Source organism: Anabas testudineus, chromosome 14 (assembly GCF_900324465.2).
Source record: "Anabas testudineus chromosome 14, fAnaTes1.2, whole genome shotgun sequence".
Lineage (NCBI taxonomy): Eukaryota > Metazoa > Chordata > Actinopteri > Anabantiformes > Anabantidae > Anabas > Anabas testudineus.
The window spans coordinates 14,839,663-15,362,538 of NC_046623.1; the positions used below are offsets into that span (position 1 = coordinate 14,839,663).

At 40.5% G+C, this 522,876-nt stretch overlaps 58 protein-coding genes, 1 long non-coding RNA gene and 3 other non-coding genes across 77 annotated transcripts; 26 read left to right on the forward strand and 36 right to left on the reverse strand.

Moving 5' to 3' along the window:
* Positions 1–470: 470 nt before the first annotated feature.
* LOC113168788 (golgin subfamily A member 6-like protein 1) lies at positions 471–6,056 on the reverse strand. Its single transcript, XM_026369793.1, has 3 exons — positions 5,094–6,056; positions 4,926–4,994; positions 471–527 (listed from the first exon to the last, which is right to left on the reverse strand). The coding sequence occupies exons 1-3, from the start codon at positions 5,997–5,999 to the stop codon at positions 471–473; spliced, it is 1,032 nt and encodes a 343-aa protein (XP_026225578.1). The 5' UTR covers positions 6,000–6,056.
* A 2,566-nt stretch (positions 6,057–8,622) lies between these two features.
* On the reverse strand, positions 8,623–16,392 carry nf2b (neurofibromin 2b (merlin)). Its single transcript, XM_026372711.1, has 17 exons — positions 16,069–16,392; positions 15,712–15,827; positions 15,094–15,219; positions 14,578–14,700; positions 14,328–14,411; positions 14,104–14,172; positions 13,829–13,911; positions 13,666–13,741; positions 13,410–13,547; positions 13,117–13,191; positions 12,903–13,016; positions 12,694–12,816; positions 12,314–12,531; positions 11,274–11,376; positions 10,892–11,022; positions 10,457–10,805; positions 8,623–10,124 (listed from the first exon to the last, which is right to left on the reverse strand). The coding sequence occupies exons 2-17, from the start codon at positions 15,799–15,801 to the stop codon at positions 10,077–10,079; spliced, it is 1,950 nt and encodes a 649-aa protein (XP_026228496.1). The 5' UTR covers positions 15,802–15,827; positions 16,069–16,392; the 3' UTR covers positions 8,623–10,076.
* A 1,856-nt stretch (positions 16,393–18,248) lies between these two features.
* On the reverse strand, positions 18,249–21,178 carry LOC113168956 (ADP/ATP translocase 3-like). The gene is made up of 4 exons (XM_026370051.2): positions 21,030–21,178; positions 19,566–20,052; positions 19,343–19,483; positions 18,249–19,180 (listed from the first exon to the last, which is right to left on the reverse strand). Exons 1-4 carry the CDS (start codon positions 21,156–21,158, stop codon positions 19,023–19,025), a joined length of 915 nt encoding a protein of 304 aa, XP_026225836.1. The 5' UTR covers positions 21,159–21,178; the 3' UTR covers positions 18,249–19,022.
* A 45-nt stretch (positions 21,179–21,223) lies between these two features.
* On the forward strand, positions 21,224–25,453 carry mettl27 (methyltransferase like 27). The gene is made up of 6 exons (XM_026370052.1): positions 21,224–22,672; positions 23,351–23,481; positions 23,675–23,803; positions 24,097–24,232; positions 24,433–24,525; positions 24,616–25,453. Exons 2-6 carry the CDS (start codon positions 23,362–23,364, stop codon positions 24,816–24,818), a joined length of 681 nt encoding a protein of 226 aa, XP_026225837.1. The 5' UTR covers positions 21,224–22,672; positions 23,351–23,361; the 3' UTR covers positions 24,819–25,453.
* A 224-nt stretch (positions 25,454–25,677) lies between these two features.
* LOC113168960 (claudin-4-like) lies at positions 25,678–27,064 on the reverse strand. Its single transcript, XM_026370055.1, has one exon. It carries the CDS (start codon positions 26,721–26,723, stop codon positions 26,115–26,117), a length of 609 nt encoding a protein of 202 aa, XP_026225840.1. The 5' UTR covers positions 26,724–27,064; the 3' UTR covers positions 25,678–26,114.
* Positions 27,065–27,301: 237 nt separating this feature from the next.
* On the reverse strand, positions 27,302–29,205 carry LOC113168959 (claudin-4-like). The gene has a single exon (XM_026370054.1). The coding sequence runs from the start codon at positions 28,317–28,319 to the stop codon at positions 27,711–27,713; it is 609 nt and encodes a 202-aa protein (XP_026225839.1). The 5' UTR covers positions 28,320–29,205; the 3' UTR covers positions 27,302–27,710.
* Positions 29,206–29,306: 101 nt separating this feature from the next.
* On the reverse strand, positions 29,307–31,563 carry LOC113168955 (claudin-4-like). Its single transcript, XM_026370050.1, has one exon. The coding sequence runs from the start codon at positions 31,107–31,109 to the stop codon at positions 30,132–30,134; it is 978 nt and encodes a 325-aa protein (XP_026225835.1). The 5' UTR covers positions 31,110–31,563; the 3' UTR covers positions 29,307–30,131.
* A 971-nt stretch (positions 31,564–32,534) lies between these two features.
* On the reverse strand, positions 32,535–33,919 carry LOC113168958 (claudin-4-like). The gene has a single exon (XM_026370053.1). The coding sequence runs from the start codon at positions 33,794–33,796 to the stop codon at positions 33,167–33,169; it is 630 nt and encodes a 209-aa protein (XP_026225838.1). The 5' UTR covers positions 33,797–33,919; the 3' UTR covers positions 32,535–33,166.
* A 1,808-nt stretch (positions 33,920–35,727) lies between these two features.
* Positions 35,728–37,307, reverse strand: LOC113171138 (claudin-4-like). Its single transcript, XM_026373521.1, has one exon. The coding sequence runs from the start codon at positions 37,076–37,078 to the stop codon at positions 36,521–36,523; it is 558 nt and encodes a 185-aa protein (XP_026229306.1). The 5' UTR covers positions 37,079–37,307; the 3' UTR covers positions 35,728–36,520.
* Positions 37,308–38,668: 1,361 nt separating this feature from the next.
* Positions 38,669–41,270, reverse strand: LOC113170172 (claudin-like protein ZF-A89). The gene is made up of 2 exons (XM_026372129.1): positions 40,982–41,270; positions 38,669–40,319 (listed from the first exon to the last, which is right to left on the reverse strand). Exon 2 carries the CDS (start codon positions 40,278–40,280, stop codon positions 39,648–39,650), a length of 633 nt encoding a protein of 210 aa, XP_026227914.1. The 5' UTR covers positions 40,281–40,319; positions 40,982–41,270; the 3' UTR covers positions 38,669–39,647.
* A 106-nt stretch (positions 41,271–41,376) lies between these two features.
* Positions 41,377–42,716, reverse strand: LOC113168793 (claudin-like protein ZF-A89). Its single transcript, XM_026369800.1, has 2 exons — positions 42,703–42,716; positions 41,377–42,060 (listed from the first exon to the last, which is right to left on the reverse strand). The coding sequence occupies exon 2, from the start codon at positions 42,019–42,021 to the stop codon at positions 41,377–41,379; it is 645 nt and encodes a 214-aa protein (XP_026225585.1). The 5' UTR covers positions 42,022–42,060; positions 42,703–42,716.
* Positions 42,717–43,319: 603 nt separating this feature from the next.
* On the reverse strand, positions 43,320–44,021 carry LOC113170173 (claudin-like protein ZF-A89). Its single transcript, XM_026372130.1, has one exon. It carries the CDS (start codon positions 43,986–43,988, stop codon positions 43,356–43,358), a length of 633 nt encoding a protein of 210 aa, XP_026227915.1. The 5' UTR covers positions 43,989–44,021; the 3' UTR covers positions 43,320–43,355.
* Positions 44,022–44,681: 660 nt separating this feature from the next.
* LOC113168908 (claudin-4-like) lies at positions 44,682–45,995 on the forward strand. Its single transcript, XM_026369977.1, has one exon. The coding sequence runs from the start codon at positions 44,893–44,895 to the stop codon at positions 45,523–45,525; it is 633 nt and encodes a 210-aa protein (XP_026225762.1). The 5' UTR covers positions 44,682–44,892; the 3' UTR covers positions 45,526–45,995.
* Positions 45,996–46,742: 747 nt separating this feature from the next.
* LOC113170176 (claudin-4-like) lies at positions 46,743–49,082 on the reverse strand. The gene has a single exon (XM_026372133.1). The coding sequence runs from the start codon at positions 47,853–47,855 to the stop codon at positions 47,235–47,237; it is 621 nt and encodes a 206-aa protein (XP_026227918.1). The 5' UTR covers positions 47,856–49,082; the 3' UTR covers positions 46,743–47,234.
* A 103-nt stretch (positions 49,083–49,185) lies between these two features.
* On the reverse strand, positions 49,186–50,435 carry LOC113170178 (claudin-4-like). The gene has a single exon (XM_026372134.1). The coding sequence runs from the start codon at positions 50,261–50,263 to the stop codon at positions 49,616–49,618; it is 648 nt and encodes a 215-aa protein (XP_026227919.1). The 5' UTR covers positions 50,264–50,435; the 3' UTR covers positions 49,186–49,615.
* Positions 50,436–55,862: 5,427 nt separating this feature from the next.
* LOC113171106 (claudin-3-like) lies at positions 55,863–57,607 on the forward strand. The gene has a single exon (XM_026373484.1). It carries the CDS (start codon positions 56,187–56,189, stop codon positions 56,856–56,858), a length of 672 nt encoding a protein of 223 aa, XP_026229269.1. The 5' UTR covers positions 55,863–56,186; the 3' UTR covers positions 56,859–57,607.
* A 1,818-nt stretch (positions 57,608–59,425) lies between these two features.
* On the forward strand, positions 59,426–61,334 carry LOC113170614 (claudin-3-like). Its single transcript, XM_026372764.1, has one exon. It carries the CDS (start codon positions 59,594–59,596, stop codon positions 60,242–60,244), a length of 651 nt encoding a protein of 216 aa, XP_026228549.1. The 5' UTR covers positions 59,426–59,593; the 3' UTR covers positions 60,245–61,334.
* Positions 61,335–66,579: 5,245 nt separating this feature from the next.
* On the forward strand, positions 66,580–71,464 carry abhd11 (abhydrolase domain containing 11). The gene is made up of 6 exons (XM_026372844.1): positions 66,580–66,775; positions 68,288–68,423; positions 68,793–68,966; positions 69,062–69,232; positions 69,565–69,746; positions 69,855–71,464. The coding sequence occupies exons 1-6, from the start codon at positions 66,666–66,668 to the stop codon at positions 69,988–69,990; spliced, it is 909 nt and encodes a 302-aa protein (XP_026228629.1). The 5' UTR covers positions 66,580–66,665; the 3' UTR covers positions 69,991–71,464.
* A 389-nt stretch (positions 71,465–71,853) lies between these two features.
* Positions 71,854–76,073, reverse strand: bicdl2l (bicaudal-D-related protein 2-like). Its single transcript, XM_026372843.1, has 6 exons — positions 75,378–76,073; positions 74,646–74,765; positions 74,397–74,555; positions 73,779–73,864; positions 73,529–73,649; positions 71,854–72,835 (listed from the first exon to the last, which is right to left on the reverse strand). The coding sequence occupies exons 1-6, from the start codon at positions 75,936–75,938 to the stop codon at positions 72,476–72,478; spliced, it is 1,407 nt and encodes a 468-aa protein (XP_026228628.1). The 5' UTR covers positions 75,939–76,073; the 3' UTR covers positions 71,854–72,475.
* Positions 76,074–77,040: 967 nt separating this feature from the next.
* sumf2 (sulfatase modifying factor 2) lies at positions 77,041–80,809 on the reverse strand. 2 transcript variants are annotated; one of them, XM_026370175.1, is made up of 9 exons: positions 80,623–80,809; positions 80,382–80,526; positions 80,186–80,300; positions 79,899–79,943; positions 79,651–79,801; positions 79,424–79,479; positions 78,339–78,423; positions 78,073–78,214; positions 77,041–77,986 (listed from the first exon to the last, which is right to left on the reverse strand). In XM_026370175.1, the coding sequence occupies exons 1-9, from the start codon at positions 80,675–80,677 to the stop codon at positions 77,884–77,886; spliced, it is 897 nt and encodes a 298-aa protein (XP_026225960.1). In that variant the 5' UTR covers positions 80,678–80,809; the 3' UTR covers positions 77,041–77,883. The 2 variants fall into 2 exon arrangements, with proteins under 2 accessions (XP_026225960.1, XP_026225959.1); XM_026370174.1 differs by having other exon boundaries at positions 80,382–80,529.
* A 551-nt stretch (positions 80,810–81,360) lies between these two features.
* Positions 81,361–88,422, reverse strand: cct6a (chaperonin containing TCP1, subunit 6A (zeta 1)). The gene is made up of 13 exons (XM_026372968.1): positions 88,212–88,422; positions 87,468–87,531; positions 86,641–86,775; positions 86,121–86,294; positions 85,735–85,838; positions 85,373–85,643; positions 84,312–84,394; positions 83,243–83,339; positions 83,005–83,152; positions 82,423–82,556; positions 82,226–82,328; positions 81,830–81,902; positions 81,361–81,738 (listed from the first exon to the last, which is right to left on the reverse strand). The coding sequence occupies exons 1-13, from the start codon at positions 88,346–88,348 to the stop codon at positions 81,666–81,668; spliced, it is 1,596 nt and encodes a 531-aa protein (XP_026228753.1). The 5' UTR covers positions 88,349–88,422; the 3' UTR covers positions 81,361–81,665.
* Positions 82,633–82,770, reverse strand: LOC113171182. Its single transcript, XR_003299684.1, has one exon. It is a non-coding gene; the product is annotated as a small nucleolar RNA SNORA22 (small nucleolar RNA).
* LOC113171181 lies at positions 84,765–84,901 on the reverse strand. Its single transcript, XR_003299683.1, has one exon. It is a non-coding gene; the product is annotated as a small nucleolar RNA SNORA22 (small nucleolar RNA).
* A 1,028-nt stretch (positions 88,423–89,450) lies between the features above and the next one.
* Positions 89,451–95,709, reverse strand: LOC113170190 (protein NipSnap homolog 2-like). Its single transcript, XM_026372166.1, has 10 exons — positions 95,554–95,709; positions 93,963–94,087; positions 93,804–93,849; positions 93,589–93,683; positions 92,502–92,572; positions 91,991–92,131; positions 91,831–91,862; positions 91,232–91,326; positions 90,919–91,002; positions 89,451–90,520 (listed from the first exon to the last, which is right to left on the reverse strand). Exons 1-10 carry the CDS (start codon positions 95,643–95,645, stop codon positions 90,456–90,458), a joined length of 846 nt encoding a protein of 281 aa, XP_026227951.1. The 5' UTR covers positions 95,646–95,709; the 3' UTR covers positions 89,451–90,455.
* Positions 95,710–96,297: 588 nt separating this feature from the next.
* mrps17 (mitochondrial ribosomal protein S17) lies at positions 96,298–98,349 on the reverse strand. 2 transcript variants are annotated; one of them, XM_026372168.1, is made up of 3 exons: positions 98,238–98,335; positions 97,696–97,855; positions 96,298–97,207 (listed from the first exon to the last, which is right to left on the reverse strand). In XM_026372168.1, exons 2-3 carry the CDS (start codon positions 97,816–97,818, stop codon positions 96,899–96,901), a joined length of 432 nt encoding a protein of 143 aa, XP_026227953.1. In that variant the 5' UTR covers positions 97,819–97,855; positions 98,238–98,335; the 3' UTR covers positions 96,298–96,898. The 2 variants fall into 2 exon arrangements, with proteins under 2 accessions (XP_026227953.1, XP_026227952.1); XM_026372167.1 differs by having other exon boundaries at positions 96,315–97,207; positions 97,696–97,839; positions 98,238–98,349.
* A 14,829-nt stretch (positions 98,350–113,178) lies between these two features.
* On the forward strand, positions 113,179–128,994 carry elnb (elastin b). Its single transcript, XM_026369803.1, has 41 exons — positions 113,179–113,420; positions 115,981–116,214; positions 116,373–116,484; positions 116,596–116,616; positions 116,848–117,223; positions 117,315–117,341; positions 118,694–118,793; positions 119,177–119,269; positions 119,349–119,999; positions 120,135–120,203; positions 120,316–120,363; positions 120,475–120,537; positions 120,827–120,874; positions 121,005–121,067; positions 121,162–121,206; positions 121,305–121,652; positions 121,869–121,904; positions 122,011–122,331; positions 122,453–122,485; positions 122,580–123,188; positions 123,279–123,308; positions 123,568–123,738; positions 123,852–123,998; positions 124,099–124,152; positions 124,262–124,306; positions 124,735–124,770; positions 124,899–125,006; positions 125,107–125,154; positions 125,243–125,296; positions 125,469–125,561; positions 125,707–125,730; positions 125,957–125,977; positions 126,177–126,203; positions 126,292–126,306; positions 126,447–126,470; positions 126,552–126,611; positions 126,737–126,973; positions 127,074–127,202; positions 127,742–127,957; positions 128,190–128,329; positions 128,566–128,994. Exons 1-41 carry the CDS (start codon positions 113,345–113,347, stop codon positions 128,992–128,994), a joined length of 5,481 nt encoding a protein of 1,826 aa, XP_026225588.1. The 5' UTR covers positions 113,179–113,344.
* Positions 128,995–133,938: 4,944 nt separating this feature from the next.
* On the forward strand, positions 133,939–143,183 carry LOC113170360 (LIM domain kinase 1-like). Its single transcript, XM_026372432.1, has 15 exons — positions 133,939–134,213; positions 136,406–136,544; positions 137,362–137,471; positions 137,615–137,788; positions 137,930–138,035; positions 138,332–138,603; positions 138,679–138,868; positions 138,941–139,027; positions 139,141–139,272; positions 139,348–139,407; positions 139,511–139,576; positions 139,769–139,955; positions 140,476–140,531; positions 140,648–140,805; positions 140,936–143,183. Exons 1-15 carry the CDS (start codon positions 134,170–134,172, stop codon positions 141,438–141,440), a joined length of 2,286 nt encoding a protein of 761 aa, XP_026228217.1. The 5' UTR covers positions 133,939–134,169; the 3' UTR covers positions 141,441–143,183.
* A 1,450-nt stretch (positions 143,184–144,633) lies between these two features.
* sept4a (septin 4a) lies at positions 144,634–149,925 on the forward strand. The gene is made up of 11 exons (XM_026372058.1): positions 144,634–146,402; positions 146,903–146,999; positions 147,338–147,424; positions 147,502–147,625; positions 147,723–147,857; positions 147,958–148,075; positions 148,315–148,416; positions 148,505–148,601; positions 148,740–148,902; positions 149,029–149,131; positions 149,211–149,925. Exons 1-11 carry the CDS (start codon positions 146,103–146,105, stop codon positions 149,283–149,285), a joined length of 1,401 nt encoding a protein of 466 aa, XP_026227843.1. The 5' UTR covers positions 144,634–146,102; the 3' UTR covers positions 149,286–149,925.
* A 71-nt stretch (positions 149,926–149,996) lies between these two features.
* Positions 149,997–161,765, reverse strand: mntb (MAX network transcriptional repressor b). Its single transcript, XM_026372055.2, has 6 exons — positions 161,427–161,765; positions 158,305–158,890; positions 158,180–158,221; positions 157,958–158,069; positions 153,577–153,769; positions 149,997–153,445 (listed from the first exon to the last, which is right to left on the reverse strand). The coding sequence occupies exons 1-6, from the start codon at positions 161,497–161,499 to the stop codon at positions 152,646–152,648; spliced, it is 1,806 nt and encodes a 601-aa protein (XP_026227840.1). The 5' UTR covers positions 161,500–161,765; the 3' UTR covers positions 149,997–152,645.
* Positions 161,766–165,655: 3,890 nt separating this feature from the next.
* LOC113170129 (lissencephaly-1 homolog B) lies at positions 165,656–177,620 on the reverse strand. Its single transcript, XM_026372059.1, has 11 exons — positions 177,463–177,620; positions 172,584–172,873; positions 170,510–170,594; positions 170,347–170,421; positions 169,869–170,075; positions 168,782–168,950; positions 168,322–168,424; positions 167,960–168,188; positions 167,343–167,444; positions 167,107–167,263; positions 165,656–166,963 (listed from the first exon to the last, which is right to left on the reverse strand). The coding sequence occupies exons 2-11, from the start codon at positions 172,613–172,615 to the stop codon at positions 166,890–166,892; spliced, it is 1,233 nt and encodes a 410-aa protein (XP_026227844.1). The 5' UTR covers positions 172,616–172,873; positions 177,463–177,620; the 3' UTR covers positions 165,656–166,889.
* Positions 177,621–178,398: 778 nt separating this feature from the next.
* Positions 178,399–188,887, reverse strand: LOC113170126 (clustered mitochondria protein homolog). The gene is made up of 29 exons (XM_026372054.1): positions 188,647–188,887; positions 187,242–188,329; positions 186,932–187,080; positions 186,669–186,840; positions 186,435–186,575; positions 186,221–186,351; positions 185,952–186,106; positions 185,750–185,875; positions 185,514–185,661; positions 185,279–185,371; positions 184,936–185,154; positions 184,520–184,695; positions 184,138–184,449; positions 183,870–183,997; positions 183,617–183,718; positions 183,413–183,513; positions 183,159–183,311; positions 182,933–182,995; positions 182,569–182,819; positions 182,395–182,479; positions 182,037–182,190; positions 181,476–181,615; positions 181,260–181,340; positions 181,006–181,131; positions 179,857–179,978; positions 179,578–179,671; positions 179,354–179,488; positions 179,171–179,244; positions 178,399–179,037 (listed from the first exon to the last, which is right to left on the reverse strand). Exons 2-29 carry the CDS (start codon positions 188,284–188,286, stop codon positions 178,911–178,913), a joined length of 4,803 nt encoding a protein of 1,600 aa, XP_026227839.1. The 5' UTR covers positions 188,287–188,329; positions 188,647–188,887; the 3' UTR covers positions 178,399–178,910.
* Positions 188,888–189,918: 1,031 nt separating this feature from the next.
* On the reverse strand, positions 189,919–192,429 carry LOC113170130 (coiled-coil domain-containing protein 92-like). 2 transcript variants are annotated; one of them, XM_026372061.1, is made up of 4 exons: positions 192,192–192,429; positions 191,700–191,848; positions 191,537–191,584; positions 189,919–191,048 (listed from the first exon to the last, which is right to left on the reverse strand). In XM_026372061.1, exons 2-4 carry the CDS (start codon positions 191,827–191,829, stop codon positions 190,354–190,356), a joined length of 873 nt encoding a protein of 290 aa, XP_026227846.1. In that variant the 5' UTR covers positions 191,830–191,848; positions 192,192–192,429; the 3' UTR covers positions 189,919–190,353. The 2 variants fall into 2 exon arrangements, with proteins under 2 accessions (XP_026227846.1, XP_026227845.1); XM_026372060.1 differs by having other exon boundaries at positions 191,700–191,900.
* Positions 192,430–192,871: 442 nt separating this feature from the next.
* On the reverse strand, positions 192,872–196,219 carry LOC113168803 (F-box only protein 40-like). Its single transcript, XM_026369811.1, has 7 exons — positions 195,601–196,219; positions 194,859–195,349; positions 194,383–194,562; positions 193,944–194,185; positions 193,668–193,799; positions 193,176–193,494; positions 192,872–193,084 (listed from the first exon to the last, which is right to left on the reverse strand). Exons 1-7 carry the CDS (start codon positions 196,217–196,219, stop codon positions 192,872–192,874), a joined length of 2,196 nt encoding a protein of 731 aa, XP_026225596.1.
* A 1,003-nt stretch (positions 196,220–197,222) lies between these two features.
* LOC113170131 (F-box only protein 40-like) lies at positions 197,223–200,855 on the forward strand. The gene is made up of 6 exons (XM_026372062.1): positions 197,223–197,264; positions 197,851–199,023; positions 199,355–199,641; positions 199,750–199,881; positions 200,053–200,389; positions 200,510–200,855. Exons 1-6 carry the CDS (start codon positions 197,235–197,237, stop codon positions 200,726–200,728), a joined length of 2,178 nt encoding a protein of 725 aa, XP_026227847.1. The 5' UTR covers positions 197,223–197,234; the 3' UTR covers positions 200,729–200,855.
* Positions 200,856–201,183: 328 nt separating this feature from the next.
* On the reverse strand, positions 201,184–203,306 carry LOC113170713 (TLC domain-containing protein 2-like). The gene is made up of 5 exons (XM_026372921.1): positions 203,128–203,306; positions 202,961–203,043; positions 202,598–202,680; positions 201,558–201,763; positions 201,184–201,373 (listed from the first exon to the last, which is right to left on the reverse strand). Exons 1-5 carry the CDS (start codon positions 203,304–203,306, stop codon positions 201,184–201,186), a joined length of 741 nt encoding a protein of 246 aa, XP_026228706.1.
* Positions 203,307–204,540: 1,234 nt separating this feature from the next.
* LOC113170237 (apoptosis-inducing factor 3-like) lies at positions 204,541–210,813 on the forward strand. Its single transcript, XM_026372244.1, has 19 exons — positions 204,541–204,559; positions 204,641–204,731; positions 205,306–205,415; positions 205,645–205,754; positions 205,832–205,876; positions 206,028–206,109; positions 206,421–206,533; positions 206,644–206,730; positions 206,874–206,965; positions 207,449–207,579; positions 207,682–207,797; positions 207,876–207,947; positions 208,048–208,111; positions 208,333–208,409; positions 208,752–208,869; positions 209,002–209,100; positions 209,189–209,264; positions 209,355–209,459; positions 209,876–210,813. Exons 1-19 carry the CDS (start codon positions 204,541–204,543, stop codon positions 209,907–209,909), a joined length of 1,641 nt encoding a protein of 546 aa, XP_026228029.1. The 3' UTR covers positions 209,910–210,813.
* Positions 210,814–210,984: 171 nt separating this feature from the next.
* On the reverse strand, positions 210,985–214,578 carry c14h17orf97 (chromosome 14 C17orf97 homolog). 2 transcript variants are annotated; one of them, XM_026370252.1, is made up of 3 exons: positions 213,088–214,578; positions 212,852–213,005; positions 210,985–212,309 (listed from the first exon to the last, which is right to left on the reverse strand). In XM_026370252.1, the coding sequence occupies exons 2-3, from the start codon at positions 212,967–212,969 to the stop codon at positions 211,825–211,827; spliced, it is 603 nt and encodes a 200-aa protein (XP_026226037.1). In that variant the 5' UTR covers positions 212,970–213,005; positions 213,088–214,578; the 3' UTR covers positions 210,985–211,824. The 2 variants fall into 2 exon arrangements, with proteins under 2 accessions (XP_026226037.1, XP_026226036.1); XM_026370251.1 differs by having other exon boundaries at positions 212,852–214,578.
* A 3,082-nt stretch (positions 214,579–217,660) lies between these two features.
* Positions 217,661–224,705, forward strand: LOC113168883. The gene is made up of 2 exons (XR_003299524.1): positions 217,661–218,438; positions 224,132–224,705. It is a non-coding gene; the product is annotated as an uncharacterized LOC113168883 (long non-coding RNA).
* Positions 224,706–227,362: 2,657 nt separating this feature from the next.
* LOC113170897 (trafficking regulator of GLUT4 1-like) lies at positions 227,363–228,956 on the forward strand. Its single transcript, XM_026373202.1, has 2 exons — positions 227,363–227,788; positions 227,901–228,956. The coding sequence occupies exons 1-2, from the start codon at positions 227,390–227,392 to the stop codon at positions 228,063–228,065; spliced, it is 564 nt and encodes a 187-aa protein (XP_026228987.1). The 5' UTR covers positions 227,363–227,389; the 3' UTR covers positions 228,066–228,956.
* Positions 228,957–229,054: 98 nt separating this feature from the next.
* Positions 229,055–236,100, reverse strand: LOC113170896 (Golgi SNAP receptor complex member 1-like). The gene is made up of 9 exons (XM_026373201.1): positions 236,053–236,100; positions 235,324–235,435; positions 234,260–234,335; positions 233,754–233,861; positions 233,467–233,558; positions 231,685–231,759; positions 230,281–230,310; positions 229,750–229,832; positions 229,055–229,508 (listed from the first exon to the last, which is right to left on the reverse strand). The coding sequence occupies exons 1-9, from the start codon at positions 236,093–236,095 to the stop codon at positions 229,384–229,386; spliced, it is 744 nt and encodes a 247-aa protein (XP_026228986.1). The 5' UTR covers positions 236,096–236,100; the 3' UTR covers positions 229,055–229,383.
* A 1,158-nt stretch (positions 236,101–237,258) lies between these two features.
* Positions 237,259–238,637, reverse strand: LOC113170733 (beta-crystallin A1-like). The gene is made up of 6 exons (XM_026372959.1): positions 238,554–238,637; positions 238,246–238,308; positions 238,038–238,156; positions 237,771–237,912; positions 237,537–237,679; positions 237,259–237,418 (listed from the first exon to the last, which is right to left on the reverse strand). Exons 2-6 carry the CDS (start codon positions 238,282–238,284, stop codon positions 237,271–237,273), a joined length of 591 nt encoding a protein of 196 aa, XP_026228744.1. The 5' UTR covers positions 238,285–238,308; positions 238,554–238,637; the 3' UTR covers positions 237,259–237,270.
* Positions 238,638–241,819: 3,182 nt separating this feature from the next.
* Positions 241,820–253,138, forward strand: unc119b (unc-119 homolog b (C. elegans)). Its single transcript, XM_026372958.1, has 5 exons — positions 241,820–242,521; positions 250,937–251,050; positions 251,188–251,287; positions 251,397–251,569; positions 251,770–253,138. Exons 1-5 carry the CDS (start codon positions 242,263–242,265, stop codon positions 251,880–251,882), a joined length of 759 nt encoding a protein of 252 aa, XP_026228743.1. The 5' UTR covers positions 241,820–242,262; the 3' UTR covers positions 251,883–253,138.
* A 324-nt stretch (positions 253,139–253,462) lies between these two features.
* Positions 253,463–265,317, reverse strand: slc13a2 (solute carrier family 13 member 2). 4 transcript variants are annotated; one of them, XM_026373437.1, is made up of 14 exons: positions 265,271–265,306; positions 262,534–262,577; positions 260,796–260,879; positions 259,036–259,164; positions 258,638–258,774; positions 258,102–258,364; positions 257,835–258,012; positions 257,600–257,722; positions 257,178–257,387; positions 256,579–256,679; positions 256,343–256,458; positions 255,806–255,967; positions 255,485–255,622; positions 253,463–255,003 (listed from the first exon to the last, which is right to left on the reverse strand). In XM_026373437.1, exons 2-14 carry the CDS (start codon positions 262,537–262,539, stop codon positions 254,875–254,877), a joined length of 1,776 nt encoding a protein of 591 aa, XP_026229222.1. In that variant the 5' UTR covers positions 262,540–262,577; positions 265,271–265,306; the 3' UTR covers positions 253,463–254,874. The 4 variants fall into 4 exon arrangements, with proteins under 4 accessions (XP_026229222.1, XP_026229223.1, XP_026229221.1 ...); XM_026373438.1 differs by having other exon boundaries at positions 262,534–262,574; positions 265,271–265,300; XM_026373436.1 differs by lacking the exon at positions 262,534–262,577 and having other exon boundaries at positions 265,271–265,317.
* Positions 265,318–265,793: 476 nt separating this feature from the next.
* On the forward strand, positions 265,794–269,561 carry vtnb (vitronectin b). The gene is made up of 8 exons (XM_026370004.1): positions 265,794–266,003; positions 266,619–266,735; positions 266,847–267,065; positions 267,293–267,432; positions 267,769–267,925; positions 268,044–268,202; positions 268,906–269,247; positions 269,341–269,561. Exons 1-8 carry the CDS (start codon positions 265,940–265,942, stop codon positions 269,475–269,477), a joined length of 1,335 nt encoding a protein of 444 aa, XP_026225789.1. The 5' UTR covers positions 265,794–265,939; the 3' UTR covers positions 269,478–269,561.
* Positions 269,562–269,847: 286 nt separating this feature from the next.
* On the reverse strand, positions 269,848–269,921 carry trnat-agu. Its single transcript has one exon. It is a non-coding gene; the product is annotated as a tRNA-Thr (tRNA).
* A 234-nt stretch (positions 269,922–270,155) lies between these two features.
* On the reverse strand, positions 270,156–271,343 carry LOC113168804 (homeobox protein SEBOX-like). The gene is made up of 4 exons (XM_026369812.1): positions 271,214–271,343; positions 270,892–271,070; positions 270,517–270,788; positions 270,156–270,441 (listed from the first exon to the last, which is right to left on the reverse strand). The coding sequence occupies exons 1-4, from the start codon at positions 271,341–271,343 to the stop codon at positions 270,156–270,158; spliced, it is 867 nt and encodes a 288-aa protein (XP_026225597.1).
* Positions 271,344–274,817: 3,474 nt separating this feature from the next.
* On the forward strand, positions 274,818–281,635 carry aldh3a2b (aldehyde dehydrogenase 3 family, member A2b). Its single transcript, XM_026372842.1, has 11 exons — positions 274,818–274,945; positions 276,237–276,399; positions 276,612–276,843; positions 277,929–278,014; positions 278,145–278,353; positions 278,446–278,563; positions 278,646–278,787; positions 278,875–279,041; positions 279,134–279,233; positions 279,370–279,608; positions 280,709–281,635. The coding sequence occupies exons 2-11, from the start codon at positions 276,238–276,240 to the stop codon at positions 280,721–280,723; spliced, it is 1,470 nt and encodes a 489-aa protein (XP_026228627.1). The 5' UTR covers positions 274,818–274,945; position 276,237; the 3' UTR covers positions 280,724–281,635.
* Positions 281,636–281,941: 306 nt separating this feature from the next.
* Positions 281,942–287,622, forward strand: ca4c (carbonic anhydrase IV c). 2 transcript variants are annotated; one of them, XM_026373188.1, is made up of 8 exons: positions 281,942–282,077; positions 284,012–284,135; positions 284,797–284,961; positions 285,278–285,423; positions 285,885–285,977; positions 286,061–286,127; positions 286,276–286,439; positions 286,659–287,622. In XM_026373188.1, exons 2-8 carry the CDS (start codon positions 284,045–284,047, stop codon positions 286,845–286,847), a joined length of 915 nt encoding a protein of 304 aa, XP_026228973.1. In that variant the 5' UTR covers positions 281,942–282,077; positions 284,012–284,044; the 3' UTR covers positions 286,848–287,622. The 2 variants fall into 2 exon arrangements, with proteins under 2 accessions (XP_026228973.1, XP_026228972.1); XM_026373187.1 differs by having other exon boundaries at positions 284,012–284,059.
* Positions 287,623–288,105: 483 nt separating this feature from the next.
* Positions 288,106–292,055, reverse strand: asl (argininosuccinate lyase). Its single transcript, XM_026373186.1, has 16 exons — positions 291,903–292,055; positions 291,524–291,718; positions 290,993–291,076; positions 290,648–290,704; positions 290,449–290,546; positions 290,276–290,353; positions 290,093–290,170; positions 289,963–290,015; positions 289,777–289,839; positions 289,538–289,652; positions 289,345–289,429; positions 289,191–289,250; positions 289,009–289,092; positions 288,596–288,676; positions 288,359–288,465; positions 288,106–288,250 (listed from the first exon to the last, which is right to left on the reverse strand). The coding sequence occupies exons 1-16, from the start codon at positions 291,915–291,917 to the stop codon at positions 288,106–288,108; spliced, it is 1,398 nt and encodes a 465-aa protein (XP_026228971.1). The 5' UTR covers positions 291,918–292,055.
* A 1,354-nt stretch (positions 292,056–293,409) lies between these two features.
* Positions 293,410–297,006, forward strand: LOC113169108 (protein FAM111A-like). Of its 4 annotated transcripts, none has more exons than XM_026370264.1 (4): positions 293,410–293,510; positions 293,808–293,857; positions 294,126–294,230; positions 294,522–297,006. In XM_026370264.1, exons 3-4 carry the CDS (start codon positions 294,183–294,185, stop codon positions 296,367–296,369), a joined length of 1,896 nt encoding a protein of 631 aa, XP_026226049.1. In that variant the 5' UTR covers positions 293,410–293,510; positions 293,808–293,857; positions 294,126–294,182; the 3' UTR covers positions 296,370–297,006. The 4 variants fall into 4 exon arrangements, with proteins under 4 accessions (XP_026226049.1, XP_026226052.1, XP_026226050.1 ...); XM_026370267.1 differs by having other exon boundaries at positions 294,525–297,006; XM_026370265.1 differs by having other exon boundaries at positions 293,451–293,510; positions 293,812–293,857.
* Positions 297,007–297,578: 572 nt separating this feature from the next.
* Positions 297,579–300,560, forward strand: crcp (calcitonin gene-related peptide-receptor component protein). The gene is made up of 6 exons (XM_026371260.1): positions 297,579–297,628; positions 298,151–298,187; positions 298,281–298,379; positions 298,461–298,555; positions 298,714–298,771; positions 299,319–300,560. The coding sequence occupies exons 1-6, from the start codon at positions 297,621–297,623 to the stop codon at positions 299,463–299,465; spliced, it is 444 nt and encodes a 147-aa protein (XP_026227045.1). The 5' UTR covers positions 297,579–297,620; the 3' UTR covers positions 299,466–300,560.
* A 442-nt stretch (positions 300,561–301,002) lies between these two features.
* Positions 301,003–309,123, forward strand: tpst1l (tyrosylprotein sulfotransferase 1, like). Its single transcript, XM_026371259.1, has 6 exons — positions 301,003–301,633; positions 303,975–304,701; positions 305,137–305,295; positions 305,441–305,694; positions 307,706–307,907; positions 308,632–309,123. The coding sequence occupies exons 2-6, from the start codon at positions 304,294–304,296 to the stop codon at positions 308,665–308,667; spliced, it is 1,059 nt and encodes a 352-aa protein (XP_026227044.1). The 5' UTR covers positions 301,003–301,633; positions 303,975–304,293; the 3' UTR covers positions 308,668–309,123.
* A 537-nt stretch (positions 309,124–309,660) lies between these two features.
* Positions 309,661–320,092, forward strand: LOC113170841 (clathrin interactor 1). The gene is made up of 12 exons (XM_026373115.1): positions 309,661–309,883; positions 313,036–313,140; positions 313,361–313,457; positions 314,084–314,192; positions 314,519–314,722; positions 314,981–315,149; positions 315,407–315,623; positions 315,712–315,793; positions 316,498–316,575; positions 316,863–317,185; positions 317,375–317,558; positions 318,083–320,092. Exons 1-12 carry the CDS (start codon positions 309,843–309,845, stop codon positions 318,487–318,489), a joined length of 2,016 nt encoding a protein of 671 aa, XP_026228900.1. The 5' UTR covers positions 309,661–309,842; the 3' UTR covers positions 318,490–320,092.
* A 453-nt stretch (positions 320,093–320,545) lies between these two features.
* LOC113170164 (transcription factor SOX-30-like) lies at positions 320,546–322,547 on the forward strand. The gene is made up of 4 exons (XM_026372113.1): positions 320,546–320,955; positions 321,622–321,861; positions 321,996–322,245; positions 322,313–322,547. The coding sequence occupies exons 1-4, from the start codon at positions 320,592–320,594 to the stop codon at positions 322,545–322,547; spliced, it is 1,089 nt and encodes a 362-aa protein (XP_026227898.1). The 5' UTR covers positions 320,546–320,591.
* Positions 322,548–323,193: 646 nt separating this feature from the next.
* Positions 323,194–336,976, forward strand: LOC113170163 (transcription elongation regulator 1). Of its 2 annotated transcripts, XM_026372111.1 has the most exons (21): positions 323,194–323,240; positions 324,550–324,781; positions 325,612–325,764; positions 326,240–326,525; positions 326,626–326,868; positions 328,150–328,209; positions 330,056–330,256; positions 331,131–331,237; positions 331,805–331,893; positions 332,437–332,597; positions 332,774–332,855; positions 333,020–333,155; positions 333,351–333,440; positions 333,574–333,692; positions 333,995–334,145; positions 334,313–334,477; positions 334,823–335,005; positions 335,360–335,539; positions 335,643–335,726; positions 335,879–335,979; positions 336,179–336,976. In XM_026372111.1, exons 1-21 carry the CDS (start codon positions 323,194–323,196, stop codon positions 336,378–336,380), a joined length of 3,072 nt encoding a protein of 1,023 aa, XP_026227896.1. In that variant the 3' UTR covers positions 336,381–336,976. The 2 variants fall into 2 exon arrangements, with proteins under 2 accessions (XP_026227896.1, XP_026227897.1); XM_026372112.1 differs by lacking the exon at positions 328,150–328,209.
* A 492-nt stretch (positions 336,977–337,468) lies between these two features.
* On the forward strand, positions 337,469–344,643 carry LOC113170761 (prenylcysteine oxidase-like). The gene is made up of 7 exons (XM_026372999.1): positions 337,469–337,795; positions 338,377–338,583; positions 338,971–339,145; positions 340,023–340,234; positions 340,511–340,651; positions 341,444–341,855; positions 342,024–344,643. Exons 1-7 carry the CDS (start codon positions 337,687–337,689, stop codon positions 342,271–342,273), a joined length of 1,506 nt encoding a protein of 501 aa, XP_026228784.1. The 5' UTR covers positions 337,469–337,686; the 3' UTR covers positions 342,274–344,643.
* A 3,932-nt stretch (positions 344,644–348,575) lies between these two features.
* crebrf (creb3 regulatory factor) lies at positions 348,576–374,295 on the forward strand. Of its 2 annotated transcripts, none has more exons than XM_026370372.1 (10): positions 348,576–348,697; positions 355,870–356,118; positions 356,900–357,025; positions 359,006–359,181; positions 360,236–361,392; positions 361,513–361,710; positions 362,705–362,894; positions 363,070–363,143; positions 363,468–363,587; positions 364,087–374,295. In XM_026370372.1, exons 2-10 carry the CDS (start codon positions 356,110–356,112, stop codon positions 364,203–364,205), a joined length of 2,169 nt encoding a protein of 722 aa, XP_026226157.1. In that variant the 5' UTR covers positions 348,576–348,697; positions 355,870–356,109; the 3' UTR covers positions 364,206–374,295. The 2 variants fall into 2 exon arrangements, with proteins under 2 accessions (XP_026226157.1, XP_026226158.1); XM_026370373.1 differs by lacking the exon at positions 348,576–348,697 and adding an exon at positions 349,639–349,656.
* A 738-nt stretch (positions 374,296–375,033) lies between these two features.
* On the forward strand, positions 375,034–380,167 carry bnip1b (BCL2 interacting protein 1b). Its single transcript, XM_026371213.1, has 6 exons — positions 375,034–375,137; positions 376,541–376,633; positions 376,725–376,816; positions 377,236–377,343; positions 378,867–378,985; positions 379,110–380,167. The coding sequence occupies exons 1-6, from the start codon at positions 375,054–375,056 to the stop codon at positions 379,304–379,306; spliced, it is 693 nt and encodes a 230-aa protein (XP_026226998.1). The 5' UTR covers positions 375,034–375,053; the 3' UTR covers positions 379,307–380,167.
* Positions 379,268–388,619, reverse strand: LOC113168810. Its single transcript, XM_026369823.1, has 7 exons — positions 388,316–388,619; positions 387,236–387,360; positions 386,684–386,895; positions 383,453–383,749; positions 382,340–382,479; positions 381,421–381,632; positions 379,268–381,084 (listed from the first exon to the last, which is right to left on the reverse strand). Exons 1-7 carry the CDS (start codon positions 388,463–388,465, stop codon positions 380,757–380,759), a joined length of 1,464 nt encoding a protein of 487 aa, XP_026225608.1. The 5' UTR covers positions 388,466–388,619; the 3' UTR covers positions 379,268–380,756.
* Positions 388,620–388,712: 93 nt separating this feature from the next.
* Positions 388,713–392,637, forward strand: htatsf1 (HIV-1 Tat specific factor 1). The gene is given in 11 exon segments (XM_026371212.1): positions 388,713–388,934; positions 389,298–389,462; positions 389,859–390,093; positions 390,262–390,309; positions 390,399–390,553; positions 391,095–391,258; positions 391,409–391,505; positions 391,592–391,681; positions 391,784–391,921; positions 392,231–392,370; positions 392,372–392,637. Coding segments are annotated over 10 exon segments (1,347 nt in total). The 5' UTR covers positions 388,713–388,934; the 3' UTR covers positions 392,487–392,637.
* A 44,195-nt stretch (positions 392,638–436,832) lies between these two features.
* Positions 436,833–505,102, reverse strand: LOC113170697 (transcription factor COE1-like). 3 transcript variants are annotated; one of them, XM_026372894.1, is made up of 17 exons: positions 504,414–504,544; positions 503,539–503,695; positions 502,916–502,979; positions 501,779–501,834; positions 496,326–496,399; positions 492,982–493,050; positions 459,073–459,154; positions 457,919–458,060; positions 456,576–456,709; positions 455,183–455,309; positions 449,071–449,159; positions 442,870–442,935; positions 442,614–442,776; positions 441,927–442,109; positions 441,115–441,312; positions 440,322–440,390; positions 436,833–438,727 (listed from the first exon to the last, which is right to left on the reverse strand). In XM_026372894.1, the coding sequence occupies exons 1-16, from the start codon at positions 504,542–504,544 to the stop codon at positions 440,323–440,325; spliced, it is 1,803 nt and encodes a 600-aa protein (XP_026228679.1). In that variant the 3' UTR covers positions 436,833–438,727; position 440,322. The 3 variants fall into 3 exon arrangements, with proteins under 3 accessions (XP_026228679.1, XP_026228681.1, XP_026228680.1); XM_026372896.1 differs by lacking the exon at positions 440,322–440,390; XM_026372895.1 differs by lacking the exon at positions 436,833–438,727 and having other exon boundaries at positions 440,323–440,390; positions 502,916–502,976; positions 504,414–505,102.
* Positions 505,103–507,380: 2,278 nt separating this feature from the next.
* Positions 507,381–521,973, reverse strand: LOC113169657 (RING finger protein 145). The gene is made up of 12 exons (XM_026371243.1): positions 521,808–521,973; positions 517,697–517,948; positions 515,703–515,811; positions 514,866–514,957; positions 513,997–514,232; positions 513,692–513,867; positions 513,018–513,158; positions 512,751–512,933; positions 512,357–512,504; positions 512,103–512,225; positions 511,714–511,947; positions 507,381–511,518 (listed from the first exon to the last, which is right to left on the reverse strand). The coding sequence occupies exons 2-12, from the start codon at positions 517,878–517,880 to the stop codon at positions 510,904–510,906; spliced, it is 2,241 nt and encodes a 746-aa protein (XP_026227028.1). The 5' UTR covers positions 517,881–517,948; positions 521,808–521,973; the 3' UTR covers positions 507,381–510,903.
* Positions 521,974–522,876: the final 903 nt, after the last annotated feature.

Sequence of the window (522,876 nt, forward strand, 5' to 3'; positions counted from 1 at the left end):
CAAAGCGTAACTGCCTCTAAAAACAACACATTGTTGGCTTTTTATGTCAGTTTGTCTGTGGATTAAACAAGCAAAACACAAACGGTTGACAGCTTTACATGTATTATGAGTCAGATTTTGTGAAGACTAAAAGAATTTGCCCTGTCTCGATGCTAAGCTAGGCTAACTGCATCCTGCACACAGTTTTTCCAAAATGTGTAGCTACGTCTCTGACGTCCTGTAACACTGAGCTACAAAATGACCTCTCATCATACACACTCTAATCTCTAAGTCATCGTTGAACTGCGATACTGGTCACATTTCCTGAGCTGCAGCTAAAGTCAATTACCATAAACTGAATGAGGATGAACGAGGATAAACCTGCCCAGTCCTTGTCCCATTGTTCTTTAAACCATAGCCCAGTTGCTGTAAGAGTAGGTCACAGGATTACATTCAGCTGCTCCACTTCCATTTCTTTCTCAGCCGTTCATTCATTTCTTGCCAAGTTCACCAGGGTGATACCAAGCAGGGAAGCAGCTCGCTTTCATCTGCAGTGGAGCAGAACAGCCATAAGAGGATCAATATCTCAGAAGAAGCCATAGACTGTGTAGATCCCCTGGTACCTGTGTAACGTGGCTTCTCACCAAGATACAATTCTGCAGAAAAATGCTCTGATTATATTTATATTGAATGTATGGCGTAGTGTGCAGAAGGACATATTAAAACCCTCCGGCTGTGATTTCACTGGATGACAACTCCTGACTTTACCTTCTCTGCATGTCTCACACCCATGGAAAGAATGGGGTTTGCATTTGTGCTTTTGCTGAGACGGGGCCTCCGACATCCAATTATTTCGCTCCTTTAAATGCCTTCGCAGCAAAAAAAAAAAAACCTTCAAAGGTCTATTTTCTCTTTCTCTCTGTGTGTTGGACGTGATTTCACTCCTTTATGTCCCTGTAGCCCCCCTCTCCAGGCAGCGCAGCCTAGAATGCAATTCACAGTCTCTAAATGTGCCTGCGCGCCTTCTCCCCTATTATTCTAATCTGCGTGCCAAATGTCATGGGACGGATCACAGCTAAAACAGATGGGAGAAACAGTCTCCAGAGTTATAGAGGTACAAACCCATCTCCAGGCAAAATGAACTCTCTCTCTGAATCACTCCTATTCTCCCGAAGCTGATATTCCTGCGGCTGCTGGACATCACGCTGTGCTGAGTCGCTGTAAGGGAAACCCTCTCACTCATCCACTTATCTCCCTCACTCTTCTTTAGTTCTTAGAAAATCCTTTTCTGTGTGTAATCATAATCTCATCCAAGCAGATCCATCAATTCCACTGAGACAGTTCTTGCAGCAAAAGACCCTTGAAGTGATTCTCTAATAGAAAAAGTTTCTCTTTTTTATTTTTTTACTGCTGAGCTTTCAGTCTGCATCCCTTCAGCATTTTTCCAGACAAACCAAAGCGGGGAAACATCTGTCAATTGGAGAACAGCAGTGATTTTGTCTTTGTGCACACATTGTTCCATCCAATTTTAACAGTACCACAGTTTTATTGTACATTAATAATAATAATAAATTTTGCACAACACCCAGTTTGATGCTAAAGCGTAATGTGTCTAAAATAAGTGCACGCACCCAGATCATCTCTTCATGATGTAATATCTGTTGCTGTGTTTGCACATCAACATTAAAGGTGATGTGTTGATATTGTGTTTAAACATTTGTTTCTGCTGCCTCCAAGTGGTCAAAGAAAAACAAAGTACTGATGAACTTTACTTCAACTTTAACTAGTTCCTACAAACTGTAGCTGCCAGATAAACAGTTTAAATACAAAACATATGATCATTTTATACAATGAGCTGTTGTAATAGTGTCAACTGAACCAGCTTGGAGCTATATTAATATTTACTTTAACACTCAAACATGGTTTTTCAGTATTAGCTATTTTTAAACTTTAGTAAATTTATCTTATAACACTCCTAGAAGCTAAATGTACTAAAGATCCTCTCGACACATCCTGTGAAGTCAGACTGACCGAGTTACAGAGATGATCACTTTTAAAAAGCGAAATGTTGAAATCAGAAATCAGAGAAGGAAGAATATGAGGCTGTTAAACCATCACCAGCCCGACAAGACAGACACTTAAAGAAGAGAGAGGACGTCAAATATTCAACAAGCAGAGGAGCACAAGAGCTAATTATTAATGTGCCCCGAAGTACTTTGTATCAAAGAATGACCTGCAGTTCACTGAAACTACAAAACAGTTGAATAAATCAGAAGGACGATCTGAACACACACACACACACACACACACACACACACACACACACACACACACACACAGAATGAGTCCAATCTTCTGCTGCTTCTCTGTTCTGCACATTAATGCAGCAACACAGCTGACAACTGATTAGAAGCTCCATCAGAGTGTTACAGAATATTTTTACTTGAATACATCATTATACTCCTCTTTTATCATCGGCTAACACCTCGACCTTCCTTCATTACACAAACGACTTCAGTCGTCAAGTTTCCATCTTCAAAATGGCCGTTTTCCTCATCCACCACACAACCAATCACCAAACACGTAATCAAAATCACTTAACCCCAAACTCTGTTAACATCGTGGATAAATGTCTCCACACAGCAACAGGAGCAAACCAAAAGCAGCCATCAACGTGTAGCTGCTACACATCACTGTCATCAAGCTGGTCTGTCTTATACAGTCTAGACTTCAGCTGACTGAATGAATGTCTTTGTTTCACCCCATGAAAAAGAGTTAAGACCTCAGATGATTCAGTACAACCTTTGTGCTGGTGAGAAAATAAAAGCTGCTACAGGCGGCTCTTTCAGTTTGATACACAGTCCTGTGTAGTCACAAAAACACTTATCTTAATGCAGTAATAAGACCTTTAACTGGGTCACTGGGCTAAATCTAGATCTTGCCTCAGTACATATTTGTTTTCGTTTGTGTTTATATGAAATATTACGTATCAGTGCCAACGTGGTTCACTTTACATCCCACTAGTGATTATCTGAAATCTTCAATCTGGACTCAAAATCTGAAATACAGAATTTTTCAAGCTGGTATCTTCTCCCTTGACTATCTGTACTGGATGCAAACCTTCAGTACTAACATTTATCACCGGAGGGTGACATTTCTCTGATGTACCAGATAACAATCACTTCCTATAGTGTCAGGTAAAAATGAAGAGTCATCATCACGTCACAAATAGTGAAGTAAGGAACATTTCTGAAACATTTTCTGTCTAGTTTTTGTGCTCTGTGTGTTTGTTTTTGAAAATCTTGTTTCTTAAAAATGCAGTTTCCATCAATCAGCCTCTTGCATATTAATGATTATTTAAAGATTCTTTTATATCAGTGAAATTACAAACAGTATTTCATGTGTATAATCCTTTAGTCCATTTCCACTCAGTTGTTGATATGAACACTTTGCAGCAGTGCTGAACTTCACCACTGGAGGGTAATGTTACTCTAACACAAAGGAGCTGCAGTGAAATTAGACAAGCAGACACTCTATGTCATGTTAAGGTGAAAATAAAGGATCATTGTCAGTTTACAGAAAGTTAAATTAAGAAAATATGTGAAACATATTTAATTAAAATGTGTATTTACTGTCTACTTTTGGATAAAAGTGTCGACCAAATGATTAAATGTACAGTAACTACACCACAATACAGCTTTATATTCAGGAAGATAAAAACAGAAAGATGTGATTTATTTAGTTTATTTTACATTTGTAAGAAGAAAATAAATCACATGGAGCAAAATAATAGAAAAACAAAACAAAACAACACAACAAACAAACTTCACTTGTTTTGTGAAGAGAAAAGATGGATGGATGGGACGGTGATGGAGAGAGGAGAGGAGAGAGGGAGGGTGATCATGGGGTATGAGGGAGTAGAGGGGAGAGAGGGAGGGGGATCATGGGGTATGAGGGAGTAGAGGGGAGAGAGGGAGGGTGATCATGGGGTAAGAGGGAGTAGAGGGGAGAGAGGGAGGGTGATCATGGGGTAAGAGGGAGTAGAGGGGAGAGAGGGAGGGGGATCATGGGGTAAGAGGGAGTAGAGGGGGAGGTAGGGATCATGGTATGAGTAGGGGGAGAGAGGGAGGGTGATCATGGGTAGAGGGGAGTAGAGGGGAGAGGGGGAGAGGGGGATCATGGGGTAAGAGGGGTAGAGGGGAGGGAGGGGGGATCATGGGGTAAGAGGGAGTAGAGGGGAGAGAGGGAGGGGATCATGGGGTAAGAGGGAGTAGAGGGGAGAGAGGGAGGGTGATCATGGGGTAAGAGGGAGTAGAGGGGAGAGAGGGAGGGGGATCATGAGGTATGAGGGAGTAGAGGGGAGAGAGGGAGGGGGATCATGGGGTATGAGGGAGTAGAGGGGAGAGAGGGAGGGTGATCATGAGGTATGAGGGAGTAGAGGGGAGAGAGGGAGGGTGATCATGAGGTATGAGGGAGTAGAGGGGGAGAGAGGGAGGGTGATCATGAGGTGAGGGAGTAGAGGGGAGAGAGGGAGGGGGATCATGGGGTAGAGGGAGTAGAGGGGAGAGGGGGGGGGATCATGGGGTAAGAGGAGGAGTAGAGGGGAGGGGGAGGGGGATCATGGGGTAGAGGGAGTAGAGGGGAGAGAGGGAGGGGGATCATGGGGTAAAAGGGGGTAGGGTGAGGAGAGAGGAGGTGATGGGAGGGTTGAGGCGAGTGGATGAGGACGGATGGGTAGGGTAGGATGGGGGAGGGTTAGGGTTAGGGTTGGGGAGGTAAGAGGGTGAACAGGTCAGAGGTCAGAAAAAGAGAACAGATCTTCTTCCTGTCTTGTTCTTCCTCTCTCGCTCCTTTTCTTTCTTCCTCTCTCGCTCCTTTTCTTTCTTCCTCTCCTTCTTCTCCCTCTCCTCCTTCTCTTTCGTCTCCTTCCTCAGCCTCTTTTCTGCCTCCTTCTTCTCTTTCTTTTCCTCCTTTTTCATCTTCGCCTTCTCTTTGTCACTTTTTAAAGCGAGTTCCTGAAAAGTCAGATTCAACATGTACTTCAGTATTTTCATTTCAAATCTGAATCAAACACGTTATTATTTAAATCATGATGATAAACTGATTTTTGGAACCTGGAGCTTGATGTTCTGCTGGATCAGGAGCTGGATCTCGTCCTCCACCTTGTTGGTCTTGTGGATCCAGCCCTGCTCCTTGTCGAGCCACTTCTCCTCTGCCTCTCTGCTCTGTTTCTGCAGCTCCTCTGTTTTCTTAAGGCTCACCTCCTTCTCCGCCCGCTCACTCCTGAGATCATCCTCCAGAGATTCGTAGATGTTTTGCCACTGCCTCTCCTTCTGGAGGTTCTGTTCCTCAGTGGTCCTCAGCTCCGTCAGGGTCTCCAGATGTTTCTCCATCAGTGCCATCATTTCATTCCTGGCCATGACGATCAACTCGTCCTTGTCCTGGATGACGTGGCTCATGGTCTCACATTCCTCCTGCAGAGGTTTCATCTCAGAGGACACCTCCTCCTCTCTAACAGTCCACCGTCTTTCCCACTCTGCATTAAGATCTGAGACGGTTTTGTTGAGGGAATGCTTCATCTCGTCCACCTTGTCGCACTCTTCCTTCCACTGTTTTGTCACCTTCTCCGTCTCCATCTGCTGTAAATGCAGACGTTCCTTCAAGGAGACCACTTCCTCCTCTTTGTCTTTCAAACTCTTGTCCATCTTCTGGCGCTCTGTGTCAAACACTTTCTGTTTGTCTCTTGCAGACTCCAGCTTCTTTACCAGACTGTCCATGTCGTTTCTGGCCATGAACAGAGTAGAAACCAAAGAGTCTATCTCATCCAGCATCTTCCTTTTCTCTTGCTCCCAGCTGAGCTCCTTTTTGTCCAGTTGCTCCTTCAGAGCAGCATTTTCTGCAGCCAGCACCTTGTTCTCCCTCTTGGTGCTCACGAGGGCTTGTCTCAGGCGAGTACCGTGTTGTTGGACGGCACCTTCTGGGTTAACTTGTCCAAGTGACTGAAGGACACAAGTAAACATGGAACAGATTAAAAATATATAGTCCCATCCTAACCACAGAAACAGTTCACAGCTGCATTTGCTTTAGCGTTTACATCTGTTGTAAAAGAGCATTTTCCACACATCCACCAAGCAGCTACACCCACTTATCCTGTAGACGGCTGCTCAAGGGCTTGTAAACCGTGACTATGATGTTCTTCCTGCCATTAAGTCCTCTTTTTATTTTTAAAAAGGCACATTTGTTCCTTTTATTTTACACAAATACCTTCATCTGTTTCATAATTACCACTATCTCATTTCAGTTTAAACTACAGACAACTTAAAGTTTGTAATATTAATGAAATAAAAACACACAACAGCCACAGTGAACCTTAAATGAAATGTAAATTCAAGACACAGAAATAAAACATAAGACAGCCTAATGTAGGTGTACTGGTGGAAAATTCCCAAACTGTTTCTTGTTCAGAAAATCTTACCTCGCCTGCTGCGTTGACTTTCGTCTCCATGTCCACTGAACAAAGATGTTGCACCAACACTGGACAGTTTATACAGTAGTTGTGTTCTTTAAACACAGTAATATTGTAATTCTTCTTGTGGTAGTTGAGTGTATTTGTGTCTCTGTTGAACATCAGGTTGTGACTATCTCAACTTCTTCAGGAGCTTTAGTCCAATGTCCTGTGTGATGTCATAACTCAGAATGTTGTGATGTCATCAGAATCCATCACTAGTGTTGGTTTGGTACAAAAATCATACGACAGGTGACACTAATATTATCCAACACACCTGGTTTATAACCCATAAGTGGTTCTAGTTACAGGTCACTTTTATATTAAATACTTTGTGGTCATGTGTGTTAATATAGTATAAAACATACATATATTACATATATTTTACATAATTCTATTTGAGTTATTGATACATTTATGTGTAGGTACTTTAATGATGCAGCTGGAGGTGGGGTGGATTTGGACTATTTGACATTGTATACATTAGTGCAGTAGTAGTACCAGTATTCTGCTGATTAGATTAATGTATAATAATAATAATAAATTGTGTATATTATTAATAGTATAAACTGCAATGTAAGAAGTGAAGAAATGAAAAATGCAATATACATTCAAGTGAGGAACCAGAGTACATATACAATTGTACTTACTGTAAGTATTTGAGCTAATTTACTTTCCACTACAATTTGCAGGTCATGTTTAATGACTGCTTCAACCTATGTCCATCTAAGTGAATTTCCTGTTCTATCATAATCACAAGTCAGAAAAACATCAAACATCAGACGTTTGTCAAGTTTTAAAGTATTTTATAAGTTAATAAAATACCACCTGCTTAAAATGTCAGATTAATGGGACAGAACTATAACATCCAATGTTTATGAAACACGTTTCACCAACAGCAGGATCACAGTGCTCTCTAGTGGTGAGGAGCAGGAGAGTGAAGATGATCCACACTTTCTTTTACTGGTGGTTTACTAAAATAATTGATAATATGTCACCTGCCACAATTAGAAGGTGGATAAACTGTTTGTCTATGATGATCAGTGTGAAAAGTCCATTAGGAGCCACAGTCATAAAGTAAAATAAAATAATATCTGCTCCGTTTCTGCAGCTCCTCTGTTTTCTTAAGGCTCACCTCCTTTTTTTGCCCGCTCACTCCTGAGATCATCCTCCAGAGATTCGTAGATTTTTTGCCACTGGCTCTCCTTCTGGAGGTTCTGTGCCTCAGTGGTCCTCAGCTCCGTCAGGGTCTCCAGACCACAAGACGTCATTTGCTGGCAGAGCGCAGTGATCAGCAGGGATTGTAGACCTGGATGCGGGAGTTCAGGTAAGTTGGTACTGTTGAGTTGACCACTTTGTAGGTAAGGATCAGGGCTGTGAACGTGATGCAGCAGCGACAAGAAGCCAGTGCAGAGATCTGAAAAGGTATGTAACATGTGACCTTTCTGCATGATGAAAAATTAGACGTGCTGCTGCATTTTGGATCATCTGGAGGGGTTTGAGGGTGCAGCTGGTAACCCCGTCATAAGACCTTGCAGTAGTCATGACAAGAGATGACAAGAGCCTGAATCAGTTGTTCCGCAGTCAGCACCTTATTCTCCCTCTTGATTATCACAAGGGCTTGTCTAATGCAAGTAACTCCACGCTGTTGGACAGCACCTTCTGGATTCGTCCAAGTAAACATCGAACACAAAAAAAATATGGTCCCATCCTAACCACTGAATTCGTTTTTTATCTGTCTAGTATTTATAGAAAGATAAATATAGTTGATTTTTAACAGCAGTCGTGTACTTTCTGTATTGTGATGTCTCTTTGCACTGCTGTTGTAGTTTTGTTTGTAGTAACTGTACTGTACCTATGCTCAGGTTGTAACTAACTGAAGTTCAATGATGCAACTCATAAAAACACCTGATAAATGTAATAGCTTTAACTAGGTGGCCAAAACTGTGACTCAAAGATCATTTATTAAAATGCAGCCTTGTCCAAATGACCACACAGCTTTTAGTTTAATTAAAAAAACCATAGCCACCATCCGATTGTTGTCTGTAGTTATCATGACTGTAGTTTACTGAGATGTTGTGATTGAATCCTTCTTGCTTCCTGTCTGAGAAAACTGCAAACATGAGACAAAACAAACGTTGTCGTGTGATCACTGTTGTAATTTTAAATTGTTGACACGGTTTTCTTGCACAGGTGGATTTGTAACTTCTTGTCACTTTAAAGTAAAACTAATTATCTAATATCTGACGTGAAAACGTGAAATGATTTCTAACCACTGAATTTGAATTTTGCAGAAAAATCCCATTACAGAAAAATGTACATTAAATTACATAAAATCCATATCAATGACAGCCCTGAAGCAAATGTGTATAATAGTGATGCAGCAAAAATAAATAACGCAACAATGCAAACTAAAGCTCTTGAAATGAAATGAAAAATAATACAATTTAGTTTTGCTCATTCAGCCATAAGGGCAAAGATAAACCAATTATCACTGTACGATCCATAATGATAAAGTCCAAAACTAACACACGTGGACAATGGAGGGCTGAACATTTGGCATCCCACTAGATGCGGGGGACTCTACCTACAGTGATTGTCTCCAACACCAACCCTGAGAAGAACACAAGCCGCAGAAGGACAAGCAAACCATCAATCTGCTATTCTTAAATCAATCAGGGTAAGAAATCAAATTCAAACGCAAAGGAACCCTAATGCTAAGACACATGAGCACGGTACCAAATAAAACCTCAGTAACTTGAATCATAATGGTAAAAATATAGTTTAACACACATCAGTACAAAATGTAAAAAACTTTAAATGGCAGCGTTCAGGCTTGTAACAGTTTACGCTACTTTTATATTAACTATTGTACCATGATGAGGCTGAAAACAAGGCACTTGTGTTTGTAAAAACAGAAACAACTCACAGAAAGAGCAAGAAGAGAAAACAAACGTCAACACAGAATTTATGAAGGGTCCAATCTGACTGACCTTTCTAAATTGAAATCTCTACTTTAGGGTCATCAGGTATTATAATCTGCATGTATCTGGGCTTATTTGCTCTACTGAAAAACTTATTTTAATGAAAAGTGGCCCAAAACTTACAAAATCTCCAGGATATTTACAACTTCTCAGACATTTACCAAGTCTGAAGAATATACAGAATTTACTTTATGACACAATAATGCAGAAATTAGGTGGTTTGTTCTTAACTTAACCCTTTTCCCAAAAGGTTGATAAAGCACTAACATCTAATTGTCAGTATTTTATATCTGACCATCTTACGTTTCCCTTAAAACACAACAAACATAATGAAAAAAACTGATTATCATCAGCACCATATGCTAAATCAGTGTTAGATATATGGCACGCATTAATGTTTTCTTAATATATCAAAGAAATGTGCAGTGTGCTGTCGTGTAGCAGGTAGTAAACAGCCAAACTAGTGGCTGTTTGATGTCAAGGATGGATTTTAGGTTGTTCCTAAGCACATAGTGTTGGTGTCTGTTAGATTCAGACAGGTAGAAAATTGACCAAACAAGTCGAGAAAGCAGAGTCATAATGGCTGGTGCCCTCCTTCAGGAGCCAGATCACACTTCTTCAAAGAAGGCCATCTGACACATGTACGCAGAGTTTCGCTGCAAAGCAAGACACGTGAGCTGTTAGAGAGAGCAGCAGAGAGGCTGAAATGTGTTTAACTACTATTGTAAAAGCATTATGGCAAAACCTTCCCATGCCAGTCACTACTAATGTAATTAATATCTTCCATAACTATTGTGTTTCCTGTGCTACAGGACAAAAGACCTGATTTTATGAACATCCATTATTTAAATCACATGTATTACAACCTAACTTACGGTATTTTTATTAGACATACACTGGATTAATTCAGCTTGATATTCTGATGGTAAACAATCATAACATAAAAAATTACATTAATAAGACAAGAAGCTCTGGTGACCATACATACATTGCTGTGAGGTACGTAGACAGGCTCCTGGATGTAACCCCTCGCCTCACTGTGGAGGCCGTAGAAGGCGGCCTGTTGCTGTTGTTGTTGTTGTTGTTGTTGCTGTTGTTGCATCTGCTGTTGCTGCATCTGCTGTTGTTGCATCTGCTGTTGTTGCATCTGCTGTTGTTGCATCTGCTGTTGTTGCATCTGCTGTTGCTGCATCTGCTGTTGCTGCATCTGCTGTTGCTGCATCTGCTGTTGCTGCATCTGCTGTTGCTGCTGCTCCTCCAGCTTCAGAGACTCAATTTCTGATTTCAGCTCCTTCAGCTGATCCTGCAGGTGTTTACTCTTCTCCATGTATTCGAGCCTGCATTAATAACACGACAGGATATAAACAAGCAGAGCACAAGCTGTCTTTCTAACGTGTTGCAGGCGATTTGAACTCCAGCTCACCTCTCTCTCTCGATCTCCATAGACAGCCTTTTCATGTCCGAGTCCTTGAAGTCGAAGCGCGTAGATGCCGATTCATAGGCAAAGTCAGCTGCTTCAGGAGGAGCAGACGGGCTAGAGTAGGCTGCTATGAGCTAGAAGACAAAAACATGCAGATGTATGTAGATGTATAACTGCTATTAGTTCTTATTTGGTACTTTGGTTTCTATAGGAAACTATAAAATGACAGTGGTGCATTTAAAAGAGCCTGTCTGTAGCAACAAAGTCATTTCCCACCTCTTCTGTTACTTTCTAGGAATTCAACAAATAAATTATTCAAGACAAAATTTTCTTTAAAGCAAGAAATAAAAGCATCAAAAGGACAGCAGTAACATCACCACCGTACAGGGTAGGTTGTTTTGGTGATCTCTAGCAGCTTCTGTTTGGCCCTCCGCTCAGCGTCCTTTGCCTCAGTCAGGTCTTGTTTCAGGTGATCTGCCTCTTTCAACCTGACAAAAATGTTTTGGATAAAAGACAGTAGCAATGTCAATAACATACAGCAGTATGTATGATAATATGTATTCAGGCTCCTTTTCCTGTATTTTAAAATTGAACAAAAATTCAGTTTTGCCATTAATCTACACATTTGTAGCTATTACAACTCAGAATCTGGTTTAACTGTAGCTCAGTTGGACACTGACATCCAACAGTAGCACCGTCATCTACTGCAGCTGTCCAAACAACAATTTCCCCAAGGGGATCAATAAAGTATGTCGTCATTAATATTATTATTATTTATCATTCATTGTGTTCTCAAGCATAGATTTGGGGTGTTTATCTCTCTCTATTCTTGGCATATCCTCCTTGAAGTGTTCAACTTGTCTGGGTTCCAGTTCGTCAATTCAAAGATTCAACAGGTTAGTCAGACGTTTCCTGAAGCCACTCCAGGTTATATACTTTGGATCGCAGTCATACTAAAAGGTACCTCTCAGGTTTCATGCACTGTGGAGCAGGTTTTATTAAGGACTTCTTTGTATTTGGCTGCATTCATCGTTCTCTCAACCACATTAGCCACATGTTGAGCAGCACCTGTTGTTTATCACACGTCGTAATTTCTGTCCTAAGAGTTTGAGTTGGGTCATCAGAAGAACAGAATCTTTGTCTCTGCCAGCTGCAGCTTTCATCTAACCACTTTTCCACAAAAGCCTGACTGATGGAGTGTCTCATCTCCTCAGAGTCCTCCTGAAGATCTGTTAGAAGAAGATCTGTCACACTTTCTGGTGCGACTGTTATTGAAGGAATTTTCACCCAATTAAAAAGGACAAATAAAATAAATGTAATAGAAATAGAAAAGCTGTAGATGAAGTAGTGTACGGTCTGGACGCCCACAGGATTCACCTTTACAAGTCACATTTCAAGAAAAGAAAAAAATTAAACATGCCGAACCTCCTCTCAGACTGTTCCACCAGTTTCACAGCCATCTGCTCTGCCTCCCTCATCTTCTGCTCCATCAGCCTTTTCTCCTCCTTCGTCTTCATCGCAGTGACCTCCAACCTCTGCCTCTCCTGCTCAGCCTCTGCTGCCTTGTGGGCCAACAGCTTGGCCTCCTCTTCAGCAATCTGAGCCTTCTCTGCCAGCAGGTCAGCTGTCTCCTCGGATCGCAGCTGCAGAAAAGGAATTGTGAAAACACGGAATGGGTTCAGGGCAGAAAATAATAGATATGCTATAAAAATGTAAAACAAATACAGTATTATAGACGCTACAAAACAGTTTAAATAGCATGATGTCCACAAAGTCTTGAAGAGAGTCTACAATGATGCTCTCACCAATGCTTCGTTGGCCAGTCGAGCCTCATCCTGCAGCTGGAAAAGTCTTCGCTCCATATCCTCTTTTGCACGTTCTGCTTCCTCCCTCTTCTGTTTTTCCAGTGCCAGGATTTGACGCTCCATCTAAAAGAAGACCAGGAAACCCAAATTAAGATATATGCTTGGCGTATGTTCACTCATTGCTGCAGTGGAGCTGAGAGGTTGCTGACCTTCTTGCGAGCCTTCTCCTCTTTAGCCTGTGCCTTCATCTGCTGCACTTCAATGGAGTCCACCTTCCTCCTCCTCATGAATAAATCATGGTTACCAATGCACAGCTGCAGGATCTGACGACATAACATACAAAGCAGCAAAAATTTTACTTACAAAATGTTCACAGAATTTGGTTATGGTTTTAAATCTACATGTATAAGCAGGTAAACCCACCAGCTTGTTGACACGCAGTTGAGATGAGTAGAACTTAAAAACATCTTTCTTCTTGTCCAGAGGTTTTATTGTGAACTGCAACATAAGGAGGGAACATTGAAGTAATTCTACACTACTGTACATTGTTTTAACAGAGAGCACATTATGGACACCTTTAAAACACTAAAATGCAAATTGGTTTGTGTGAAAATCTTACACTGATTTCTTCACTTCTTCCAAAGTGACAGACAATAAACACAATTAAGATTTGGAGACAAACACTGCAAAAGTCTAATGCTATAGTTTGCATTTACCTCCTTTTCACTGTAAGAGATGTTACGGATTCCGCTCCAAGGAAAGGATTTGTTAGGATTGAGTTTGCTGTTGGGGCTGTAGATGTGAAGACCCTGAGCATCCACCCCAAGTAAAAGGTCTGTGTCCCTCTTATTTTGCTGTCAACGTGAAATGTGAAATAGAAAAGTAAACCAACATGAAAGCAACGTTTAAGTTGGTACTTTTTATATTACTACTTCTTAACTGAAACGTTAAGGTGCAGTAATTCACACTCACAGTGATGGCAAAGTAGCTGACTCCGTACATCTCGAGGTCCTGAGCAATCTTTAGGTATTCCATTTCGGCCTCATCTCTGTATGGAAAAGAGAACATTTATCGAACCATGACCGTACGTAAAGGTGTGTCTTTATTTTATATTGGACTTTAGTGACTCTCCTACCTGGCGATGCCTCTGTGTTCAGCGTACCAAGCAGTGATCTTCTCCTCCCACATGTCAGCTGTCATTTGGTATTGCATTAGAACCTGGGAAACACACAGGGTAACAGGGAAAAAACATCAATATCATGTGCACACATGCGCGCACACACTCTCCGACACCCCAATGTAGGATAACAGCTGTAAAAATAATGTAAACGAACAGACAATTACTGCCGCCGAACAACATGTTATAACTTGCTTTCGAGGACACGTGCACATAGTAATATATATACTTACTCTTTTTGGCAAAAGTTCATCTTGTGCCAGGAAGCCCGGCTTATGGAAATTTGGGTCATAATCTCCGTACTGTGGAATGATATTGGTGGGGAAACCAGTAAAAATAGAAAAAGGAGAAGAAAGAGATTGGACATTAATGTTAATTATCAAATATTGAGGCATTTAGTCTAATAATAATAAAATATCACTTCAAATGACTGAAAGGAACCATTAACCTTTCTTACCTTAGCTTGGACAGCATACGATGCAAGAAGAACAGAGGCTTCAGGGGAACAGAATATCTCTTCATCTAATATCTGTTTTTTCACCTAAACAAGAGTTTGAAGACGTGTATCAACATTTGTTGAACATATTTTTCATAACATTTCTAATTAAAGGGGAAGAATTTGGCCCACATGTGAAAAATAAATAAAACCACCAAATACAACCAAGTCCTTGGGTTAATTTACAAACTGAGGCTATCGGCTGGATTACCTGTAAGAAGAATAGGTGTTGAGTAATTTCTTGGACCAGTTCCTCTTCTACTTTTTCTGGAAAGAATTTAGCCAAGAAATGAAATGTTATAGGAGAGTCTTTGGGGACGTCCTGGTCCAAGACCTTGGTGAACAGATAACAGAGACAAGAGTAGAGAGAAAGAATAATATATTATTAGACCAAAATATTTTTCTGGTTCCCAGATGTGAAGATTAACTGTTTCATATCAGTCTATAAAGTAAATGTGTCTTGGTTTTGTACTGTCTCTCAGACAAAATAGGCAGGTTAAAGATGTCTTTACATTTCTTGTATGTGTGACAATTCAATTTCATTATGAAATTCATCATAAAATAACACTATTTAGCTGCAGCTCTATAATCTACATTAGCCTCACCTTTCAAATTGTCAGGAACAAAAACAAGTCATCTGCTTTGTGCAAAATGTTTTTACCACATGGTGCATCAAATATCTTACAATTAAGGTGTTATTCCTTTACAGAATCACTTCTCCGCTCACCTGTTTCTCCGGTTTCAGCCAGGCATAAGTGTCCTTTACTGTGTACCTGAGCCCAAAGAACCAGATCTCCCTTAAACCAATAGTGCGACACACCAGGTCAAATAAATCTTTACCTTTCCACTTCACCTGAGAAAAACAGTAAACAAAAAAACAAACCAGTGAGTTGACGTGCTGAAAGGTGCTGCTCTGCTCTCAATCTGAGTATCTGTTAAAGAAAACTGATGTGGAGCTTTTAACACTTTTGATGAATTTATGACAAGACTCATTTACAGGGTAGAGACGGTGGATCCACCTCACCTAGAATAAATTAAATAGATGTGGCTGTTGTTGAGGCTGTCACCTGCTACCTAAACTAATCACAAGATGACATGTACCAGAATCAGGACAGCTTACAATGTTTGCTAAACAGTGTCTCGGAGGAAAATCAAGACAAAGCCAAGTATTCACAAGACATTCTTTGAAACCTGTCACACTGTCAGTGCAGTAATGTTTCACAGAGCTGTAGATTACAGGGCTCAAGCTATACTGTTTCTTTTAATGAAGCTGAGGAGGCAACACGTGGTTATGGATTGATCTGGACATGAATAAGACAAACACAGCAGCCTCTTAGATCCATACCTCACAGCTAAACTCCATTTCAGCATCCATGGTGACAACTTTGACTTTGAAAGTATTTGGCTGCTTCTTCTTTAATCCTAGGATTGACATTTTGAGGATGTTGTCGCCAAACAAACCTTTAGGAAAAGAACAGAAACACAATTTCAACTGATTTCAGCATAAAAAAAAATGGCATTTTCCAAGTGATAATGTGGACACACACTTATTAAATCTCACATTCAGATAATTTATAGCTTCACATTTTTGCAGAGATTGAATCCACTGTTCACACAGTTTAAAGTTAATGTGTATTGATTTGTTCATTAGCTATCAAGTGATAATACTCCTTAGTTAAAAACGCACAAAAAGGCCCATTACCAGGGAGTAAAGTTGCAAACTTCTGCCGTCCTGCAAGGCTCAGAAGAGGCTGCTCTTTTTGTTAGGGACACCGATGCTAAGCTATCTGTTGTCAGTCAGCGTTAGCTTCGCAGCTAAACTACGAAAACGAACCAAAACAGGCTGAAAGAAGAGCGAAACTTTTTACAGGTTTCCATGATGAAACGCATCACACGTCGCTATTAAAACAGTCGCTGTTGAACTCTGATAAGGCTATCGGCGGTAGATTGTTTTGGTTAGCGCGTTAGCTTGCCTTTAAAAAAGTCAGGAGGACTTTTGTAGTCACACTACAGGTGGGAACACGAACAGCAGGCTGGAAAACCGTCTGTGCGCATGCGCATGAACGAAAAGCTGCTGCCTTCACGTGTTGTGGGAAATATTTGTGTTTACGTCTAGTTCCGGAAAAAAGCAAGTTGAAGTCTGGAAAGACTCCACAGGTGGCTTAGAAATAAGGTTAAAGTAGAAATATAACGCTTAATCTAAATATATTTAAATGACCAAAAGTAAAAGCACATATAACAATGTAGTTAATATTGCTTTTCTAACAGATATTCAGGTTGTTAATCCATTGTAATATTAATTTGTTCACCTGCTAGTTAGCTTTTTATTGCAGTCCTTCTATTAACTACACAGTGTCTCAAACAGGAACGAGCTTAATATGTTCACTTGAGAGAAATTGGGAAACTGTGGAATATAAATAGGGGAAACAACAGTTATGTCATTAACAGTGATGATAATAGTAATAAAAATAAAACTCCAACAAGTCTAGTGTCTAGTTAAGTAATATTTTTAGGAACAACTTAAAAATGATTCTACAGTGGGCCACGTTGTTGTCCTGTTTACTTTGATTAAATGTTTCTGACATTGACATTATTTCTGACACATGCGGTGGTTGTGTATGCATCCTAAGATGAGCCTCTAAAAATCCTCTAATGCTCTATTTATATGAATACATTTACTTTTGCAAACATTACAAATACTGTGAATCTATCTCTTTTTCAGTTTGTGGGACTCAAACATATTTTTAAAAATGAGATTTTCGTGTTCAAATGAACATATATTTTATGGTGGAAAACATATTCACATGACATCTTGAAATTTATTAACTACATAAATAATTTTTTTTATAGAACTTAAGCAGTTTTTTACATCTGCAAACAAACACAACACTATAGTGATTTATTGTAGAGAGGGGCAGTGTCACTCAGTGAGCAACAGAGGGAGCCACACACCATTTCTGCTCTGGTTCCTTAGGTTTTGCGTAATTATACATATTTTATTTTTATTTATATGTTTTCATAGTCAATCTGTTCATTGGCTGAATATTTGCAGGTTGCTGCAGACTTGGTGTCGTTGAATGTTCATCATAGTTAGTTCCTCTATTCTGTCCACACTGTCTGCCCCTACCAGCATACTTTCAAGTGGAAATGTTAACTCCACAATAATGTTGTTGTCAGTAAATATTTCAATCCTGAGATTTAATGATATAAGTAAAAAAGACACCTGAATTTCAAACTCTATTTTTCTGCAGTTTGCAAAAGTCAGTGGCAACACAGCAGACTTGAAGGTTAACAGTAAAGCAGCTGAGGAAAATATGCATCACTATCACAACGGACAGCAGATGGTCATCGGCTTACATATGCCAGCATAGATTATACTTGGATCTGGAGTCCATATGCCTATGCTCACCTTCATGACTGACAAATTTGCACCTGAGCTATTCACCTCTTTTCTATACTGTGTTGTTTTTTAAGACTCTATTGCTGTATTTATCTTTGTGCTGTTTGTCTCTCTTACACCATCTGCTCTGATTTTTGTTCAGACTCATACTAGTTCAGTGTTGGACACAGATATCACACCTGAATCCACCTGAATTTTCACAGCAATAGGCAAACAGTTTTACCTATCTGTATCCGTCTCTATTGTGTTAGAATGATTAGGAATCCCAATTATTTTCCTGTGTGTTCAATTGCATAGACACAAACAAGAGTAGTAAAATTGTATTTTTGAAACACATCCACACTTTAATCCAATAGCCAAAGTGTAATGTGTTTGTAGGGAGTTTCTTGTGACATCCCTCATACTGTGCATTTGAAAAGAGAAAAGAAAAAATAATGATACCTGACTTTCATGTTCAAGGAAGTAAATAATGGAGCCAGATGTTTAGTTAAATGTGATACTATTTTATTAAAGGCAAAAGCAGAATTTCTAAAAACCAGTGGCAAAAAATAGGTTTTCTGTACATAAATCCAATCAATATTTATCTAACTACTTCAAGAATGTGTGTTAATCTGTACTCCTACAAATGAAAAATAATATTTTAAATGTTAAAATGTACACATTTAAAGGAAATTAAAGTTACACTTTAACTACAAAGGTGATTAGTAGTTCATTGATCATCTTTCACCTTCCACCTCATCTTCCGGCACGGAGAGAGGCCACGCATAGTTATTGAATAACGCTACTGTAAATGTTTTAATTTAGCATACAAAATACAAACAAGTTATCTGTTAACACATTAGTAGAGGATGCAGTCTCAGTTAGGGTATAGACAATCAAACAGTAATATCAGCAGCCAGGTCAAGGGAAGGGGTGAGAAGATGTTACAGGTCTCATAAATCATAGATTTAGATATAGATACAGATCAGTCTTAGCTCTGCCCTCTGACTTCCCAGAAGAGTAAGAAAAGCATCACCAATGAGAGAAGACAAGATAGGGTGAATTCTAAGTATGATTAAATATAGCAGCTTTGTGTATAAACTTTGTGCGTTTCATTATCTAGTGAATGCATACAGTAACTCATAATATAACAGTAGAGGTTTAGCTTGTTTTTAGGAGAGGCATTTGACATTGGTTACACTGATGAGACACCATTGTCTTCTCCAATTAAAAGAGTCCAGAGAAAAAGGTAAATGGTGATGTGACAACATGAAAAGCTAAAAGACTTTCTTCAGCTCATCGTACAATACAAGCACGAAAGCACCGCCTATGCCTCTGAGCATGTTGGACCAGGCTCCTTTGAAGAAAGCCTTTCCGCCCTCATCACGTGCAATCTTACGCCAGCAGTCTATGGCTCCACTGTACATGATGTCAGCTGAGGAGGGTAAGTGGATAAAGCAGGTAGAAAAGTCATATTACAATGACAAAGCACCAGACAAAATATTTTAGTTTTTTTATTTTAACTACTGTGTGTTCAAGCTTTCCAGCAGCATGTCAAGTTATCTGTAATAGTTTCCATTAATATAAACAAACTCACCTCCTCTGAGCCCAGACTGCATCATCATACATCTACGGACAGTGTCAAAGGGGTATGATATAAAGCCTGCAACAGTTGTCACTGCCTGCGCAATCATCCAGCTCACAAATATATGGGTGTTCTCTGGGTCTGGCAGCATACCTGTAAAGACAAGAATAAAGATTATAAATCTGAGTTTCTGTCTCTACAGAAGACATATGAACAGATGTAAAACTCAATATACCTTTAGCTGTATCATAGATACCAAAGGATGCCGCCCTGTAGATGATGATCCCCTGCAAAGATGCACCAAAGCCTTGGTACACACCTCTAAGGCCATCAGACTTGAAGATCTTCCCCAGGCAGTCTCTCAGACCACTGAACTCTCTTTGAGCCTGGGTCTTTCCCACATCAGCTGCCAGACGGGTGCGGGCAAAGTCAAGAGGATACACAATACAAAGGGAAGTGGCTCCGGCAGCACCACCAGAGGCCAGGTTACCAGTGAAGTACCTCCAGAACTGGGTGTGTTTGTCAACTCCTTTAAGGAAAATGTCCCTGTACCTGTCCTTGAAAGCAAAGTTGAGGGCCTGGGTGGGGAAATATCTGATGACATTGGCAAGGTTACCTCTCCAGAAGGAAACAACTCCCTGCTCCTTGGGAATACGGACAAAACAGTCGATGAAACCCTTGTACTGTATGTCTGTAGTGATCCGCTTACTGGCATGCTGGACCTAAAATAACAAAAGAAAAAGAAAGATTAAAGTAAGAAAGACAATTAACAGTTTAACTATTGCTGAGCCTTTTTGAAGACATTATCTCAATGCAATGAGAATACTATTAATACAGAGTCATGTCTGTCTGAAACACTAGTTATTATTTATCAGACTGATCAACATCAAGTGCTCCACAGAGAACCACAGGAGATCCTTCCTGCCTGTGGCCATCAAACTGTACAACTCCATCCCCCTCGGTTAGGATTATCAGTATCATTATTTATGTAATCATTCCACTCTAGTTTATTAATATTGACTCATTTCATCCATCCTTCAATATTCAGTGTATATACTAAGTTTTGGTAGTGATGTTTTTTATTTATTCTCTGGGATTAATGAAGTGTTTTGAATCTTGAATAATGTTGTTCCCGTTATGAGGTAACTTCGAGATAAACAGGAAAAACAACAATTTACATATAATAATATATATGTTATATATATATATATATATATATATATATATATATATATATATATATATATATATATATATATATATATATTGTATTGTTATTATTATTATTAAATTATATAATATAAATGTAATTTAATTAACCTTTATAATATATACAATATGAATTAAAATAAATGATGTATTATGTATTTCATTGAAAGCTGAGAAGCCATTTTTCCTGTCTCTCCCTCACTGTCGCCTGATGCTTCTTCACATTGTTTTATTTTATTTATTTCCTGTCTGGTCTTCTTTTCCTTCCAGATGCACTTGGTTCTCATTAAAAAGACGTTTATCTTCTTCTTCTCTATTCTGTCTACTGTCAGCTGATACAGTCTTCATCTACTCGGTTTAACAATAAATGGTGAATAAAAACAAAGGACAATTCTGAGAGGCTATAAAACCAGTTAGTCCGCAGCTTACAACCAGCCAAAGTCCTGACTCAACGCCAGTAAAAGTAAAACACCTGCCGGCAGAGTTTTACCTGAAGAAGGAGTTTCACTCTCTCGATCGGGGCCACGGCTGTTTCGGACACGGCAGCTGCGATGCCAGCGGTGAAAAAGTCCTTGGCGAAAGACGCAGCCTGCTCCCTCATAATGTGATGATTTCTCATGTGATGATGCCTCAGGTAACCAGTAGCCTATAGACACTTAAACCCGATATGGGCTAGACCCACGCCCCTTACCTGTTAGTAACAGGAGGATGATTATTGCGGCTGCTGCAGGGCTTAGGGACCGTCCCTAAATTACCTCTCCAGTGTCACAATACATATGCACACTTTTTCTTGTTCCTTATCCTTGTAAATTAAACTAATGTATTAATATAAAACAAAATTAGTTTTTCAGCTTTTATAAAAGATATTGGAATACCAGAAATGATTGCTTCATGTTGGATTTTAGCACGTCTTATATTATATGTTCCATTTTCCAACATATGTATAATTTATTTTTAATGGCTTCCTTGTAATATTAAAAAGTGGTTCATAATCTGATCATATTCTAGTCTTCTTGTCCAGATATTTATAATTAGGCAATTCAAATTAGCTCTTAATATTGTTTTTATTATGTTTATTCTAAAATGTGTGATCCTGTAGCCCAATATTATATAATATAATTGGTACACAATTTCTAAGCATTTCACACTGCAGAACATTACCAAATCCTTGATATTGCATTTGTGGTGAAGTCAATCTGAGATTATGATAAAACAGTGCACAAAAAAGTTCAAACTTTGCAAGAGACCATTTCCTTTAATCTAACTTTGTATTCTTTATTTTTAAATGTGGGTGTTTAGTTTAATGACTTTAGTTCACATGTACAGTGCAGTGCAAACATAAATTCAGGTAATCTGCCAGAACTGTAATCAATTTAGATGTGTAATAGTTTTGAACTTTGAATCAATAACCAGTGGTGACATCTGCTGGCCTACTCGTTGGTATTGCATTTATATGAGTGAAGTAGTTTACGTAGAACACAACTGGTCTTAAGATTGTACTATGAGAACTGATAATCACTGCAGCCTCAATATACTTTTTTGTACTGCAAAACTTCTACTTTAAAAGGCTGTTATTGTGTCGAGTACTTTGTTCTGACTGTAACATGAAGTGGTGGACTGTCTGAGAGGCTGGGGCAAAAAATATATAAAGGACATATGATACAGTCAGTGGCCCTAGGTCAGCAGAGAACAACAAGGTGTGTTTGGTAACTTAGCTACAGCCCCAGTTAAGATTAACATTTTATAATATTAATTTTATAATCAAGCAAATAATACAAACGACTTTATAATTGAGTTATTGTCATGGACAACCCACAATCCACTGATTGCAATAAAATGATCTACGAAATATTTTAAAGTGCTTTATTTAAAGCAAATATTATACCGTGGCCTCGTTTCACATCATGATATTATATGTTTTTTATACAATTTGTTTGTAGGTCTATGTAATGCGATGCAACGTGACGTCACCCGGCAACACCTCCCGCTGGCCAATCACGCACATGCAAGCGTGTGGCGTGGGTTGCTTTGTAACGTGAACGCGTCGTTTCTGCAGATTAACTCGTGATCGTCAGGACGAAAGATAAAATACTTGATGTCGTGACACCTTTTCAGAGTTGTTAAATCCTCTCTGTGAGTATCACAAAACACTTTAAGATGCTATAGGCGACGTATACGGTTTAAAGGCGTTATCATACTGGACTTCCGGGTTCATATTTAGGGTCGCTGGACTTGAACTGAAAGAAAACGGGACCGGCAGAGAACGGTTCCAAAAAACTACAGTTACGCCGGAGAGTTTCCTACCTCTCAAATAGTGTTCCCATCGCTCATAAGTACTTTTTTCCAGACTGAATCTTAGTTTACCTTCAGGACTGAAGCTAAACAAAACGGTCTACGAGTCAAACGTACAGTGGCGTCATCACGTTAGCGCACGTCTGACGTGTTACGTAAGAGTATGATATAGAGTAAAAATTATACTATTAGGCACATTTGTTATTATCTAAATGTTAGAAATCTACTTTTTTACTTGAATAAAACAAATCTACTTTAAATTTAATTGTCAAAAAAGTTTCTATATTAGATTAGATCAATATAAAACCTAATACAACAGTTTCACAAGATAAGATAAACTTTCCCTGTAGGGATTTAAGATTAAGTTAATACTCATTACCCATGAAACATTAATCCCCGTTTTCCTTTTCAACAATTAGATAACCCAACATTGGGAGATTGGCTACATAAAACAAATCAATGCAAATGAACATGAGAGGTATTAGCAAAGATTAATTTGTTTGTTTGTATTTTCATTAGGTTTTAATATAATGTCTGCTGTCACCCACACCTTTGAAGATGTGAAAGCAGTTATTTTATCAGCCCACAAAAACAACACATCAAAAGAAAAGGTCAACTTCTACAACTCCTGGGCAGAGAACTATAATCAGGTAAGATAGCGTAACTAAAACAGTTCAGTTCATATGTTATGACCAAGTACTTAAAAAAAGGCAATACCAAAGGATTAACTATTTTTAACACAGTTGCTTTTCTACATATTTAATTAACATGTTTTAACACTTGTCAGTGTTTCCCTTGAGTACTGTAATAGACAGTCTTCCTATTTTAAACTTGTATGGATAGGATGTGGCTGTTCTGGACTACCGTGCTCCAAGTCTGGCAGCAAAGTGCATCTCCTCCAATTTCACTGGTGATCGTGAAGCAGCTGTCGTGTTAGATGTAGCCTGTGGCACAGGGCTAGTGGCCAAACAGGTAAAACTCACAAGACACTTAAAACAAATTCTTATATACAGTCACATGATACTATATAATATATTTAATGCCAAAAGCCATTTCGTTTTGTTTATTTTAATTTTCCTTTTCAAAGTGACATGATTAAAATAACATTTCCTATAAAAGATTATTATTATTTCTTAATAAACTTGTTTGTTTTTTCTTACATGATTTTGTGATTTAGAGCAGCTCTCATCCTTCACCATGAGTGTTTATATTATGTTAATTTGACAAGTATGACAGATTACAACCAAACATGTCGTTTTGTACAGATGAACACACATGGATTTCAACATTTTGTGGGTATTGATGGAAGTGAGATGATGTTGAGATTTGCCAAAGATAGCAGATTGTACCAAGACTTGAAGCAGTCCATGCTGGGAGAGGACCTACTACCTGTCCAGTGGGGTACTTTTAATTTTTTACTATTTTATGTTGGTGGTTTATTTTGTGTTTGTGTTCATATTGATTGCCATCATTCATCTTAGGTACTATTTTACTATTATTTACTCTCTGTCTCTCTGTTTGCTATAACCTGTGCTGTATATTCTTTTGTAGTTAACCTTTATAACGTACTCTGAAGAACTTGTCCTTCCATCATCCTGCAGATTCATTTGATGTAGTTGTGATTGTTGGAGCGCTGAGTGTTGGTCAGGTTCCAGCTGCTGTGATCAGGGACTTGTGCAAGGCCACCAAACCCGGTTGGTTTGATGCTGTCACACCTGCAGTTCAGTCAGTATCTTTTTACTTAATTCACTCAATATCACTGCCCCGTCTCCTCTTTCCACTAGGGGGCTACGTTTGCATGACAACCAGAAGTAATCATGACAATCTGGAGTACAAAGCCATCCTGGAGCAGGAGATGAAGCAGATGGAGGCAGAGCGGCTCTGGAGTTGTGTAGAGGTCACTGAGGTGGAAGACTGGGAGAGAGCCGTGTCAGAGCAGGAAGACGGCTACATATCTGGTGTGGTGTACCTCTATAAGAAACTATAGCACAGTCCACAGTACAAATCACTATTCAACAACATACACAATATTCAGATGGCATGCACAAGAAAGTGTGAGGATTTCTGGACATCGTCTCTGATTGTGAAACTAACAGTAAAGCTGTTATCTGACAATCTCGACACCAGATTTCTACACATGTACAGTCTTGTGGGTATGCAAGAAAAAAACATAACCACGTCATCAATGAAGATGTAAAGTCTCTTTGTTGTTGCAGAAGGTTTACAGAAAACACTAATCTTGCTATTACGTTCCCTATGAAAAGTGACTGCAACTTAGTTACAAGAATAACTGTGAAACATCTGTCATCATCAAAGTGTTCCAGGCTGAAGCAGTTTATACAGTAAGCAGGACTGACTTGTCTGATGATATTGTCCCTGTCAGATCTGCAACACGTAGTCTATAAATGCAAAGTGCCAGGAAGATAACTGATTTTGTGATAATCATATGTTTTGTCATCCAGATGCTGTCAGTCAGCTGTATTCTCAGTTAGTTGAATCGTACTAGTAAAGATCCCGTCATTTTTTTTTTTTTTCATTCTTGTGGTTATTTCACCTCTTTCGTAACAACAAAAAAATACTGTATCATGATGACACAGTAATAAAAAAGTCCTTTCAAATTAACACTGTGACTAACTTCCTGTCTGTCAATAATTCTAATACAGTGAACCTTTTGTCTCTAACAAAATGAGGAAGTTGAGGATATGGATCAGGTTAACTTTGTCGTACCAACACTTTCTGTTTGTATGATGCAACACTGACAGACCAGCAGGAAAAATACAGGCATACATGTCAGTTTTGTCATTGGAAAAAACGTGAGTCAAAAAAAGAGCCAGTGGAGTTTTATATGTGTTTTATAACTTTTATTTTTTGCTTGATTATGTTCATTAATCCACTGATCATTCTTAAAAGACAAAAAGATTGATTACATCCACATTATTCTGTGTTTTGTAAGGATTCCTGTCTGTGATTTCTTAATCTGTGTTTTACTTTATCAAAATTTCTGTCACATTTTTTTGTAACTTAACACATTTTATCACTTATTTCTTTTTTGTTCTAATGCTTTCCTCTGTGTAAGTATTATATAAAATAGAGAACAAAGGTTTTAAATGTTTAGATCTTGCTTTAGCTCCACCACACAATACCAAAAAGAAAAGTCAGATTAATCTTTAATTCATTCTCCAGCATGATAGCAACTTCAAACATATGTACATATGTTGGACTTTAATTAAAGTGCACATTATTATAAAATAAACCGTGTAATGACATAAACTAAAAGACATGTTTAAGCTGCACATTGATTCTTCAGAGATGAAAACCTGACACTTGCACTCAGTTTATTCTTCTTAAATATGCAGAGTAGGCCCCCACCCATCAACAGCAGCCCTGCAGCGGCCCAGCCAACATAGAGTGAAGGTCCCATCTCCCTCTTCTGAATACCAAACACAAGAGGGTTGTTGATATCTCGAATGATGGTGTTGGCGGTCAGGCTGATGGGGATAAGTACCAAGACACCTGAGATGATGAAGGACACTCCAGCAGCGATGGTCACTTTGCACCTTTGGTGTTCTACCTGAATAAAGTTGGTGCACTTGCCTCCAGCTATGCCAAGAAGGATCCCAAAGAGTCCAAAGATGATGGCGAGGCTGACAAGAGCTCTGGCAGCCAGTAGATCTGGAGATAAGATCTGATCAGAGTTGTAGACTTTGCATCGAATCTTCTGTGTAAAATCCCTCACACAGGCCATCCACAAACCTTCCCAGAGTATACCACTACCCACGATTCCAGTGAACCTTTCAACTTTCCACATGGGGAGACCACAGGTAATGATTGTCCCCAGTAAACCGATGATGGCCAGGGCCAAGCCCACAATCTGTGATCTGTCAGAGACCATGCTGAACCTCTGTCAACCTCGTCAAAGGAGTAAGACTGTGAATTGCTGAGAGTTGATGTTGTAAGCTGTAGTAGCGTTCTCACTTTCAGCGGAGTCTTGAGTGAGGTTTTGCTTTGGAAAGTGACCTAATGAGAGCTGGTTACAACAGATGAGAGTCAACAAAGAGCACACAGAGATCCGCCCCCTTTGTCTCCACACCTTTCCTTATCGAGTGGCCGATATAAAAAAACATCCTCAGTTTCGGTGCTGTTTTCTTATTTAAACAACAACAGTGAAACATGTTCAGTCAGCATAGGGTCGTGTCCTCAAACAGAACGTGTAATTCCAGAGTCCTTGTACACTCTCTACTGATACTAGGAGCAGTCATTTAATAACATGGAAGTTGAGGATATGAATCAGGTTAACTTTGTCGTACCAACACTTATGAGTCAATGCAAAGGCAGAGCCAGTGGGTGGGTGCATTGCATTACTTTCTGTTTGTATGATGCAACACTGACAGACCAGCAGGAAAAATACAGGCATACATGTCAGTTTTGTCATTGGAAACACAAAAATCTGAGTCAAAAGAAGAGTCAGTGGAGTTTTATATGTGTTTTATTACTTTTATTTTTTGCTTGATTATGTTCATTAATCCACTGATCAGTCTTAAAAGACAAAAAGAGTGATTACATTCACATTATTCTGTGTTTGACTTTAATTTAGGTCACTTTTTTTTAACTTAAAACATTTTATCACTTATTTCTTTTTTAGTTCTAAAGCTTTAGTTTTCCTCTGTGTAAGTATCATATACAGTAGAAAATACCAAAAAGAAAAGTCTGATTAATCCTTAATTCATTCTCCAGCATGATACCAACCTAAAACATACATACATGTGTTAAACTGTACAGTAGACTGAATGTTCAGTGAACATTGTTGGACAGTACAGAGAAATTAAAGTGCACATTATTATAAAATAAACCATATAATGACATAAACTAAAAGACATGTTTAAACTGCACATTGATTCTTCAGGGAGGAAAACCTGACACTTGCACTCAGTTTATTCTTCTTAAATATGCAGAGTAGACCCCCACCCATCAACAGCAGCCCTGCAGAGGCCCAGCCAACATAGAGTGAGGGTCCCATCTTCCTTATCCAATCATGAGGCACGGGAGGGTTGTTGATATCTCGAAAGATGGTGTTGGCGGTCAAGCTGACGGGGACAAGTACCAAGACACCTGAGATGATGAAGGACACTCCAGCAGCGATGGTCACTTTGCACCTTTGGTGTTCAACCTGAATAAAATTGGTGCACTTGCCTCCAGCTATGCCAAGAAGGATCCCAAAGAGTCCAAAGATGATGGCGAGGCTGACAAGAGCTCTGGCAGCCAGTAGATCTGGAGATAAGGTCTTATCAGAGTTGTAGACTTTGCATTGATTCTTCTGTGCAGAAATGCTCTCACAGGACATCCACAAACCTTCCCAGAGCAAATAACTATACCAGCATCCACTGTACGCAAAGACTTTCCAGATGGGGAGACCACAGGTGATGATGGTCCCCAGAAAACCGATGATGGCCAGGGCCAAGCCCACAATCTGTGTTCTTTCAGAGACCATGCTGAACCTCTGTCAACCTCGTCAAAGGAGTAAGACTGTGAATTGCTGAGAGTTGATGTTGTAAGCTGCAGTAGCGTTGTTACTTTCAGCTGAGTCTTGAGTGAGTTTTGATTTGGAAAGTGACCTGATGAGAGCTGGTTACAACAGATGAGAGTCAACAAAGAGCACACAGAGATCCACCCCCTTTGTCTCCACACCTTTCCTTATTGAGTGGCCAATATAAAAAAACATCCACAGTTTCGGTGCTGTTTTCTTATTTAAACAACAACAGTGAAATATGTTCAGTCAGCATAGGGTCATGTCCTCAAACAGAACGTGTGATTCCAGAGTCCTTGTACACTCTCTACTGATACTAGGAGCAGTCATTTAATAACAATTAGTCGACTGAATGCTGATATCTCACATGGAAAAACACAAAAACCAAACACAATCACTGTACTTAGGCTGTAAATCACTGGTAGGTGATTAGATCTCGATCTACTTTGGATGGGCTGATAGTAAATCTGGGCCCAGTTGAAATTCTGCTCTTGGATTTTACTGTAACAATAACACCATTTCTAACTTGCATAGAAGAAAAAAACTGCAGCAGGCCCCCATCATTTGTTGAAGTTCAGTGGTCTTACATAAGGCTCTGCAGCAAATGTCTTTTAAATGAATGGGAATTTGACCTCATGCACCATTCTCGCTTCTTCCTGAACCTTTGCTTGTCCAGGTGTATAACAAAGACTTTTCTGTATCTGTTACTAATAACGTAAGTCGGTTTCAGAGAGTGTTTTTTTTTTCACAAATGTAATTTGATCCTTTGAATACAATTCTGATTCTTATTATTAGCTGCACTGATAACGAGATAACTTTCCTCAAATCTACTTGTCTTACAAGTTTCATCAAATTATGAAGAGAGGTGAGACAAAGCTATCTTCGTATAATTATTTTAGTTTCTTCATAATTCTTATGTGTTCATGTACTAACCGTATTCAGTCAATACAATTCCATAAGTCATGTATTTATTGATAAAGATCCATCATCTTCTCTGAAATAAAACTTTCATTTGCATTTTGGACAGATAATGATGCTACTGCACATTTGAATAAGCAAAACCAAAACAGCAAATGTTACACAAACACGATTCACTGATACCGAGTTTGAATCCTGCACAAACATTCTTTATGTCCTTCCGCTAATGCTGCACCTGAGCTGTAACCACACTTTCTGTCAAACCAGTTTGTCCTGTGGATTTTTAGAGGACTGAAAGTCCAGTGGATTCTCAAAAGGTTCCTCTTAAGTTGCGTGTGACATTTTTTGCACGTTGAATATATTTAGTAAAACATATTATAACTTGCTTAATCATCTTATAGTCATTTATTTAAAAATCTGTCCAAATAAAACCAACGCAATGCTGAATCTTTACAGAACTGCATGTTAACAACAAATCCTTCAGTCGACTGCATCGAGTGGAGGTTTTCATGGACATAGTGCTCCACAAATAAACACAAAATACAAAAAAAAGCACAATCAATACATTGTAATGAGGGCAATCTTGCTTACAAGATAGAAAGATTGAGGTATGATTCATAATGTGGTTTAGTGCAAAGAAAGTGCATGTCTGTGTAACGAGTCAAAATCAATGTTAAATTCAATTCACATTTGAAAACATACTTCACTTATATATAAACTAATGTTCTTCAGTCAAACGTACAACAGCTACAATGCTCTGATATCTCTCTAACAATATCAAACTTCTGTATTTTGTGTGTGAACTTTGTACAAATGTGTGCTGCGTTTGTGTGTATTGTTTGTGTTTGTGTCCTCTTATCATATGTATGTTCTTGCTGGATTTGAGGATCCGTCCTCATTTTCACTGTTCACTGACAGATTCTCCTCCGTTTCTGCTTGTTTCAGCTGAGATTTTGTAGATGGTGCCTCACTGTGTTCAGATTCTGTCAACTCTGCTGTTTTCATCTCAGATTTTGTTGATGGGGCCCATGATCTGTCTGATTCCTGTCTGGAGTTCGGCTCAGCCCCGTCCTCCCACACATGCCTCGTGTCCAGCGCAGACTTCATGGACTGTGCCTCATAGCTTTGAGCCTGAGGGAACACTGTTCTGACAGGCTGAGCCATTGCAGATGGTACCCTGCTGCGATGAGAACCTGCTTGGCTGGACCCCTTGGAGGAGCGAACCACCAGGTAGCGGACAGATGGGCTCTTATCTGCGTCATGAGCTTTGAGGGGACGTGCAGAGCTGATGAACAACCCCCCTCCCAGAATAAGCAGGACGGCTGCTCCCCAGCCAATGTAGATACAGGCTCCAAGCTCTCTCCGTTCAGCGTCTACAACGGCGCTGTAGAAGTTTCTCACCACAACCCCGGCAGCCCACGATGTCGGAATCAAACACAGCAGCCCCGTGATGATCAACACTGCCCCTGCCGCTACACCCACCTTCCCCTTAACTACCTCTCCTTCTTCATCCAAGAAACGAGTGCACTTCCCTCCAACAAAGGCCAGAATGAGGCCTGCGACACCTGTAGCGATGGCGAGGACCATGAGCGTCCTGGAGCTCTGCAAGTCAGAGGTGAGAGCCAGAACGGACTCGTAGGGTTTGCACTGGATCACCCCAGTGCTCTGGACCACACAGGACATCCAGATGCCCTCCCACATGGTCTGCGAGGTGATAATAGTGCTGCCAACAAAGGCTGTCACCCTCCACATGGGAAGCATACAGCTGATGATGATTCCTGCCCAGCCCAGGAGGCACATGGCACTGGCCATCACCTGCATCCCCATTGAGGCCATGATGTGGTGAAGATCTCCCAGATGGCTCCTCGCTCACCTTGTGCTCTGTTGTTTTTGTTTCTTTTATTGCCTCTTCTGCCTCCACTCCTGGTCTTTCTGGTTACTGGTCTCTGTTGTATCTTTCTCTGAGCCTTCCTTTGTCCGTGTTTCTCAGCGTGTGATGTTGCAGTTTTCGTACGCCTGCATTTTTGTGCATTTCTCCAATTGTTTTTGTTTTGACACAGTTAAAAAGTAGCAGAGTATCTATGTGAGAAACACAGGCCCCCGTCTCTTGTCTGCTCAGCCTGCATACTGTGACAGGTGTGTCACAATGCAGCTTCTGTTTGATTGTTCACAGCCTACTTTTTCCGTGACTCCGTCCCTCCTCCTCCTTTCTTCGCCTTCCCCCTCTCACTGTTCCTTCTCTCTTTATGTCTCTGTCACCTAAGTGACTGCCTGTGTGCCACTGGTCATGTGTACATGCACCACACCTTGTCTATAGGGGAAAGAAAGGGGAGGAGATTGACAGAAAAAACATAGTTAAAGAGTTAGAGAGAGCAACTGTGAAACTGTGACATCATCTATTTTGGAAGCAATAACCACTAAAGCAGGAAGAGAGACGGGCCTTAGCATATTTAACATACTGTTGTACTCTGTCACACAACACATTGCTGCAGGAACACCAAATTGCAATGGAAATGGTGACTTTATTGCTATTACTGCTTAGTGCTCTGCGTGAGTGTATCATCTGTCAGTGCACCTGTAGATTTGAATAGTTGATGCATACAGAATGCTTCAGTGTAATAAAAGGAGAGGGTGGTGTAACACAATCCTGGGAGTGAACCAGCCTCATTCCAGCTGCAGAAAAACCTGTTTGAAACATGTAAAACTCCCTACACACAAGTGTGTGCTTACACATGCACGCGCACCTGCACACACATATACATGCACACAAAAACTACCTAAAATTTTATTAAGATGTTTATGAAACAAAAATTTAATTGTGGTAATAAGGGCACATGGTATGTACGAAGGACACAAGAAGTTTTAATTAATATATTAGTTCTGGTAAACACAACCTACAAGTGTAGAAAGCACTGTTATGTTTTGTTATTTTATTATTGTTTGTTTGTTTCACACTATTATTGTGTATAATTTGAAGACGCAACAAAAAAGTGCAGTATGGTGTTTAATGTTTTTAATGTTAATGTTAAATGAAGTGTTTTATTTATTTAATTAACATTCATTCTTTGTTTATAGATCAGCCTCTGGAGGAGCTGTCATTCACTTTGTCTTTTTAAACGATCTTATAAACAGAAGGAATACGGCATGCACACAAACCTGCATGTACTGTATTATACCTCTTGGTTTCTTTAGTGTGAACGTCGTCACACAGGCATTTCGTTAAGATCATTTCACGCACACTTGAAAAACCAGATCGACAGATAAACATATTGTTTGTGTTTATTGTTTCCTTTGATCAAATTCAGCAATGACATAGAAAAACACTGAGATAAAAACCCACTCACTTACAAATTTGTTAAACTTCATTTTTAATGTCAAAAGCTAGAAACTGCCACCACGCCTCTGTCCTTCAGAACAAACAAAATCTGAAGATTACATATTTAAACTGATAACATGATTCTACAACAAAACAATCAAGACTCAGCTGGTCGAATGGAGAAAGAGTAGCGAAAAGCTTCGACACAATATAGTGAATACGCTGGCAGATTTGACATTGTATTCCAACCATACTGCAGCAGTTTTAACAAGAACAGAAGTGATCTGAATCTCAAACGTGAAAATATACAGTTTGAGTATATGAAACTAATACACAATACAAATCAGATGTAAATAAATCAGTATGAACGTGTGCAAATATTAAAGTGTATAACACATAAACATGTATGAACATATATAATGAGTTTAAACTAAAATATCCACTTAAGTTAAACATTTGTATTGCAAAACTTTCCTTTACTTCGATTAAACCACATTCCAGATATTGTTTTTCTCAGCGATGGAGCTTGATTCATATTTACAGTACAAACTGTCCTGAACAGCATACTGCCGTTGACCTAAACGTAGGCCCTGCTGCTCTCTGCAGAGCGAGCCTTAGAGTATTTCATATTGTAGTCGTCGTCATTGGGTGGGCAGGAACTGCACAGAAGACCCCCACCAAGGAGCAGCAGCCCAGCGGCACCCCAGCCAATGTAGAGTGAGGCCCCCAGCTCCCTCCTCTGAGCATCGGTCAGGACAACGTTGTAGAAATCACGAATAATGGTGTTGGCGGTCCAGCAGACGGGGACAAGTACCATGAGACCTGCGATGAGGAAGGTGACTCCAGCAGCGATGGCCACTTTGCACTTTTGCCTTTCGTCCTCAACAAAGTTGGTGCACTTTCCCCCAACGATGCCAAGAAGGATCCCAAAGAGTCCAACGATGATCGCGATGATGACCAGAGCTCTGGCAGCCTGTAGATCTTGAGGCAAGGCCAGCAGGGAGTCGTAGACTTTGCACTGCATCTGGCCTGTACTCTGAGTCACACAGTTCATCCATAAACCTTCCCAAATCACTTGAGACGTGACGATGTTGGCACCAATGAAGGCTGTGACTTTCCACATGGGGAGACCACAGATAATAATGGCTCCCAGAAAGCCCAAGATGGCCAAGGCCATACCCAGAATCTGTTTTCCAGCAGACACCATGCTTTAGATCCCTTCAGAAAAGTAGGTCTGTGTGTTGCTGGGAGCCGGAGTAATTTCTCTGTGAGAGAGACAAAAGAGCCGGCAGAGCTTATATGTTTACTCAGAGGAGAGGTGGATAGTGGTTTTCTTTCACCTGCAGGTAAAGATAAAGTAGGAGGAGGGGTTTTCTGCTAAACTGGTTTGTGAAGGCATCTGGCCTGACTAGATAACTTTGCAAGTACGAAGCACAAAGATGCACACAGATATCCCTATAAGGACAAATTAAAACACAAACAACACAAGCTTGATCCATAAATAAAAAAAAAAAAAATGTGTTGATACACCTGTAATGGAAACATGCAATATTTTCTTAGATGGTACTAATTATAATTAGTGTATGATCAACACTCCACCAAGTGTTTCAAGTCAATTTGTACTGAATTCCTTAGAAATAAGAAATCTGTGTTATACAAAACTCATATCAAACATATTTTTGATTTAGCCTTGTGTCTAAAAACACAATCAAATAATTTCTGAAATAAAGAAACTCCTCCATTCTCACAGTTTCCATGAAATTCATGAGTCAGTCACAGTGAATGCAGACATGCATGCGTGAGTTGTTGTTGTTGACTTGCTAGACAGAACTCATGAGTGATCATCAGTCGATACTAGGACTACTCAGATTGTAATTACATGACATCACAACTTCCTTGCTAGGTCTAATACACACATCACTGTCCCACTATGTTGATCCTTTGAAGACAGCTTTACACACGATGACTTTAAACAGTCTGTATGTATTTCTAAAGTCTAACTTTAATCTATTCTATTTCAAACAAATACACACAAAATGGAAATTACAGCTCTGCTTAAATTTATTATCATTGTTTTGACCCACATAGCGTCCAGCTGTTTCAATACTAGGAAATGGTGACATAACTACTCAATCATGCATAACGAGAAATCCTTGCTACAGGTGTGTTAAATTTTCCAACGTCATATTGTCAAGACGCACACCAACCAAACAGCGATGACTCTGGGTCGTAATTGTTTGGCATGTGAATCAACAGGTCTCTCCATCCTCAGCGTTTTGCAAATTGTGTGTTTTTGTGTAGTGATGCCTTGTGTCTCCTGTGATTGGCTCAGTAGAATGGATTTCTAGCACCACATTGGACAAGCTGAAGACATCAATGTCAACCAGACTGAAACTAGGCACATGATGCCAGACAGGACAATATCATACCAAGAACCAATTGACATGTGATTCTGATCCATTGGTCACTTCTTACATCAGTGTTATTTCAGTGTATAGTTGCAGAAACATGCACATAGACTGTAAACAGACAGGACTTCCTATGGCACCATCCAGTGGTCAAATTAACGTATGTAGAAGTGGTAGAAGGAAGGAAAGTAGTTTGTTGAAAGACCTCCTTTCAATTGAAGTTGAAAGAAGCTCCTTTTTATGCCTTTTTTGTTTTTTTACTGCATTTTAAAACAGAATTTCTACCATCAATGAACCATCAAAGAGGCCCAAAGAGTTAAATTCAAAGTAATTAAATTTAAATTATACTAACATGAGCTTTCTTTAGTCTTGTTTTAAATTTTCAGTGTTTCACTGCCCCCTATCAAGTTGGATTAATTCCAGTTAATCTGACTAATTACAAACCCATTTAGTAGCACGTGCTGCAGGTTGTAAGGTGGTTCCTGCATTTGTGCTTAATGTTTAGAGCTTGTGGATGTCAATGTGTGGAAATCTAGAGATTTCCACTAAATCTGACTTGATGTCTGGAAGATACAGCGTGATCAGAGACCATCCCACGTACACAGAAACAAACCGAATAGGACATTTTGTTTTCAGTTTTTTGTGGGATTCAACTTGCTGCTCAGCAGTGAGGAGTGTATTTGCTTCCCGATTATATCTTGCACCACACATTTCAAACAAAGCTCTCATCTTCAAAAAAAAAATACGTACATTTATTCAGCAATAAAGTGAAACCAAAGTCCACTATTACTATTATGTCTGTGTTTCTCTGCAGGTTTTCAGAGAAAAATAAGATATGAGATTGCTTTATTCTTGTCATGTTTTTGTTCTTTTCATCAGCTGTTATTGTTTCTGTTAAGTAGTCAGATGATACAAAGATAAACAGAGCTATGCAAACATTGGTTTGTGAGTTAGACATAAATATTGAAACACTTATAAGCTGTATCCAGATCAAGTTTTTCAGGCTTTTGTTCATACTGTAATTGCTGATGAAGAGCACAAAAACTCTTAAAGTCACGCATCTGTTTCTTTGCAAACTGCAACATGCAAATTGACAAATCTGCAAAAATGTCTCATGTTAAAACAAAAAACATAAAGTGAATTTATTGGTTTGCTAAGATGCAACTATACAAAATATGTGCAATACTTCACTCTTCTCAACAAAACGAAGACAACATACACTGATTGTTGCAACTTGTGTTATACATAATAAAATGTTTCTCTTAAATGGGGACGTCTTGTTTCTTTGTTCCCTTAACATCCTTCAGTTTCACCTGTTAAAACTATTGGCTCAGTTTTTAATTCTTAAATCCAAAAGAATCCATATGTCATAAGCATTTTTCACTTTAAATATGCTACAATACATTTTTAGATCAAAAAATATGTTAAAAAGAATCTTAAATCAAATCCATCACAGATGATGCATTGCACTTCTAATTACAATGTGTTTGTCATGGTAGTGGTCTTTCTTCTTCTCAATAGATTCAGCGTCTGTAGGTGCAGCACAAAATCCCTCCTCCAATGACAAGCAAAGCTCCAGCAACCCAGCCCACATATATGGACGCTCCGAGCTCTCCCTGTCTCCCATTTGCTGTCAGAGGGTTGTAGAAGCCTGTGATGATGGTGTAAGCTGACCAGCTGACAGGAATTAAACACAGAAGTCCTGCTAAAATAAACACCACACCTCCAGCAATGCCGCATTTGGCTTTGGTCGCCAAGTCATAAGAAAAGAAGTTTGTGCAGCGAAGGCCAACCACAGTGAGTCCAATGGCCAGCACTGCAGTAGCAATGGACACACAGACCAGGGCCCTGGACGCCTGCAGCTCCGGTGGTAAAGCCAGAACAGAGAAGTAGGGTTGGCACTGCGATACACCTGTGCTCTCGATCACACAGTTCATCCACAAACCTTCATAGATAACCTGAGCAGTGACAATGTTTGCTCCGATAAAGGCCGACATCTTCCACATGGGCAGTCCACAGATGAGGATGGTGCCAAGAAAGCCAAGGATTGCCAAACAGAGACCAACGATCTGAGTCGACATGTTGCCAAAACACAAATCCAAGGCTTTTATTTAGAATCAAACACATTACCAGACTCCGTCCTGTGCTGTGCTGAGCTGACGATCATTTTTTACCACAGGCTTTCTCTTGGCTGAAAATGCTGTTGGTTGTGTTTTGTTGTGTAGTTTTGAGCGGCAGGTATGAGAGGAGAGAGCAGGAGGGAGGGGACTCTGCTAGATGGTGTATCAAGTTTCTTGTTTGTCCTGATTCCTGCTCATTGTGAATAACTAGGAGGTGGAGGCTTTTAGCAAATGTGAAAAAAAAAAACTGAAAAACTGCTTTGTTACTCGGTTTAACATTTGCAGGACACAAAATTCCTCATAACTTCAGTTCAGTTTTATAAAAGAATCTACTCATACCTGACAGGTCACATGAATGCATGAACATCCTACCAGAGTTTTGGGATAAACACCTGACAGAAAAACACACACTGATACATGAGGACAAAGTTTTGAGTATCAACAAAACCTTTTCTATTAATGCTCACCCTTTAAAATCAGTTAATGCTAAACTCCTCAAACATGCCGTGTTAGCTTAATGTGCTTGTTGATGGCAGCCAAAACTGTGTCGTTCATCACATACATACAACAGTCCCTACAGAGAGGTCTGTGTTGTCACCACAAGGACGAGGGCTGAGGGTTCCACTGAGCAAAACCAAAACCAGTTTTTATTCCTTCAAGTATACTTCATGCAGTAAGCAAACTGTTGAAATTTTTTTTTTTTAATATATAAATTAGTCTGAGAAAATATTTTAATTCTCCTCTGTTATTATTTAGCAGAGCACACAAAGGCCTAAAAATACCAGTTATATGTGTGCGTCTCATGTTACAGAGGGTATGTGTTTAATGAATCATCTTAGAGAGAGATTTTGTGGGCTTGTCCTCAGAGGAGCATGAGCAACTGATGCACAAGGTCCTCGCCACCCAAGTGTCCTGGTCCTTGCTTGCTGTGAATCCACAAACCACGTTGGCCTGAATAGCTCTTAATTTTCTATATCTAGGGAGAAACCAGCACCACATGACTCTGAAACCTGAGACAATATGAAATATTGTTGAATACATTTTTATTTTAGGTCATGTCCTGTCTATCAAAGGTGTGTGCCCCCTGCTAGTTTTCCTACTATCTCTGCCCGCCCCAAAGATGAAGCTGGAAGAAGACACAATCATCTGTGGGCTGGGCAGGGGTAGTTAGAAAATAAGAAGGCAGAGGGTCCTTGAGAAGCAGGTATGACAACCCCTTGTCTGTGTTTTTAGGTTGGGACACAAATTGGTAACACTGTAAACTGCAACTACTGAAGATGTTGATAAAAACTTCACAATGTCTGTAAAATATCTGATGTGATTTCACATTTAGCTGACATGTGTCCAGTAATGTTATTTTTATGTCCTGTTTTAATTATCGTAAAGACGTGAAGGATAATTGTGAGATGATAGGAAAAACCACACTTACTGCTGTGAAGACCTCCTCTTAGCTGTAAATGCCCAAAGTCAGCAAACAGTCCAGGTCAGATGACTTAGTGTGATTTTGATGAGGTAAGCATCATGGTATGAAAAAACACTTCTGAGGTCATGTTCTGTAGACACCCTTGCACAATTTTATTGAAAAATCTGAGCTGGGATCAGTATCAATCATCTGAAACTAAACTAGACATTGTGTAACTGTGTGGTTTCATCATTCCTGTGGCAGCATAAAGCTGCTGTGCAAAACAACTGGGCCTCTATGACAGGAAGCACGTTCAAAATCATCATTGCCAAATATCACCAGTTAGAATTAGGTAACTTAGAAAGGTTTCTACATCTGCTAAAAACTTGCTTCATTAAACTAGTTATCCAGGTCTGACTCCAGTTGACTGGTGTTCTGCTGAGTTTTGCATCCCTGCCTTCAGGCTGGTTCAGCTGTAGATCAGCCTCTGCGTATCTGCAAAGTCATTTGCCTACTAGGCGACACACTCCGCTCTGTCAGAGGACTTAAAATGAGTAATTTCAGACAGGCCAATGGAGGCGACCTACATGATCTTTCAGCATGAAAATTTACAGACACATTCTTGGGACGTCCAGGTTCAATATTCTTTAGCTGGAAAGTATAATAGGATCCCTTTAATGTGAACTGGCCACGGCCCTAAAATTACCAGCATGCACTGAAGAACAACAACGTCATGTCATACATAGTACATGGTACAGAAGTGAACTTGGATGCAGCTGTAGTGAGCATATACAGCCTGATTACAATAAGAACCCTCAAGTTTAGTTTAGAGGTGTCTCCCAAAATATTTATTAAGTCCAAAACCTCCCTTTTCCTCCACTGACCAACTCCATCACCACCTTCAGCCATGTTTGTTGTTATAAATCAGATGTGGGCGACTTTCTGAGCGTAACCTAAATGTCTGAGACCTGTTGGTAACAGCTGTGTACACTGCATGTTTTTTACTGGCCACTGTGAAGAACCACTTGGAAATTAAAGCTTAAATGAAAAAGATGTTATCAACAAAAGCCAAAAAATCATTTATTAAAATGATCACTACAATGTGAAGATTTAAGTACTTGCAGCATTTCAAACATAGGCTCCTCCACCTGCTGCTGAGCGTGGGGCAGAGTACTTGAGAGTGTACCTGCTGTCCTTCTGCTGAAGACACTGACAGCAGAGGAGTGCACCACCAATCAGCAGGAGGCCTGCTGATGCCCAGCCGATGAACAGTGAGGCTCCGAGCTCCCTCTTCAGTGAGTAAGTCACAATGGGGTTGTAGAAGTCCCTGATGACAGCGTTGGCAGACCAGCTCACAGGAATCAGGCACAGAATACCACCGACGATGAAGAACACCCCAGCAACGATGGCTACTTTGTTCTTGGCTGCCTTGTCTTTAATGCAGTTGGTGCACTTCCCCCCTGCGATGGAGAGCAGGATTCCCAAGAAGGCGACCAGGATAGAGATCACAACCAGGGCCCGGGCAGCTTTCAGGTCTTGGGGCAGAGCCAGCATGGAGTCATAGACCTTGCACTGCATCTGTCCATTTCTATGTATCACGCAGCTCTTCCACAAACCTTCCCAGACCGTCTGTGCAGTCACAATGTGAGCACCAATGAAAACAGTCACCTTCCACATTGGCAGAGCACAGATGATGATCTGTCCCACAAAGCCCAAGCACGGCAGGAGAATACCGAAGAGATGGAGGCTTGTCGATGACATAGTTGTCTCAGTTTGCACAGAAGCAGTGTGAAGAGTCAGCTGCAACAGCAATGAAATACATGTGATTCTCACCTGTAGCTTTATACCCACATGGCAGGCAGTGACTTCTCCTGATTGATCAAAAATGTTCAAACTGAAAACACCTTTGGTCATTAATTAAGATCTTTACGACTAGACAGTGATTTCTTTTTTCTCATTTGGAGCAGGTTGTAGCTGTCTACAAATCAGATGCTTTGCATTTAAAAAAACACACACACACACACACACACACACACACATTCCCAAATCAGACATGCGAGTCATGTTGCCTTTATTTCAAAATAAGAGATTGAAGATTGAATTGATTGAAGATTTTAAAAAAAGATGAATTGAATACCTAACATCATCTGAACACATTTTACTCTGGTGTTGTGATTTGGTGAAATCATTTAAAGAAAATGTTGAAAACCAAATCATTCTGACCAAGCTTTACAAACTCCGCTGAAAAGGTTTAACAGTTAAAGCAAATTGGTACTTTAGTTGATGTTGGGATGTGAACACCTCTTTACCCTCCATTTCCCTCAGGTTGGAAATAAAATACAAACTATGTCTACATAAGTTCAACTTAATGACTTGTAGAATAGCTTTAGGCAAATTTAGCTGCATGAATATAACTTCAAGTGTATTTTAATATGGTGTACAAAGCTGTGAAAAAAAATTACCTTCCAGCTGGTTCTCTTGCAGTGGCTGTCTTTGTAGCAACTTCCTTATTTATACGGTACACTTTGTTTAGCATGCACATTATAAAGAGAAGTGGTCAACATGTGTTAAATACATCGAGTCTCCAGAATTTCTGTTGACTTTAGCAAAAACTAGAATAAGGCAGTAAATTGAACAGCGAAGCTCAGAGCTCCTGCCTCTGTGGTTTGTAGTAGTCCCCAATGAAGGCATTGGCATACCAGCACACAGTAATCAGGCCAAAGCCAAAAGATCATTTCATAAAATGATCACTACATTTTAATTTAATTGAAATAAGATAAAAGTTATAAAATGTTATCTCTAATTATTCTGATCACAGTTTGTGCAGAAAGAAAAGACTGCAGATTTTTACTTTACTTTAAAGTACTTGCAGCATTTCAAACGTAGGTTCCTCACTGGCTGCTGAGTGTGGGGCAGAGTACTTGACAGTGTACCTGCTGTCCTTATACTGAGGACACTGACAACAGAGGAATTCACCCCCAATCAGCAGGAGGCCTGCTGATATACAGCCGATGAACAGTGAAGCTCCGAGCTCCCGCCTCTGTGAGCTGTGAAATAAAGGGTTGTCCCTGATAATGGTGTTGGCAGACCAGCACACAGAAATCAGGCACAGGAGACCACTAATGATGAACAGCAACCCACCAACTATGGCTATCTTGTTCTTCGCTGCCTCGTCTTTAATCCAGGTGGCGTACTTCCCCCCAGCGATGGAGAGCAGAATTCCCAAGAAGGCAACCAGGATGGAGATCACAACCAGGGCTCTGGAAGCTTGCAGGTCTGGGGGCAGAGCCAGCATGGAGTCATAGACCTTACACTGAAATTGTCCAGTGCTCTGCATCACACAGCTCATCCACAAACCTTCGTAGAACAGCTGAGCAGTCACCATGTTTTGATCAATGATAGCAGGCACCTTCCACATTGGTAGGGCACAGATGATGATGTCTCCCACAAAGCCCAAGCACGCCAGGAGAATGCCAGGGAGATGGAAACCTCTGGGTGTCATGGTTGTCTCAGTTTGCACAGAAGCAGTTTGGAAGGTCAGCTGCAACAGCAATGAAATACATGTGATTCTCACCTGCAGCTTTAGATGAACATGGTAGACAGATGCTATTCAAACTAAAAACACCTTTGGTCATTAATTAATATTCTTATAACCAGACAGTGATAAAAGCTGAATAAAATAATGTAGTGATTTATTTTTTTCTTATTTGGAGCAGGTTGTAGCTGTCTACAAATCTAATGCTTTGCTTCAAAAACAAAAAATACTTTATCAAATCAGACATGTGAGTGAGTCATGTTGCCTTTATTTCAAAATAAGAGCACCCTGTCAAAAATGCAATTGAAGATTTAAAAAAAGTAAAAGTTAAAGATGAATTGAATACCTAATATTAACTCATTTTACTGTAGTGTGATTTGGTGAAATAATTTAAAGAAAATATTGAAAACCAAATCATTCTGACAAAGCTTTACTTTAAAAAAAATAAGCTCAACAGTTAAAGTAAATTAGTACTTTAGTTGAAGCTGGGATGTACTTGTGAACACGTCTTTACCCTCCATTTCCCTCAGGTTGGAAAACCAAACTTCAAACTTTATGACTTGTAGAATAGCTTTTGGCAACTTTAGCTGCACAAATATAACTTAAAATACACTTTAATATAGTGTACAAAGCTGTGAATAAAATTACCTTCCAGCTGGTTCTCTTGCAGTGGCTGTGTTTGAAACAACTTCCTTATTTGCGTGGTACTCTTTGTTTAGCATTCTCATGCTAAAGAGAAGTGGTCAACATGTGTTAAATACATATAGTCTCCAGAATTGCTATTGACTTGAGTACAAACTAGAATAAGGCATTAAACTGCATGTTTAATCTTAGTTTTTAAAAGCTGCCCCTGCTAATGCAGTGGGCCACATCAATACAGGGGCAATTGTTGGTTATTAGCAACACCTGTTTCCACCCCTGCCAAGGGTACATGTTTGAGAGACCTGTTCAGTGTCAGTAGCAAGTGGAGAGTGTCATACAGCCCTGGCAGAGCATGTTTAGAGATAAGAGGCCTGTGAACAGTTTAAAAATGCAGACCTCAAGGTGCTGAAATATTCTGTCCCTAAATAAGTGGTAAAGCTGATGTTGACATTTGCCAAAGTTGCTACTTAACAGGTAAACGTGTGTCGACATTTTAAGTCATTTAAAGTCAGTGTGCCCACAAAATAGAGTACAACCTTTAGATTAAATAAAGTTCAATTTATTAAAAGACTAAAACAAAAACAATTAAAACATGACTGAGTTCAATCAGTTTTCTGCAGAAAGACAAGGGCGCAGATTTTTAAAGTGCTTGCAGCATTTCAAACATAGGCTCCTCCACTGGCTGCTGAACGTGGGGCAGAGTACTTGACAGTGTACCTGCTGTCCTTCTGCTGAGGACACTGACAGCAGAGGAGTGCACCACCAATCATCAGGAGGCCTGCTGATGCCCAGCCGATGAACAGCGAGGCTCCGAGCTCACGCCTCTGTGCGTCAGTCACAACGGGGTTGTAGAAGTCCCTGATGACAGCGTTGGCAGACCAGCTCACAGGAATCAGGCACAGGATACCACCGACGATGAAGAACACCCCAGCAACGATGGCTACTTTGTTCTTGGCTGCCTCGTCTTCAATGCAGTTGGTGCACTTCCCCCCGGCGATGGAGAGCAGAAGTCCCAAGAAGGCGACCAGGATGGAGATCACAACCAGGGCCCGGGCAGCTTGCAGGTCTTGGGGAAGAGCCAGCATGGAGTCATAGACCTTGCACTGCATCTGTCCAGTGCTCTGCATCACACAATTCATCCACAAACCTTCCCAGAACACCTGCGCAGTCACAATGTTGTTACCAATGAAAGCAGACACCTTCCACATTGGCAGAGCACAGATGACGATGTCTCCCAGAAAGCCAATGCACGCCAGGAGAATGCCGAAGAGATGGAGGCCTGTGGATGCCATTGTTGTCTCAGTTTGCACAGAAGCAGTGTGGAGAATCAGCTGCAATGAAATGCATGTGATTCTCACCTGCAGCTTTATACCCACATGGCAGACAGTGGCTTCTCCTGATTGGTTGATCAAAACAGTTCAAACTGAAAACACCTGTGGGTCATTAAGTTAGACCCACGTTGTCAACTAGTGAAGATGAAGTATGATGGTTTTGTGAGGTTGTAGTTTGGTATGTTTCTTTAGTAATAGTAAGGAAACTGACCTCCACCATTTCACCTTTTCGTTTTATTTATTAATGTGAAATATTCTGTTATTTACTGAACTTCTTTCAAATCAGTGATTTGAAATCACTCACATTTTCTTTTTAAGTATCATTTGCATGGGATTATTTTACTCATTTTACTAACCCAAGTGTCTTTAAAGTCAATTGTATTGATGGTGGCTTGTTTACCAGATTATTTAATGCTTGTTCACAAATCAAACTGAGAGACTCCACCTGTGCTAATGAGCCCAGCTGACTTGTTGTTACACTGTTTTTTTTCTATTGTGGATCTGAGTTGTGCCAAAAAGCCAAATAGTACCTTTGCGATACCCCTGACTGCAAATAAATGTTTGCAAATGTTTTTACAGTTAATGTTGATGTGAATATTTTCAGACACTAATAAATTCTCTTTTCTTTCTCCGGTTGGCCAGGGAACCAGGGGGCCTCTTTGTTAGGGTGAAACACTTCTGAACTTGAGGACAGCATGATGAAAGTTTATATCTGACCAATGGAGCCGAAGCCCACCCAGAGGAGGGGACTCCTCAGGGGGATCTGTGGGTCATATATAACCTCCCCACAGTGGGAAAGCTTTTAGTTGGCAGCTCAGAGAAGAACTGAGGAACAACAATAGAAAAGGAACACTAGCAAATAGCAATGGCATCTTTAGGGTTGCAGATACTGGGAATTGGACTGGCGGTGCTTGGGTGGATTGGAAACATACTGATCTGTATGCTTCCCATGTGGAAGGTGTCTGCTTTTATTGGGAACAACATAGTTGTGGCTCAGACTATCTGGGAAGGACTGTGGATGACGTGTGTGGTGCAGAGCACGGGCCAGATGCAGTGCAAAGTGTACGACTCTCTGCTCGCCCTGCCTCCAGACCTCCAAGCGGCCCGAGCCATGGTGGTCATCGCCATCCTGTTCTCTCTGTTTGGCCTGCTGCTCGCTGTGGTCGGAGGGAAATGCACCACCTGTATTGGGGACAAAGGAGCAAAGGCCAGAGTGGCAATCTCTGCAGGGGTTTTCTTTATCCTGAGCGGGGCTCTGTGTCTAGTGACTGTGTCTCTGCCTGCTAACACTATCATAAAGGACTTCTACAACCCTCTGGTTCCTGATGCTCAGAGGAGGGAGCTCGGTGCATGTTTGTATGTGGGCTGGGGAGCATCAGGACTGCTGCTGATCGGCGGTGCTCTTCTCTGCTGTCAGTGTCCATCGAGAGGAGACCGCTATAATGGAGCAAAGTACACCCCGCCTAAATCCACAACACCTGGGAAGGAATTTGTCTGAAATTGTATGTTGTGTGAAAGTGTTCACATACAGAACAAAGATGTTGCTTATCAAATTGTGATTTGCATTGTGACTAAATTCTTTTGACTCATAGTGTGACCATAGTGTGTCTCAGAAAACATACCAGAGACCCTAAGGTATGTGCCATATTAGGTTAATGCAGCACGGAGTTAGGCTGCAGTTCTTTAATTTAGATATTAATTCAGATTAACTTAATGTTTTTGCAAAGCACTTCATAAAGACGCACATACAGTATTTTTAATGAGAATTTCTTTTTCTTTCCAACAATAAACAATGTTTTTGTCAACAAAGTTTTTTAATATGCACTGACTTCAGTAGGCTATGTAACCTTTGTCTTAACCTGTTTTATACTAAATTTTAGAGGGAAATACTGCTACTATATTTACTACTTGATGTAAAGATCTTCTTTTTCTTTAGAATACTTTTAAATAAATGTTCTAAATACAGTATGTATGGTCAGCTTATGAAAAAATGACCAAACCAGACATTTGCATCTGGGGGTGGACTCCACAGTGTGAAGCCACTTGATGCAAATGTACTAAATAATTAGTGATAATGAGGTTTATGATCTCCTAATACAAATATATTATATTTAAATATATATAAATAACAATTGACTTTACTAAATAAACTAATTCAACTAAACCAAAATGCTAAAACATTCTGCACTCTACATTTAATGTAGAAAGTATTGTAATACTGTGTTTTTACCATGATTCAGACTCCACTAGGTGGCCAAATGAAAACACAATGGTGGAAAAATTATTGGGCTGTATTGTGTTTCTTGTCAGACTGGTTTCATCTTAAAATGCCTGTAAACACAAAGAAAACCATTAAACAGGTTTAGGATATATCATCCTGACACAACTTGGCAGATGTGTTGTTACTGGGCAAAGTGTAAATATCCATTCTTTACGGATGAAAAACTGTTTCATAGCAACATGAATCCAAGCGTTTGTAGTTCGACGTCGTCTTTGGCAGTGAAAGAAAGAAAGAAAGAAACTCTAAATTATTGTCTTAGGGCAAACATCTCAGCCAGTTACAGTAAATTACCAGGAATCTACCCCCTAAATTCCTGAATGCCTCATGTTGAGTGGTTAGTTGAGTTTCAGTTTAAGTGCAGTGGGTGTCAGCAGGTGCAGAGTGAACATGAGGAGAAGTCAGAAAGACAAAGAAGCTTTATTTGTGATGTTTGAAAGACAATTTGAAGTCTTGCAATGATACAAGACACGAAAAACTTGAACAGATTTCCAGATGTTAACATTATAATGAATTCACAACAACGGTGGGTGGTCACCTACACAATAGCTAATACAAATAAAAGCATTTAAACATATGAACAAGCATGTGAGCAGTATGTGTGTGTAGAATTACAACACATGAAATATTTATGAACAAGAAGACTTAAATGAAAATGTGAAAACTGACCCTCAGACAGCATATGTCAACCCTCTGAAAAGTTCAAACCACCACACAGTCATCAAATCACCAAAGATCTCTGTAGTAACTTAAAGTGTTGTTTTTTACAAAAAAAAATCATTTAAAGTCAGAAACTTTGGTGATTAGTGTTTCTAAACAACAAACTCAATCATGTGTAATTTTTTTTTTCATACACTCTTCTTTCTCATTTTAGTGCATCATTTGTCAGAAAGTAAAATAGTAAAATAAATGAAAACACACACAATCCCTCACACATAGTTCACATTTGAAGAGGTGAACTTGGAATGCATGTAGGGTTTCTGATCATTCGGAGGGCAATTGTTGCAAAGCAGGCCCCCTCCCAGCAGTAGCAGTCCAGCAGAGGCCCATCCGATGTAAAGGGAAGCGCCCAGCTCCCTTTTCTGGGAATCGAGCAACATGGGATTATAAAAGTCCCTGATCACTGAATGAGCAGTCCACGACACTGGGATCATAATCAGCAAGGCGGCTATTATGAAAATGACACCCGACACAATGCAAACTTTGGCTTTGGCCACCTCATCCTCCATGCAGTTGGTGCACTTTCCTCCGATCACGACTACGAGGATGCCAAATGCCCCGCAGATCACAGAGATGATTCCCATGGCCCTGGCGGCCTGTATGTCTGGAGCCAGGGCCAGCATTGAGTCGTAAACCTTACACTGCATCTGACCCGTGCTCTGGACCACACAGGTCATCCACAAGCCTTCCCAAAACACCTGCGCAGTGACGATGATTGGTCCAATAAAAGCGGTGACCTTCCACATGGGGAGACCACACGTGATGATGGTGCCCAGCAAGCCGATGACAGCAAGCATCGCACCCATTATCTGGAGACCTTGAGAAGCCATGGTTAAGCCACTGCAGCAAAAACTCAACTTCTACGCAGGAAAGCAGAAGAAAACAAAAGACAGCTCTCACAGAAATGATCACTCCGCTCTGACAACTTCTTGATGAAGCGTCGGCTTGTGTTCTGATGTGCTCTGATCCCGCTGTGGGAATATAAATGCATCTTGCTGACTTTATCACTTTCGGGGTGGAGTTTTGGAGCTTCCAGACAACAAGGAAAGACTGAGACCTGATATCCACAACACTAGCTTTGTCTCAGTTCATTCTCCTCACAGGCATACGCTTTGTTATCCCAAGAAAGGTATCGAGATTGGAAAATAGCTCCATATCTTATCTGACACACATTCTCAGGCCAAGTCTCAAGCAAAAACCTGCCAGAGTTTCAGGCTCAGTACAGTCAATGCACACAAATGGAAAAAATCAATCTTAAGTCAATGAATAAATGAACAAATTAGACCTTGAGAAGCCTTTTTCCTTACATTGAATTAATTTTGTTTATGTATTATTAGCACATGTACTGTATGTGAATGACGTTAAAGGTCCTTCTATATCCATTGTATTTAAATATCTCTGTACCTCTAGCTGAATAACACCTCCAGTCAGGTTTTTTTTTTTTTTTAAACATTTTTGATGTACTTTCCCGGCATAATCAGGTTCAGGGTTTGAGGGTTCATGTCATCATGCTGTTTTTCAGATAGAAATTATAGTTTATTAGCATTTCTAATATTATTTGCAGTAATATACTGTAAATGTGCCCTCCAAACTAAAACTACAGGAAGCACGTTGGAAATTGGTGATGTTGCTCTAAGGAATTTAGTTCTCATACAGAGATGGGGTCAAGAGAAGTAAATGTTCACTTTACCAGATTAATCAATAACAAACTGGTCACAGCTGCAAAACTGTTACAGAGTGAAACTACAAAGTAAAAGATCATTGGGAATTTCCTGGTATTTTAATATATTTTCTCTTCACGAATGAAAAACTGTCCCTGTGTGTTTGATTAAAATACTTGTGCCTGCAGCAAATAGCAGTTCGCTTTTTAGGTTTCATGCGTCTTTGTCCTGCCACACCTAAACCTGATCAACCAGAAAGTCACACAATAGACGTTACACAGACGTTGGGTGCAGGGTGAGGATCCTTGTTTTGGTCCCAATGCAGTAGTGAATTAACACGTCTGTTCTTCTATATGGGTTATTAACAACATAAAAAACAAATACTGTACATCGAATGTCATAATCTGAAGAAAAACTGGGTTTGTCACGCTTTAAAACCACTGAATGGATCATGTTGAACACAGTTTCTGTGTGAAAATAAAAGCAAGTACAAGTGATCTCAGATTTGTAAACAAAATATTTATTTACAGTATATCGCGTATGTTATGAATTTCATACACATAGTTAATAAAAACAACCCACATACACATGCAAAAAGCGTTTAACATTAACATTTTTAAAATAACACATTAAGACATTAAAGCATGTTTAAAGTATTAGTAAGAAAATTACATAATACTCAAATATTACTACTAATTACTACTATTAATATTCAATACAGATGCATGTACATATACATATATAAGTATTTTAACAGGTGAGTTTAATCTCCTCTGGGCGTGGTTCCATTTCATGTATTGTTTCCACTAAAAGCTCGCATGAACACTAAACCTCAGGAATACTTCCTTGAATTAGCGGCACTCACAACCCAAAAGCACCGGTGCATCTGTCCCAGTAAACAGTGCTTTTAGTGATTTATAGATTTTTTTTCAGACCATGTTTTTCCCAGACGGTGCTGTTGAGGCATCGGATCTTGCAGCTTTGTACTTAGCAGTGTAGGCAGCACTATTATCCTTAGGAGGGCAGTGGCAGCAGAGCATCCCTCCTCCGATCAGCAATAAAGCGGCTGCTCCCCATCCGATGAAGAGTGAAGCACCCAGCTCTCTCTTCTGGGCGCTGTACACCAGGGGGTTGTAGAAGTCTTGGATGATGGTGTTGGCAGTCCAGCAGACAGGGATGGCGCAGAGGACACCAGCTATGATGAACATAACCCCAGCTGTAATTCCCACCTTGGCCTTGGATGTCTCGTCCTCCACACAGTTGGTGCATTTTCCTCCAGCCACGGACAGCAGGATAGCCATGACGCCCACGATGATAGAGACGATGGTCAGGGCCCTGGCAGCCTGGAGATCCGAGCTGAGAGCCAGCATGGAGTCGTAGACCTTACACTGCATCTGGCCTGTGCTCTGGACCACGCAGCTCATCCATATACCTTCCCAGGAGGTCTGCGAGGTGACAATGTTGCTGCCAATAAAAGCGGTGACTTTCCACATGGGAAGGGCGCATGCAACGATGACACCAATCCAGCCCAGGATCCCCAAAGCGGAACCAAGTATCTGTAACCCAGCAGCCACCATCGTGAACAGGAGAGTGTTCCTCTTTTCTTCTTGCTCTCGTCCCCGTCTGCTGCAGTAACTTAGGCCTGTTGGTTGTTTGTCACTTACTGTGGTGGCAGCAGGTCCTGTGTTAGTCAGGTGTGTTCGCTGAATGGAAGGGAACTCAGTGGAGCAGGTACATATGTGCTGCTCTCTGAAGGAGGTGGAGGGAAGCTCACACTCATCATATCCTGCTCTGCAGGTCCACCCCCAACCTCCACAAACCTGTTCATCTGTTTACCCTCCCCCAACCTCCCTGTCTTATTAAGTTGAACAAATAAAACAATGTGAATCTGCTTTGCAAACAGCACCATGTGAACCAAAAACACATATAGAAATACTGTAGATATACTGTATTAACAGCTTATCAATAAAGAAAGGTATCAGAACATTTAGTTTATCTTCCAGTTTAAACTAAAGCCACAGGAGGGTGGAGTAATGTCCTGCATGAGAAGTGACTCACTCAGATCAGTCAGTTTTAAATGACAATACCTGACAACAACTGCAGAACAACCAAATATGGTCATGTGCTCAATGATGTCATTGGATCACACCTTTGCAAACGATAGCGACGTGCTGCTGGAGTCAAAACAGGGGAAGTCAAAATGTTCTCTGTGTGGAAACTGAGGTAATTGGTGCAGAACTTCAGGTTCCTGAGATCTGAATTAGCTTTAGAAGCTAGTTAGTTCTGTCAGCTCTTTGGTTAAAGTAAAGAAAAGGTCGAGGTTACAATTAAATATTAACAGTGTATTGTTGTCCCATGTTCACAGAGTCACTTATGACTGTTTAATATTTAACAATTATTTCCTCAAGCCAACCTTGAGTGCCTAAACATGACCATTAAAATGCTAATGATGTTTTATTTACTGTGGAGGGATACTTTATTTCCACACCAGATATTAAAAAACGTATTTGTTAACAAATCGAGGGGGAGTATTACAGACAATACACTTAGGACCAGTGACAGCTGCCCCATCACAAGTTTGAAAACAGTTTTTATGCTTGTATGAACCATTAATATAAAATAATGGTGAGAACACTGAAACATTAAGAATCAGGCCTCAAACTATGTTAAGTTTTAATCTAAAACAACCTGGAGAAAGAAACTGAATCTGAAATTATCAAGTCAAACTGAAACAACTAAAAAGTAAACAAACAGCTTGTTTCCCATTTCTCTAACTATATATAAATATATATATATAAATATATATATATATATATATATATATATATATATATATATATACTATAACTATAACTAACAGGCTAAACATGGCCCCTGCTCTTCTATCTAATTTCACCTGCTCTGTGTGTGCTGCCAATCATTAGTTAGTTTAATACAACTTGTACATTTGATCCAAACCACACAATGAATCTGACAGTTAGAAACAGAAAAACGAGAGAGGTGTTACTGAGTTTTTACTTGCAAGTTTGCACTTGCAGCCCTGAGGCCAGAGAACGGCACCATGTGAAAAACTGGAAAAACGTGTTGCTGCAGAAAACAGCAGGAACACATCGACCTGAATGTGACTGATCAGTTGTTAGTTTCCCTGTTCTGAGAGCGTTGACTGACTTTGTTGTTACGTTTTTATCTCAGGTCTGCCTCAATCTTTTTAATGAGCTTTTCTGATTGAATGAAGGAACTATGTCGCAGGTTTCTTGTAGTCACCGTACTGGTGTCAGCTGGTGTTTAAAGAGAATACCTCACTCATACAGTGAGTCACATACTTGAAGAAGAAGACACAATGTGCAAACTTGTGACACAGTTCAACCCATCCACAAACAAATGAGACACACCTATGTTATTCTATGAATTTACTCTGGACTTCACATGTGTCTTCAGTTATTTTGTAACTTTAAGAAATAGAATTACATTTTCCAAATGAACAAACTGGAGTCTCAGTGCTGGGAACAAGAAAGTGCGAGGTCAGCGTTCAGTGAAGCTGTGTGTGTTTTTGAGAATCAGACTGAAGGCTGTGAGTGCAAACATATAAGGAGGGTTTTGTTCATGGGAGATCACAGGAAAGAGGCTGTATTAGTGCTGATATTTATGGGAAACCAGTGTGGGTGGAGTGGGAAAGGACAACAAAGAGGCGTCAGTGTGTGCGAGTGATATGCTAAAGATGTATTTGACAGGTCGGGTTTTTTTTATTCTTTTTTATTAACCCTGATGTGATAGGAAAGAAATCCTGACTCTTTTCTCTGTTGTTCTCTGCTTTGTCCAAAGGGAGGCAGCAGTTTCTTCCCCCAGTACAACACTTGTGTACGTGTGTGCATTTCCTTGTACACGTTTTAGATCAATGATATCATTGTGAGGATATTTTTGGCCGGTCGTCACATCTTCAAAGGGCTGTTTCAGGGTTAAGGATTAATGTTAGGCTGACATTTAGGTTAAGGTTGGGGTCAGGCGTTTAACTGTGTACGCTCATGATGCCGCAATATGACACACAACTTTCTATGCACACACAGAAAGGAGGCTGTCTGGGTGGTTCTAGTTGTTCTAGCGTCACCCAGTGATCAAAGAGCTTATAAATGCAGTTTCCATAAATCTCTCAGCAGCCGTTAAATCTGAGGCTCCCTACCGCTTTCAAAGGACAAATTACTTAGTAACTGAGCAGTGTCACCACTGATATGCGACCTTTCTTTGAAATGAAACACTGGTGATTGTATAAAAGATGTTTTAAAGTGTGATTTCCTTTTTAATTTTCCTCTTAATGGCAACTACACACCTAAATTAGTTTTTATACTGTTCACATAATAACATGGTGTTTCATTATCATTTGATATTCATGTAGGTGTTTTTAGCACAATTTAAATTGTGTTTGGATTTGAAAGTTTAGTTCGGCCTCTGGCACCTCCCTCCCTGTGATGACATGGACCAGACAGATCACGTAACGCCTCCTCTTCTGTTGTCATGTTCGCTGCATTTTTCACTGTGAACAAAAGTAAAACAAGAACCAATAAAAAATAGAGAAAGCACTTTTATTTCAGAATAAAGCAGCCCAGAATATTTCAGGTGTTGTTTAGTCTGACTCTACACTTACTCTAAATATAAACACGTGTGTCCATGTATTCGATGTTAAAATTACTGCACAAACTGAGAACAATCTAAATGTGAGTTTACAGTCTAATATCTTACATATGATATAATGATATGTGTTTTGTAATTCAGATTTTTACAGCCCTTCCAGGAGCCCAGTATCAGTACTTCCACGTATCAACCTGTTTATTTATTGGCTGCTAATCAAACAGATAAACCTGTTTTTTTACACACGGTAAGCCCTGATACAGCTTTGATGGTCATTTTAAGTGTTTTCACAAACTCACATTCACATAAAACCCCTAACCTACGTGGGTAAACAAGGAAACAGATAATCCCAAAGCTAACTGAAACTCATGTATCAGCTCTCAGGAGACATAGAAACTCGCTTATCTGCACAAATACACTTCATGGAACAATATGTGTGAGGCTGCTTCAGTTCCTAGAAAGAAAGTGCTCTTAAAGTAGCTCAAGAGAGAACTGGTTCAGCAGGTTATTCAGGCTCTCTGTTAAGAATGTGTGTTGTATTTTACAACAAATCAATGTCTAACTCGATTCTGGACTGGACTGCTGCCCTACTGCTCGTCTCAGCAGATCAAATCGGTCTGGTGTTTGTCACTTGATCAGTACTTGTTGTTTCCATGGTTAGAAAAACAAACTAAACACACAAAGGATCCGTAGGTGTGATTATAAAGACAGAAACCATCTTCCTGAGCCATAAAAAGGAAAATGGTGACAGAAACATATCATCCATCCATTATCTGCGAAGTGTATCCCATTAAGGGTCACAGAGGAGCTGTAGCCAATCCCAGCTCGTACTACTACTGTTCATTTATTTTTCTTCTTTTTCACTTGGATCATGCTTTGTTTTGGTAGTTTGCACTCACAGAATAGTGAAACAGAAAACAAACTTATAATTCAGATAACATAATAAACACATCTAACTAACTGGTGGATTGAAAGGACTTGGGTGTGGCCTGTACTGGATCGTACTGTGTCAGTAAGTTGGACTTCTTTCATTGCCAGCTGCAGGCAGATGAACCTATACCTGTGCAACACTAACAACAGAACCATATATATACTGTATAACTTCATCACCTGCTTTGTCACTTTAGCTGGACACAGAACACAGTCTCGAGCAGCAGCTGGGCCGTCAGATATTTCCTGTTTAGCCAAGCAAACCCACAGTTTGATAGTACTGATAGTCTGATATGATTTGAATTGTTGTTTACTTCATAAATACAAAGTAATCTCTATTAATTGCCTTGTATCAGGCTTTATCTTATCGTGGTTACTGTGTTAGCCATTCTTTACCGGACGTGTTTGATTAATATTGAAGTGTGTTCATGTGTACACACAAACAAGATTAAAGTGTGTCACATTATGAAATGGCAGCCGGTGTCACACTGATTGTCTGGATAAGTCCTGAATAAAGACATTTTCACTATGTATTTTTGAATGTATGAGAGTCTGTATGACCACAGCAAAGCTACAAGGTGGACCAATTACTGTTGATATGGTCTGTGACACAGTGGGATTTAAACATAACCAAAAAATCATTTACATCACTGTGGTCACAAAAATTAGATGTTGTACTGCAAGATCAAATATTTTGGAGCAATATATTGTGTGAGGATACATTATTGTGTGTTATGCGTATTTACAATTTCCCACTTATTAACAGAAAGCATAATCCAGCTGCAATTATTTTCCTTCTCGAATGTATTTGCAGTTGGAGTTTAGGAGACAGGTGTACCACGATGAACACCAAGTGTGTATTAATATGTAAAGAAAAAAGTCCACAGCAAAATACAGAAGGGTGCTCATAAAATCCTGAGAATAGAACGTACTATTGGTTTTGGTCTGTCCATGGATTGTCATGTTTCAGTTTACGTACTTTCATTTCAGTTCATGCACTTTGTGTCGTAAATCTAACCGAAAGCAAAGCGGTTGTCTTCGTAGCATTTCTGGTTTGTCATTAACCCAGAATTCATTGTATGATTACTCAGATACTGTCTGACACAGTGGAGATGGTTCTGCTATAAAAACTGCAACATCACATTTGATAAAGGCTATAAAACATGATCAAATCATCATAAGAAAACTATAATATTAAAAGTAAATATGTGCTAAAGTCTCCTACTCTCTGTCTCAAACACACTTTTTACCATGTGCAAACAGACACATAAACCATACACAGGATACACACACATACAGTACATGTTTGTCTATCCATTACAGCCTGATGTGGTCACCTATCAACCATATGACAGGCTTTGCCCTAGCCACTTATTACCTACTGACAGCAATAAAGCAGTCACACCCTGTGCTACCATGGGCAAAAGGTAAACCATAAAACTGCTCTTCATTTGAGAAGGACACAAATAAGCGATAACACAGGCCAACAGCAAATGAGGCCAATGTCCCAGACTCCCCTGATTGGTTTAGTTTGTGCGAATGATGTCATTGGTCAAGGAGGGCCGTGCTGCTTAGTAATAAAACATTACACAGATAAAGGTCATAGACTCCTTAAGAGCAGCAGAACGCAGAAAAACAACATCTGAGTGAGCACGTACACGCAGCAGGGAGTTTGTGGAGGAAGCACGGTGTGATAAAATAACACATCTGGATTCAGTTTCAGTTGCAACATCTTAAAACAGCATAATAGGCGCAAAGAAGGGACGACACAGAGGAGTTTAAACGGCTAAAATCAAGAGGGCCTGCAGATTTTTGGAAGGAGAGCGAAAACAGGCAAACCTGTGAGTACGAGAAAATTCAATAAAGAGACACAGAGGCACCAAGAGGAGAGAAAAGACGAATTAAGGAGTTTTTGATCTGCAGAGGGAACGTCTGTCTGAGTGCACAATGGTGTCCTTTGGACTTGAACTGGTCGGCGTCATTCTGTCGGTGCTCGGCTGGGTGCTGAGTGTGATCAGCTGTGCCCTGCCGATGTGGAGGGTCTCCGCTTACATTGGTGCCAACATAGTGACAGCACAGGTGTACTGGGAGGGCCTGTGGATGAGCTGCGTGTTCCAGAGCACGGGGCAGATGCAGTGTAAGGTCTACGACTCCATGCTGGCTTTACCTCAGGACCTGCAGGCCGCCAGGGCGCTCACCGTTGTCTCTATCGTCATTGGAGTGGTGGCTCTCCTCATCGCTCTGGTGGGAGCAAAGTGCACAAACTGCATCGAGGACGAGAGCGCCAAAGCCAAGGTGATGGCTGCTTCTGGGGGGGCGTTCATCACAGCAGCTTTGGCCGAGCTGGTGCCCGTTTCCTGGTCGGCAAACACCATCGTAACCGATTTCTACAGTCCAATCGTCCCTTCTGGACAGAAGATGGAGATAGGGGCAGCACTGTATCTGGGCTGGGCCGCCGCAGCCCTGTTGCTCATCGGAGGGTGCATACTGTGCTGCAGTTGCCCTCCAAAGGAAGAGAAATCATTGAGATACACTGTGAAACCCCAGAGCCGTGTAGCATACTCCGCCGCACCAATGTCAACAGCCCAAAGCTCCTACAACAGGAAGGACTATGTGTGAGGGAAGAGGACGAGCAAGCGTCGTTGTTATTACACTATTTTCACATGGCTCCTGCCTTTTTGTACATTTGACAGAAAGAACCAGATGTTTTTGGTTTTAGATCATATTTAGGATCTTAAATGTACGTAGATATTTTTTCATTTATCTGAACGGTTATGGAAACTCTCTGCAGCTGTTTGATGATATTGTTTACATAAACCCATTTGTCAAAAGCAGGCAGAAGGAAATCATCATCATCACATTTAGGAAGGCAAAAAAAGTGGTTTATTATTCAGGAAGGAGGCAAAATGATATTTATTATATTAATTTCTTCTCATAACTTTTGGATCCATTATAGTTGTTCCTCATTCTCACGCTCACTTCTCAAAGTGTCAACTAAACATGGACACTGTAATGTAATGTACTGAGTCCTTAAATGACTTATTTCTGGGGGAATAATATGTTTCTTGATATTCTTACTGACATAGGCTGAGTCACAGATGTGAAACATTAAACACAAGTCAAACGGAGCTCATTCTGGGATACAGAGCCAGGTCAAAATGGTGGAAAAAATGAGAGACGTGCAGTAAAAATCAACATTTGGATTTAAAGTGATGTCAGTGATTTTATCAGTTTAATCTCTGTCACTGTTCACAGCATTTTAGGTGGCTGCACTTAGACATTTTCTACATAAGATTAAAACTTGCATGTCAGTTATTGTATTAACATGTTTTATTAAAATGTTTGAGGCATCTGACTTTATGAAAACAGTTGTTTGTTTTTAGATCTAGTGAAATGACTTATATATCTTAGAAATAAAGATTTTTGTTTTACAAGAAAAAACATCTGAGGCTAATTTTTTTATATTCATTTTGAAATAAAAACTAATTGTTAATGTTGTTTTAAGGATGAATCTAATGTACATCGTGACATGTTCCCCAAGTATCTCAGACACTGCTGTAGAAATCTGGTGCAATGGTGGAGAAACAAAGTCATTTCAGTTTAGCACTGACACCGGAAACCACACATACCAACTTTTCCCTGTTTGAATAGTCAAATCTTGTCTCTGTGTTTTGACAGGTGTTCTGCGGTATAGAGCAGCCTGTTGTAAATGTATTTTTATGATATTAGAAGTGCTGAAGACATATTTACCGCTCAACAGGAGCGACTTCCTTTCTGTTACAAGCCTACATGTTTTGGCTTTTATCACACTGGACATGGATCAGCTGATGTTGTCACATAAACACAACATGATGAAGATGCTCGATGATGAAATGATGAAAACAAACCTCCCTACTGCTCAGCGTTCAGGTTTTCTATCTGCGTCAAGGTCTTCGTATCTTTGAACTATTTTGGGGCCAATGTGACGACATTTTTACAGCGTGGGTTTGTGTGTGTGACCAAAACAGTGCATCAGGTATTCAAACCAGTAGGTGACAATACATGAGCAGCCCCTTTATCAAGTTTAATGTCTAAGATTTTACTTTGGAGGTGAGTTTTCAAATGTTTACTAATAGCTAAATAATTTAGTCTTAAAAAAACATTTAAATGAACATTAAAACTGCATTTTATTTCTAACTGGGCATTAAAATACATTGACCTGGACGTTTTTAGTACAAATTTGTCTCTTTGTGTTACTAAAGTATATCTTTTTAAGAGACATAAGGGCATTTAGTGTTTTAATGGTAAGTGTAAACACAAAGAATGTAGACAGCAGGTAAAACCTGTTTCAGAGCTGACAACACTAATTATGAGCTTTTGCTTTCATTTCTATTAACTGCTTCGTGATTTATAGAGATGAAAAATGAAATGAAATCTGTCCAGAGGAAAGCATATAACGTAATTTAAGGTAGAAAAGTTACTGATAATAATAAATAATAAATGAATATTTACTTTGTTTTTCAGGACAATTCCTTTTTATCACAGAATGATAAATTAATGGTACAATCAATCAGAAACTGGTTGGTCGGAGTGATGAGTTGAACCGATACTGGAGCATCAAACTGTGTGTATACTAAAGGTGTCTGAGCCCCGGACTATTATCTTTTCTCTGCGTTTCTATTTGCTCTGGGTGCAGTTATTCTGGTTTCCAGCAGACCTTCCCCTAACACACAATCCAGACTGCTAAAGAAATCAACATGACAGGAACAACAAAGCAGCATAAAAAGACCCGAGTGTGTGTTTAGTTGCCAGATCTGTCGAAGTGGACATAAGGCTGAAGCTACTTCTCTCTTCTCTGTTGTGGTTTATTACTGCAGTACATTTTGTTTGTTTTTAAGTCATACATGAAAACATTTATTTAGTATATTTGACTACTTTAAACTGCAACTTGGATTTATGTTGTTTAACAGATTAAGTGTTCTGTTCTTGGAGGTCAAGAGGCAGCCATCTTACCACTGACCATCCCCCAACATCCACCTGACACAAAGACACACCCTGCCTCCAGCACACCTATCCTGTCCCCATCTCCCCTCCTCCACTGTGCACAGGTGATTTGTGTGTGTGTGTGTTTGTGTGAAGACAGCCTCCTGCTGACATCAACACCACAAGACTCCTCCTTGCTCCCCTGAGGTATAAAGGAGCTTTTGTTTCCGTAGCAGCATCTCTTAGCGACTCTTACAGGTGCTCACAGTTCTCACAGTCACCTGAACAGCAGATCAGGAGAGTTCTTAGAAGACAATCTGAAGGGTTTTGTTTGTTGGACAATCACTCCCTCGCTGTTTAAGTTTTCTTCTGTCATCAGATAAAGAGCCAGCATGTCGATGGGCATGGAGATTGTGGGCATTGCCCTTGGATTTATTGGATTTATCATTGCAATAGTGACATGTGCCCTGCCAATGTGGAAGGTGACTGCCTTCATCGGAGCCAACATTGTCACTGCTCAGACCATCTGGGAGGGTTTGTGGATGAACTGTGTCATCCAGAGCACAGGCCAGATGCAGTGCAAGGTCTACGACTCCATGCTGGCTTTGTCTCCAGAGCTGCAGGCCGCCAGAGCAATGACCGTCGTCTCCATCATACTTGCAGTGATGGGAGTCCTGATCGCCATTGTTGGCGCCAAGTGCACCAACTGCATCGAAGATGAGCCATCCAAGGCCAAGGTGATGATCATCTCTGGAATATTCTTCATCCTCGCTGGTCTTCTGGTCCTCATCCCTGTTTCCTGGACCTCCAGCGTCATCATTAGGGATTTCTACAACCCGCTCCTGACAGACGCACAGAGGAGGGAGATCGGGGCCTCACTCTACATCGGCTTTGGAGCAGCTGCCATGCTCATCATTGGTGGGGCGATGCTGTGCGCCAGCTGCCCGCCAAAAGAGAAGAAGTACAAGCAACCCAGGATGATGTACTCGGCTCCACGCAGCACCAGTGCAGGCGGGGGTTACGACAGGAAAGACTATGTTTGAACAGGCCTGAAGTGGCGTCAAGAAAGAAATAGATTTGGAAAGTTGAAGTTTGAAAAGGTTTGTTGTATGTATGTTGTAGTTTTTTGTTGTTGTTGTTGTCTGAAATCACAGGGGGATTCCCACAAAAAAGACTCCGAGATGAAGGCGTGTGTACTTTCTGCTTTGCTTTTGGTTGACATGACAACTTCCCCAGTAAAAGATTTAACTTCATTTGGTTGAAACAGTAAACTGTGTCACCCTGGGTACATGTAGTACTTTTGTCCTTGTACTACTACACCCTCTGTGACATTATGAGAATCAAAAAAATACCCTATGTGCCAGGTTCTGTTATCCTGCTGTTGTTCGTCTCGTATCACATTTCTTTGAAACTTTAGTTTAAATGCTGAGCGTCATTTCACTGACAATGACCAGGTAGAACCAGCTCTCATTTTACATGGATTTGGTTGCGTGATTGTGCAGTGTGTGAGTGTGTGCGTGCACGTCTGTGTGTGTTTTGCATGTAATATTTGCTTAGGAGAGTTTCTGCTGAGACTGAAACTAAAGATGGTTCCATGATGTGGCCACAGGTCAAAGCAAATGTTCTTCCCCCAGGAAGGTTTCAGTCAGCACATTATGTCTGACCTCTTATACGTCCATGTTTTTATGTTTATTTTATATTTCTGTATTACAATTTTGTAATGTATTTTAAATTTGTGTCTGTCTTTTAAATAGATTTGTATTAGGTCTTTGTTTCTTTTCTTTTTTTATATTTCTTTTTGTGTAATTTGAAAATGTAAGCACTGGCCCTTATGGTCATCTGTGTGTCAAACAAGGAACTAAAGGATTAATTAGTGTGTGTATGTGTTTTAAACACCCTGAGGTAACATGACGTGGCTGTAAGAAGTTTCTTTCCATGCAGGACATGTTTTGTATCCATAAAGGAAACATTTCACTTAAACATGTGTATTTCTTTTAAAATCAATGATGTGTTTAATCTCTTTTTTTTTACTTTGTCCCAAGATCTAAATCATAAAAATGCTTCATTAAATATTTTACAGTTGTACTTGAATTATACATTTTGAATATTTCAATAAAAGTCATATTAAGTGGTTTTTTTCGTGTTTACTCAAGAAAGACAGTTCAACCCTTTTCAGGTCAGTTAACAAACACATCACAGTGCAAAACCAACAAGGACCAAACAGTTAAGAGGACTTAACAAGGGGCTGGGCTCTGAGACATACTGTTTAGTCAGGGCTGAGTTAGGTTCAGCCAGTATCACCCAGTGTTTAAGGTGGGGACTGTAAGATTTGTTCAGCTTTATGAACCTGTCATGGAGGAAAATGTTTGCCTGTTGGCTACATTATGAAAGAAGGGAAGGAAACAGATCCACACACAAAGTCATCGCTGCAGCTCCAGTGACGAGTTATAAGGAAGTTAAAATAAAAAGCTGGGAGTAGACTGAAAAACATGTGTAATGTTTAAACACAGTGTTCTGTGTGATGCAGTAAATCCAGCTGACATGTGTGTGGGGATTTAAATACATTCTCCACTCTCTACATTTCACTGGTTAGATGCTTTATATTATCAGAGTATATTCACTCAACTACTGTACTGAAATTTGGAGGCATATTACTTGAGCATTTTCATTTTATCCTTCTCAACTACACAGAAATAAATATTTCACTATTTACTACAGTGAAAAACTTTAGTTACTCTTAATTAATACAAAAGAAAAACTACAATCAGCTAATGTGGAGGAGCCTTGTTTGTTCACTTTATAAACAGAAAACAGTTCAGTAGTGGTGAAATTATTTTGTTTTTGATGCACGGATTTTTTATTTATGTCATATTTTCTAACCAGTCAGAGAATTTCAGTGATTTCTGTTTGATTAGTAGTTGTTTTGTTTTGTTTGTTTGAATTTTCTCGTTTATTGTAATTTGATCATAATAAAGACCTAAAAAACTGGGCTGAGAATCATGAATAGCAGCAGATGGTGGAAGACCACAGACTGGTTTCGAGTTTCACGAACCTGTTCTTTTAAGTTGTGTATTGCAGTTTTAAATTTCAGGGCATGTACTTAATACTTCAACTGGAGTTGACTTAGACTCCACTTAGATCGCACATCTGATCTGAAACTGATTTACTTGGCTAGTCAAATGTAATCTTTCGTAATAGTAGTAGTAATATAATACAAAACACATACTGTGAGTAATAAATACACAGAATTGAAATGTCATCTTGTTGTGTAGAGAAAGGGGGATCAGTATGAGGCTGTAGCAGGTCACAGCATTTTACAGCCTTATCTGAAGAAAATATATAGAACCAAAGGTGCACACACCTTTCCATACACTGTAATCTCAAAAGACCATTATTAAAGTGGGTCAGTGAGTGGAGTTTGACCAATTTAGAGGAAATAATCTGTGTATCAGTCATCTTTTAATTAGCACAATCTATTATAATAAGGGAATAAATAGTGTAATTGCTGTTCAGTGGTGAAGTTTGTGATCATAAAAAGTAAGTTTCACTGGTCACACCTTGCAGCCGTTCAGTGGTGCTGTCTTTGATGTTTAGTCATTACATAGAAAACTGGTTTTTATGTCAGTTCCTTAGAATCACAAAGAAAGAAGTTGTTTAAAGGTGTTTTCACCCACATCACCATGTCACGTAACGCTTTGTTTGGACCGCCATTTTGTATGTGTTGGTCAGCAGATTGTAGTGAATGTTATACTGCTCTTATTTGGCCTCTGGTTCTTGTTTTCAGCTGTTTTTTTTTTTTTGTGCAGCTTCATTGAACAACATCATAAGTGGTGGGAGATGGCGACAAACAGAACAGACTGGAATCTAACATTAATGCTTGTTCGGTAACAGATTTGATTCACTCCAGCTACATTTATAAACATAAAAGAAAATTAATAAAGTCTAATGTATGTGTGGAGGAATATTTAAGGTTGAAGTTGTACAAACATCCCAGAAATCAGATCTTATAGATGCTGCACAGAAAAAAAAAAGTTAGAAAAGTTAGAACCGTCCAACAAACAGTTCTGCAGAAGCATTCAGTGCAAAGTCAGTGTAACAAGCATTTGTAAAGTAAATATAGAGAACAGAGAAGAGAAAAGGTGCAATATACAAAAGAAATCTGTCACATAGATTGTACAGGCGCGACTAATAAAGTGACCAGTGAGCGTAAATCACATGCAAAGGATGGAGAACTAGAGCAGCATGACAGTGAACAAGAAGAAAAGTCAAAACAATTATAAGACAAAGCCATAAAGAGAAAAGGGACATTTTTACATTAAACAGCCTAAATGTCACTGACGGCACATTTGAATGTCAACTTCTCGTTTCCTGCAGGAACATATGAAGTTGACACATTTCTCACAAACACGATGATGAGCAAAGGCCAAAGTCCGGCTGGTTCCTCACAGAGATACTAGAAGATATGATCCCAGGTTATCGTTGAATTTTTTTAACCTCATACACTGATGGACTGTAAAGGTGTAAAAAACAGATAAACAATCTGTTGCAAACACTCATGAGTCAATAGATTCTGACATATAATCATCGATAATGAGCTTATGGGACTCAGACGAGACCACATATAGGTATTACTTCATGAGGTGCAAGAATTTATTAAGGAGATGAGTGATAAAACAATAAAAACGCTAAATTTGTTCATGTCCATGTACATATGATTCTCAACTTAAAATCATAGGAAGACAGTGGAAAATCTATGAAATTGCCCTTTAAGAAAGAAATATTGAGGGTTTTTTGTTGTGTTGAATTCACAACCAGGTGTTTTTTGCATTTAAATGTGCACATGGTTGCTTTAGTGCTCTGTTTGTCTGCTGACTACAAACACGCCTGTGACATGATTGACTGGGACATCTGTGCGGTATTTGGGGACCGTTTTTAACAAGTGTTAGCAACAAGGACTGCAGTTTGTTGACAGTATGAACTGATTTCTGTGAGGAACAGAAACGTCTCATTTCTGACAGCTGCTGAAAGTAGATCATTGTTCTCTCCTCCTGCTGTCATCGGGGAGCTTTGGGCTCTGTTTTATGACTTAATGGTGGTAAATACAGATAAACAGGAGAATGACAGTTAGAATTGTGAAATAGTAAATCAGAAACTTATTAGTTGGAGGTATAGTGTAAAATCATTATTATATATTAGTGGGAAAACAAACTGACTAAGGTTTCTCTTAGAATTTTCTCTTATTACTAGAAATCTAAGAAAACATGTGATGTGGGTAAAAGTTTACACACAGTCGCTGATGCAGCTGCAGAGGAAGCAGAAGTCTCTGAAGCAGAAGTTAAGGTTTCTTGTTTGGTAAATCAGCAGAGGTTTTATTGATATATTCAGTGTCAGCATTGTTGTGGCTTTCCAAACACATTACTTAATTTATTTTTGTTCACTTTTGAGGCAGAGGTGGTGATTGATGAAATCTGCATGACACACTGTTTCAATGTCATCACACTTTTAGTTTTTTATGAGCAACTTTTTTCATCTTTATTTTGGTCTAAAAGGTTCTTAATATGTCTGAGACAATGGCCTTTCCACAGGTAGTTCACCTGTCAGTGAAGGCAACACATCATGACCTAACACTGTCTACAAACAACACATCAAACCTGACACTTCCGATAAATAATATGTTTACTTTCTAATGATAACCCTGGCTCATGTCCTTTACAGCAACTAAACCATTCTACCCAGGGCATCAAAATTCATCCACGGTCTAACCCTTGGCATCACCATTTTGTTAAAAAGTAAGAAAAACCTAAAATCCATCATTTAATGCCTGATAGTTTTGCATTAACCTATTTGCCTCCTACTCTCCTGCAGTTTTAAATGAATGTGAATTGTTATCTTTTTAATTGTGAGGGGGGGAAATTGGTATTGAGGTACAATAGGTGCAAATAGTTTCCACACTTAAAGCTGTGACAGTTGAAGACTATTGTTGGAACATGGTGCCGGCAGTGCTGCAGAACTGGAATAAAAACATGACAATAAATCTGCCATTTCCTTTTTCTTCCTTCTGTTGGGTCTTGACTATGCGCTCCCCTGGGCCTCTGTCTCATGCCATCACTATGGTGACAACTCACAGCGTGCTTTGTCTCAGCGGACTTGTCTCCAATAGCAATGAATGTTTGGCAGCGCAGCAAAGGGAGGCCAGGCCGCCCAAACCCACAGACTGATGGTTTGTTTTTATGTCCATGTACATGACAGGAGCCACATACGTACGTATAGGGACAAAAAACAAGTGCCTCAGCATGATATTTTAAAATGACTTAAACAGTAGTGTAGGTGCAACAAGTAGAGAAAAAAATCATAATCCTCCAAAATGTAATAATGAGGTGCTGAAACGAGCAAAATGAATCACTGGAAATCCAAAACAAATAAGTGGTAGCAAAGAATGGCAACAGAAGAAGTGCAATGTAAATACATATCTAAATGATCCTACAATACAATAATTAATCTGGTCAATCAACAGCTTACAGTGTTGTTCTTCATGGTAACACTGCAGCACCACCTATTGGTTCAGTCTAGCATTGTACTTCTGGTTGCTGCTTGGTTTTATTCAAACTCTTCACAGGCTTCCAGTTCCCCAGTGGTGGAGTTGGACATTCACTCAAGTGCAGAGCTTCAGTACAACTTTTACAGTTCTCACCTTGCTGCCTTTATGAATCAACTACAACTACTTGATCCCTGTAGTTGGGCCTAGTAGTTACTTTGCAGACTGGAAATATATCATCTAAAATATGATCAACTAGACCTTTTAATATTGATGATGAATAAAATAGTAATGGGAGGAATTAGTGTATAAAATGCATACATTAACATACCTCCACCTTTCTAAAGTAGAACATGACACTGCATCAATTATTATAATAAATAATATGCATTATTCTGAAATGCATTCTAACTAATAGTTTGACTTTGGTAGCTTTAAGTATATTTTTTATTTTATACCAACACGGAATCTTATAACTAAAGTTTTATGCGTTCAAAAACGTTATTTATATATAGTACTTCTTCATTAAATACTACATTCAACATAAATGTTTTCCATACTCATCTTTTCAGTTGTGTTGTAGATGTAGACTCCACCGTCGCCGCCATATTGGTCCAGGCAAGACTGTGAGCCTGTAAACAAATATAAAAAAGGAGAAAAGCTGCGGTTTTTCTTATTAAAACCAAATGCACAGTTTGCATTTCTCACATTTCATGTCTGTGACCTGTTTTCCCCTCTGCAGGTAAATCTCACGGAGCCTGACAGACCACACTCAGGGTTCAGAGGGTGCACCCCTGCGTCTGACGTCATGACGCAGCATCAGCTGTTGACAGCTCCATTCAATCCGACCTCCGGGGCGCCGCTGTCTCTGGTTCGTCTGAGAATCACACGCTGTTCGTCCGCCGTCCGGTGACCGAGCATATGCTGCCATGAGTGCGTTGTGTCGCCTCGTCCACAGAGGACTGTCGTGTCGTTTATTCCCCGGACAGCTGGATGTGTGCCGGGTGGCTCCCCCGGTCCGCAGCGCCAGCTCATCCAGGTAACGTTGCTAGCTCCCCGGCTAACTGATGCCCTCTGTGTCCGAGCTGGAGGGTGGTGCTGCTGCGATGGCTGCACTTGACAGCCCGGTGTTTCTCGGTTGTTTAACCGCTGGAAACGTGTAACTGTGTCGTGTCGCTGCGTCTTGACTCGATATTAACTTTGCACAGCTGCATAAATGACATTCAGATGTGTGGTTAGCAGGATTAACCTGCTGCTGCTGCTGCTGCTGCTGCTGCGGAGCTATTTTTACAGACGTGAAAAGGATTTTGGAACATGCTCTGGTCTCTCTGTAGCTAAATAAAGCAGAATACTTGTCATACACAGATTATATATTAGCTGAATGCTAAGTCAGTCATAGCCAGGGCCGGAAAAACCTGCTGCAGGACCCAGGGGCCAATATTTGCTAATGGGGCCCCCGGGGACACCCATACATGACAGCTTGTTATTTACCTAGTTTCACTTTGTACTAACCATTATTGAAGAGCGGAAACAATCATGTGATGGAAAATAATATCAATACATTTTTACTTATTTTATTATAATAAAAAATTAATAGTCAACAAAAAAGAAACAAAACCCAGGCTTCAGACGATAATGATAATTTACACTGAATGAACTATGTCTTGCCCATGTTTTTCTGTGTTGATTACTTTACCAACATTAAAAAAATTAATTAAAACAATTTAATAAAATACAGTTCACAAGGTGGAGAATGGAGGAGCCATCTTAGTTCATTTATCTTCAGTGTTGCATATTACTAACACATTTGTGACCCATCAGATTATGTAGTTACTGATTTAGTAGTTATGTAATTACTGATTTAGTAACTACATAACAACTTTAGAGAGGAAGTGTTTGATTTTTTATATCAGGCTATATCAGAGATGTGCCTAATAATATGTTTTAATCAAGGAGAAAGATTATTAGAATAATGTCAGTGTTAGATTTATTACATTCATTGTGATGCACCTAAAAACAGACTGAGTGTATATTATGTAAATAACATGATATAATATTGACACTAAATAAATTTGCAAGTATTTATGTATGACATGCAATTGAATAGGTTGGATTTTTGGTTGAGCAAAGTTTTATTTTCACTACTGTGTCCTGTTGGATGGAATAAAGAACTAATTGGGGAAATATTCATATACATTAATAAAGAATATAATATAAAGAATAAACGTCAACTCAAATGTTTTTAGTTCAAATATTACTCTCACAATGCGTCTGTTCCGGTTTTGTTACCTAAGGTTTTACCAGCAGGTGGAAGCAAAACATTTCTATCCAAATAAGTCACAAATCACTGAACGATGCTGCTTCCACCTTCTTCTAGTTTAATATTTTAATAACAATAAGATGACCTGAACTCTTTTTTCCTGAGAGTCTGTGAATCAGTGTGTTGTACTTCTTAGATTTATTACTGTTCCTGTCTAAGCAGCGAGATCATTTCCATTTCCAGTGTTGTCAGTAAGATACTAACGATTCATTATTATTGTTTTTTTCCCAGCCCAGTCAACTTGACCTATGATGTCTTCGATGGGAAGGGAGAGAGCACTCCCCTGGTGTTTCTCCATGGGCTTTTTGGCAGCAAATCTAATTTCCACTCAATAGCCAAGTCCTTGGTGCAGCGCACAGGTCGAAAGGTAATGCAGTGATGAAGACATCACACTTTTCTGTTGTTACGCCAAAAACATCTTTAATTGTTTGAGTCAGTGCTCAGTCTAGTGTAGAAAAGCATGCGTGGGAACTTATAATCAACCAGTGTGCCTTCGGTCATGTGATACGACTCAGCAGTCTGCTCTGTTGTAACAAACACTGATAGATAATCTGTTATTTAGCTTCTTTGAGGAAACCCATCACCTCATGTGCACAGTGCAGCCTTTGTTTGTGTTGTCGCTCCTTTGAGCTGTAGCCAGAGTAAAGGATACAGCTGACAGAAAAAGTTTTTTGTTTCAGCTCTGTTGGCTCTTTACCCCCGTTCCAAGTTTCCTGACTGTCCTTTGTCCAGTTAGGTGTTGACTGTAGATGCCCGTAACCATGGAAACAGCCCTCACAGCTCGGCGCTGACCTACGAAGCGATGAGCGGGGATTTGAAACACCTCCTCGCCCAGCTACACATTGAAAAGTGCATCCTCATCGGTCACAGCATGGGAGGGAAGACAGCCATGACGACGGCTCTGACACAGGTGAGCAGTCGAGAAATGTCACCATGAATTTAACATGTCACCCGACCTTTCACTGCACATTCATACCTACCTAACAGTCGCCATTTTGTCTTCAGCCTGGTTTAGTAGAGAGGTTGGTGGTAGTCGACATCAGTCCAGCTCAGACCACCGCTCGCACCAACTTTCGCTATTACATCCAGGCCATGCAGGACATGAAGATCTCCAGTGACATCCCACGCTCCACTGCCAGGAGGATGGCTGAGGATCAGCTGCGTAGTTTGGTCAAGGTCAGACTCCGTATTGGTTTATAACAACTTAATATATTATTTAGGTGTCAGCTGTTCTTCAGTGAACAAGTGTATTATTCCTGTCGAGTACTTTTCTGTGTCTGGTATTTAGTTCTGCATTTCTCGGTTTTTCTCTACCATCCTGAGGGAAGTACTCTTTAGCTCCTAAATGCGTCTTGTTCGCTAGTTAGTGTCCGTGTCTCTACTGTTTGATGCTGAGGGAGGTCAGCTGCCTACCTTATACGGACAGTGGTAAATTTAGCGACCGTGAAGCAGAATTGATGAGCAGGAAGTTGTGAAAAAGTGTGAAGTGACATTCTTGTCTTTTTCAGGAGCACTCTGTGCGTCAGTTTCTGCTGACTAATCTGGTGGAACAGAACGGACACTACGCCTGGAGGGTAAACTTGGAGGCCATCTCGGCACATCTTGATGACATCATGAGTTTTCCCAACTTTAACACAGTCTTTGAGGGACCTACGCTGTTCTTGGGTGGAGCAAGTTCTGCTTACATCAGGTATTAAGTCACCTTCATTATGATTTTTTAAAGCTGCAGATCTGTCTAATATTGAAGAATTCATCGCATTTCTCTGTGTTTGGCTGATGCTCTTCACTCCTGATCCAGCTCCGAAGATTACCCAGAAATCCAGAGGCTGTTCCCAAGCGCTGACATCCAGTACATCCCAGACGCCAGCCACTGGATCCACGCAGATAAACCCTTAGATTTCATCAGCTCCATCATCTCATTCCTTCAGTCGTAGCTGCCTCCAGTCTTCACCTCAGAACTTTTTTTTATGCTCAGCGTTTGAGTGTCCGCTCACCACAAAATGAAGGTGAGAGTTCAGCAGCTTCAGCAAGAACTAATGGAGTCAATAATGATGCTAATTTTTGCTAACACGGGACCAAACTCCTCCTTCTACAGCAGTCAGTTCTACCTTTTAACAGTGTCATATTTAGTGTAGTGTGTTGGTGAGCTTTTATTTTGTTTAGTCTCTCTGCCAGACAGGTAGTGTAACTAGATTGGCTGGTGTGCAGGTGTGTTTTCAAGGATTTTTAGATCAGTAGCAAGACAATAGTAAAGAAAATATCTCCAATTTAACATAACGGGCTGTTTTGGAGGTGTACTAATCCAAAGAGTATCTCATTTGCACACTGCTTTCTTTATGTTGATGCATTTATGCCAGTAGAATAGAAAAGTGGCTTTATGCCAAGTACAATCTGGGACTGTGGAAGTGGACCAGCAGTAAGATGGTTGGATTTGAAAGTCCTGACAGCACTGGAATGAAACAAAGTTGAATGTGAAAAGCAACAACAGTTTCTCCGCACAAGGGGGGGTGGGGTTTGGTATCACGAGTGACGAGGTTTCAGCTCTGCAGAGAGGCTTTAACGTGTGCAGATGGTTTGTTGTGAGAACTTGATCATGGTGATATATTCAGTATTCTGGTCTGGACGTTTCATTTTCACATCCTGCTGAGGATTTGCAGGCCGGTTTCTCTGTCACAGCTCGAGGCTACGGAAAGCGCTGATTATATTTTTATGTCAACATAATCATCTGTGAAAACCAAGCAGAGACATGCAAATTGGAGGATTGTCACAATCTGTTTCCTGAATATCTCAGGCTACAACTGATATGTAACTTACTATACTCTTATACTACTCTTCTGTCTGTCTGGCAATAAGCCGTGGTAATGTTGTCGTGTCTTAGTATTTGGTCAGTCCAACCAGTGTTTTGATGAAACATGTTTAACGATTTATTATCTGTATCTCACTTATCTTTACAACTAAGGCGCAAGTCTATATGGGTATCTCACAAATATATGCTGCAACAATGTACATTATTTAATTGTAAAAGTATTAACGTCATTTCTGTTTCCTTCGGTTTGAACAGTACGGTCCAGTAGTGAAACTGCCATGAGTGTGAATATTAAGCAGGGTGTTGTAAATTTGTATGTGCCTCTTTTGTCAAGAGCTCCTTTTACATTTCTAAAACTTGACTAAAACAAAAAGAAACTTCTATTCTACAGTAATAAATAGCAGACTTTAGATTGGCAGCTGGGTTGCCAGTTCTGTGGGAATATTCCAACAAGGAAGCTTAACAGCCGTGTCCCTTCACAACGCTAGATGTTGACTGAAATCAGTGTTTTATGTTCATTAGATGTGAATAGAAAAGTATAACAGTCTTTAAATTATTAGTTTATTTAAATCTAATTATTTAATTGTTTTTATAAAGCTCCAGTGAGAGAGAGTGTGGAGACAAACCCCTTCGCCCTCCTCAACCACAGGACACGCGTCTTGTTGCACAAAATGAAGGGATTGTTGAGGGGGGGGTCGGGGAGGTTGAGTAGTACTGACATTTGAATGCAGATCCATCTTCAGCAGTGGGGCAAGAGTTTGTCAAAAGGAGAGCTCTGTGTTAACAATATGGAGAAGTGAATTAATTCAATGACATTGAAAAGGTTGAAGACTAATGGTGTGTTCAGGATTGTATATGTTTCACTATGAGCATGACTTTTCTCTTGTCATCCGGTGTGAATTTGCTGTACTGTGTGTGTCTCATGTTGCCACAGTGGTGGCGCTCACTCTAGATAATGACAAATATACATTTAAAATGAGTGCAAGAGGCATCTAGGAGTGGATTATATATTATTGAAGATGTACAAACTGATATTATACAATAAATAGGAAAAAATCGGCTACAAGTTCAATGTTTGTTCTTTTGAATATTGAAAAAGTAAAGTTCAGACGACAGATAGAAAGATGTGGTGACTGTCACTGCAGCGTGACTCGTGCAAAAGCTCCTTCAGATCTTCTTCTAGGAAATTCATTTATTTAAGACATGACAACAATAATCAGGAGATAAAGTGTAATGCACTAAATTATTAACCAACACTTGGCTGATTCACAATCAGTTTATATATATATATATATATATATAATTATTATATATAAGACAGTGGTCAAAGACTGAAAGCATGTGTTTCAAACATTAAAGATCCTCCAGACACGTTCGAACTCTTAGTTTCTCCTTCTTCAGTGAAAAGTCTACTGTGGAGCTAAGAGTTTCTGTGTCACTCGTGAACAAGCCGACTTCATAACGGCTGTGTGGTCACAAATCCTGTCAGAAACTCCCCCCCCCCTCCTTCAGAAAGATGAGTGTGGAAAAAGCCTCCTGGTGTCGGTGAAGCTCGACCACTAAAACACACTGTGCATCAGTACGAATGTGCTCAGTGCAGTGTCCTCACTATTTTAATCAAGGGATACGATCTGGAAGCCGTCATCTTTACCCCCCTCTGACTCCTGCCCTGAAGCGTCTACGTCTGAGTACCGACTCTTGCCCCTCTTCAGCTTGTCCCTCCAGTTGCGTTGGGTGCCGGTTGAGGGGGACCTGCTGCGAGACGGAGCAGCAGCGGCCGCAGAACCGGAGATGTAGATTTGACTCGCGTTAACTGTGGGAGGGGTGGGTGTAGACAAAGGGAAGTTGGACGGCCTCTGGATGGGGGGTTTGTTGCTTCTCCTCAGAATACCCAGACGGCTGGTCTTCTTCTGGTTCTGCTCCGCCTGCTGCTGACTCTGCAGCTGCTGCTGGATGATGTACTGAACGTCCTCCTGAGGCAAATGAAGCAAAACAGACTCACTTTAAAACATCTGCAACTTCAACCTACAAGTGTGATAGGAAACATAATAAGTGTTGACTTTACTGTGAGAGCAGAAGACGTATATAATCATATTAAATGTCCTTTCTCAATGAATTAAATTGTCCTAGTCGTGGATTTTGTGTGTAGGTCATACAGCTGCTGGGGGCTCCTGCTGTTCAGTTTTTATTATAACCAAAACTCTTATAATTAAAGCTACGCCGTTCTTCTTCTTCTTCTTTAGACCACCACACACGCTGAGACATGTATGCAAAACGTTTTTCTGTCTCTCTCTCTTTCGACAGTTGTTTAGGTGAAATCAGTTTGGATTTCAAGTAAACAGCTGAAACTAACGCTGCCGCTCTCGCCTCTAAAACTTGCAGGGTGCAGAGCAGTTTCAATTTAACTAGATGAAGACATGGTGCTTGTGGCAGGATGCCAGCTGGCAGTAACGCCTGCATACGATGCACGTGCTGAATGTACCTTGAGCGAATTTTAATTGTAGTTTGTGTTGTGTTTTACAACTAAACACCTTCAGAGACTAATGTGTTTGTCACGTGTCGGTGTCCTACTTTTCTAGACTTCTCCACCTGCTCCCCATGTGTTCATGGGTTTCCCACCATCTCAGTTTTGCTCGGTATGACACCACTTTTTCAAATAGATTTACCTTCCAGGCCTCGAGCTCCAGCGACAGCTCCAAGCGTTTTTGTACAGCCTCCAGCAGATGGTTGTTGAGCATCATCAGCTCTGTTTTACTCTTCAGCAGCTCGGCCTCCATCGCCTTCTTCCTGCACAGAGAACAGGAAGAATGACACAGTCCTTGAAGGGGATCTTTCAGCTTCCCTTTTCCTTAAATTCTGATTCATCTGCTTTTTATAGTAGTTGAATGTGACTGTGTACATGATGTGTGTACTCACCTCTCTATGGCCTCATCTCTGTCCCGCAGCGCCTGCTGCAGAACAGCACTTTCCTCTGCTTCTTTTTCTTTTCCCGATTTGGACTCCTGAATTGGACAAACGAGCAGAGGAGAGAGGTTACGTTTTATTCTCTGCCTCACACCTTCCTTAACTTCACTCTCTCAGACCTCCACTGATGCACCGTGTGACTTTCTATAAGCTGCTGACAGTAAAAACCAGAAAGACTCACTCCGCTGCTGCTGCTGCTACTTGCAAACTTGCCAGGCCACATAGCTTAACTTTAACACCTGGGTGGAGAAATTAACTGTCTTTTCAAGGAAACAGTGCTGATGATGCCTTAACATCAGGGCTCAGAATCCGCTCGCGTGAGCATTTGAGCATACAGCCTCTCATATTTATAAGTCATTTGTTTACTGGCAAAATATAAGAATGGGCCTTTTGATGAGCTGCTGGTGAAAGAATCCAATTGGACTGTAATAAAGTCAAGTTTCAGAATCTGCTGCCGCTGTCATCTCAAGTATGTGAAAAGTAAACATTCCTCTGAGTCAGATAAAATCAAACTGAGATTAAACGACCATGGTGATGGGTGAGGAGCTTCATTTGGGAATCTGCCTTTACCTGTTTTGTGTGGCTGATGGCCAGTTTACGGGCCACATTCTGCAGCTGGGTCAGGGCAGCGTCCAGGCAGTTTTCCCCCTGAGAGGGTTCAGGTGTGCTGGACTCCGGCTCTGTCAGTGGGTGCAGGAGCCGCAGAATGGACTGAACCTCCTCTGTGACCTGTCGTGGAAATTAACAGAGAGAATTAGTGGAGTTCTACAGAAGTACACAGTGTACTTTACTACCACTACCACCATGTGTGACATTTACCCTTTCTCTGTGCTGGCTCCAGCCTGGTCCCTCCCTGTTCTCCCGTAGTTTGTCCACCTGAGCTTTAAGCTTAATACTTCTTTTCCGAGACAGCTCCACTTCTCTGCGCACTTCACTAAGCTGCAAACAATAAAAGGTAAAGTACATCAAACTGTGTATTTTTGGAGATAAGAATAGAGATGTTCATGGACATTATTAAGCTGTGTCATTTGGTGTATAAATAAACAAATGTACTTCCTGGAAAAGCCCACATGCAGAAACTACTCACCTCATGACATCTTACATAATGCAAACAAAAACTGCTAACCCACATTCCTGGGTGAAAGTTGTCGTACCAGCTGAAATATTAATCAGCACTTACAAACACGACAAACATGCACAAATGATCACGTCCACAGAAACACACTCAAAGACACAAGGTAAATAAGTAATGGGAGCTAATAGCGCAAAGTACGGGGAGCAAAACATTTCCACCAACACCGTTTCCATATTTACACATCACAAATGGAGCATCGTCAGCAGCAGGTGATGAAGCGTCCTTTATTAAACAGTATACAGGTTGAATGGAGGTTCACTGGGCTTTTGTGTGTTGAAACTACCTCCTCCCTGCACAACAGGTTTCATTGTTGTTTGACAAACCAGTGAAAGACTTAAATGCATCCATTAAAGAAAGAAAAATCTGTTTCTTTCTCATGAACAAACACACAATCATTAGAACGTCGGTTCTCCTACCGTGGCAGAAACGTGTCCCAGTGTCTTGCGTCTCACGAGCGGCCTGCCACTGTTGATCAAGTCTGGTAAAGTCCTGTCCATGTAGCTCCTCTGTAAGGGTCTCCCACCTTCACCGGCCCCAGCTCCTGAGTCTGAAGAGTCCTTTGTCCTTTCTGAGGTCAGCTCATCTGGACTGTCCTTCTCCTCGGACTGTGAGGTGCTGCTGTCCTCATCCACCGGCTCCTCTTCACTCACATCCTTCAAATTTAACTCAGTGAAGAGGTGCGAGCTGATGACAGGCAGGGCAGCACTGTTCGCTTCTTCTAGGCCATCAGAGCCCGAATCGTCCTGCTCTGCACCATCTTCAGGTTCCTCTGGATCCTCTGGCTCTGTTACAATCACAGAGACTTCAGGTTCTAGTTCTGCTGGTAGAACTGTACCTCGGTAAGATGGATATTTGCTCCTAAGAGAGCCCAAATGTCTTTCCTCCACCCTCTCCAGAGAGGAATAGAGCTGTTCACTGAGGCCGAATTGAGGTCTCAGCTTCTCGTTGAGGACTGAGAAAGGCTGAGAGTAATCCATGATGGGCTAGGTTGAAGCCAGAAATGAACCATCGACTGTCAGCGTCAGCCTACATATAAACAAGGGAGCACAGAGGAAGACTGAAGAGAAACAAGAAGGAGGGAAGGTGACAGTCAGAATGTCTCCAAACCAGTTTTTCCTGAACTGCATGCGTCTTCACAGGGACACGACATGACATGATGTGATGTCACGGGAGGCTGTGGTTTCATGTGGCTCATCTTCCTCGTTTCTAGTTGCTACACAAACTCATGACGCTCAAACATACCACAGCTGCAGGGCAGCAAATGCAGTCTTTTGATCCTTTGATACTATTATTCAGGCTTGACGCAGTGATTTAAACTGCACTTTTATCAAGTAATTCAAATGTCAAAGCAGTTACACAATAACTTTATGAGCTTGGTTCTTATTTGGTAAAATAATTAAAAAATTAAAAACTTAGAACCACGGACTTGCACCTAGATTTAGTTTGGAAATGAATTGTTTTGGGGAAAACACCAGTTACAGTCATTCCTTGCAGCTGAGTTAAGAGGGTAATTTTTGGCGATAAACCTCCCACATGCATGAGCTGAGATGAGTCAGTGACATATCGACACATTTACAAGCGAATACTTGGTAATGCAGCACATTGTCTATATGTTGCAGAAGGGTGTCGACCTAAAGTGCAACATCAAAACCACAAGTAACAATCGTGGTTCTGTCAATTAAACAAATAGTTTCATTATTATTTCCGCATTTAGTTCTGCTTGTATAAGTTTGTATCTCACGTTTAAGTTGTCACGTTTTTCGAGACCTAATTATTACAAGAGCTCATTTTCAAGTCGCGTGATAAGTGGTCTGAAGTTTTCTCATTCTTATTTTCATTTAAAACCCATGTGCCAAATTTTTGGTGGTGTACACTCCCTTTTGTAGGAAGTAGGTCACAGCTTTGACACCTCTCAGGCAGGTGGACTCATCCTTCCAATGGTATGCACTTTATTCTCAATAAGTTTTGTTTTAGCAGACAAGATATGACGTGTTGATTTTTCCCCCATGTTTCCTATTCACTAAACTCTCTAACAGAAAGAAAATACATCATGTTTTTACCTTTTAACCTAATAAATTTTGTTTATTTTATTTTATCAGTGTGGGTTTGAAAACCCTCAAACATGGAGTCACATCACAAGCCTGATGCATCAAACTGCATTTCTACAGAAATGCATATGAACCGTTCAGATGTAGTGGGAAAGGAGAGAAACGTGGGGGCTGTTTTTGTTCCTGTGAAATCTATTATAAGCCACAACATTGTCCACAAGCGGTAATTGTTAATGAAAAATGATTCAGTCTCACTAAAGGCATGTTACTTTACATTAACTCTGGATGTGACCGTGTGGAAAACAGAAGGAAAATCTTCAGTTATTTGATAATTCAACCTTTTGCTTGTGTCGTGCTGAGAATCCATCCACACGAACGCTCAGTTGGCCATTCATGATGAGCAAGTAAACAAAAATACAAAGACAGGATTAGAAGAGGCTGTGACTAAACCAGTGGACTCATTTACTCTCCGATCACATAAAAACACAGAACAAAAGACAGACACAGTGTGTAGAAGGAAGACTACCGAGGCCTTCAGTCACACAGTGTCCTAGTTCTTCCCTGTAAATATGATATTTTTATTGTTTTTGAGATCTGACAGTATGAAAAACAATAACTTTTTAGAATGAGTTATGTATTAGTGTCTTTATTCTTAATAGTATCTATGTTCTCCACAGGAGAAATGCAGTTTGTTTCTACACTCACATTGTTTACTAATAGTCACTAATAGATATTCATTTTCTATTTATTTGGTCCCTTGCTTTCTCCCCCTCGTTGTTAGATTACATCCATTAATACTGTAGCACCACAATGACCAGTGGCTCAGATTAACATTACTGTTCTTCACTTAGTATTTCTGGCTTCCTGTTTGTTGCTACAGTTCTGTTTTGTCTTTTTTCGTTGCTGGTTTCTGTCCACTGTTGGCAGCACACCTGAATCCCAGGTTGTCAGAGGCAGAGTCGGGAGTGTTGCCCATCCTGCAGAACACAGAATGACAACCATCCGTCAGTCAGAGCTGCTGTACAGTTCCTCTGTAGACTCAAGATTTCTTTTAAATACTTGCCTGGTTGTGATTCGAGCCTTGTGGTTGGCCGATCCATCCACTGTGTCGATCCAGGAGGCACCACGCAGCACATACGTTGGCTGGCTTCCAGGAAAGGGGGTGGATGTCCATTCCCATGTGTTTCCCATCATGTCATACAGTCCTGCAGGAAGGAATCGACATAGCACACAAAAAAAAACTGTTTCTCAAAGCCCACACCAGAGACACTATGTGAAACTTCTAGTGTTATAAATATTTTATTTTTACTTTAACTAAGGGACAGTTACCATAACTGTTTTGAGGAGGAAATGCTGTGACAGGAGAGATGCCGTGGTATCCATCCTCTGCAGTGTCTCCATCTGGAAACGGTCCCTAAATTATACAGAAAACACACTGTTTATTTATAGTAAAGCATGTTCATAATCTTACGCTCAAATCCTAAATCATGGACCTTCTGCTGTGCTGAAGGTTTCTCAGGCTTTTACCAACTATTTTACAACTGCTGTGTCATTTATTTATCCTGTCCTGGCTGCTGCAGGCCTCCAGTGAGACTGTAGGCCTGTAGAAGCAGAGACTAAAATGAAAACGTGATTGAAGGGATTTCTTGACTGTGAATCTTAATGAATCTGGGTGTTTTGCCAACTTGGAACTGTTTACAACCCAACGTTAAATATAGCCTAACAGAGTAGTGTCATTATCTGTGGAATTATTTGCATAAGTGGAATACTTTCACATACGTTTTTTAAAACCAGTCGGTGAAGATTTGCAGACATGCAGGTGAGATTATTTTGATGTTGAGTCATGGCAACTGCACAGCTGCCATTTTTAAATACACGTCAATCCATTACATCGTTGTGAGAGTAGAGTGGATTTAGAAGTAGCAACATCCCCATTAACTCAATAACAACAGGTATTGTTTTCAGCTATGGCAGAGCCATGGTAACTTCCAAACACTGGGAACTAGCAGTAGTGCTAGGACTATAACATCTGATATATTATATACAGCTATTACAGCATGCTAATATGTGTTTTACAGCACTTTAGTACATTAACATGACGTGAATTCAAAGAATAATACGTTAAGCTAGTTAACTAGTGTTTTCATGAACTGCTTGTCAGAATAATCTCCATCATTTTTGATACTCATACTGATCTGGTTCTGTTGTAAAATGTTTTTATTTTTGCAGATAAGTCCTGCTTATCTCAATTGATCTCAATCGCCCTCCTGGAAGTCCTCCAGTCTACATGAATCACATGAGCCTCTATTGTTTTGACCCCTCAGTTTCACAACCCTTCTATCTCTATGGCTCTAAGTGTGAGCACCCTGTGAGGACTTTATAATATGCAGTAGTTATTAATGTATTACGCTGACCTGCCACAGGTTGGTTCTGTTTGCCTGGAACTTGTTTCCCCATGGATAAGTCCGGCCTGAGAAAAAGATAAGAAGACAGCAAACAATGAAATTACATCTATTAAGGAGAAAAGTCATTAAGTCATTTCCTTATTTTCTGCTCTGATGCACTGAGACACTTCTCATGTGAAACACTGACCAGACTATAGTTGGGGGGGGATTAACCTCTCAGTGAATAAACTATGTACCTTGTAGTCCTCCACGTGCAGCCCACTCCCACTCTTCCTCCGTAGGCAGTCTCAAGCCCTTCCAGCGGCAGAAAGCCTGAGCATCATTCCAGCTCACCTGAACAACCGGGAAGTCCAGACGCTCTCTGATGCCTGAACCAGGTCCTGCAGGCTGAAGAGCAGAGAGTCAAACATGTGAAATTCAAGCACTGGAGGCATCGTGGAGGATTAGAGAAAAAATATCTAAAATGAAAAACACAGAAGCTCACCTGTCTCCAAAACACCCGTTCTATAGGCAACCACCAAGGAGCAGACTGCATGTGAGACACAGAATCCAAAATAAATGTTATTCACAACTGCAGCTAAGAGTTGATGTGCAGGATGTTTAGCAATAGCTGACTGCTGTTTTTATTTTTCATCATATCCATGAGTCACATTCATTTCTAGTCTGTTTGTCTATTTTAATACGTTAATCTGTAGATAAAAATATTTCAGTGCCCACAGAACTGTATTATATCAACATATGCATTAAAAACAACATATAATAACCCACAACCTCAATCCTCTGTGTGACTTTACTCTTCAGCTCCTCAGACACAAAGTCTTGAAACACAAAGCTCCAACCAAAAGACTCCGCTTCAGTTTTGTACTTCTGGTCTCTCACAAAGTCTCTGTGGGAAAGGAAAGTCAAGTCAGGGTCTTTCTCCTGTTACTTTTAACTTCCTTACTTTCATTTATTTATGTTTTATTACCTGAACTCAGAATTTGTGACAGGATATTTGCTCATTTTAAAAGCTTCCACTTCAACCTCTTTACTAGGGGACTCTCCATCTCTGCCATCAGCTGCATTAGTTCCCATTAACATCTTTCCTCTCGGTATCTCCAACATTTCATCTGCTGCTTTGTGTCAAGTGAAAAGTTCAGATCACGTAGAATAAATGTTAATATAATTTACAAAAAGTCCTATTGAGATAAGAAAAAGACGTTTCTTACCTGTTACTGCCAGTAAAAACACAGCAAACATCCAGGATGATGTTATACTGTTCATTTTAAACAAGCGTGTTTAAGCTAAAATTAATGTAACATAACACATTAGAAATATATTGAGCTTGTTTGTTTAAGAGGACTTTCAAAAGTTCAATTTAACGAGTTCATTCTCGGTGTTTTCTGTCGGACAAATTTTAAAGTCGCGACGGAAATGGGTGCGACCATAAACAGGTTCCGTAGAAACGACAGAAGGTTCCGCTTTCTGTGAACGCAAAACGCTAATTCTGTTCTGCATTGATGATAAAGCATGAAATTGCACTTAACAATACAGAACTGCTGAGTCATAGTTATTAAACACATGGCTTCCGTAAAATCAGGTTTATAAATAAAATGGACTTTAATACTGGAACATATGGATTTTTCATGTGAATGTTAAGAGTCGTAATTAAGTTAAACTTTGTCTACTGCTGGACAGTTTACTCTATAACAGATTGTTTTATGAGCTATACTGTATGTTTTGTTTAATATTAATTTATAAACTACTTCTCTAACAGACACAAACAGTAAACTAAAACAAATACTCTTTAAAACATAGCAGAATACAAGTATCACTCAAGTACCCCCCCAAAATGAATCTAAACTACATTCTGTGTCTATAAAGCCGTGTGATTCATAACAGTCATGCTCACATCCCCGTTTTGTTTTTATATTTTTTTAATTGATTCACACAGAAAAACAATGAAATGTTTCAAGAGCGAAGAAATCCTTTAATGGGTAGAAACAAAACTGAGTGGCAGAGGTCAGTGCTTTTAACAAAATCTCATAAATAAACCAATCAGAGGGAGACGTTGACAAATCCATGAAAAAAACCCATGACTAGCATAACAATGGTTTCTGATGGACGTTGTGATGGATGCCGTGATGTGTACAGCAGGCTGTCCATCAGACTGGGGTGTTTCAGAGTGCCGAGAGCAGGAATGTGTTGACCGAATAATCAGGTAAACAACTATTCCTGTGAGTATAACAGCTGCAGCTTCTTCAGGTGACCTTTAACCTTTCAGAGAAGACATTCCAGCTCGCATGATCTCATCTACTAACAAAATGTTGCTTGCGATCACCGTGCTGTAAAAAAAAACAAAAGTAACAAATTGTTAAGGAGACATTATCAAATATATTCGACTAATCTTGCAAAGTTAAATTAAATGCATGTTACCATGAGTGGAGAAGCTGTTTCTTAACACTGTAATTGTCCCATACACCTGCTTCTCCTGCCACCATGGGTTCCCCTGAAACACAGCATAAAAAAATATATAAGAAATTAGGCAAAATATGACTCAAAGTACAGAACAATAAATGGGTACGCTGCATGTGGACACTGGCTTCACGCATTGCTACATTATGTTCCTTTATCATATGAGGGAGGTGAATCTTTAACAGATTTCTGATGATTGAATTAATTTATGGCTGTTTGACATCTGTATAGTGATTTTCCAATTCCCTGCCTTTTGTTACAACTCAACCCCAACCTCAGGTTTATTGAAGAACATAATGTGTCAAATCTTGAAATACAATTTCACAATATTCTCCTGAAGGCTGCTTTGGTTCTGACCTGTGCTAAGGTCTACACCGACAAGCTGACCAGACTCTTTGTACTCTGTCTGCAGTTTCAGTAGGGTCTCCTGTGGGTCATATCCAGAGTTCTGGGCCAAAACCTATGAAGGAAGAAGCATAATTAAAAATCAAGAGTCTAAAAAGTTTTATTGTATAACCAGAGATATTAGTGGGAGTCTAGTAAACATTCCTCACCTTGGGGATGACTAGAAGAGCATCTGCAAATGCTTGGACACCCAACTGGGCTCTGCCTTTCACATTGGGCTTGTGTTTTACCAGAGCATCAGCCACAGCCACTTCTAATGCACCTGCACCAGATACGACACTACCTGGAGAGACAAAGATCAAGAAGGGATACTCAGAAAATATACAAGGCAAAAAACTGGTTGATAGAAGCCCTGGGGGGGTTGTGCTGATCAGCTGAATACATGTAGAAGAGACCAAAACTCTCCTAATGCAGAGGAAAAGATCAGAGTCACTATAGCACAGACTCAGGAGACCAGGGAGTGCCACGATGGCGCCCCCTGGGTGTTCGCTGTGCAGATGAGATCAACTGCATTTCACTACAGAATAGATAAAATTAAGTTCATTTCACACTTATGATACAATTTGAAAAAATTTAAGAATAAACACAACTGAAGCTACGGTGTCCAAACAAATAACATTGAACTAAATTTATAAATAAAACATTTTTGCAATGCAATTATTTCCAAACATTAATTAAGCATCATCAAATGACACAAACACATTCAAATTCTAGGTTAATTAGCATTTTACCGTCTTCTATAGCATTCTTGACTGCGCGCAGACCATCCCTCACAGCATCTTTGATTTGTGTTAGGGTGTGTTTGTTGGGTCCCTTCACCAGGAGAGTAACTGAGCGAGGGTTGCCACACTTCTCGATGAATGTGTACTTCTCCTCTCCCTACAGACACAGTCAAAGACAATTAACACCGACTCGTCTTTCACCTATAAAGACGACTTTATGTCTGTGCTGAAATAAATAAATACTGACCAAAGTGTGTTCATAAACCAATCCAGCGTATCCCAAGCATTCAGGTGTGAGGTCGTCAACTGAATTCATGGCAATACCTCCACAAGCGAGGCTGAGTCTGCAGAGGGAAAAATATTATCTGTGTATGAACTTAATTTTAAGAATCCACTTTCTCACAAATTAAAACGTGTTCACAGGTGCATGCATCCTGAAACCAGTGTCTGCAGCTAATTTATCAAATGAAGGTACTGCATTTCTAATATTGGTGAAATATATCCATCTATCTATCTATCTATCTATCTATTTATCTATTTGATTCAGAAAATGAAAAATATTTCTACAATTTGATTTTCAATTTGAAAATTTGAAAAAAGTCCATGAAATGAACCTGTTATTTTAACTGCAGCACGTGTCTCTTACATTTTAGGAATCCATGTATATACTAATAATTAAAAGTACACAGATGGTCTGAACCATCATTTTATATGTACATACTGTTTACCAGATTTCTACAAGCACCACCACCCTGATCTTGTTCCCCTTCCAGCAAGGTAAAAATAAACCTTAGTCACACCACAATGTGTTTAATTGTGACAAGAGTTGTGCATCAAGTTTCTTTGTTGTCGGTCACTTAGCATTATGTTACAACTTGGCACCAGCAAACTGGTCACAGTTCAGAAGGTTAACTAGCTAATGTTAACACTGCCACATTATCTGCACAGTAGAGCTTAAATCTGGCTCATGGTGCTGCTGTGGCAGCTCTGCCTGTTTGACAGGCTGAACAAAACAAAAATGGTGTCCCCTGAAAGGTCCCAGCAATAAAGTAAGTTGTTGTCGTTGTTGTTTTTATTAATTTTATTATCAATGACATTACTCTAATGAGAATGTGTCTTGTTACACATCTCTAGCTATCTTATCAGTTTCTTTTGTATGTCATTATACTTAAAATGTTTTAAACAAACTATATATTTTATTATTTTCTCGACTGTAAATCTCAAAAGTAAATTTAATTTGTTCTCAACCAGAACACAGATCATTCCGAAAGTTTCCATTATACATATAAAGGTCCCTCTATCCTATTCTTTCTTACCTTTCCATGTTCCTCCTCTTTGCCCTGCGCAGGGCTACAATGCCCTCCTTGGCAAGGGCATCCAGGGAGAATGGGTCAATACCCTACACAACAGAGGAGAAAACAGATCAAACTTCAAATTACGAGGATGATCACTTCTAGAAATAACTCTATGCATTTACACACAGTTTACACCAGGTTCCAACTGGCTTTCTTGAGAAAGCTGATTTCTTAAGTGGCTGGATGAAAGGACAGAGCATTGCATGGAGCGCTGCAACCTTGTTTTTAAATCGAAAAAGAAATTAAAGAAAGAAAGGAAAACTCAGTGTGGGGTCCTTTCTTCTAAAATCAGCCCAGGGCAGAGGAGAAATCAGATTACTGTTTTGCTGCATGTAAACTCGAATTTCCAGGAACTTCTCTCAGTAACCTGTTACTTAAGTTCATGTAAAGGCATTTACTGTGTGTACTGACCAGGTTTATTCTGATCCGCTGAATACATGTAGGAGAGGAACAGGCTCTCCTAATGCAGAGGTACAGATCAGATTTGATGTAGCACAGATACAAGTGACCAGGGGGAGCCACATCAGCATCCCTGGGTGTTCACTGTGCACTTAGAGACCGTATAATATGTATTTTCACATATTATATAGATGTGTTATATTGAGTATGTAAAAAGTACCTCTAATGTTGTGAAAATAGTTACTGATGATGTCTGACATCAGTCAAACTCTAATTGAGTAATACTGTGTCAACAATACTTTATTAAGCAGTATTCCTAAAACATTAAAAGATCAAATGTAATGTGAAGGTGCTGCCTGAATTTATTATTATTATTTATTAAATCTGAATTTATTAGGTGACTGCAAATGCTCAACTGAAGACATTTAAAATATAGACACTCTGTATATCATAAGTGTTAATTTCCTTCACTGTTTTACCAAACTAGTTCTGTGATTCTTTAATAAATCGGCACATTTTGAAATCTTATACTGCAAAAAAGCTACTGTGCAGAGACAAGAAACTATGCTATAAGTGCTGTGAAGTAAAAATACTAACACTGCATTAATCCTCTTCAAGCATACCTTCTGGTTAATGACGACAAAACCCTTCTCATTATTGGGACAGACTTTGTTCTTCAGGGCAATGATCTTCTGTACACGATCCTCGATGAACTTCCTTTCTGCAGCCACAAGCTTCTCCCTCTCCTCTGCACTCTTGTAGAAGAAGCCAGAGTTGACCTCGGTCTTTTCATACTCCAAAGACACATTGCAGGTCAGCACATAGGAATCCTCCACTCTCTTCTTCATGTCAGGGTGTCTGGCACCATGGTCCAACACCAGACCTCTGATCAGCCTGAGAAAAGAAGCACCCTTAGATATCTGGGACTTCTGTGCACCACTATCAGTAAAGGTCTCTCTGGTTTCAATTTAGTTTTAAAACTCACTGTGTATCGCACTCAGTCTTATGCTTCATCTCCATGATCTCCACCATGTACAGGTCAATGGGCTCATTGGGTTTAGCGATAGCCAACACAGCGTCTACTACAGCCTGTTTATAGACAGAAAAATCAGTTATTACCACATTAAAACATCATGGTGATGATAGAAATTGGGGAAAAAAAAACATCAGCACTGCCTGGCTATCTGCGACTAGCATCAACTGTCAGTTATTGCAGTGATACAATAGAGGTGCTAACATTCTGGAGAGCTGGTGATTTAACTTTATGATCACAGAGGAAGCTACACATTATAAATAAAGAAAAAAAACTATTTTGGTTAATTCCTAAACCCCAGATGTGCATATGCTGAGCTCTATTTGCTCATGTCGTACCTCAGTGAGCAGATCTGCCAACTCTGCATGGACCTTGGTCCTGAGGGAGGTGCGTGCGACATTGATGAGGGTCTCTCTGTCCATTTCCCGAGTCACCTTCACCTCCTCCAGAACAGCCAAAGCTTTTTCTTTCGCCGCCTCAAAGCCCTCTGCAATGATTCTTGGATGAAGACCCTGCAGCACAAAGGCAACACGATAGAAGAAGAAAATGGACCTCATTACAAACACTGAGCAGTTGCACAACTGACAGACAAAATGTTTGAAGATTTGTGGTCCCCTCAATCATCTCTTTCAGTTAAACAGCGTACATAACATCCTCTTGCTCCTAATACTCAATTTCTATTATTGATTTTAAACTATTTTAAATTTCTTCCTTGTTTTTTGTGAGACTACAACTAGTTGGTGAAATAACTGATGTTAAAATGTTGAAATTCAAAATAATAAAAATGTCTAATGACAAGCGGTGGTATTATATAATTACATGGACAAACATACAGGTTTTAAAGACTCCATCTTTTACCTCTGATATATAAAGGTCAGCCTGTTTCAGCAGTTCACCGATGATGAGGACGTTGGAGGTGGTACCGTCTCCCGTGATGTCATCCTGCGCTGTGGCAACCTTTGCAATCAGGGATGCTGTTGGGTGCTGAATTTGCTGAGAGGGGGGAAAAAAAACACCATTCACAGTTAAAAGGACAACAGTACTGCAACTAATGGTTATTTTCATTAACAAATCTGCTGCTTCATAGAGCCCAAGGTGACATCTTGTAAGGTCTAGTTTCATCTGATCAGCAACTGCAGTCTGGACGTACTCCAGAGCAGATGAAGACATCAACACACTGTTCAGATGTGCATCTTTATTCAAATTACATTAGGTGTCTGCATATTTAACCTGACCAGACATTAGTCACTGCACACAATCAACACAACAACATGAACTTTACTTTAAAGGCACAGACAAGTTACTGTAGCTGTCAAACTAAAATCAATGGAGAGCTACAGTGCATTAAATAAAGATTATGATAAACACAAATGTAATGATGCAAAACACTTGGAGACAGAGGGAGTTACGTTCTAGTACAGAGAGCTTTACTTACATCAATATATAATTAAACATCAATAAATATTGCAGTTTAACTCCCACCACTATTAGTTCATCATACATTTAACAATTAATTGTTTATTTCAACGTGGTCATTTGAATAACAGGTTTGCAGGGGAACACACACACACACACACACACACACACACACACTAGGGGTGTGGTCGCTCTTTAACAATAGATAAATCCGTACAATAGACGAGACAGATGGACAAAATCACTTCACAGCTCAGTACTTTACTTACCATCTCATGTAACAAGACGTTGCCATCTTTGGTCAACTTGATGTCTCCTGCTCCAGACACAAGCCTGTGGATCCAAACAGGCAGTGAAGAGTTAACGTTAACTGTTCACTACCATCTAAAGTCAGACACCGGTTAATACACCGAGCACTTTGTGTTTTCAGTCAAATCTTGAGCATAAACGACTATTTTTCCACTAATCGACAGAGCAACATTAGCAGGAACTGTCATTATCCATCTAAACTTCCTGAAATAATCCTCCACCGGGCGGTATAACTAACATTAACACGTAACCAGTAATAAACTCATTCATTTACTCTTCAGCATCATTAGTTAAGGCCACGTTAACGACATGTGATAGTGAAATCCTAACCGAGATACCACACTGACTATTTTGGCGTTAGCATAATGTGCTAACCGGCTCATGCTAACATGCTAGCGTTAGCTTAAAGGTTGTCAAACGGTCCATGACGATGACTGGGCAGGGCAGCGTGCGCCGGGAAAACCATTATCCGATTAGCAACTGGAGGCCTGTAATCACGACTCGGTACTTTCTGGAGGGGTATAGAGAAGCAGCACACTACAGAGGTGTCCAGTTTTTAATTTAATGCAGAACTCGTGTGCTGTGAGGATCACTACATTGCTAGCTTCCCGAGCCTACTGGTTTTAACCTAGCTAACATTAGCTGCTTAGCAGTTAGCGTTAGCCGCTAACGCGTGCTGCACAAAGAGCTCCGGCGGCACTCACATTTTCATGGTCCCCTTCGGTCCCAAGTTACTTCGCAGCACATCCTGAAGCCCCCGGGCGGCACTGATGTTAACCGCCAAGGCGGCCTGGGCCCTGGCCACCTCCGCTTTAGGGTTCAGAGCTTTCACTGCAGACATGGCGAAGTAAAAAAAGTGTCGCCGGAATAGAGTCCGCACTGCTCGGGCTCGGACGCTCTCGAAAGGGGAGTCGGGTTCCAGAAGGCTCCAACACGTGTTCCCGTGCTGCCTTCAGGCAACCAATACTGGCTCGGACATTCAGCCTTTTAGGAAGCTTCCAACTCCCCGTTCACATTAACAAGAAACAGCCAAATCTAATTTAAACGACATATTTGAAGGAGTGAAAAGCTGCTGAACGTCTAGTGAATTTACACCTGCAGCTCCAGTTCCACTTTTCATCATCAGAATTATCACTCATTTATAAATGGCACAGTTCCCTTTGTAAAACAGACCATTCTCCTATATAGGTTTTCACTTTACAATGGTTAAGAGTGAGGTCTGGGTACACTGATTAGTAATGTATAGTGATGTATATCTTATATACATTATCTATCCATAGAGACGTGAAGGCATAAAAAGCTCAGGGTGAGAGTACAATTACTTTTGTTAGCAGTGCCTCATATTGCAATGGTTGATGTAAGGATTTAGTCAAACTGCTGTTACTAGGGAACACAAATCACAATTGTAGAGAAAATGTGCATGATTTCTAATTTGTTTCTTTTTAAGGAAGAGCATATTTAAATTACCATATTTCACAGTAATGTAGAGGTAAATACTAACACAAGATCACTTGGAAATTATTATTGCATATATTTGCTCAAGTACTGCACCAGTTCTGACACATAACCAGTTCCTTTATTTGAATATTCCCTTATACGCTAGTACGTACCCCCAATAGGTTTAGATATTTCCGACATACTGTGAAGGCAACATAGACCCTACTCTAAACGGTGATTGGTCAAGAAACGCCCAAGCTTCAAACAAACCCGGTGATTTAGTTAATAACATACAAAAACCTAAGAAAAAGAATTGTAAATACTTCTATAGTTTCATGATTTTTGCATTTTTGCTTAAAAAAGACTTCAGCCACAGGTAACCTGACTAAATAGTCAACTAACTATTGTTCAGTTAATTATTATTCCTCAGGACTGGTGGTTGGGTGTCTGGAGACATAAAAAGAGTAGATTGAATAAAGAGAGACTGAATAAGGAAAGTCCAATACTTTTTTTACATTTCCATCAGAAGTTTAATTCATTATGTACAGCTAATCTTATTAAAGCACTGCATTTCACATTTACCACAATGAGACATCACTCCTGTCCTGTCAGCCTGTTTATCAGATCATTTGGAGTAGCTCACCTAATTTACAGATACAGGCTTGACCATCTCTCTGGCCTGATCAATAAGCCCACTATGTCTATCTACAATCTGACCATAAAAAACAATAAACATCAATCTCAGTTAGAGCAAACTATCACCTGATTGGCTTTGATTTCCTGATATGGATATAGACCAAATCAGTCAGTGTACAGACATTTGATGATGATGAAAGATGCGTAAACATTTAGAGCAGTGGAACCCTTCTGAACTTCTAGTGAATTTATATCTGGAGTCTGACTGTGGACAAACGCTCACACAATCAGTTTTACTTTTCTTTATGAGACTTATCAAACACTGATTTGTAAACAGCATGTTCATGTTTGTAAAAGTGATCATTCCCTTAAATAAATGTGTTCACTTTACGCTGACAGTGAAGAATGAGTGTTGTGTTTTTGTTGTGAGATCCTGGAGGCTGTTTGATTTGTAGTGCAACAGGGCTGACAACACATATTTAAAACCTTTTCAGCCCCTGTGACCAGCACTAGAACTGTTTATTCTCTTTCTGGTATCTCAACACTCAAACATTCAATATCATATTTTTAGATCGTGATAAAAACTAGCCGTTTAAAATCTGAACCTTTAAATAAGAGAGACTATAGAGAGAAGAGGACGAGTGGGTCGAATTAGATTTTGTCTGTACACAGAAGATTATTGGATCAGTAACACGTTAAGTGCTGTAACATATAGAGTTTTAGTGAAAAATTTAAAAGAAGACCACAAAGAAAAGGGGAATAAAGCAAGAAAAAAAAACATCCCTGGCAGTGCACACTCTGATAACTGGTTACACTCTCTACTCATCAGTGTGATAGTTGCAGTGGCTGCTGTGAGGTTCCCCTGGTCTCTCTGGTTACTGCATGGGCGAAGTCTTCATGGGAATCATTATCCTAGACTCCATGTGCTGAATCAGGGGGACTGTAGGACAGAGAGGAAATCAAAACGTGAATACTTGATTTGTAAAACTGTCTTTACATTTTCTTTTCCTGTTGAAAACACATTCGCCTCCACTAAAAAATTTTTAATTGGCTTGGTTATGTGTTGTAACTGGAATTGGCTTCAGCGGCCCTTACTAGGTTGTTGAAATCCATCTTCTTGATGAATCCACTCAAATACACATAAGATTTCATTTAAAATACACAAACTGATCTACAATGTTTCACTTTTATGTTCCAGCAGACAGTCTATTAAATCATTTGTACAGCAGAATATTGTAAAATTACATCACGTTAAGATGTTAATGTGTTGAAATTGATACAGTTCCACTCAAAAGTTTAGTGTTTCAGTGTTATCAGATAGGTAAAGAGCCTCTGTACCTGTGTAATACACAACCTCATCCCACCCGTCACGCTGCCAGGCTGCATTTCTGGTGTCTTCTCTGGACAGAAGGTCTTTGTAAGCTGAACAAGAAAAAAATACATGGTTATGAAAACTTTTTGTCTCCACTCTAAGTTAGGAGTTTAGATTAAACAATACTGACACCTGGTGGAGAAACTTGAGAGGAAGTCAAAGATTGACTTTGTAAACTTGTTAATGTTATAAAGACATTTGTGTAATTACAGTATCATAATCTCTAAAAGAAAAGGTCACGATTCTTCACACTTCATTAGACCTGGAGACCCTGCTCACCCCATAAGTGGTGAACTGTGTACAGTCTTCCAATCTGGGAAAAAAAGCCTCCAACTGCCTCCTGGTTCTGTTGGCGGATCTCAATAGCCCGCGCCCTGCAGAGCACAAGAAGAAAAAGCTCTTTACTGACGGGTTGTATCAATTTAATGACCTGCATCAATTTGTGGGTTTTATAGGACAGATAATACTGATATTCACTGATATCCCAATAATTTCCTTCATTGTTTAATATTCCCAAACAGTTTTTATTACAATAACAGGCAGATTTCCACTTGATCATGAATTCAATCACATATGCAAATACATTAAATAAGAGATAATAGGTCAATTGTGCTTTAAATTTATAAATTATGTGTGTTTGTATCTAGTCATGCTCAAGAGTCATGCATAGACTGTGGAGCTCAAATGTACCGTTGACTCATTTTCATCTGCTACAATCTGTAAAACCGATAAAATAATAATGAGGAAAATCTATGAAATGGTTCGCATTAAAGATAGCTTTACAATACTGAAAAAAAGCATATGAGAATTCAATCAATCACTTTCTAATAGTTGTACAAATCAAAGAAAAGGAGAAAGATTCTGATGTTATCACTTACCAGTAATTTCCCCACTCGATCATCGTTCCTGGCTTAAGTAACAAACCAAAGAGAGGCGAGATGCAGACAGTAAGTTGTCAGACTGTTCATCAAAGCAGTAAAGAAAAAAAATATTTGGCACTGGAAGCTGATGAATGTAATATGTAAGAGGCGGAGTCACCCTGAGTTGGTATGATCGGAGCTCATAGATGTTGGGTCCTGAACGAGGGACCGGTTCATTCCAGAAACTGAACTCCAGCAGTAGCTGGTTCCTACGAGACAGCAGCATCTTTCCCCTCTCATTTCTGTAATCCATAAACACCTAAAGCAACAACAAACAACAGTAACACCTTACTCAGTATTTATCTGGATCAACCAAACAACCCTAAATACATCTGTAAAATATTAAAGCTCTGCTGGTGAAACTATCCAGCTAAGTTCATGTGCATACAAATACATATTCTGAGTAATGATGTGTATTTCAAATCAATAACAGGACCATTAACTTATCACTTACCTTGTTTTCAGTATACAATTGATTTCCTGCAACTAAGCTGTTATTACTGCACTACAAATAAAGAGCTGGAAAATCCCAGATGAAGAACAAATAGAAAACAGACTAAAGGTCTGTGGTCTAATTTTCTGGGTGCACTGCCCAAAACAGCAGCTGAACTAATGCCAGCACCCTTTACCTTATTCTGCCTGAGTTTGTTCATGACTTCGGTGAGAGCTGGGTATCCTCCCCGATATCTCCACAGGTGAACTAGAATAGAAGGAGCAGAGGAGCCAAAAATAATGCAGCTCTCAAATATATCTCTAAGTCTGTAGCTGCTCTCTTTAGGTCTGTGATCAACAATTAATTTCTTGTTAATTCAATTCAATTCAATTTTATTAGTATAGCACCAAATCACAACCGATTTCATCTCAAGGTACTTTACAGTGTTTAAAAACCAGGCTCAAGGTGGGCGGCCATCTGCCTCGACCAGTTGGGGCGAGTGGAAAGAGGAGAAAGAAAAATTGTGGCTGCTACAATACGCAATATTCATAAACTAATTTACTACATGAAAAACAAGACACTACTAATGTTTTTCTCATATTTCACTACATCTAGTTGAGATATAACTTGACAATTGCAGGGATTAAGTTAAAGAATTCAAATATTATATGTCATATCCATAAAAAAAACACAGTAGTGTTTTTGTATTTCCCAATGCTACTAACGTTTTGTAAATGCTTTATTTATGCTGCCCTTTAGATTTCTCTACTGAGGTTGCCAATGTTGCAGCGCTGTAACTAGAGCTCTGAAGCAAATTACAACTGAGGACTGACAAATGCTACCACAAGGACAAAATGGAAAGCAGCCAGGAAAAGACTAGTCACAGCTATAATTAACTAAATATAAAATCTGTAAAAGTACAATATTATGTGAGTTAGGAGGAGAACAACTGCAATATTTTAAGGAAATGTCCTGACAGACAAAAAGAAAAGAAATGTCATGCTTTAAAAAAATCTTCTATAGTTCACTTTATCCCCCCAGTAAACTACTGTTCTGTTTTAAAGAGGAAAATGAGATACTGTATTTTAAAGATCTCCTGTAATATAATAAAGCTCTGTATGTAAACACGTTGACATAATGTGATAATACTGTTTACTTTATCCTACCTCATTCTGGGCCTCTAATGATTGTAGAACACATTATTAAACTATAACGTCACTGCCAATAAATCAGTTGTTAATTTAATGTTGAATTTAAAAGCGGGTTTTGACTCATGCTCTCACCTGCCTGATCCTGCTCTCCGTACCATGTGTTCCAGGTTCCCACAAGCTCACAAGGGTATTCAGGGTCAGCGTGAATGGAAGGCAAGACGTCCTCACTGAGGACACACACACACACACACACACACAGGTAAAAATTATTCATATCTGCACTGTTTACTAACCAGAGTCTTAACCAGACAGCGGAATAAAGTCAACAAAGAAAAGGGACTTCTTACCAAAGTTGATTGTAAGCATCAAGGCACTCAGGCTTAACATTGTGAACTGCAAGTAAACAACAAAGCCTGAGCTGAAAATACATGTAACATATAAGATTTTCCTGGGGCAAAGTTCATCATATAACATCACAGTATTACTAATTCACAAATAATACATACACTGTATTTTGTACAGGTTGTTGTCTTCCTTCTTTGCAAGCAGGTGAGAGTGAGCATCTTTTCTCGGGTCGACCTTTCTAACGAACAGAGACTTCAACCAGCTGTCACGTTCACCTGAGAGACTCCTGTGGTGAAACAAAACACAAAGTTGGATCCAACCATTTTATGTGCTACACAAAGAATTAAAAGTTTTCTGACTGTACCAGCTCTAGTGCTTTTATTTTATTCTCTGCCTGATGACCAGTGTTATGACTGCAAACAAGAGCAAACTGTAAATGTTTTTCAAAGATTTGTGAATTACTACAAGTGTTTTTCTCCTGTATTCTTTCCTCTTCTACTGATATTGAATGTTTAATATCTTGAAGTATTCTTTTTCATGTAGATCTAGATCAAGCACATATATATCAGCCAATAACAATCATTGAAAATAATTGGTGTGCTGGTTATAAGTTCAAAAACATTGAGTTAAGAATATAAAGGATAAATTTGACTTGTGAACAGTGTCTTTGTGTCTTTGTGATATTAATTTTGCCATCTAATCACATTTTGCTCAGCATGTGTCTGTTTCAGTTCCTTAAATAACCAAACTTAAGGGACCCTGTTAAAAATGTTTCTGCATGTTGGAGATTTATGTTTAAAATATGTATTTGCTGATATATGGTTGTTGATGGTAGTTATTCTGTTGTACACTGGTAAGCTTTAATTTAAACACAGATAACATGATAACTATAGCTGCCTTGCCTTGTGCAATAATATTGAGGTCAGTGGAAAATGCACAATATGGCATTGTCTAATTGTAACTGTATAATAAGCAGCCATGGAGCAAACAAACTAAAACCAGGTCTTTGTAGACCAACTGATTGATTGATCAACAGCTCAGACGCCTCCAATATGACAGGAGCTGAGGTTTAATCTGCATGACTTCAAGCAGCCTTCCCAAATAAGTATTTCTAATTGTAACCATGCAAGCTCGACACATATAAGTTAAACTTGTTCATCATTAAGCAGTTCATTGACAGTTTGTCAACTGATGCAAACACAACTATTACTTTACATAATGGATTCAAGCCCGTCACATTTGAGCTGTGTTGTATATATGTTACAGAGCAGCATTTCCTCAGTAAACATTATATAACTTAAAATCAGCATATAGACCTGTAACTGAGAGGAACCGCATGATTCACTAATCAAAACAAGCACCACTCTGCAGCAACTCGCTGTGTTTTGACCTTGAAGTTTGATTCAGTTTAGGACTAAAACTCAGTTGTGATGTTGTATAATTTCTGCAGATGACAACCATAACTCTTCGTACAAAAGTGCAAACACCTCGAGGATAAGTGCTACCACAAACAACTTGACAACTTTGTAATTCGGGGGGCTAATAATTAACATTAGCATAAAGTTAGCAAGTTTAGAGCTAGACTGCTAATGCTAGCTGCTCTACGGAGGTCTCAACGTAGCCAACGCGCATACGTTAGCTTAGCCACCTAGCATACCGGAATTCGTCAATGGTGGCAACACTAGCGACACTTAACTTTACAACAAGCACTTTACGCCTGTATTATCAAAATGTCACTTGCAGAAATCTGACCTTACGACCACGGAGACTTGTCCGTTCGTATGAAGCCCATTTGTGGTGTGTTTAAGGCCTTTGCCCACTCTTTGAAGGACTCTGGTCGCCATCTTTTCCCTTAAAGCTGTTGTGAGTTGTTGACAGGGCTGCAGCTGCAGACCGAGCTGTCCCTGCAGGAACCCACGTTACTTTAAACGTTACCCTGTGGTAACTGTATGAACTGGAATTACTTAACAGCGTGCACTAAGCACCTCAGGGACTTACTGATGCAACTTAGTAGACAGAGATTTAAATGACTGCTTTACATATTGATTTATCACCTACACAGTAGGTTTAATCATTTCTGCAGGGATTTTAGCGTTTGAACATTACACTAGACTAAAGCATGGCTCTGGTGTTGAAGAACAGGCCCACATTTAAAAATACAAAAACAAAAAATGTCTTAAAACAATAGACAGGTACCCACATATGCACTGTAACAGGATTTACCTGCTGTTCCTTAAACCTGTTTATACTGACGCTGAACAGATCCGAATCCTTTCGCACATGGATAAGGATGTTTTTAAATTTTAAGATGTGGAGGACATACACTAAATTATGTATCTAAAGATAAAATGAGTATTTTTTTGCTCATTAAATAGGATGGACACCTTTTGTATTTTACAAAGCATTTCCCTGGACAGTTGATCTCCAATGGAAACAAAGCAACAACAAAAAGACAGATGTTGTAAATGTTGTACTAAAACATAGGAAGATATCTCCTTGATTTCACCAATTCACAAAGTTGACAGTTTTATTGTTTTCAGGTGTTTAAAACATTTTTAAAGTATGGCTGTGGATTTTGTCCTGTTACTTACATTGAGAGTGTATCATGAAATAATCTCTACAGGAAAAATTATTACAGCAAACAAAACTTGTTTTAGTGTTCGTATGGAAAGATTACTTGTTTTAAAACGATTCTCTGGAAGAACCTCCAGATAACTTCACCTGAATGTTTTAAAACAATTGTTATCCGACTCTTTAACCTCAATTTCGTTTAACCAGTTTAACCTATTTGACTTACACGTCTCATAACAAACGCACATGCGTACTTCTAACAAATGGCTCGATTACTACTTCTTATTCAGAAAAAAAAAACACTGTGTAAACATGTTTGTGAATGACAGCATGCTTTCATTGCCACTTTATTGTAAATTCCTCAGAGATGAGTCTTGACTTCAAACTACCTGATCAGGCAGCAATGAAAATTTACTTAGGATCTCCACCTATTTATATTATATGACAAGATTACTGGTCTATAAACCCGTATTTACAAAAACACTTGGAACAGAAACATGATCACATGCAATTACACAGATTTCTATCATGAGGTCGGAGTTTGCACTGATGGAGAATCGGATGCACTGGAGGCAGCAGAGATGTTGAGCTCTTGCAGTTTTTCTGTTAATGTTCCCTCCTCTTCCAGGTGGAGAGTATCCACAAACTCCGTCCCTGCCACCCTTTTTCCAGTCAGTGGGTCAACCACCCGACCGACTTTATAAACAATCTCAGCCAGTTCATGCTTCACATGTTTGGACCTGGGCTCAGGTAGAGCCTTGAGGAGGACGATGTCTCCCACAGTGCACTGTCGCAAAGCATCATGGGCAAAGTAGGTCTTCCTCTTGTTGTAGTACTACAATAGATATATGACACTATTAGAATACTACAAATGGCATATTTTAAATGTTTATAATTTACTGCACAGCAAATTATCATTGAAGAATGGCTAAAACCGGGAGTGGGTCATGTACCACATATTAATAATCTGTGTACAATTGTAAATAAATTAATGAGCACATTGATATTTTTGGCTATTTGCATAACATTAGAGCCAATTTATTTATCATGATTTTAACAAGTGACTAATAATAATACTAATAGCTGTTGCTACTGTAATTGCTGTGTAGACTTAGATGCAGCTATTTCTTAAACTAAGACACTGCAAAAAGGATTGAACATTTCATAGTTACAAAACTCATATGGCACCAGTAATAAACATTTTCAGTAGCCACTCCTGACCTCTTTAGAGCTTTAGTAGATTACTCTATTAAAAAAGTCATGTTTTATAACATCCATGCCACATGACCTTTCAATACATACCAAACACTGTTAAACATTTACCTTGAGCAGGTAAGGATCCAGCACCAGCCTAGTTACTCTCACTTTGGCAGTTTTCAACATCTTGGTCCCTATTACTCTGCCCATGACCCATTTGGCATGAACTGAAGCTTTTCCCAACGACATTCTGGAAGATTCTTTTCAATCCTGTAGTAGGAAAGATCTAGAGAATATTAACATTTTTAACACTTAGCCACTCTCTGCCTCATGCCGATGAGATATAAACCAAACATTATAATAAAATATATCTGGTCTGTACCGCAAACCTGAAGTCAAAAGTTATCATAGCTCAAATTTGTGTCGTTTAACATTATACATTTGCCATTTAACATTAGCACTTATTTCATCATCGAAATTTTTGCATCAGCGTTACATCAATGTTTTCTCAATTTATCGGGTACATAAAAAGACACTGTTTTACTGGAGCTAACATTAGCTTTAGGTTAACTTAAGAACGTATTCATCGAAAAGCAGAAGTTCCACGCTACAACAACTTTATCTGGCATTAACGCTGAAGGTAGGGTGTAAAAAAAAAGTTAACCCACCGAAACAATTTGAAATTAATAACTTGAGAAGGTCAAAAATTCATCAGCGAGTGGAGTCCTCCATGCTGCTCCAGGCGTCTTGTTTTGATGACGTAAACTACGGGTAGTAACGAGGGACGGCGGCGAGTAGCGCTTTTTTTTTTTTTTATTAGAGAGAATTTAATACTTTTAATCTTTTAGTCTTTTCCTTTGAAGTTGCATTAGTTATAAACATAACTGTTCATATAATTTGTAAAGTGTGTTTTACCAGTACTGGTAAATTACTTGTCCTTCTTTATAGGTTGCATGTTTTTTCCAAAGCACAAATGTGTTTTCGATTACAGCTACAGATTATTAGCCAGACATAAAAATTAGTCGGCAATGGTTAAAACTTTAATCCTTAACAGGAAGGGTTATTACTGCAACCAGGTGTAAAATCTGTTATAATATAATTAATCAATTCATTAATAACTTATTATTATTATTACTATGATGATGATGATGATGATTATTATTATTACCCCTGAGCCTTGAGAAGAAGATAAAACTTTCATTTTGGCCACAAGATGGTGGCAGATAAACATTGGTTACTGTATGTGAAAGAGAGAAGAAAAGAGAAGAGTTTTTCCTACTTAAAATAATTTAGATAACAAAGACCATTAAGATATATACATATATAATATGTGTAATACATTTGATGAATTTTTGCCATGAAAACGTAATGATAAAAAAGAAAGGAGGTGGTAAGCAACAATGAAACAAAAATGTTGGTGCAAAAGCACATTTAAAATAGACGAGACAGAAGACACATCTGTGACAGTTCAAAGTTTTGAAGATTTGTCCTGATGTTTCTGAGATACAGTAAATAAATTGGTAGTACATAAGCTGAGAGGGACTGCACTTGCAGTAATATCCTCATTCCTGCAATTGCATATCCAGATTTAATCATTTCTATCAAGTGTAAAACCTGTTGATTGTACATTGGTTGCACAAAAGAACAATGTATTATATATCAAAGTAGAGATAAGAAGTTTAGTTTAGTTAGTCACTAGTTTTGAGACTGAATTTTGATCTGATCAGAGAACTACAAAAGTCAGGAAGATTCATCCTCTGGGGATGATGAATGACTTCACAAAATATGACCAACACTGTCATCCATGGAATCACTGAAATACTAAATACTCTTCTTGAATGAAGAAAACAGCTTTAAATGAAATAATGTTGTTACCTGTAGATAACAAGATATTGATTCTTAGGAAAAGGACTAAGAACTAAAAGACTTGACAGAGCAAAGGAAATAAAACATCACATCCTGTAAAGAAATTTTCTGATACACAGTGTGGGTTCTAGTAATGGGCCAAAATATTATCTATCATGAATGCTGGGCTTACATAGGAATGGTCATCCCAGACTGCACTGTAGTGACAACAGAATTACTTCTACTCAATCCAGCTAATTAAAAATCAAGAGTTTTTCTGGATCTCCTCTAATGCAGATATATGTGGGAGACATTAACATAGATGCAAACACCATGCTAACAGTATTGTCCTCGAGTAGGAATTGGCTGTGGCTCAGAACCAACCGCAGGCAGACCAATCTGGTCTTAATCAGAGCCATGTTGTAGTAAAGCAGAGGTCTGGGTCTCTGTTTCCCATTTAAGGCAGTGCAGCATTGGTATACCACTGCCAGAATTACAACATTAGCCAACTTTAGTCTCCTTCATACAAGAACACCGTCACAATCGTTTTCTGTTACCTGACAAATATTGTAAGGCTCTGTTCTGTTCGTCAGAGTAGAGACGGCACTTACATTGACCACAGTCATCATCACAGAACATATAGTTAGAGGACTTTAGAATAGAAAGTTTGTTTTATTTCAGTGTTTTGATTTAACAAAGCGCGGGAACAACTGCACTATAAGGTATACCTCTAATCAAATCTGTGGCTAAGCCTAATTTTGCAGATTCCATGGTATCAATGTGCATATTACAATATTTATCCAAAGATAATCACCCTCATACCTTCCTGCAATCAGTGAGTGTTTCATATATGTATGAGAGAGTTGATATGGTCAGTTATCAGCTCTGCATCATGTGAAACCCCAGCTGCGGTGACATAAGACAGAGGCCTGATAGCACATAAGACTGTGTGATTACACATGTATGTTTTCTATGATAACACAGTGACCTCTTAATCAGCAAGTTTTCAATTTACAGATTAATGCACTAGAATAAAGTTGGCCTAAATCCTCTTGAGTAATATACTGGTCCCCAGATATGACATTTTTCAAAAGCGTAGACTACAGTGTTTGTGTATGACGTTTGCCGAGCCTATCACTGAATTAACATCAGCCTTTAGGACCTGTGCATGGGGCCGTTTTAAAACTGGGAAAGGTTAAGCAATTCTGTTGTGGAAATACAGGGATGATTTGGTTCTAAAAGAATTTTGTTGTTGTTGTCTTTGTTTGAAAATTAAAATCAGGACACAAAATCCCACAAACTGTCTTTAAACAAGTCTCCCAAACAGATCTTCTACCCAGGTTGTCCACTACTCCTACAAATACCCCACAAATAAAATTATTTGGGGTTTGTTTTAAAGAAATGTTTCTCATATAAGTCTTTACATCTCATCTAAAGGTCGCTGATAATAACTTCTGGTGGTGTGGAAACACTGCCTTCCTCCTGGCTGTACCCCATCCCAGACATCTCCTTATGAACTTTCTTTTGAAAAACTATTATGGACTGAAAATGGAAATACCTAAAAACAACAGTATGTAAGTAAATCCACTTTGTTACTTGTCACCACTGTGGAAAATCATCCCAAAGATGCAAAATGACAACAGACAGATAACAATAATAAATACTGTAGACACAAAGTGAGCACAAAGAGACACCAAGTCTACCTGGTAGGAAAGTAAGGACCCAAAATCCCCTCAAGATGTAACCTCCCAAAAAACCTGACTCAGCTATGATTATCCCGGATCAGGATAATCACACAAAATTAAAATCAAGAAGACCCTACAGATCCTAAAGCCTTTTTTTGGAGGAATTATTGTCAATGACAGTCACATTTACCTCGTATATATTAGTAAAGGGGTGTCTGTCAAGACTTATTTGGCTTTTTGTAAAGATCAATCCTTAGGTTAAGATATGAGCAACCGGCTGGACAGAGGCCTCGTCATCCTGACAAATCATGTCTAATAGACAGGATACTCTCTAGATCTGGTCCTTTTGTAGCTAATCTCTTCTTATTTTTTTACTTGTCAAGCAAGTTAATTGATACAACCCATTGGGCAGTCTGTGAAAACATAAGGGTCAGTAAGTTTTTGCTTCATTTTTGTTTCCAGCAGTGAGGGTTGAAAGTTGAAAGCAAGATAGTGTAACGGTGTCAGTGAGAACCAAGGAAGGGTGAGGCACAGTGGACAGGAAAAAGCCTGGTACAGTTAACACTTATAAAATATATCACAGACTAGAAGCAATGTCATGAAAAGTAGTGATAAAATAATTAAAACAAAGCAAATTAAGACTGCCTGAATGCCCAAATTTCCTGTCCTCAAAACAGTTTTACTACGTTCTCACTCTCCTGCCTCTAACAACATTTGTTGTCACGTCTTATGATAAGAGAAGAGAAGAGCAACTATTATTTATGTATTCCATAATTAGCATGCCATTAAACGCGACTGAATGTGTCACTGTGCTCAGTTTATGTTGGTTTGCCCCGACAGATGTCAAACTATTACATCAACGCAGAGCTCTGGGTCTGGTTATATTGTCATTAATGTTACATGTGTACAATATAAACAACTTCCAAGCTCCTTAAAATAAGAAATAAACTGGAAAAAGTGGACTCAAAAGATATAAACATTACATCAACCTAAAAGTGTTTTCTGGTCATGAACCTGCAGTTTAGCATTTGTATCTGTCTATCTAATCGTCTGTTTGCTGTCTCAGGCCTTATGTTTGCCACAAAAGAGCAAAAAGAGTCAAATATGTTCCTATCCTGTACAGTGGCAGTGCAAACAAATTGGGGTTGGGTGGAAGATGTGTCACTGAGGCAGGTGAGTTATGTCCGTCTGCATGTAGCAGCATCATAGTCATGTTATATATACTGTATCACAGGTCCTACATGTTCTACCTCAAACACCCATTAAACATTAAAGTAGGTCATAGGTAACAATATGGGACCACTTATGGCTAATGTGCTGTAAATTAAACATCCAAGTTGGGAGGGATTCAGAGATTTTCCCTGGGCAGTGACATCACCTCTTGCTGTCTCTGCTGCCAGGCCCCTGAACGCGTACAGTGTGTGTTGTAAGTGAATACTCCCTCTAAATGGAGCGTCGAGCAGTTGCCTCTCTTTAGGCTGCATAATGGGACTCCATATTTGACGTAGACGATATCCTTGTCATTATCTGTGGCAGAAACACAAGAGAAATTCCCATTTGAGCTGTGTGTTACATACTTCTGAGAAGGGCAGTTAGGGAATAAAATCAGAAAAGAGAAACAGTTACACACAGACTTTCTCAGGGTCCATAAACCTCTGCATCAGAGACAGAAAACTCTATAACTATAAATGAATCTACACTGTGATATTATTCTATGACTAAAAGATCAGATTTAATTTCACAGCCATTTTAAATGTTTACAGTCACTAAGAATTTAGTACTCTAAGGACCTGATGTTCATCATTCCTTTAAAAGTTACTGGGAATCCTAGCCACCATGTGAATTCCTATCATTACACTGACACAGAAAGCATGATTGAATTTAACAACGATGGAGCCAGACCACCACAAACGTTTCACACTGTGCAATGTGTGAAAATGCTTGTGCAGTGAGGTCAGAGTTTATTCCACCTCTGCAAATTACGGAGACCTATCTCTAAGCACACAATGAAAGTCTGCTCTACAGACAGCAGTGGAACACATTTACAGAGGCAACCTGAGAAATAATCACTATACGATATTCTGTGTGGTTAAATATATTTAATTTAGAGCAACAAGCTGTCCAGGTTGACACAAACTTTGGTCTAGTTTATCCTTCTTTTTGTTTGGTTCTCTATTTATCACAGTAACTATGATAATCAGCCAGAAAAAGCGACTCTAATGATGTCATGGCAGACAACACATGTTTATAATATCCAGATTATTACCATTCAAACTGTGCTCCAGTATATTTTGTTAGACTTACATCAGGAATTAACATTTTGAATTATTCTGTCATAAGAAAATAAAAATCTTAGGTTTATGCCAGTAAACGTCAACTCAGATCTTAATTCAAAAACAAAGTGTTGAATCAGTCATGATTCATGTTTTCAAGCTTTTTTATTCGAGCACAGTTTCTATAATACTAGAAAAAACAGCCAATGTAATGTGATACACCACAAGAGTACAACAGCTTCCAAACTGAACTGAGGTTTAATCAAAAACTGAACGTCACTATTCGCTGCAGGACTGTTGTATTAGACTGATAAACTGGCAACTGAGCATTCTTCCAGCATACAAATTACAATACACTCAATATAGTATTATAACTTAATATGCAGCTTAAGTCCTCATTGGGTGTGACTGAGCCGTGGCTGTAAAAGTGAGACGAGTGCACATGCAACACTGAACTAAAGTCAAAGCAAAGTTTCCACCCCGCAAAGATATTCTGTCATCATCCATGATTAATGGCACAGCAGACCAGACTGCTCAGATAGTCTATAAAAAGATTACAGTAACTTCATTAGTTTTATTTTCTCTCTTGCTTCTAAAAGTGCCGTCAGTGCTGCTCATAGTTTCAGCATTTAGGTCACAACTTCAGCTGCCAAAATGTCTCAACTCAATGTTTATATCACGGCTGCCTGATTGAGCCCGATTCTATGTATGGTCAGGAGAAGAGGGCGTAATTGCAGGTATGCACCACAAGCAGAGCTCATAAATTCTGCTGTCAAAGCCTTGAGTGGCAGCTCAGTTTAAATTGTCTCACGTCTTTGTCTACACCCCCCACTCTTTCAGTCTCCCTCGTTTTCGCTGCACAGTGATTAAATCATACTCTTGCGCTTTGGGTGTTATTTAAACATCAAACATTTTACAGTCATAGCTGTGGCATGCATGGCAACACACACACACACACACACACACACACACACACACACACACTTATACACACAGTTCAGCACTGCACAGACATCCATGAGTAGGAGGAAAGTGAGTTTTATGTTGATGCTGTTGGTGTCAGGGTTCAGACTATCAGGCTGCAGAGATAATTGTAATTGCTGCATTAAGTCATCAGACAAGCAATAAGTCTTTTTTTGTTGATCATTGACTTTATGGTTAAAAGCTTTTTATCTCAATGCTCAATAAATAACAGAAACTAGACCAAATTTGTTTTTGCATTTGTCACCTGATTGTGGTTTAGGTACTAAATAAAAGACAGACTTGTTGCTTCAACACTGACCTTTCTTCATTCATAGACTGTGTTTATGTTCTTTGTATACTGACAAACATTTCTTGGTTTAGATGTTGAGTGTTATTTTAAACATGAATTGATTCAGTAAAACCTTTGTACAAAGTGTATTAACATATTCAACACTATTTAACTACATCAGGTTTTAGATTCTTAAAAACGTTTTTTTACTTATATACTAATTAGATTATATTAATTATACATAATGGTAATATTAAAATAAAAATATTATTAAAATCTGCTACATGCATATTTCCTGTTAACTGTTGAGGCCTTCTTGAATTGCTATTACAAGATGAAGAAGCTGCTGTGTGCTGTATAAATTCAAATTCACGATTCATGTCAGAAATGGGGAGGATGGAGTCCAAAGCCTTCCACAGCCTTTCTAATGTAATTGATAAAGGTATTGCACAGTTACATAATCGACTGGTGACTGTCCAGAATGTGTCCACTGCCACAATAAAAGGGTAAAAATCTAAGTGACATAGTATGTTTAATAATAATAATGATATTTAATGACATTAAATATCATTATTATCCTTGTATTATTACTAAATTAACCAACTCTCTGCATGCAGGTGGCACATTTCTTATTACAAGACATAACCCTAGCATTCCTTTTCAGCTGCCACCTGTATATCAAGACTATAAGCAGGTCTGATGCTCTGGTGGTCCTTTCTATATTAGCTATGTGACATTCATTTAGTATCCGGACTTTCTCACTTTGGTCACATCTGATTGATTGATTAAGCCTCTTTCTTTACTCAGTTCTTATCAAAATTAAAGTCTTGCGGTATCTTTTTCACAGTAGTAAAGACAACATTAAAAAATAAATCTAAGCAGGTTTCAGTGCCAACTAAAATGTCTCTGCCAAAGTGAGCTGTTGTGGATAAATGAAGCATGTGCTGGAAGTGAGTAATGTGTTCAGTGTCAGTGTTACGTCATCTGACCACTGCAGCGGTGGCATTTAGAGGACATTAATCATCACGATAAGAAGCCGACACTTGTAGGCCACTCGGTTAGTGTACGGGTACACAGACTCAGCAGTTATAGAGGGAGAATGAACTAGATCTCTAATACACGCCTTTGGACACTTAGTGACTTCACGTTTACTTAAAGGTATATATATGTAATACTACTGAGACCAGTCAGTCACTAGAAGCCAAAGACATGTGTGACCACACTAGCACAAATGAAGTGAAATGTGTTTGGAGGCCTTAAAATGCAAAACAATCTCAGCGTTGGTTGAAACTGTCAGAGTTTTTCTCTCTCAAACTTGTTTTTGTGCATTTGTTTATATAGTTTTACATAAAGTCATCAGGATCCAAATATCACCAAAACGGGCTGAAAGAAAACTGGACATGTTGCTAATTTTCTGCATTTCCTGATTTTGCAGTATGATGACCGTCTGACCTCTACATGATATTATACCTTCATTGGTGTTCAGGTGATGTGGATACAACAGGACTGGCATTTTTAGCACCTCATCAAATGAGGAGCGTCAGGGGAAATATAAACACTGTGACCAATAAAAAACCAATAACTAAGGCTGCAGCCTGCATTAGCATCAGATTTTCAGTGTGCATATCCAGAAGTGTAAAAAACTATCAGGTCGGCCAAGAAGATAGATGAGCTTGCCTCTAATTGGCCCGCTCTAATGATGTCAGCAGTAGAATGAGATGATTTCCACATCATAATCGTCTCCATCTGTCCTACTGTTGCAGTGGTGACAGGGACAGACTCATCATCTGGATTCTCAACTGGGTGATCCTATACTAAACGGGTAGCTGAATGACCTCAGATTGCATGATGGGGTTGCTGTTGTCAAGGTCATAGTTTTAAGTTTCAATCAGTTCTTTATGTCCGCTCTAAGCCTGACCAATGTATGACTCCGGATGGATTACAGTCCTGGCACTGACTGCATCACCGCTTTACAAATGTCTGGAGTAAGGTTAAAAAGCGAACGCTAAAGTAGAAGGGAGACAAGTAAGGCAGGATTTGAAAAGCTGCTTGTGTTGAGTGATTGAGGAGAGTAACTCCAAAGTTGCAAAATATTTTTAAGGAGGAAAAAACGACTTTGTCAAATGACACTTGTAACCATAGTTGACATAGTGTATTTAAGGAACATGAGTTACTGTCTGCAGATAATTAAGTGGTCATTAAGATGAACAACTGTATTTAGAAGAGGTGATTGCAATCTAAGCACCAATGATTAAACTGTATCACCTACTTATCTCATTTTTAAACCAACCTTTTCCAGGTCTGCAGTGCTTCCTGGTTGAGCTGCACTGGAGAGAAGTATAAATACACAAATGCTGCACCAAAAACACTAACTTAAAAGCTGTAAGATTTACAATATTTATCAGGAAGATTCTAAATCAGCATGATGAATATGAATCAGTGTCACAATGTTTGCACGATTGCTTCCTCTATTCTTTTGTTGTGTCTATTTATCTATCTATCTATGTTGTGTTTTATTTTTTAAGTCTGTAATTATATAATAAGTCATTTGTTAAGTTTCGGTTTCATTCCACATTAGAGTTCCAGGTTATAACGATGCAAAAAAAAAAAAAACAGCTGACACCAAGTGGCCACTAAACTTTCTATCTTTTGATGAACAAATTTGAAAACCACAGAATCAGTGGGTGTCGCCTGATGATGCTGTCATAAAAGGACATGAAATGTTCAGTATTTATAAAATCATTACGGAACCTGTGAATATACATTATGGTTGGCCTCAGTGTGTGTGTGTGTGTGTGTGTGTGTGTGTGTGTGTGTGTGTGTGTGTGTGTGTATGCGTGTCAGAGTACGTCTGGCATGTACTGAAGCATTGACCTCATCGTTCCACTTACATCAGTTTGCAAAACATCTGATGTGAGAGTCTCTCTCACACACACACACACACACACACACACACACACACACACACACACACACACGCATTCTTCAAATAAGAATACTGTATCTCATTTGTCCTGCTATCTAAAATCCCATCTGTGACATCACAGAGAAATTAGCTTATGATTTATGCTGAGTTCACAGACTTGGTGCAGAGAATATGTGACTTTCTGTGATCTCATGTACTCTCCTTTCTGTTCTGCTGCTGATTCCTTTCTCACACACATACACTTCTCATTCTTCTCTCCTAATCCAGCTGTTTCCTCTGTCCCTCATGTCTTTCAGTCTCTTGTCCTCACAGCACACTGATTGATGGGTCCTCCGTATGTTTATGTACGGCCCTACTCTTGATTTGCTGCTGTTTCAACCCTCCTGGGAGTTGAAGCCTCTCCCCTCTGTGGTGAGGGTCTTCAAGTCATGGGAAGGAGCCTGGTGGTAACAATCGACACTGTACTACAGTACATAACTCACATGATGTCACTGTCCTTACCAGCATTTTATGAAATCAAGTGTGCACCTGCAAATATGTGCCTTTGTCTGTTTGTGCATATATTTATATACCTATAGAGTATTGTGCATTCAGGAGAAAAGATGTTTGACTGTTGTATTCCCCTTGTTATGATGTAATTATTAGTACGATCACAATGGGATACCTTGTACTGCATTACATTGGACCAGCTCCACTACTGGGGTTAAATGCCTTTTACCCACAGTTACAGTATATTCTTATCAGCTAGAAGTATGAAAACATCTGTCCTATGTCCAACCTTCCACATGGAGATTTCTTGCTAACAGCCAGTCTGTCTGTACTGAAGGCTGGTGCTACATCCCTGAAATAAAATGCTCAAGCTCTGTGAGGTTGAATTGCATTGGTATTGTGAGTGAACAGTCCTGCTGTAGTCCAGTCACAAACCGTCCGCTCTTCTGAATCCAACTGTGTGTATCTTCGGCCGTAGGCTGAAGGTACACACTGATTTGTTTTTCAAAAAACAAATCTTCTTTAAGTCACAGTTCTTTTCCAGATTGCATCAGGTTTTCCTTATATAATGCAGCATTCTTATTAACCCTCTACCTTCACAAGCCTCCAAGGGCCTGCTGCAGAGAATAATCCCCATAGCATGATGTTGCCACTATTGTGCTTCACAGTGGGAATGGTGCATTTGCAACGATGTTCAGTGTCATCATATTTCATCTGTGTGATCATATTGTCCAGTCTGATGGCCAAAGAGCTTAATTTTGGTAGAAGTTTGTTCGTTAGTTGACACCAGAGACTTCCATCGTGCCTTCTGGCAAACTCTAGCCAAGCTTTTTTGTGTAGGTACTGTTTCCTACATCTCAAGGGAAAATTAATACTTGGATATTTTGTTATATTTTGAGTCGACTAGACTGTTCTTTGGTCATCGTGGTGTGGTTTTTGGCCAGGATACTGATTCACTAGTGACTGCACCCTCCAGATACAGATATATTTATTTTAATACAGTCCATTTACTGCTCTCAGTTGATTTCCATATAAAAAACTGAAGGACGAGTTACTTTAAATGAATACTTCTTGCAGCCACTGGCAACACTGGCCTGCCCTGCCAAAACTTAATGTAGCAATATGAAAGGTAGAACCACATCCTGAAAACTGATCAAGACTTTTGAAGCTGACAAATCCTAATGTTACGTTTTACAATGTGGAACCCATCATGCACCTGACTACCTTTCACTGTGAAGTCAAAGACACATTATTTCCACAGTAACTGATTTTCAAAGGGTGTTTATATGTGCCTGCGCTTGGGGCCTATGCCGTTAGATTTGGAGATGTAATTCTTTGGCACTGCAGCGGTGAAAGTCGATCCTACACAGACCTTTAGCCTGACATTCACCAGTACTCTGGCCAGTTTATCAAATCAAATGAATGCATGTTTGTCTGTTTTTCTGTCTGTCTGGGTCACGCCTTTCATTCTCCCTCTCTTTGTCCTTCTCTGTCTGCCTCCCTTTTGCACTCTATCACTCTCTTTTTCTCCCTCTGTCACCCACAGGGGTAAATTACCACTCTGGAGGGGGCGAACAGTCTTTCAGTTCACGCCCATATATAGGCACTAGACATTAGGTAAACGCTAGGTAGACGTTAGGTAAACTCGAAACAGGCACTGCTCAGTCAACCACTTTATTTGTAACACCGATATGCTTCTCTGAGCTGGCAAACATGTGGACACATGGCACGGAATACTGTGTGGATGGATGTGGGAAGTGGACAGCAGGTTGATGAGAGACACTGTGTGTGTTCGCAGTGATAACTACCACTTACACATATCAGCACAAAGATGGTCATATGCTTTTAATGCATAATCTTAACTTTTTATAAAGATGCTGGCACTAGAACCTGCACTTGTGTGCCAATTTTTGTAGAGTGTTTTGTTTTTTTTCAATATTCCTGTGGACCACCAGCCAAACACAGACGGCGATGATGAGATGATGTCATGTCTACATGTTTCCACAGTAACTACAGTACAATAGAGTTTGATAGCACAGATAATAACAATAACCATCCATTTAAGCATTCCTCACAGACTCTGTACCAAAGTTACACCAAAAGAGGCAGAAATCTCTAAGAGACCAGAACTTTTTGTAACGTTTTTTCAAAGCCTCTCTGATTCTCCTTGGACACTCATAACACAGGGTCAGAGACAGCTCAGGTACATCCCAGCAAGCATTTAAATGGCTACAAGATGATCCTTCATCCATCACTAATAAGCAACATTTACGGTTTTACAGTCTCCACTGCCCCAGACTTGCATGCATTAAGATTTTGGACAAAAACCCACAATAACACTGAAACAGCATGCAAATTGCAAACAGGATAAACAACAATTAGAACTCTTCTTATTTACCATGATGACTTAATGTTTCTCTTTGTGTTTACATTTGTAGGTGTGAGTGTCATTATGTCACCATGAAGGACATTGCTGGAGTGGAAACTTTCGCTCAGACTGAATAAAGAAGTCTGATTTTCTCCTTGTATAAACTAATTCTGCAACCAGGGTCCGAAATGAACTTTCTGAGTCACCAGCCAATGTGGCTGCTTGATGAAAATATTTAATTGACCAACCAGGCTTTTTATCCCCTCAAAATAACAAAATATCTTCCTTTATTGAAATGTTAAGATACATTGAAAACAAACTTAAAGCAAAATTATATATTATAATATATTAATTAGTAGCTAGTAGCACACAAAGACAAATGATAGGTCCACTTACAACAAGAAAAGGGGAAATAACTATTCAAATATCACCATTAGTAGACAGTACAGAGTTATTGCACCTACATATAATTTTAGTAATTGAGCATTGCTTCTCCCTGGTGCTAAATTACCTTGTCTGTTTGTTTTTATACTACATGCTCAAGTCTTGATTTCACAGCAGTATTAAGGGCCACAAGACAAAACAGGCATATGGCTATTAGCGTATAGCTTTTATTTCTTTCATTCTTCAATCTTATTACCCTGTTATTATTTCACTGCATAACTATGTAGTTCCATCAAAGATAAATACAAATCATAACATATCTGAAAACAGAGCAATAAAACTACACTTTAAAGCCAATTATGGGTGCTCAGGTAGCACTGCCTTGCTCCTTTTCTCTCTAACATACACACACACACACACACAAATACAGACATCTAAATATACAATACACTTCACTAATTGATCTATTTTGGACTGAACTCAGAGAGAAAAGTTTCTACATGATCACATTTCCAAAACCTTTGCCACATTCCAGACTGGCTCACATCAGCCTCTGTCACTGTGATTAATTATTTATCATTTGATAACTGTACAAGACCAAACTGTACAAAGTAGATGAGGTAACAAGGTTATTTTTCCTGACCCTTCTTGCCCTGTTCGACTTATCAAGCTGGCCATCAGCCAAAGGTCATATGGTCACAGGTGAACAAGGTTTATATAAATAACCCATATCCATATCCTTCTCCCAGAGATCAGTAAAATGGTTTAATATCCATCCATCAACCGTGTGCTGCTACATTTTTCTGCCAACAGATAAGCACAGCACACTCTGCAACAGGACTCAAGTGTTTCACCCATCCCCAGCCTCTCAGTGTTTAGGTGTCATTATCTCATTTACTTCATTTGTTTCCTGGTCCATTACCACAAGAGAAAGAAAATGTTTCACAATCTTCCCAGACACAGACATCAGCTCTCAGGAGCTGGGACAGGACCAGCCAGCCCAAACATGGAGAAAAACCCCAGCAATAGCACTGGCAATAGCACTGGATGAAATAAAAACACTGATTATTTCCAGGTATGCTGACTGCTGTGTCTCTAAAGGAGCTGGGACTCTGCTGGACACACAGTAGTGAGAATGCCCTGTGGATAAAAAGGGGAAAGTAGGGGAAAGGGGCGAGTATGCAGCTGTTGCCAGTTGACTGGAGTGCCCCATAGCTCTGTTCTTGGCACTCTTCTCCTCTCCGTCTATACCATATCAGGTGTTTCTATTATGTGCACACTTGGCTTTTCCCATTATTACGCCAATGACATACATGATGTCCTGTCCTTTCCACAAAAATACGCCATCCAACTACTCCCGGTGTTTCGACTTCCGCAATGCCCTACTACCAACAAGCACAACCATACCTCTTCAGATGAACAGCTAAAAATATCACATATCACATATCAAGAGGACTTCATGAAAGTCCTAATCCAGGACTGCAATCTCTCTCACCCACTGTGCTCCACCAAAGAACAGAGCCAGGGGATTCCTACATTAGACAGCAGAACAGCCCAAGCAAAACTTGTGATGGCGAAACAAGTTTTCTAACTCTGCACATTCAACAGTTGAAGCCAGAACTATCCAGAGGTGACATACTGGGGATTTGATATCTTTGATCACAGCTCGTAAGGAACAGATATAACACATATTGCGGAAATAATTCTTAACCAACCCATAAAATTTATAGTTATTTAGGATCTTCCACTTATTTTCTGATTGTTGCCTGGGCCCTTACATTTTAATCTTGTCTCTCTTACATTCATTTGTAAAGATGCTATGACCTGACTTCAGAGTTCCAGACATTCACGTTTCAGGTATTATTTATATAGTTTCATTTCAGCTTATCCTTCCAATCTTTGACATATCTTTATTCTTCTTTTTAAGATGTGCCAAACTACCTCCAACCACCTTTGTGCACATACATACCCAGTTGGCTGCAGCTTTCATGTTTATATCAGTTTTTCTTTTCAGTTATTTTAGTTTTTAGAAATGCAGACATCTTTTGAAGCTACATTTTAAAAGTGGATAAGATTAATGGTGTATGCCTTGAGTCACTACATTTAGTGTTCCCCTCAGTTTAAACATGACATGTTTTGAAATGCAAAACAACCTTCTGGCACAGTTTCTATATTTTTTCTTTCTGAAAAAGAAAAGTAGAAACCCCCAGTTTTTACACAGACTCTCTTGTCTCTCATATGTGCATGCCCCCCTCTCCCTCCTTCTTTCTCTCAACCCCCCACCCACCCCTCAAACTCTTTATAGGAGAACCAAATAAATGCAGCCTAAGATCACTTGGGGGTTAGAACAACCCATTTGGTTTAATGAGGTGATCCAGTGTGTTTTCTCCCCCTCTTGTATATCTTTCTCTGTGTGTCTCTTGTCCTGTCTTGCATCCTGTCCCATTTTTTTCTACCTCATTTCCCTCCTTCTTTCTAAAGGCCTGTTTGAGCCCTGGTTTGCTGGGGATAAAACCTGGAGCTGTGGAGTGGAGAGGGACATTTGGGAGTGAGATGGCGAGAGGGACAGTGGCCACGTACCTACATGGAGTCCTTCTCCTGGCTCTGTGGAAACCTTCACTGCAAGGAGGTGGGTCCCCTTTACTGCATGTGTGCAGTGCTTAGCAGTGCAGCACCTGTGGAACAGGTGTTACAAAGTTTATGTTGCAGTTTGGCAAAAGAGGCAAGCATGGACATTTCTTGTTAGTTTAGTATGTTTTATATAAGAACTGTTATATAGATTTTATGAGCTGCATGAAATATGATAACGATGAGAATGATAATGATGTCTAATGTCGTGTCTAATGGCTAATGTAGTAGAAATTGGCTGCTGCAGATTTTTGATAATATAATAAATAAATAAATAATCCCAACTGTATATTTTATATTGAACACCCAATGCAAGACATTTCATGATTTACAGAACAGGTAAATTTATTTAAGTGTAGTTCAACTGATTGATTTTTGCAGTAGTAGAAGTGAACATCATTATTACAATTCCTGACACTTTTATCTTGTCCTAGCTGTAAACATGTTACTTGTGCTGGGCTAGAAATGTCTCAATGGATTTGCAAACTGTGAACTAAAGGTCAAACTCATTTTCAGTCTTGCTCTAAAGGATACTGGACTGATATGGTGCTGGATGGGCTTCAGCTTTCCTAGAGTAAATGTTCTTATACTGAACATAAATAAAACGTTGTGCATATTTTTGTTAAATGAACAAACTACTGTATGTAAACATGTTTATCAAAGGACTGTCATTCCTATTAAACTATTGTATGATAGCATGGTTTGTTTTCTATGGCTTTACAAAGCCCAGGTGTATTTTTAATCACAGCTCTTTCTCCTCTTGAGACATGAAGTCTGGACACAATAGTTTTATAGATACACGCTTTTAATAAGGTGCTTTGTTTGTTACAAGATTTAACTAGAACTGTGTGTTCCAGACATGATGCCTCCACATCCTGTCTCAGTTTCTGTCTGTTTGATCTTAGGGGTGGCTGATGTGAGGAGATTACCCTCATGCTCTTCCTTATTCTGCTCAAGGAGAGCGTGTCTCGTTTAAAAAGCTCTCCTGTTATGTCATTTGAATTGAATACAAGGTCAGACTGAAACTCTGTAATTACTAGGCTGTAAGGTGACTATGGCGTGATTGGTTGTTTGATTTTTGTTTTATGGTTTTACTAGAGCGGGCTGAATACATATTGGTAATGAAGTCTCAGTAAGCTTGAGTTATATGTACACTATAACAGTTAAATTATATCTAAAACTTAACTGTGTAATGAAAATGTTATGTTTTAGATACAAAGTGCCTCAGATAGATAATAATAATATGTACACTATGTTATCTCAAATGAGGAGAGTGAGACATGAACAAAGGACTAGTTATATCGTGAGTCTGAGGCAGCAATGCCAACTGATCTTGGCAGCTGTACTGCTCATTGAAAAGAAAACCAAACTGTTGGATAAACAAAATATTGAACAAATTTAAATATTAATATTAAATATTGAAAAAGTTCCATGAATGTTGGCACCAACTTGTAAAGTACAGCATCCAACAATTGTTTGGACATTTCACTCTCATTTCTTGGGAACTATTAATGTCTGCAACCAGTAGATGTCTGCAACCAACATTTGCCCTGGCATTAGGCGAAAGTCAGGATCATCAAAGTCCACAGAGTTCTCTGGGCTCTGTATATGTCTGTTTAACATTTCAAGAACAACCAACCAACAGAGAGGAGATATTACCACCATCACCACTGCATTGGTGGATCGACCAGAAGGCTTATTTTGTCATCTGTGCAATCCTTTCATGTTCTAGTTTAACACATCTTTGTAGGCCTACACAAATGTACCTGTTTGTTGTTTCGTTTTGAAGAAGACCCCAAACAAAATAACAAAAACCTCTAAAGGAGAAGGTTGCCATCCCACAGAATCCAGTTGGCAAAGCTGAATGACTGTGTAGTTAAGTTATTTACTGCATGTTGTTAATATGCTGTGCATGGCATTACTGTGAGATTAGTAACTCACATTCTTTAGGAATCCCTACAGACCTCTTCTTTTCACATCTGGACTGTGGTCTCCGAAAAAACCTTTCCTTTTATAGCTTTTCACTCTCCACGTTTCTATTTTTGGCAATTGTGATTTGTGAAACAGAACATAGGTGCAGAAAAGTGTGAGAATTATGAGCATAGAAGCATGCCTTTTGGATGAAGCAGTGTTTATTATCAACTATGAAGAAAGTAGAGCACAAGATTGATAATCACTATACACATGCACACATACATACAACATAAGGACACACACACACACACACGTTATCCCTCTGCTTGTAGGGCATCTGATCCTATTTGTAAATGTACTTCTTGTTATTTAGACAAATGAAAAGAGTTTTATTAAGTGTTGGCAAAGTAGAGAAAATTATACCTCATTAGTCCTGACAGATGACTCATAAATTCCACAAATTCTGTCATCTGATCGGAGGCCAAAATAACGAAGACACAGTGACTGATGTTATAAAACATGTGAATTAGCTTAATGCTAACAATAGTGATAACTAAATGTGATACCTTTTACTTGAACACAGTTAATAAAACTAGTTTTAATTTGGAGAAAATATTTTGCCGCTTTGACCGGGTTCTGTTTTTCAGGAGTATACATACCTGCTGGAACTGGTGGAGGAGCTGGAGCTGGAATAGGACCGGGAGCAGGTCTTGGAACTGGATTTGGACCAGGTGGTATTGGAACAGGATTTGGCCCCGGAGGAGCCGGAACTGGATTTCAGCCTGGTGGAGGAGTTGGACCAGGAGGAGTTGGACCAGGAGGAGTTGGACCAGGAGGAGCCGGTGCTGGACTTGGGGGTTTTGGTCCAGGAGCTGGTGGAGGTGGATGTCATTTTTGTTTCCTGCTTAATTTTATGAACAAAGATTTTATCTTAAGTTCAAAGTTACACACTAAAACATAGAATATACATAAGAATGCATCAGTACCTTCAGAACCACCACAATTTAAATTCTGAAGCCCTGATATCGGTCTTCCTCAGGGGGGTTTGGTGGTCAAGGACCGGGAGGGGTCGGACCGGGAGGGGTCAGGCCTGGAATCTTTGTTCCAGGCAGTGGTGGACTGGGAGTTGTACCTGGGGACCATTGGGGCTGGTGAGACAAATGGCTTATTGACCTGTTGATTATTTATTTTACCGTCTGTGGAGTAAAGTCTAGTATCACCTTACTGTTGATTTAATTGTTCTAATTGTTTTCCTCTTACAGGTGGAAAGCCTCCAAAAACAGGTAAGACTGTGTTAGAACGCCTATTTAAGAAAATTGATAGTTTAAATAAGTAAATAAAATAAATAAAAAATATAAATGTAATCTTTTAATTAGTGGAAAAGCTTTATTTATTTATATGACATTCAGAAACAAACCTACACAGCATCTGTTTAAACAGAGTACATGTTTCTGTCTCTAGGAAGTGGCTATGGAGTTCCTGGAGGGGTAACTGGAGGGCTTGGACCAGGACAGGGAGCTGGTGGTGTCGGAGGTGGACTGGGAACGGGAGGAGTTGGTACAGGTGGTTTTGGACCAGGTGGGGTCAGACCTGGAACTGGGCCTGGAGGAGTTGGTCCAGGTGGTGTCGGACCCGGAGGCTACGGAACTGGACCTGGGGGAGTTGGACCAGGGGGTGTCGGACCCGGAGGCTACGGAACTGGACCTGGGGGAGTTGGACCAGGGGGTGTCGGACCCGGAGGCTACGGAACTGGACCTGGGGGAGTTGGTCCAGGGGGTGTCGGGCCTGGAGGCTACGGAACTGGACCTGGAGGAGTTGGTCCAGGTGGTGTCGGACCTGGAGGCTACGGAACTGGACCTGGAGGAGTTGGTCCAGGTGGCCAAGGCACAGGCATGGATTTATTTGTTGTTCCTAAACATAATTTTAAAAATAATTTTCCCATTGCAAGTAAAATAACAAGTTTTTATCTTTCTTTATGAAGGAGCTGGTGGAAAACCAGGAAAGACGGGTAAGACAGTGAAATAGAACACCACCCTCGATGGTGACACAAACACTCACATTGGATAACTAATATCTCCTAGAACTCCTACGCACTTTCATCAGTGTATACAGACAGACTCATCACTAATTATAGGGGTGAGAAACAGGAAAATGCTGTTAACTTTGATAACAGGTCTTTTGTTCTGTAGGACAAAATCATATACACCACAATCTCTGAAGATACCATAGTACTACAAAAACAGTTTTCCTGCTATGTTAACTGTGCCCTCTTGTTCCCTCTGACCATCAGTGTTCAGCCCTTTTTAATGTAAATATTGTTCCTCTCGTCAATTAAATGCAGTAGGATAAGGACTGCATGCAAGTACAATTACTTCATTTCCTCATTGCTTCAAGATTATAATGTATTTTTGAGATCCCCCTGACTGCACACGCACACACAGTGATAAAGTTTAATTTATTAGGCATGGCAGGTCCCTGATAAAGTACGGAAATCATCATTTGAGGTAGAAAAACTAATTTGCTCTGGAATTTCTAGCCCTTATGTTCTGTAGACGTAAAGCATTGGCTTTATGCAGCCTTTTGAATACCCTTATGCCAACAAGTAACAAAAAACAAAAAACAAAAAAACAACAGTGTAAGTGTAAGTACAGGAAACAGACTCACGGTTTCCAGTTTACTAAACGTCTGGCCATCTCTGCAACACAAAGTGTGTTTGGGTTACCGTGCTCCACACTGAGTGATTAAGACACAAACGTCCTGGTTCACCTGAGCAATGGTGAGCATGGATTTATAAACACTTTACTCTAAGTCAAAAAATGACAAACATTACAGACATTCATTGACCTAGAGCTGCTCATTATTAGAAACTAAATAGATGTATTACTGTCGGAGAAGCTAGATGTGATTGACCTGGTTTAGAATTTTTTATTTTAATATCAAGTATGACATGAATCAAATCTCTTTTAAGAGGGAATGGGAGATTTTCAACTGTTATTAATAGAAGAGTCATCTTGGATACCTAGTCATGTTTCTTAGTCATCTCCCCTCCCAAACATAAATTTCCGCTCAACGAGCTTGTAATTGTTACTGATCCATCTACAGCCAAACACTTTGAATGATTTAAGAGGTTTTTGAAGCCAAATATTATCACTTCAAACAAAATTTTAAAACTTTTGTCGATAAAAGGTTAATCCAGGTGAGGTTTCTCTTGAGCAGCCGTCATACTTGTTTAACATTTCCAGCGGGTGGAGTCACACAATGGACACACTGAATCAATTAATGTATGATGTAGTGTATTATGAGCAAGTATAGGGCAAGTATAGAGAGCTTTAAGCAATGTCTCTCATATCTGGTCATTAGGATATGGAGTTGTTGGAGCAGGAGGTTCGGTTGGAGGAGCACTTGGAGCAGGAGGCCTCAGGACTGGCACCGGAACAGGCTATGTACCTACAGGTCAGTGGTTTTAATTTGTCTACATCTGTTTCTTAACATCCAATAAGAAGTTTAAAACTCTGTTTCTTATTACATGCAACAATGAGTCAATGAAGTAAGGCTTTAATAACACACATTGTTCTCTATGTTTTTTTACACAGTGATGCAACTGTGAGAATCACTGAGCAATATATTTAACTTATTCATTGTTTCAGGCACAGTAGTAATTTAATCATTAAATAATTTCTGTTAGCTGGCTTATGCTTCTGTAACTTGTGCATTTCCTCCTAAACAACTCAACGTGTGTGGCACAAATCAAAAACAAAAATAAAGCTGCTCCTGTCATACATTCAGCAATAAATAAAAAATTATCCTCTCTACACACACACACATAAATATGTCCTCACCCAGGTGGCTATGGAGGCTACAGAGGTGGTTATGGACAAGGTGGTGTTGGTCAGTACCCAGGAGCTGGTGGAAGTGGTCCCAAACCTCCAAAGACTGGTAAATACTGACCTACTTATACTACTAACTTCTAAAATGAATATTGTATAGTTTTGATCTTTGTATTTTCTGACCTTAGGTGGAACTGGGCCTGGCGGTGTCAGAGTCAGCCCTGGTGGAGCAGGATTCGGGCCCGGTGGTGCAGGTGTCGGACCAGGTGGAGCAGGATTCGGGCCCGGTGGTGCAGGTGTCGGACCAGGTGGAGCAGGATTCGGGCCCGGTGGTGCAGGTGTCGGGCCAGGTGGAGCAGGATTCGGGCCCGGAGGTGCAGGTGTCGGACCAGGTGGAGCAGGATTCGGGCCCGGAGGTGCAGGTGTCATGCCCGGTGGAGCAGGATTCGGTCCCGGAGGTGCAGGTGTCGGTCCCGGTGGAGCAGGATTCGGGCCCGGAGGTGCAGGTGTCGGTCCCGGTGGAGCAGGATTCGGGCCCGGAGGTGCAGGTGTCGGTCCCGGTGGTGCAGGTGTGGGACCAGGTGGAGCAGGATTCGGGCCCGGTGGTGCAGGAGTTGGACCCGGTGGTGCAGGTGTGGGACCCGGTGGAGCAGGATTCGGGCCCGGTGGTGCAGGTGTTGGGCCCGGTGGAGCAGGATTCGGGCCCGGTGGTGCAGGAGTTGGACCCGGTGGTGCAGGTGTGGGACCCGGTGGAGCAGGATTCGGGCCTGGTGGTGCAGGTGTTGGGCCCGGTGGAGCAGGAGTCGGGCCTGGTGGTGCAGGTGTTGGACCCGGTGGAGGTAGATAATGTCAGGATCATGTACACAATATTCATATTCAATATAATATAATAATTCTGAATAATATTCAAAATTTTACAATAGAGAAAGTAAAATTTCCTGTTTACTTCTAAAGTCACATATTCACTGTTTCAGCTCCATTGCTGCCACAGACCGGTACCACAGGAGTAGGAAAGACCAGCGGTAAAGCAAAACTAGTTCCAGGTAAATTGACAAAAGACAACACACACTTTCTTTAGCTCAGTTTATATTTTATGATCAGCCAGAGACGCTGAGTTGCTTTGGTCCCTGTTGTAAATGTGAATGTGTCACACAGGAGTTGGGGTGCCTGGACTCTACCAAGGTGGATTTGTACCAGGCCAAGGCATGTTGTAACACATACCATGAATAATGTAGTAATCTATCACTGACAGAGATTTGGTGCGTTTCTAAAAAAATGTATACATTCTGGGATGTCTTTTCACCTTCTTGCTAGGTTTTGGAGGCCGTGGTGTTCTCCCTGGAGTGGCCACAGGATCTGGACTTGGACCTCAGACTGGTATGTTTGTGTGTATGCTGCATGTTACATCACTTTTACAGCAGTAGTGGGACCACCTTAAACTGGGATTTTCTTTACAATGACATAAATATATGTAAATGTTATTGGGGCAGGATTCTAGGAGATTATAAAGATGCACAGGAGTCAGAGAGTGGTAATTTTCTAATGTAACTGGTAGAAACAAATGCAAATGAAACGTGGCTAGTAGACAATAAGAACCAATAACAGCAGAGCCTGAAGAAACCGGCCAATCAAAGATAAAACAAAAAACAATTTCTTTTCCTCACAGGTGTTGGAGTACTTGGCCAGGGGGGTACTGGACCAGGAGGAGCAAGCAGTAAGTGCCATAAAGACCTAAACTAATAAATTACAGATCTTAAATTAAATTCTTTGATCTTGATTATTAAAATCCAGATTAGTAATAGTACCACACTATGAGCACTTTTAAAGTGTATTTATCACCTTAGATGGACGTGGACAGCAGTTGCCTGGGGTTTTTCATGGTTATCCACTTATATCACCAAAATCAGGTACTTAAGAAACAATGCAGTAAACTTTGCAGTCAACAAAGTCAATCCTAAAAGTATTTATTATTTAATAAATGTATTATTATTTTATTTACAGGGATAGGCAAATCGAAGAATCCAGCCAAAGTTGCAGCCAAATATGGTAAAAGACACTGGGTTGTGGTGTCAACTTTAACAACTGGCTGTGTTGAATAATAAATAATACTAGTAAATAACTCACCTGTTTGTTTAATGGATCAGGTGGCACTGGAGGTGGTGCACTGGGTCAAGGAGGAGCTTTAGGAGGTGGGCCTGGAGTCACACCTGGATTTGGAGGTGGAGTTGGAACGGGAGGTGGACCTGGAACTGTACCGGGAGTTGGGGGTGGACCAGGAACTGTGCCTGGATTTGGAACGGGGGTTGGACCCGGAACTGTACCGGGATTTGGAGGTGGAGTTGGAACGGGAGGTAGACCTGGAACGGTGCCGGGAGTTGGAACGGGAGTTGGACCCGGAACTGTACCGGGATTTGGAGGTGGACTTGGAACAGGAGGTGGACCCGGAACTGTACCGGGATTTGGAGGTGGACTTGGAACTGTCCCTGGCTTAGGTAAAACTGGAGTAGCAGACTATAATCAGCTTTTACAGGATGTGTCCATCAAAGAATTTTTATTCAATTTAATGTATTACATTTTTTTATATTGATAAGCAAATATAAATCTACAGTCACAGTTCGTTAACATACTCAATATGTTTTTTTTATTAATCTTTCCCGGGTTATTTTATGTCTCAAACTATTTATATGCATCTTGTTTTTGTGCCACAGGTTATGGTCCGGGTTCAGCCAAAGCGCGCAAATATGGTGAGACAATTGTAAAGTTTTGTTAATATGGTTAATGTGTAATTTGTGAATGTAGTAATTATTTTAGTCTATCACTGAGACACATCAGTGTCTGTAATCTCTCCAGGTCTGCCAGGTGGTGCAGGCACTGGTGCAGCTGGAGGCGTTGGAGGAGGAGGACTAGGAGGTGGAGCTGGACTTGGCCTTGGCACTGGACTAGGGCCTGGCTATGGCTTTGGTCCAGGTGGGGTAGGCCCTGGTGCAGCTGGAGGCCTTGGAGGAGGAGGAGGTGGCCTCGGCACCGGAGGGGGACCTGGCTCAGGATTTGGTGTGGGTCCAGGTGGTGCTGGCACTGGCCCAGGAGTAGGGGGGTATGGACCTGGTAGAACTGGATTTGGCCCAGGTGGCACTGGAACCGGACTTGGAGGAGCAGGAACACTGCCTGCAGGTAATTATGGATCACATTAGATGTAGAGGAAAATGCATCCAGTGACAGGTTCGATACAAAGAACAATATTTTGACAGACTTATAATTAAACAAATGTATAATTAATATGTTTGTATTTCAGGATATGATGCTTCTGCCAAAGCTCGTAAATATGGTAAGAATACTAATAAATTATAAAACTGTAATTGTTAATGTCCCAATGCTTAACAAAAAATATCTCCAAGCAACAACTGGTCTTCTCCTCACAGGTATGTTAAGTGGAGCACTTGCTGGTCCAGGAACAGGTACTGGAGGAGTCAGGCCTGGAGGTGCTGGTGCAGGAACTGGCTTTGGACCAGGGGGTGCAGGCACTGGCTTTGGACCAGGGGGTGCAGGCACTGGCTTTGGACCAGGTGGAGTTGGACCTGGGGGTGTAGGCACTGGTTTTGGACCAGGTGGAGTTGGACCAGGAGGTGTAGGAACTGGCTTTGGACCAGGTGGTGCGGGCACTGGCTTTGGACCAGGTGGTGTAGGCACTGGCTTTGGACCAGGTGGAGTTGGACCAGGTGGTGTTGGCACTGGCTTTGGACCAGGAGGAGTTGGAACTGGGGGTGTAGGCACTGGCTTTGGGCCAGGAGGAGTTGGACCAGGTGGTGTTGGCACTGGCTTTGGACCAGGTGGAGTTGGTCCAGGTGGTGTTGGCACTGGCTTTGGACCAGGTGGAGTTGGTCCAGGTGGTGTTGGCACTGGCTTTGGACCAGGTGGAGTTGGTCCAGGTGGTGTTGGCACTGGCTTTGGACCCAGTGGAGTTGGTCCCGGTGGTGTTGGCACTGGCTTTGGACCAGGAGGAGTTGGACCAGGCGGACTTGGACCTGGAGGTATGATGAAATTTAGGATGAAACATTTAAATGTAACTATGTCTGAGTCCAGGTCAGTTGATGAGATCTTGGCGTTTCTGGATTTTACAGGTTATGCTGCTGCCAAAGCCCGAAAATATGGTAAGAAAAAACTTTAAAATACTATGTGTATAAATATTGAAAAAAAATAAAATTTTAGGAAAACTGTTAATGTAGTATAAAGAATACAGCACTATATGCACAATTCTAAATCAAAAACTCACAACATACACAACACTGCCATCTAATAGTCTGGGGTTTAGACACAATATGAACCAATGTCGTCCATGCATGTTAATTAATAATACAAAATAATTCTGCCTGTTGCTTCTAATTTGCAATACAATGTCGCTCTCTGCAGGTCTACCTGGAGGTGCCCTGGGTGGTCCTAGTTTTGGCCTTGGAGTGGGAGGAGGAGTTCCAGGAAGAGGTACTGGACTAATAACTGGTGGTGGACCTGGAGCAGGACTGGGGACTGGTGGGATACCAGGATCTGGCATTGGAACAGGAGGTGGACCAGGCGGTGGTGGAGGTACAAACAGAATACTGACTGATGTTTGGAGCTTTACCACCAAGGGGGGGTAAAAAATTCAATTCATGTAGGTGTGTGAAAGAGAAAAACCTCATCCATTTGGCCTTCCCTAGGGCTTATTGCTGGTGGTGGAGGTCCGGGTTCTGGGCTAGATGGAAGATTTGGTGGCGCAGCAGCAGGCGGCTTTGGCCCAGGGACAGGAGGAGCACTGGGGACTGGAAGAACGGGATATGGAGCTGGAGTAAAACCTGCTAAATACGGTATCAAAATGTCCCCTTTTTGCCCTCTAAAACATGATGGAATACTGTATCTATCCAAGTTAAATTAAAAGCTAAATTATTTCATATGACTCTGGTGTAGGTCAAGCTGGAACTGGTGCTGGTGGGGTACTTGGAGTTGGAGTGGGATTAGGGGGTGAGTTATTTATGTATGATAATAAATTATTTAAAGATTGAACCAATAAATACTTTTTCAGCTTGCTGTGAGTTTCTTACCTACCTATTGTTGCCTACCTATTTTGTAGGTGGTTATGGACCAGGAGGTTACGGAACTGGTACTGGGGGTCCAGGTGGGTTGTCAGATGGAGTCACCTTAAAATTCCAAATCACATTTAAGAATAAACTGTTCCTTAACTGACCTCTACTGGTTGTCAATATGAATAGCAGGTCCACTGAAATGAACTGAAACGAATGATTAGGTTTAAAGCTTCTGAAGAGTTGTGAATATGAGTAGATTAAAACTAAAAGATATATCATCATATCATCATATAACATCTTGTTTCTCACCAATGTACTGCAGTACACTACGGTAAAATACTGTCACTGTCATACTGTTACCTCATTATAAAATCTCTTGCTTAACCATGACCACTGACCACTAAAACCGCAGTAAGGTTTTATGAGGTTGAAGATTGTGACCTTTTTCTAAATAGTTATTAGATTGTTTTTATCACCTCAATAGTGAACACTTATACCACATATTTTTTATTACCCTTAGGCTATGGAACAGCTGGATCTAAAGCTGCTAAGTACGGTAAGGTGTAATTTGACAAAACACTGTATCAAGTAGAGCATATCTACAATACAAAGTTGTTTGAATTGTGAATTGAGGGAACCCAGTTGTTTACAAGAACCTATTCTGAATTTACTGTCTTACTAAAGGGCATCCTGGTGGAGTTGTACCTGGAGCAGGACCAGGGACCGGCACTGGTGTTTCAGTAAATGCCACAAGCACTGACAGGGGTACAGCGACAATACCTGGATCCAGTGGTAAACGTCTCTTCCAAGGATTACTAAATTATTTTGCTAACAATTTAATTCTACATTTTTAAAAAAATCTATATGCCATCATCTGTATCTGCTGCAATAGGTAGAACACCAGGAGCCGCAGGAGGTACACGAGCTCCAGGACCAGAAGGTATCTGCACAATCTTTGCAAAAAGCACACAAACACACAATTTTAGTTTACATATTTTCAATATTTTTTAAATACCTCCCTATTTCAGGTGATGGTGCAGCTGGCAGTGTGTTGGAGGGGTCTGGAAGTCCTGGAGCCGAAGGTGTGCTTATCCTAAAAGAAGGATTACTGAGAATCTCTTTATTTGTGCAGACAGTAACAATTTGGACAGAAAAATATGAAATTATTTTATATTCTTTCCTTTAATAATTACAATTTTACTATTTCAAAACGTGTACACATGTGAAAAAGTTTTTATATCAATATCAAAACAGGGGGTACTGGTGTAGCTGGCAGACCAGTGGGCGCAGGAGCTGATGGAGACAGCCCAGGCGGAACAGGAATCCCCATCATTGGCGCAAGACCGGGTAAATGCCAATTACGTTGTAAAAAGGGCATATAATACAACATGAATGTGTTCATTTATTTCCCTAGTAATTATTTATTTTGAATTAGTATAAATGTATACTCAATCAGTCTCAGTTACCTTCCATTTTTTTCTTTATAAAACAGGGCTCAATGGAACTTATATTCCAGGTTAGTGTACATTTCATAGTCAAAAAAACCTTTTGAGGAATTTTGAGGAAAGGCACAATGCAAATAACATTTTATGGGGACAGACTTTGTTTCCACTCTTTATCACCTAAGATTCTAAACATTCTTTCAAAACAGAAAATTCCTCACAGTTTATTTCATTTCTCAAACAAATAAATTTTGTTTGTTTTTTTTTGTATTTGTAGTGATAAATAATTTCTTCTTACAGGTTCCACAGGAGCCCCCCCTGGTAAGTTGATTTAAGGTGTCCCAAACATTGATGTTGCAGCAATATCTCTCTGGTATATTTGTGCCTGAGAGTGTGCATTTTTCTACTCAATGGTTTAAGCTGGCTACAAACATATTCAAAGAGTATTTATCTTAAAAAATATATAGCACAACCTTTGACTGGCAGTTCCCTAAGATAGTCTATATTTATTTAATTACAGTTGGTGGCAGGGCTGTACAACCAAGTGGTACGTAAACCTAAATGACTGTTTGGTATAGTATAAATATTGGTTTCAGCACTTCTTTTACCGGTATTTCTGCTCTTATTTTAAACAGCTGGGGCTGGTGTTGGTAAGTAGGCCTACTGTATGTGTCATGCAGACTTTTGCTTATGATGTTCATGATTCCTGTACCTGTAATGTCAAAAGGACTGGCATGTACACTGTCACTGTAATGTCTCTCATGGTTTTCTCTCTCTCTCCAAAATTCAGGTGGTACAGGACTACCTACTCTAGGTAAGATTTTCTGCAGCAGGTGCACATACGCTGCATATTTCTTTTAAATAAAGTAATTTTGAAGCTGTACATTTTTTCCAGGTTCTGGTGGTGATGTTTCAGGTGGGACACTGCCTGGAGCTAAACCTCTCACACCCCCAGGTAAATAAAATAAAATGTAGTGATGGTTTAAATGCAATAGTTTTGGCAGTTACTGACTTTGTTCTTAGCTCCACTTTTAATCCTACACTTAAATACAGGTCTAGTATACTGTACTCTATCTGCAGGTGTCCCCAGAGGTGACACACCTGGTGAGGGAGATGGAGAGGGAGGTCCTGATGGAGAGAGAAGTGGTACAGTAGGCACAGGAGGAGTGGGAGGTGGTCCTACCAGTGCAGGACGAGAAGGAGGAGTTTCAGGTGGAGTAGGAAGTGTGGGAAGAGGAGACAGTCCTGCTACTGGAACAGGAGTTGGTCCAGGAGGTGCAGTTAGTGTAGTAGGAGGAACACCTAAACCACCCAAAGGTGCATTTTTCCATCCTAATTGCTATATACTATACAAAACTGCTTGTCACCACCTGTACAAAAAACGTGTATCACTGTATATGTTTATTTTTAAATGTAGTGTACAGACCTGATGGGACTGCAGCAGGCGGTGCAGGTGGTGTATCTGGTGGAATTGGTGGGGTGGGAGGCGGAGTTGGAGGAGGCCCTGGAGGAGTTGGAGGAGGCCCTGGAGGAGTTGGAGGAGGCCCTGGAGGAGTTGGAGCAGGCCCTGGAGGAGTTGGAGGAGGCCCTGGAGGAGTTGGAGGCGGCCCTGGAGGAGTTGGAGGAGGCCCTGGAGGAGTTGGAGGAGGCCCTGGAGGAGCAGGCTTGGTACCTGGGGCTGGTGGGCCTGGAGGAGCAGGATCCTTTAAACCTGGAAAAAGTAAGCTTTGTTTTTCTGATTGTATATTCACTCCCAACTCCACACTTATAACAAAATTAAACACTCATTCATACATTTATCATATTATAAATTATCCATCATAGGCTATGGCACAGGTGGAGCAGGAGTTTTGCCAGGTGGAGGTATGCTACCATACACCATCCTTAGCACAGCTTAGTCTTTCATGTGTAAAACAAGCTAAAATATTGTATTGGGTTGTTTTTTTTTTCTAGGTACACGTTACCCGACTGCAGCAGGTCAGGGAGCAAGAAAGCCAGGAAAAGGTTCTACAACTCTACTCTAGTTTTGGCTTCATCAATAGAAGATATGGCATCATAAATTTACCATTTTTATATTTCTATCAGCATATGGAGCAGGCGTTGGTCCTGGTGGCTATGGTATTGGTCCAGGGGGTTATGGCGCAGGACCCGGAGGATATGGCACTGGGCCTGGAGGCTATGGAGCCAGAGGCATTGGTGGTGGGCCTGGGGTTGATGGAACCCTCGGTGGTCTTGGAGGAGCAGGCCCTGCTGGAGTCGGTGGTGGATTGGGGGTGTATGGTGGTGGTATTGTGCCGGGTGGTAAGTGGATTTATTTAACATCTCATTTAAAGTGTATGTAATTGATATAGTGATTAACTGTCCACTGCAAGCAGGCTCAAGATTTGGTCCAGGACTGGGTACCGGCACTGGCAAACCACCAAAAAGTATGATTATAAACTGACAGATATACAGATACAGTATATCTATAGATACAAGGATGTGTGCAGAGTACTGAACATGAAATAACATTTCTTTTAAGGTTATGGAACAGGATCTCTTGGTACTGGGCTTGGACTTGGTGGCTATGGAACTGGGCCAGGTGGAGTTGGTGTTGGTCCAGCAGGTTTTGGACCGGGTGGCACTGGACCAGGTGGATATGTGCCCAGCAGTGCTGGAACAGGACTGGGTGGTGTAGGAACCAGGCCAGGTGGTTTTGGACCAGGGGGTGTATATACTGGACTGGGGACAAGAAAACCACCAAAATCAGGTAAAATCAATATTTATTATTATTAAGCAGGACTTAATAATGTATAATGATGGTATATTAAGACTGGAACGCTACATATGATCCACAACAGGTGGCACTGGTTACGGACAGAGTGAGAGGTGAAATCAGATTAAATAGTCTAATAGTTTGTCTGGTACAGGAACTGGTTTCGGACCAGGGGGAGCTGGCACTGGAACCGGTGGCTTCGGACCCGGGGGAGCTGGCACTGGAACCGGTGGCTTCGGACCAGGGGGAGCTGGCACTGGAACCGGTGGCTTCGGACCCGGAGGAGCTGGCACTGGAACCGGTGGCTTCGGACCAGGGGGAGCTGGCACTGGAACCGGTGGCTTCGGACCCGGGGGAGCTGGCAGTGGAACCGGTGGCTTCGGACCCGGAGGAGCTGGCACGGGAACGGGTGGCTTCGGACCGGGAGGAGCTGGCACGGGAACGGGTGGCTTCGGACCGGGAGGAGCTGGCACGGGAACGGGTAGCTTTGGACCGGGGGGAGCTGGCACGGGAACCGGTAGCTTTGGACCAGGGGGTGCTGGCACGGGAACCAGTGGCTTCGGACCAGGGGGCCAAGGATTAGGAAAAAGAAAACCTAAATCTGGTAAGTAATGATAATACTGTAAAAATGATTAGCAATACTTTGTTTGACTGTACCCTTTTGTCTTTTTTTCTAGGTTATGGAGGAGCAGGGTATGGACCAGGTGAGGTTCAGAATTAGGCACAGTTAATATTATTTTATACATTTATGTGATAATTATTTGATAATTATTTTACCTTTACTCACCTTATCGAGACACGTTAGCTCTTCTACAAGTAAGACTTTGCCAAAGCTTTTAGATCATTTATGTTAGTTACAGGTGCTGGACCTGGCGGCTATGGCCCAGGAGGTGCTGGCCCAGGAGGTGCTGGACCTGGCGGCTATGGCCCAGGAGGTGCTGGACCTGGCGGCTATGGCCCAGGAGGTGCTGGACCTGGCGGCTATGGCCCAGGAGGTGCTGGACCTGGCGGCTATGGCCCAGGAGGTGCTGGAAGCGGCGGCTATGGCCCAGGAGGTGCTGGAACTGGTCCAGGGGGTTTCAGACCAGGTGGGGCTGTTGGATATGGACCTGGGCAAACATTTGGGACAAGAAAGCCACCTAAATCTGGTTATGGCTCATCTTTGGGTGGAACTGGCTATGGACTAGGTAAAATTAATATATGTATTTCAATAATTATGCTAGTAACCGTAATAATAATGGGTACTTGCAGTACAACAAAGTTATTGTTACAAATTGGCCACCACCACAAGGACTTCCAAATAACTAATATAGAAACCTCAACCACACCTGTGTTAATCAGGTGCAGGAGGGCTTCCCGGTGGAGGAGTAGGAGGACTTCCCGGTGGAGGAGTAGGAGGGCTTCCCGGTGGAGGAGTAGGAGGAGTAGGAGGGCTTCCCGGCGGAGGAGTAGGAGGGCTTCCCGGTGGAGGAGTAGGAGGTGTCATTGGAGGCAGCACAGGTGAGTTTAAGAATAAATAAAACAAAAAGCAAATACTTTCAATACGTAACAATTAAATGTTAAAGTAAGCAAAAAGCAAATAAAATAGTGAGGATTTTCTAATGTTATGACATTATAGTACCATCTGGGTTTTGCTTGACAAAAGTCTAAATGTGTATTCTAACTTTACCTAACTGTGGTGGCTTCCCAGGTCAGTTTAAATTAAAAACTGCCAAATAAAAAACAGTAAGTGTAAGATGTACACTGTGTAACGTCTGTAATGTGTCCACTGTTCCAGCAGGGGGTGTTGGCCCTGGCTTTGGAGGGGCAGGAGGTGGAGCCTATCCAGGTAAGAATTTGGCCAGTCTTTTATACTCATACTATTTCTAAAATACTGATAACCCCAGTAGACATAAATGTTTATATACTAATAAAGAGTATCAGTTTTGACACATTTGCAATATTTTTCATCAACGAATTAACAAAAACAGCAATTGACACCATTGCAGCCACCATGTTGTTTTTTATGACTGTCTTTTCTGCTATTGTTCTCTAGGATATACAGGTGCCGGACAAAAATGTAAGACCTGAATAAGCATGTTTTAGCTTCAATCTCTAAACATTGGTGTACTCTATGTTGAGGATTAACACTTAAACTGTACATAATGATCTAGATTCATCATTCACCTCAATTTATATCTTGTTCCTTAAAGTAATTGTTGTAACATGTAGTTTAGATGCAATTTCAGGCTAAAAGAGATTAATATTTTGCAATTATGAAATGATGATTTTTAAATTTTGAAAAAAATAAGCCAATAGTGATTTTATAATTTTTATTATTTAGTATTATTGTAGAGGATATGTGAAGTTTGTACATAGCCACATGATCTCTTTCCTTTTTACTTTCTTCTCCTATGCAGCAAAGGCACAGAAGGCAGCCAAATATGCAGCCATGCAGGGCTTACTGGGAGCTGGTGGCTACAGAGGTAAAAATCCCACACACTGCATTGCTGTACAGTAAACATTATACATTGTAAAAGATTTAATTTAAATAAACTAGTAATCTAGCTATGATTTTGGTGACTTTAGTAAAAGCTCTATGTAACACTGACACATCAGATTGAGTTTTGTAGAATATTAGCACACACGGTGACATTCTCCACAAAGTCTTATTTTCTATAGGTACAAAGTGAAGTAGCATGATGGAAACGTTTGATATGTTGTGGATGTTTTCCTCTAATGAACGGTGAAAGTTATTATAAACTTTAGTAATGGCCTTTCTCTAGATCTAGTGGTTTTCTCTGAAATATCCCTGGTTGCCACAGAACTGTGATGTTTAAAACTTGCCACATAGTTTTACACTCCCAAAAACAGGAACTACAAGGCATGTGGTAACTTGAAAAATAACCCTCCACACTGAGTTGATGTAACCATGAAGCTACCATAACTACATTGCAATGTGTGCTCAAGTGTGACTGAACATGTTTGTTAATTTATTATTTTACATTTTAATTCAAAACTAATTAATGAGTCTACTCAGACTTTAAGGCAGCAAAAAAACTTGTTTCTTTTTTTGTTGAAGTAGTTTATAATGTTTTACAGTGTAAAGTTCATTGTTACAAAATGCATCTCATCAGTGAGGAGTCAATTTCTCTGTTCTCATTTTAAGGAGCTGGCTGCCAGGGTAAATTCTGTGGCCGAAGAAGGAAGTGAGAGACCAGCAGACAGGCAGTGACCTCATTAAAACAGTGGTGCTATTGCAAGATCCTAGATTGTAAATGTTTTACCTGCCACAGCAGCTAAAGCTCCAACTTTTTACATGTTACATTTTCAATAGCTTTTATTTTATGTGTCTCTTTTAAAAAGAGCATTGGTTCTCAGGCTGTTAAACTTGCGACTCCTTTGAACAAGGCCATGGCTTTGTTGCTATGCAGAGTGCTGAAATGTGTCTTTGGCCATGTTGTTTTTTGGATAATTCAGTGTTAGATCTGGTCAAATAATTCAAATGAATCACCAATTTATAGTACATAGGGATATGATTGTTATAATTATTCTTACTGTCAATCTCCTTGTGACTCTGAGGATCCTATCAGGCTGAGAACTATTAAAATAATTTCTTACCAAATTTTGGGACCAAGCTATAGCAGGGTTTTTTCATATTCTTTAATTGATCATTTGTGTTCCTGTGCACATATCACCGTTGGGGGTAAAGACAGATACTAAGGACTTCATGAGGGCAGCTCCCTCAGACCTATCTGCATGCTGACACAGTGTTTTACAAAAGCTTTTTTCACATTTTCAGAAAAATAGACTAAATTAATTCACTTTGCAGAATGTGTTTCATTCCATTACAGCTACTAGCCTCCATCAATGCATAGACAAATAAACAGGGAACTGAACAAAAGGGACTGAAATGGCACTGTATGATTTGGTATTGTGGCCATGATCTGATCTCTGCATAGTGGTCTCGGTTAATTTTAACTGTACTTGGGCCTTGGCATAAATAAATGTGGAGAACGAAGTGCCTATTTCATAGCTACATAACACTAGTGGGTATAATTGTAGAAATTTGGTTCACATGCTTATTTTTCCATAGTTAGAAAGATTTTGTCGTGGTGTTCTGATGTGGCTTTGATTTGGCTTTTTCATTTGCTATTGCAGAAGGCATTGAAACAAATGTGAGGTAATATGATAATAACACGACATGCATTTCAGTGACAATTGAGATGTGTTGATTATTGTTTTCTTTTGTTTAATGTACCTCCTTTAACACTGTTGAAAGATTGTTCACATTTACTAGGCTTATTAAATTATGTAGAGAAAAAGCAGAAAATGCTATTATCTATTTAGTCACATTTTATAAATTCAAGTGAAATTCAGACACTATTAAATATTTGTTATTTTGTGTGCGAGAGTTTTAACAGTTTTTAAACTAGTGTACTACTATGATAAATTTAAGTGTTTTCTGCATTGTCCTTGAACGTGTGGTAAATCACAATGTAATGTGTAATGTAATGTTTTGTGGCCTATGAAGAAAATTGTGTGCTTTTGTACAACTCTGACAACGCTCTCTACAATAAAGAAATTACCAGTGACATCTGTTTCAGGTCATTTATATATATATATATATATAACTACTGAGCTGTAGTATAATGATAGCCACATGTTGGGCAACACAGAGAAAACCAGCCAAACACCTACTGACCAACTATGTACTGTTTAAGTAGAAAGATCAGAGTCAAGTGCTGCTTTCTTTATTGCACTGCTCAGTGCAGTAAATTAGAAGATAGTGTTGCTTCACAGGCTGTGATCAGGACTAGCGAAGAAAGCTAAGTAAGTGTTTTACTAAAGTACTGCTTAAATATTTCTATTTTATGCTAATTTATCCCGCTACTCCACTTCATATCAAAAGGGAAATATTGTACATTCTACTTCACTAGATTGAGCTGACATTGTTAGCTACTAAAATCACTTTTTAAAAAGATTTTGCATTTAAAAAAAGCAAACAAAAGAAAAACATATGATAAGCTCAGAAAATACAATGATTTTAGTTTTACTACACAGCACATTATATAGTCAACAGAACTGGTGCCTACATGCTGTCATGACCACAGTTTTATATATTGTTTGTAATGTTTAAGCTTGCATGAGCCGTACTCAGAGTATTACAGAAATTAGTTTGCTGACCAAGTCTACCCCTACCATTAATTAAAGCCTAACGCTAACAGTAATACTCATATGGACAACTTTTTTCTTCTACTTCCTTGTCTCCGTTGAGTGACTCTGTAATGAATAGAGTGTTTTTGCAGAATGACCAGGACAGTGAAGTAATTGGAGCATTCATAAAGAGATTATAACTGTGGTGATGGGAACAAGGCCCATTTCAAAACACTCGAGTCAGCTGAGACCTCTAGAGTAACTCATAAATAGGTTTGCATTTTAGCCTGCAAGCTGAACTCTCCCACACTCTGTGAACTCTACATAGCAGAATAAGGAGGAGGAGCTCTTTGGTGGGATAGGTCTTTTTTTTCAACAACTGGTAGATTGGCCATCTGGTGTCAGTGAGCTTATTTTGTATTCCTCACACAGCTACTCTGCACGTTAGAAAGGGAACTTAAATACGCAGGGCGCCTCTAAGCGTAAAGTGATAAGAACAAAAAAACATTAAATGGCAATGCCTGCTATGACCCACTCATGAGCTCATGCAGTTAACAAGTGTCTTTCTCAACTGGGTGGATTATTTTTAGGAGTGATACTCGTCTAACGGTGCAAGGACAGAATGTCACGACGGGACCAGAGGTTTCGCAGAGGAATGAAAGGACGGTAAGAACCCGCTGTTGTTTATTGGTGAGATGAGTATGTGCAGATGAGAGAAAGAAGAGAAACAGTAAGGAGAAGTGCACAAAAGTAAGTGAACAAGAATCTAAAAAGAACTGTTGCACAACATCTTCAATACTTCCTCAAACAGGCATCTGCAGGATTTAATGAGCAATTCATGCTTCAACAGTCCTTACTTTCACATCAAGAACAACCGTTTGCACAAATAGTTTACAACAAGAAACTTTGTTAATTGTCTTTGCAAATATTAAAACATCCCACAGAAAACTTCCTAATTAAATTCTCTCATTACTTTTGTCATCATATCTTCTTAGAGCTATATTAAAACACTAACTGTACATCACGTACATAACAGCATTAAGGTCATATCCCTGTAACACAATGCAATCAGTTAATCAAAAAAAAATGTCTTTAAGAATTAGTTTTTGTAAAGGAAGTCCAGCAGGGTAAAAGAGGGAGGATACCAGGGGAGGAGAAGACGTCATTAAATTGACCTATGTTATTGTCCTGACATCATAATGTTTGCTTTATGTAGTCCAGGTGCGTGTGCGTCCACCGCTCCACTTTTAGTGACACAGGAACAGATCTTAGAGGAGAGAGGAGGTTGATCAATGGCTGAAGAGAAGACCAAGATATGACACAAGTTAGATGAGGGATTACTGGTTAGGTGGAGAAATATAGAAAGATAAAGATATTGTGTGGTAGTGGGAGGAGAGAGGGAGAGAGGATACATTATCAAGAGGCGTGTTTAGGCTCATTCCTGGGTTTTCTTGCGACCAGATGTTTAAGCGGAACTACAGATGTGAAGCTGAAAGGTTACACATCCGCCACTAGCAGCACAATAGCAAAGACAGGATGTCAAAAATAAAATAAGCATGCAGCTGTCTGATGGTTTTATTACTTAATTATTTCCTCACGAACAAATAATGGTCTAACAAATGTCAAACAGTACTTCCCGTGGTGCAGTATTTTCCCTGCACATACAGTACTGGTTAAGACTAGAGATTCCTGCAAACAGTTGTATTTACTTTACTATTGTTCTACTTAATATAAACTGCAGGGAATCTAAAGTTTACTTGTAAACATAGACTACCATAATGCTCTACTAACCAACTGTATAAACATATTTGCAGATTATTCCATTTTAAAGTAACACAGGAAGTTATTTGTTTTCAATACATCACCAACAGGTTTTTAAAACCGAGTAAGCAGAAGGGAACCACTAAGTATAGCTGGCATGCTAATGATGCCACATATAGCAGGCACAATACAAAACCACAGCAATGACTGATGGGTGTTTAACAGGGTTAAATACAGCCACTATACTGTCACAATTAACTATTTCATTGACTTAATCAAGAACGGTTTTCATTACAAGATAAAATAACTGATCACAGAAAAGTTCTGTCTAGAAGAATTGTGTCTTTCCCTCACTAATGTCATTCACTATAGTAAGCAGCCTGTTATTTCCTATTGTAATAGTAGCATGTCTTTACAGTTGGGGCTGGGAGAGAGGAAACGTAGAGTACTCTCCACAGGAAGTCACCTCCCACTCCAACTGTGTGTTTGCGAGATAAGAAAGCAGGTTTTTGAATTGTACATGGGTATTATTCCACATCCACTTTTAATCAGGACAGAGCTGAAAGCTTCTGTATGCCAAAGTACTAAACCACATGCTGCACCGCCAAGTTACTGTGTTTTTGTAAAGACATATGACTGACCATATGAATAGTCCTTTTGTAAGAAGCCATTTTAACTGGATACTTAGCTCAATGTGCTCTCTGTCACAATGACACCAGCAATTTAAAATGTGCAATGCACAATTTCAACAGCCCTTCAGTAGCATTGACTGTATTTCCCCTCAGACGTGTGATATGTATCTGCTTCATGTCTCAACCTCAACTTTGTGAATAATAAAAGCATCACATTGTTATTCAACACAAGCAGGGTCGAAGAATGCAGGTCAAGAAAGGAGTTGGGTGTCCATGACATAGGATACTGTGCATTTAAAAAAAGAAACAGGTTAATTAGAAGAAAATACTCTACAGCCCAACTGACCTGGAAGCTCACATTTAGCACGAACGCAGCTCTGAGCTAATTGTTGTCTGACAACTAAATTTAAATCTACATCTCTGTCATCTTACTCTCACTCTCCCCCACGTCCCTCATGTCTTCAGGTGCTGTGAATGTGGCTGTATCCTGACTCGCTGGTACTATGAAAGAGAGGGACAGCTCTACTGTAAGAAGCACTACTGGGCCCGTTATGGAGAACACTGCCACGGCTGCAAGGAGACCGTCGCAACAGGACTCGTTATGGTGACTTGATTATTACTTTTAATTCATTAAAATGTTCATCAAAAGGGTTAAAGCCTTGTGCTACAAAGCGATATAAACAGAAATTCACTAGGGCTTTGTTTATTATGCAATCACTCTAGTTATTTTTCCTATGCAGGCTACAGATCTTTCTACAGACTATTCTATTGGCACTACAATACTAGACAAGAGGAAGCACTCATTTCCTGGACAGTTTTCGCATCTGGTCTCATTTTGTGATGTTTACTATAATTCCGTTGTAATTAGTCACAATATCTCAGTTAAAGACCTAACAAACAGTCCCAAGAAACAGTCACATTAGCAGATAATCCTCCTTTCTGACTTGATCGGAACATTTTGAACTCAGCCAGTAAGAAATTAATGGCTGGTGAGTCAGTTAAAAACAGATGTTTTACCACTTAATCACAAACACCACTTGAAAGTAACAAAAGTCAGACAAATACCGAATAGGTACATTATGTAAGATTTAAAGACTGAAATTGTGTATTGCAATAGAAACTAACCAAATCTGAGCATGCATGCCAACTATTCATTCAAAGCCTTCCTGCCTTTTGGTTTCCTGCTGATATGAAAGTAAACGTGTTTTCTTTTCTTTCCACTCTCAAATCAGAGGATATCCTCTGGAAGCATCCTGACACTACAAGGCCTGGATGCAGGAATATACAGAAATAACTCTTAAAATTCAAAGCTGCATTTTCTCCCTCTAATCTGACCGCTCCGCGTATCATCTTGTAAAAAACAGTATTATTCTCTTGGCCTCTGTATTGTGATTTACCAGACTGCCACCCTATGTAAACAGGTTGCTGGAGACCAGAAGTACCATCCTGAATGTTTCACTTGTATGAGCTGTGAAATGGTCATTGGAGATGGAGACACTTACACGCTTGTTGAACGCTCCAAACTCTACTGGTAAGTATGAGTTTGAGGGAAACAAATAAATATTCAATATAAATGAATAACGGGAGCCAAAACTGTAATTCAGAGACATACAAAAGGTATAAGTATTGGGCCATTTTCTGATCTTAGTTTCGTGTCATTCGTCTACTCTGCAGTGGTCACTGTTTCCGCCAGGGTGTAGTATCAGATGCGATGTCTGCTTCTTTGCTCACCAAGAGTACCCACGTGGTGGCGCTGGTGTCCCTCCCTCCCGATACAGGCAGACGAAGGGGTCTGACTGTGGTCACCAACGTCAGCCAAGACAAAAGCCCACTTGTCACTGTGTCAGAGTGAGTTTATCAGTCCAAGACATGGTCAACAGTACTTTACACTGAACTATCACCAACTTCCAAATAAAACACCCTCTCCCTCCTTTTCTGTCTGAACTCCCCTTTTCCCCTACTGAATCTCTCATTTTTACTATGTCTCAGGTTAGACCCAGCTGTCCTCAGCCCTGACCTGCTGTCCTCTGTCCAAACCGGTGACCAAATACTTGAGGTCAATGGCATCTCTGTTTGCAACATTTCCCCGGATGAGGTAAGCCTAAAACCACCCACTAAAAAGCCATAATATAAGAACATGGATCAAAAGGTAATGCTTACATCTCCTAGGCTCTGTTCTTCATATGTTGTTAAATAAATTACTGGATCATATGAGTAATGCTGGATGTTAAAATGGTTGTTCAAACCCACTTGAGAAGTGCGTAAGAAAAGCTGGACTTAATCATCCTGAATAACTGCACACTCTCGTGGTTGACGCACAATCTAATATAATCCAATCCAGCAAGTTTGCTATGAATTTAACTTTCAAAAATTAAATATTTTCTCCTTTAGATAAACCGTGTGATCCAGGACACTAGCAGACCACTGCAGCTGACCATTGAACACAACCCACTGTCTCCTGATGACCTCCTTCAGTCAAACAATCCCCAGGACAACATCAACAGCCCTGACCCCTGTGTTTTCAACAAACTGGCTTCAACACGCAAGCTCCCCAGTCTGGAAGAAGAGACATGTTCAGGGGATGATACAGAAGAACAAATCAGGATGAACCTCTCACCACCTCAGCACCAAGTAACCACTGGAATGCGATCCAGACCTATCCTGTAAGTGCTAACCCCAGCCTACTTTGGTCCATTACTTCTACTTTTTTCCATTTACATGTCTTTTTTCTTTTCCAGGCGCAGCTGTAGCATAGATAAGTGTCCTCCATCCCCTAGAACACAGTCACTTACATCTCAAAAGAGAGACATGGTTCGCTCAGAGTCTCTTCGTGTGGACCCTGGAGATCGGACTCACCGCATCTTCAGGCCTTCAGATCTCATCCATGGAGAAGTGCTTGGCAAGGGGTGCTTTGGACAGGCTGTCAAGGTAACACAATCTCTCTTTGTCGCTTTAATTTTTTAAGGGTGACTTTCTGTAATGGCATTTCTTTCTATCAAGGTGACACATAAAGAAACAGGGGAGGTGATGGTCATGAAAGAGTTGATAAGTTTTGACGAAGAGACACAGAAGACTTTCTTAAAGGAGGTAAATGGCCATCAGAAGATAAAAGTATAATTTAGAGCATTACCAATTGACTCTTTTATGGTACTTTTATTTTTGTAAGATAATTAAATTACATTTGAACTAAATTTGTACAGGTGAAGGTGATGCGTTGTCTGGACCATCCCAATGTTCTCAAGTTCATTGGATTGTTTTATAAAGACAAACGAATAAACTTTGTCTCTGAATACATCCAGGGAGGAACTCTTCGAGAGACCATTGTAAAAATGGTGAGTTAAATTTTAACTTCATGAGTACTTCATACCACAGACATTGTATTTTCCTCACAATCTTGATCTTTTTAGGACAAAGATTTCCCCTGGAGAATACGAGTGGGTTATGCCAAAGACATTGCAGCTGGAATGGTGAAACTTTTTTCCCAGTACAATAAACACATTATATTAAAACAATTATGTAATCTCATCCTCAATCTTTGCTTAATGTGTATAACATCTCTGCTTTGTTAAGGCCTATCTACACTCCATGAATGTCATCCACCGAGATCTAAATTCATACAACTGTCTGGTCAGAGAGGTAAACGAGTCCCTTTTAATACACCACCTCCAATTGAATTTGAATATGGTACATGTTGCAGTTTAACAAGGATATTTTGTGACTACATCAAATTTGCAAAATGTATGAAATTACTATGAACAAATACAATTAGGTTTAGGAAAAACTCTTTCATTAAGTGTTCCTGACATTTCTCTCTCACTGCTTGTTTAGAACCAGTCTGTTGTAGTAGCAGATTTTGGACTAGCCAGACTGGTAATGGAGGAGAGGAACCAGCGTAGAACATTTTCTATGGAGAGGCCTGCAAAGGGAACGCTGGCAGAGCTTCGTAAACCTGACCGAAGGAAACGGTATACTGTGGTAGGAAACCCCTACTGGATGGCTCCTGAAATGATCCATGGTGAGCCCACAAAGTATAAGATATTAGTTTTATTATAGATTAGCAATCTCAGAAAGCAACTAATACTAATTTGACAGAGTTAATCTTAAGGATATTATAAGAAAGGACACTTTCCAGCTCTGTTGTTGGAGGAGCAATGATAGTAAAATATCTCCTTCTGGTTCTAGTTGACATTTGAGTCGTTTTAGACAAGATGATTCCACAACAATTTATTGCAATGGTTGTCTGCCAGCAGTGACAAAAGAAAAACGTGACAATTTTCTAAGAATGCTTTTCTCAAGTACTGTAGATCATTCTGCTTTGAAACAAGTACATATATTAATTTTTGAAAAGTCCTGACTGATCTCTGCTTGGCTCTTAAAGCAATTTGTGCTGTAGTAAAATGTGCAAAAAGGGGGGGGGGGAACTATGCAGGAGACTTGGTATTACTCTTAGTTTAATAGCATGTGTAGCTAATATAAATTCACTAATTTCTACCATGGTGTTTCTCATTTTCAAGTCTTTCCTTATCACTTTTCAGGAAAAAGCTATGACGAACGGGTCGACATCTTTTCCTTTGGTATCATGATATGTGAGGTAAGAACATCTTTGAGGAGTAGCACATTCCTATACATATCATGCACCTGGTCAGTGTCTAAGAAATCAAAATTTACAAACTGTGTATTACAGTGTCTCTCACTTTCTCTCTAAAGATAATAGGCACAGTGAGTGCAGATCCTGACTATCTTCCCCGGACAAATGACTTTGGGCTAAATGTAGATGGTTTCCTGCAGAAGTACCACCCACCACAGTGTCCTTTACCTTTCCTACCGCTGGCTGTCCTGTGCTGTGAAAAGGATGCCGATAAACGGTATGACCGCATAAAATACAACAAATAGGTCTACAACAGTCAAAGTGGAATGCAGTGCAATAAACAATGGCCTTATTAATGGTTATAATGTACTGCCCTTACAACAACTGTTTTTTCTTCACTTTTTCAGTCCTCCCTTTTCAAAGCTGGTGGAGTGGCTGGAGAATTTGCAGATGCACCTGGACATCGGTCTGCCTCTGCTCTCTGAGTTAGAGCAGCTGTGTCAAGCCTTCTGGCAAAACCACAACCAGCAAAACCACTCTCACAACCAAGATAAGGCCATTACTTCTCATGAACAAAGAGAGAGCCCTGACCATGCACAACACTTGGATAATGCAAACAACCACATAGAGCCTAACCACTCTTTTAATTCTCGGAGGCAGAACCAAAACAGTGAACCTGACAGTTATTTGGTTGGACAGCAACATACACATGACAACCATGAAATGAGGACTGGGCAAGACCACTTCAGTTTAAGCAAAGAATGCAAGAGCCTCTCACAGAACAACAACTCTGGACAAGAGTCTTCACAACCACTGCAAGTCAACAATTCTGTGCTAGGCCAGTGTAACAAGCCCGGAAAAATAAGCAAGGCACAGTGGAATAGCATTACGGATGACAGCTCTTTTCTCTGACTACTTAACCTGATGGTCAAGACAAGATGCATCGATGAGACACAGTTCTGAGGAATAAAACACTTGACTGGGGCAGAACTGGAAGAATATTTAAGCTTTATATGTAGGACTAATGCATGGAAAATATGAAGACATGTGGTCAATACAGAGTCATACGGGACAGTTTACATGAGATTTGTATGCAGCTTCATAACAATAACCTTGCACATCTCACTTGCCTCGTATTTCCAAGTAAATTGGTATTTATAAGGTTTCAACTGAAGCATGATGAATACTGGAATAAGTTAATATCAATTTTAATGTAAATTAGTAATTACAATAGTTGTATTCTGCCAGTGAGCACATAACAAATTGTAAGGACTCCTTAAGTTACCCAAAATGTGTCAGCACCTGAAACATATCTTTGGCATTTCTGTATTACAACATCAGTATTATGACATTAGAAAAACTGTGATAAGCTAAAATTGGATGGGCTATTTATTGGTTGGACTCTAGTATCAACTTTGTTCAGAAGCTGTGAAACACATGGCACTTTATAATTATGTTTTGTATAAGAAAACCTCATGTATGTTTTGTTAGAAATGCATCCAACATGCAAGTAATGACCATACACAAATACCATTTTAGTCAATGAAGTAAACATAGATTAAGCTCATATGACGTAATTTTAATCACTAATTAACAATAGATTACTATTTAAAATACAGTGTTAAAATCTAGCCTTCTCCTACTTGATTAGCAAATGAAGCCTTTTTCTGAAGCCTGTTTATTTAACACAGGGAAAGATATTTGTTATTCCTGAAGTGACCACATATTTTGGTAATTGGATACCGAGACATAGAGTATGAGGTTACATAATTAATAATTAATAATTAAAATTAAACTCATCAACCAGCATTAACTCACTGTTAATTTATCCAACAGACCTGCTGTCAACATTAGCTTAGCAGATGGCTATATAACCAAAATTAAGCAACATCAGCAAATTATGAGAAATTGCAAATGATCGAGTAAATTAAACTTGAGTAATTGTATATGTTTTTATTAATTTTAAGTTATTTTTCTGTATTTTGCATCGCTGAACACAATATTTATTAGTTTTTTTAAGCTTGCTGCTGTGACTAATGTATTAGCTAACGCTAGCTAACGGTCCTAAAAACGTAGCTTAGCTTTATAAAGATGTCTCAATCTCCATCTGTGTGGTCAATAAATTTTTTAATTTTCATCAAACTGTAGCTAATATGCGACTAATCTTACAGTTCGTAATATGGATAGTTGATTTTTCTTTTTTTGCTTAGTTAACGTTAGCTAACTTCTTATAGTGTTTGTTAACCCTACAAAAGTTAACAAATAGCGTTAATTAACTAAGGCTGTCAAGGATGTGGTTTTTTATTTTATTTTGAACAATGAGATGGTTGATTAAGGCAGAAAACTGGTTTGAAGGCATGTGTCTCTTTTAATTAATAAATCTGGAACCACTGTAGGAGTGATTAACAACTTAACCTACTGGTTAACTTAACGCTAAACCACATTAGCACAACTAGCTAATGTTAGCATCATTTATTAGCATAGCGAGGTTTGGTTATCCAAATAGCTAGCGTTAGCTATCACCATCAACCCTCAAGTTAACCCAAGTCTGACTCGATTTACCGTTTTCGGTTGGCTGTTTGTCAGAGTATCTTCTTATCATCTGAATTATAATCTGTTCAGTCTCTGTATAATAAACTAACGCTATATTTTTTACCAGTTTCTATGTTGCTAGCTGGATCCAGTCATCAGACCGCCATCTTGGTTTTCAACAGCGTACTTCAACTTTGTTAACAATATATATATATATATATATATATATATATATATATATATATATATATATATATATATATATACATATATATATATAATATAATAATAGCGCACTGCTGGTAAAATACCATTAGACACAGATAGGAGGTATAATAGTTCAAGTTTAGTGTTGTCATAATAATAATCCTAATCATTACTAGTAGTTTGTATTGTTATTGTTGGGGGGGGGGTTCCTCTCTCCTACTACCTAATAATAATCCTAATCATTACTAGTAGTTTGTATTGTTATTGTTGGGGGGGGGTTCCTCTCTCCTACTACCTAATAATAATCCTAATCATTACTAGTAGTTTGTATTGTTATTGTTGGGGGGGGTTCCTCTCTCCTACTACCTAATAATAATCCTAATCATTACTAGTAGTTTGTATTGTTATTGTTGGGGGGGGGTTCCTCTCTCCTAATACCTAATAATAATCCTAATCATTACTAGTAGTTTGTATTGTTATTGTTGGGGGGGGTTCCTCTCTCCTAATACCTAATAATAATCCTAATCATTACTAGTAGTTTGTATTGTTATTGTTGGGGGGGGGTTCCTCTCTCCTAATACCTAATAATAATCCTAATCATTACTAGTAGTTTGTATTGTTATTGTTGGGGGGGGTTCCTCTCTCCTACTACCTAATAATAATCCTAATCATTACTAGTAGTTTGTATTGTTATTGTTGGGGGGGGTTCCTCTCTCCTAATACCTAATAATAATCCTAATCATTACTAGTAGTTTGTATTGTTATTGTTGGGGGGGGGGGGTTCCTCTCTCCTACTACCTAATAATAATCCTAATCATTACTAGTAGTTTGTATTGTTATTGTTGGGGGGGGGTTCCTCTCTCCTACTACCTAATAATAATCCTAATCATTACTAGTAGTTTGTATTGTTATTGTTGGGGGGGGGGAGGTTCCTCTCTCCTAATACCTAATAATAATCCTAATCATTACTAGTAGTTTGTATTGTTATTGTTGGGGGGGGGGTTCCTCTCTCCTAATACCTAATAATAATCCTAATCATTACTAGTAGTTTGTATTGTTATTGTTGGGGGGGGGGGGGTTCCTCTCTCCTAATACCTAATAATAATCCTAATCATTACTAGTAGTTTGTATTGTTATTGTTGGGGGGGGGGGGTTCCTCTCTCCTACTACCTAATAATAATCCTAATCATTACTAGTAGTTTGTATTGTTATTGTTGGGGGGGGGTTCCTCTCTCCTACTACCTCACATCCACCTCTGAGCGGCAGCACTCATCAGACCTCATCAGCTGCAGCTCAGTCTATGGATCCAGACGCACAGTGACACCACGATGTCCCGAAGCGGTTTACTAGTTTCTGTATAGTTTGTTTGTTTTTTGGCACCACGGATTTTGAGGTTTATCACATTTCTGCCTGTGATCTGGAGACAGTTTGATTTAAGCCGGCAGTGTTATGGAGCACATGTCTTCTCCGGTCAGATTCCGCAGCAATAGGAGAGGTGAGTCTGCACTGAACACTTCATGCACTGATATAATGACTGATTTAAATTAACTTAACCAATTAAAAAATACCTGTAGAAGAATATAATACACATGCAGGGATTTGTATTTGTGTAGGCACTTGTGTTTTAGTTATTCATGTGAACTTGTTTAATGTTTTTTAATCACCTGTTTTGCCGCCATTGGTGAAAAGTGTTAAGGGATAAAATGTTGTTATTGGCCATTCAGGTTTTTTCTAGTTTAAACTTATTTTACTATATTATATGAATTATGTTATTATTTATTTAGAACCCTAATTCTCTGCTGCCATTGTCCAGCTTTTCTTTTTTTTTTTTTTTTACAAACTCTTCATCTTTCCTCCACACTCCTCTCTCCTCTTTGCTCAAAAAGCTGCAACTTTACCAGAAAAGGAGGTAGGACACGTCTGTAGAATAGTTTTTAATGCTTGTGTTTGTAGCTGGTGTGTGTTAAATCTCCAAACCCCCCACCCTGTGAGAGCATTAGCTGGGTTAAGCCTGCTGCACAGCTTTGTGGGTAATGACAGCTGACAGGTGTAGGGACCAGACAGTGTTTCAACAAGACGCTCATCTGTCCTAGCTGCATATGAAGACAATAGGTATGTGTTTAATCTACCTTCTACACACTGAAAAAGCTCCTCAGACATAAACTAACATTTTAGTATTTTCTTTTTTCCAGTTTGACCCTAATGTTTACAAACCTAAAGCTCCAGATAGTCTGTTTTGTGTCTCTCCACTCTGCCTGGACAGATGGATGAGGACTTCTGTAATGGTATAATAGGATCACAGGTCAGGGCTAATCAGTGAAGAAAGGGTGTAATCAGCTACTACAACAGAAGACACACACTCACAGTGTCATGTAGCGAGAGAGCAGGGCCCTCACTGTGGCTACCAGCAGCCAGCCAGTTAGGATTTGTTTTAATATAAAATATAATTTTGTAGATAAATAGAATATAATTAAGATCAATTGTGCTTAAAGTCAAGAGGCATGCAGGAAACATAGGGGTGAGACAGAATATGACATTCAACAGTCAGGCTTAAACTGGAGACTTTCAGCTAACAGGGTGTCCAAACTAACTAAAAGTATAGTTTATAGCGTTTGTACATATGTTATGGTCTCATTCAGTCCATATTCTTATGTACAAACATTTTAGTGTTTTTATTTCTCTGCCAGTCGTCAGGATTAAATTTCATTCTATCAGAAGAAGGTGATTTGAGTCTTTTGATCATCCATATTAAATCATGTTTTACTATTCTGCCTCCTGCCCCAGTTGTCCAGTCTGTCCATAGAGGACCAGGAGGACACCCAGTTCCCTTACGCCATGAGGGATCTTCCCCCCGTGTCTCCTGATGGACAGGCACCAGTCAACTATGAAGCAGAGGGAAGTGGGACATTCAACAGCCTTCCCAGGGCTCACCCTCTGCCCCGTTCTATCGTCTGCCAACTGGCTGGGTCTCTGACAGCCCCTCAAAGACCAGATCGCACAGGAGCAGAAGCAGAGTTTCAGCCGATCCTAACAAGGAGGCAGCTTGTCTCTCGTGTGTCTCTGGACTCCCCACTCAGTCCGTCCTCCCGTCCACGCAGTCCATGGGGGCGCTTTGACCCCTACGACTCTCCAGAGGTGTGTTTCTATGTGCTTTTATTACCTGTTATAGTGTTGATGAAATTAATAATTAACTCATTAATAAATATTATCAGTTATCTCAATACAGAAGAAATTGTGTAGTGAAACAAAAAAGCTGCAGTTGATTTAAGAATAGAAATTATCAAAATATAATGAGAGTACACTCAAACAGTGCAAACATGTCACGGTTAAAAGTAAAAAATGAAAATTTGTGAAACAGAGGATGCAGATCATGATGAAGGAACTTTATAATCGTCATTATCAAGTAAACCAAATGTACAGTGTCATTGCGGTTTCAAGACTTTCGAGGTTTATTAATAAGTTGACCTTATTGGTTTTAAAGCTTCTTGCTTGCCTCCGATGATCATGACAGGAAATATTTACTGACTTTCTGTGACTAGAAATGTGGCTTGTGTTCATCGTGCGGCGTGTTCATATACTTATTTTAATATTTTGAACTGAATCCCCACATACACGTTTGCGTTTTCTTTCTGCAGGACCAGGAAAGAGAATATGTGGGTTTTGCCACATTGCCCAACCAGGTTCATAGGAAGACGGTGAAGAAAGGTTTCACATTTACACTTATGGTGGCTGGTGAGTCATAACAAGTGATAACTGAGATACAAGTTTCAATATAGTGGCTAAATGTATTATCTTTCCTATGTGAGTCATTGTATTTAAAATTCATAAAAACATATCAAATGCAGCAGCATATAACATCAGATTAGATGTATCAGACAATTCAAACATTACTTTTATGAGTGATTAGTGAGAGTATGGTGTCACATTGTTTAAAGTGTGGAGTAGTACTTCCTTTTTTGGTAAAGATTTTGTGATTGCATGTGTTGAAATATATTTTTCTGAGGAATACAAACATTACTAACAGCTCTCTCTCTCTCTCTCTCTCTCTCTCTGTCTCTGTCCTTCTGTAGGAGAGTCTGGCCTTGGTAAATCCACACTAATCAACAGTTTGTTCCTCACTGACCTCTACAGACACAGGAAAGTTCCAAATGCAGAAGGTGAGATTATTTATTTACTCTTGCATATGTTTGTACACACTGTTCATATGTTAATGTGCTCACGCATGTGCCTGCAGAACGGATCAGTCAAACAGTCGACATCATCAAACACACTATTGGCATTGAGGAAAAAGGAATCAAATTGAGGCTCACCATCATAGACACACCTGGGTTTGGAGACGCTGTCAACAACACACAAAGGTGAGGGCAGCATTGTTCAGCCTGCTGCAATGACAGACTGACAGTTTAAAATGTCAGTTGTAGTCTCGCTCTCTCATATTTCATGTGTTTGCATTAGCTGGAAGCACATAGAAGACTACATCGAGCAGCAGTTTGAGCAGTACTTCAGAGACGAGAGCGGCTTAAACAGAAGCAACATCCAGGACAACAGGGTTCACTGCTGCCTCTACTTCATCTCTCCGTTTGGCCACGGGTACACTGACTGATACCTTATAACTGCACACAAACCTGCACTAGTACAAGAGTAATGCAACAGAGTGATCTAAAAGTGAAATGTGCTTTTCTCTCATTAGTCTTCGACCTCTGGATGTGGAGTGTATGAAGGCCCTGCATGACAAAGTCAACATAATACCTGTCTTGGCCAAAGTTGACAGCCTGACACAAGCTGAGGTTTACAGGAAGAAGATGAAGGTGTGAGATTAGAAACAAACAAACCGCTGCCCCGTAGTGACTCAAATCATTATAATGTGTCTGATGTACTGTAGGAGTACTTGAGTGATTTAGCATTGCACATCCATAAGGTTAGCTGCTCTACACAGTAATGAATTATAAACTTCACATCTTTTTGAAAAAGGTTTTTTCATGTATCAACTGGAAGCTCCAGAAAATGACTTTATTATTTTCTTAAATATTATTCCATGTTTCTCCAGATCAGAGAGGAGATCAAGCAGTTTGGGATCAACATCTACCAGTTTCCTGAGTGTGATTCAGATGAGGACGAAGACTTCAAGAAACAGGACCAGATGCTGAAGGTTCCTCAGTTACTTTCTCATGGGTGAAATGTGCTGCATCGTCTGCGTTAAAGCTCACAGTGTCTGGTTTTTTTCCTTTCCTCTGCAGGACAGTATACCATTTGCAATAATCGGGAGTAATGTTCAGGTGGAAAGTAAAGGTCGCAAGTTCAGGGGTCGTGTCTATCCTTGGGGTTTAGTAGAAGGTATCTCTCACACAGCTTTAACTGTGGCTTTCGTCTGTGATAGTTTTCAGTTTATTTTTTCTTCTTCACAGCTATTTAGCATGAATCTGTTCTCTTCTTTGATGAACAATCAGTGTGACGTTGTCTTTGCATGGTCAGTGGAGAACCCAGCTCACTCTGACTTCCTGCTGCTGAGGAACATGCTGGTGAGGACGCACATGCAAGATTTGAAGGACGTGACGCGGGAGACGCACTACGAAAACTACAGAGCACAGTGCATCCAGAACATGACGCGCATGGTGGTGCAGGAGAGGAAACGGAGGTGGGTGGAGGCACACAGGCAGTGTGCCACAGAGGTCACTTGAGTCTCAGCAATTTCTATTTCTATGAGCATTGAAACTGAAACTGAACAGAGGAATTGATAATTATCTACGACTGTTGGTTTTAGTTTGCGTGAGAAGTATCGAGACAGGAGTGAGACTGACTTCCCTCTGCCACTGGCCGTCATTGACACAGAGAAGGAAAGACTCATCTTTGAGAAAGATGAAGAGGTACGTTTCTCCTACGCACCCACTCAGTCATTCACTCAGGCACTCAGTCACTCATTTATGCATGTGTTTCCCTCTGTAGCTGAGGAGGATGCAGGAAGTGCTGGAGAGGATTCAAGAGCAGATGCAGCACAGTCAGAGATTCTCCCATAATTAGTACGAACTAACAGCTTCCAGGAACACGGAGGAGGCCCAGTTCAATTAATCTGACATAATAACAGGGACAACCTGTTCAAAAAGGAAATCAACCATTTCCCATCCAGACGCTTCCCTTGAAAAACCTAAAGTGAGTGGCTGGAATCACAATTCCCCGATTCCCCGATGATACATGTAAATGTCTCTATGGCTCTGTGAAGATAAGGGTGTTAACTCCCAAATCTCAACAAGTCCTGCATTGGTGACATGAGATCCTGTTCTTCAAAAGTGGTTCAGTTAATTCAGGCTAAATTAATCCAGTATGTTTCTTTGAAAACAGCGTAGTCCTGGATTAAGAGGCTTTGTGTATTAATAGATAAAGGTAAAATGAGTGGAGAGTTAAAACGTGATTAGCGTTTGTTTGTGGGTTGACTTTATTGGTCACTGCATCATTTATTGCAGCAGCAGAAATAAATAAATGTATTCCATTAGTTTCAATATATTCCAGAAGGTCTCTTAATTATTAACTTCGATAACTGCCATCTAGTGCTTGTTGTAGGGAAATTCTGTTTGAAAAGAACTACATTTTGTCATGTTTTATTACTGTTGAATCTGTTTTTGCATTTTTAATATTACTGTTTTGCAAGTATGTCAAATATTAATAAAAGGAGTAACTACCATTTGTCTATTTAAATCTCTATGGAATATAATTAAACACAGCACAAATATGTTGTAAATGTAATAAGATTTATTAAGAATCTTTATTATTTCATCAGCATAACTCTTCATCATTAATATGTTTTTATCCATTATCATCATCATTGTTATCTTAAACAGTGGACAGTTAGATCTAAAAGGCAGCCCAAAGTGTGCAGGCGATATAACTTAAAACTTTCTCCATAGGGAAAACATGTTTTTATATTCATATATAATATCAATGTAGCATGAGGTCCAAGATCCTGCCCACGTTATACAGTATTGTACATGGTCCCAAAAAAAAAACATAAACAAAAGAAACTAAATGGCAATCTACATGCAAAACAAAACCAAAAAGAAACAAGCACTTAAAAATGTAGGATACATACACTCATATGCCAAAACGTGCATACAATCACAAATTTACAAAACTTTCATACACTCACATACAAATATTACAAACCTCAAATTGAATATTAGACATTATTATATTATCAAGAAAAGAGCAACATCTTTTTTTTTGTCTTTCACGTTTCCACTCTATTATCTGAGTCCAACTCACAAAAGGAAAAACATAAAAACAAAAAAACAAGTAAGTAAATCTTTGTCTCTTCAATTCGCTAAATGTGTCCGTGTTACGCCAGAGTTGTCACAGTGTTCAGGAAAACTGAGTATAGGCACACACGATAGCACCCACACAGGCTCATACCATAAATCACCTCTGTGTAAAAAAATAAAAATAAACACATAACGCGCACACACACACTCAGACATGCACAGGCAAACTTTAACCAAAAATGAGCCATGCTACAGGTACAGTAGGATTAACTATAGTACAGAATATAAAACATACTGCATACAGTCACATATACAGACAAGAGAAACAGCAATAGGCGAGGAGCAAGACTGACTACATACACTGATGGAGATTTAATGTGTAGGCTGGCAAAAAGGCTGTGAAGCCATGAGTATGTGCACAATAACACACACGCACACACACAGACAAAAGACAAACACAAATTATTGTGGGCATCACGACACATTTCCTAATCTGAAATTAAAACCGATTTTTATCTACTGGAACAGAGGATTCAAGTTCTCGGTTTGATGCTGTTTGCAGTCAAAAAAAATAAATAAAAGACAGATTGAGGCCAAATTATTTGACACAAAACTTATATAAAAATAAATGCAAACGATCACTGGTTTTGTGCTATATCCAAACTTTTATAGACCTTTAAGTGTCAAATGTTTCTCCCCTGTTATTTCTATAACAAAAAACTTGACTCAGGGCCAAGATTCAAACCTTACAAATTTCCTTCAAGGTTAAGAGTGAACCTTTACACTCTCTACTTATTGTTTTCTGGATTTTAAAAGCCTGTGCACAAAGTTTGTGTGTGTGTGTGTGAGAGCAACATCGGTATGAGGTACAGGATGAGGCAGCAGAGGGAGCTGTTGCATTAGAGTGAACAGGATGAAAACCTGTATTGCCGTATAGCAACAAGAGGAAAGAGGTCACCGAGTGTGCTGAAAGCTGTTACCGCTGGCTGTGTGGGATGTCAACATCTAAAACTAAAATCACCACGCGAGCTCCATGCAGATTCTTATTCAGGATGCTGTGTGATTGTAGCGTAATAAAACCAACATGACTGCACATGCAAACGCTGCTGGAAGTTCTGGAATGATTCAGGATGGACTGAAAACAAAAAACAAACAGCAGGTAAAGGTCGTGTTTCTCTACACATGGCTCCACAAAGCAAGCCGTACACAGATGCTTCTGCATGTTTAGCAGACCAAACATTTCTTGTCCTCAATCTTTCTTTCACCCTCATCTCTGGAGTCGCGCTGCATTTGGAGTCACCTTCGAAAAACAGATCCATAAGAGGCAGTTTACACATCAGAACAGAAACTGCATACAAAGATGAGCAGCTTTTGTCTTTCTACCTCTGTCTTTAACTACAGACTTGTACTTATGCAAGGTGTTTTCAGCAGCGCATGCGTTTGGAGGAAGAAGAAGGGATTCATGGGAAAAGCAGTAGAAATGAGGAACTTTGCTGTAGTGTTCCCGATAAAACTGCATCAGTAAATGGAAACGCGTTAGCTCTACTTTGCTGGCTGCTTCACACTAGATCAAAACCCTGTGTAATTTATTCACATCAGTGAGACCACTGAGCTCCCTGCTCTCAAACGCATCAGTGACATTTTTCCTCCTGACATCATGATTAAATGAATACAAAACGGGCACATACTGTCTCAGCCTAACAACAAACGTCTCTCTCCTGTTTTCCCCCAGCAAGTGAATGAAGAGTTAAGGTACATCCTAGATGCCTGAGAGTGAACTGAGCTTATTATGTTAGTGCTTCTGGTTGTAAAGGAAGGAGAAAAGGAAGGAAGGAAGGAAGGAAGGAAAAACAGATTTCCTGTCTTTGCAGCAGAGACAAATGTCACAGTCTTATTTTCACAAACAATGGTCTGACCCATCGACTCTGCTTTACCATTCCTGTTCACAAACTAAGAGCTGTAACCAAAATATCTCTGGAGATATTCATCACATGTCGACCCAAAAACAGCCGATGTTGTTTTTGTTCATTTCCACGTGTCTGTTGATCATTGAGGAAAATTCATTCATGAGTCCTGAATCTTTCCCTCTTCCTCCGGTCGTCTGTCCCGTTAATTTTATTTAACTCTTTCAGGCCAGTTTGAGTGTGCTGACAGGGAAAGTTGGGACTGTAACCATGGTAACAGGATTGAGGACGGCAGCCTGTCCGACCAGCTGAGGATGGGGGGCCAGCACAGCTGTGGGTTTCCCCAGCGACGTGCCCCCCTGGCTCACCACTGACGCGCTGTTCACCTGGGCTCCATTAGTGTTAGCTTGAGGATTAGCCTGGACGTGCGGCAGGGTGTGATGGGTGAAGGTGTGGGTGATGTGGCCCACCATGGTGGGCTGGGAGACAGACACGCCCTGGGGGTAAAGAGTCGGGAGGTGGGATGGCAGGGTAGCCCCCAGGTGAGCCACCGGGTGGACGGTGATGTGTCCGATGGGCTGAGCGGCTATTGGCTGGTGAGTGGCGGCGGCAGCTGAAGCCGCTGTGATTGGCTGAGGGGTAGAGGAAGTGGGGCCAGGTGACGGGGCGATATGCGTTAGATGCTTGTGATTGGCTGGGAGGGTGTGACTGACAGCCTGGATGACCGACGGGTGAGAGACTGCAGCATGAGCGATGACAGTGGGCTGGACTTGTACGGCTGGGGGTGGCGGAGGGGGCTGACCCGGTGCCGGAGCTGGGGCAATAGCTTGAGGGGTAGGGGGAGCAGACGGGGAGGGTGTGGTCAGGACTCCAGCGATGGGCAAGGTGGTGTGCTGGATTGACAGGTGAGGGGTGAGGAGTGGCTGGGCTTGTAAAATGGGAGGTGCTGTCTTGGGGAGGGACGTGGGAGCAGGAGGAACAGTGACGTCCTCATCCACGTCCTGCTCAAAGTTGTCTTCTCCTTCTGTGGGCAAGAGACAAAACCATTAGTCGTCGTGGCGTGGGCGACATTTTAAGGTTTATTCGACTGAAATTCAGAAACGGTTCAGGATTTTTAAAGTGGGTCTTAAACAAAACTAAACCTCATCCTTGTACCTGAGGCGGTGGACGTAGAGGCCTGGTCGTCCTCCGGCTGGATGGTCTGTCGGAGGACTCTGTCGATCTCCATGACGTCCATGCACTGGCTGAGCTCGTTCTTCAGCTCAGCCAGCCGCTGCTGCGTAGAGATCTTCTCCCGGGCTAAACGCTCCATCTCGTGCTCGTACTCCTTCTCCTTGCGCTTCAGAGTCTTGTGGTGGAGACACAGACAGTGGAGCAGGTGAGGACTGAGCCAAATCTGTATTAAATTCAGCTGAAGCTGCATCTGAATAAAGAAGCCTATAAATCAATCTCTTCATGATCAATTCATCAGTAGAGCAACAATCACACCACACTCGGCCTCTGTTGTGCTGGAGTTTCTCTTTTTAACATAAAATACCTTCGCTCACTTCATTAGCTCTGATCAATAACTGCTTTGTTGCTTTCCTTTCTGTTAAAGCTCAACACTTCCTGCAGATATTTTCAGTAAAACCTCTGAGGGAAGCACAGGAAAATTCCCCCTGAAAGAAACAATGCAAATGGGAGCAGATTATAAAGAATCTTTTTGGACTTTTCGTTGTCCTTTCTGACCCCGGCCACTAACTGAGAATAGTCCTGATGGATGTGCTGTGAAGCAGGAATTAGTTTATGTTTCTTTCTCCCTGACACTGCCGTATTTCTCCCACAATGCTGAAACGCGATTTTCTCGGTGCTCTCCCAGTTTCATACACCAGCAGGAAGGCGTGCATGCCAGTGAGTGCGTGTTCACACTGTTTTTGTCTGCGTGCCTCCCATTTCCTGGATCATCTCATGCTTGTTTTTCATGAGCAGGGTCAGAGTGAGAGCGAAAGTCCCGCCGTCATCTGTTTCCACCAATCACAAATGTTCATCATCATCATTTCCAACAACTCTGATGTCACTGGATTAAAGTCAGATGTGACTGAAAGCTTTTAAACACTGGTTAAAGTAAAGCTGGTGACTAGTAAACTAGTAAAGCTGCATGTGCGTTTGCAGGTTTAAAAATGAAACGAGGAAGAAAAACACAGCAGGAGGCACATGAAGAATGGAAACTTTGCAGAATCATTTTAAATCAGGGAGCGCAGCGTTCCCACCACGACAGCTCTGTGACCCAGTTTCTGTGTAGGACGGCTGACGCCAAACAGTACGACAGGCTAAGAACATTAGCACAGATTACTAGCGAGGGTTGAGGGAGGGGAGAATGGGAGAAGAGGTGGGTGAAAGAAGGGCAGAAGAAGAGTTGGAAGAGATTATGTTGCCCTGAAATAAACACAACTAAGTTGCTCACAGCTGGTTAATTTCACATTAATAGAAATTAAATATTCAGCATTAAATTCTGCAAAAAAGAAACCAGAACAGTTGATTCTCCTTCTGATACAACACAAAAAAAGGAAATAAAGATGGAAATATTAGAGAAAGGACAGAAAATGAACATATGGGGACACATGATCCTACTACAGGACGTTCACTTCAGCGAGCAAAGCTGTTTAAAGGCGCGTGACTGGCTGCACACGCGACGCCTCCTTCCTCACCGCCACCTACCAGCCCAGACCAGATGACCTCTTCCATCTCATAACAGCTCGACGTCTCTCACCCGACACCCTCCCCTCCTTGCACCTTCACGCATGCAGCCTTCTCACATCATCTGCAGAAGCTTTAAGAGGTCATGTTGTGGAAATGACATCAAATCGGCTTTAGCGATTTATCATCACACATCTTGTAACATTTCCGAAAGTTGTGTCTTAACATCTGACAGAGTTGAATCATACTGGCGCTATCTTGACATCTTGCTGCTTCCTGTGATAAGTTTGTCTATGTTTATTTAAAAAGGCTTTGATGAAGGTGTGAAAAGGGCCAAGTAGAGATAAAAGTAGAGACTAAAGAGTAATGGTGACTTCTTGTCTTTCCTATAGGTTGTACTTGTTGAAGTGGTCTACAAATAAAAGTCTTAAAAGGTGGATCTGAGCAAAGGTGCAGTGATTTTTAATGTATGTTCATTAGACTCTGCTGCTCTTTCATTTTTTTACAGCATTCATAGTTTCTGTGTAGCTTGTTGTCACAGTTTCAGCTGGTGAAGTTTTATCAGACACATCAGACACTGTGGTATTTTATCACTCGTCATAATCACCTACAAAATAAGCTGATCGATGCTTAAAAAGATTAAAGTTATTTACATCTGATAATAATGTGTATGTTTATATTTATCCACAGCGATTAATAAGTGACTTAGGGTTCCAAGAATACAAAGATGAACTACCGACCCTCTTCATACTGCACTAGCATCTGGGCCCTGCTGCATATGCACACTCACTGAAAACCCTCCTCCTCCGAGCATGACACTACTGACACACAAAGATTTCATCGCTCCCACGGGTCACAGAGAAGCTACTTCTGTGCGCATGTGAATCCATCAAGGTCTTCCTACACAAACCCAGACACCAACCAGTCCTGCAGCAAATCACCAAGGAAACAGCTGCCACCCAAAACCGTTTCCTTGGCAACCTCATCCCAGAGGATTTGGCTGCTTGAGCAGCGGTTTGTAAAAAGAAAAAAAGAAAAACTTAAGGAGATATGTAATTGGTTGAAACACAGGGGTTATTACATATAAGGTGTGATGTGACTGGACGTTTGTTGATTGAATGCTTCTGATCACTCCCAACCCCCACCTCCTCTTCACTCCCTCGACATCTACTCCCCCATCCTTTGCTCCCTCAACACCCTCCCCCCGTTTTATCCCCAGCCTCCTCAGCTTCATCTATGCCTCCTTTATCCTCCTCTTTGAACAAATCCTCCCTAATAAAAAAAAGATGAGTGATGATTTTTTTTGGACACATGATCTGGAAGCAAACGCTCAAAGTGACGACCCATCATCCACATCAACAAAAAGACCAGTATAACCAGAACTGGACTGGTTTAGTCTTGACATCACACACACACTGACTACACTACTGCGGCCACCTGCCGCCTGTTGCTATGGTTATCAAGGGTTCCTGAAGGCAAGAGACAGCGAGGCGACGCAGGACGAGACGGACAGAGATGAAGAGAAAGCAGAGGCAGGCGGAGGTTAAAACACAAAGACGATCTGCAACTATTCCTCTATTATAACCATGGAAACACGAATGTGCTGCTGCGTTAGCGCACCCTGTCACCGTCTCCCCCACCCCCTCCCCCTGCAGTCTAGAGGTGCAGAGAGTGGGTGAGGTACGTCATCAGGATTGAGCTAGCCATGTGCTCAGACCTCACATGGCAAAGGGGGAGGGGAGTGACTGAGGTTTGCAGGTTTATGTGAGGAGATGTAGCAAAGAGGACAGAGAAGGTGGGAAGGTGGATGCTCGACTACAAAAAAAAACAACTACTGAACCAAAGATGACAATTTCTTTCTGGGAATTACATTTGAGAAACAGGTGGTCAGAAAATTACACGTTGACTGCATCAGTTTTTCCTTTAGAAGGGAAGCAGCAACGTGGTCAGTTGATGGTTTAGTTTCATCTATAAAAGAATAAAGTGAAAAATGCTCTTGATGTCTTCCCACTGTCCCAAAATCCAAACATAACCAATTAAAATTATTTTAAAAACTACAGAAAAGCTGCTAATCCTCACGTTTGAGAAGCTGTATCTGTGAATATTTAACATTTTTGCATGAAAAATTATTAAATCTGTTATTTGTTAGTTGCAAATTAACTTTTCTGCTGGTATTTCTTTATTTTCTCTGCAGCTCTGTGTAGCTCTGCATTACCCAAACCCATCATCTGCTGTCAAAGTCTGAATCTAATCACTCTGTGCTGTGCTCCCTTAAGGCCCAAGATCTTGGAAGATCTCATGGCCTAATTTAGCTCCTTCCACCGACTCCCCACTGCACACTCCATTGAAGCTTCCACAAAAAAGGAACCACTGTTTCCAGCTCGAGGCTGCAACTCATTTCTGCCAACAGAAGTCCTGCTGCGTCTTCTTTTTAGGCTGCAAACGCACCTCTCCAGGCCTTACGCTCCCCTCCCCCACAACAACCTTAGCCCAGATATAATGTTAGCTCATGTTACAAATCTCTCCACTGAAATCTTACTCCTTCTTTTCAAATTATAAATTTGGTGGAAAACAGGCTCCTTTTCTATTTCATACTCCACGATGCTACATGACAACAGGAAGTAGTTACACAACATTTCCACCTTCAAATGCAAACTAATGTTCTCAAGAAAAGCAGACTCGGGTAAACATGTTGTTATGGGTCATTGTTTGATGGATACCATATCACAGTCACAAGATACTGAGCAGCACAAAACCGTCATTGTACCAACCACACTGAGCCTGTGCTCAGTTCGAGACTGAGATGAATGAGACCAGCACATAAAGGCGTACCGTTTGCTCGACAGGCTGAGGAACGTACCTGTATGTAACGCAAGGCGCTGCGGAGAACGCTGAGGTTGGACGTTTTCTTCTCGTCAACATTTGGAACGTTCTTCTTCAGAGTCTCAAAACACTCTTTGAGGTGCGCTCGCCTGAAGGGAAAACGGTCACAGACTTGGAGTCACACTTTTCATATTCACAAGTTTTAATAGTGTAAAAAGTTATTTCTACTACAGCAGCAGTTCACAGTACTGTGACTGACCTGTTCTTCTCCAGTTTGTTATGCACCTCTCTGGTCCCCGCTCTGGAAACAAAGACAAACGATCAAATACTAACAAAAACCCACCGACGCTCATCAATTAACTTGACAAACACACGTAAACTGACCCTCCAGGTCTCCTCTTCCCCTCCATCCCCCTCATGTCCTCCATCGTCACTCCATTCGGCCGCGGCTGAGAAGTTGGTGGAGCTTGATGGGGAACCAGTGCATGTTGAGAGCCGGAGCCATTAGTGCTGATAGATGTTGGGTACTGAATCTGAACCTGAGGCTGTGGTATGCTGGGCTTCACATCAACCGGCTGCGGGCTAGCCTCGACTTTGATCTGGGGGGTGCACAACAGGTGACGCGAGGACGACTGCTGGTGTTGCTGCTGCTGCGGGAGGGAGGAAACGTTCTTGGCTGAAGCGGAGCTGTTGAGCGACGTCGCCGCCGCGGCGATCTGCGTCGTAAGCGGAACGGTGGGGACCGACGGTGTCGCGGTGACCACTGGGACCATTGGGATGACAGCGATGGGGACCTGTTGAGGTGGGAGAGACAGAGGCGGAGGGGCAGGAGGGTGGTGCGGCTGTTGACGGTGAGCGTCATCTCCCCAGGTGATGTGGTTGACTCTGACTGGCTGAGACGTCACAAGTTCCAGACACTTTGACTCCGTCTCCCTCCTGATGAGCTCCTTCTCTTCGCGCTCCTCTTCTTCTGCAAGAAATTAATTAACCAGGTGAATAAACAAATAACACAGAAAGTCGTGTAACAGTGTGTAAAAGCTCAAATCAGCTACAGACGGAGAAAGTTACAGCTACAAATCCAAACCTGTCAAATAAAATGTTTCGTACATGAGTACATTTTTACTCTCTACTCAAAAAGAGGGATCCCCCTCCCAGGACAGACAGATATACAGGAGACATTGTGTGCAACTGTGCACAGAAAGACAAACCCAGTCTGCAGTACAGAGATGATGAATTTGTGGTTTAGAGTAGTGTCAAATCTTCTGGTGTGTTCATTATTTATAAATATAATATAATATATCACTTTGAGTTGAAGGAGCCGAAAATGTAAAAACAAAACTGAGAATCTGCACAAAGAGGAAACTGCAGGTATCACTAAAAATTGTCTGGACAGAGGATGTGAGTGGATGTAGGGGGAGACAGGAGGGGGATCTTAGCCGTTTCATTGTTGTGAAACACGTGCACACAAACACATGCAATGAATGATGTCATCTGGGAATCAGACAGTGGAGAGAGAAACTGTGTCTGCATCCGTTTCCTGAGTGAAGAGAACCCCCCTCTGTCTGCCATACTGTTGGACCAGTCCAGCAGTGAGCATGCTTCTACCCCTGGCCTACGTCAGGTCCGTCTGAACAGCATCAGTGGACTGTTGTCAAGGGACTGTTGGCACCGTGACGACACATTACAAAGCGGTTGTGTCCAAAAAAACAAAACTGAAATAAATCAGACATGGGACAAAATGTTCCCACGCTGAGACACACACTTAACGATACGAGAGACTAGTTGGTGCACAGCACGCCGAGGCGGTCAGACTCAAAGCAGTGCGGAAAGCCCTCGGTTGCCACGGAAACAGCAACATTAGACACAGAGGATCCCAGGGATTCCTCAAACCTGCACAACACGCAGCCGCATCATCCACCAGCAGCACCACGACTCTCTTATCGCTCCAAATCTGCCGTCATGCGTTTATTCTAGTTTCATTCATTTTATCCAGGTGATGTTTTTTATCTGATTTATCTGGAAAGATGAAGAAGTGACGACACAATGACGCTGCAGCTCTGGTGATATCATGACTTTGCAGATGCAAAACAGGAAACACTGCACAAGTAAGAGGTGAGAAATCCACAAGGAGGCCGGGTGACTGTTGAGGATGTGTGCTGGAAGCTGCTTCAATAATCCTGCCCCTCCACCCTGGAAGAGGAATCCCTCCTCCGTCCTGATCCGACTTGAAGGTCTAGAACAGAGCTGTTGTGCAGACTTTAAATCTGCTGGAGGTGAATTCACGATTTGTGGTAAAACAGCTGTTCCAGCTCTAATCATGTCCAGATTATGATGAGCCCCAGTTTTAAGGAGGCGCCTGCAACACTGGACTCAACATGTGTGTGTGTGGGGGGGGGCAGAAGTAAAGTGGCGTCTGACGTGCGAGCTGAGAGCGTGCACACGCACACGCACACACACGCCCTGCTCTAGTTTGTCAAGTGCACGCAAACATAAATTACATAACTTCTGCATTGAGAGAGGCTGGGCGGGCGGGGAGGGAGGTTTGCCCTACTTACCCCCCCCCCAACACCACCCTCTCCCTCCCTGACCCGCCACTGTCAGGAGGGTGAATGAGAAGGGTGTGCGTGCGTGCGTGCGTGCGTGTGGTGTGTGGAGGAGGGGGCAATGTGCACGTGGTTGATGTGGGAGGATCCTAGCACGCGGTAGGGCAAGTATGCGGGGGAGGGGGAGGGTTGATGTGTCTGACACGTCATCAGAGGAGAGGAACACAAAAAGCCCCCCCACCCGCCCCCCAACACACACACACACACACACACACACACACACACACACACACTCCGTCATCATCATGTCCTCCGACAAATAAAAAATTTATTTAATTCAATTAAAGTAGAAACACAAACGATTATTTCTACACGCTCGCGCCCCGGGAGGAGGTGAGCGCGTGAGGGCCCGCCCCGGTGTTGTGTTATGTAAAGAGCAGCCTCCGCCCTGCCGGCGCGCGACGGGCACTAAGTGGAGCTGATCCACTGGACCCGAACAGAACCGGGTCCGGAGCGCCTCCACGGACGCGCCTCGCGGCCCGTTGCGCACGTCCGGAGCGGTTCCGTTGTTCAGTGGTTCTTCATGAACTGACCGCGGGTACTGACAGGAACTCCTCACACACACACACACACACACACACACACACACACACGCGCGCACACACACACACACACACACACCGTGAGCGCGCAAAGTCGCTCTGTAAAACCACTTTCCGCGTTTTGAGGGTTCGGTTCGTGCGTCATTGACCCGCAGAGACTTTGGAGCCACTTCGGTGCGTCTCTGGCTCCGAACCGGGCCGATGAACACACTGCAGACGCTCACAGGCTGACAATGCAAACCCAGGGCGCTCGTAGTAACTGGATCCAGTCCCACAGTCCCCCTCCAGGAAGGCGGCTCACGGTGCCGTCTGAGTTCTACCCGGAGGCTCGGCCCGACGCGCCAGTGCGCCGTTCACTTACCACGTGTGGTCTGTTGTTGCTGGGCTTGCCATTCCAGATATCTGGCCGCCTCCAGGAGCGTGTCGATGCTCATTGCGCGTAATGTTTAAGCCTCTCAGCAGGCGACCCGGTAGCCCGGGACGGAAGGAGCAGAAAGACCGAGGACTGGGGCAGTGTCCCGCTGGGAAGCTCCGTGTGCACGGCTCGCACCTGCAGGCCCGAGGTTTCCGTCCCCGGTGTGAGACCCGAACGCAGACCGACGGCGTCTAATCCAGCCGAGCGCACAGTCGATCCTCGCATACGTAAAAATAGGATTTCAACAAGATGGCGATGCGAGCACGGGAATACACACAACAAGGCGAGTCGTGTTCTCGTTAAGACCCGCCCCCCCCAGACTCCTGCCCCGCCCGGTTACTACGGTCTGCGGCAAAACCGGGAGTCCGGATCAAGCGCTGAGCGTCTGCGCGCAGTCCGAGCTGCTGTCATTCACAAGTACACACAATACTCAAGTAAAAGGAGATAAAATACTCTGTACACGCTACTGAGAGTACGAGTACTCCTCTAACAATACAAAGAGGATAAGCAGTAATAAATGTGAAAATATAATGAAAATATTTGAACAAACTCATTTAAGGAGAATTTATAGTAGAAGTCTTAAAAGCTACTAGTAGCAAAAAACTTACTTTAAGTAGTAGAAGTACTCCAGTAAGATACTGATATAATCTAAAAATATTATGGTAATAATAATTTAATTACCATGTTTATTAGCAGCAGTACAAATACGACACAGCAGTCAGAAGATTGAATTTAACTCACAATCACAGTGTCAAAGTACAGAAAGTAGATTTATACTCATCATGATAAATAATACTTGATATTAAATGTATAAATACATGAAGTATAATAAAACCACATGTATTGTAGTACAAAGTGCAGTATTTCCCTCTAATGTAGCTGGTCCATCACCTCACAGTAATACTACACTCGTCATACCGTCCAGGACCCGGACGGGCTCTCCCGGGGCTCGGTACCGGGACGCTCCTCCCGCTCCACCCGCCCCTCCGTGTCTTCGCTCCCGCCGCGGACCCGCAGCGCATGAAGCCCGATCGGGCGCCAGCGGACCAATCAGCGCGCAGAACAACAAGGCATGGTGCTGGTCCACATGGGCACCCGCCCGGCCCGAGCGCGGCTCATTAGCATGGCGCGAGCGTGAATGGCCACCCCGCTGTCTCGAGACCGGAGCTGTCAATCAAACGGCGAGGGGCGGGGCTCGGCATGGGGGGGGTTACTCGTAAACAGTCCAGGTGAAGCAGGATGGCTCCATGGAATATAGAAATGTGTAGAATAAAAGAAAAAGAACAATATAAATACACAGTGCACAGATAATATACTACAGTACTGTGTTTATTAGTACACATCAGGTGACGCTGTATAGAAAGATGCAGGTTTTTCCATGGATATGAATCCATATATACAAACATTATTATTACTTTAAACACTGAAGATGTTGACATGCATTGCTCGTGTAATTGTCTTCATAACGTTAAAAATATATTCCAGAAGCTACAGTTTGTTATTTTACCTTCATCTGTTTCTATGTAGTATTTTATTTTCCTCCTCCTCTTGTATTTTACTGCAGATTTCTGATGTTTCATTTTACTCCCACACCAGGAAAACCTTCGTGATTTACTGCATCCCTCGCTACTTATTCTTTCCATACACCACATTTACTGTTGGTACCACATGTGGTACTACTTTTTCTATATACTGTATACAAATGTATGTGTGTAGCATTTGTTGCATGGTAACAGTGTTTGATTGGACACCACTCAGTCGTATAGATCCTCCACCACATCACAAGGTGAGACCCTCTTAGCCAATAAAAAGCAGCGGCTCAGATGTACATACAGTGAGGGCTGCCTTCTCCAGGCCATGCACCTACAAGACCTACAAACACTAGGACTCTCTACACCGTGCAGCCACAAATTCGATTGTCAGGTCAGTCTGAGGGAAATAAAAAACAAAAACTTAAGCCAATAGGAAGGATGTGTAGTTGAGTGTGTGCATGTGTGGGAGTTACTGCAACAGGCTGAGATACAATGACAGCACGTACGCAAGAATATGAATGAGGCAGCAAAGGAGGGGGAGGGAAGCAAGAGCACATGGTAAGCACATGAGCTGCATGAAAAAAAAGCCCTATAGGGATGTGGGAACATACAGAGGAAAAGGAAAAAGAGGAAGAGGAGGGTGATGGTGGCTTGCAGAGACGGGGAGGGTGGGCGGGACGTGAGGCAGGGACGGGCTGACCCAGTTAGAAGTGCTGCATCACTGGTGGATCTACAGGGCAGAGATAAAGAGGAAGCAGAGCTGCACAGGAGAAAGTGTAGAGATAAAATGCTCTCGGCGAAAAGTAAAAAAAAAATACAGAGGAGATATACACAACATAAAATAAAGGTGAAAAACTGAGCTGAAAAGCTGGGAATCAGAACGTCTTAGACATTTACAAGAGGCAGAACTCATCCTAATTCTGCTGTTAAACATTTTTTACCATTCTGAACCACAGAATAAGACAAACTACAACTCCAATTACCACCTAGGTCTAGACTTAAACAACTAATTTGACCACTAGAGAGCGCTAAAGCTGCTCCAAACATCCCTGTCCTCCTGCTCAGGCTTCAGGGGGATTAGAAAGCTGGTCATTTATGCTATAGTTAGACACACAGAGGCTGTATATTAACACACACCCTGTAGCAGGAAACAAAAACACTGCCTGCAGTATCAACATGTCCGAGCCTCATTCTGCTGCATGTGACACAAACAGATCTTTTGTGCACGATGACCTTGAAAGCTCAACACTTCCTTCTTATCATGCCAGATTTTCTGAATCAATACTGACTCACACCTCTCTGCAGCTCCTTTCACTTTCTCCCTTTGCTATGAATCTGTATTAACACTTGTGTCAGAGAGAGGGAGGCATAGGTGACCTAGAAGCAGAGGGAAAGCAGGAGAGAAGCTTCTCCTACCCTGTTTTGATGTCTTTAGCTTGCATGACAGGAATAGTGTGCACAAGGCATGAGAGAGTGTTAGCGGGCAGATGTAGGCCAATGTTTCTCCTCCAGTGCATCTGATGAGAAACGGCAGTTTCAGAATATGTCAGATTTTATTTTAATTCTCATGAAGTCACTTCTCTGTTCTAGCTCGCCAGTTTCGGTCCCACAAACTACAGCATGTTTCCTTTATCAGTCCTTTTACTACATGAACCTTGTGCTGTAACCACATCTGCATTTGTCCTTGCGCTTTACCCCACCACTCCCCGCTTCCCCTCCCTCGCAGACCTGCAGGACAGAGCGAGGTGTGGCGCTTTGCACACTCGCCGTCCTGGCAACTGTTGCCAGGAAACCGCAGTGCTCAGAGAAAAGAGTAATTGCTGTGTGGGTGAGTGAGCAGGTGTGTGCGAGCACAGAAGTAGGCTGGGGTACCGTACATAATTGATAAGGGGGCCTGAACTGTCCCTGCTGTCTCCTGATGTCTTTGCCTCTCAGTGCAAGTGGGCTGTGCCTGAGGAATACATGTCAGAAGTTATTACACTGTTCCATCAGCACCACATGTAACATCTTTAGGTTGTAGGACGACATCTTCTTTCATAAAAGCACTACTACTACTAGGTCAGGGCTCGTCTGTTCCTCCTCTGTCTGCATCAGTAGCAGCAGAGGATCTGACTGCTGCTGACATGGAAACTTCCTCGACACATAGAAGCCACACTGCAGCCCAATAGTTATACATAAATTATATTTGCTGTCTAGAGCAGCAGCTCTCACATTTTTTCTGACCCATTTCTTTCTAAATCTAAGTTCAATCAAATCCTGGCATTTAATTTCACAGACCCTGTCCCAAAACTGAGTATTAACTGTCTATTATGGCGACTAATTGTTGAGAATATGCTGAAGTAAAAAAAATCATAGTAATTTCTTTTGTCTTGTGTATAACATCTTAAAATACTCCACTTCCAGTTTAGAGTGCTTGAAAATTCAAGTTTTTTTAGAGACAATTAAGCACAATATGTTGTTTTAATCAGTGTGCAGCTGCTCTGGCAAACACTGGGTCCAATTTACTGTATGTATTCGATAAAGGACAGTGTGCTGCAGTGTCTGACCTCACTATGAAACTTGACTGTGGTAAATCCTGTTCCAGAAGTTTCCTTTCCATCTCTGTTCACCTGCTTTCCTCAAAGAAAACACACAACAGGTAACTTATATTTACAGAATTTTATTTCATTATGTTGCAAACAATGACATCCAGATATATTGATACACAACTTTTACTGTGCGTGTATGTGCACTGGTGAGTGTATGTGTATGTGTGTGTAAATAGAGCAGTGAGACCACAGAAAGCAGAATGAAAGTCCCGTGTTAGGGAGTCCTCAATGGGTTAACAAGGCAGAGATAGCGAGCAAGAGGGCACTGGGCGATTCTTGGGCAACATACACACACACACAAACCTCATAAAAGGTGAGCAGGCTTTTTCCTCTGTAAAACACACTTTCGCTATGGGGGGGCGTGTGCCTGTGCTCTCAGCAGCTTAGGGATCATTAAGGTCCTGTGAGTGTCGACTAGAAAGCAAGTTTGTTAAAAGAGATGAAGTAATATGAATGAAAACAGTGGGTGAGAAGCTTTGCCTCCTCGCTCTCCTCTGGCCGTCAGAGCAGAGGCGGTGGAGAGATTCTCCTGTCAGAACATACAAACACACACACACACTCACGTCACGTATACACACATGTACATGTGCACTCGCCCACGGAACCTCGAGTAATTCAGCTAGGGAGCTGCGTCCTGCTTCATTGTTTTTCTACTTGTTACCCCCTTCTCCTTGACAGCTTCCACTTGTTCTTACTTTCCTCGCACCTTCTTGATCAACATCCACGCAGCGACAGACCACAACAATGGAGGCATGGAGGAAAACAAAACTCAAAACCTAAACCCCATCAGCGAGGGGTGCCACTGGTTTTCGTGCACTGTCAGTTAACCAGAATCCACCTGCGCCAGCACACAAGGATATTTACCCTTTGACCCGACGGGAAGTCATGATAACAGTATGCAAATTCGGCAAATTTAACAGTATACAATTTTTTTTGTTTGATTCACCATGCAAGGAATACTTCTTATCTTTTCTGTGTGTTTATGTGTCAGAGATTGCGTGACATTTATTAAGCGTACCCTACATCCAGAATAATTTACATAAAAGGACAAAAGTCATCTTAATGGGGCTGGACTGATGTAGGGGAGGGAGGGGAGGGGACGGGGAGAAGGTAAATCGCCATGGTCAACTATGGTTTGGAGTGTGAGAGGTAAGGGGCTGGGCTGGGTGTCAGGACAGAAGGCAGAAGGCTAAGGAATGGGGCAGGGTGGGGCTTTAGGGCTGTTTTTGGAATTAGTGGTGGTGGGGAGTAGGGTGTATAGCGGGACAGGGCAAGAAATGGCAGCAGTCTCAGCGGCACTCCCAGACTTTAACTGTCTGATCGACACTGCCGGTCACCACGTAGGGAGCAGTCTTGTGGAAATCTGCAAGAGAAGCAAACATTTTTTCTGATGCAGCAAAGAAATTAAATCTAAATACGGTCAGAAATTTCATCTGAAGCAGATAATTCTGTACTTTCACAGCATTGGCGCAGATTAATGATATAAATAAATAAAAAGCTTCTTACCCAGAGACGTAACAAAGTGTTCGTGGGCACACAGGGTCTTCATGCAGCGTTTGTTCTTGTAGTCCCAGATCCTAATGGTTTTGTCGTCTGCGCAGCTCACTATGAATCTTCCTCCAGGATGAAACAACACCCCACGCACCCAGTTGTCATGTCCAACCTGGAGGGAGCAAGATTTTGATTACAACCACTCTCCTCACTCCTAAGCAGCCACACTGACACCCACTCAGACAGCTCACCAGAGTCATGAGGCACATGCCAGTGCTGACGTCCCACATCTTAATGGTTTTATCTCTGGACCCAGAAAGGAGGAAGGGACCCGGCTTGCCACTCTTCTTGCTCTGTGAAACAGACACAAAGGAGATAGAAAAAATGATGAGGTAGGTATGAAGTGTCATTTTGAGTTATGCTAGTGTCACGGCTCTGAGGATGGCATCACCTTCAAATCTCAAGATGTACAATATTTAGCTTAAAAGGTTCATGACTAGAAGATATATACAAGTGCGGGGACAACTTCACACAACCAGTGACAGACTGTCCAAATATTCCAAAAGTAAAAACATCTTTTAGTGAACACTGTGATTTTCTGACTTAATCACAGCAAACAAAAAATTTCATTTCATTAATTACCATAATTTGTTGATCTTTTGTGATAAATGACCTTACAGTGATACTCACTACAATAGTGTCTGTTTTACTTAGTAAAAGAGCATTAATGTTTTACAAGGACTTCATTCCCCGAGTACCCATGGTTAGTCGTGGCTTTACACAACAGTAGAAACCCTGCAGAGGTGAAGCCAACATGCAAAACCATCCTCTGTAGCGTAATGTCCGATCCTGCTGCAGCTGTACGAACCTCTGAGCCTGTGGCTTCCAGGATGGTGGGGTGAGCACTCTCAGGGGCCCAGGCGATGCACTCCACCACGTGTTCATGCTCCCGCAACTCAGCTTTGCACTCCTTCGATGCGACAACCCAGACACGCACCGTCTGGTCATTGGAGCAGCTGGCGATCAATGAGCCATCCTGGTTGGGACGCACCATTCTCACCCACTCCCTGTGGCCGGTGAAGGTCTTCACACAGTACCTGCCGAAGAAATATTCTAAGTTAGAAAATTTTGCTGCATATCAATGGTGAACTAAAACCATCTCGAATTAAAAATCTACATCTAAATTACATTTTTAAGATCTTGTGAGAAAAAGGATTTCCCATCACTTACCCAGTAGCCACCTCCCACATCTTGATGGTCTTGTCTCTGGAGGCAGACACTATGTGGTCCCCATTTGGCATGATGGCTACAGACGACACATTGTGGTCGTGGCCTGAATGACACAAGAGTTTAGTTACCGGTCTACGTTCATCTTAGTAATACCAAGCCAGAGGTAACAGTGTTCAGAAACATAAAATAATAAATAAAATAAAAGGAAACTGTTTCTAATCCTAGTGAAACTAGATACATATATGCACATCATCTTCTGTATACTTTAAGGTAACAAAGTACTCCAAAGCTTTAATATAAAACCGAAAGTCTTCAATTCTTAAACTTAAAATTTTAATTATTACACTAAATACAACAAATCAAAGATTTTAATGTTGAATTAAGAACACAGCAAAAGTTGTATCTGTATATTAACCACATCATATTTGCATATTGTTTTACTTCTGCTAATGTCTCTTACCATGCATTGTTCGAATGCACTCAAACCCCTGAAAGTCCCAGAGTTTGATGCTCATGTCAGCTGAACATGAAGCCAGCAGCTTTCCTGTCTGGTCAAAGGAGATGTCCTGCACAGAGTCTGTGTGGCCCTTCAGGGTTCGCTCAAAGTCTCCTGCCTCATAGTCCCACACCTAAAATTATAGCCACAGGCAGCAGCAGTCAGTCAGTCAGTGAGGGACCAGCCAATCACATCTCTCTTTTCAAACACATTTGTATACATTAACAAAAGAGTACATGTGGCTATGACTATTAAAACATTTCTTGCAACTAAACAAAAACTAATATGTTGACATAGTAAGTTTTCTGACCAACTCAACAGGAAGGATGTGCTTTTAAATCAAAGTCAAATCCGAATAGAGAAAACTGTCCTGTGGGCTATGAAGGATAAACCATTTAAACTCACAAAACTGCATCACTCAGTTTAATATATACCAGTCAGCTAACATAGTTTACTTGGTTAAACAAAGAAAAGACTTAAAATGAAAGAGCAGGGATGGGCTGAGAGAGGAACTGATTTGCAGGATTCCCAGAGTGCTATGCTCTGGAGTGTTGCCTCTGACAACAAGTGCATCAGCCCATCTCCACACAGATGAGCAGTGACAAAGCAGAAAAAAGAAAGTGAGTGAGGTAGGAAGGGAGAGAGGAGGATAAAGGGAGGAGTGTGTTAAAGCAGAGGCAGCATGGATAAATAGGGAGAGCAGCCTCAGATCTGCAGTACAGCTTTGATCTAAAGGGTCAGAACTGCAGAGGCTATGTTGTGGTGTGCTGCAACACAGATTTTTTTTTATAAATGCTGACAATAGTAGAACATCACTGTCCTACAATTCCTGCTAGACACATTTACAGAACAGTGATACATATATAAAAGTGATGCCACTGATGTAATGAAAAAAGACAGATTTTTGGGCAGTACTACATTAAGCTAAGAATTTACCATGGTCTTAGTTCTTGTAAAGGTAAAAAGCAAGTACAAATCTTTTTGTCATGTACCCACATAAACTGGCAGCTAACTAACTCCTGTTTCTAAACACACACAAACGAACACCCACCTTGATGGTAGCATCCTCGGACGCTGTGACCATGACAGAAAAAACTGGGTGGAATATGACACGTGTGACTGGAGCGCGGTGCCCACTCAGGGCGTATCTCTCTGGGGGACGGGGGATCCACTCCTTGGGGTCTCTCTTCTGACCCACAGAACCTCCGTGCGTCATCTCCTCCTTTGCCTCATTCAACTTTGACTCCAGCTCCATCACCTGATGCAGAAGTCAAAAAGCCGAGAAAGTCAGAAATTAAGAGACTCTGATTAGCAAATGCTAGACCTAAAATAGTAAGTTTGATTTCTACAGGTAATATCATCTGGGAGTAAATATTTTTAAAAAGCTGCTGAAATAAACATGTTCATATGTATTACATAAACATGCAATGACAGCTACACTGCACGGCCACAAGATTAAACTGCTGTATAAACTTATCAAACAGGAAAATGTAAATTCCACTATCAGCCAGCACACAAACATTCCTTACCTTCTTCTGTAATCTGATGACTGAGGTCCATTTCTTTTCCAAAAGTCCTGCGTACTTTTTATCTACTTCTTCATTCTGAAGAATGCAGAAAAGACCATTAAAAAGGGATTCACGTTCTTCTAAGCATAAAGGTTCAGTTTTTTGTTTATACGCCGTTCCTTACCATGTCTAACTCTGCCTCTTTCTTGAAGGTGGAATAGGCCTCTTCATATCCATTTGAACGGAGATAGTCGGCTATAGCCCGGTTTCTGACAAAAAGCAGAGTGAAGTAGGTTTTTGAAAGGTTCCAGGCATCAACTCTGTATTATTCACAGATCAGGTATTTACTGATTCTATAATGTGTGCAGTTTCTGATTCATGGAAAAATTGTGCTAAATCAATTACATATAGAAGAAAAAAGGAGGTTGTAATGTATTAAATACAGTGCATGTTCCAAAAACAACAACAACAAAAAAAAAAAAAAAACTAAAAAAATAGGTAAGAGCCTCCCATTAGATAATTACTGCATGGATGATTATGTTTCAGCTGGCAAAAAGTCATTTAACCCAAACTGATGCAGTAAGTAGCTTCTCATTTCTTAAACAACCATGTCTGAAGACACATCCTGTAGTCGTGGAGAAGATGTTAATCTATTTCAGAAAGGTCAAATTATTGACATGAAAAAAGCAAAGAAAACATCCAAGGAGATTGATGAAACTACTAAAACTGGGTTAAGAACTGTCCAATGGAAGAAGGTCATGTGGTCTGATGAGTCCAGATTGACCCTGTTCCAGACTGATGGGAGCATCAGGGTGAAGTGATGCACCCATCATGCCTAGTGCCTACTGTACAGGCCTGTGGTGGCAGTTCTATGATCTGTGGTTGCTGCAGTTGGTCAGGTTTAGATTCAGCAAATGTATGTGTCCAAAGAATGAGGTCAGCTGACTCCCTGAATATACTGAATGACCAGGTTATCCCATCAATGGATTTTTTGGGGATATTCCAAGATGACAATGTCAGGATTTGTTAGGTTCAAATTGTGAACAAGTGGAGAATTCCACCTTAAGCCCACTGGGGTACTTTGGGATGTGCTGGAGAAGACAGCAGTCCGACTCTCCCATCATCAAAACAAGATCTTGCCAAAAGATGAATGCAACTCTGGATGGGAATAAATGACATTGCAGAAGCTAATCAAAATGATGCCACGGCGTATTTGTGCTGTAATCAAAGCTATATAGCTTTTTATGGATGAGCAGTGTATTAGATCCACCTTAACAAAAATGCTGGTTCCTCCTTAAAAGGCAGGAGACCACACCTTCACTAAGAAATAGGAGCAATGGGGTTCGGTTCCACTTCAAATATGGGTGAGTTTGAGTAAGTGCCAACAGAAATTACAATCCTTTAGTGAAGAAAACATAATGCAAGGACCGAATCACTTGGAAACTATGTTGTTGCTGCCTGGAAACCAGAGACTCGCCACAAAGAGAACATAGATGCCAGGACTGGGCAACCACATGGAAACGTAATCTAAAACATGAATATAGAGTTGCCCAGAAATACAAACACAGTTATATTAAAGGAGTAGAACAGCTCCTTTTATGAGATGAAGGGTGAATATTTCATGAGTAACTGTGCTAAATTTAGGCTTCAGTTTCAGGGCTACTTTGTACAGCTGATAATGGCAACCCTGATATTTCTGTCTTATAAACAAACAATGTGCCACCACAAGCAGCAGGATTTCCACTAGAAGATCCCGATCAAATCCTTTTAGCTCATCTTAATGGTATTAATACTAATACTAGATAAACTCCAGTTTTTCTTGACTTAAATTTGATGAAGATGATCATATCTTCTGTTCTGTGTCGTCTGAACTGGGGTGCATATCATATGATTAGCCAGTTCCTCATCTTTCCCTTCCCCCTCTCACTTCTTTGCTCCCATCTTGTGGGTTATGAAATATTCACCAAGAAGGTATCAAGTAAAGCACCTTGATGCTCACATCTCTTCACATTTCCTTAATGATTACACATTCTTGTCAAGGAATTTCTAAAAATATCTGCATAAGCATCCTTAGCAACAGATGATCATGTTCTATGCTAGGCAAAAACATGTGATGTACTTCTTCTGATGTTGTAGGAAAAGTTTAAGATATTGCTAAAACTTTTTGTTACCACAAAATGCTTGTTTGTCTACATGCCTGTTCTTGTTTGCACACGTATTGAGCCTGCACATACACATATTTACATCCAGCCACTCACAGTTCATCTCTTTGTCTCTGTGACAGCACCATGGTGGTTGCTGTTCTCTCCCTCTTGGGGAGGTGAGGATGAGGTGATGCACTGGAGGAGTCTGTGTGGTGTGTGGCGGCGAGGCGTCCAATCCCTCAGTGATGCTTTTCTTTTTCCTTCAGAGACTCAGCAGTGGCGAATAGAGGGCCACGCAGAGGGAGGAGTCCTGGAGATCCTGCCTTCAATCCACTGCTGGGAAAAGGCTCCACGAGTATTTACACTGGTCCAAATCTCACTCACTGATCAGACGTGCCCATCACCTGGAAAGGAAGACAGAAGTGGGTTATAGAAATAAATCAGAACAGGAAACATGACACAGCCAGCTAAAAAAAATACATAAAACTATCTAGGGTTTAAAACTTAGAACGTTGGTCAAGTTGGATAATTATGTTACAAAATAAGCTAACATGACAAGTCACATTCTTCTTATTTATCGAGTTTCAAAATCTGGTTTTAAAAGCAAGTAAAGTAAGGAAAACCTCTTATTAGAGACTCTACATTTATGCATGTGTAGATCATCTGATCACATCAACTACCATTTGCACTGAGAAAAAAAAACATGATCTGATCTGTGTGTGCCATAAAAGAAAATTGTCAATTTTAAGGTACTAATCAACTATGCCGATGATACTGGTAATCAGAAATTTATGACAATGTGACCATCCCAATAACACACCAGAGATCAACAGCACACACTATAAAAAATCAAAATACAACACTTGGTGGTTAAGCTAAAAAGAGTACTCACTTCTTAAGCTTCAACTTTGCTGGCACCTGGGGGCACAGTAGCACTAAGCTGATTAGCAGCTAGACCAGACAACCTCGAGTCTGTGTGTGTGTGTGTGTGTGTGTGTCTCAAAACGATACAGACCACAAGTCCTTCATACAGCTGACAGTGCAATGTAAAGAAGAGATTGGACGGTGGCTAACAGGATTAACCCCAGACACTGAGAGAGGACCTTAACAGAAAGCTGTCCTTGTCTTTATCATTGTCTGGTGCATTGCTTTTTCCCCCCCCACATAAACATTTGCTGACAACCTTTTCTTCTAAATACAGAAGACGTCTTCAAGAAAATAAATATAAAAATTAGATTCAATTGGAAACTGCGCTTAACATTTAGTTTGTACTTTACACATGAGCACTTCCACATTTGTTTTTAGTGGAAGGATGGCAGTCACAGTGAACGACAAAACCTTCAGACAGGGACGCAGCAGAGAGCCCTAGAAGTAACTCTTCTTTCCTGCCTGCAAACATGATGAGTGCTCTGAGGTGGAAGGACTGAGCCGGTGACTCTAGCAGAGCGGCACTCTCAGTGCGGTTCAAAAATAGCCATTTGACCAAAGAGACCGGCTTCCAAACATTACGTAACCAAGACAACATCAGCAGCTCCTGTACCTGCCTGACACTCCTGAGCTTTACCAGCAACTCTGAGAGACAGGACCACATAGATAATGGTCCATGCAAAAAACAAGTGAATATATGAGGCCTAGTTTCAGCTAGTAGAAAAAGCATGTATGTTTTAGTGTCACAGAAGTACAGTTATTTTAGTAAAATGCAAATGTGCAGTTATCTACACCTGGTTCTACTCATTGGGAACGCAGTCAGAAAGTCATAAATCAAGAAGGGTTCAAGGTTCTCTCTCTGTATCAGACTTATCAAAAGAAAATAAATTACACTGTTTGTTTGCGACCTGTGTGATTGTCCAGACATGCAATTAATTTCTCATAAAATGCAATGATTAATTTGAATTAATTTGCACAGAAAAAAACAAAAACAAAAAACTATTAAATGTCATGTTATAGCAAATACATCTGTTAACATGTGGACACCATCTATGCTCAGTTCCTAATGAAAAAGAAAAAATAAATAAAAATCCCCTTTTGGTTCGAGACTTCAACATCATGACGAGTCTGAAACTTAAACCAAAGCAGAAGGGAAAACAGTTGTTCTTGTTCTCCTTCTTCCTTCCATACATAAATACAATATTCAGGGTGTTTACAGTGTTTATTCTGTGTTCACTCAAAAGCACAACTTAAATAACAAAAAACAGAGAAACTAAACTTCAATTTACCGTTCAAAAGGTATACCATGAGAAGATCAGTTATTATAATTAATTCAAGGTTCAGGGTGAGCAACCCAGTCTGTCTGGTTCCTAAAAAGCACAGCAGATACAAAGCTGGTGATACTCAGGGAGGTACTACTACATGTGATTGTCTTTTGACTTTCTGTGAATTAATAATCATAATAATATGAAATGTGACTGTGTAACTCAATGCAAAGACATTTAACTATTTTTAAAAAAATAAATTATGTGTTCTACCCAATTACTTTCTCTCAATCAGTTTTTTGTTGGACTTTAGAATTCGGTTCTTCTACAGTTTAAAACGCATTAAGATCATTTTAAAAATCATGGTCAGGTTATGTCACCAAATCATATTTTCTTGGCTTAGATGATGCCCGGACTAAGCTTGTATTAGGCTACGATATCAGACTATGATATCTATTATTGCTCATCTGTCTTTACCAGGGCATCATGAGTTTATCATTCACATTGGAGAAATTCAATGTAATGGTGTGGACCTTACAGACAGTTTGGCTATGGAAATGTCCATCATGGTTTCCTTGTAAAAAAAAAAAAAAAAAAAAAAACACACAAACAAAAGATAATAATAATAAAAACATCAACAGAAGAAAGCTTCAAATCCTCCCATAGGAGAAGCAGAAACAAGAAAATAGTTGCTATGCATATTTGAGGCTTGAGTTTAAAACAATCTAAGTAATTAATAAACAAATATTTTATGGATGCTTATAATATTATATACATTTTAAAAACATCAATTTAATAATTTAATAGTCTCTGACTACTAAAATAAGAATATGTACACATGCCCTGACTGTTATTTCTCTAGTTAAAACTGCCTTAAGGAATACAACTAATTAATTTAAATTTATGTTGAGGCAAATTATGTTATTTTTAAAAGAAAGCTAGAGTGATTTACTAGAAAAGTGCCCATGAATTTGTAAGATATAATTAATGTAAAGGTCACAAAACCAAATTGTTCATCAAGGTTGGATCACTGAAAGCCTGGTTGCATGTCAAGTTTTTAGTTGTTATACTCTGAGCTTCTGAGTAACGTCACTTTTTATGGGTGACCTTCAGGCCAAATAAATCCTGCTGGCACAAACTGACAAGGTAATGTTTGATTAGAAAGCATGTTGGCAAATCATTTTTTCTTTAACTGGCAACCTGTAGAACTTCATCGCCTTTTTTAATCAGTGACGTCTCTCCATAGCACGTCTTGCAGCATTATTAAGTTGATAAGTATTGCCCCACAATAAAACACTGCAAAGTTCAACTTGTCTATACATTACTCAACCTTCTGCATGTATTATCAGTTAAGATTTAAATGTGAAATGACAGTAGCAGAATTTAAAAAAAATAATACCAACATGTCTGATATAGAACCCCAATTTTGCACTAATTGAATAAGTATAAGTAATATACTTATTTGGTTGAAAGGGAAAACAGGTATTCAGGAAGAAACGTGGCAGAAATAATAAATTCTTCATTGCATTGTCAAGATTAACAAATTAACTCATATGAAATAAAATAATAGGTACAATCATGAGATGCTGGAGAACACTAAAGAATTGAGCATATAGACCATCTACATTCTGAAATATATACATGGTATAGATCTAGGTTCTACTTACATGGCTATTCGCATTTAATTCATTCAAATTGCAAACGCGAGCTCTTGTTTTGTAGATTTCACGTCACATCTGTTTTGGCTTGTACATGAACATCATTCCGTGCTGGTGCTTTTTTTTTTGTTCTCCACCCTCATTCCTCAAATCATCGCCTTTTAATGGAGCTTGCAATCAGCATCAAAACTAGTCAAGGCGACTAACAGCTCATTTCTACAGATATTGGTTCAGAATCTGGCGATCCGTCTTTCCCAGCTTCAATGGCTACAAGGGCAAAGTTGCAGCAATGGCTCTGCAACGCCCTTCCCAGCTAACATTAGCTTAGCACGATAACGTACACGTTAACTGGAGCTGTCAGTTTGAGCAGACTAGATTTATACTACCACACAGCCACCATACCAAAACACACACAGGGCGTTGGTCAACGCCAACAAGCAGCTAGGACTCATACCCCTTGTTGCAAATAAAATAACAGTTAAAGATTAAAATATATAGCCAGAAAGATAAGTTTGATTATGGGCTATTAGCCGATATTCACCAGTAACGTTACAATACCACGCCAGTTTATTGGTTATAATAGAGTTAACTGAGACTAATTAGACGATCTCCATAACAATTAAGGTCAACGTTTCAAGTTTACTATGTAGTATTTATTGTAAGGATTTTCCTAGCAGTATCAGAATATTTATACCAGCAGTGGAAAATAACGTTATGGCAGCAAGCTGACAGCACCTAGGTTAGCTTAGCCGGCTAACGTAACACGTTAGCTCATTCTCATAGAGCTTCCATAAATAGACGCCAATAGCGTTAGCCAAATGGTTAGCAATGGTTCACAACAAGTGTCTCCTAAGAAGTCACGCATTGACCAAGATGTGTAGCACTGCTTTTAAAATAGGAGCAACATTCGGCCTATTTGAATAATGCCACCATTCGATTATCATCACTTCCAGCCTCTAAATCGATGCTCTTGACAATGCCAACTTTGCTTCTTAGCTTAGCATTAGCTTAGCCTTCGGCCTCTCCGCCATTTTGAGATCGGAACGGGAAAGCGCAGCCACTGCAGGCAATTCGTCGTCAGAATAACAAGTCTTTCTAAGTGCCAAAACAAGAATGTAGACACGAGTAGAACCATTAACTCACCCTCTGGCAAATGGTGAATCTCATATCCGCCTGACAGGTGAAAACATGCGACGAGAACCGAGGTTTTGATGTGGTATTGTGACTTTTCGCATCACCCGGCGCGGTCCGTCAGATTCGTTCTCCTCTTTGGTACCACCGCATTCACCTCAGCTAACGGTCGCTCCTGGACGTCGGGTACGCGCACGTCGAGGCGAGCGTAGACACGCAACGTGCTCCGTCAGACGCCCCGGTGATTAAAAGGGAAACGCACCAAGAAAGTTAACAACAAAGTTAAACTTGTTATTTTTATTATCATGTAGGCTAATTCAAAATTAATCACTTTTTTATTGTAAACTAATTTTATATTCAGTTGAGCAACAGAACAAATTGTAGAGATTATGTTACACGTGTTACATGTGCATGCATGTTGACGTTTTCTTTCTGTGCATGACAGTGCAACATTTTTCCTAATGTGCTTTTAGTGTAGGGTCCAAAAATGACAGTCTTCTTTTGTGCAAAATTAAATTCTGACATGTAACTTTTTAGTTAGTTAATTTTTTAGTACAAAATGTCTCATATTTGTTATTATCATTTCACCTCAGGTCAACAGAGAAACACAAAGAGAACATTTTACAATAAAAAGACTTAATTTAAGATATACACTGTCAAAGTCTCATATTAGGCATTCAAATGTTTTTATGCACAAAAATGAAATAAAAGGCAACTGAAATTTTTTTTAAAGGTAACGTTTTATAAAGATTTAGCAAGTCAAAAGAGTTTGACTGTTCATATTGTCAAAATATGAATAAAAAAATAAAAATAATAGAACTTAGAATATTTTATATATATATTTTTATATTTATTTTACACACTAAAGAATGCATTGTATTTAATCTGTACATGACACAAAGTACACATGCAAAACTGTTAGAGGGATATTTTATTTTCAGGCACAGACACATCATGTATGTTCTGAGACCTGTCCGTGGCACAAGTGTGAAACCCAGTGGGCGAGCAGGAGATTGCAAGATGACAGCAAGTCAGGACTTTTAATAAACCTCAACTGTATTTTATTTTATTTTTTCCAGTAATGGCAGATCAGGACACACAGTGTTTGTTTATCCGTTAAACAATAAATTAATTTAATGTTTAAAGATTATACATTTCTCTGAAAACAAGGAGGAGAGTTATACATATTAGTAACTTCATTATATGTTCGGATATATGTTTAACAACAGTTACCTTCTGTCTACAGGTATGTCTGCATTAGATAAGACTCTCTGCAACATCCAGTCCTTCATAGACAACAGCAGCATCTGTCTGGTGCTTGGATGTAGTTTTAGTACAGAGTAATTGAACGTTTTCATTAACACCAACAATGTGTTTCAGTTTTATTTACTATTGTTGTTCAGTGTCTGTGTGACAGACTGTATGGATGATCTGTTGACATGGCTCTTTTAGTCCATAGTTCAGGTTTGTTGCCTGTTGTCTGCAGCTTTGCAGTCTTTCTGCCTTAATAACTGATTTTCTAGCTCCTCCACTTGAATCTTTTTCTTTCCACTCAACTCAGTCTTCAAGTCCTCAATTTCTTTTGCACTAGAAGAAAAGACAAAATACTGTATGACAGATGAAATGATTGCTTACACTGACTCTTCAACAGAATATTCATCAGGTCAGATTAACATTACAATAATGACGACAGGTTTTTAGGGACTGTTTCACTGATTACCTGAAGGGAATGAGGATGATTCCACATGTCAGGTTGAGCTGCTGGAGGATGGTGGAAAGACTTGGTGTTGAAAACTGGAGAGAAGCACAGAAAAAGTATCTCTCAACCTCAAATGTGAGTGTGTGTGAACAGGCAGTTCCATTCTTCTTTGCATGCATGTGTTTAAGTATTTTATAAACAAACCTTTGGCGGTGGGATAGAGGCACTGGGCGTGTTACTGTAGATATGGTTGATAGCTTTCTGGAGGATCACAGCCTGCTGAGTCAGGCTCTTTAGGTAGTCTGAGCTTTCCCTCGTACTGGTATGATTCACGCCAACCTTAATGTGTGTAACAATTAAGTTTATCAGTTAGAATCATGAGCCTGTAGCATAAACCTAACAAAGTATTGCAGCATTATCAAGCACACCTGTCTTTTATATATTGAATAAGCCTCTTTCTCGTGTTGAAGAGCTGATCGAAACTCTCCTTTACTCTCATACACAGTGGCGAGCAGATGGTGACTGCACAAAAGACAGACATGGACAGGCAATAGCAACAGGTAATGCAAATGGTTATATAAAGGAAATCCAGGAAAGGATCATTTACATTTATATTTAGTAATTTAGCAGACACTTTTACTTATAGGAAGATTACAACAAAAACTGTTGCAATGCATTTATAGCATTTCTGTAATGACATAACATACCTATGTGCATGCTTCAGGGATGTGGCTCCGTGGTATTTTGAAGTTACATCTATAGCATTTTGTAGGAACTTTAGTGAAAGCTCATACTCCATCAGTCCATGAAGTACTAGACCCAGCATGCTCTAATGTAGTGGAGCACAACAAGGACATGAACAGATTATTTCCAACACAAGCAGGAAATCTAATTATATCTTCTAGCACAAATAAGATTAGGGTTGTGTTTGTTTTTATGACTTGGTGCAACTATAACTTTTTGTTTTTAAGTTAATTAGCGTGAAAGAAGAGATTCTTGGTCCAAAAACTTTAATATTGTTACCAGTCTACCCAACTGTACCCAAGGGATTTTTTTCTTTCATTCTTTAAATGAAGCTGTTTAGAAATAAGATTTTTCTAAAGCCACTTGATGGCAGCATACCTTGTGCACAGGAGGGTAGGTTTGCAAAGAAGGAATGGTTGACAGGTTAAACATCAACTTAAAATATACTGTAAATAGTACTGTGTATGTAGAATGTGTATAAACTACTGTAATGTCTAAAATATCTATCATATACAATGCCAATGAAGATATGTCAGATTTCAAATATTTCTTGATTAATTGGTAATAAAATGTGATCTGATTTTATTCTAAGTCACAAGTACAGACAAGTATAATGTGATCAAGCTAATGACACAAACAATTATGTCATAATAATCTTTTATGTCTTTGTTAAACCCTCAGAGTGCTGGTGAAAAGGTCATTTAACAACTGGTTAAACCTCCTCTCAAACAAGCACAAGCCGTGGAACAGGACTGTTACTTCATCTCAGCCGTATTCTTAGGAAATCTGGAGTTAACGTCTCTCTTCATGTCACTCCACAGCATCTCTATTAGGTTAAGTTCTGGGCTCTGACTGTAGTAGATTAACTTTGATGTAGGGCGTCATTGTCCTGCTACATTACTCAGCTTCAGCCCTTATGCAAAGCCCCTTTTGGCTCAGAGGTTCACACATTTTTTCAATCCACTCTGTAAATGTTTAAATCATGTAATTAATATGGACAAAAATATACAAAGGTTTGAGTGTTTTTTTTTTTTGTTTTTTGATGCCGTAGCTGCTGTTTTTGTTTTGTTTTGTGGAATATAAAGTAGAAAAACATGTGAGGTCACACTTACATCCAGCAGTGCGACTTGTGGATGGTCTTCTCCAGTCACAAGCAGGGTGAGATACCGAGCGCGGTACAGCAACTGAAGTGAGGTTGAATGTCGGCCTCCAGCAAAGCAGTACAGGGCCAGGTAGGTCTGAATCACAATTAGAAGAAGACAGGAAGTTGCAAGTTAAATATTCTATTAATATCTTTACATAAGGTGATAGTAAAAGAACAACGGAATTTACATTGTCAGTGAACTGATGAAAAACTGAAACTTACATAGTCTTGTATTGTCTGTGGGTGGTCGATGCCTTGTACTCTCTCACTGCTCATAACAGCCTTTTCTTGGTTGCTGAGAGCCTGCGAGACACAAGAAAATATGTTTTGAGAGCTCACAGATGTTCATATCATCTTGTTCTATTAGAATGCAAAGATGATATTACCTGAATATATCTGATAAGAAGTGGTTAAACAAATTGTAATATACATATTTACATCTGGATATTCTCCCAAGATGTAGCTGAGCCGTCCAAGCAGACGCAGGCACATGCATGCATCCTCGTGCAGGACCCCACATGTGCTGCTGAACAGAGTCAAGGCCTGGTTAATGAACTCATAGCCGTCTCTGAGAAGCCCTGAGAGCAAACATAAAACAGTAATGATGAGCATCAAATCAAAATCCAAACCTGTGCAAATTAGTATTGATGATTTTTGTTTTTGCAGCATAGGAGCTAATGTTGGTAACTTTCAGGACTGGTATTGATCATGAGTATTTGATACACTGCGGTTACTCTATTTATATGTGCTGAGTGTGGTTTACTGCATACATGAGAACAGTTCTACCCACTCACTAACTGATTGACGTAATTGTTCTAACTTGCTCATATTAGCTTCTGCTGAGCTTACAAATGTGTTTTTGTGCGTTATTTAGGTTATTATTAGGACAATGTTCAGTACATCAGTACAGTACATCTGCAGGGCATCAGTCACTTTCAGCATCCAGGGAAAGACACCATGCATTTTATGTATTTGTATGTGTTTTCCTGTGTCTCTCACCCTGCTGCACTGCCACCTGTGCTTGCTGAACAAGTTTTGTTGCATCCGTTGATGTAAATTTGAGATGTTTAACTACAGGAAACATGTTGACGACATCTTCTTCACCAAATGCTGGTCTGTGACGTGACTCAAACACGTACTCCCTCAGCTGCACCTAAATACGGAGGGAAGGAAAAACAAGCAGACGGGGAACAGCTGCATTATAAAGCTGCAGTAGATAGCCCCAAGTCACTGTCAAAGCTTATATTAGTGTCTAGTTTTTAACACAAGAGCATGTATTTGTTTCCTCTACCTAGATAGAGGTGGGAGTAGTGAAGTGAAAAGCTGGTTTTGTATTGAAAGAAAACACATGTCTGACCTGAATGCCCGTCTTGATGGCCATCTCTCTCAGTAGGGAGATCCTCTGAAGGTTGTACTTTGCTATTACCTCATCTATACTTTCACTAAACACAGATGGGATGAAAGTGTTAATTCCTGTTGCACATATCTGACTACACTTTAAAAACACACACAAACATTCACAGACACACACCTGTCAATCGTGTAGCGGTAATAATTTCTAGCCTCACTCTTGATCCTGCCCCATAGCTCACTGGAGGTCAGTTTAGCCCACACGTTGTCTGTCAACAAGACGACTCGACTCCCGTGACTCCGTCTGCGGCGGCTTCTTCGACGAGAGAGAAGCCCGTCTGAGCAGGAGTCGGGGAAATAGGAGGAGCAGGAACTCAGGAGACAGTTTAAGAAGTGACAGACAGCAGCAGAAAATGCTGTAGGTTCCACATCCTGTGAGAAAATGAGACATATGTTGACGTTAGGACATGAATTCTGATTCTGTTCTGTTTTCCTATTTCATATATATCTTTGATTCATTTCATTATATTCTTTGAGAAGGTCACCTGTAGATAGGCCTTGAAGATGTGTTTTGCACTTCTGACGATGACTTCACTGACAGAAATCCTCTGTGAGGGAACATTTGATGTTATTTAAACCAAATCTTGCTCCACTTGATTTTATCTTATGTTTTATTCTTCATTTAAAGTATTTATTTGTGTCTTTACTAATGTAATTCACTGTAATTTATATTAAAGTTTAAAGTTATCAGGATAAAACTAAACTCATCACCTGTATGTGGCTGAGTCTCTCTCTTTCCTTCTCCCCTTCAAGCGCCCTTAGGAAGCTGCCCAGGTACCGTACATTAACACCTCGCTGGTGTAGCGCTGAAGTCAGGGTTGCTCCATCCATTGGCACAGCTGTCTGGTCAAGGCAGTCCCTCAGCTACCACACACACACACACAGACATACTGTACATGTGCATGTCATCATCACACATCTTAAACTGCACGTGAATGACCGACCTGAGCCTCTGCGACACTCACCACAGCTGGAATCTGATTAGACAGCAGAAAAGCAGCCGCGTCCCACAACAACCGTCTCTGTCTCTGAACCTCCTCAACACACTCAGGGGGGAAACGAACATCTGCAGCAAAGGCAAAGACAATCATTGTCCGATTTTCATCATATCAAACTTTATATACAATACACGAGTGTGTACATGCATGAGTGCACAGTGTGTTCAGTACCTGGGGAGCAAACATCAGGATTGAAACGAATGTCGAAGCAAGAGTCTCTCACTGATCCAACAGCCTCACAAGCTTCTGTGATAATAGTTTGTTTCTGAATATCTATAAAAGAAAAATATATTGCTTACATACTGACATAGCAAAATATCAACCAGTCCTTAGCATGTTCTTGGCCCTCAGTCATTAGTAAATGATATTTGCACCTTTTAGGGGTTCATGAACAGTTGTTCCCAGATTAAAGGATGTTATTCACCTATTCCAGCCGTGGCTGCGTCTCCATTTCTTGGCTCACAGGCCCAATCTTCACTTTGCTCTGTGGGTTTATCCCTCTCTCCCAGCTGGCTGAGCCCTGTTGACACCATTTTGACATAAAGTTCATACCTGCAACAGTAAACACAGGGTTAGAGCAAATAGACACCTTGTTTCCGAAGCTAAGTTCATTCTGCAGGTTTGATGATAACACAGAGGCTGCATTAGTGTTCAGATGTTTTTCAAAGGGATCCAAATCCCTTATTCCTCACCTGTGCTGGACAAAGGCCTCTAACAGCTCTGGTCTCAAGCTGGCCAGACTGTGAGGATGTTGTTGTGGATAACCAAAGTGCTGACACTGCTTTGGCACCTCTTCCCCCGTCACCTCTTTCTCGTGGAACTGGAAGTTTAGGTCAGGGGGGAAGGTCCGCAGAAGATCCAAGATGTAAGACCGTCCATCATTACCGAAGATGCCTTTGGTCTCCATACCAGAGCAAAGCTCCACTGGGCTGTTGTTGTGGTCGAGCACCAGGTGAGGTTGGAGTCTCAGTGGTTTACTGGTTTTAACCAGCAGCTCCAGAAACCTGCAGGAAAACACTTTTAATCACGGTCTAAATATTCCGTTTTAGTGTTTTGTGTGAGTGTGTGTCTTACCTGGAATGTGTAAAAACAGTTTTTCCATAGTCATTAGAGCCATAGACGACACCCTGCTCCTGATTTTTCTCCAAAATCCCAGGAACTATGGTCTGAGCAATAACACGGATACCACGATAATCCACCACAGCTGTCCCAAGTGTGTGAAGCCCCTCTATGTCAACAGATGTGTATGCCTGCAGCAGAGCATAGTATTTTTTGTTTCAATGGGAGAAACATAAAAACATCCTATGGCTAATCCAATAGTATGGAAGAAATTAAATTACATATGTTTAAAAGCAATATTCACATGTTATCGTAGTGTGATATTGTTTTCTCTTTTAAAATCTAAATAATTATACCTTAAATACAGTATATAATGATACTGTCACCTCTGAACCAGCATACTACCTTTAGACTATTGTCAGGATCTCTACCTGTGCTCCCCTCAGGTCACAGATGGCAGCAGCATGAGCAGCAGTGTTGCCTCCCAGTGGGCTGTAGTGATCTGATATGTCAAAGCCCAAGCTGAAGAAGATGTTGTTCCAGATAAACATCTGCATATGAGGTGCTTCCCCTGGGTTTAATGGCATGATGTTGCCATCGATAACAGCTACAGCACCTTGTGTTGCAGCAGCAACAAAGTCACTGTTGGTCTGGATGAAGTATGGGAGAATATGCATCAAAATCCTGTAATCCTGGTCACGGTTTCAGGGATATAGACTGATGATAATTATAAGTCTGCTTCTCTAACCTTTACTAAGGAGAGAGGGGCCTCACCTTGAATAAGCTCCTCTCTCTGTGCAGATGCTCCTGGTGGGAAGTTCTGGGGAGCTCCCTGCATCCCTGCAGCTCCTCATTCCAGTCCCGAGTCTGTGGTCATAAGGCACAACCTAAACATCCTTGTCATCGCAGTGTGACATCTCATGTATGTGCTTACATGGATTTTACTACAGTCTTATATTTCTCTGCATTTTCTAAATGTAATCTGTTCGCCCTGTTTTGTGTTTGTGACCTGCCCAGCTGTGTGCTCGTCCTGTCCCATGCGACTGGTGTGTGTCTCCTCTGCTCTGACACAGTCGAGGGTGTGGTCTCCATGACGGGCGGTCCAGGTAAACACCTGGAAAGGTGCTGCCATACGCTCAAAAGGGTGTTGCTGGACTCTGGTTCACAGCAAGTAACAGAAAACAGACAGGCACAGTTTGTATTAATAGAATAACATGAATTTTCCTGCGTGATCAGTTTGCTCACCTCTTCCTTTGCAGAGCACTGAAGTTCTTCCTGAAAGAGGGGCTCGCTTGATTCAGCAGCTCGACTAGAGAGTGGCAAAGGAGTTTGGGATCTGCAGGTTTAGGGTTGAAGTTGAAGGCAGTAGACCTGAAACAGTAAGAGCATAGAAGAAGAAGCACAGCAGTATTGTACTTACTGTATCATATGATGGTTTAACACTCACTGGTTGAGGTAGAAACCACGTGTACAGGATGTGATGTTGAGTTCTCTGTCTTCCATAGTCAGGACATTGAGATACATTAAGTCCCCGTGCATCTTCCTGTTCCCTGGAGGAGGGTTCCAGCTGCTCATGGTCAGAACCCGCAGACACTGTAAAGGCTGTAATGATACTTACATAAAAGTCCACTGTTGCTTCACTACAATTAAAGACCTTTTTATTGAATGTTATATATTTATTAAGTCATATTTGCAATAGAAAAGCTGCCCTGTCACCTTCCAGTCATCTCTGATTGGCTGCAGTGGAGAAAGTGGTCGATCCTTACATCCCGGGAGGATGTATTCAGGAGGGCTGCAGTAAACCGACTCTTTTTCAGAAGCTCGCCTCTTCCCCATCACTTCACTCTCTGTAAGGAGGAGTATGAAGGAAGAAATAATGACTGATAGAAAACAAAGTTCAGTACAAGGAGACGTGAGACAACAAAATTACCCATGTCTGTTCGGGTGTAAAAGGAGAGGTAAGATAGTGAGCTGCCGTTCACGCCGTTGTAGGCATCTGTGGGGTCAAGGCTCCTCAGAAGGTCACGTACATGTCTGAGATGAAGACGAGCATCACGTACTGTGTAAGAATCTGCAACAAGATCAGAAAAATATGGTTTTTAAGTGTCAAGTGTTGCTGCTTTGAAAACTAATAAGAAAAGGGAGAAAAGGAAGAGGCAGTTACCCTCCACCAGCTTGATCACTGCTCCGTCCTGGATGCCTGGCACAGAGTGTAACTCTGTGAGGCTGTTGAGAGAGGTGCCTCCGAGCTGGAGGGAGAAGCAAGTGCGGTGGCAGGTGACCTCGTGCTCCATCAGCACCTGGTGCAGCTCTGCCACCAGCATGTGGCTTGACACCTGAGAGGGGAGGAGAAACAGAGACATTCAAAAAGACATGAAGATGCAGGGATGTATGTTGTAGTAAATAATGATGGTAGTACAGCAGAACCTGGAGCTCAAAACTTTCTGCTCCTGGAGGTTGAATTCTGACAGTAAAGTTTGTCTCTTGCAGATCGACTATGTCACAGATGCTCGGCTGTTTCCGTATAGCAGCATCAGCCTCCTCTGGGCTTTTTTCTTCAGTTTGACTTGGAGACTCTGTCGACAACAGTGAAGAGACAAAAATAAATATGCTAAAAATGGAACTAAACTATTATTATGGTTAAATGCACGATAATGCAAAAAGTTAATGTTATAGAAGAAAAATGAAACTGAAAAACATTAAAAAAACATGAAATGTGCCAGATGAAAACACACACCTGCGACACGTGACGGTGCCAGAAACAGCCTGTCAACTAAAAACAAGGTCATCTGCTTCATCTCGGCTCCTTCCTGCTCCAACTGAGGTAAAACCATCTCCAACTCCAGAACATGCTGCACATCAGTCTTCTCGCCGTCCTGACTTTGGACGTGATCTGTTTCTAATGAAGTAAGATCTGTGTTGTCCTCAGAGCAGCTTATGTTTGTCGTTGTGGGGATAATGTTTGGGACATGCTGATCAGACCCCACAGTCGCCACCTCCTGAGCAGTAGCATTACTTTGCTGCAACTTAAAGACATCCCCTTCATCATCGTTTAACTCCTCTTCCAGCTCTGTTTGAAAAACACACTCATGGACGTGATGCTCTTTGAGATTTTCCTCTTTAGCTTCCTCGCCTGTGTCTCCAGGGTCCCGTTTGTTGTTCTCAGACTGTCTTTCCTCTTTCTCAGGCCCGTCCATGTCAGACCAAGTTGTTCTTTTATTTAGTTTCTCTGACAAAACATCAGTGACAGTTTCTAAGAGTCTCTGATTTGATGTTGGTGTATCTGTTTGTGGCTCTGAGAGCACAGCTGCTTGTTTCAGTATCTCCTTTGTATTATTGCCCACAGGTCTTTCTGTTTGGGTCTGAACTTCTGCCTGTGACTCAGTCTGAGTCTGCACCCCCATACCAATATATGTGTCCCCTTCAGTCTGTGTCTCAACCTCAGAATACCCTCTGTGCCTCCCAGTGTTGCTCCTCTCTTGTCCTTCATCTCCCACTTCACCTAGTCCCTCTTCTTCCTCACACACCAGCAAACACACCATCGGCTCCACCAGGGTCACGTCCCCTCCCAGGTTGCTGCTTAGGATGATGTCTGGAAACAGGAAGTGCTCCGGTTCGAGGGCTGGGTTTGTCACAGCGGTCTCGTCCGACAGGCTCGGTGTGTCACATTCGCTCTCTTCGCTGGATAGCAGAGGGGATCTTTCCACCTCACGCTGAACTGGTGCATCCTTACACTTAAAGTAGTTTGTCAGTGTAACACAGCACTGGACTATGTTTCCCATGATGCCTTTGTGCACAAATCGTAAATTCAATTGTGTAGTTAGTCTAAGAAAGTAAAGACCACAGTGTTAATAGGGTTAAAAGAGAGATACATAAACATATTACAAACATACTCTCTGTACATAGTAAAATACAGTAAAGTTATTTTTACGATAAAAATAAATGCAACTTTACATATAAAATGTCTCTAAGTTAGAGATAGGCATAACTAAGAAGACATAATTTACATGTCTTGAACCACCGTTAACGCGATTAAGTTTTAATAAATGTAACACATCTCACTAATACTCACAAAAACACAAAAGTGCAACTGAAAATGTGAAAGGACTGAAATACATATGAATGTGTAATGTGGGTCTTACCAGCCTATGTAGGGAGAGGGAGAGACTGCAGGCCTATGTCATATTCTCCAGACTCATCCAGCTGAAATCATGGAGCTGAGTTTCCCAGGATTTCCTCTGTTGCAGGAGTCTCCACCGTCCTTGCTGTGAAACCACGTTACACAAACTGTTTGACACTGCATGTGTCTGTCTGTGTGCCCTTCATGGCTGTGTGGGGAGCTGTGAGAAAGCCTGCAGGCCCTCTATTCACACACATGCACAATCACACACACACACACACACACATTTTAGTACCCATTCAAGTCCAGGAGAGGGCAACATCTCTGCTGTTCATGATGTAACTTCCTGTATTGAGACCAGTCCACGTGCTATCTATCAACCTTGAATGTGAGCACTTGCAGAAGGTGTACAAACAGCAGGAGCGGGATGTTTTCCGCCTTCTTGAAAATAATAATGACACACCACAGCTCGCTCCCAACACAAAGTCCTGAAAACAAACGTCCAGTATGCAGTCTCTACAGCTGGCATGCAGCTCTCCGGTTGCCATGGCAGCGCCACACATTCTCATCCCCGTCTCCATAACAACCGTGGGAACGTTCTGGAATGGGACGTTTGCTAGGAGACAGGCTGCAGGTGTTGGGTCCACATGACGACCACATGCGCTGTGGGTAATTTAGGAGTTTTATATTTGTATTTGTGAGTAGTATGTTCAGATGCATGGATCTGAACACATGAATCTCTGTTAAGCGCAGAGTGTAGTGCCACCTAGTGTTAGATATGACTTGAAAGCTCATGAAAAACACCTAACATGAGCGCCCCCTAATTAGCATTTACAAGTAAGCATTTATTTAATGGGTTATAGCAGTTTTAAGTCATATTGTCTGAACAGGTTAAATCCTATAGATATTTACTCTGTAAAATAATAATAATACTAATAATAAAATCAGAAATGTTAGGGGTTTTATTTGAACTACAACTTTAACAATTACCCCTAAAATGCAGTATTTGTTATTGTTATAATTATGTGCTGATAAAACACATTTCCACGACATAGGTATTTCATCACAGTTGATGAAACACAAAAACGAAATATTAAAATAATAAAAAATGTCTGAGTTTAATTTAGCTGCTCCAGTTTCAGGGTCCTGCTGTTGTTCAGGCTGGTGACACCATTATGGAGAAGTCAAAATGTGTAGACACATAAACAGACAACATGACAACAACATTACTTTTCTGCCGTTATGAGGCACATTGCATGATTTTAATAAAGTGCAAATAATACAAAATGTCCCTAAGCCTTTAAGAGTGTCTTTCTGAGTCTGGAATATGGCTAGTGCAGTGAAAAAGCAGGTTGCCACTTTGAACTGTATGGTGTTGGTGTTCAGAGGCAAGGCTACTAATAAAAGGCAGAAGCAGTGATCAAGTGTTGAACTCAAAAGGCCTCGATATGAAACGGTCCCACTACTCAGTCCCTTCTGACACACTAATTTCTTCGCCCTTGTTAAGTACGTTATACCAACAATGTGACAAATTCAGTTAATGTGTCTATGGTTTGATCACACTCTCTTGCTCTACTAACTCTAAATGTCTAACTCGCTTCCTGAAATCTACAAACAACCACAAGGTTACATCGCTCTCATCTTAAGCGTTTCCCGCCACAGCTGCATCAGACGTTGACTGATGTAGGCAGAGACCTGCCGGAAGACGTCACCTCTCCATCTTCCTCCGTCACAGAGCAGTTTCTCCCTCTCCAGCACCCATGTCCACCCTCCTGTGCACCCCGCTTTCTTCTATGTCCTCCCACTCATCTTCCATCCCCTCCTCATCCTGCATTCTGATTGGCTGGCTCAAGCGAAGGAGGCGGTATCTAAGCGGCACCAAGAAGAGAGCGGGGTCGGGCATGGGATGTGGCCTCTGCGGTGACGTGACTCTCTCCTGTGGGACGCAAGCTCTGACCCTCTCCTCCCTCACACTGACACGCCTCCTATGTCTCGCCTGTGGTTGGCTGGGAGAAGCTGGAGGAGGTGGAGACAGAAGCCAGTCCGAGCACTCCCCTTCATCATCTTCATCCACCTCATCCTCTCCTCCTTCCTCCTCCTTTCCTCTTGGTTCTTCCTCTCTTACTGCAGCTGTGCTCTGCCGTTGCTGGAACAGTTTTAAGCGTGCACTGTGGAGCTCCTGGCACAGAGTTGTGGTGGTGACATTTTGACGTTGCAGTTCACGACTCAGCAGCGTGATCTTGTGGCTGCGGCGCTTCAGTTCCTCCAGGAAACATCGCTCTTCTTCCCTGAGGCTCCTGCCGAGGGCTGATGCTCGTGCACGACCAGCCCGCAGCTCGCCACGTGCAGTGACCATCATGCATTTTTGGTCCTGTAAGAGGCACTCTGCAGCCTCACAACGCGCTGCCAGCTCTGCTTCCTCCTCTGAGAAACACACAAAATACACGGACTAAAGTATATCATATATAAACATTACAAAGAACATAGATCTTGATGAAAACCTTGTATCCAATACTGTTAATTGGTCTTTTGGTCTGTGGTTTTTCTAGGCTCCATATAACTTTCATTTCATATGCTTGAGCAGACGAAATTAAATATACATTTTGCTTTTCACTGTGCTTTTCTGTACTTGTTCATGCAGATCAACTTGGCTGGATAAATACAATAATACACAAACATGCATTCATTTTACCTTTGCCTATTCTGCTGATCAATACATTTTTCATTTCTTATTAAGGATTTTTTAGCTTTGTGTGTCTAACTTTATACCAAACACTTTTTTATCTGTAAGATGCAGTTTTTTTAAGTAGCACTGCATGTTCCTGCATGTACAGCCTTTGTGCCTATTTCTCTATAGGTATATTTATTTTGGCATCTCTCACTCTTGTCAACAAGGTGATGTAATGTCGTACCTGTTGTGTTTCTGTCAGGGAACCTTGAGTCCAGCTCACAACTTAGCTCTGTAGACAAGAAGGGGGGGAGCCAGGGAAGTCAAAAAGAGAAAGATCAAATAGGGTTACAGAGCGGTTAAGAGACATAAAGAGACAAAGAGCAGCAGGTGATCAGCGGACTCACCATGACAGCGCCTCTTCAGGTGTGTGATCTCCAGCTGCAGACCGGTGAGCATGGCCAAGTGCTCCTGCTTCAGGAAGGAGATGCCTCTCTCCACACTGGCCACCTGCTGCTCCAGCTGCACAGCATCCATGACTGAACCCCCTCACAACCTGCACACAGATGTTAGCTGGAGGTTTTAGGTTTCGGGATGAGGGGTTTTCCCTGTAAAGGTGCCACAAGCAGAACAGTACTTTGATGTGAAATGTCAGTTTAATGGCCAACAAATAAAAAACTCATGTTTCAATCCATCAGTCTGCTCAGTATTAACATCAGAATTTAGAATCAATACAGTATGTACATGTTTATTCACTGATAATCTCTAGTATTTGTTAAAGCTTTCTCTCTTTTTAAATCTCATGCACTTGATTCCTCGATCAGCTTCCTGACTTCTGCATCGTGGGTCACTAGAGCTCAGTGTCTATTTGTAAATGGCTCACTCTGACCGTGGCCTACCGTGATACTGACGCGTATCAGATTCAGAGCGTCTCTCATGGAGCCTCGTATTGCTCTGGTGTCTCTGTCCTTGATGCAGCAGAGATGAACAAAACAAAAGAGCCGAAGAAAAAGGTCCTGTTCTGCAAAAACGACGCTGGTTTCTCTGTGAGCTGATCACTGTTGCAGCTTGATGGCGTTTTTCTAGTAGTAAATGAATCCTGCTGCAGTCCGTCGAAATAACCTCCTCATAACCTTCTGGTTGTACGTGCACTACGGTGCAGATGCTGCATTCACAACAAAGCAGCTCTGTATGAGGGGTGATCAGTGCCACAAGCAGCAGGAGGAGGAGGAGGAGGAGCTCTGTGGTTGTTGCTGGTAATTCTCTGAAGCATCACACCATCTCTGGGTTTTACCATAGGTCTGAATGTATTTTTCTCAATCTTCTGATAAAGACTTATGTTAATGGTGTTAATTCTCTGTTTTTATCACATGAGGCTAAAATATGTATCAACATAAATTCATCATTCACACAGTAGCATCTCCTAAATATCTTTATTACTGTTTAAACACTATGTACATATAATGCAGTAATCATATTATCTGTGTGTGGTTTCATTACATACTGGTTATGAGACATAATCTATTAACTAACTGCAGCAATAATCTCACCATCAGTGTAAACATCTATATCATTTTTTTCATTGTTGCCATCTGTGTCCCTTGAAATGGTTGACGAGGCTCAGCCTCTCCTGGCTGCTCCCCTGCTCCTTGTTCATGCTAGGAAGGGGAACAGGCTGACTGTGCACAGAGGTCTCATAGTAAGGACAGACTTTAAGATGAGCAGATATAGGAGGAGTGTCTGACATGTGCCACGAATCCACTGAGGAGAACAAGTGACTGAACTCCCAGACCTGGGGAGAAACAGGAGCAGAGATAAGGAAACTGTTACTGGTGGACGTGTTTTCCTAAAGATTAACATGATGGATGAATTGCATGCGTTACAGGTTTTGCTCTCCACTTGGCTCCTCCATGTGAGTATGTCTTTCTCTCCCAGCGCAGGGTGACCATCCCTCGCTCCTGCAGCAGAGAGGAGCACACCTGCCTCATGAGGCGGGACACCAGAGCCAGCTGAGACAGGGAAAAGCTGTCCAGGAAACTGGCCACGTGGCAGAGCACCTCAAAGGGCAGCGAGGTCAGAGAGTCATCGTCTCCTCCTGCCCGACCTCCTCTGTTCCTCTGGGTGGGGGAGCTGCTGGGAGGCTGGGAGTCGTCACCGGGTGAAGCCAGTGTCGGGCACAGGTTGAAACTCCTCAGCTGCTGACTGTCAGAGAAAAAGAAAGTTCAGATCTTATCTCTGAGTTTACCACCACTAATACTAACAAGTTAGCAACCGGGGGCTGAAAAAACTAAAGGCCTTTTCATGCTGAAAGCATGCAAAAGACAAATGGTAAATCAAAATCTAGATTCGGATTTGAATGTCTGCCTATTGCTCACTTGTAGGTGACTGTGGCTTTATGTGTGGAAGGCTGAAACCTCCTCTGAGTGTAGGTGCATCCCAGATACGACAGGGGGCATCTCTGCTCGAACCATCCACTCAGACATGTCTGGATGTCACTGTGGACGTTCCTGGATAAGAGATGATGAATAAACATGTTAAACAAACCTGAAATGTTCCACACAACTAGGGTAAAAAAACACACACATTCCCCAAATGTTGCAGGTAGTCACTATAAACTTGAACAAAACCACATTAGTCGCCTTCACAAAGACCTGAAATGTGTCGCGAATTCCCTGCGGTGGAAGCTGTGACCACAGAGAAAGGAGAAGACGCAGCTGGCTCTGTTGTGTCTGCTGTTCACACTCTCTGCCTGCAGCTGCAGGTGAAGCTTCAGCGGTCTGTCCACCATCACCTCCGCCAGCGTCGTCTTCCCTTTGAAGGGAGCCGAGCGGAACGAGTGTGTCTGAGTCCCCTCATCAACAAAGATCCCATCAACTGTCTTCGACTCGCTAATCTGCATAGACACCAAGGGATTATAACCTGATTAGTTCTGTTTTAAGGAATACATTCATTCTCATATTCAATCTAAAATTACAATGTTGTGCACATGATCTCACTTCAACAGAAATATCTGGATACAGTTTACACAGGTGGGATCAGAGAAATGAGCCCTGCACAGTGAACATCTTGACTGAAGGTACAGTTAGTCACCTTGTGACCCATGACCTCCTGGTCAGCATAGCCCATTAGAGTGGCTGCAGCTTCGTCACAGAACCAGTCCTCCTCTTTAGCTCTGAGGTCTGATGTGTCCACACAGCGAGTCTCACTCTGAGCCCGTGCAGCTGTGTCGTATAGATGAACCCGCCGTCTGTAGTGGTAGCTATCAGGGATCTTGAATGAAGAAATTCATTACATTAGTACAGTGGTTCACTGTTTTCATAGCTTTCTACTGGGGCCCCACATGAACACATCATTTTATGCTGCAGTTCCAACAACCAGGGATCATTTCTGTCCGAGCTATTTATTTATTCATTTAATGTATTTATCACAAGTTGAAGTGTCTCTTTCTGTTTCAGTGACATTTACATACACATGCTGAGTAGTAAGGTGGAGGATTGTGTCCAGAAGTCATTTCGATTGAAGCATACAAACACTTTCTATGTGAGTGCATTGAGTGTTATTGTTACCTTGAAAGAACGCAGAGTCTGGACTGGAATAGGCTCCAGGCTGCCATAGACAAAGTCTTTCTCCCTCGGCGTACAGGCTTCGATTTGTCCAAAAGCGAGAAGCATGCGTCCGTGATGCACCACATACATGTCGTACTCCTGCGGGCTGAGCTCCTCACGCAGACGCTCCAACACCCCCTCCTGCCACGGGGCCAGCCCAGTCTTACCTGTGTCTGATGGAGGACAGTTTGTAGAAGCATCTGCAGTGTCCTTCTCTGTGCATGGACCAGTTGTTTTTCTCCCACTCTGGTCCTTCTCTTTGTCTCCAGGTTTTGGAGTTTGTTTGGCATTTTCCAGGCCTGCCTCAGCCACAGCACAGCCACCTCTCTCCATGTTGAACATCATCTCAGTCAGGTTGTATTTCTCCTTGTTTATGCTTAAGCCGTTCCCCAGGCTGGTCTGAGAAGTCTCCTGGACAACATGATTCTCCACAGAAATGGGTGTGTGGACACCTACGAGGGGAGAAATGTTAAGAATCCAGAAGAGAAGAAGAGCAAAGGAAAGTTAACTCTAGTGTGTGAAGATCTTTAAATCAATCATTTAATCCAGTATTGGTTCTCCACATGTCACATATCAATCACTTTGGTTAATAATTTGATTTAATTTTCAGAACCTTGGTTGTTTGCAGCTAATTAGCCACAAATGCACTTTTTAAACTGGTTATCTTATTTATTTAGGACTAAAACAGCACTATTAGATTCACCTTTATTGGGATCACAGTCTGCAGCTCCACTGACAAACTCTCCCACGGCCATCTCTGCTTTCGTCTCCTCCTTTAATTCCTCCTCCTCCTCTTCGTCCTCCTCCTCTTCCATCAGCTCTGGATAGAGGGGCTTCATTTTCAGGCGACTAAAAAGGTCTGATTGATCAACCAGGGCCATGGCAACATCCAGTGCGCGGCCCTGCCCTTCGTTTTCCTTTAGTACATTCTCCTGCAGGACTGTGCTGCAGTTTGGGTTCGTGTCATCAGTCGGCCAGCGGAGCCACTCCATGGAGCAACACACCACGCTGGCTGGACACACCTGGAGGTGAGCTGCCCGTGAGGAACGAGGAAGCTGCACTGGGCAGCCGTACCCAGCATTGAGACATGGCACCCTCACATTAGGGCAGAGCAGCAGGTGATCCTCCTCTTTGCACAGGTGGAAGAGAGCTCCACAGTGCAGGCGGCAGGGGATGAACGCACAGCACACAGAGACCTCCACCCGAGCCCTGCAGCGCCGGCTGTAGCAGGAGTCACAGTGAGCATGCTGTTGCACCCTGCAGGCCCGAGAACGACGACTCTGATTGAATGAAGAAGAAAATAGTTCAAAGGGATTTAACATGTTACATGAAGACTGCATAGTGATTAATCTTTGATTCAACATCAAGAATTATATCAGGAGCCCGTGACCCACCATATCTGCTGGACTTTTAATGAGAACTTGTAATTCTGCAAGAAAAATATAGCAAATTGATTTAAAACTGTAGCATTAGATTTAGAAAGGCACATATCAATATAACAGTAATGTCATGTGAATTTTTATAAAATGTGCTAATATACTAAAATAATATAATACACTTTACTTATTCAATGTTTTTACAGTGAATCACAGTAAACTGTATATTACATGCAATTATAGTGACATTGTTCCTAATTGTATGTGTCTTTATTTACAGTGACACTGTAAATAAAGACAGATGACCACAAAAAGCATCTGAAATAGTTTCTCTTACAATTGAGATAAAACAGATACTGTCAAAGTAATTCACAATAGTATAAAAGCTTATCTTGACAGACATCTTACCACACAAGTGTTTCCTCTCATTGGTTTTATAACTTTGCTCTGAGCCCCTCAGCTTTTTGAGCTGGCAGGTTAAAATTAGCTGAGCAGCACCAAGAAGGTTCAAAATACCCCCCACTCCACCCTCTCCAAGTTTCTCCCTCTGCTGCTGCAGGTTTAAGCCAAACTGTGTATGTCTGTGTTTATGTGTCTGAATTAACCTGTTTCTACTGCAGAAATAAATTTATTATTTGTTATTATTATTCAGCTGGTATGATCACACTCAAATACACACTCACTGTTGATGATTCCTAAGTGTCACATCAGCCTCAGTCTAACTCTGCTCGTCAGGATGGAAGCAAACGTCAGCAGCAGCAGCACAATATGAATCAGACGGAGGAAGGTGACAGAGATTTTCTGATGTCAGTGGCAGAGGGAGTTGTAATTTAAACCATGTTACTGACCACCTGTGTAACATTTCTAGGTTGGTACTCCGCTCTATTTATAACACACACACACATAGCACAGACAGAAATACAGACACTTCAAGGCACAAGACGGACGGAGTGCAAGGAGCATGTTTCTCTCCTTTCCAACACTTACAGTGGTAGGTTATAGTCTTTAATCTACAGTTGCCATTGACTCTGTTGGCATCCTGCTGTTGTGTGTTTGTTTGAATTTTCTTGTAAAACTGATTTTACTGTGAGACGTTGAGAATCATAGTTTCCCTTGTGTTGGCAGTGCAGACCTACAAAAATTGGTGCCAGAGGATCTGAAGGATGGTATGGTTTTATTCTGCAACTGGGGGGTTGGAAATGATCATTTATTTCTCTTTCTCTTTAACTCTTTATTTTAATTTTGTGTTTTCACACACTTCAGTGAAATATTTTTAAACAGAAAAGAATTTTAATGTATTTTTCAGCAGTATTTTTTCCGCCTGATTGAGAATCTGCTGATGGTTAATTAGTGTCTGGGCGCACAACATATGGTTGTAATTACTGACTCACCTGAAGATCAGGAAGGTTAATAGGGAGCAAAACCTAACGATGCAACATAACTGCTGATAAATTGAAGTGATAAAATATGAAATGAAAAGCAAAAGTAAAGTCTGGAAAAAGTTAGTTTTTCATGCTTCATTTAATTCTGATTTAGAGTTTCTTTATTGTCCCCATTTTCTACCCAAACCCAATCAGAGTCATCGTTCTCGGGCCTCCAGGGTGCGACAGCATGCTCACTGTGACTCCTGCTACAGCCGGCGCTGCAGGGCTCGGGTGGAGGTCTCTGTGTGCTGTGCGTTCATCCCCTGCCGCCTGCACTGTGGAGCTCTCTTCCACCTGTGCAAAGAGGAGGATCACCTGCTGCTCTGCCCTAATGTGAGGGTGCCATGTCTCAATGCTGAATACGGCTGCCCAGTGCAGCTTCCTCGTTCCTCACAGGCAGCTCACCTCCAGGTGTGTCCTGCCAGCGTGGTGTGTTGCTCCATGGAGTGGCACCGCTGGCCGGCCAACGATGCCCATTCTTATCCAAACACAGAGCTGCATGAAAACCTGCTCAGAGAAAAAGCACTGGGACGTTGTCTGGACTTGGCCATGGCTCTAAAAGACCAGGAGCGCCTATTTCACTCTATTAAGATGAGGAAACTTTTCCCTGAGCTAATTCAGAGCATGGAGGAGGAGGAGAAAGAGGAGGAGAGGAAGGAGGAAGAGAGGAGGAAGGAGAATGAAAGGAAGAAAAAGACAGCTTTGGAGAAGGAGGCAGCAGCAAAGGAAGCCAATGCTCACACCTGGGTGCCTTTTAGCACGTTTCAACTCCATACTTCTGATGAAGAAGATGATGAGGATGAAGACAAGGATGAGGTTGAGGCTGAGGTTCAGTACGAGCCAGGGCTAACCCAGGAGGAGAGAGAGGAAATTGCAAGGGCCTCAGGAGTGGATGCTGAATTGCTGGTAAAATACAACGCCTGGGAGCGCATGTTCAGTATGGAAATGGGAGGTTGTAGAGAAGCTGGAGGGACAGCTGTGGCAGGCAGAAGCCAGGGACTCGCTAAAGGCAGTGGAAAATGTCTGGACACTCTGATGGAGGAAGATACAGCCGATACCTGCATGGGTGCAACATCATCAAACCTCAAACAGATGGGCTGTGCAGCCTCCTCCCCGTGTCCGACCAGCAACGCAAAGAATTTTATGTACGGACATTTGGAACCGATGAAGATTATCACTGTGCGAACATTTAAAATCCCAACCAGCTTCTGTGCCAGGCAGGGCCGCATCCGCAACCCGGGTTTCTACAGGAGAGCAAGTCAGGCTGTGGACACCAGCGATCTGGGGGTGGCACCGGAGCAGATGCCAGTGTGGGAGGAAGTTCAGGTGGGAGAGAGAGAATTTAATCCTCTTTGTGATCTTCACATGTTTTGGTAAAAAGGAAGAAGCAGCAGATGTAAAAATAAAGCATGATTGGTCATGTGTTTCATTTGGGAGTTGTTCGTTGAACTGTGAGTTACAGATTTCTGTCTATTTTCTGTGGATTTGTATTGATTGTGGTTGTTATAAATATTTTATTAATTTAAATTTCTTAGCAAAGTCTTAAATGTTTTGAAAAGAATAATGGAACAATTAGTTGATTAATGAAAATATAATTGAACAAGACAAAGTCTGACACTGAGTATTTATCAGGGACATGGTTTGATTTCCTCCTCAGACCTCTCTGCTGTGCTCCCTGGAGAAGGAGCAAAGGGGTCACCTCATTGCAGAGCGAGTATGCACAGATGGTTTGTTGCAAGACGAAGGTACACAGACCTACAACTTCCTGTCAGCTCCTTTCCGGAGAAACACATCGCTGGCTGATCTGACCGCTGGAAAAAAGCTGGAGCTGCACCTTCAGCTGCAGGTGGAGAGTGTCACTAGCCGACACCACAAGGCCAGCTCCGCCTTCACCTTCCTATGTGGACACACCTTCCAGCGCAGAGAATATGGCAAACATTATAAGTGGGGTTTCAATGTGCTGTTTTTCTAAATCCAAATACGCCTTAAGATCTACACTAAATATTACCAGGTTGTTTAATTTTCTGATAATCAGTATTCTCATATCTACAGGAACGTCCACAGTGACATCCAGATGGGTGTGAATGGATGGTTTGAGCAGAGATGCCCCCTGGCGTACCTGGGCTGCACCTTCAGCCAGAGGAGGTTTCAGCCGTCCACACATGAAGCCACTGTTATCTACAGGCAATTATTATTTTTTTAAGTTGACACTTGCTCCTGCACCAGATTTAATTTGTATGAAATTAAAATATCACAGGTGAAAATGTAAAGCTGCACCCCCTCCCTGTGCTGCATTACAGAGCTCTTGGACGTTTTGCAGGACTTTAAAAACCTAATTTTCATGTTTGCTTTCAGTGAGAATATGGGCTGCTTTAGCCTGCGTCCCACTTTCCCAGGCTCTGTGGGTGATGCCTCCCAGCAGTCCAAGAGCTCCGTGGACTCCTCCACCACCCAGAGGAACAGAAAAGGCAGGCCAGGACGAGGAGAGAACTCTCTGACCTCGCTGCCCTATGAAGTGCTCTGCCATGTGGCCAGTTTCCTGGACAGCTTTTCCCTGTCTCAGCTGGCTCTGGTGTCCCAGCTCATGAGGCAGGTGTGCTCCTCTTTGCTGCAGGAGAGAGGGATGGTCACGCTGCGCTGGGAGAAGATGACTGACTCACATGGAGGAGCCAAGTGGAGGGTGAAGCAGAGGGTAAGCCAAGAATCAGTAGATGGATGGTCATTATCAGGGCAGTTACAAGTACTGTGCCAAGTGCTGTGCAGATGTTTTAGCACTTAAAACTCATTACATCCACTCTTTCTGCTACTTCAGGTGTGGCAGTTCAGCACCTTGTTCTCTCCTGTGGACAACTGGTGTTTCCGAGACATGCCCCCCATTTCAGAGCACCTAAAGGTGTGTCCCTACTACGAGCGGGAGTCCCGAGCAGAGAAGATTTACTTGCCGTGTATCAGAGATGAAATCCGAACCCACACAAGCTGCAAAGGTCCCACTCTGGTTAGCTTGTTCCAGCAGAAAAGGATCATGATGTAGCGTAGCATGCTGTTCTAATCTATATATTTTATTATAAACCCATACACCCACATTTTAAATCTTATAATAGTTTGCAAATCTAAATCTAACAGCATTCAAATAATGAAATTCAGTCATCAGTATTGCAAGAAAAGCTAATGTTATACTGAATAAATATCGGTGTTGTGAATACCAGGGTGTTATATCGTAGAACATATACACAATAAAACAAAGAAATACTTTTTGGTGGAATAAGTCAATGAGGTAAACATATAAAACCAGGGTCAAAGGCCAAGTGGTGACATGCAGAAATCTGTGTAAAGAAGCTTTAGAGTCGATACTGAAGCTGAAAGTTGTGATTTTTATGTTTAATTTATGTTTATTCTTTTCTTTCTATTATAATAATCAACATTACAAGTTACAAACAAACCACGTTTGACTACATCAAGAGGTAGAAAACTAATTGGTGGAGTACCTTAATTGTTCTGGTGCGTGTTTATGAGGATGTCTGCTCTGAGCAGTCTGTAAAACAGTACTGTGTTCATGGTGGAGACGACACTCAGGCCTGCTGTCCCCATCATCAGGACATAGCGAGGTATGTGTTCCCTGTGAACTGCCAGCCAGCGGGTCATCCAGCCCAGCGTACAAACGCGAAACACCAAAAACCTGCCAGGAGACCAGAGATCATCGAAAAGCTGTGTCGTGAAACGTAGTTGTCATAGTAGTATGTCTCATTAATTCACTAGACACCATTGATTTAAAATGTTACTGTACAAACTGTGTTGTCCAACAAGCGCCTTCACTGTGAACTTTGACAAAACCTTCAGAAGAGAATCACTGAGGCACCTACGTTCCCACGTTGAGCCAGCTGGTCACACTGTAGGTCACAGACGGGCAGGCGGGTGTCATTTCAGTCCGGAGCCTGTTCCTCCGTCCCGACAGGAGGAGGAGCTGTCTGACATGAAGGAAAACGGAGTTGATCTCAACCAGCAGAGACACCACAGCAAAGCCCACATACCGACGGGAGGTCACAGCCAAACCGAAGCACGAGATCACCTGAGACAAGTTTGAACAGAAGGAACAAAGGTTAACACACACCCACAAGAACACTTCAAACACAGTGTGACTTAAATAAAGTCTTTAGTTACTCATAGTTCTGCAGAGAAGGGGCTCGGATCAATAATTAAATGACATCTGAATATGAAAAACCTGCAGCACAACACTTACTAAGAATTTGGATTGTAAAGTAAACGATCAGTTAATATTAATATCTTATTAATTAACCATTAAAAGTCATATTAAGCCTCTACAAGGGTAAGTTTCAGGTGCAAACTGTAAATGATGGCTCTTATATAGTGTTATTCTGCATCACTTGGTTCATATCTTATCTCATTAATTCACCGGGAAACAGACTTTGAACTATGATAAAAAAGCTGCAGCTTTTTTCAGAGCCGAACATCCGCAATGTAAAGATAACGGTTCAGTGTTTATGGTCATTGTCCTGCTGCAACACCACCTTCTCCAGTCGACAGAAAGTCATCCTGACATCATTTTGCACGATTCCTTAACGAAATTGTGAAGGCATGCTCCTCTTTAAATTGGCTAACTGTGCAGATGCAGTTGTGATGTCCCTACAAATCATTCTTTTAAATCTCTAGAGCCGTTTTGATTCACGTCAGCAGATGTTTTTCATGAACATCCAATATTTTAACAGTTTTATATGTGTTTAATGTCTTTATATAATATTTTGTGTCACTGTTTAGACACCAGGTTTGAACACGTCCTCAATTTGCATCATATAGAGCACATAAAGACATGTGATATGCAGACGCACAAGCAATTACAGCTTGTAAGAACATGTACACACATGTGAAGTGAAAAGTTTATTACCACAGAGTGGTGGAGGAGCAGCTCCCAGGACTGTTTGAAGGACTGGTTCAAAGCCATGTCCAAGAAGTCATGAATAAAATAACCTACAGGGAGAGAGGACAGTAAAAGTGCGGTTTGTAAGGATGCATCACATGAACACAACATCATAAAATGTAGCTACAATATTAAAACTGTAAAATCATGAATTTTCCCCTCAGGACAAAACAGCCAAACATCGTGATTTCTGAATTGGAAGTTATATTAGGAAGAAATGAGCAAGCTTGAGAGTTGAAAATTTCATTTTTAAAGCCATTCTAAAATTGGTGAAGTCAAGGAGAGTTGGTCTGAAGCCTGAATCTGTGTCTGACAGTGTAAAGGTGTCACCTGTCGATACAGCTACAAGGCTGTGGGAGAGCAGGGAGTGAGAGGAGATCAGGTCCTCCACCATCTGAGGTTGAAGGTATAAACTGTGTGGTGAGAAAGAGAGAGAACACGCATATTAAATAAAAATAGATAACAGTACTAGCCTTTATGGCTGTGTTTTTACGCACCATAACACAGCCCATGCTCCTGTCAGCGAGCTGTGAGCTACAGAAGTGCTGATATTCCTCCACTTCCAGGCTTTCAGGTGTGCCGGCTCTGGTGTTGGCAAGAACCTGAGAACTGTGTTCAGCAGTTTGAAAGAGCAGGCAGATCCTCCAATGACCAGAAGTGTTGACCTCAAATCCATAACTAGACTCCAGATCTCATGTGCTTTTGTTTTCTGGGTGCACTTCAGGTGGGAAAGGAGCCCACTTGGACCACCGCCTGTAACATGTAGTATGTCTGTAAACAACCTCTGGCCTCTGCTCACGTGAAGCGATTAACTGATCACTGATAACGGGTGAAGGGTCGCGGTCACATGGTGACATGACATCATGGCATGATTTCCTCCACAGCAGAAAATAGTCCAACCTTCAGTGTGTCATTTTGTATTTGTTTAGTCACTGGTGCACCACCTGGAACAAAGTGAGCATCCGATTATAATATGTACATGTATTTATTATAAATTATATTATAGGTCTATATTTACCATTATCATGGATTATTATGGACTAACCACCTGTTGCTGGTTCAAATTAGATCCACCTTTACAAACTAAAACAATAATGGTGCTCACACATTAGTGCATCAGGAAGTATTTAATACATTGATTTGTTTTTATCTGTTAAGATTAGTGCTTTAATAAATAAATGTTTCTACACTATGGTTATGGTATTTTTTCTTCTGAGATCTGAGAGACGATCTGGTGTCAGGGATTAAAATTTTAAAAATGTTTTTTGTGCATTTTACATTTTAGCTTTTACTAATTTAAAAAAATATAACACACACATAATAATAATAAATTTGTCCAGAAAGTAAATGTTGCCGTTTTAGTATGAGTATTGAGTATTTAGTATTTAGTACCTCTGTCACCTGAAGTCTCAGCAATATTTTTAGCATTTAACAGCACTTTAGATCCTTCGGCTCTCCTGTGATGAGTCTTGAAACCTGAAACGACACATGAACGCACCTCCACTGGTGTAAGTTCTGCTTTGTCTCCAGTCCATTCAGTTCTGGTGCTGCTGCCTCGTCAGCCTTTCTCTATGCTGCCGCTACACAAAAAGGCAGAGGTCGCTTTTTTCTGTGGAACAATAAGCTGAGCTGAACATGACCAGCTACATCACCGAAACTGTTCTTTCACCGCAGTCCTAAAAGTCACTTTTTAGTTCATTTTGCTTTTCTTTGTAAACACACGTCGTCCAGTTTCAGAGAGTCCCAGGATCACAGTGATGCGGGATGCGATGGAGCCGTTACCGTGGAAACAGACTCTCACGCCTGTATGACACAGCTGATGAGAGGAAAAAACTTTTTTTAACTGAGCATCCAACTGACCTTTCATGTTCCTGGAAGAATTGTGTGTCTGTTACAGCTGAATCAGAAACATGTCTGTGACCAAACCACGTGAGTAACCTGTTTGAATTATGAAGGGATCCAGTCTACTGTGGAGTTAGAGTTTGTTAAACTATGTGTGCGTATTTTTAGCCCAACATGAGTTTCCAGACTCTGATCCAGAGGATTCATCGGAGGAGGTGACAGCCGCTGTGTGTCTGGAGTCAGAGCTGCAGGATGGACAGTAAGGAGTGGATGGGAGGGATAGTCACAACCTGGCAACCTTTACCCTGTTCTTAATCATAAACAAGATGATTATTAACTAACATTTATGCATTTAAATTATTTACAAAGCACTTGCTACATCTTGAACCTTCAATTGTTTACAAATTAGGAAAACTCGTATATCAAATTATCTGATAGCTCCTGATTTGTACCAAATGATTTACCGAAACTATCAAATAATTACCTTGACACAGAAGAAAACTTAAAACCATATTCTATAATTCCTGTAGATAACAAATATATTAACAATACAAATGTAAACAATCAATTTACCTGATTAATGCAGACATTGCAAAAACAGATACATTTATGTGTAACAGGTATAATAAGTATGTACATGTTACACTTTTATTGTTTTACATGTCCATATAATTCATTTTTCATGCATGTTTATAGCTGTGTATCTATTTTATATACGGTGGTGCCTGATTTTTTTAACATCTATGTAGAAAATTTCAGTTCAATGTCTCAGTTGGGGGTAAAACTTACTGTAGTTTCTGTGTGTGTGTGTGTGTGTGTGTGTGTTACATCAGAATGATGGAGGTTGAAGTGGGACATCACACTGTGCTGTTGGCACGCTGCCAGGGTAAATACAGTGCTATTGGTAACCAGTGCACACACTACGGTGCTCCCCTCAGCAAAGGTAAAAAGACAGACACCCTGATTAAAATTTAGATGTTCGGTTTATTCGTTTTAAACATAAATTGTGTGTTTTACAGTTGGACCTTGATTAGTAATAATCTGTGGAAGGAAGAAAAATGACAGAACTTTATCTGCTGGAGCTACATGTTGTCATTTAGGCAGAAAAAACAGCTTGTTAACATTACTAGTAGGTAAATGATGTGTGTTTATGTGTATTTATGTGTGGTCAGGGGTTATTTCAGGCAACAGAGTGCGCTGTCCATGGCACGGTGCGTGTTTCAATGTCCACACTGGAGACCTGGAGGAGTACCCCGGCATGGACTGTTTACCCAGCCACAAGGTACAAACCTGACAGATAGGTATTTAGTTTATGGAGACATTTGGAGACATTTTAATTTGTCATTTCGTTTTTTGAAGGTCAAAATTCAAAACAGCAAAGTGTATGTGTCTATAAACAAAAAAGTAAGTAGCTTTCCTTTTCTTCTTCCCAGTTATTAGAGTAACGGTTCAAAAATAAAGAGCTGATAGTAGGTTACGTAGCACCAGGCTGAAATGCAATTATGTAAATAGGCTTTTTGCTCATTCACCCTGTTGATGAGTTTCTATTTTATAGACTCTCAGACAAGAAAAAAGAATAAAGAGTATGGGAACTGCAGTACCAGGAGTTACTCACACTATTCTGCTGCTGGGAGGAGGTGAGTGTGGACCACTATATTGTGTATCTGCATATTTTGTAAATCACTTGATTAATGATTAAAACGATGTACAAGATACAATCATGTGGATGCATTAAACAGAACTGCTACTTACTTACTTTGCAAGAATACTTAGCATTTATAAGCTTAACTTAAAAATTTACAGATTAATTCAACAGTTGAACAGAGAGAGGAATAAGTAACACGCTGGAATTAATGTCATCTGTTGGATGTAGGTTGGAGCAGGTCGTCCTAACATGTCCCCTTAGTATCTTAGTGTCTGATGTTGTGTTAACGCTCTGTAAGTGCAGGGGCTGCGTCATTGATCTGCGCTGAGACCCTTCGCCAGGAAAACTTCAGTGGCCGAATCATCATGGTCACCAGAGACGACCTCTTACCCTACGACAAAACCCGACTTAGCAAGGTGCTGCACAGTAAATATCATGAACGGTGACGCTTTGGTGCAGAATATGCATGTTTTATTTTTTTTAATTAGCTGTAAAATTTAAACAAACACACTTTTCCTACTTACAGGTGATGAATGTGGAGAGTGACAGTATCCTGCTGAGGAGGATGGAGTTTTTCCATCAGTACGACATTGAAGTGTGGCTCAGGAAAGAGGTGAGTGTCTTTCTTGCCTCCTGTACTCACATCCTCAGCCTGTTAACCGTGTTTTATCTAATGGTCTCTTTTCTCTGTGCTAAATTTAAATGGGTGCATACATTTTAATTTTCCACGTTTATGAACTCTCATTGTATTTACAGGCAAAGTCGGTGGACACAGACAAGAAGACAGTCACGTTTGATGATGGTTCAGTTCAGAGTTATGACCAGCTCCTTATCTCGACAGGCTGCAGGTACAGACAGTGTTTGTGCAGGCACTTAAACATTAGCTTAAACATTCACTCTTAACATTGACTGTAGATTAACAAGTGCCTGGTTTGCACTAATACACCGAGAGGATCACACCAGACTCAGAACCTGCACAGGGACTCAAAAGCTACATGCTACACAGATAAAGTAAAATGGCAGATGATAAAATAACATATAATAACATAACACATAAACAGATTGTAGGTTCTAATTTAATTTAATGTTGGTGGAAAAAATGTTGTGACATTGCAGAAGCTTATTGAAACAAGGTGAATGCGCTCTGTAATAAAAGCTAAAGGCGGTCCAACGCCTTTATTTTAATTTATTTGAATACTGTATATAATATTGGTTTCAGACAGTTCAATAAGTAGCTACCTTAACATTCATAAGCAAGATAAAAACATTTCATTGCAAACCACTACATTGCACTGCATTGCTTATGAACAGTGTCATGGCCTGTTGTTTAGAGCAAAGGGTCTCGATGTACCTGGCATGAATTTGGGAAACGTCAAGATGTTGGAGACACCAGAGGACGCCCGGCAAATCCACTCAGTCTGTCTGGGCTGCAATGTTGTCCTCGTGGGAACCTCTTTTGTTGGTACTGAGTTCACAATCTGTAAAATAAGCTCATATTTTTAATTTTGTCAGGAGGGGAAATTACATGGAGATAAAATGTTTTCTACAATATTACATTTTTCAGGCATGGAAGTTGCATCTTATTTGATAGACAAAGCCTTAAGTATCACAGTGATCGGCAGCAGTGAGATGCCATACCAGAACACACTGGGTCCTGAAATTGGCAAAGTCACCATGATGGTAAGAAATAGAGAGAGAGCCCCATCTTGTGTCCTCACAGTTCAACTAGTTGTAGTTCAAACTCTGTTGTTCCTGCAGATGCTGTCAGAGAAAAATGTGAGATTCTACATGAATGATAATGTGACGGAGGTCAGAGGTGTGGATGGAAAGGTAAAGTTAGACGATGCACGTTATACCTGTTTTACTGCTCAGAATTCAGAATATATACACATAAATATATCCTCTGGTTCACTCTCCTTTCTTCCTCAAGGTGAAGGAGGTTATGCTTAAAAGTGGGAAAGTTCTCCCAGCTGATGTTTTGATTGTTGGCATTGGTAAGTGCACTGTGGTCCATACACAAATCTTTATTCACTCTTCTGTCCCTTTATTTATCACTCTTTATCTTCTTATTGCACTGGGCAGCAGTAAGATATGAATTTCAAATAAACATATTTCTGACACCTAGCTAATATTTCAGAGCACTAATAGAGCTCAGAGCACGACATCACTTTTGTAAAACCTTTTCTCCTCCTTTCTTCCTTTCTTCTTTCACTAGGCATCATCCCAAACTCAGAGTTCCTGCAGGGAAGTAAACTACAGATGGACTCAAAAAACTTTGTAACAGTCGACAAGGTCAGATAATAACCTGCTGTTCTCATCTTGCACCTTCATTTTCAACTCATAACCACATTTGTTTTCCATGACAACAGTAAATTGCTAATTAACCTACACTGACATTAAAAGCCCCTCATGGTTTTCATGTTGTGGGGTCATGCTGACAGCTACCACCACCAGCTGGTCTTGATGTTGTATTTGATTGGTGTCTATTCTATTCTATTCTTTAGCCTTTTCTGACCTTATTAAATTCCTATACTTAATACCAGACCCCACACAGAATTTTGTGGATTGATAAAATATGTTTCCTCACATTAAAACCATTAATCATCAGTTCTCTGTTGCGTGTCCCTCCTGCAGTACATGCGCACCAATGTCCCTGATGTGTTCTGTGGGGGCGATCTGGCCACTTTTCCACTGGCGATGGCCAAAAACCAGCTGGTGAACATCGGACACTGGCAGATGGCACAAGCACATGGTAATGTAGTAAAGTAAAATGCAGTCATAACACTTTGAACGTTACCTGTTATTATATATATTACTATATTTCTGCGGTTACTGTAAAGACTCCCTGTTATTTGTTTAACTTTAATATTTTACTGTTGTTTAGGGAGGATTGTTGCTCTGAACATGCTGAACAAACAGACTGAACTTAATTCAGTTCCTTTCTACTGGACCGTCCTAGTGGGTAAAACCATCCGATATGCAGGTGGGGCACATTAACTCGCTACACGGACTCTAAAATATCTGTTTTCACACCTAATACAATTAATTATAAGTCATTTTCTATTGTGCAGGTTATGGAGAAGGGTACACCGAGATTGTAATGAAAGGAACATTTGAGGACAGTAAGTTTCTGGCACTGTACATCAAGTAAGTGGAGACAAATCAAAATCATAAAAATATATCCTATAATAGAAACATGTTCTAATATGTTTTTAATATTTTATTTTTTACTCGTAGGAATGATGAAGTTATAGCGGCAGCGAGCCTGAACTACGACCCAGCAGCATCAGCAGTAGCTGAGAGGCTCATATCAAGAAAAGTCATCACAAAGAAAGAGGCTCAGTATGTAACGTGTCTGTTTTCATTCCATCTTACACAGGAGACAGGTTTTCTTTTTATTATTTACCAGACTGAATATATTTTCAACAGTCATGTGTATTTAAAGCAGCTATTAGTGTTGCTACATGCAGCAAATAAGCTCCAAAAGGCAGCAGATGGACAAACTTATCCTCTGGTTGGTGAACACAGTGGAACATTTAGGAGCTAAAGAGCCAGATATTTCTGTGATGAGTTGGTAGAAACAAAAACCGAGTGAGTAAAAACTGGATTAAGTCTTGACAGATGACTCTGATACTGAATCTTAGTGTTACTGAATAAATGGACGTAGAAATAAGCATCTATTTGCTCTGTGATTCCTTGCTGTGAAATCAATAATAAATGTGAGACTAACCGTGCTTCCTGTTTTCTTCTCCTGACAGATCAGACGACCTGAGCTGGCTACAGTTGTCCTGACGTAAACTCGTCTTTGTCTCATCCGTCATTCACCTGTCTCTCCGTCGCCACCTCTGTCACGGAGCACAAAAGAGTTTGAGGACGTGATCAAAACGTTTGATTCAGAGAAGAGACGGACTTCACTGACGACGTTCTGTGTTTTAATCCTGGCGTGTGGAAGTATTGGATCTAAACTGTGTGTCGTACAGTCGCTCACTTATGAGACTCCACCATGGAAACAACAGATACCTCAAATGGATGCAGCTTTTCTGACTTCTTTTTTTTAATTATTTCATTCGATTTTTTTATTACATTAACAAACTCAACACATCGCCTCTAAGATGCCTCCGTATGTTCTCTGCTGTTGTCATTTGAAAGGCTGGACCGTGGTGCCCACTGTGGCCATGTAGTCTGTGGTCTGTTCAGTGTAAGGGGGGATTAGGAGAACACAGGGGGGGAGCGCTCAGCTCTTTTAAGCACAGATGCTGAAATACGCAACGGTAACAAAACGCACCAACAGGGAACAAAAGGCCGTCGACAAACAGCCCACTCAAAGGCAGCGAGACAAAACCGCCACAAAAGAAATGCTGCGCTTTGAGTGAAGGTCGTCCCTCTACAAAATCATAGGTCAATTATTTCCTGTTGGCTGATTTGAATTTTTGTTGCTTCTTCTTATTTATAATGTCTTAATGGCTCATCTCTGACCGGTTGTGTGCAGAGGGAGGATTGGATTGACTGATAGCTTCATTCCCCAAAGTTATATATTGTAAATTTAAATAACTGAAAATTAAGATTGTTCAAGTTCCAGCTAAAAGGCATTTGGAAAAAGTTGTTCCCTGTATCTTTAATGATAGACTAAACACATTTCCGTGCATATGTTGCCCTCCAATGTTGAAGCTAACTGTAGAATCGTTTCCATCTTTCACTTGACCACATGCATTAGAGCGTTATGCTGTAAACCCACTGAAAATTACGAATAAATATTATTTTTTGAATTCAAGGGCTAAGAAAAATATCAGTTTTGTGTTGTAACAATACACTTTAAAGACAACAGGATGTTTTTTTTAATTAAAACTTTTTTGTTTTGTATTTTACTTTGTGTTTCTTGCATTAAAAAAACAACTCAGGCACAATAAAACCAACTCTTTCACATATATTGACTCATCACTGTTGGAGCAGCTGCTTCATTCGGGGACTGCGTGACTTTTCTGCCATCTATCGTGCAGCAGTGATAATGTTGCTACGATTTCCTGCAGCTTGGAAAAAGAACAAAACACTAATAACATGTTCTTCTTTGCTTTACAGTCCAGACTTCATGCAGATTTTAGTCTTTCCGAAGTTGCAGCTCTGTCATTTGTCTTTTTTAACAGTGTAGAACAGCAAGTGAACAGCAGAAAGAGATGAAAATATAAATACAAACCCCTTTCCACATTAGAAACACTGTATTAGACAGTGAGACAGCATGTCTTAGTTTAAATTAATAAGCTGCCCACAGACATGCTCTGTGTAAATGGTTTTCTAAGACGGGACACTACATTGTAGTGGTGACTTGACTTGACCTGTGGACATGCAGTCAGTTCAGTGGTATTATCCTGATTGGGTTTCAGCCCTGAAAGATTAACTTTTGTCGAAGTGTTAAATAATTTAGCAGCACAAGATAAACTGTACAAATCATCTATTAAGGTTTTACAAGGCCTACAGAGAAGGAGGTCCTGTCCTGAAACGCTGACAGTTGCTGCACGGATAAATATCTAGTTTCTGACGAAGGAAGCATTGCTATCAGGTCCTTTAAATGGTGTCGATTTGGCAAAATGCTCAGTTTCTCCTCAGTCCAACGCCTCCATGTTGACACCAGGGACCCTCACTGCATCTGTTTTACACTGAACCATTAAAGTCTGACGACGACCAACAAGAGGCTCCCGTTTGCTCCTTTAATTTAGTCTATGCTCAGCTGCAGCAACGACACAGTCTCCTGTTGGTTAGTCCCAGTGAAAGCCTTTTTCTCTGTGCTCTTTTTAGGAAAACTCTGTCTCAAGCTTTCCTGGGTTTCTTTTAACAGAGCCTCTCTGTATGCGATGTAACGCTGCCGTCTGTTGGCTCTGTAAAGCTCCAGCCTCTTCTCCTCAGCCTGGGGGTCCTCCAGCACTCCCTCCCACCTCACGCTCTCCTTGGCACTGAGCTCTGTTATAAATCCCTGAGCCGCGGCTCCACGGCTGCTGGTTTTGTTTGTTGCTGAGAGTGGAGCTGGTGAATCCTTGGGGTGCTTTTTTCTTCTCCGGCTGCTGCCGCAGAGCCGTTCTCCGTCCTTTTTACCGGTAGCTCTGAGCTTTGACCCCCAGCTTCTGTCCTGACCTGGACTTCGAGGGGGCAACAGGGACACTGTGGAGGTCTCAGGAGGCAACGACACAGTCTGAGGTTTCCCTGTAAGGGGGGGCAACATAAACATGTAGGTTTATGTACAGAACCAGACAAGGCTAAGAGTTTAGATTACTAATGACTCCCTTATGAATTAACGGGCTAATGACTTGGTTTATGGTAATGAGCAGTAAAAGGCTGGTGGGGGGGGGGCGTCTATTCTTTAATAACCTGCTCAGCTCTTTGGAGAATCCTCTACCACCACCACATGATGCAAACTACTGTTTACAGTGTGAACATCTACAGTGACCTTCATTTGAACTGCTTTAGATTTAACTCTGTAGCATGACTAATTAAAAATGTGGGTTTATATGAAAATACTAGTATATAGTATTTCAGTTATGTGCATGTATAAGCAAATATATCTAAACTTCATTTATTAGACCAAACAAATATATATTAAACATACTAAAACTATGAAAATATGATAAATGAATGTAGATTAATGTAAAATTAGTTCAACCAAGCTTCAGCAGACTCATTAAAGCATAATTAATAAACTCCACATTACTGTGGACTCCTGATTAAAACTTACTGTGAGTACTGACCTTCATTTTCTGGAGGACTGATGGAGACAGTGGTTTTCTTTATTCTCTTCTTTCTCTTCTTGTTATTGTCACAGCTCTTTGGAGGTTGCAGCACTTTACACGTTTTGTCTTCAGGCATGACTTGTTTCTTTCCTCTAACCGGGTCTGAATACAACTGAAATAAGAAACTTCTCAGATAAATCCGCTCACTCTTCGTTGAAGACAACTGCAAAAATAAAAACAGGAGTTTCCTGAACCTGCACATGGAAACAAACAAGTGGGGCTAAAAACGGCAGCTGCTGTGGCCTTCAGCCCGAAACAAGCTGTCAAACGTTTGTACATCCACACAAAAGCAGTAAAAGTGATAAATACTCGATGCTACTTCGGTATTTTGGATTTTGAGTCTTTGTTCCGGGTTCAAGTTTTTCCACAATCACGCTGCAGCGCTGCGTTTCCTGGTAACGCGTCTCCACGGCGACAGGACCCGCCCTCACTGAGCCATGTAAGGAAGTACTGTGAGGTGTGTAAAAGTACTACGATCCATGTAAGGAAGTACTGTGAGGTGTGTAAAAGTACTACGATCCATGTAAGGAAGTACTGTGAGGTGTGTAAAAGTACTACGATCCATGTAAGGAAGTACTGTGAGATGTGTGTAAAAGTACTACGATCCATGTAAGGAAGTACTGTGAGGTGTGTAAAAGTACTATGATCCATGTAAGAGGTACTGTGAGGTGTGTAAAAGTACTATGATCCATGTAAGGAAGTACTGTGAGGTGTGTAAAAGTACTACGATCCATGTAAGGAAGTACTGTGAGGTGTGTAAAAGTACTACGATCCATGTAAGGAAGTACTGTGAGGTGTGTAAAAGTACTATGATCCATGTAAGGAAGTACTGTGAGGTGTGTAAAAGTACTACGATCCATGTAAGGAAGTACTGTGAGGTGTGTAAAAGTACTACGATCCATGTAAGGAAGTACTGTGAGGTGTGTAAAAGTACTATGATCCATGTAAGAGGTACTGTGAGGTGTGTAAAAGTACTATGATCCATGTAAGGAAGTACTGTGAGGTGTGTAAAAGTACTACGATCCATGTAAGGAAGTACTGTGAGATGTGTGTAAAAGTACTACGATCCATGTAAGGAAGTACTGTGAGGTGTGTAAAAGTACTATGATCCATGTAAGAGGTACTGTGAGGTGTGTAAAAGTACTATGATCCATGTAAGGAAGTACTGTGAGGTGTGTAAAAGTACTACGATCCATGTAAGGAAGTACTGTGAGGTGTGTAAAAGTACTACGATCCATGTAAGGAAGTACTGTGAGGTGTGTAAAAGTACTACGATCCATGTAAGGAAGTACTGTGAGGTGTGTAAAAGTACTACGATCCATGTAAGGAAGTACTGTGATGTGTGTAAAAGTACTATGATCCATGTAAGAGGTACTGTGAGGTGTGTAAAAGTACTATGATCCATGTAAGGAAGTACTGTGAGGTGTGTAAAAGTACTACGATCCATGTAAGGAAGTACTGTGAGGTGTGTAAAAGTACTATGATCCATGTAAGGAAGTACTGTGACATGTGTGTAAAAGTACTATGATCCATGTAAGGAAGTACTGTGAGGTGTGTAAAAGTACTATGATCCATGTAAGGAAGTACTGTGAGGTGTGTAAAAGTACTATGATCCATGTAAGGAAGTACTGTGATGTGTGTAAAAGTACTATGATCCATGTAAGGAAGTACTGTGAGGTGTGTAAAAGTACTATGATCTCTATATAGAAGTACTGTGACATGTGTGTAAAAGTACTATGAACTCTGTATGAAAGTACTCTGATCCGTGTACAGGGGACCCTGTCTTTTCTGTGGTGGAGTCTGTAGAAGGTGGATGTGAACCCTCCTCTCTGTAAGACTCCACCTGTTAATCAGTGGGATATAAAATACATGTCAGTAAAAACTAACTGTTTCAGATACATCCTATTACTACTGATACTACTGATACTACTGATACTACTGATACTACTGATACTTCCTGTCATCCTGATACAAGCGAGCACAGGACCCTTCGCTGAAACCGGAGCAGTGTGGGACCTGCTTGGCATTACTATTTTAAGCCTTGAATAAATGGGCCTTCAGACTTTCTCTGTATTTTTGTTTACCGTGTATCAGTACTTCGATCACACCTAAAGAGCCAGAATCACACTATTACTACACAAAAAAAGCAAATATGTAATTAAACTACTTGAATCATTATGCAGATATGAATATAGATGCACTACCGAATAACTACTGCAAAGTGTGGTTTAAATACTAGTTTAATGACGTGCAGTTCGCTTCTGTCAACACTGGGAGTCAGTGTGTACCAGTGTGATTAGTCTGTCTCTAAAACTGTTTTAACATTTAACCATTTTCCTTTTAAACCATATAGAAACTACAATATCAACTAGGCTCCTGCTCACACACCAACTTCAGCGTTCATTCTGGGTGGTGTTTGAATTTAAGCTCGACATTCACTCTCCTTTTTGCTGCCGGGTTTACACGAACTCCGTTAAGCTGCTAAATGCTCCACAGTTACTCATTCACTGAGCAGGTAGTGTAAAAATAGCAGGCGAATCAACAGAGTAAAAGCAGTGAGAGTGAAATAAACATGAACAATTTGGGCACAAAAACTGAAACAAGGAGCTGAAACTCAACAGGAAAGTTTGCATGAATATTATCAGTATTTTTATTTCAATACACAAAGTGCTTTTATTGTTGTTCAAGTGACTCAATACTAGTTTTATATTGCTACATGGGGATTTCATTTGTCGCCTCTGACAACATGAAAAGCATGCAGTGTGGTATTTCCCAGGGAGTTTCCATCCTATTCCTGTTGCACCAAACCCTGACCCCCACTAGTTCCTCAGTGCGGTAAACACATTAAATGCATGTGGACACAGAAACAAACACACGAGCTGAAATGGTTCAGATGCCCTTTGTAGGTCCTGCACACTCGACAACCTTTCTAATATCCACTAGGTGACTAAATTTGGCTTTTGGGTGCTATGTTATGTCTGCTGTTCAGCCGTACACCCACAGAGTCTAAGAATAGACTCTGAGCTCAAACAAGTCTGTCCTGCTTCTGCATTTCCCCCCACATATCTTCCAGTAATGCTTACAGGAAGAAAGAGGATAAATCACGATGCTGAGTCAGAGAAGGCACATAGCATTCACGGAAGAGCGTTCGCAGTGAAGTGCTGATGTCATACAGGTGGTTTCTCACCTCAAAAACAAAGTAATATTGTTTGTACAGATCATTCACGGCCTCCAGAAAGCACGATTAGCTTCCACAGCTTAACCTATGTACGTTTTAACACAACCTCAATTCACCATTTCCTCTTCTTAATCATTTGATTTGCGTCTTTATGTGTTGTGAACCATGTTCCTGCTCACGTCTCGTTCTGATGAGCTTGCGAGTCACGAACAGCGGTGGGGGAAGATGTGACTCACACACTTCTCCATCTGTTCAACTTGAGTTGCAGTAAGTGCACCGGCATCTGCTTGCAAGACCATTTTTCAACAACAGCCCAACAGCTTTTGCAATCGTGCCAAAGACTTTGTTTGGAGGACACTTTTACATTAAAGCCCTACAAATTGAATGTCAGTATAGACTGTACAGTTTTCTGGATCATCTGATAAAGCATTTAATGGCCAGTTTGTGTTGAATAGGTGAATTTAGTACTTTAAAAACAGTAAATATTGGATCATATTTTTCATTCAACTCACACCAAACAGCCAGCAGCTATTAGGATGGTGAACTCTTTAAAGAATATGCACATATAGGCCACGTGAAAGACAACAATATGGCAGCTCATAAGCTGCTCAAACCAAAAAATAGAGTCAGTGGTAGATTGGCTTGTTTTTTATACCCATTGAAACTTAAATGATTTGTGTTTCCATTGAAAAAGCATCATATGAGTGTGAGTCCTGTTCAAAATCTACTGTTACTCACATATTCTGTGGATAAAAAACGCTATTGTTAGAAACTAAGCAGGGGTTGGGGAACACATAGGAATGAGACAGCGTATTTGGCCTTGTGTGGATTTGCTGTGTGTGCTCGCTGTGGCAGGTGACAGTGAGGACGCAGCTTCTCAAACTGCAGCAACATTAAACCTGCAGAGTGACGAGACAGAAAAAAAAGGAGCCCGGCCCAGTCTGATGTCTCTGGAGGCCGTTTGCAGTCTTTGCTGTCTTAACACAGCTTTTGTGCAATTGGTTGCAGTTTCAACTAATTAACTGCTTTGTCAGCAAACTCGTTATTTTTTCCTTAATCACTCTTAAAAGTCAGTCGCTGCACATGTAATATCTAACATGGACGCTGAGACGATGGGAACATGTTAAAATTAATGTTAAACAACATGTTAAAATTGCAACAACACAAAACTGATGATAATGAGCTAATGAAATCCAACATAATATTTCTTAACTTAGTGCTAAGGGAAGAAACACCACTTCCTCTGTGCAAGGTGGCAAATATTACAGCAGTAAACGTCACTGCTGTCCTTTGTGGTAATGAAAATGTATGTTCTTTACGTGTTAAAAATAAAACACAACACTGCGTTAAGAACTGTCCAATGGAAGAAGGTCATGTGGTCTGATGAGTCCAGATTTACCCTGTTCCAGAGTGATGGGAGCATCAAGGTAAGAAGAGAGGCAGGTGGAGTGATGCACCCATCATGCCTAGTACTGTACAAGCCTGTGGGGGTAGTGCTATGATCTGGGGCTGCTGCAGTTGGTCAGGTCCAGGTTTAGCAATGTTATGTGTCCAAAGAATGAGGTCAGCTGACTACCTGACCAGGTTATTACATCAGTGGATTTGTTCTTCCCTGATGACATGGGGATACTCCAAGATGAGAAATTGTGAAAGGCTGATTCAGGGAGCATGACTCATCGTTTTCACACACTTGGCCACCTCAGAGTCCAGACTTCAACCCCATTGAGAATCCTCTGGATGTGCTGGAGAAGACTTTGCTCCTCATCAATACAGGATCTTTGAGGAAGATTAATTCAACTCAGAATAAGATTAAATGTTGTGACACTGCAGAAACGTGTCGGTGAATGTGTGTATTCAAAGCTAAAGGTGGTTCAATGAGATATCAGAGTGTGTGACTGACTTGTTTTTGGACGGGCAGTGTCTCCGCTGCCCTGTTGCCTGCGCACCTTGCGTGTCACGTCAGACTCGGACGCAGATTCTGACGTCCGCTTCTCGTGGCTGCCTACGTCATTACGCTGCCAGCTGATCGGAGTGGGAAGCCGGGTGTGTGTGTGTGTGTGTGTGTGTGAGAGAGAGAGAGAGAGAGAGAGAGAGAGAAAGAGAGAGAGAGAGGAGTCGGGCAGGAGTTGTCTAAAAGGGTCTGAAGTCCTGCGCTGCGTTCTCCACTGCTGCTGCGTTAGAGAGTCGAGTCACCATCAGACAGTCTGTGTCAGTGCTGCCACACAGTTCGGCCTTTATATCGTGGATGTAAAGAAATTACTGACAGCGACACACCCTGCTGACGGTCCAGGACTCCGCCGAGCAGTGGGCGAGGCAGGCTGAACTCCGCTGGACGGTTCTGGAGCTGCGTCCTGGTCCGTGGTCAAGGTGGGGCGCGTTACTGATTGCTGATCACACATTACTGTGTTTTTCTGCTGGATAAATTCTTGTTCCTGTCAGTCTGATTTAGCCCCGTGGCGGCTTGATGACCCAGTTTGCGTGGAAACGGGAAACCGTCATTAACACGACTTTAATCAGGTAAAATCACCTCTCCGGGTCCGATTCGTGTTACACAGCTGAAGCTTCCTGCACGATCCGGCGTCGAGGATTCACATTTGATGTTATAGGAGTCCTGGCTGAAGGCCTGTCTGTGTGTCATAGATCAGATCGCCCAGGCCCAGACACAGGGGAGCTGGTAGGATTTATGGGCACCCTAGAAATGGCCACCCCACCTCAGCCTCCCAGCTCCTGCAAACATTACTCAACATTCAGACAAGGTGTAACTGTGAACGGAGACTTTGGTGAAGTGCTGCATGGAGCATTTCCCCATGAAGTCATTTTAGAAAGGCTGGCAGCAACTGAAGCACGTTAAAAGATTTACAGATTTGTTTTTAGATTATATTTAAATCTATTGTGAGTAAAAACCACCGCACAGTATGTAGAAAACCAGGAAACTCAAACCTCCAGAGAATTTATTTAGTGATGTGTAAGCGGTTAACTGTCAAATGTGGGATTTATAGGCTATAGCAGGATGTTGCACTTGCAAGTTGAGGTCTGCATTTATGTAATCCAAACTTGTCAGCGTTCAAAGCCTCTTTTAAATTTGCTGAGTTCATAAATGCCTAAGGAAAAAAGCCTGTGCTCGAGTAGGGGATAGGTGAAAATCAGGAAGACAACTGAGGCCTAGTCATTTCTCAGAAAAGCAGCGATCCGGCTGAGATGGATCCTTCAAATGAAAGACACCTTTATAAACACACTGATATTAATGAGGATGTTCATAAGAGCCATTAAAACAGTTTTAAAGCAGGTGACGTAACAAAGTATTTAGGCCTTGGGCTCTTAAGCCTCTTTATATACAGTTACTTATAGTCTTTACATGTCTATAGAACATTTTAAAAGTGCTGTTATGTATAAGCAGTCCTACTGTAGTTATGTTACATCGATGGAGCCTGTCTTACATAATTGTACAGCCAGAGTTCAGTGTGCCGGTAGGAATGCACATTCACTGTGTCACGAGCTGCATTTGTGCCATTGCGACCTGGAGTGTGACGCTAGCCTCCCTGTAAATGAGGATCACATGACAGTGGCAGGGTGTCAGTTTAAAAAAACAAACAAAAACAGCAAGTCTTCTGGTGGACGTGCGATTTGCCCTGCATCCAGGCAAAAAGAAGCAACATCTCACTGCTGTTTTATTGCCTGCATTTGCAGAAGTGAAGCCATCTTGCTCAACTTGGGTTACACCCTTCATTCCTATTGCGTGCCTTGTCAAGGGAGAATGGGGCAAGAAGGAATGTGTTATGTAGGTTCATTTCGGATGAAAAAAATCCACTTCTTTCAAACAAAATGGCACAGATCGCCTGAGGACAACCTAACAGCCCTCACACTCAGCACATTACCATCTCCCAGGATGTCATGAATTCAGAACGGCATTCAGTTACTCCTCGTAGCTCATAAAGTGACCTACACCTCTTATTTATAGTGATCTCGGGGCTGAAGTCGCACAGCCTTTAAACGAGCAGGAGAGCTAAAGAAGAGTCTGGAAGTCGAGTCATGGCAACTGGACCTCTTTCTTTGTAGAAGAAGAGTGCACGTGATCAGGCTTTAGCCACAGCCGCCACCAATTCCCTGTCTTTGTCCCCATTCCCAGTCGAAAATGATCAGTCTATATAAGAAACTACAATCTGGGGCAGCAAACGCTCTCCAACTGGGCCACACCCACAGCCTAGGAATGTACCTGAATGGATGAACTGTGTGAAATAGACACAAAACATTCAGTTATCATGTGTTTCCACTGTTTGTGTCTCTGCTGTTTAATGTGAGAATTCTTCACATGGTTTATTGCATAGTTTCATCGCTGACGTCGCGATGATGATGATGATTGGGGTATGTTAGCTCGTCACCTCGTGTGGTTTTCTCACACACTAGCACGAGTGGTGTCGTAGCATTGAGAGAGGTCTGTCTGACTATTTCTCTTTTTAAAACTCTCTTAAATTCAAACTCCATTTTTACACTTGTATCAAAGTCTAGATAAGAGGAAACTTAAATAATTAAAATGTGAATATTGCTTTGTGCATTGTTCATTTACGTCCTCCTGTTTACACACCTTCATGCCTATTTTTCTCTTGACACGCACATCCTGCCTGTTCAACACCAGTGCGTCCTTCCTCCTGATCCCCCGCCATGAATGCACATCCAGAGTCCTAAATAAGCTCAGTCTTTTGTGCGTTAGATTTGAGTGTTATCTCTCTTTACACTGTTGCTCTGTGTATAAAGGCCTGTCTCAAGGCCTTCCACACTGGCTGTCATGTGGCTCTGTCTGACTGTCTCGCTCAAGACAGAAAGAAAGAGAAGGAGAGGAGGAGGAGGAGGAGGAGGAATGAGCTGCGAAAAAAGGCAGAGGGGAGGTGAGGGTGAACCTGACAGCGGAGCCACGTCCGCCTCGTCCGCTGCACACCAGATGTAGACGAGTAGATAGAGAGGGGATGGGTGAAGGATAGAGGGATGGAAAAGGAGGAGTGGAAGAGAGTGTTCGCGGCCACAGCAGCCGGATGGAATTTCTAACATATGCAGCTGGAATGTGAGGAATGCAGGACAGTCTGATCTGACCGAGAAAGAGAGAGAGAGAGAGAGAGAGAGAGAGGGTGGCGTCAGGAAAGACAAAAAAAAAGAGGAGATATGGGAAAGAGTGGCACAGCAGAGAAGTCAGGAATTAACACTGGCGCTTACTGTGAACACAAAAATACAGAGTCACTGTTTGTGCAGGGAGTGGCACGCTATGGAACAAATAACTTATTCAGTTTTAGTTTGTCAACAGATATGACTGTCAGTAGTCCAAAGTGTGGCCCGAGGACTTGTACAGTACGTGCTCTTCCCTGGCTGCTGGTGTACGTGCATGTGCAGGCCTGCAGCCGTAATGCATCACTGATGAATGACGGCCTTCTTTTGCTGAAGTTTCTCCTCTTTGCTGCCTAAACACAGCTTAGAAGGGGCTGTATGGTAAAAATGAATAAAGTAATCGAATCCAATATATAAAACAATAAATCTGTTAAGAGGAAAAGGTGGATCAAACAAAGATGAGGTGTCATTTAGTGGCACTAGTCTCTGAATACTGTGATTTCCATCTGGGAAAGATCACACCGATGTTCATTCTTGATTTGTGTCGGAGCCTGAGGTGATCTCGCTTTGCTCCTTCACGGCTTCTTTGATGACGATGATTCAGGCCTCCCTTCTTTTTTTTGTGGTAAATTACGAGTATAATTCTCCATTTAGCCGAATTTTAGCACTGATTCTTCTTCTTACTGCGGCAGCATCACCAAAAAGCTGCTACTGAACTTCAGTTGTGTTACACATATGTAAATATACAGCATCAGTGTAAGCTTTAATTTCAGGTGATTCCACACTAATGATTTGTTAATAGAGCCCCCTAAATCTTAATACATTTAAAGTATGACACTGGGTCTGTCTGATATCCACAGGAACAGCTGAGGGGCCCGGTTACGTGAAGTCACACCAGCAAAGTGCTAATTAATGTTCTCACTTTAAATGGACAAACTAGTGACAAAAAGAAAAGCAAGGAGTGTGGAAACCAGCTGCTTCAGTAGTGTAAAGCTGCAGAAATTGAGCAGTAGATCCTACGAAACAGAGGGTGAAGTCTGCAGAGATAAGAGAAATCCTGCAGGCGGACAGGTGTGATGTAGCCACAACTTTCTCTAGAATGAATGGAAACCATTTTGGATTGCAATAATTACAGTTAGTTACATGACTCACTAGTTAAAAAAGAGTTTGAGTTTGATTTTAGGAAGTGTAGGAGACCTTGATCTGATTGGGAAACCAGTGTAAATCTGGCACAGCACTGGTAGATTTCTGATTTATAAAAGATAAGAGTCGATTTGTTTATGGAATTTTTTTTTTCAGTGACAAGTCAGAACAGGCAGCCGCGGCCTCTGCACGATGACTCACCCACTTCAGAAGAAAGACTGATATATGTCATGTAGATAAATTTGTCAGGAGGTGGAAGAAAATTATAATAGTGTTTTTCCGTGTACTTTACACGTTAATGTTCACTGTTATGTGTCTGGATAAGACGTGCTGGCACTCTCAGAATGACACTGAAGTTTAATCCAAACTAAGTGTGAGACTGTGTATAATTTTATTTTGTCTTGTTAATTGTGACCCTGTTACGAACAGGCTAGGGGACGCTCAAATATCAGAGATTGTTCTGGTTCTCCTTCCTGCAGGAATGTACAGCATGCGTTATTCATTGTCAAGCAGAGAAGTGGAGCGTGTCCTCAATATCTCAAGATCACCACAAGATTACATTCTTTGAAGGCAAGAAAATCACAGACCTGCTGCACATGTGTTAGTCTTCTCGCAGCATGTTTAACCTTGCTGTGAATAGATTATTTATTTGTACATGCACCGTTATTTTTATTCCCACCTCATCTCAAGACAATATGCTCCGGTTGGTAACCTAAATGTCAGAAAAGAATTATGTGTTTTCACAAAGAGTTTGATTAACAAGTCAGGAAAAATCTTAAAACAAAGAGAGAAAGAGAATGAAAAGGAAAATAAAGTCTAAATCAGGCCCAGTGGTGCAGTCAGTTAAACGCTGATGTCTGCATGCTAACATAGTCACAATGCTGCTAACATGCTCATGTTCAGCAGCTGCGATGTTGACCGTGTTCACCACGAGGCAGCGTGACAACTTCTGTTAACAGCTGCAGCACGAAGTCCAAATGAAGATGATTATGATGTTGTTAGTCATAAACCAAAGTCCTGGACTAATGTGATGGCGCTCCAGAAAAGAAACCACAGTTCTGGATATCACAAATGTAATGTCAGAGCATCGATGCTTCAGTCACTCTTTCTACTATTTTGGGGTTTTTCAGATTTACATTTTTATCCGACGAGGAACCTTTAACGTACAAAATAAAATGCACCTCTTCAATCTGTAAAAGCATGCTGCTAGCTGGCACAGCTAAAATAAAATTCAGTAGCTTTAGTTTAATCATCTTACTTATGTGAACATGTCAGTTTTAGTTACTTTGACTTATCCAAGATGTGTTTTGCAGCAGCCAATAATAAGAAAATATAACCAGTTGCAGCTTTTCTCTTTGGAGACATTCACTTTATTAAGATTTCAAATTATACTTCTGTACGGATTTCAGGATCTGTGCTTTCATGCAGCGACTGTCTGGTCCTCTTCATTGCTTCTCTCTCATGCTTTGTAACCACGGTAACTGACCATAAATAAATAAATAAATAAAAAGAATAGTGTTTCCAGGGGCCGGTATGTGATTGTGAACAGTATAACTAAGGAGATATCTAAGAATTTCTTAGCGTGATGAGCTGAGCTGCTGATGGTTCCCTCTTGGTGATCTGATGCATGATGCTCTGCGCATCTCCCCAGTCATTCTTAGCTCGTTTCACCCATTTACACACAGCTGATTGCACACACCGTGGCTCGACTGCACCCACTTACTTTGTTCGTGTGTGACTGGCTGCAGGCTGCCTCACACCCACGCTACTGGAGCAGGGAGTTTAGAAGGGAAGTTAAACCATCTCCTGTTCTCTTTCTACAGGAATATGTGCACCTGGAGCAGACGATGGGAGAAGAAGGAGTCACCGCCCGTCACCTTTGGCCCCACATGGCTGTCGCACAGCAGTTCTTCACTGGCAAGCTTTATGTTCCTGTACATATGCTAAAGCTGCCAGCTGAAGAACTGCTCTGGTCAGCCCTGCCCCGGATGACTCAAGAAGAGGAAGCGGATGGGGGGGTGGGGGTGGCAAGAGGACTGAAGAAGGTAGTTTTTCACATTCGCATAAATGAGATTAGTATTTAATAACCTGCCTTATTTAAATCAAAATTCCTCTTTGTGTTGCTCTGTTGACCTGAATAGGAAGGATAACAAAAAAGTGGGATATCCATACTGAAATTATCTGATGACTGTAAATAGAAGCTGGATTTATACTTTATAATTATTATAAATGTTGCATTTTGTGTTGTATTAAACATCTTTAAAAGTGTCACTTTTACTCTGGTTAACTTTGCAAAATGTCGTCCATGATGTGTTGTTTTTCTTCAAATAAAGAACAAAAGGATTATTGTTGTAAACTAAACTGCACGTTGTTGATAATAAAACACACACACCATCACGGAAAGCTGGTTGTGTCCTAAAAATACACGCAAGACAATTATGCAAACGTGTGTCACACCTTAACTTTTAACTTTGATGCTGTTAAAGTGGTACTAGAAAGATCAGAGGGAATGTAAATGCTATTTAAATGTAAAATATTTAACTTTAATGGTGTCAGATCAGCAATAATTTCATGGTCTCTGTTCTCTGGGAAGCTAATCACCAAGTTAATGAGACAACAAGCTGACATTTAGCCAAGACTTCATAAATCCAGTAAGATTATTGTTACATATAAATCAAAGGGAGAAAAAACACACTTAATGTCGGCTCTTCAGGACCCAAACTGAGGGAACTGTGGGACTTTCTCCACAAAATGCAAACTCATTCTCTGGTAGAGTCAAAGAGTAATGAGCCTATGCGAGGCAGTGCTTGAACATGAACCACACACACTCACTTCTTGTCCAAATTCAGATCAAAAGAGAATTAAATCCAGACTGAACCTTCACCAAATTTCAGCGTGAGATAATGTGAACTGTTTTGCTACCACAGCACTTCACCTGTCATTTATAGTGAATATAGTCAGTTTGTCATGAGGCCTCAGCTGCAAGTTTAAAAGAAAACAGAGGATAAGGATGAAAAAATGCAAACTATGACAAAGTAGAACCACCAAAAATCAGCACAAGACAACAACTGTATGATACTAGAGTATGAATGCAGCGAAAAGATAACAGGACCTGTTTAATCCAACACTGTGATGCTGCAAATTTTCAAAATGTCGGCTTACATTTGAATATATTTACAAACCAAATTAGTAAGAGCTGAATTGATTGAATTGGGTTTATAGTTTATAAACTAGCCGTATAATCAAAGAGCATTTGACTGATGAAGGTTGGATCAATTTGACTGGTCCTCCTGGATGTAAAATCTAATGACACATGTGGAGTATATGGTAAAGATTTACTTAAATCATATCAAATTGAACTGTAGAGTGCCGCTGCACTGTAAAATGAAAAACCTCTGGGCCTTAGTGCCGTTTCTGAACACCACCGCTAGATGGAGGGGTAATATAAACTACAGGTTGAAACTAGGCCCTGGTTTCACTGGACACTGAGGGAAATAAACTCAGACTATTGCTGCCTCAAGTGGATGAACATGGTATCAAATCTCTGATGTAGTAATTTCTCAGTTGATTGAACTTTAAGGATCATGAATTTTTCTCCTTGGCTTAGATATTTTGGAACGCCTTGTACTTGACTTGTCCATAAAAAGGATTTTATTTGACTCTCCAATCATTTCTTAATTCATACAGTTACACTGAAGAGGTTCGCAGAGTGTCTCCATCCATCTGGAATTAACTGAATAATATTAAATAACAGCTGCATTTCATTGTAATATTGCTAAAGTCATCATACAGCCCACCTGTGTTTTTAATATGAACCAATACACGATAATCCAGACAATCCTTAACAAAACTTAATGGAATTAAATCAGGTTTATCGTGAACAGCAGCTGAAGAGCACTGAATAATGGACAACTCAAACTGTCATGTGGTGCTAAGTACTCACATTTCATCTTATTTAAGTATAAGTACTAAAGTTAAAGCATTCATTATCCAAAATGTCCTACTGAGGGAATATTACACTATATTATATCTCCAGCCACAATATTGTAGTAGTGAAGCTAGTTTTAGCTGTTAACTTACTGTTTAGTAGCTTATTTACAACAACACATCAGATTTTCCACTGGCAGATTGTAAGAAAGTTCTCAAATATAAAATTATAGAAACTGAGATACTTAAATTAAGATCTTATACAATCAACGAGTCACTGATTCAACACATATGTAGTAACAGTACAACAATGTAACACTAACAGGGTTAATTTTCTAACATTATGCCAATAATACTTTTATATGTAAATATATATTTTACATCATTTAATATTTAAAGGTTGAATCTGCAAAATTAAGTTCAAGCATTAAGTAAATTAGGAGTAATTCTGTCACTGCTGATATCCAGGTGTGGAAAAAGTAAATTACCCATTCGGTTTTGGGAATAGTCAGAAACTATTTTATAGAAAAAGTAACATTTAAGGGGCCAAACTCTCAGGACCTGAGTCAGCAGGGCGTGCACGTCAAGGGTCTTGTGGTTCACAGAGTCCACCTTACTCCTTTTCCACCTCTCCACTTGCAGGTCTTCACTCACCCTGTGGAGTAGTACATGCTGATCTAGCTGCTGCCACCGCGCGTAAATGGAAAGCTTTTACGCACCATTCACATCAAGAGGCTTGACTGTTGTTTTTGCACTGTCACACACGCCTCGCCTGGTGCATAAGTAGGCCTCCGACACTGGGGATGTGCCGTGGAGATGCAAGGATGCGGTCATACCTCACTACATAATAAAGAGAGGGAGAGAGGGTGGGGGGTAAAAGGCAAAGCGTGCGTCCGGACGCTCACCGCCAACTAAACGCGAGAGGGGCTCGGACATCAATAACAACTCGCTCATCAATAAGAGATTTTGATGGAGTTAGACTGCTTAATTAAATAGGTTTCCTTAAAGGGATTCGACTCTCTGAAACTACAATATTTAATCTCATGTCCCCCAATGGAGTGCATCTAAAGGAAGACTCTTCAGCATCTCCATCCACAGGAAAGCGGCTCGGTTCAGGCACATAATAAAACTTGGAGGTTTTTTGTCGTTCAGCGATGGCGATCAACACTGATGCTGCGTTTGGGAAAAGCGCCCTCGGCGAGAGGGAAGTTTCAAATCTCACCGATTTCCAAGACACGGAAAAGCTGCTGAACACCGGCAGCACCGAGCCCACCGGGCAGAGCAACCTCAAACCGTCCGACTCCTTTTCCCTCAACATCAGAGGCAGCGCACGGTCCCTTGACGCGGATCAGAACGGACACAGATCCCCGCACAAGTCGGGCTCCGTCGGGCAACTGACCCCACCCAACTCCGCGTCCCGGCTCAGCTTGGGCCCGCTGCCCTCCCCGGTGCCGCCCGGCTCCTTGCCCTCGACCTACCTCTGGCTCGCCGTGCTGTCCTGCTTCTGCCCCGCTGTGCCGCTCAACATTTGCGCCCTGTGGTATGCCAATGTGGTGAGTTTCACATACATTTACAGCTTTAATTAAAACTTCTGTCTGTGCCTCAGATGTTTGGGCAGGTGTTTGTTTCTAACAATAAACTGTTGAACACTTTCTTTCCCTTTAGTCGAGGTCTGTTCTCCACACAGGAGATATTGAAGGAGCAAGAAAGTATGGGCGTCTGTCTATGGTGCTCAGCTGTATGGCCATGCTGCTGGGTGTGGCTGTCATCATCTTCATAGTGCTTACACTAGGTATAAACCCAAGACATAAAACAATCACACTCAGCTGATTGTTAAGCTGTGCAGTTAAACTTCTCTTTTCTCCATCTCTCAGAGGCTCAGTAATGAACGGCGGCCAGGAAGGAGACTCTTTAACTTCACCTGATCTCAAATTTGCACAGAGGAGAAACGAGGTGGGATGCTACTTTGAAGACGGGATAGCACAAAATGTGAGTTGAAACCAAGCTGAAGAGACATAACGTACAACCAGTATGGACGACAGAAAGAAGAAGGAAAAAAGTTGCGGACTGCTTCTCATTTTTCTGGCAACACTCATGTTCAATAACCCCACAAACTCAGGAACAAAGGAAGGAAGATAAGAGCTGCACACAGCTACTGTGTCTGATCACCAGACGGCAAATTCAGTGGAGAAATTAACCACTCATAGTCCACACTAGCGGTGCACTGAAATACACACCTGCCTTTAACAAGCACAATTGGACGGCACTTATCTGATTATTGAGAAACAAAAATGAAATGAGAGGAAGAAACACATAATAAAGATTTCTAGTTGTTGTGAAGATTCAGTTAAATACATCTTATTGTGCTTAAACAAAAGGCATCAGTGCAGCTCTAGTCTGTTATGCAGCCACTGCCCGCCCACCCTGTGTCTCTTAACATTTGCACCAAAGTACAAACTGACTCTTCTTTCTGCTCAGCACTGGATTTTTATGGCTGTGGGAAGATGTATAAGCTGATTTCATACAATGTTTACATCGAGTTTAACTCTTCTGTACATTTATCACAACAATGCCCTACTACAGTCATAGTGCGATATCTTGCTTTGCGCCCTTATCCGATAAAGTGAACTGACCCTTGTTCCGCCTGGATCTCTACACCTTGTTACGTTTACAATATACTGCAAAATATGAATGGGGTTATTATCCCTGTATGCACTGTTCTTGGCACTCTGATGTTGATGTTTATACATTTATACTGTATGACTGGTTTAATGTGCCATAGTTCTGCATGTCTGAAATAAACCTGAACGAGCATGATGAACTGCAACACGAGCTCATCTTTATTTTTATAAAGCACCGCCAATTCTACATAAAAAAAGTTCAACATCAACAGTACACAATCCCAGTAAAATATTACTCCATAAATGTCCAAAGAGTTAAAATTACAACAGGATATAAGCAGCAATATATCAATTCCCAGATGGAAACATTATCACAAAGCAATAAATGGATAAACTCTCCAATAAGAGAGTTTTAATTAAGACTTTAATGCGTTACAGTTCTTTTCAAAATAAAATAATCTCTTAACTTTTAAACTGTTTAATTAGAGTAACAATAGATTTTTTTGGTGAGTTATTTTAACAGTGACTTAGTGGAAAGTGTAGAGCAAGAGGAGTATGGTGCAGACGCCAATCACCCCTCCTAGAATTAAAGAGTCCCGCCTCTTGCGCAAATTGATTTTCTGGATGAGACTGTTGATGGCGGGGAAACGATCTGAGGGGCGGGGAAGTGTGGTGAAGGAAAATAATTAAGATCCAAGGTGTATTTCCTTTCCTTGCAGTGACTAAGACACAGAAAGGAGCAGGGAAAATACATCAGCAGGGCTCCTAACACAGCTAGGGAAAAGAATAAATGGAGGATAAATGGTGCAGCTTTCACTGTGAGTGGGGCTGTGTGGTCCCTGCTGTGTTCAGTGCTGCACATGCAAAAACAGAGATTTTAACTTTAAGGATACTGGCCAAAGTTGTGACCCTGGTTTGGATGGACTTGAGCATCCCACGCTGAAATGTGATGTTCTCTTTGGTAGCCATGGCGATGCTGGAGGGACAAATGTCACAGCATCACGTTAATTTTAAGATGTTAAAGTTTCAGGTGAGTTATGATATGTGAATGTGCTCGTATCACTACTTGTCTAGTGGAGACATACGATATATGTGTGTGCACAGTCACATCCTGTGTTTTCCTTTTCTCACTGAGCAATGAAGGATCTCTGAATATGTAAAAAGTTTCAGCTTCAAAGTTTAACCGCTTAAAACAAGATGTCAGCTGCTTCACTGTTGGATGATATAGCAGCATAATGTGAATGTAGCCAAACTTTCCCTGTAGTTGTTATGTTTAGGGATAAGACGGGTCTCCAGGAAATGAATGTAGCTCAATGTATTGTTCACTGACGTGATGGAAATACGACTCTGTGTATGTGTGTGTGTGTGTGTGTGTGTGTGTGTGTGTGTGTATGTGTGTGTGAGTTTATGGGTGTGTTGAGTACCTGATTGCATTGTCAATGAGCCTATCCGAGCTGTGAACATCAAACAGGAAAAAGAGAACAATTATTCAAAAGCAACTGAAATCATTTATAAAGCTACGATCATTTAAAAAGTACCATAATTTACTGAATCTTCTGCTGCCATCATTTCACATTCATCCATTTTGATAACATTTCAAACACACTTTATAAATTTCTCAAGATATAAGCTGACATTAGACAGGGAAAGCCTGAACTATGAAACCACACAGCTCTTTGGGTCGATTATCATAAAAGCAGCACTTCCTGCGATTCCTGTGAGACAGAAGAAAGTGCTGGTTAATGGAGAATTTTGGGGAAAGTCAGACTTTGATAGGTCAAGTTCAGCAGAAAACAATTAATGTCTATAATACAACTCTGCACACATAAAGCAGTATGTATTTAATGATGGAGACCTGATCCCGTTTTACTTGTTTTAGGTGTATATAAGGAAAAACAGACTTAAAGATGGACGACACTGAGCCTGAACACACACAGGTTTACAACAGCCGCCATTAGCTGCTGAGATAAGTGACAGAAATATAAAATGCTCAGTCCATGGCTGAGCAGAGAACATAAGGGCAGCAGTGTGCATCCTGGCAGACTCCACTGAAGACCAAAAATCAATACTGTGCTTTATACTTCCTCCATCTATCCGTCCACCTCTCCCACTATCTATCTACAGCTGTCCTCTGCTGTTTGTCCTGATCCTTCATCATCTGGCAGAGTGAACACAGGCAAGGCAGCGTCTTAGTTCAGCACATATTTACACATTTTCTTCTTTTACTAACCTAAATTATATTTGTAACTGTTTTCCCAACTCATTAAACTCTTTGCAAACTGCAAATTAGTCTGCATCAGGTTTCTACAGGTCTATTGGTGACAAAAGTAGTACAATTTTATTATTATTTAGGCATCGGTGCAGGAAACATTTTTTTAACTGAGCCTTAGTAATCAGCACATAGTTTGAATGTGGTCAAGTACATGTTTTGAATATAAAGGTATGGTTCTACAGATCTCAAGTGAACGGAAAATGTACAGGAGATTTTGGACCAATGTATTAGACCACAATACCCACCACCAAATTTAGATCAGAGCCAAAATAAACTTGTTTGGGGTATCCCTACTGATTTCCTTTTTTGTCCTTGTGGAGTTTTTTAGTTTTTTCAATGGACTCACACAAAATTATAGAATACAATACAATAGAACTAAATAAAATACTACATCCAAGCGACACCACTCAAATAAAAAGTTGGACTCTGATGAACTATATAATAAAAATTAGACATTATAAACACAGGCTTACCTTCTTTAAAACAAAAACATCCATTTCCAGCCCTTCTGGTGAGTATTTCTCATTAATGTGTTGTTTTTAAATAAATCTCTTACCTTCTGAGATGTTCATGTTCCTTCAGGAAGAGCTCAGTCCGTCTGTTATTCACCGCTGAGCTGCTCTTGAAGGACCTGAGCAAAAAATGAGAATAATCAAATTCCAACAAATAGTAATAAGAATACAAATAAAAACATTTATTGTCTCTTTTTGGTCATTTTTATTGTTAGGGTTAAAATATGCAACAAAACATTACAACTAGTCATTACCACTAGGCCAACAGGGTATATGTGAGGCTTTATTTAATAGGAGAAACACTATGCTAATGCTAACGCACAGATGTTTACCATGCTCACTGTCTCTGTTTAGCATGTCAGTATGTTCATCATCTGCTAATTAGCACTGAACACAAAGTAACACATTAGAATATAAAATAGTTAAATGTTTAAATTAATGAAAACTGACAATATCATAATAAACTTATATTGTGGTCAAATAACAGCTCTGGGGTTCAGCTAAGGTTACTGACCTCATTTTTGTAATGTAATATGAAAAACATCCCACCTGACTTCTGCACAAATTTTAAAGTTACCAGAAGAAACAAAAGTATTTTTTTCCTACAAATATATATGAATTTTCCAATCCTTGTTCTGTTTTTTAGTGCAAACTTTGTCTTCTTCATTCATTCTAAGCTGTTTTTTATCCTTTTTGCACTTGGCTAACAGAAGACGTTGCCACCAAAACCAAGTTTTTTCCTTCTCTGAGCTTCCTCAGTCTGAAGGAGATGTTTCATTCCTTCCTATTAACTGATGCCTGGATGCTGATTATGTACTTCCTGTGTTAAGACTTTTAAGTGATTAGCTCTGCTTAACCTACAACTTTGTTCTTTGATTCTTATTTACACCATCCACTCTGTTTGGTCTGATCGCCATCCATTATCTCCTCTGTTGTCCCTCTCCTTTCATGGTGTCTCCACATCTCTTACAGTTCAGAGTAATTAGAATTCACTTTCATCATTTTTGTAATCAGTCAGCATCAGCTCAGGATAACGTCTCTCCCTCCCATTCTCTCTCTCTCTCTGACTGTCTCGCTCTCTCTAGCCTCCCCTGATAGAGCATTTCTCTGTATCAGGCAGGCCAGATGTAACCACTCTCCCTCAGCTTTGGCTGAATGAAAGCCTTGCGGTTTGATTTACTGTAGAATGCACTTAGGAAAGAAATCCCCAGAGAAAGACAGAGTTATAGACAGAGAGAGAGGGAAAGAGGATTGGGAGGGTGGTGGTGGGGTCAGCTAACAAGAGGAGGTGCCTTTTATTAGAAGATGAAAGGAGATAGAAAGGGTGGGGGAATTCAGACACAAACTGGACATTTCTGCCTCCTAGTGGTTAAGGATAAAAGTCCACACAAGAGATGGAGATTGAGGAAGAGTTAGTAAAACATGTGTAAGATAAATGTAAAAATTCACAGTGAATATTGTATAGATTGTGAATTGTCATTTCTGTTTATCTTTGTATTGAGAAATATTCTTTTTCAACTTATTTACAATTATCTCTCAAGGTTTGGCACAAAGTTGTGAGCCATGACCATTTTAAATAATAAGAAACAACACTGCACCGAATCTGCAATGCTCCTTTTATACCCCAATATAATACTCTTAAATGTTCTCAGTTAACCTGCTACATTTGGATAAAGTAAATAAGATAAAATAACCAGAAGTGGCATTCTCCAATAATAAACAATGACATTGTTACATTTTCAAGATTCAATAATTTATCAATTCAGAAATAACAGTTCAATAATTACAATAACTGTTAGCTGCAGCAGACGCGAGAAGGTGCTTACTCAATGTCTCTGTGAACTGAGCCCAGGAGGTCCTCTCGCTCTCGCATACTGAAGAAGTTGCTTTTGGTTTTGTGGAACTCATGGGTGTAGTCCTATAGGATAACATAATAAACCACAGTCAACAAGACATGATGATATGAGTAGAATGACAGAGTGGAGATTCACAAACCCAAAATGTACGGTTGATACTGTAAAATATAGAAAATACTAAGAATGACTCACAAATGGAGCTGAAATATGTTCCATTATGAAAAAGTAAGATGACAAAGTAAAGTAATTGCATTTACCTGTAAAATGTCTCTGTGCCTCTGTAAGGTGTGCATCAATGCTGCATTATGTGATAAAGCTCCCGGGGTGTTTGTGTACTCTGCCATTTTATCATTAACTGCTGTAAGCTGGAAAAAAAAGATAGAACTGATATAACGTCGCATAAAAATTGTTATTTTGTGGGGAATAAGTGATCTTAAAACAAACCTGTAGTATTTAACTAATATCAGGCCAAAAAATTATAAAGAATTATAAAATTCTAATTCTAGTTTGTACAACAGTAGTTATTCATGTATATAAAAACATAAGACAACAGCTTTGGTTGTCAGCTCCCTTTTTGTTGAAGGTTATTTAATTACACATTTTGTACTACAAATTATCTTTAGTAATTGGCATCCCATTAACTCCTCCGCATGGGCTGGGATCTCCAACAGTGGTTGCTGAAGGGAACCTTAAAGCACCTGCAACTGTGGTTGTTTGCTACTGTATATATGTGATATTTGTATATATTTATATTTTGACTTACTTTGGCCAAGAGTTGCTCCAGCTCAGTAGTCATGGCCACAAGCATCTTGTCTGGTGATGAGCCAATAGAATCAGACCTGGTTCAATGAAAGAAAAATGTTTTGTCAATGTTACTTTAATAAAATCTCAGACAAAAATAAATATACTTTTAAAACATATTTCCACATTGTAAGATTACACAACTATTGTATCAGAGAGGTCAGTACTCAAAATGGTAAACAACATGTTCATGATATTCCCAGTTCCTAGCCAACAAATGAATTGCTAATTGTTAAACATACAAAGACACCATTTTATTGTGCACTTATTGCACCATTTATAGCACAATAACAAATAAAATGCAGCAGGTATTGTGGCCATGGGGTGTGTATGTTTGTTTTGGTTAATTTGGGTGGACCAGGGCAAAGAACAGGTTGGGTGAAAGTGAATAAAACAGAACAGGAAATTCTGGCACAACTTCACCTACAGCCATATTGCATGAATAAGAGACACAAAGAACTGAAGACCAGCTGTATTCCAATATTTTGCACATAACCTAACTTACTGAATGTAATAATGAACCAGTATAATGTGTGTAAAGGGTGTGTGCGTTTATTTTGTATTAGCGTAGATCTGAACGTGATTTAATGAAGGTAAACATAATGGATGGATGTAAGGATGTGCATAAAGACAGTCCCCCTCTAAAATCTCATACTAGTTATTTAATTCGATTTTTTGTTTTTACACTTTCCACCAAACACCAACAACTCGATTTGTGCTGCCTCATTTGAACCCCTTCTTCCCATCTCTGTACTGTGTTCTGAGCTTGGTTCCACAATACCACAAAAATGATCAGTGTGAGCTTATTTTAAGATAAATAGCCCAGATGATTAGGCCTTAAATATCAGTTTCTCTATAACTCAAATTCTGTGCAACCTTTGTGATTTGGTGTCAAATCATTTTGTTAAATATAAAGTGTCTGACAATTAAATTCAGTCAGATGAGCTCATTATAGTATTTAATTCTATATCTGAGGCAGTACTTCTTATCATACTGTTAAAGTGACATGAGGATTGTGCTGCTAACCTTGTTCGCTGGTCACGGTTGCTGCTGCTGCTGTAGGTGGTGCAGAGCTTACTGAATGAGACCAGCTTCAGGTCCAGCTCATTTTCCAGCTGTCTGGCCTGTTTACGTAAATCTGAGTGAAGAAACGAGAGACAGACAGACGAGATAGAATCAGACATTTTGTATGTGATCAGAACAAGTACTGGAAACCAAATCATAAGGAAGTACATAGATGCAACCACGAAAGTGACATAACAGATAACCTGTATACAGTAGCACACTGAAGTGGCCCAGATATGGCCTCAAGTATGCCCTGCCTAAGAGATACAAGTCAAGCATGGCAAAGTTTTTAAATAGCAAACAAAACATGGGCCCAGATCATTTTTCCACATTTTTGTAGCCAGGGTACACTTTAATGTTTTTTAAATGGAGTAAACGAGACAACAGGCGTTTCTTTCTTCAATGTAAGGGTCTAATTAGGATGGAGGGGTCCTTTTACCTGTTTGTGTCCACTTTCTGATAATCCGTCTGTATAGCTGATAACTTTTTTAACTTTATACGCTTGACGCCAACATGCTAACAGGTTAGCTTGGCCCCAGCTAAATACATCTCCTCCCCGCGGATTTAAAGTGTATTTAACGTAACATCTTACGTGATATATTAAATATAATCGTCCTAAGTCGGCGCAGAAGTATGAACATTTTTAAATGAAGAAGTTTGTTTCATTTTAGATGCTGTAGCATAACTTACCTTCCCAGTAGTTGCTGCTGGCGGCCATATTTGTTGTTGACATGTCATCATCAGCCGTCAAAGGGAAACAACTGTCGTAAGTATCATTTGAACCACGGCGGCCTCTACTGGTTTGCGGCCGTAAGTTTACTACTATTATTGACCAGAAACAGTGAAGTAGTTAATGTTTTTTTTATATATTTCTCTTGACTGGATGAATCAATGTAAATAGATGACTATATTCAAAATAACATGGATAAGGGAATTGTTTTTAAAAGTGTAATCCTGAAGATGCTCCTAAACTTGCAAAAGTATTGAAATGTAAAAAGTATTTTAGATATGCAGCATGTTGGTTGACATAGAACAAATTATCATGCATCAGCTAATAATTATTGCTATTACTGATAAACGTACCATTTATTTTCTTGATTATAAAATGTCATTTTGTTGTGATAAATAATTTTACTAGAATCCAGTTTAAATAAAAGTATCATTAGCTGATGAGATCACACCATATTCCAGTGTTTTTTTGGAGCAATATGAATGTTATTAAGATGTTTAGTCCAATGCAGCCATTTTATTTTCTCAGTTAAATTTAATGGAAATATTACTGATATGTTTTCTGATATATTATTATCAATACCTATAGTTTTTCACTATATTAAGTTGATTAATATACTCTGAGCTGCTAGGTGTTCACCAGGGAAAGACAGGACACAGATGTAAGTGAGGTACAGTACATGTCAGTGTTGATAACCTTCTTTGCTCATTCTCTTTATTCATTGTCTTGAACATAGGCAGTCATGGATATCACAGTAACAGCAAGACTGGTTCTTGTTGATGTAGAAGACAATGACGATGAAGATGCCATCACTAGTGGAGATGAAAAAGAGCAAATACTTCGAGATGTTTTCACCGCTCTGCAGACGCCCTCGGCCGACGAGGCATCTCTTTCACACTGATTCAACTTTTTTCTCTCAATTCTGTCATTCCTATTTTCTGTCTTTCTTACAGCTTTCCTTTCTTTTGTGGTGTTTCTTTAAAAAACAGAAAGTGCTGTGAACAGCTGACGCCAGTAAGCACCTGAAGCCCAGCTCAGGATCCTACTTTGATTAGCCGGACCAACAGAGCCGGGAAGATGAAGATTGGGGGTGAGGAGGAAGAGAAAGAGGGAGTGAAGAGCAGGAGGAGGGAGAGAAGGAGGAGGAGATAAGGAGGTGTGAAGGAAACGGTCCCATCTCAGTGCTGGATCCTCCTGATGGACTGAATCTGGGGAGTCTGGGCGTGGGAGCCGAACTCGCGGTAACACTTGTACTCTCCTCCGTGACAGTCGCACTCCATGATGTACTGGTGACCACGGTAGCCAGGGTACTGGTAGCACACAAAGCTGAAGAAATGACAGAGAACATGCTAATTAAACTTCACATAAAGACTTAAATGATCAAGTAAACAGTATTGCAGTATTTTCAGTCGGTGTTTGTGTAGCTTCTGTTTCCATGACTTACGCTCCACTCTGAATGTGCATGGATCCAACCTCGTTGTTCATCCAACCCATGGCCTGCAGAGAGGGGTAGTCATCACACAGCTCGAACTGACGACCCATCATGTTTTCGTTGTCGTAGATGGTCATGCGGGAGTCCTTGTGGTTCTGTACAAAGAAGGGGAAAATAGGCTGAGCACAACTTGAGCTCGGCGTGAAATGAATAAAAAGCTGTTACTCTGTTGTAAGTTAAACCTACAGCACAGCAGATGGGCCTGAAGGAGATCATCCTCTCAATGCGGTAGGAGTTGCTGCCGCTGTAGGCCTCAAAGCGAGGGTAGTCTCCCTTCTCCAGGACAAACTGCTGGCCGCAGAAACTGGAGTGCTCGTAGCCCACCCAGCTGCAAGCAGAAAGTGTAACTAATAAGGCCAAAAAACAAGGAAATATAAAACCTGCACATTTTTAAGCGGCTCAGAATCTAAAGAAAAGTTGTCAAAAGTGAGTAAGAGCTGCCTGGATACGTACGCGCCACACTCGACCTTCAGGGAGCGGATGTTCTCCATCCCACACTCCATGATGTTCTGGCAGCTGGCGGTGAACTCCATACGCCTGCCCTGGAAGTACTCCTGATCGTACACAGTGATCTGTAAAACACAAAATAAAATAAAAGAGTACACAATTACGAGTCAATTTGCAAATTTCTGCATTTAGATTTCTTGCGTATTATGCTTACCTTCCAAGGGCCCATGGGCATGGGGTTGTTCAGAGCCATTTTTGTCCTTTTTTTTAGGAGTGCCTGTGAGGAAACAAACGCAGTAAAGGATTTATGAAAATGTTCAGAAATGTATCTGTAAAAAAGTAAAAGATATTTAACACCAGTTATTTATTCTCTGCTGCTCTATGAGATATGTCAGCTTTCTCTGAGACTTGTTTCTCACCAGCTTCTACACTATGCGTCTGTAACATTAAGCTTTCTAATTCCCTTTCTTAAATGTTTTTCAACCTACACAATGTACTGTATCAATTACTAGTTCGACCTACCTAAACTGGTGAGCTGTGTGTCGCAGGTTTCCACTGAATGGTCTGCAGAGGGGGTTTGTATGAGGGTATATATACACCCATGGGTGTCGGGGACCGGGGGGCAGGCACGCCTGGACTCATGTCAGCACTTTGCTTTGGACTCCATTGTTTTGTTGTGTGAGCTACAGAGGGGTTAACACACAGACGCACAGTGATTCATACAAACACAAAGAGGGCAAATGGTTTTACAGTGTTTCCTCCACCTCTGAGTTAAATCTATAGCCCTGTGTATTCCCCATCAGTAGGTAGATTTATTATCAGATTTATTCCTCCTTCAAGGTTCTAGGGACAGACAATATTGTTTATAGTACAGACTCTACAGACTCTTTAGGTGAACAACCTTCATTTCATTTGTTGATATGATTTCAGGCCTGTGTGAAAATGCAGTGCTCGTGGCCCACCCAGCTTTTAATTGTGCAGTATTCTGGTTCTTGTGTCATAGAGGTTTTGTTTTTATTTATATAACTATAAAACTATATATATAACTAAATATATATCTGTATTTATTCCTCTGCTTTAAATGTCCACTGTCAAAAATGCTTTTCAACCAAAACTAATTTCCTGAAACCTGAATAAGTGTCATGTGAACTAGAATCAATGGCTTTAAAGCTGGATTAAAGCTGCTCTCATTGTAAAAATGCTGTAATCCATAAAAGGTGTAAAAGAAGAAGAACAAGTTTGTTGGCAGTGAAGTCAAATCTGGGTTTAAAATCATTTACTTACAACCAACCTGTTCAAACTGATTCGCTCTGCTTCACGTAAAGCATTTGACCTGTTTTAACTTTGTGGCTTATATGTAAATTGTGAATGAAAAGTACCTGTTGCTATTTTTGGACAACACGTACATGTGAATTAATCAACAATGAAGGTTAGCGGGGGGCAACGACACAGAGTGAAAGGCCTCATTGGCAGAGCTGGCAGCGCCTGAGCATCAACTGATGAGCTACAAGATGAACTCGGCAGTTTCGCTTTCAAGTCTCAGCGTGAATAGATTATAAATACAGGTAATGTATTGTGATCTGAAAGAAGGAGCAAACATCGAGCTGCTCATTACTCTTTATACTTTTGATTGATATAACTCTCATGCTGTGTTATTCTACCTATTCATAACTGCTGTCTTCACTTTAATTAAAGTCAGTAAATTATTGCACACGTTTTTTATTTTATAATGCTATAGTTTGTGTCATTGAAGGAAGCAAGTAAGAGCAGCTGGTAGGGACATAACAGTCCCCTCTACTCTGGCTGCATTGAACAAAAAACATTTAGGAATGGCTTACTGAGGTCAGCAGTCTCTGTCTGTGTGTGTGTGTGTGTGTGTGTGTGTGTGTGTGTGTGTGTGTGTGTGTGCCCTTGTAATTCCCTGATTGTGTGGACAACACACAGAAAGAGAACATGTGGACATATTACAAATCATATCACAATAAAAACATTTTTGTGAGCACATTCCTCATCAAAGTGCATTTGTTCAGTCAGACTGTGAGGGAGCAACAAGCATGTGTGTGTGTGTGTGTGTGTGTGTGTGTGTGTGTGTGTGTGTGTGTGTTTCTGCTGATGATAGCAGCAGCAGCTCAGACGTGACAAAGGGACAAGCTAACTCAGCAGGGCAGTGTGAAGAGCCCACAGTGACCATATAGCCGATTCTCAGTGAGCACGTACAGGTGTCACACACATACACACAGTAAAACCTCACTTCCTTCTTTGCATGGTTAACAGACAACTCTCACAGACACACAAACAGCCTGCATGCTCATAAAGACACAAGCTAAAACCTACAAATCTATCCTTAAATGTTATTTAAAACTAGGACTTCAGAAGTGGATAATTTAATTTGTCTATATTTAACTTTAGTGCCATACATAGAAACTCTTTCTACTCCAGCTACCCACACCAGACAAACCACCTCAATATTATTGTGCAGTAAATGTTTCCTTCCTCTAGGGTGCAACAGTTCAACGTAAACCCTCAATTGTCAGCTCTATTCTGATTCATTACTTAAAGGAATCATCACACTCTTAAGAACCTCTTGAGCTTTATGTGAATAACTCTCCATATAATCTGAATTATTTACAGAGACCATTGTTTCCACTGGTGTTTTGTTGTTGTGGTTGCTGTTAACTGTAGGTAAAGTTGGTTTTATCATCAGAGCTCTGGTGGATAGTCATGTGTGACTGAGCTCTCCAGTGAGTCATACAGGGACTTTACATGCATCAGTAGAAAGAGCAACAGAAATAGGATTAAAACCGAATGGGGATTGTTTCCATGCTGCTTTCTCCTGGGCTACACTGATCTGATGATGTCTGTTTAGAGTTGTGGCTTCTAATAAAATGCAGCTTATTGGGTTTAATCAGGCTAATATAAATTTACATTAGATTTACAACCCTTCAAAGTATTTTATGTAAAGGCCCAGCATTCAGACAGATCAGAAGTTGTGATTAAATGTGCTTAAAGTATTTAATTTTGCAGAATGGCTCTTTTCTGTGGTACTTGATCATTATCACAGCTAAATTATGATGTGAACAGGTATTTCAATATGCTCTTTACTAGTAGTAAAAGTCACAGTTCTCAATTCAAACAAACAACAAAATGTACTGATTCAACTTTGAAAAATAAAAGTACTGTCTGCAGTGAAATGTAATAATGCAGATTTCTAAAACTGTTACCCTCTCCCCCACAACTACAAGGAATATTAGATATACACCTTCTCAAATGAGGTCAAAGTACTGCAAAGGTCAATCTAAATAATTACTGTCCACCACTTAATGCTGTAATTGCACATGAGGTGCTTCTACTTCTGTTCTTGTCCATTCATGAGACACAATTTGATAAAATAATGTTTTGTGGGTAGAATTTGCATCTGAATAGTAAATAGTAATAAAAAATACAATAATTACAATAATAAAGTAAAATATGACGTCTTTATGTGAACTATAATTAAAGAGGTTTAAGGATACAGCCTTTGCTTATTACGTTTCAATACACAGCAGTGAGTCCATTTTATTTTATGTTTTATTATTAGGATCTATAAAGTCTGTGACATTACAAAAACACAACTCCTTATTGTTTTATGTATAGGTCTAATGACATTTTTGGATTGAGTCCCGTTGTGTTTACCACCCTCTAAGAAAAGAAACACACACATTGCAGAAAGTAGGGGTGCTGTAAATGAACCTCCTGTATTTTGGTCCTGGTTCGTGCGCGCATTCGTCGGTTGTAGCGCAGTTTGTGCGCAGATGCACCAGCCGCTCTGTCAGCCGCACGGCACAGGCTACTGCTGAGGGCTTCCGCCGAGACGCACCCCCCCCAACCCCAACCCCAACCCCGTCCCCCTGCTGCACAGTCAACGGCCATCTGCCGCCTCTTTTCCCGTTTCGAGTCCAGCAGGTTATTATTCGACAGACTTCTAGCTTCACCTGACACAGAAGAAACAGCGACTCGGGCACCGGCGGCGCAGAGAAAGCTGCGCACTCTCCGCATTGGTCTGTGCGCTCAGCCAACGAGAGCCGGGGCCGTCTGCAGACTGCGGGCGCATAAAGACGAAGGGGATTTGAATTAAGCACCGGATAACAGGCAGCAACTGTGCATCCTTCAGCGAGGGAGGGAGGGAGAGAGGGAGGCAACTGTTTTGTATCTTGGAAGCCCTGGGTTAGGAGAGGGGGAGGAGGAGCGGAGAATGAGCTATTCTTGTACCAGCAGAGGCAACAGCCAGGACCCATCAAGCGCTAAGAAGCCTGTCGGTGATAATCCAGGCAGAGACACCGGAGGCACCGACAGCAGCGGTAACGGCAGCCCAAAGCAAACGGCGGCGATGAAAGTGAAGAAAGGATGCAACTCGACCGACGTGGGGGTCCCGGTGATCACGGAGGAGGACCTGCTCGCCAGCGCAGTGATCACTCCGGAGGATGTTCTGGGCTTACAGAAGATCACAGAGAGTAAGTTTGGTGTTACTGTGTCGGTAGTTGAGTGATAAAGGGAGACAGAGGTGCTTCAGTGTGACAGCTCCTATGTGAGTCACACATCACGTCACTGTCCCTGTATTTATGGAGCCTAATGTATAAAAGGCCCTGTTGAAACGCATGAGAATGCATCTTTGGAGGGGTGCAGATGTGCATTTACCCTCCTGTGCTGGCTCCTCGGTAGACCTGTGACCTGCAGAGGAGGTGTCAGCCTGTGTTGTGTCCCCCATGGAGGTGGGGGAGAGATGTGTGCTGCTTAAAAACACCATGTGTGAGAAGGACATGCAGCCACGGCTGGGAAGTGAGACGGCGGCGTAACCCCCAGATGTTAATTGCTGAACAAGCCAGACTTACTTTTATCCTCTTATACCACACCAACCTTGAGTAGCTTGCTTTCACTTCACGTTGATTGCAAAGAGTGAGTTTCTGGGGTGACCGAGGGGTCCAATGCTTCCTTTTGCACAAGTTCACATCTGGTTCACTGCAGATGTTTTCACCTTTTTCTTTCTTGTCACTTCAGAGTCTCCTCCAATAATGACCAAGGTTGAAATTTCGTCCGCTGTGAAGGGTTAATGCAGTTTTTAATTATGTCCCACCCTCTAAATCTCAAACAAGCCTCTTATGCAGAAACACAGAGTTACAGCAGTCAGGCTCTTATGTGCACACCTACATCTACATCTCAGGTCTTAAAATAGCATTGAGCTAACAGGTGGCCAGCGGGGCATTTGACTATTTAAAGGCCAGAATAACCTAACTTACACAACACAGTTACATTTTCCTGTAGCTCAACATGTTGTGATAAGGAGTGACATATTTCTTTCCCAGCTCTTGCTAACATCCTCTGGCTCAGCCCCTCTTCTACTGAGGGTTTGTGGTTTCTTCTCTGTGCCTTATCCAGCCGGTTTAGCTGCGACTGACGTGTAGTACACACGCGTGTGTGTCTATGTTTGTGTTTTTATCTGTAAGTGTGTTGCTGTTCATCCCCAAGAGTGAGTCTGTGTAGGGATTGTCATCCAGCTGCACAGTGACACACACGGGGGGGGGGGGGGGGGGGGGGCAGCCTAATGACTGTGTCTCCCTCGCTGGACCCTATCATGATCTTGGAAACTCTCACTTTCATATATTGCATCGTCATCGGTAAAGGCAAGAGGAGGCATGTGTGAATCACCACAGCAACATGGGTATACGCTTGAATCACTACGGCAACATGAAGCATCTCCCCTTGGTTACGGCCAGTGGAGCGTGCATCTCTGTTCTCCCACACACTTCCTCCACTACTTTCCTTCCTTTTGTTTTTTTCCCCGGATGACATAGAGATATAAGAATATCCTCACACACACACACACTTGACTCTGGTGGTCCAACAGTGGTTGTGCACTGTTTACATTACTCAGCAGAGTTCAAACTGAATTCAGTAATAAAAGTTTAAAGTTGATAGTGAACCTGCTTTGTTGTCTCAGTATCGCAGGAAAGGAAACTTCACTTTGTGTAAGATAAATCCTCAGACAGGACACAGTCGTTGCATTTTGACAAATGAAATACAAAAGCAAAGATTTAATACTTACTGTTAAAGAAGGAACACTGTACCAAGTAAAAGCAACAGTCAGCACCAGCTTTTAAAAAGTTTATGCTGTGTTTTTAGTATCAGTCTGACCCACATGTGAGGCTCTCTTCCTTCCCTCTTCCCCACATCCGTCTTCATTTCTCCTGTCCTTGATTTTAAGTTCAGCCCCATTTTTACACAGTATGTTCTCACTGAGGTGAGATCGGTTCATCTAAAGTTCACTCACTACCTAGAAACTGTTGCAAATTTTATGTAGAAGACATATACAGCTGTATTACAACAGTATTTCAAGCTACTGACAATATATACAGCACCATTTCTACTGCCCCAACCTACATGCAGGTTATACCCAGAACAGGTCACATACTTTAAGGTTAGCAGGATCCATCCACTGGGAATCGTGAACGCCAGTACAAATGTTCAATGACATTCCTTCTGCACTAGTTCCACGTTGTTAGTGTTTTTGCTAGTAATTTAGTTCATTATAAACATGTATTGAACAATATTAAAGTTAAACTAAACTCCTAAAAACTCCTGCTTGTTTTTACCTGCAGGATGCTTTGCAGCTACTAAAACCCCAACGTCTCCTAGATCACAGACTACATTGAAGTAACAATAACATGACATTAACAATATTTTCCTTATGCAAGTCACCATGTTCATGCTAAAACTGGATGTTATGCAATGACAATGAAAGGGGAGTCATATGAGCGTTACAAGCACTTCAGCTACCACGGCTTCATCTGCTTTCATCCAGACCATCTTCACTGCACCCTTGCTGCTTTAACCCTGCCCCCTCTCTACAGTGATTAGTTGGATTTGCCTTCATACAAGAAAGTAAACCGGATTAGTCCATGTGAGCTGTGTTGGGCCTGAGCGCCTTCCTCCTTCAAACAAACCCATAGATCCTCCTTTTTATTAAAACACAGTGGAGCCTTCTTCATCTGTCATATTTTCATGACTGTTTTACTGTAATATCCTGCAAGTGTCAGCAGGTAGTGGCTGTGTTTTTCATCTTCTGTGAGGCCACACTGATGCTGTAGTTTGTAGAGGCTAAAACCAAGATCAATATATGAAAGAAAATGAAATCAGATAATCACATAATCAGATTTGATCTTTTTTAACACATAGTGTTGCTGGTCAGACTTTTAAATATAAATGAAAACGATATTTAGCAGTAAAATATAAACCCAGATTTAAATATATGAATATGTGTTGAATCCAACGGTGGTAAATGTCCTTCTACTTACACCACAGTTTGAACCTGGCCTGTTACAGCTCTGACTAAAGCTGTGAGATGAGATGTGGAGACAGAGACAGAGCTTCATGTCTGAGACGTGGAAGCTGTTCAGCAGTAGAGCTGCTGTCTGTATTGTATGTGGTAGAGAAGCACTCACACAGCTGAAGGAAAGCTGATTGTTTATGTGGTATAAATGGACATCTTAACGCTGGCAAAAATAACCTACAGGTGAAACGAACCCGAGAGTGGTGGGTGGTAATCTCTGGACTGAAACACTTCTCCTACTTTTACCTGTAAGGCCTCCGTGTTCGAGTTCATTAATAGGCAGCGGTTACACTGCAGCCTCAGCAGTGTTTTTGAGGTAAATGCCAGAATCAGCCTGTGAATATGTTCACAGCGACATGTTAGCGTGATAACTTTGCTAACTACAGTTAAAAATAAGTTCAGCTGCGAGTGGTGGAAATGTTGCAGCTGTTGATAAGATCACAGGTTGTGAAAAATAGATTTTGTTTACCAGTTGATGACGCAGCACATGTCAAAAGAGCGAATGCAAGTTTTAACAAATTCCACTGTGTCCTGTGGAACTTAGAAATAAGAAAAATAGCCACAAAGAGAAAGTGACAGCCTGTGGAAATTATGATGACTTCACTCATATAGAACTACTGACTACTACTCCGCTACCTCGAAGCTCGGGTAAGTGAATTCATCACCGTTCACACTGCTATGATAATTCTTCTGAGGTCAGTACAAAACCAGCACCGCTTAAAAGGTCGGGAGCTCCAGAGCTGCAACAGTTAACACTTCATGGTTCGCGTTGCTTTGGCAGCGGCACTTTAACCAGACACATTTAAAAACAACCGAGCAGACGACAGCTTTCAGACACAAGTAATGGAAGCTCTGTTTCTAGAGATTACATCGAGTGATGGTGATGATTGACTTTTCAGCTCAGTTTAACTTAAATAATCTGATTCCTACAGTCAAACTAATGTTGTTCCATACAGTCCGATCTTCACTTCAAAATGGGTGAATGCTACAACTTGTAGTGTTTGTAACCTTAGTTTTTGGGCCACTGAGTTCGATCTGCTCCTCTTTTCTTCTTGTTCTGTTGATATAGGCTCTGTACAAGTGCATGTACTATGAGTTTTCATGTAGATAATTAAATTAAAATTTAAATTATTTTTACTCTGATTTATGTCCTAATGCATTCAAACATTGTGCTGAAAGAGATTTAAACAGAAACATATTGTATCATCACCGTTTTCAGACAGAACAGAGAATGACAGGGAGAATATGGAAATGAGCTGCATATTTTAGCGCAGTTGTCCACACCCAAAACAACCGACAGCTTAATTAGACGTTCTTGGTGCTATATGGTCTTTTTAAAATGTGGTATTTGTTTCTAGTTTCACTTTTTGGTTTTCATAAACATATAAAATAATGATTGTAAACTAGCAGAAACTTTCTTTCATGCTCACAGTACTACACTAACTTAACCTGCAGTATAATTTAAACATTTGATCATGTTGAAGTTAAACATGAAAAGCTACTTAAGAAATGTGAAGAGAAGAACTGCGGTCACTGGAAGACCACCCACCAATCTGCAGCTCAAGTGGGACAGACTGAACCAGATCCCGTTATTAGTGTCAGCTGTAATGTTCATCAGCCTCCAGTACAGTTTCATGTGCCACTGATCTTAAACACGTCTACTGGAAGGTTCCTAAGATCCATCCTGTCCCAGCATTATCTGGGTGAACTGCTAAAATGAGCTCCGAACTGTTTATTTTGGCTGAATCTAGGTCATATGATGCAGTTTTTGTTGAACTGTGGGCCTGACCTAGTCTGGTTGTATTCTGGTGATTTCTGCCACATCTGCAGTGAGTAAAGAGGAAGGACATCAAAACACAAAAAACACAATATAAAGCACTGAAAAATGTCTTTTTCTGATATTTAATATCTGTTTTTTAGCCTTTTGACGAGTAAAAGTAGGGTGTTGGGTGTATGGATAGTGTGGGCGTCTCTAGATCTCCAGGGCACCTGCATCAAAATACCACATAAATATTATTTGAATAAATAAGTTGGACTTAATCTTACAATGAGTAAACACAATATGAAACCCCAAATACATGTGTCTGCATATGATTGAACCTAATGTAAATGAAGTGATTTGAAGTCATTCAGTCAGTCACTTGTAAAGTTGGACTTATTACTTACACATACATGTAAATACATATTATTTATAAGTGGTGTACATCATTAGTTAATCAGCAGGTCAATACATTTGCGAAGTGGTGAGACTGAAGTTTCGGAATAATTTTTTTTCTAAATTCTCATGGTGAAATTTGAAGAAGTGGTTTGCAGACATGCTTCCTGTTTCCAGCAGCGTTTGCCTCACACCCACAGCTCAGCTTTGACTGTTAATAGTCACTTTAGTTTGTTGCATAATTCAGTTTCGATTGCTGTGACCATGCAGACACAGTCCAGACACACACACACACACTCACACACACAGAAACCTTAGGAGGTGTGTGCGATCACAGCCCAGAAGGAAAGCTGACAGTGATAAACAGGAGTCTGTTGGTGGCTTCTATCAGCAAGTTGTCCTCAGATGACTCTGAGTGTGTGTGTGTGTGTCCTGAGGTGACAGACTTCATGTAACTACACACAGAGACACACATTCGCATGCAACAAACTCAATCGTTGTGCATCACATGACAACAACTTGTACAAACACACGGGCTCTAAAGAGAATTGAAGTGGCATTTGTGGCATTCAGCAACTTTCTCGTACTGCAGTTAGTTTTAGTTACGAATGACAGTGACAGTGAGACTGGCCGTGCTTCACGGGGAAAGAACACACACCATCATCGAATGACGTTGGCGTCATCAGAATTATTTTGGACCTTAAATGAAATTGATATAATTAAAATATGCAACATGTATACTCCTCTTTAATATCAGTTAATGTTGTCTATAACATTCATGCAGCCTTTAATTGCAATTTAAGAATCACTGGTTATTCTCCTGGTCAAATCTCATGTACACGCAGCTCCTCTTGAACAGTCTTAAACTAGCGATTCACAACACGTTTGTGCAGCTAAGAGATTTTGGGGAATCCAGTTTGAGACATTAAAGATAAAAACGGTCGTGCATGAGGCCCATTGTTCTCATGGGACTTCATTAGGAGGCTCAAAGGTAACTATTAGCACTGAGTTAACAAAAGGACAAGGACAGCACCAGCTGTGGCACAGTATATTAAACCCTCTGCACACACACACAAATACACACACATACACTACTGTTATTAATGGTCCCATTTTTGCCAGCAGAGATATCGTATGATATTAATTAAAATCATGTGGCTGCTGTCGGTCTTTTGTTTCCTGTGTGTGTGTGTGTGTGTGTGTGTGTGTGTGTGTGCAGAGGCTGTGTGAATCTTCAGGTGTTGTACAGTAGTTAATGGACCACAGTTTGCATAGCTGATGAGTTTAGAAGAGCAAATCTGACAGAGTAGCAAGGGCAGTGCAGCATCACAACGAATCAGCTCTGTCAGGAACACTCGCCTCATACAGTAAATGGAGTTGACAACATGCTGTGACTTTGGGGTATGCTTCCTCTTCGGGGATGCTCCAGCGTGAATATATAAACATTAGAAAACACGCAGGGAGGATTGAGCGTAATCCTTCGGGGAGAGTTAATATGTGGAAGTAAACACCAGGAAAAACAGCAGAGCTAAAGCAAGTGGAGGCTCCAGCTCATCCTGCAGCTTTAGCACAGTAGTAAAATATTTACTGATATTATTTTAACCTGCAATAACTGCAAGTAGCAGAAACCGGCTGTATCAACGTTTACTGAGAATTGATTTGATAAACTTGTTACCAAACAGTTTCTGGGTTGCACTTCCTTTCATTGGCTGCCCAGACCTTCACTGCAGCCAACTTTAACTTTTGCTGTGGGAGCTCCCAGCCTTTAATCTGTTCTTCAGCTCTTCTGCTTTCGATGCATTTACATACATTTGCTAAATCTGAGTGCACAGAATGCTCCTGCATACATCTGCATTGTTTTTGCCAGCATTGATTTAATTGAAATGCCAGTTTGCCAGCATTAGGGCCACTGGTGAGCGTTTGTCTGTCTAGTCTTGTGTCCACTTCAACATGTTGAATTGACAGCACACACCAAACACTACCCGACGGTATAGGGAGTCATTTCATAGTGCCACTTCTGACCCAGATGAAGGCGGTGTGAGGCGACACAGCAGTCGGTCTAGGTCGCCTCTGGCTCTTTCATGTTGGCATTACACACTCAAGCCATAACATAACCAATACCCTGTTTGACAGATGATGTGCAGCTCATTTTTTACTTTCTCTCCTTATAATATTTGCAGCACTATGTGCTGGTCTCGTTTGCCAGTTTTAAATGTACATTTGGACAGAAACCAGGCAGTTTGTGATGCTCCAGTCTTATAAATAAAAAAATCCCACTGTCACACCAACCCTTAAATGAACACTTCTTCTGCTTTCTTAATTTGTCATCATTCGATCTACAGAATTAGATGGTTCCTTTCTCGGTATAGCATAAGAAGCTGATGGAAGCATCTGTAAATGTCATGTTGCTATCTTGTTAGTGCGACGCATCGGGCGTCGATGTGGCATAAAGAACAGCCGGTGGGTTGATTGGTCAGAGCCGCCACCGTTAGCGATTTATCGCTCTGTACTGACAGTGTTTGAGTGAACAGATGTGATCGTCTCGCTGTTAATTGACACACCGTGTGTCTGCGTCACAAGAGCACGTCCATCATGAGAAACAGCAGAACATGAGAAGGAAGAACAGTCACTGAGCTGAGAGATGGACGTTTGAGATTTGCAGCTTCTGCTTGGCACGAGGCGAGCGTGCAGGCCTCAGTGGAGACGACGGAGAGATGCTACACCTGCTGGTCAGTGGTATCAGTCGGATCAGGCGGGAAGCAGGAAGTGTTTGCTCTACCGGGGAACGCTAATAAGCAGTGACACTGCCTGGTTAGGGCAGGAAGGATTAGAGGAACAAAAATAACTTGATTCTCCTTCTTACTGTGTGTGTGTGTGTGTGTTTGTTTGTGAGGAAATTGCTCCTCTAACATAGTTTTTTACCAAATATGTTAAGAATAATCTGAAACTGTAGTAAAGTGATTATCAGTAGTAACATTATCATTATTTATTTATATAAGTTAAATAACCTACTTAATTTCCAAAATACCTCCATTACTAAAGAAAAGAAACATTTGACAGCTGGCTAATTAGGTGTTTCAAATATTGTAATAAATAGAAAATAAATGAACCTGCTTCTTGATCAGCATTAAATAATAATAACACATTTGAAACCCTTTTCAATTTAACAAAATATAACACAAAACTTTCCCTAAATGAAATAATAATCTACAGATTGCTCTCTGTCTGCTCTCCTGACACCAGCTTTCACCTGAGATGCTTCTCATGTGAAGCCACATTATCTGTTTTATTGATGTACAGGAAATTATGTTTTTTTTTTATGAAAAGTGTTTTTTTAAGTATTCTTATTCTTAGTTTAATCTGTCTTTCATTCTCTCTCTCTCTCAGATTATCTTTGTAGCCCGGACGAGAACATTTACAACATCGACTTCACCAGGTTCAAAATCAGAGACATGGAAACGGGCACCGTGCTGTTTGAAATCACCAAACCTCCATCTACAGGCGAGTCGCTGAACTACTCGACACATGTGTCTCATTTCACTTTTATGTTTGTTCTACTTGATATCTGGAATAAAAAGATTATAAACGTATGTTAGAATATTTATTTCACTCCATTCTGCCCTGTTTCCTCACCTTAGACAAAGCAGGGGAAAAGAGAGACATTGACCCAAACGCCGGACGGTTTGTCCGTTATCAGTTCACCCCCGCTTTTCTCCGACTGCGGCAAGTTGGAGCCACGTAAGTGAGAACGTGTGTGAATCTTTATTTATAAGAACGCGTCACCAACGGAAAGATTGCTGTATCCTTCTCTCTCAACTGAAGCTTTCTATCTTCTTCCTCCCTGCAGAGTTGAGTTCACAGTTGGAGACATGCCCATAGAGAACTTCAGAATGATCGAGAGACATTATTTCAGAGAAAAGTTGCTCAAGAGTTTTGACTTCGAGTTCGGCTTCTGCATGCCGAGCAGCAAGAACACCTGTGAACACATCTACGAATTCCCACCTCTATCTGAGGACCTCAGTAAGTCGAAATTATGTGATGTGATCCCCTTTCTGTGCATGTACGTCACTGTGTGAGTAGCAATAGACTGTAACTTTGACAGATACCACACAGGATTTAGCAGAGTAGAACTGCTGAAGCTTCATGTGAGCCTCAGATGAACTTTGAACTGTGCAAGAACAGGATTTTAATAACTGTGATGTTTCTGTGCCTGCTCACAGTTAGAGAGATGATCCTGCACCCGTATGAGACGCAGTCCGACAGCTTCTACTTTGTGGACAATAAGCTGGTGATGCACAACAAGGCAGACTACTCGTACAACGGCGGCACGTAGAGTCAACACACAGACACGAGAGACAGGTGGATGTGCGGACTGACTGTGCACTGGTGGAGCCTCCTCACACATGGACACACATAGTTCACAGCTTGGTGAGACGTCTCTGTAACAAAGTGTGTTTGTAACATGATGAACCAGCATTTTTTTTAAGTATCTGATTTGTTTTTCCCTCTCTAGTCATGTTACAAAAGTAGTAGTGAGAAAAAAAATGATAGAAATAATTTTTTCATTCCTCTACATGTTAGAGTTAGAATAAAATCTTGTTTTTAGAAGATTTTTGAGGAATCTCTTTCTCAGATTCACAGAGTGTGTGTGTGTGTTTTGTATGATTGTCTGTATGTAAGTATGTCAGTTTGAAGCATGATTACTGGTCTGGTGGATAAATATTACTTTTAATGTCAATAATGTGGTCAATCAGCTGGTTTGAAGGTCAAATAGATTTCCAAAACCTGTTAGTACGTTTTCTACAGTAGGCAGTAGCTGGTCATTTTGAAATGATCGGACTTATTCCCTGTTTCCTTATCCCTTTGTTACTTATTTATTTCTCGGGTTGTGTGATCTGTATTAATTGTAGGCTGTATGTGTTTATTGTCTTTACTCGAAGCACAATGAGGACTCTTGTAACAATAAGCTGATCTGATATGACCTTAACAAACTTCTGTTGTACCATCTGTACTCTTCCAGCCTCACGTTGGTTTGTTTAGGTGATAAAGACATTGTTAAAACTTTTTTTAATTTGTACCCTGTGTGTCCAAGTTAAAGTTTGACTGTTTGCAAACGCTTCATAGGAGAAGAACAACTTTTTTATATATATATATTTCAGTCAGAAAGGAAGAAGTTTGGGGAATGTAGCAGAAGAAGTTTAAAATCACACTTAAATCTAATATATTTTTGTTTATTGTGTGTAATCGAATGTTTGTGTCTCAGCTGCTGTTTTTACCAAGTCCCATTTTCTCCTCTGTTACCTGGTTTCTGCCTCTTATACATTTCTATCTCATCATTTTCAATCTGAAACATTCCAGCTTGGAACAAGTTAGGACCTGATTGTGTTGATCTGCTTTTATTCGAGGGCATTTATTACACAGATCACACAGAAATTAACATTGAACCGCCTTTGGATGCCGCTAAATTGTAATATGCACACTTGACTTTCTCTCTGGCTGTGCTCAGACACAACCTGCCTCAAATAGTATTCAAATAGTTCTTTTTTTCAGCATATGTCTCATTGAACCCATCTGTCGAACGCATACTGATATTTACTTTGAAATATTAGTTGAGCCAGTTCTTCAGAGATCTGCAGCCAGCTCAAAGGATGAAACTCGAACGCACCAGATTTACCTGAATGTTATGTCAAACATGTAACACGGATGTGTCGAGCAGATTTATTTATGACTGATTGTGACTCATGTACAAATTATTTTGAACAGATGTAAAGTTTTTGACAAATCAAATGTTGGTGTGACTGAACAAAAGGAAAATAAATAAAGATTTATGGAGCTTTTTTGAAATATGTCTTGATTATTTTTTTAATGTGAGCGTTGCACGAACAAAGGAGATTCCACACTTGGTTCACATGATGTTTTATTTTCAGAGTACAAATGACTCGGTACATAAAACTGTAACGTGGATAAAAACACATTACTCTGCTATAGTTATTCTGTATGTCTTTGCATTTTCAGTTTATTACATTCAGCTGTAATAAACACAATGGAAACTGACCTCTACTTTGATTGTATGTGGCAGCCTCTTATCTCAAAGTTATCCTTCAACCAATCTTTTCATCTGTACGCACTGTGCACGATATTTAGTTATAACTTCCTGTAACTATGGCGTTTTTCAATGCCATAGTTTATGGAATTGTTTTCCTGGCAAGATTTAATTAGAAATATTCATACTATTCTTATATTTTTCATTCAATGTGAAGCTGGATCTATGCTTAGAAAAGGAGAAACAACGGGACCGGGTCAATTTAAAGTAGAGAATGGTGTAAAAGCAACACAGTCTGGTGTTTGTGAGGTTAAAGTCGCTGGCTTTTTCATGCTGATGGCTGGACTTTGGAGAGTCACTGCTCCGAACCAATAAACCATCCAGCATGTATGTTTTTTTATAGGACAGTTTTTGCATTAAAGAAGCAGGATACAAAATGGTTATTACTGAGTTTAAAGCTGTTGTTGTAGATAAACTCGATTACCTTGCGATAGCAAGAAGGACAAGCTGTCTGCTGGCTGTGGATCAAACATTGTAAAGACAGATATAAAAGTAGGCCGTAAATGTTGAACTATTCCTTTAAACACTTCATCTGTAAAGTTTTAGCATGTTTCCAATTTAAGATTTAAAAATTCCCTTGTTACTTTACAAATAATCACCTAAAGTCTGCAACTTTGGTGTTCACAGATTTCAAAAATAGAAATACAAAGTCAACGCTTGTTCATGGTAAAAACAGTGAGACAAAAACTCAGCTAAAAAACTAAACATGCAACTAACAACAACACGTTAAGGTCCAACAAAAGGACCACAGTAATAAATTAAATTAACTGATACAATTAATTAAATTTTAGCTCATTTACACTGTTTCTGTAAACAGAACAGCAATTGGAACCATTGCATTATTTTAAATAATTGCTCAGACACACAGTGTGCTGCACATTTTCGTGACATGATATCATAATCCAGGACAAGGAAATGACCTCAATTGTTTTTTGTTTAGACAAACACGTTCAATTACTGGAATGACACAGAAGTACTTTACAGATAAGTTTAAATGTTTATCTCCGCTGTAGTGCGTCTATGTAATGTATATTATTTTGAATCACACTTAAAGGAGATGTTTGGCTTTTAACTATTAATGTCTTGATTATTTTGTTATTTATTCAGTTATAAACATTTTTGCTAATATTTTCAATACTTTCATTAAATAATGTTTTAACGTAAGATCACTGCTGTGTCATTTCCTTGCTCGATCTCCCACTCTTTGTCTGTGTTTTCTTACTCAAGGTTGGCTGGTACTGTTGGCCCACACAGGGAAGTTGGCCATGTCAAACATGGCGTATCCCCAGGTGTTGATGCCTAAATTAACAGTCAAAATCCCAATGATGTTCAGCATGAAGCCAGATTTCACCTGGAAGAACAGATAGTTACAGCGTGGTCAGTTTATAAAGAAACACAGGATACTGCACATCTGGAAAAGTCTTGAAAACATGATAAAAAAACATGCTTCATGTACATTACACCTAGTATTTTCTAAAACGCTGAAGGCAAACAACAAAATATGAACCTCTTCAGGCGTTACTGTGGCTTCAGTGTACATTGTGCAAGTGTGAAGTTTGCAAAGAATAGTCCTAATATGCCCCCTAATGGATTTAAATTTTAGCACAAAGTATGTCAGCAGCTATGAGGTGGTTTGATTGCTCCTTTTCTCCTGGCCACATGTCATTAAGTGTTAATTTTAAGTTGCTTTGGACAAAAGACTAAATGTGAATGTAAGTATCGTGTTGCAGTTGATGTCCGTGCATAAGTACTGTTAAGTCTCGTTCAACTAAGTGGTACCTGTAACAAACACTTAATATGCACTGCATGTACAGTATATGGATGACTCTCACCATGTCGATAACTTTGAGGTTTCCGAAGGAGAAGGCGATTGCGTTGGGGGGTGTTGCCACAGGCAGCATAAAGGCCAGAGATGCAGCAACGGTGCAGGGCAGCATTACATACAGTGGGTGTAGATTAATAGCTGTGGCCTGAAAACATGACACCAGAACTCAGTAACATAGATGGAGAAGATGTACAGTACATGTTAACATTATTTTAAATCTACAATAAGAAACCCAACTATAGTAACTATATACTGAGTATATTTCTACAAATTAATATTCCAAAGAGGTTTCATATCTTTAACATGACATCTGTTGTATTCCTTTTACCATTGAGGCCAGTATGGGCAGGAACAGGGTGGTGGTGGCAGTGTTGCTGGAGCACTCGGTGAAGGTCGCCACCAGCAGACAGAGCAGCAACGAGATGGCAAAAGCTGGGATCTGCTGCAGAGGCGCCAAGCTTTCTCCCAACCACTTAGACAGACCAGACCTCTGTAAACAGATGAACACACATGGAAATGTAGATCTTTTATTAAAGTTACATTATCTAGTGTGTTGACTGTGTTTGTCTGTGCTTGGTGCTGAGGTTTAACACAAAAATATGGCTTCAGCTGTATTACAAGTATGTGATTAGAGATAGTTAATTCGATTTTAGCGTGAAATAAGATAGTAAACATTTTATCTGATGCAAATGTTTACCTTATCTGAGAGTCCTGCAATGCTGACATGTGCATTTAGCTCAAAGCAGGTGTAGTGGAAGCATTTTCACTTCATAAATAAACAAGTAATGAAGTTGAAATTCAGTAATTGATTGCACTTTAATTTAAAAGGGAACCTAAAGCTCTACAAGAGCTGTAAGGTTTTTACCTCTGAGCCGGCAGCCAGCGCGAAGCCTCCCCCCAGCAGTATGATGATGTTCCAGGGCATTCGTTCATTAACCACGCGCCAGTTCAGCAAAGTGGGGAGAGCATTCTTCACCTTACCTGTTAGACCCAAAAATAGTGTGAACATGCATCCACAGGTAATCATGACCCGTAGCTCAGAGTCTTGTTATGAATTTTATTTTGTAAATGGGATTGATAGTGTCAAAACAAACATTTTACCTTCTTCAGTTTGTCCATAGCCTCCAAATCTGGGCAGCTGGGAGGGGACGACGAAGAAGAGCATCGACATTAAGATGGCAACGGTCCCATCCGACACAAACCTGAGGTACAGAGGATAGCGCTGAAGAACATGATCCAGCATATTGTTGTTTAATTACAAGGTGCAAATTATGAAAACACCAAAACCATCTCTGAATAATTTGGGACCTCCTGAATTCAAACTCTATGAGGTAAAATCTGTTCTGTTAGGAGTGTGATCTTAAACCTCTGTCACCAGTGGCTCACACAGTGAGATCTTGTGACATGAAGAAACTCTCCTCTTTTAAGAACCAAACCTGTAAATCAGACCTTCCTGAGTCCTGATTTTATTTCCCAACATTTCAAGGGAGTTTTTCCTCTCCACTGTTGCCTAAAGCTTGCTCAAATGGGATTGTTGGGTTTTCTCTATAATTTTTTGTATAAATATTTTCTGTAAGGTCTTAAACCTTACACTGTAAAGTGCCTTGAGATAACTTCTGTTGTAAATTGGCGCTATACAAATAAAATTGAATTGAATTGAATTGAATTGAATTCAACGAACTGAGAAAAAAGAGACTCACTCTCCCTCCTTATTGAAGAGCACTGTTGCCCAGCCGTCTATGAAGCCCGGCTCCCTGGTGAACCACAGGATCACAAGCAGGATAAAGATGGTCAGTACAGCCCCCTCAGCAAACCTCATGCTCCCCAGCTTTCTGTACTCTGTCTTCATCACCGCGTACGCCTCCTTATCTCTGTCGCTTTTCATACCGCAGCCAAATGACTGCTTCAAGCTGGGGAGATAAGTACAAAGTGCAACAATGCTGGAGATTGGTCAACAAAAAAAGGAAATGCTTGAAGATTTATCAGCATGAACTAAGTTCACAGAAGTCATTAAACCTTAAGATACAGTAAACTATGAATTCACAACATTTGTCATGTAAGGACACAAGGTCAATATATATACAGCATATCTGTGTGTGACAGAAATACCATCAACACTTACTTGAAGCCGAGGTACATGAACTGCAGCCAAAGCCAGGAAAACACCAACATGAGCACCATGTTGGGAAAAGCGAAGCCGAACCAGCTGGCAAAGTTGATCACGTCACCGTTTTCAGGAAAGAGCCTTCGCAAAAGGAAAGAACAGATGAAGAGATGCAAAGTTTAAAAGGAAAGGGAGTACAAACACATCTGGAATCCTCCTGTGCATGTGGGGGTGATGTTTAAAAATGTCTTACTCGTCCATTTGACCCTTAAGGATGAGGTTAGGGGTCGTGCCGGTGAGCGTGGCTGTGCCTCCAATGCTGGCAGAGTAACACACGCTCAGACTCATCCCTTTTGTCAGGAGGTCGTATTTTGCCTCCATCGCCTTTCTCTTGAACTCCTGTATTGCCTCTGGACCCCACTCATGTTCATCTGCACCCCAACACACCCAATACATTAAGTTATACAACGAGTTCATCTTTACAAAACCCATCATTCTCAAAACAGATGTGTTCACTTACGAGGTCCGTTCTCCAGTTGAGTCTTGGTGTCCACAGGAGGCTGCTTCTCGTTGATTATATCGTGCTTAGTTTGTCTGATCTCTAGCTCAAATGCAGGGTTGTTATGGGCTGAAGCCTGGTAATCCCGTTCTTCCGCTTGGACCTCGGTGGCTTTCAGCTGCTGCAGCACGGCATGGGCGATAGGCAGCATCATGGCTGTGGTGGCCGTGTTGCTGATCCACATGGACAGGAAGGACGAGACGATCATGAAACCCATCATTAACCTGTAGTGAAAAATGGGGAAGAAGATCAACACTTAGTCCTAAATGAACATGTTGAATCACTGTTATGTGGTTGTGTTCTGAAGCAGATAAACAGGGTATCAATTTTCTAGTATTGATCCTAGCATCAACATATTGATACGACAGACACATCCTTATCACATCAACACTCCTCTCAGTGCTGCAATGTTTGTGTTTCAGCTGCTACTGTGTGATTTGCATCTTTGCTGCCTGCTGCACTTTACACAAGTGAGTTGTATCAGAAGGTTTTCTTACAGGGACGGGCGAACGCCAACCAGCAGTAAAACTCCCAGAGCGATGCGTTTATGGAGGTTCCAGTGCTCCACTGCGATGGCCACCAACAGGCCGCCGATGAAGAGCATGTTGGAGTCTTTCAGATACTCCATACTGACCTGGGACAGATCACAAACTTTAGCAGAAGAATAAGCTTTCTAAACCATTAATCATCTCACATCTCATCTGATGACCCTTAAAAATGTGTCTGAACCCAAGGAAACATTCCTAATTGTATATAAAGTAGTTTGAAGTTGCTGCATCTTGAGCAACTACAACAGTAAAATGCTTCTTGATGCATACATAAAAAAAAAAAAGCCAAATCACTATAATTATTTTAGATTTCTTTTCTTTTAATTTCTCTGAAATAAGATTTGTACCGGTCCAGCCTTCATGATGCCCATCATAGGGAAGAGGACGACCGGCATTAGGGCAGTCACCGCCAGAGGCATACACTCTGTACACCAATACAGAGCCATGAGGATGATAACGTAACCACATCTCGCTTCCTGTAAAAACACACACACACAGACTAAATTCACAAGAAATTGGCAATAAAATAAAAAAAGAAGTGTTCAGGCCAATTATAAATTAGTAGTGAATCTCATCACATTATATGTTCAGCATTTTGTCCTTCTACATGTGAAATATGCTGAGATGTGCACAGATACTTGTTTGATGTAGATAAAGATGTTTGATCTGGCACAGGCAAAGACACAGAAGCAGACACACACTCACGGCACAATAAGGTACATTACTGTGTCTTATCTCCAGCTTCTCTTCAGAAGGCAATAAGAGTTTACACATGCAGATAATAGTAACCCTTGATCATAAATGAAACGGTTTGTGGTGTTCTTGTCTCTCTTTATGGGTCCTCAGTAAATTTCCTTTTCAGGGCCTGTGAAATGACTCGTTACATACTGCACTGCACAAGTATCATTTATGAGCATTTTATCTACTTTATTTCTCTAATATAATGTAGTATTTCACATTATTTATATAATATCTTTATTTAAAATAGTCTTTTAGTCTCATTTATTCCATCTATGCTTTCTCATTGATCTTAATAATTAATTAAAGGTTCAACAGAGACTACATTCTTAGTAATAAGACCAGGATCCTTATTGTTGCTGAGAGGTTCCCTGATATTTTAGCGGGCTGTTCTTATCCTGCTGTCGTGAAATGTCTGCACACAAACTAAAATCTGACTAATAAATAGTTACTGTTGAGAGCTTCCACATATAATCTGCACTTGCTCTTCACTTCACATCTGGACTATCGCAGCTCCCTTTATTGTTTGAGACTGTTGATCGCTAGTAGCTCACCTGCAGCTACTTCAAATGTACCGCTGGTGTTTTAAAGCCACAGCACGGCTCGGGACCGGCTCACATTTCTGATCTCTGCATCCTGCATCCTCTGATCTTCCCCATTAGTTTTTCCTTTGCAGCTGTTGTAGCATCTTTCTATAGTTTAAACTTTGCATGCATTGGACTGTGGGACTTCCTGAATGAGCAGTTTGTAAAGCAGGAGGTCATAAACTTTATGTTTCCTTATTATCACTATACAGTGTCTGTGATGAAACAGAAAAATTAAAGTGTGGTTTAATCATCCACATCCATCATCCACCCTAAATGAATATAAATACAGAAAGTAAAGATGAACAAATCATTGTACTGATTAATTAATTTGTCAAGCTGCAGCATTAAATACAGCATATATACGCTAACTATGTTTATCGTGATTGCGTTGGGAATTTGGCCCCTGAGACATATCTTATCTGTCTTTTGGATAAAGTGGTTTACATTGTATGCATTCAGTGCCCTTTCAGAATGAATAGTTTCCATTTTATGTTAGGTAGTGTAACTAACCAAATATATTGTCATTACCAGCTCAGAGAAGTAAGTGTAGATAGATAGATAGACAGGAAACTACACATCTCAGAGACAGGTTACAGTGATTATTTTGCCAATTGTGCTTAAAAAAGAACTTGCAACAAATGCTGTGTCTCTCTGAGATGGACTAGAAGTAGAATAATAGGCACAAAGAGGCTTACCGGAGCTGATATTCCTTCAGTGAAACAACCCAGATATTGGAAACATTACCTCCATGCACACACACTAACACTCACACACACACTCACCGATGTCGGGCTGATGAGTGGCAGAGGAAGGAGGGCCAGCGGCGTGACGACGATGATGATGTAGTTTCTGTGGTACCACAGCCACTTCAACCAGTCACCCACATTTAAAGGACCCATGAGAAAAGGAACAAGCAACTCAGAGGTAAAAAACTATTCAGATGTCTCAAAGGTAATTTAGAGCGGACAGCTATTGAAGACCAGCTGATGGAAGAAAGGAAAGGAACAAAGGAGCGGACAGGTAAAAATTAAACTACAAGACTGAGTGAGATAAAAGGCAGAAGAAGACAAGCAGAGTTGTGCTCCTCACAGAGTCATTGAGGAAAGGAGACTGATGTGAACTGCAATTTAGTCTTTATATGATAGCATATCAAACATTAACTCAGCACCAAAGAGATCACAATCCATGACGAACACATGAAGCTGTTAGGAAAGACAGGACTGTGACGGTGAAGGTACAGAGAGCGGAGCGATCGACGGGAGACAGAGACAAACAATAGGTTTATCATGTGAAGGAATGTAGCTCCGTCAGGTGTAACCAAAGGTCAGGAGCTGAAGACAGGGGAAGGTACATAAAGCCCACGGACGGACGGGGGTGAAGCACAGCCCCCGGGCACAGACGAAAGGCCCTGACCCCCATAGACAGAGCCCCCAGACTGAAAGAGATACTGTCTTTCTTATATGTCTCCTGTCATTATATGAGTTTCTTTTTTTATGTCTTTATTGTTGTTTTTTGTTTCTTCACTGTGCAGCTTTTTATGGTCATTCTGCATTTTTTATGGTAATTCTGTATCTTTCCTGGTTATTTTTCAGCTTATTGTGTCTTTTTGTGATTGTTTTGCATTCTTTGTGGCCATTTGTTGAGTCTTTTTCATCATACATTTCTTTGTGTTGTTCACAAAATCAACAGAGTTCATGTGCAAAGTTGCAAATGTTAACCCCATCTCGAACAAATCTTCTAAAACTTAACTTACAAGCAACATGTTTTAACTTTGATGGTATGTTATTGTCCAAAATTAAGCATTTATATTAAACTAATGAATGTATAAACCAATTAAGAGAAACACAAGAGAAAACACATTGAAAGTCTGTTCCTGACCTGTTCTTCATAAACATCACTGCAGTATCTTATGATTCTTATATAACACATGGAAATTACTGAGAGCACTATGTTTGTTTTGTTGTAAAAATAACCTATACATGTACTTCATATTGAAGATAAGAGATAAGAGGTGTTAAATTGCAAATCTAAATTACCTCAGACTGTCTTAGTCGTGGTCACCTATGATTCGACACACCCGATGTTATAAAACTGCAGCCTCTATGCAGCACAAAGAGCAAACCGGTGTAAGGTAAAAGGATTCACTTTTCAGGGGTTTAATTTGTTATTTGGCTAATAATGAATGGACATAGATCTCTGCTGGTTGTTTGTGTTTTGTGTTATGTTGTACTATTATGTAGATATTAATGTTCAAAACAAAGTTTCGGATGTGGTTTGAACTTGTTTAATCCGCAAAGGTTTTGATTTATGGTTACATTAGTGTGTCCAAATATGTTTGAGGCACATACAGTATATATTAATGGCCCTGTGTTCAAATGTGCATGTTCTGTTAAATGGCAGAAAGTCTTAATTAAACAATAAATTATATTGTCAACCACATTAAATCCAAGCTAGTTCTCATGTTGTCCCTCACTAAGCATGGTGCTGCTATATTGAAGCTATAATATATAGCAGACGCACCCACATCTCTGAAGAACAGTCAGTGGAGATTTAGTCCAGACCTTCTGAAAGAAAAAGAAAAACACAATAATTTGACCTGATTTCTGATTTTTATTATTATCTATTCATGTTGAAGCTGAGATCACATGAGGTAGATTTAGTAGCTTTAATGCTTTAGTTTATATGTTAATTGATTATTTTGACGTTTTGCAAATGAGAAAACTCCTGTGCTTAGAAAACACATAATATTAGTATTTCTCAGTGTTTCACACATGATTCAGTTCAGACATTGACCACTAAATATCAATACAAGTTATTTAAACCACCAGCGTCTTCAGACAACACATTTTTTCTAATTTTCTTCATGGTAACAGAGTTAATTCAGTAGCTTCACAAACATTTTATTACACTGAAAAATTGCTAGTAATGCAATTTCTCAATCACTGGGAAACTTAGTTTAGATGTAACTGAGCTTATTACATTTTATGAAAGACGTACAATCAACAATTTACAACTAGGTCAAGTCTTAGCAACTGGAATTTTATTACTCAATTAAAGAATAAAATAGAGCTGCACGCTTTGTTACTGGAGATTTTATGACCGCCTGTGTTACAGTAACTCATCTGTAATTAGAAGCTCAAAGGTTTGATGTTCTGAAATCAAGCCTTGTTTTCTATCATTAGGACAAATGATTCATTCATTGACTGGATTATTCATTAACCAGTGGTGGTAATCGAGTGCATTTACTCGAGTGCATTACAGGATACTGCACTTATTATAATACTGTGCATGTACTTATACACAGTATTTTAATTTTAGTTACTATTTGTATTAGTTACTAGTTCAGCTCCACATCAGCCAGCTGCTGATTTGTTTCTGACTAACAGAGCAAGTAATAGTTGGTTTGCATTTCACAGCATATATGAAATATGGAAAGTGTTTTTTTTTATTGCTAAACAGTAAACTTAAATGTGTGAGGATCATTTTTCATATGAAATATTGAACTGAAGTCCTTTCATTGTTTGTCTTAAAATGTTTCCTCTTCAGATGACAACAGAAATATTTATTTTCTACTCCAGAATCTCTGCTGTGAGCTGCTGCAGTGGTCGACAAACCTATGTGTGATAACAAATAACAAAAACATACAAAACCCATTTTTACATTTTCATTAATCCCTCTTTTCTATTGTGTTATTCTTCCCTCTTTCACACACTGCACCTTGTACTGATATAATTTGTCTCGCGTTTATGGAAAATGTCATCACCCTCTTGTTCTGCAGTCTCCTCTGTAACTACATTAAATTACCAGAAAGCAGTTAGTATTTTATTGGTACCTGAATCATACCAATGAATTACGTTAGGTTACACTAAAAACATAAAAAGTTTTATTTCTCCATTATTTGTTAAAGGTTATAGGCTAGCACGCAGTAAAGACGTAATTAAATGTCTCCATTTACACTAAACATGCAAGTTCCGTGTCTACTGTTAGTCCCCCAACATTAAGAAAATGCATATGCAATACTGGATCCCACCCACTACACAGTGTGCTGCTGGACAGAGGAGCAGCTCCATAGAGAACCACAGGAGATCCTTCCTACCTGTGGCCATGAAACTGTACAACTTCTCCCCCGTCTGTTAGGAGGTGGGAAACTGAACTGACCATCATTATGTTATATATTTGTTGTCATTCCACACTGGACTATTATTATTATTATTATTATTATTATTATTATTAACCCATTTCATCCATCTTTCAATATTCTGTGTCTATACTGAGTTTTTGTATTGATGTTATTCTGCATTTGTGTTGGTGTGGATCCCTTCTGGTTGTGGTCTAAATTCAGAGCAGCTGTACAAGCTTGCTTATATTCTTGTTGTGTCTTCTCTCGTCTGAACCTCCTCTGTTTCACATTTATTTGATAGTTTTGGCTACAGCTGTGCTGTATACCTGTACAAATAGAGTTGAAATTATCTGCTGATTGTTTGGACTATTGGTCAAACAAAATGTATTTTAGACGTTCTCATTTACACTTTGAACAAAATACATTTGATTACTGTTATATATCCACCTCAACCAACAGAACGCTGATAGTAAACGCTCATTACTCATTAACAAATAATAATTTATTGATATAATAAAAGTATTCAGACAGTCACAGGAGACGTTTTTTGCATGGCAAGCACTTTTAGGTTTAACATTAATTATCATGTTGCTGACTTTTACTTAAGTACAATTTTAAATGTTTAACCTGTCATGCAGCATTACAGAGGGGTTTTCACAGTGTGGTATTAGTACTCATGCATTAGAAGCCTGTAAAAATACTGTCTGTCCATCTACAAGAAACAGGTTGATACTGATGTAAACTCTCCAAATAAACAGCTTTCATAATATCAATGATAAAAATAATATGATAACTACTATATCATAGGTACTAAAACACATATAAGACATTTCTGAGTGTGTGTTCATTAAAGTTTTCATTCCAGCTTGTTGAATGTGTGGATTTTCTGTTTTCATCCTAGTTTAAACTATAATTAATTATGTTGAATTATTTGTTTGTTTCTATTTTCTTTTAAAGCGAGTGATTGTTCATCTGTTAACAGACATTTTAAAGTCAGAGGAGTAATGAGGAAGTCGTTTTAATCCCTGCTCAGGTTTTCCACCTGGTGGTGATGTGTGTGTGTCTCAGGATAAACTTCAGATGATCATAATCTAAAAATAAAAACAGGTTTAGATTTAACAGCCTGTGTTTTCTTACCATCAGTCCTTTTAAATCCCACATGTCAACATGTCGTTCCTGCTCTGGAAGCCATATTGTTTGATTTAGGGTTGTTTTTTTACTTGACAGATCAAACAAAACAAAAAGACTTCATGCTTGTTACACAATGTTTGAGCTCATATGCTCCTGAGCCAAACTCTCACTTAACCAGAAGTTGCATAACCAGTGAACATGAAGCTCTACTTTACATCACAATAGCAGGCTTTTTGTAGGCTGCAGCATTTCAACCATTTTCATTATTCAGCTAAACAAACCAACACGGCAACATTTATTCTACATCGTGTTGCGTTTTTAAAAATAAGAACAACCAAGAAGCTGATGTTCCGTGGTCAGGTGGTGTTTTCTGCGTTTTAAAGTCATCATGTTCATGTTTGAGTGATGTTTCTGGGACAGACAGGACAGAGAGCAGTTTAATGATTATCACTGTTGACCAATCACAGAGGCAGCCTCCCCCCAGGGGTCAACTGCTACTGACAAATATCTATTGATCATGATCCAGACACTGTGCTGCTCCCCAAACTGGGGCACTCGGATCAAGCTTGTCTGAATAAAGTTCACTGGAGAAAACAGGCAGAAAACCAGGTTCTGCAAAATCCTGCATTTTTATTAAGTGATAGTTGAAAAGTGGAACGTTTTCAGTGAGTCGTCATGAAGGCAGCAGTGATTCTGCTGGCCCTCATCCTGCTGCTGGACGCCACCTCAGCTGCAGAAGGCGAGTCTCGAGGATAGCTTTTTCTCATTTAACTAATCCGTTGTTTTTAGGAAATGTTAAAAAAATCTCAGTAGAGACTGTAATCTTTATTTTTGGTATTACCTTTATCAATACAGTATTTTCCTGTGTACTTACCGCACAGTATAGTTGAACACAAGAAAACAATGTGATGTTGTATTTTTTGTAAGCTTTAGTATCTGAAGTGTTTTTATGCACTGTATTTTATTATTAATGTGTCTGTGTGTCGTCCAGGATCACAAAGAAGTACACACACACATTTACACATGAAAAAATACCATGTAGTTAGAAGTATAGTGACTTATTGGGGTGTTGCTCACCCAGGTGGATCTAAATAGTTATTACTAACTAGCTAGCTGAGCTATTTGTTCTTTGAATTTCCCATCACTTGCAATCATTAGAGAAAAGTCCAACTAATAAAACCTGAACCCCTCAGATTTATTTTGTGAATCACTGGAGGGTCATAACCTGTGCATAGGTAATACTTATATAAATGCAATAGAGTATTTTATATTGCTGCATTGGTACTTGTACTTCAGTAAAGTATCTGAATACTTTTTCTGTCCATGTTGAAACATGCAAACTGCATTTCCACAGAGTCCTGTGAGGGTCGCTGTGGCTCCTTTGATCAAAGGAGCAAATGTCAGTGTGACTCCATGTGTGTTTACTATGGAAGCTGCTGTGGAGACTTTCACACAATCTGCCCCAAAAAAAGTCAGTCGAGCAGTAGAAAATGACCATCTCACTGAGAAAAACATTTGTAATTTAATGAGTAGAGTTCTTCCTGATGTCTACTGAAACGTGTTTCTTCTCTTCTCTCTTAAGTTGGTCGTGGTGATGTGTTCGATGAAACAGAGAATGCAACAGCAACAGTGTCAACTTTCTCTCCAACTCTCGCACCAACTTTAAGCATAGCTGCAGTTAGTCCGACCCCATACACCACACATGGTCCCGCATCTGCAGACACTGATGCAGCTCCCTGCAGTGGTCGATCATTTGATGCTTTTCTGCAGCTGAAGAATGGGTCGATTTTTGCATTCAGAGGTAAATCTGGAAACTATAAATACTCTGGTGTTTCCTCAATGAAAACATGTCTTTTTATCTCCACACATCAATTTTGGCATTTCCAAAAAGTAGACTTTTCATTTTATGCCACCACGTTTTAAATCTTGTAGCTTGAATGTGGACACTGGACTGAACCATCAGTGGTCTTATTGAGCTGGGCCTCATGTGGGATGTAGCACTGATCCGTTGCCTCCTTTTCCTTCTAGGCGAATATTTTTTTGAGTTGGATGACAAGTCTGTACTTCCTGGTTATCCCAAACTCATCCAGGACGTTTGGGGAATCCCAGGACCCATTGATGCTGCGTTCACGCGCATTAACTGCCAGGGAAAATCCTACATCTTTAAGGTCTGTCTCTCTAGAGTCTGGACATAGTTTAATGGTTTTAATGGACTAGCTGATGGATTAGTGGTTTCCCCAGATTCTTACAAGGCTCTTTACCAGCTTTGAATACATAACCACCAAACTAGATGACATGTCTGTTAAGAATCATCATCTATTAAGTTGTTGTCGGATGTTTGTCCCAGATGTAATGACATTCTTCCCAGATATTTCTGTGATATAGCCTTGATGAGGATGGGACATGCATAAGGTCACAGTGACCTTGACCTTTGGCCACCAAAGTCTAAACTACAATGTCACTGGTTAGTGGAGGCACACCACCGTCTCTTTATTCTGTCTCAGGGGAGACAGTACTGGAGGTTTGACGGTGATGTCCTGGATGAGGAATACCCACGAGACATTTCAGCTGGATTTAGCAACATACCAGATGACATTGATGCTGCGTTTGCCATCCCGGCTTCAAGTCACCGTGGCAAAGAGAAAGCCTACTTCTTTAAAGGTATTTATGAAGTATCTCAGAATTCAACATCAGCATCATTATTATTAAATTATTATTATTAAAACACAGGTGTTATTGATAGTGTTAGTTCATCCATGCCGGTTCTTTCCTTCTGCAGGGGACAAATATTATCAGTACGAGTTCAAGCACCAACCTTCGCATGAGGAGTGTGTTCAAATGAGCAGGTCCTCCCCATCGGTGCTGTTCACACAATACACAAATCTCTATTGTGATCAGACATTGGAGGACCTCTTCGCAGAGCTCTTTGGAGGCTCTGGTAAGTATATTTATAACCTTAAGCAAAGAGGAAGACATGCAGTGATTCTGTGCAGAAATGCTGCCATGTTATTTGGCCTTAGCTCAGGTCAGATGGCTCTGTGATGGTACGGGAGAGCATCAGTGCAGCTGCATAGCCAACATATTTTAGAGACACGTATACTGTCATAAGAACAACATGTTTTCCTGTGAGGTTAGTGTTTATTTCAGCAGGACAGTAACAGGCCTCATTCTGCATGTGGTCCAGCAGCACAGCTAAGTGGACAGAGTGTTTTTGCTTGACTGAGCTGCCTCCAGGCCTTTAATGAGGCACAATACAAAGACAAAATAATTGAGGACAACATGGCTGATTCCTCATCCAGAATGATTCCAGTCATGATCCAGTATGTGGTAAAAACCTCCACATATTACATCCAGAATAACATATTAAATTTTATAACATTAAATAGAACAAATGTAATAATGTTCCTTCAAACACACATTAAATAGTGGGGAAATAGATCTTTAATCCAAAGCATGCTACAACAGACAGCGTTAAAATAGGAGGTAAAGTTACTGTTAAGTATGAGTGAATCAGGCAAAAGGCAAAGTCCAGAAAAAGCAAACAGGAGTTCAACAACAAGCAGACAGAACATCCAGATGCAGATATCTGCTTCAGGGAAACAGGATTTGAGCCACTGTTTTCTCTTTTGCGCCTCTGTCAGTGAGCAGCCATCCCACCGGGCCACGTTACATCAGCAGGGACTGGCAGGGCATCAGGCCCCCTGTGGATGCTGCCATGGTGGGACGAGTCTTCCTCACTGCCCAACCCACGCCAACTTCTCCTCCACCCCAGAGGAGACGGAGCAATCGGAGGAGGAAGCTCAGCAAGAAGCGTAGACACCGGAGGAGGAAGAGTCGCTACGTGTTGTTTGATGATTTCTGGGGTTATGATGACTGGTTCAACGGTGATGATGACTATGTTGACTGGACTGACTACAGTGACATAGCTCAGCACAAAGAAAACACAAGCACCCCAGTTCAAAATGTGTATTTCTTCAAGAGAGGTAAAGTGTGAATTTCTACTAAGGAAAAACAAGTGCAGTGGTTGTCTATACGTTTCCTTTTTGGTTCATGTGTTTTTCCTTTTGGGATGGCAGATAAATACTACAGAGTGGATCTGCAGTCTAAACGTGTGGCGTCTGTCAACCCCCCCTACCCACGATCCATCGCAAAATACTGGCTGGGCTGCAAGGATGAAGAGACACCAACTACAGCAAGGGCAGAGAAGAAATAGGCCCCATGGCAGCTGATGAATGCAGCAGCTTGTGTAGAACATGATGAAATTCTGCATGGTTTAATAAACTTGACATTACAGTTGTGTGAGTGCTTTAATGTTCTTTTCTTTTTAATATTCACACCTGATACACATGATGAGGTTATTACTGGTCAATCATTGCACTATAGTAGCTCCTTCAGTCTGTGGGCTCCATGCACACACTGACCTCTGCTGGTCGGTGGATTCATCTGCATTCCTGCAGCAACAAAAGCAACAAGGCTGCACAAACAGGGCTCACTAGTGGCTGACACACCATGTGTTTATATGTCTTTTTAAAAAGCTGTCGCGGTCCCCACGTCTTGTTCAGACTCCTCCTAGAAAAACAAAAAGGCACCGCTGGGATTCGAACCCAGGATCTCCTGTTTACTAGACAGGCGCTTTAACCAACTAAGCCACGGCGCCACCTGATGACGCTTCCTGCAGCATTACTTATAAACAAACTTACAACGAAGACGCATCTAGAAAAACGTGATTTTTATTTGTAAAATTCATTAAAACTCTACATTAGACTGTGCAAATATCGATCTGAGTATCTATATACATTTTACATTATAAAATATTTTGTCCCTCTAACAATAAATTATCTGATTTACAACCTGTTTTTTTTTAAACTATCCTTTAAACAGTTTTCAGCAGTCAACCCAAAAGATAATCAATCATTGCAGCAGAAATTTCCAGATCGGAGAGACTGAAGTCGCCCAGGTCCTGAAAGCACAGATCGGACAGGTCGTCCATGGACTGGTCGGTGCTGGAGAGGTCCTGGTGGTTCAGCTGGCTCTCGACGCTGTCCTTGGGTCCAGGACGTCCAGCTGCAGCGCAGCGGATACCTGCAGGCTCGGATCCCTGTGCGCCCCTGAGGAACACCTCAAACTCCTCTGTCAGGTCCCATTCACTGAGTCCACAGTGTGGGAACACATCATGGGAGGAATCGGTGAAGTCCGGAGTTTGGTAGTAGTGGTCGTGAGGAAGTGCTGGGAAACTGGCTCCATTCGGGGAGCAAGACGGGGATGTAGGTGCAGGCTGGGAAAAGTCCTGACACCCCAGGATGGTTGAGAGCCTGGTGGACTGAGGTAAGCTTGGAGCTGGGTAACCTGGTGGGGACGGCAGGCTGGGAGTAGGAAGGAAAGTGGGAGCCAGCTGGGAGAGTGGTGGACTGGGGGTTGGGGTGTAGGTCATCCGTGGATGGATGTAGTCCGTGGAGGGCCTGGGGGCCTCTCTGACTGGTTTCTTGCTCTTGAAATATCGTGCCCGTCGATTTTGGAACCAGACCTGTAGAAATGGAAGGATTGTTGTTATTTTTACGCAAAAGTTTTATAACACGAAATGAAAGAACCCAAAATGACGCGTGTAGATCATGATTCGTAAATCATACCTGGATTTTAGACTCGGGAAGTCCAGTTATAGAAGCAAGAGACTCCTTCATTTTCACGTCCGGATACGGTGTGACAGAGAAGGCCCTCTCCAGCTCGCTCAGCTGCGCCTTACTGAAAGTAGTGCGCTTCCGGCGACGCTGGGTGTCCGAGCGCATCCTGTGAGGTGCTCCATAATGCACTGCAAGGAGAGACCAAGAGGTTTTAGACTTGTGAATATAGAGACAGTAACAACTTCTAGATTACACTTAAACTTAACTTTTATATCGTAAAAATCACAAGCAACCACACTAAACCAGAACATGTTTGGGTTGAGATGTTTACCTTTGTTGGGATCCTGTGCGTAATCGTCGTTGTTGTTCATATCCAGGCGTGTAGAGGACCAGTAATGCCCCGAGTAAAACGTGTTCAAACCAGGAACGTGACCGTCAGTAAAATCCTGCCCAAAGTCCATAATTTCTGTTGGAGCTCAAAACGAAGGAGAGAGTGTTCCCTGGAGATGCGTCTCTAAACACTGATGAACTCGAAGAGCTCTGGAGGTTTTTATACTTCATATGCACAAAACGACCCCCCCTGAACCCCACCCTCTTGCACATCTCACCGCTTATTGTCAAAGACACAAACGCGTGCCTTTGATGTGTTATTCACCTATTAACTGCTGCCCGACTAATAGGTGTCTGTTTGATCCCCGATGGCCCATTAACGCGCTCATTGAGCCTGGACGGAGCTTGTCCTAACCTGAACCTGCAGGAGTGTCAACTCACACAACACTGAGACCTTTTATTTAATCTCTGCTAAACCTAAACTCATTTGTTGCTCAAAAAGAATTTGGAAATCCTCTTCTGGGAATGAAATATGTTCAGTTTATAATGATATACGTCTGTTGGATGTGGGTGATAGAGACGCACAGGGCGCACACTGATGCACTTCATGTGAATAATGATTTCGTTTACACGCCTTCATCACATTACAACTCTTTTCTTCTTTAATTTAACTGACATTTATTTTCTTTTCCAATAGTACAAAGTAAAAGAAAACATTTGACTTATACAGGTTTAATAACATGGCAGACATAAAGTCAAAATCACTCTTTTCACACTTCAGTCTGTGGCACATCCTCTCCTCCGCGGCCTCCTGGTGCGCATCAGAAAAACACAGTGTGGCCAGTGGACGTGTATTGAAGAAGCTGCCGGAGTGTGAGGCTTCAGGCAGCTAAAATGTGTCGAGGTGACAAATCAGGCTACTTTTTCTCCTTCCTGGTCGGTTGCGCTTCCACCGATCGAGACATCAAAACACCGGATAACACACAGTCCAATGCACAGCAAGTTCCCAACCTAGTGTCAGACTCACCGTGTATGGGCCATTAGAAGCAGAATTTAAATTTCCAAACACAAGACAGTCTCAGAAAGGCAAAAGCCAAGAGGTATATAGAAATATTTTCAATTCAAGTGGTGTCTGCTTTTTAATTATATTTAATGGGGTATTAAGAAAAGGCATAAACCAGTTTTCAGTGATGTAAGGAAACATATTGGAGCCATAATGGTCGAGCAGTTCGCTGAAGATGAAGTGATAATGTGCTGGATGATTGGCTCAGAAAAGCGGTCAAGTATTCCACATTTGACTCCTACTCTCAAGAACAATGGGCCATCAGCATCATAACTCAAACTGCAGCTGACCGTCACATGACTCACATTAAGACAAAACATCGATACCAAAAATAAATGAACAGTCGAAACCGGGTCACATAACACCAGCGAGCTGTGTGAAGGTTTTGTATTAGAGGTGATATCTACTCACTTAATTTATTCTAGACATGTGTGAGATCAAATGACTGCAAAATAATTTATTTTTATCTTTATTTAGAAAATCTGACTATTGCCATTTTTAATTTACATCTATCTGTCTATTAATATTTCACTGCTACTTCAGTAAGACTTATAATGGCTTTATAGACATTCCTCTGTGTCTGACATTAATACAGTACTAATCTGCTTCAATTCATTAGTTTATACATAACAATCTACTATATTTGCTTTAGATTGTAAACATTTAGTTTGTAATGTGCTTATAGTCTTTTTATTATTTTGGTGAAGGACCTTAATACACAGGGAAGATGGGTATAAGTATAGTAAAGCTGAATATATATGCATGGATGGAAGGCAAGTTAAAGGGAAAAGTTAAATAAAATGATGGAGAAAGATGAGATATGTGGGCTCACTTTTGTATATGTGAATTATACCCTATGAGCGTCACAGTCAACAGATCTGCAGGACTGAACACTTGTAGGAGCAACACCACACTCTTCTCTTGGTCAAAGCAGCAAAGGAAAGGATGTGTTTTAGAAAAAAGCATACATTTGCACTGTTTTCTTTGCAAAATCCAACTGATTACTTGGATTTTGAAGGGTTAATGGTTGATTTTGACTTATTTTTAACACAAATGTTGTGGATTAAACTACAAACACTCGCTTTCTGATGCACTTCATCTCATTTTGAAACACAGACAATACACAAACTGTCCTTTCTGTGTCTGAATGCTTCGGTTTATACCTCACATACTCAGGTGTGCACACAGAGGAACGCTGGTCTTGTGTGTCCACACTCCTCTCTAAGGAATCAGGATTGACACTCAGGTGTGAATGACGCTCTGCTCTCCGCTCCCTCACCTACATCCTCGCTCCTTCCTTCTTAATACACAAACACCATTCCTCAGGCTGCTGTTTGATGTGGAAGCTCCGTCCACATTTCCTGTCAACCTGACAGATTTTTGGGCCTCATCCATGTGCAGCATGGCTGAGGTGAGGAGGTAATATCCTCATCCATATCGTGTGCTACAACTTTTTTTTTTGCAGCTAAGAAATAGAAGCTGAGTGTGATTCCAGCTTGGCTGTGGATTAAAGAAAATCTGACTCCGAAGAGAAAGAAGCAAAGAAAGAAGACATGATTTAGTGCAGCTATAGTTACAGAGCAAATAGATGTTATGGCTCAGCAGAATATTCAAAGTCCATGATGAATCGATTAATTTGTTGTCAAATGAAAATATTCATTCCCTGTCAATATTTGTAATATATAAGTAAAAACATGTGGACTCAGGTTTGCTTCACAGAGACTTGGACCCGGCTGCATGGACGAAGGAACAAGAATATTATTGCAGGATTTCCAGGAAATTCACACTGGATTATTATGTCAGAGTGGATCACATGGTACTGAGATCTAAAGCTGAAGTGCGACTGCTGGCGTTGGATAAAAGAGGGAAACCTGCACAACACAGAGCTGAATAAACACAAACTACAGTACACTTTAATTAAAGGATGTTAATATGTTGATGTTGTGATGGGATTATTTAGGTATAATATATATATTTAAAAACTGATAACAGTTCTAATAGTATTTTATACTTTCTGTTTAAATAACGCCCCCCAGACTTACATTATTTGTAGTCATTCTGTGTCTGTTTTTGTTCTTGAGGATAGTTTTTCTTCCTTTTCTCCATGTCTCTGTTTGGTCATTTTAAACTACTTGTGGTAATTTGGAGTCCTTTTTCATCACTTTCATTTCTCTACAGATCTACTGCATCTTTTAACTGAGCTCTGTGACTTTAAACCATAAGTATTAACACCTATATTTGTGTGTGCATGTATAAATGTGTGACCTTTCTTTGTTTTATGGTGTAGTTATCTTCCATTTCTTTCTACTTCATATTATATGTGTGTGCAGCACTTTGCAGCTGCAAAAGCTGCAGGAACAGGAAGTGCATTATTATTGTGATTATTACAAATAGTAATAGTCCTCTAGTGGGTTTTAACTCAGTATCAGCGTTTCATAAGGAGGCTCTGGTCCAGACCTCCTGCTGCGCCCTGCAGGTCTGCTAACGTGGCTAACAGCTAACCCGAGAGACTCGGTTTAGTCCTGCCCCTGTCGGGGTGGGACCTAACGGGGAAGGAGAGCTGTGTTCCTCTATCGCTGGCATTATTCAGCTCTTCTGCTGCAGGCTTGATCTCACCCCCAAAGACTCAGGAGGATCTCAAGAAATCCACCGAACAGAAATTCAATCCAGGTAGGAATGAACCGCAACTCCACCGAGCAGCGTGTGTGCAGGTGAAGACCTGACACGGAACCGTGGCAAGGTCACGATACGAGCTGAAGATCAGTGTGCACAGAAATATTAGCCTGATACGAACATAAAAGACTGTAGAGCATGTTCTTAATGTTGGATAGTTGGATAGTTACAACATAATGAACGGCGCAGCTGACGCATACGTTTGGATAAACCGGACGTCACCATTACGCTTTGTTGCGTGTCAACAGTGTTTGACGTTACTGCTCCTTTAACTGCGTTTCAATAACTGCAAACAGAGTCGTTTCCTATTATTATATTAACTTATTAGTGATAATTCACCAGTTTCTTTAAACCGGTAGTGGTCGATTTGAATTCCTAACTTATTATTATCAGTACATCAATAAACAGCCTTATTATCAGGAGCTGTGGCAACTGTCTGTGTGTGAAAACAGTGAAAAAATACTTATGCAAGTAAAAGTCCTGCATTGTACTGCACTGCACTCGAGGAAAATACTGCACCATCTTATTTAACTGCTCGCTAAGAATGATATCAAAACTAGAAGTTTGGGTTTTATGTTCTACACTTCACATTTTTTATGTTATAAACTCATTATAGGTGGTTTGTGTAAAATATAAATCCACAAAGTATTGTAGTATTTATGAAGTGGACTAAAGTGATCATCTGGGTTGTATAGTGTGCATAAGGTGCCAGTGCATAATATTTATAACCTGCATACAAAAAACAACCAAAAAAGAACATTTAACCACATTTCATCACTTCTTAATGTTTTGGCCCCTTCTCAAGAGGCATGGCCAGAGTGGTGGTGAGGGGGGGCACCGACCACCCCCAAAATCCAGTTATTTCTGATTTTACAGGCTCTGGAAATGTCTTGTATTGACTACTGCAGTGTCTTACTGACGGGGTTACCAGCATGCACCCTCACGTGCAGGTCTTGAGGTCCCCTCATCTCAACCCTTACCCACCTCTGCATGCTCAGCAGCCTCGCTCCGGCTGAAAACAGAACTCTTTCGAATCGTACTCTGCACTTATATTAAAGTCACTTTGGATAAAAGCTTCTTCCAAATGACAAAATGTAAATGTAAATATGTTATTAATTGATAATAGATTAAATGAACTGTAATAATTTAGACGTGAACTGAAGAATATGGGCAATAACTAATGACATGACGTAATTATCAGCTGTTGTACATAACTAGAACTAGCTTTATTCTTATTGATACAGTCAGAATTAAAAAGACTATGTTGGGCTTTTAACTTTGTTCCCAGGATGTCCCGGGAACAGCTGGCGGTGGCTCGTGCCAGGAAAGCCTTTGAAACAGGCCGGTCCAAACCCTTAGAGCACAGGATCCGCCAGCTGAAGAACCTACAGCGGCTATTTACAGAGAAACAGAAAGAGATCGCAGACGCCATCAAGAAAGACCTCAATAAGGTGAGTAGAGACTAAAGGTGGTTCAAACGTTTGGACTTCTTGGTCACACAAACTCTTTTTAGAAAAACTATCAGAAACTTGAAAGTATGTGCAGATGCATAAGTCATAAAACATATTAAGATCTGAGGAATGGATTCTGAGACTTAGCCATAGTTAACATGTGTTAGAGGAAACTGAAAAAATTCAAACACTGTCAATGCCTTTAACTCCAGAGTGAGGTGGGGGCCCAGCTCTATGAGACTCTGGGTCTGGAGGGGGAGATCAGCCTGGCCATCAATAAGCTGAAGCAATGGGCGGCACCTCGACCTGTGGAGAAGAGCCTGCTGACGCTCTCGGACACCGTCTACATCAAGCCAGAGCCGCTGGGAGTGGTGCTGATCATCGGGGCCTGGAACTACCCCTGGGCAGTCACCATCCAGCCTCTCATCGGAGCCATCGCTGCTGGTACTGTAGTGTGTGTTAGTGTGTGTGTGTGTGTTGAGGTGAATAGGTGAAAGGACAGTGAGTCAGTCAGTCTGCATGTGTGTGATGTAACAAGATCAATTCGTGCCAACATTTTCATAATTACTCAAAGGTGGGAGGTGAAATCCAATAGTTCAGTCCTGCTCAGTTTCTTAGTCTTGTATCATAATCACCCCAGTTCCTTTTTCATTGCCCAACCACCTTCATTCAGTGTCAGCTGTGGATTACAGTGGGTCAAAGGCTTCTGTGTGAACGTGACACTGCACTCACCACAGTGTAGAGGTTATAAGATAAACCACAGATGAAGTAGGAAAAAAAACATGTCTGCTTACATGTGTATTTTATCATCACATGAAATCGATTGTTCTGTTTCTATATCCTTCCGAGTGCATGTATGCGTGTTTGCATGTGTGAACTCTGTGCGTCGTTACTATCAGGAACGGCTCAAAGGGCAAGGTAAAAAGAGCAGGGAATGACTCAGCTCAAGATAATGGGTGAACTCATGAATATAAATATAGCATTTATTTCTGCTTGTGGAAAAGCTCTAACTCAAGTGTTTTGGCTCAGCTCTGATCTCTTTGTGATGCAAACCTCCGTGTGGAGTGTTTACTTGCCACTGTTTAGCATGACACTGCAGGATTTTAACAGTGTTGTCTGATAAGCTGTGTGCCTGAATCCTTTGCTTGTTACTTTTTATACTAGGTTTTCACATTAGTATGAGTAAAGCGGCTGCAGGTCGACGGTTCAAGCCTGTTTTGACATTGATAGCTGAGGGAGTGTTGAATCCTGCTTGGTTGCAGCCCGTGTAGTAAATGTTTGTACAGCTTGGACTTTATCTCTCACTCCTGCGTTATCAGATCTTACATGAATGATTGGATCTGCTTAGTTGGTCTTTTATTTGATTAGAGAAAAAAGATCATAAAAGTCCAAATGTAAGTCAAAGGTAGCTGCACTGGACTCTTTAACACAGATACTGTGTTTGGTTCAGGAAATTGCTGTGTCATTACACAGTGTATTTCACTGCATTCAAAAACATTCAACATTTCTTTTGTTGTTTTCCTGTTCAGGTAATGCAGCTGTCATCAAGCCCTCTGAGGTATGTGTTCACACTGCGAAGGTCATGGAAGACCTGCTGCCAGTTTACATCGATAAAGTAAGGAGGAGTAAATTTAACACAACCTGTGTCAGAGAATTCAATAAAGTGAAACACAATGCATAATTCACAGGTTCTTTCGGGAACTAAGTGCAACTTTTAGATAACAGACTCTGTGTTTTTACCCTAGGAGCTTTACCCTGTAGTGACTGGAGGCGTGCCAGAGACTCAGGAGCTGCTGCGCCAGCGGTTCGACCACATCTTCTACACAGGCAACAGCATGGTGGGCAAACTGATCATGGATGCTGCTGCCAAGAACCTCACGCCTGTCACGCTGGAGCTGGGTGGAAAGAGCCCCTGCTACATCGACAAGAACTGTGACATCAGTGTAGCCTGCAGGTCAGAGGAGTCTTTTCTTGTTTCTGTGTGATTCTTTTCTTTTGTTGGGTGTTTTTCTACCTGACAACCTCCTGTCGACTCTTTGTTTGTAGACGCGTCACCTGGGGAAAATACACTAACTGTGGTCAGACCTGCATAGCCCCAGACTACATCCTCTGTGAGCCCAGCATCCAGGACCAAGTCATCAGAGAAATCAAGAAGTCCATTAAGGTTTGGACAAAACACTGTTCTAACACAGGTGGAAATGAATGATCAATGTGTCATTCATTTATTAACCGGGTTCCTCTGACAGGAGTTCTACACAGACAACCCAAAGACCTGTCCTGACTATGGACGCATCATCAACCAGCGCCACTTCAAGAGAATAATGGCCATGCTGGATGACAGCACAGTGGCTGTGGGAGGAGACAATGACGAATCAGACTGCTACATAGGTAATCCATCTCATACAGCACATATATAAAAAAAAAACAAGTATTAAACCGTGCATTTAATCAGTTGTGTTTCTGTGCTGTGTTTAGCCCCCACGGTTCTGCGTGATGTGAAGCCAGAGTCGAAGGTGATGCAGGAGGAGATCTTTGGTCCTTTGCTTCCCATCTTACCCATCAGCAGCCTGGATGAAGCGATCAAGTTTATCAACAAGAGAGAGAAACCTCTGGCCCTCTATGTCTTCACATCAGATGACAAGGTATCCAACAGTAGACACTGCACATGTGCACCGCCATGTGAACAGTAGGTAGATTTCAACTGTTAATGTGACTTCTTCTCCTCTCTGTAAAGGTGATACAGAAAATGAGAGACGAGACGTCCAGTGGAGGACTGGTGGCCAACGACTGTCTTGTGCACTATTCAGTCAGCTCTCTGCCTTTTGGAGGAGTGGGTGAGTACAGTGGTGACGCTTCACAGACAGAGAGAGAGAAGTAGAATGGAACAACTCATGTTTGTGCTGTTCCCCAGTCATGTGCGTAGCTTATTTAATTCTATATTATTATATATATACTATATCTCGTGTACAGGAAACAGTGGCATGGGTTGCTACCACGGCAAGTTCAGTTTTGACCAGCTCAGCCACCTGCGTAGTTGTCTCATCAAACAGCTGAAAATGGAGGGTGTGAACAGCATGCGGTACCCGCCTCACACCCCCAAGAAGCTGGGCTGGGCGCGCTTCTTCATCCTGAACACTGTAGACCTGGGCTGGATAGGGCGGATGGCAGCTTTAGCCGTCCTGGCTGCGGTGGCTGCTGTTGTGCTACAGGTGAGCCATGGAGAGAAAGATGACACAACGACACACAGCTCCGCTTTAAGGATTCAGTTTATTCATAGATTTCTTCTCTCATCCTTAATTTTTTTTGTAGAAGAGTAAAAAAAGTTTAATTTATTTTTCTTTACTTCTTTATCTATGTTTTCTTTCTAGACATCTACACAAATGTCCTTAATAATACACAAATTGTGAACATAGATATATATAATACTTATTATTCTATTAAAAACATAGAAATTACAATGTCCCATACATGTTTTAAAGCATCGGTATAGTATAGTTTTCTATGTTTTTGTTTCTGTGCAGAGACTAAAACCAACAGCTATACTATAATGTCTCTAAACATCTGTGCTATGAACCTCCGTTGTTATACACTATAACCAAATACATCACACTTTAAAAACCACTGTGAAAAAGAGGAGGAGTTTGTTAGAGTTTGTTGTTGCATGTGGGACCATGAATGGCTTCAGACTCGTTGTGATATTCTCCCTGCCGCCTGCTAATGTCCAAGGTCAAGTCATAAGTGAAGTCACAATAATCAAACATGTTTTTAGTAAAGAGGCAGAGCAGAGGCACAGACTGGTTCCTAACAGCTGTCCACTTCCAGAGATTATTTTTGGTTACCAGTGAGCGTGTCGAATGTCTGCACACTAGTTTCCCTCCTCATGTTAGGGTAACAAACACTGATGCTGCACTTTGTGAAACATTTCCACCAACAACAGCATCATCACACTCTATTAGTGGGGGAAAGTAACTAAGTACGTTTATTTAAGTTAACTTTTTATGTACATCTGTATTAATTAATTTTATAAATTACGACACATTGTCATAGATTCACTTACACAACAGTATAAGACATTTTTTTAAGTAATCTGATGCACCACTGTTAGTACAATCATGCTGTTTATTTATGTTATCTTCAGGACTACTACTAATACTTTTACTTTTGACACTGAATAGTATGTTTTTGACCAACATAATATATTTTTCTATCTAATAACTTGGCTATTAATACTTTTACATAAAGATGTCAACTTGTTTAACTCATTTCACTGATTGTTCTCTAACTGGAGGACTTTGTTTTTGTTTTTCAGAATTATTTCTATTAAAAACATCCTGCTGCTTTCCCTGACCCTCAGGACCAGAGAGAACAACGTGAATTTCACGACGTCACACTAAACGTTCTGCAAAAATCAGTTCATCAGCTGCAGGGACCACTCTAATACAACAAATAAGTCTGTGTTGACTTAACACGTTTCACATTTCAATAAGGGCGTCAGACATTTCATGTAGACAGCACCTTATTTCCATGAAGGTGATTATTTATTCCCATTAATGTCTCTTTTCCATTTCAACCTGTTGAATCAGGTTTGCACATTTCAAACACATTTTAAAGTGTCTTTATTATTCTAATAAGGCTGACATGAAGCTCGTTTAAGTGAAGTAGCACAATCTACTAATGTTTATGACCTGCAGTCTTTACTGTGATTTAAAAAATATACTTGCAGCTTTTTCTAATAGCACTAACAATGTTCACTGAAGGACCGGAAACGTGAAGTGAAGAAACTGTGTTAACAGATTTCGTGTAGTCAGACTTAACTAACATGTAATATCTTGAATGTCATAATGAAAACGTTTTTAATGATGTTTATTTTAACGATGGATTAGCCATTAACTAACTGAAGGGACTTGATCATTTGTGCCCATTGTAGTTATTTGTATTTTCTACTATGTCTGTCCATTAATAAGAAGACGTTGTCCAGTTTATCTTTGAGACCTTGAGTCACATTTACACTGACAGCAGCTCAGAATCGAACAGGATCACATGAAGAACATCTTTTATGTCATTTTATTAAAACACCATATGCCTGTAAAAAATTTCAGCAACCGTTTTAAAACATTTAAGCAACTTGTTTAGAAATCTTTAAATATCTGCACTTGCTGAAAGTTTGAAAGTTAAATGAAGGGGTTTGTAATTAATAGTTAAATAACATTTATTGGTCATATTGAAATAAATACATTTCTACTTGAATAATGATTTTTGTGACTTACTGTTAGTACATTGTATTGTGTTGTGTTAGCACCACAGAGTGTGTGTGTGTGTGTGTGTGTGTGTGTGTGTGTCAAAGCCAGGTCTGAACCAGCATTTACACAGTTATTAGTCTGAATGAGGAAATAACATCACACGTATCAGATTCTACCACCAGGTGTCTGTCTTTCCTCTTTCAAAGTCCCCACAGATTTTTTTTCTTGGACGAACACACACACACACACACACACACACACACACAAATATATTCCATATAGTCTTGTGAGTTTTCCTCCCACCCTCAAATGCTCCTCAGAGTCAGTATGTGAAGACAGCTACACGTTAGTCTCTCAGGTTCTTCTCTGTGCTGGTCCTGACCATGGATTTGTCTCTCTACCTCCTGACTCTGCTTTCTCTCCTCTCTCAGTCCACAGGTAGGACACTCACTCACACTTACAGTACATATTAAAACTGCTTACAAATGTTTTTTGGTGCCTCTCACACCCTTTGTTAATATTATTTTTAAGTTGCAGAGATTGCAGCTAGGTAAAATAATAGAACATAGTTAGAGAAACAGAAAGCCTACCTTTGCAAGACAAAGCTGCACATTTTATTCACTTTTTTCATCCTTCTTTTTTCAAATAATTAAGAGAAATCATTCTGAGATCAATTTGAGATTGATGGTTGTGACATTTTTAAGAATCACAGTGATGAGGGATTTCAGGGCTGCAGCAAATGATTTTGTTCACTTGAGCTGCTGCTTCATGAGAAAACATCAGAAAACAGTGAGAAATATCTGTGAATCAGTGTGAGTGTCTTGTTTTGTCTTGGTAACAGTTTAAAACACTAAAAACTCCTATTTGAGAAGACTAAAAATAAAAAATGAAAACATTTTCTGCTTGAAAAATGAGAAAGAAATTTATCAGATATCAAAATATTTCCAATTATATGTTGGTAGGGAACTTATTTTTTAATTTACATTGTAGCTCTAGTTTGCTTTAAAGGAATGTTATGAAACTTTTGTGGTAATAAAATTATTATTAGCTGAAACTGAACACTAAAATAACTGACCAATGTAAATATATTGACTTTTTATTTAATCATTTGTAACAGGACAAAAATAATTATAGCTATTTATTGGTTAAACTCTACACTAATTACTAAAACCAACTAATTTCTGAGCTACAACGTTTGGAAACTTGCTACAGATTAAAAAATAAAATTCTCATTAGGAGAAAGCAGGGGATTGTCTCCTGTTTGCCTTTTCTACGCTGCCCAGTTTGACGCAGGTGCATGAGCCAGGTGGAGTAAAGCCAACCTCCACCTGTGCATTGTTCTCAGTTGGTGAGAACTGTCGTACCCTTTTCAGAGAAGGGGATTGTGGGGGACACTGAGGTTAATCTACCTTCATATATTGGCTAAATGGTTCTCTATAGAGCCTTTCATTCCCACCGCAGTCAGTCAACACAACACAAAACACAGCACTAAGTGACTTCATCAGCACCTGTTGGATGGACGGGATTAGTGCAGCAGAGCAGTAGCTGGTTTTCAGAGGCAGACATCTACTTGGAATAATCATAAACACGTATTGTACGCAGATAACATGAGATAACAACAGACACAACTCACATAACATGAATCACGGTTCTTACATGAGTTTAGCCTACATTGTAAATAATTTAAAATTATTTTAATATACATGTAGGTTGATACAGTTTTACAAAAGGAAAGTTATTATTTTATTAGATTGTGCACAGGAATAAAACATTTAGGCTTGAAACAAATCTAATAATGGCTTCTCCTCCTCAATGAAAGTGCAGTTTTTAATTTCAGGTTACTTTCAGAGCCAAGGCTCAATTTGTCAAAGTGTTTTAAAGGGAATTTTACAACAGGACAGAAACGTAGCTGTAAACAGGCTGTATAATTTTTATTTGATGGTTTCCATTTCAGTTTTTTTACGCCAGTGATTGAAGTTTTTTTGTCTTTTGAGATCTTGGTATGTAATTTTGTTGATAGTACTTCGACTTTCAGGCATTTACTGTTTTACAAACACACATTTGTGTTGTTTATGGATCTAAAAAAAATGCTAAATTGTGCATTTAAATCATACGTAATGATGAGAACGTTACTAAGTGTGGTTAGTAACTGTAAGCCAGCCTTTCTCATGGCTTGTTTATGTAAGTGCTATTAGATACTTGATATTTAAGTGGTGAACACAAAATGCAACTGAAGGACAGGATTAGTAATGTGACATAATGATCTTGGAAAACTTGTGTGTCTTACTTCTCAATGTGACAGTAACTAATATTTATCTGCTGAAAAACTTTAATATACTGTGTCTGATCTGAGCGATGTGCTTTTTCTCCAGCTCTGTGGTGTTACCAGAGCCAGTACTCCTGTGATGACACATGCAGAGGTAAGACCAGACAGAAAGCCTCCAAGTATTTTACAAGACAAATCCAATATTGAGAGAGGAAAGCGTCAAAGCTGCTGTAAGTAAAACACTGATCTGCACTGTATTAGTCTCTTTAAAACTGCATTAACGCTTCCTTCTGTGGGTGGTCCGCCTAAATTTAGACTTTTGTGATGAATTTATACATAAAGTCTTCAACAATTCATTACAGTGTGGGACTGCAAGACTGCTTTGAAGGCAAGGAGATGTTTTTAATGCATCTATAATCAATATGTTGATGTTAACAGTGTTATGTGAACTGTCATAGCGTAGCCTTTTGCCACAGCAGGCTAAAATTCAACGTTACATGCTGCTAGTTGGTGACTAGCAAGTGAGAGTGGCTCAAAGGTTCAGAAACACTCCATAAATGATGATGTTGCTCAATAACATGTAGTAAAAAAGTAGTCTAGTATGACTAATCTATGAAAACACAAAGTCCATGGTGCACTGGCATGTTTCATAACATGCCTACTTCAACACAACACAGCTGTGGTAAAGGTTTAATAGTTTCAGAGTATGATTTCTAAGATGTAAACACATCAAATACAGGCCCCAGAAAGATCAGTGCTGCTCACACATGGAGACTGGCATGCTTTAAATGAACCAGTTGACCTGTTCTCTCACCTGACAGGTAACACTCAATGAGTCAATGAGGCTGAAAATGTGATGATGTTGTTGATGCTGCTGTTTGTGTTGTTTAGACCCTAGCCGCTGGGCAGCTCAGTTTCCCAGCTGCGGAGGATTACGCCAGTCACCTATTAACATTGTCACCAGCAAAGTGCACGTCAACAGCGCCCTGCCGCCTTTCGACTTCATTGGTCACACAGACACAATCAACATTACTGTGCAAAACAAAGGACACTCTGGTAATGAAGAACCCCGCTTGGTTTGTATTTACTCTATTTCAGCAGAAGTTCCAGGAACTTTAATTTCCTAATGTTCAGGAACTTTCCCACCTGAGTTTGCACAGCAGAGCCAAAGCCCCGTGAAGATTAAGCAAGTTAAGGTCACATTTCACATAATTTGTACAAAAATAGACAATGAAGCCTGGATTTCAGTGTTGATCCGGAGGTCCTAAAATCCCCTGTGACATGTGTTTAGAAACCAACTGAGTTCCTCAAAAGTTTCTTGTTCCCTGAAATTTAGACATCTGTGTTGAGACACAGTTTCTATTCCCCACAGCTCACTTTGTTCTGCCACTATCGGTCCAACTGACTGGAGGAGCTCTGCCCGGGCACTACAGAGCTTCCCAGTTTCACTTCCACTGGGGAGGGAGTGGCAGACCAGGATCAGAGCACACCATCGACGGGGAGAGATTTCCAATGGAGGTACATAAGTCACAAAACATCATGTAATCAATATAAGTCACCTTTTAATTAATACACAAAGTCGAGACATTTATTTAGGATGACGAGAGGAAAATTACATAAATAATATGTATTAAATATGCAGCGTTAAATCACTTATGTAGGCCGAACAGACGTGTAGCTTCAACTAATACTTAATGTTCACTCAATCTGTTTTTCATTGCATGTTTAAATAGGTAATAGATAAGTTACTACTTAAATACGGAATCATAAATCATTAATTTATTAATGGTTTAATGAAGAGTTTCTACCATTTCTTAGACTACCACCTCTTTTTGAGCTGAAACTGTCAACACAGTTTGTTGTTTTAGTAGTTTCAGTAATAGTATAAAGCATTAAAGCGGTTCACAATTAAACTGCTGCTCTTTATAAAGTCTAAACATCATGCAGCTTATTAACTCATCTTCTCCTCTGCTGTGCAGCTACACATAGTCCACATCAAAGAGCCATACCGCTCTCTGGCTGAGGCAGAATATGACATGGCAGGTATAGCGCTGCTCGCCTTCCTGTTTGAGGTAATAAATAATGATCTTTGTAACTCTCATTCATTCATAAATATTTAGCCTGGTGCCATAGTCTTGATGTTTTCTCCTCTTAGGAAACAACTGATGATCATCCTCATTTGGACAATGTAATAGCTGCTTTGGGACGAGTACAGAACAATGGTACGAGCTTACAGAAAGTATAAAACATAAAAATATGACATGATGTACAAATAAGTTTTAGTTGAGTTTGAATGTGATTTAATATCTGTTCCCTTTTACCAAATCCCAACTCTTCTTTCTCACACTTCTGCCTTCTTTCTGCATTAAGGCAGCAGCACAGTTGTACCAGACTTTCGACTCAGTGACATAATCCCATCTGCAGACGACCTGCACAGTTACTACCGATACGTGGGCTCCATGACGACTCCGGGATGTGAACAGGCAGTTGCCTGGACAGTTTTTGAAAAGACCCTGTCCATCAGCAGTCGACAGGTGAGCAACTAGCACTAACTGTATAATGTGGGAAGTCTAAAGCATTTACACCTGGGAAAGTAAACTGCAAGTGAATGACAGAAACCTTTACTCATTTTGTTGCTTTTGAACCTGACTTTAAACAACTTTTGACTCAACATGTATCACCTGCTGTTGTACGGTCTGACGTTTTGTCTTGTTCTTACTTGTATAAACATCCTCCTTTCTGTTCCACTACAGCTCGATACCATTTTTCAGCAGTGTCGATTTTGGACGGGACAGCCCATGACCGACATCTTCAGACCTACACAGCCTCTTGATGGCAGAGTTGTGCACCGCTCCAAAGCAGGTGCAGCTCGGACAACTGTGGTCAACTTGTGGTTTGCCGTTTTCTTAGTTGTGCTTTGGACGGTGGGTCTAATACACTGACTAACATAAAAGCTACTGTGTGTAAAAAGGCAACTTTACAACATGTAGTTATTCACCAAACAACATGTATTTGAACATAAACTATGACCTGTTAAACAAAGTTTCCATGATTGCTGTTGTTAATTTTCTTAATTGTGAAGTGAGCCGACTCAGTCAGATTTCACATTGTGCACCAATAAACCCACCAGGTGTATTTAATGTTATGTTGTGGCTGAATGCTTTAACATTTGTTTAACATTATTAAACAAATGGATTATCACTCTGGTCCAGACTGAAATGTCTCATTTTAGGCAAACCATCTCACAACTGTTAGAATTAATTGTTATAACTTTACTTTCAATCTCATGTGGGCTACAGCACTAATGTCAGGTCAAAATTTAAACTTGTCTTATATTTTATTTCCATCAGTCTCACCCATATGTTAGCATACTGATATTTATGGTGTTAATATGTTGTAATCTTTAATAATCAGCTGTACGATTAATAAAATGTACAATTAGGGGTTTACATTCTTTTTCTTTCTTACGAGTATGTACGTATAACTTAAAGGTTTTTCCTCATCTTACCTGTTATTTTACTTTCATGAATATTGTTCCAATCAGAATATTTAACGTAGAGAAGTGTGATACAGCATTTGCTAGAAGTACTGTACACTTGTTTGTTTGAAAACTAAGAGTTCTGATGTATGATGCGACACTTTTTAGGTTCCTAGCACACTGTTTTGTACATTTCTGAAATAAACTGGTGTAGAAATGTGTCAGATTTACTATAAAAACCATATTTGGACAGTGTATAACTATAATTCTGTATTTCGATTGCTCCAACTGGGCCTTTTTTTTTTTCTTAAGACTTCAAAATTCATTATAAACTCACAATAAAGGTTTAGACTGTCGTAAAGTTAATTACACAACTGAAACATGGTGCACATTACCGTTACAGCTGTATGAAAGTGTGTCTCACTTTAGATAAAGATGCTCTTCTATCTTTGTTTTTCTGTAGCATTGAACAGCATCATTTTAAGTCTGTGTGGGCCTACAGAGGAAAATATCTGTTAGATACTTTGATGAAACCATGATGAATCAAGCTGTAAAAATGTTGTTTTAGTACTATATCTTTATTTTTGGCACCTATTTCACACTGGTCAGGTCTTCTGTAAAATTTAAGATCTGCGTGTGATGAACGGAAACATCCCTCGGTAACACATCGTACACGTAACATGTTGTATGTAAGTCAGAAGAAGACTCTTTGAAAGGCAAAGTCACTGTGCCTGTTTCTTAACCCAGTTCCTCAGGTGTTCAATTTGTGCAGTGACACTACTCTTGGCTGTGCCTCCAGCAGCACTATACTGCTCCACACTGCTCCTGTAGTTCCACACTGACGAGACATCGCTTTCGAACAGAGGGCTAAAATGACAAAAATAGAAATGTACATTTAAGGAAATGTTGAGATAAAATGTTTGGAAGAGGAATTGTTGAGAGAGATACTTGCAGGTGTGTGAGAAAGACAGTCACCTAATCACGCTCAGGTCTTCCACTGTGAGCTGATTCAGAGCAACGTTTTTCGATTCAGCTGCAAACACAGCTTTACCAGAGATGCCATGAGCCTCTCTGAACGGCACCTGCAACACAGAATAACACAGGGTTGCAGGGTTATGATGTCAAATCATAAACATACTGTAGCTATTGTCCTTACTATAACTACATACACAACATTTACACAGTAATTTGTCCACACTATCGTCTACTTACCCCCTTCCTCACAAGGTAGTAAGCCAGATCAGTAGCCAGCATGTCGGGACTAAGGGCTGCTTCCATTACACTCTGGTTGATCTGAAACACAGGAGCAATATCAACTAATGTAAAATCAGTTGTTGTTTTGTCTAAACCGTTTGTTCTTTCAGCATTATTTTTACAAAATCACATTACAAAAAACAATATTTAAACCTTCTAAAGCTTAAAAAAAGCACAAATGCAATGGAAATGCATCATTGTTTGCTGACACACTGAGCCCTTTTTCGTCTCTACTTAAAACCTCTACTATGATTTACTGTTTGCACCACTGAGAGAGATATTTCCAAAACCTGAGGAAAATTTTGCATCTAATATTGGTTTGTGTAGCAGCGTTTTTGTCCTTAAATTTAACACTTAATGAATTATCTCACCTTCAGAGTTGACATGACTCCAGTTGTCACCTGCAGCACAGCGTGAACCGTATCATAGCAGTCAAACATGGCCTCCTTGTCTTCCTGAAGAAGGGCCGAACAAAACACCATGAAATAACATCCAGAAATAAGTTAGTCCCATAAAAAGAGGGGGTTAAAAAAAAAAAAAAACACTTTCACACCTGCAGGTCCTTGTTGTACGTGCTGGGCAGGCCCTTCAGTGTCATCATGAATCCAGCACACTGAAATAAAGGCAAAACCAAAACTTGAGCCAAGGGAGTCACTTCAATAAAAATATAAGGAGATTTAAGTTTATCTTGTAGCTGGAGGTCTTACTCTGCCAAAAACACGACCTGCTTTACTCCTGATCAGCTCCAGACTGTCAGCATTCTTCTTCTGCGGCATCAGACTGCTGCCTGTGCTACATATACAAACAGATAAATACGTAAGTAAGTAAGTATGAGGTTTGGATAAAAAGCCCTTAAGACTCGTAAAAAGTTTCAGGATGACACAGGAAACAGAATCTGACCTGTAGGCGTCAGAGAGAGTGATGAAGGAGAACTCTTTTGTGCTGTACAGCATCAGGTCCTCAGCCATCTTGCTGAGATGGGTCAAACACAAGGAAGCCCAGAACAAGAACTCCACTAAAGAAACATGAGGACAGAAAAAACTCAGCACAGGCAAAAAGAAACTAATTAATTTTCATGTATGTAATTTTCACAGTTCTAATAATTTCTGCATGACAGCTGGAATTTGTGCTTTACATACCAACAAAGTCTCGTTGGCCTGTGGCGTCCATGCTGTTCAGACTGATACTATCAAACGCCAACTCTACACATACAGATGAAGAGAAACTGACATTTCAGTTTTTAAACCAATAAAACTGTTGTGTTATTGGGTTGTAGTGTTTAATATAAAATGTTGGTCTTGTTATTTATTAGCAAACCATCTGACCTTTCTGCAACAGCTCCCTGTCGATTTCAAGAGGTGTTCCTGCAATGGCCCCGCTGAAACAAGAATCATTCTTACTAAATGATCGTGTCTTGGTAGAAAGACATTGTCACACAGTGAGTTCACAGTGTACCTGCCCAGGGGTAGAACATTAACTCTTTTCCTGATCTCATTAAGCCGGTCCACATCTCTGCTCAGGGCGACAGCATGGCTGAAGAAGTATGTGGAAAGAGGAGCACACAGCTGACATGAACAACACGTCATCTAATGTAGAAGTGGAACATTCACTCTGTAGGTTTTGCATTAGAAAGGTCACCTCAGAATCCAGTGGCTCCATCTTATCGGCTGAGCTCGCTGCATGTGGGTGTAGCCAGGAAACAGGACATCAATTTCGCTGACGTTTAGAAAGAAGTGACACCACATGGCTGCTTTAGAAAGCATGCTTACAGGTTGACATGTGTTGCATGTGTCAGTGTGTGTTTATCTTACGCTGCAGCACGCTCCACCATGGTAGATACCAGCTGGAGGGCATTTTCTGTCAGGGTTGAGATGGCATCCCGCAGCCAGATTCTCATGTCAGTCACCACCTGGTCAATGAAAGAGTGAAGTCTCATGATAGAAGTAAATCAAAGGCTTCAATAACAAATAATAGTTCAGTTTTTATAGCTTTAATCACGTAAAGACAAACCTGGTCGTTTCTGCTCCTGCCAGTGTGAAGCTTCCCTGCAGCTGCACCAATAAGCTCCTGAAGAACAGGCAGTAAGAGGAGTAGAATAAAACATCAATCATCAATAATCACATCCATCTCCAGGTTGAAGGAACACAGTACATCTATAGCCCAGGGTTTTTCATCAGTTACTTTATATTAATATTCCAAAATGACAATGTCAGGAGGAGACCTCATTTTCACACATGGATTGTCCGCCACAGAGTCCAACCCTTAAACACACTGAGAATCTTTAGGGTGTCATATAGCCTATGGTACAGTACTCATTCCTGCATTGTTATGAACATCAAGTGAGCTATACCTCACCTTTAACCTGCGCTCATTGGCAGTATGAATGTCTTCATCTCCAGGTTTGATCACAAAAACACCTTTAGACCACTCATCACAAACCTGGGAAGAAGAAAAAAGCACATTATCACATAAAATCAACCCTAATAATAAGGATCTTCCTTATTATTTCACTACACTGAATAATTCTGACACGTAAGCTATGAATCAGAGGATTAATTAAGGGAGGTGCTAATGCTTTCAGTGAATCATAATGTGAGCGGGAACTTCTTGGAAGAGTCATAGACAACTGCTGTAAGTTATATTGACTATGATCTATTTATGCTTGTCATAAAGAAAAACATCAGGGTCGAGAGTGTACCCTGAAAACTGACCTTCCCATGTGGGTGTAATAATAACAGTGGTTTGGCAGCTGACAGGCGTCACATGATGACACAATTGTTCACTCAGCAAAATACAGAGGAATTCTGCACAGTGGCACATTTTCAGCTGCCATCTCACACATACACACACACAGCATTGTGTTAAAAGTGCAAGAGCTGTTTTAACCTGATCCATCCCCTGTAAAATCTGGTTCATCTCCACCGTGGTGACCAGTTTCGCCTTCTCCAGAGCTTTCACGTAAGCCTTGCTGCCTCGTATGTCAGCATCCCACATCCTCTGGTCATAAGCGATGGATGCGTTGAACCTCTCCATGATAGGATCCGTGTCCCCCACGAAGCGACCCCCCCAAAGTTTGCTTCCCTGACGAGACAGGAGAGAAGAAGTGTGCTCAAGATAAACATGGACCACGTCAAATGGAGCCAGGACAGATATAACACGGATAACGTGAGGAGGAGACAGTTTGCGGTTTGTTTTGTTTGCGACCAGCTGAGCGTTAAAACAACAACACGTGGATCATCTGCTCGCAGCTGAACCTTCAACCTACCTCCGCACTTGACATATTTATATCGACGCCGGCAGCTGGGACAGTTTTTGTCCGGTGAATTGTTTCGGCCGAGGGTCCAATAAACGCACACAACCCGGACTAAGCACCGGAGCCTGTGGTCATCCGCCGACAACGACACAGTTTGTGCCAAGCCCGTCGGTACCGCTTTAAAAGACGTCATCGAAGACGTCCCAGAAGAAACTCTTTACGTATTACGTATTCCTTACGTAGTCACGTCACCGGCACGTTCAATTAACTAATTTACTGTTCACATAGATAATGAGCAGGCTGATTCATGTAAACAAGAAGCCGTAGTTGTTTTGGTCGTTTTACATCTCTGTGGTTGTAATATAATTATTTTTTAACTCCTTTATCTCAAGATCGGACTCTAATAAAATAATTAGCCTATTATGTTATCAGGAAATAACAGACAGGAGCTGTAAAACTCTGAAATTATCTGCTCTAATGACTTAACTGCAGCACTATTACCCTCTCCATTTCCACGCTGTCCATAATTATCTCGGGAAAATGAAAGTCGTTTGATAATTAGATGATATATTATCTAATTTTCTTGATAAATCAATAACATGGTGACAAGATCAAATAAGCTTAATAATCTTGTGACAATTAAATAACTGATTCGTGATCCTGAGAAAACAGCTTTTAAAAAACAGTTGAAAGCACAGCTGCTTTGTTTTTAAAGTCCCTTTTTGCTTCTTGATGTCATTTAACACCTTCTTGTAGTTGTTTTTTTTGGCAGATTGTGCAAAGAAACTTTGCCTATACATTAAGAACTCGAGCAGTGCTGGGCATAAAAAAGTGGTCTCAGTAGTGAAAGTGCAGAGATTTTTCTAAGAAGTAGTGATTTCTTAGCATCAAATCATGACTAGATTGAAGGTTTCAAGGGGGCAATGTATGGCACTCAAACACACATTGAAGATGCTTAATCAGTTGTATCCAAAAGACATCAGGCAGCTCAGTAGTGACCACACCATCAGCAGAAGAAGAAAAACTAGACTAGATAATAGAAAAACAACTGGTCCTAAAACATATTCAATCGAAAAGAGGATTATGTAAATAACTTTATAGTGGGTAAAGGAAATCACATTAATGTGACTTTTACAGTATACAGTACTGTATACAGATATACAGTATATCTGCTAATACTGCACTACAGTACATATTCAGATGCAGATATTCTTGTATTGCATTCGACGTATAAAATTATCCGCTTAAAAATAGATGTGCAGTTTTTATGGAGCGCCTCACAGGTCTTATTAGAAAACATCTTAATGCAGACTTAATATCCGAGACCGTGGAACACATAATATATTCCACAAATAGAAGACAGTTAAAGAAGAAAGTAGAATGTGAAGGAATTAAACACGTGGATACTAAAAATCTTCTTTCATGACAGTGGAAAAGTTGTTATCAAAAATGATCATCTGTAGTTGACGTGACGGGAACTTAACACTTGGTGGCGCTGACGGTCTCTCGGCGGCACCGGAAGAAGAAGAAGAAGAAGAAGAAGAAGAAGAAGAAGAAGGATTTAAAAAGAGGCGCGCACTTCGAGCCAAAGTTAACCGTTAGCTGAAGTGTTTGTTTTCGGTAAGTTCCAGGTCAAACAACACATTAAATAGATATTTATCGGTTAAAATGCAACTGTGAAATATCAGTCGTTGTTCATGTTGAGTTTTATAACTGAATATTATCGAAAACACGTCGCTTTTAGTCTACGTGTTTTATCAACCGCTGAATAAAATGGCGTTTCCCTTATGGTTATTATTGGCATTTAACTACAGTTTACAAACCTCAACCACAGATTAATAAAGTTAATATCTCTGTGAGACATTTACCTGTTTCAATCCACGTTTGTACACTAACTCATAAGTGGATTTTCAACAGACAGATCCGCGTCTGGTGTTTGATTCTCGGAACAGATCTGCACCTACTCGGTACGTAGTTATACAGAGTTAAGGACCGTCTGCAAACTGTCATTCTGTCTATATTAATATAATATCTGAATAAATTTCACGTCCTGTGACATTTTCTACTTAGAATCTGTTCTTAAATGTACAGCTTCATATCTTAAAGAGAGCACACTCCTCTATAATCAGTATTAGTACTTTGCATATTTATAACTATATAATGAATGCAAAATTATTACTATTAATATTCCTTGTTTCTAACACGTTATAAATGAATCCCCCTGATTTCCTGTAGTTAAGTCATCACGTCCTTTCAGCATTTTTAAAACTGAGATACAGACCACACATAATAATGGAACCAGAGACCACAAATAATGGAGCGGTGGAGGGAACAGCAAAGGTGCAGATCTTTTTCCTCTCTTATGAAATATTTTATCTGACTCTATTATTTTTTATTGAATAAATACACAGAGAAAACACTTAAGAACAAGAACAACAACCTTTCTTTATCTTGTCTCAAGAAAAAAAAATCATTAATGCTATTCTGAAGAGTTTTATGTTGAGAAATAAAAACTGTGATAAAATACAGACTTGATATTTTCTTTTTCGTGATCTTAATTATCTTATGTTCTTCCTGTTGTAAGAGGACATTAAAATGATTTGACAAGTAAACATTTAATTTTCATTACAGCAGGAAAAGGTGGAGCCACATCTAACCCATTCTTTTGAATGGTGCCTCAGTGGCAAGAACCCCACATCTCTTACCTGTAACAAAGCTGGAACAGTTGAGGATGTGCTGAGACAAAGTTCACAGTTTAGAAGAACTGCAGAAAAGAACAAGAACAAAGAGCTTGTCATTGTGAGGAACGGGAGAGCCATCAGTTCACACTTTCCGTGCAGCTTACTTGGTAATGAACGTCTCACTGTCAAGTATGTTAAAGCTGGACAGAAGCAGAATCAACTCGGCCCTGTTCACCCCCACAAAAAGAGACCATCGGGTGAGCTTGTGATGTTTCATGTATTGGCAAGAGGAGGAAAAGGCGTAATGAAAATCATGAAAAATCCTGCAATAAAAACACAAGTTCAGGAAATTACTGTTTATGCATATAAAGGAGAGAAAGTGAAGCAAGCGCTAAGAAGAGATGGTCGTTTTCTGAACATCATCTTCAAAAAGAATTGTGTGATCTCTCATATCAGCAATGAAGTAAATACAGAAATGTCAAATCTGGTTGATGATCTTGGTGGTGAAACCTTCAAAATTATACTGCTTGATAAGTCCAGTCCAACAGAAAGTCAACCTGGTAGTCTTGATACCTACATGACAGAAAATGAATCTCAGATTTCTGGTGCTGATGAAAACCAAGATCCACAGCTGTCTAGCACAAATACATCAGCAAATGGCAACACACCAAAAAAGAAACCTGTTCAAAGTGATACTCATACATCTACACCAAGAGAAATATTAAGTCAAATACCTCACTTGAGTCAAATTCAGCGTCAACATTTGTTAAAAGAAATGAAAACTTCTTTTCAGCTGCTGTGTGTTGAGTATGGAAAGAATGCTCAGACATGCACAGAAGTGAAAACAATGAAAAAGCTGATGGATCTTAGTAGTTATGTTTGTCAGGTGAGAATAAACGGTAGGCCCGGTGGAAGTGGCTTTCTCCTTTTTGACAAGTTTGTCCTTACAAATGCACATGTTCTTAAGGACATTTATAATATGAATAGACATCAGCTTGATGAGAGGGTCACAGTAAATTTCTCTTATGAAAGTGTAGCGGGAGAACCGGAGTCAGGAGCAGACATGGAGGTGGAAGAGGTTGCCAGCTTTGAATACTGTCCAGATGAATCAGGGTACATGTATGACTGGGCTTTGCTAAGGCTCGGTACTGATCAGGCATTATCTCATGGTCTGTTGACTCATTTTGGATTCCTTCCCACAAGTGGTGGAATTTGTATTATTGGGCATCCTGATGGTGGTGTGAAAAAAATAGATTCATGTTTGATTGTTCCATTTGATGAGCGCAGCCAGGTTGTGGATAAGCATTACCGTAACAACCGAGTTCAAATAATCACTCAACGTTTCTTTGAAAGCGTGTCAGAATCTGTTAAACAAAACAGACAAGCTCTAACTTACGAGTCTTGTTTTTATTGTGGCTCATCAGGCTCTCCTGTCTTTGATAGGAACTGCAGAGTTATTGCAATGCATACAGGGGGATATAAGTACTCCAATGAAAAGGGTGAAGAACAGTCTGTTATAGAGTTTGGCTATCCTTTGTCTGACATTATTGAACACATGATTGTTCATGTGGTGCAAAGAAGACAATATGATGTGTTGAAGGCGTACCTTGCTTGTGAATATACCCACCAGCAAAACATAATGAACAATGTGAAGAAACTGGTTGATAGCAGAAACATCACAGCTTTTAAAAATATAATCAATAGCTCAGAGACTGAAAATGATGAGAGTTTGAAAAGGTTCTTTGAGTTCTTCTGTCAGAAAGAGGAACCTGTCCAGATGGAAATTGATGATCTGTAACTGAATAGTTAACGGTAACATTGACGAAAGAAGGCCAGTCGTGAACAACACAGATGTTATATACAGTATGCTTTCATATCTCAGGTTACCTTCGTTATTAAACACTGCAAAATGCAGCAATAATAATACTGTATTTTTTTATCATGTTTATTCAGCAACTGGCAAATTACTGTTCATGTATGTACGAAGAAACTAAGAGAATCAGGTCATTGTCAGCACATAAAGTCATGAGTTTTGCTATTATTGTCAGCTGATGTTGGTTTATCAGAAATATATGTGTCATCAGACAAGTTACATGTAATAGCAGTACACATTATACACTGCCTTTGCCTTATACCTTATACTTTGCCCTGTACAGTGTATGTTGCAAAAGTGTCTGCCAAATGACTAAATGTAAGTGTAAGAACAGTGAAACTGTATATTTTTGAACAAGTTATATTTTAGACACAAAGTCCATTTTACATGTTAAAGTGTCTGATTCAGAACCTATCTTTAAAATCATATTAGAGGAATCATTATACAAAATGTTAAATTCTTTCATATAAGTCTGGCTTTTATTTATTCTTTTAAACTTTTATTTTAATAAACTTTTAAAACAACTATGTGATAATGGATATTCCTTATTTTGGATTCATTCTGTTGTGTAGTCACTGTTTCTGAAAGTGTCACTTAAAAATTATAATGTTATTTTTTCATTGGATCTGTAACAAATGAATAATGATTGTTCAAAATAAAATACATATTTTTATCATATTTGAATAAAGGTTGTGTTTTTTAAAGAATTATTTTCTGTCTGCAGCATAAATGAGTGAATGACTGTTCATATGTGGTGCTCTGATTTGAGATGGTTTAGGCCTACAGCTAATGCTTGACATGCAGCTAAGATTTCATTACTCTATTTCATTTGTAATTGACAGATTTTTCATGCAGCAATTTTAATGTATTTAATGTTTAATGTATATTTGATGGAGTAGCCTCATCCCTCCTCCAACAAACTTACTAGTACAGGTAGTTAATAGTTTATTTGTAATTATTTATAACTAAATATCTCCAATAGCTTCCACCATATGGTTGTATTGTCTTTACTTGGAGCCCTAAAAAACGACATTCTTTAAATTACCAAGTCTGAAATAAGGGAAAGGTGAATTTACTTTATTTTAAAAGAGCTTGACTCCGGCGGAACGTTTGACGTGCTCTACATTTTCTACACGGACACTGTTATAAGACGGACCAAACCGAGGGCCTGGTGAAATGGAAGTGTAAGAAATGTTTAGAATTAACTCAGAAATGTTCATTATGTGTTCATTAATTGTTCGCTGTGTGTAGTTTATTTCAATTATAGAGAAACGTTTGTAGTTAAATGTAAAATAGACGTAACTTTGACGCCGTTTCCGGTTCGTTTTTTTGGGAAACGGGACTGAACTGTCAAATGTTCTTCTGATTAAAGGCGAAACGTTTGTACAATAATAATAAAAAACTCCAGCTGAAGATGAATAATCCCTTCGTAATTTACTTGTTATAGGGATTTAGCTGCAGTAAACGATTTTTCTTTGGTCAGTTTGTCGTGACGTACTTTTATTAAATAGAGGTGTGAGGTCTTTCCGGTCTTGAACAACAGTTCTTCTGGAGATTTACTCTGCATTGTCCCAGACTAACTTTTTGGGGACTGAACCAATTTTTTACAAGATTCCTTGTTTTTTTTTTTGTTTTTTTTTGTCTGTGTATGTTTGATGTTGCAGATGAACTTCTGTGCTTAAACTATCCTTTTTTTCTGCTTTCAGGAAAAATGCTAACGCTGCCATGCTCAGTAACTATGAGGTAGTATGTTTTGTCTGCATTCAAAGTTTTTGTTTTTTTTTACTCTTAACAATATGTTTTAAAAATGTGTTTTTTCTCACATCTCTTTCCAAGGTGTTTAAACTCCTAACGGACCTGAAGGAACAGAGAAAGGACAGCGGGAGGAACAAGCACAGTGTGGGGCAGCAGAACCTAAACACCATCATGTATGAGGTTGGCACACATCCTCTCTATCCTTTCACCATTTGTACTTTTACAAAGTGTGCCCACAGTTCCCTCTGCATTTTCACACAGACGCTGAAGTACCTGTCGAACACGTCGTGCAGCAGACAGAACCCAGAGATTGTCAAAGAGTTCCTCACCACCATGATGCCTCACAAACTCACAAAGTCAGTACAGTGTGACAAATACACAGAATTCATGTTTTTGTTTGGTAATTATCAAAATCATTAGTAATGCAGCATTTTTAAAGACACATGGTACTGTATGCTCTTCATGTTTTGTATATAGTGTGCACTGATGATATTTCTCTCCTCAATGTTATCAGGGCTGAGAAGCTGCAGTTGTTGAACCACAGGCCACAGACAGCAGTGGAAATTCAGCTAGTGAGTGTTTCACAGTAATTCTCATTAATTAATAATATTGTATGTTTTTTCTAGTTTGCTACTGGTTGTTTCTGTGTTATCTGCAGCTTTGCCATTTTCACTGAATTTGTTTATAATTAGGAAAGTACACATACACAAATTTTGTTTGTTGACTCATATTTGACTTCTTGGTTTCCAAAAATGTTTCACACAAGTTTCAGTTGTGTCTTGTAATTCTTTCTTTTTTTCAACACCCAGACTTACAAAACCACAAACTTCTGCTTGTTTTTCTGCAAAACAAACCCCATGCAAAAATATGCACCAAATTATGAATAAGGGAATGTGTGTGTGGCCAAAGCAAATTAATATTCAAATAATTTCTGATTCTGGTGAATTTAAGCTAAATGTTGACTAATTTTGCAAAATACCTGACTCTTTAGCTGCTGCAGCTACAGTTTTTACCCTAATGGTAACTGTGTCATGTTTTACCGTTTTCTCAAATACCAGCTGGCTGCTGGAGCCAGAAAAACACTCGTAAATGTGACCTCAATTGTCTGTTTGCTTGCAGATGGTAGAAGAGAGTGAAGAGCGATTAACAGAGGAGCAGATTGAGGAGCTCATCCAGACAGTCGCAGATGTCCTACCTGGTGACCCAGAGCAGGAAAATTCAGCTCCAGCAGATGCAGAGATGGATGAAGCTAGTGAACAGTCGTGACAGGCCACAAATTACCCTCAGGTGGTAAATTGGAGTGACAGCCAGGACCAAACTGGGTGTTTATACCTGTGCCGTTTTGCATCTCTGCTTGGTCAGAACAACAATGCACAGTGGCTGTCTGGCCACGACTAAGAAAACCTTGTTATTTCTAAAATGCCTCATTTAATGATTCACATCATGGTGAATCATTTCATGACTGCAGGAAGATGAACAGATTATGACCTTTCTGTCTGTACAGACAACTGGAGACATAAGTACAGTTTTGGAACTGAATTTGACTTGTTTTGCATGTGACTTACTTAATTTGTATTTCACATCAGATAATGTTAATGGAAAAAAGGGGCTACTGTTAACTTGGTATATTTTTAGTTTCTGACTCAGTGTTAGTCACATTTCTATCACGATGCATAGAAATAAGGGTTTTTGCTGTTGTATTCTCTCTGTACTCTCTGCCAGTCATGCAATTAAACTTGCATTGTCAGACAGTATTATTAGAGTGGCTGTGTAATGGCAAAGCAAAGGCAGTAACTACCAAGAGGTGATTGTTGTCTCTTATTCATATAAGGAAATGTTGTTTTGAAGCAGAGTGCTCTTTTTTTTTTTTTTTTGTAGTAACCTAACAAGTGAGTTGTGTCTGCAGCTTGTTGTCACTTTGATCAATGTGGTCAGTAAACAGGAAAGTTACCTCTACAGCATGCTCGTTCCAAAAACAAGACATTAAAAATACAGACGTGTGGTTCACGTATAACATGATGTGAAAGACTGTAAAGAACAGGTTCTAAATTAAGACTATAATCTGCCTCATTCTCATTTCTCAGTCACCAGATAGTGGTGTCATCTTCACCTACAGAAAACATCTTCAGTCCTCTGCATCATCCAGTAGATCAGTAAGTGGAGCCTAAATGCAGAAAGCAAAGTGTGATGCCATAAGCACAACACATTATTTTGAGGACTGGTTTCTCTAACCACTCAGACGTTACATAGGATGTAAACTGCAGACCAATACATAAACACACATTCTTCAACTAAAGGCTGTGGATATGCGTGTGTTTGGTATGATGGGATGTTGTGAAACTTCAACTAATGTGCTGGTACCATTTATTTTTTGGCTTCCTGTTGATGTGTCACATCTCTTTCCTGTTTTAGTTAGCACCTTGCCATGGCACGATACCGAGCCAAAGTGATGTGTCACTGATACTGATTTATTTTTCTTTTTTGTACCAGCACGAAATAACCCCTAAACAGGTGAGCTGGTGAATTACATAAACATTTTATGTGATCATATTGGTGAATACAGTCCTCAATATTGCTGCATTGACACACTGACTCTAAATTTGTGTGAATTTTGCTGGCTTAACTTTGTATCATATTATTTTTTATATTTTGTAGTGTAACTGATTAAATATAATTTTCTACATTACCAGTAAGCTATGTATAATCACATAATACATTAGTTCATTTGGGTTTGTTTGTTTTAGAGTCGAAGTAGGTAGTAACTAAAACATTTAAATAAATAAAGTGGGGTTAAATAGCAAAGTAGCAAGAAAAACTACAGTAAGAAACTACAGAAGATGAATTGTTGTGTCACTTATTCATAATTTACAGACTTACCAATGTAATCTGGTCACCTTTGGGCCTCCACAGAGGCCACAGTCTATCATGCACACCCATGGCACACTAATCAAAATCTGTTTAACTAATGAAAACGGGGTAAATGAAATGAAGCAGGTCTACCCTGCACTAAATCCCACACTGTGATTGCATTTCCCCTGTGGGCTTTTCACTCTCAGCATACAAATCGATGAGCTCAAGTGATTTGAGCCTTGCTCTGTTGCTGCGGCGGAATAGTCCTTTAACTCGTCCACCAATAGGAGTCGTCCAAGCAGATGCGTTTTAGAATTCAGAACGTTCATCGACCAATCGGCGCTCGGCTTTCTCCGCCTGTGGGCGCTCGTGCTCGCTTTTCTCTCCTTAAATAGAAACAGCTCCAGTTCACACGGAGCAAAGTTGCGTTTGGAGCCGACGGAGGAGCGCGTAATGTGGTGTTTATTTTAATATTTAACCGTGTCGACAACAGCATTGTTACACAGTCTCTACACTGATGTGTCTGTGAGGCTGGTCGTCCCAGGTTCATGTGTTTTTTTCCCCTTCGGATTTCGCAGACGCTGGTGAGTGAACACCATTTTACGCGTGTTTATCTAGCGACTGCACAACTAGTGTGTTTTTATCAGGTGAATGTGGTGAACGGGGCTCAGGCGGGCGGTGAGGTGGTTGTGGTGAGCTGGGAGAAGGTGGCCGCTGGTCTGTCACGGTGCATTTGACTGATTTCAGGTCAGTCACCTGGTGGCTGCCTCGGGTGCATCATCAGGGAAGGCCAGATGTTTGTGGCTGCAGGGCCCGGGCTTTGCAGCTCCATGATAATCCTATTTCTGCACACGCCACTGGCAGCGATGATTGCTTTGACCTGTTTAAGATATTTCCACCCATATGCACCTTTTTTATTTTATGCAACGCGGCGAAAAAAACTGCAGCAGTTCCTCTTGAAAACGCAGCAGCTTTTAGTCATTGCGGCACGAAGACACAGCCAGAATTACACATGCATAAATGTATAAGCAACACATAAAGTAATTGTTCAGTGAGGAGCAGAATTAAGTAGAATGTGGAAGTTTCTATCCCCTCAAAGTTTCCCTTGTTAGACAGGAAGTCGGTGTCAGAGCTCCCTCCTGTGAGAAACAAGGAAACCTCAGGTTTCTTAACAACCTACTGCGTAAAAATGTCACCACTGTGCACCTAGGTCACCACAAAACCTGTGAAACACAGCAATGAACACACTGCATGTTATAATGAAGAGGTTGCACTACCTGTTTACACTGTTAATTTCAGATTTCTTTTGCCATTTAAGGGAAACTGTCATTGTATCATAAAATAAAGAGAACAAGAAAAGGTCATGCAAAAAAAACAGGCACATAAAACCCCAGCAGAGTCATAAATTCAAATGGAACAGTTCAAGTAAGCAGCAGCAGGCATACAGTTGTTGTTAACTGTTAAGGAAGTGACACTGACTTTTAATGTTCTGCTGTTCTGTCTGTTTCTTGTCACAGTTGTTATCTATAGACTCTTTCTGCTCATCATAGTCTTGTTTGTACTCTGTGAGGGAACACAGTGGGCTTTTCAAGGTCAGTGCCCACATTATTCAGAATATCTATCCCCTGCCCACCAACATTATATCTAAATCTACCAAGGTCTAAAAAGATAAATGAGATGTATTGAGATTGCTTAGTATATTCAACCAGTTTGGGTTATGTGATTGGGCAGACAGAAAATTGTTAGTTGCATGAGAGAGTGAATGATGCGAATGTTTTTGGTTTTTATTATAATTTGGGGGAATTAGTACTTAAATCTGTTGAGACTTATCTTAAACCACTGGCCTAATTCTTTGCAAACTCCAAGTGGCTTAATCTTTGGATGGAAATGCATTAGAATTACATGTAAAGCTTGTGGATACCACTGGACTTAGCATGGCTTAAGGGAACCTCTAAGTATCCCAGTCGGGTCATACTCTCACTTCAGTATGTACACTTACAATGTAATGTAGTCCAATACAGCAGTTGTAATTTCTCAGTTTTTGTGGAAATTACTAGAAAAAGGTGAAAATTATTCTGTGGATATTGAGGCAGTGGCCAGAGAGCCAGTGTGTGCATTTCCAGCTTTGATCTTTGGACTGGGTTTTACAGGCAGACTATTCCAGTACAGGGAACGCGTTCCCCACGTGGCGTACAGATGTGAGGATTCCTACATGTATAGTCTGAACAAAAATAAAACCAAAACACCAGAGAAACGGGCATATTCTAAATGTGCAAGAAGTAAAGCATGAATTTGTTTGGCTTTAAAAGGAATATAGATGGGTGTAGAATTAGCTGAATTGTGGGTTGTAGTTTTTGTGCTATTAAGAAGAGTTTAGCGTGTAATTATGAAACCGTAGACACATTGCAGAAGGAAAAGAGGGAAGTTGCAGGACATCTTGCTTAGTCAATAGTAATCTGATCTTAAATAAATTGCTTTGCATTTCAGCTTGTCAGAAACTGTCAGTGAGAATATAAACATGAGGAAGCAGTAATTAGTGGCTTTAGATGTACTGCGTGAGAGAGTGTCTGTGTTGTGTGCCATGGTGAACTTTGATATGGCTTAACAGTTAATGGCTCCCTAGAGGAAAAATGCAAAATAGCTGCTTTGAGGACAGAAAACTGGATGCATTTCAGCCCCTGAAAGTGTCCGCAAGTGTTCTTGGCAAAACAACCCAGCGGCCACCATCACACCCTGGTTGCTGATAACAGCTCGCTCTTGCAGTGGCTAATGTTACTCATTGAATGGAAATTAAGAATATGATGATTTGTTTTTTTGTTACTCAGTGGTAAAATCTGTCTCTACTGCAGTAGAATTCACAGTCCTTGATGTATGATGATTCTGGTGCAGTTCCTACTGAGCTGTATATGTCCTTTTCATGTTTAGGTACTGTAAGAACAATGCATAAGAGATATGGGTGGCTGTGGAGCGCAGCAGGCCTGGATCCGGCCTTCCTTCACCAGAGCTGAGGAAATGCAGAGGAGTGAACAGTCTCCATAGTCCACACCTGAATATTACACCCAGGCTGCACCATCCTGGCCTCCATCAGACCTTATTCAGCATCATTTCAGACATTTTTCTAGCACTTGTCTTCGTCCGCCTGGCTGCCAAACTGATTAAATCCCTTCCTATCAACTACAAGTTTCCTCATGCACCCCTGACTATTAATTAATCTTCTGCTGACTCCTAAACATACCCAGCAGCCATGAGAACCAGCAGATCGAGCCTGCTGCTGGGCTGCGTGCTCCTGTGCTCCCTCTCCCTGCTCTACCTGGGCATGAGTGGGACAGGGTGCCCTCCAAAAAGCCATCGATACCGATGGATGGAGCTCAACTTGGGCTTAGCCAATCAGAGCTTATCATTCCCTGATAATTTCCCTGAAGACACACCGCTCATCTTCATTGGAGGCTTTCCCAGGAGCGGCACCACACTGATGCGTGCCATGCTGGATGCCCATAATGCTGTGCGGTGTGGAGAAGAGACCAGAGTCATTCCCCGCCTCTTGGCAATGCGGGCCACCTGGAGCCGTTCCGTTAAGGAGAGGATACGATTGGACGAGGCAGGCGTCACTGATCAGGTGTTGGATTCAGCTGTAAGAGCGTTCCTGTTAGAGGTGAGCTGCAGTCTGCTGAATGTCTGCCTGTTAAATAAGTTAAACCTGTCAGTTGGCAAGCTTAGCATGAAGATCCTACTAACACTTTACATTTATTTTGCAGATATTATTAATACTTTATATTTTCTATTGGACAGAGAAAATAAGCTTTTTTCCTAAGATGCCCAACTATTGCTTTTAACATGGTTACCAGTATAAAACAGTATGCTGGGTACTTCCTGTCTAGTTTAAAATATTCAGTTCCTCTTTTATATTTATATATATATATATATATATATATATATACACGTGTTCATCTATATTATAAAGGAGTCAAAATAATATTCGGTATCTCATTATGAAGATGAAAAATGGTTTTATTCTAAGCAATTAAGCCAGAGAGTTTGCATTTAACTAGGTATTTTTTTGTTGAAATCTTCACTGTATGTGTTACAGGTGATAGTTGGCCACGGGGAGCCTGCACCTCGTCTTTGCAACAAGGACCCGTTCGCCTTGAAGTCTCTTTCTTACCTGGCACGCATCTTCCCTAAAGCCAAGTTTGTGCTTATGCTACGAGATGGTCGAGCAGCTGTCCATTCTATGATATCGCGCAAGGTAGGCTTTTTGTTCATGTTTTAGCATGACTGCAGCAGACTTCTTTTCAGACAGGCACTGGACTGTTGCCACATTGTGACCCATTTCTGTGATTACTCTCTGCTGTGATTGGTCTTTTCTGTTTATCTGATGACTCTATTTACAGGTGACCATCTCTGGCTTCGACCTGAACAGCTACAGGGACTGTCTGACCAAGTGGAGCAGTGCAGTGGAGACCATGTTCAGCCAGTGCCAGGCAGCTGGTGGGAACAGATGCCTTCCGGTCCGTTACGAGCAGCTTGTCCTTCACCCAGAGGAGGAAATGAGAAAGTTGCTTCACTTCCTAGACCTGCAATGGGACCCATCAGTGCTGCACCATGAACAGTTGATTGGAAAGGCCGGTGGTGTGTCTCTGTCCAAGTAAGTACTTAAAAGGTGGCTACACCAAAATCACTGGAAGATCCTCCATGTTTAAATGTTGCTAATTCTCAGAAAAGTTAAAGGAAACCTTGGTGTGATGAATCATCTAAGGTTTAATTCATGCTAGCACGGAGAGGCATTGTCAGTGTTCTCTGACAGTGATTTCCAAACGCACTCAGATGTTAAGCTTTCATCATTACAGTGTTTACTGCACATTGAGGCAGCAGCAGTCGTTTGATAGAAACTTCAACACACCCACACTCTTACTATAAATCTCTCAGGCAATTACTTTGTTCATACAAGGGCTCAAAAGGAAATGACATGGGCTAGAGAGCAAGCAGGTTAAGTCCATTTGTCTGGTCCAACTGCTTTGCACATTTGTATTCTCACATACAACGTCTCTAAGTAATGTTTAAATAAGTTAAAGGTCGCAGCCCATGTCTGAAAACAGCTTTAGACCGTCTTTTAGGCAATAAACACTGCCTGTTTATTCATCTTAGCCTACTTCTAGACAATATAACATTAAACCCACTGTGTGTGACTCGTGTTAAACATTCTTCTGGACAATAAACCTCTGTATGACCTAATAAGTACAGTTCCACTCATTTTATCACCACACAGGCAGTCATCTTCCTGTCTACGTTCATAAACATTACCACACAGCTATGCACACTCATGTCTCGGAGCTTATACGGCTTGTTTTCATTCCACACAACCCTGAAAGGTATTTAGTCAAACAGGTGGTTTTGCTTTTGGCTTGAGTGCTGGGGTTTTCAGATATATATATCCTTTTTGAAACTTGCTTTTAAACTTTTCAAATCGTTGAAATCTATTTCCTAGGCCACTGCCACATCTGCTTTGTTGGAGGTTTTAATGATAGGCATTTTAAAAACCTTTGCACAGTAAACTGGAATTGTTTGCATGACTAAATACCCACAAGCGTTAAGAATTATAGTGTAGGTCCTAGGATATCTTCAAATGTCTGAAATGATATTATCCTTATTTTAGGCCTGAGCATGTTTGTCTTTAGTTCTTGAGGCCTTTTATTTTTGCATTCTCTTTTTAGAGTTATGCAACATGCAACACATGTTACCCACATTTAGAAAATGTTAAAAAATAAAATGCAAAGTAATACACTGCTGTTTTATAAATATGAAGACTTGAACATCAAAATAAACCAATTTTATTACTAATTCTCCAGATCAGTGCCATGAAACGTTTGTAACCAAAAGACCATCTTGAAACAGTGTAATAGTTATTTTTACGGTTCCAGTCTCTTCATTGAACTGGTTTTGTGGCAGATTCGAACACAACATGTACTTGGCCACACTGAGCCACCAGGATGTCTGAGTTCAGCCAGAGTTTTCATGTGAAGCAGCCAAACCCTTCAGGGTCAAGTAAAGCTTTCAGACTTCTCTCAGTAGATGTTGTGTTTGTGGTGCTCCACTTTTTTGTTTGTGATTGAAGTGGATCTCTTTGCATGGCAGACTCTGGGGATTTGGTGGGAATCTGGCCGCTTCATTCACTCATGCAAAACCCAAACCTGGCTTGTTTTTGAAGGAATTAGGCCGCATTCTGATAGAATTAGCTTCCTTATTTATTATTGGTTATGCAACAGTTGGTGCAATATTAGTCAGACAGATGTTTTATAGCCTTGTCAGAAATGTAAATTATCACAAATTGTGGCATGTTGTGGTTCTAAATCATGTGCATTTATGTATTGATGGGTGAACATGTCGAACGTATGAATAACTGAAAACAAACTGAAATGCAACACACTAAGCATTTTCTTTTCTTTATACATTTACTGTATCAGAATAGATTAAAAATGTTAATTATCATTAAGCTTTTGTGTCTTTAACAAATCTTTTTTATGATTTTAATTAACACATTCATAATTTGATCTAACTCGTGCACTTTAAATCCTTTTTTGTGGCCAGTGGCAAATATTATTTTTGCCCTTTCATATAAAACCTACTCAAACTGAGCTTGTGTTTGACACTGTGTGCAGAGTTGAGCGTTCAACGGACCAGGTGATGAAGCCAGTGAACACAGATGCCCTCTCTAAGTGGGTGGGAAACATTCCCCCGGACGTGATAAGCGAAATGGCTGAAATCGCCCCCATGCTGGCTCGTCTGGGCTACAACCCTCATGCCAACCCTCCAGACTACACAAAACCAGAGCAAAAGGTCTCTTCACACACCTACTCTCAGGTAAAAAAACAGGAAGAAGTAAATACATTATTTTAGAACACTGATAAAATACAAGCAAGGAGCTTTAAACTCCATGAATTTATAATAAGTTCGTATTTTTTCCAACTCATTGCTTTTTTTGTCCAAATAGCCAGTTAAATCCAACAGTTAATTAGTCGACAATTATTTCATTAGTTTAAACACTTCAAGGGGTTCCCACATATCCAAAAATGTTTTGTTAAAAGGATAATAAAGGGTTCAAATTTCTATTTTAAATGGTTAGGTTCCTGGCACTCTGGCATACACACAATGTTCAGTATTCTCTCAAAGCCTCTAAATGGTCTTAGTCACTGTGTTAAGAGGCATCAGTTCCTAAAAACTCAGCTATCTCCTGAACAACCTCCCAGCGGCATTTTGATTTGTGTACATTCGTGGTGATGTTGTGAATGTCAGTCCTACTTGGTGACTTTTGGATTTGCTTTGTCCACTCTCACTACTTCTGCAGCCTTCATGTGATCTCTGTAGAAACTAATATTGATGCCTCTCTGATTCTTTAGAATCTGAAACAATGGAGGAAAAAAAGCACCTGAAACTGCTGCTTTGCACTTTGAAAACTACATTTGTTTAAATAGGAATATTACTTTTAGGAAGAGGAATTATTCAGCTTTAGATTAAGTGATGGACAACAGTTGGGATTTATTTTCCATCTCCAGTAATGTGTGAATATTGTCTTTTTTTTCCACAGAGTTTGAAAGCAACAGATACTCAACATCCTAGTTAAGAGAGGAAAATGGGATGAACCCCCTCTTCGTTGGTCCACAATATGTATGCACCTTAAACACAGACTTCCAGTTTTGTGGTGATTATACCACAAAGGAACGTTTTTGTGTCTCGTGTATTTTTTTGAATAATTTCTAAAACTTGAGCATGGTGTTCACGTCTGTACACAAGTGGAGTGACTCATCAGGTGGTTTTGGGGTTTAAAATGTCAACATATACTTCGTATGTGGACTGGCTGCACAGGGAAGTTTGCTGCTTCTTACCCCCCAACATTTCCTCTGTGCTGACAGTCCACAGTTACACTGCATTTTAACACATCCTCTCACCTCATACCTGGAAGTATTACAACATGTATATGAGTTGTTATGACTTCACCACAACTGTGAATGTGTCTTTGAACAAATGTTGTCCATGAAGCATAATGACTGTATATTTTTGAAGATGTATGTTTATTTTCGTAATAAATTATTTTGCTGTTGACCATGCATTCAGGAATTTGAAAGTTGTTTATCATTAATTGAAGATTTGTAATTGTTGTTGGAATAAAATGTTGAATATAAATAAAAAGAAATGTCACCTTATCGTGAATTTTATGTGTTTTTATTCACCAGTAATTAAGTTGTCTCCACTCCATTTATGTCCATGTTGAGCCATAACACCCTCCAGTGGTGCAAAGAGTAATAACATAACATCCAGTCAAGAAAAACGAAGTTCGAAGCAGTTTATGTGCATTCAGACTCCACTCCTGTCTGGGAATAGTGGGTAGGATGTTAAAGGTAGTTTAGATGATGAGAGGGTTGATGGAAGGGGGTGGTGGTAGTGGTCTCACAGGATGAGCAGCAGTCTGTAAAAGGAAAAAAAAAAAAAATCCCCGCTGCATTTGCACTTATGTCGTCTTCTTTCCAGGTTGCTGCGTCATTTTTCTCCGTTAAAGCTCAGGACTCCGACCCGCGGCCGCAGGTCGACGTCACAGTGATGTAGACGGAGACCTACGTTTCCGTAGCAACTGGGGCTGGTGCGTTCACCGCAGCGTCCGTTGAGGTAGCTACCGGAGCTCATCCAGGAGCTGGCGGGGGATTGTCGTCGGTCACCGGACCCCATCTCTGGCTTTGTCTGGCGCTGAGACACGGGGACGCCCGTAGTATCGAGGCATCGAGCCCGCAGTTTCGTGCGGAGATGCTGAACATGTGGAAAGTCAGAGAGCTGGTGGACAAAGCGTGAGTACTGCGGCTAGCTAGCTAAACCGTTAAGTAGCTGCTAGGCTAACCGGCTAGCCGGCGGCGGTAGCCGGGCAGCATCAGCAGCTTTCATCGCTCACGGAGAGGACGTCACGGCGGTAGCCCTCAGCTGTTAACTTTGAACAGCTGCCAATGTTCAACCGTGCGCCATGAATATAAATATGTGTTCTACATGGGCATCCCCCTTTGTACATTTCCAAACAGCAAGTCGTATGAACCAGGAGTAATACAACATGAAGCCGATATTTGATCTGTTTTCGACCCAGAGAGAAGCTATCCATTTAGCTAATTCTGCTAGCATAGCTAAGCCCAGGTCCTCCGTGTTATCTGTTAATGCTGCTGCAGAATCACGCCCCTGACCCACCCTGGTGATGCCCGCTACCTCTGTTGTGCATTAACCTAATATTATGTTCTGTTCAGAAAGCAAAACATTAGTAATGGTAAGATGTAGCGGATAAATAATTGTATGTTAAGAGTACATTTTCTGCCAATTAGATACCGACCAAATCTCACAGTGTGGGTACGCCGGTCTAACGAGGCCCATGCCCCCATGGTATCACAACAACGCTTGTTAGCCACCAAGTAGCTAATTCTGCTGTTGCAACCCACTGCATCCTGTTTCATCTATGCGGGGTTTCTTAGTAATAACTGTTGCAGCAACATTAATGTGAATAGTATAATATATGTAGTCATTGTACTGCAAACCTGGAGGGGTGTTAAGATCAGCAGCTTCCTGTGCTGTCTGTTCTAGTAGACACATGCTGAGTAAAACCCAAAATACAGAAGGTGAAGTGATGTTTATACTGAGCAGAGTTAGGTGAGATTACTGGCACATGGTCTTTCATTGTGAAACAAAGTGAACATTTATTTGATGAGGATAAGCTCACCTTCAAGAGGGTTAGGTTTTTTTTAAAGTCTTTTTTTTTTATATTTGTAAAATGTGAAGATGCAGCTACATTAAAATCAGAAAAGACAAAGAGATGTTTTTTTTTTTTATTAAGAACTACTGAGGATCACATTACAAGAGCTATGCAGACTCCACATGGAAGCTGTTCAGTGTTCAGTCTCAGTCTACAGTCATCAACCAAAGTTATAGGACACAGTATGTGTATAAGATTTTTCCCCTCTCAGTTACCCTAAACTGTTAATAGTAAACGTGTATTATTTATATTTTCTGATATATCATCCAGTGCTTTAGCCAGTATTGAACCTATATTGAGTATATAATTACAGATCAATGTATTCCCTTGTTTCATGTGATTATTCCCACACAACATTAAAGTGTTGAGTAGCACATTAATCATTTTGCATTTAAAATGGCTCCATCGATTGTAGAAGAGTCTCTGTTGTTCCATTTTTCTGTTTTGTTGTTGCTGATAATTTTAGATTCACTGTCACTCCCAGATCAAATAAAATATGTTACTACAGCAAGTTTAATTCATTACGATGGTTGTAAAATGTATTTTTAGTGCTGTTGGATTTGGTTAGAATGTATAGTATTTCAGTGAGTGAACTCTCTATCTCAGTTTTTATATTGTCTTATCTTTTTCCATCTTTAAACTTTTGTTGCGTTTTTGTACACAAGATACAAGGGTAGATATAAGTTGTAGGTGTCAGCTCCCTGTTGGTTAACATGCACTTGCATTTTGCTAGGAGTGCTGCAAAAAGGTTAATGCAGCTTTCCAATAGATGCATCCTGTGTGGGTTGTGTGTTAGCACCCCTACTGTGATATACATACTGTGTACAAACAGCACTCGAGTGGAAAACACTGTACAGTGAAATGGAGGGTGTAGTTTGCCACATTAGATGATGATGCTGTTATAAGAATGAGCTGTCAGTTGATGAAGTACCCATAGCTGTAAGTAATGCAGTCTAATGCAACACTTAATACTCTTAAAAGCACGAGGACAAAATGCACACTAAGGATGAACACATGAAAATGAATGCTGTATTTCACTTTGTGTGCTTACAGTTAAAGCTGTTTGTTAAAGGACCATTTACGCAAATCATAAATTGAATAAAGATAAATGAAATGGTGGGGAAAAGGTTTAATCGTAAAGTAAATATGAGAAGATGAGAGGGGAATATGAAGAAGTAGCACAGACAGAGATCTCAACAGAGCTTTATATTGTGTAATAGACACCCAGCTCTCATCAGCTGTTGGTTGTGCCTAGCTGGGCATGATGAATACTCTATTATTGATCTACCTCAACAAAGCTGGCAGTGGTGGCCTTGCTTTTCCTGCATATTAAGAGTCGAGCTATTATGGAGCTCCCACTGTCCGTCTCTATCTTATTTACTAACAATAACACAGTTAAAGTCTTCTTTAATGTATAAATGCCTCTTTATTTCCTTTATTTAGGAGGGTGGCAGAGCCAGGAAGAGAGAGAATCTAAGAAAAGGAATGAAAAGAAAAATGGCTAGAAATAAAGAAGTAGAAGTAGAAACTATACACAATGAACTGATGCAGAGAGAAATATAAAAAAAAAAAGGAGGGAGGAAGAGAGTAGTTTAGAGAGTCACAGCAGAGGAGAGGCAGTGGTACGGTTTCAAGTTGCACTGCTCTGGCTGCATGTTTTGCCTTTCTAGACCAGTACATCTCCATTAGGAGATGCAACTCACACACAGGAAAACAAACACAGCTGCAGGTGAGCCCACATAAACAAAAAGAGCAGGAAGCACATGCAGTGTGTTAACCTCACTCTTTCACATGCACAGACACCAAGCCCTGCAGAAAATGTTCTTACACTCAAACATGCACGCCTGTTCTCTGAAGTGCAGTGGTCAAGACACAGGCTTTTAGACAAGTCCCATTCATTATTCAGTAAATTGAGATTCTGCCTTGTATCAGAGAAACATTTGTTTTCTCTCTGTCATTTATTCTAACTCGGCTTCATTGTTGTTGGGTGGGGCATGCACAAATGTGGCTATTTGTTTAGTTTATAGAGTGTATGTGTGTAGAGTGAGAGGAACCTTCACAGACAAAGTAGGAATGAACATTGATGGGTATTTTGTTTACAATAAGTAAACAGGAAGCAAGAGGAGAGCACCGAAGGGTTTCAGCATTACATATAGTAATTTGTAATGTTTATTGGCATAACTTATAAAGAAGATATGTTTGTGTCAACAGCACCAATGTGGTGATGAACTACTCAGAGATTGAGTCCAAGGTGAGAGAGGCCACCAACGATGACCCCTGGGGACCTTCTGGACAGCTTATGGGAGAAATAGCCAAGTATGTCAAAGTCACACATACATTCAGTTACTATATGTGCTCAGTATTCTGTGTCATTATAATCCTGTTTTATCAAGGAGAAATGAAAGCTCTATTAGAAGTCGCTTTGGAAAAAAGCGTCTGCCAAATTACTAAATGTAAATGTAAGGAAAGACAAGACTTTACAGGCTCTGTTCACTAGAATCTGAATCTTTGTCTGTGTGGATGTGTTTGTGCGTAGATCTACTTTCATGTATGAGCAGTTCCCAGAGGTGATGAACATGCTGTGGACCAGGATGCTGAAGGACAACAAGAAGAACTGGAGACGAGTCTACAAGGTATGTACACTCATGTTGTTTGTCAGGTGTGCCTGTTTTGTATCTCTGTAGCTTTAGTGTTTTGTCAGGATTTCCTAAAGCTGAATCTCACATTGTCTTTGTGACTGAAATCAGACTCCCACAGGTCTAGTATTTGCAAAACTGTCTGGATCAAGAGACTTTTAGCTTATTGATTCCTATTTTAAATATAACAATATTAATCAAAATTAGTGTCTTTTCAGATTTGCTTTCTCTGTACCTCAATTTGCTTTTGTTAATGTCATTAGTCTAAGACTTCACATAAATTTTCCAGCCTACTCTGAATGTTTGAATGATATAGTGAATATAGACAAGAAAAATATGACTTGTGATTTGTGTGTAGTTAAAATTAAAACAGTTAAAAAGTTGTTTGTAATTGTAATTTAGATATAGTTATGACTATGTTTTAAGAAAAAATTTGACATACATGACACATAAAATATGTGTACATAGTATATATAATAAATAAGAAAAATATATAATACATTTATTAGAAACAATCATTTCTCTCGGAATGTTATTGACTACATCTCCTTGTCACTGATTTAACTTTCCTCTAATGTAACTCACTCCGTCTCTTGCAATCTGTCTTTATCTCTGTCTCTCAGGCTTTACTGCTTCTGGCCTATCTGATTAGGAATGGATCTGAAAGAGTCGTCACCAGTGCCAGAGAACACATCTACGACCTGCGTTCTCTAGAAAACTACCACTTTATTGGTGAGTCTCTGAATAAAAATGTGTTACTTATGTGTATGATTGTAGACAATTTGAGTTGAACTTGAGTTATCTGTATGATCAAGATTTTTAAAATAAAATTAATTGACTAGCTAATACGATTCTAAACCTATACCTATACATATGTAAAAACGTGAGAGTCAATCCTGGAGACTAAGGATACCTCTTCATATTTGTAAGAAGATTTGACATTTAATTTCACCTTGCCACAGTCAGTACTATAAGACTAAAGACTATAAGACTGTCATAGCAGTCTGGTCAGTAGTCCCCTTGTTTGAGTGTGTCTTTGTGTGTGTTTGTGTCTCCAGATGAGAATGGGAAAGATCAGGGCATCAATGTGCGTCAGAAGGTGAAAGAGATGGTGGAGTTCATCCAGGATGATGACAGGTTGAGAGAGGAGAGGAAGAAAGCCAAGAAGAACAAAGATAAATACATTGGAGTGTCCTCTGACAGTATGGGAGGAGGAGGAGGAGGAGGAGGAGGAGGAGGAGGTGGTGGCAGCTTTAAGAACTGTAAGTAATTCACTATGGTTTAACCCAAGGAGATAGCCTCCCTTATTCAAACCCACAGGAATTAAAATACACTGCAGAAAGGATATTGTGTGAATAGGATTAGGTTTTATATGTTAAACTTGGAATGTCTGCACCATCAAGGTTTCTGATGCGTAACCTGGACATATAAAATTTTGTTTAAGCTGTGCCAAATCATTTGTCTGTTGTGTTCTTAATGCTTAATTAAAAGAGTCTTTTTTTGTTTTGACTTCCTCCTAGCTAATGAGTTGGATCGCAGTAAGTGGGATGAGGATTGGGACAAGAGCAGAGGAGCTTTTCCCTTTAGTGAGAAGCTTGGAGAGATCAGTGACAAGATAGGCAGCACCATCGACGACACACTCAACAAATTCAGGAAGAAGGAACGAGACGACTCACCTGACAGAATCAGGTAAATGTGCACATGCACAATATGGACATAGACACTAAAATCCAGAATCACCAACATTAAAAAATGCAAAGATCAAAACAATCATTGCACATCAGATTTGATAATTTGTGTAAAATCTTGAAACATCTGTCTTGGATCATCCGTTATATAACAATGATGTACACAAGACACTGTATGCAGACATACAATAACTGCAATACAACAAAACGGTAAATAGCAAAGCTGTTTCTCATGCATGCTTCATCTGGTTGCCATAGTGACAACGAAGAGGACAGAGCATCAAGAAACGGTAGGCAGGAAACCCTTGAGTTTAAAGATGAGGAGGAGACTGTCACAACGAAGAGCATCCAGATCACACAGGCAACAGAAACCACAACCACTACCACACGGAAACGCAGCGGGGGAACAAGCAACAAGACTCTGGACCTGGGAGCTGCAGCCCACTACACTGGAGACAAGAGCCCAGAGGAGAAGGTACCCAAACATTCACACTTTACCAAATGTGAGACACACTTTCAACAGGACATGAGTGATTGCTCTGTCTCTGCATTTGTCTCTTCAGTCATCTGTCAGGCCGTCTTCCAGCAGTGCTCTAGCTGACCTACTAGTAATCGACCCTTCGTCCAGTCAGAACACAACAACAGGTGAGGACAAACAGGAAGACATTAGGCCATGAACATGGTTTTAAAAGTTAGTTCTGTGGTGGACAAGTCACTCTTAAGCTGTTTTCCCATTCTTTTTGTACACAGGACAGTGTGTAGACAATCTGGTCCAGACATTGTCCTGAGTTGCTTTTTAGCACACGCTTAATGAACAGTATGATATATGCATTCGGACTCAGGGAAATAGCCTGTTTAATTATGTCGAGGGTAGAGAGCGTAGGAGGCATGATGTGACACAAAAGGGACACTACAGAAACAGTGTTTTGTTTTGTTTTTATGTTGATGTTTTTAGTTTTTTTTTTTTTTTTTCTCGACTTTTTCAAATCGAATTAGAGCAAGTTGTATGATTAGAAATGATACGCATATTATCTTGGGTTCCTGAAGCAGAGAAAAATAATACAACACGCGAAAACACTTCCCATACTTCCTGGTGTTGTGCTGAGTGGATTTCCTGCAAAGAAACGCCCACTTGCTCATTATGAATTCTCTGGGCATTAGCATGCTGCTTTCACACATAAGCTCACTTTTACATTACTTAAACTTTGCTCTAAGGAGCTGGTAAGGTAATGTTCTGTAAGTGTCTGGGCTTATTCACTGTGACATTTGTGTGTATTATCTAAAAATTACTTCAGTTGGACAATAGTAATTTGCTTTGTCTCATGAATTAGTGGGTGTCTCTTCATCAGGTGGTAGTTCTGACCTCATTGGTGGCTTTGCTGACTTCTCCTCTCCTGCAGCATCGGCCAGCCTCCCAACCTCCACTGGTAAACTTCTTCCCTTTCTTAGTTGTTCCTGTTGTATTGTATGTTTTAAATAGTGATAAACATATTGAAGAAAAGCCCTTAATATTTCCTCAAACATTTCTGACTTCCTCTGTTTTCACACTCTAAATTTCTCATTTACCTGGTAATGCAGAAGATGGAGATTTCTTGTGCAGTAAATAAGTGAATGAATGTAAATGTAGGTCACAGTGAAGCAGTGTGACACTTCCTGTCAAAACTCATTGATGGTATGGTTGCAACTAAACATATCACTACTCTCTTGTGGCCAGCTGCTACGTCATCAAATGGAAATGGAGAATTTGGAGACTGGAGCGCCTTCTCGGCCAATCCACCAGTTTCATCCAGCTCTGCACCCACCCAGCCCCTCACTGACCTGTTTGGCAGCGTGCAGTCACCCACAGCCACAGCCTCTAATCCAGTCCCTGTCCCACCTTCAGCTGAGCTGTTTGACCTAATGAGTGGAGTGAACCATCAGTTAACTAATCCACATACAACACTGAGTGCCTCTCAGAGCATGACGTTCTCTCTGGGAGGGGCGACACCAGGAGCATCAGTTGCTATGCCCACAATGCCCATTTCCCGCTCTCAACAGGTAAGGAAAGTAAGAAATGGTTTAAAATGGTTTAGGATAACAAAGAAGTTGTAGTATTTAATGCCATGGTATATATAATAGTTACAGTTATTACACTAATGACATAAATATTCAGCATTGTGTTCAACTTTATTGAAAGTATACAGCTTTGTGTAACTATATTCTTTGTGTATTTTGTTTTTATTTCAGAGCCTAGGTGGCACGACATCTCAGCAGCCCATAGGACAACAACAGAAGATCGGGATGGGAGGTCAAGGATCATTAGGGTCAACATGGTCTGACCCCTCCGTCAACATTAGCCTGGACTTCTTTTCAGCAGGCCTCAACCCCACTATGACACCTCCCACACTCAACAGTATCATCCAGCAACAAGGTATCAACTTCCAGACATTTTCTGATCATAACAGAATTGTTGCTGAGCAGGAAAAAAGCATTTGTTTTCAGCAGTGGCACGAGTTACAAAATGGTTTTGTTTGACTATTTCATGAACAATTCGTGATATTAGGAATGATTATGGTGATGTAGTATATGAAGTATTGACAAAACTGACAGCTTGACAAAATTAATGTTAATAAATTCATAGATGTTGTTAAATTATTCTCTGCCATATTGCAGCTTCTGATTTTCCTTAATATCTTTCTTTTGGTTAGACTGTAAAAGTCATATAAAGTTGTGTTACAGTATTTGGTATTACAGAGGTCTTAAAGTCTTAAATTGAACTTGGTGAACCCATCTGAATTAGTTATGTCACCAAGTGATTCAGCCTGAGACGTGTGTGTTAGAAAACATTTTATAATACACTGTGTTAGAATAAGCTGTGTCATTATACAGAAATGACCACTGTACATAATCCAACTAGTAAAACAGTGGATTAACTTCCTGCTTGTGTCTGTGCAGGAGTGCCTCCCGTCAACCTCTTGGCCCAGAACTTTGGAGGACTAAACCTCAGCTCCCCGCCCCATGTGACACCCATCAGACCAGCAGCCAATGCGATGATGGCAGGCAATGCCATGACCATGGGCATGCCCACATCAATGGCAACTGGCATTCCTGCTTCTTTGGCAGGAAATATGCCACCTACAATGACCACGGGAACCATGGGAATGGGGGGCATTCCTGTGAACCAAGGCATGATGGGAATGAACATGAGCGTGAATATGGGCATGGCCGCTCCCGTGATGATGGGTGGTATGGCTGGCATGGGAGTGCCAGGAGTCGGGATGGGCCTAGCGCATTCTATCACCCCAGCCATGGTTCCACCCAAACAAGATGCCTTTGCTAACTTTGGCAATTTTGGGAAATGAAGGAGTACAAATGTGTGTGAGTGAGTGTGAGTGTGCATGTCGGACAATATGAGAGTGTGAACCGCAGAAGGTCTACTTGTACGTGAAGACAACCGTGCATGTTTCTCTTTGTTTCTGCTCTTTTTGACGAGGCGGCACCAGTAATCGTTCACCATTCCTATGTGTTAACATGGTCAGGAAGTAGGGCAGAGCATCCACTCGTGCTCTTCACCCTGTGGTAATTTGATGTGTGAACTGATGTCACAAAAAAAATATACACACACACCAGAGGAGCAAGGCAGTTGTCATACCACAACTTCTACTTACGACTTTCCTGTGGGGAAAATGTCCTCGTCCTTACTTGTTTTAAAGAAGGTAAAAACTGCAGTATATCGCCCTTTGTTACAGAAAATCACTGAAACATTTTTCTCTTTAACCGCTCAAAGAATTCAATCAGTAGGTTTGACTCGGCAGTGCTGCCTTAATTTTACATTGCAGCCTGAAATATCCTGTTTTACAATGTCAACCAAATCCAATCACAAAATTTAAGCCATTAAGTTTCAGTCAGGGGGCAAGTCTGTTTCTGTCTCTGTTTCTTGGTCCTCCAGCAGAGGGCAGGATGGGTGCATGAGCGTGTGCAGAGAAGTAACTCAGTCGCTATGGTAGAATGGATGAATTGCATATTACACCATTTACTCTCCTCCTTTCTTTCGGTCAGGCTTGTAGCAGTTCAGAATAGATGGATGAACAGTCTGACACGTGAAGTTTTGTTGCCCTTTGAACAACAACATTAGTAAAAGTTTGAACAGCACTGTCCCTAAAACACTACTGGCCTGGTACTATTATTATAACCAGTTACTAATACAGTTATTACATGACCTCTATTTTCTGTTTTGGATCAGATACATGTCAGATGAAATGGTCGCTCAGATCTTTCTCTTTGTAGCCCCCGTTGTGTTTTTCCAGATGTGCTTTGTGGCCCTTTTGCATAAAGATACTGTTCATGGATAAAGGTACAGAATAATATTTTCCACTTGGATTTGATGAAAAAAGCAGCAGGTTAAATATCACAATCCTTAAACCCTCCTCTGTGGTAAAAGCAGACACAGCAGAATCTTGGATTTGGTGTACCTGTAAGTATTTTTGCCAGCAAACATTTTTCACCTTTTGTTTTGTACTAGAACAATAACCACCTCTACTAGATGAGCTTAAGGAACTGGGTATTTTTTCATTAGCTGAGGCAGAGACCAACTCAAAGCCAACTCGAAGGGTTTTGGGATGCTGAGTAAAGTGTTTGTGAGAAGCGAATGTGTGAATGAGTGTGTGTGACTTTGTGTATGGGTAGTATTTCTCCGTTTGATGTGCAAACACAGCTGAGTAGAGCCTCGCATCATTTTCTGAGGCGCTGCACTCCAAATGACCAAATCTTTATTTTGTTACTCTCAGAAGGATCACTCCATAGCTATTAGTTTAATATTTTATTAGTTTACTTGTAAGGTTATGTTCTTATGGGAGAGCTACTAATAATGTTATTTAGTTGAGTAAATCATGTTTTATTTCTTTTCGGTACTGCTTGTTGCATTTAATTGTACTCTATATTTTCTGTACTTCATTCAACATTAAATTAAATTATAACATTTACAATTATGTTTCCTTATTTTTATTCAAATAAGACCGTAGTTGATATACTTTGCTATCTGTCTGTCTATGTAGGCAGGATTAGGATTTATCTTCTACTTTTATAAGACTTCTTAAGATAAAAGAAGACTTTTCTGTGAAAGAAATCATGTGAGACGGTAATTTTAAACTCAACTTTAAACCTAAATAAATCTAATTTATTAGACTATTTTGCTATATTACAGAATGTCCTGACAATAAAATACTGTCCTTCCATGAAATACGACATGTTTGTTACAGCAGCAGTGAAAATTACAGTTATATTATAAGTATAATCTCTTCCTGTTTATTTTTATTTATTTCATTCTAACTAATAATCGCTAAATGTTCCACGGTGAGTTTCACGTCATCGTGTTCTTCGTTGTTTAGGCAACAATCGGTTTAATTAATCGCAATCTGGATTAAACAGGTGATTAAAACCGCGACCCAAAGTTAGAGCATCCACAATGGACTCGAAAATGAATGAAAGAAAAGGAGGAGGAACACATGAAAATGTTGAAAACTGGGAGACGGAGCTTCCACCTTTTTCAACATTTCTGAACAAACGACCGCTCGATCGCGAAATGTCGACGCGGCGATGTGATGGTGGGGTCCGGTCACAAACGGTCCCTCCAGGTCCCCAGGTCCCGGGGATGGAGCAGCCTGCTTACGGTGGACAAATGGTTCCGATCCAGGTGAGCCAGGGGCTGGATGTGCCACCAACCGGTGCAGGTGGACAACTCCTGAAGCTGCATCCAGACCTCACAGCCTCGTCCAAGCTCGGAGGTCCGAGCTCGGTCATTTCTTTCACCATCCCGCCAACAGAGGAAGGTGCAGTATTTTATTAATCTGGAAAATAAGGTGTTGTGTTGTGTTGTGTTAAAAGTCTAAATAATGATAGTAAATATTAGAAAGTAATACAATGGAGTTACAGAAGGTCACAGGTCATAAGAGGCCTGTATCTATACTGTACTTTAAATTCAAAGTACAGTATAAGTTACAATATTGAGTCACTTGCAATTTATGAAAATTAAATAAATAATGAAAAGTACGGTTTCAAATTCATTATAGATAAAACTACTGTAAGTGCAGACGGTGTTACTGTCAACAGGTTGTACAGTCTCTTAAGACAAAGTGAAGCTATACAGAAATTAAAATTGACATTAGTCAGCAGGCCTGGACAGTCAAAAATGTTATATCATCATTAACATGTGGTTAGATTTCTGTAAATAGAAGCTAAAACTAATGATTTTTATTCCCATTTTTTTTCTTACCAACTCATGATGTTGCTTGTGTCATAACCTACTCTGTAAGGGCATTTTTGGATTTGGTTCTGGAAGTGAAAATTTATTTATATTTATTTTGGATAGAAGTGTTTCGTGAACTATCGTGCTCCAAAGTGTGGGCATGTATGTAATGATGAAAAGAAAAATAACCTGACAATCCTCTTTTACAGATAGGTTGTTTTTTCATTGAGTGCTTAAATGTCTCCTTCAGATGTGAGGCAGATGCAGTCTGTCCAAGGCAAGAATGGACACATTAAACGGCCGATGAACGCCTTCATGGTGTGGTCCCGCATCCACCGACATGCCTTACGCAAAGCCTGCCCTGACACCACCATGACAGACACCAGTATCCTGCTGGGCAGTGAGTGGTCCAAGCTCACTATCGAACAGAAGAGGCCCTACTATGAAGTGGCTCACAGACTCAACGCCATGCACAAGCAGCAGTTCCCAGGTATGAACAATTACACATACAAAGCAGCCGATGTCGTGAACTGTGTGCTGATGTACAGTATTCTCAGTTTGAATCTGTTCTGGTATGGATGGAGGATTTTTGATTTTCATCTGCTCTCTGTTTTGTTATGTCAGATTATGAGTTTCGCCCCCAGAAGAAGAAAGTCAGAGAGTGCTCGTCTTTGGATCAGGGAGCAGGAGCCGCCCCCTGTGTTTCCTCTACTGTCTTCCAGACCGCACCTCGAGCTCCATCCATGTTCCTGGCTCCTACCATGCATTCATATCCCACTGTGATATCCTATCCTATGGGCCACTATCCTTACCCATCTTTTTGCCCATATCATGCAAGGGGCCTCTACTCTAGTGTCCAGAGCCACTTTTCAAGGTGAGTTATTTCCATTTAAAAACATCATTGTAATTTCCTTTGATGCTTATGTTGGGCATCTTTCCAGATTCCCATATACCATCAGCCCTGCGGTGGATGTTAGGAATTATCAGAGCACTCACATTCAAGGGAGTGAGACAGTCCAGACCACAGTGCATTATCCAGCTGGTGCTAGTCAAGAAGTCGTCATTGGCTCTACCACAACATCAGTGTGCCTGAATCAACCGGATATTGTCCCCAGCAACAAAGTGGAGTGTAAATGCTCATATGATGTTGATGTTGTTACTCTAGAAGACATTTAGCAGAATAAATTTTATTTTATCTACTTAAAAAAGGTACTTTGTTTGGATGGTGTGGTTTCTTTTCGTGGTTATGAGTTCACACAATGAACCCAAACAGAATGATATCTGGTGACTACAAACTGTAAAAAAACATTGTTTCCTGATTTTCAGATGAAATTACATTCACATTTTAAATTTGTGCATAGTTTCACCTCCAGCATAGGCGAGAAGTACACAAACATTTTAATATGCACAAATACAGGCTGCATGTCATGTAGTACCTGTATTCAAGTACATGGGTACTTTCACCTGCTGACTTGGGAGAATGTGCCCCTGCACCAATATACTGCAGTACTCTAAATTACAGCCTGTAAGATATCCCTCTTAAATATGGTAAAGAAAAACAGGATGGAATAAAGTCGAGTGCAGCACATTTACACTCCACACTGAGCAGCAGGACCATGCAGTGACTGAACAAAGACATCATTAAAAATGGGATGTGAGCGGACCAATGAGAGGCTGGCTAAACCTCCGCGAGAGAGCTCCTATCCAACCAGAGCTCACACAGCTCGGGCCCTGTTGTGAATGACATTAAGTTTAGCCAATAGGAAAAGTGGAAATCACTTTAGGGGCGTTTCCGGGAAGCGAGTGCTTACATTTTCCTGTAATGGCGGACCAGGCAGAGAGCGAGACTATTGGGTTCAGCGACAACAGGTCAGATACCATAAAATAAAGCGAAATAATGAGCAATAGTTCAGTGCAATGTTAAGCATAAGGCGGGATATTATATTGAATTGTCCAGTGGTGGTTAGAGTCCAGAGTGTTTGATAAATAGTGGTTTTACTTTTGAATGTAGCCATGCTAGCTAACTAGCTTCTAGCTAACTAGCCTGTGTTTCCAAGCGGCTCGGCTCCGGTTTCCGCTCGTGACACGCGGTAAACACAGACAGCAAAGGCCAAACACAGACAGATACTTTCTTCTTTTACTGGGTGGACTGACTCACCAGGCCCGGGTCTGGGTTCTGGAGCTCTGGTCTTAACCGTGGTGTTTTTTGCACAAATCTAGTGTTGCATACCCAGTTAGCCGGCTAGCTTAGCTGTGCTATATTCATCATTAAGCAGGGATACATAACGTTAAGTTAACGACATACAGTCAGTGTTTTGAAAATATTTACGCTCTTCTCTCTGTACATTCAATTAGAAATAGGGGAAATATTAAATTACAAACCTATAGTGCTAAAGGCTTTAACCATCCTAACGTTATTTCTCATAGCGGTTCGTCTAACCTTCATACAATCTGGATTATTAGACATCATAGCAGTGAAAACACAGATGTTGTTCTCGGTGTTGGGCTGTGTCCTATCGTCATCATTCCTCCCCATGATGAAGTCTTATTATTGATTGTATGGTTGCAGGAGGATGCGTTTGCATGCGTCCCTAACGTGGACTATAAAGATGTATCATCTGTCATTTGGAAGCGAATCAGCAACAAACTAGATGTGAATTTAATGTTTATTGTGATGTGCAAGTTGTGTCCAAAGGTAGTACCAACAAATTATGCTTATAAAGACATGTTATCATATTTCTGTCTGCTTAATTTGTTTGTGGTTTAGTATTTGATGGTGATCTGGCTTAATTTTTGTGCTTTGGATCACTGTGTTTGCAGTTCTGCACAACTCTTAAGATGTAATTATGTGACATGTTGCCACAGAGCGGCAATGATTCTTTGGTGGTATCACCATTTTGTTGTTACAGTAGAAATATTTTAGAATATTACAGAAGTTATAATTCTGTCTTGCTCACTTCTACTGCATACTGACTTACAACATACCTACACTTTAGCACACACAATGATGATTGATTAAAGAACAACTCAGCAATTCTAAATATGCTACACCTAATTGATATTCAGGATATTTATAATTTAAAATCCACTTTTTCTGTTTGTTTTTGTTTGTGCTATTCAGTATTATGCCATTGAGTACTTATACCATAACTATTATTTGTATTACTTGTTGTGCTAGAATGGCGCAGCAGGCAGTGCGGTTCCGCAGCCCTGCTCCTGCACCTGCGCCTGCCCAGACCCCAGTGTTACGAGGTCCACCTCCACTCTTAAGGCCACCGCCACCTCCTTTTGGGATGATGAGGGGACCCCCGCCACGACCCCCTTTTGCACGTCCACCCTTTGACCCTAATATGCCACCCATCCCTCCACCAGGAGGCCTACCACCACCCATTGGACCTCCCCACCTACAGGTGAGTCGTTTTTTTTTTGTTTTTTTTTTTAACCATTCTGACTAATTCCAAAGTTCTCTGGTTTTAGTCAGTATTAGTTAAATAACTGAAGGTAAAGTTTGGATTTGTGGGTGTGGATCAGAGAGTGAGTTAAGTAAAAAAAAGAAAAGTAAAGTCTTTGATGTTTGTTTCTGGATTTATATGGATTAGTGGTGTAACCATACAGTAGACACAGTCTGCCAAGAAAGCCTTAGTCCTTGCATGTATTCTATGCTGTACCTGTGATGTAGGCACCGTGCAACCCCATGCTGTAACGTACTCGCACATCTCCAGAAATATAACTTCATGTCACAGCCACACAGAGCACAACAACTGTTATTTGTCCACTTGGTAGAATTGCCGTGGTTACACCGACCATGTCCTGTAATGTCTATTCTCTTTTCTGTGTTGTAGTAATCTCAGTAAAAGTAGCTGCTGCCCATCATCATCTGTTTGCTCCAAGTCCAACTCAATTCACTTACTTTAGTTTTCGTTGTACTATGCCAAAATAACACATTACAGTGCCATAGAAACACCATTGCCATCTAGCATGTTGGCAGCGTATTTGCAGAGCGATGCAGACAAACCAATGCACAAGTATAAAGGCTCACAACAGTGTAGACTATTAATAGCTTAATAGCCACTGCATAGATTCATCACAGAAGCATAAATCAAACTTTGTCACTTCTATATCCAGTGAAGTCTGATGGTCCTAGTGATTTTGTTGGAAGATAGCTGTTTTTTATTTATTAATTGTAGTTTCTACTTCTTATATTTGGAAAACTAAATGCTGTGTCTATCTTTTGCTTTAGAGACCTCCATTCCTTCCTCCTCCCATCGGTAACCTGCCACCTCCTCCAGGGATGCTGTTTCCTCCTGGAATGCCCCCTGTTCCTTCATCTGGAACTCCTGCACTCAACCCTGCAGATGAGATCTGGGTAGAGAACAAGACACCAGAGGGAAAGGTAAGCTGCAAATTACGTTTACGTACAGAAGATCCCTATAATGATTTACACACTCTGACAAAACATGGATAGTTAATTATGATTACAATAATATATAAACTAGGATTTTATAAATGCCTTTTTTTTAGGCAGCATCCGTATTACAACTGGATGGATAAACTCAGTGTAAGAGTGAAATATTGAGCGGAAATCAGACTTAATCTAATGAGACTAATTGATTACAGTTAAACAGCTTTGCAGGAGTTGGTCTGTATAACCAGACATCTGCTGTACACTGCTTAAAGAAACCATTGAGTCACTAAAAATATAATTTAAATGGAGAGCTGTTGTCTTCCATCACACACAAACACACACTTAAGAACAACGTTGACGCGTACATTTTGGTAGAACTTGTTCTCAGTGTCAACAAAACTTATCACACTATTAATACTTCTATTTGCCTTAAGTGTTTTCTTGTACATTATCCCTTCTGCAGACATATTATTACAATGCCAGGACCCGAGAGTCATCATGGAGTAAACCAGATGGTGTGAAGATCATCCAGCAGTCTGAACTCAACCCTCTTCTTGTAGCGGGGGCTGGGGCTGCGGGGACGGGTGCAAGTGCAGGGACTGCAGCTGCCAGCTCAAGTAGCGTCAACACTACAGCCAGCACGGCAGCAGCAGCCTCCCCTACTCAGGCCTTGTCCACAACCCCCTCGCGCACACTCCCCTCCAATCAAGACTCCACCAGCTCCCCCTCCCCTTCTGTGTCTATAGCAGGTCAGTACGGTGTTATATCAAGCATATACACACACACACACACAAACACGCAGACACAGAAGCAACAACAAAAACAATGTTCTTCTTTTTTACCCAAAAGCCACTGTTGTAGCAGACCTGACCCCTGTTGCCACAGTGACCTCAACTGTTGCTGTGTCTCCAGTCACCGTGGTGACTGTTTCCACGGTGCCATCACCTGTGACGGCAGTGCAGACTGTACCACTGCTGCCTGCAGCTCTGCCCCACACTGTGGCCCAGCCCACCGCGGCCATACCTGCCTTCCCCCCGGTTATGGTGCCACCTTTCAGGGTGCCTTTGCCGGGCATGCACATTCCTCTGCCAGGTAAGCACTGCAAACTAAGAATAAAAAATGCCACAGTTTTTAGCTGCTATCACTACATTAACCAGCTATAGATGCTGCCTAAGTAGCTAATAGAGGCAAAAAGCCTTTGGCAACACCAGAATCTTTACATTCATAGCCTTCTGATTAGTACTGCATGGTTTCCGCTGTAAAGGCACTGTAACCAACAAGTTATATTACACATTTACTGCTCATGAAGTTTGGTTTTAGTCTGATATTTAGAACATAGAGATGTCCTGAAACTATCTTAAAGATAAGCGCTTTGACTGATCAGATTTTAATGACTTTATCACTACTGGATAAAAGGATCAAATGATGATCCTTTCTTCACTGTACTCAGCTACACTTGTCCAACGTGTGCTAGTGTTGCTGCAGTGTTCATCTTTATGAGCTGGACTCTACAGTGCAACTTTTTGATCGTATATGAGAGTCCTGTTTGAAGCTGATTCAGCATTATTGGTGTATTTTTGATAAGAGCACTACAGGGATGTAGGATTATTTGTGGCTACAGTGAAAACCCCTATCAAATCCATCACACATAAAGGGTTTATGCTCAAATTCGTCTTTCTGCAAATTTCCTTTTCCATCGTACATACAAGACCACATTAGTCACATAACTCTTGAACACAGTGGCTAAATTAAAAGTTAGATGCAAATGCAATTGATCCTTTTAGTCCTGTGTGTTTGCTTTGAAAATCTTTACTGTCACGTTTCTCTTCTTATCCGTTATGTCTACGATTGCTTCTTTTTTCTCTCTGTCCTTCAGTTAGACATCATTTAAATGAGAAAGCTTATATAGGTAGTTAAGTTTTTTAGTTTAGTGTGTTCTTTGTTGTAGTGAGTGTTTAGCATCATCTGAATGACAATCAAACTGGGCTAGTTCCTGGGCTGAACTGACAAATCTATCTAATCTCTCTGATTGACTTGAGATTTGTGGTGTTCCAACATTATCCGTTGCCCTCTTTACATTCTCTTTCCCTTCTTTATATCATACAAAGAAAAGAAAATATATAATGGCCTCCAAACAAGTCTTAGTTCAGATTGTAAACACGGGTTACACTGTGCAGTCTAAAAACATTTTGTGCACATAAATAACATAAACTGAATCCATCTGTTGTAACACAACAGTGATCCACAATCCAAAATATGGGCGTGTGTTTGTCTGAGTGAGGCCACACAAACTAACTCTAACACACCATGGTAGCTGATGTCTAGTGTCTTGTTATGTTAAACCAGATGCTTGCTTGTCCGTTGTTCTTGCAGGTGTAGCAATGATGCAGATAGTAGGTGCACCCTGTGTAAAGGCAGGCCCCAGCGCCAACGGTAAAAACCCAGCCGCTCGCCTCTAAGATCTACAGTAGTTGGCATGGTAGTGAATGTCTACATGAGTCATCTGGCATACAGTGGCTTCAGAAAGTTTTCACACACCTTCGTGTTTTGCACACTTTAGTTTTAAATAGATCAAATTCTGGCTTTGCTATTAGTCTGTACTCAGTGACCCATAATGACAGCATGAAAATAGGTTTTTAGACGTTTAAAGAAAATGTATTACAAACAAATAAATTATCCTTTGCTGTGGCCCTGCAAAATGTGGCCAGAGCAGTTTCCATAGAGCAAGCCATAGATGAATGAAGCTAATTAATTTCACAAACATGTAAAATCAAGACTATTTAAACTATAATGAGATTTCTATATTTAAGAACTAAATGCAACTTCTGTTGGTTTCAGTAGCTCTGTGCAGGAGAGGTTTTGTTTTGCTTTCAACAAAAAAAAAACTCCAAAGATGTGTTGGATTCATGGCAGGAGGGATGCTAGTAGTGATACAGTTATGCGGCAGATTGTCCACCTGTTTAACAGTCAGCAATATTCAGTCACACGTTTTGAGAACTACCCATGCTCCTTCTGGTATTGGCAGAATGGCTCCTCTTACAGGTGCACTCACTTTTGTTGCATTAAATTTCTACTTGGTGGTCGGTACGTTTAATGTTGTACATCAACTGGTTTTGTACATGAGATAAAATACCCTAGACTCCAACCTAATGACTTAATACATTTTTATTGAAAGATACAGTGACACTGCACAGAGGTGCAGTCATTTTAAAGAGGTACACACCTGTGTATGTTACACCACTGCACAGAACTTTGTGTAAACCTCAAAATACAGTTTTTGTTTATTTTATTTTCTTTGTCATTATGGATTATTGAATGTTGAAGGGAAAACATTTTATCCATTCAAATGTAATTTACAACACAAAGTGTGCAAAGGTTGAAGCTCTGAATACTTTCTAAAGGAACTGTATATGGAGACTCTTTATTAGTGGCATGGTGGTGAATGCTGTGAACATATCATTCGGTGTACAGTTGTGAAATTCCTTCCATTACACCAAATAGCATCAGAATGTGCAGCTGTTTACTTTACTTTATTTGCCCCGGGTTTGAAAACGCCACATACAACATTTCATCACCAACATAGTTTTTGTAGTGGACACTGTGCTAAAGTTGAGTAGCCAGAATTTCCTTGGTTAAAACTAATGAAAATGAGAATATTACATATTTCGTGGTGAGGTAACTGATGAATGCACTCTGTTGTGTGTTGTCCTCAGGAACTTGTAGGTACAGGCTTTAAATTGTTTTAACCATCTACTGTGACTGGTAAAGGGGAGGCCACTTGAAAATTAGCATATATTATGTTAGACTGGTCCAAGTTGTTGATTGTTAGGTGTGTGATTAGACACACACCATGTTTGTTAGGACAGTGTAGTAGCTCTTTAGTCAGGGTTTCATGTTGTAGCCGTGTGGTTGTCGTCTTTTGTGGCATGGTTGGTTGTGTGTGTGTGTATGTGGCCCGTGTTATGTTTAAACGTGAGCAGGTTCTACAAAAATATATTGCTTTTTATCCACTGACTCATCTAATAATCTATTTCTCCAGATCAGCAGACAAATGTTGAGAGGAATAGTTGAAGTGAATCTTTTTTTCTGTTCACTGTCACTGCCTGTTTACTTCCCTCTGGTTTTGCTCATAAATAATGGTGATTACAAATGGGCAACCTGAAAAGTGGCATTGTATAAACTAATACCTATTGTTCACTGTAATTACTATTTGTTGATCAGACGAAAGGTAACTTTCAGCTGATCATGGTCTGTCTCTTTCGTCTCTGACTAATGACAGGCATGCTTCCTGGTATGGGCCCGCCTATAGTTTCCATGATGCACCCCCAGCTGACTCTCTCAGCAGCTCCTGCGTCCATGGCTGGGTCATTGCAGCTCCCTGAGTGGTCAGAGTACAAAACGCCTGATGGAAAAACGTACTACTACAACAACCGAACACTGGAGTCCACCTGGGAGAAACCACAGGCCCTGGTGGAGAAAGGTAAGTAATGCTTACTAGTCCGCAAACACAGGTTATTTATTTCCCAACACATTTAAATTATCACCTGTGACCCACTGTGCTTATAGCGTTTTTAACGAAAACTGACATATGATTGCCAGGTTTGGGCTTGTCTTCGTCACAAAGCCTTTTAGAGTTAAAAGTAGGTCCTAAGTCACAGCCAGTCTGGAGGACCCCTAAGGCACAAAGACAGGTACTGATGTCCTGCAGGTAACATGCCTCACTGATTCAGTGTTTTTGTACAAATAAAATGATAATTCATTTCTTGATGGTGAACATTTAAAAATGTTTCAGTTGGATCAAGAAAGAGGAAAAACAGTCCATCAACACTAGAGATAGTGGATTGCACATCTGTTTGTGGTAATAATGATTTCAGAATTGACCATTAAATTAAAACTGCACCATAATTCATTAAAACTGTGCAAACTGAATCTAATTAACTACAGTATAAGCAGGACATAAATATATATAAGGGTAATATAATCTTTTCATTAATCAATTTAATTGTATTTGTTCCTCCCACTTCTGTGTGTTAATATTTCAAAATTAGTTGACCATAAACCCATCATTTTCTCTAAACTTATGAGTTGGCTTAGTTTCATGTTAAGAGTTGCCCTTAGCAATTAGGAAACTCTTAGTTTGGAACTTGTAGTACTGGTGTTAAGATAAGACCCTAGAGTATGGCTAGTATGATAGAGAAACATTAAATTGCAGTCTTATATTAAGCCCTGCAGGAATGACTAACGATTTTTAATTGTAAGCATACATGGAAACAGCATATGAAATCCTCTGCGGTGGATGACAAACTTTTTGTTGAGCTCCACTCCACTTTCTTTTCTCTCCTCCTTGTCCTCAGAAAAAGAAGCAGAAAAAGCCAAGGAGCGGCTCACCCTGGAGGAAGCTGAAGCGATGGAGATGGAGGACGAGGAGAACAAAATGGAAAACACTAATAATGAGAAGGAGGTATGTGAACAGTAGAAACTCCTAGTATAAACAACTCTTGGTCTTTTTTTTTTTTTATCTCATTGTTATGACCATTTTTAAAACTTCAGTCAGCATGTTATTGCTGTTATTTGTTTGGAGGTATTTTAAAGTACTTGAAAACCCAAAGCATCCTTCTTGGAGTGGACTGAACACAAAGACATGATGCAACTATTTTTAGATCCAGTGTAATTTATACTTCTCAGTTTTTCCTTTTAAAAAGTTCACTTATACTGACTTTTCCACACATATGGTGACAATGGGAATCACAGTGCAGCATAAAATATTCACGATGAGTGCAAAACACATACAAAACACCACCACATCTTAAGAGTAAGAGTGAGGAAAACAGGCTGTTGACTTGTAGCTATATGAAGTTTGTATATCCCAATGCACCAATGGAACTGTATTTTCATTTTAAATGTAGTTTTTTTTTGTCGTCACTGGAGCTCTGAAAGTTCTATGAGCAATATTGTAAAGTGTACACCTAAACATTAGATTATTGCAAATACTGAAAATGAACCAATTTGTTTCTGTTTCTTTGACAAGGAACCTAAAGAAGAAGAGATGACAGAGGAGGAAAAAGCAGCTCAGAAAGCCAGGCCTATAGCCACCAACCCTATCCCTGGCACACCATGGTACGCACACTACATCAGAGTTGACTGCACTTGAATTTCGTACGGTCATGGCCAAAGGTTGTGGCACTAATTTTACTTTTTCGGAACATGTTTTCAGTTTTTTGTTTGTGTTTGTTTTCCACTTTTTTGGTATATTCAAGAACACTAAGCGTTTTATAAATTTCAAAAAAGTTCATTGGCAAATTAATAATAGATCTTCAAAGGGTCAATATTTCCAGTCTTGACCCTTCATCATGCCTGCTGCAATTTAATCTGGCATTCTGGCTTCACCCCCCTTTTGAGGATCAACCATATTATACAGCGACTGGAGAGCAAAATATTGGTGCAAAGGTATTTTCTCTGATAAAGCCTTCCAACTGCTTGAGGTATCAGGAAGATCCATTATGAAGAAGAATGTTGACACACACATGATTTATTTGCCATTAAAATTCTTTCAGTTAAAAAGATGGTTATAAATGTTGTTCAGTATACCAGACTGTAAATAATCTCATTCTTATTTCACTTCAAATGTCTGACATTCTGTGTTAACCAATATAATATCAGGTGTGTGGTGTGGACGGGTGATGATCGTGTATTTTTCTACAACCCGACAACTCGTCTGTCCATGTGGGACCGACCTGAGGAGCTGGTTGGACGCGCTGATGTTGACAAGCATATCCAGGAGCCCCCGCACAAGAGAGGCCTGGAGGATGTCAAAAAGACAGGTGTGGACCAAACACACACACTGTTATGCATCAGTGACGATAATTTTGAAGACAGTATTTGTGATTTTTGTGGTTGTCAGCATTGATCATTTAAATTAATTTCTTGTTCAAAGGCTCTTGAGGTGCTACTATCATTTCAGTGTCGTAGAATTTATTTTGTCTGCGTTTGTACACAGGCGTTAACAAAGAGGAGCCAGAATTAGCCATTGCTACTGAAGAAATTCAAGATGAGGAGCCAACCAAAGCTAAAAAGAGGAAGTAAGTCTCCCATTACCTTATGGTGTAGTACTGTAGAATTTACCTGAGCTCTCCAATTTAACGCTTACTGTTTCTTTCTCTTCCTTTTTCCCGGTCACATCTCTCCGTTCTCACTGATAATCCTCTCACCACCTCTTGTGACTATTTTTGCTTCGCTCTCACAGGAAGGAGGATGTGAAGGAGTCGGACTCGGAGAAGGAAGCAGCAATGGAGGCAGAGCTCAGAGCAGCCAGAGAACGAGCTATAGTGCCACTGGAGGCCAGGATGACCCAGTTCAAAGAAATGCTGCTGGAGAGAGGGGTAACACCAATTTTACAAGTTTTAACAGATTATTTATGTTTGAGGACACTCCACCACATGAAGGGGCTTTTAAGCCTTTTAAGAGACAGAAAATACCCCAGATTTATCTGTGTTTCCCTGAATATATTTCTTTATTATTACTCGCTTGCTATTAAAACTTAGTTGTCTGTCTAATTTTGTCTCTTTTATTTGTAGGTGTCTGCGTTCTCGACTTGGGACAAAGAGCTTCATAAGATTGTGTTTGACCCACGTTACCTTCTGCTCAACCCAAAAGAGAGAAAACAGGTTCAGTTTCTTTTTCCTTCTTGTCTGCCTCTTAATCTCCATCAAACATCCCTATTGTGTTTGTAATTGTACTGAATCATGTATTGGCCATTTTTTGAACATCCTCCTGTTGTTGTTATAATGTCCACTTCAGGTATTTGATCAGTATGTGAAGACACGAGCAGAGGAGGAGAGGAAAGAGAAGAAGAACAAGCTGATGCAGGCCAAAGATGAGTTTAGGAGGATGATGGAGGAGGCGAAGCTCACACCCAGGTAAAGAGGCCGGCCGATTGCTGGTATTTAGTCTTGTGGTAGTAGTAAATAGTGAAACATAAATAAAAGTCTTATTACAACACTACTAGTACAACACTACTTAATTGTTATAATTATGAGCACAAGCAAATGAGTACAGATTTATTTTACGTTCCCCTGCACAGTTTGGGACTGTGTTAATTATAAGTAATTTGTACTGTGTATACTTCTTTCCTGTTGTGTTGAAGAGATTGTTTGTGAGATGGCAGTAACTGAACTTTGTGTTTTGTTTTGTTTTGTTTTGTTTTTTAATATATTTACAGAACAACGTTTAGTGAATTTGCAGTGAAGCACGGTCGAGACCCGAGATTTAAGACCATAGAGAAGATGAAGGACAGGGAGGCGATCTTCATAGAATTCATCGCTTCTTTAAGGAAGAGAGAGAAAGAGGACTCCAAGTCCAGAGGGGAGAAGGTATCATTTACTCATGTACAAATCTTAGTGTGCAGGACCTCATTCAGTAGTGTGATGGTGTTTTAGATTAAATGTGCATTTGAGCAAATTACTTCACTATAAGCCCTACTGCTAAACAGTTATTCAGAGATTTGTAATGGATTTTGATGTTTTATGTTTGGTCTTAGGTGAAACAAGACTTCTTTGATCTTCTAAGTGAGCAGCACATGGAGGGAGGCCAGCGATGGAGCAAAGTGAAAGATAGACTTGAAACAGATCCACGATACAAGGCTGTGGAGAGCTCTGCACTCAGAGAGGAACTTTTCAAACAGTACATGGAAAAGCAAGCTAAGGTGGGAGCAGCTCCCCGAGGTTTTGAAAGATGAAAAGAGTGACATGAATCAGACTTGGGGAGTGAAATAGAGGAAGATGCTGTTTTAATCAGCGTGAGAGCAGCTGTAGCGATGTAGAGATAGTGCTGCTTTGGGTTTGAGCAGAGTCCTTGTTGAGTGGGGAAAATATGCAAAAGTATATTAGAAAAACACTTTGTGAAATACTCATGATGTACACGACACATATATCAACACAGTGGAGAAAAATAACTGATAATAATTCATGATGTGATGATTGTTTTCCCCTCTTTCTCTACAATGACTGTACAAACCTTATACATTGACCATATGTGTCGTCCTCCACAGAGCGTTGACATCGAGAAGGAGCGAGAGATGGAGCGGCAGGCTCGTATCGAGGCCAGTCTCAGAGAGAGGGAGCGTGAGGTGCAGAAGGCCCGATCAGAACAGACCAAAGAGATCGACCGGGAAAGGGAGCAGCACAAGCGGGAAGAAGCCATCCAGCATTTCAAAGCTCTAATGTCTGATATGGTAAAATGCGCTGCAGATTCTTTTTTAATTTACCCATGAAATGTTAGAAACTGGAACTTTATAAAAACAAATGTGTGATACTCTGCCAGCTATTTAGACAAAATGTTGTTGTCCAAATCACATTTTACAGCTATCTTTGTTTAAAGAGCTCTCCAAACATTTGAAAATGTATGTATGTCACCTATTATAATTAGACTTTAAGAAAACTAGATAATGATAATGATGTATTATTTTGTTTAGGGAATAACAATACTGCAGTGTGAATGAGGCAAATAAGGCTCACAAAATGGAAACAATTATCTATAAACGTATTATATTCACTTTTCCTTTGCATTTAAAATGTTTATTTCCCAGGTACGATCTTCAGATGCAACGTGGTCAGACACACGTCGTAACCTGCGGAAGGATCATCGCTGGGAGTCGGCGTCTCTGCTGGAGAGAGAGGAGAAGGAAAAGCTGTTTAATGAACACGTAGAAGCACTGGCCAAGAAGAAGAAAGAGCATTTCAGGCAGCTACTGGATGAGACCAGCATGGTGAGCTGTAAAATCCTATGTACACATGGGCACCTTTTAAACTGTGGCTAGAAGGAAAATTATACTATGCTTTGCTCCTACTGACACTTCTTTTGTGTTGTAGATCACTCTGACAACTTCGTGGAAGGAGGTGAAGAAGGTCATCAAAGAGGATCCTCGCTGTATTAAGTTTTCCTCCAGTGACAGAGTAAGAATTTCAGTGACAAACCTACATGTTAGTTTGTATGTAGATTTATAAAATCAACAAAAATTACAGTGTCTTTACGTTTAGCATTCATGTTAAATACATGTCAGTTTTATCTGAGTGTTGGTGTCTGATGTGTTCATCTTTCTTCGTAGAAGAGACAACGTGAGTTTGAAGACTACATCAAAGACAAATATATCACAGCCAAGGCTGATTTCAGAACCCTGCTAAAGGAGACAAAGTTCATCACATACAGGTTTGTACACTGACTGTCACATTCGGGTTGGGCAGCATCAAAATATTTTAATATTTTGGGTTTAGTAACATTGAATATTGTCTGCACAATAAACAAAAAGTTGTCAGATAGTTCCAAGAGTATCCTCATGAAAAGACTAAATCTCCCTGCATTGTGCACAAAGAGGATATTGTTCATCTCATACACTCTCTTCCCCTAGGTCGAGGAAACTGATCCAGGAGTCAGAGCAGCATCTGAAGGATGTGGAGAAGATTCTTCAGAACGACAAGCGGTACCTCGTTCTGGAGTGTGTCCCTGAGGAGCGCAGGAAGCTCATCATGTTCTACATTGAAGACCTAGACCGCCGTGGCCCGCCACCTCCCCCAACCGCCTCTGAGCCCAGCCGACGCTCTACCAAGTGACCAATCACATCACCTTCTCGGCCTCCTCCTTGTCCTCCCTTTGGCCAGAGCATGACCTCCCCCCCCACAACCGCCCTAACCCTACCCTTCAGGCCCACAGCTGGCCTTGCAGTGTTATTGCTGAGGGTTATGTTGCTTAGAGATGTATCATAGAGATGAACAGTTGAGGTCTCTGTGTTATGTCGCCTCTTAGCCCTGAAATAGCCCTGCATTTAAGGCAACAGCAGGGAACAGAGGTTACCTGATATTAAAGGTGACCCTTGACCCCCTCACCTCTGACTGACCACATTAGAGGTACAGCGGGATAGTGATAAGGCTGCTGCCGAAGCAGCCATGGAGGTGTAAGATAGTAAATGTGTGTGTGTGTTAGTGTGTGTGTGAGAGTGAATGGGCCTTTGTGTGGAGTGTGGGCATGAGTGTTAGTGTGTATGTGTGTGTGGGTGTGTCTGTGTGTGTCTGAGGTGTCCGTAAGCCTTACTGCTCCACTGTGCCAGTCATTGTTTCAGCGGCTCAGTGTGAATGTTAGTTTCTGCTCAGTGGTTTACTCCAATGTTTCTCTGTTGAATGAAATAAAGGCAAATTCCACTGTTTTTCAACATGTCGTCCTGTGCATTTCTAAATCCTTACACACACTTCACACACTTTAAATATAGCCATAACAGGAGGGAGCTCTGGAACTACTCATAGGAAGAAAATAAACCTAACATAGCATGGCAAGATTTATGTACCAGGGGAAGGTAAATTGTTTTTATTTTTATTTTACTATTTTCTGCTTGCATATGTATCTTGAAATGCAATAAAGCTGAACCTGCAGTGCAGAAACATCTGATAAATACAGCAGGTTTCCCAGTGGAGTAGTGGTACATTGGTTATTAAAGTAAATTAGTATTTAAACTGTGAAGTAGCACTTCTACTTGTGTTTTACTTTATTTTTGTGCACTGATTATAATTAAATGAACCAGCGTGTTTTCAGTTTTTAGAGAAACCTTTTACATAAAACTGTTACACAGGTGTTGACAGGTGAATCAATCAGCTGCTCGGCTGTGATTGGTCGAAAGGGTCAACGACGTCATGTTGCAGGAAGTTGATGAACTGAATTGATCTGCATCATCAGCAGCTCATCGTTTCTTCATGGTTCAGTGTAAAATCACATTTAAAACGAACGCAGCCTCGTTCATTTATTACAACAGACTCACACAGACTTGTTTTGAATATTCTGTCCGTGATAAAGGAAGAGACAGAGAGGAGCTAACCCGATGTGGTAGGTTATCAGTAGCCCCCCGATCATCCCTGATCCACTGCGGCTATGTGCGGCTCTCTGCTCCCGCTCTTTGCCGTCGTGCTGTCCGGTTGCTTTGCTGCCGGAGATCCGGAGGGATCTGCTCATGTCGACGGATCTCCGCCTTCTAAGATCGGTAAGAACAGCTGTGAAAAAGCCTAAACATCCGTTAAATGTAGCTAATTAGCTAACCCTAAAGCTAGCTAGTGTTAGCTGGCAGCCAGAGGGTTAAAGGCTAGCTTCATTGAGAGCTAGCTAACGTTAGTTTATAATAATAATAGTAATGTTTATAATAATTTTTAGTTTGCTAGTGTTCATTGCATAACTCATTTTGTCTATATAGTGTTGAATATGGGTGTTTAATAACAATAATCCTTAATGTTGTTAAATAGCCACATGTACTCAGTGAGCTACTGCAACATTATCTGAGTGTAGCTAGCTAGGTAGCTTATATTTTATCAGCCATAGTAGATTTGCACCATCAATACATTTGTACCATTTGCTACTCCCATGAGCAGGTTTGGTGAGCAATCATTGAGACCAAGGTTTTTTTTAGACGTTCTTTAATAGAAAGCTCATAACAAGCTCACTCAGATTACTAAGAATGTTTTTGTTTGCACTGTGCAAAATGTTATTTAGCTTTAATTTCATTGACTGGAGCAGGTAAATAAAGGTGTGCTAGATTTGACACTTCCTCTTTGATTCCTTGTGCTCCAGCGGTGGTGGGGGCAGGTATAGGAGGTAGTGCCACAGCCCACTTCCTACGTCAGCACTTTGGCCCTGAGGTACAGGTGGACGTGTTCGAAAAGGCTGAGGTCGGAGGTCGTCTCGCCACTGTAACGGTCAATCACAATGACTACGAGTCTGGAGGTTCCATCATTCATTCCCTCAACCTCCACATGCAGGAGTTTGTCAAGCAGCTTGGTGAGTTTACACACACTAACATGACAATAAGTGCATAATATAACCACATAGGTACGTACTGTATATGACAGTGTAGTCTTATTTTAGCAATTCTTTATCCTTGTTTAGGTATTTTCAATGGAAAAGATGCATGTACGTAAGAAAACTGAAGGAAATAACTGGTGTGTGTCTTTCTAACTGAAAGACAAGTCATTGTTGTTCTGCATCCTTTATTCAGGGCCCTGTGAGTGTCATCTTATGGTGCCTTATAGGATGATGTAAATATCAGGAAGGTTTTGGAGAAAATATGTGAAATAGCTTTTGTGAAATAAAAATTGTGAAATATGTACATTTCGCCACATCTTCTGTCAACTCTTATGTATGTTGTATTGTTATCTGTCGCTCAAGGTTTGAAGTATCGTCGCAGTGTGGCAGGAAAGACAGCAGTGTTTAACGGCGAGGAGATGATTCTAGAGGAGACAGATTGGTACCTGCTGGATCTGTTCCGGCTGTGGTGGCGCTATGGCATCAGCTTCATACGCCTGCAGATGTGGGTGGAAGAAATTATGGAGAAATTTATGAGGTAAGCCAGAAATAGCACCACAAAACTTCACTGCATACTGTGAACAGCATCATCATTCCTCTCAGTTCACCATGTTTATAGTCGTATGCAGAAGAGTACTCCATTCTCCTATTGATCAGTCACCCAACAGGTTGTGTATATATAAAGAAATTCTGACATGTAGTCTGAACACAGCATCAGACTTTAAAATACTTCATTTAATGCACAATGCTGCCTTCTAGTGATGATCAGTGGAGAAAACTATTTATTATTTCCTAAGCTTTGGACATCTGCAGCTCTAGTTGCTGCAAAACCTTCACTCTGTGTGTGTGACTTTTAGAGCATAAGGTCACTAGAACAACCCCAAGTTCCAAAAATGTTTGGCACAGTGTGTAAAAGCAACATGAGCATGCTTTTTACTATCAGCAACCATCTGTCAGACATGCCACTGTTATGAAAGTTTGCCTCTCTTCATCCTCTATTAAAAAAACAAAATTGATTTCTTCCTTCAGCTGATTGTGTTTCAGATACACACACGGCTGTCCCATATGGCCAAGACATCAAATCTTTTTCCTTTATTATGATACCTTTACTTTGCTGCTTGAAAAGTCAACCAGGTCCCGATTTACCCCTCCTCCATCACTATTCACTTACTTCATTTCCTCCCTCAGGAAATGATTTATCTCAGTATCTGTGTGTTTTTCGTGCCTTTTCTCTGTCACTAACAGCGAGCTTGAATATTCCTGTGTCTGTCTTTTCTAAGTAGAATTAGCACAGAAATGGTTGTTCCAGAACATTCATACAGTATGTTCACTAATTAATCTGTCTACTGTTTAGTAATTGACTACTATAATTACTAATTAACCATTTATTTGTTGTGTGTGTATGAATAATAAAGGATATACAAGTACCAGGCCCACGGTTACGCCTTTAGCACGGTGGAGGAGCTGCTGGACTCTCTTGGGGGTAGTGGGTTCATCAACATGACTCGAAGGCCACTCTCGGACTCGCTGCTGGAGCTGGGTGTGTCGCAGAGATTCATCGACGAGGTCATTGCACCTGTCACGAGGGTCAACTATGGACAGAACGTCAGCATCCCTGCCTTCATAGGTCAGCAGAGCAGTGGAGTGGGAATGTTATGAGCAGGAAAGACACAGAAAGATGAAGTGTTGAAACTATGGTCAGAATGAGCTGAACGTTACTGTACATGCTCAATGATGTAGGTCAGGAGGGAAGAAAGGAAAAAAGATATCGGAGATGAGAATAGAAGAGAGGAAAGCGGGAGGAGGGGAGGTGGCCTATGGGAGCGAGGGAACAGTAAAGTGTGTGGGCAGCTGATAATTGGTTTATAGCTCTTGGCAATGTGTGTGTGTGTGTGTGTTTCAGGAGCTGTTTCTTTAGCCTCTGCCCAGAACAACCTGTGGGCGGTGGAAGGAGGAAACAAGCTGGTGTGTTCTGGCCTGCTGAAGATGGCCAACGCTAACCTGCTGCAAGCACAAGTCAACACCATCTCCCCCATCCAGTCAGGTACTTAACCTTGTTGTTGGCTGAAAATTGAGTTACTAGTTCATTTTAGGATTGGAGTAATTAAGTCCATAGGGCTCCTTAAGGAGAAACAAACTCATGCTGCGTTCTTCCTCTGGCTTCCACAGTGTTTTACATTTTTAATATATTGTACTATTTTTAGACTCTAAAGGTCAAGTGTTAATTTATTTCTTCTTCACTTGAAACAAGTTATCATTTGTATTAAGGCCACAACTTTAAACACTTAAATGAATAATTTTTGTCAATTAATTTTATAGAACTTGCAACAAACTAAAAACAAGTCAGTGTTTGGTTTGTTGATGCTCTTTAAGCACAGTTTTCAGGTTACTTACTACTCAGGTCTATTCTTGGAGGATTTCATACAGTTTGTCTCTGGCTTTATTCTTTCTGTGCCTTTGCTTCCTGACGTGATCCCAGACAGCCTCTGTAGGCACGATACCATCTTTTTCTGGACTTCTTGTTCTTTTTGTCACTGAGAACAGTAATTTATGATCCTGGAGATTTTTTAGGTTGTAACACCTTTTGCACAGTACTAGAAAGGTGACTGTGGTGCTGCTAAGGTAAGCACACATATGGAAGCAAATTTAAGCTTTAATTATGATTTTTTTAAAAGGCTGTCACAATCAAATAATACTTAAGTTTGTTTTTAGCTGTTGCTGTATTTGTGCATTAATAGAAATAAAGAAAGAAATAAATTTTACCCTGTATGTGTATGGTTTCTAGGTTTATCTCTTTAGAGTAATGTCTGCATTAATTTTTCTGTTTTTTCTACAGGAGAAGCTCTCCAGTACCAGCTGAGCTACACCTCAGCAGCAGGGACAGAATCAGAGCTGTACGATATTGTAGTGTTGGCAGCACCACTCCAGACCGGTGTTGAGTCAGGACTCCACTTCCAAGGTTTTACAAGTCCCTTTGATCAGCTTCCCAGAGAATATCACAGCACTGTAGCAACCATTGTCCACGGTTACCTCAACACCTCTTTCTTTGGCTTCCCGGACCCCCGCCTCTTCCCATTCGCCAGCGTCTTGACAACTGAGAAACCTGATCTCTTCTTCAACAGCGTGGCTAGTGTTTGTCCCGTCAACATCTCAGCAGGCTTCCGACGTAAGCAGCCACAAGAGGCCGGAGTCTATAAAGTGTTTTCGCCACAACCTCTCGAGAAGTCTGAGCTCAAAACACTCTTCAGGTCAGCCACTTCCTGTGTGGAAAAGATGATCTTTCTTTTCTCTTTGGTCCAGAAAGTAGTCTAGACCAAACAGGAAAGGAGTAATTTACCATGTAACAGACCCACATTGCTCTGAACCATTCCACTTGCAAAGAATAACAGATTTCCCACTATTTATTTTAATTTCAGGTCGTACTACTCAGTGCAGGTGACCGAGTGGAAAGCTTACCCTCATTATGGCAGCAACCAGGGACTGCCGCCTGTCGAGCTCCACCAGAATCTCTACTACCTCAATGGCATCGAGTGGGCCGCTAGTGCAATGGAGATGAGTTCAGTAGCTGCCAAGAACATCGCTCTGCTGGCCTATCACCGCTGGAACAGACAGACGGACATGGTGGACCAGAAAGATCTGATGCACAGGATCAAAACTGAACTATGACCTCAGCAATTCAAAGCCAAGATACACTCCATCAAAGGGAAGCAGTGAGTGGCGCTCTGAGCTCGCAAAGTAGGTGTCCTCATGGGTCCTTTCAGTTCTGAGGAACTCAGACGTGACTCATATGAGACCAGGTTAAAATTCTACTGAATCTAATTGGTTCTGGTCTTGTTTTACTGTCATAGGTGTTGGAGCTAAGGCTGGATAAAAAAAACAAAGATTTTACGATTCATGGTATTTGTTTCTAATGGAATAAGAGATTATTGGTTCTTTAAGTAAGTTATAAAAAGTTTTTAAAATATTTACTTTGTTCCTGCAGAGGAAGCTAAACCTACCTTTCCATGATACTAGACTGATCATGGAGACCTTCAGCACACACAGACCTTCAGTTTCAGCTTTGCTCGTGAAAGGAATGTGCTGTATTTAGCTGAAGCATCTGCTACTGATAGTTCACACGTATTTGTATGGGATAGCATGTTTTATTCAAAAACATATAATCATGCCTTTCATTTTTTATTATTCTGCCTCAACTGTTTTGCACATGTTGGCCTTAAAGTAAGTAAGTTTAGCATTTGCCAATGAAAACTTAATTATAACCGGAAATTAAACTTCAAGAATGTAATTGAATCAGATCTGAACTTTCTGAGTTAATCAAGTTGAGAGGTCAGTGATAATGTCTTACCCTACCGTTTGCAGTATTAGCCCTGATTACGGGGGTATGTTATAGCCTCTGCAAGAGAAAAGTGAGAATGACAACAGGAAACTGTCATATATCATTCAAACTTCAAATTTTAAATGGGTCTAAACCAAATCAGAAAAAGAAAGCAGTTTATCAGACAGCTTCTTTAGGACCCTTAATGATCTTCATCATCCAGCTGCATTGCATTGCATTTGAAACGCAAGTCTAATACACTGAATCGTCAATAGTTTTGTTACATAAATCACTGGTTCTGCGCTACTGTCCAGTGGCTCCAAATTCCTGTTTGATTGTACTGATTGAAGTTTTTCATTCTCTGACGGTGGCACTGCTGACACCTGTACGTGAGGCATGTTGCAGTATTGGTTGGGGATGTATTGCTAATGCGAATTGGTGGTTTCATCCAGAAATTTAGCTGCAGGCAGCTTTTCTTTGCCAGTAATTATATAATGAAGCATCCAAGGAAAACACCAGCTGATATTTATCTCACTAGAGGGTGAATGAACTGTTGGGAGACAGTTCTCTTGACTTGTGAATGAGCATCAGGTAGATCGTTGGTACTGCTCTGTGTAAATACATTTATCCTATTCAAGAAAATACTTAACTCATGAATGAGGTGCTTTAAAATTATTTCTGTGCTGTTACATACGAAACCAACGTTACTTTTAGGCACATAAATCAGCACTATGATGTCCAAACAACTGCTGTCGTGAACACATTTAAAGACTGTTAATAATCATGCTGTTGTCTCTGAGGACATCTCCGTTCGCTCTGTAGGAGTTTTTTTAAATAATAAAAAATAATTATTCTGTGACTCGTGGTAGTGTCCACTGGTGCTACACTCTGTTGCTCCTTTCATCAGACTATTTCGTTATCCACTCTTCCTGTTGCTTTTGTTGCATAATCCAGCTGAAAGAATGTTTGTTCAGGGAATGGAGGCAACAGGCTTTCACACTGGATCACACAAATGCAGAGGGCAGATCTGTGGAGCTGCTGCCGGGGTGATGACACGTTTTCCTTCTTCCATCAAACTCTAAAAACATATGAGGTGCCGAGTTGAAGTTTCACTACCAGAATTAGTAAAGTGCTAAGATTTATTCATATGACAAGAAACCATTGACTGTTTGTCATCTTTGTAAGACTCAAAGGATTTCAGCTGAGTGAAACATCCCAACTCATGATAATGTTTCAGAATCACATCATGGTGTCAGAAATAATTGTTGTTGAGCTGAAATATGAAATTCAAGGTTTTCAGTCAGCAGCAGCTTCTGTAAATGTTTTTAACTATATAATATTCTGTAAAACAAAAAACGCACACCATGTAAATGCACAGAGTGAGCGTCATGGAACGGTTTGTGGGACAAAACATTCCCATTTAAAAGGTAACTCATTAACAGGAGTTTTAGCAGTTTCTAATTTGTTTTCTCAAACATTGTACATGATGAAAACAGTGTGATACTGTTGGAAAGCACCAGGAAATCTGAGCAGATACCTTTCTTTGAATGCTTAACTATGTGTTGTGTGGTCACAACAAAAGTGAAAGTCCTACATTTAAAACTCTACTTAAGCAAAAATGCACAAATTTTATCAGCGCATTGTATTTTCTGCTAATGCTATGCTAATGATGCTGTTGCTATTGAACAATTGTCCAGAAAATAAAATGACTGGAAAGTTTACTGTGAACATTTGGTCTCTGATTCATCCTGGCTTTTCAGATTCTTATTTCCTTTTTTCATTAAATAGAAGAAAATGTACTTGTTGAACTCTACCTGCAGAAATTCTATTATGTTTGATTGATTTCATTCTAATTTTCTGTGACTGGACGTCTGGCGTTGGTGGGGACTGCTACACTCATTCCAATAGAGAATTTAATTTATACAGATTTATAAATCAGATTTCTGCAGCTAAAATGTTAACTTGCTGTAGATTTATCTTTTTCATTAAAGTTTTTATACTGGGATACAATTATGAGACCATGTAAATCCACCTGATGCTAATACTAATACTACCATTGACTCCTCCTTAATCTCTTGCAGCAAGAGCACAATCATGATGCTGATAATAGAATTAACTTCAAAACAAAGTGTCCCGAGACTCAAACTTATGACTCATTTTGCCTTAATCCTTCTACTGCACATGGTTGATGGGCTCACTCTCATACGCTCACCCAAGTGAAACTGTGTGTTTCTGTGATGATCGGAAATCCTGTAAACATGTTCCAATGCTCATGCGGTAAATCAAAAGAAAACCTTGGAGGGACTTTTCCACAGAGCCTGTTTTATAAAGCAGGTTTTATTTTGCAGAGTAAAACTCAATTTAAATGTTGTCCAATCAAGTTATCCAGATAACCAGATAGGCTTACTATTACACAATTGTATTGTTGTACTTTGTATTATGTGGGCTTCTCTGTAAATGTCTTTAAAACCACTGAAATTAGTACAAATTTTACAAATGAGGATCAGTGTTGAGGCTTTGTGGCTCTGGAGAAATCAAAATAAAGTCTGACAGAATGACAGTGGTCACATGTAAAAGCACACGTACCAACTACTGTTTCCAATCACCCACATCCACTTCCGCGTCTTCATGTAGGTGGGTGATGTTGTATGCTGTATGTGTGGTCTAAAATAAATAAAGCAGTGAAGTAAAAAATAATTAGATATCCCACTTTCATGGTCTAAATGACTATACCCACCTTAGATAAGATCAGTGTGTGTAGTCACTATAGGTTGCTTATGTACAAATCTGCCTAATAATTTTAATTAAAAGGTAATATCGGAAAATAACAAATAAAGGTTTAAAATGGGAAATAATTACTGTACTACACCCATGTCTGAGTGTGCTGTGAGCTGCACACATTCCTAAATCCCTGCACACGTCTCTCTACTGCTTTGCCTCTTTGGTACAGAGGACTTAATGAAAACAAGTGAGCTGCATTCTGGGAAGTGTAGGATCCAGGGTTTTTGTGCCTCTTCGGTTTTTAATAGTCTCTTGCAACTATTTCAACTTCCAGATGATTCAAAATGCAGCCACACGTCTCATTTTTGATCAGCTAGAAAGGACATGTTACACTGCTCTTCCAAATCTTTCTCTGCACTCGTTTCCCTTAAAAAAACAAACAAAAAACAAACAAACAGCTCTTTATACAGCATTTTACTTTACAGTTCATCTGGATTAGATATCTGCTTTTGAATGAAAGCGTCTACCAAATAACTAAATATAAATGTGAATGTAAACATAAGTTTGAATGAAAACATTTTGGTTCAGTTTTTACATCAGTATATACACTCAGTGTTCATTTATAGTAACATATCTAAGAAACACACACAGTTTCGCATTCATATCTGTTGCCTATAAACATTGTGAATTGTTGTAGGCGTCTGTGTCATTCTTCAGATTTATTGTGTTTAGGTTTCTGGTGTTAAGATGAAAAAAGCATCGTCCAAACTTTACAGTCTTTTAAACTTCAATGTGTCAAATATCATTGGAGCTCCTGGTTATTTCATCCCATTCTCTTTTATTTGAGCCTTGGGTTTTCTGAGGCTGCGTGACGTGTTTGTGAGGTGTGTTTACTGTTGGATCAACTCTCAACCTTGAGGGGCTGTGATAGGACTGACTACACAAGACACAGATATACATAGATCGAAGGATAAACGATGAAGGTCATAGCTAGTCTGAAAGTTTCCCTGTATATTATGATGTTATTTTGTTCACTCTCTCTGCTGCCCCCTCAAATAAAGTAACTTTTTTTGACCCAGTGCATTTGTCTGTTATTTTACACAGTAGTACTAAAACAGAAAGAGAAAAGATGAGTCAGCACATCTTTCTTTATCCTTTTCAATGATTAATTTTATTAATGCATTTGTAATTAACCAAGACTAACAGTCTTCCAATAGCACTTAATGTTTGCAAGACTAATAATTTAATAGAACAACTGGTCATTAAAAATAATTTTGTAACGATGATAAAACAACTGAAGACAGATATTTTCAAATTTTTTCATGAAAAATACGGTAATGTCTCTGTGAGTCCAAACGTTTGACTGGCAGTGCATGTTCCCACCCTTGATAAGAGTCACAACGGAGTCACAGTTTCTCTTTCCACTGAAATGGGGGCCGGCTCTGACTGGAACAGATGCCTGTCCCTAGAGAATTTCTTTTGGACTGAGCTCAATGGAGGCTTTTGCTTTGTTAGTGAGTTTATGGGAATCAGACAGAGCATCAGTGTTATGGTAGAGGTTTAATTTAGGTTTAAATTGTGTTCTTTTGGGAGACATAATGTAAGATTATCTTGGAGTTTGAGAACAACTTGAATGTGGTTTGGAGTTTGCAAAATAAAACTTGTGTTTGTATTGAAATTCTGCTAAACATGAACCTGCTACATTCAAGTACATTACTATATAGTGTGGTAGTAATATTTAATAAACTTAATGATATGGTTGGTAGCCTCTCCGCTGGACCTACTGAACATTATGTATCACTGAAATTATTGAAGAATGACAGAAAAGCCTTTTAATCACAACCTGCATGCGTAGGAGGAAGGTGCTTCAGAGCACTAAGCTGTTGAGTGGGTAATAGTTGTTTGACAGCATGAAAATGTGAGTCCCTTTGTTCTTCCTTTATCCATAATGTTTTATTGCTTTATGCTCCAGTTTTTTCCTATATTATTAAGGTCTTGCTAATATGGTAATTTATTGCAAACAATACAAAAGGATCCATCTTATGCATTGAAAGAGCCTAAAGACACACACGCACACACACAAACTGTAGCATTTTTCTTCATCTTGGAATTTAGCCGCAGTCCTTTGCCGAATAATAACTGTAAAATAATATAAAGATCCACAAATGCACGATGAATATTAAGATTGTTATGATGAATTCAAGGTGCCCTGTTCAGTTTTCTGTTCATGTTCAAGGTTTGAACTATTTAAGAATAATGTGCAACTGCCCTATTACAAATGGTCTCCTTCTTATCTTGGGTCTACATCATTTGGTTAATTGCATTTGTCGTGACTGAATTAATTGGCTGATGCACAATTATGGATTAGTCACCTGACAGTGCATAAAGTAGCTAAAATGAGATCCACCTTTAACATTTGAACCTTTTTCTTTTCCTATAATGACAAAGATATTTGGCTCCAATGGTTTATTAATTACTTGAAATTTTTTTTAATCATGTTTGCAGTTTACACCACAAATGTGAAGTCAGTTTACAGTACATGTTTTATCCTCACAGAAAGTTTTGTTTTACTGGTTTGTATCTCCGAACAATTAATATTTAACTTAAGAAATGAAATTAAAGTTGGATGATATTTAAATTAAAGTGACAGAAATAAGGTTTTTAAAGTGCAGTGGTACTTTTACTTGTGGTGGAGTACTTTTTTACTTCAGTAGTAGTAGTTGTGGTAGTACCTGTGTACTTCAGAACATGTGCAGCCCCGCACGGCTCCTCTATGATCATATTTTAAAGTAAATGTACATTAAAGTTGAAGCTCCAACTTCTTTCTACTGTTTTTATTGACTCTACTGTAAATGGTGCTGCGCTCCTATTGGTCCGGCGGCGCACCACGTGGTCGAGCAGTCACGCGCTTTCCAGGAACCCGTCAGGAAGAAGAAAAACAAAACAAACCCGAGAGGAGCTGCAACAGCGTGCGGACTCCATTGAAAAGGGAGCCTTATTGTGTTCAACACGGGAACCTACACGAAGCGAGGCGCATGGGTGGGGGTCCTTAGTGTGAGTACCGTCTTTATTGCCCAGTTTTGGGTGATGTTTGTTGAGCAGTGAGGCGTTGTTGACGCCGCGGCGGAGGATTAGCTTTGAAGCTAACGGCAGGACGGTTGTTGTTTATCGGGCTTTCAGCTGGGATGAGGAAGGGGGCGGACGGAGGCCATACTGACTGTGAGAACTGCGGGTGAAAAGGAAACTAGGTTCGTCAGTTCCGCGTTAAAAACAACAGTCATGAGCAAGTGAACGTCGCTGAGGTGTCGCTCACTGTGAACTGCAGTTTGTCGAGCTGTGACAGGAAGTGTTTAGATGCAGCTAACGCTTCGTTTAGCTTGCTGCACAAGTGTGTGCCACTGTCAAGTCAGTCACACATAAACGTGGAAATACTCACGTCCAGGGGGTTTTGGTCGCTGTGTCCTCGTATGATTAGTCTCAGAAGTGGGGTTACTGTGTGTGACCCGGGGTCAGGATGGTTAAAACTGCTCTTATGTAAGAAGCTTGGCTTGTGCTTTTACGTTACTTTTAAACTATCGTGCATATCACCAGCACTTACAACTATTTACCTTGACTTTAATATATCTAGCAGAACATTATTAAACTATACTTATTGTGGTATAGACAAGTATAGTTTAGCAGACTTTTTTTGCAGACAGCCCGAGCTCTCGGGAGGTACACGCCCCCCAACACATCCTCTACTGCTGGAAAAAAAAGCTCTACACAACTAGATATTTCTATGTTATCTTCGGTAAATAACACATCGAAACCACACTTGTCTCAGCTGAGGAGATATCTGATATTGAGGTTTCTTTAGGATAATTGATTAGTTTTAATTTTCACCCGAACAACACGCTGTTTAGTGTAAAACCCGTCTTGATTATATAAATATTGAATTCCTGCTTCTTCTTTTAAAACAGATTAACAAATGTGATGAATTGGTGTATACTTCTGCGTTGCATTCACATTTTGAGGTAGGTGGTAGATTTGGCTTTAAATATCTTTTAAACATAGCTATCTAGGCCACGGGCATGTAGGCCTCCAACTTGTTTATCTTCTGGCTCAACCTAGATTGAACTGGGCTGTTTATAACGAAGCAGGTCCCGTGGTTGACAGGCACGGCAGCCATTCAGAGACACCAGGAGGCGGGCTGTCTTCTCCGCTCGACCAATAGGAAGGAGAGATTACGTGGGTGTTGGCACAGAGTGTTAGATTGAGGTTTTGTTTTGCTTTGCTGAGGATCTGTGCTGAGTGCAGAGACTGGAGAGATACTGGTGACATTTATGGCTTCATTGACGTTTATAATAGGTCATTTGTAATCTATACCCGCCTGTTAGGTGGTGATAATTGTTGTGATGTGATGTTTGTGTTCTCGTGCTGTGCTTTTTCCAAAACAAGTGAATCTATCACAAACAGAGGAAGGGGTGTGTTTTTTTTTCATGTTTCTTTTAAAAGAATGGTCATAATGATCATTTATATTTTATATTTATTGTACGGTGTCATTATTGTGTGTGTAGTGTTTTTGTTGTTTTGTTATTGTGACTGTTAGATAAGGGTTTAGGAAACTGCAGCTCATTGTGCTGTCATCTGCATTTGCAATGTCTGGACTCGAGCTGGTCATCCATTACTATTCCTTAACTGTGGGGGACTTTAAACAAGCACTGAATACAAAAAGGGCATGTGCCTGTATCACCCATACATTAAACTATTCAATTATACTCTAGGTAATTTAGTCAACGCAATAATGCTCTTGTGTGCTTACAGCATGTAATTCTTTTATCTTTGTCACCTGAAAACCAAAAATTACTGATAATTGGAGCTACCGAGGGAGATCTAAAGCAGCTGCTTGCGATCTTATTGACATGACCTGATCATGGAACCTGAACTGTCTTTCTTTTACACAGATGTTTTTCATTCACAAGAAAAATGCAGGTTAAACCCTGCCCAGACTTTTTTTTTTTTAACCACAATGCTCTCCTGTCCATGAACTAGAGCTCAAGATATTCATTCTTCATATTTTAGATTTCATGGATGTCCGAGATGAGGATACTACGTTACCTTCAAATTTCAGAGTAACTTGCATATTTTCATATCTATCCATCAGCCAGAAAAAAGAAAATCAATAGGCAACTTGGTAAATGATTTAAGTAATTTTGAAAGCAGAAATGCCAAAGGTTCAATACGAGGGTTTAGGTGGACAGGAAAAGTTGTCATTAGTAGAAGCCTCGGTTTACCTCCTGAACCTCAGCTCTGACCTCTCATAGTAGGAAACACACAGTTGGAGCACATAACAATGCTTCAATTTCAGAAGGTATTGCGAGGCGGTATAATTAACAATGTTGTTAGTTACACCTGCGTTTGACTATCTATTCAGAGCTATTTAGTTTCACTCCACATTTTTCTCCTGTAAATCTCCCATATGTGCTCCTACTGCAGTGGCTCTGGTGCCTTCAAGGGTGGAACCCCCTTAGTTTGAGACACACTGGCTTACAGTCACCCCTTTTCCAATGCACAAACTCACTGTCCTGTACCTGAACTACATGTTGTCTCAGGTTCTGCTTTCGTTTTCACTGTCCTCCTCTATGTAGGTAGTTGTGTTTCAGAGCTGCTTTGGACGGAAAAGATGATTATATATCTATTGTGACATATACAGTTATTTCATCAAATTCAGGGACGTGTCTGATATTTTCTCTCATAAGCCACATAGAGTTTAAAATAAAGTTTTTTTAATTACCGTCCCGTTTGCCTGTTGTCACATTGTTCACATTTTTTTTATGTGTGGATTAATGACCTTTAATGATGTTTGCAGAAACTCTCTCACGTCCTTTTTTAGTAAACATGCTGGCATCTCCTGCTTGTTATCTCTGTAGGGATCAGGGACTGACTGGTATCAGTGGGTAACTCATTCTAAATAAGACACTGCTGATTGGCCTACTTGGCTCACATCCAGTGTTGTGAGATGGAGAATGTGAGCTGATGATAGTGGAGCTAGTGAAGTTGAGTGCGGCACAGTTATGGGCACTAAACTTATTTTGTTCAGAAGTAAACTAAAAGGGAGAAGAACAAAATATTAGTAGTAAATAGATAACTTTTTCTGTATTGTGAGTGATGATTTGTAAATAAAGGTGACCAGATTATTTTTTCAAACATCTTTTGTTATTAACCTTTATATTTACAGTATACATGCAGCTGCGGTGTTTGTTTTAAAGCAGCGTTTCTGTCTGTGGCTGGTTTGTTTCCCTACTGTAATGTCCTCAGTTTCACTATTGCCACTGCCATGCTGTCTTTTTTTAATGACCCAGTCTTTTCGACTTATCTGAAAGTTCAAATATAATTTGACTTACAAGATGAGTGTACAACCGGTCTAAGTTTGTACTAGGGCTGAAGAGTTGATATCGTTTTCAAATTGATATTGCAATATCAATATTTAACACAATTCAGTTTTCTAATTTTAAAGCTGAAAAAAAAACCTCATCCCCCAGTTGATAGTCCATACAAGTAGAAATTACTCAACTGGTATTTTTCTTGTTTTCACATGTTTATACAAGCAAAATAACTATTATAATTACTGTAATATAAACTATATAATATATTATTACTATATACTATTTGTTATGTGCAATAGAAACACTGAGCTTATCAGTACTTAAGTGACATTTCAGTAAAGTTCAAAGTAGTTTTTCTAGTTTTGGTAAATGCCAATCTATTGTTTTATTGGAAATTGGAAATTTTTAGAGACATTTGATCATCTCCAACATGTGAGCTGCAATAGTCAAGAATGATGTATCCACAGTGCATCATGTCAGTATAATCAAGTCAATCAACTTACTGAGATTCGGTGGAGTTATTATTGGCTGGATGAGCAAAAGCTGGCTCTGGTTTCACACATGGTTTTATGAGATGTAAACACGATAATGCAAAATTTCTCTTCTATCCTGTTGAGCAATATCTGTTTTCACTTTTTCACCTTGTTTAGCAACGTTACTCTGTACATTTGTTTGCTTGTCACAGCCATAGAAGGAATAATGAACATCAACAACAGTCTTGAAAATGAGGCAAGAGCCTTGGTCTAACTCACAGTTCAGACTATTGTGATCTTAAATCAAACTACACCCCAGCGTATAAGGAAAGACAAGATTTAACGCTGGCAGTTTTCATTGCTGAACTGCGTCAGGCTAAAACCTGAGAGAGAAATTCAGCTCAAGTCTTTTGAGGCCTGTCAGGCTCAGTCATAAATATCCGGCTCTACATCACAGCCTGTGTCAGCTACTGAGCAGAGAGTTGGATTATATTAAACTGTGCTACTGGAAAATGTTCAGTGCAGCTTCGACGGCTGAGGTGAGAAGAACTATGACTCGTTTAGACCCTTTGCCATTAGTGCACGCTTTCTGTTTCCTTGTATGATAGCAGATAGTTTGGATGAATGTTGTTGTTATTGTTGTATTTAGGCCATATGTTTCCCCATTCTGGTTCTGCTACAAGTGAAACCAGGCACAGCTGTCCAGGAAGGAAGTTTGCATCGAGATGATAATCACAATTTGTATTTCAGACGCTAAGCTTCTAAATATATTCTTCGTCATTAAAAGAGTTAAATAGTACATGCATATTTAGACTTGAGTATATGCTTTGGTGTTTGAGATGTTGCTTTTACAAATGCTGCTGTATTAGTAGTGTGCCCTGCCACTTCCTGTCTGTATGCAAAGTCTATATATGCATGGATGAAAATCAGGGTTGATAAGTTCATTTGAGTCAATCAGCAACCAGTGAGAGGAAGTGATGTAGTCCCCCAGTCTCAGGGGAGACATTGGTGTACAACTGTGTCAGCTGTTCACTGCATGGAGCCGTGTTTCTATGCAGATCCTCATTTATTTGCTATGCAAAAACAGTGAAGGGACCAAAGATCACCCCATGTGTTGCGGTGGGTGTGATACAGAAGAGCAAGAGAACCACAAACCAGCATATGCTGAAATTCAATGTGAAGGTCAAAGTGATTATATAGATAAAGTTTGATGCACGGTCTACACAGAACATGTTGCATGCTCTCTGAACAAATGTAGCAAGGCATTTAGATTTGGAAAAGTTGGGGCTTTTCGAAGATACAGTGGAGGCAGGGCTTGGCGTACACAGCAACTTTGAAGCTACTAGAAGCTTATTCTCATAACTTCCGGCAGCAAGTAAAGTCAGTGAGTAAAAGCACAATGGGGAGTATTGTACTAGTCATTTAAATGCAGACAAATATTTGCACATTCAGACAAATGCTCTGCCTCTACCTCTATCAACAATTGCGTAATGTATTATAGCATATTTTTATTAGTTTATTATTAGTTTGTTTTCATGGAAAATGATCAAATCTTTGTTCATCTTAATAACTAATAACTTAACGTCTTAAGCATAATTCAGTGTTGAAGAATCTGGGTGTTTCTAATCAGGTTAATAACACAATTAGTGATTATGATTTGGGGACCAGGCAACCCTGACACCGACTAAAATAGAAATAGAAACTACAGTAATTACAAGACTAAACTATAGACTTCGAGCTAACAATTCAGCAAAAATAATATTTGTCCTGTTTGTCATTTAGTAAATATCTGTTAAAATATTTGCTGATGTTTTGCACAGTGCACTTAATGCTAGCTGAAGTCGAACGCATTGTTGCGTCCTTTGTTTAAATAAATATTTAAACAAAGGACCTGATGCCCCCCCATTTGTTGTGAGTACTCTTTAACAGATATTATGTTTTGTAGCTGTTTCATTCAGAAGGTTTGATCTGGTTGGCCATGTTGTTAACACGTGATAACTTGTGTTTGTTCATGTCACAAGTATATTTAGACCATAAGCCTGTGAAAGCAGAAGTGAACAAATAGGGCAGAGGAGGAAAGATGACATTATGATAGACTAGTGTCCACTGCTGTGTTGACTTTAGTGCCAGCCCTGGAGACACAGTCAGAGCCTCCCATCCAGCTCTTACCAGGAAACGGAGGGAGGCCTGGAGGCAACAGTTCAAGCTTTTTTTTAGAAGCACAAAATATGCTTCTTCAAAAATGCTGAAACTATTTATGTGACAAACAAAAGCTTGGTTGTTGTAGATGATTAAGAATTTCAGTTGAATTCACACTGCACTGCACTAATGTAGCAGCTGTAATTCAGTGATGCTGTAAGCAGTGATGAATTAGCTTACCTGCTTTATAGTGAGCATCTTCACCATCTGTCCAGTTAATATAGGCTGGCGACCTGTTGTACTGTAGGAAGTAGCAAGCTGCAGAGAAGGAGGGATGCTGCATGAACGGCAGTGACTGGAGATTGAGATAAATAAAGACAATATAGTATTAAATTAATGCCATGCTGCCATTTTCATGTCAGTTTGCTAATTCCTGCAGCTTATGTTTGTGCAAATATTATGTGGTCTGATGCACCTTAAAAAAGGGTTTATTATTTTATAGCAACTTTATAGAAGGCAGGCTGCATGTGCACTTCAGTACCTGCACACAGAAAGGAAACAGGCTGGTTTTATATCCACATGTAGCTTTCAATTACTCAAAGTTCTTTTATCAATAGCTCTCAGGGTGGAGCAATTAATTGCTTTCTAAATGACAGCAGAATACATAATTGATGCAGTGATCTATTCAGTTAAAGTTTGTAGGTCTTTATTGTGCCCATGTGGCTTTTATTTTAAGTTGTAGCCTATAAAACAGACACGTTAACCATATAGGATAAAAACACAGCATGAACAAATTATTTAAGAAAGGGATCCGGCATATCAATAGCTGCAAATGCTCAGAAGAGTAAAGGGTCCATCTTCACATTCTCACATACATACAGAACTTTTAAATCAGGGCGTGAAATAAGTAGAATGATAAAATTATTTCTTACATGAGCTTTGAGTTGAATTTTTACCCTGCTGCATACTGCTACTGCACAAATAATTGTCTTTAATTCAATGTTTTCATCATTTAATAATCAGATTTAATTAGGAAAATACCCATAGTGGCAGAAAGCACCGGAATTGCTGCAGCAGTCTTTCAGGTGAAACATGTTAACTTCACACAGTTAATTTTTTTCAGGTTAGTGAGAGAATAACAAACAAACTCAGCAGTTGTGGTTACAGTCTGCCTGCCTGGTTTTTCTTCATTTCCTTTTGTTTTGGTTCTAATACTCCTGCTTTCTTTACTCTCTCTGTTTTACCACAGATCTGAAGCATACAGAAATCCCCACAAGACCACAACAGACCTCAACAGACCAGGTTGAGCACAGTTACTGACCCCTTCCCTCTCCCTCTCCCCCCCAGCCTCACTGGCTGCAACCACTGTCAGTGTGCGATCGTCTCGCTCAGCAGTAATTTATTGTGCTGAGCAGACAACCTCACACCACTGGGACTGGATAGGAGACCCAGAGGTTCCCACCACTGGGGCGCTAAGCTGCGCCTGGCGATGCCTCAGGTAAGAGGGGCCACGGGTAGAAAGGTTTCACTCTCAAACCATAATATATATGGACTGATAATACTGGTGCGTGTCTGTATACATACACCCACACAGAATTGATCAGAAACAGACCAAATCCACTGAACAGTAACCAGACAATGTCAGACAGCATCAGACACATCACAGATAAAGTGATTGACCTTTGTTTAGTGTGACACTGCATCCAAACGGCTGCTGGGGGCAGATGGGTAAACAGTAAGTGAGTTAGTGAGTAAATATGTGAACTCTTGCTCCTGTTAAAAAATATGTATGAAATGACGCACAGTGTTGAGTCTGAATAATTTTGGATTCAAGTTTTTTTGGTTCTCTGTGGAGCTCAGTAAATAGAGACGTTACACAATGAGCCTCAGCTCCATAAATAGATATACTTTACTTACGTTATTTACCTATTTAATTACTTTACTTTATTATACTTTGCAGAGTTGTACATGTCTGCTGATAAGTAACGACAACAAAATACAAGTACAGAAATTCTAAACTAGATTTGAAAGAGTGTCACAATTATATAATTCGGTATTGTATTTTAGAGATTTGTAGCAAGATTGCTATTCACTATCAGATTTATAACATACATAAAAAGTAAATACTAATCTTGAGAGAAGACAGGAAGGAAGGCAAAAAGAAAATAAAGACAAAGGAAGAGCTCAGTTTATCAGTTTTGGTTTTAACCATAGTGACGTCTTCAAGTTTTTTTTTTTTTACAAAAGTGTTTTTTTTAATTGCTGCTGTTGTGTTGCAGCCTAGTGTCAGTGGGATGGAGCCTCCCTTTGGGGATGCCTTTCAGATCTACTCATTTGCTGACCAGGCCCTGACCAGCACTGAGCTGCTCGCCACCAGCTCTGACCCAGATTTCATGTACGAACTGGTGAGTAGCTGCACACACACAAAATCTGATTACACAAAGAACCTCAACTGTTTCTACAAATGTATATTTGCACACATGTGCTGCATCAAATCCATGCTACAGACAGGCATCAGGCCTTGTTATTCATCCTTTGAGCCTGACTTCTTTTCAAATCAGTCACAGCTGCTCATGCTGTGGTGTCACTGAGTTGCATCTGAATTAAGGATCAAAGTTTTATTTACTTTTACATTGTATATACACAGTAATTGTGCTTTCGTACTGCTTAGTTTCCCATCCCATTTATTGTGATGGGTGAATACAGTGTGGTCCATAAATAGTCGAGTGGTGATAAGTTTCGGTAATGAAACACTCAAGATGTGTACGAAGTAAAGAAATTACAGACAGTTGCATGACCAGGCGTGGCCTGTTCCCTTGCTACACTATGACTAATCAAGCAGATAAGACAGGAGGCTCTGAATGTTACATTTCATATAATGATTATAATGCTTGGAGAGGGATGGCCCCATAACAGCCATAATTCTCTGCTGTGTTTTCATTTCTTTCTTTCTTTCTTTCTTTCTTTCTTTCTTTCCGCATCAACATGTGCACTGCATCTTCCTTGCATTTGGTCTCAGCTTAGCAAGAATACTATATTTTTTATGACTATATTAAGGGATGCTGTAGCTATTTTCTAAGATATTTTGGGGCATTTTTGCCTTTATTTTGATAGTATTAGTAGAGAGCTGAGCACATGAGCAGAGTGGAGCGGTGAGCGCTGGCACAAAGCCACACCAGGTTGGTCTGCTTATTGTTGCTCAGCGCTCATCTCAGAGGACATCCTGCTTCATTCAGATCGCACAAACTAACTCCAACAAAGCATGTATGTATTTCACAATTCAGGACCTGACACATCGTCTTGCACAGCTCTTATCTTCTCAATATTCTTCATTATGAGAATTTAAATGTAAGAAACAGGAATACATCATGAAACGTTGTCAAGGCAGTGAGTACAAACATTTTTGTCAGATGTTTATACCAGACACATCCTGCAGGAAGTCAAATATATTTATATCAGATCCTTCTCCTTAAGTTTTTTGTTAAGTGTTCTTAATGCCTTCTTTAGTTAAAATTTCTTCTTGTGAAACAGACAAACAACACTAATGTTATTTTGGCTTATTCTATAAAAATTCAAAACCCTCAGACAGAAAAACACATCAGACCTTCAGGAGACCTTCACCTAGTAGGCACATGCTGATATGGGTTGATGGAGCATTTATCTTAGCCAACATGCCATTATGACAATTGGCAAGAGAAGTATGTGCGAAGAAGCATAAGCACATTGACATTCTGCGGAGTGGCCTTTAGTCTAACAAGGACTAAAGTTTTCCACTTTTCTTGCCTGTTGTTTAGTTTTTAAAGACGTGTTGTGCAGCTGAGCACACACCTCTGCGGTTTGGGTGCGATAGCTACAGCTCTTTATGACAATGTTGTGACAGTAAGTTAAAAACGCAAAGAGACTAAATCCTCTGGCAGCTTTTCACATTGTGATGCCCAAACTGACTGAGAGACATGCTGTTACCTTTGCCTATGTCTCATAAGCGCATATACATTTGTAATTGTGATATGTGGAGTACTGTCATCGTATTGATGCATGGTCTGATCGTACAATGTTTAAATTAAAATTGTCCTTGATAGTGAAAAATTTATTTCTGTCTCTGCTGTCGCTTGTTAGTTTCTTCACTTTGCACCATATGCGATGAATATTCGGCACAACAGGGGTCTTTCATTTGTCTTTTCTATAATTTCTAATTGGATGTACAAAGAACATCTATGTTGGTCACACTCAGTTTAAACTTACACTAATCTTTGTTTGTTCACGTCTTTGTGTGAGTTAACAAAATCCTCTCGATATACTAGAACCTGAATGTCAAAAACTTCCGCATTAAAAGTTCTACTTCTCCACTTGCATCACTCACCAGGATCTTTCCCTCATCTCTGCAGGATAGAGACATAACCCACCGACAGAGCCCCTGTGGGGACAGCGTGGTGGGAGCCGGGGATGTAGGAAAGGAGGTGGAGGGCTGCGTGGATCAGCTCATGGGTCTGGGTGAGTGCGAGACGGCGTACGGCAGCTCAGCGTTCGAACAGTGGGACTCATACTGGGAAGACCTCACCAGGTACTGAATTATTTATTCATGTGCATCAGTTTATTTTTAGTGTGAGTAAAAATAGCAAGTAAATAAGAAACAGCAACGTACTGATGATGAATAAATCCAAAACTAAAACTAAAACTTTCTGATGATGCTGATGATGTGTTTCAATGTCAGGAACTGTGCTTGGCACTGTTGGTAACTAGTCAGTTGATCAGGTTGTTCTAGAAAAAGTTGGCAATTAAAAAATGCAAATAGTAAGAAGGTGGCTAGCTGATCTCCACTGCACTTACTACATCCTGCTCCTGAGAAGGAGAAATGCCATTAGCAGTACAACCAACAACATCTCTGCTGACTTTTTACTCAGAAGTCAGTCTGTGAACGTTATGAGATAAGACAGGCGCCCAAAGGTTTTTATAGCAGTAGAGTTTATCGTCACTCACCAGTAATCGTCAAGGCAGGTCATCTTCGTCTAACACAACTGTGACAGTGGGACATTTAAAGCAGGTAGTGGTTCTGCTCAAAGGCAGGGAGTGGTTTTCGAGGCCAGTAAACAACAAAGCAGCTGTATGCTGCAGTCTCCTGAGATCTCAGGTGATGCTCCTTCTGTCCTGCAGCTACCCTGATGCTTAGCTGCCAAAATAGTTTATGTCTGAGGTTGAATATCAGCTGAGGCCAGGCAAATCTCTGATGTCTAAAGGCTAATAAAACTGAGGTGGAATAGTGTTGTGAGGTTAGGAGAATCTGCTGCTAGAACAGGGTTGATTGAGGTTATGTTTAAATGGAGCACATTTATTCTTTTACAACCTCAATTGTCCAGAATAGTTTCACCATGTTTTGGTGCCTCTCATGTGTTACAGAGCATGTTCAGTAGAAAGGATTTTTAGTTTGCCTGGTATCCTTGCTTCTGATTGCCTTAACAAGTGTTTTTCAGGTATTTAGAAGAGTTAATCAAATGGCACAGTAAGGACACACTGTCAAAATTGTTTATATTTGTAGTTGGATTATTGAGTTTTTTGAGCTGTAAACTGTAATAATCAAACGTCACTGTTGATAGAGCTGCACGTGTTTGTGGTTATAGATACACACGGCTTGCCAGCTGTGACATCTGGGGCACCAAAGAGGTGGATTTCCTCGGACTGGACGACTTCTCTAGTCCCTACCAGGATGAAGAAGTGATTGGACGAACCCCAACACTGGCTCAGCTCAACAGCGAAGACTCACTGCCTGTGTGTGAGGCGCTCTACCCTTCTGCTGACCTCACCCTGGCTGCTCCACCTCAGTCTTTGCTTCCCCAGCCTCCCTGCCAAAGCAAGAGACCCCTGGTCCCCGGCCAAGGTTTGGGCCCCGGCTCTGCGCGACCCTCTCCAAGCCCTAAATCCTCTTCCCGTCCTTCACGCAGCCTTCTTCCAGACTTCCCTGAAGGCTCTCAAAAAGCCACCAGACCTGTCCCTTCCAGCACTGAGACTATGAGCAAGACCCAGACCCACCTCAGTCTCACGCAGGACCAAGGCCAAGCTCAAAGCAAGCACCAGCGGCGAGGAACCAAGATGGTAGCCCCAACTACTTATGGCCCTGACTTTGTTCGGAAGGCAAAAGTCCGCGTGAGTGCCGTGCTTAAAACTCCTGAGCGGCCCTCCCAGACAGATTTTGAGAGGTCAGATCCCCCTCTACCACTCTCCCAGCCCCCAGATGAAAAGGCTTCTACTTCAGCGAATGCCACCTTGGTGGGACTTCCTGGTGCTGTAGCAGGAGTGTCTCGCAACCTGACTAGCTTTGAAAGGAGAGCAGAGGTCACAGTAAAAAGAGAGATGTCTGCCTGGTCTGCCCACGTGCCTCAGCTAGTTGAGGCGAATGAGGCCATGGAAGGTAGCACCTCTGGACTGGCGAACAGTGCCGATATTGTTGCAGAGGCTAGCGGTGGCAGCAGCGTTCTGATTGTCGACGGCACAGAGAAGAGCAAGGAGGAGGAACACAACTACTCTCTGTTCCTGACCCGCAGCAGACTGGCCGGCAGAGGACACGCCCAGCTGGAGGAAGATGAGGAAGAGGAGGACGAGGAAGAGGCAGAAGAGGAAGAAGAAGGCGATGGGTTGGAGCTAGACGACGAAGACCATGATGAGGGTTTCGGCAGTGAGCATGAGCTATCTGAAAATGAAGAGGAGGAGGAAGAGGAGGAAGATGAAGACTATGAAGCAGATAAAGACGATGACATGAGTGATGCCTTCTCTGAACCAGGTAGAAACCCTGTAATACTTCTGCTCCTAGATTAACATGTGTAATCACTCCCTTTCCTTTTTTTTCTCACTCTGACTTCCTCCTTGTTCTCACGTCTCTCTTATCTCCCACCTCCACCAGGCTGCGACATGGAGCTGATGGAGGACATTAAAGGCCTGACAGCAGGTGTCTCCAGTCGGAAGAGAGGCAAGCGTCGTTACTTCTGGGAGTACAGCGAGCAGCTCACCCCCTCCAAACAGGAACGAATGCTTAAACCGTCTGAGTGGGACAGACACACGCTGCCTAGCAACCTGTACCAGAAGAACGGGCCTCTCCATGGTATATATACATACATACAAATACACAGAGTCACACATATAAAAACTGTACTCTGTATGTCCCCAGGCTTGTACTGTAGGACATAATCCTTGCTTTAAGAGTTTATAATGATCAAAAGATTAGTGAGAAACTTAGTGAGAAAAGGAAAAGCTGTCACACTGTCACGTTTTTGTTCATGTCACATTTCAGTGACATCATTCAAGTGATGTATTGTAAAGATATGTAAACAAAAGGATCATGTGTCATTTCTCACAAAAGGAACAGGCCTTTTAAAAACAGTGGAAATGAAAAGCATGTAAGCTGTTTGTACAGGCAGTGAGCATTTATCTTGTATTTGTGACCAGATTTAATCAGTTCTTCTGTTTATAAATGAATTTTGAAGCTTTAAGGGAGGACTCTTATTGCATTTTGATCATTTAGTATAATTTATTATATGTCTTCAAAAAGATAAAGCTTTTTTTTTTTTTTAAATGTAATCACAAGCAGGTAGTTGTGGTGCAGAACACAGTGATTATTTACTTTATTATAAATCCAGATCTGTTATAAGGTGGATCTACCACAGGTGTCACCAACTGTGGCTAAATGGAAGATAGATAAGTAGTTCAAAGCTGTTTGCTATTGACAGTGAAGAGAAAAGGTATAAATCCTCTGGGAGACTTTCAGTGAACACAGAAAATTCAAATGCATCTCCCACTCTCTGTAATTGAGCACTTCAAGAAGAGGAGTATTAGCTGGTGGTGGTGCAGGAAAATGCTTCATGATTAATTTATTATTCAGACTTGTATTTAACATACATCAGCCAGCAACAACTTCATAAACAGTAAGAAATCAATTCATGATATGTCATTGACACCTGCAGATTCTTGGTCTTAAAGAGAAATTGCATATAAGTGTTGATCTCCCAACCTTTGGCAGAACCTGTAAGAGAAATGTGTCAAATTAAACATTCAAATTCATGTGGGAGTGATCTTTTCTTTTTTCACTTGTCTTAAAGGAAAGTACATGCTGAAGAAGTCACGTCGCACAGATGTTGAGGACCTGACTCCCAACCCACGCAAGCTTCTGCAGATCGGCACTGAGCTCCGCAAACTGAACAAGGTCATCAGCGACTTGACACCAGTGAGCGAGCTGCCGCTGATTGCACGACCACGGTCCCGCAAGGAGAAGAACAAGCTGGCATCAAGGTAAAACATACAGATCTATACAATGCTATGATCCTGCTGATCTCCCCGCTATACGAATGTAAACAAATTCACTAGTTTTACTGCATGAGCTTAGATTACAGTAGTTGTAGTTAAGGTGCGATTTAAGAGCTGTATGTCATGTCTCACATTGTTTCCTGTCTGCTGTGTGTTGCAGAGCTTGTCGTTTAAAAAAGAAGGCCCAGTATGAAGCAAACAAGGTGAAGCTGTGGGGACTCAGCACAGAGTATGGTACGTTTTTAATGGCATTATATACCTTAATTAACATTAACATTAATCAAGAACTGCATTTATGGAGTTATATTGTATTTATTCTAAATTTTTCTATAAAACCAAGATATTTAGCTGATATTTAGCACATATAAGAGTAAAAATACTCAAAAACGTTAATACACACGTAGATGATCGTCATATGTTACTTAGCTTTATCTATTTTAAACTTTGTGACATTTCTATGAGGTTTGACTCGAAGCTGAACCAATGTTGGTTAAATCTACATTTTGTGTTCATGCCTCTGAGCGTCTAATATGTGCTTTAACACATGCCTTCCTTCAGATCGACTGCTGTTTGTGATCAATGCCATCAAGGAGGAGATTGTGGCGCGAGTCGAGGACTCTTCTCCACGTGCGACCAACATGACTGACACTCTGGAACGACTCATCCAGGAGACACTGGGTGAGCATTACCTGGCTAATGAGACATGTAAACCTGACTCAACTGAAGACACAGCATCTTGTGAAAGATGATTAATAATGTATTTGACATACATTTAATGTAAAATGGAACAACTTCCTAGCTAAAGCCTTTGTGTGACCACACTACAGTTAAAAAGTGGTGCATAAAAATATCTACATACAGTATATACATTTACATTTAGTATAAGAATAGTATTGTGGCAATTAACATTTTTGTTCAGTGATAATAATGCATCCCATTATTCATTTCAAAAATAAATGTTAGCCAATTAAAATATATAAGAGCTTACACTGAGCTTCATCAATAATAAATATAATAATAATAATAAGTATAACAATGATAAGTAAAATTTTTATGGTGACATAAGAAAAATCTCACTGTGTATAACTAAAGAAAGTAAGATACATGAACTAGGGTGTTAGTGTTCTTTATTCTCCTAAATTTCTGAGTGTACCTTTATGTTTCTCTGCATGTGCAGTGTCATCACCTGTTGCTGGGCAGACTTCAGACTTCGTCAACAAGATCTTGGAGAACACAGGACGCGGCGATCCCACCGGCGGATTGGTCGGCCTGCGAGTCCCCACCTCCAAAATCTAGACAAGCAGCGGTCCACTGAGAGCAGTGGACTAAACATTACCACCATGCTGTCCCATTGTAACTATGCTCCCCTCTGCATGCCCCTCCAACCCAGAGTACATACACATTGTTAGTCACACAAACACACATACCACTCCCTGTGTGTATGTATGTGTGCTTGTTTCAGCCATGCACCTGTGTGGCATACACCCTAGCTTTTTGTCTCTGCACACTGCGTGCAGACACAGTGCATCACTGTTTCCCAACCCATCGTGAGCACCTGTTGGGAAATGCACCTTCAAAAGCAAGTGATGGTTAGGTGTATAGTCAATAGCACGTCCTAAATCCACTGGTGATTATTAGATGTGTTTAACATAGCATTGTGTGGAGTTGGTTTGGTTGGGGGTCTGCTTCCAGGGCTGAGATGGAGACAGTCATATGAGTGCAACCACTGGAATACTACACACAATGTGTTTAAGGTCATAATGACAGAGGAAGAATTGTTACAGACACCATCAAGGATGGAAAAGGAGGTTCACCTCACATGGAAACTAAACCTAACTCCAGGATGTTCGATTTACCAAATTAAAGAAGCACTTTGCTGATTTTTTTTTTCTTTTTGCCAAGACAGCTGCAACGAAACTAGCAGCATGCTCTGAGGCATTACGGGAATGGCAGGAAATATTTTGTATTGAAGGCCTAAATACGCTGCCCGTCCAAATAAAAAGCCACCACGTAAGACCATCCCATTGGATAATCAAGTAAAGAAGACATCTAAAGAGATTGATGAAACTACTAAAACTAGGTGAAGAACTGTCCAACGCATTATTAAAAACTGGAAGGATAGTGGGGAACCATCATCTTTGAGGAAGAAATGTGGTCGGAAAAAAATCTGGAATGATCACTTAAATGTTTGGTGAAATCAAATCGTAAAAAAACAACAGTTGAACTCAAGGCTGTGTTTAATAGTGAAAGTAAGAGCATTTGCACAATGCAAAGGAGAGAGAGAGGTTGTTACTAAACGGTGATCTCCCATCATCAAAACAAGATCTTGGAGGAAAATTAATGCAGCTCTGGAGCTTATCGAATTAGACTGTGTGGCTTTTTTTTTTTTGGATGGGCAGTGTATGTTCATGCCATCCCCTCTTTGCCAATTTGCTTTGCTATGGTCAAATATAAAAGTTGGCAAATTAATGTTGAAAACAAAAAAAGAAGTAAAATATCAGAGTTAAAATTTCAGAAGTAGGTGACAGACATCCTGTTGGGTTGACGTTTGCAGCAGACGGGACAAGGCGTAATGGCTCATATTGACCATGTGGAGGGGATGTATGTAGTTTGGTGCTTTTTGGCCTTGTGCTGGTTATAACTTGACTGGGTGAAATGGGCCAGTATGGGAGCAGACTGTGAAGAAGATGATGGTGGTGACGAAGATGACAAACAGTGATCCATCTCCTCTAGGAAACTGTACATAAGTGTCTCCCAGTGAAAAATGGCACAGGCTCTCCCTTTTTGTACAGTAGAGATGACCAGGCTAACAGTTTGGTGTGTTCATACTAGTGTTTGATCAGAGTTCAATTCATTGTGCCTTGTTTATGTATGTGTGTGTTTCCGTAAGTCTGAGTGAGTGCGTGAGAGGGACTGAGCAAGAAGAGGTGATTGGTCAGACCGCCCTGTGGTCCAGCCAAAGAGAGGACTATATATTACACTGAGGGTTGTTAGTGAATGCGAGGAGGGAGACACCTGTGGGGTTTGTTGTGTATTTCAGTTGTTAAAAGATATTTTGAATGTACATAAAGCAAATGGAAACTCTCGTTGCGTGATGCCACAGAGTCTGTGTATATAGGAGGGCTCTGCAATAGATTACTTATGGTTTTTGGTACTCTGTCTTTAGGGATCAGGAGAGGGTTTAAGCGATATTTTTCTTTAGAGTTACAAAAATATTTGCACACTATATTTTGATTGTTTTTTGTACCAAAGACACATGCAACGAAATGGCGACTAGCCAGTTAAAGTAAGGTTTTGCACAGCTTACCTGACGCCGTATTGAATGTAAGAAATGTGGGAGGGTCAGGAAACTTCATAGAACTGTGAAATTTAGCTTGGGTCCAATTCTGTACAGAAAAGGAACATTCATTCATTTTTTTTTTAAATCTAAAAATGTATCCCATCGCTGGGTTTATCCAGAACATTTGTTGCTTAGGAAGCACTTCATTCCTGAACTGATTCCTCCCTCCACATGCTAATTGTGTTAAAGGCGCTATGTAGGACAAAAACCGAGAGCGCTAGTAGATAAGCTATGTTACATTATTGCTTGTTTGTCAAAATGTCACCAACAATAACCAAAATGTTATGTTTCGGTGTCACTTGTTTGATTTCTGTATGTAGGCGGGATCTAGTTCATCAACAAAATATTAACTGAATTGTGTTTTAAAGTACTGTATATAACATTAACAATATATCTATCAATGGTGAGACGCCACTTTCCATGACAATTGATTCATTTTTAAGCATGACACATTTTTAAAGCCTATCCTTGCATCAAGAAAATTAGAGGAAAAACACAAAAACCAAAAAAACGTTATTGTTATATTTTTGTATTTTAGCTGCCTGCTAGCTTTCCTGTTGGTTTGGAAGTATTTGTTGTTTAGAGTCTCCCAGTGGAGAGGGAGAGGTGTAAGAAAAGAGGATAATTGTCTTAAAGAGCAGCCAGTTCATCTGATAGCCTGATACTTAAAGTGTCATTTGTGAAATACAGAGAATCAGGACTGGATTTGTATAAAACACAATGCAGTTTAAGTGGTCTTTAAAGAGAATGAGGATTCTGTCTTTAGCGAGGACATGAATGTGTCCAGGAAACCAAGAGGTGTACAGAGGGAGGATGTGAGGGCAGATGAAGAACCAGCTGCAGTGTTGCCACAGACGCTTTACAGGAGAAAGCAGACTGATGCAGATTCAGTACTGGTTGTATGTATTCCCTCTTTAACCATGAATTTGGCTGCATTTTGTTTCCTCGTGGTGGCGTTGCTAAACTGTATCTGCCTGGCCTTGCCTTCAGTTGTCAGCTTACAGCCTTATTGACCGGTCACAGCTGCAGAGCGTACGTTTGCTCGCGAATCGCACATAGTTCGCAAATGTCAGTCCATGAATCGACGGCACGTCCTATCTTTTCAAAATGCATGATGCCTGTATGCTTCCCTATCAGAGGAAACGCTGCCACTTCAAAATTCAGCCAAATTCATTCGAAATTACGCAGATAAAACAAAAGTTAAGAGTTTGACGTGGCTGAATTCAGGTTAGTTTGAAGGGAAGAAAGTTCTCCTTCACAGTATGATGTATGTATGATGATGGTGATGCAGAGCTGTGGTCTTTCAATATTGTGTGATTGAATAACAGCTAGTGCTACATATATATTTTTACTGTTTCCGTTTTGTCTAAAAAGGGAGAAATGGTGCTTTTTCTGAAACTAGGATGATAAGTATCGATGATTCTTAGTTGACTTCTTAGTCTAGTTGTAGCCTAAAGACTTGCTCTCCCCTACCGTCCATAGCTATTTTCTTAGTAGTGATTTGTTTTTGTAAATAGTCTATAAGTTAATATGTATCTTCTAAATGTTAGATATATGTATAGAATACTCTATCTTATATGTTTGAAAACAAAAGCACTTTGTCCAAAAAAGGAAAAAACTAAACAAAAAGAAAAGCATTTTTTTCTTCCATTTGCTGCTAAAGGCCTGGTGTGAATGCTGCAAGTGTACTTGATGACTACTTGCTAGGATAGGTCTATTACCTGACTTGGCCAGGTCTAAAAACTAGCAAGGAACAGGTATATGACCTGACAAGGGTGAGATCTAAAGGTTTCTGGAGCCATGTAATGATATGAGGTGTTGTCTGAGAGAGTATCATTGCTAGGCTTTGAGACGCTCAGTGTCTTGGCAGGATATGGCTATATCCTGATCAGGGATCACGCGGATAGCATGTTTGTGGTCTTATTAAAATAAAAAAAAAGAGGGTTTTGATTCCAGGGCCCCTACATTGATCCTGATGCTGACCCCCTTGGCGTCATGATTCATTTGCCTTCAGTAGAGGTTTCCTATGGAAAAACTGATTCTGCTTTGGCTTCCTCTTCAGGGTGATGTACAGTGTAGACACATTTCTCCAGAGAGCTATATTGTTATCATTTGTAAACTGATTTCTACTTGTGACTTAATGAGGAGGGGTTTAGCCTAGGGCGGCCAGGAAGAGCTTGTTTGAAAGATGTTGTTCCCGGCCGCCTTGGGGGAAGTTACTATATCACTGTACTGTATGGCAAGCCAATTACAAATAGAGACTCAATCCGGACACTTATTGCCTTCTTAAATGACTTTTCACATACACACAAACAAAAACAATAACCTGGCAGACGAGTCATTTGCCTGAGGGTGGTGACATTGTTCTGCCAAATAACGGTCAACAACAACAACAAAATCCATTCAGCCTGATTGGCTCAAAGACGGGGTGAAATATATCTGAAAAATAACTTCAGAAATCTGAAATACTTGTGCTCAGTTGTTTCCTTTGAGACAATATTTGATGCATTTTTTTCAGCTATAATTTTGCCCAGGTTTAGTAGGGGGTCAACAGTGGTTAAAGGGCCGCTGGTTGACGGCCGGCTGACGTGAGAAGTGTTTTGCTGTCGATCACGAGGCTGGTTCAAGAGCGAGTCCTCACAAGTTTTTACATTTAACATGATAGGCGCAAGCTGTGCAACTTTACATTGAAACCAGAAGACTCTGTGGCATTTTAACAGTCAAGGAAATGAGTGAAAATCCACGCCAGTAAAACTATTCCTTATTCTTTTTATTTCTGATGATTCTGATGAATCCTATACAGTCAACTATTAAGCTACTAGAGTGTGTAACTTTGTGCTACTCTTGTCCAATAAAAGCTAAATGGATCCATAAAGCTCTTCTTCAGCAAATCAGGGTAATATCGTTCTTCTATCTGACATATGTGATAACATATAAAATCAAAAGAAAATATATTTATGTATTCCAATTATTGTCGCCATTCTTTACTCTGTACAAAATATTGTGTGTGCGTATGTGTGTGTTATGAATTATCAATGTCAATCAATATGGTGCAATGCTCTCTACACAAACTGAAAAACAGGCCAACAGACTTCAAGAATTCACAATGTTTCTCTGCGTTCTTCAAATCGGTATTCAAACAACCACAACCTACAGCTGAAGGATTTAATTCAGATTTCCAGCCGTGATTCAACTGGATTTTCGTCACGTGGTGCTGATTACTTTTTTTTATTATTATCCAAGAAATAATCCCAGAATTCAATTAGAAGATGTGTTCAGATCCACTCACAGATACATTCGTCCATGTGATTATTGGTCCCAATCGCTGTCATCTGACCAGACTCCCCCTGATCATTTTTCATTCTGTCGATTAATGGTATGTTTTCCCTGTTGGACCAATCAGAGGAAGACTCGCACTGATTCTTGCTCTAAACAACAGACTGGTGTTTTCTGCATTATTGACCTGTATGATTGTTACTGTTAAGTGTACCATTATTTCTTTTGTAAAAGCCAGACTCCTCGACTTGATCCCACCTCAAAAATGATGGTGGAATATTATTAATAATATTTAAAAGGGTACAAAATATTTACCATAAACAAAATAAATAAAAACACTTATTCTGGTGCATTAGACTATTAAAAATGTTTATAGCAGGTTGAATGTTCTCAAATTAAATTTAACCTATTTGTAAATATTCAACTTGCATATTCAAGAATGATTTCCAGAGGAAATATTTGGTAACGCTTTGTTTTACAGTCTGAATATTTTTTTTTATGTTAAGTACCAGAGGAAATAAAGACAGTATTAAAAGAATTAACTTTCGTTTGAGTATTATCACTTTTAGTAAGTTTAAAGTAGGTCAACTGAACATGTGGAATTTATCCACAAACATAATTTAATAACAAATAAATAAATAAATAACTAATGAATATTTACTTGGCTCTAAAGCGGCACTTTTAAATGCACAGCTTTAAAATATCAAAATAGTAGCAGTACCTTTTAGATTGGCATTTGTAAAATAGGTATTACCAAATATTTGTCTTAAAATCTCTAAAACTAGTCGTGTGTTCACCTCCTCCTGCGGTGATGTCAGATCCTGGAGTCTGGCTTTGAGTGTCTTTGGAGACACTTGAAATATTTGTCCTGTTCGAACCCATGTGGTCTGCCCTCACTGCTTGTAAAAAACACCTCTCATCTCCACAGAGGCTGTATGCTTATTACCCTCAGTAGTATTCTCTGTGTAAATTAGATACAACCAGAAATGTACTTTGTGACAAACCATGCAGTGGGAATGATGTTTTTTTGCATGCCAATTCCCCGCATAGCACTGAGAGAATCAAGCGTTGTCTGGAGTTGCTTGCAGATTGGCAAATAATTTGGCCACCCGTCAGAAAGCGTCTTCACCATCCCGAGGTGGTTGCATGGCTTTTTGGGTTCACTGTACTCTCAGTTGAATGATTTCGTACTTGCTGCTATTGAACGAGCACAAAGAGACTTTAGGGTTTGGTTTAGCGTGTCATTGACACATTTATAGTACACGATTAACACATACAACCCAGTTATTTTTTTCCACATCTTCTTTCCTAAGACAGTCAAAAGAACAACAGCGTTACTCACCGTGCACTTGGTTTTTACATATACAAGGGAGAAAAACAATATTTTGAAAATGATGCCTGCTGAACCAGGTGCCTTAATCAAATATACAAGAACACAAATCTGCACCTTCTGACAGTCTGGAGGGGGTTTCCCTACAGAAACAAGGGGCTGGGTTTCCCAAAACCTGAACTTGAACCTCATTTTAACCCAGAATAAAACATGTAAGACATTTGACTTTCAGCCTTTAACAGCAGATAACAGCTGTTTTTCCAGATAGAAAAGGTGTTCCCTTATAAAGTATTACTGATGAAGAGCATATGACAACTTCTAAACTAAATTAATGTTGTTTTGGGAAACCTGGTTCTGTTTTTAACTCTTTCTCTGCCCACTACGCCACGTTATCGTGTTTTCTGTATTGGCTGCTGCTGCTATCACGCCGGTGTGTCCGTGTAGAGAAAAGCAAACTTCCACTGTGTCTGAGGCAGAGGGAGACTCGGGCCTGCTTTTTACTTCGTCAATTACAATGCATTCTTCTTCTTCTGTGGTTTTGACATGGAGCACTGTGTTGCTGCCTCTTGAGACCTTTTTGAGAAAGAAAGATAAAAAACAACAATAAAAAAAAAAACCTTTCCGTTTCTTAACTTTGCTATTATGAAGTGCCAGACCCTCCTTGAAGTCAGTGTTGGCACTGAGTCGCAGGTTGCGAATGAAGCGACAAACTGAGCATGGAGGTAAACTGTGGTGCTAATCTGTCAGTGGCTGGGTGCTAACATGGCTGTGTTAAAGCTGTATTAGCCATATTATTCCTTCTGTTGATGACTCTGGTCAGTCTTGTGTTTCTGACTGCTGCACTGCTGTATGCTGACATAGCGAGGTATAACTCTGCTGCTGCTGCTTTGCTGATGAATGTAGACTAGTCTTCCTCAGCAGGATCATACAGACAGAAGTGAGTGTCTGACGGAGCTTTTTCCTGTTGTCTGACTTTGTTTGGAAACTCTCAGAGGGAGACTCTTGTCGTCAGGATCCAGAAAGATCATGAATGTTGTATCTTTGTATGGCCGCTGTCCTGCTTGTATGTTTAAACCTTTTTTTTAATTAATAATATTATGGTTCATAGTCATGCTTTGACTCTTATCAAATGTTGCACGTTTAAACTTTCTTTTCCCTAAATTATGTTTCATTGCCTATTTCCCTTATCCCAGTGTTCATGCCATTTCTTTGATATTTATTTGTTCAGTCCTGTAAATTAACATGTACGGAGACCGTTTGCTGAAACTCGACTTTATAGCTTTTCAACTGAAGCAGGCGTTGAGTCAGAGTCTGAGGTTCACAGACGTGAACTAAAGTCACAGTGAAACCAGACTTAAAAATGACTTTAACATAATTTCATGTGATTTTATATAAAGTATAAAGTAAAGAAAGTAAAGAATCATCTACTTTGAGGAAGATTATTAAGAATTAAAAATAAAAATTGAGAAATTAATAAAATAAACCAATAAATACACTTTGAGCTAAGTAATAAATTCAATCAACACAAAATGAAACAGCAGCTATTTTCTTTCTTGTATAAAACAGGGCTCTGGGAAATTATATATTTTTTGCATTTGATGGTTTATAGACAAACAAAACAAATAATCTGCTGATGAATCAAAAATGAAAATAGTCCTTAGCTGCAAACATAATTAACTTTGAACATTGATTTACAAATAAACTATCAATAAATACGTCAGTTTAGATCAATGTCTGAAATTGCAAAATTTGTTACAAAATCTTAAACAATCAACTTATAAAATATAATAATAATATAATAATATAAAATGGACAATGCAGCTTTTAATATGGATATAAACAGATGCACTTTGATAAAGCTGCAGTATGCAGTTACTTTATGTACTTTATGTTATATTATCTATTGATAATGTTTCGTAAGTTAGATGAAACCTAGATCTGCAGTTTCATTGTGACTTTGAGTAACTCTTGTCTGTGAAGCCCATGAAGTGTTCTGTCATTGGAGGTTTGACGCAGAAGGGTTGGCGGAGACAGAACCTCGCCTTGACACAACTCTTCTGCTGTCATGACTCTAGGCTGAGGTTCAGGAGCTCCGCAGCCTTGGAGCTCCGGCTCGGAGTCAGTTCACCTGTTCTCTCTCAGTTTTGTGGGGACATTTGAACATTTGAGCAGTTTTCTGGGAAAACTCCAACACTGCGCCAGAGATGTTTCACCCCTTCTGGATGCTTTTTTTGTGTTTTATTTTGTTTTCAGAAGGGCTTTGGTTCGCAGTTGTGTCATCAGGGAGCTCCTGAGATTAGCCAGGGGTCACTAAAGGCTGGTGGGCAGAGACCCCTAACCCTCCCCTGCAGTGAATGATGTAGGGGAGGATTACTTTCCTCTTCTGCAGACTGATCTTATTAAAGCAAACGACAACAACTCACCCTCAATAATAATAATAATAAAAAAACAAAAAACAAAACCCCTCTTTCTATATTTACACACGCTCAACTCATCATGTAACACTGCAATGATTTACATCTCCTTCCAGACTTGCCAAAATGCATGGAGCGAGAGACATTTATCGAAAAGAAAATGTTTATCTTAAAGCATCTGTTCTGTTTCCTTTTTCACTTTTGATAATAACGACAGACAGTATGACGATTTTTATAGGAAATCCATACAAGTCCAAACATGTAGAGGATGTGGGAGGTATCGGTCATCCTGAGCTCCACAGCTACATGCCATTGTTATGATGCTTCTGGTCTTGTATGGTAACTTATTTGACTAGATCAACAGCATGGGATCTTTCTGTAGTTAGTCCTGTGTGTGTTCCTCTCCCCAGTCTCAGTAGGAAGACTGTACTTCATTGCTAAGTGCTCTACAATAGATCTCTTGGTGATTATAATTTCATAAAAAAGCAAAACCTGCAGAAAGTGTATCCTGCTGAAACTAACTTGATCCTCTCTTTAGCAACAACGTCTATATTTGTAGTTCACATATATGCCTGTTCGAAAACAATATCTTGACAGTTGTTATATTTATGTTGTGTAATAAATGTTGTGCTGGGTTTATACATTGGTTTCAACTAACTTTTCTTTTTGTTTTACATTGTGTTTTTTTTTCTCTCAGAGGCACAAATGTTGGTTTTATGCACAGGCGTGGAAATTGTAAAATATGATTTTTGGTTTGTACTGTAATAACTCATTCTGTTGCAGAGCTTCTGACAGTTTTTGTCTCTGGCTGCTTGACATCCTGCAGACACCTGCCCTGAATCTCTGTTGTGTTATTGTGCCTCTTTTTCTTTCTTTCTTATATTTCTTTCTTTCTTTTTTTTTTTTTAATCGCCCTTCCTCTGTTGTATCAGCCAGGAGTTGGTACCACAACTCTGCTTGTAACCACAATAGTCTGATTATGTTTATTGATTTTAATATCAAAATAATAAAACCATTAGCACCCCATCCTGGCTCTTGTATGTTGAAGTGATTAATGTATCTGTGTACAGTGGTTTCAGATTACTGATATGACTTTAAACAGTGATTTCTACAACTGTTTTATTTAATTTTCTTATATATAAAAAGGCGTTCTACATTGTTCTATTAAACAGACATTTTAACATAGGACCACATCTATTCTAATAAAAATATATCATGGGTTTACCGGTGGGAAAAAATAAAGGAAGGATGATGTTTCTGTTAATATATAACAGGATAAATCTTAAGTGATGTGTCCTTTTCCTCCTCCAACCAGTGTTGGTGATGTAATCAGAAGACAACAGACCAAAAAGTCTAGAATTAAAAAAATCTCTATAATGTTTAGAATACAATGTGGTGTATGTAGGATCTCCTAGCATTATCCTAGTGAAATCACTGACAGTATATTCATGGCTTCACACGTATTTTCTTTAGTTATTTTATTTAAAGCAGAGATATATAACAAAAAAGCAACAAAGCATAGTATGAACTAAATACAAGCTAGTCCATTAAGATTTTAATTAGGCTGATTTTTAATTGCTAATTAAGTTAGTAGTTCAAATATAAATCAGCGAAAGAAAGCTTCTTAGCTGACATTTGGATTTATTAATGATCGACAACTGATTTATGGTGAGAAATTGAATTTCCATCCCACTGATCCCCGATGTTTAAATGCCAATTTATTGCTTCGCCTTTAACTTAACCAAGTGTCTTTTGGCCCTCCAACTTGCCGTACAAAAACAAAGATGGCGTCTTCCGTAGACGTTCACGTCCGAATTTGTGGACAAGAAATTATAAAATATGATCTAGAAATTAAGGCTCTCGTTCAGGTAAGACCTGCCAACGTTTGTCGATTGATGTATATTTTCGTGTGCTGATGTTGGTCTTGGTTTTATTTTGGAGTAGACTCTGTGCATGCGTCACACAGCAGCTCTGAAAATTGAACAAACAAATTAAGCTAACGCTAACTTAGCTCGCTAACAGCTGATGGTTTTGTGAATGATTTAAGATGTGGAAGCAAAACTTCTACCGAAACATGCACCGCAAGTTGTTATTTAATGAGGAATATTAAAACACCACAGGGCGCAATAAACATACAGTTTATGTTCAGTTTAAACAGAGACTGTCAGAGGTAGAGACGTGGAGCGGGGTCCAAAAGTCAGGAAGAAAAAGAGACACGTCGAAAATCTGATCATTACATTTAAACTTGAAAAGAAGTTCTAACTTTTACAGTGACTTAGAAATGTAATCGATTTTGAACTTTTCACTAAGTGAGATTTCAAATTTAAGTAAATTTGTGGCATTGATCCTGTTCACTCCTTGTACAAAAGGTGACATCTACTTCATTTATATGCAATGAAGCAGCGTTCAAATTACACTGAAGTACATTTGACCTGCTCAGCCCAAGCATTTGGCCTCATTTCCTTTGTTTAACTAAACACAGCTTCAGCTGTTACAAATATGGCGAAATAGGCATCAGAATTAAGTGTCAAGTCAAATTGTTCTAAACTCAGAGGACTTTTTCAGCATCAAATCATAGATTGACTGATCAGGCAGACCAAAATTGTCCACACTGTTAGAAGATCAATACATCAAACAAGTTGACGGAGATATAGAAGGAAACTTCAGTGTGGATACAGAGTTAAATCAATAAAGAACCCAAAAGTCTCTACCCCCCCATACATTTTACATGGTCAATTCCACTAATTTCCTTAAATTGGATCTCTGCCTTAAAAAAGTAGTGCCGAACCTTAAATTAAATCTGTTCTTTTAAATCCTTAAATATTCTGATGATTTCAAGGTATACATGGATCACAGATTTAAGTATGATAATAAAGCTTTGGCAGCGTGATAGGCATTTCCTTTATTTTAATTTTCGCATTTAATACATAATGTTACTAGAAAATAAATGTAACATTTTAAATGATTTAAAATGTAGTTTTCCTCTTGATTTATAAGTAAACCACACAGTACATACATACAACTTAAACTAATGTTTTTAAAATATCAATAATTTATTTATACAAGGCTCCAAGAGGCCTGTGCTCCATTTGTATTCTCACAAAATAGTTCAAGTCAAATATTTTCCCTGAAATTGTAATTTGTTAGTTTTATTAGTTTTGACAGGTATTATGTTATACTGATTTTTTTATACTATATTCTGATTCTGATCAACCTTATATAATCATTAATACCTAACACCTAATTGTGTGTGTCTGTGCTTTACCTGCAGGACATCAGGGATTGCCCTGGACCTCAGTCTGCTCTCATGGAGCTCAACTCCGAGGTCAAAGAGAAGTTCAACAAGCTCAGGCTCAGAATACAGGTGATGTCAGCCTCAGCCACACACATGCAAACTACTTTGCATCTGACAAACTCCTGGACTGAAATCTGAACTGTTTTGTTGCCGTCATCAGGATCTGGAGCAGATGGCCCGAGAGCAAGACAAAGAGACAGACAGACAGGCCATCCAGGCAGAGACGGAAAACCACAGAAGGCAAATGTTGAGGTAAAAAAATTGCTAGTGTGACAGAATTATATTACTTTAGTATTTCAGTAGTTTACTGTGAGTCATCAAATAAGCTTTCTCAGTTGTAATCTCTTTATGTTGAGAGATGAAGTTCAGTATCAGTAGTATTAACTTTATTGAATTAATGATACGGTTTGTCGTGAATGGTTAGGTGGGTTAAGAGTTTATTTGAGTGAAGGTTTGTAGTTGTATTGTTACAATGCTCAGTTTCTGTAACAATTTCACTCATTAGTTCAGTTAAATTCTGGAGATGAGCTTCAAAACTTTTCTTTTTCTTCATTCTTTGACATAAACGTACATAAAACAGAATCAGACAAAATAGACCAGATGATAGGAAGAAAGCTAAAACACAGACTGCAGTTCTTCACATGGGTTTTTATTTTTCCTGCGGTTTCCAGTAACCAGACAGCATGGAGAAAGGCTAACCTGGCTTGTAAACTGGCCATAGACAACATGGAGAAAGACAAGCTGCTGCATGGGGGAGACAACCAGAGCACCAGACAGAGGTAAGTGCAGCTGAGTCAGTCAGCTTCATGCTGTGTTAGGGCAGGTATAACAGTTAGTATAACAGTTAGTTAGTTTAACAGCAAGTAAAAGTAAGCAACCCCTTCAGAACCATCTACATTTATGTAAAAGTTTATTTAAGATACGGTCACATGTTCAGCTAAGTTGCACAATCTATTGTAACTAATAACTTAAAAGAACATACTGAACTTATCATAAAAATACCAACAGTATGTATAAATAGCTAATGACTAAAGTGGAGACAGTGAGCAAACTTTGAGTCTATTGACATGAGATTAGAGGTGTAGTTTAGAGCAGCTTTGACTAAAATTTAGAGCGTCCACACCCTGAATTCCTGAATGTATTAATCTAATATTACAGCATTATGTCACAGTGACAACCAGCTGAAACTGCACCTTAACCTAGTAGAGATTCTGTGGAGTGACTGGAGTTTAAATATGTCTGAGATGAAGCAATTCTCTGAAGGAGATCATTGTGTAATGACAGAAATAGCTAGTTTTAGTTTATTTCTCCCAAGGGAAGTTCAACTATTTATTAAATCCAGAGATTCACTTACTTTTTTTAAAAACAGGACTTAGAGTGTTTGTGTACAGTCAAGAAGCACATGGTGTTCTCTGCGATTTAGATGAAGATCAGATTATATTTTATGGTCAATAAATGTAAAAAAACAAAAACTAAACTAATTTAGCTACATATTGTCATGCAGTCAATTAGTTCTGACCTGGTTTATAATCAGATTGTTTATTGTTAAGTTTTGTTTATATTTTTGCTAATTCACACACTAAATTAGCAAGGCTAGGCTATGGGTAATTCCAGTAAGTCAGTGTACCCATAGATGTGCAGACAACTTAAAAAAACAACTTGGAGCGCTGAATAAGAAGTTTGGGGCTAGAGTTAAGAGTGTTCTATGATTTCTAAGCTGAATTATATTTCTTCGGACTGGACATCAGAGACGTCTTTGTTTAGTGTTTGTCACGTCGAATCTAAAAATGTGTGTTTACAACTTCACCTTCTCCCTTTCACCCACTTACCTCACGCAGCATGTTTGAGTCATGTCACGTGCGCATGGGGTTCAGTTTGATTTCAACCTGCAGTAGTCAGATTACTTTTGTTTCATTTGACATTTAAGTTTAAAAAAAACTACAATCCACCAGACACCAAGGATCATATTGAGGCATCCTCTTCCAGTAATTATTATTCTTACGTTTTTTGATACATGCATTGACTTTGACATTGAGTTTCATCAGCACAGTGAAGTGTGACAACCTACAAAACAGAAAAGGATTTGCTAACCTGACCAATCACCTGTAAATCAGTCAACTCATACAGTGAAGGAAAACACAAAATTAATTTCACCAAGGTCTCGTAAGTTCATCAAATCAGGATTTTACAGTTGATTCTGTTTAGTTTTCCTTCCTGTGTGTCCCCTCTTTTTTCTTTTATTATTGCACGCTTTTCAAAACAAACCCTTAAATTACCACATTTGTTTTGTGTGTGTTCTCAGGAAGGTGACCAAAGAAAGCCTAGTGGAAACCAGTAGCAACATCACAGAGAGTCTGATGTCTATCAGCAGGATGATGGCTGAGCAGGTGAAGCAGAGTGAAGACTCCATCAGCACACTGGGTAACAACTTCTTTGTTCACCTAATTTACAATCCATTGAATGAATGTAACTTATATTTCCATCTCACCATCTCTTTTTTTCTTCCTTTGGAAACCTTTGATGCTGCTCTTCCTCCTCGACACAGCCACTTCCTCCAGGACGGTGCAAGAAACAAATGAGGAGTTCAAAAACATGACCGGAACCATCCACCTGGGGAGGAAGCTGATCCTCAAGTACAACCGACGGGAGCTGACGGACAAGTTGCTCATCTTCCTGGCACTCGCCCTCTTTTTCGCCACCGTCCTCTACATTCTCAAGAAACGTCTCTTCCCCTTTATTTAAGGAGCCAGCCGGTCAGTCGCCTGCTAATTCACACACACACCTGAAGAATGTTGTCTATGCAATTACTCTGCAGCAATGAGACTGGACTGCTGCACATAGTGAAAACATCTGATCAGCTCATAAAGAACTCCTTCAAGTGAAGTGAAAACAGCATTATACGTCAGTGATGGATTTAAAGCCTCAGCATGCTTCAAACCTGGTGGAACAAGGCATTTGACTCCCTCTTTAAAGGAAAAGGTTTTCATACTTGATCTTCTTTTGCTGATCTTTATAAGGATGCTGCAGCTTTTGGTCTCAATTCCACAGTGTACATTAGGACAATGCTGCACTTTATTCAGTCTTTTCTCAAAGGCATTAATGTTGTTGCATACAAGCGACACAAGTAGAAAAGAGTTTTAAAAGAAGTTCAGGTGTCGGCTGTTTTCGTAGGGGTGCACGCCTTTACCACAGGTTGCATGTCGCGGGGACTTTGAAGCACACTGAGGCTTTATTTCATTTGGCATTCAGAACTAGTCCGAGATAAAGACGGTGTTTTTGAAGTTGTTTGCGGGTTTACTTTGTGCCTTTCTTCCTTCCAATCACATCTTCAGACTACTGAGCCACACGTGATTACTTACTAGTCCTTTGAAGGATGTCTGCCATGTTGACTGTGTGAATGTTGAACAGAAAGTTTGTTTAAATAAAGTTGTTAATATAACATGTTGAGGGATTAGCTGTTGCCACAGACGATGTCAGAATACCTCACAGTGAACCGTCTTAATTAACACGCTTCTCTTCGTTCAGTGACGTCATTGTAGTTTTAATCTTAACATTGTTTACAAATGTATTTTTAGATTCATTTAAATAAAAACTTACAAAATATAGCTTGAAACCTGGGGTCTGTATGAAATGTTATTGTTGTAGAACATCAAAATACACATTTACTACATGTCATAACTGAAGAGTGCTTCCCTTCCTGCAGACGCCAACTGTCTACAAGACAATGTTTGATAGTATCAGCTATATGGCACATAATATAACAATCCTCATACACACAAAAACAGACTTAAATAGGTAGAATTCAGACTTCAGAGTTTTCAGCTGCACTTGAGCGAGACACAAATTCCCTGTATTGTTTTACTTGTATGTATGTGTGTCCATGCCTGTTGCTATGGGATACAACGGCTGTTTACTGTGATGATGTTGAAGTGAGGTAGATAACTGGTTTTCAACCTTGTACAAAATTAAAATGTAAAGAAAAAACATTAAAAGCACAAATATCTGACAGATTAAATACATTACATAGCATTGCTTTCACCAGCAATACTACACTGAATAAAACTAGTACTACTACCACTACTTTTACTCATTCTACTATATATCTCTATGAGTCCATATATACACACAATGTATATTTATTCAGTCAGTGATGAGTGCTTTGTCTGCACGGCTGCATGACTCACCCCCTTGTCTATGAAGCCGTAACATTGGTTTTCTGAAACACGTGGAGACCAGATTCAGTAGCGTTGTCGATCTGACTCTGAACATTCCTCTCATCTGGTTCATCTGCACTGGTTGGCTGCTGCAGGGGTTCCTGAGCAGTGACGGACCAGGGCACGGTGTGAGGTGGGGTTGTGGTGAACTGCGGCTTGTCCGATTGGCTGAGAGAACAGGCGCTGCTGAAGCTGCTGCACAGCGCCCCCCAGTGTTGCTCGCACTGCCCTCGCAGCCGCCGACTGACCCACGATCTGACCTTGTCTCCACACGTCAGCAGGAAGTTCACCAGCTCCACGTAAGGTCTAGTAGGACACAAAAAAACAAGAAAATGACCAGCTGTTTAGTGAACAGTGAGAGGATACTGAGTGAAAATGTGGAAACTCAAGTCTGAATCAGCCATAATACATTTAGTGAAAGACGCCTCCTGATGTGGTCACATGTTTAATTAATAGCAGTTTTACTAAAAAACCCACTAGAAAATGAAGCACAGCAGCAACCCAAGTAGAGGTCAGTCATAATCTCAGCAGACTGACTCAGTGTTGTCATCAATGGAACAGAATGTGTGTAAACTAAGCTAAGATAATACAAGATCCTGGTCCAGTCAAACCAAGTAAGTAAGTATGAGTGTGTTCTCTCACCCTGGAGGGAACATCAGGTGGAAGTGGACCAGGTTCACTATTGTTTCCATGTGGTCCTGTAGTGCCAGGCAAAGCCGGTGTTTGGAGTAGCAGTCCCTCTGGAGTGAGAACACCATCTCCTTGACCGCCGAGCACCTGCGGCTCACACAGCTGAACCGCTGCCGCAGTCCCAACGCCAGGCACCGCAACGCATCCTTCACAAACGATTTGCCCTGATAGGACGAGAGAAACACACACATAGATGGAATCAGTGAGAGATTTACGATGGTGTCATTAGTAAAGCTGCATGTACGGAGCACTCGGTGTCACATTTGGCCTCCAATGTGTGACAAATACTTGTTTTTGTCCTGTCTCGTGTCTCTCCACTGCACTGCTGGATAAAATACCTAATAATATCTTTAAACACTGGAGCCACAAGGTGTGCTCGAGCGTGGTCAGTTTCTGGAAAGCTTTAGCTTCAAACAGACCTTCTTTGTTCTGATATAGCAGATTTTAGTTAACATGCATACCAACATTAAGTTTGTTTATTGCAGCAAAAGATCTTTACTGAATATCATCCACTGTTCTGGTTCCCACTGGAGACGCATTAGACATGCATCATTCTCTCATGCACTTCTATTCTAGTAAAGTAGACAAGCTGTTCCCTCTCTTATTTCAGTTCCCGTCTCAGTTTGTTCTTTAGCCAGTGCCACACATAACTATACTGTGCCCCTTATACACCACACATTCCTCACAAATGACTGTAATGACTGAGGGGATTAAATGAAATTAAAACATGTATCCAAATGTCTTATCTAAATCTGCCCTAAGTTGGCGCTGAACACGGTTTCAGGGAGTCACTGCAAAAGAGGCCTAATGGAAAACAAATGACTTTTGAAAAGTGTTTTCTTTTCGTAAAATGAGATCTGCTGTGCCCCACCTGAGAGTCGTAGCGGCCAGCGTTGTGCAGCAGAGTGAGACAGATGTGGTGCAGCCCTTGGATTTCACAGGAGTTGTTGAAACACTGAAACATCCCGCAGCCAACATCCCCCGAACTCACCAGACAACTCTGTATCTCAGCTGGGAAATGGAGGGGGGGGGACACAGAAAAGAGAGGGAGAGAGCAAGATTAGAGACACCACAGAGGAAAATGTGTCTCCCAGATATGCATCAATGGAGTTACAGCTCATTTGGGAGTTCAAAGTTCACGTATGGGACCTTGATCCAGTTTGACTTTCAGATGAATTTAAATGATCTAATTATGGTGGCTACACTGTAGAGTAGAGGACAGCATGGATGGGGTCTGACCCAAAGGAGACAGTGAGCTCAACTGTTCAACATCAGTAAACAGACCCACCCTGCTTTCATATGGAATTAAACAATATTTGATTGAAGCCTGTGAAATAACAAACCCTGTTGGACCGTTGTCCTCGCAGCTCAGAGCCCATATTGTTCATCTGCAGGCTGCACCGCCCTGCTGCAAAGGAGGGAATGTGCTTTGACAGGAGCTGCGCATTGAATTACAGCCACCTACAGCGCAGGAGAGCAAACAGTGGGGCGCGCTCTGCTGCCCGGTCCGGGAAAGCGCACGGCCGGACATAGTTCAAAATGAAAGGCTGCAGAGAATGTAAACTATCGAGGGAGACTATTATTTTAACGCTGCAATGAAATACCCTCATATAGGTTACAAGATAAAAATAACAGCCAGTCCACACACAGGCCACAAGGAGCCCCTTAACCTTAAATCTGGACGGAAGGGAAAAGAAGTGGAGGTTTTGTGTCTGTTCAAAAGTAAAGACACGATCCAGCACCTGCCCAAAAACAAACTATGCGCACAGTTTGATGAAATGCAAACGGAATCCACCCTTTACCAAACCCAGTCCATATCAACAAGCCCTTTTATTCACAGGCTCTCAGGAGCTCTGCTGATGATAGATCCAGTATTTTCTAACAAGAACTGGTGACAAACAGTCGCATCCATACGCGTCTGGAGCCTCAAATTAAAACAAACAAACTAGAGCTTAATAGAGAGAGACACGCAGGTGAGACTCACCTGCGCCCTGCGGAGAGAGTCGTCTCCGGGCTTGTTTCTCCTGGACATCATGTGGATCCACCTGTTGACAAGCCAGGAGAAGAGTGAACAGGAAAAACACAGCGGACAAATTCCCCGACATGTCAGAGTGGCTGAAGATCAGTGCGCTGCTGTTTCTGTTCTTATTTATTTGTTCAGGATCTTGCAGCAGCAGCAGCAGTTGTGCAGCCTCGCACAGGACTTTCCACTTTACAGCATGTCCGCGGCATCGAGCCTGCAGAATATAAAGCTGGCGGAGAGCTGCGCGTTCACGACGGACTCAATGAAGGGAGCTTGTGTGTCCACCAATCACGGTGCAGCCGTGTGAACGCGCACGACACTGGAGCTAAAAGTTTATCATCGATGGGAGAAAAAAAAAAACCCAAAGTTTCTGTTTGGTTCAGTTTAAAGAACCACTGAATAATGGATGGAAGAGAGAAAGAGAGAGAATGAAGGTAACAAAAAGTCCTTCCTGTTCCTGAGCCTGTGGGGGTGAAGGTCAATCACTCAAGACACACACATTCAATTAACCCACCACTGTGTGTGTGTGTGTGTGTGTGTGTGTGTTAGCAGCTGCTTTCATGGCAGACGTGCCGTGAGGAACGTATCAGACTGAAAGAGGCTGAAGGGAGCAGGACTTGCAGGTTTTCCTAATTGTTAATTACTACATTTCTGAACTTTTCTGGAATTTCTTTTCCCCACATCGAGTCTGTTTAACATATAAATGAGACTATTGGTATGCAAAACACTCAACTTCCTAAGAAGGCACTGTTTTATAGAGGGGGTGTAATAAGTTGTAATTAGTGGTTTTAGTGAGGTTAAAAGCCATTTAAAGCATTAATGGGACAAATTGCAGTACTTATACTTTGAGTACTTTCTTAAATAAACAGGTACTAGTGTGCTTTTTACTCCACCACCTACATTTTATCTGACAGTTATATTGTTATTGTAAATATTAGATTTAAAATGATTTAATTAATGGTTCCATCAGTTTTAATGCTGAACATCCAAACACTCAAATTAAAGGATTTGCTGCTTTTCTTCATACTTAATTTACAATAAACTGAACCACTTTGACTTCTTAGTGTAGGTGAGTTAAGCGCCTTTTTATTTCTTCTTCACTGTGTAGTTGTTTGTGGGTGCATGTTTTGACTCAGAATGACCATGACCTCGTCCCTTGACATCCAACAGAGGGACGGGTCATGATCATGTCAGCGTCTCCATGTCTCCAGCAAAACAAATAACTCATACCTCTCACTCCTTGCTCCCCTGCCTCCTTGGGTTTATCTACACTGCATCCAAGAGGCCTCCTCTGAAAGTGGTTGAGAACAAGTGTGTGTGTTTGTGTGATAGAGGGAGGTCACGGTACAGTACGTCCATGCAGGGGCCCAGTTGGGAAAAATGTACTCTTAAGAGGACTAATCTTTGAATGTTTGGATGTCAGTTGGAGGACTTTTTTCTTAACCTTTCCTGCTCATTCCGCTTCAAAACAACAGCCCACAGCTTCCTTCACACGACCCCTGATACAATGACCCTTCTCCCTGACACCGAACACACTCACATGCACTGAACAGCACACTAATGCACAGGGACGCCACTGTGCAAACAGTTAACATTCAGGACCCTCTTGTCCTCTTGTCTCTCATATCGTCATGTTGTAAACATGCAACAGGTTTGCCTGTATATGTGCACAGACAGAGACACACACACAAGATAAATGCATTATAACAACTTTTGTGAACAAATATTTAGCGTAACCTTAGGGTTTATAAACCACTGTGGTCACAGTTCATTATTGTTTGCATGTCCAGATACAGAACTTTAAAACTTTCAAGGACGACACTGGTGGTTTATTATAGAATGCATTGTATTTTAAGTGTTGTTTCACACAAACTATGCACAGAAGGTTTAGTTTTGCTGAGATTTTGACATGTTTATATAAAAGAACCTGCTTTTAAAAAACTCCATAGCGTCATTTTAGCATCAGTTCCAATTAAAGTTATATGGAGGCTCTCTGACGTCATGTAAATGGACCTAAAGCTCTGTTAACAAATATACTTTTGGGCATTAAGAACAAGAATAAACACATTTTGTAAACATTACCCAATAATTAATTCCTTAAAGTATTCAGTATTTCATTAACTGATCTTAAAATGCAGAATTATTTATCATGTTAAAAGCACATCTGATACAATACTTACCACTGATACAGAAGGATGACTAGGATTTTTAACGGTGCAGACATATAGTATTCGCATTTGTCTTACTTATAGGTATGAAGACACTGGAGGGTATATTGCTTTCCCCTTTCACCCTTAGGCGGAAACAAAAACAATAATTAGTCAGGCCTTGAGAGTGCTAGGATTACTCCACAACCTCATCCATAAGCAAATTTATTTCCAGCACATAAAGCTATGTGCTGGAAATAAATATTTTAAAGACGTTTTTAAGCACCATGTATGCTGCTTGTCTGTTGAAGGTATATTTTACAATACAGGGTGAACACAAGATGGACTGTGCTTCCACTGTTAATGGCATGGTTTTTAGGTTTTATTATAGGAACACAATGTCAACAATGTTTAGTAAAGCAGATGCACACTACAATCAATACTAGACTGAACAAAATATATTTACATGTCTTTCAATTACTTAATTTGAGATCTTTTATGAAACTGCAATAAGTGCACAGTCATAGGAAACCTGCTGCTGACGTTTTACTGGAAAACCAAGCAGCAAACTGACTTTACCCCATCAGCCTGAATCAGAGTAAACAGTTATTGTTCTTAGCAGAAAATATCGATACAAACCAACACCCTGAGTGAAAAATATGCATTTCACAATGTTCAAAAATAAAAGTCCATCTGAAATCATCCACACAAAAAAGCGAGTGATGAAAAAGTTCAATAATCCTCCAGTTTTGTGCCATTTCTTTTAAAGGCATTTAAAGTCACTCGACATTGTTCAACTTCTTCAGCTGTGGCTTCATGCAGCACAGACAGACATTGAACATTTTGGCTGCAATATCACTCCTGACTCTAGTCTGTTAATTACAGATAGCAGGAATCAACTTTCTCCTTTTCATCGCCCACTTGCCTGTTGCCGCACCTTTCGAAAAGGCTAAGACAGCCCAGTGCTGACGAGTAGTTATACCTGTCGCAAAATACAGATTTCTGAACTGCATTTCTAAATCGTTCTTGAGCTTAGATTTACTTCAGGGGGTTTTAGGGCCTGAGGCAGACTGGGCCTCCTGTGGTTCTGTCTGCTCCAACAAAGCAGAATTAGAACTCAAAGCATTCTCCTCCTTCCTCTCCCCCGACAGAAAATCATGGATGGCAGTTTCTATGTGCGGCCGGAAAGTATGGTTCATTTTGGGGTCCACAACCTGAGTGATGATCCTGTCCACACCGGACTCAAGCATACCAGATCTGAAAATAATAAATAGGAATAAAATAAACACAAGAGTTATACATAAAAAACACAGTCTGGAGAAACAGGAGTGGGAAACTAACTAAAAAGTGTAACATTAAACATCTAAAGAAGCCCTTTAGATAGGCACCCTGACTGACTTTCAGTTTAAACATCATAGCAAACAAATGCTATAAAATCAATAACTGTAGATTATTTTTTTAACTAACATAATGATTATCTTTCCAGAAGCAAAGACATTTTTATTGTTAATTTAGCACTTTGACATTGATTCCTTTACAGAATGTATAATATATTATGTGTAATAAATCAAATCACAAAACTAAAGGTGACACTCACTGAACGACACTATGCCTCAGTCCGTTCCTCATCTGGTTCTTGTTGATGGATGGGTTCCAGTCCTGTGTGCTCAGGTGTGTCGTGACAAAATTGTCGACTTTCTGTCGTAGGTTCTGATAGGCAGGCTGACAGCAGTAACAGTGACAACAATCTAAACTTAGTTATTCTGTTGCATTGACATTTTTAGGCAGGACAAGGTCAGTTTACACATTTAATTCAATGTGCAAATAAACACATGCGGCATTATGAAACGAGCCTGTCTACAAATGCACAATATCTCTATTAACTTAAACACACACAGAAAAAAAAAACAAATTGTGCCATGTGCAAAAGTTTGGACAGTCAACATTTAGTTACTGCCATTTGGAAGATTTCACAAGCAAGCACTTTATTGCCAGCTGCCTCTGTTTTTGTTATGCTTATCCTGCAGATCAATCCAAACTGACATGTTTACTTTGTCTCACAAACTAAATGTTTAAGATCTACTGATTGATTTTCAGCCAAGTCAGAGATGACTGGAGATCAAGATTAGTAAGTACACCTCTTTAGTCTTGACTGACTGCAGACATCCAGAATTTGCTGGTGTTTTCTTTTCACTCTATTAGTGCAATACTTTCTGTAACCACTTTAGAAGAGTGAAAATATTTACAAGTCACAATGTGCAAATCTCTGACTTGATGATAAATTATGAGGTTTATGATATTTTTAATCAGATGGATTAAGAACTAGTTAATGAATTAAACACTGACTTACCATTTGCAGCACGTTTTTTTAACATTTAATATTAATTGTGAGGTTTTATTTGCACCTTTTCATTTAAAGAATCAACACAATATGTAATTTAGCTAGAAGTTGCTAAACATTTAAAGTTGCATGCAATACAACCTGAAAGCCCTATAGCGTAGCCTGATTTTTGTGGAAGCTACCAAAGCAAAAACAATAACAACACACCAACTTTATCCCAAAAGTATTAACAACAGCTTAACATGTAGTTATGCGACATCCTAACATTAGTTAGCTTCCAGCACGGCTTGCTAAAGTTGCACCAATCACTCAGCTGAATTAGCATTAGCCTCCTACCTTTGTATCAACGTCGGCCAGACAGTCCCGACGGAACTCGTCAAAAAGGCCCCGGTTCTTAAGGTGCTCCACAATCATACCGATCAGCTGTGGGTCTCCTGGAGGAAGATTGGCTGGATTCACGTTAACGTTAGCGCTTCCCTCCGCCATGTCAAACCGAAATCAAACGTGCTAGACGCTAACTGCTAGCTACATGTTAAGCTAATTAGCTGAGCTATGGCCGCGTACAAAAACATGCGTTCGATAAATACTCTATATAACCAATGGTGGGCGGAGTGATTATTCGTTACGCTGTGTGTAGCCTATGGCAGTCACTTAGTAAAAACGGTAGATACTATGACACAAACCGAGCGCTCCTTTACTGATGTCACGCATGCGTATTCCAGAGTTGACCTCGGAAGCACTTCGTTCAAGCGGTGTCGCGGACTGGCGAGTAACGAAAACCTGACGATAACAGACAGTAAATAACGTTATTTATAGGCTAACGTGCAAGTAAAACACTAGCTACATTATCACAACAAAGGAGCCGAGTTTGTTTTGTAAATAGGTGTTTAGGCGGAAAGAACGTGTTTCAATAACGCTCGCAGATTTTAGTTTGTCTGGACTACCCTTGTGGAAGGTAAAGCTAGCTACATGTGTTAGCTAACACTAAATAATAAAGTAGACTTGTAAGATCTAAGGCTCTGAAGCACATATCCTGTTTTCATTGTTACCACATGTGCCACAGTAACTTATCTTGATGTGAACTGAACCACAACAGCTCAGTGGCCACAGGCACAGATGTTAATTTATCATGTTAGCTAGCTCAGATGAAGCTGTCAGGTCTGAGAAATCCTGACAACAAGCTGGCTCTTCGAGGTCACAGTCAGTCAGTACTGTTGTCTCGCACACTGCCTCTCATCTGAGAGGTTTTTACTAAACATATCAGCAAAGAGAATCTATACTTAAATAAATAATAATATAGCTTTTGTACTTATTGCAGATGAGTCGTGAATCAGATGCCAACAAAGAGTTTGCGGAGCAATTGCGGCTGCAGGAACTCTATGGCCAGAGAAATGAGGACGGCTCTGACCCCTACACCTACACTGACCCAGAGGACGGGACTGTTTACGACTGGGACCATGACAAGAAGGCGTGGTTCCCTAAAGTATGATCCTTTCATTACTTCTATGTTTTTTGTTTTCTTACATCATAATTACTCTTAAAAATCTACCAATTCATGAGCTTCTACCTCTGTGTTACTTTGCTCTGCTTTAAGAACTGGGGTGATCACCACTGAGAATCATCTACTAATAATAACCTGAGCTTAACCAGACTCACAGTCCTTACCATTACTCCATTAGAGGCAGTTAAATTAATTTTATGTAACTTTAGGTGTCTTCTTGTATCCATCCCCTAACTTGCTTTTTAAAAACTTTTTCTAGCCAGGATACTGAATCACCAAAAACTGGACCTTGCAGACTTACTTTGAAGAGGTGTGGCAAAATAAAGATCAGAGTCAATTTCTGTGTTAATGTTAAGTAGGTTTGCTTTGTTTTTCTAGATAACAGAGGACTTCATGGCAGCCTACCAGGCTAACTATGGCTTCACTCCAGAGGGAGACAAAGGTGAGATAAAAGCTGCAGTTAGCAGCACAGACCCAGCAGCCCCCAAACCAGACAGCAAACCTTCAGCAGAGCCGAAACCTGGAGATGCTGTTCAGAATCCGAACCCAGAACAGCAAGAGAACCAAGCTAAAGAAGCCAAACAGAAAGGGGAGAAGAGGAAAGCAGAGCCAGGTAACGTGGCATCAAAAATCAGTGTAACAGTGTGACAAATAAAAAGAAACAATAAGTGGTATTAAAGCACTGTACTAACTGCATGTATGTTTCTACCTTTACCTTGTCTACAGTAGTGATTGTACAAATTCATTTATTAATTTTGTTTTCTCTTCTTTTTGCACGTAGGATGGTTTGAAATTGATGACAACAAAAACACAAACGTCTATGTTTCAGGTTGGTATTGCTAACATTTTTATTTTGTTTTTCTTATAAGTGGATGAGTCTGGTTATCCTCTTTCTTGTATTTCCTCTTCTTTCCTCAGGTCTGCCCCCTGACATCAGCAATGAAGAGTTTGTTGAAATGATGTCAAAGTGTGGCATTGTGATGCGGGATCCTATCACTGATGAGTACAAAATCAAACTCTATAAGGATAAAGACGGGAATCTGAAGGGAGACGGTCTCTGCTGCTATCTCAAGGTTAGACAGATCTTCTGCTTGCCCTATGTCTTTGTTTCTGCAAAGATCTATTTGCCAATTACATTCATAGCCATGAAACTGCCACTATCCACGAGAACTCAACTTGGGGAAATTAAATTTCTTTAATCTATTGTTACATTTATGGAAATCATGTTTCCTGCTTACGTGTCAGTTAATTAACAACTGGAGAAAAACAACTCTAACCTGGATAAATAAATGCATTTAAACACACTAAATGTCTGAACTGGTTGCATTACAACATCATGAACAACAGCCCTGTTAGCCACGTGGAACCAGACATATTTTCTCTGTTTGGCAATAAAAAACAGTTGTTGCACTGAAATAGATGACACAGTTGTGTAAAAACAAGCTGACAGGCAAACATCCCTGAAATATTATTGCCTTCTGTCTGACCAGCTGATCAGTGTAACTTTAGTAATAACTCTTATCTTTGTCTTGTGTCAGTTTTGGTTTTAAATATGCATTCTTCTTAGAAAGTTAGAAAGTTCTTCATTTCACTCCGGTTTTTGTTTTTCTGCAGAAAGAGTCGGTGGCATTGGCAATACGCCTGATTGACGATTCAGAGGTCAGAGGTTACAAGCTCCATGTGGAAGCAGCACGATTTGAGCTAAAGGGCCAGTATGATGCCAGCAAGAAGAAAAAGAAGAATAAAGATTATAAAAAGAAGCTACAGCAGCAACAGAAGTAAACTCAATTTCCCGTTCTTTGGTTAAAGTTCCCACTCTGTATGCAAGGATGAATTCCACACCCCAAAATGCTGTGCCAGCCATTGAGCTTTTGTTTTTCTTCTTTAAAATATTCCTGACGGTTGCATCTGTGTCTTTGTCTGTGTAGACAGCTCGACTGGAGGCCAGAGAAGCAAGGAGAGGCAAGGAAGAGGCATGAAAAAGTTGTCATCATTAGGAACATGTTCCACCCCAGTGACTTTGAGGTGAGGAGAACACCACATATGAACATCTACACACACACACACACACACAGTTCTTTGTGAGCATTAATCTTTGTGGTCCTTCGTAGGAAGATCCACTGGTGTTGAATGAATATCGCGAAGATCTGCGGACAGAGTGTGAGAAGTTTGGGGGGGTCAAGAAGGTCATCCTCTTTGATGTGAGTTAAACGTTATTGAGGCTTTATCAAAGTCATACAGTATTAGTATAGTTTGAACGTGATGTCAGTGGCATGAATAAAGTGTGATTGTATTTGTTGCAGAGGCACCCAGACGGCGTGGCATCAGTCGCGTTCAAGGAGCCTGAGCAAGCTGATGCATGCATTCAGTCGTTCAATGGTCGCTGGTTTGGAGGAAGGCAGTTGTCTGCTGAACTTTGGGATGGAACAACAGACTATCAGGTACACCAAATGCTAAATACAAGTCACAGATGTAGAGATTTATAGGGAACTGGGGATGATTAGTATATGAGACAGACGGTAGCTCAATCCTCTTTGCAAAGTTTGTATCCATACATAAACACTGAGATAGGGCAAAAATGAGGAGTAATCTCTTACATTATCTTTGATTCTGCTGCACAGATTTTAGATTTTTTGTTTTATATCCTGCATATAGAAAGTCCAGCAGTGTGGAGGAGTGCAATGCTAAATCCTTGCAGTGATATTTTTCAGTAAGAACCTGCATCTTCCATGTTAATTCTATTTGCGCAGGTGGAAGAGACGACCCGAGAGCGAGAGGAACGACTGAAGGGTTGGTCTACTTTCCTGGAGGGAGGCAATCAAGCTCAGCAGAACAACACCACCACCAAACCAGCAGACAGCAGCACTGACACAAAACCCACAGAACTTTCTAGCACCACAGAGCCAGAACAACCAAAAGGAAACAGAACCACAGCCCTCACAGGAACAGGACCAGGATGTGGACTCTACAGACAGCAGCCTGGCAGGAAGTGATGAAGAAGCCTAGATGCTTACATGCACATCTCATGGCAGTCAATGAGGACAGTTGTGCTTGAAGGTGAACTTCTACAGGACTCGAAGTTGTGCAGCAGAGGAGAAGAAAGAATTTGGACAGTTTGAGCTGTTTTGTAATGTAGAAAATAAAATTATGATTTTCAGCTCGGTTTTCATCATTTTGGTTTAAATTGTAATTAGACTTGCACCTGACAAGAGGATTTTCTCATCAATACACTGCTTTCCATTAACTGTTCTATTGTTCTAATTCACTCCTTACAATAGTGTATTTTAAATGTTAGGAATTCACTTTGATTTGTTATTTACAGTGTAGTTTAGGACAATATAGTATAGCATACCAATAACAGAGTTAGAACATAAATAGCAGCAACAAACTATCATGACTTTAAGTTTCAGCTTGATGTAAAAACATTTTTGTTGTTTTTTTCATACATCTGAACACATAAGATCATCCTGAATAAAATAAAAACAAATCAAGTAGTGCCATCAAACAGTACTACTCCATGCGGTGCTGCCCGAACTGCTAATAGAGCTAATAAAAGGAGACTGTTTATACTGGTGTAAAACAAAATAGAGACATGTATGTTATCTTCAGTTATGGGTAAATGACAAACGTAGCCAGTTCCCAGTGTAAGATTTAACACAGGGCACAGATTGAAAAAAAATAAATAAATAAAGGAAGGAATGAAAGAAATGTAAATTTTTACTGTGATTTCATCTTTGCTTAGACAGTTTTTATATATTTTTTTCTGATAGAATATGAAAAATAATATTTGCAGCCTTAGCTGACTACTGCTGTTTAAATACACACAACCATAAAAGTGACCTGTAACTAGAACCACTTATGGGTTATAAACCAGGTATGTTGGATAATATTAGTGTCACCTGTCGTATGATTTTTGTACCAAACCAACACTAGTGATGGATTCTGATGACATCACAACATTCTGAGTTATGACATCACACAGGACATTGGACTAAAGAAGTTGAGATAGTCAAAACCTGATGTTCAACAGAGACACAAATACACTCAACTACCACAAGAAGAATTACAATATTACTGTGTTTAAAGAACACAACTACTGTATAAACTGTCCAGTGTTGGTGCAACATCTTTGTTCAGTGGACATGGAGACGAAAGTCAACGCAGCAGGCGAGGTAAGATTTTCTGAACAAGAAACAGTTGGGAATTTTCCACCAGTACACCTACATTAGGCTGTCTTATGTTTTATTTCTGTCTTGAATTTACATTTAATTCAAGCTTCATGGTGGCTGTTTTGTGGGGTTTTTTCATTAATATTACAAACTTTAAGTTGTTTGCTGTCTCTAACTGTTGATAGATGTGTGTAAAATGCTCTTTGACAACAGATGTAAACGCTAAAGCAAATGCAGCTGTGAACTGTTTCTGTGGTTAGGATGGGACTACATATTTGTAATCTGTTCCATGTTTACTTGTGTCCTTCAGTCACTTGGACAAGTGAACCCAGAAGGTGCCGTCCAACAACACGGTACTCGCCTGAGACAAGCCCTCGTGAGCACCAAGAGGGAGAACAAGGTGCTGGCTGCAGAAAATGCTGCTCTGAAGGAGCAACTGGCCAAAAAGGAGCTCAGCTGGGAGCAAGAGAAAAGGAAGATGCTGGATGAGATAGACTCTTTGGTTTCTACTCTGTTCATGGCCAGAAACGACATGGACAGTCTGGTAAAGAAGCTGGAGTCTGCAAGAGACAAACAGAAAGTGTTTGACACAGAGCGCCAGAAGATGGACAAGAGTTTGAAAGACAAAGAGGAGGAAGTGGTCTCCTTGAAGGAACGTCTGCATTTACAGCAGATGGAGACGGAGAAGGCGGCAAAACAGTGGAAGGAAGAGTGCGACAAGGTGGACGAGATGAAGCATTCCCTCAACAAAACCGTCTCAGATCTTAATGCAGAGTGGGAAAGACGGTGGACTGTTAGAGAGGAGGAGGTGTCCTCTGAGATGAAACCTCTGCAGGAGGAATGTGAGACCATGAGCCACGTCATCCAGGACAAGGACGAGTTGATCGTCATGGCCAGGAATGAAATGATGGCACTGATGGAGAAACATCTGGAGACCCTGACGGAGCTGAGGACCACTGAGGAACAGAACCTCCAGAAGGAGAGGCAGTGGCAAAACATCTACGAATCTCTGGAGGATGATCTCAGGAGTGAGCGGGCGGAGAAGGAGGTGAGCCTTAAGAAAACAGAGGAGCTGCAGAAACAGAGCAGAGAGGCAGAGGAGAAGTGGCTCGACAAGGAGCAGGGCTGGATCCACAAGACCAACAAGGTGGAGGACGAGATCCAGCTCCTGATCCAGCAGAACATCGAGCTCCAGGTTCCAAAAATCAGTTTATCATCATGATTTAAATAATAACGTGTTTGATTCAGATTTGAAATGAAAAGTACATGTTGGATCTGACTTTTCAGGAACTCGCTTTAAAAAGTGACAAAGAGAAGGCGAAGATGAAAAAGGAGGAAAAGAAAGAGAAGAAGGAGGCAGAAAAGAGGCTGAGGAAGGAGACGAAAGAGAAGGAGGAGAGGGAGAAGAAGGAGAGGAAGAAAGAAAAGGAGCGAGAGAGGAAGAACAAGACAGGAAGAAGATCTGTTCTCTTTTTCTGACCTCTGACCTGTTCACCCTCTTACCTCCCCAACCCTAACCCTAACCCTCCCCCATCCTACCCTACCCTATCCGTCCTCATCCACTCGCCTCAACCCTCCCATCACCTCCTCTCTCCTCACCCTACCCCCTTTTACCCCATGATCCCCCTCCCTCTCTCCCCTCTACTCCCTCTTACCCCATGATCCCCCTCCCTCTCTCCCCTCTACTCCCTCTTACCCCATGATCCCCCTCCCTCTCTCCCCTCTACTCCCTCTTACCCCATGATCACCCTCCCTCTCTCCCCTCTACTCCCTCTTACCCCATGATCACCCTCCCTCTCTCCTCTCCTCTCTTCATCACCGTCCCATCCATCCATCTTTTCTCTTCACAAAACAAGTGAAGTTTGTTTGTTGTTTTGTTTTGTTTTTCTATTATTTTGCTCCATGTGATTTATTTTCTTCTTACAAATGTAAAATAAACTAAATAAATCACATCTTTCTGTTTTTATCTTCCTGAATATAAAGCTGTATTGTGGTGTAGTTACTGTACATTTAATCATTTGGTCGACACTTTTATCCAAAAGTAGACAGTAAATTCACATTTTAATTAAATATGTTTCACATATTTTCTTAATTTAACGTTCTGTAAACTGACAATGATCCTTTATTTTCACCTTAACATGACATAGAGTGTCTGCTGGTCTGATTTCACTGCAGCTCCTTTGTGTTAGAGTAACATTACCCTCCAGTGGTGAAGTTCAGCACTGCTGCAAAGTGTTCATATCAACAACTGAGTGGAAATGGACTAAAAGATTATACACATGAAATACTATTTGTAATTTCACTGATATAAAAGAATCTTGAAAAAATCATTAATATGCAAGAGGCTGATTGATGGAAACTGCATTTTTCAAAAACAACTTCAACATTTTCAAAAAGAAACACACAGAGCACAAAACTGGTTTGGTTAAAATAATCTAGGAATGAGGTCAGGTTTACATGACAGGAAGGGGAAACACACAATATGACACATGGTGTAAAGACGTAGTAGCCTCACAGGTGATTTAGCAGTTTTCTTATTTCATATTAATCAAGTGAAGTGAATATATTCATATTTAATCCCGATTCTGTCCATCAATCTTAAATTATCAATCTTAATAATTAAATTATTAGTCATGATGAGAAAGCACGTGAATTTAAATGTCACTATAATCAAAATACAAAGTCAACTATTTAAATTCAAATGTGTGATATCAGCACATGTTTGATATTTGGTTTCAGCTGCACAGTTCACTTAGGACAATTCATGTCAAATCTAATGGACTTTTCACACTGATCACCACATATAAACAGTTTTTCCACCGTCTAATCGTAGCAAGTGACATATTATCAATTATTTTAGTAAACCACCAATAAAAGAAAGTGTGAATCATCTGCACTTTACTGCTCCTCACCACTAGAGAGCACTGTGATCCTGCTGTTGCCTCTAGTAGTTGTTAAAACCTGTTTGATAAACATTGGATGTTATAGTTCTGTCCCATTAATCTGACATTTTAAGCAGGTGGTATTTTATTAACTTACAAAATACTTTAAAACTTGACAAACGTCTGATGTTTGATGTTTTTCTGACTTGTGATTATGATAGAACAGTAAATTCACTTAGATGGACATTGGTTAAAGCAGTCATTAAATATGACCTGCAGATGGTAGTGGAAAGTAAAGTAGCTCAAATACTTAGTAAGTACAATTGTACTTGTAAGTACTTCAGTGTATTTATAGTACTTAATTCTACAGAAATATTGCAGTTTTCTTTGTCACCTCTTACTTAGCAGTTTATATTATTAATAATATGAAATTCTGATTGTTATACATCAATCTAATCTGCAGAATACTGGTACTACTACTGTACTACGTTATATACTTAGTATTTTCTTTAACTGCTTGTGCTGCTGCAGCTTTGATCAGATCTCCCTTGTAAAAAAGATCCGTAATCCCAGATGTACAAACCAGGAGAAATAACTCCTTAAGACACTCAGAAACAGTGTAATGTACAAATGGGTGTATGTTGAACAGAGAGTTCAGTCAGGCCAAGAACACAATACTTTATTCTGAACACTGTGTTCTCGGTTTTCCAATAAAAAAAAGGTAATGCAGCAACATTGTGTGAGTCAACAAGGGGGTGCAGACAGAGAAAGATATGGGATAGGAACAGTGACAGAGGAGGAAATGGACAGAGCATGTGAAGGGAGGGCCTGTTTGTGTGTGTGTGTGTGTGCTCGGTTCCCTGGAGTCCACCCTGCAGATCGCTTGGGAAAAAGACCTCTAGGTCTGCCTGAGGTCTGACTTGAAGCCAAGAAAAGCAAGACTAAAATAGAGGGAGAGAGAGAGAAGGAGAGAGAGAGAGAGAGGGAGACTTTAAACCTGAGAATCAAAGATGTGGGCATGGATGGAGAAAGAGAGAGAGACAGAGAAGATGGAGAGGGCATGAGAGGAAGGAGGAGCCAAAGAGTTGAAGAAAGAGTGTGGACAAAGAGCTTTGTATCTGTGGAGAAATGTATGGAAAATAAAAACATTCACATGGTCTCTCTCTCTCTCTCTCTCTCTCTCTCTCTCTCTCTCTCTCTCTCACACACACACACACACTGATGATTGGAACCATATGCCGACAGCGGAGGGAATAATGGGAAACTGTGAAATGTTTGATTTGTTTTCCCTCTTTGTTGAGTTGGGATCAAGAGTGGGAGAGATGGCGGGGGTGGAAGGCGTCCGTAACCATAGATGATGATCAGCCATGGGAAATTCCACTGAGTAGATGTGTCCCTGCACTACACAGACAGGTCCACTCAATTAGCTGCACACACTTGGGGGGCTTCTACTGTGTGAACTAGGAACCTGAGCACTGGGCAGGCCTAAAAGTCAGTACTGTGCCACTGCTGATCAGTCAAGTTCCCTGTATCTCTCTCTCTTTCCCACACACACATAGAAATAACACACTTTTTACAGTTCCTGTGCAGCAGACCCCAAAGCATCTGCTTTTTTAATGACCAGATCCAAATAACCATTTAACACAACACAGAGACAATAACACAGCACCTGTGTATTTGGCATCGGCAAGGACAAAGACGTTTCAAGGACACACAAGGCAAACGTAGCTGCTTCTGCCAAAGGAAACCACACGTTCCATAGACAATCAAAATAAGAGCACAGGACAGGCATCTCACAATCACGTCTGAGGAGGTAGAACAAGCTGAGGACAAGAACCTGCACATGACAGCACACATGCTTTAGAGGCAAATACGTGTGTTTCAGAGATTGACAGGCAGGAAGTTTTGGCCAGGTCCACTTGTTCGTATTGGCAGAAAAATGCACAGAGGGGAAAAAATGGAGGAGGAGGGAGAAGCGAGTGGGAGACAGATACGACAGCAGGAGGTGAAGGGAAAGTGAAGCAGATTTTCTGCAGATGCTCCAGTCACGTGGGAAAATAGCATAAAACTGATCTCTAGTGGAAATGGGTGTGTTCACATTGGTGTGTGGGTTTAAGAAATTAAACAAAGTTTGACCAGCTGAAGGGAGCAGCAGCAGCTTAATGGCAACAAGTCCTTTCATGTAAAGGGTCTGTATATTTTATAATGCATCTAACACGCAAGGCAGTCTGGTCTCTTCAGTTTCACCTTGTAGAAACATTTTAATGAGGGAAACACTGGTTAAAAGTTAAAGCTACTACTTTATTATAATAAGGCAACCTTCCACCTTTAGTTTTGGTTAAATAATGTCCACTTGCTTAATGTTGGGAGTGATGATGGTCATTAAAAACATGGTTGTTGATGGTAGGAAACCTGTGCTCTTCCAACAAAGTCACATTTTATGGATCCAGACTTCCTTTGCTCTGAAATAACAATAAAACCTGATTTCCTTCTTCGCTCTCAACTGATGCTGAAGCTTTGTCACCTCAACGTCAAAATGTGCTGAAGTGGCTGATTTTGTAATTTGTCTTGGAAGGACAGTCTCCGGTGTTTTTTTCTTTGGCCCAAAACAGCGAAAAACTGACACTGAAAGCTGCGAGAGTGAATCAAAACAGCAAAATGGCCTGGTCTGAAAATCAAAGCAGTGACATGAAGGACACAGTAAAGCTCTGTAAAGCTCAGGGGAACTGCACAGCACTATTCTCTGTGGGTTCATCACGATCACTGGCCCCTTTCACATGAAAGCAGCCATGCAATCCAGTGTTAATGTATTAATTTTGAATATAGCAGCTTTAAGGTCTAAATCAGTTTTCCTGATGGCACTTTGCACATCAAAATAAAAAGGCTCTTACTCACAATCAGTGAGTGATAGATTGCCTTGATCAAGTTAATATTTTATGGAGGTGTATTTTCAAACCTTATTAAAATCCATGGCAAGACACATAAAAGTAAAACTACACTACTGTTTAAAAGTTTGGGGTCACTAGCACAGCTGTGCTAGTATGTTTGCAAAATGATTTTCTAATGATCAATTAGCTGTTTAGATGAATAATCTTACATTAGCAAACAAAACGTGCCATTGGAACATGGGAATAGCGTTGGTTGGCTGTTTACAACAAATTTAGCCAAATCTGAACCAGAGCTGCAGGAATTTGTCTGGATGCGTCCATGACCATTAATTTCAGCCAAGACAACAGCCATGTGAATGTTGTTGTAACATATAACAGAGTCATAAACACATCCCTCTCCTGCTATGTGCTGTGTTCTCCCATGGGAAAACTGGTGCTGTATCCTGTGCATCTGATGATGTGTTCTCCGTTTTCACAGAAACTATGACAGTAACACAAACAGTTTCTGCCACTTAACAGGACATTGCATCAGCTGCATTAACCCCGTGTAGACAAACCCTAACCTCCACCAAAAACCATATTATTTAATGGTTAAACTTATAGGCACAAGAATTTTTTGTCTTTAAATGTGCAGGAAGTTCCCATTATGTGATTCAAATCACACAATCTGCACACATACTGTAAGCAAATACTTTTACACGGACGAGACATTTTTTGCAAAGCATGAATAATCACAGTTTATAGATTTCCTTTGGGCCCATCCATTTGTTTTTCTTGCCCCTGGTCTTAAACCACAACCAATAACATTCATTTACAAGCTGCATGTTCCACAAACCGAATGGGCCCTTTTCTAATTAATATTTTCCTCATCAAGTCAGTATTAAATACAGCCAGAGAGCTAATCCAAGAGCTGTAACCCATTGGCATTGGATATTTGAGAACTACAACAGTGTCTCTGTTTCTCCTGTGAGTTGGAACCATAACTCTGACTCTCATTATGTCTCCTCTGCTTTAACACTGCGCCTCAGGCCCTCCGTTGTTATTTTAAATCTTTGCTAATTGTTGGACTTTGGCTTGGTTCCTTTCCATCACCTTATGAAATCCAGTTCATGCAGTTGATGTGTATTGTGTTCTCTGTGTGTGTGTGAATTTTACTGGTGATATCAATGTATTCAGGGCATGCTTGTGTAAATAGAGTGAAGTCACATGCAAGGATCGTTTCCACTTTCCCTTACATGAATAATATTATTGTAAACTATCTGTGACCTAACCCTTTCAGCTATAACTTTTCTGCTGAATAAAAACACATGTGGCTGGTTTGAGGAGGGCTGCCTGCCAATCGAAAGCTGGGTTACTGATTGATGACATCACGGCTTATAAAATTGGAGTTTGTGCTGAATCTTAGCTTCTAGTCATGAAAACAATAGCATGGCTTTCCCCCATAAGAGTTTAGGTTTCATAACTGATAATTACATATGTGTTCATCTTCAGCTGGTTGTTCTTTTTTGTCAGTGCTGAACTCACCACAGTGTTTTGTGTGCATGTTATGCAAAAAGGACTTCTTCTACTCAAAATGCATGGAGCATGTGGGGAAATAAGGAAAGAGTGTGTTTGTGTGTGAAGTGATGGCGGTGGTGGGTGAGGGCCTGATTTCAAGGTCGGACAGGAAATGCCTGCGCAGATGGAACAGTAATGCGGACACACTGAGAACGGCACACAGGAAACAGTCTACTCTGCAGCTGTGTGTGTATTTATATGTATGCTTGTGATTAGCAGCAGCAGTTTGATCTATAGAATAGGCGATAGACTGGTGGAGGACTGGCTGCTGTGACCCTGCTGCAACCTCTAAAACAACTATTTACAGCATTAATCTTAAACACAACATTATTCGACACAACAGTATTCATTTGAAAAAAAAAAAAAGGAAAAAAAACTACTTGTTGTAGATAGGATAGAAAGATGGTTTGGGTTATTTTTATATATTGATTTCTAATAATCTTTGCACGTGTTAATAATAACATCTATAGAATCTTGGTAGTTGCTGCAACTCTTTGTGAAGTTCTTAAATTGTGCCCATTTTCGTCAACTTTCAGATGCACATTAGGTTTCTTGGAGACATTTAATAATTAAATCTTGACCATTGCCACCGACTGTGCTTGTTGCTGCAGCTACAGTAAAACAACTCTTTGGCTTCAGCTGTATATTCTTATCTTTAGGTTGCTGTCATTTATCCTGTCTATACTGTAGAAGGTCAGTCCCAGTTCAACAGATACTTTTGGCTGTGAACAACGTCATTTTTGCATCTTAATTTCAGAAGTTTTATTCAGATTCTGACATATATAGACTTTTCTTTTGTTTTCTATGTATTTAACAGACCTAAACCCAAGTTACTCATGCAGGAAACCATATATCTAGCAGTGGGGCAAAGGGTTATTCCCTCCTCATCAGTTAGAGCTATTTAGGGAAAGAAGCAATATTTAGAGCAAAAACACATTAGTGGGGTTCACAGTTAACAGATTTTCATAAAAACTGACTATTAAGTGCTAGTTTGTATGTTGTATGTCATGCCAAATTTTATGTGCAGTGAACTTTGTGTCAAGTGCACAGTAACATTACTGCCTGACAAATTATATCAGGCACTGTGTGATTTATGCTGCCCTTCCAAAAACATGATTACATTTATTCTCATCCAGAGTTGCATTAATTCTTTCACTAAGATCTTGTATTGATGATAGGGTTAAGGTCTGGACTCTGTGGTGGCCAATCCATGTGTGAAAATGATGAGTCACACTCCCTGAACCTCTCTTTCACAGTTTGAGCCCGATGAATCCTCCTCATCTTCTTGAGAATAAGTCTGTGCCATCAGGGAAGTAAAAATCCATGGATGGAATAACTTGGTCATTCAGTATCTTCAGGTAGTCAGCTGACCTAATTCTTTTGACACATAACATTGCTGAACCTAGTCGTGACCAACTGCAGTAACCCCAGATCATAGCACTGCCCCCACAGGCTTATACAGTAGACACTAGGCATGATGGATGCATCACTTCACCTGCCTCTCTTCTTACCCTGATGCTCCCATCACTCTGGAACAGGCTCAATCTGGACTCATCAGACCACCTTCTTCCACTGGACAGTTCTTAACCCAGTTTTAGTAGTTTCCTCAATCTCCTTCGATGTTTTCTTTGTTTGATTCATGTCAATAATTTGACTCTTCTAGAATAGATCAACATCTTCTCCACAACCACAGGATGTGTCTTCAGACGTGGTTCTTAAAGACATAAGAAGCTACTCACTGCATCATTTAGGGTTAAATGACTTGTTGCCAGCTGAAAAATAATCATCCATGCAGTAATTATCTAATGGGAGGCTCTTACCTATTTGTTTAGTTAAATCCAGATGGTGACTTTGGACGGGCAGTGTATATTTTTAAAGGCAATTAAAGAAATTCAGACATGTTTCTAATAAAAGAAAGTATATAAAATAGGTTACTATATAAAATGTTACTTTAATTTCAGGGTTTGAGGAAAGATTTTAAGGATATGCTCTCTCTCTCTCTCACACACACAAACCCTCTTCACTCGGTCACTGCTTTGATTGACAGACAGACAGGTAAACCACAGGGCATTCCAAGGCTGCTCAGGTGTGTGTGTGTGTGTGTTGTAGCCTCATCACTATTCATCAGGCTCCGCTGTATTTGCGTCTCATCTGCATACTGGTCCAACAGGGAACAGATTAGCATTAGAGAGAGAAAGAGAAAGAGAGAGAGAGAGAAAGGATGGAGGGAAGTAGAATCACTTTAATTTTTAACAAGATGACATGAAGGAGACACAAAGGCCCAAGTACTGCTGGTGCTGCTGCTGACACAACCAGGAGAGAGAGAGAGAGAAAAGAGAGGGCTGGATGGAGTGAAGTGTGTGTTTGGATGGGGGTGTGTGTGTGAGACAACTACACCAAGAGGCATAGCACACCGCTGGCATCAATCATAAGAGAATGAGCGTTGTAGAAATGGAAATAAACAGCAGATCTGTGTTTTCCAAATGAAAATAACATTAAAGACAATCCTGTGTTAATGGTGAATATTGATCTCGCTGTCTCTCTGACTTGCTCACACGCCGTGTGTGTTTGTAGGAACTCGGCTGAACTCGCACATCAAATATTCATAAATAAATAAGTGGGATAAACAATGTACCACCGTCACAGTGGAGTCAATATCTCATTAGTGGACTGCACACAGGCAAGCATACATACACACAATGCAGTTATTTATTGTAAAACACTGCTACTTGACAGCTTTATTCGCTGCATGAGTTTCATTCAACCTTAATGTTTTATATAAATGTACTGTTGTATGTAAGATTTTCATTAGATCATTATTAAACTGTCAAAAATGTTCTTCAGAGTAACTGCTGCCTGGGTTGTGACCTGACAATGTTTTTTAGAGCAGATTTACAGATGCTGCACTGTATTTACTGTAATTATGGAAAATCATCAAGTGAAAATGTCCTGTTTTGGTTTTTTTAAATATTTTACTAAGACCCAAACCTTTCTCTGTCCTTAGAATCCTGGGGTTTCACGTACGTAAATATAAATTATATATTTATATGTTATATTCTGTAGGAAAACAACAATCTGTGATCATTTTCCAATTTCTATCACTATCAACATTTTGTAATTTAACCCACGTGTTAACTAAAAACATTTCCACAGTGTGTTAAAACCTTAATTCAAGTTTCCACCAAGTTTCTTATTGTTTATTTTCCATTTCATTAAAATGTGCATATGCTGCTGAAATGTTCTGTAGAGATTAAAAGCTGCCTCAATGAGTGCCACATGAGGAACCCAGTGAGTGCACAATTAACATGATGATGATTCTTTGATCATGAAAAGAAAATATACATGACTTGACTTACTTTTACCCAGACCTACAAACAGAGCAGTGACAGGTGTTAATATCTGCCCATACTGTTGTGTTTCACAGTTCCTCAACTTCCATAAACTTTGAAACATTCAGTATGAACCCCATGTGCTCTTCTGAACTGTCACACTTGGTGCTTAGGGAGCACATGTTCATGTCTGTATCATGACATCAGGCTCACATCAGTCCCCGAGAAATAATTAGCACCCTTTCCCGATTTTCTCTTCCCATTTGTCTCCGTTTCAAGTTCTCCATCTGTCAGTGTCACCCCATCACTGCCTTTCCCTTGTGGTCCTCACACACCTTGATCTCCTCGTCCCTCAATGCTACCTTCATGCCACATTCAAACCTTTTATCCATACAATGTGCCTCACTTTCTCCCTTCCCTTGGTGTTGTCTTGTCTTTTCATCTCTTTGTTCTCAAATCACTTCTACACTACTAACATATCAAAGTGAATAGTTTACCCTTTAACTGTGTATACTGTCTCGATATGCAGTCTACGAGTTTAACGTCCCAAAAGAACCCATCTCTGTACTAACAAACACTCTGAATAGGAGTTGGCAGAAATATCACATGATGAACACATAAAACTATTTACGTGGTGTGATAGCCTGTGCTGCATTTTCTGTAACAGCTGCAGAAAACAGCAGCTCAGTTTTTATGAATGTGCGAATGTCAACAGTCTGATTTGTGTGTTTGTAAAGTTTTATCATATATATCAGTGACAAATACAGTGCAAAGACAATAAGGCAAATAAAGCAGGGGTGGCCTGGTCCTCCTCTAGGGCTAGAGCTGTGGTTGTATTCCCACTTGAGCCTTGTTCGTGATGATGAACACTCTCTGACACACTGGTCCAAAATATATCACAGGAGTTTAGTTGGATGTAGGATACAGGAGCTTTAAACATCACAGCACATGATTTAAATAACATCCTTTCTCAAACCTTTTAATTAGCCCTCATGTATTTGTAGAAGAGGCGGCATTCATTAGATTTCTTTTTTTTTTTATCCATTTGCAGTTTTGCAGACAATTGTGCAACAAAATGTGCTGCAGCAGGGACAAGCTGTCCGGTTATTCTCTATTTGGCAAATACATTTTTTTTACATGGAACAATTGTGAAATAAGTCTAAGTTTTGCTCTTGCTGCAATTTTCCTTCTTTCCCATTCCAGAAATCCAACCCCCTCTACCCCATCATCTGGGAAATGCTTTTTTGACTATCTGTGCTTGGATTGCTTGGATCGCTAAATAGCAGAAGTTTAGGTTATGAGTAACTGTCCTTGCAGTTGGAGATTCTTATCCTGATTTCTGAAATGACTCTTTCCTCTCACATAGGAAGTTATATACAGTATTTGACCATTCAATGTACCTTCATCCATCCTTTATTCATCACACTCCCGACCTTGATCCACTTTTCCACAAATCAGTCCCTCTTCCCTTTTAGCCCTTTGATGATAATCTGGTCACTGTTCCCCAGTTCACCCCCTCCTGTCTCCCTCTCCCCCTCCATCCCTCTGGGCCCCTCAGCTGCAGTGCTGCCCTTCTGTAGTGCCACTCCTCGAGTGTTGAGGCTCCCCGAGGACGTGGACTGGATGGTAGTCCCTGAGGAGGCCTGGCACTGCCATGTTCTCATCTCTCTCTCGTACACACACACACACGCACACATTTTTACTCTCCTCTCAGACAGCAGTGGTCCCAGTGGGGCTGCCCCGGAGCATGCTGGGTACCTGAGAAGCCAGTGATACCAGGGCAGGCCAGAATGTTAAGTGGTGTGTATGTGTGTGTGTGTCTGTGCCTATGTGTGTGTGTTCTGCCTGAGTTGGGTCAAAATGTTAAGTGGTAGATTAATCAGTAGTAATTGTGTGTATGGTCCATTAAGGTAAGGGCTGGCTGACAGACAAGGGTGAGATAGGAAAGGAAAAAAGCAATGGGTGTGTTTGTATGTGCCTCAGTGTTTGTGTGTGTGTGTGTGACCAACAGAGAAGTGAAACTGGTAGAAATAGCATTTTAACTGTACAATCCTTTCTCCTGCGCTCTATACTCCACATCTTTTTATAAATCCCCATTCTTGTTTGCTTTTCGTGCACCCCCATCATCAGTCTTCCTCTGTTTTTTAGAAATTCAACCATCTGTGCCCAGAGCTGTTGCGAAGTAGCTCTCCTACTTTTAGAAGCAAAAGTTACCGAACAACGGTCACCACTGGAAAAACAAGGCTTCTCTCTGCTGTGTGTCTCACTCCTGCACACACACACACACACACACACACACACACACACACACACACACACGCACACACACTCATTGACATAATGCATTCCCTAGCCCCATACAGTCGCGTAGGCCATGCTAATCTACTCTGTATTAATTTTCAGATTATCACTCTTACCTAACCCTAACCAAAACCTAATCCTATCCCTAACCCTAAAACCTAGTCTTAACCATGAAAAGGCTCTTTAAACTCTCTTCTCATTGTGAGGACCGGCTAAAATGTCCTCACTTTGTAAAAATGACTCACAATGATAGCCCTACACACACACACACACACACACACACACACACACACACACACACACACTACACCTTTCCCCCAGTGATCTCTGCTGGCTGATTTGGTATTCAAGTGCTGTTGCGGACCCAGCAGGCCTAAAGCTCTCTTTGTATTGTTTTATTACCCAGGGGCTAGGACTTGCCACACACACACACGTGCACACACACACTTGCACACGCACGCACATATACACGTTCAAACAGCACAGATAGCATACAAGTGCAAAGCAGGATTAGCATATTAGCGTATTAGCATCCTGTCTGTCAATTGGCTCTGTCTGCTTCTCTTCCTCTCACACGCTGGAGAGGAAGAGCTTCATGAGGAGGAGGAGGCAGGGGAGGGAGAGGAGGAGAAGTAGAGGGAGATAAGGAGGAAAGTGAGGAGAGGAAGTAGGTGGAGGGCTGCTCACTCCTCTCCAACAGACAGATGGTAGTCTGACTCCTACTGAGTTGTCAAGTGGCCAAGAGAGAAAGGGATTGAGAGGAAAAGAGAGAGAGAGATGAACCTCTCCTCTACTTTTTCATCTCCTCTTTCAACCTCTCACTCAGTTTTGCCGCCAGCTCCAACTCTTTTTTATCCATCTCACTCGTTCTATCCTCCAGTTTTCTCTCTGCAAGCCATCAGTCTCTCCATTTGCATCTCTGCTTTTGTCGCTCATCCGTCTCTGGTTGCCATTTTTCACGTATACTTTGTCTCTTTCGTCTTTACGCGTTCATCCATTTCTCTGTTACTCCCTCCTTATCTGTGAAGCTCTCTCTCTCTACTGGCCAAGTTTAGACCCAGAGAGCAAGAAAGAAAAACCTGAGAAATGAGGGGTCATGCAGTACAACGCTGCTTTTAAAAGTGGCTCAATCAATGTACACACAGAATCTGCAGGTTCTGCAGCTGCAGATGTACTTTAGTGATAAAATTCATACTGTATGTAAGGTCTGGACTACTTTAAACATTCTTCTACTTTGCTTGGTCATTTCTATTTTATGCAACTTGACAATTTAACTTCACTGTAAATCAGAGGAATAGTAGTATTTTTACTCCACTGCATGTATGTGGTAGTTGCAGTAAGTACAAACGCAATACTAATAAGCTTAAAGAATAGTTTATGTGGAGGCACCCCATCCGTGTTTTGGAAACCACTGCCCTGAACTATCTGTACTTTGTGTAGAGTCAAAAAACTCCACTCCAGGCAGCTACATCATTAAAATGCTTATGCAATTATGTCATATATAACAATGTGCTAATCATAGGGGCCATTTTACTATTTGAATGCAGCTCTTGTAATGGAGTATTTTTACATTAAGTTACTGGTACATTCACTTAAGTGAAAGACCTGAATGAAGAACTTCTCCTGACTCTACAGGTCCACAAGTAAAAGTCATAAATCTTGACATATTAAATAAAACGCATAGATAGATAGCACAGACACGTGGTTGTGAGTTAATGCATATGGTGCCATGATAGGTCTAACACAACAGGGGGCACTATGGGTCTGTCCATCACCTGCTTCAGCCCATCAAAATGTTCTCACAATGTACAAGCATTTTAAATACAGTGAACATACGACAGGACCTGTGTGCTCAGTTCAAGACATCTCTTCATGACATTTATAGCTGCTAATAGTCCAATTAAAAAAGTAAAATGGAGGGATTCGTTTGGAAAGAAAGATGCTGTACAGTTCAAAGTCTTAGGAGCTTTTGCCAAAAGTGCTGTATGGAGGCAAGTGCACTTCTTTGACAGTTTAAATCTATTTGGACATGAATAAGGAACAACACGGATCTCAGTTTGGTTTCTTTTCCATCTTTTTGTCATGTCACGGAAAAGTTGAGGCAGTGAGCTTTTTATTAGAGGTGAGATCAAAATCAGCTGAACGTCCAAGAGCGTTTACACTGAACCATGAAGTGGTTTGTAGAGGATCTCAATGCATTTACACACAGTAACAATAACAGGGAAGATGCATAATGACACACACCAAGACAACACAAAGTGACAACGAAACATGACATATATAGCAAATATTTTAACTGTGAACGAATTTATAAAATACACCTTGTTGCACAATGCACATTTTACACTATGTCAATATAATAGGCACACTGATGTTGTGATGATTTATGAGGTCCTAACTCATCTTTATACCCATTTTATTTCTACATCCTTTTGTAATGAGAAGGACACAAACATGTCAGAATAATAATAAGAAATCTGCACCGGCAGTAGATCAATCTTCTTTTGGATTAAATGTTTTTCCATCACAATGTTAAAACTGTGATTTTGCACGTTGTCAGAGGTAAAATTGAGATTTAGAGCCAGTTTCTATTAACATGAACTTCAGAGAGTTTGTGATGGTTTTAAACTCAAAGATAATAATCTCTGTTGATAGTACTGTGATTAGCAGTGGACAGTAAATACTATGATTACTCCAGAAACACGTTTGAGTTGATTCACTACACGAGTGATACAAGCTTGAAATTCAAATGAAGACATTTGTTGACAAATTTCAACAAAATAGAAAAAAAAAAGAATCTGTTAAACTGTTAAAGCTTTAATTAGTCCTGAAGTGTTGATGGACTTTTAAGAAAACATGATGATCCAAGTTCTGAAAAACATTCCTTTGTGCAGATAAACACTTCTGACATGTCAGACTGTTAAATGCTATATGATATTTACACTAAAAAAACATCATCTTTATACTTGTGGTGTCTTTCTCCCCTGAGAGAACGGAGCTGACAGTTTCTGATGCTAATATTACCCCATATGAACATACATCCTTGTATCCATCATAACCGCGTTTGTATTCATTAGCACATGCCGCTGGAGCTTCATCAGAAGTAAAAAAGTCAGTTTGTTTTGTAGAAACACAAGGGGTTTGGTAACTCTTTGGCTGTGCATTCACTCTGCTTGTGTTAAAATAATTTTGTGCATTTGTCAGCTGGGTACTGTATGGTGGAGGAGTGTGTTTGTGCGTGTATATCTCTGTGTGAGCATGTGTGAACTCATTTTTGTCTGTGTGATGTACTGATGAGAAACACTAAGATGACAGTCGTGAGCTGTGTAATGACAGTGTGAGACTTCTGTCACTTTTCAAACAAATTTGTTTGGAGTGTGTGGGATTTCTTTTTTTTACACACGTGTATATATGAGTGTATGTTTGTATCGATGTTTGTGTGCTGTCATTTATTTGTCATCTGCCTGGTAAGACAGAGTGTCTTTCATCCTTTTCCCTCTCATCTCATCCCTGATAGAGAACGCAGTCGCAAACACACACACACACACACACACACACACACACAATGAGCTTGTAATTATACTGCTTGTTTATACTTGTCTCCGAACAGAATGCTACAAAGTGTTGAATCCTGTTTTGTTTTTGCAGAACAGAAATAGTTTGCTTTGTCCCACTGTAATGATGCTCCACATCACTGTCACACAACAGCGTAACAGAGTGTGTGTGTGTGTGTGTGTAACATGCTTGTTATAGGCTTTCTCTGTATATTAGTATGTGTGGGTCTGTGCTTCCAGCTGAGTGATACTGTGCTGAGGTGAAGTCAGGAAGTTGCTGTGGCACTAATCACTGTGTGGATACAGAAAACTGTAGTTACTCACCTCTCCTCTGAGTGTGTTAACGTGTCAGACGTGTTTTTCCAACATCTTCTCACTATGGCTGTCCCCTGAGTTCCCCTGCTTACACCTGTCACACAACACCGCAGTCAAAAGGTAGAAAGCTGAGCTAATTGAGACAGAATGAAGGTCCTGCAACCATGTAGTAACTTAAATGACAAAATATATTAAACTTAATATTATTTTGTCATGAGAACCAAAAGAGTTGCCACTCCAACATCCAATAAAATTATTATTAATAAAATTTAACGAGTTTGAGAAGTCAAGTCTCAAAGCTTAAGGCAAAGCAAATGTTGCTTCCTGTGAAATTGAGTTTTATAAATAAGTTTAAATTGAACAAAAGTAAGAATTTAACAACTGGACCATGGCTAAAATCTGTGTTTATTCGCCCTGAAGAGCATGAGTACCACCTGCACAGAGAATCAATCAAAATACACAAACAAAACTAAAAGTCCTTTCTTTTCTATTAATTTTCTCTCTCTAAAAAACAAAACCTTATCCATGATCTTTATAAATTTAAGTTATAAAACTTAGAATAGTTGCAAACTTAAAAATATTCAACTCATGCAAATACATCTTCAACTCAACCTTGAGTGCGCAGGTCAAATTTGTCTGCTCACTTGTTTGTGTTGATCTTTTTTAGCCGTGCTATTGTTGGCAGTTTCGGACGGTTGGCTGTTTGGCCCACCGCTTTGGTCCAGACTGAAATGTCTCAACATCTATTCAAAGAATTGCCAAGAAATTTGTACAGTAAAATCCACTGACTTCTCCTCTAGACCCACAATGAAGCTTACATTTGTGGTTTTGAGTGAAATGTCTTGACAGCTATTGAACTGTAGTGTTTGATTTCCATGCTACATTCACCATTTGCTCCTTTTTGTTTGGTTTATGCATTAACAAGTAGACACACTACACTGATTATAATCTCCAAGATAGAAACTTGACTGTACAACACGTAAAGATATTTTAAAAGGACAAACTTTTATTGGTTCTATAGCAAAACACTGAAAATGCCGATGGGATGAAGGATGGACAAGAGACACGAATGAGATTGGTTGCTCTCTAAAGTCCCTTAAAATCTGAGTGAGTTCATTTAACTGAGGTTAACTTGCCACGGTTTCTGTTTGTTCAGCTACAGATGAGTGTTGATGTAGCCTGCATCTCTTATGGTATTCAGGTGTGTGTGCACGTCAGGAGCTCTCTATGGTCTGCTTGTGGTAGATTCCATTCACTCACATACATATTCATAACAGGAAATGGGAACGGTGCCCAAATATGGAAGAATGTGGCTTACATGAACAAGAGGATGTCTGTCAAAGCTATGAAACCAAGATAGTGTATGTTGGCATGCATGAGTAGATGCACAAATATGCATACACTTATGCACTCATGCATGCACACAGGAGACTTATCTTTAACACTAATAAATGCAGTTACAAAACATAAATCAATTTCAATCAAAGAGGGAAACTAGCTGCACCAAGAGGAATGCAACCTTAGATGTTTGCACTTTTCTTTCTTCCCTCCATCTCTTTCTCTCTCTGTTTTTATACCCTCCGGCTACCTTCTGGCTGTCCCCTGGGGCATCATGGTTAAATGTGTATCTGCTGGGCAAGTTGTGGCTTGTTTGTGTGTGTGTTTCTTTTTTGTGTGTGTGTGTTTTGTGTGTGTATGAGTGTGTCTTGGGGCTAATGAGCATGTTAGCAGTATAGACCATGGGCAGAGAGAGTAGAAAATATGTGCACTAGGATAGATAGATGGATAGATAGAGTTCATCTATTTATAGTATCTATCACTCAATTACATGTTTTGTGTTTAGAGAATATTCCTGATGCAACCAGTTGTAACCGATACAATGGACGTGGGCCCAGTTTTGCAATATCACAACTAATGGCGGGTTATAGTGCAGTGAAGCTGCTCCCTTGTCAGTATTCAGGGGCAAATTTCCCTTGAGGACCATCAAAATACCGCATGGGACGACAGATGGCGAAGTAGTACTTTCCCAAGTTTGGTTCGGTGTCAAGGATAAAACACAAGGGATGACAGGAGAGAAGATTGTGGATGTGTGAATCTGTACCATTTAAAACATTTCGCAAAGATGTGGATTACAGCTAATCACCTTAAAGATGCATGAATCAATATTTTCAGATTAACAAAAGACACAATCTATATTTGAAATGTGAAAGTGGTCACTTGTAGTGACACACCCAAAGAGATTTACCACCCCACTCTGCAGTTTCACTCTGTTCTTTTGGTGCCTGTCAGCTTATTGTTTTGGTTTTATGGCTCACGACTTTTCGATTTCGTTTGAGACTCGCTGCTCTCATCAGCATAATTTCCAGCAGTGAGCAGTTGTTTTTAATGAAAAAGCTATAAAAATCCTCTGTACACTACCTGCTCAGCAATACAGACAGAGTTAGCACATAAAAGAGCATTTAGCAGCTGAAGAGCCATATATTTCCCTCAGGAAATAGCTAAAACAGCTAAAAGAAAGGGAACATTGGATTCACATTTGTCAAGATGTCAGGCGTCCTTTGGAGATGTGAATAGGAAACTGTTTGCTAACATGTTCCACATATGTATAAATATTATGAGGTGATAATATGTCACTTTACAGCTTGTTCCTGTACCTGAATTTAATTTTTTAAACATACAGTAGTCCTATGTTTTGATATTGGCAAAATATTGTGACTTGGGGCAAGCCTTTCATGTTTTATGTTTCTTTCTTAGCAGGTGTTTCCATCGAGATGATACCGTTCTCTGCTCTTCTCTGCTCTGCCACCTTCTCGTCTCCCCTCTCTCCAGATTATGGGATTGTTGCTGAAGTTGTAAAAGAACAAGATGATGATAGAACTGACAGAAATAAGTCAGGATGATGGAGGGATAGTGTGTTTTCGGAGCAGGAAAGAGACATCAGTCTAGGTGCACTATGAATAGACCTGTGCAGCTGTCCTGCCTTCTCACTCATTAACACAGACACACACACACACAGACACACACACACACACACACACACACACACACACACACACACACACATACACACACACAAGCTTGTCCTGGGTGGCCACAGACAAGTGGCTGCAGCTGCCCCTAAGTTTTGCCCAGGACCCGATCTTAGCCCCATGCTGCTCTCCAAGTTCAACAGTATGACTTACCAATCATTCCCTCCAGGCCAGAGACTGATGAACACATTATGGAAACCATTAGACCACTGTGTTTCAGCCTCTGTGTGTCCATGTGGATGTGGTATGTTTGCACTAAGCAGTATAATGGGAGAAAAAAGGTCAAAGGATTTATACTGTCAGCCTGAGACCAGTTATTTTTATGATCTACTGTGAAGCATGAACGTAGATAATAGAGTCACTCTGAGTCATCACTCTAAATCTTCTAAAATCTCCTTTTATTATTAACGATTATGAGCTTTTTAAAGGTGATATTCTACATTTATTCTACATGTCAAGCTCAAGAAAGGAGCAGAACCAGCAATGGATTGGCAGCTTTTGCCTGTGTTGCCACAGCATGATGTATTCTTCAGTGCCATGGAGCTGTCCAAAAACAACATATCAGCAGGACAAAGTGTTGCACTCTGGGATACTTTTGTAGTTTATTTTGAGTAAATTCCACATACAATATACTGCCATGAATAATAATACTTTACTAAAAATACTTCACACCAAATGCATGACTCATTCCTGTTTAACTAAAAACTAACAGGCCAAAATGTTTAAGGAGATTGCTATAAAAAAAACTTCTTCAGAAGGAGCAACCAGGCTTTGGTGCTGAGTCAGAAACCTCTTAGCTTGGTTATGAAATAAACAATAATGTCACAGTCTTTATTTGAAACAAGATTATACTCTTATAGAGGTGAAGAGGAAAGGACAGAGCTACAAATTTACGTCAAAGGTTATTAAAGCTGATCTTAATCTTCGAGATTTGAACCTCAATAGCTTCTCAAACCTTGTCCACGTCTACCAGTATTACAGTACTGCCTAAAATAAAATGCTCTTAGACCTGAGCAATGTTAAATAATACTGTAGATTTCCACTATGGTGGGAATGAACCAGAAAACAGAACACCCCCTCCCATTAAGTGGTTATTGTCACTCATTACAGGCTTCATAATAAGTGCAGGGGAGGCCCTCGAGATAAGAGCATGTCCTGTAACCCAGAGAGCAAACCTGGCAACCCAGATCGTTATCATACCTGACCTGACCCTGATAAATATCACTGCCATTACACACAACTGCTGCTCAATTAGAGCAGCACACAAACAGACATGCTGCAACACATGTTCACACACACACACACACACACACACACACACACACTGCTGCCTTTTCGCTACAGCACAGTCTGCTGCTCTCGTTCCATTAAACGCAAATACACACATGCACACACCCACACACCTAGTCCATCCAGTATTATTGTACATATAAACACTACATGCTGTAGTAATTTGCAGTGTTGTGTTAACCTCAACTTAACTACGTATGGTAACCACAACTACAACAGAATGAAACAACTGCCACCCACGAGTCAGGTGTACTGTAATCATGAGGAGGAAGGGGAGTGTGTGTGTATGTGCATTGGTCACATTTGCAAAGAGGGGACACAGAGAAATAAACTAATTCCACTGATTATACCATCGCTTTTCTAAACTGACTTCTTAATGGAGAGTTTAAATTTCAGGTCTCACTGTAGCTGAATAGTTCAAACAATCAAGCATGTGTATTTTCATGCATAATGGGTGGAAGCCAGTATTGACTTGGACCATTACATTTTTCACTGGAGGCCTGATTAACTGTACAATCCCTCAAGCTACTAAGTGACTTTAATGTTGAGCAGTGTATCACAGTCATCACCGAGAGTTATTGAATAGTTTCAGTCAATAAGTTGCAATTAAACCTAATGTTTGTTTTCCTTTTTTGATGCAAACTAACATTAAAATTCATACTGTGCTCATTTTGTTTTGTGTCTCAGTCACAGGACCTTCGCTCATTCATCCTCAGTTACAACCCAAATGCTTTTTTATTGGACATACTTGTAATTCTATAAGATTTTGATTGTTGCACATGTGCTTTTCAACTGTCAACATGTTTATTAAATTTAAATCCATATTTTCTTTCTTTCACTTGTTTTGCGGCCACTTTTTAAAGCAGTTACTGTTAATATTCTTGTGTACAAAATGAAAACATAATGATATACTCAGCCCTAAATGAGTATAACGTTCAAAGATGACTAGTCTGGTGTGAGTCTGGCTCTGTGGGTCACGTATGATCTTCTAGATTGGGCTGACAAGGAGTTCTCAAATTGCACCAAATGTTTTCCTTAAACTTACGTAACTGTCAAACTTTCATACTCAATGTTCTGTCTTGACACCCTCCTCTTCTTCTATACCCAAATTACCTTTTCTCCTTTTATCTGCAGACATTTTTACATTTCATTACGTTTGTGTAAAACACACGCTGCCACATTCCTCTACTGTTGCTACTCTGAATTGACAATGAAGCCGCTGACGCACTCAGAAACACACAAGCAGATCACCGCATACACCTTGTTTAACACGTGAAAGCAGCTCTCAGTTCTTAAAGATGAGAAACCCATATGCTTTCTAGCAAAAATGCATCCTGACAATCTTTACAGCATCAAATACTGACTGTGAGATCTCATGAGGGTGTGTGTGTGTGTGTGCATGAATGTACTGTATGATACAAAAGGGGAGGGTGGTGGGGAGTAGTGAAGATGCAAAAATCAATTTGATTAAAAACTTAATTGCTTCTCACCAGTCTCTGTCAAAGGATAACTCATATTGTTTGATAACTGAAAACTGAAATGTCAACGTTTCTAAATGTTTATAATCGCTTCAGATGATCAGTGAATGAATCTTTGAGGATAAACTTCCTTTAACAGTTGCCAACAGACAACTTAGATTTGCAAAAACGTCCTTTTAACGCCACTCACAAAAGCACATTCATTATCTAATCCTGGTTTGAAAGTCTCAATTTGATGAGGATTTAAATAATCTAGATATTTAAAATAACAACTAGTTTAGTTGAATACACATGCAACCTTTTTAATAGTCAATTAGTCAACTAGTTAATTGCTCCTTGAAACGAGGTTGATCAGATTTTGTGTAAAAAGTGTGAAAACCTTTTCAAGCCATGTCTCTGGGTGTTTCCCTGTTGCCTGTTTGTCCCCTTATCATCAACACTACTTCTAGTTTTACATGTAAAACTGCATTTTCAGGTGAATCCATCTCAATATGCATGACTTAGAGCAAGTTTCTCACTGAAACTGTGATGTTGTTTGGGTTATTCTGTGGGGGGGATAAGTGTTTGGACCAGACAGGAGCACAGAGTCACAACAGGAAGCTCTGAAAAGCTTCATTACTGGGTCCAGTTACAAGTCCTCCAAAAAGGACGCATATGCAGGAAAACACAACACACACATGCACATGAAAACAGCTGGAACACGTATCCGATAGCGGAAGAATAGAAAATCCTGCTGTGTATCAGGCCAGGTGTGTGTTTGTGTGTGTGTGTGTGTGTGTGTGAGAGAATATGTCCAGTGTCTCTCTCACTCTAATTAAATAGTGTTTTCATCACAGCAGTTGCTGTGACCAGCACCTAACCTGACAGAGCTGACCGTTTATTCCGTAACATCATCACCAGCATCATTATCACAAACATGCGCACACAGCCTCGACTTATCATCTGCCCTTTCTTTCCCCGCACGGCCCCCCAGAGATGACCCCTGAAGTCTGCAGTGTGTGTGTGTGTGTGTGTGCATCACATGTGTCTCCTGCTACTGACAAACTAGAGACAAGTGATGACTGAGATTATGCAGGGCTGTGACTGCTGGACAGAAGCCCCCCAACCACACTCACTTTAATACTTTTATTTATTGTCACATGTGTCAAACTCCAACCATCTGCCGCCGCAGAAGGCTGTAACGTTCTATAAAACATTTTTACAAATACTTTTAAACCCCATAGAAGCCATATATATTTCCTCCTGCTGCTCCCTTGCTCTCTGCCAACCTGTTTGACTCCCCCCCCCCCTATTTTTTCCTGCATGTTTTATGTTCTCCTCGTTCCTCTGGCTTTGCTGTGTTCCTGTTGACTGAAGGAGAGCTGACAGTGCTAACCAGTTTTACTGACTCCTTCCTCCTTCCCCTTCATCCCTCCAACGTCTTCCAGAGAAAACAGAACCTGATGGAGTTTATGACCTGATTACTGCCTGGACACACAGCTGGCTTCTCCCCCCTCCGACACACACACTCACACAGGGTCTCAGCAGTGGGTGCTGGTATGGGGTAGAGGCTCACAAGTTTACCTGTCATCTCACATTAGTAACACTCCACGACTGCTCACACTACGGAGAAAAGCAAACTGCTCCAATTCCAAACAGCAGCGAGGCTATTTGTGGCTGAAGCTTGTAATGAATGTCAGTCCATTAAACAGAGATAGCTTTCTGAGCCTGGGAGCTGCTTAAGTAAACTTAGACATAGAGTGTGTTTCTGTAAATCCACTCAACAACACCAGCAGCTATAAAAAAATCTGGGAGCAGCTAGTTGCTAAAACAGTGAACCAATGAGGTGAAAACAATTGCTGCAAGGGTAGTTTCCTGTGATCCTCACAGGTGGACCAGCGTAAGATAACATGTCAGAATCCTGTCATATGACTGCTCACCTGCCTGTCGTGTTGCTCATAAAGGCAAATATTCCAAAATAAATCAGACACTCACTGTTCATCCCTGTGCCAGTAGCAGTGTGTCCGTAAGATACGCAGGACAAAACTGGGCAAAGCTGAACAATCAAACATGTGACTTTGTTGTCTACTAAGTTGTAACTATGATATTCATGCATATATATAAATCATTTTAGACCTTTGTTGATCTGTTTTGTGAATGTTAAAAGCTTTAGATGTGCAATGAGACAAGAGATATTCAATCATAATTTAATATTTAGATACATTTATCTCATTATTCATTTATTAACATGCTGTGTGCAACATGACAGTAAGCAACATGTGATGAAATGAGAAAATGAACAATGAAAAAACTGTGAAAAAGATCAGATGACATGTTGTCAGAACTATATGTGAGCATATCTTGAGTTTCCAATTGAATTTCAGACTCTTCTTGGTCTTGTGATGTCATGAAGGGAAGCCTTTTCAGCAGCGATGATTGGCCAGCTGTCAGTAGCTGTTTGTTGAGACTCCTCTATCTGCACCACAGCTCCCATGAGCACCTACTGTTTTCATCAGTGGGTACTGGGCGGCGCCTGTGGCCTGTTGATTTTAGACATTAGAGGAAGATATTTGCCACAGACGGAACTCCAACACAAACACATTATCATGTTGTTTTAATTTTTTATAAATGCACACATGCTCATTGCTTTATTTAGAGACACACTGACATATGGATAAAGTGCTAAAACCATACATTTATTATGATTTTATAAGGAGGTAATCAATATATTTAAAAGAGAAATCTAAACAATAACATTTATGCAAGCTGTTCAAGCTAGGTGTATGCATGGTGGACACACTAGCTGGTCATGCATCGGTGTACATCCTGATGCTGTGCTACACTCAGGTCTTTGTGCCTGAATATAATGTAATAAAACTACCAGCTCACTCCTCACACAGACCTGCCTGTGCAGCAAAGCACTCTGGGTATAGCGACCACAGCATCCCCTGAGACGCAACACGAAACCACTGAAAACGGTCTCCTTTGCGAGCACTCACACAAACACACACACACACACACACACACACACACACACACACACACACACACACACACACACACACACACACACACACACACACACACTCCCAGAGAGGAAAAAGACACAGGAAACCTTTATGAATAAACAGATGAGAGTCCATTAGTTGTAATGTTATTATCCAGCTGTCTGAACTGTGACCTCGCTGAGGGTGTGTGTTTATGTGAGCAACAGAGACGGAGCGATAGATATAGTTATAACAGAGACTTATTTTAGAAGCCATGGAGAGGATTTTTTTTTAAAGAGATTCTCTTTTAAAAGAAACACATTAGCCCTTTAACCTTTTTCTGGGAACATCTCTCCACATCGTCTTACACAGCATGTTTTAAATAACTTTATTTCTTCACCTCTGTGTATCATCATGAAGCATGTGCTCCTGTCAATTTAGTTTTAAATGTTGTGGCAGAAAATATGAAATAATACAATAATAATTATTATTATTCATATTGTTATTAATTATGTATAAAAGGGATCTAAAAACTGCTTCGCTGTTTTATCGTTAAAAAAATTATTTTACATGCTGCAGATCAACAGTAAAATTATGGTACAAGTTATTTCAGAATTTCTGAAATTAGGTGTGAATATGAGCATCAACTTTAAACCACTTTATGTGAATATAATAGGATGTGACAAGATTGCATAATTAATTGAACACCAGTAACGCTGATACATGGTTTCATTTCATTGCACTTTCCATCACCAAAGATGTATTAAATGTCTCTAATTTTTAATGAATGAATTTGTCTCTGGGTCTCAGTGGTGTTTTTAACACTACAGTATAACTCAGAGGAGGAGGAGGTGACATGTCCTCCCAGTGGGAATCAAAACCTCATTCATGGGATTTGCCTTATATTTTATTTTATTTTATTTTATTATTTCATAACTTCCACCTCAGCTCCATTTTCCCCCCTCATATTCTTGGTGTTTCCACTTCAATCACTTTTAATCAGATTTTTGTATTAACTCAGTCACAACATATAAAACGTGACGTGTCTCTTGTGTCTCTTTGGATTAAAACTCTTCCAAAGTAAAAATAAAAACTCTATATTACAATCATTCTCCAGTCAGATAGGTTGATGTAGTCTTCTTTTATTTATTTACAGGTGTTAACAAGCTGCATGGGAACATTCAGCATCTTTGTTCCCACTGTTGCTCTGCCATGTGTGTTGGTGCTGATGATAATTAAGTCGATGAACATGAAAATACAGATCCTTCGCTTTACCTTAGCAGTGTGTGTGTGTGTGTGTGTGTGTGTGTGTTGACTGTGTCTGTGTGCGAAAGGCAGAGAGAGAGAGAGAGAGGGTGTATGTGTCAATGTACTGCTGAGAAGAGAACTAAAGGGCCATTTATAGCTGTCACACACTGACAACCATTACCCCTGCATTTACAATGCTCTCAGCACATACTGTCAGGAAGACTCGGCACACACACACACTCACTCCTGCACACACACGCACAAACACACACTTCCCACTCTACCTGACAGAGCCTAATTATCGACACCTCTCCCTGTCGGATGAAACAAAAAACTGCTCTATTTTCAGACTGATGGAGTCTGATGTCTCTCTGTCGTTTTCTTCTTCTTCTTCTCCCCCTCTCAGCGTCTGTTGTCGTCTCCGTGTGACGCCTCGCCTGCCGCCCACCCCCTTATCCGACGTTTGATTCACGACTCGTTAAATAAGACTCAAATTAAAACAGACAATGAGGAAAGTTTCCCCCCCTCACAGCCACTTTCATTTGTTGTGATTGTAATTCAGAGTCACGGATGGTGTGCCCGTATGTGTGCGTGCGAGTGTAAATGGCAGCTAGTAACATCTTGCTTTGAGCCTTGCATCATTAGTTGTCAAACAGAACAGCCATGTTCACCTCTGGCCCACTATCCTGTGTGTGTATTGCGTGGGTGGAGTGGGGGCTTAGGATTAAGTGGTGTTTCTGTAACTCTGCTAAATTTGTTTCAAGCGAGGTCAAGTCAACGTATCCAAGCCCAAGCTGTGATTTAGTATTTCTCCCTCTGGCCTGACGCAACCAACACCACAATAATGTCATATTGCGAGTGTGTTTGTCTGCATGTGTGTGTGTGTGTGTGTGTGTGTGTGTGTGTGTGTGTTAAGTGGTAATACATTTCTCCAGGGCATTTCTGTGCTGTGTACTGTGTACAGTTTTGGATGGAAGAGGAATGCACTGAATAACCAACCATATAACCAGCATCTAACCAGAGCTGCAGAGTTTGTGTGTGTGCACTCTGATTACTCATGTTTGGGAGACATAAATCTATTTACACATCGTGGGGAGTCAAGTTTTAGACTGAAGATGAGGTGTTAGGTGGAGGAAAGGGTTAAATTTAGGTAAGTGATGGTTTTAGTTAGGGTATGTCACCAGGAAATGAAGACAGTGTAAAGTCATCAAGAGATGGAAATGAGACTTTCGTGGTTGTCAGAACATTTCTGAGACACAAACATTTATGCACAAGCAAAGAAATTCACACACTCTTTGTAAGACATTGACTGCTTCATAAATAAACCAAGCACCAAGCGTTCACAGGCTGATTGAATTGAATTCTCTGTATGTTAGGTGAGGAGGAGGCTGTGAAACTGATGGACAGTGCAAATGTAAAATCAAAGCAGACATTCCTGAGTTAAAACAGCGACTTTAAACTTTCCACACACATAAATCCAAGTGTCTGTTTGTGTGACGGCTTAGTGACCGATCCCCCGGGTGGTGTCTTCCTGCTGTGAAAGACTTTTCTTTCTCTAACACAGGAATGAACGAAGTTTGAATAAGTGAACTGAAGCTGCTCACACACAAACCTAAAGGTAAGGAGGCTGCGTTGGCAGTCAGCCAGCATCAACGTGATGCTGTCACCACTGGTCAATCTCAATTTCTATCCAGTTCTTTAAAAGCCCCAAAGACTCCCTTTAGTGTTGGTATTGAGATGTATGACTCAGCTACCGCCACTGCTAGTAGGTAGGTTTTATTACCATCATTACATTTTTTGCAAATACAATTGTCTCAGATTGAGATGATGATGTACTCTATTTGCTCTAAATACAAATCCATCTTTCAGTATGTTGCCTGATTCCCACTTAATTATTATTATTAATTTTGTGTCATTGTTTGAACTGTCACTTATGTTAGAATAAAATATTCATGAGTCAGTGTTACTGTGAAAAATGTGACACTTTCATAACAACAACGCTACCAGATTTACGTAGCAACATAATCCTCTGACTTAGCTTTAGGTCTTTAGCAACACAAATGTCAATAAAATTCCTCAGTACCGGTTTTAATACTAAGTAAACACACCAGAAAGACCACAAGTTGTTTTGGACTTTGTGTCTTGAGAGAAAAGTTGGGGTCTTTCCCACTGACGTCAATGCTGTTGAACGTTTCTTGGAGTCGTTTGAGGAACTGAATCTTGATGCGCTTCCACACCGGCTTTAACGTTTGGCCCCTGGTGGTTAGTGCGTCTTCTAATCTCATCATTAAACTCTAATTTACTAACCACGCAGTGGCCTCTGAGACCGTGAGGACTGACCAAAGTTACATCACTTTGCAAACATTTCCATTATTTGAAAGACTTGAATCTTGTTACGTTTATCTCACATAAGTATAAGTAAAACACACACACACACACACACACTCACACACTAGAGTCCAACTGCTGCTCCTGCCCTGTATGACTTTCCGTTTCATTCATCACCTCTCTGGTCTCACGCTGCTCTGCTGAAGTAAATAAATAAACAGACAGAGTGAGGATGTGTGTAGAAGAGGGAGGTGATGGGAGATTATTGGAGGAGGTGTTAGCTCAATCATTCATCAGCTCATGTATCAGACTGCTCTTCCTATTTATCTCTCTCTGCAGGGTGCTCAGAGAACAGACTTTTTTCTTAGTATCTTCTTCTATTGAGCTCTGCTTCTCTCTTAAAGCTTACATCTCCATCCTTCTCTCCTCCATCACTGCTTTCTCTCTCTTTTCCACTCTGTCCTGAGGATGGATGAAGGTGAGCTTGCAGCCAGGAACTCAGTGCATCAATCACAGCAGCATTGGCAAGGCTGACGGGGAAGCAGTTCAGTGAGTGATGCCACTAGGAGGCTCCACTCCCGATTCACCCAGGAGGTCCGATCTCAGACCAGTTAGGACGAGGAAAGTGGTTGGCCCAACTTCTGAAAAAGTTTCTGCTGATCATTGTCTAGAGAGCAGTTGTTTTGCTTTTTGTGCTGCTTTGAGCTTTGTATTAATATTAATGGTAGTTAAATGTTTACGGACCACAAGTGCTCCAGACTTTGTCGCCCAGTTTTCCCCTCACCAATCTCATTTGGACACCTAGCATTAAAAAAAGTGCCTCAACATATATTTATTTGGTAAAAAGTCTACTCTACATTGTTTGAATGTCACAGGTCAGAGGACAGAACAATTACAGAAAACACCACCAAGTCATTCAAGCTAAATGACTTTATATATTGTTCGTCCCTACCTGGACCCAGACAGCTCCCCCATTAAAACAGGCGTCAAAAATTGCACAGCTTTGACACCAGACAACAAAATACAAGTTAAAACAATGTGGCTGAACAAACACACCAGACTCTAACTGCAATCTTCTGTGCTTCGTTTACTCAACTGTTCACCTGATCCTCATCCCTAAGAAATTTTGTGCCTCTAAATACTGCAGCCACTAGATGCTGCCCAGCTGTAATATGTTTCTCTAGGTCGCTTTATGCTGGAGGTACAAACAACCTAATTAAATGTGCCTAATAAGACTGACTCTTAAACTTAGGAGCTATATTCCAAGTGGATTGGATGTGACTGTGACTCTGATGTGTGACTTTGTGTTAAGTCTCGTACCATGGAGTGAGGTCTGACACTTCCTACACTGCGTCTTTGCAGGTTTTTCTTGGCTCATAATGTAGCACTTTTTAATTTAAGTTCCTTTGGATGATCAGCACTCAGCAAAGCAGCATATATTACATGGTTCATTGCAGCTTGTTTACGGGTAAACCACACAGAGTGAGGTCTGTATACTTACATCTACGCTAGATTTACGTTCAGAGTGCTCGCAGCACTCAATCCATTATGTGTAATTATGCAGTCTGTGTGTAATGGTGTATGGGTTTGTGTGTGTGTGTGTGTTTCCTGGTCTGAATGTACAGTATATTTCTGCATATATAGAATACAATCAATGCCATTTTAATACATTGCACACACTTCAGCTTTATTCAAATGCTAAAATAATGTGTGAAAACGGTGACTGTGTGTGAATAGGTTCTTACAAACTCACATTATTTCCTTTTGTACCATTATTTCCTCTCTGTCCCTTGTACTTCTTCCATGAACTTGTTCTGACACAGACACAGACTTACACACACCATGGTAATGAAGAAGATAAAGTAGACCAGCTCTCTCTCAAATACAACAATTACAACAGATTACAGAGCAATGGCTTCCACATGGTTCACAGAAAGTGAGATTACCTCCCTCACAGAGTTTGTGTGTGTGTGTGTGTGTGTGTGTTAGGCGCTTTTCTTTGGACCACCACCAACAAAGCTGCCTCAAGTACACTATATATATTGAGTGGGGTTGTGGGGTTTTCTATTTTATTGTTTTATTTTTGTATCTTCTGTTGTGATTTGGTGCTATACAAATAAAACTGAATTGATTTGAACTGAATGTAACGACGGGTGGATGGAAGCACGAGGTGAAAGAGTGAGGAGGTGACGAGAGAGTGGGGGAAAGGGAATTAGGGAAGAGGTGGTTATATTTAAGGAATGAAAATGTGTTGTGGGTCTGTATGCATCCCTCTGTCTTCTAGGGTAAGATTAAAACATGGCAGTAATGCTGTTAAGACTTCATGCAGCCAGTACAGATGGGAAGAATTCACAACTGTAGCTGACAGTTTCACATTCACATGTGCACATCAGCTGTAGGAAAGATGCCAGTGACAATCACAGTCTTCTGCAGGTGTATGTCTGAAATGCTTAGTGCAAGTGAAACTAAATCAACACCTCGAAAAACTCTTTGCAACCCAACCCGGGTCATCCTGTGCTCTGGTTTCCAGTGGGTCTAAACTGGTAAAAAAATAAAAAAGATCTATCTACTTGTAGGCTGACATGAAATAAATTGCAAAAGACAGACATAACAGGCAAACTATTTTTATGTAATCTGCCAGAGAAAGAAGTTGAAAATACATTAATCTAAGGCATGTGATGGACACTTGTGTCTGAAACACTCTGTAACACAATGAGTACATGCAGTTTTAGTGTGGCTGGCTGCCACACTCTCATAAAATATGTACAGCATGTGCACAATTCAATGTGTGTTTACAGAAAGAAACAGATGAAACACAGTCCAACAGATCATGAAATCCAAATGCAAGCTGTGTAATGTAATGTAAATAAGAAATCCTTTATGTTTGAATGTACTTTCTAATCTTAACAAAGCACAAGAAAACTTTGAGGATTAGCTTGAAGCTGAGAATGAGAAGTCAGATCAGATGAGAGGAGAGTAAAAGTGCATCTGAACAGGTGAATGATTCATTAACCCTTCAGCGAACTGCAGGAGAGCAGCCTCCATCAATCCATCAACACGGACAGAAAACCACCAATCACACCACAGGGTGGAGAAAAGACCCGCCCTCTGTCTCGCTGGATGTTCACACACAGACACAGAACATAGAGGCCGATCTGTGCACATCCACTCAGGAGAAAGCTTGTGTATTTGGTTAAAACCTCAGACTTTCTCCTAAGATGAACTCACGTGGTTTTCACGCTCCTTCTTCTTCTCCACAACAAACAAACAGACATTTCTCATCTCATTTTTCCTGTGTTTTCCCCACCACATTCCCAGGCTGTCCCACAGCAGTGCCAGTGTTTTCAATAGAGTAACATTATCAGACCTAACCCAAACCAGAACCCAGTTCTGCAGCTGCAACCACAGCAGTAAAACAAAGTAAGACTCCGGGGACACCTACAAGTCCAGGACACACATGACCCCTCAGTGTTCGTTAGATTGTATTTTCTCTTTCTGTTACTCTGAGAACCTCTGTAGTCTGTCTTTCTTTAGCCCATGGTCCTCTCTGGTGGTGATGTGTGGTAGACCTCAGACTATTGTGTTGCAAATGCGAAAGTTTTCCTAAATAGACCCGAGTCTCTTCTATTTATGGGAGACGAAGAGGCCACAGACTGTTTTTTATAGATACACCAGGGTTTCTTACAAGTTTTTTGCTTTTAAATCTGGCTCTTACTAGGAGCAGCATTTATCTTGTTTCGCTATTTTTGTTAACCAGTGAAACCCGTTACTCAATATACCGGTTACTGTAGTTTAATTTTGTGTAACCAGAAGAATTTTAAAGGATTGTTCCCGGTTACTATAATCTGTGGAAACATCAACATGGAAAGGAAAACTGTCCTTTCAAACATTCATCATAATTTACTGTACAAACCGACAGCCTGGTTCAACTTTGACCAACATTCACAGTGTGCTCGCTGTCATACGACGACATAATGTGAATTAGATAATCGTGTCATAAACTAATCAGGTGTCTGATTGTGTAAATGCGTGTGATGTTTTTCTCTATTGGACTATTATCATTTATTAAAAGTTGTATTTCTGTCAACCTGGTGAATGTACATAAGAGCAATAGTCCCCTTGTTCTGTTTTGAGTCTCAGTTCTTCAGGGAAATATCAGTTTGCTGCTCAACAGGTTGCGTACAATGGGCTTTTAGAGTGCTGCAATTAAAAGCAGCTGACTGGTGTTGCTAAAAACCAACACTATGAGAGCAGTGAGAAAAAATCAAAACAGTAAACTTGTGGTCTGAATAGTTTGTATCACATTATATTTCTGGCTTTGATCACAGGGCAGCAGTATTGGGTACACTCGTCCCTACGTCACCAAGTGCATGCCGGTCCTGCCGAGAAGCCGGAGAGCTGCAGTAGTAGTAGTAGTTGATTGCAGTCATGCATGTAGCTGTTGCTGTGCTATTGTTCTCTCATTTCTGTTCTGTTTTGGTCCAGATAATGTGCTGAGTTGTGCACTTCATGTATGTGTTTCAGTTGTGCAGCACAATTTAAAGGTGTTTTATGAGCCTGTGACTGGACAGTGTATTCTTTAGCTTTTATTTTGTGTTTGTGTCAATAATCCCACTGCTGTATTTCTGTCACTGTGTTTGTGTTGACATGTTTATATGTTTACTTTGAATCCTTTTTTCAAAATTAAAGTTGCAAAAACACCAAATTTAATGTGGCAGCCAAATTTCCTAGGCTACTTTTATTATAGACACTTACTTTACCAGTGTTGGGTAGTTTAACAAACTGTATATCATTTTAACAACTTTGTATTTTATGTTTATAATGGATTTTTTTTAATCGCCCATTTATTATAGATGTTGATGTTATGACATTGTCAGTGTAATCCATGAATCAGATGAAATACTAGTTTTAAATGAGCTGAAAACACATTACGGTGTTGACGCTTCAGCCTGTGCAGGACTTGGAGGTCAACGACAGACTCACTCCAGCTTCTCAGGTTTCTGTTGTCATATTTCTGGGAATTTGATGCAATGTTTGGAAACCAGGCTGCAGTCAGGCAGGGTGGATCTCAGTTCCAGTGTGATTGTGTGTGCATGTCCTCTGTGTACACCAACTCTGTTCAGCCAGAGATGATTGTGTCATTACAGCATTCAGGGCGTGAGAGCTCTCTCTTTCTCCACTCTCACACACGTGTATTTGTACTTCTGTCTTTGTGGGGACAATCATTGACATAAAGGCTAGTTCATTATTGAATTTGGCTCCTTTTTATTGACGTTTAGTGTTTAATATTAAGTTTAGTTTAGTATAATTTCACCACATGGCATGTATAGACGTTGTTGTAAAAGTCACTGAGCTTATGAATGCCGCTCCATGTGCTACCACACACAGTAGAGCTGCTCACTGCTGTTTCTTTCCTTGTGTGTATGAACGCCGTCCTGCACGGTGACAAATCTGCATCAGCGATGGTACTAACATAAACAGATGACATGCAGGACTGTGTTGCTAAGTCTAACTTGACTGTAAAAACCAAGTCTGAACAGCTTCTTTGCTAAAATGTCCTGGTTCACATGTTGTAAAATTTAAACCAGTCCTCAAACTGCTGGACGTACGAGAGCACACACAAACACAAACACACACACCCACTCTTTCTCTTGTCCTTATTTCTGTCAGTCATACACTGTGTTCTCTCTTCTTGCTCTTCTGATGTCATTTGGGAGTGGATTGATGGGTGGAGGACCTTCAGAAAAAGACACACACACACACACACACACACACACACAGATCTGGTGGGGTGTTAATAGAGAATTATGGGTTTTTAATGCCTAACACTGTGGCTGATCCAGGAAGAAATGTCAGGCCAACTTGCTGTTAATCAAACCATGTCACTGCATTCGCGTGTGTGATTCACGTCTGATGCCCACACAAACGAAATTCACACCAAGAGTCTTATACACTTTATCGCCTCAAATGCAAACGGCATGTGAGAAACAGCAAAATAAATTAAAAGAAAGGAAACGAGAGAGGGAAAGACAAGAAAAGGGTGAGGGGGTAGAAGAAGAGGTGGATAAATAGAGAAAGAAAGTGATGTAGAAAAAGGATAATGACTTCCATATGAGAATGTCAGAGCTTTTTCCTGCTTGCTTCTTGGTGTAATCATATCAGCAGTCAGGCAGTTTCCAACCTTAAGAAATGTGAAGTATGCAGCGAGTTTCAGGATCCGACTTCCTTTACATAAACACCCCCAAGAAAAACAACCCAGCTGGACATGAGTGTGTAAGAGAGAGAGAGAGAGTGTGTGTGTGTGTGTGTGTGTGTGTAGAGTGTGTGTACTGTATGGCATACAGTATTTGAATGTGTCCGTTTGTGTCTGTCAACTTGACAAATCTGACAGCAGCATTTTGTGTGTGTGTGTGTGTGTGTGTGTGTGTTTTAAGTGGCGATGAGTGAAGGCAGTTAAAGCACTGCTATCGGCCATAAAGTGTGTGCTGGGAATGCAGGGACTCCTGTGAAAGCAAAATTTACATCCACAGCACCTGATCGTGTTACGTTAGCTTACTTTAGATTTCAGCATGGTGCCTTCATGTTTGTAGATGTGTCTCAACTGTGTTTTGCTTCTTCATTGACTAAATAGACGAATGAACCCATTTCTTCCAAGAACCATTAACATCAGGTGAATGTAAGATGCGTCTTATTATAGGCAGGGCAGCAGTGGCTATATCAATATAGATGCTGTGCAATGTTGAGGAGTCTGATAAATCTTTAAAGTCACCTCATCTCAAACTGACCTAGATTTCATTGTCTCACCAATACCGTACAATCAGGTTATTCTGTCTGAATGTGTGGTAACCTTGACACAAAAAAAATACAGTTTTCTACCACTGAACTACCATTAATTCTCAGGTTTAAACCAGTGTCAGTGTGTTTAATCAGAACTGTAAAGACTTACTGTAAATGGTTAGGTATTGTCAGCAAGGCAATGCAGTTTGGTTGGAGACTTCAGGGTAATTCATCAAGTAGCTATGAGTCTGCTTATCTGCCAGCAGCACATGGAACAACACTGACTGTGTCCACCTAACTAAATTAATTTTACAAAGACTATATTCTTTGTTTTGGTCACAGTCCTACACCAAACAAGCTTTCACTTTAGTATTTTATAAGCTGACTGTTATTTAAAAAATACAATCAAGAAAGGTTCTTATGCCCATGACAAGATCATAGGCATATGTCAGTGTCGTCACAGAGCTATGTGGTGGTGTCGTTATAGTCATTGTTTTTTTGAGCATTTTACTTAATTTCTTTTTAAGGAGTTTGGTAGTTTTCATCTAAACTTTAGAGTTTTAGTTCCCAAAACTGGATTGAATTAAAGCATTAGTGAAAAAATGAATTAAAATGTGTTATTTTAGACGAGATGTTTGCTTTAGAAGGAGGCTGCAGGGTCTGCTGGACTGGAGGACTGCACCAAAGGGTTAAAGTCCATGGCAGCTCATGAACTATTGGTAACTGTTCGATCCCCGAAGGTGTGTGTCTGTATTTACTTCAGCAGGAGATCAAACTTCACCCAGTGCTCAGTGCAACACACTCGAGCCACGGTTCTCTGAAAGAGACTCCCAGGAGTCGCTGAGGGGGTCAGAGGAGGCTGCAGACCTCCTGCCTGAGTCCTGAGCTGGCAGCAGAACATCAGAAGGCTGCACTCAGGATGTGTGTAAAAAAAATGTAAAAAACACTGGAGATGTGCAGGTCTCTGCTCAAATATTCACAAATTAGCTAATATTAGGAGCTTGGACACACACCCACCCACTCACACCCACTTTACTGCCTATATCCAAACCAAACTTCTCATGGCTGACTGGGCAGACACATTTTTCTATTGGCTTGGATTCAACAGCAACACTCGGACAGATAGAGGGGATTATGGAGGAGTGAGCTCTGCCCTGGAAGGTTAAAGTAATACATATTTCTTGTAAATAAAAATCTGTTTTGCTACTTTTCATTGTTGATTGAAATAACACAGTCCTGATTCAACATAGAATCAAAACACTACATCTGCTGTTCTAATCACTTGATATTCGACTGGAATTTAGTGCTTAAACTTTATGGAGAGGGAGCAACTGATGTGTTTCCGGTTCAGCAGGAATACCACTTTTGTTGAAAAGAACATCAGGAAATGTCAAATAAGTGTTAGAACATCTATCATTGTCAGGGTTGGTTTGTCTCAAGCTGCTCCTGAGTGCTAAGCAAAATGCTAAACGGTCCACTACAGTAACTGTGACAGAACTTTGTGTTTTTGTAACCATATTTGTGTTACTGTGCTATTCTATTAAAATTTATCATCCAGCTATTGCACATATAAAAATAGAAACCACATTAAAAGAAACCCAGAAGCTCCAAACACATCTGTAGCTAAAAGAAGTAGGTGATGTGTGGTCTGTACGGGACACACACACACACACACACACACACACACACACACACACACACACACTGGTGGTGACATCATCATCACCATGCAAAGTGCTGGATTTCCTCATTTTTATGGTGATTAACAGGATGATATCATCATCGATCATCACTGCCAATCACAGCACACTTCTGGGCATCGGGCCGTTGATAATCTTGACTTCCTGGCAGCAGGTGACGATATCATGACGCATTTAAGGGATGATCCAACAGATTAAAAGAAAAAAATAAATAAATAAAAGTAGAGAGTAACACTGCAGTTTTAAGTTTCAGGATGACAAAGAGCACAAGTCAGACAATTTCATTGTACACAGATCACCATCTGTACCTCACATAACAAGCATCTGCCAAGTAACTACATGTCAATGTAACTGGCAAGGATGAGAAATTAAGATTAAATAAAGTTCAAAACAAGACCAGAACAAAAGCAGCAGAGAGCAGAGCCGTCTGTATGAAAGGTGAAATTATTACAAATTATTAGATTATCAGATGAAACTTTGCACAGAAATTCAAGATTCAAGTCTTGCTGATTTAGGTGTTCTAATTTTACTTTTAACTAACTATTAGATTAATTATCCTTATTTGATTAAGACAACAACATCTACTTCAGGAGGAACAGTATTAAGTTTGTTGATCCTTTGATGTTTAATGGGTTTATGATCAAATGTCTGCAAAAGCCACAGCTGCAGATTTTTTTTGTCCTTTCCCTTAACCAATTTATTTGCACACGACTTAAGCGAGTGGTTAATGAGGTTAAAATATACAGCTTGTAACCACATGTTAAACATCACAGAAGAGCTATCTGGTGTCATATAGTAATGATAAAGTATTTCTACGTTTTGTCCAGAAACTGAGGAAAACACGCGAGCAGAGGTGAAAATGTAGCACAGAAGAATAGGAGGACGAGGATGGAGGGACGAAGAACGGGGAAAAACAAAAGAGGCAAAATGTGAATATATTCATGGGAAATGGATTACTAGACGCAGGAGAGAAAGATAATTGTTTGGAGTATTCGTTCTCAGTCCCAGCTCAATTTCAAACCCTCCACTTAAGTGAGTGGGTTTGAGTGCATGTGTGTGAGTATGTGTTACAAGTGGCTTTGGAGTGGCATCCCTGTACTTAGCTTTAGCACACCTCATTCAAATGCACAACACACACACACACACACACACACACACACACACACACAGTTGGGTTTTATTGTTCTTCAGCTCTTGGTTGTTAACTCAAACAGCAACACCACCTTTCCATTGAAGGACGACTCCAGTATTACTCATTATCATCGTCAGTGTCATCATCCTCTTCCCTTTTGTCCTACTCATCCTGGTCTCTCTGCTCTCTGACAAACTTGTTGCCATATATTTGGAGTTACGTTTCTGTTCCTGCTCATTTTCTTTGGTCTCTACCATCTACTGAGAGAAATATGTGGTTCTTCAGTTGCAGAATTTGTCTTTGTGCTCTTCAGTGCTCGGGAAAAGAACAGCGTGGTTTTTCGAGGTTTCTCACTGAAAATAACTACAAGTGCTGCTTAAAAATGGCTCAGACAGAGTGATGAGAGCGAGCCAAAATAGTAAAGCTGTGGCTCGGACAGCTGAACAAGGAGCTGAAACCTGCTACAACGCTTTGTAAAACCAGGAGAAGCTGCAGATTAATTCATTCATTAGTCTGTGAAGATGAAGCGATGTCTCTCAAATTAACACATTCATTAAGTATAGATTGTGTTGATCTTTGAACAAACTCTCAATGTAGGATAAATGTGAGCTTTCTTAACTGGAGAAATGCTCTTACAATAACACACATAAATGCAGTAAGTGGGTTCATGTCCTTCCTCTGGGGTTTGGGCAGTATAGGAAATGAGCAACTAGTGCACGTGGAGATGAGGCTCAGTTGTGAGAGAGAGTGGTGCACAGTACAGTGCAGCTACCTGCTACCAGTTCTTTGTGAACTACTACAACACTATAATTTGGTACTATAATACAAAACGCTTAAGGGTTTACCACTGCTGGGGACCAAAAGCTGCTGCTCTGACCACGGATGTCCACCAGATGTGAAAAATGAGCGACTCACTCATGAGTCTCTGCTCTTTTCTTTGTTGTCCTTTAACTTGAATGTATAAATTGTAAATAACTTAGTGCATGTGTATAAAATCCTACATTAAATTGATATAAAGATAATATTCAATGATTCATCACTGTCTTTATACATGTAGGTGAAAATAATTGAAGCTGGATGAGGAATGTGGCACATTTTCTCCTGCTAATAACCTAATAGCAAAACAAAGTAAACAGAAGATGAGCTGAAGTAAAACTAAAGTACAGTCACTAGATAAACGATGTACTCATTCATATGTGCTCCTCGTGATATTCTAGATTTTGAATCTGGTCTGTGTGCACACCCAAACCCTCAGAAGACAGCTAACGGAGGAGGGAAGAGTCGGGGTTAGTGTGTGTGTTTCTTCCTGATAGGGTTAAGTGCACTGGAAGTGTGATGTGGTGATGGAGGGAGCACGAGAGGAATAAAAGAAGAGGAGAGGACAGATCCATTAGCTAATGGATGTCTTCAGTCTCGTCTCATCAGACTCTGTATTATCACAAAGACACACACACACACACTTTTTTCTCTATTGTTGTGAGGACAGTCATTGATATAACATCCCTTAGACCCCACCCAACCCCTAAATGCCACAACCTTAGATTTTACCCCAACACTAACCTGAAAGCCACGTCTTAACCCTTAACCCAAACAGACCTGTCAAAATATTCTCACGATGATGGTATCACACTATTGAACTGGGATGTTTTTGTAAATTGTGCATGTGTGCAGTTCACTCTCAGAAAAGTCTGCTGCATTCCTCGACCTATTCAATAAATAATCCTAAAAAAAAAAAAAAGCTAATGTGTGTCCACAAACTCAATTCACGTGTTCTTTGTGTGTGTGTGTGTGTGTGTGTGTGTGTGTGTGTGTGTGTGTGTGTGTGTGTGTGTGTGTGTGTGAGTGTGTACCATGAGACAGAAACTAATTGGTGTCAATAAGACATCTGTGGCTCCTCTTTGATTAAGCCTGCAGGCTAGGAATAGGAAAATAACACCTCACACACACTAGTTTCCCTTTTTCTCCCACATGCACACACACATACACACGTTGCCTGTGGTCATGCTGATAGCTAACTCCAGGCATGGCCCATCTGTCTCATTACAGAAACGGGTCTCACTAGAGAATTTGCATTGTTTGTGAACACACACACACACACACACACACACACACACACACACACACACACACACACAGTGTATGACCACATTGCTGGCAGCGTGGGCAGCCTTGCTCAACATCAGAGCTGCTGGAGGCAAACAGTTTGATGTGACAGAAGAATGGAGAAGAAATAAAAAGCAAAAAAAACATTTAAATAATGAAACAAATATATGCACGGAGTGAATCCCCTCCTCTGTCGGAGTTTTACAACATATTGTGTAACAGTTTGTTGAGCATGACCTCTGTGGCTGTATGATTTCACTGAAATGTAGTTTATCATTTGAACAGTGAACAGAGGGTTCACTGACGTGATGAGTTTGGTTTTTTTTTTTTTTTGCATGTTAGCAAAGAATCTGAATCAAAGCTGAAAATATTTTGTGTTTCGTGGAACTTAATTCACTTAATTAAAGTCAAGGTTTCACTTTTTGAAGTGCATTTTTTACTGATTCACTGTTCATTTTGGATAGTGCTACCCTCTCTGTTTATGGTCTGGATGTGTCTAGTTGACCTTCTGAATATTGAAATACAACACAGACTGTCATTACAAAAAAGTAATTTACAATGAAGTAAGACTAAATTTCCACTAATTAAACTAAAGATCCCAGAGTTGATCCATCTGTAAGCTTTTGCTACCTCAACCAGGACACGAAAACTCTATGATTGATTAAAAAGGTAACTGGTGAGCAGAGGATTCTGGGAAATGTAGTTCTAGGGGGACAAAGGCCATGGCAAACAGGGATTCAGGAGCAGGGGAACGACAAGAGAGTACGGGAGACTGGGTCAGGGGACTGACTGAGCAGGGGATGATGGGTAATGGAGACCACCACAGGAGAGTGGTGAACACAACAACAGGTGAGTATGCTGCCAGCAATGGAGACTCAAGGAGTCCAACTATCCACAATCCCAAAGAGAATCCAAGTAAACAAAAAGCAGGTCAGGTCATGAGGGAGTCAGATAACAGACTTATGAGAACCACATCAGGGGTGTGGCACAATCTGGCAGCATGTGAGGCTGTAGTGCTGCTAATAAAGGGAAGGACACAGGTGCAACAGATCTCGGTGATTAGTGAACGGAGAGAGGGAGAGTTAATTAGTCCGAGACGTGACTGGGGAACTGAGTGGCAGGTGTGTGACCAGGTAGGTATGAACGAGTCTGTCAGAGCAGAAACAGGAAAATAAAACTAAGTGGAACAGGATGTGGATCCCAGGCAGGGATCGTGACACCACCAGTTTAAAGTCTGCAGTCAGCCCAGGTGAGTCAAATCTACCTGATGACTCGACTCCTCCCTCCGGGCTCCTGCAGAGAAAGGCTGGTCCACTGAATGCATCTCAATTCCCTTAATTGCATCCGTGCTGCACCTTTTCCTCACATGCGTGGCTCTCTATTATCCACTGTGGTTTGAGTGACAGAGATTAGCAACAAAGCTACAAAAGACACATTTCACAGAGAAGAAAGAACTTTAATTAAATATAGTGAGAGTCAAAAAAGTTATCTTACACCTCAAAGTTCAAAATAATTAAAAAAAAATCAATATTATCATTTTTACAGTAGTTTCCTCAGTACTCTCCCGCTCCACACGCATACTGTTGATAATGTGTGAATGACAACCACCACTGTAAGCCTGAATGCAGACAAGCCATGATAAACGTTATGACTGTTGTTGGACAAGTGCTTTATCATACTTCCATAAACCGAATCCTCCAGTTACTCCTTCCTGTACAGGTATTTATATATGTACTATAAAAACATCCCTCAGCTTTAAAACATCACATTTTTTCTTTCAAAGGTTAAAGGATGAGGCTCACACTCAGACACGCACACTGTCAGGCACTCTAACATGTAGACATGAACAGACGAGTGGTCTCCAGACCCATGTTTCTGATAAAATAAATAGGTGGCTCATTTTTAAAGGCAAGAAAAAAAACAAAGAGGGGCAACCATTCAGTATTAAAAGTACAATCAAATCAAATGTGAGGAGGGAGCAGAGAGAGGACAGAAAACCTGACTGATGCAGGAGAAGTGGCTGCAGGAAAGAGGAGAGAGAAATTCTTCATTCATCTCTTTTAGCCTTCGTTAGTCCATCTTAAAATCCATCACAGATAATCATACTGACACATTAATAATCACTACACCTAGATAATGCAACATTTCTTATGCTAAATTTAACATTAGTGATATGAACAACATTGTGGCAAAATGGAAAAACACCCTCCTCCTGCCAAAAAACAAAAGAAGATTACACCATGGCTTCTGTTAGTTTGACTGAAATAAGCAGTGAACATATGGCTTTTAATAAACAGACACTATAATCCAAAAACAAATAGTTTTAATAACATTCAAATCCTTCGACACAAGAGACAAAGCAAATGAGAACATGTGGATATAGGATTGATTTCTGGTATTAATATTATTCCTATTATATTTCATCCTAATTTAATGATTACTGACATTCAGTCTTATTTGCTGAGGCTGATTCTGTGTCCAGTAAACTTTCAAATATTTTCCATTTGTGACAAATAAATGAATAACGCTGCTTTTGTGACTCTGACTATGAAAAAAACATTATGGCATTACTCTTTCTGACTTTGTGAGATGAAAAGAAATGTGGCACAAGACTGTTTAGGCTTTAATGTCTTCAATAAGGGCTTTGGCAAAAAAAAAAAAAAAAAAAAATTAAGACTTTCACAACAAACCATCATCTAGTTTTCACACATTTAAGACATGTTGCTGGCTAGTTGTGCTGCAAAAACTCACTTTTATCATAAAATAAGTGCAAAATGGGATGCAGATACGGTTTTAATACAGCTAAAAAGAAGAAGAAGAAAATTCAAGGGTGAATTTAAAAAACATTTCGACAGATGCTTTTGCAATTTTGTTCTTAGGTAGGATTTTAAGACTCAGTTAAAGATTTAATGACATTGTTTTTGCAGCACAGCTTTTAAGACACACCATTGGCTAGTTTTCACACTCAGATTGATGAACAGATCATCAGGCAGGTAACATAAAAAAAAAAAGATGTCTGGTCACAGTAAGAAATAAAAACAAAATTTAACAACACTGCAAACCAAAAAAAAAAAAAAAAGAATCTGCTAAGACAAGAGCATGAGAAAGCAAATCTCACACAGCAAAACCGAAGTGAAAGTGGCAGCAGTCTTTAAGACATGATCCTCCTGTTTAAAACGTCGTGTTGGAACAGGGTGATGGACGGACTCCGTGGCAGAATTGTTGGGTCAGATCCACAGTGAAGCTGCTGCTGGCACCAAGTAATCACACACTCCTCTGTGGGGAAGGAGCTGATTCGTTTATGGCCTTTTTACAATAAGCATCATCAGATCTTTCCTTGATTAACACTGCAGCAAGTTTAATTTCTCCTGTGAATATCGGTGGAAATAAATCTCTTCATGGTTCATGGATTTGTTAAATGACTGCATTGTCTTTCTCTCTGCACATTCCGATGGCTAAGGGGAAACTGTAGCACATGGGAGCAGCAGCGTGAAAATACAATAAAGCAAGCTGAAAGTAAACACAGGGATGTCCTGAATGGCTAATGTCGCGAGTTTGTGCTGTTGTTTGAGGATTTGGCAAATAGAAATGAAAGAGTGTGTCCGGTTTGGCTTGTCTGTGTCGACTGGATTTGACCCTGCTTGAATCCTGAAGCCTCATCATCATCATCATCATCACCATCATCATCTTCACATTATATTCCTTCACTAATGACCAAACTTCATAAATAGAACGTCCCTCGTGTAGGATACAGTTATAAGATGATTATCACACATTAATTGTTGCACTAAAAGAAAAACAAATCAACAATCACTCAAGGGAGGAAGTGGAATCTCTCCAAAATAAATACACCTCCTGTGTCCATGGAGATTCATAATGTAGGTGTGGCCGTTTTCCTATAAAAGCATCAAGGTGTACAAAGTCTAAACAACTTATTTCCTTGCAAACAGTCTTGTTTTTTTTTTTTCTTCACGTTTTTTCTCAGTTGTTTTTGTGTTAGAAAGGGCCTGAGTTGGGTTTGTTCCTTCAAACTGGGACAGCTGCTTCCATCCCTGACCGGAGTATGACTCGCACCAAAATCCTCCGCCGGGATCGGTGCGACTGTGCTTGGTTCCTCTCGCACACAGTTGCACACATACACGCACACACGCAGTCGTGCATTCACACCTTTACATGGGTGGGGCGATCATTCCAGGGATTGCTGTCGGATGGAGAAAGGAAAAAGAAACAGAGAGAGAAAAGGGAGGGAGGGGGGAGAACGATTAAAACGCAGCCAAATATTTTCATCGTCATAAAAAATCTCTTGTAAAAACATCAATATGTTTTCCCATCTGTGCAGCTGTGTGACTGCAGCGACATTTAAAACATCAATAGACAAATAAATCAGTAAACTCGAGCGGGGACACATCATCACACAAACACACATTTCATTCTGCACAGGAACAGTTGGCGTATTTTACTGTATGTTTGTATGTGAGCCTGACAGATTGCATCATGGTGTGTGTTGTATTTAAACCCAAGGGATGGGTGTCAACATGTGAGAAGCAGAGCACAGCCCAAAGTGACACACACACGCAAGAATTCAAGCGAAACGTTTGGACACGCCTTCAAATTTAGTGTTTTTCTTTATTTGTAGTTTTTATTTTCCACATTTGCTTCTTGACATAGTCAGGATGTCGTGGGGGTGGCGATGCTGGTTAAATGAAGCAGCATTACACCATCATACCTCCACCTCAATGCTTCAAAGTTGCTGATACCATCCATTCACCTTCTCAGTGTAAGAGAATCAAGATTTCAATTAATTAATTTAAGTCAATTAACTTTGGTCAAGGACACCTGTTAATCGAAAACCATTCTATTTAACTGTGCCTTATGTAGCCTCATATTGCCAAAAGTGTGCAAAACTATCAGCAAGCCAATCAGGTAAAATATCAAATATATTTAGATTTGCATAGTTTAATTATTTTACTGTTCTGATGTCTTCAGAGTTACAGAAAGAAAGAAAAACACTGAATGAGAAGGAGCTTCCAAACTTTTGACTGGTTCTGTAAATGGTTGTGAAAACTGTAAAGAGAAAAGAATTCACTTCAAGAACCAGCTTGACAAAACTCTACAAAATGTACTGTTTCTGCTGAACCTCCACTTTTTGTTCTGCTTCTCTTATTTTCTCAGGTACTCATGAGCATGCACACACACTCACTCACACAGGTATACTGACAGTATCAACTGTCAAGAGACTCGAACAGCTGTCATTGTTGATTGCTCCCTAGTAAGCTGCCAGTGTGTGATCACAGAGTATGTGTGACAGAGGAAAGTGTGTGTGTGTGTGTGTGTGTGAGGCTGTAAGTGGGGTGTGTTTATTTCAGCTGTGCTTTGAGGCTAAGCTTTGAGTTCCCACACCCCCGCACATGCTCTCTCTGTCTCTCTCCCTCTCTGCACACACACATATGGAAACACAAGCGCAAATGCACACACAGCAAAACAAAGCCAGTGATGTTGAGAAATAAATTCTCTGTGCCAAATGTCTCTTTTCTTGTCTCTGTAAATATCTAACTTCCTGCCTAATTTTCCCAGCCAATAGGAAGACAGAGAGGCGGTACCAGACAGAGGAATGACTTAAAATGTGCTGTGGGATGACAGGTGGATGGAAAAGATGAAGGATAGAAAGATAGACAACAATACAAGGAGGAGAAGCTGGAGGCAGAAAGCATGAACAATAGTGAAACATGACGAAGATTAAGTTGCAAATGCTATTAGCAAACAAAGCAGAATGAAGAAACGGAAGAGGGACATACTTCAGGTGAAGGCCAGGCCTTGTAGAGAGCTGGCTGTTGAGTACTTGCTAGAGTCCACAAATGTTTGATCTGGTAGAGAGACAGAGTTTAGTCAGGTGAGAGTGAAAGAGAGAGAGAGAGAGAGAGAGAGGAGCAGAGAAATGATGAGGAAAAAGTGAAAAGGTCAGAGGAATAAAAGGAGGGAGGGTTAAAAGTTTACAGAAATGACAGGAGAGAAGAGAGAGAATGAAAAAATGTTAATTCAAAAGGTGAAATCGTCCAAAAAGCAAATTTAGTTGAAACCGTCCTAACCAGAGAAGCATGTCATTTAAAAGGTGGGCTGTGTTTACATTTTCCTATCACAGGACACATTGCAGTTATGTGAATAATATCCAGCTTTTATAAGAAAATAACAATAATTTGTGCAAATGTGGGTTTAACTGATGTTTTATGGTGGTTTTTGTTACGGGAAGCACAAATTGTAATCACAGATTCTATTGTTATGTATTTCATTCTTTTGGTATGTGCATTGGCCTTAAGTCACTCACCAGCACAAATCCCATATTTTCATCTGTGTCAACGACTGAGTGACTCGCTCCTTACAGCGGTTTATATATTTGAGTGGTGAACTGACCTACAAACTGTAAAACATATCCCTACACTTTCTCTTTCATCATGAGAGGAGCAAAAGAAGGATGTGAAAGATAATAGGCACTGTAGTGGCTTAAAGAAATCACCAAAGTATCATCGTCTGCTGAGGAAATCCTCCCTCTGAGCATGCTCTGACTGACGGGTTGCTGTCATGGTAAATTACCTTGGAGCCCATTGCCGTTGGTGCTGGTGCAGGAGGGCGGAGGGGAGGAGGAGGGCCTGACCACCGGAGCGAAGGCGGACTTCTGCTTAACGGCTGCCGACACCATGTTGGCTGGAGAGAAGGAGAAGACGCCAGAAGAGGAGGAGCAGTTGGATGGGAGAGAAGTAGAGGAGGCCATAGTGGGGCTGGATGGGACAACTGGAGAGGGGAGCACAATAGGAGAGAGGCGGGATAAAGAAGAGAAGGGTGGATTAAGATGGATATATATTGCATTTCTTTATGAGATGCCACATATGGGTTTATTGTGGGTATTCACATACTTTTAGTAACGTGGTACATTATTAAAGAGACTCAAAATGTGCTTTATGAAAAGTGACACATAAGGGTTTCACTCTTCCCAAGTGAAATGTTCACGTCTGCATCCACCTCCATCACAACCAGACATTTTCAACAATCAAACACACCTTTACATCTCTCCAATCCAATATTTTTTTCCAAATGGAAAATGGATGCAATTAACCAACAGAAAACGAGGTGTGGCTGTCAGATGAAAGGCAGCTAGAGAAGCAGGGAGGACATGGACAGAGGACAAATGGAGCTACGAGTGGTGAGTTAGTGATTGTTTTTGAAGACACAGAGACAGAAACCTCCGTGGGGAAATCTCCAAACAGCAGATCTGAGACTTTCGCTTTCTGTCTACAGACAACTTGTCTGTGAGTGTTAGTCTACGTTTTTATGTGAATGGCAATGTTTCATCTGTGTAGTACACTAAGATTTACATGTATATACTGTATGTTCATTGGGTGACTCACTAGCATAAGGCGAGTTGGCTGCAGAGCCGTTGAGGAAAGTAGGCGAGCCTCCCAGGTTGGTCATGCCTGCGTTGTTAGTGTAGCCATTCATAGTACTGGTGACTGAGGTGTAGCTGGTCTGCTGAGGCGTGGAGCTGGGCACGTAACCGTGAGGAGACACGCTACTGCTGCTGCGCACAAAACCTGTAGGGCATGAACAATATGGAGCAAAGAAAGTGAACACTAACATTTCAATATAACATTTTACTGTAGCACTACTGCACAAGTTAACATTGGAATTGTATATAAATACAAAAAACAATCCTGAGCACTAAAAGCACACAGCATGAGGTGGCCGATAAATAAACAACCTAATGTTTGTCTGCAAATATCCACAATGTGCCATGATTACATAAGAACTACTGCAACACCTTGTTGGGCAATAAAAAAAGTGGCATCAATACAAAGCTGCTAATGTTACACGTTACAACAATAAACTTGCACTTGAAGTTATGGTTAAAGTTAAAGCTTGTTTAGGTTTAAACATGAAAAAAACTCATAGTTAAAATTCAAATTCCTCGTGATAAACATGCAGCTGTGGTTGTAAGAAACTATTATGCTTCTTGGTTTCACTGTGTCCAAGTTTCCAAACAAAATCTATTACAATAAGCTGCGTCCAGCTGCATTCGATTGATGATTTAATCTCACCCTGATTGGCTTGTGAAGGTTCAGAGACGTTGACAGACAGCTGCCCGGTGAAAGAGTTGACCCCCATCATGCCGGTGTGGCTGGAGCCAGAAAGCTGGGTGTGTCCTCTTGGAACGCTGTAGAGAGCTTCTGCGATGTCCGCTGCACGCTTCAGGATGATCTCCTACAGGAAAACATTGAACGATTACCACAAAATGAGAGCTGAGGAACTGCTTTCACACTTCTTCCTCTTTCTATGTTAATGCCTGTTCCTTACCTGGTTATTATGGGGCAGACCGTAAAGGGCTTCTACCAGGTCGGCTGCTCTTTTCAGAATAACCTCCTAATAGAAAGATGGAGAGAGGAAGTGTGAAAAGTGAAAAGTGCTTCAGTTAGATTTAGTTACACATGTAGGCAGGCTGCACATGTAAAAGCATTGATCGCACATGAAAACACACGTGCAATCTCTCCTTCCCCTCCTTCCACACCACCATCAAACAACATCCATTTCACCATCTATTCATGATAAACAAATTGCTCTTCACTCCTTTTAAAAACAGATTATCTCCTGTCAAGTCAAGTGCTTTTATGCATCTAAATGACATCTTAAAGTGACAGGTTTTAGGAATAGACTTTAAAGTAAATCCAAAGTACTCTGTAGGCTTTTCTGCTGTGCATTGCTCTTTAGATCAGACCACAGTGATCCAGAGGGGCAGTTTGAGCATAGGTACCTGATTTGTTTCTTTTGTTATGAACTCTTTTCTAGCAAAAAACCCAAAATAAAACATGATCAGACCTAGATTTGGCCCAGAGGTCACCTTTCTTCCATTTTTATTAACCCTTCTTTCATCAATTATTCGTGAATTTGATGTTCTCTTGATTTCTTCTGCTCAACATGGTCTCCATCTTCCCCTGCTTTCCTACCCCCTTTGTTGCATCCTTCTCTTTGCCGCCACTTTTTTTCACACGCACTAAACCCTCAGCAATTCTCTCTTTTCCTGAGACTCCTTATTGTTTCTGCTCTCGTCCCCACTTGCCCACCCTCTTGCTCTCTCCCTCTTTCTTTCAGCTCCCACTCTGGGGTCTAAGGTGTCTTGTTTAACAGTTAATGTGTTGTCATTTCCACAGCGTGAGGCCACCCGGTGACAAAGAGAAAATTACTCTGTGCTCCACAGTAATAACCTGCACCGTGTGACACACACTCATACACACACTTATGTGTTCTGCTGTGAGTCTGAGACCGGTGGTATTGCTTCTTCATCAGTGTGTGTGAAGCTATAGGGGTCACAAAGCCAGTCAGCAGTTTCAGCGTGCCTGTCCATGGTGCTAAATTCAATCTTTTACACATTATTATAGCCTGGCTGGCTCTCTGGTAGCTTCTCATTATGAGACTGGTGAACTGAGCAGCACCCCCTGCACACACTCAAACCCATTCACAGAAACCTGATCCTGAATGTTTGAGTGGTTCCAGTAAAGCAGCAGCTGATAAACGGGAAGGAAAGATGATCTCCTGGTAACATCATCATTATCAGGTCTGCATGCGTCTGCTACTACATCACCCAGAGCCTCTAACAGCTGGGATCGATGCTCTCTTAATACTTTGCTCATATATGTATCTGACATATAGATTAGCAGGACATATAAATGCATGTCTACATATATTTCATATGCAGACATGCAGCTACTCACATTGCCTAATTAATCTCTCCAAAGTTGTATCAAGCATTTACATTTGGTCATTTAGCAGACGATTTTATTCAAAGCGACTTACAAGTGAGGTACAAGGCAGGGTAAGCGTAAGGAGGTCTTGCCTAAGGGCCCCTATTTTAGGTACGCCACAGTATCTCACAGTTTTTATCAGTGACTGATCTTAATTACTAAATAAATAAACCTTTAATCCAACCTAGATGTCTACATGCTTTTGGCACACACACGATCAAATCAGTGCCTCCTGCGCTCTGCTGATACTGACCCTCTCCATCATGTTTCTGTCCATCAAATGCTTTGTGAGTTTTCTGTAGCTGCTGCTGATTTACGACAGAAAAAGACTCTGAAATGTTTCCAGATTCCTGTTATTGTCTTTCATTTCTGCAAATGCTCCAGTGAAACCTAAGGCTTTAATCTAACATGTGATTGTCCTACATTGTCGCTGTCTGTTGTCAAATATTTATTGAATATTCGCCTCTCGTGTGCTCATCAGAGTCAATCTTTATGAATCATTTCAAAATTCAGCTCCTCGACTGAGGTTATTTAAGTTGTCCTCAAGACTTTTTTAACCTTTAGAATAATCTATTCTCATCTGTTTCAGGTAAATATGCACAGAGACAGCTTGACAGACAGTTAAACGGAGCAGCACGCAATGCGTCCAAGAAAAGACAGAACTGTTGGCAGAAAGCAAGAATAACAAGAGGTGTCTAGGTGTTTTTACTGTCTGAGTTATGACCGGCCCTAATGTGATAACCATACATTACACACACACACACACACACACACACACACATGTTGTATGCATTAGGAGCAGGAAACGCTGAGCTGAGTATCTGTGGGGTCAGATGTGTGTGTGTGTGTGTGTGTGTGTGTGTGTGTGTAGTGTGCGTGTGCCAGGCCAGCACAGACATGACATACACATGACTTATTCCTCTCTAATGCTGGTACATTAGCTGCTTGATCCGCTTCTAATGTCCCATTAGGGATGCTGTACATGCAGGGTCACACCTTACACACAGATGATGTCATACCTTACACCGGGCTCAGAGGGATGTGGGGCGAAATCACACACACACACACACACATACATAAAGTGTACATAAAAGTCATCACTACTAATGCTCTAGAGAACCTTTTATTTTACTGGTGTGCTATAAGACTGCATTAGAATGTGTGTTTTCAGATTTAATCTCTTCTCGCTGGTGAAGATCAACATGTAAATTAAAATTTATATAAGCAGTAACACAGATACATAGTGTAGAGAGAGTTTCATGGTTTCATGTCTCCAGTCACAAGGATTACTCATTCGTTGTTGAGGCTTATGACGTGACCTCAGAACAATGCATGACATCATCAACAATGAGTCGCATGGCAATGTCAGCTGGGTGAGTCATGCAGGAAGTCACCCGGTTTAACAGGGGTGACACACACTGGTCAAACTGAACTCCATCACTGAGATACACTCATCGTTAACCAGATCTCATCTAACTAAATATATGGTAAGAATTTAGAATTTTGCTAGTTTGGGCCGCGACTTACTGATGAGTAAATAAAAATAAATAAATCTGTTTTCAAGACGTTGCACGACGTCACACGGACGCAGTACCTCTACACCATTGTGTTTCAGACATAATCTAACAATCACAGAGTGTTGTTAGTAACAATAAAGGCTGGTGAACGCAGCACAATTTTGGCTCAGGACGCTTGTGCTTAAATGGAATTGTACAAATGCAATTTGTGCAAAGATGCCACCTTTAATTTATTCAGTTTTCACAAATAATCCCTGTCTTTTACTGTGTCTTCTTCATCCTCCATGTTTGAGCTTCAGTGAAGACACTACAAGCCAAGAGGAATGATTGATTTCCAAAGAGGAAATCAGTAATCTTAGTTACTGGCATATCACCCACAAAGGCGATTAGTGGCAGGTCAGAATAAATCTAAATGTGATTGTTAAACAATTTCAGTTTTGGTCAAGATTAGTCAAGATTCAAGACTCAGTGTTGGCACAGTCTGAACAAGCATTTGGTGCAATTTAAAAGAATGAATGTTTTCTCTTATTTATTCTGGCTGTGCTGAGAAGATCTGGGTCTGACAGTCTGCAGCTGTGGCTGGAAATAGCTGCAGTTCTCCGTTAACCTATGCTAACATTAGCAAAAGATGCAACAGAAAAGCCCCAGATTTTCCTCCACCCACGGTCAGAAGTCCCTGATGTTTCCACAGAAAATCACTTCAGAGCGTTGCCCAATAGTTGTAAACAGGCCAGTGAGACCCAGTCTGCATCTTCAGGCTTCACTGTGTACTGTATGTGTTTTACTGTGAACAGTACTGTAACTATATGTGCACATATGGATGGATGCTGATCACTGTGAAACAAACTGGCAGCTGAACACTGGTGTGTGTGTGTGTGTGTGCGTCCAGCAAAATCCCCTCAATGTTCACTGAACAATTACAGACTCGGCTGTCCATTGGTAATCCTCTCATACACTCCACTGCCCAGTCTGTCTGTCTGTCTGTCTGCCTTCCTTATAGTGTTGGCAACAAACTCTTACAACTTCAATAAAGGGGCTGATCGATACTCACAACGAGCAGACAAGTGTGTGTGTGTGTGTGTATGTGTGGCACCAATCAAAACACTGCAACCCACCCCTATCAACACACACTACAACCTCCTCACACAAAAAGAAGAGAATATTTTCACATGCATCCAGAATCCAAATGAAGACGGAAAAGACAAATACATGTACACACACAACCACACACAACTACACACACACAGTGACTGCTGGTGGGCAGCAGTAATAAAGTCTCAGGGTTCGATCGACCAGTAGGCTACAAAGTGATGAATTACCCAACAATGCGCACACACACATATGAACACACACAAGACAAACATATAAGAAACCTCGTTCTTCAACAGGAAGACACAGCAGAATGAATGAATCTTTGTAAACCAGTACTGGTTGAAGCAGAGAAATGCACTTCACGCTGGTTTGAGGCCCAGGTGACGTGGTCACCGCAACGTGTTTAACTATTTTAGGTTTTAACTCATTTCTCTGGAAGCTGTTTGGCTCTGGTCAGTCTCTCTATCATGCGTTGGTTGGGTCTGTGCAACACGTCCAGCTTCTCTGGCTTCATTTGCAGCAGCTTGTTCATTCTCATTGTGGTTTTGCCAGAAAATATCTTATGTGACATCATGTTGCTTATATTAAGCTTGACTGTGAGAATAAGAAAAATAAATTACCAAATAGTCCTAGAAAGTCCAGTTCTTCTATCATAGTTATTAGTGCTTTAGATTTATTTGTTTTATTCTTCCTGACAAATATAAGACAAAATAAACGCATGTTAACTGATGCTCAGATAGATATTTAAGTATTTTCCACTTACATGGTTGCCACCATTAGAACGTCACTGTAATACAGCTGTAATAACAAACAAACCAACAAGTATCGCTAGTCATAGCAACCACGAACATTTCCACACCTCGAGTAGGTTTCATGGGAACTAACAGCTTAAAATGTAAGTCTGGCAAACTAGATTACTTGGATCAAATTATCCGTTGAATAAATAAACCTAACAAAAAGGGAGGAGAGGAGTTAAAACATTGTTTTCTGTTTCAATTTCAAAGAAAATCCAGAGAGTACAGGTAAGTATTAACAAGGTGTGTGCCATATGCAAACAACACAAGTCAGTACTTGTACTGAGGGGAACTCTGTGCACTGCCACCTCTCACTTCAGATATAGTTAGTTTGAATTAGCAATAATTGTGTTTGTGGTGAGTGAAAAGGCAAATGTGACGTGTTCAGTATGTTTGTTCTGGTTCAAACGTGACTGTAGGTTTTAACCTGAGTATTTAAACTGTCTAAAGCTAAAACACTATAAAGTACAGTAATCACTGCTCATTTAAAGTGTGTATGATGTATTGAACGTGTTTCCACGGTGACACACACATTACACGCGATTGCTAACACGTGTGCAGGAGCCAGGGTGTCGCCGTGGCCCGTGATGACATCACAACATCGCCACATCATCACATCATGACCAGCGCCCCATTTTTTTTAATGATGTCACACCATAAGCAGCCAATCCTGGATCTGCTCCAGTGGGGATGGAGAGCCAATCAAGGGCAGCTGCTTTGCAAGGTCATGACCGCATCCACCCCGATCGGGAAGTTTAAGGTTGAAGGTTCTCAGGGTTACCAACATGGTAAGCTCACTAACTCACACACACACACACACACACACACACACACACACACACACACACACACACACACACACACACACGCTGAGAAGCAGTGAGCAGATCAAGATGACAGCGTTCGGTATCAAAGCGGAGCTCATCGTTTGGTGCTAATTGTTTACATCTGTTGATCTTTTAAACGCTCCGCTTGATCTCCAGCTGATAAACAAAATATAAATATGACTCTGTGATCTGGAGAAGATTCAAACGCTCACCCTGTACAATGGGGGTTAGGCATGCAGTTTGTTCACACATACACACTCCCAGAGGTCACGAAGAGGTAAAAACACAACCCACAGGAGACTTAAAAAGACATTTTCTGCATATAATTATAAAAATAAAAATAACAAAACAAAAAAAAACATTGACACATAACTATTTTGTTCTGCATATGCATCTCTGAGTGCTTGTTCTTTGAAAGTTCAGTGGATCTCTGTAAGATCTACAGAATTAGTACAATTCATTTAGGTTTACTGTCCAGGTTAGACACCAGATAAATGTGAAAAACATGAATATTAGTTATTTTCATTACCTTTGGCAGCCTCTCTGGGTCCCCAGGATGCCGAGGGATGACCTTCTGAAGCCTCTGGAAACCATAGTCAATGGTAGGTTCATTCAGTGCTGTCAAAAACAGAGACAAACGAATAGAGGAAGAATGAGTAAACTGAGGAGGAAACTGCTTATGACCAACAAGATTTGTACTGAGATCTAATGCAACACATGATAGTAAAGAATAAACTTGCATGATGTGATTTTCCATCAGCCTTTTCTTGATTTCCCCCAAGTGTTGTCTAGAAACTTCCGGTTTGTTTTTGCACTTTTAGTCCCTGACATGCTGCTGATTTCCAGCACTGGCATCACATAATATCAAATACAGTACAGAGGCACGTAGTGACTGACCAATAGGGAGAGCGAGCTGACTCCTGACTTCCTTTAGTAATGAAAAGAGCAACTGTAAATATGCAGACCTCCCTGTAGGATTTCACATTGAACATAATAAATATAATGTACATGTAAAATACGACATAATCCCCCACTTTATCCTCCTGATATATCAGTTTCAGCTGGCTAATGAGGGCCACACTACATACATGTTACACTATAATGTTGTTTGTGTTCAACCTAAGTTTCCACACCTGATAAACAGACACAGAATAACAACATCCATACTGCTCAGTGTGGGGGATTTCACTGGTGAGGAGCGAGGATGACATCCCATTTTGTGACATTTTGTTCCCAAGCCCCACACTGATAGAAAACAGGTTCTTTTTTTGTAAAAAAACGGCTGGAAAATAATGCTCAGCATGATCTGCAGAGCTGACAGAAGCCTGGGGGTTAGAGAAGCTGGCTTGTGACTGAGAGGTTCAAAATGTGGCTGGGAAACTAATGGGAGAGAAAACCAATGCCAGGCTGAAAGTGTGTGAATTTAATTAATAAAGTACGTGCATTCCCTTTCAGATTGACCAGATTACAAGTCCTTATCTTTTTCATTGTTATATGTACATAAAGTGTAATGAAGAAAAGCATGAGCTGAAGTGTCTACAGTGGGAAATCACGTTGAAAAAGTCTGTTTTGGTTTCTGTGCCACTAATTACCATTAACGGTAAATGAGGAGAAAAATTGGTTGAAATGACTCTTTAAACTATTTCAGAGTCAAACTCTGCTGGTAACAGCCCTGTGACGGAGTGCAGACAGTTTAATGCAACATGCAAATGCTCCGAGATGTTGGAGTAACTAATGGTGATAATAACACTGCAGCATAATCTAAAGGGTTTTAAAAAACGCTTACTGTTCGCTTTAATGTTGCAATTACATTCTTCTACAGTCTTTATCCAATCAATATGTCAGTCAAGTCAGGCTCTGAAAGCTCTGCCAGTCAGAAAGATGGTGTTCAGTGTGTGTCTGTATGTGTGTCTCATTTATTTATTGTCCTGGACATGCGTCTTCGCCCCACTGTTGAACTTGACGTTTACTGCAAGTGAGTTTGTGTGTGTGATATATGGAGAGAAGAAGAAGAGAAGAGGAAACGGAGAGAGGTAGAGGAGCTGTGATAGATAAAGACATGTAGGTGTGGAGTGCAGAGGGCGTGCATTCACTCCAAGTGTGCAGCTGCAGTGATATTTGGTACTTTCCACATCCAGTACTGATAAATTACTTGCAGCTGAATGCCTTCTGTGGCGTTTTCTACGTTATTTTAGTACATGAGTGTGTGTGTGTGTGTTTTATATGTAAGTATTTTTTTATTATCACATCACACCCAAGTTTCTGGTTTGTGTTATGTTCTAAACCAATTTGTTAGCAACATATCTTCATAAATTGTGAGCTGTAAAAAGACCAAATGTTAAACCGTTAAGAACAACAGTTGTTTTTAATTTGAAGAAAACTTTTTAAATCATTTCCAAATCAAAATGATAAGTTTAAGGTAAAGGCCAACAGATGAACAAAATAAGAAGCAGCAAAGGATAAAATTAAGGTGAAAGGAAAGCAGAGGTGAGGGAAGGGAGCCTGTGTTAAAGGATCTAAAAAGAGCAGGAAATAAAACTCAGTTATTGTTGAAAAAAAAAAGAAAACTACAACAGCTGCCCAACAGTCAGTGGGATATCAACTGTCAGAATTAACTGCCAGTGTCAGATCCACACTCTCTTAGCATCTCTGGAGACATTTAACCGATGCCAACTCTAATATAGAACACACACAAACACAAAGACATGTACAAAACAGGATGACTTACACTGGTTTCAATGCTCCGGGCCCTTAAGCGGCTCCAACAGACCCTTATTAATAGAACAATATGGTTCTTAAATCATTGAATGGTGTGTGAATGTTTGTATGTTCACAGGTTTGTGCCAGTTTGTGTGTGTGTGTGTGTACTTTGAAGCCAAAAGGTCAGGTTTCTCAAACGATTTCTTTGGTGGTTTCTTCCCGCACTGAAACAGAAATAGTGTCGGTGCAGCAAAAGCCACCTAATTGATTACACATCAGCTATAAAAAGGCAACAGACACAGGAGGAGAAACTCTGGTCACGATAACACCCACAAAAACTCGATACACTTCAAGGTTTTACCAACGATACTGTTTGGAGAAATGAAAACACTTCTGATAGATGCATGGCAACTTGTAAAATAGAGGATGAGTGCTCAACAGCTGCCAGTAGCTTAGTCATCCAACCTAAATGACTACTGCTGGAGATGAATCTTAAAAGTTAAGAGTGTTTTCCTAACTTCACCTGTTCATGGCGCTGAAGATTTGCTCAAACCATTAATTAAAGTTACAGTTACAAACCTTTTCTAAGTCAGATCTTAAGAAGGGCCTGTTATTTTATATCTGTCTTCTTCTTTCTTATTTAAGTTCTGCTGATCCTTAAAGCCGCATGTCCCAGCTGCATGCACGAATGTTAGAAAACAACATAACAGGCAACACTCCAGCTGATGATCTGGTGACACTGAAGCCTGAACCTGTTTCATGTTGATTCATTCTGCCACCCTGCTGCCCATGAAAGCATTTCAGCACAAATCCCTCCACCTCTCCTCTCCTCTACCTCCCCCTCGTTCTTAACTACACCTTCTGCCACTTTCATGCATCCATCCATTCTTCCATCACTCCTCCTTCAGCCTCGCTCTTTCTCTCAGAGTCCACAGCTGCCCACAGATCAATACTCATAGAAGTTTCATGAGTACAGATCCTCCACTCCTGTTTCACAATAAAAACGTGAACAGAGGAGGGAGACAGACAAAAAAGAAGATGGGACAGTGGAAAAAGAGTAAGAGAAACCTAGGGTCTAGGGTTTTTAATGTATATTTATTACACAGTGTGATGTGTTTTTCCTACAAAACTGTGCAAATAGGAGAGAAAAAGATCTGCAAAAGAGGAAGAGAGAGAGAGAAAAGGGTGAAGCTGGGTGGGCTAAAGGACGAAGAGGACTGATGTAAAAGGAGAAGAAGGAGAGAAGGAGGAGAGGAGGTATGGTGAGATCGATTCTCTGGCCGGCCAGCAGTTCAATACTACTGAATTATTGCTTCATTCTTCCCCTTATGAGATGATATCTCTTTCTCTCAAGCTCCTCTTCTCCCTGTGACTTTCTGTGTATTTGTACATGTGTGTATCTGCATGTGTGTAACAGTATACGTGTGTTCCACTTAGGAGTGGATCAATACTTTACAATCTCCTTCTTTCTGTCTCCCTTTTTAATGTGTATTTCTTTACTTTCTTTGTTCCGTCTCTCTCTCTCTCTCTCTCTCTCTCCGTCTTTCCAAATTTAAGACTTTTAAAGACCTTTTTAAAACCACCAAGCAGGTAATTTAATACATTTTCATGGTCGTACAGGTCAAAGAACAATTATCGATGACGAACATGAATTTTTTGACATTTATATGACATTTTGTCAGGACTCCCCAGATTTGAATTATCAATTAACCTGAACCACTGCGTGTAGATTAATACACAGCAAAGCTATGGGGGCTAAAAAACTAACAACAAATGACTACAAAGAGAGGCAAAACTACTAAATAACTTCACTAAAATAAAAAGTAAGAGCGAAATGTTGGTGAAATTTAAGATGTGTAAATAGCTTCTACAGCCTTTTAACGAGGGGAGTCAAGGCTTTTAAGACTTTTCAAGACCTGCCCTCCAGTATATTCTTTTTCAGTTTTTGCCAAATTTCTCATCCACAACAATGGGTGTTCCTACGCAGTTACACTGACACTAAATCAGCCCAGTAGTATGCATGTTGTGTGTGCATGTGCTCATGTGTGTATATAACATCTGTGTGTGTGAGAAAGAGCATTTATTGATTGTCACTTTGTACCATTGTCTGTTTATAGGAGTGTGTGATGTCGAGAATGTTAATTTTTCCCACCAGGCAGATGTAGCAGCCATACGGCACAATGTGTATGTGTGCATAAAGTGTGTGTGTGTGTGTGTATGTATGTGGTAGACCATCTGTTTACCAGACTACTCACCATCTTTCCCTCATATCTCTCTGATTTACAATTACTTTCAACTCCTGCCCCTGTTTGAAAGTGTGTGTGGTAAGTTGTGTAAGACATAACCCTATGCAACTGTGGCTTTATGTGCGTTTACATGTGTTTGTGTGGATGCAAACTAGCGTGCGTGCGCTCATGACCATGCTTAATTGCTCAGTCCTTTACACCCAGAGGCGACCACGGCTAAAACACTGAAAAACCATAACAACCAATCAGCGCTCACCGCCGTGACCTTTCACTGTTGACTTCTAGAAAGAAGTCGACCTTGAGGCGGGATCAGGCAACCACAGAAACGGATCGCGTTTCCCGGGTCACATGTTGAAGCGATCAGCCAATCGCGAGGTCACGGAGGGTCACCTCCGCCCAATAGGAGAAGCAGTTAGACGCCAGACGGACCAATTACCTGCCAGCTAGCCTCAGGGTCAGGTCAAAGATGTTTTGACTGAAGAACATTGAAGGAGACACAAAGGCTGAGTAACTTTGTCTGTACAAAGAAACTATCTAACATTTCCAAACTTTATCAAGACATGAAAACTAACCTAATCTGGCTGAGTTGTAGCTTTTTCTTTTTCTTTTCACTGCGCTGCTGAAACCATTTTGCAATCAACCAGTTTTGTCCACTTCCTTGTGTTTCACACTGTTGAGTGAGTTCCTACAGGTGGAGCTATTTAGTTTGTTTATTGAGCCAAAGTCCATTAATTCTTCTTTTTGCCGTCTTCCTGTTTTGTTAGATCTTTTTTTCTATACAAGAAAACCTTTAGTTGTGTGCACTTCCATGAACTGCACATTGATTTAGAAGGTGCTAGGTAAGCAATACATTAAAACAACTGTAACTAAAGCTTAAGACACACAGCTTGTCCATTTTGAACAGCACATATTAAAGCTTTATTGAACTTGGCGTCTACAATAAAACTGACAATTTAGTTATGGCATGTTTTTTCATCTTCATTGATCAGGTTTAAATCCTCATCTTTATGTGTGGTTAATTACTAAGGTCCTCTAATGTCTCATAAGTCTCATAACATTAGATAGCAGCTGTTTTGCTTCTGTCTCTCCTTGCGAATGACGTCATCCTTGTGGTGTGATGGAGCCATGTTGAGCGGATCAATACCAGACATCACATCACCTCCATCCATTTCCACATATATGTTGGAACAAAATGAAGCCATGCTCTCACACACACATGCTTTCTCTTTCTTTTTCTCTCCTCTACTGAATTTAGCAGGAAAGCACTTATTCACAAACAACAATCTGGTTAGAAGTCACACACACATTTTCCAACACCGTGTATATGCATGTGTGTGTTAGTAAACTGGGTGTTCTGGATGATTTCACTAATAGTTTCAGTATGGAGGGCTATAAAGAGCAGACTGTTTAATTGTAGCTGCTTTTAACGAGCCTCTGATTATGGCAGCATTGTAACGAGTGTGGGTCGTTAATGTTGACTAATCTACAGTCATTAGTTCAACACTGTCTGGCCTGAGAGTGAACTGCAACTCATTCACTCACACACACACACGCAGACCTGCTCTTATTATGTTTGCAAACACACTTTTCCAAAAACAGAAATGAAAAATTTAACCTGCCCTCTAGAAAATAGAAGAAAAACACACAACAATATACTTCAATCAAGAAAAGCATGCGTTTGTACAGTGGCTCTACCTGTGTATATGAACCTTCCTGGTGTGCCTTTGCAGAACTGTTTGGACTTGTAAGAGAGAGTGACCTCAACAACTCCAGGGATGTGTCTGGGAGGCGTCTGCACCCGGATGGCATGTGGTGTGATCAACTAGAAAAGGACGGAAGAGGAGGGACAAAGAGTCAGTACACAAAAACTGATCAGGACAAAATAATGCAGCTGTCTGTTTAGTGTAACCAGGTTATACTGCATTAAAACACATCTGCAGAAAGCCACCAAAGAAATCTGTCTGTGGTCACTACTGTGTGTGACTCTTTGAGCACATTTTTGCTACTTGATTTTGGTTTGTGGGTTTGAGTTATATTGGATATTAAAAAACATCTATAAGTGACCGTGTAGCTACAGCAACATGCATTAAATATAATTGAAAGGAGCAGAATCTGAACTTCATGTTTGCAGCAAACATAGTTTTATAAATGCATGAGACAAAATGTCTTAGCTGCTATAACTGAAGTCAGATTTCCCAACATACAGTGAATCCATACGCCGTGTGTGACAAACACTAACCATTCAGCATCAGATTTTTATGGAAAGTTTTCAAATATAGTTTTTACTAGTTGGCCCGTGCTTGCAAGAGATGCAGACAAACAGAACTTGGCCAACATGCAATCAGTTTCCACCAACAAATTTTTCAAACTGTGTTTTCTCGCTTCAGGATCAATAATCAGGTTGAGTGCAAATGAAACATTTGGTTGGCCAAAATCCATTAGAAGCCTGTCTGAGAAACACCAAGAGAGCTGAGTCAGTTTGAAGTGAACTGAACTGAGACTCTGTACACATGTTAGTGTGTGTAAGTGTGGCTCTCAACACTGTAAACAAACCCTTCAGCTCTTAACACACACCCATCCATGTGTGCCAGCATGTACACACACACACATACACACTTGGTGTTGTTGTTGGAAGGGAGCCACGGTCGCTCAGCGCACACGGTGAGTGGAGTCAGAAGACAAATAAACATTCTGTAGAGGAGTGGCGCTGGGGAAAAGTATGATAGTGAGCCCTGTATGTGTGTGCTCGTGTGTGTGTTTGTGAGCACTAAGCCGATGGCTATCAAATCTGCTGATTTGATCAGTATTCCAGGGAGGAAGAGGCAGAGGGAGTGTGGGTGAGGAAGGTAGAGAGGGGCGGCAGTTGCTTGGTGGTGGGGACTCATTAGAGAGCCAAACCTCATTTAGACAAACATTAACACAGACACACACACACACATATGCAAACGGCGATTACACAGTTAAGAGCTTGACCAGGAGGAAAAGTATGTTTTCATATTGAATTACTTCCAACGGTCTGAGGGCAAAACTACACAGTTGAAGGACTGAGAGAATATGGAGACAGGACGATTTTCACTGGTAAACTGACCTCGCTCCAAACCAGCATGGTGCCAAAGATGACTTGGAGACCGTCGAAGAAGTTGTCTCCTATGATGATAACCGTAGCGCCCCCCGTAGTCCACCCCTCACTGGGGCTGATGGCTTTAATGCAAGGCGCTGCTCCTGAGACGAGGAGAGACACACAAGTAAAACACACTGTTGTTGAATAAAGTCCACAGTGCCAACATTCAGGCAACATTCATCACATGAAATCTTATTAGACGGTCGTGGTTGTGGAAAAACAGCTGTTTCAGTCTGTAAACAAAGGACAGGGGAATCTTTTTTTTAATCTCAGTTGCATCTCATATTTGGCTTATGGTGGACACCCTGTTGGCTGTGTTCCAGATCAACACACCACATGTATAAACACCAAGGATTCAAAGACTAAGTCCTTGAATTGGTCCTTGATTGAGAAAATTATTCTACAGGGTGCAAGAATGTGCTAAGTTTGTTTTTCCTTTTTAGTTTTAAAACCTAATTTGGAGACTTTTACTTAGAAAAAACTATTTTTTATATTTATCCATATCTGAATGTATAGGTCCAGTGAAGAATGTAATAAAGAGTGAAGAAATAAAACAGCCCGACTATAACCACTCTATTTTCAAGGACCATGACATGTAGCTGAAAGTCCACTAATGTCAAGAATATGAACATACTTGAAATGATGCTTTGCAGGATATAAAAGACATTTAATTATATGTTGTCATACCATTTTTGTACTTTTCACTTTATTGATGGCCACCTCAGCTATGTAACGCAGTATTTTGAGTACAGTACAGGATTTCTTTCTTTATTTATTATCTGTTTATCTCAAAAGTCATTTCACCAGGCCGACTGATACAGGATTACTGCAGCTCTCTTTTGAAATAATGATTTGACTTGGATAAAAGTACACGCACAGATACTAAAAACAGACTGGATACAGTCAGCTTTATGTCAGTTCAATATTGAACATTGTGTGTATAAGCTCGTGTGATCTGATCCCATATCACAACAACAATAAAAGCTGTCAAAAATCAACACTTGCCCGTGTGTGTGTATGATTATCTGTTTTCAGCTCAATTACAACAGCAGTCCTAAGTCTGGGTTTGTTTATGAAAAAAGTAATGATATTAGAACTAGCAACACACACACACACACACACACACACACATATATAGACACAGACGCACCACACATGCACTTTTTGTGTTTGTATGTGTGTGTAGTGGGTTGGATTAGCCAGATGGAGGGGCAGGAATCACCTGATAGGATTAAACCATCAACCATCTGGTGGCCATGCTGCTTACACTCACACACATTCATGCACGCACACACACACTTCTGTGTTACCGTGTTCTAGGTAAGACGGCGTTCCTTCCACTGGGTCGAGCCTACGGGCCCGTCGGCCATGTTTGGAGTTATTGTGGACAAACATGTTGTCGGAGACTGATAGGACATGTCCCTCAACACTCACTGTAGTCGATACCACCACCTGGAGAGAATGGGACAAGATGGAGAGCACAGGCAGAGTGAGTAGGACACAGATGCATGGAGGGAGAAGAAAGTGAGGAAATATGAAAGAATATGATATAAAAAGAGGTAATAGAGAAAAAGGAGGTTAGAGCGAGGCAAGAGGATAGAGAGAGCAAAGAGACAGAAAAAAGAGAAGCAAAATGAGCCAAAGTTTAGAGATCATTACAAGGAGGAGCTAAAAGCGTAAAACTGTGAAAATCTCTTTAAATGTACTGTAACCTGTTATCACTGCTATTACCATCACCCTCAAGCACACTAAGTCACTGTGACTGTACAGTGTGTGTGCATGTGTATGTGTGTCGTGTCTGTCCTCTGTTCAATAGTTCCTGATGGGTCCAGGCCTTAATTATCTCCCAGGGAAACAGAGCTGTCTTCTCTGGTTCCACTACAATAGAGCTGCACAATTAGAGGCACAGATACTGTCACACACTTGCTACTCTATGACTCTGTCCTACTGTAGCAAGCCCTGTCTCACACACATACACATAAACGTACACAAACACATGAGTGCACACCAGCAGAAACACATACATATACATACCGCACACATACTCTCACACAAGAGTACCACAGTAATAAATCTATCAGTATGTCCTCGGTGGCTAGTATCTCCACTCAGCCTCAAGTGGCGTCTTCCTGATTGTGTTGTGGCCTAAAGATAAGGAAATAATAAAGACTGCACTAACCTAACTCTGATTCACAACTTCACAAGTTCCTTTCTTGCATTGTGTGTATATTTATGTTGTGACTAGTCAGGGTCAGGATCTCATGTTTCCTGTGAAGGCACTGATAGCTTATTTACATTACACAGAAACACACAGAGGAACCGTAGAGAGGGTGTATTATTAGTATGTGCCACAAACACACAAGGAAATGAGAAAGAGTGAGGATAGAAAATGAGGGAGAGGAGTGCATGCAAACACACACACACAGAAAAAGAAGTCACATAGGTTAAAATGTGGAGTTTGTACCTGGAACCGCCTCATGTCTCGTGGGTTTCCTGCATTCTTTAAACAGTTCTGGTTACACTTGAGGAAAAACTTGAGGAAGAATCTGTTGAAACAATGGAGACAAGCAATTAATGAGGTTAATATTTTCACATTATACCAGATTGAAGACTAGGATATGTGAATTTAAACCTTGTCTCACGAACAATTAGTACAGACGATGCCATATCATTAATAAAGGGGATCTGTTGTGACATTGGGACCATGTGTCATGAATCTATATGAAAGAGTAAATCAAACACACAGATGGCCGACAACAGCAAACAAACACATCCAGGGTGTGTTTTGCTGTGAGCCAGCTGGCCAGCCGAATGCACAAAAACACTTCACACGCGCTCATTTGAGCATGTGTTTGTTCCACCTGTGTGCATTACAACTCCATAATGTAACTCGCAGAAAACCCCTTTTAGTTCGATGTCTCCTCGTTCCCTTGTGGCTGAGCCTGGAGCTCCACTGTTCAAGAGATGACAGCCCTTGTACTGGACCACCAGAACAAAGCAGAGGTGTGTGCTCGTTGTGTGCGTGTCTACTCCACATGTGAGTGTATGTGCATGTGTGATGGTGCAGCACAGCCCAGTGGCAGGTCTGGAGTGTAAAACTCTGCGTTAACGAGCTCAGGCTTCGTTAGAACACCGGCGCTTGGATTCTGCATGCCTAATTATCTTGACCCCTCACCCCCGGGTGACAGCTGATCACAGTTGAGGACAGCCACGGTGACCCCTGCTGACCTCCTACTGTCTACTCCTCTTCACAACACTAGCATAGCATTAACATGACTACCTTAGCTGAACCCTCCACTATACATCTCTGTGTAAAGGAGGAGATTTGGAAGCTCATATACTACTCATTTGTTTAAAATATGAGAAGCTAAAGCAGCAGTGGTTAAAGTATTTAGATCAGAATGGAAGTACTGAAGTAAATTAAAAGTACTGCAAATAGTGCTGTGTACTGTTACTGTACCACATAAATGTATTTTTGCAAACACCATTGTTCTTTCCACAATCAACTTGGGCGTCAATGCAGATACAAATCTCATGGAGCAAATAAGGTATCAGCAATATGATACTTTGAGGTAAAATTACTCACATTGTTGTATTAAAAAGAGAAGACACTAGTCCTGAATCAGTACCTGCAGATACCCATGAGTTAAGGCTTTGCAATCTTTAATGTTTTATGAGCTTGTGAGCATCTTTCTCTTTAACTAGTACAGCATTGTGCTGCCCTTCACAGTCACTTCTTCCCCCAACCATTACCTCTACACCCATAGTGTCTGAAGAAGCACAGAAGCTTCAAACAGTATAGGATCCTATTCATCACAATACTCCGGGATGGTTCATGGCTCCTGATGTCCATGATCTGATGATATAATTTGTTTAAGTTACATTTCTGTCACTTGCTTGTCTCTATTTCCTGTGACTGAGTTTTCTCTCCCTGATTGTCAGTAAAACATATTCAACATTTTAATGCACTATGTGTTGGCTCCTCTTCCCCCTTCACTTAACCCCATCTGGCCTAATCAACTCTCCTGTAAAAAGACACTGCAGCTGTACACACACACACACACACACACACACACACCTTGTGTGAATTGATTGGCTGGTCCAGTCACCGGTCGTTAAGAGGCCTCCAATTAAACTGAGCAATTATAAGAGTCTGAATGATTGTGGGGGAGGGAAGCACTCCCCCACCTCTTCTATCTCACTCCCTCTCTCCAAGGCTCGATCATGTTCAAATGATAAAAGCGCTGTTGACCTTTGCTGTATTGTGAGTACGGCACTCACAGAGCTGACCCAACACCAGTCCTCCATGTCCTCCATGGTGCACACACACTCACACACACACACACACACACACACACACACACACACACACGTCTTTCTGCACTGGACAGTTTTTAGCTTAGATTTTAATCTCGCACCTTAAGTAGATAGTGATACTGAAAAGAAACATGCACAGAGACACGCAACAAAAGTCTAATTCCGTCCTGGAAAAGTCTAATTTTAGTTTGTTAAAGTTAGACATGATCACCGTTTACTTCTTTACGGGGGTATCGGGTAGGAGAGGTACAAGCTGCAGCTAGGTTAACTGATGACTTGTGTATGTGAGGGTGAATGGTCGGCTGTCTCTCTGTGTTAGTGCTGTGATAGACTGGTGACCTATGAACCCCATCTCTTAGTGCATCTTCGTCTTAGGGCAAGTGGAAACTATGAATTGGCCTTTAGATGATGTTTTTAGCTTGTTAGTCATGGTGTTCTTTATTAAGCGTGTAAAGTCATGGTAATATAATCAATAGCACTACAATTCTTGTATTTTGTGTGTTAGCAAGAGTGATGTAGCAACACACAGTTGCATGCTGTTTTTTTTTAGCCTGTTAGCCATAGTGTAGTAGTGAATGGCACAGTTACATCCATTATTCAGAGGCTGAGATGGCAATTATGGCTCAGAGCACAACTGACATTAATATTTAATATATAGGGCTAACACAGACCTGAAGAGAGAGACAGGAAGTGACAGAGAGAGGGGATGGAGAGGGTGTTGGGATGAAGAGGGGGCGTTCAGAGAGTTGGTGGAGGAAAAACAAATGGAAGAGAGATGAAGAAAGAGGATTGTGGGAGTTCGCTTCGACCACTCTGCTGTCATTTAAACAGTTACAATGCCAACAGGGCAAGGGTGACATCCGGGGGAATTCCAGCGTCGTGGGTGTGTGTAGCCTGTGTGTGTGGAAAGGAGTGCGAGTGTCTAAGCCTGAATGTCTGTGTCCGTTTTATTCCCTAAAGACTCGCTATTCTACTGAGCCAAGAATAACGATGCTGCCTTGGAATAGAAAAAAATGCCTCACTAAAACACACACACACACACACACACTCGCAGCATTCTTGTGAGTTGTTGCTGACAGGTGGAGAAATTGCAGTGAGTCAGTTAGTGCAGACAAACTGAACAACAGATCAGTGCTTTTGCTGCTCCTGCCTCCTCTGTCTCGCTGCTTTCTTTAGATGTCTTACTTCACCTGCCTGCCAAGTTTCTTGGCAGAGTTTTCTGACAGAACGATGGTTTTCACTATCTTTCTCTGTGTGCATGTGCATGAAACAACTTGCTAATGCCTGCGTACCTGTCGTTACTGAAAGTAACCGATCAGTTGCGAGTGGTACTTACAAAATAACACCACTCATGAAGAGGGGGGCTGAACTGAATACAAACTGTAATACTGTCATACAGCCACTTTGGACAAGAGCTATTGTTAATACTGTTGCTGTAATCTCTGTAACACACTTTTCCTTCTCATCTGTCATTCGAAACAGCTCATATGTACAGTGTGAGCATCCCTCTCAGTCTGTTGATCTGTCAGAGATCAACTTCCTGTTTCCTGTTTACACTGAGTGCTTGTTATTGTTTAATGTAGTGACATCAGATAGCATTGCTGGGGCCCGTGCCTGCTATCTGAGTAGTCAAGCAGTAGGAAAAACAAGGATATGAAATACTACTACGCCCTCAGTTCAGCTGTTATCATGATAATAATGTTATAATCTATTGCTTCCTGTGGGGGAAACACTCATTTTTACTTTGTCCTTCTAGCATTTGTTCAAGCGCACTTCAGCAGAGATAAGAATTTGTAATATGGAGCCACACTAAAAGGCAAGAATGTAAATTTATTTGAATGTTTGAGGACATGGCCACTGTCGTACAGTAATATTTGAGTCTTGCATAACCTGGAAACTACTGCTACTGCTAACTTTACATCACATTGTGTAAATGTAAAAAGTGATTACATATGAAGGTATTTATCAGCATAGAGCTGCAACTAACAACTACGTTCATAACTGATTATTCAGTTAATTATTTTCTTTTCAAACACATAATTCTTTGGTGTTTAAAGCATCAGAAAAGAATGAAAAACATCATCGAATTTGCCAAAACAACAGTCCAAACCCCAGAAATATGATATTTTCTCTCACATTTGGAAAACTGGAACCATATGTTTGGAAACTTGCTTAATGAATGATTTAAACAACTCATCAATTATCAAAACTGGTGCCAATTATTTTATTATTATCAGCTCAACATTTCAGCTTTATACAACGGTATTAACACCTCACAAGAGTGATAATGACATGAAGGAAAGAGGGAGGATGTTTGATTTTGTTTGCATTCTCGCACCGTGATCAGTTCGATGTTATCTGTTTAAGACTTACAAGAACTTTAACTGCACAAAGAAACTTTAGCAACTGAAAACATGCTGTCATTTGCAAAAAGTCCACATGCACACACAAATGCATGGATGAGCAGCTCTAACAGAAACAGAAGCATGAGATTAAAAAGAAAAAACACGACATAGAGGAGAAAATGCGAGTAAAGTGGGGGGGGGGGGGGGGGGGAGTGGTCGGGAGTGAAATGGAGTGCGAAAGAAAGAAAAAAGACGGCAGAGGAGGGAGGAAGGAGGGAGAAAATGCATGGGAGAGGGAAAGAGAGTTATGCTGGGGAACAAGACTTAAGAGAACTGAGCAGAGCCGAGCGAAGCAGAGTTATTTTACATAATGATGGTTGATATACGGAGAGGTAATTGATAGCTGAGCTGCAGCCCAAAAAACACCCAGCCAGCTGTCAATCACAGCTCATCTCCCAGGAGATATGCTAATGATGATGATGATGAGGGCTTAGCTTCATATTGCTATCATTACTATTAATGCTCTCATTGTTGTCATGTCTGCATATTTAAATGACAGAGCAAGCCAGGGTGGTGATAGCCAGCGTGTACGTGTCTATGAGCGGGCTTGTACTGTCTGCCAGGGCTGGGATAAAGTGAGTATTAATAACTTTTACAGTGTACTTGTTCAGCATTGCTATAGACCTGTACAAGTGTCATTACATCATGGTTACATGCAACCGTGACACTGACAAGGCAGCACAATCTCACACAGACCAACACACATTCATTATCTCTGGGCCACAAGCAGCAGGTGTGTTCAGTCTGTGAATTAAATGCTGATGTACTGATGCTGTAAACACACTGAAAATGAGAAAAAGAGTTTTGTACAGTGACTCCGTGCACTTGTTGGATGTGTTTATATAACACATATAAAAATAAAGATAAATATCCCTTTTAATTGAAGGAAAGTTTTGTAGTTTTGGCCAAGAAATATGAACCATGAGATGATAAGTTTGCACATAAACCAAGAAAAATGACCTAAAGCACCTGATTTGGAGTGATGTTGTGCGTTCTTACAGTAAATCTCAGCACTTCACCTGGTGAAAACATTGCTATTATTATAAGTGTGTGTGTTTAACAAAATGTTTTTACATTTTTAGCATTCATTCTGATTAAGACACTGTATAGCAATTTGTGTTTCCTTGAAAATCTTTGAAATCTTTGATGAAAAACTGCTTTGTTTCAATCTTGATGCCACCTTACAGATAAGATTTGATTACCTTCAAGACAAATACTAGGGGGTAGCAACGGGGGGAAGAAGCAGCAAGGCGGCGAGGGCAAAGATGAGGGGCTAGACAGAGTACGAGGGAGGAGGTTACTGTGGTGTATATTTTAAAGGCTGAAGGCAAACTGCTGAATTATAGATGAGAGAGATTGATTTTGGAGGGGGAGAGGAGGAGAAGAGGAGAAAAAAGGAGTGAAGAGGTGGAAGGAGGGACAGACGGGGGAGGGTGGGGAGGCAAAGCGGGGAAAGTGAGTGAAGGGTGAGCAGCTAAAGGATCGCTAGCTCTAGGCCAAACATGTATGCACACGCGCACATATACACATGCACGTGCACACAGCTTACCTCGAATCGATGTAAAGCTCAGACTCTCTCTCCTTTTTACTTTTCAGACACACACATATAGTTTATCGTCACCACTGAACACACACACTCACACACACCTTGCTTTTCCCACACATGCTGACACACTCACACAGTCCTGGTAACAACACCACAGTGCCGGTGACCTGCAGGGCTACAGGCAGACAGAGTAAACTAGTAGGGCTTTTTATGTGTACGTCTACGTGTGTGTTCCTTTGTCATCGGGCGTACAAATAATTAATGGGTGGTTGGGGTGGGGGTACGAAAAGGAAGAGAGGAGAGGAAGGGAGTGATGAAGGAAGTGATATTGACAGGAACCTCTTCCTCTTCTCTCCTCCTGTCTCCTCCTTTCTCCATCAGTCACTCACTCAAACACACACACACACACAGGTTCACTGCCTGTGAGATCGCCTTGTTCACTCACACACTCACCGACTGCCAGGGGAATATTTCAGCTACATTGATGCTGATGGAGAAAAGCATTTATAAAGCTCTTTTCCGCCGAGTGTTGTGATGTGTGTGTTGCTCCAGGTTGGATTTTCTTGCTCCCCTCTTTGCCAAATCTGACTCTTTCCTTCCCCCCCTGTGTTTTCACTCCTTCAGTGAAACACCATGCACATGTTGGTGTGTGTCCTCAGCAGAGAAATGACATCACTGGTTGTTTGAAACTTTGCTTTCATTTTTCATGACAAAGACCTCCCGTGGGCTATTTTCAGATATGCACAGGCACCCTGAACTTATTCAGACATCCTCCGAGCGAGAACACAAATGTCCAAAAGAGTTGGACCGGACATGAAGCGGATTTTAACCACCCTGCTCCCCAGTATAAAGTCAGTGTAATGCCCGATTGAGCCCATGTGTAACTAGAGCAGGGGCATGCTCATAATGTTTGTATCACGATGCGACTGATGCTGCTTTGACGCAAACAAAACATTGTGCATCTTGTCCTGCCTGCTGTATTCTCTACCCAGGCGCCAGCCCTCACTTAAACCAAACAGTACTTCCAGTAAGCGAGACAACATCTGACACAGACAATCTCCTGTTGTGTGTTACATCTGTGAAAGGGAAACTCTGGACAATGTCTGGAACTGATTCTCCAGACATTGTCCGGAGATCATATGAGAGAATGGCTGATGTTTCTCAGAAGCAAAGGCTAAGCTGGTATAAAGTTGTCATAACGCCGCAAAGTCTCTCATGGTTTGACCACCGCAGACAGTGGGAGGAAACAGTTTCATTACTGCAGAAAAGACAATGTACAAACAAAATATACTGTATGAGCTGTACTGTAGCTTAAAACCTCTCAGGTTTCCATTTATGTGTTGTGTCAGCGTGTCATCTTGTCTCTGTTTGATTTATTCAAAACAAAGTTGGTGGAATTAGTTTCCTCTGAGTTTTGTGTGTTAACAATGATGTAATGGATTTTGCTGTGATTCAGCATTTGCAGTTTGATTAGTTATTTGTTGAGCCTCTAAGCAAAAGGTTTATTGGTGACATAAAAACATGTTAACACAAAGAGGTGAGCAGTGAAGGGAAAGTAAAAAGACAGGATGGATATACAGAGAAAGGAGAAAGAGAAGAGAAGGTGAGGGAAACGTATGGGGCAATTTGGAGGATTTAACTCCTGCTACGTTTGTCAAACAAATTAAACGCTGTCGAGGTTCCTCACCTGTGCATGTGCGCGCACACAAACACACACATAAACTGTCCGTGTGGCACGCATATGGCTCACCCGGTCCAAATAAGGAAATATGCATATATTACCATAACTAATGTAGAAACCACTCCATTTAATATGCTAATTCACTGAAATATTACTGAGCGCCGTCTGTTGTAAATGAATAAATTTGAATTGCAATTAGAATAATCCTTTATAATTAATGAAATCTGTCAATTTTGGTTCAGAAGTAATTTGATTAACGGGTTGATGGGGCACCAATTAAGTGGAGGAGGAGAGAGAAGGATGACGAGAAGAGAAGAGAAGAAAGACGACAAGCTCTTCAGATAATGTGCCCCTTTTCATGTGTAATGAGAGATTAAGCTAAAGTGATGTAATGCTCCTTTAAAGACATTAATTGTAAAACAAACAACACACTTCTCTTACCTTTGTAGATATCACAGCATCAGGAGAATAGAAGACAGCATGGAGGAGAAAAAGAGGAGAGCAGATGATTAGAACGTGGACATAATTCAATTACATCTGGCTTTAAGAGTTTAAACATTAGAAAATACTGCAGAAACTTTCTGAATTTAACAAAAAACAAAAAATAAAAGCACGATTTAACCATAATCAGTGATGCTGTCGATGGCTTTCTAATTCACAGGCACCTCCTACCACTAATTAACCACATCCATGTTGCTGTTATTAGCTAATTACAAGACTGGACACATGCCTGGCTAATTAAAGCTATTAAATTTCTGTGTGTGTGTGTGTGTGTGTGTGTGTGTGTGTGTGTGTGTAGGATAGATTGTATACTAAGGCATTTGAGGAGCTTTAACTTTTTAATGTCACAATATGATGAAGACCTGCATTGCAACACATCACGTGATGCTCCCCCTCCCACTCTCAGTACAAAAACACAGCCGCTCCCTCTATTCCCAAATCAATAGCCAAGGTCATTATGTGCAGCTGAATCATATGTTTCACTAAAGTTGCTGTGTGTTAATAATATTTCAACAGAGTTGCAGGAAAAAGCTTCTAATTTAGCTCATTTAGTCAACACTGTCATCCATCATAGTGAAAACACAAAAGACCCCCCTGACTCTCTCCTGTTTTCTTTTGGCGTTTCTCTCCTTCTCTTTTTGCACATCTCATTTTCTCTCCTCCACAGTGCCACCTCCCCACCTTATTCAATTTGACTCATTTTCCCTCCCCTCCTCTCCTCTCCTCCCCCATCCTCTCTCCTCTGACAGTCATTCCTCTCAAACGCCGATTGCATTTCATCCTTTACTTTCCCTTTCCTCTCTCTTTTCCCTTCTTCTCTTCTCATTAGAAGAGCATGTTTTTCTTCATTTGCGCATTTGAATATTCATGGTCTTGTTTTGTTTTGAATATTCAAGAACCAATTAACTTGCCGTTTATGAATAATTAATGCTCATTATTTTCTCCCTTTTAAATTTTTAATAATTAAAATCTATTAATCTGAAAACAAAGCTCCTCATTTTTACCTCAAACTTTCAATTCTGTGTGTGTGTGTGTGTGTGTGTGTGTGTGTCATGCTGACAGACTATTTAACAACAGCTCAGGAACTCTCTCTTTCATCTGCCAACAGACTATCCTCCTGCCACCGTACCAAGGGGTGTGTGTGTGTTCACACTCATGAATAAATGAACTTGTTAAAGAGAGATGAAGGAGAAGAAGAAGACAGGTTCTGCTGTCCTGTTCAAAACTACCTGATCTGGCACGCCGCTTAGCATGCAGGAACACACACATCAACATGTTCACATGCCTAACTCTGGAAACTGAGTCTGTGCTGCATCACCAACAATGCAAAAAAATTTACTCCCCAATAAGAGTAAGAGGAAGTGAGAGAAAGAAGTGGGAACATTGTGGCAGATAGAGAAAGAAAGATGCCGCCTTGTCCCCCTTTAGTCTTACAAATACAGCAGCCTTCATGACAGGCATCATTCCTTTTAATCAGTGTCGCTGCTGTGATCAAAGAAACGCCACCTCCACAGAAAAGACAGCAAGACACAAAGTACAATGGGAGACTCCTCACGGTGTGTGTGTTTGTGTGTGTGTGTGTGTGAGAGAGAGGGAGTGACAGCAACATTTTCTAGTACCTGAACGACAGCATGTCTACACGCTGTCACATAAGTGAGGTCTTGCAATACAGTCAGACTTCCACCTCCTTCCTTATGCTTTCTGCTTCTTTCTATCCTCGCACACGCAGACGCACACGTACCGCGCTGACAACTGTCAAACACTCACCTCCCAACTGGGGTGTAGGTAATTAACCAGACAAAACAACTCACAACACCTCAAAGATCAAGAACACAGAAGAAGAAGTACAAGGAAGGCACACGACAAAAAAAAAAAAAAAAAAAAAGCGACTCGCTGACTACAAAACAAGCTCGAATTTCTAAAAAGGAGCTCCACACAGACGACTACAGAGGGCTGGATAATGATGAAAATAGAAACAAATCTGCACTCCTCTACTTATCTCTGTTTCCTCTCCTCACTTTGTGTTATTTGCCTTTAAATCTACAGTAACAGACACATTTCTACCTGTTATTCACAGTGAAAAGTGCCACATCACCAATAAAAAACACATTCATTCTCATCTCACATTGCTAATATGACTGGCAGTTTTCAGATTTACTAGCAGGACATTTTTCATTTAGATAGGAGTTGTAGAAAAACATCTGCTGAGCTTTTACAGCAAGCAGAAGAAACAGAAAGGGTTCATGTTGTGCACAACAGGGGATCACAACCATTTTTAACCAGGTTTTCCTGCTAAACAGCTAAATTCAGTTGAGGTTTCTTTTTGGTACAATGTAAAAAATATGTCTTTTGTGATCTGACACGTCTTTGGCACAATAACAATTTTATGTTTTTGTGGTTAAGGGACAATTGTGGTAAACTAACATTGAATATTAGTATAAAATGGTCACGCTAAGCGGCTTCATGTCTGCTCCCTAACACCATTACCTGACGCCCTGTTTGGCTCCTTTCAGCTGAGACTCGTCTTATTCACTAGTCTGTAAACACGTGTTTTTGGAGTAAGACTGTTTCTGTAAAAACAACCCTGTTATCTATGCAAGCAGCCTATTACAACCCTCTGGTGATCTGTAGCTGTCATTTCAGCGAACGCCTCACAACGACAGGTTTATTAAGTTCTTTAGCGTCTGTAGTAAATATGATGGGAGGTTATCATGTGACATGTTAGTCTACCCACTCTTTGTTTCAAATGTCAAACCAACACACAAGGTTTCCTTTGATTAACTAAATAACTTAATGGCTAACTATAACATAATGACATGATATGTTGACAATTTATAGTAAATGGTTCAGTGATACTGAACATATCTGACTACACTCTGTGGAAAAATGTCTCTTTACACGTGACATGTTTATTATCCTTTAAACTAAACCACAATACATTTCTAACCTCAAACAGCAGGCTTTTCTTTCCTAAACCTAACCACACAGTCCTGTGCATTGTACGCCCACAATCCACCCCAAACGCCTCTTTGTGGCACACTTTATGGTAGTAACTTCATTCATAAAATAAATTGCAAAAAAACACAATAGCATTCGCTGTTGTGCGTAAAGACAACCAGTCACATTATAAAATGATAACGTATTTAATTTTCAACAGTGGTTTTCAATAGTTATTCTAATTTATTGTACTTTAGTACTTTAGTTCTTCAACACAGCCACGACTCTGTATCGCTTGATGTATCTATAGATAGATATCTATACATCTGATTGATGTGTCTATCAAAATAAAAGCCATTATTCATATCAGTATTAAATAATAATACAATCATTTTCTTCCTTTTCTTTCTTTCCACAATCAATTAAACAAAGAAAAACAATTAATAATTTAAAAACACATGACCCAATTTAATTAGCGCCTTCATTCCTTTAATGGCTTCCCCCGTTTGTTCTCTGTCATGGGTGGATGTTATCATGATGACAAATGTGACTGTAGATGTGTGTGAGTGTGTGTTTGTGTTGAAGTGTGCGCACATGTCCGACTCCCCGACTATTGCCGGCTCTACTTCCTGTTATGCCAGTGTAAAAGAATGGCAGAGCGTAAACCCCTAATTAGTTCCCACTCTGACAAACCAAGACTGTACAGGCAGCGTGCATACACTGTTTTTATCCTACTCTGTTTAATCTCCCTGTTGTTTCCTATTTGTTCGGCTCATTATGTGATCAAAGCCATTAACATGTTTATGGAGCGGCTCTTTCATGTTGCAATAAAACACACTGAAGCAATTCATAGAGAGTCATAAGTCGATGAAATATGAATGTAGAGTCTTGAAAGATGAGCGTGTGTTTGTGTACATATTTGTATGACTGTGAAAATACGTTTCAACCTGATGAAACTCTGAGCTAACAAATAGGATGAGGGGGACAGGGGGCATTTTGAGCTTTTTCCACACACACATATGGAAATACATACACAGAAGCAGTAACTGTTAAATAATTCAGCATACACAAACACACACTGGAGGCAAGGTGAGGGTAAAAGCACAGCTAAGCTAGCAGGCATGCTGAGTGGCCCACAGTGTCAACAACCAATCAGGAAGGAGCAGAGTGGCCAGCGAGAGAGAGACGTGACCCCCAGTGACCCTAAACTCTAATGATTTATAAACATGACTGAGAAGTGTGTGTGCGTGTCTGAGTGTGAGTGTGTGTCCCGGAAACCCTGAAGCTATTTAAATGTGGAGATGAATTCTTATTTATTCACACAGAAAAAAGAGTGAATGTGAAGACCCCAGGGGTAAGGTTCAAAACAATACAGAGAGAGAGGGAGAGAGGGAGAGAGAGACAAACATAGATACAGAGGAGAGAAATAGAAAAACAAAGATTAGAAAAGAAACAGAGACCGAAAAGGAAAATGAGAAGAGATAGAGACAGAGAAGGAAAAGTGAGAGAAAGAGGGAAGTTTAAAGAGGTAAAACTGCACTCAGATCACGTAGGGAGAGGAGGTTAGAGGGGCGTAAAAGACTCTCTTTTACGATCCTAAGGGGGCACACACACACACACATTACATATATTCCTCCCCCCTGCCCCCAGCTCTCTCTGTGTATGTGTGTGTGTGTGTGTCCTCATGCAATATTAAATAGGCAGTATGTGTGGGTATAAAGAGTGGTGGGGCCGGGATGCAGTGAATTATATATCACTATTGATTTGCACACACACAGAAATACACACACGCACGCGCACACACACACACACACACACACACTTTATAAGATTAAAGCTCACAGCTAAGACACTGACAATAGCAGAGTCTAATAGTAGATGTAGGGAGAAAGAATTGGTCCAGAAAGACAGAGGGACAAACACAGCAACGCATACAGTACAGTATATGAGGTAGTAGGCAAGATACAGCAGAGTTAGTGTAAGTATTACTGGGGAATCATCTTTCAGCTGTTCTTTTATCTGTTCTTTTCAGTATTTTCATATTAAATTAAACAGCTAATCACCACCCTCTGCAACACTAAAAAGCTTTTAGCCTTTTTTAGCAGGTTGTTCTGATTTTACATTTGGTGTTTGCTCATCTTCAGCCTCATTTGCACAGAATTTTAGGTGTTTTCCATATAAAAGCTTGACATACGCTACCTGTCTGGCAGTGGCTAGTGGTTAAAAAATATAAATAATAAACATGTAAATCAACAAGTGGAGAAAAACTGATTTGAAGGCTCCTACTTAATATTTAATTCAATTATCCATGCTATTGTCAGAGTTGGTTGGTGAAGGTGGTGTGTAAACGTGTGTGCTTTTGTGACATGTACTGTGTCTCATCTATGCTATTAATGTAATAGAAAAGATCCTGAAGAGACACACTTCCACTCAGGCAACGTTAACGAAATTAGTGGTGAAGGAGAGAAAGAGGAAAGAGACGAAGTGAAAAGGGAGAGGTGGCCTGGGTTGGTTTTCTAACCTCTTCAACCACAGTCCAATATTACGTCTCACTGGTTATATACAGAGCAGGAAGAAGGTTGAGGTTTATACAAAGTCCCACCAGGTACAACAAAAAAGGGCTGAGGTTTAATTAAGACACCTACAGACATAAACCCAATCAAACGTTGTTGGAATTTGTCTTGAAATCTCTGCGTTCACATTGCTATACAGGCTCCAAATGCCTTAAATGTGGAATAGACTGCTTCCAAGGATGGAGTCAAGTTACAATGATACAGTCATTCATACATCAATCTCTTTCCTTTACTTCCCCTTCTTTCCTGCACTTTCCTTCTTCACACACCTCCTCTCTCTGCTCCCACTATCTAGCATTTTAATGCATCTATAGTCATGCTAATGGTCCTCAGAATTCAAAATAATTTCTTCTTTGTCCTGCTCTGCCACTCAGCACAGATAGAGGACTAGTATCTTTCTCTCCTCCTCCTTCTCTCCCTTCATACTGACAGAATGTGATTTTGACAGAGTCCTGTCAGTCTTTCAGTCTTTCTTCCTATCACCCTTATTCTGTGTGTCAGATTAAGAGAGGTAAGCGGTAGAGAGTGCTGACAGGGCATGTAAAGAGGAGAGGAGAGGAGAGGAGAGGAGAGGAGAGGAGAGGAGAGGAGAGGAGAGGAGAGGAGAGGAGAGGAGAGGAGAGGAGAGGAGAGGAGAGAAAGCAGTTTTACATTTCTATTCATGCTGGTTGACCTTTCCATCAGTAGGTAATAGAGAGGAGAATGTCCTTTACTATAAAGGCTGGATGTTAAGTCACGCTCCTCTATGCCCCAAAGAAAGAGGAAAGCACCTGATGTCACACCAACACCACCCGGGTGATAGGAGGAGGCTGAAAAGGTGAATGGAAGACCAGTGTGTGTGTGTGTGTGTGTGTGTGTGTGTGTATAGGAAGAAAGGTGATTGAGGTTAGGGGCATATGGTGGATGGATATTACAGAGGGGGGTAGTTGTAGTTTTGGAAATGTATGTGTGTGTGTGACAGAGAGAGGTGTAAGATGGGAGGGGGACAATATTGGCCTGCCATTGTGGGTCATTGTAGAGAAAACATAAAACATAATCATCTATTAAAATGCAGCTTCACACCCTCCATCACATCCACGATGGAGCTCCTACCATAAATGCTGTGTGTGAGTGTGTGTGTGTGTGTGTGTGTGTGTGTACATATATATATATATATATATATATATATGATACGCATCACTCACATCAGATGGTTTCTGCAGCCTCGGGTCTCCTACTGTTGGTTTTAACATTATGAGTTAACTATTATGAAGAATCATTAGCTATTTTATTAATAAATATTATAAATGAATCAAATATAAACAAAGAACTCACTCATCTCATGGCAAAATCCATTATATTGTCTGTTACATTATAAAAATGTTGTAACGTGTGTAATCATCTCAGTTAAACAGGGCTAGATTTTCATTTATATTCACTTTGTATGCAAACACAAGGCCTATTTTCTATCATTACCTTTAATGCTTTGATTTTAAATGCAAATGTATCTTTAATTTATAGTCACAAAATTACAATTTAGGGCTTTAAGTACAGCATCAAATGGAATAAACCATGATATTGTCTTAACATAGTGTAAATGAAAATAGCTAAGTGAATTTTTGTAAATAAATCAGCCACTTTTCTTAATATATCTTAATATAATCTTAATCCACATAGATATTATTATTACATTATAACATCCTAATATAAATATATGATTATAAATATTCTGGTAAATAATCTACTTATCAAGTTGTGTTGTCGTTAAGAGTTAGCTAAACTACTTTCTGTCCCTGGAGATGAGAGTGATGAGAGCTATATTCATCTGCAAACCAAAAATCTAAACAACAGCTTGGCACAACAACTTTTAAATGCCAATCAGTGAGGCCAAGTCTGTATTTCAATGGTGTCACAAAAATACACCAACACACAAAAACATACCCCCCACCAAATACACACAGACACACGTGCACACACAACACTGTAAATCTCCACTGACTGAGTGTGAGCAGGCTTCAGACGGCTCTGTGGATAACTAGCTCCAGCCCAGCAGATCAGAATGGCTGGCAGCGAACGTACTTGTTTGTCATCTAAAAACTATTCACCCTCCACTTAGCCAAGAACACAACACAAACAATAGACAGCCCGTTAACAATGTACCATTATCCAAAGCATGATGGGAGGAGGGGTGAGAAAGAGAAAGAGAGAGCAAGTAAAGGAGCGACGGAGAGAGCAGCAGAAAAGAGAAAATAAAGGCAGAGAGATGAGAGGGAGGATTGCAGAGAGACCAAACTGTTATTTAAACCAGGCGGCCACGAAAACATCACAATAAATAACTCAGCTGTTTAGTCTCCACCTCAGACGCTGGGGGAGCGACAGAGCACAACACGCGCTGGAGAGGGAAGGAGGTGAGAGGGTGGAGAATTAAAGCAACTGGGGATGGATGGAGTGGAGTGAGGAGGGATGGAAAACAGATAAAACGCATTACAACATCTCTCTGTGTTGTCAGACTCAAAGGAGTATCCAGGATCATCTCCCCTCTTGACTAATGAAAGGAGCAGCTTCACAGTCAAGTACCAGAATGCATGCCTGCTTGCAAGCACGCATGTGAACACTCACGCACACGCGCTCGCACCATAACAACCATACGCGCATTTCCTCTGTGTTCACAGGACGGAGAAGATTTTATTCAGTTGTTTGGCATCGACGTGCCTGAGCTCAAACTTACACCTTTCTATAATTGCAACACATGCACACACAAACGCAGACGCACACACGCATGCACAGAAGCCCTTTTCTCGTCCTCAGCAGAAAGAACGGCACAGGGAGGGCACCTTTGACTGCACGGAGAGCCAGCCAAGGCCGTTGATGAGAGGAAAATAGTGCTAATGCAGCAAGGAAGCTGTTCTTTTCCAATTAAGCCAGTAAAGCACATGCTTCCCTCCTTCCTGTAACTGCCTAATAAGCCATAAACACAGCTGAACATTTATAATTCTGGCTAGTCCATAAAAAAAGCACTTCCCATGTGTGCAGGGGGTGAGGTGTGTGAAGAGGGCGAAAGCACTGGAGAGTGTTGCGGCAACCCCAGCGAGCTACAGAGAGAAATCACTTTTTCTACTAAAAGAAATATTTAGTACCTCACTGAATTAATGCAAGGGAGCAGGAGGAGGCAGGTGAGGAGGAGAGATAGAGGAAGGAGAGAGCAGGACGAGAAGGACGGGGAGGGGGTGATGGAGGGGATTGGTGTTGTCTTGCTAGACCAAAGAAAGGGCTTCTATACGCCTTCCCTCTGTGCTCAGGAGAAACTGAGGGTGCTGGAATCCCTGCAGAGATTAGATGAATACCTTTACACACACTTATAATCGCCCACGCACGCAAACACACATGCATCCCTCCACACTTAGGTGTTTACATTACATATAGATGGATGGCTGCGATAAGGCGATGATGACAAGTAACCCAGTTAAGTCCGGCAGGTTTTGTGTGCGTTCAGCAGGTTTTTGGCCTCCTGACTGGGCTGGCTCTGTCTTTCTCTGCCTGGGCGAGAGGAATCGTAAACACAGCGTGGGATCGCCGTAAAACAGTTCCTAAAAAAACACATTCACAGTTTACTGACTAAATGCAGGAGCATTGGCCTGAGGGGGGGACAGAGAAACTTGGACAGATGTAGAGAAAAGGTGCAATGGAAGAGACACATTCTGCCTGAGTTAAGTGAATACAGGGCTCAGATGAAAAGGTTTTCACATCACTTGCCTCAACTCTTTTATTCTTGTTACTTAAAATCTGATTAATTATGTATATACTGCACTATACTGCTTCACATACAGATTTATACTGTTTTAATGGTTTCTTAGTGGTACATGCACATTTTCTTTGCATCTTTCTACTTGACGAGCTTCTGTGTGTTTTATAAAAGATATTTTTTATTTCAGTTTTCTTATTTCATGAACTTAAAATACAGACAAAAAAAAAACTTGATTGTGGCAGGTTCAAAAATGTGGTTACTCTTTTGGTTTGTTTAGCTTCATTAATTCATTAATCAGCTCACTGGGTCTTGTAAGGCAGGTCGAGGATCTTGTGGTGACACTCAACAACCGTGGGGTCGTCGAAGCAACTGGGAATCTGAAAATGAAGATAATTGAAACCTACAAAACAGGGGAGGCTATTAGGAACTATCAAAGTGCTTTCAGCTTGACATTTCTGCATGTCTGATGGTTTGTTGGCCACAATCAACAAAACAGTAGCTGAGAGAAGTCTACGGTCGAACCTATGTTAGAATAGAGTCCATGAAACATCAGCCTTAAATATCTCAATCAAAGTGGTCAGCAGAGACGAATAAATAAAGAAAGACTCTTACCTGGCTAAAAAAGTGATTTCAGGCTCTGTTATATCAGAACAGTGGCTTACACGAAGACCAAACCTTTCTGTGCAACATTTTGTGTTTGCATTTCCTTTTCCAGTTCTACCTTTTAGTTTTTATTCTGTGTTGGGTCCCGTCTCTGTTTAGTCACAGAGTTTCTCTACAACCATCATTATAACATCATTTGATCTCAGCCTTTTGAGCACTTCCCTGAAGTGTTTGAGGAATAAGCCTCATTGGAGAGTGTGAGTCTCCTGAATGTGTGTAAACCGTATACGTAAGATATACAAGTAAACACTGGGCTATACTGTATTCACACACACATACACAAGGGTGGAATGTAGTGGAATGCAAAGCTTTCCTGCTATTGTCAGACGGAGATTGATACCGCCTCTTTTTACTGACAGACAATTGTCGAAGCTTCCTGAACTAATTATAAAATGCAACAATAGTAACTCTCACACCCTGTCTGCCCACTAGCCTGCCTGTCTGCTACTGTAAAATCTTACAGTACATTTCTGTGGTTTTGCCTTTTTACAGTCATAAACTGTAAGATCTCAATTCAAATCTGACCCTAGAAAGGTCACCGTGGCCACAATTCATGATTTTAGCAGTGATTTTATTTTTCAAAGGGATTAAATAGAAAATTGTTGTAAAATATAATTAAATAAGATGAAAAGAGATCAGTGGTGTCTATTATTCTCAACCAACCAAAGGCTAATGTGTGGTGATTATGTGAAGGAGAGAAAGTGAAAGAAAGCCAAAAGGCCAGACAATCAGAAGGTACTAATATCAGTCTGAAGTCACCTTCTATTGTCTCAGTGTCTTGGAAGTCAGGAAATGTCATGTCACGTTTACACGTTCAGAGTATACACGGATATCAAAGGTGCAAAAGTTAGATATAAATCAACTAAACCTATCAAACATACAGTGTCTGCAGATGCGTTTAAGTTTGTGCGTATGTGTGTGTGTGTGTGATTTATGGACTGGCTGTGTTCTGCAAAGGAAGTGGCAGCAATCCACTTCCTGTTCGGATGGAAATCTCATCTGCGGGACGAGCTGCCCAGGGTGTTACCACACACAAATACACACAAAGTGAAGGACAACTACATGGAAGAACAAACACACACACACCCAGCGCAGACCACCACCCAGTCTATTTCAGTTTGCATTGTCACCTGAGCCTACAGTAAATACAAACTCTTTGTTCTCCACCCAGTTCTGCTTAGGGGGCTTTTTCTTTTTGTCTCTGTGTGTGAGTGTGTGCATGTGTGCGACTGCTCTTTCCATAGACCAACAACAACAGTCCTATTAATAAATGCTATTCTTACTCTGTGGTATCAAGTGAAAGGCCTCTGGGTTTCAATCATGCACACATAGAGAAGCTCTTCAATCTGTTACGACCATTACCACACTTTAATTTTACCAGTATGTTTCAATGCTATTAAGAATTTTCCAACTTCTTTATTTCAGCCTGAAATTTGATTTGCAGGAAATTTCTATTTCATTTTCATTGTTCTTGGCTGCACTGCAACCAGTTCTACTCATAAACGTCAGTGTCAAGGTTAGAGGAAGCCAAGTAAGGTAAGGCACACAAATGATCACACAAGGCTGTAAACAAGCTCTGTAAAACATGCAGTCACTCTGCAAAATGAATGTTTCGTTATTAAGTGCTTCTGGTCTTGCCCAGTGTCCCCAAATGTGTCATATCAGAAATACGTTTATGACTGTGAACAAGGTTGCCAAAAGTATGAAAATAATGAGCAGGATGCTTTGCTTTAGTGTTTTCCTGAGAGACTAATTAAAAATACAAAAGGAAAAAGCTGGTAAAACAAGTTATTCATTGTTCCCAAGATTAAATGAGTATAATAAGAGAAAAACAAAGGAAAATGATGTTTTAGGGCCATGATGTCAAACCAGTAAAAAGGGAAACAGAACTAGTACAGGTCTGTATGTGCTGCATTTATTAAACTGTATATGAAATTCAATATGCAGTACATAAGTTAACCTACAAAAAAGAGATTGCCTGAAATCTAAATTTGACTGTCAATATTGAAAAAAAGAAAAGTAAACGTTAAATCTGAAGGACCAGGTGATGGTTTTAAGTGGCTCTAAAACACATACAACAACCATGTTTAACGTTTCTATTAACACGTGTAACTGAACACGAATAGCACATAAAGAAGCAAGTGCTTCACATAGACAAGATGTTCAAAGACGAGAATTAGCATACAATAAACAAATAAATTAAAGAAAATAAATCCTCTCCCTCGCCATTTATGTGTGGCTGCAGCAAACAAACTGATTTAACTGGTAAATAAAGTCACAACACTGTGGCTGCATCCCTTGAGATTTAACCTTAACCCTCAAGAGTGTTGCATAACAGCAGCAAACTTGACAGATAAAACACAGGCTGTTAGCACCCCCACCCTCCTCCCCAAGTGTTTGACTAGACAGCAGTATCCAAACACAGGGATCCTCACTACACTGACTTTACAAGGACTAATTACCGGCTGGCACTGAGTGCAGACAGATGGTGGAGAGGGAGAGAAAAAGAGGTGGAGAAGCAACACACAGGGAGGGAATGAAAAGATATATATTGTCGTTCAAGTGTATATGTGTGTGTGTTTGTGTACATAAGCTAATTTGCGTCAATAATTACCATCCACCCCGCAGTAGACAAAAGAGCCGCCCGTTCAAAACTGATGTCTGATGCCAGCTTCATTCCTGTGCTGACAATCAGAACATGGAACATTTTCATATAACTGCCTCCTTAGTTGACTGTCACAGTTTAACTGGGCTCGATTGGTGGGGGATAAATAAAAAAGGAGTTAATGGGTTAGCAGTTAGCATTGGTAACTAGTACTAGTGAGTATTTTGTCATAAATATTACAAATGTCATATACAAATGTAATATACATGATGATTGCCCCATAAATTAATTTGAAACTCTGTAGGACCATTAAAAATAATGAACACATCCTTCTGTATTGACAATGCATGAATTTACTCCATGTCATTTAAAAGCAGTCAGTGCAGTTTTCTTAAAGACCAATTTATACTTTCCATTTGTCGTCCAACGGATCCATAATCGCTGCACAAATCTCTTATTCATGCAACATTTGGGAATGCATGCGTGGACATTTTTGACAGAGTAACATGAAAAATGAAAAGCAATAAAACAATATGTGTTACTGTTTAACAAGCCAGCCTGGCACAAACACAGCCACTGCATTAGCATTACGAACAGTTGGCACGGACAAAAACATTTAAGCTACATCATAGCTGACATACAGACACATACAGAATAAATTGGCCTTGAACTGTGCAGCCGTGTCAAACTTTTCTTCAAGCTACCTCCTCAACGCCAAGTTGCAGACAAACAAAGTTAGCAAACCAGAGAGTGAACACTGAGGAGCATTTAGCTGATAAAAAGACATTTTCTTTAGGAGCTGGTGGAGACTAAAACAGAGCTAGAATAAAATAAAAAAGGTGGATGGAGACCACGTGTCTAGTAAACAAATTAATTTATGCCTCTTTGTGGTGCAGGTAGGTTTATCCAGTGGGAAGTTAGGAATAAACCTGCAGCCTTGTCTTTCTCCTCTTACCACCCCTCTACCTCTGCCCCATCACATCCTTTCTCTCCTCCCCCACTTTATTCAAGTCTTCTTTTTCAACCCTCTTCTGCTTTTCTGACTTGCCTCCCCCACCCCAACCTTGCTAGTTATTGCTCCCCTCCATCTCCTCATCGCTCTCTCCTCTTGCACCTCCTCCCTCGTTAGCTGGGAATAAATCTCCAGAAGTAACCCAGTAATTTAACCAATTAGCATCTCAGATATGCGGGTGGCACCTAAATTACGACAGTGCAGAATAGTGATGCATGTAGCCCCGGCTGGTGAATTTACAACCTCTCGTTACATATTCAACCTGCATAAATCAAGCGCTCCCCACTGACACACAGCCTTATGGGTAGGCACGGGCTGAGGTGGAGGGAACAGTCTCAGGGACGCGAGTTAGTTAATCATGTGGAAATAAGAAGCATAACCTAGATTCACACACATGTACATCGACACACACTGATATGGGGAAACACATAGGTACATGCAGTTGTTTTATTGTCTGTAATAAACATGGAAGCTCATTCAGACTCTTCCACACACACACACACACACACACACACACTCCTCAGTACAAATGCTCAAACACACACACTTAAATAAACAATACATTATATAAACTTACACAAACAAAATAATCATAAAACCCCAAAACAATGCACCGGTGAATCTAAGCACAGATGTTTTGTTTTAAGTTCCCTCCCCACATTCCCTGTCTTCCTTTAACTACTCCAAACACACACTCACACACATACAAACACTTTCCTGCCTAAATGAGTGTTTCCGTGAGCTGATGAGAAAGACAAGAGCACCAGCAGCAGCCACTGAGCGCGAGCGTGTGTGTGTGTGAGTGTGTATTACTGCCCGTGTGCCTCTGGTGTTATCTCAGCGCATGGTTTCTGCAGCAGCACGAGGCGTCTGGTCCTCACGGTGGCGGTGGTGACAGCGAGTGAGTGATAACTGTAGTAAAAGTGTAGTAAACAGTCTGAGTGATGGCGGCTGTCGGCGGGGCCAATTGAGCGTGTGACATCAGCCGTGACACATCAGTGGAGAAGCACAACGGTAATGACAGCATCGCCACGCAGCCTGCTCAGGCTATCTGTTACTGCTTAACAGCCGCCACACACACAAACACACACACACATGTACACACAAAATGAACATATAGTTACTGATAGTAATAAATTTAAGCTGCAGGTAAAACCAGCAATAGTTCCAAGTAGTGAATGAAGACATTTCTTTTTCTGTGTGTGTGTGTGTGTGTGTGTGTTGGGTAGAGGCTGCTGGTAGCTTAAAGCAGGAACCTGAATCTTAGGTACTGTTTGGGTTTAGTTAGGAAGGTGAAAGGTCATGAGCTGGGATCCCTGGAGAAAGACAACAAACACTGCTGCTCCCAAAGGGAAGAGACTATGAGCATCATTATAAAACACACACACCGACATACACACACACACACTCTATATACCACAAATCATTATTACATGTAGTCTTATAATGAGGTGGTCACCTTCTAAAAACGAATCCCCTGATGTCTCTCTCTCCCTCTCACCTACCAGCCTCCCATGAGACGCAGACTGACTGTGAGGGACTCATAATTAGACACAGAGACTTACACAACACCTCTAGAATATGGTCCACGGTTAGGGAAGAAACAACGAAGACCACACGAAGGGGGACATGTCACCTGAAACTCATCAGTGTCTCATAACCACATAAGCCAAATAAACACACTAAGAACCGGAGATGCTCAGTATATATCTCAGCTATTGAGACACAGATAAACTTCACCGTGTTTATTCCATTGTTTGTCATTTAGAAGTGCTCTCCAAGCCACTGTGCTCTACAAGCTACTATACAAAGTAAATAGACCATAACTACTTAAAGGATTGCTTCACCCGATGTCCTGAGTTTTGATGGGAACTGTTCTCTAGAAAGTACAAAAACTTATTGACAGTGAGGTTTGTGGATCGTACACAGTAACCACTAACAGTAAACACTGCTCATGGAAACAGACGATGCTGCTGAATTTTCTTAGAGGAATAGTTAGATCCTGCCTGGCAACTACACAGAGTCAAGAAATACTCAAAGTAAGGCAGGAAACTCTGACATAAACATCTTCATGAGAATAACAGCGTCTGATTATTGGAAACAAACAAACTGTTACATGCGTCTAAACATCACTAAGGTGTTTAAATGTTGCTTATGGGCTGAAACTCAGCACAATCAACAAACACACCAAGTTGAAATCACCTTTTAGCTTTCAGGGCAGTTTCTCACAGGAGCGCGTTTTATAAATACTCCAAGACGACCAGTTATATTTATGCAAAAACAAAAGGTCACAGAGAAAAAATGCAGATTTACAGAAACTGCCTTTCATTTTAAATAAACACCCAGATGATACAGGCGGGTTTGACACTTAAGCTGCTTAACACCTACACAGCCTGACCCAAGTTCAAGTGTTTCTATCGCTTTTTCTCCACTTGGAGAATGATACAGAGCGGGAGAGAGAGAGAGAGAGAATAGGAGGAAGAGGGAGAGAGCAGCATTTAACCTCAGAGGGTCAGACCAAAAATTCAGTAGAAATTCTCTGTGATCAATAAGTCCAAGAAATACATGCACCCACACAGAGCACACATAAACACACAGAAGCGCACAAATACACATTCCTAATGGGCGAACACTGGCTAGAAAACCGAAACACTTCACTCACACACACTCACACACACACACACGGTGGAAGAGCTGGCCTCAGCTGCGCTCTCCTCTCGAGCACTGCACTAACTGACGGCTAATCGATTAGTGCTTGGTGAACTCTGACCCCGCTAGCTTCCTGTCTGACAGATTACACCTCCGCAGTTTCATTGGACTGCAGTCGCCTGCCTCTATGTGTGTGTGTGTGTGTGTGTGTGTGTGTGTGTGTGTGTGCGTGTGGCTTTTCGCTTTCTAGCACCACAACAACAAACTGAAAAGAACAGTAACGTGTCTTGAAGGCAGGACAATTCCATTTTGTAAACACCACAGACACGAGCATGCGTGTTTTATTATTGTATATGTGACCGTGTGTGATGTTGGATGTTCTCGTCAATGGCGGTGCAGTGCACAGTGTTTGTTGTTGTTTGGGCGTGTGCTGTGTGTTACTGTGGTGACACAGGCCGTGTGCAGATCAGGCAGCTGAGTCTGGGAGGGTTGATGGATGTGTGTGTGTGTGTGTGTGTGTGTGTGTGTGTTAGGAGGTAAATAACAATGCCCCTCTCGACAGGACACTGGTGCTCTCTTCCTGGCCTGCTCTGCACGGGAAACCGGGAAACACCACCCCAACACACACTCACACACACACACACATGGATATTTATACCTGTGTGGGTTACAATGACTTCACCAGCTCACCCTGTACAGCTCTAACAAAGGGAAACAAGACCTCATTGTGGACTAGTATCCCCCACATACACACACACACACCCCAGGAGAGTGCGGTGCTTGCAGACTCAGCCGTCCGTTAGATCAGACAAGGTTAGCATTTTTACTCCGACACGGCTATTAATAATGAAATGATGCATGGCTGGCACATTTACACTCTCCTCTCCTCTCCTCTCCAAATTCCTTTTTACAGTTGTACAAACTCTCGTACAGTAGGCAAACACACTTTCCCTCGTCCTCCCAAAACACCTCATCTATCAGGTCACTTTGTGGCAGAGGGGAAAATTCCCGATCCCATCGGTGCGTCTCTTAACATGTGTATGTGTGTGTAGTCTACAGGGAGTTTCCAGATAAACTAAATTTGTTTGCTTTTTAATGACACAGCTTAAGATATTCACACACACGTGTGCACACACCACCAACAACCACCTATCATGAATGAACTGCTCTGTACTTTTCCCCTTAATACCTATGTGTGTGTGAGAGAGAGACTAATGGATGTGTGGTAATGGGTGTCTGGTGAGAGAGATCTCTGTGTGCAAGTATCCAGAGGCCCCAAACCGCAGTCTCATCGCCCACCAGGACGGTATCCATGTACCACACAAATGTACACACACTCTCACATGCACGCACATGTCAACTAGCCTTTTCTTCTACAGCCAGTGAAGAAGTCATTCAGTCCAATAGTTACATAATCACTCAGTCAAGTCATCAGTCAGTAAGTGTGTTGATCAATCAGTCAAGTCTACCACAAGGTTAATTAGTCAGTCAGCTAATTAGTAAGTTAGCTAAATGGAAATGACTTATATAGATTTAGCATAAAATCACATCTCCTTTTCCACTTTTCTGACACCCAGGCTTGATTTTCCCTCATAATACTTGAGGCTAGAAATGATTTCTCATACCCTGCATCAGTTCTACAAATTCTTGGAGCGCTACACCAAAGTCTGGTTCCAGACCTCTGAATTTGTGCCCACATTATGTTCACATAATTTTATTTTTCAGTATTTCAAACAGATCTGGTGTCGAGCTCATTAATTTCACTGGTAAGAAAATAAATGAGTTAAACTGTGGACATCATCAGAAACATGAGCATTTTAAACAATCATCATCATAAAAGTATGGATTTGATCAATGTCATTATAAAGGATGATGTAAGTCAGCAACACTTTATTTCATGAGAAACTGCTCTTAGCGACAAACAACTTGGCTTAGACCAATCAGTGTTTACTGATTGGAGCAAAAACGTCATAACAAATGTAAACATGCTGCATAATAAAGTATCTATTATGTCAAGTACTTTACTAAATATTTAAGCTTTAAAGGAAAAGTTTCATGTTCCAAAATTAAAGAAAAATAACATTTCAAGTCAAGTATCTGTATCTTGAAGTAGGAGCTAAATAGTAATAAATAATAATGTCAACACGTTAACATAAATAATAAATAAATTTGTTTGCATTTTCTTAATAAACTTCAGCTACAAACACAGTCAAGTATCATCATGTATGTTGTCTACTTCCAGTTATTCTGAGCATAAATCCACTGAACTACTCACTGACTGCATAATGGTAATTGTACTTTTTGACAACAAGCAGCCTCTTAGAGCAAACGAGGCATCATAACAGCTTCAGCAGGAACAGATGGGAAACCGTGTGTGTGTGTGTGTCCATGGCTGCGTTTGTAGCTTTTAGGGTAACGTGATCCCTGAGTAAGCCTGACTAAGGAAGGGAGGATAAGGGAGGTGAGGGAGGAGGAAAAGGGGACGACAGAAAGAGGAAAAGGGTGTGTGTGTGTGTGTGTGTGTGTGTGTGTGTGTGTGTGTGTGTGTGTGTGTGTGTGTGTGTGTGTGTGTCATCTGTTTGGACGCTCTCCAATTTTATCCCATGGAAGTTTTCTTACTAATACTGACTGTACAATTCCCAAAACATAAAAGATGGATGGAGGAACAGAAAACATGGGTGGATGAAAATCATCAGCTTTCTATCTCCTTTTATATCCCAAATTACCAAAAACAAACAAATATAAAAACCACATTTCTTTGATCAATCCTCAGCCTGCAGCCTTGGAAAAGGAAGAAAGAATTATAGACAAATACTTGTAATTCACATGGACAAAAATGGAGAGCAAAAAATAATAATGATATAAATAAGAGGAGAGTGAAGACTAAAAAAAGCTTTGACCCTGAACAAGTGCAGTTCGTTTAGACAGCCGATAAAAAGCTGTGTGTGTGTGTGTGTGTGTGTGTGTGTGTGTGTGTGTGTGTGTGTGTGTCCATTTAAGCGGGCAGTTAAACTAAATCAGCAAGTAATGCGAATGTCGAGCTTCTAAATGCTAGAACAGGTGCCGACTGAGAGCCTAAATGAGAGAAATGAATAAAACATTCTCCGCTCTCTCTCCCTCTCTCTCTCTCTCTTTCTCCCCCACTCTCTCTCTCAGTCTCTCACCCACTCATAAACACAGTCTCATGCGCACACAAACACGGTGAGAGAAGTGAGCGCTGACATTAAGTCGATGGTATGAATAATTCCCTATAGTCCATCTCCAAGCAACTGCTGACCTTTAACACAGGAAGTGATACTGACACAAGAAAAAGAGAGAAACTCTATAAAAGTAACAAACTCGACTCGGAGTGTGGGACTTCCTGACAAACCAAGACTGTGACAAATAAGACACACACCAAATTAAACACTGCACATCCCCACTCTCACAAACACAACAAAAATGGCTGCCAACCAAGTTTCAACTTTAAGTTATCCAATACCGACACCTTTAAAGCAACGACCCAGGTCCTTACTGTTATTAATCTCTGTGTTTTCAAGACGAGAGGATGGATTCTGGATCTTAATCATTAATACAATAACAAACAAGGGGTTACTCTCCCTCCCAGCAACTGGTCTTAGCTTGCATGCTAATGTTAGCTATGTCTACGTTCTGTCATCTAATGTTGAAGAGGGAGGACGATGACCCAGCTGAGGTCTGGACTTCCAGAGAGCTGTGTGCATCTAATACTCTAACTCCGGGCACTATGACATTAAACAGCCTCAATAACACAATCTGCCCAATGAGACTGGTGGATGCAGACAAACCTGGCAACCCTTGGTTGTTGTTTATGCTTATTGTTTTAAATGTTTTACTTTCTTTGTTGTTACGTGAGATGCAAACTGGACCTAAATGTAGACAAGTTTAGTGTATTTATGCCTGCGTGTTGTCTTTTTGTGTCATCTGGATTATTATCATTATATTATTTACATAACATTTTACAACATGCTGTGTTCACATCAATACAGCAAATTAGAATTTGAAAGATAAAGATTTGAAAAAAATAAGCTGGGCAAAGAAGGAAAAGAGACACGAGGACGGGTCAAAAAAGGAGGAGAGTAATATCTCACTGTCTATTTTAGATGTGTGTGTGTGTGTGTGTGTGTGTCAGACAGTGACAGTTGAGCGAACAGTGACATACCAGGTTGGCAGAGATATTTTGGTAACTAGGGCGAGAGGGAGATAGAGAGATAGTGAGGAAGACAAAGGCAGAAAAGATGAAGAGATCGTTTAGAAGATTCCCCCTCGCTCCCTCCGTCGCCTTTCTTCACCTCCTCTTCCTCTCCCTCCTCTTACAGCTGATTGACAGCGCCCTCTCCTCCCCCACCCAGCGCACTTTGATTGACAGGACTCCCCAGACTGAAGCTCTTATCCCCTGAAACAAACCCTAGTCTGCTCCTCCTCACCTCCTTTCTCTCCTCTGTCTGCCTAGACAAGCTTCCACCCTCCTCCTCCTCCTTTTACTCCTCCTTTCTTCCTTTAACTCCCTGTAAATGCTTTCTTATCATATCCACCTCCTCCTCCATTTGTTCCTCCATCCCTTCCTCCATCCTCCCTCTCCCATCCTCTCTTCCTCACGCTGTGACCCCTCTTAACCCTATAGATTACACACACACACACGTAAAACACACATATGTTTTCACACACTCATACACACACAGGGAACCCCTTAAACCCCTCAGGCTTATGTGGGCCCCTTTTAGACTTTGAGAGGACGCACACTGGTATCCATACCCGTACCCTCCCCCCACCACACCACCATCACCACCACCACACATATACACACTTTCTAAATGCCTTTCTCAAGTCTTGACACTGATCTGAGTCCTGAGTACACACTGCCTGAGACTGTAACCCCCCAAAACTACACCCACACACACACACACAGCCTGAGCCTATTAAGCCAATCGAAGAAGTCTAAACAGGCAGCGAGCTGAGCAGTGAGGTAGGTAACCCCTCAGGGGCACAGACAGAGTGAAACAAAAAGAAGAAGGAAAAAGAGAAAGCGAGAGGGAGGCAGTGAAGGAAGGTGGAGCAAGGAGAAGAGGAAGAAAGCGAGCTGAGGATGGGGGAAGCTGGAGCGTGGAGCAGGAAAAAGAGGAGATGAGGATGTTGAGTGATTGAGAAAAGACTGTAAAAGATATAAGGAGGAGAAACTGCAGTTACACACACACCGAGGACGAGAGTGGATGTGGCTCTTTAGGAGTCAAGCAGGCGTATGATAGGATATCGTTGCATGTCGTTAACCCTATATTAACCCTGAGAGGCAGCGGGACACTCACCGCGCTACAACATGGATTAACTGGGCCACACACACACACACACACACACGGGTACAATAAGCAAGCTGTCAGTCACACACAAATACACAAAAATGCACAGAGGGATTGATATCCTCATTGACAGCATGCAACGAGCTGTCAATCACATGCAACGTGTTTGTGCCGTATGCTATGTCACTTTCTTAATTTGATGTATTTCAAACAAGCTGAACGAAGAGTTTTTTATTGATTTGTTGAGTTCGCCGTGCACCACAGTCCTTTCACTGTCTACTTATTAACTTACTTTAACAGGATGCTACAACACATATGAATGTATGGCATGAAGCTGCACTCTATCCTATGTGCTATATTAATCCCATATGAGCCATTAATGAAGTAACAAGAACATGATCCCTCACTGGCTTCCCACCAGGGAACACTGACAGTCAAACTAGAATCACTGCACCACTAAGGCACCCAAGGCTTTATCTGCTTTCTGTGCATACTCGTACTTTAAAAAAAACTCATCGTGTGTACTCATCGCATACACACGTGTACTCTGTGAGATTACCAAGCTAGATATAAAAAGACATGGAGTTAAAAACCATTTAGCCGCTTCACACATGCTAGAATTTAACAATTACTGGGATATTTTACTCATAAAACCCGATAAACACTCTGTACCTTGTTGTTGTTTGTGTCTTATTGCCAAACCCCTTTATGTCTGCAGGTGTAACCAGACGTTACCATGGCAGCACAGCTCTTAGTTCTGATGTAGCCGGGGGGTACGGAGGCAAACGTTTAAGGCTTAAAATAAGTCAATGTTTATTCGTGTGAAATTGTCTAATTTGCATTAGACTGGATCAAATTTGAGGCTGTATGCACAATTTCATACAACCACACAGAAGTGTTTGTATTTCAATGATTAATTTAGGTGAATCTTCTTTTTATTTTGAGGACAAGTTTTTTACAAGTTTAATTTAAAAGCTTTCTACCGTTCTTTGACTCCCAATCTCATGTCCTGTCAATGTGTCTGCGTCTGGCTGTCACCTCCCCATCCTGCGTCATCGCCCACCCACCTCCACGTGCACACATAGCTGTTGCTAACCTCTGCAGTTATAGCGCCTGCTTCTTACACCAACGATCAGCGTCACAGTGTATAGACAGTTGCACAGGAAACATTGCACACATTGAGGGAAGAGTGCCTTCCACCAAACGTTAGCAAAATGTGGATGAAAACGAAATGCAGTCAATCAACAAAAGTGAAACTGAAAAGACGATGGCCTATGACAGGACAAAGAAAACCTCAAAATCCACCACAAACTATTAAAAGAAACACGAGCTGAAGCTCTTGTGACTAGAATACCCAAACCTTTGCATACAACTGTTTCCTAATCTCTGCCTGTGTTGACAAGCAGTGACACATTTCTAGATCTTATTTTGACTTTGTCCGTCTCTCTCTCCACATGTTTGGGTAGGACAGCAGAGATCCAGATGTTGAGCTGAGAGGCTGTGAACCACTGCAAAGTGGAGGGGGGGTACAGGAAGTATCCCACGGTATCCACGGTAACCTTGACATTCCATCCTGACCAAGTTCCATGACATCTCCCACAATTCACTCTGCTTCTCTCGTTAGCCTTGAAACACACACACACACACACACACACACTAATTGACCTTGGACCAAGGAAATGCTCCAGCTCCGTTATGTTGTCTTTTAACTTCCTGTCTGCGCTGGAAAGTGGGAATGTGTTGTGTCATGTAGATTGACATCTGCTGCTTGTGGGCACCTCTGACATACAACATGAGCTTAGAGAACATAAAACTTTCCTCTCCAGCACTAACAGCACTAATTAAATTACTCCACAGGATCAGGTGGTCTCACTGTTATCTAACACTCAAAGTGACTGCTCGGTGCATTTTATCATATCGATATGATATCAGAGCAGAAGTTGGAAGCTGGATCTAAAACCCAGTGCAGACTCATTTAGTCTTAGTTTGCTATAACACTGCACAGAGCAATTATTGTATTACAATAAATAATCCAAATTATATTGGCAATAAAGTGTATCTGTGATGAAAAGAAGCTTTAATGAATGCTGATAAATCAAAATTAACACCAACACGTTTCACGCATTTGTAAAGAATTTGAATGATGTTAATAACTTAATAATCTTCAGAGCAGTTTCCCGTCTGCATGCACTAAAAAGTGTCTTTTTATTCCACCGTTTGTGGTCATATCAGGACACATCACCGACTCATAAATCAGAAAAACAGTTTGATCTAATCACTGTGACCTTTTACTTGTGTTACTGTAGCCAGCTATAGCAAAAGCAGAGAAATGAAACAAACCCGGACAAGGGCGGGGCAAATAAGGTCAGCAGCCACCAAACCTCAATGCAATAACCCACATTTTTGATTATGTACAGTATTTGATGTGTGTAATGTATCACCTTTTCTTTCTCTGACTTAACCCGAGTCATAACCATCAACCTGCACACACACAGACCTTTCAGGCGAATGTATAATGGAGTGTAAACTGAGAACTAGCTGACAAAGACAGAAAAATGGGGCTGTGGCGTAAAGATACTATAATGTCCTGCCCACACACACACACACACACACACACACACACACACACACACACACACACACCAGTCGATCTTGCGTTTTTTGTCTTACATACTGTAGAGCGCACACACACACACACACACAAACAGAGACTTATGGTCTTTGAAATTGCTCTGGCAAAGCTTACTTTGAGACACAAGTGTTTATCTACTTCAGAAGATTTCTCCAAATACACAAAAACAGGTGAAGTAGAGGAGGAGGCGAGAGAGAGGAGAGCAGAACCCTTAAAAGTGGGAATTAAGGTGTTTGACTTGGGAGCAGATGAGAGGAAATGTTGAACTGGTGTTAACCTATCATCATACATGGCTAAAATTAGGATTTATTTCCATTGGGTCAGTTTTTGTCTTAAAGTTGAAATTGTATAAATATAATATATAAATATATACTGAGAGCAAAAAGTACACAGTAGAAAGACTGTGAGATTTGATTTGATTTGATTTGATTTGATTTGATTTGATTTGATTTGATTTGATTTGATTTGATTTGATTTGATTTGATTTGATTTGATTTGATTTGAAAGAAAACCACATGAAAACAATAATTTATGTATTGTTTGACCTCAAAAGAAAACACATGAAAGTGTTATGCAACCCAAAGCATTTGTTTCTTTTATGGTTTTGAATGGAAGAGAGAACAACAATACTTTTACACCTTTGGCTGCCTCAGCTGTCAAAACTGGTCTTAGGTTAAAACCTTGCATCTCCTCTCCAAGATGCCAAACAGTCTCCTATACCTTAAAGTATCATGTACATAAACAAGCACTGTAGTACACGTGTTTGCATCCAGTGAAGAAGCACTAAAGGAGGCTAGAGACACAACTCCAGGTTAAGAGTGATAATGAATAATTTCACAGAATCGTAGATTAGCGCCCTACATAAGCTCATAAATGGATCATATTTACTATAATCTCATTAAAATGACATAAAAACCAGATAAATACAGTACTCTGGACCGTTATTTGAGGTGGGTTTCACTGGCTTTCCTCATTATGTGGTGAGAGTCATGAGAATCAGCAATATTTCACCCAACCACCAAACACACACAGAAAAACCTGCTCACACAGGGTTAAAACAACTGCCAAGAAGAAATCAGATTAAAATGAGGTTGGATCTCATTTCAGTTTTTCTCTGTCACTTTTTTCTTTGCTCATGACCCATTTTTCTGTGCCGCTGCAGGAGAGACAGAGACGGAGAGAGAAGGGGAGCGAGGGAGGGATAACTTCAGTCCTCCATCTCAACAGACAGACAGACAGGAAGAGGGAAAGAGAAAGACAGGAGCGACAGGGGAAAACAACAGACACCTCCTGCTAGTAAACAGCTTTGTGTTTTGCATTATGTAGAGGAAATACACACTCATTTGAGCACTCTTTGTTCACTCAACTCTGAAGTCGTGCATAAATGCATATGTGTGTGTGTGTGTGTGTGTGTGCATGAGCCTGAATCTGTCAGATAAGAGCTAGTATCTAAACAGCTGACGTGCATTAGTTTCCCATTTGCACAGGTCAGTGATAACATTATTGAACTGCACGTGCACATGTAAGTTGAATGTGCAGGGACGTTGTATTCCTGCACGAGTCTTGCTGTGTGTCCCACAAATGCAAAGCTTGAGTCTTAAGTGTTTGTCTCTTCCTTCAGAAGGCACTGAGTCTATCTGAGGTGCATCTATTTCAGGAGTGACGGCAGATCATCTGAACACGCAGACGTGCCGTCCTATGCCACCATTCAAACAGGTCAACACAATCCCTTATCCAGAGTGTGTGTGTGTCTGTGTGAGTCTGTGTGTGTGTGTCTGCGTAGGAGAGAAAAAGACTGAGGAGTGAGAGACAGTACCTGTCGATGATAACAGGGTCTGAGGGTGTCTCATTACGGTTTCCGCAGCTCTTCTTGTCACAGCATCGACTACGGGAGGAAAAGAGAATAGAAGGCACAGGGCAATGTTAGAAAAGTGTCAGACACAAAGAACATACAGTACATTATGTGGAACTTCCAATTTAGTTATAAATGGGCGTGATACTGTGTTACATTACGTGCTTTGTACTGATGTAGAGAACCTATCACCAAATTCACAGCAATAGATCAAATCTAACTAAAACAGGCCACGCCGAGCAGGTCTACACTGACAGCACAGATAAAAATAGACTTATATGACAAGAAAAGTGAGTGTATAGCAGGATCTGAAGGGAATACACTAAGTTTTAAGGCACTAGCCAACTGGAGAGCTTAGTCATTTTGTCACATTCTCCAAAACCCTGCTGCATTTTACACATAAACTGTGCCCACTGAGAGGTTTTAGAACAGATACACCACCAAAGACACAGCTGGATGAGGTTGGGCGTTTAAACTCAGTGACCCCCAAAGCAGTTTTTTGTAGGTAATTCGTGTTTTCTAGCTATCACAAGGTATCATAAGGTTTTGGGGAAGATGTGAATGGACACATCCAGCTGCTTCTTTTCACACCTGCCAGAAAGGAGCTTCACCAAAGGGGCATCATATGTGTCTCAGTTGTATATGAAGAAGGGCTTTTCCAAGCAAGAGGTACCACTGATGGGGACAGACTCTAGGTCCCATTAGTACGTTTGAGTTTGTTTTTCTCTGCACAATCACTAAAACATTTTTGTGATTAGTGTTAGACTATGAAAGTCAGCTCAGTTATGGATTTTGTTCCAAGTTTGTGCCATATCCTGTTTTGTTAAGCTGCGTGTGTAACAAATCTCTTTGTTTATCAGCGGAGCACAATGCATGAGCCATTCAGGTAGTCATTTAGCATGGCAAGTGAATACAGTTCCAGGAATGTCCCCAGAGAATGAAACAATAGTGTTGTACTTTATGGCCATATGTCAAACAACCTCTAAAATCTCTGGCATTTCATATTATGATTTCTGAACACACGCAAGTGAGAGAAGAAGCAAAAAACTGGCATGTACACAAATGTTCACAAAAGGCTTTCTTATGTGCATCAATTATGAATAAAGGTGTAAGCAGGAGGAGGGAAAAGAATAAATCCAGGTGATGGAAAACAGCGAAAGGGTTAGTGTGGGAGAAAAAGCTAAAACAAGAGAGTGAGAGGGAGAAGAAGGGCAGGAGAGGTGGGGAGAGGTTTGGGTGGGAAGAAGAGGAAGGGGAGACGTCTCAGATTTCCCACTGTCGCAGATGGCAGAGGTGAAAAGAAAGAGACTGATATGTTACACCTCCCATATTGTCTCCACTATCTGCTGCTCTGCCTCTCTTTCTGCTCGTCCTGTCATTTCCTTTCTGTCGCTCTGTGATCTGGGTCACTACTCGACCCCGTCAGAGAAGAGTAAAGAACCAGTGAGAGGTTAGTGAGGAGAAAGACGGGAGATAAGGTAATGGGAAAATGGGGAGCAGGAGAAAGGAGGAAAGCTAAGCCCGTGGAAGGAAGGGTGAGAGTGAGCCGGGGAGGGGTAGATGAGGAGGGGAGATTAGGGGAGGACGGAGGAGGAAGAGGAGAAGGGAGCAGAGTGGAAGATGTTATAAATGGAGAGGTGATGGGAAAGAAAAATGAGGGGTAGGATGGGGGTAATGTAGCACTCATTGCTCTGGATCCTGGTGATCTAATCATCTACTGACCCCCTGCATCGCCCCCTCCTCCCACCACACATACACACACATACAAAAACACACTTGTAAACAATAGAGTATCAATAGCATGAACGGGAGACTTCACGTTCAGCTGTTAACAAAGTTTATCAATGAAACTAAAAAGTCTCATTCTTATTAGATATCCAGCATTTTTTAGAACTAAACATTTAACACATACATGAGTTGTATTGTACAGTGGTCCTGGTTGTAAAACCTTTCATCAGCTTGTGCCAGAGCTCCAACCTGGTTTTCGACGCAGTGGCAGATTGGCTGGGAGCATATGGCTAATAGCACCACCATGACAATGAGCCACACTGATTAATGGACGCCCTGAGCTCTTTGTGTGTGTGTTCTACATTGTGTGTTGTGGGCAAGGCCCCTGCTGCAGAATCAGCATGTCAGAACACGAGGCAACAGCCGTAACTTTGACCTCAGCGGCTGTTGCAGACAAGCAGAAGTCGTGCAGTCTGCACTGCTGCAGCTGCACTGCTGCTGCACTGTTGCTCCCACAGAGGGAATAATACTACTAATAATAATAAACCTGCAGGACAGACGCAGAGAGACGGTCGTTCTACTGTACGGTTTCATGTATACTGTTAATGTTATGCAAAACAGTTTAATCATGTCCACAATTCTTCCCTCACATGATGAACAACAAGAATTTACAGCAAAATCTGTTGCCACATACAATTTATTTATAAATTCCTTGTAAATCACATCAGAATTTCAATAGGCTTTCCATAAACCTCTGCAGCTGAACTGCCTAAGGAATATTCAGCGAGCTATAGAATAAAATATTAGTGTGTCTCATTTCACAGCTAAAATCCCTGCTTGTGCATATAGATGAACCCCAATTTATATTGTTACACTTAAAGTTGTTCAGTGACAAGGTCAGGGAATAGGAACAACTTAATTCATGTGCTAAATTTGAATTTTTATAACTGTGTGTGCACGAGCAATGTGAATATGCATATTTCTGTGCAACTGTGTGTGTGTGTGTGTGTGTGTGTGTGTGTTAGAGAGAGCAACAGAGGGGGTCCATGCCTATATTTTATAGTCAGATTGTGGAGGAAGACCCATTTGTTAGCCACAAAACAACAGGAGGGTTCAGATTGACTAATGAGTTTCTCTGTGTCCTAATTAACCAGGCGTCACAGACACACACACCCTGCACATGCATCCACACACACATTTTCTATTGTATAGCTAGGTTGGTAAAATACATCTATAAATAGAACTCTTTGCTCCCAACCTACTTCTGAAGAAATTCATCTTTAGATTATAATTAAAGCAATGGCGCTGATAGCTAAAACACGTCTTCTTCAACAGATACAGCATGACTTCATGTGCATGTCTATGTATGTATGTGTGTGTACATGTGAGGGGGGGTGCAGGGTGGGTTAATGAGGGTGACAAAATAGGAAATGTATCGAGTGCAGAGAGGAGACAGGCGAGAACGCTCTGCAGAAACAAACAACGTATGGTGCAGATGAAAAGAGTAACAGGAGAGGAGCGGGAGGACTGTGATGAGGACTTGAGGTGAGCTGAGGAAGATGTGATGCAGTCGTCCTCACCTGCACATGATCTCATGTGTCAGCAGCACTCTACACATCTCTGGGTTCTTGTCTTGGCCTTCATAAACAATTGGCTAAAAAGGAAGAGAGAGGAGAAGAAAATACGCTGTTAGTATAATATATAAATACATTTAGTCTTCTGTATGAACAGGATGGTTTAGGTTCTAAACAACAGCAACAAATATAAGTAGTTTAGCTGATAGACTGTGTAGAAAATGAACTATTATAACAGCTAATTGTTATCGGAGAGTCTTGAAAATGAAGAAACCATCAAAACATTTACTGTATTCGACAACTGCAGAAGAGGCGATTGTATTTTTGCAGCACTGTACTGTGGGGCGCTGTGAGGAATCCTCTTCAGCAGGTTATGGCAGAAACACTCACAGTGTTGTTGGGGTAACAGGTTCGTTCCCACTTCAGCTCAAAGAACATGCAGTTCGGCAGCAACACCTCTAGTTAGCAAACACACCCACTGTCGCGTGCACACGGACACACACAAACACCTCGCTCACATGCTGTTTCGGGTAACAAAATAACAACCATCTCATCTGCTCACACACTGATTAGGTGAATGTCTAAAGTTGAATGTTACAAAGCATAAAGTTGCATATTCACAAAACTGTGGTCACAGCATCAGCTGAAGCTTTGCCTGCTTCAATTATACAATATTTCTGGTTCTGGTGAGGAAGCTCACAATAAAGCGAAAGCCCGAATCACACACCACTAAGCTACCTATCAATCAATACACACGTCCCGTCTGTCTTTGGTCTATTCCAGTCTGTTTGATCTCTCCTTCCAAACTGCAGCGAGTCGTGCAGAGTGACAAGCTCGCTTTTCTCAGGGAGTGGTGAAGAAGTTTCACTGTCCTTTATAATAGACTTCAGCTCTGGTTCAGATTACCTGCTGCCATGAGGGGAACAGCGAGTTGGAGTTTGTAGAGACAGGTTGTTTAGTGAAGTGACAATGCTAAGCAGCTGAAAACATGACTAATTAAACACTGATAGTGTATATTTACATGTTCTGCAACTTCACATGTAAAAGTCATGTAAAACATCAGTACATGAGTGTGGTTGAATTTTGAAACCAATTGATTCAGAAAAAAAGTCAGAGACTGAGGTAGAATCAGGTTGGACACGAGAGAGAAGCCTTTAAAAGGATCATATTGTATGAATCTGGCCTGTGTCTGAGCCTGGGCTGTCCCAGCAGGGGCCCCAGGGCGAGTGTGTTCCACATGGGGCCCCAACATGAACTAGGACTGTAGAGCGTGCCCCTCATTTGTAGAAACTATAGCCCAACGCGGCCCTGAGAAACTAGCTTGGAGCTCTGTAGAATAATGTAGAGCAGTGACAGTGGCTGCACAGTGCGAAAGCCCCATTACAGGATTATTGTAGCCTAAAGCATTTCATACTAACAGTAAGTTGTCTCCGGGACCCTCTATGTTTCTGCAAATGGAGCCCCCCATTTGTTTTAGGGCCCAGGGCCCTTGTCAGTTATAATTTTCCATACATGTGCATATAATCCGGTTGAAAACTCTCTGCTGAAACTGTATCAACACATGAACCTGGTGGTCCAGGACTGCAGGGCTGTGCATGCCTAGTTATGAATATCTGCATTATGAAACAAAAATAATCGAAGCTCAAGGCCGAAAGTGCAACAGCGGCAAAGCTAACATTTCCAAAAGAGCCACTTTTATCAGAGAAGCTGTACAAGACGATGATGGGAGAGAGGATAATGTGCAATTTCAGCCGCATGTGATGTAAATTAATTTATCCTGGAAACAAAATAAGCAGGTATCCAGACTGAAAACATTTGAAATGATCTCAGCCAAAGCAAAGCAGCTCCTGTTAACACGTCACTGATGCTGATCGGACAACCAAGACATCTGAAACTGCTTTTCTAATCCCTTTTCATCAACATTTCAACTGTAATATTTTCCCTCGATTATGGTTTAATAAAAGCAAATCAGAGTGTGGGAACAGTAAGAAAAGACAGAATTTGAAGAGGAAATGTACTTTTTAAGCCATAGTTCTGTCTATGATTAGGTCTGCTCACTGTGCCATGGGAAAAGAGTGGGCCAAGCAGCTTCCTCTGAACTCGCTTCTTACCATGGACAAACATGCATCAATGTCATCTCAACCTCTCTTCTCTCTACTTTTTTTGCACTTTTGCTCTTTTGTTCTCTCTCTTTCTCGCTCACACGTACACAAACCTTCACACCTTGGGCCAGGTGAATGCATTTATCTTTATGAACAGAATTAGGACTGATGTGACTGTGCTTTCCACCAAAATCACACAAGAGGTCAATAAACTCTTATATATCATATTTTCAAGTTTGCCCAAATCTATCACCTGTGCTGTGAACTCACTGAACCGAAACACTGAATATGTGGAATTGTTCATTAGAATATTTCATAATTAAGTCTGATTATGTTGATTTTATGTAGACTGTTCTCTACAGATACATTTTTCTTTCTTTTTGCAGATAAATAAGATCCAGTTCTCACCTCCCTGACCTGACACCTTGCCTTGTTTATGTTGACTCATCTCCCTCTGTGGCAGACCTGGGTCAGACTCTCACAATCCTTGTTTTGTATTGACCTTGTTTGAGGCACTTTACAGCATCACGGTGACTCAGATGATGCGGATCACAAAAACAAAAACTGCCAATCCCAGAAGCATTGTGCTAAACTGAGCTCTGAAGTTTCTAATACCACTTGGTCTATCCTGCATGGCTGATAATATTTAATTTCTCAGACTTTGTTACTGCCTTTTCCATCCCGGCCTTTGCGTGTCTCAGCTTCTTTATCACACTGTCACCTCACCTGCTCCACTCTTCTCTTTCATCAGCTTTTTCCTCCTCTGTCTCCTCCCTCTCTCCGCCTCACCAAGCCTTTCATACACCATCTCTGCCGCTCTCTCCTCCACCTTTGAAGTAGCATGACATGCGCGGCGTGTAAACAAGGAGCCGTTAAGCAGGGGAACACACTTCCTCCTGCGTTAATGTCAGGTCGACATGCAAGCTAGTGATCCGACAGGGCCGCAGTGACAGACGCTTTATTGTCTGGGACAGAGTCGTGATCAACTGGCACCAGCTTCTGAAGGCTGGGGGGCACTTTCCTCCTCCGTTTAACACAATCATATACTGGCCCTCTCAGCACACATGCACAAAACAGGTAGACAGACAGAAATAGCAGAATAACAGAAGTAGGTGCCAAAGTGCTTTGGGTGCCAAACGTTGGAGTAGGCTTTACTTTCCTGGCAGAAGAATCACTGTCAGAAGTGTGAAATAAACAGAATCAACAATATGAGCCTAATAACACCATATGACTTAACAACGCTACACAGCAGAACAGTAAAAGAGCAAAACCCAACCTGACAGTGAATGGATTTAAGACTTGAACGCTGATCAACAACCCTAACTCAAGACCTGCAGTTTAAAGGCCACATCTATGATTTTTGACTGTGTTGTGTAAGTTGGGTAAGTTCAGTACAGTTGTTTATTCTAAATAAACAATATAGTATAAACAAAAAGTAAGTGACAAGCTGCTGCTGCTCTACTAATTTAAAAAAAGTTACTACTACAATTTTTGCATTTGAACCTGTGTTAACTTGTTAGTAGTAAAAACCTACAGTTTATGGGCTCTGGTGAGAATATTATGCATAATCAAAACTGCACCACTCTTATCCTTCGTTATCTGTATGCATAGCTGTTGTGAGCTTTTAAAATAAGGAAGAGGTGACATACTCTTACACCATTCTTGTAGCTGCACTGACTCGACTGCCATGTGTGAAGCTGGTGATTTATTAATGATTAAAAATCAATTAAAGGCTAAAAACAGGATTATTAAATAAAAATCATAATGCGTTGCTTTTGCTTTGTTTCTTTTTTCCTCTTTCTGTTTAGACAAATAGTGAAGCACTGTTTACAAAAATGATTGATGTATAAACCATTTTCAGTACTGTTTTGTCCTTTTGGATTACACTGCGCCTTTAATGGTAACACAATATTACATAGGTCAGTGATGAATTGTATTACCAAGTAGTTAGACTGTGCATGTGTGTGTGTGTGTGCATGGTTAGAAAAACAGCGGCAATGACATCACTGACCAACTAAGCCAACCACACCACTGTTTTGGTTTGACCACCTGTTAGGTTTCCACTCCTCTGTCACTGGGAATCACACGCACACACTCAACTGAGCATGCTCTATTGCTCCACTGGACGTTTCCTGCACGCATACAACACTAAATACCTGTGCTGTTTCCCATTTGTCATCTCTCTGTTCCTCTCTCAATCACACACACACACACACACACACCAGTGCTCACACAGGCAGATACCCACAGGTGCAGCAAACACCTGTCTGCAACACTGTGTTGAGAAAAGATGACTTTTCCTTTTTGAAACTTAAAAAGTATTTTTCTGTAGGCAAAAAAAAAAAAATCAGCCGTTTAATTTGAACTCACTTTGTGTGTGTGTGTGTGTGTGTGTGTGTGCGTGTGTGTGTGTGTGTGTGCGTATAGCTGGCTGTCACCTCACCAAGCTCAAGCTAAACAGTGTTATTAGAGAACAGTGTGGTCCCTTAGGCCTGCCAGACACACACACACAAGCACGGGCACACGCACAGTATGCGGTGCGGCATGGCAGCAGCCGTGTGAGACTCTATCCGAGCCTGGAGTCACATTAGCGAGTATTCAGTGAATTGTGTGGCTTCTTGGCTCCTCATGCTTTGCCACACACTCTGACACAATAACACACACATACAATACATTTCACCACACAGAAAACTCTGTTTCTTGTGCAAAAACAAAAAAAAAATCTGCCTTGATTGTAGCTGTTTACCTGGAGAACATGTGCACGAATACTTAAACCTGCCTGTTGTTCCGTCTGTCTGTCTCTCTCTTAACTGTGCCTGCTGCTCTCTCAGTCATAAAAGTACATATAAACAAAAACACAAACATTAACAGAAAAATTGGATCTGATCAGAAAATGCTCTCTACTCGTCAGACCAAATCCCAGAGGTGCCGTTACATCTTCCCACTTCATACTGTGAGCAGCCGAATTACACTCCTGTTCCTCAACACTCGCTCATTGCCTCCTCGCTCTAATCACAGCGAGAGAAGAAGTACAGGCAAAAACGCCTAGAACCATGTGGTGTGTGTGTGTGTGTGTGTGTGCATGTCACCACCCACACACACACAATGTGGAAACACCCACCCGCAGAATTGCGCTCACACACACACACACAAACACTCATTTTTGGGTGTGTGCAAGTACACGCAGATAGAGGAGGGCGGCGGAGTACAGGAGAATCAGTGGAGCAGTTCATTGTCAAAGAGGTAACAGGAGAGGTGACAGACTGTGTGTGTGTGTGTGTGTGTGTGTGTGTGTGTGTGTGTGTGTGTGTGTGTGTGTGTGTGTGTGTGTGTGTGTGTGTTAAAATGTGTGTTTACCTGTTTAGTCATGGAGTCTATGAGTCGAACATAAAAGTCCTGCTCTGTTCTTATGCCTGTTGGGAAACGGAAGAAGACAGAAAGCATAAACTCTACATAGATTCTGACAAGAAGAACAACATACAAAACTGCATTAAAAAAAATACATAAAAATGGGTGAATGTTAAAGAGTGAGGATGTGGGAAAAATGTATTTATTTAATTAGTTCAGCCATTTATAACAAAAAGCTCCTGCAAATGTAAGATCCACCAGGTGATAAATAATGTAGGGGAGCAGAAAAACATACTGAAAATAAATTACACAGGATTTTGTCTAAATTTTTATTTGCAATTTTTCCGTATGAAATCTTGTTATTAATTTTACTTCTGACACAGTAGCCTCACTGTAAAGTGTCAGCAGCCAAAAAAAGGCTGAGAACAACTGGAGAGGCGTGTGTACACTGAGGAGCAGCCACTAACTGTTTATTATGGCGAAAATAAATGCTAACCAACAAATTTGTGTTTCTTTTACTGCAATACTAAGACGGCTTTATTTGTACAAGCCAGAATCCAAAAATGTGCAATTCAAACATCCTCTACCTTTAGACTCTGGACTTTCTAATCCAGTCGTGATGCTCTGAAAACTGTCCAATTTGAATTTTCCCTGGTGAGGTTAAATATCGCCTTTTGACTCAAAACATCCATAACTTCCAAATGGTGCAGCCTATTTGCAGTGTTCACTTGAACAGATGAAACATATTAAAATCAATAATCACAGTTCACAGTATGTTTCATCTGAATCCCAGAGGAGCCTGGATATTCCTGCTGGTTGATGCTGTTGTTTTATCTCTCGGCGCTGTAGAGGCCTGAACACCACAGCCCACAGCCACTACAACAACCGTGCAACCAGCCCAGCCTGACAGAGGAGCCACTTTAGGGGGCACAAACTTATTTAGGCACAGTGACACTGACAAAGCCAGGAAGCAGGCACAAACTTCCTGCTTTGCACTGACTTGTTGAAATGTGTGCAGAAATTAAACAGAAATCCCTCTACTGCACATTAATCTATTCTGTTACTGCAGGAGAAAGCATGCTACCAAGCTGATTTAGTAAATTATATTGTAATAAGTGTGTGTGTGAGTGTGTGTGCCTCACTCACCGTTACTGTAAAGGAGCTGCAGCCGGTAATGAATCCCGTTATTGGTCTTCTCTCCGTTTGTCTCCTTAACACACACAACAGACACTCAGCTGTTTATTGAACATTTGTTTTTATTTTTAAAAAAGGCACCCCTCAGGCCTGTATACATCCAACTTATAAAATCCTTCACACCAGTGTTACATTAAATAAACATGTGATTTATGCTCACAGCGGATATATTAAATCAGAGCAGCTCTGTAATTTCTCCATGTGTAATCATGATGTTATTGTGGCTTTTTAATTTCTCTGTAATTACTGGTTATGTTTGGAGGGCAAATAAATCCAACAGTAAATTCTCTCACTACATTTCAGCTAATTTAAACGGTGTCATAATTGATGAGGAGACCGCTCGGCCCGCCGCTGTTTATATAGAACAAGTGGTTGTGTCGCATCGAGCTGTAAATGAAAGATGTTTTCTTATGTGTCAACTGCACAAATGAATCGAACGTGTTTTAATAATAATAATTATTATTATTATTATTTTAGTTTATTTAAATATTACATTAAACGCAGGCGCCATAATGGCACAATAAGACCTAAAGAAAATCTAAATTATATTATATTATTATATTATGAGCACCGACCTTTTCTTTCTCGATGAAGTCCACGAAGTTGGTCCTCTCGATCTCCACAGGCTGACCCTGCCGGTCGTACAGAGCCAGGACGAAGTGGAAGAAGTTGGACTTCCGCAGGTTAGAGGGCGGCTGTTTCTCAAAGTGAGCCCGAGCCAAACCCACTCCACTGTGGACACACAGGCGAGGAAGAGTCGGTGTTAGAATGAGGAAGATTTTACTTCAGTAAACAAATATGAGGAGCTCCCAACCAAAGTGAATCCAATTTTTATTTGCTTCTTATAACTAATATTGTGGATTTGATGACCAAACTTTTATTTTTAAGAAAATCCTTTACTTATATATTTATATATTATAAAATCTAATTAATTAAATTTCAAACAGCTTTTTTAAGAGTTGTGTGTTAAGTTGTTGATCTGTTGAGGTTTGTGCACCTTCACATTCCTGCTTCTGTGGAACAAGAGGTGAATTTTCTTCTTGGATACAACTTGTTTGTTTGGAAAAGAATAAAGAAACGTGGATAATTCATTTTAAACATTTAATTATTTGAAATTTGGCTTCATGGTCATTAAACTTTTGCCAATTAACAGCAGAAGACGCACGGTTCGTGTGCGTAAAAATCTGAGGCACAACTACAACATGTTGCCATTAACTGTTCAGTATGTGAAGGTTAATTAGTGAGTTGTGGATTTAATTTGCCTAAGAATGTTAATTTCACAGATTATCTTTGCAGCACTTGAATCCAAATTTCTTCCTCCGAACAGCAGCTTCGTTTGCGTCTCCTCACGTCACAGCCACATGTCCTGCACAGGTTTCGGGCCCTGACAGAGTAAAACCACGTTGTTTCCATGTAGTGGCCGCGCTTTCTCCACCCGGGGAGAGCTCACCTTTGGGCGGCTGTGTTGGCGTCCAGCACGCCGCCCCCCTGCATCCAGCTCCGGACAGCGTTCATTCCTCCCAGCGGCTCCTCCTTCAGGCTGCTGCCGCTTCTCTGGATGCTCTCCTGGATCCCAAACATTAACAAACCTCCGAAGCTCGATGTCTGTCCCTCCGTGTCTCCGATTCTCTCCACCTCACAGTGCACTTGCTCTATAGATCCTTCACTTCAAGATGAGTAACGTGGGCGCGCTCCTTTCTGCTGCGTGCGCTTGGATAGAAACCAACTAGCAGACTCTTTATTCCTCTAATTTAAGTCCTATGGTGAGAGTAGGTGCTAAGACGGAGGCGAAATCATATATGATAGAATCCAAAATGTCCAATGAGTTAAACACAATTTTAAATCACCAGAAGAACCCCGGACACGGTCTGACCAGCGCGGAAAGGTGTTAAAAAAGTCACTCCTGGTGCGCTTAGAGATCCTCAGTTCAGGCTGTCAGACAGAAACCAGATCAGCTACCACCCAGATGAGATGTCATCATTATCTGACACTTCTTTCTTCCTCTTTTCGCTTTTTGCTTTCTCTTCTTCGTACTCAGCCCAGTGGTCCGGGACGTGTGCCGAGGTCCCGAACAGCTCTGCTTCCTGCGGATGATTCCCGAGCCCTCGCCACTCCGCTCTCTCTCTGAGGGAAACGCTTAGTGACTCTTACCAAAGGACTCTCTCTCTCTCTCTCCCTCTCTGAGAACCAAACACGGGCTTCTCCCGCCCCGGGGGGAGAGAGAGGGAGCTAGGATGGGAAGAGAAAGAGGGGAGGGGACAGAGTTGGAGGAGAGAAGAGGAGACGCCCCCAAACAAGAGAGTGGAGTCAGGTCCGCCCCGTGCAGCGGCCCCGGAGCACCTCTCCTCCTCTACGCCTGTCCCGGTACCCGGACCCGCTCCGTCCGTGTTTGGCACAAATGTTCCACTACTTAAGATCGATTCTGCTTCCGCACAAGCCTGAAACAAAAAAAGTTCTTTTAGCTTTTGCAGAGAAGAGTAAAGTCCTCGGTAGTAGAAAAGGGAGGTGGACACGTCTCCGCTGCAGGACAATCAGCACTTAATTATGTCAAACATCTACTTTTACGCAGGGCATAGAAAGAAATGTGCAGCCTTTGATTGGACCTTTAAGATGCATGAACATATTAATAAGGCCTCATTAATTTTTATAAAACAAACAAACTGTCTTTTTAACGAAATTAACTCTTGTCCTCCAACAACTTGTAATCTACAGAAGACTAAAACAACAGAAATCTTCTTTATAACAAACGGTGAATATCCATTATTAGACTAATCTTGGCTGCAGACAGTCCGTGAATCTGTTGGGAAACCTCAGCCTGCACATTTCCATAGAAGTTGTATTTAGACCCAGTGATTGGACTCCATCCTAGGAGCCGTATTTCACCGTCACATCATATCCATGTTGTCCATTGTGTTCAGTAGGCCTGCTTATTGCAGGCTAGCGCCGCGAGACACACAAACAAAAGTGACAATAACAATAATTAGCTCGAAATAACAATGAACATAATTGAGGATAATTGCTACCAGATTTCCCCGCTTTGTCTCTCCCTCTAGCACCATCTGTTATTTGAAACTATTTATCACACCGCAGAGAGGGAATCCAAACAAATTACAAATACTAATAGATAATTCCGTGAACTATTTTAAAATAAAGCTACAGCGCATTGATCTGTCGAAGTGCAAAAGGTCAACAACTTTTGTATTATTCAGCTGGCTGTGAAAATGATTGGCAGGACGAGCTGGCGCCGCTCCAGCCTTTAATTCCCAAAGGTGATTGAAAAACGCTCTTGACCTTGATTATGGAGAATAAGAGTCTTTTATGCTCCAGTTTCCTGCTTATAAGAGGAGAGGGACGCTGGTGGATCAGCCCGTATAGGATTTAAACGAGTTCACAGCTAAAAAAAAATTATATATATAAATATTTATATATATATATGAATGGGGGCGCGTTGAAATCGATCGGAGTGGGTGTTTAATCAAAAATATTAAAGAAGAGATTCATCTCTGCATGTCAGCTCATGCAGAGGCGAATGATGTACTAAAATAGAAGGTTTGCAATTTAATTTAACGACATTAAAATACATGGTGGCAGTTTAACGTCTTGAAAATATAAAAGCCCCAAATTTTTGGGGGGCGATTACGCAAAAATAACTAAATAACAAATCCATCCGCTGAAGCTGTGAGGAAAAGATAATGTGGACTTGAATACTCTGGAGTCTGTTTCAAAGTCTGATCAAGCCAAACACAAGAGATGCATCCAAGATCCAAGATTATTCTCTGATCCAATAAGTTTATTAGCTCATACAGGGATGTGAGAGTGCCGTACAGAACTAAATGCTGAGTATAAAAAGGCCACTTCCACGTGTTAGTCTTTCTTTAAAGCGTCCTTTAAGATGAATATTTACACATTGGTGACGTCTAAAGCGAAATTAAATCCAATTATATCTAAAATAATAAACCCTACTCTAATAATTGGCTATAGAAACACGCATGCGCCAGACAGGAGACCCTTTTAGATCAGGAACCACATGAGATTAAAAACACCACAACGCACTGTAGTGCGCAGTGAGTCCCTGCAGGACTCGGACTGGGCCGGTGGTCGGTGCGTGCGTGTCGGCTCCGACTCAGTCTAAAAGCAACACAGCAGCGCCCCCATGTGTCCGACATGTGTCGCTACACAGACACCTGGAGATCAGCATCAGGTGTCTCAGCTTATTCTGCTGTAAAATAACATGCATGCATGGTCTGTGTGTGTCTGTGGCGTTAAAGCACGTAATAATAATAAATTATTTGTAATATTTGACTTTCATTTACTGGTTCTATATTCATTTTCCTGTTCCACACTGTGTACAGTTACATGAACATGTATCTGTGTAATCTACTGTAAATCTACGTATCAATATGAAGTCAAGGCTGAGTCCAGAGAGGATGGTTCATTTTATTTCTGACATTCATTTTTGTAAATAACCAAGGCAATGCCAAGCATAAATTCCCAAACCAACCATGGAGCAGTTTAACAGAACACAAACAGCATTCAGTCTTAATTATGTGGTGTGTGTGGTATAAAATAATAATAATAATAATAATAATAATAATAATAATAATAATAATAATAAAAGATTCAGAGCCCTGAACATGAACAGGCTGTTTGAGGTACATCTCAACACATCTGTCAGTCAGAGGCATGCAGATTCAAAATGTTCTGAGAAAATAAAAGTGGTCAGCTCCATGCCAGCTATAGATTCCAGCGTTATATTTGCGTACATCTTCACCATAAGGTAAACCGAGTCTCAGAGACTTCTGGGGTTTTAGCTATTATACGGTCCATATCCAGATCTCTCCTCTGCTCAGTCAAACTCAATGGACAAATACATTAAAATCTAATATTTCAGTATAAGAAAATGCACTAATTAGGAAACAGGGGACACATTCGCTTGTTAACTCACAGGTACAGTGTATGGATTGAATGATTGATTTTAAAGTTGCATTTGTTTGGCACATTAGCACACAGACAAATGTCCTCAACAGTCACTGAAGCATTTTCAATTAAGTCAATCCGATCACTGACATCTCAGAGATGAACTGGAATGAAAATAATGCGTCTAAAGGTTCAAAATACAATACTTTCACAAGCTGTCTATACCTGGTAACCTATGAATCGGTTGTTTTTAAATATAGAAAACCTAAACAGTATTAAATATCAAGTTTAGATCATCTCCTAGACAGCTTTTAAAAATATCTCACAGTTCAGAGACTGGTGAGAAACTGCATCAATTGCAAATTCTCCAACATGGAGTATAAACTGATCAAATATACGTGGAATCAACAGCTGACAGGCATTTCTGCCAGTTTTCATTTACTATTACTGCAAAGCAAACTCATTTCGTTTCCAGTGACAGTTATCACCTCGTGGAGCATTTGACATTTTATCATGCACGACACAACTTAAATAATTCACAACAAAAATCTAATGTGTGTGAAACAGTTTGAACCTTTTTAACCATAACTACTTTGTTTTAGAGCGTGGAGTCGATAATAAAATGACAAGTCAGTTGAGAACACCAAGTCCTCATGTTCACCTTTCTGAAGAACATGTGCAAAATACAACAAACTCTACATTTCATTTCTTAAAAAAAAAAAATAAACACAAAGTTAAACAGCGTTGCTCAGGTTGATCCTACATTGTTCATGTATTCATTCTCAGTCCTGCAGCCAACGCTTTCGAAATGTCAAGGAAAAGTCATTCATATCAATAAGACCTTTAGTAATAGTGGTCGTAAGTAATACTGTTTAAGGGTAACTAGTGCGTCTCCTGTCCGTCTGCGCCATGCTGATCCCACTCCTCACAGTACAGGGCACTGGAGTGATCACACCAGCTTGAAGACGCGTCATACAGACCGGAGAAGCATCAACACCGGCTGGCCTCAGAGATCAGAAGGCATTGCTTCCCAAAAGCTTCCTAGTCAAACGTTTGCCTTTGTTCATGGGAATGTAAGTAACAAAGAACATCACACCGCTGGGAAGCTTTGAAGAACACAAGCCTTGATCTTATTTATCTATCAACACTCCTCTGGTTTAATATAGATGCCATACAGAGCGACATTTATATACATTACACACAAAGACTGGGCTGATTCCTCGTACACAAACAGAGGGTATTTGGTTGCTAACAGCCACAGAACAGCTTTGGAGCGTTGCTAATATAAATGGCATTAGTGCAAACTCAAAAATAAAAAATAAAAAAAAAAGATGGCAGAAGCATCTGTAGCAAGGTTAGAGCACACTTAGGGCAAATAAATGCTATGGTAACAGTGAAAGCGTGCAAGCTCTACATATAAGCGTGCATCAGGACGTAGCATTCTTAGGTTTTCATCTTTCAATTAAACACACAGACACGAGTCCTGTTCCATTTGCTATGCACAGGAGTGAGTGTGTGTGTGTGGTGAAACAAAAAAAAGCTATCAAAGAGCTCAATTTGCTGGTAATAAAATGTCATGGAGTGAAGTGACAGAGCAGCAGGAGCATAATGATGGTCTCTAGAAACTCAGGGGGGCACTGATGTGATTACATGGAGGGATGTGATTGGCCGTTAAAGAGAGTCAATCGCACGACTGACGGCAAACTTAGAGCAGGCTGTGTTTGTCAATCAGCTGAGTGTGGGAGGATGAGCACAGATGAGTACCATGAATGAAGTAAAGCCAACGACACAATGTTTGGGCTCCTTGCCGGCTCTGTGGGCAAAGTTACACTTCACATTTTTACATTTCAAATACAATCTGTGACCTCTGTTACATATCATCTACCTCTTGTGTCTTTCGCTTCATTGTTTTCAGCCCATCTGCACTGTCCAATAAAGCTGTAATGTAAAAATTACCTTAAAAATAACATCTCTGTAACAGTAATACAAAAGTTTGGCGACAATGAGGACAACTGTTTTTGCTGGGACCAGCCAAACAAGTTTGATTCAAACACTGAAGCAGTAGAATAGAGAAAGCTTTACACATGAAATTAATTAGTTATTTCATATGAACTCATGATTTGCTCACTCTGAACACTCTACCAGGCCACAACATGTTCCTCTACTTAGCACCAGGCTTCAGGTCATGTGATGGCCTTGAGAAACAACATTCAGTGTGTTAATGCTCAGTATTCACCAACACACATAACTATTGTCAACCAACAGTGAAAATCTGAACTCTTCATCACAATTCATAGAGACGTGTTGAATTTAAGAAATGTTAAGTCACGGTTTAAAATGCAACCATCAGTTATAGTCTATCAAGGATCTTCAAACCTCTAACCCATTCATCATGAGATCATGGCGCATAGAGGACTACAGTGAAAACCCAAACACTATCCAAAAAAAAGTACAGCAATGAAAGAGAAGCTGCACAAACAAAGGCAGGATGGGAGCAACCATCAAATGAAATGTCTTGGATTGAAATTAGAAGGACAGACGCTAGTTTGAGAAATGTCACCGAGTGCCTCATAGCAACGTGAAAATCTCTGAAACAGCAGAAATGAGGGTGATGTGCGAGACATCAGTTTCATTATTTCACATTTCATGGACATTATGTAGAACTCCCAGTTATTTTTGAGATGAGATGACCGTTTGCCCATTTTGTGTTGAACAAGACCCGAAAAAAAAACTAAACAAAGACACTGAAAAGCCCACCCTCATGAAATCATTGCTGGCATGAGTCAAACTCTTCATGAGACACATTTAGATCAACTGTTCCAAGAGAACTGCCTAAAAACGGCAACATACTGTGAAGTTGAATCTCTGTTTTTTCTTAGTGGTGGGCATCTGCTTATATTCTGGTATGAATGGGTTTGGAGTTGAATCTGACGAAACAGTCAACTGCTGGACAAGTAGGATACAGGCAGATTAGATTCAGTGGTTATATGTGCATGCATGTATGTTGTGTGCTATAATGGGACTCAGAGGCTGCACGGAAGTGAAGACTGTTCCTCAGAAGGAGAAGTGGCCTGGTCAGGCTGTGATGGCAGACCAGCAGAGGACCTCTGGTGATGCAGTTGGTCTGAGGCAGGGTCATGTCCAGCAGGGGTCAACTCTGTCTGGGCCAGTAGCTGTGAGGGCGAGTGGGAAAAGGTGGCAGGGGTGGAGGTGGGCGAGAGAGATGAAGGAGAAGAGAGCACGTCCACCATATCACTTAAACAGGAGGACGATGAAGGGAGGTCAACTGTGGATGACTGGTTATGCAGAGAATCAGTCACAAGTGGAGAAAAAGAAGAAGATGCCGATGATGGGGAAGATAAGGGTACACCAGAGGAAGAGGGAGATGTTTCTTCTGACAACTCTGTTCCATCCTCCTTCCTGTCATCTTTCTGCTCCTTATTTAGTGGAGCTTCTTCCTGTCCGGCAGGGTTCTGATTGGCTGCAGGAGTGTCTTGATTGGGGACACCGGTGGCTGTAGATTGGCTCTTGAGCTGTGAGTGGCACAGCGGACACGTCTCCTGCACATAAAGCCATTTCTTCAGACAGCCAGCGTGGAAGAAATGACTGCACGGAGTGATCACAGCATTGTTCATGTCCTGGAGGGAATGAGAACAAAACCACAGCACAGATTGTGTTGTTACACTTCCTTTGACATCACATTTTTTAAACCACTTTGGTCAATACTAACGCATATCAAGCAAAATGCTACATTAGTCTAGCTGCAACTTGAACCGTGAAATAAATCCTTGGTTGTGTTCTCTCTTTAGATCTACACAAACACCAGCTCATACCTGGTAGCAGATAGCACAGATGTCGTTGTACTGTTCCAGCTGTGTGTTGCTTGCTGTGGGGAGGCTTTTGATCTTGTTTACAGCATCTCTCCTGAGCAGGAAGCTCTGCCAGCCCAGCTGGGCTCTGAGCCAGACATTATAGTATGAGTGGACCAGGATGATGGTGCTACCCATCACACTCCACTCCCCAAACACAGTCTCTGACACACCATAGCACACCACACACACAGCAACCTGGCAGGAGAGAGAAGAGAGAAAAAAAAAAAAAAAAGATATTAGTGACAGTGAGGCAGAGATACTGATGTCATATTATATGACACTGACACTGCCTTCTCAGCTGAGCTCTCTAGAGATACTGTATACTGTGTTTGTGTGTTTGGAACACTTACCAGGAATTCCAGCAACCGATATGTCCCATTAACACAATAAATAACTTCATCCATGTTCTCTACTGGAGCCTTACGAAACTCTTCCACCATGAAGAGAATGTAGATGAGAAGAGTACCGAGAACCTGTTGGTGAAGAGTAAACAGTTTTCATTTAATGCAATTCAGTAATTAATCACACAATTCAAACTGTTGATATCAAATTAAGCAGTATATATTTAGAGTGACACATCCAAGAAGAGGGTGTGCATGTTAACCTGCAGTGAGGTGAGGATGGAGGAGGATATGATGATTAGAAGCCAGAAGTCCATGTGGAAGAACTGACAGATCATGTAGGCCATGTAGGCTGGAAAGATCAGCAGGAACAAGCACAGAGACACTGCTCGAAAGTGCTTCCACAAACTCCTAAACAGATAGTGAAAAGATGATTAGCTTTTTCTGTAGCCGACACATACTGAGCAGATACTACTTCATTTCATGCGTTTCTGTCCACTTTAAGAGAAGACTGTCAGCTACAGGCAAAGTTAAAATGAACATTTTACAATTTACTTGGCACAATATTTGTTAGTTAGCAATAAATAATGTCAGATGACTGATATATAGCACTTCATTTGTTTTACTAAAACAAGCTGTATGGTGTTTTTATTGTACTTGTCTCTGGATGCTCCCAGGGCCAGGACGATGGGGTCTGCTATTTCCAGCATGGACTGCAAGATGGAAGCAACCACAATGAAGAGGATGATGGAGAGGAGGAAGGCTCGATGGATGACCTGCAGCTCAATGAGCCCAGTCTGGACTGCAAGGATCAGCAAGGTGATGCCTTCTGTCATTCCCCTACACAGAAATAAAACAAAAAAGTTATTAAAAGAAACAAAAACCACACACACTTTCAACAGAGCCACATACACCGCGACTGACCTGTGCATGGTGTTGTCATTCATAAAGGCTCTATAGCCTTGTAAGTAGAACTTGCAGAGTGTGAGGACTCCCAAAGCGATGAAGGACACAGTGAAAACCAAACCCAGCAGGGAGTAGGGTGTACTACAACATTCTGCAATGCTGAAGACAAGGAGGCAAAGACGAGAAAAAAAATGTGATTAGTCGTGGCTCAGTGATAAAATGTAAGTTTATTTAGCTTTGCTGAAGGTTTAGTTTCTAGCACTTAATTAATATACTTTCTATTAGTGTGTGTGTCAGACTTGCATTGGTAATTGGTCCCTAAAGCACAATTAAAATTACTGTGTTTTTAATGATAAAGTGAATAAACTACTTTAAAACTGTGGTATGCAAAATACTTTAATTGTAATAAATTGATTTGGAACATCACAAGGACATCATAATCTGATGTCAATATACAAAATGCTGACATTTGTTTTTGTAGGCTAGTATGTGGCTAGAGTGCAGAAAAGAGGCTAATCATTTTCATTCAGACTGAACAACATTTGAGAGTTTAATTACCAGTTGGAAACTTGGTTGTCAGCTCAACATAAATTTACAAAAATCACATGTCTTAACACTGTGTCTCCTCTGAGAACACTTCTCTTGTTTGACTGAAGCATATCTTAGTCTAAGAAGTTCTGCTCTGAGCTTACCTGGTAAGAAAAAGAAAAAGGAGTCGCTCCCTTGAGGTAGGCTGGTCCCTGGTGCTGAAGTAAGAGTAGATCTGCAGGGCGAACAGCAGCAGCCAGAAACACATAAAAAGGACCGGAAGAACCAACTGGTTCCATAGAGACATACCCAAAGCTAGAAGTCCGTACACTTCCACCACCTGGGGGACAGATGATAATTGGCATCATTAATATTACATATATGGAAATCGCTCTGGATTGATATAGAACAAAATCCTGTCAGAAAACCAAGAAGATTTACAACATTAGACATAGTAATAATTTCTTACCTGAGCCAGCTCCCTGTAAGCAGTCTTAGCCAGATTATATGGAACCAGTAAATTAGAAGCCAAAAAGTAAATGACTTCCAGGCCCGTGAAGATCGTAGAGAACTTATTGATGAAGACAATGCTCTCCAGTGGGACAAGACACAGTCTTGCCACTAGAGGGAGGAGGTGAGCAGAGAAAAGCCAAATTCTCTTGGTCTGCATCACACAGGAACACAGCGTACATACCACGAGCTGACCTGAAACAAGATGTATGTTAACACATAGATAAAAACAGATGAGTGGGTGTAAAAATGCACAAATACACACAATGTGATATCTAAACTGTTTTTGTTGGTTGTTGTAGTATTTTTTCTCTGTGTCCTGTGAGATAATTGTGGCTTTCCTACAGTGGTGATGACAAGGTCACTTTTCTATTTATTCCCTTTAATATCTCTGCAAAATTGTATCTTTGTCAGCACAACTGCATTATTTTTGCTTCCTCAGGCTTTTGCTGTGCAGTGAAAATGAAATTCTGTATAGTCTATTTATAGCACAGGAAACTCCATCACTACTCTCTAACAAAATGAAACAAGGTCCTTCAGACCTAGAAACAGCAGCACTTTCTAATTAAAAAATGATCTCACTTTCACAGTTTTACGAGTAGCAGTTAATCTTCACTGAGATCTATGCTGACAGAGACTTTACAGGGATGTCTTAACTACACTTCCACTATTAAAACTATTTGTATTCTTCCTCTGGGCCAGTCAAAGTAAATTAATAGAGGAACTACTGAACTGCATGTTCCTGATTATATTTGTGCACAATACAATAAAGCTTTGTAATGTATATAGTTCCAGTGTGTCTTCAAGCATTCATGTGTAATATCATACCTATGAGTGCAGTGGTGAATCTGTTCATTGAAAGAGGTTCCAGGTAGACAGGTCCTTCATAGCCAGACTCCAGTTCACTGCGAACATAATCCCTGACAAAGAAAGGTCAAAATGCTCAATTTACAGGGAAATCTATTGTTAATTATAACATTATATTGAGCTATAGTATAGCTCGACCCACGGGAAGAATTTCACGAGCCATTATATACATGTTGTGGGTAAATACCTTGAAATAAGATACAACAGTTTACATTGTGTATAGTCACTAAAGGCACTAAAAGCTATGGTTTCCTTGCAAATCTAATAAACTATTACACCTGAAATAAATTACCTTGCAGAATAAACCTCTGAATTCAGATGTCTTTATTCGTTTGCAAATAATATGGGCCCCAGGTGCAATGGCACCTTCAGGACATTCACTACACACTAAAGTGAAGGTGAGATAATGGTTACTACAGCTTGATGCACCAATGTGAAATTTCAGAAACAATAATCATAACTGATAAACTGTTTTGACTGTGCACTGTGTCACTTCTTTCATCTGCCCCTCTAAACTCTTCCCTTTGCTTCATATGGCTGTTTAAAACGTCTTGTGTTGTGTGTGGTGGATTAAGAGGAGACAGCGAGTTGAACATAGGAGGAGCAAAGGCATATTTCTGCAACTCCAAACACGCTTTAGCTGTGGACCCGGATGATTTCTTCATCTGCAGTGTGTGCAATAATGTGCTGCATTATTCAACATTACTATCAGCTGAAATTTCAATACAATAACTAAACTGTCTTCATTATCAGCCACTGATATTGTGTGATTCTGTAGTGTATGCAGTATGTGTATACCTTGAGACTTGGTGACCAGCAAACAGCAACAACGCTGTGAGGACATACAGGTAGAGTTTAACCAGGTGCTGACGAGGCAGAGTGAGGAGAACCAAGCTCAGAATGTAACCTGTAAGACAGTCAGACATACAGACTTAAAACAACTGATATGAGATGATTAGGGGGTGGATAATCAAGTATGAGATAAAAAGTGTAATTACATTAGATTTAATATAAAAACATCCCTAAAATGTGACAGTATAAATCCAAAGGCAGGGCCAGCTAAAGCTGCTCAGTTGGTAGAGCAGTCGTCTATAAACCCCAGAGTTTACTGGTTCGATTCCTGGTTCCTCCTGGCTATATATCGAGGTGTCCTTGGACACCGACACCACACAGTAGCGTCGTCATCTACTGCAGCTGTCCAAACAACAATTTCCCCAAAGGGATCAATAAAGTATGTCGTTATTATTGTTATTATTCATACATGAATGAAACCAGGCTTTGCAGCCCGGCTCACCCCAGCAGGCTGCACTACTGGGGAAAGACAAGAGCTCAACTTTATGCAAATTGTTTGACGCAGTGTGAGCAACAGCCAGGTGTGATTATCTTGATTCCAACTGAAAGTTAGTTACTACGCAACTCAATAAAATAGAGGAAAAGTTGATCATCACAATACTCAGCTTCTCAGATCTGCAGATGGTCTTTAATTAGTTACTGGGACATAGAAACAATGTGTGGAATCACATTACTGATATTGTTGTGCTTTTGGTGGCAGCAAATACATCAAAAAACAACTACAAATTTCCCTATTTGCAGACCACATCCTCTTTTCAATCACAGAAATGATATACTGACACATACTGTGAATTTGAGTGTGACAGATGTGTCTTACGTAACTGTACTGTCAATCAATCACTGCTGCTGACAGGCTTATCATACAACCTAAAACCATGTCAGCAAAAGTCCATAGAAACTGTTACTTTGGTTTTACTGTCTCTCTTCCCTCGTACTCGTTCTGTCCACCCACAGCACTCATCAGCACATACCAATCCTACTGGCTCATTAACTAACTTCTGCCAAGTCTGAGAACACACACATACAGACGTATAAAAATAAGAAAACACAGTAAACTAAGCACTGTAGTAGTCTGTTTTCATTTGGCTGGCCCAATCACAGCCTGACCGTCAAACTTGCTCCGTCTACTTCACGCTCACTAGAAATACACCAGACTGACATCCTGTGCTGCAATGACAATATTTTATTTGTGGTAATCTGATTCAAGGATCTTTACTCTGAGAGGTGTGTTCTGGGATTGTTGTTTATCATCAAGTGCTTTGTTGTCATTTAGTTAATTGTCATCTTTCCTTTAACAAGTAACAGCTGTTGAAATGGTATATAATTACCTTCACATATAAGTGGAACTTATTTGTCACCAAACTGGCAACCACTCAGTCACAGTTCAATCCAGGGACAGAGTTAAGAGTGTTTTAAAGCCATGCTTCACCACACTGGGGAAAATTTGCTTCACTATTGAGTTTTTGCCAGCTTTTCTGCTGACTGGCTGATTGTAGGTAATGGGTAATGCATTTCTTTAAATTTAAAGTAAATTTTATTGTTTCTGTCATCATACCAAACAATCACTTCCACACGTTGTGAATCACCACAAAACACAACCATTTCAACATGACCAGGCTAGGTACAGAAGATTGTTTCTGCACAATAGAAAAAAACACTAAACTAACCATGCAAACACAACCAATTCTGTTACAAATGTGTCTGACAAAGCTGATAAAACAGCCACTTTCGCTGATAACCCAGTCAAATAATCCAAATAAAACAGTACAGTAGGCCATGATAACTTGACAGATAACTGACTTACCAACGGCTACAGTTCTGTATACATGTCTTATCAAATGTGTAAATTGCTATGTAGTGCAGACACAGCAAAGCATTTGTATAGTGTGTTTGAGGAAACACTTGTACTGACACAGTGAGTGTTTGCGTGAGAGACTGACCTACGTAGTGCAGGTAAAGTGCCAAGTATTTATACTGGAACAAGGGATTGTTGGAGAGGCTGGAGCGCTGGATCTTCTGGAAGAAGGAGCTGACGTCCCAGCGGTACAGGACATCCAACAGCATGATGCTGGGAACACGCAGACCCACATTTAGCACCGCCTCTACACGGTCCTTCACTGCCATGGCTTCAGCTTAACCTCTGATTCGCAGGCAGAACTGACCACTAAGACGGGATGTTAACAGTGGGTGCGCTGTAGAGAAAGAGAGAGGAGGCAGAAAAAGGAAAGAAGGGATTTTGATATAATGCAAGAAAGACTGAATGCCATTCAAGAGGATAAGAGCAAGAAATAAAATAAATGCTGCTTTGTCGTGAAACAGAAAATAGGTTTTATCAGAAGCAGCAGAAGTGTACACAACACACAAACTGCTAATTTAAGATTTAAGATTTTATTCTTAATATTAAAATGTTGTATTTGAAATAGACGACTCAAAAACACCAAATGTTTCCCTGAGTTTGGCAGATGGCTGTTAAATTCACCATAATATCAGTTATATGAACAAGATGTAATGAAGCTATTCATATGTCAGGCTGACAAACCAAACAAATGTACTTGCTAAATCACTGAAATACTGATATTTATATATTCAATAAAACGAAAGATGTTAGCACAATATGAGCAAGTCAAACTACGCAGGCGGTTTCACCTGGTTTAGAGACTATGAAACTAAAATGCCACCAGGCCAATTAATAAAACACCAGAATGAAAAAGATTTCAGTGGAAACAGTGAGAAAGACATTTTAAAATAATAAACACACACCAATAAAATGACTTCAAGCTAATACCAGGCTATAGAAGAACAAGAAGTAACAATAACATAACAACAGAGGTATAAACATGTGTGTTTAAGAATGTGATGTTAGTGGTTACAGTTACACCCTGAAGGTAACGTGTATTAAGTACACATGACTGAGAAAAATAATCATGGGAAAAGAGGTAGTGTGGAATGGGATTTGCCATGCAGAATATACAGGAAGTACACAAGCAAACAAGAGACGAGTTCATGTGTATAAATACAATTAATTGTGGTGAAAAGGAGCACTACCAATGTAAACATTTGCAGTGTTTTCTTGATTAGGGGCTTATTTGAAGCTCATACGGTTGTTAAATTATTTTGTTCGGACATTATGTGTGATGCGTGGCTGGCGACAAGCTAAGTCCAATATCCTGGAGACAAACATCGACTGCTGCGGAAATACACACACTAGAGTTGGAGTTACTAGTTTCCAGGCACATAACAAAATATTGCTCAATTTAACAGACAACACATAAATCATTTCACATTAATTTCTGAGAACTGCCCTTGTTCCACACAGTAAGCAGCTGCACAAGCAACTATGAAAATACACTATGTGGTAACACTCTCAGGTGCACTTATGCAGGACCAACTCAACATTAGGAGTGATAAATGAGGTACAATTGCAAAGTCTGCTTAATAAAATATTAGACGTCATTGGTTTTCTCACACAATGTTCTTGTTATATTTAAATTGGCATATTTTAATTGAAACAGACACAGAGCAGTATTTCAGACACAGGGCAGGTTGCCCTAGAGCTTATTATTATAACTAATTATTTAGTCAACCAATGCCATCACAGGTTGTGATCATGCCCGTTAACTGTGTGTTTATATCAACAAGAAATGGCACACAAGCTGTGGTTATATCTAATCACTGCTCTCAGCTCATATAGCTTTTTACAGGGAAGTGCTGTCTATACTATTTGCCTTAGGAATTAAACGCTGTTAATGTAGCAACCTTCCTGCTTCTATGGTGCTAAGAAGACAGAGACCCTGCACACGCTGTATAGCAGCATCAGCAATCAATAAACAGTACAACCTCCAATAGATTTTTCATCATTGCTGGTGACTTCAATCATGCAAATTTAAACAGCATATCAAGGTTGCTACAAGATGGAAAAACAACAACATCCAAGTTCATGTCCAAGTTGTTGCTGATGAAGGTCGAGTCTGACTCACCCATAAGTGCTGCTTGTTATTATAATATTGACATTTTTATAATATTGTCTACTTTTTGTTTGTTTTTCTACATGTTTACTGTTCTGTGCTGACCTGTTTCATGTTGCACTGTGAATCACAAAGAATGGCATTACATTTATCTGTCTTTTCATGCACATATGGGGAAATAATGACCTAGAACTTGAATTTGAAAATGCTTTGTGTAGTTTGTTTATTTACACTTTTAAATACCCTCTAAGAGCAGGCAATGTCATAATATTAACCCATGAACATATATAAAGAAATTCAATTGAGAAGTAATTTATTTATTATAAATATCTCTAATACAAGAGCCACCAGATGGGATTATGGCTAGAATAGAACTGTCCTGAGGTACTGGAAAATCTTAAATCTAGTTCTGCCATAAAGCTGTCAAGCTCACTGATTTGTGACACTGCCCAGCAGCGATGGCCTAACACAATCAGAAATATTGAAAAGGGACACATACTTCAATGTGTGAATAGTACTGCAAAATCTCTCATGGTTAACATTTCTGTCATCTCAGGGTCATCAGTATAAACTGTCAAGTCACCAAACTATACTGTTTATACCTGCATAAACTTAGAGAGTAATTTTTTTTTTTTTATTTCAACTTCAGTTTACTTATCTCCTTGCATCCATGACTACATACAGAAACTAACGTGATGCATATTTTTCCAGAAACTGATTAATCCTACATAAATGTAATTGTGGTGAATAAATGTAAATCAATCAAATTTCAACCTTTAAAAGAGGACAAATAGTAATATGCATATTGTTGCTGTCAGCTTGAGTGATCCTGCTACAGCTTCCATGTTAAAATTGTTCAGGACACCTAGAACATGTAACTTGTTAGCTAATGTTTGCTAGTTGGCTGGTTGGCGAGTGTGTTAACATTGCTACTAATCAAAGTTAGCTATCTTATACAGAGAATATCAACAACAAGGGCTAAACATTCTTTGCTCTTGGACTTATGGACTTCCAGGAAAGAAAAATTATTGTTAACCAAGCTCTGGCCAGCAGTATTACAGAGAATTTGTAATTTGAACTAAAATGTGTAAATAATTAAACTCAACTCAACCATAATCAAGCAAAACTTAATAATATAAAAAAATATACTAAAGAAACTTCACAAACAAAAACAGCCGATAAAAAAAAGCTATATTTCTATCCCAAGATTTTCATCCATCACTTACAAGACAAGTTTCCAGTCTGTTTATAATGTTTTAATGAGACTTGTACAGAGTTTCCATCTATTACTAACCCTGCAGCTCGGGACAGGATTCTCACAACTTACATAACCGTGAAATCACCACGACCATCACCGGCCAGAAAGAGATCACTTCGCAGAATCCCAGATTATATAACGCGTCTGTCTACCACTGTATTTTTATCTGTCGTAACCCATTAATAGTAACAGTGTATGTTGTGACAGATATTATCTAAAACTACTCTCTCTCTAACATCATTGCTTGCTTAACTAAAGCACCTGCATTGCAAACTTTACGGATAACTGTGCTGCATCGACTGTAGCATGCCATGAACTCTAGTAACCCCTCAGTCCCGACGGAAGAAAATCTAACAGCAACGCCGCAAAAGACCGCAACTAGACTGGCTTGTTTAAAGCAGTATAATCTATAAGGCTGGCAGTAAAAAGGAACACATTCGGTTACTGTATGTGTAATCTGTCTAATTGGTAATACACCTATAACCCTATCACAATGTACGCGTTGTGCAGAGATGATGAACTGCATCGAGCAGACAGCAGGCACGGTGCCAGTAATTCAAGCTAACGCAGTCAGCTAACATTTCGCTTTCAGTTAGCGACCGTCAGCAAATAAGCTGAATACAACATAACGAGATATAAAATCCCACCCTACACACAAGCTCGAACCTAACGCTTTCACTTTAGACGCTCGTATAAGCATGAAACTAGACAGGTTAAACATTTTAACCTCGAATAGCCACTAAGCCTAACTGTAGCCTACCGTTAACGCTAGCTAGCAGGCAGACTATGGCGACCAGCCAAAACTAACAAGAAAAAAGGAGAACTTACATTTGAAGAGCGATGTTCGCAATATGTACAACGATTTCGGGGTGCTTTTCGGGTCGGACAGCGACCATTTTAACTTGGCACCGCCCGAGTTAACAGCCCTTTCGATGAAGGCGCCTCACACTCAAAAGATGTGGCCCATCCGCTCATCTCACCTAGCAGCCATTATCCAAACTACCAAGAAGGATCTACTGAGCATGCGCAATCAACTCAGTCCATTAAATCCTGTGGCTGCTCACTTGTTCTTTCTGTAATGAAAAGTGAAAATAGTTTGATCTGATCAGACGCTTTACGAAAGAAAAAGTGCTCATGTGTTAATGTAACAGCACTTCAAAATTCTACCTGAGTAGAAATAGCCAAGGGTTTTGGAGAAAAATGCATTTTAAAGTAGAAAATAAAATAAAAGTAGCTAGAGGCTATGCAAAATGCTATAGTGGCCACGTGAATATTTTGCTAATATTATAATAATATATATAAAAAATAATATTAGACTAATATTTTTTTGACATTATGATTAATATCAAATGTACACTGACAATTGTGATAGTTAAAAGACATCAAAGAAGAAGGAAGTGAGGTATGAGAGTACAAAACTTACATATCACATTTGCAGTCAGTAATTATGTATATAAGTAGAAGATGAGAAGCAATGTAGGATATAAACAGAATTTTGTAATATTGGAAAGTGATAATAAAGGGATTAAATGAGACGATAAATATGTAAATTGAATGCACTGTACTGCTTGTGATCAGTTGTTAAGATCAAGTTTAGGATGAAGAGAAAGGGGCCTAGTGAATTTGTTTTCTATTAATAACACACGCAGATACTACTTATCAGGGAATTCTGCATGAATGTTAATGAATAATCAAATACCCAAATAAAAAATACACGAGCTGCGAAAAGCAGCTATTTTATCTTTTTAGTCACTGCAACATACAAATCAGTAATTTGCTTGTCCTAGTTTCTCAAATATGACTATTTCCGGACTTTCTTTGTTTTTGTAGATAACAATAAGCTAAATACAGTGAACTCAACTGGGGGATAATTGTTTATTTTTGTGGATAAACATGC

What these genes read in the sequence shown, in the direction of transcription:
- mntb (XM_026372055.2), bottom strand. Translation starts at nt 161,499, where the DNA reads ATGAGCATCGACACGCTCCTGGAGGCGGCCAGATATCTGGAATGGCAA. An exon ending in AACAAACTGGAGAAGAACAG is followed by an intron (nt 158,070 to 158,179) that starts GTCAGTCACAGT and finishes TTTTCCCTTCAG; the next exon opens with GCGAGCGCACCTCAAAGAGT. An exon ending in CTCTACGTCCACCGCCTCAG is followed by an intron (nt 153,446 to 153,576) that starts GTACAAGGATGA and finishes TCTTGCCCACAG; the next exon opens with AAGGAGAAGACAACTTTGAG.
- bicdl2l (XM_026372843.1), bottom strand. Translation starts at nt 75,938, where the DNA reads ATGGATTACTCTCAGCCTTTCTCAGTCCTCAACGAGAAGCTGAGACCT. An exon ending in TGGGACACGTTTCTGCCACG is followed by an intron (nt 74,766 to 75,377) that starts GTAGGAGAACCG and finishes TATTGTTTGCAG; the next exon opens with CTTAGTGAAGTGCGCAGAGA. An exon ending in CCATCAGCCACACAAAACAG is followed by an intron (nt 73,865 to 74,396) that starts GTAAAGGCAGAT and finishes TGTCCAATTCAG; the next exon opens with GAGTCCAAATCGGGAAAAGA.
- aldh3a2b (XM_026372842.1), top strand. Translation starts at nt 276,238, where the DNA reads ATGTCCCGGGAACAGCTGGCGGTGGCTCGTGCCAGGAAAGCCTTTGAA. An exon ending in CGAATCAGACTGCTACATAG is followed by an intron (nt 278,788 to 278,874) that starts GTAATCCATCTC and finishes TGCTGTGTTTAG; the next exon opens with CCCCCACGGTTCTGCGTGAT. An exon ending in TCTTCACATCAGATGACAAG is followed by an intron (nt 279,042 to 279,133) that starts GTATCCAACAGT and finishes CTCTCTGTAAAG; the next exon opens with GTGATACAGAAAATGAGAGA.
- LOC113170733 (XM_026372959.1), bottom strand. Translation starts at nt 238,284, where the DNA reads ATGGCTCTGAACAACCCCATGCCCATGGGCCCTTGGAAG. An exon ending in TGCCCATGGGCCCTTGGAAG is followed by an intron (nt 238,157 to 238,245) that starts GTAAGCATAATA and finishes TGTGTTTTACAG; the next exon opens with ATCACTGTGTACGATCAGGA. An exon ending in ATGCACATTCAGAGTGGAGC is followed by an intron (nt 237,419 to 237,536) that starts GTAAGTCATGGA and finishes TCATTTCTTCAG; the next exon opens with CTTTGTGTGCTACCAGTACC.
- LOC113168955 (XM_026370050.1), bottom strand. Translation starts at nt 31,109, where the DNA reads ATGGCCTCAATGGGGATGCAGGTGATGGCCAGTGCCATGTGCCTCCTG.
- nf2b (XM_026372711.1), bottom strand. Translation starts at nt 15,801, where the DNA reads ATGTCAATCCTAGGATTAAAGAAGAAGCAGCCAAATACTTTCAAAGTC. An exon ending in GTGGAACAGTCTGAGAGGAG is followed by an intron (nt 11,377 to 12,313) that starts GTTCGGCATGTT and finishes CATTTTTGTCAG; the next exon opens with GTTGAAAGAGGCAGATCACC. An exon ending in TCACCAAAACAACCTACCCT is followed by an intron (nt 11,023 to 11,273) that starts GTACGGTGGTGA and finishes TTTGTCTTCTAG; the next exon opens with CTCATAGCAGCCTACTCTAG.
- LOC113168960 (XM_026370055.1), bottom strand. Translation starts at nt 26,723, where the DNA reads ATGGTCTCTGACAGATCACAGATTGTGGGCTTGGCCCTGGCCATCATC.
- slc13a2 (XM_026373434.1), bottom strand. Translation starts at nt 260,912, where the DNA reads ATGGGTCCTTTAAATGTGGGTGACTGGTTGAAGTGGCTGTGGTACCAC. An exon ending in GCATCATGAAGGCTGGACCG is followed by an intron (nt 258,775 to 259,035) that starts GTACAAATCTTA and finishes GATCTGTCCCAG; the next exon opens with GTCAGTATGGAGTATCTGAA. An exon ending in TTCATGTACCTCGGCTTCAA is followed by an intron (nt 257,388 to 257,599) that starts GTAAGTGTTGAT and finishes TTATCTCCCCAG; the next exon opens with CTTGAAGCAGTCATTTGGCT.
- LOC113170163 (XM_026372111.1), top strand. Translation starts at nt 323,194, where the DNA reads ATGGCGGACCAGGCAGAGAGCGAGACTATTGGGTTCAGCGACAACAG. An exon ending in GGAGGATGTCAAAAAGACAG is followed by an intron (nt 332,598 to 332,773) that starts GTGTGGACCAAA and finishes GTTTGTACACAG; the next exon opens with GCGTTAACAAAGAGGAGCCA. An exon ending in ACATGGAAAAGCAAGCTAAG is followed by an intron (nt 334,478 to 334,822) that starts GTGGGAGCAGCT and finishes CGTCCTCCACAG; the next exon opens with AGCGTTGACATCGAGAAGGA.
- mrps17 (XM_026372168.1), bottom strand. Translation starts at nt 97,818, where the DNA reads ATGTCGTTGGGAAAAGCTTCAGTTCATGCCAAATGGGTCATGGGCAGA. An exon ending in TGGATCCTTACCTGCTCAAG is followed by an intron (nt 97,208 to 97,695) that starts GTAAATGTTTAA and finishes TATCTATTGTAG; the next exon opens with TACTACAACAAGAGGAAGAC.
- LOC113168803 (XM_026369811.1), bottom strand. Translation starts at nt 196,219, where the DNA reads ATGTTAAATCCCTTTGAACTATTTTCTTCTTCATTCAATCAGAGTCGT. An exon ending in AGGAGGTCATGGGTCACAAG is followed by an intron (nt 194,186 to 194,382) that starts GTGACTAACTGT and finishes GTGTCTATGCAG; the next exon opens with ATTAGCGAGTCGAAGACAGT. An exon ending in AAAGCCACAGTCACCTACAA is followed by an intron (nt 193,495 to 193,667) that starts GTGAGCAATAGG and finishes TTTCTCTGACAG; the next exon opens with TCAGCAGCTGAGGAGTTTCA.
- LOC113168959 (XM_026370054.1), bottom strand. Translation starts at nt 28,319, where the DNA reads ATGGTCTCTGAAAGAACACAGATTGTGGGCTTGGCCCTGGCCATCATC.
- unc119b (XM_026372958.1), top strand. Translation starts at nt 242,263, where the DNA reads ATGAGCTATTCTTGTACCAGCAGAGGCAACAGCCAGGACCCATCAAGC. An exon ending in CTTACAGAAGATCACAGAGA is followed by an intron (nt 242,522 to 250,936) that starts GTAAGTTTGGTG and finishes TCTCTCTCTCAG; the next exon opens with ATTATCTTTGTAGCCCGGAC. An exon ending in ACCTCTATCTGAGGACCTCA is followed by an intron (nt 251,570 to 251,769) that starts GTAAGTCGAAAT and finishes GCCTGCTCACAG; the next exon opens with TTAGAGAGATGATCCTGCAC.
- LOC113170173 (XM_026372130.1), bottom strand. Translation starts at nt 43,988, where the DNA reads ATGGCATCCACAGGCCTCCATCTCTTCGGCATTCTCCTGGCGTGCATT.
- asl (XM_026373186.1), bottom strand. An exon ending in CCAATGAGCGCAGGTTAAAG is followed by an intron (nt 290,705 to 290,992) that starts GTGAGGTATAGC and finishes CCTGTTCTTCAG; the next exon opens with GAGCTTATTGGTGCAGCTGC. An exon ending in AGGCCAACGAGACTTTGTTG is followed by an intron (nt 289,653 to 289,776) that starts GTATGTAAAGCA and finishes ATGTTTCTTTAG; the next exon opens with TGGAGTTCTTGTTCTGGGCT.
- LOC113170713 (XM_026372921.1), bottom strand. Translation starts at nt 203,306, where the DNA reads ATGGATTTGAGGTCAACACTTCTGGTCATTGGAGGATCTGCCTGCTCT. An exon ending in GGAGCATGGGCTGTGTTATG is followed by an intron (nt 203,044 to 203,127) that starts GTGCGTAAAAAC and finishes CTCACCACACAG; the next exon opens with TTTATACCTTCAACCTCAGA. An exon ending in CCTTGTAGCTGTATCGACAG is followed by an intron (nt 202,681 to 202,960) that starts GTGACACCTTTA and finishes CTCTCCCTGTAG; the next exon opens with GTTATTTTATTCATGACTTC.
- LOC113170190 (XM_026372166.1), bottom strand. Translation starts at nt 95,645, where the DNA reads ATGGCGACCAGAGTCCTTCAAAGAGTGGGCAAAGGCCTTAAACACACC. An exon ending in TCCGATCATACCAACTCAGG is followed by an intron (nt 91,863 to 91,990) that starts GTGACTCCGCCT and finishes TTGTTACTTAAG; the next exon opens with CCAGGAACGATGATCGAGTG. An exon ending in CACAGTTCACCACTTATGGG is followed by an intron (nt 91,003 to 91,231) that starts GTGAGCAGGGTC and finishes TTTCTTGTTCAG; the next exon opens with CTTACAAAGACCTTCTGTCC.
- LOC113170176 (XM_026372133.1), bottom strand. Translation starts at nt 47,855, where the DNA reads ATGGCTTCTCAAGGTCTCCAGATAATGGGTGCGATGCTTGCTGTCATC.
- LOC113168908 (XM_026369977.1), top strand. Translation starts at nt 44,893, where the DNA reads ATGGCATCTTTAGGGTTGCAGATACTGGGAATTGGACTGGCGGTGCTT.
- LOC113170614 (XM_026372764.1), top strand. Translation starts at nt 59,594, where the DNA reads ATGTCGATGGGCATGGAGATTGTGGGCATTGCCCTTGGATTTATTGGA.
- LOC113170131 (XM_026372062.1), top strand. Translation starts at nt 197,235, where the DNA reads ATGTTTCTCTCCTTTCCAACACTTACAGTG. An exon ending in CCTTTCCAACACTTACAGTG is followed by an intron (nt 197,265 to 197,850) that starts GTAGGTTATAGT and finishes AAACCCAATCAG; the next exon opens with AGTCATCGTTCTCGGGCCTC. An exon ending in GAATATGGCAAACATTATAA is followed by an intron (nt 199,642 to 199,749) that starts GTGGGGTTTCAA and finishes TCATATCTACAG; the next exon opens with GAACGTCCACAGTGACATCC.
- LOC113170896 (XM_026373201.1), bottom strand. Translation starts at nt 236,095, where the DNA reads ATGTCAACAACAAATATGGCCGCCAGCAGCAACTACTGGGAAG. An exon ending in TGGAGCAACTCTTGGCCAAA is followed by an intron (nt 233,862 to 234,259) that starts GTAAGTCAAAAT and finishes TTTTTTTTCCAG; the next exon opens with CTTACAGCAGTTAATGATAA. An exon ending in GAACATGAACATCTCAGAAG is followed by an intron (nt 230,311 to 231,684) that starts GTAAGAGATTTA and finishes TGATGTTCACAG; the next exon opens with CTCGGATAGGCTCATTGACA.
- LOC113171106 (XM_026373484.1), top strand. Translation starts at nt 56,187, where the DNA reads ATGGTGTCCTTTGGACTTGAACTGGTCGGCGTCATTCTGTCGGTGCTC.
- LOC113170164 (XM_026372113.1), top strand. Translation starts at nt 320,592, where the DNA reads ATGGACTCGAAAATGAATGAAAGAAAAGGAGGAGGAACACATGAAAAT. An exon ending in CATCCCGCCAACAGAGGAAG is followed by an intron (nt 320,956 to 321,621) that starts GTGCAGTATTTT and finishes TGTCTCCTTCAG; the next exon opens with ATGTGAGGCAGATGCAGTCT. An exon ending in GTCCAGAGCCACTTTTCAAG is followed by an intron (nt 322,246 to 322,312) that starts GTGAGTTATTTC and finishes GCATCTTTCCAG; the next exon opens with ATTCCCATATACCATCAGCC.
- tpst1l (XM_026371259.1), top strand. Translation starts at nt 304,294, where the DNA reads ATGAGAACCAGCAGATCGAGCCTGCTGCTGGGCTGCGTGCTCCTGTGC. An exon ending in TAAGAGCGTTCCTGTTAGAG is followed by an intron (nt 304,702 to 305,136) that starts GTGAGCTGCAGT and finishes TATGTGTTACAG; the next exon opens with GTGATAGTTGGCCACGGGGA. An exon ending in CTTCACACACCTACTCTCAG is followed by an intron (nt 307,908 to 308,631) that starts GTAAAAAAACAG and finishes TTTTTTCCACAG; the next exon opens with AGTTTGAAAGCAACAGATAC.
- LOC113170130 (XM_026372061.1), bottom strand. Translation starts at nt 191,829, where the DNA reads ATGGATGCTGTGCAGCTGGAGCAGCAGGTGGCCAGTGTGGAGAGAGGC. An exon ending in CCTGAAGAGGCGCTGTCATG is followed by an intron (nt 191,585 to 191,699) that starts GTGAGTCCGCTG and finishes TCTTGTCTACAG; the next exon opens with AGCTAAGTTGTGAGCTGGAC. An exon ending in CCCTGACAGAAACACAACAG is followed by an intron (nt 191,049 to 191,536) that starts GTACGACATTAC and finishes TGTGTTTCTCAG; the next exon opens with AGGAGGAAGCAGAGCTGGCA.
- LOC113170360 (XM_026372432.1), top strand. Translation starts at nt 134,170, where the DNA reads ATGTCACGACGGGACCAGAGGTTTCGCAGAGGAATGAAAGGACG. An exon ending in GCTTTGGACAGGCTGTCAAG is followed by an intron (nt 138,869 to 138,940) that starts GTAACACAATCT and finishes CTTTCTATCAAG; the next exon opens with GTGACACATAAAGAAACAGG. An exon ending in TTGGTATCATGATATGTGAG is followed by an intron (nt 140,532 to 140,647) that starts GTAAGAACATCT and finishes TTCTCTCTAAAG; the next exon opens with ATAATAGGCACAGTGAGTGC.
- LOC113170761 (XM_026372999.1), top strand. Translation starts at nt 337,687, where the DNA reads ATGTGCGGCTCTCTGCTCCCGCTCTTTGCCGTCGTGCTGTCCGGTTGC. An exon ending in GGAGTTTGTCAAGCAGCTTG is followed by an intron (nt 338,584 to 338,970) that starts GTGAGTTTACAC and finishes CTGTCGCTCAAG; the next exon opens with GTTTGAAGTATCGTCGCAGT. An exon ending in CATCTCCCCCATCCAGTCAG is followed by an intron (nt 340,652 to 341,443) that starts GTACTTAACCTT and finishes TTTTTTCTACAG; the next exon opens with GAGAAGCTCTCCAGTACCAG.
- LOC113171138 (XM_026373521.1), bottom strand. Translation starts at nt 37,078, where the DNA reads ATGTCGACTCAGATCGTTGGTCTCTGTTTGGCAATCCTTGGCTTTCTT.
- LOC113168804 (XM_026369812.1), bottom strand. Translation starts at nt 271,343, where the DNA reads ATGGACTTTGGGCAGGATTTTACTGACGGTCACGTTCCTGGTTTGAAC. An exon ending in TTCCCGAGTCTAAAATCCAG is followed by an intron (nt 270,789 to 270,891) that starts GTATGATTTACG and finishes CCATTTCTACAG; the next exon opens with GTCTGGTTCCAAAATCGACG. An exon ending in GCACCTACATCCCCGTCTTG is followed by an intron (nt 270,442 to 270,516) that starts CTCCCCGAATGG and finishes CACCGATTCCTC; the next exon opens with CCATGATGTGTTCCCACACT.
- crcp (XM_026371260.1), top strand. An exon ending in CCATGCTCAGTAACTATGAG is followed by an intron (nt 298,188 to 298,280) that starts GTAGTATGTTTT and finishes TCTCTTTCCAAG; the next exon opens with GTGTTTAAACTCCTAACGGA. An exon ending in CAGCAGTGGAAATTCAGCTA is followed by an intron (nt 298,772 to 299,318) that starts GTGAGTGTTTCA and finishes GTTTGCTTGCAG; the next exon opens with ATGGTAGAAGAGAGTGAAGA.
- LOC113169108 (XM_026370264.1), top strand. Translation starts at nt 294,183, where the DNA reads ATGGAACCAGAGACCACAAATAATGGAGCGGTGGAGGGAACAGCAAAG. An exon ending in CGGTGGAGGGAACAGCAAAG is followed by an intron (nt 294,231 to 294,521) that starts GTGCAGATCTTT and finishes TTTTCATTACAG; the next exon opens with CAGGAAAAGGTGGAGCCACA.
- mettl27 (XM_026370052.1), top strand. Translation starts at nt 23,362, where the DNA reads ATGTCTGCTGTCACCCACACCTTTGAAGATGTGAAAGCAGTTATTTTA. An exon ending in GGGCAGAGAACTATAATCAG is followed by an intron (nt 23,482 to 23,674) that starts GTAAGATAGCGT and finishes TTGTATGGATAG; the next exon opens with GATGTGGCTGTTCTGGACTA. An exon ending in GTGCAAGGCCACCAAACCCG is followed by an intron (nt 24,526 to 24,615) that starts GTTGGTTTGATG and finishes TCTTTCCACTAG; the next exon opens with GGGGCTACGTTTGCATGACA.
- bnip1b (XM_026371213.1), top strand. Translation starts at nt 375,054, where the DNA reads ATGGCGTCTTCCGTAGACGTTCACGTCCGAATTTGTGGACAAGAAATT. An exon ending in AAATTAAGGCTCTCGTTCAG is followed by an intron (nt 375,138 to 376,540) that starts GTAAGACCTGCC and finishes CTTTACCTGCAG; the next exon opens with GACATCAGGGATTGCCCTGG. An exon ending in CACAGAAGGCAAATGTTGAG is followed by an intron (nt 376,817 to 377,235) that starts GTAAAAAAATTG and finishes TGCGGTTTCCAG; the next exon opens with TAACCAGACAGCATGGAGAA.
- elnb (XM_026369803.1), top strand. Translation starts at nt 113,345, where the DNA reads ATGGCGAGAGGGACAGTGGCCACGTACCTACATGGAGTCCTTCTCCTG. An exon ending in TGGAAAACCAGGAAAGACGG is followed by an intron (nt 117,342 to 118,693) that starts GTAAGACAGTGA and finishes TCTGGTCATTAG; the next exon opens with GATATGGAGTTGTTGGAGCA. An exon ending in AGCAGGAACACTGCCTGCAG is followed by an intron (nt 122,332 to 122,452) that starts GTAATTATGGAT and finishes TTTGTATTTCAG; the next exon opens with GATATGATGCTTCTGCCAAA.
- crebrf (XM_026370372.1), top strand. An exon ending in TACTGGGAAGACCTCACCAG is followed by an intron (nt 359,182 to 360,235) that starts GTACTGAATTAT and finishes TTGTGGTTATAG; the next exon opens with ATACACACGGCTTGCCAGCT. An exon ending in AAGAACAAGCTGGCATCAAG is followed by an intron (nt 362,895 to 363,069) that starts GTAAAACATACA and finishes TGTGTGTTGCAG; the next exon opens with AGCTTGTCGTTTAAAAAAGA.
- LOC113170841 (XM_026373115.1), top strand. Translation starts at nt 309,843, where the DNA reads ATGCTGAACATGTGGAAAGTCAGAGAGCTGGTGGACAAAGC. An exon ending in CTTATGGGAGAAATAGCCAA is followed by an intron (nt 313,141 to 313,360) that starts GTATGTCAAAGT and finishes GTTTGTGCGTAG; the next exon opens with ATCTACTTTCATGTATGAGC. An exon ending in ACTGGAGACGAGTCTACAAG is followed by an intron (nt 313,458 to 314,083) that starts GTATGTACACTC and finishes TCTGTCTCTCAG; the next exon opens with GCTTTACTGCTTCTGGCCTA.
- abhd11 (XM_026372844.1), top strand. Translation starts at nt 66,666, where the DNA reads ATGAGTGCGTTGTGTCGCCTCGTCCACAGAGGACTGTCGTGTCGTTTA. An exon ending in AGCTGCGTAGTTTGGTCAAG is followed by an intron (nt 69,233 to 69,564) that starts GTCAGACTCCGT and finishes TGTCTTTTTCAG; the next exon opens with GAGCACTCTGTGCGTCAGTT. An exon ending in GCAAGTTCTGCTTACATCAG is followed by an intron (nt 69,747 to 69,854) that starts GTATTAAGTCAC and finishes CTCCTGATCCAG; the next exon opens with CTCCGAAGATTACCCAGAAA.
- c14h17orf97 (XM_026370251.1), bottom strand. Translation starts at nt 213,095, where the DNA reads ATGTGCAGGTTCAGGAAACTCCTGTTTTTATTTTTGCAGTTGTCTTCA. An exon ending in CAGTCCTCCAGAAAATGAAG is followed by an intron (nt 212,310 to 212,851) that starts GTCAGTACTCAC and finishes CCCCCCTTACAG; the next exon opens with GGAAACCTCAGACTGTGTCG.
- LOC113170697 (XM_026372894.1), bottom strand. Translation starts at nt 504,544, where the DNA reads ATGTTTGGGATCCAGGAGAGCATCCAGAGAAGCGGCAGCAGCCTGAAG. An exon ending in CCATGCTGGTTTGGAGCGAG is followed by an intron (nt 455,310 to 456,575) that starts GTCAGTTTACCA and finishes GTCCTTTTCTAG; the next exon opens with TTGATCACACCACATGCCAT. An exon ending in AGCCAACTCGCCTTATGCTA is followed by an intron (nt 441,313 to 441,926) that starts GTGAGTCACCCA and finishes TCCCCTCTCCAG; the next exon opens with TTGTCCCATCCAGCCCCACT.
- LOC113168958 (XM_026370053.1), bottom strand. Translation starts at nt 33,796, where the DNA reads ATGGTGTCTGCTGGAAAACAGATTCTGGGTATGGCCTTGGCCATCTTG.
- sept4a (XM_026372058.1), top strand. Translation starts at nt 146,103, where the DNA reads ATGAGGGATCTTCCCCCCGTGTCTCCTGATGGACAGGCACCAGTCAAC. An exon ending in ACCCCTACGACTCTCCAGAG is followed by an intron (nt 146,403 to 146,902) that starts GTGTGTTTCTAT and finishes TTCTTTCTGCAG; the next exon opens with GACCAGGAAAGAGAATATGT. An exon ending in GCTGTCAACAACACACAAAG is followed by an intron (nt 147,626 to 147,722) that starts GTGAGGGCAGCA and finishes TGTTTGCATTAG; the next exon opens with CTGGAAGCACATAGAAGACT.
- LOC113168793 (XM_026369800.1), bottom strand. Translation starts at nt 42,021, where the DNA reads ATGACACCCAGAGGTTTCCATCTCCCTGGCATTCTCCTGGCGTGCTTG.
- LOC113170129 (XM_026372059.1), bottom strand. Translation starts at nt 172,615, where the DNA reads ATGGTGCTGTCACAGAGACAAAGAGATGAACT. An exon ending in TCATCAGATTACAGAAGAAG is followed by an intron (nt 170,076 to 170,346) that starts GTAAGGAATGTT and finishes CTTCTGCATCAG; the next exon opens with GTGATGGAGCTGGAGTCAAA. An exon ending in GCATGTGCCTCATGACTCTG is followed by an intron (nt 167,264 to 167,342) that starts GTGAGCTGTCTG and finishes TGCTCCCTCCAG; the next exon opens with GTTGGACATGACAACTGGGT.
- LOC113170897 (XM_026373202.1), top strand. Translation starts at nt 227,390, where the DNA reads ATGGCGATCAACACTGATGCTGCGTTTGGGAAAAGCGCCCTCGGCGAG. An exon ending in CCCTGTGGTATGCCAATGTG is followed by an intron (nt 227,789 to 227,900) that starts GTGAGTTTCACA and finishes CTTTCCCTTTAG; the next exon opens with TCGAGGTCTGTTCTCCACAC.
- LOC113170172 (XM_026372129.1), bottom strand. Translation starts at nt 40,280, where the DNA reads ATGTCATCGACAAGCCTCCATCTCTTCGGTATTCTCCTGCCGTGCTTG.
- vtnb (XM_026370004.1), top strand. Translation starts at nt 265,940, where the DNA reads ATGAAGGCAGCAGTGATTCTGCTGGCCCTCATCCTGCTGCTGGACGCC. An exon ending in GTCGATTTTTGCATTCAGAG is followed by an intron (nt 267,066 to 267,292) that starts GTAAATCTGGAA and finishes TTTTCCTTCTAG; the next exon opens with GCGAATATTTTTTTGAGTTG. An exon ending in GAAAATCCTACATCTTTAAG is followed by an intron (nt 267,433 to 267,768) that starts GTCTGTCTCTCT and finishes ATTCTGTCTCAG; the next exon opens with GGGAGACAGTACTGGAGGTT.
- LOC113168810 (XM_026369823.1), bottom strand. Translation starts at nt 388,465, where the DNA reads ATGGCGGAGGGAAGCGCTAACGTTAACGTGAATCCAGCCAATCTTCCT. An exon ending in TGGCCGACGTTGATACAAAG is followed by an intron (nt 387,361 to 388,315) that starts GTAGGAGGCTAA and finishes TACTGCTGTCAG; the next exon opens with CCTGCCTATCAGAACCTACG. An exon ending in ACTCTCTCCGCAGGGCGCAG is followed by an intron (nt 382,480 to 383,452) that starts GTGAGTCTCACC and finishes TCCATTTCCCAG; the next exon opens with CTGAGATACAGAGTTGTCTG.
- sumf2 (XM_026370174.1), bottom strand. Translation starts at nt 80,677, where the DNA reads ATGAACAGTATAACATCATCCTGGATGTTTGCTGTGTTTTTACTGGCA. An exon ending in AACGGGTGTTTTGGAGACAG is followed by an intron (nt 79,802 to 79,898) that starts GTGAGCTTCTGT and finishes TCTGCTCTTCAG; the next exon opens with CCTGCAGGACCTGGTTCAGG. An exon ending in AAGGCTCGAATCACAACCAG is followed by an intron (nt 77,987 to 78,072) that starts GCAAGTATTTAA and finishes TGTGTTCTGCAG; the next exon opens with GATGGGCAACACTCCCGACT.
- LOC113168788 (XM_026369793.1), bottom strand. Translation starts at nt 5,999, where the DNA reads ATGTTTACTTGTGTCCTTCAGTCACTTGGACAAGTTAACCCAGAAGGT. An exon ending in AGCAGAACATCAAGCTCCAG is followed by an intron (nt 4,995 to 5,093) that starts GTTCCAAAAATC and finishes CTGACTTTTCAG; the next exon opens with GAACTCGCTTTAAAAAGTGA. An exon ending in AAAAGAAAGAGAAGAAGGAG is followed by an intron (nt 528 to 4,925) that starts GCAGAAAAGAGG and finishes GCTCCACTGCAG; the next exon opens with ATGAAAGCGAGCTGCTTCCC.
- LOC113169657 (XM_026371243.1), bottom strand. Translation starts at nt 517,880, where the DNA reads ATGGCAGTGAAGGACCGTGTAGAGGCGGTGCTAAATGTGGGTCTGCGT. An exon ending in ATTCACCACTGCACTCATAG is followed by an intron (nt 514,233 to 514,865) that starts GTATGATATTAC and finishes ATCTTGTTTCAG; the next exon opens with GTCAGCTCGTGGTATGTACG. An exon ending in CTGGGAGCATCCAGAGACAA is followed by an intron (nt 512,505 to 512,750) that starts GTACAATAAAAA and finishes CTATCTGTTTAG; the next exon opens with GAGTTTGTGGAAGCACTTTC.
- LOC113168956 (XM_026370051.2), bottom strand. Translation starts at nt 21,158, where the DNA reads ATGAGAAATCATCACATTATGAGGGAGCAGGCTGCGTCTTTCGCCAAG. An exon ending in GAGTGAAACTCCTTCTTCAG is followed by an intron (nt 20,053 to 21,029) that starts GTAAAACTCTGC and finishes TTGTTATTTTAG; the next exon opens with GTCCAGCATGCCAGTAAGCG. An exon ending in GCAGTCTGGGCTCAGAGGAG is followed by an intron (nt 19,181 to 19,342) that starts GTGAGTTTGTTT and finishes TACCCTCCTCAG; the next exon opens with CTGACATCATGTACAGTGGA.
- LOC113170126 (XM_026372054.1), bottom strand. Translation starts at nt 188,286, where the DNA reads ATGGGAAACATAGTCCAGTGCTGTGTTACACTGACAAACTACTTTAAG. An exon ending in ACGAGCACACAGCTGGGCAG is followed by an intron (nt 185,372 to 185,513) that starts GTCACAAACACA and finishes TTATGACCACAG; the next exon opens with ACTCGGGACTGGAATGAGGA. An exon ending in CCATCAAGACGGGCATTCAG is followed by an intron (nt 182,191 to 182,394) that starts GTCAGACATGTG and finishes CTCCGTATTTAG; the next exon opens with GTGCAGCTGAGGGAGTACGT.
- cct6a (XM_026372968.1), bottom strand. Translation starts at nt 88,348, where the DNA reads ATGTCTGCAGTGAAAGCTCTGAACCCTAAAGCGGAGGTGGCCAGGGCC. An exon ending in CCGAAGGGGACCATGAAAAT is followed by an intron (nt 87,532 to 88,211) that starts GTGAGTGCCGCC and finishes TTGGATCCACAG; the next exon opens with GCTTGTGTCTGGAGCAGGAG. An exon ending in TGGTTTATGAACACACTTTG is followed by an intron (nt 83,153 to 83,242) that starts GTCAGTATTTAT and finishes CTGTGTCTGTAG; the next exon opens with GGAGAGGAGAAGTACACATT.
- ca4c (XM_026373187.1), top strand. Translation starts at nt 282,023, where the DNA reads ATGGATTTGTCTCTCTACCTCCTGACTCTGCTTTCTCTCCTCTCTCAG. An exon ending in TCTCCTCTCTCAGTCCACAG is followed by an intron (nt 282,078 to 284,011) that starts GTAGGACACTCA and finishes CTTTTTCTCCAG; the next exon opens with CTCTGTGGTGTTACCAGAGC. An exon ending in CTGTGATGACACATGCAGAG is followed by an intron (nt 284,060 to 284,796) that starts GTAAGACCAGAC and finishes TGTGTTGTTTAG; the next exon opens with ACCCTAGCCGCTGGGCAGCT.
- LOC113170237 (XM_026372244.1), top strand. An exon ending in TCAGAGCTGCAGGATGGACA is followed by an intron (nt 204,732 to 205,305) that starts GTAAGGAGTGGA and finishes GTGTTACATCAG; the next exon opens with AATGATGGAGGTTGAAGTGG. An exon ending in ATCACAAAGAAAGAGGCTCA is followed by an intron (nt 209,460 to 209,875) that starts GTATGTAACGTG and finishes TTCTCCTGACAG; the next exon opens with ATCAGACGACCTGAGCTGGC.
- LOC113170178 (XM_026372134.1), bottom strand. Translation starts at nt 50,263, where the DNA reads ATGGTGGCTGCTGGGTTACAGATACTTGGTTCCGCTTTGGGGATCCTG.